The sequence below is a fragment of the Anabrus simplex genome, chromosome 10 (assembly GCF_040414725.1).
Source record: "Anabrus simplex isolate iqAnaSimp1 chromosome 10, ASM4041472v1, whole genome shotgun sequence".
Lineage (NCBI taxonomy): Eukaryota > Metazoa > Arthropoda > Insecta > Orthoptera > Tettigoniidae > Anabrus > Anabrus simplex.
The window spans coordinates 38290147-38750566 of NC_090274.1; the positions used below are offsets into that span (position 1 = coordinate 38290147).

A 460420-nucleotide genomic window follows, 5' to 3' on the forward strand; every position below is an offset into this window, starting at 1 on the left:
CGGTGATGGACCTTGGCATACGAAGCGACAGCTTCTCAGCCCGAAGGCGTGCAAATTACGAGTGACACGTGGTCAGAGTGACCAATCTTCTAGGTTTTCAATACCAAGGCCGCTATATCACCATTAATAACTGCTCAATTGTTCTCACGTAGGCGGAGAACGAACCCTTCCCTATTGACCTCCAGATATCGACGATGATAATGATGATTATGATGTTGGTGATAATGATGCTTGTTTTCTAAAGGGTCCAAAATCCAAGTCACCGGCCCTTCATAATGGTATTTATCACTAGAAAAATAAGAACCTTGATACTTGTCATGTAGCGGTACTAATCAAAAGACTCACGGTGTTCCACACATTATGGTAATACTTACAGGTAACGCAGACCTTTGGTGTTTCTTACATTACGACGCCACTCAACGCAAACCCATGGTATTCCTCACTTAGGTCTACTAATCACAGGAACTCGTACTATCCCATGGTGTTCCTCATGTAGCGGGTACTGATCACAGGCAACGCAGACCCACAGTGTCGCTCATATAGTGGTACTAATCACAGGCAACGCAAACCTACAGTGTCGCTCATAAAGTGTTACTAATCACAGGCAACGCAGACCTACAGTATCGCTCATAAAGTGTTACTAATCACAGGCAACGCAAACCTACAGTGTCGCTCATAAAGTGGTACTAATCACAGGCAACGTAGACCTACAGTGTCGCTCATATAGTAGTACTAATCACAGGCAACGCAGACCCACAGTGTCGCTCATAAAGTGTTACTAATCACAGGCAACGCAGACCTACAGTGTCGCTCATATAGTAGTACTAATCACAGGCAACGCAGACCTACAGTGTCGCTCATATAGTAGTACTAATCACAGGCAACGTAGACCCACAGTGTCGCTCATATAGTAGTACTAATCACAGGCAACGTAGACCCACAGTGTCGCTCATATAGTAGTACTAATCACAGGCAACGTAGACCCACAGTGTCGCTCATAAAGTGTTACTAATCACAGGCAACGTAGACCCACAGTGTCGCTCATATAGTAGTACTAATCACAGGCAACGTAGACCCACAGTGTCGCTCATATAGTAGTACTAATCACAGGCAACGTAGACCCACAGTGTCGCTCATAAAGTGTTACTAATCACAGGCAACGCAGACCAACAGTGTCCCTCATATTGTGGTACTAATCACAGGCAACGCAGACCAACAGTGTCGCTCATATTGTGGTACTAATCACAGGCAACGCAGACCAACAGTGTCGCTCATATTGTGGTACTAATCACAGGCAACGCAGACCAACAGTGTCGCTCATATAGTAGTACTAATCACAGGCAACGCAGACCCACAGTGTCGCTCATACTGTAGTACTAATCACAGGCAACGCAGACTCACAGTGTCGCTCATATAGTAGTACTAATCACAGGCAACGCAGACTCACAGTGTCGCTCATATTGTGGTACTAATCACAGGCAACGCAGACCAACAGTGTCGCTCATATTGTGGTACTAATCACAGGCAACGCAGACCAACAGTGTCGCTCATATAGTGGTACTAATCACAGGCAACGCAGACCAACAGTGTCGCTCATATAGTGGTACTAATCACAGGCAACGCAGACTCACAGTGTCGCTCATATTGTGGTACTAATCACAGGCAACGCAGACCAACAGTGTCGCTCATATTGTGGTACTAATCACAGGCAACGCAGACCAACAGTGTCGCTCATATAGTAGTACTAATCACAGGCAACGCAGACCAACAGTGTCGCTCATATAGTAGTACTAATCACAGGCAACGCAGACTCACAGTGTCGCTCATATTGTGGTACTAATCACAGGCAACGCAGACCAACAGTGTCGCTCATATTGTGGTACTAATCACAGGCAACGCAGACCAACAGTGTCGCTCATATAGTAGTACTAATCACAGGCAACGCAGACTCACAGTGTCGCTCATATTGTGGTACTAATCACAGGCAACGCAGACCAACAGTGTCGCTCATATTGTGGTACTAATCACAGGCAACGCAGACCCACAGTGTCGCTCATACTGTAGTACTAATCACAGGCAACGCAGACCTACACTGTCGCTCATATAGTAGTACTAATCACAGGCAACGCAGACCCACAGTGTCGCTCATATAGTAGTACTAATCACAGGCAACGCAGACCTACACTGTCGCTCATATAGTAGTAGTAATCACAGGCAACGCAGACCCACAGTGTCGTTCATATAGTAGTACTAATCACAGGCAACGCAGACCCACAGTGTCGCTCATATAGTAGTACTAATCACAGGCAACGCAGACCCAGAGTGTCGCTCATACTGTAGTACTAATCACAGGCAACGCAGACCCACAGTGTCGCTCATATAGTAGTACTAATCACAGGCAACGCAGACCCAGAGTGTCGCTCATACAGTAGTACAAATCACAGGCAACGCAGACCCACACTGTCGCTCATATAGTGGTACTAATCACAGGCAACGCAGACCCACAGTGTCGCTCATACTGTAGTACTAATCACAGGCAACGCAGACCCACAGTGTCGCTCATATAGTAGTACTAATCACAGGCAACGCAGACCCAGAGTGTCGCTCATACAGTAGTACAAATCACAGGCAACGCAGACTCACAGTGTCGCTCATATAGTGGTACTAATCACAGGCAACGCAGACCCACACTGTCGCTCATATAGTAGTACTAATCACAGGCAACGCAGACCCACACTGTCGCTCATACTGTAGTACTAATCACAGGCAACGCAGACCCACAGTGTCGCTCATATAGTAGTACTAATCACAGGCAACGCAGACCCAGAGTGTCGCTCATACAGTAGTACAAATCACAGGCAACGCAGACTCACAGTGTCGCTCATATAGTGGTACTAATCACAGGCAACGCAGACCAACGGTGTTGCTCATATAGTGGTACTAATCACAGGCAACGCAGACCTACACTCTCGTTCATATAGTAGTACAAATCACAGGCAACGCAGACCCAGAGTGTCGCTCATACAGTAGTACAAATCACAGGCAACGCCGACTAACGGTGTTGCTCATATAGTGGTAGTAATCACAGGCAACGCAGACCTACACTCTCGTTCATATAGTAGTACAAATCACAGGCAACGCAGACCCAGAGTGTCGCTCATATAGTGGTACTAATCACAAGCAACATAGGCCCCTTGGTGTTCCCCATATAGTGGTACTAATCAAACGTACTGTAAACCCACAGTGGACCACTCTCTGCTGCTACTAATAATCACAAACCTATTATGTACCTAACCAAGTGGTACTAATCGCAAGAAAAGCCGACCCATGGCGTTCCCCGCGTGATGGTACTAATCACAAGTAGTTTCACGGTTCTAATTCAATCATCCCTTCGTCGCCCCTTTTTGTCACCTCTTACGACAGGCAGAGGATACCGTGGGTGTATTCTTAATGTGCGTCCCCCACACATAGGGGGTCCCAGATATCGAGGTAAGCTTTAGTGGACAGCAAGAATAGTTTTTAGATTTTTTACAAGTAATTTAATGACGCACTGACACATCGAAGGTTTTGGCTACGCTGGAATGGAAAGGGCTAAGATTGGGAAGGTGATTGCCCTGGCCTTACTTAAGATACAGCCCCAGCATTTTCCTGGTGTGGAAATCTCCCGAAGTTTAGTTTATTTACGTGGTGTGTGTCTAAACTATTGTAGCTGGTGTCATATCTCACAGGTGAATGCAAATATAGCCATCAACTAGAATCAATACTGTCTAATAATATTTCTCTTCCTTTCTTTGCTTTTTTTCCTACTTTGGACCATGGGAAACAATTCATTTGATGGCTGGTTCCTATTTTCTTCTCTAGGAACTTTATCATTTCCCTGTTGTTCCTCTTCTTCTCCTCTGACCAACTGTTCTTGACCCTTTGATTCTGCTTTTCCTTGAACCCCTTGAATCTATCAATCGTAGCTCGGAAAATGTCTTTATTCCTGATCGCTTTAGGACTGATGGCAACTTTCTCCATAACCCTTCTCGTTATTTGATTTACGTCCCACTAACTACTTTAAAGGTTTTCGGAGACGCCGAGGTGCCGGAATATTGTCCCGCAGGAGTTGTTTTACGTGCCAGTAAATCTACCGACGCGAGGCTGACGTATTTTATCACCTTCAACCGTCTGAGCCACTCAGCCCGCCTCTCGTCTCTTCAACCCATTTTGCAGTTACTTTTATTTTGGTAATAATAATAATAATAATAATAATAATAATAATAATAATAATAATAATAATAATAATAATAATGGTGCGTGGCCTCCGAAGAGGCCTGATGCAGGTCTTTCGAGTTGACGCCGTATGTGCGACCTGCGCGTCTGTGAGGATGGAGCCCTACCTATGATGAATTCTAATGCTGAAGACGTCACATACACCCAGCCCCCGAGCCATCGGAATTAACCAACGAAGGTTAAAATCCCCGACCCGGCCGGGAATCGAACCCGGGACCCTCTGGAACAAAGGCCAGCACGCTAACCATTTAGCCACGGAGCCGGACATGTTGGTGATCTTCTTCTTCTTGTACCGCTCTTCCCACACATGTGTGGATTTGGCCCTGTTTTACGATCGGATGCCCTTCCTGACCCCAACCTTATATGGAAAGATGTAATCACTATTGCGTGTTTCTGTGGTGGTTGGTAGTGTAGTGTAGTGTGTTGTCTGAATATGAAGAGGAAAGTGTTGGAACAAACACAAACACCCAGTCCCCGAGCCAGAAGAATTAATCAAACACGGTTAAAATCCCCGACCCGGCCGGGACCCAAACCCGGGTCTCTCTGAACCGAAGGCCTCAACGCTGACCATTCAACCAATGAGTCAGACCTGGACATCTTGGTGATGTGGTTAAAGATTTTTCTTCCTCAGTCGACTCTCGTTCAGTCTCGTGGGATATCCATAAATCTTCTACTCTTATGCATAGTATCTGACTGACTGATGTTAAAAATGAAAATCCACGGCCTGTTTCCAGTCATTCGACCGGGTCAGGGATGGAATGAATGAAGCCCCCATCTAGCGGCGAGGATAGAAATTGTGCCGGCTGCCGAAGCCTCTCGCACTCCTCTGGTGCAATGATTAATGACTGACAGATTAAATAAAATGATTGAAGGTTGTTGCTGGAATGAAAGGTGACAGAAAAACCTGTCCCGCCTCCGCTTTGTCCAGCACAAATCTCTCATGGAGTGACAGGGATTTGAACCACGGAATCCAGCGGCGAGAAGCGGCGCGCTGCCGTCTGAGCCGCAGAGGCTGCTTACTGACTGATATGTAAATCTTCATTTCTCCTCCCTTTCCACGTACCAACATTTCTTTCTTTTTCTTTCGGATCCTAACATTTTTCACAAGATTTGACTTGCTTTCTTCTCTACCACTTCCATTTCTCTTTCCTTGGTCAGCATCAGATATTCTGAACTGTAGAGTCCCTTTAGTTTGACAACCGTGGTATAGCGTCTAATCTATGCCCTGTAAGATATCGTTCTTTTGTTGTATCTATTCTATAGGCTAGTTCCATCCTTATGACGTTTATTTCTTCATCAAGCCTATTCGTCAGGATTCATTCACCAATATACTTCAATTTATCCGACCGCTTGATTTTCCCCATACTTTGCTTCCAGTCTAATATTATATTTATAATGTTGATAGAAAATTATTCGGTTGAACTATTCGTAAAGAGTATCTAATTATCGCTCTACTTATTAACATATACACTGTCCAAACAACCCTCCGGGCCGGCGAGCTTCCAGGAAGTAAATGATTACAGAGAGAACGGGAGAGGAATAGCAAATGTTTGGGTTTCTGGGGACGATTTGGGAATACAATTAAGGTAGAATGAACTTATTAACTGATGTTTCATGAAGTGACTAATTCAATTTTGGAATGGTGACGTCCAGGGATGACAACTTATCAAAGTAATCTTCTTCCTTCTGCATCCCTTCATGGTGCGGGATGATATTACTGGTAAATTATACACCACATCAATGGCCACAGACAGTGTTAACTCATCTCTCTCTTCGCCATTATAAGTTTATGCGTGTAACAGTTCAACAAAAAATACCTGTAAAACGGCTGCGGAGTGAAGTTGGTTTGGTAATCGACTCCCATAATCCAAGGTTGTGATTTTAAATACAGACTGATTTATATAAAAAGGATGATTTCTGGACTACCCTATTTTCGTCTTATAGCAGGTAGGAAAATTGCTTTCTAAATATGAAAAAACACTGGAAGATTTATTTACCAACATTTGACAACAATACGCAAGTTCTTCTTTTTTAGGCGTTAATTCTTTCCTCTACTTTGCTTGTTATTGGCTTGCATTGTTGTTTCACCGTACATTTCTTGAAGATGCAGCACACATAGTGAAACATTACTGGATTGCGAAGTCCATCGTAGCCACGCAAATTGCATTCAGGGGAGAGTACGGTGTGCGCAATCCTCCTAAAGGATAATAATAATAATAATAATAATAATAATAATAATGTTATTGGCATTATGTCCCACCAGTTACTTCTACGGTTTTCGGACAAGTCAAAGTACCGGAATTTGGTCCAGCAGGACTTCCATTAAATGACAGTGAATCTACAGACAGGAAGCTTATGTATTTGCGGATCTTCAAATTCCAGATGGTGGTAAGGTAAGGTAAGGTAAGGTAAGGGTGTATTCTGCCCGAAGACAGGTCCGAACCTCCACATAGGTGTGTCTGAGCCGGAGTTTACGTACGGTAGGGTGGCCAGTTCCTTTCCGCTCCTCCATTCCCTTACCAACGGCGCGTGGCAACCCATCCACTTCTTGACCACGCCCAATGTTGCTTAACTTCGGAGATCATACGTGATCCGGTGTTTCAACACGGCTACGGCCGTTGCAGATGGTGGTGGTGGTGGTTGTTATTGTTTTTTTTTTGCTAGGGGCTTTACGTCGCACCGACACAGATAGGTCTTATGGCGACGATGGGATAGGAAAGGCCTAGGAGTTGGAAGGAAGCGGCCGTGGCCTTAATTAAGGTACAGCCCCAGCATTTGCCTGGTGTGAAAATGGAAAACCACGGAAAACCATCTTCAGGGCTGCCGATAGTGGGATTCGAACCTACTATCTCCCGGATGCAAGCTCACAGCCGCGCGCCTCTACGCGCACGGCTAACTCGCCCGGTGTGTTATTGTTTTAAGAGGAAGTATAACCTAGGCAACCATCCACTATTAACACTAATCAGAGGGGGGAAAGTAGAAGGGATCTGACACTTCGAAAAATTAAGGTATCGGCCAAAGAAAGACATGGGCCATGAAGAGCGTGAAAATGAAAGACTCCCTAGGCGTCGAGTATTCTAATGCCGTCGGGGTCGGAAAAGAACAAGAGTTGACCAATGGATGTCGGATAGTTTAGATGAAAGTGAGGAGCCTGGCACAAATAATTGGAAGCAACGCCAGGACTCACCGAAGAGTCCCGTGGTGGCCAACCCAAAGTTAAGAGCCCCAGGGCCACTTTTCGTCGCCTCTTACGACAGGCAGGGGTTACCGAGGGTGTTAATTCTACCGCCCCCACGCGAAGGGAGTCCTCAAATACCACCAAGAACACGCCTGCCAAGTTGTGGTCAGAAGACCAGCGCTCCAACCGTCTGAACTACTCATCCCGGCTCCTCCTAAAAGAGACACAATACTCATCATAGTGAGAAATTTTGATATAACTGGGACTTTGTTGAGTGAGTCTGGCTTGGAAGACGTGGCAGACAGTCTTCAGACGCATTTGCTTTGGTCTCGTGGGAAACAGTTACGGTTATTCGTAGCCGTCAAAATTACCCGGGCTTGGAGTTATCTCAAGGATAAACTGTATCGAAATCAACCACGAGCATTTGAAGATGTGAAGACCAACGGAATGGATTAGAAAATGTTGCAGCGAACTGTCAGAAGGAATACTTAACAGAGCTTAAATCTGACCTAAATGCCGTTGAGCTTACCGTACTTTTAGCTCTGAATGTATGAACCCCAGGCAAGCAAAGAGGAGTGTGCTCCGCAGTGCAGAACGTTTTGCAAAGAAGACAATGTGTAATGTTCTCATTGTCGATGTCAACAATGAACACATTTTTAACGCGACAAGCAAAACCATTCCAGATACAATATCATACTGTAGGCGTACGAAAGGGTAATAAATGCAAATCTAAAATAACCTCTGAATGGTATAATAACTCTGTTTTAATTCATGAATAGCCCTTTGTTAAAGCTCGAATGTTATTCCGTTTATTAAAATAGTTTTATGCCATTTATAGCAAGCAATGATAAAAAACATTTAAAGAAACATTTGCTTCGAATTTTTACCGCATTTTGATTCCATTTACTCACAACCAGCCAGGCAACTTTAAAATTATTAAAACACCTATACAAAGAAAATCATAATTTAGTCTGTACACTTCAGATATTTTGTCTCATAGTTTGTATTCTTCTTGGATTTGATATACAGAAGTCGAGAACAGGCTTAGTTCAACCTGTGTCTGACTCTTCATTTGTTTGTTTGTTTGTTTGTTTGTTTGTTTGTTTGTTTGTTTGTTTGTTTGTTTGTTTGTTTGTTTGTTTGTTTGTGTCGACATCACGGGAAAGCAGCTTAACACAATTTCACGGAACTAGGGGTTTAGGTTCATGGACAAGAAGGGTTGTCGCTTAGCCTTTATTCTAGTAGCCATCAAAAATGATTTACACTAGCTTACATGCTTTTTCTTCACACAGACGATTTATTGAATCAAATTAAATATAGATTTTGTTAGAGATATTCCCCACCAAAGTCTAAGCACTTTCGCCATCGTTCTGGCTGGTTGTTTCCATATTTGCGCAGCAAATCATTCTTTACGGTTCTCTTGATGCCACTTTTGAACAGATGTTACTGGACAACTGTTTTTTTTTTTATCCATGACAAACAATTTAAGACACTTATGACGTATTTTCTGGATTAATGAAGTCGTTGGTAACGCATCGGTAGGGACATTAATTAATTTTGGAATGAAGTACAAGAAATTGAATTTTATTTGTCTAAGTTTTTGTCACAATAATATAGAACGATGGCACGTCTTACTGTGAGTTTAAAATTAAGATAATAATAATCATAATAATAATAATAATGATAAAAATCATTAGAGTAGATCACGGACGCAATACGCAAACACAGGCACGCTTCCACGGTTACTGATAACAGATGGAAGACTCTCAATGGACAAAACGCATTTTTAACAATTTCGACTCAAAATCATGAACAACAATTCTCTGGTACGTCAAAGCCAACACAAACCTGGAAGAAATGGGACTACGATCAGATGACGCACACAAACGAGACCTTTCCAGAACAAGCATCGTGACTTTTGGGACTTTCCGGGATGAGAAGTGGACAACTTGTGCAAAGTGGTCGGAGGAAAACGTACTGGATCAGCCGAAAATTGAATAAATTGAATAAATGTCAGAATGTGTAGTCAAACTTCCCGTGGTGCCGATTTGGCCTCTCAGAGAATAATTAAATAAATAAATAAATAAATAAATAAATAAATAAATAAATAAATAAATAAATAATAAATAAATAAATGGTATTACGAAAGAGGAGGGAATTAAGTACACATAATACACCTATCGATTTCATTGGCCTTCCCATCCTGACATCAAAGTTTTCCTTTGAAGACGTAATTTCCAGAATAAGCTGTCGTCTTAAGGTACCAGTAATCTCGATAGTAATAAAAGAGAACTGGGTTGATGGCGTCTAGACACGGTAAGCTCCTGGCAATGAGAGGATACGGTATGAATAAAACACAAGCCACGGAAGACGACGCGCTTAAATAGTTGCCACAGGGAACTGCCTTGAACTGCGATGCGGGCAGACTTTTGGTCTATTCTTCTGTTATTATGAAGGATTGTTAGGAATCACAAAACCAAATTCACCTCAATACAAAATATTCATCGTTGCAGTTGTTGCTTTGTAGGAAAAGAACCGCAAAGTTACAGGATGCGAAGGTCTGCATAATTAGTCAATCACTGATTTTTATTTAGGGCTGTCACCCGAGTAGCATATTCTTTATCCTTAAACTATTTCAAAGAAGTTGTAGATTTCTCAAACATTTCCCATGATAAATTTTTCCAATCCTTAATTGGTCTTCCAATATATATATTTGCTAGTGGTTTACGTCACACTAATATATCAAAGCTTTTCGGCGATGAAGGATAGGATAGGGCTAGGATTGGGAACGTAGTAGCCGCGGCATTAATTGAGGTACAGCCCCAGCGTTTCTTAGAAAGAATCCTTGCCCCAATTTCTCCTCTTAAATTCCAATCTTTTATTTATTTATTTATTTATTTATTTATTTATTTATTTATTTATTTATTTATTTATTTATTTATTATATACAGCCTAAGGAGGGCCATTCTACACTAATAATAATAACCAATATAAGGGCACCCGAAGGGGTGAAATCGGAAATCTTATTTTTGCAGTTTTATATACCTGTGACTTTCTTCTTTTGGATACTTTTTGTTCCAGACCTCTGCGACGTTTGAAAGGGTGTTAATTTTTATATCATCTGGAGTGCTGCAGATGTCGGGCATGACATGTCCTTGAACTGATGTGACATAACATTACTTTCCATTTGCCAGCGGTGCCAAAGAGTCTGTTGAAGGTATTCATGTTTCAGAACGTGGTCATTTTCTGCGAGAGGATATCTCTGCTGCAGGAAGGTACAACTTTGAATTGTTGGCCAACCTGGATGGTAGAACGATTGAGAACATAACTGCGTGTGTTTATTGTTTGTTTTGGCGGCTTCTTTTACAACAGTATTCAGCTGCTTTGTTTCCGTTCGATTTTATACATTGAACAAGATGGCTAGACATAGTAATAGGAATAATTTCAAGGTACGCAAGAATGTGGGAAAGCGGAAAATCAGTGTTCTTATTCCGAACGTTACAGGTGAGTGTGCAAACGTGTATTCCCCAATTGACTACACAAAAAAAGATGCAGAATGAACAACCACAGCACGGTTTGTGTCCAAAAGGAGAGAACACGTGGTGCAAATACCATAAAAATGAAGGAAAATGTGACGATGGCCACAAGCACAGTCTCCCGTATGCAGTCGTGGAATCCATAAGACCAGTCTTCAGAGACTTATACTATGAAAAACTCCTCCGGAAATGCCTTCGCGGTAAAACCCAAAACCCTAACGAATGCTTAAATAATTTGATCTGGACTTGGATAGCCAAGAGAGTATTTGAATGTGTAAAAAACCTCCACTTTGGTGTTTATGATGCCGTGGCAACATACAATAAAGGCAATATCTCGAAGTGCGAAGTTCTACAAAGACTATGTATACCTCCAGGACACAACATTGAAACAAATGTCAATTATAGATAAGGAAAGAAAAAGGAAAGCAGATGCAGCAGAAAGGGAGCTGGTGAAGCTTCGAAGACAGAAGAAAAGGAGTGTAAATAGTACATTACAAGATGAGATGGAAGAGAACCCAGATGATCCTCTGTACGGAGGCTCGTTTCCTGAAAAGTAGTTTTTTGTGTATCTAAGAAACATTTATTCGGATGCCATTGAATGTACATTAACCAAACTTGTAGGTGGTATGTAACTAATCATTCTACGTATTTTAACACGAAATTTTTAAAATCAAAGGTACAATTTATGAATTATGGAACAAAACGTCTCATTTTAAAACCTAAAATTTGGATATTCACTTTAAAAATGTATATTTAAAAAAAATAAGATATTTAAAAATGATGTCAATTCTACGTGTGAGGGTCGAATAAATATTTATACAAAAAGTGACTTTCCTTGGTTCACAACTTTTTGAGAAAATTTTCCTTAAAAACGCCCATTTTAACATGGCAGACATAACCCCTACCGGGTGCCCTTAAATAAGTATAAAAGATAACAAAGGTATAATTAACAATATCAAATATCAACAATAACTTAACAATTATTAACAATATAACAACAATGGCAACGATAACTGGCAAGTGTCGGTTAGAGAAATTAGGAAGAAGAAGAAAGGTCGAGGGTTGGATGGACGGAAGAAAATGGAAACCTGTAGAGGACTTCAAAGGAATCGTTTAAGTTTTTATTTGAAGGATGAGAAAGGTGTGAATATGTCGATATCGGGTAGTGAGTTAGCAAGAGGCGGGGAGGGACGTGTATAGGGAAGTACGACAGAAAAGTATTACATTTGGTGTAGCCATTGATTATTATATGGAGGTAACATAGACTGGATAATTGTAAACGACTTCACAGGTCAAGTATATCCAGACAGATACTATGATATTTCCTATCGTTAACGGCTCCACTTGAAAACATATTAGACTACTACCCAACACTCCACTTTCAGTTCTGATCCATACCGCTTAGTCGAGGAGTTAGTTTTCTTACTCCCAAGTCTTCCCAGTTGAAATTTTTTTCAGCACTATTCTTTTATCGAAAATCACCCTGAAGGAATCATGCTACTTCCCTTAGGATCTTTTCCAGTTCTCGTATCAAATAATCCTTGTTAGATCCCCATACACTAGAACCATACTGTAATTGGGGTCCTACCAGAGATTTACAGTATATGCCCTCTCCTTTACATCCTTACTACAACCCCTAATACTGCCATAACATTAGAAAGGTATCTGTATCCTTTATTCACAACCTCCTTAATGTGATTACCCCAATGAAGGTCTCTTCTTATACTAACACCTGGGTACTTGGAGTGATCGCCGTCAGATACCATCAGCCCATCAACACAGTAATTAAAACTGAGAGAACTAACACTTGGTGAAACTTACAACCTTTCTTTACACCTCGTTTACCATCATACCATCGTAATCTTTCTCCTTGCAACTATTTTCTTCTCTCCTCTGCCACTCCGAGCTGTCAGCGGAGAGATGGCGTGGAATGACATTAGTAGACGAATAAGTTTGAGTGGCGTTTATAAAAGTAGGAAAGATCACAATATGAAGATAATGTTGGAATTCGAGAGGACAAACTAGGGCAAATATTCATTTATAGGAAGGGGAGTTAGGGATTGGAATAACTTACCAAGGGAGACGTTCAATAAATTTCCAATTTCTTTGAAATAATTTAGGAAAAGGCTAGGAAAGCAATAGATAGGGAATCTGCCACCTGGGCGACTGCTCTAAATGCAGATTAGTATTCATTCATTCATTCATTCTTGTATTTCAAGTTTTTCAAGTCATAGAAATATGATTTTCTGTTTTTTTTTCCTGTACCTCTCTTTCCCAAAAATTTTTCTTTTAAATTGTTTGTGAGGAACTTACCATGTCGCAGCAGGCGACCTACAAGTTTTATTTTCTTCCTTCCCATCTCGTTAATGAGAGTCTGTTTTTCATTCCCCTCTTCTAAAATTTGAAAGTTTTGATTTTCTATCACTACGGTTTGTTCTTGTGATTCCACTTCATATTGACATCACTGTCTCTAGCAAAGCTCTCTCCCTTTTCCCCAACTGTCCATACAATACTGTAGTCCAAACGAAAGATTTTCCAAAGGCCTTTCTTGCTTTCCTACCCACTGGTATCCGTTTGTTTATTTATTTCGGAAGCATTTCTATTGTTCTTACTGATAATTACAGCCTGGATTGTTAGGCAGTAATAGCCTGGAATGCAAACTTACTTACCGAAGCAAGTAACAAATATACGCTAGTCTGTACAACAGTTATGCTATTCGTTTTGCATAAACATTAGGGGTGCTGTTTACCAGAAATCCTAAAATATAATATGTTAATCTCGCTACATTATGGAAGAGTGGACTAGACGACAAATTTGTGTGCACTCTAACCTGCTACTGCCTGAAAATCCAGAGTCTAGCCCCGCCTATCTATCGTCCAATTTTACGCTTCTTTTTTTTATTTCACGAAATTAATACTCGTTCCGGATCACTGCTCGAAATAGCTCCACATCCAACAAATACTTTCCTGGTCTCTGCATCGAGTTTATGGAATACTGTACAATCCCGGTATATATTAAAAAATCTTGCTCGGCTAAGACGTTTGAAACAGTCTATTGTAAATTCCTCCAGAGTACATACAGCTGCCTTGAATGAATGCATGAGTGAATCATGTGTAACTGAAACTATAAATTTAATACTGTGAAAGTTTTATTTCTTAATATTCACAAGCAAAAATTCAATCTCTATAAAATATAAAGTCATATCTTAAAGGAGAAGAAATTTCGTCCTGCTCTTTTACCAGGTGGTAGTGTCCCTATGAATGGTCAGCGTATTGGCCTTCGGTTCATCGGGTCCCGGGTTCGATTCCCGGCTGGAACGCAGATTTTAATCGCTTCTGATTAATCCTTCTGGCTCGGAGAGTGGGTGTTTGTGTCCGTCCCAACACTCTCCTGTTCATATTCGCACAACACACTACACTACCAACCACCACAGATACACGTAATAGTGATTACATCCCTCCGTATAGGGTTGGCGTCAGGAAGGACATCTGGCAATAAAACAGGGCCAAATCCACATGTGCGACGAAGTTCGCCCCCGCGACCCCAGAGATGTGGGGTAAAAGTGGTAAGAAAAGAAGAAGAAGAAGAAGAAGACGAAGAAGAGTGTCCCAAGAATGCATTTGACGTTCGCATGCTGTAGAGCAATGCTGATTCGCTGAATTAGAAAAGTAGTTGCACGGGTGCTGCCGGAAATCCAAGCAATCCGTTAGCCAACTTCTTTAGTAAATTTGAGGCCATCTTTGCTCCAGGTACCACTGGAGTGAATGGCTACTGGCACGAAGAAATTTTTTGTCCTACAAATCTTTGTATTTTCTTCATTTAGCACTTTCCCTACTTGCGGCTGAACCTCGAGCACTAATTGACGAAAGGGCAAGATTGGACTGGGTGAATGTGTCGGCCAAGGTAAAATTCCACAGGAGATATATACCCTTTTTCCATGCACAAGTTTCATTCCTTCGGGCCATTGACCGCCTGAGCAGCAGCCAGTAGATAACATAAGATAAGATAAGCCACAAGATAACATAATTTATAATTGTGTGACGGATGTGTCTGCCTTTACTTTTCACAGAGGAAAGGCCATGGAGGCCACGTCGATCAACATAGGTACCACAAGCTGAGCGTCGGTGAGGCTCGCAGACAGCTGCTTCCAAACGTAAAGCCACAGCGATTCGGAAACTCTCATTTTTAAAATGAAGACAAGAGAAGTAGGGTTGGGCAGACCGGAACAGTCATCTGTTCCGGAACATTAGGAGCTTGAGCTGGAGTGCTTCGGTACAGTGTGCCGGCACACGGCACACGGGACTGTAACTGCGCAGTAGAGGCAAGATGACATGCTACGCATCAACAGGAATGTGCTGCTGTACCGGACGTGCTGTGTGTAGTTACGACCAGCGTCAAGCTGCACGGAACGTCCAGGAACAGTCAGAACACTGAAATTCGCGCCAAATAATAACGTTTAAATGCTGCTTTTAGGTGAAGATTTTTTTCGGTCAATATGAAATACACATAACACGGACACAATGGCAGTACAGGTGTTTCAAAGTAACTAATCCAAGGATATTTTCACCGGTTGAATATATCAACCTAGTGTAAGTAATTAGAGCCAGGATAAAACTTCACGGCACGTAGAAAATCAGTCGGAACTCTTACAATGGCACCCATAAAATCATGTCTGAATGTTGTTTTTAGGATAAGAATGTTTTCATTCATTCTGAAATACACCTGTCACAAGTACACTGGCAGTAGATGTGTTTATAAATGTCACAATGTTATTTTCACCAATTCAAAATATACTCGCACAGTTGAAGAAACATTCGTCAGTACTCTATTTTATATACGTAAACTATATACAATTGGAATAGGAGATTAAAAATAAAACTATACAAGCAGAACACGAAAATAAAAATTGGGGGGATGTTTCAGTTTCAAATGTCTTGTCATTATGCCTGTTGAAGATCCCTTTGCAGACAAAATAGAACATAAATTGCACTTCACTCTGTCCGGTTTTATTCTAGTAAACAAGTCGTAAACAGGACTCCAGTGCGGCATTATTCAAAGTTTACCGTCTTTCGTACCTTATACAGGGTGAAGCGTAATTCGCGCACTCGGGCGTCACAGCGCGACTCCTCATATGCCAGCAATAAAAAAATGTCTCTTACAAAATTTCGTCTTGCGAGTATATCCGGCAGAAAAACGACGTTGAAGAGTAGCAATCTGGCAACACTGTAACCATATGTAGGGTAACTACCTCTGTCAGCAGAAGTTAGTCGTACTGTACAGTTGGTGCAGTGGATAGAGTTTTGGGTTAGCATGCAGGAGGTCGAGTGGTCGATCCTGGGTTGAGGCGTATGTTTTTTATTTCGTAAATGTAGTCCAGGTGGTATGGTATCTGGCATTTTAATCGTCAACAGCGATTGCAGTGGGTTCTCTAAAAACCATTTGCTCTTACATACTACGACCCTAGAAATGGACGAACAATCGTTTTCATTGGTCAGCTTTGAAAGGCGCCCTTTCCACGTCGTAGGCGTGAATTTATTCGCACCAATCATTTACTAGATGTGAAACCTGTTTTCTTTGTACCCTTCTTTGTACCCTCCTCCAATGGTCCTATAGATTAGTACCAACTATTATTCTTGCCTCGTTCAGGTCCATTACATTTCGTTAGGGCCTTACGTTACGTTACGTTGTTTCAGCGTTACAAAATGTTGTAAATGTAGGATACATGTGACCTCAGAAACGGTGTCTTACTGTATTACAATTGGTAATGTCATATGGAAATTAGCAAATAAAAATGCGCCTCAACCCAGGATCGAACCATCGACCTCCTGCATGCCAACCAAAAACTCCACCCACTGCTCCAACTGTACAGTACGACTAACGTCTGCTGACAGAGGTAGTTACCCTACATGTGGTTACAGTGTTGCCAGATTGCTACTTTTCAACGTCGTTTTTCTGCCGGATATACTCGCAAGACGAAATTTTGTAAGAGACATTTTTTTATTGCTGGCATGTGAGGAGTCGCGCTGCGACGCCCGAGTGCGCGAATTACGCTTCACCCTGTATATTACTAGCAACGAGATAGAATAACATACAGAGAGGCGGAAGCGCTGCTTGGGTGAAGCTATTAGAACGAACGTCCGCCATATTTCATGTGGTCACACAAGCAAGGGGGCATGGCCCTTGCATGACGAAAAGTGTAGAAAATACGCATTTTGGAATCAGTGGGGCAGAATTAAAGACCGTTGCTGAAAGCTTAAAGCATTTAAAAGTCATAGACTGCGAGTACCGCCACTTCATCTTATTGCGGCACGAGGCCAACATTACGATCAGTTTATTGTAGGGTAGTTCGATACCATTGCACAGTGACATTCGAATAGGCGTCGAAATGGCCACAATAGCGTTACCCAGCTTGGCTGTTGTGGTTAAACGTAAATTGCAATCAAAACCGTGGACATAAATATTTATGACAAAAACCCTTAAAATGATAGGGACCTACAATAGTTTACAACCTCATTCTGATCATATTTTTAAAAGTATTGCATCCCCACAAGTACTGTCTTTCTTCCTTAATCTGTTTACCCTCCAGGGTTGGTTTTTCCCACGGACTCAGCGAGGGATCCCACCTCTTCCACCTCATGGGCAGTGTTCTGGGGTGTGAGACTTTGGGTCGGGGGTAGAACTGGGAAGAAAGGCCAGTACCTCGCCCAGGCGGTCGCACCTGTTATGCTGAACAGGGGCCTTGTGGGGGGATGGGAAGATTGGAAGGGATTGACGAGCAAGGCGGAAGGAATTGGCCGTGGCCGTATGTTAGGTACCAACCAGGCATTTGCCTGGAGGGGAAGTTGGAAACCACGGAAAACCACTTCGAGGATGGCTGAGGTGGGAGTTGAACCCACCACTACTCTGTTGACCTCCCAAGGTTGAGTGGACCCCGTTCCAGCCTTCGTTCCCCTTTTCAAATTTCGTAGCAATGCCGGGAAGCGAACCCGGACATCCGGGGGTGGCAGCTACTCACGCTAACCACTACACCACATAGGCGGCCGATGAGTACTGTACCACTAAAATTGTTTAATGTTTAATTATTTATTATAATATATGGGGCATATCATTTTTCCCATTACCATATCATACTAGAAAGGTAACCTTGAAAGTTGTCCATTACGAAGTGTAGCCTAGTTTTATATACCAATGCAACTGACATCTTATAATAAAGGCTGCATACATTTCGCAAATAGTAGTAAAATATTGTATTTACCTTACTAGGTGTACGTTTCACCGAAATAGGGGACTTTTCGTGGTTGTTTTGTTGGTGGTGGGCGCTCCACTTTATTTGTTTGTAAATGTGAATTAAATAGGGTTGGAACGGCATTTGCACGTAATAGCCGTTGGTCATTTTGTTTCATACATGTACTTATCTTCGAAATGTGCAGAGCATAAACGACTGTATTGAGTGGGATACCATTCGTCTCTTTTCGTCCTCACAACGCATTGTTCCTTTAAAGGAAATCTGAAACATAATCCGACAAATAATTACCGTGGCTACCCGTACTTTCGCTGTGTAAGCATTAAGATCGGTTTAATTACAAACATAAATTACAAAAGAAGAAACTCGGCCATCACTCAGTAATACTTACTTAAAATACGATATATCCTTGGTTTTATTACTCCGATTAGTACAATCGTACGCTGACCATACGGCTGGCATTTTTGAAAGCGACAGTCTCTCTTTTCACTTCTTAAAACTTAAGAAAACTTAGGAAATTAAATTGGTACGCACTATCTCCCTGTCACCACAACGTTATTTTCTCGCGCCAATTCGCTTTCTTTTGACAATCGTTAACATCAACATCAACTTGCTTCCGCAGGGAGCGCTGATATCAGGTACACAGCCCCTCTATGTTAATACTACTCTTGCTACATTATAGAAGAGCGGGTGGCCGACACTTCCTACTAACCTAATTAGTTTGCAATCTAACCTGATACTGCATAACAATCCGGGCTTTACTTATAACTATACCTCAGATTTTTAGGCGGTAATAGGTTGGAATGCAAAGTAATTTGGTTTGTGGTAAGTGTGATGCAACCCGTATTACCACAATGCAGGAAGAGTAGCATAAATTCAAGGAGTTCTATAGGCTGTACCCCTAATAGCTATGCAAATCTCAGAGCATAACCGTTGTACAGTATAGGGTAGACTTGTTACTGGCTTGAGTAAGTTTGCATTCTAACCTATCAGGACCTAATAATCCGGACTCTACTTATAACACTCTTTCCCATACAATATTCTCTTTGCTTCAACCATTCGGCCCTATCTGGGCATTAAGATTTTAAAATGATCTTGCTCGAGATAGCACAACATACAATTGGCCGAAGCTGAATACTGGATTGGGCAAGTAGACTACACACTTTTTTAAGAGTCTATCCCTGGCGCTTTACTAATGGTCATACAGAAGGTTAGTAGACACCTTGCCGTCTGAGGAAGGTCAGAGAATCAAATAATATCGAACAGAGAATAGTATTCTTCCATCATCAGAGGAAGTGTATACTCTCTGCCTCGACAGGTAGTAATAATTAATGAAAGTGTTAGTTGCTTAGCAACCTGCTAAGTACAGAATGTATTACGGGTTGGTGTAAGTCTTCGCCTGCAATTACTGGAGTGATCATTTAATGATTTGAATTTATGATTACTCAAAGTTGGCTGAACTTCGAGACCTATCAATGTCTCATGATTCACGGTCAGATAATTTCGGAGAAAATAAAACAAAAATGAAGCAAATCGGTCTAGCAGAACGGATGGACGGATTTACCAAAGCTGTTTATGTTCATGTATTTTCTGGTCGTATTAATCTAGCATTGGTTTCAACAGAGTAGAAACCTCGAAACTTCTTGTTGTGTGTGTCCTCCGCATCGCAAGCTCTGCGCCTACGAGCTCCGCAACCCGCCGTAGCACCGAAGTTTCTAGCAGGTACGAGGTGTCCTCACTGCACCTAGCACGCTCACCGATGACGTGAGCCAGCGATATATAAGGAGCTTCGTTCCGAGCCTCTCCAGGACTACCCCAATGTTCGACGACCAGACCACACCGCAAGTCAAACACGGAGGCATTCCTCTTAAAAACGTGTTTTGAGCAGGTGGACAAATTGCTGGCCGTGAGGTCTCACCTCTGAACATTGCCTCATTATCCTGATCCCCGTAGCCACGTCGAGTCCCGAGTATAGCATTCTGCTACTCCATTTAGTCCTCACCAGTGCTCCGACGCCCGCCTTAGCATTCTGCTATTTGAATAAATTAATGCAAGTTCCTTGCAAGTATAAACCTAGTACCAGCATTCTGTCTCTCTCTACAAGTTACGGTTGTAATTTCACAGAATATAGTTTTCGACTATCAGGACAATTTATTAGTGAAACAGACTATCTCCTCAAGATAGAACCAAGTGTATATAGAACTCTCGTATTGTATAATTGTACATATGCAACAGACATTCAATTTAAGATTTAATTTCAACATTAAATGCGTGCATTCAAACAAGTTTCAAGAAGAATTCAGTTTATTTCTTATATATATTGTATCAAATCATTGAAACAATAAACATTTTGTTGTGTCACTGTATACCAAGTTCCTTGTATACAACACTTCCATATCAGTGAATATGTTGCTATCAGTGTAATGGTTCTCCGTCTACTTGTATGATTCTAGTATTATCCACCAAAATATCGATCCCAGTGGATGGTTCGCTTTATAGGGCATATATCCACGAGCAAACACAGCTATCATGTCTGGGAACAAACCTAGCTCCCATTCCTAATTGCAGTAATATTCTTTGATCTCCTTGTAGACGCTATAAACGGCACTCTTTTTTCTCTGAGTGTGTACCAGGGTGAATGTATGCCCCTTTCTTTAATTTTTTGAATACATTACACCCACCATTACCACTCAACTCCACCCCGTCGCCCGTTCACGTCCGAGGACTTAGCGTCATTTATGTTCTAATTTTCCCTTTTAATCCTCCTTACAGCTCCTCTTCGTGATTTGCAAATATGAAGTACACTTCTTCCTTCTCCTTTTTTTAAAAAAAAAATACCAGAGCAAAGAACTGAGGAGGTGGAAGGGGGAGAAAAATCAAGGGGTTGCTTTTCCTTAATAAGTTGTACGTGACTATTTCTGGTTTCTACATAAGACTTCTTTTATATTGCTAGGATTTAAATAATTTAACAAAATAACGAGTTGAATAAAGAAAAAGACAGGAAAGAAAAAATAAAGAAGACGATCAAAGAAGAAAGCAACAAAAATTGAGGAGTGAAAAGTATCAGATCTATTCGATTGCTTGTTGGAATATGAAGTGGTGGGATTATTTGTTCCGAATGTACTTATATATTTTCTTCCGCTGTTGATTTCTGAAGGAATAAAGCGAAACACGACATCTAATCCTCGCCCTGTTTCTCCTTACACAAGTAAGACAGCGATACGATTTTTCTTCTTTTGTATTAGTATTTTGCTTTTAAAATATATTAAGTATAACTTAATTAAAAGAGATTGATGAAATATTTGAATGTAATTCCTTCATAAAGAGTTGAATGGTATTTTTATATAAAAACCTTTGATGTTGTTCTAACAGATTTTAATAATTCGAATGATTTGTTTTCTATAAGTAAATATTGTCTTTGTAACGCACTTTATAATTATTTCTACTTTAGAAACATATATCATACTGTTCTATATAGAACTTAGGTTACTTGAAATAAATTTCTAGGTACTGAGGTCGCATTAGGCACATCCAGTAGTAGCTGAAGAGATATTAACACAGAACAACAATGGACAAGTGAACACCGGTAGGAACCAAATCTGCCCAACTACCTTCTGAGACATTTGTTGCAGATACGTAAACAGTCTGTGGTGGAAACTGTTTAACCCATTCCGAACTGGGCATGAATATCCTTAACGAACGTTATAGACTGGGCATTTTTAAGGGATTTAAAAAATTATATCTCTGAACCTATAGAAAATATTTTCATGATTCTTTCTTTCTTTCTTTCTTTCTTTCTTTGTGCTCATTTGAGCATCTGGTAATGAAAAATGGTCTCTGTTTCAGATCAGTTAGCACTTGAGATTTTAAAATTGTTTATATATTAAACCATGTTTTGCGAATAAAAATGTCTGACGGTCTACTAAGTAAATACCGTACAGTATTCTGAAATACGATTATATTTACTCTAGATTGATCATGTAAAATGTGCATTGCAATTACTAAACAACAACAATAATTAAAATGATATAAAAATAATAATTTTTCAATAATAATAACAATAACGAAAATGGGAGCTCTTATGAAATTTCATTTGTATGTATATTTGTGGCTATAGTGCCACGGAAGGCAATGTTAACGAAGATACTCAAAGTGAAGATGGTACTCAAGGTATGTAATTATGATTTTATGCACAAATGGAAATATTATTGAGATCTAAATATGAATTCGAAACATCTTACATTTCATTATGATTGGAATTCGTTTGACAGCCGACCGCGTGCTCGTGAGCGTTTTTCGTATTTGCGTGAATTCGGAGGAATATCTACATATTAGTAAAGTTTTTCTAGATATGAGGGATTACGATTACATACAAGAACGAAAATATCACTTTCATTAAGCACTGCCGGGCTGAGTGGCCCAGACGGTTGAGGCGCTGGCCTTCTGACCCCAACTTGGCAGGTTCCATCCTGGTCAGTCCGGTGGTATTTGAAGGTACTCAAATACGTTAGCCTCGTGTCGGTAGATTTACTGGCACGTAAAAGAACTCCCGTGGGACAAAATTCCAGCACCTCGGTGTCTCCGAAAACCGTAAATGTATTTAGTGGGATGTAAAGCAAATAATAATAATATTATTATTATTATTATTATTATTATTATTATTATTATTATTATTAGGCACATGTTTGCCTCGAGAAGCCATGTTTCAGAGCACATTGAGTGACATCTACTAATGCACACTCGTCCATAATATCGTAGATTGTCTGACTTAGATAATACTGCCATCTGTTGAAATACTGTCGTGACTAATATATGAAGAAACACGACGTAGCCACCTGAATGCGTGCGTACCTCGTTCTCGACTTTTAGTGAAATGTCAAACCTTACTACGGGCTATGCTCACAGTTTAAACTGGAAAGAGTTAATATGATCCATTTCTTGATGGCAGCTACACAATTACCACAAAAACTACAACTTCCCTCACCAGTCAGTTCGTAACTATGACTACTGAATAACACTTCCACACCAGCGTTGCTCACCCTTGACGGACATAACATAAAAAAATCAAAATTCACGAATATTTGGATCATTAGAACTCTTTAATCTGTACACTGAATATGGCATAAAATTCTGTAAGTCACAAACGTCACCTCAGACAACGTGCTATCACACCGGAGTTCAGAGCTGCACTAGTAATTTATTAGCCGTGTGGCACCGTGATTTTACAACAGATTTTGTAGAATCCATTGGCATCATACCGAGATGATACTCTTGTTCCTAAATACAATAGTCCTTTCTCTTCACAATGCAATTTTGAGTACTCGGGAAAAGAGTACAAGTTGAAATTAAATAAGGTCAAAACAAAAGTAATGGAGTGCGGTCGAACGAAGTCAGGTGATGCAGGAATATTAGCTTAAGAAATGAAATCTTAAAGGAAGTAGATGAATATTGTTATTTGGGTAGTAAAATAACCAACGATGATAGAATGAAGGCGGACATAAAATGCAGACTAACACAAGCAGGGAAGGCCTTCCCTAAAAAACAAATTTGCTTACTTCGAACATTGATATAGGAATTTAAAATATGTTTTTGAAGACTTTTGTATGCACCGTGGCATTATATGGAAGTGAAACATGGACGATAACTAGCTCAGAAAGAAAGGGAAAAGAAGCTTTTGAAATGTGGTGTTACAGAGGAATGCTGAAGGTGAGGTGGATAGATTGAATCACGAATGATGAGGTAATGAATCGAAATGGTGAGAGGAGATCGATTTGGCTAAAATTGACGAGAAGAAGAGACAGAATGAGAGGACACATCTTAAGACACCCAGGAATTGTTCAGTTGGTTTCTCAAGGAAGTGTAACCGATAATAACGGTAGTGGTAGACCAAGATATGGATATGACAAGCAGATTACAACAGATGTAGGATGAAGTAGTTATGTAGAAATGAAAAGATTAGCACAGGATAGGGTGGCATGGAGTTGCATCAAACCATATATGGTCTGATGACCAAAACAGTGGCATTGGACACTGTGTTGCACGTTCTATCGAGATATTATTATTATTATTATTATTATTATTATTATTATTATTATTATTATTATTATTATTATTATCATCTTGCAACGCTCGCCAGCCAAATACGGTTCGTTCAATCAATCAATCAATCAATCAATCAATCAATCAATCAATCAATCAATCAATCAATCAATCATCTGCATTTAGGACTGTCGCCCAGATGGCAACTTCCTTATCGACTGTATACACTGACTGACAGTGACAATGCAACACCAAGGAGGAGTCGTTCGAAAGGGATGAAAGTTGGGGAAAAAACAGAGTCGGCACGGAAGAATAATTGATGTTTATTTCAAACCGATATGCAGGTTACACAATGCGCACGGCATCGACTCAGTAGGATGTAGGACCACCGCGAGCGGCGATGCACGCAGAAACACGTCGAGGTACAGAGTCAATAAGAGTGCGGATGGTGTCCTGAGGGATGGTTCTCCATTCTCTGTCAACCATTTGCCACAGTTGGTCGTCCGTACGAGGCTGGGGCAGAGTTTGCAAACGGCGTCCAATGAGATCCCACACGTGTTCGATTGGTGAGAGATCCCGAGAGTACGCTGGCCACGGAAGCATCTGTACACCTCGTAGAGCGTGTTGGGAGATGCGAGCAGTGTGTGGGCGGGCATTATCCTGCTGAAACAGAGCATTGGACAGCCCCTGAAGGTACGGGATTGCCACCGGCCGCAGCCCATGCTGCACGTAGCGGTGGGCATTTAACGTGCCTAGAATACGCACTAGAGGTGACGTGGAATCATACGCAATAGCGCCCCAAACCATGATGCCGCGTTGTCTAGCGGTAGGGCGCTCCACAGTTACTGCCGGATTTGACCTTTCTCCACGCCGACGCCACACTCGTCTGCGGTGACTATCACTGACAGAACAGAAGCGTGACTCATCGGAGAACACGACGTTCCGCCATTCCCTCATCCAAGTCGCTCTAGCCCGGCACCATGCCAGGCGTGCACGTCTATGCTGTGGAGTCAATGGTAGTCTTCTGAGCGGACGCCGGGAGTGCAGGCCTCCTTCAACCAATCGACGGGAAATTGTTCTGGTCGATATTGGAACAGCCAGGGTGTCTTGCACATGCTGAAGAATGGCGGTTGACGTGGCGTGCGGGGCTTCCACTGCTTGGCGGCGGATGCGCCGATCATCGCGTGCTGACGTCACTCGGGCTGCGCCTGAACCCCTCGCACGTGCCACATGTCCCTGCGCCAACCATCTTCGCCACAGGCGCTGCACCGTGGACACATCACTATCGGTATCGGCTGCGATTTGACGAAGCGACCAACCTGCCCTTCTCAGCCCGATCACCATACTCCTCGTAAAGTCGTCTGTCTGCTGGAAATGCCTCCGTTGACGGCGGCCTGGCATTCTTAGCTATACACGTGTTCTGTGGCACACGACAACACGTTCTACAATGACTGTCGGCTGAGAAATCACGGTACGAAGTGGGCCATTCGCCAACGCCGTGTCCCATTTATCGTTCGCTACGTGCGCAGCACAGCGGCGCATTTCACATCATGAGCATACCTCAGTGACGTCAGTCTACCCTGCAATTGGCATAAAGTTCTGACCACTCCTTCTTGGTGTTGGATTTGCTCTGTCAGTCAGTGTACATCGTATCTTCTTACATGTTACCAAAGAATTTGAAAATGTATGAAATATCCCCCTTTAGGATTATTGCAATAAGTAATTCCTATTCGTACAAACGAGTATTTGCCCCGATTTTTCCTCCTGAATTCCATTATATTAATAATTCTACTCAAGCCCATCCGTCTACTAACGTCATTCCACACCATTTCTCCACTGAAAGCTCGAAATATCCCGTTTAATAGAACTTTTTGTCTCCTTACTTGCAAGTATTCCCAACATAAACTTTGCAACATTTTTGTAACACTACTTCTTTGTCGGAAATCACAAAGCAGAAATCGTGCTGCTTTCCTGTCAATATTTTCCGGTTAACGAACCAAGTAATCCTGGTCAGGGACCCATACAGTGGAACCATACTATAATTGAGGTCTTATCAGCGACTTATACGCCTTACATAGTTACTATAACCCCTAAATACCTTCATAACTATACCTCGGATTTGTAGGTAGTAATAGGTTAGAATGCAAAGTAATTTGGTTTGTAGGAAGTGTCATGTAACCCATTGTACCATAATGTAGGAAGAATAGCATAAATTCAAGGAGTTCTATGGGCTGTACCCCAGATATCTATGCAAATCTCATAGCATAACCGTTGTACAGTGTAGGGTATACTTTTTACTGGTTTAAGTAAGTTTGCACTCCAACCTATCAGTTCATAATAATCCGGACTCTACGTCATAACCATATGAAGAGATCTGTAACCTTTATTTGCAATCCCATTGATGTGCTTACCCCAAAGAATACCTTTCCTTATATTAATGAGCAAAAGTACTTAGTGTGAACTCCATCACTTACAGTCACCCCATCAACATAGTAATTAAAATTAAGAAGACTTCTCCTCTTGGTGAAACTTATAAACTGACTGCTCTCCCCAGTTACCATTTGTCTGTCAACTACAATATGCTTTACGTCACACAGACATAAGGTGACGATGGGATATGAATGGTATAGAGTGGGGAAGAAGCGACCGTAGCCTTAATTAAGGTACAGCCGAAACGTTTTCCTGGTGTGAAAATGGGAAACCACGGGAAAACATTTTCAGGTCTGCCAACATTGGGGCTCTGCTGTCCATCTTGCAAAACTTTGTCATGATCTTATTGTAGTCTCTCACAATCATGCAACTTATTTATCACTCCATACAGTATAGTATCATTCGAAAAAAATTATTGTCTGTGAATCCAATGAATGAATCAATTCATTCATTCATTCATTTTGCTAGTGGTTTATCGTCAGACGAATACATTCAGGGTTTTCGGCGATGCAAGAATGGTAAAGGGCTAGGATTGGGAAGGAATTGGCCGTGGCCTTAATTAAGGTACAGTCCCAGAATTTGTCTGGTGTGAATGGAAAACCATCTTCAGGTCTGCCGACGTTGGCATTCGAACCCACTATCACCCGAATGAAAGCTCACATCTACGCGAACCTAACCGCATGGCCAACTCTCCCGGTACAATTCTTGACTCATAATTTTTGTACACAACAAAACACAGAGGTCCAATTACAGAGCCCTGCGGAACCCCCCAACCCCTTTAATCATTGGTTCACCCATTCTAATTCTCTGGGTTCTTTTTTCTAGAAATTTAGCCACACATTCAGTCACTCCTTAGTCTAGTGTTTTGTCAGTAACTAGTATGGGCATTACAGAGTTAAATGGGACTAAGAATGAGTATCACGAGTTCTAGTTGGTCGGCAACGATTGCTCTTGCCAGCTCACTATGCTTGTCTTGTATTATTGCCAGCTGCGTTTTTTTAAGTGTCGTGAAGGGGCGATTGTAAACGTCGAGTAGCTCTTTGGCATCGCCCCATCCCCTGTTCTGTCATGTAACTTGTCTTTCCCCCTCACTCTTCTCCCCCACCCTTCCTCAATACACTTTGCAAGCCTTAATCTCTTTTAATCACGTCTCCTAGAAAAGATTAAAAATATTTTTCCCCTTCTTCTTCGTTTACCATCGAAAAAGCTTTGGCCAGAGAAGAAAGGGGGAAGGGGTGAAGACGTCTCCAGTATGTAAGACAGGGGGAGCTATTTAACCCCTCAACCCCCTTCCATCCTCCAGCAAGTCTTAACAGAGTTAAGTAGCGATGGCAGCAGAAAAGGGGCTTAACTAGTTAAAAGGTGGTTCTGAAAAAATTACAATGGAGTTTTAAATTTTCTCCGATCACACACATACTCTTTGTCTTTCCTTTCCCTTGTTTAATCCTCGCGGAAGTGATGCTTGTATAATGCTGCCATGAAACTTCCAACAAGATCATTGTGGAAATTACGATTATAAAAAATTACGCAATTCTTTTACGTTAGTGGGAAGCATACTACCACTTTACGTGATCCGATAGAGGAACGTTTTTCAGGTAAAAGAGGCCTAAAATGGGAAAAAGGAAGAAATGAATTATCATCAGAATCCCAATTTTGTGGCAGTGAGAAGTTAAAATGCAAGTGCCTTCTTTCGTAATGCAGCGGGAGTTACATAAATTCTAGTGGGTTTCAATCCCTGACGTTTCTACAAAACTCATAGCATAACCGTTGTGCAGGCTAGAGTATACTTGCTACTCGCTTAAGTTCGCATTCTAACCTATTAATGCCTAAGCTTCTGGGAAAAATTAACATGCATCCATAATAATAATAATAATAATAATAATAATAATAATAATAATAATAATAATAATAATAATAATAATAATAATACTTCAAGAAAATGGTTTGAAAAAATCCGCCGTAGAAGAAAGAATTCACAAGATGGAAAGAGCGCACGGTATAACCAGGAATATCTACAACAAAAAGTGTTTATTTAAAAACCTCAAAATACAACACTACAACTCAGTAGTCAAATCTTCCTGCCTATACGCGGGTGAATGTCTAGTACTTAATTACAAGGTGAATAAATTAGTAAATAATAATGTTATTTTCTTTACGTACCACCAGCTAATTGAAGGTTTCCGAAGACGCCGAGGTGCCAATTTTGTACCGCACGTGTTCCTTTACCTGCCAGTAATCCTGCCGACAAGAGGCTGGCGTATTTGAGCACCTTCATATAACATTGGATTGAGCCAGGATCAAACCTGCCAAGTTGGGGTCAGAAGGCCAGCGCCTCAATCGACTGAGCCACTCAGTCCGGCAAAACTACTACACAAGAGCCCATAGTCAGAAGTACAAGGTGGGCAAAATAAAAGTCGCTCCGAAAATATTTATAAGACTGACGCTGAACTGACCTTGTTAATGAAAAGCAGAACTGCCCATCACAAGAAATGCGGGAAACTTTGTCAAAGGTAGATTTCCTCAGGTAGTAGTGATTATTGCACTGAAAGAGAGCACAACCAGGCATATGTAGTAGTATTAACCGCAATTAAAGTCGACCCATGGTATACATCGCGTAATGGCAGTAACCACAGATTGTTTCCAAAGGTAGTAGCTAAAGAGGGCAGAACTATGCTCTACGTGCTTATGGTAGTAGCCATGAAGATAGCAGGACGGTGTTCTGTTGATTACAGATGGCGGATGACAGCTGACGAAATTGCCTACCACTACGATAAAGATAGCAGCACGGTGCTCTGTGGATTAAAGATGGCAGCTTGTCAAATAGAATTTTTTAGAATTGCCGCCACCACATTTCAAAGATAAGTAGCTAAAGAGTGCAGCACGGTGCTCTGTTGATTAAAGATGGCTGCTGTCAAAAAGCATGTAGAAGTTTTTGAAATTGCCGCCACCACATTTCAAAGATATGTAGCTAAAGAGGGCAGCACGGTGCTTTCTTGATTAAAGATGACGGATGACAGCTGTCAAAAAAGCACGTGGCTTTGTTTACCCATTCAAATCTCGCGCTAGTGAGGTTAAGTTGGCACCACTGAGGTTTAGGCCCGTCAAGATAGCAGTACTGAGGTTAGCGATGCGTTGTTGTCGATGACAGCTGTCAAAAAAGCTCGTTTCTTTGTTCACCCATTCCAATCTCGCGCTAGTAAGGTTTAGTTGGCAGCACTGAGGTTTAGGCCCATCAAGATGGCAGCAGTGAGGTTAGCGATGCGTTGTTGTCGATGACAGCTGTCAAAAAAGCACGGGGCTCTGTTTACAAATTCAAATCTCGCGCCAAAATTCAAATCTCCCGCGGGAGGAGAAGAGGCCTCTGGGAAGGCCCCCCGGGAGGAGGAGGAGGAGGAGCGGGCCCCTGGGAGCCGGAGGGGGAGGCGGCCGCAGAACCCGTGATTTATACTACTAAGGTCATGTATCTTTAAAAAGTTCTCTGCCTGGGAAAATACTATCCTTCGAGACTAACCTATGAGCGCACAAGACAACCATTCCATATAGAAGAACTGCGATTAAAAATACCATTGCTTTCTACGAGACAATACCATGCTCTCCATCAAGAACTACAGCATAGATTTTTACCAAACAGACGGCTTGATGACGTTAGAATGGATGAAATCTGGCGACGAACTGTGGCATGCCATAACGCGTTTCCTATTAAATGTTCATAAAACATTGGAAAGGGCAGGCAGAACAATATGACTAAGACAGGGCATATCAAGACGAGTTATCAGACCTGTTTATAACGAATGCTGCGAAGCAGTGCGGGTCCTCTAGTTATTATTATTATGTAGAACTGGTAGCATACTTGCTAGGATCAAACTCGCAGGCTGTGTCTCAAGCACTGAGCTAGTCTACTGTATTTTCTGATCGGGTAACTTGGTCGTGTAAGCTCTTGGGCGAGGCTGGGAGGGCGGAGAAAAGTAAGGTCTTGTGATATTATAAAAAGACGCCTCTTCTTCACCATCCCCTCTCTCCTTCCTTTTTTTAAGTGACACCGATCCCTTGGTGCGATGTAATTTTTCATTACGTGCTAGGATCACAGTTTTCTCCGCCCGCTTAATTTCCACCCACTTCCCCTGCCCTGATCACTTTACTATAAATCTCTTCATTATTACTGTATAATCACTATTTTTACAGCGATGGCACGTTCTCTGGTTATAATGATAACATTTTTTAACCGATAGATACTTACTTTTTCGTTTTTCTTTTCTTTATTTCTACCTCCCATACTTTCAAAACTCTCGGCCACCTCTCTTCCCTCCCATCATACTAACCTCCTCTCTGCAGTTCTTGAAAATATATTTTAATTTTTTTCTTCCGCATTGACAATGTTAAGCTCTGCAGCTTTGCCACCACAATGAAGAACGGGGATTGGCCAGTTCATGCCCCGTCATTATAAGGTTGGCTTACGTGAGAAAAAACGTTTCACAATGTGTTCTAATAGCGAATTTAAGATTCCACACCAATGAATAGTAATCAGGTTGAAAGAGAGACTGTTTTCAAGAAATTTCTGCCAAGAAAATAATCCTCCAATGCATTTTCAAGTTGTAATGATTGAATCATGAATTCCCTGTCCATTGCGAAACCTAACACCGGTGCCATACTGGACTAGGGAAATGTACATGCGTCCAAAGTGCACTTTCTATTCTATTTTTTTACTATTTGCTATACGTAGTACCGACACAGATAGGTCTTATGGTAATAATAATTTCGTGCGGGTAATACTAGCAGAGTGCAGCCCTTGCAATGCATACCCTCCGATGAGGGTGGGAGGCATCTGCTATGTGTTGGTAACTGCGTGTTATTGTGGTAGAGGATAGCGTTATGTGTGGTGTGTGAGTTGCAGGGATGTTGGGGACAGCACAAACACCCGGCTCCAGAGCCACTGAAATTAACCAATGAAGGTTAAAATTCCCGATCCGGCTGGGAATCGAACCCGGGACCCTCTGGGCCAACATTTAGCCATGGAGCCGGACAAACTCGCGTCCTCATCCTGAGGTGGTGCAGCCCTTTTCAGACACACCCCCAATGGAGGTGAGCTGCATGTACCATTTCAACCGCACACCAGCCCTCCTGCCATTCTTAAATTTCTGGTAGTACTGGGAATCGAACCCGGACTCCCCAGGACGGCAGCTCATAACATTAACCGTTACGCTACGGAGGCGGCCGTTCTTATGGTGAAAATCGGAAACCACGGAAAACCAACTTCATGGCTGCTGACAATAGGGTTCGAATCCCACTACCTCCTGGTTGCAAGCTCACAGATGCGCTGCCCTAACCGTACGGCCAATTCACTCGGTACTTTCCATTCTACCTTACAACTTTTTGGACGAGGTACGATTAATTGATCGTACGCAATTAATGAAGAGTTGGGTCGATGACTCGCTTAGAAAGCGGAAATCCAAAAACAAACCAGTTTTTCCTTTGCGAAAATCAAATGATCATAAATATGTCTCGCTGTCATGGCCATCAATCAACGGCTGCTAATTTCAGATGATAACCAGCCATAAGATAAAGCCTGCACGGTTGCTAGGTAACATTGTCTGGCCACCCATCCATATTTTACATCACAGTCTGCACGGTTGCTAGGTAACACTGTCTGCCCATCCATCCATACTTTACATCACAGTCTGCACGGTTGCTAGGTAACACTGTCTGACCATCCATCCATACCTTACATCACAGTCTGCACGGTTGACAGGTAACACCGTCTGGCCACCCGTCCATATTTTACATCACAGCCTACACGGTTGCTAGGTAACACTGTCTGACCATCCATCCATACTTTACATCACAGTCTGCACAGTTACTAGCGTTGCGATGGTGGTGGTAATTATTGTTTTAAGAGGAACTACAACTAGGCAACCATCCACAATATGACACTTATCACAGAGAAAAATCCACAGTCCTAGCCATTCAAGCAAGCAACTCAATGTTGAAAATATCATAGGGATATGAGCTAAGAATTTTAGGTAAATATAATAAAATTTGAGAATATATCCTTTATTTATACCTAAAAATTATAATCCTATCCTTAATCATCGTTATCTGGTCGATTAGATCACCAGCTTGCCTTCTTCAACCACTACGAGCTTTAATGTGAGTCAATGCAGAGTTTTACTTAAGCCCTTATGACAACATTTGGTGTGGGCATTTAAAAAAAATTAAAAACACGCCTGAGTGTATTTAACCAAGGAACGCATTACAGAAAGAAATATTTAAATAAGTTAATTTGGCTAGGATTTGAATTTAAAAACGAGTAAAGAAACAAGTGATTTTAGGCTGTTTTTCCGAAACTTTATTCAGGCCGGAAGTGATTTTCGAAATTTTTTAACGTTTAATAGATCTATCCAAGACTCGCAATTTGAAACCTTTCCGGGTTCCTTTATCCTTGCAATTGAAGAAAGTGCTTAATTTTACGTTTTCCGTAGTGTGGAAAAACTGATAAGAGATTTGTGATTACTGTTGTTCCTCAGAAAGATATTTGTCCTCAAGGTAGGACATATCCTATAAAAGCTGTTCTTATTACTAGAAATATAATTACAACACCCGTGGATCAAGTGTGTGATACACATTTTCAACATTCAAAATGGAAGGGATCTGACAATGCGAAAAATTAAGGTATCGGCCAAAGAAACACAAGGGCCACGAAGGGCATAACAATGAAAGACTCCCTAGCCCTCGGGACCTAATAGCGTTAGGGTGGGAAAAGAACACGAGGTGAGCAAGGAAGGTTGGATGGGATTGATGGAGCATGACACAAGTAAGTGGAAGCAATGCAAAGACTCAGCTAAGGGCCCCGTGTTCACCAAACCTATCAAATTCAGAGCCCCTGTGGTCCCTTTTAGTCACCTCTTACGATAAGCAACGGATGGCATGGTGAATTCTACCACCCCCACCCACAGTGGGATTCTAGGGTAGCACTTTCGTCACACCAACTTTCAAAGTGCTTGTTAAAGTGGCAGTATGAAATTTTTCAAACATCCATGCTTTGATATGTGTAATATACGTTCTTAGCAGAAGCAAAACTCTCATCTATCACCCTACCATGCATAGCCCATGTGTCACTCAAAAGGTGCGCTAGAGAAATTACGAATGAGATAGTTTTACGTCGTCTTCCTAACAAAACCAATACGTTTCTGTTCCTTAAACGACTCTGCTAACACCATTGAAAGTCGCACGTCAACCGACTCTTTCACATCATATATAACACTAGGACAGGTCAAAGAAATTTCATTTTATATTATACAGAGCATTGCAAACATTATTATATCTCATCGTCATCACAGATGAATCTGGACACATACGATGATAAATCGTACTCACCGTTAATTGCTACAGTGATAATCTCGAAGATCGTTATGTGAATCTCCAACCTCTTAGGAATTCTCATCATCCTTCAGCGTTGCTACCTAAACAGGAGAAAGGTAATAATAATAATAATAATAATAATAATAATAATAATAATAATAATAATAATAATAATAATAATAAAGGAACTAAAGGTATAAACATTGGCAGACTTCTTAAAGACAAAATTCACCTTGATGCTTAGCTTCCGCAGATGACCTTGCGATCCTTTCGAACAACAGACAAGAAGCAATCCAATCCCTAGAAAAATTCAATGAAATAGCCGCAAAAACCGGACGTCAAATTTCATTTGAAAAAACGCAGTTTATGGAAGGAACTAAATCAAGATTCGACAATCAACCATCAACCACCAATTGTGCAATAATTTCCCAAGTAGACAAATTCAAGTATCTAGGTGAAATTATTCAGCCAGCAGGGTTAAATCAGGAAGCTAACAAAGAAAGAACTGCTAAACTGCAAAGGGCTTACAAAATCACATGGAACAGATACAACAAAAGATGTATTACGACACGACAATACAGTCATCAAACCAAAGGCACTTTATGCATCTGAAACACTGATCATTGGCGGCAAGTCACAAATGAAAAGCATTGAGAAACAAGAGAGGAAAATTCTCAGAAAAATCCTAGGACCAAAGTTCGAAAATGGAATTTGGATGAAAAAGAAACCACGCGAAATTTTTCAATTCACAGAAAAATCACAGATACCATCAGAAAGAGACGACTAAAATTCTACGGACACCTACACAGAATGGATAACAACAGGCTGACCAAGAAAATTCTAAATCCAGCTCTAACCCTGAAAATCCGCAACAATTGTTTAGCAGAAATTCATGAAGATCTACAAGAAATGGGTATTGAGGACGAAACCATTCAAGATAGAATGAAATTTAGAAGCTTAGTAAACAAACATAAATTTGCAGAGAAACCAACAAGAAAAAATACAGACTGGAGAGAAACACGCAGAAAGGAACACAGTGAAAAAATGAAGAGATATTGGGAAGAAAAGAAGAAGAAACATTGTGCAAAATAAGTTCAAACGCGCTCCACAGTTGGGCACAACGAATCAAAAAAGTTAATAATAATAATAATAATAATATCTCACAACACACTCGTCTCCAAAAAATAAAAAGAGCATTAGGGTTAGTCCAAAACATCTACCAAAAAATCTATGTCAAGACGTAGAAAAATTCGGCATTACAACACAGTCATAAAACCAACATTCTTTTACGCAAGTGAGACGAAGATCATTATGAAAATCATAGGATCAAGATACACCTAAGACGGTTACAGGTTACAATCAATTAAAACAAAAGTTCTCAAACATCAAAATTGACATTAGGAAAAGAATTATATTCTTCGGTTATCTCACTAGATTACTAGAAAATCGACTAACAAAAAGGATAACAGATTATGTAACCTCACTTAAGAACTCAACACCCTGGTTTCATGAACTTCGAAAGGACCTAAAAAAACGCACACATGAGTTCAACAGACATTCAAGAAAGATACATCTTTATACAAAATGTAAGCAATTGGGAAGCTACAGCAGAGCAAGCACAACGAAAATAGTACAGGCCAAAGTGGTCATAAGAACGCAAACAAGAACTGATTGAGTTATTTGCTTAACGTCTTCTAATATTGGGAGAATTTGCTATTAATAACAATGACGGCTTGATATAGCTGGCCGCAACCGTTGCCAGTAGAAAGTTAAAATAAAATGTCCTATTTTATGAAATACTGCACTTTGCATTAAAATAAGCCCTATTTTGAATTTAAATGCTGTTGCATATACAGAGAAGTAAAACATTCATCTCTTTTCCTCTAAAAATAGTTTCCATGGCCACCCTACCGCACGTAAACTCCGGCTCAGGCACACCTCTGCGGAGGTTCGGACCTGCCTTCGGGCAGAACACACCCTTACCTTTAACCGTATCTAAAAAAGGAAAAGTGTTATCCTAAATCACTCTGCTCCCTTCAGTAAGCTGGGTTTCACTGTGTGTTGAACTTTTCTCTTAAAATTAGGATTTTTGCGTGCAGAATACATCTCAGGAAAGGCGGTCTTAATTGGTCTTGAACTAATGAACAAAAAGTAATGATATATAAAAAATAACACTCTTCAAAAACACCGTGCTGGTCCAAGGAGGGGATGATATACATATATATATATATATATGTGTGTGTGTGTGTGTGTGTGAGCGTGCGTGCGTGCGTGTGTGTAGTGTGTGTGTGTGTGTGTGTGTGTGTGTGTGTGTGTGTGTGTGTGTGTGTGTGTGTGTGCCGTCCAGATAACATCATGAAGTGTGTCAGAACACTGACTTCCTATGCAGTTAATCCTGTAGGCAAGGAGCCGTGTCTAATCTGTTTGGGATAAACTGTTCATCTGGAAGAGGACCAAACTCTGGCTGGATCCAGCTTAGCTGACCGCAATGTTTGTTACAAGTCTCTACCATCCACTTTGGCCTTAACTAACTGGCATAAGCGCGTCAAGAGCGACAGAAGATTACACATTCTTCATTGTAAAATAATTACTTTGTTTAGCAGGAGAATATTTTAAAATAAAGCTACAGTTTTTTTCCTTTCAGTTCAACATAAACTGTTGCTTTTCTATGTTCCACGCACTTCATAATGAAATCCTCTGCCACAAGATGTCAGACATCCTTTATTTCCCAGTATTATCTTTCCTTCTTTCTTAATCTGTTTACCCTTCAGGGTCGGTTCTTCCCTCGGACTCAGCGAGGGAAACCCACCTCTACTGCCTCAAGGACAGTGAGACTCTGTGGTTCGGGGGATACAACTGGGGAGGAGGACCAGTACCGCGCTCAGGTGACCACACCTGCTACAGTATATTGAACAGATGCCTTGTAGGGGGATGGGAAATTTGGAATGGATAGACAAGGAAGGGGGAAAGAAGCGGCCATGGCCTTAAGTTAGGTACCATCCCGGCATTTGCCTGGAGAAGAAGGAGACCACGGAAAACTACTTCCAGGATGGCTGAGGTGGGAATCGAATCCCCTCCCCTACTCAGTTGACCTCCGTTCCGGCACTCGTACCACTTTTCAAATTTAGTGACCCCCAATACTATTTCGCTGGGGCCATCAAGGACGTTAAGTCTCGTTGCATTTCCCTCATTCTTTGTGAGTGGGCCTGCTTCCTCTGTCCAAGTGAAAGATCTCTTTAGATAACTTATTTCTGTCCAGTCTTTTCAGATGACCGTAAAGCTTTGCCCGTATTTTGTCGATAATTTTCTCTATTTTGCTGTAGACTTCCTCGTTGGATCTCTTTTGAGGGATTCCATTTCTGTATTTTGATCCCAAGATTCGTCTCACAATTTTGCGCTCTTTTTTCTCCAGTTCTTCAAGGAGTCCATTTCTGGCATTTAGAGATAGGGTCTCGGCTGCATATAGAACTACTGGCTTCAGAACTGTTTCATAAGGACGTATCTTGGTGTTTTGGGTAAGGCATTTTTTGTTGTAGATTGTGTGGAATGTTGGTAGGCTTCTTCCAGTTTATATATATTATAATAATATCACTTCGTCCACAACTTGGTGAAAATAATAAATTAAATTTGAGCACTAATATTCCGAATCCATGGCTGAATGGTCAGCGTATTGATCTTCGACAAAGAGGGCCATAGGTTCGAGGATAAGGATGATCAAAACCCCTAACATTTATGCAGCCCACGTGCATAACTATAGAGCGGGCCAGTTGGAACTCGTGACTTGCTTAAACACGTCTGCATTCTCTCCTATAAGTGGCCGAAAATATTTTCCTTAATAATAATCGTATGGCCTCTTTATTTTACGCCATCTGACTGCCTGCTCGTCAATTTCGACGTTCGTTTTACACTAGGCCTACTAGATGGCAGAGTGAACATAATCTCTCTTGGGCATTTTGTATAGTGACATGTCTGTAATTGATCCTAACCTATCACGTTTTCTATGACACTGTGACCACCCTTTTCTATCAAAAGAAAATGTCCTCTTGAACCAATCAGGTACGCTATTCTCTACTGACAGCTAAAGGAGTGGCTATGGTTAGTATAATACAGTCACATTTCGTAATAATGACTGGAGTATTGGACTCCACTCTACATAAAATGGTACATGATGATGATGATGATGATGATGATGATGATGCTTGTTGTTTAAAGGGGCCTAACATCCAGGTCATCGGCCCGTAATGGTACGAAATGAGACGAAATGTTGTTGTTGTTGTTGTTGTTGTTGTTGTTGGGTATTCAACCCGAAGGCTGGTTTGATCTTCTACAGCTCCACCAACAGCTGCCATAGATAGCCTAGGTATCACTGAACAGGCATACCAGGGAAGTGAGGAGTGAGGTGGTTTCCCGTTGCTTTCCTCAGACGAAATGTAATGACAAATTAAAAGTTCAAAATACTCCACTGACCAGAATTCAAAACGTGAGGACGAAGAATGAATGGATGGATATGAATTTAAAACAATCCGTGGATCCGACCCGTATTGCCCCACATACCCAGAAACCAGCGTTAAACAACACAGTATTACTGACCAAGGAACTGCATCTAAAGCACAATACTGAATTGATGTTGCTTGTCGTCCAAAGGGGTCCAAAATCCAGGTCATCGGCCCCTCATAATGGCACTTATCACTAGGAAAGTTGAACCATGGCATTTGTCATGTTGCGGTACTAATAAAAAGTAGCGTAGACTCGCGGTATTCCACACATTATGGTACTACTCACAGGTAATGAAATTCGCACATGTAATACAGAACTACGGTGTTTCGCACACTGCGGCGCCATTTACAGGCAACGCAATCCTATGGTGTTGTTCACATTGGTGTACTAATCACAGGGACTCGTACTATACCGTGGTGTTCGTCATATAATGGGTACTAATCATAGGAAAGTCAGAACCATGGTGTCGCTCATATAGTGGTACTAATCACAGGTACTGTAAAACCGACTATGGTTCACACACTGTCGCTACTAATCACAAATCTATTTGGTACCTTACATAGTGGTTCTACGCTCAAGTAAAAGCGACCCATGGTGTTCCCTGCGTGATGGTATTAATTACAAGTAGTCTCATGGTTTTAATTCGATCATCACGTGGTCGCCCCTTTTAGTCGCCTCTTACGACAGACAGGGTGTACCGTGGGTGTATTCTTCGTTTGTGTCCCCCACCCACAGGGGATTGTGTGTTTGGTCCGCGAGGGGTATTTTATTCCCCTCAAGTCCGCCAGCAAGCCGATTAGGACCCCCCTATCCACCACCTGGGACGCGCCATGTGGGAGTATCATCTCTTCCCCTAAAATGCAGGCGTAGTAGGTTCGTGGCCAGTAGGTTTGATGCTTGATGATCATGGCTTCAATACTAGTGGAGTTTGCTTCTTCTAGGATATTTCACTATCCTTCGAAGGCAGAAGTTGGAATATTTTTCCAGGCATCGTATGTGCCTTCTGTAGGTAGTCTATATTTCACACCCATATGTTGGTAAACATACCGCTTGATCAGAGCACTAATATTATGATTACCTAAGCCATGTTAGCACATTTGAGGCTGTGTTGGGTTTCGGCATCATTAATCCCATTTGCTGAGAGATGGCTAACAAAGTACGGGAAGTGTTCGACGTTCCGCAGAACTTCTCCTTGGACTATGTTTGTAGGACAAAAAATGATTGAGTCGGGTGCAGGTTGGTGAAGGATATTAACGCTTAGACCAATGATTGTGCATGTTTAATCAATCGCATTTAAGATTGCTTGTAAATCTGTTTTTGAGTTGGCAAAAGGAACATTGTCATCTGCGTATTGGAGTTCAATAATTGAGCCTGTGGTTTTGGTTTTGGCTCCCAGTCTATTGAGTCTTTGACTACTATGACTTAGGTGAGAAAGTAACATTCACATCTAGGGTCAACAAGGTATAAGTGGCATGCTAGCTACGAGGTAGAAATATCTACACAAAAAAAAATCAGTGTCCATCAACGCCAAGCTTAGGTATTGTTGTTCAGTCATTCGTCCAGAGGCCTTGTATGCAGTAGAGTGCCTTGCAATGATCAGGTAGGGTCTAATTGCAAAGTTAGAAGCCAAAGAAAGATCTTGAGAAAGATCCAAAGGAATAATCAGAGAAAATGATGAGTGCCGAAGACGGCGTAACAATGAACTGTACCTGCATGTGTAAGTGATAACGGGCACCATTCGGAAAGGGAGGATTATTTTTTATAGCCACATGACACGTATGAGCTCTCGCAGAGATTGAACAGGAGGATCTTTTCCAACAAGAAATTAAGGCACACTGGTTCACCGCAGTTGAGAACGATCTTCAAGAAACAGGGATCACACATGCAGATATTCAAATCAAATCAATCATCAATGATCTGCATTTAGGGCGGTCGCCAGGTGGCAGATTCCCTTTCAACTTTTTACCTAAAGTTTTCTTAAATACTTTCAACGAAGTTGGAGATTTATCGAGCATTTCCTTTGATAATTTATTCCAATCTCTTACTCCTCGTCCTATAAGTAAATATTTTCCCCAATGTGTCCTCTTGAATTCCAACTTTATCTTCATATTATGATCTTTCCTATTCTGAAATTTCCACTCAAGCTTATATTTCTAATTATGTCGTTCCACGCCAGCTCTCCACCGACAGCTCTAAACATACCGCATAGTCGAGCATCTCATCTCCTTACTCCCAAGCCTTCCCAGCACAAAGTTTGCAACATTTTACTAACACTACTTCTTTGTCGTCGGAAATCACGCTGAACTAATCGCCCTGCTTCCCTATGAATATTTTCTTGTTCTCGTATCAAATAGTCCTGGTCAGGGTCCCATACACTGGAGCCATACTCTAAATACGGTCTTACCAGAGACTTATACGCCCTCTCTTTTACTTCCTTATTACAACCCCTAAGCACTAGCATAACCATTTGAAGAGATCTGCCTCCTTAATATGACTACACCAATGAAGATCATTCCTTATATTAATACCTAGGTACTTACATATTCCCCCCATCAACACCATAATTAAAACTCAGAGGACTTTTCCTCTTTGTGAAACTTACAACTTGACTTTTCATCCCATTTACATTCATACCACTGAATGCTGTCCATCTCACTACATTGTTTAAATCCCCCTGCAGTCGCTCACAATCCTGTACAGTATAACATCATCTGCAAATATCCTTATGATTCCAGATATTTATTCATATCATTTATATATATGAGAAAAAAGAATGGTCCAATCACAGTGCCCTGCGGTACCCTGCGGTAGCGTCTTCTTCTCCAGAAGAAAATTCGAGCATACCAGCGATTCCAAGAAAAGCCGAACTTGAAAACAGTTACTAAATGAATTGATGAAAGAAAGGAGACACAGAGAAAGTTGTAACACACACTTACCACTGTCCATAGTTCATATGTATAGTATTAAGTTCATATTTTAATTTTCATTGTAAATTATTTATAAAATTAGAAATAAGAAGTGGAAATGGGTAGAAATGCCTGTTGAACAATAAATCAAATAAAAAAGGAAAGCGGATGCCGAAATACTGGGAGAGAATTTAAATTAAAGGATGCAAACGGTTGAAATAACTTGGTTCACAGCCGACGGAAACGAAGCAGAAGAAGTATAACGGATTTACGTCCAACTATGCAATGAGAACTGCATTAGATGACCGCGACAAAGGATTTTCCATTGGGGGATGCAATATCAACAACTTGAGATTTGCTGATGACACCATCTTGATAGCATTATCTGCAGAGGAGTTGACAGAGCTAATCAAGAGATTGGAGGAAGCAAGCCTTCAAATTGGATTACGCCTAAATCGACACAAAACCAAAGTCATGACTGTTGATTGTAAGAACAACAGTCCACATATCCAACAGTTTGGAGGTTGTGAAGTTGTACATCAGTATGTATATCTAGGTTCCTTAGTATCCAATTCTGGTGGTTTCAAAGATGAAATAAAGAGAAGAATTGAAATAGCAAAGGTGGCAATGATCCGTCTGCGGAAGACCTGGAAAGATAATAACATCACCATCAATACAAAAAAAAAGCTCGTTGAATCTCTAGTCTTCTCAGTCTTCTTGTATGGCGCAGAGACGTGGACCATCCCCAAACGTGATCGTGAACGGATATAAAGCTTTGAAATGTGGTGCTGGAGGAAAATGTTGAGGATTTCTAGGACAGCTCATCATACGAACACATCAATCCTGAATCAACTTCAGATAAAAGTTCGTCTATCGTGTAAGATCTCCCAGCGAATCGTACGCTAGTTTGGACATATAATGCGCCGAGATTGTAGTCTTCGAAAGTTGATTGTTGAGGGCAATGTTCAGGGAACCAGACAACGACGACGAGTACCAACACGATGGATTGACATGGTGAACGGCCCTCTACAGAGTTCTCTCAGAGCAACCAGATTAAAAGCTTTAGATAGGAAAGAATGGCGAAGTATGGTTCATCGGCTAGATGGCTGAATATTATGATCGTCACGACGCCTCAGTCATGAGGCAAATCGAAGAAGAAGAAAAATAAGGTGTATTTTTACGGTTTTCAGAGTAGGCGACGTACGGGATTTTCTCCCCTCCAAGCAGACCCCTTATGTGCCGATGAATATTCCAGCATGACGGTGTGGTCATATACCACCGGTTTCACCCGGTTCAAATCCACCAGCTTGTCTTGAAAAGGCCACTGCTCTACTAACTGAGCCATTCAACGCAACACCATTCCACACTTACGAATTCTACTTGTTTACACAGTTTATTCATTGGGTATAATGACAGGAAACACTTCTACTCCCTTATTAGAAAAAGAAGGAGATCTCCCATTAAAATGTTATTTTTCCGTTCCATGGATTTCACTCTGTCACATTAAATCCCTTGTCTGACTCAATCTCCTCCCCAACATGCGCGCGGGGAGAAGTCTGAAGTGAGGATTGAATTATACGTATCACTGCGTCCAGATTTAAGAAGGAAGAAAAGGGTTCATTAATAGGGAGGAACGTCAATATTACAACCGAAAAGAAAGTCTTGCTCTGCCGTATTAATTGAGATACTTCACCCGAAATTCTGGGATGATTAACTTACATACATACATACATACATACATACATACATACATACATACATACATACATACATACATACATACAGGCTGACCCAGAAGTCCGTTAACATATGACGAGGCAATACTTCACGGAATATGAGAGGCAGAAAGGTGATCACTGGCACACATGATTGGCATGACATAGGGTGTTATTGACACTAACATAAAGTACACTAAAGCTTCACTAACACTCTATTTTCTGGTAACGTCAACATGCGGCGATTGCTGGCATATTTGACCCCTTCTCTCACGACAGCTCCTTTTATACCACACACGGGTCGCATGAGGCATCCCTGACACGTTTCTGTCCACGCCATCTATTGACCTCTTTGTGCACTCATTGTTAGTGTCAATAAAACCCCATGTCATGACAAGCATGTGTGGCTATTTGTACCTGAAGTGTTGCTGTCCAGCGCCATCTGCTGATCATTTTGTGTACATTTTTGGTATCAAAACCCCATGTCATGCCAATAATGAGTGTCAATTATAACCTCTCTACCTCCAATATTCCTTGGAGTATTGCCTCGTCAAATGTTAACGGACCTCTGGGTCGCCCTGTACCTTCCAGGCAACTTTAACAAAAATAGCAGTCGAGTCCTGAAAGCTTTGAAGATTATTTGCTCGAGTTCTGATCCAGGCAAAGTATTTAATTGCAAAGAAAAAGTAAGTGAGAAAGAAACCACTTTTCCCTTTGCGAAAATCAAGTGATCTACGAATGTGTCACCCGGCCATGGCCATCCATCAACGGCTGCTAATTACAGATGGCAACCAGCCGTAAGACATAGCCAGCACGGTTACTAGGTAACACTGTCTGACCATCCATCCATACCTTACGTCACTGCCTGCACGGTTGCTATGGTTACACACTTCCGTCACATATGTCGTCGCGTCATGTTACAAAATATTCACTGTGTAATCGAGTATATTGGAGATTCAATAGGGAAACCAAAGGGGCACGCTTTCTCTGTATTCATTGACTACAAATGACGGCGTTTTATGGGCCTCCTCTTCCAGAAGCTCGAAGCAGCTTTAGGATCTGATGATCATTTCCTCCAGTTAATACTGAACATCATGGAAGTGATGGTCTTCTTCAGTCAAAAGACATCATACAAACGATTGGTGTACTACAAGGTGACCCCCTAAGCTCCATGATGTTTAATATGATCACACATGACCTGATACAAAAGGTAGTAAGTGGACATGTGAACATGTAGGCTACTTACATGCAGATGATACGGTTATATTCAGCAACAGCAAGAACTCATTACAAGACGCCCTTAATAGACTTGTGGAATGGTCTCAAAAGAATGACATGCTTATAAACCAGAGTAGGATGAAGGTCATGAAGTTCCGGAAAGGAGGGAAATCAGCATCAACGAATATATTTTTCTGCGGAAACCAAACAATTGAAATAGTCAAATTTTTTAAATATTTAGGGTGACTCTACAAATCACTGGATTCACTTTCACCAGCACAGTTAAGATAGAAGAGTGGCTGCGATAAAGGCCTCAATCAATATTCGCAGTCACAAATCCCTTTCACTAAGAACAGTTATGTCATTTGCACCAGTAGTATCGTATGCAATGGAGATAACATGGCCGTAACTTTCATATAGAAATCTGAAATCCTTGGACAGAACTGAAGCCAGATGCATAAAAAGAGCAGTCTGCATCTGAAAGTTTTCACCAAATTGAATTTTATACTAGCTAGCAAGAATAACTTCCTTCACAAAAGACCTGATGACAACTTATCTGATACCAACCCCAGCTACCAAAAGGTTGCTGGACGAACGGTCCGAGAAAACCGCAGAAATAGAACCAGAATTCTTTAATACTCCCACAATGAACAATGATGAGTGGAAAGCAGCCAATTTTGAGCTACTTCACCTCTATACGAGAGGAGCAATTCACGGCTTTCAAAGCCGTATTTGTAACAAGAAAGGTTTTCACCAGGTATCGAGCGACTCTGTGTAATCTGCGGCTCACATTGTTGACTATAGCACCTGTTCGACTGCACACAAAGGACACTTCCCCTCTCTCATTATGCAAAAGATGAAACCTTGTATTGACAGTGAATTTCTATATTTTTAAAATCCTATGCACACATTGTGTTTAATATTAAATATTCGGATGACCCCAGCCATGAGATATACTTATGACAAAACGGGTAGCAAGGGCTCGCACACTTTGTTTTAGAGGTGAATACGCAGTAGTAGGGCACTGATGCACATTACTATTCAACATAGTCACCATTATCGTTCAACCATTTGTTCCAACGGTACACCAAGGCACTCATGCCAACATGGAAGAAATCTACGTCCAGTCTCTGAAGCCGCATCATGACGGCGTGCTGAAAGGCCGAATCGTCGTTGATCCACTCACCGACCAGGTGATTCTTCATCGGTCCGAAGAGATGGGAATTACTGGGTGCCAGGTCGGGGCTTTGGAGAGAATGGTCCAGTTCCTCCCTACGGAAACGCCCTAACAATGTACGCGTATTGTCGGCCGCCTTGGTGTGCGTTGGCGTATAGTTTCACGACACCTGCTGAGAGCAGTCAAGGTTTTTCTGCTAATTGTTACTAGTAAACGCCCCATTGCTTCACCTTCTGTACTTGATCAACCTTGGTGCCGTGGATCATCAGTCGTATTTGCTGTGGGGATTGAGTTTTCGTTTTGATCTTCATATCATATTTTTTCACCGTTGATACAATCTTAGACATCATTGATTGTAATGACTATACCTCGGATTTGTAGGTGGTAATAGATTAGATTGCAAAGTAATTTGGTTTGTAGGAAGTGTCATGCAACCCGTTGTACCAAAATGTAGGAAAAGTAGCATAAATTCAAGGAGTTCTCTAGGCTGTACCCCTAATATCTATGCAAATCTCATAGCATAACCGCTGTACATTGTAGGGTATAATTGTTACTGGCTGAAGTAAGTTTGCATTCTAACCTATCAGCACCTAATAATCCGGACTCTAGTAATGACGAACGATTAACCGCTAGCACAGTTTCGTCATCATCACTTCTTTTATGGATTTTGTTTGTTTCCTGCTTACTTTCTTGCTTTCCAATAGTTATTCATTATTTCACTGTGTTTTCCTCCTCTCTCCTGTCCAGGTCTCATTCCGTTCCTTCTTTTCTTTCTCCTGGGAACCCTTGAAATTTTATGTCAACCTCCTAAACATTGTTCTGTCTGTATGATATCTGACGTTATTCCCATCTCTACCATATTCATCTTCATATTTTGCGTCCATTGATTGCAATTCTTATTCTTGTACGCGTGATTAAACCTTTCTTTTGGGTGTCTGGCATGATCTGTCCACTTCGTGATCGTATCAGACATTCTTTTAGTTTCTTTATTTTTGTAGAGGACTGAATTCTTTCTGTGTCTGATCTCCTAATTTTCAATATTCAATGGACTCCATATTTTGCTTAGAATTTTTCTTTTCTTATAGCTTTTATGTATCTGTTGTTTTCAAAAAGTTCTTTTTCTTCTGATTATTATTATTATTATTATTATTATTATTATTATTATTATTATTATTATCGATGCTGTTCATTGTAATAATATACAACCTTGCAATACGAAATAAACTTGTGTAACTTTCCTTATCAGATAATGAGGGGCCCATTTTTAATTATTGTGTATGGGCGGAGGGCGAGCTTCTTAGCGCCGCTACTGCCTTGGTTGATCCTTTTAGTCGCCTCTTACGACAGGCAGGGGATATCCACAGGGGATGGGGATGATTATCTCAGTGGATTAGCTGATGGATTCCCACCCATAAGGCCGGGGTTCGAATCCTGGTCGATCCTGTGTCAAGACTTTCATCTCAAGGACATCGTGGCATCAGTCGGGGCATTCAGTCTTAAACCCCCGGGAAAGAACCAAAATGAGTCTGTGATGTTCCAGCAACGCTGGAAATAACTGGGAGAAGCTGAAGAAATTTAGTGCTAGGTTTAAGAGTTTCTTTGTCAGCCTGTTATTATCCATTCTGTGCAGGTGTCCGTAGAATTTTAAACGCCTTTCTCTAATTGAATCAGTCGTTCAGAAAAGGTCACACGTCTAAATTATCGCTTTTTCATTTATTGCAGATTAACTTTTTTCGCTCTCGTGTACCTTTTCACAAAAGGAGCGACACTTACAGAACCAGTAATGTGCTGATATTTAAGGTTGATTTGTGTGTGTTTGGAGTCATTCAAGAAATGGCACATGTTCCTAAACAAGTGCCCTTTCTTGAAGGACTTCCTTGCTTATAGAAACGAACAGCTGCCTCCTCTCTGGGCAAACATCTGAGTACACCTTCACTTGTTTAGTAACTTCCATTGCAAAATATTATAACATAAGTTAATACAGTTTCTGTGTGTTCTGGTGGCCCTAGAAAGCGCAAGAAAGGTGTAAGAACTTTACTGCATGGTGGCCGAAATTTTATAAGAGGGGAGGACTATCGGATGAATCTCGAGGAAGAGGAGTGCCTACCAACTAAAACATTCGTTTCCAGATAGTATCACTCATGCACTTCGTTTTCGCTGCCAAAGATCCAGGAACCGTACGGACAAAACAGTTCATCAACGACCTTATTGAACACACCTTCCATTTGAAACTAGTCAGCAACGTCCAGCTTCCTAACGAACTAGCCTACGAAGAACTAATTCCTGTTGACGGGGAAGATGAAAACATCTACAAATATACATTCCGGTGGAGTACAACGACTTTTTCATCGAAATACTTGCATGGCCAACTGCTCGTGTGACAGACGATGATTTTGATTATCAGTCTAGAGCCCGGATTTTGAGCATTAATAGGTTAGAATGCAAACTTACTGAAGCGAGTAGCAAGTATAGTCTACTTCCACAACGATTATGCTATGGGGTTTGCATAAACATTAGGGGTACGGCCCATCAGCACCCCTATAATTTATGTTACTCCTGCTACATTATGGAAGAGCGGGTGGCCGACTCTTCCTTCTAACCAAATTACTTTGCAATCTAACCTGTTACTGCATAAAAATCCGGGCTTTAATTATCACTGTTACCGTGTTTTGGTGGTAGTTATGCATGAAAGAAGGTGCTGGGTGGTGAATAGGTCTCAAGCTACTAAAGTGAAATTAATTTTAAAATTTAACAAGGTTATATTTTCTTTGCAAAATTAGGTAACAACAAATAGAACAGGTACTTAGTAGCCGAAACACGATTGAAGAATACATTTACATAGGTACCCCATTTGGGGCTTCAAAAGTCAGAAACCAAATTCTTGGGCAATCAGCTCAGTTTTACCCCAAACACAATTTTAACAGAGGGGCAGAAAACCCCATTCATACCTAGGAGCCCTTGCTCCAAATTACACTGAAAAGCCTCCTCGAGGCATACAATATACAATTTTCAAAAGAGCCACTCGCTCTCAAATTTAAGCCTCTCCCAGGCCACACCAAACTCCACCTTTAAGCTGTCCTCAAAGGACATATACACAGGGGTAAAATACCCAACCTACTGAGGTCTATTAAATGACAAGAAGGTTAATACATGACCTCTAAAATACAATTTGAGGGGAGGCGAACTTGCACTCCTAATACACTTTGTTTAAGACCTACTTGGCCTTAGGCCGTTAGTGCAAGGGCTAATCCCATACTACAGAGGTGACTTAAGAAAATAACAATTTACATTACATTACGGAAGAATTGGTTGAGAAAATAAGTTCACCTCAAGACAATGTGAGTGGGAGCTCGAGAGGGTTAGCACTCTCTATCCCAGTATGTAGCTTTACAAGAGAATAGATGAAAAGAGAAGTTACATTTTAGGAAAAGGTTACATAGTGGAACGCTTAGAACCCGCCCCGAAAGTTAAACTGCTGAGCTAGCAAAGAAAGAATTTATTAATCGGCCATTACCTTGTTGTTGACCGCTGCCGAAGAAAGAGGCGCTTCCCGCCCCCTGCTATGTACTTAACACACTGAAAGATGGAACAGAAGTGGCCGAGAGACCCAAAAATCAGCAGTTTAAATACTCTCGCGGAAGTTTCTAGGCGTTAGGGGAATGAAAACACCCTCCCACAAACACTTTATTGGGTAGGACACAGCAACATATTCAAGTTGGGGGAAGATACATCTGATTGGATAGAAATTAATTTAAGAAATTCGGGATTGGTTAGGTTCAACACAAGGGGAAAGAAGGGGTGAATATTGCCAACTTAAACAATGACTGAAAGAAATTTAACAAAGAACAAACTCTTGAAATTAAATTTTCTCCAAAAAACAGTTCTTTCACTTCGCACTAGAGTGCACCGTTGTTGATCTTCAGTAGTGTCCTCTAGAAGAGAAAGTTCACACTTCTAACTACAAGTGAAACAAAAACACATCAAAAATGACACAGTTCAAAAACTCAAACTTTTCCACGTGGTGACATCTTCTGAGAAAGTAGAAAATTAATACCGTCAATAAAGTTCAGACTTCCTCCAGCAGAGGAGTTTCAATTGGCGCACATTTTAAATTAATTGCGTGGAGGTGTACCGCCTGGTACAGACCTCCCCCCACAAAAGTTCCACCAGGGGTGATATATGAAACCAGGTCCCAGGCTTGATGTAGATATGGAGATTGATTGCCAACAAAAAAATTTATAAGATTTTCTTAATTTGGTTTGTATCGGTTTCAAAATTTTCTTGTTGCAGGAGAAGTATAGTCTTTAAGTTGTAGAAGTTGAATTCTGAAGATAAACTTTTAATACTTAAAAGTGATGAAGAATTTTGCAATGTCCACCAAATATTGCTTGTTGGTTTCCCAAGTGTAGTCATTGCTTATAGTAACTGTTCATGTAGTTGAGGTTAATGAAGTTGGATGGCCAGACCGGCCGTTGCAGCTTGCGTCCAAATGAGGCCGCTCGGACCCCTCAAGTACCCTGAGATACCGCTCGCCCGCACTATGAGGGGAGCAAGGGTGTTGAAGCACGCCGCGCCCGCGGTGAACATATACAGGCGGCGGGCAAGTAGCAGGTTGTGCGCCGCACATCAGCCTTGGCCGGGAGGAGAGCTCCGGCTCGCCGTGCACATGTCGTCCTCGCTGGGGCCGAGGGGGGCCGTCCTCAAACCCAGCCGCGGCACAGCGCCGCGCGGCTGCGGGGGCACTGAAACATAAAACTAGGCGGCAGAATTGTGTTGGACCATCATCTTTTTTGAGGGCACAGGCATTATGGAGAGGTTGAGGGGCCAGCGGCGTGTAGATATCCATGGCATTTAATATTATGAAGCCACAGTGTGTGTTGGAGCAGGAGACGGGAGCGTGGTAATGGCCGTGGCAAGGACAGGATGGCAGTTTAACAATCGGGGAGGTTTACAAGAAATGCTTACATATAAAATAAAATATAATAGAAGGAGCAGAATGCCTTAAGAGTGGAATTCAAAAAAAAACAAAATATAACCATCATATTCCTATCAAATTATATGAAGCAAGTTGACACAAAATTTACACCGGTTTCACCTGGGACAGGTGAACCCTAAATATCCTCTCGGTGGCTGGATTGCTTACTAACAATGTAACCGGTGTGAGAAAATCGAGAATGATGCATGGCCCATGAAATCTGGGGGCAAGCTTGCCCGCGGGAACAACATTTTTGACCATAACCTGGTCACCTACCTTCAAAGGGGTGGGTCTCCGTCCACGATCATACCTTTCCCTAACCTTTTCATGAGACACTTTAAGATTGGCTTTAGCCTTCTTCCAAAGATCTTTAATGTTATCCGGATCTATTGTCTCGGGTAGAATGTCATTCAGAGACCAGAGGTTAGAGAGCGGCGAGTTGGGAACAAACTTGAACATCAAAGAAGCTGGAGTAAACTTGTGAGATTCATGAACCGCCGAATTCAAAGCAAAAGCTATCCAATGCAGGGACGTGTCCCACCTGGAATGATCTTCATGATGATAGGCAATAAGTGCGGACCTGAGATTACGGTTAACCTGTTCAGCCAGAGATGGTTGAGGGTAATAAGCAGAAGTAGTTACATGAGAGATTGATAAGTCAAAACAGAATTTACGAAATAAATTAGATGTAAAAGCCTTAGCATTATCAGATACAATATATTGACACGGACCAAAAGAAGCAAAAATAGAATTTAAGCAGGTAATGGTAGACTGAGCGGTAGCCAGCTTAGTCGGAAATAACCAAGAAAATCTGGTAAAACCATCTACGCACACAAAGATGAACTTGTTAGCATTACCCTTTGACTGGGGGAAGGGTCCTACATAATCGATATACAGGCGTTCGATGGGGCGCGACGCTTGATGCGAAGACAAAAGGCCTACCTTGGTGGACATGGTGGGTTTACTGAGCAAACAAGATTTACAAGCTTTTACAAGTTCACGGATTTCACCGTCCATACCTTTCCAGATGAACATTTCACGAATCTTTTCACGAGTTTTAAAGATACCCAGATGCCCTCCTAGTGGGGTCTCATGATAATACTTGAAGATCATAGGTACCAGAACAGCTGGAACGACAACTTTCATCATCTTGTCATGCCTCGAAGGGCAACATAAAACACCATTCCTCAGAACATAAGGGACAACATGTTCCCCAGAAGAAAGGGTTTCCATTATCGGAGCCAGCGTCGGATCTTCACGTTGGTATTTCTCGATATCCCTAAAAAGCATGGGAGCATCTGTTAGGATGGCATTAACCTCAGATAGCATGGACTCGGGAGGTGATGAATTGTCGACCTGTTCATGGTTCTCAACGTCGTCTGAAAACATACGGCTGAGTCCATCAGCGACAACATTTTCGGTACCTCGGATATGCCTGACATTGAAATGGAAGGCAGAAATACGGATGGCCCAACGGGCTATACGACCAGTACGACGCGGCCTACCTAAGACCCAGCTTAATGCTTGATTATCTGTCTCCAGGTCGAATTTGACGTGTTCCAGATAGAGACGGAACTTTTCTAAGGCGAATAAGACTGCCAAACCTTCGAGCTCATAGATGGAATACTTGGCTTCTTGAGCCGACAATGTCCTAGACGCATAGGCGATGGGTCGCCTCCCTAGTTCAGTCTCTTGAAGAAGGACTGCAGCTACTGCTGACGACGATGCGTCGGTTTGGACAATGAATTTCTTCGAGAAATCAGGCATAGCAAGGACAGGGGCATTACAAAGCGCTAATTTAAGATCTTCAAAAGCGGCTTGTTGAGAAGGTCCCCACTCGAATTTGATGCCTTTCCTACGAAGGAGGTTTAAGGGCGCCGCTCTATTAGCAAAGTTAGGAATGAACTTTCTGAAGAAATTCACCATACCAATAAACCTGGCGATGCCTTTAATGTCCTTGGGAGGTTTAAAATCACGGATGGCCTGTGTTCTAGAATGATCGACTGCTACCCCATCGGGTGACACAATATGCCCTAGGAATGACATAGAGGGCTTAGCAAAGGCAACCTTGGACAACTTAACAGTTAACCCAGCCTTACGAAGGCGATCGAGAACTTCTCGCAGATGATCTAGATGTTCTTCAAAAGTCTCTGAAAATACGACGACATCATCTAAGTAGTGATATAAGTACTCGAATTTGATGTCGGAGAAGACCCTATCTAGTAGCCTAGTGAGCACAGCTGCCCCCGTGGGGAGCCCGAAAGGCACGCGGTTGTATTCGTATAAATTCCAGTCCGTGGCAAACGCTGTAAGGTGTTTAGACTCTTCGGCAAGGGGAATTTGATTATAGGCCTGATTCAAGTCCAAGATAGTGAAGAACTTGGCCTTACGAAACCATGAAAAGCAAGAATGAAGGTCAGGAAGGGGCACAGATTGCAACACCACCTTCCGATTGAGAGCCCTGTAATCAATGACAGGCCTGAAGCCTCCTTGGGGTTTCGGGACTAGAAAAATAGGCGATGAATACGCCGACTTAGAGGGCCTAATAATACCATCCTTCAACATCTGATCGATAATTTCTTTCAGAGCCTTCATTTTAGGTGGAGATAGCCTATAAGGTGGAAAACGGACAGGAATCGAATCCGTGACCTCAATTTTGTATTCAATAAGGTCAGTAACACCAAGAGTATCAGGGAACACCTCTGGAAATGACTGACATAATTTACGAATACTATCAGCCTGCTCCTCAGGTAGATGTCTAAGGTCTAACAACATCTCATCCTGGGTAGGCGAAATAGATGAACATGACACAGAATTACACTTTAACAAGGGAATTTTACAATTGGACGCAAATTTGAATGTGCACGACTTACTCTGAAGATCGAGCACAAGACCAGTGTGAGAAATAAAGTCCGCTCCCAGTATGATGGGGGCAAGACAGGTGCTTAGCCACAAACAATTTAATTTTCCATGTAAATTTAAGAATACGAATTTTGACCAGTACGGAACCTAGAATTTCTAATGGAGATGAATTAGCCGAAACATATTGAATAGGAGATGAGACGTAGTCAGGTAGTTTACAAACAGCTTTCAATTTAGAATACCATTCAGCCGAAATAATCGAACAAACACTGCCTGAATCTAAGAGAGCTGTTATAGGCTCGTTATTTAACTCAATCTTAAGAAAAGGAACAGGTGCGGGGGTATCCGCCGCAATCCTGAGACACTCTTTGGGGCATTCAAATGATGTATTCGAAGACTTATCGTTCCCTGAATTCTCGACCTTTTTGCCAGGGGCTGAGCCTTGGGAAGCAGAATTAGTTGACTCAGCCGCAGCCACTAGTCACTTTTGATTGTTGTTGGAAGTTACACCAGAAGTTGAGCAGGAGGGGGTGCTATTCGAATTGGGACAATTCTTTGCGATATGTGAGAAAGCCCCACATTTAAAACAGCCTTGTGATGAACCCGCTCCATTATTTGCCCTACTAGACTTGATCAGAGGACACTTATTGCGCAGATGGTCAGGCGACCCGCAAGCATAACATTTACGAGGGGTGACTGATCGGCGAGGTGGAGGCCGAGTATTACTAATGGAAGGCGGGGGTTCTTTCGCGACACGCAAAGAATCGGCGTATCTAACTCCTTCCGCTGAGACGGCCAATGCTTCAAGTTCCGAGAAAGTTTGCGGGCACGCCGCGAAACACAAATATGACCTATAGGGAGGTGAAATTCCCTCTACAATAGCCTGTACAATCTGATCTTCAGGGAAATGAAGGGCAAACACCCTAGTATAAAACTTAATGTCCTGTATGAAATCAGCCAAGTTTTCATCCAAGCGCTGTACACGATAATAGTACTTCTGAATAAGGGAGGACCTGGCCCTAGCAGGGATGAAGTTAGCTAGCAAATGGGCATGGAAATCCTCAATAGATGATTGCTCGGCAATGGCTCTTACGATTTTATCAGAGAGAATACCAATAGCATACGGATAGATAATTTGCAAGATTTGACATGGAGAAAGAGAAAAAACAAGGGCATGATCCTGAAATTCCACTAGAAATCTTAAAAATGAAATTACATCACTGGTGGTATTAACGGAAAACTTAGAGATACCTCTGAGCAACATTGCCAATGGATGAGGCAAGCTGCTAAACCCGGGTAACATAGTAGGTAAAGGTTTCAATGGTAAGGAAGTTAATTCAGAACGGATGTTACTCAATGATGCACGACGTTCGGATTCGTTGTCCAATGGGGCAGGGATAGTTTGAGCAGCAACGGTTATTCTATTAACTTCTCCCTTGGGAGGCGCTTCCTCACTACCTGCATTTACTATGGTGGGTTGATCAGATTTGGGAGGAACTTCCCCAGTTAACAATTGAGTGACCTTACTAGATAATTCGGAAATATTTTCCAGGAGCGTACTAGCTTCCTTCCTCTGAACATCATTCAGTTTTAGAGACAACAGATCGTTAACCCTATTCGAAAAATGATATAGCCTGCCTTGCACACGCTTAATTTGATTAGGAGACGGATCATTTTCATCAAAAAAACTAACTACAGAAGCTAGCCCAGTAATATTCTCCGTGATCGTGGAAAGAGAGTCGTCAATTTCTTTCTCTCCCAAATTGGGGATGGAAATGGGCAAATCAAGGGACTCTCTAAGCTTGTTAGTGTCTATTGCAACCGTGCCTCCAGATTGCACATTTCTGATAGTTAATTCATAGATCAACTCCTCCTTGCGCAAATAGTTAAGAAGGAGAACATCGCGAGGGCCGGGCATGATGACAGACCAATTTTGAAAAGGTCAAAAAATTCCAGCAACTGAGAAAATGGTTAGAGTTCGGATCAAAACAATGTGTAGCCGTCAAAAGGGGCTAAATTGAGACCCATTCAACCACGCTCTGCTACCACTTGTTACCGTGTTTTGGTGGTAGTTATGCATGAAAGAAGGTGCTGGGTGGTGAATAGGTCTCAAGCTACTAAAGTGAAATTAATTTTAAAATTTAACAAGGTTATATTTTCTTTGCAAAATTAGGTAACAACAAATAGAACAGGTACTTAGTAGCCGAAACACGATTGAAGAATACATTTACATAGGTACCCTATTTGGGGCTTCAAAAGTCAGAAACCAAATTCTTGGGCAATCAGCTCAGTTTTACCCCAAACACAATTTTAACAGAGGGGCAGAAAACCCCATTCATACCTAGGAGCCCTTGCTCCAAATTACACTGAAAAGCCTCCTCGAGGCATACAATATACAATTTTCAAAAGAGCCACTCGCTCTCAAATTTAAGCCTCTCCCAGGCCACACCAAACTCCACCTTTAAGCTGTCCTCAAAGGACATATACACAGGGGTAAAATACCCAACCTACTGAGGTCTATTAAATGACAAGAAGGTTAATACATGACCTCTAAAATACAATTTGAGGGGAGGCGAACTTGCACTCCTAATACACTTTGTTTAAGACCTACTTGGCCTTAGGCCGTTAGTGCAAGGGCTAATCCCATACTACAGAGGTGACTTAAGAAAATAACAATTTACATTACATTACGGAAGAATTGGTTGAGAAAATAAGTTCACCTCAAGACAATGTGAGTGGGAGCTCGAGAGGGTTAGCACTCTCTATCCCAGTATGTAGCTTTACAAGAGAATAGATGAAAAGAGAAGTTACATTTTAGGAAAAGGTTACATAGTGGAACGCTTAGAACCCGCCCCGAAAGTTAAACTGCTGAGCTAGCAAAGAAAGAATTTATTAATCGGCCATTACCTTGTTGTTGACCGCTGCCGAAGAAAGAGGCGCTTCCCGCCCCCTGCTATGTACTTAACACACTGAAAGATGGAACAGAAGTGGCCGAGAGACCCAAAAATCAGCAGTTTAAATACTCTCGCGGAAGTTTCTAGGCGTTAGGGGAATGAAAACACCCTCCCACAAACACTTTATTGGGTAGGACACAGCATCATATTCAAGTTGGGGGAAGATACATCTGATTGGATAGAAATTAATTTAAGAAATTCGGGATTGGTTAGGTTCAACACAAGGGGAAAGAAGGGGTGAATATTGCCAACTTAAACAATGACTGAAAGAAATTTAACAAAGAACAAACTCTTGAAATTAAATTTTCTCCAAAAAACAGTTCTTTCACTTCGCACTAGAGTGCACCGTTGTTGATCTTCAGTAGTGTCCTCTAGAAGAGAAAGTTCACACTTCTAACTACAAGTGAAACAAAAACACATCAAAAATGACACAGTTCAAAAACTCAAACTTTTCCACGTGGTGACATCTTCTGAGAAAGTAGAAAATTAATACCGTCAATAAAGTTCAGACTTCCTCCAGCAGAGGAGTTTCAATTGGCGCACATTTTAAATTAATTGCGTGGAGGTGTACCGCCTAGTACAATCACCATTCAAATTATTATTAATGTAGAAAAACGACACAGTGTTTCCAAATTATCTGAGTAAACAACTTGTTTTTGTTGCAAAACTGAATTTAATTGACATCATTATAAAAAGGGCACACATCCACTTTTTTATCTGCGAATTTTCATATCGTTCTTCATCCTTACTCTATATTTTATCCAGTAACCTAGCCACAACCATCAACACTAACGGTCAAAAAACACATACATTTAACGTAAATAACAAGATTAGCTTTTAAATGTTTTTTTCCTTCTAGAAAGTTACATTTCTGGACACTTCCCCTTTTTTAAATGACTGTTTCAATTGTATCTCTGATTTTTTCTGTGACTTTAACAAATTTCCTGTATTTTTTCACCAGACCGAGTGAGTTGGCCCTGCAGTTAGGGTCGCGCAGCTGTGAGTGATGGAAGCACTTTCGTGTATGTGGGGCTATGCCCTTTCTCCATTCACCATCCATAAACTGTACCTACAATTAGAAAATTAATAATAATAATAATAATAATAATAATAATAATTCCGGAGATAGTGGGTTCAAATCCCACCTTCGGTAGCCTTGAAAATGGTTTTTCTTACTTTCCCATTTTCATACCAGCCCAATACTGGAGCTGTACCTCAACTAAGGCCACGGTCGCTACCTTCCCAATCCCAGCCCTTTCCCAAACTTCCATCGCCAAAACGTTCGATAAGCTAGCGCAACTTTAAACGAGTAGCATTTAAAAAAAAGGAATCCATTTTCGTATTTTGGTCCTAGGATTTTTCTGAGAAAATTCCTCTCTTGTTTTTCGATGCTTTTAATTAGTGACCTGCCGCCAATTTTCGGGTTTGATGATTGTGTTGTAATGTCGTAATTTTGCATTCTTCAATTCATATTTATTGTATGTGTTCCAGGTGATTTTGTAAGCTCCATTATTATTGATATTATTACTGCTACAACGAAATTTGGGGAAGTTTGAAGATCACAATGTAATCACCAATGAAATAGTAAGGGAGGGGGGCCAAATTCCGTCCCCGCACCTAATTTCGTCCCTCTAGGACAGGGCCTCTCAAACACCCAACATCTCACGCGTGCAAACTGCGGCGCAGAGTTCCTGTGCACAGTGCATCGGTCCCACTCCGCTCGGCTTGGACCAACGCTTCGTCTCTGGGCTACTCGGCTAAGCTCGGCTCAACTCGGTTCGGATTTGGAGCGCTACGGAGGAAGTGAGGAAGAGGGAGACCGGGGGAGCGAGCGAGACAGGCGTGGGGAAAGAGAGAGACAGCGCTATTGCTCCAAATCGAGGAGTGGGGGTCTGCACTCTGGTCGACCAAGTGAAGTCGTCTTTTGCACCGTGCACAGTGCATGCACCAGGTGCATGCACCCTTAGAGGCCCTGCCCTAGGAATTTCCAGTTTGCACAGTTCGTACGTACTTTTAACCGCACGCACACCCGGAGCTTCATCCCGTTGTCTTGTTGTGAGAGTTTGTTGTGTGCACCACGTTTAGTTTCCATTCACAAGGAAGATTCATTTTTCACGCTGAGCTGAGTTTGTGCAGCATTTAAATTAAGAGCCTGTTATTCTTACAGTGAGCACCGATATGCTTATGAAATACTAGACTGCATTTCAGTCGTGTAGTGTAGTTCCTGGCGTGTAATCACTACAGTGAAGTGGTTGGCGTAAATTACTGTATCGGCCATTAAAATAAATCAGGGAATGTTCGTAATTTCTCATTTTATTTGTTATTTATGTGTATTATGATGTCCAGATGGGAAAACGCAAGCAGTGGGATACGGAGGCTATGGGAAAGGCTATTAAGGCAATGAGGGACAAGATAATGGATTACAAACGTGCGAGTAAAGCGTTAACATCCCACGAGCAACGCTGAAAGACTTTATTAGAAAGCATATCAAGAAAACATTTTTCATAAATGGCCTTCACGCAATTCATTATAGGGAATCTGTTTGGTAAGATTAAAAAGGAAAAAATTATTTAAATTAACTGTACTTTTCATAAATTTGGTGGGGTCGAAATTACGAACATATTTTTGGTAGTTTAGTTTTGTAGTGTTTATGCCAAATATTGACACCTTACGTTACAATAGTGTCAATGTAAATTGCGCGTAAGCGGAGAATATATTCAGTCATATATATACCTATTTCTAGCCTAGTCCATAACATTCCTGAATTTTTACAAGTAAAAATCGGCTAAGGAGACGAAATATCGGCCTCCTACCTCTCTTCAAAAATACTCTCAATGACTGGCATTTCCTGGTATCTTCATGCCCAGGATGGAAAACTGAAATGTTAAAATTCTCTGTCTGAGAACAAGATCCAGGTCAACAACGGGACGTATCCAGACAATATTCTTGGAAAAGGTAAGCTCTTTGACTGGAGATTCAATTCCTAACACTCCTTCATGTCTTAAAGTCTGAGCAGTACCATTAATATTATTGTTTTTCTCTCGTCTTTTCACAGAAATTCGCTTCTACCAAGTTAGGATTATTAAAATGGAGCACGGAATAGTTATATACTTCAACCTTTAAAGCTGCTGAATTCGTAGGAGTATCTCTCCAACCGCGTAACTGATAACTAGAACCCGGAGTTTTACGCAGGTATAGGTCAGAACGCAAACATACTGAAGCGAATAACAAATTAATCGGTTATTTGAGAAACCACACACACACGTCCATTTTCGTACAAAATTTGTTTAATGCATATATGTATTTATTTCGACTTTTCCCAATTAAAGATTACTCCCGAGGACAAAGTATACAGAAAGACAATATGAATATTAAAAGTAATGATGAGTTGGTTAGCACATTTGACATTCTGTATGTTGTTTGGGAGATATGGGTCTTCAGGATCTGGACGAAATATTTCAAGGCAGTCACTGCAATTTCTTTTACTAATGCCTGATTGAGGTTAAATGATTTGCAGGACTGGGCAAAAAACAGAGGAATGATTCCTCTAGCGCAAACCATTAATGCTATTACTTCCATATCATCTAACTGGTATTGCTGTTGGGATGGTCGGTTCATATGTTGTTTTCTTTTCCTCATGTACCTCATTTGGTTGTGTTTCGGATTTCTCGAATCTGGTCGTCGGATCTATTATCCCTCACGGTGGTCTTGTCAATTCGACGGGTGCTGCCTGTGATAGAAAGACCGTGAACGTCCTCGAAGACTATAAAGTCGGAGTCCCTTAACACTTGAGCAATGGAAGGCCGTATTTATGGTGCCTCGTAATTCATAGAGCTCCTCCATGCGAGCCCTAACGTTAGGGCGTGAGCAAGAGTTTCAATCGTTCCCGGCATCAAGGTTCTCTAACTTAATAACATTTGCTTGTTTTCAATGTGGCTACACCAAAGACTTTCGTAGTGTATTTCAAACACCCTGGGAGTAGCGCTTCGAAGGAAGATAACTGGAAGTGAGTTTTCGTGAGAAACGTGGCCAACGTGGTTTCATATAGTAATAATAACAACTTCAAAATCAAGTGATAACCTCGATATGCTTAGGAAGAAGATTGGGAGGAATCAAAGTCAACTGCTTGGCTTTCCCTGATGATTTTGCGATACTTTCAGTAAACCTAGAGGAAGCGGCCATACAGATCAACCTCCTAGAAAAGATCGCTAGCAAGACGGGACTTAGGATCTCCAAAGAACAGATCAAGCCGGTGATGAATGACAAAACATGGACCACAATTCCCTGAAACAGAGATTGGAGGGATTCAGAGTGTTAAAAATGTCTAATACCTCGGTGAAATAATACAAGGGAACAGACCAGAGAAAGCTGATGTAGACGATCGTATCTCAAAAACGGAGATAGCTTATAGACTAACTAAATGCCAAAATAAGGAATTATAACACTGTAGTAAAAACAGAATGCCTCTCGATGAATTACAAGTTGGAGTAGCTGGAGATCCTAGAAAGAAGAATACTACTAAAAATCTTGGGCCCAATCCACAATGAAACTGGCTGGAAACTTTGCAACAACAATGAAGTCTACAAAAATATCGAGAAAATTTCAGAGGATGTTATTATTTCTCGGACATTTGTACACAATGGACAAAACCAGACTAACCACAAAGTTATTCGACTGCCTGTGGAACAAGAAGATAACGACGGCATGGATTGAGGAAATCGTAAAGATCTAGAGAATTCCAACATCCAGAAAGTCCAGATGTTAGATAGAAAAACATTATTTTAAATTTGGAAGGGTTTCAAGTCGAAAGAACTGCAAAGACGGGAAAAGCCTAGACGGATGAGTAGAAGAACCAGCATAACGTCAGTATGAAGGAGCACTGGAGGAAGAGGAAACTTCAGACAAGGAAAAAATGAAATGTTAATGTGATCCTAAGTTGTCAATTCACAAATTAACAAAAAATAATATAAATGACAACAACTAGAGGACTCGTGCTTCTCCACAGTATTCTATAGAAATAGGTCTGATAACATGTCTTTTGCCGGCTGCCATTTCTTGATGGATACAGTACTTTTGTATCCATCTCTTGGCACAGGCCAGAGTAAAGTGCAGCTTCCACCGAAGTCCCAGTCTCATCCATGGCTGTGACAATATGGAAGCTGCTGGGGTATGGGTGGTGCTGAGTAATGACATTCAGAGCAAGACTAGTCCATCTGAGTGTTATGAAAGGTGTTGCTCATAGGGTCAGTCGTGCTGCAATAGCACTTTCTGACCCAGTGAGGAAAGCAATGGCAAACTACCTCACTCCTCGTCTTGCCTACTACGCCTCATTTTGGTGCTGCCATTGGTTTTTGCGGTTTCCTTATAACTGCATAACCTTTGGTGGTGCTATTTGAGGATCCAACCAGCCTCTGGGCTGATGACCTAACAGACAACGTGTCTTAATATGCAACTGATCCATGCGCTGCCCACGTACTTTTTGAATGTCTGAACTTAGGATTTGTATTAGCTCTCATTATGTGTCAAGTGAATTTTTGTAGAATACTTTGTTATAAATTCTGATGACATTGTAACCTGATTATATTACAGACCCGAATGGCCACCCTCAGCAAAAAACGTGAACAATATTGTACAATTAGTTTAATATCACATGATTCTAAAATTCTAACTAATATATTCTAAGAAAAATTGAGTCCATGAGAGATCCTTTACTTACTGACGATCAATGTGGTTTTAGGAAAGGAAGAGGTACGAGAGAAGCAATTCTAATTAGAAAAAAGTCCAAGAAAGAATAAAGAAACCTATGTTGCTTTTGTTGATCTGGAGAAGGCATTTGATACAGTGGAATGGTATCAGTTATTTCAAATGCCAAAAGAAACTGGAGTCAAATATAAAGATAGGAGAGTTATCTGGAGACTCTACAAAAAAAGAAGTGGCGGTGATGAAAACAACTAGAAGCAAACATAAGACAGGGTGTAAGACAAGGATGTGGCCTCTCACCAGTACTATTCAATGGATACATCCTGAAAGCTCTAGATGAAACAAGGGGAAGTTAGGACAAATAGGTGGTGTTAATGTTCAAGGGGAGAGAATAGATAGAATTCGTCTTGTTGAAGACATAGCAATAATAGCGAAGAGTGAAAAACAGTTAACGACAATGCTGTAAGTAATGGACAGTACTTTCACATATAACATGAAAATGAATTCATAGAAAAAAAAAGAAAAATGAAAATAACTCTGCGAGGGAACACGCTCAGTAACTTTGAAGAGTTTTCTTACTTAGGAAGCAAAATAACAGCTGATAACCGAAGTAAGAGAGATATGGTTGGCGGAATTAACCAAGCAAAGATAGCCTTCGATAAAAAGAGAAAGCCCTTCACATCTAAAAATACGAGTTTAAAACAGAGGAAATAGCTAAAACATATGTATGGAGTATACTTCTGTACGGAAGTGAGACCTGGACACTAGGGGTGGCAGAGAGGAAGAGAGTAGAAGCCTTTGAATAATGGTGCTATAGACGAATACTGTTCCGTAGAGGAAGTAATGGAAAGAGTTATAGCAACCCCGTGCTTGTCAATGAATACGAAGGAAGGAAGAAATACATGGATTGGACCTATAATCTGACATGACAGTTTACTAGTCTTCATCCTAGAGGGCTCTGTGGAAGGAAGAAGTTGTAGGGGAAGGCCTAGACTCGAATATATTGGTCAACTGTTAGAGGAGCTAAGATGCCAATTTTATGTAGAACTGAAGAGAATGACACAAAACCGGATCCTTGCAGAGCTGCTGCCAACTAACCATAGAGTTGTAAAGTTTAGTAGTAGTAATAGTAAATCTGTATCTGCAGCAAAAGATATACAGTAATTAAAAAAATGTTTTCCGTTGAGTTATAATGCTGAACATTTCACACAAACATTATTAGGTCAAAAACATGATTTTCAAAGTTTTGAATCATTGACCCATTATCATTTTAAAGTTGCTGATGGTGTGGTTCCATTAATTCAGCTACAAATATTAAGGATTTTAAAAAATACTTCCCATTGAGTGACAAGAAATAAATTTTCACATAATGTAAATGTTGTATGTCCGTCGCTCCCTTCTCGATCCGCCAGCCAGCTACACGCGTGCCAGTGTGTTATTCTTCGAGCCTCGACGCGCAGCTCTCAGTGCGCGTGCCTGGAACGTCGTGTGTGCTATAAAAAGGAGCTCCTAGTCTGTCCAGACGCCCACTGACCCCGGTGTCCAGCTCCAGAATACACCCTACGTCGAGCACGGAGGCTACTCCTCTTGAAAATGTGCTTCGGCCAGGTGGACTGAATTTCTGGCAGTAAGAGGTCTCACCTCGGGTCACCACTCCTCTTGCCTATTCCGCTGTCCATGCCCAGTCTTACCATTATATGCCACTATCATTCCCTAGCTAATGCGAGCTCCCATTATCAACTTAGTTTTGCTAAGTAGGAACTCTTCAGTCATTGAACTTACGTTAATGAACTCAGACACTTCAACAAGGAAGGACTCTCTGAGATATTTACGTCAGTGCTTCTGATAGTTTTCGACTATCAAGAACTGTTCAGGTTACAAGGACTATCTTTCCGAGATAGTAGTGAATGTGAATACTCCAACGTGTATATAGTGTACAAAAGACAGACTCTTTCTCCAAATTCATAGTTCATTTTGCTTCGAGATAACTTTCAGTTTTGTTAGTGTAAATATTGTAATTTTACATGTGAAGCAAATAAAGAAGTTGTGTTTTTGTAAACCCAACCTTGTTTACAACAGAATTGGCAATGATATCGACAACATTTAAAATATTCGAGTGTTTACCCCTGATTGGTTACGTTCCCCCTTGAGATCAAAGTACATGTATACAATAAACGTCTCGCGACAGTGCGTCCCTTGGGCTTGATGAAATCTACCGCAAGTGACCTCTCTCCGTCTTCTACTCCATCAATGTTTCCCACTTAGAAGGAGCTATTGTTCGTTGCTCTAGGAGAGTAAGCAAGCATCGATGGTGCTAAGAGCAAGACAATCGTCTTAGGGCGCTGTGACAATGAACCGGTGTGTGCGGTGACGAGGAGAAGGGGAAACCCACAAGCTGTACAGATCCTCCTGCGGTAACCGGGGGCTGAATATTGCATGAGGTACACCGCCCTATCCTACCTGCCATAACACTCCTAAGATTCTACTCTTATCAGTAGGGAACAGATTTTTAGGCACTAATAGGTTACAATACAAACGTATTTAAGGAAGTCGCAATCATCATCTAACCCGCACAACAGTTGTGCAGTGAGATTTGCATAAATATTAGGGATATGAACTATTAGAACTCCCTAAAATGTAACTTATGCAATTCATCGACATAATTGTAGACCGGGTTATATGATACTTGTCACTTGCTTAACACGTTGAGCGTCTATTGTTGCAGAAATTTTGCTGTGTGGGACTAAACTTTCGGTTTACCCTCTGCAAAGCGGAGACCCGTATCCACCATGTTCTAGCAAGAAGTCCAAAAATAGTCACCGATGTCCACTGTTGCACTCAACGCATTAAATACGTTTGCATTACTGATTAAAATTCCTTTCCGTACTTATCAGGTTTAAGAACTCTGCTCAAAATTGGTCCCGACTTTTAAAGAAAACACATCCTCATCCCATTTCGATTGTCCAGAAGTGTCCACCATATTAACATGTTATTCTGATACTGGACTTAAGGTCATACCTTTCTTGTGGTCCGGTACACAAGCCGACTATCTCCAATTCGAGTCTCAGAAATGTTTTAACCTAAAGGTCGAATTCTACTATGACCAAAGAAGGAACTTAGAAGATGAGAACATTGTGTTTTTTCGCCATTTGTAAGTAATTATTAAATGCAAATATTTGCCAAGCGTTACGACTGTTTTGCCATGGTAGTCACGGTTATGACGTCATAGTTCATCCCTTAAACTTGTTGAAGGTCATCCACGATGAAACTATGACGTTACAAGCCGACATCTGACACTTACATAAAAACACAAACTATGCACACCATGGGTTACAGCAGAAAATGATCACTTCACATCACATAATGCATACTGATTATGTAAAGTCACCATAGAAATCACAATGAACCACTAAATAACGGAAATTAAAAACAAAGGAAGAAAACATCTGAGATCACTTCGATACCGCTTGAGCGACCGATCATTATGGAGCAATTTACAGTACCCAATTTACGAACGCGAGTGCATGTTTGAGAATCAGAAAAGCATGTTGAAACGATATGAAAAGATACGCGAAGCAGCAGTGAGGAGAGATCCTTCCTTTATGCTTGCCTGTGACCTACTGACCCACCCAAAACTGTATTACTCAAACACAAAAGTTTGAAAATTCACACAGTAGCAAGAATAAGAAGTAGTGTGTTCAGGTGGTACTCACAGAAGGTTATTTTTGTATCCATCGCATCGTCTACGAAACCAGCCAGCATTATTTTGAAAGCATTCGACGTTAGTTTCATCGCACTTTTATACGCAATTAAACGCCTAAAAAGCGCAAATAAATCCACTTGGAATGTACGAATTATTTCTTAATTAGTTAACTACACAATACCGCACAATGTGCAACCATATACGAGCCATTAATTAAGGAAATATGAAAACTTTAATTGTCAGTAATGGCACAACTATGACGACCACGTGGTAATGGCTGTAGGGAACTGCCCCTCCATCTTCGATCTACAAATGCGCATGAAAAGTACCAACCTAACGAACGTACCCACTTGGCATTTCCCTTCAACTCCTAACGCCAATACTTACCTGTTTATTAACGAAGAAAGTAGATCATAAGATTACCTTTATCCGAATAGTTATACTTACAGATTTTGCAATGATTTATGGTTATGCATTTTTCAATAATCCATTACGAGCTACGCATGTTTGCATATTTAGATGAATCCAAGCTAATGAGGACCGCGGCTGGTACACTCCCTTCCTTTCGCGAGTAAGGGTTGGCGGCCCTGGCTTATGTCACATTCTCGCAGGTGTACCACATGTGCTGTCTATAAAGGAACAGGGGTGGTGTCCACAGTGAAATGTTCAATAATTAAATCTGTCGCACATGTGCAGTACCAAAAATTCTGACTTAGTTTTCGGATATTAATTTCCTGTCATCGGCCGTCAGTCAGTCACTAAGAAAACATGGTTGCCATGTACTCTTCTAGTCTAGTCTAGTCTTGAATGTCGTATATGTCAGGTAATAGCACAAAACGCTGTATTTTAGCTCTTATACTTCTTCCGTGTACCCTAACAGTATTTGACGGCGCCTACAAGTGAACTGGCGATGGTTGGCTTGTGTACCGTAAACCTTTCTTGTTCTTCCGTTCCATAGGTAATTGAATAAAACTGTTCATGGGGCTCAAACCGTAGGATGTCAGCTTGTGGATTTAAAGGACCATTTACACCGTGGCCATAGGTACGGGATATCAAAAACAAGCAAACCTGTAGGCTTGTGTGAAGACGGTTATCGTAGATAAAATAATAAAGCAGATTTTCTCCCTATTTAACACGGAAGATATGAAGAGGCGACCAGGCTTTTCCGAACCTGTCGATTTACAGCTCTTCTGGGACAAATAGGAGAGTAATACACTCACTGCACACCTTTCCTGGAGGTAAGTTAATAATAATAATAATAATAATAATAATAATAATAATAATAATAATAATAATAATAATAATAAAGTCATTGGGCAAGTTGAAATTCTCCAAGAAGGTGCCAAAAAGGTCGCATTTCATATCTCCTTCCGGAAAACTGAATTTTTCTGTTCAAAACTAGACATCCACAGTCTCAACACAAGATATGGACACATCAACAGAGTCCCTCACTTCAAATACCTGGGCAAAATCCTCGAACCAACCGGACAAGAAACAATAACCCACAACAACCGTGTCCAAAAACTCAGCAGAGCATATGGGAGAAAAAGAGAAATCTACAACAAAAAATGTATGTCTCTGCACGTTAAGATTAAACATTACAATACTGTAATCAAACCTGATGCCTCCTATGTAGGCAAAAAAAAAAGGGCGAGCTCGATATACTAAATGAACAAAAAATCACGAGGAAAATTTAGGGTTATGACACACGGAAGAAGGATACCGTCCCCAATCCCGGAAATCCACAGAAAAATCATCTAATATTGCGGCAGACGTCAGGCAAAGGATGCTAAAATTTTATAGACATGTTAAGAGGCTTCCAGAAATCAGACTAACCCACCAAATTCTTGAAAGAGTTGATAAACTGAAGAAATTCCCTCGGACACAACAAACAAAAGCGAACATGAGGAACGCACAAATTCAACCTGAAGAAATTTTGAATCGAAACATACATAGAAAGAAATTGGACAAGTTACTCCAGAGAATGAAGAACCAAAAACAGCCGGTAACAAGTGGACGGAAGAAAGGAAGAGGATCTTCAATGAACAGTTGAAAGCATCCTGTATTCTCCTCAAACGAAATCATAATTAAAACTTCGTGTGTTCCGAAAGGGACCATTCACGAATAATAATAATAATAATAATAATAATAATAATAATAATAATAATAATAATAATAATAATAATGTTTTTGGTTTTACGTCCCACTAACATATCTTACGGCTTGCGAAGACGCCGAGGTGCCGGAATTTAGTCCCGCAGGAGTTATCTTACGCTTCAGTAAAATACCGACACGTGGTCGAAGGATTTGAGTACCTTCAAAAAACACCGCACTGAGCCAGGATCGAACCTGCCAAGTTGTGGTCGGAAGGCCAACGCCTCAATCGTCTGACCCGCTCAGCCCGGCAGGCAGGGTATATGAGCTTTGGAGAATTGGTCATACTGATACATAATTTGAAAAAAATTGAAATCTCGCTCCGATGATATTTTATCAGCTGCTCAATTTAGCCAATCAGATCGCTTCGCGGGCAAATTCAAATGGGCTGTACGAGGCGGTGTTCCTAAATCTGCACGTGGCTTAAAACCAGTTCGGAGGCCCCAGTTCATATCTTTCCAATGGGAAACGATTTTTTTTCGACTGGTGATTTCAAGCCGGTCGTCAGCTACGTATAGATCTAGCAACATTGCCTTGTGAAACACATTTGAATTCACAAGCGAAGCGATCTAATTGGCTAAATTCAGCAGCTGATAAAATAACAACTATGCGAGATATCGAGGTACTTTCTTTTCAAACTATTTATCAGTAATACCAACATTCTAACAATAATATCCACCGGGCGAGTTGGCCGTGCGCGTAGAGGCGCGCGGCTGTGAGCTTGCATCCGGGAGATAGTAGGTTCGAATCCCACTATCGGCGGCCCTGAAAATGGTTTTCCGTGGTTTCCCATTTTCACACCAGGCAAATGCTGGGGCTGTACCTTAATTAAGGCCACGGCCGCTTCCTTCCAACTCCTAGGTCTTTCCTATCCCATCGTCGCCAAAAGACCTATCTGTGTCGGTGCGACGTAAAGCCCCTAGCAAAAAAAAAAAACAATAATATCCCCGGTTCTCTTTTTTTCCACCACCCTGTTTAGGTCCAAATGTTTCTGAGATGAGTTTACCTGTGAAGAACTTAAACAATATCATGCATTCATTCTTTTGCACATAAATATGTCTTATGGGTGGGAGCAGTGGCAGCAATAAGGATCCCGCAGGGGCTTGTGAGGGGCCCATGACTGTTTCTTACTTCAGGAGCTAAAGAGTGATTTTACATCTTGGTAAAGCTACAGCACACAACACAGTATTTTTGTGTTACAGAGGGTTATTCCAAACTTAGGCCGTCGTAGTGCAGACCTTATTTCATCAATAGGAGTAAGGTAGTTATTTCTGAAAGAATATGTGTTTCCCAACCTGTTCCAATAATAACCATCCCTTGCTGCCACTCACAACAATCAACAAGGCTTTTCAAGTAATGTAATGTAATGTGATAACAAAGACATCCTCCTTATCTAAACTTTTAACACTGAAGTTTCGAGCATGTTTATAACTCTCGGCTGTCGGTGTAGCTAAGTAGGCTTACGATGGACGGTTGAGTAGTAAATTATTTGGTCCTAGGGAAGAAATTATTTCTTAATATTGTGACGGTCAGCATGTTTTGGTTATTATAGGCTAATTGGAATGTGCATTTCTTGTGTGTGTGTGTATTCGTACCATATAAATGTGTTATATTAATTCTTTCTAATTTGAAAACTAAATTATGTAATAATAATAATAATTTATTATCGTTGCGTCGTTTTGTTCATTGTAATAATATACTACCGTGCACTATGAAATGAACTTGTAACTTTCCTCATCAGGAAATAAGGGGCCCCATTTTCAAGTAATGCAGGGGGGGGGCGGGGGGAATTCTTAGCGCCGCTACTGCCTGGAGGTCATCTGAAAATTTGCGCCACGAAATTAGCGGTACAAAAAGTGTGACGCTTCTACGGTCATATACGATGGATGATCGACTCTCGATGGACGAAACGTACTCAAAACGAAAAACGGCAATGCCATAGTACGGTAATATCAAGAACGACATTAAAGATCTGGGCATACAAACAGAAGATACACAAGACCGAAATCTTTTCAGCGCAGCCATCAATACTTCTAGGGCTTTCCGGGACGAAAAACGGGGATAAATACAGTCAGCTAATGAAGACGATGTGGATCAAGCGAAAAATTAACAGATACCAGAATGTAAATAAAGTGAGGCTTATCGTGGTCCCCAGTTGGCCGATTAGCGAAGTTGAATGAATGAATAACAATTTTTCGTCCCACTAACTATTTTTAAGATTTTCGGAGACACCGATGTGCCGGATTTTTCCCCGCAGAAGTTAATCTACCGACACGAGGCTCACTTATTGGATCAGCTTGACGTTGGGGTCAGAAGGCCAGCGCCTCTCCTGTCTCAGCCTCTCAGCCCGGCTTCAGTATATATTCTCAAATATTCATGATATTATTTGAATTTTGGAAATCGTTGAAAAAACTGTAAATTCACCCATGAAGAAACATAGATGAAAATATTCAATCAATCAATCAATCAATCAATCAATCAATCAATCAATCAATCAATCAATCAATCAATCAATCAATCAATACTGATCTGCATTTAGGGCAGTCGCCCAGGTGGCAGATTCCCTATTTGTTGTTTTCCTAGCCTTTTCCTAAATGATTTCAAAGAAATTGGAAATTTATTGAACATCTCTCTTGATAAGTTATTCCAATCCCTAACTCCCCTTCCTATAAATGAGTATTCTTTCATATAAGGTCATAAAGTAATTGAATGTGTTTAACAAGGCTTCAATCAATTTAATTTTTTAATATTTTAATATTTAATTTGGGGTGGACAAAAAATTGTCAAACGTGACAGGTGAACGAAACGGAAACTGGACTAATAAATTTTCGACCCAGCTCGATAGCGTAAGTGCGGCCAGTATCCAGTATTCGGGAGATAATAGGTTCGAACCCCACTGTCGGCAGCCCTGAAAATGGTTTTCCGTGGTTTCCGATTTTCACACCAGGCAAATGCTGGGGCTGTACCTTAATTGAGGCCACGGCCGATTCCTTCCCACTCCTAGCCCTTTCCAGTCCTATCGTCGCCATAGACCTATCTGTGTCAGTGCGACGTAAAGCAACTAGCAAAAAAAAATTCGAGGACAAAATGTCTGGGGTTCGACTTTGATAAAAGGCATCAAACAGTGCTTAGCAGTTTAACTTGCACAGGGTTGTTGCTTATGAAAATATCGGACCTCATTGATGGGGTGATTTTCATAAGAAACATACGGTTCCAATACTTTCGGTGGTACAGTTTAAATATCCCCAAATATGCTATGGAATAATTTCTAGTTCACACAACTCTATTCTTACATTTTTAATAGAATAGTAACATACAGAGGGCTTAAGTTGTCTGTAGACACATTTGAGACAGTACGAAATCAATCAAATATGACGACCACAGAAATCAATTGATACAGAGCTTAGTGTAGCTGAAAAAATTTACGAATGCGAGTTTAAAAATATATACTCTGATTTTCGGATTAAACCATGATGTGACTCCCTTCAGCTCGCTGAGAGTGAAATCAAGTTCTTGATGCTCTTTACGACGATATATTTCTCCCTTCACCATCAATTAATTAAATAAATTGGACTTTGACCACACTTTAGCAATATTTGACTGGATTTTACAGTTGCGGTAGTATGTTAAGACAAAACTTTATGTTGTTGTTATTATCTCTTGTTTTAGATCTGATTATCAAAACGTAACGATATAAGGCTGACCACGGTAAGTAGTGTAGTAGCTGAAACACAAACAAATAGGAAATGTTTTGGAAATCCAGGCTGAAGCCACAAAGGAATCTAAACCTGTTCATTAGCTTGCCACAGGCCGGAGCTGGATAATAAATGTTGTTAACTATCACCGTGGAGATTACTGGTCCGCAAGGAGAAGAACGGTAAGCGGATTCTGTCGGTGGTTCCTTAAGATTCGGGTGCTGGAGGGTGGTGCTGAAGTAAACTTCTCTAGAGTTCATACGTTGTAGCCACTCTACTGCTACTGCTGTTACTTGTGGTGCTCTGACACCAAGTCTGGTGGGTGAGACAGGGGAGATTGCATTTTTCCCTATCGTCAGTCACTACAGTATGTTTCAGAAGTTTTCCTTTTCAGTAGCACTTGTGATGATAATGATGATAATAATTAAAGTAATCCACCCCCCATAGCGCAACAGCCATGCAAGCGACCGAAGGCCTGGTCAGCTCGACGGATCCTCTCGGTCGTTATTCTTGGATTTCTAAACTGGGCCGCCATCTCACCGTCATACAGCTCCTCAATTGTAATCACGTAGGCTGAGTGGACCTCGAACCAGCCCTCAGATGCAGATAAAAATCCCTGACCTGGCCGGGGACATCGAGTAAGAGGAAGGCACGCTACACCTACACCACGGGGCCAGCTAATCAAAGTAATAAAGTAAAAGTAATGTAAAGTAGCTCGGACAGTAGAGCGTTTGCCTTCTGAGCCCACATTGGCAGGTTCGATCCTGGCCCAGTTCGGTTGTGTTTAACGGTACTTAGATATGTTAGCCTTGTTCCGGTAGATTTAATAGGGCGTAAAAGAAATCCTGCGGGACAAAATTCCGGCACCTTGGTGACTAGGCTAAAATTACATTTATGGATTAGGCTACAATTATTACATTTGACAGTATTCTTAGTAACTTGCAACAATTATTTCGATTTGTCTTTAATTGTGTATTAAAATAAGTTAGGCGTACATTTGAAATTTCATCATTATCATCATCATCATCTGTTTACCCTCCAGGGTCGGCTTTTCCCCCGGACACAGCGAGGGATCCCACCTCTACCGCCAAGGGCAGTGTCCTGGAGCTTCAAACTCTTGGTCGGGGATACAACTGGGGAGAATGACCAGTACCTCGCCCAGGCGGCCTCACCTGCTATGCTGAACAGGGGCCTTGTGGAGGGATGGGAAGATTGGAAGGGATAGGCAAGGAAGAGGGAAGGAAGCGGCCGTGGCCTTAAGTTAGGTACTATCCCGGCATTCGCCTGGAGGAGAAGTGGGAAACCATGGAAAACCACTTCCAGGATGGCTGAGGTGGGAATCGAATCCACCTCTACTCAGTTGACCTCCCGAGGCTGAGTGGACCGCGTTCCAGCCCTCATACCACTTTTCAAATTTCGTGGCAGAGCCGGGAATCGAACCCGGGCCTCCGGGGGTGGCAGCTAATCACGCTAACCACTACACCACAGAGGCGGACACATTTGAAATTTAACAAGCCAAAAGCAAAGCAATCTCCGCACAGGTCATGAGACCCTTCAGAAGTGGAGGGCACAGAGGTTAGATCTACCCCCGACCGCCTTTGCTCCCAGGAATTAACCTTTGATCATTTTTGGTGTAGGCTGAGTGAACCTCAGAGCCATGTCCCACACCTGAAGTGGAACCTCGTTTCTTAAATTGTTCGACCTGCCAATGGGGAATCGTACCCACGTCTCGACGGCTGAACCAGACACTCCTTTACAATCTCGGTTAGGCAGCCCTTACATTCGAATTTTAACAGATTTTCAATTCACATCTTTATTTATTCTACAACAGTCAACTTTATTATTTATATTGTTAATGACATAAAATAAAAAGGATGTGGGATGGGAGAAAATCGGTAACTTTGAAGTCCGCTGTTGGGAAAGAAATGGTCGAAATTTTTGTTTTGGACGAATTTGACATGAACTAAAAAACGTACTGGAAGCCCCGTCCCTGCTATGCAACACTTCTTACAGAAGCGTCGCGCAGGTCCTCGGAAGCAGGCGAGCGTTGTACGTTAAAGTCTAAACCTCTACATCTTAATCATCGTTACTCATGTCCGACTCGTTGGCTCAACGATCAGCGTACTGGCCTTCGGTTCAGAGGGTCCCGGGTTCGATTCCCGGTCGGGTCGGGGATTTTAACCTTAAGTGGTTAATTCCAATGGCACGGGAGCTGGGTATATGTGTAGTATTCATCATCATTTCATCCGCGTCACGACGCGCAGGTCGCCTACGGGAGTCAAATGGAAATACCTGCACCTGGCGAGCCGAACCCGTCCTGGGATATCCCGGCACTAAAAGCCATACGACATTTCATTTCATTTCATCGTTACTCATGATTACTCCGGAATGAATGTATTCACTGTTGCAGTCAACCAACAACGGTAGCAAAGCGTTCAACCTTGTTAAAATGAAATTTCGAAAAGTATCAAATGACAACTGTGGCGTCGCGGGTGCAAACTGTATCACACATGTGGACTTGGCACTGTTTTACCGTCGGATGCCCCTTTCTAACGCCAGCGCTATGTGGAGGCATGTAACTACTATTGCGTGTTCCTGTGGGTTTAGTAATGTTGTGTGTTGACTGAATTTGAAGTCGAGAGTGTTGGATAAAACACAAACACCCAGCCATCGAGGCAGATGAATTAAAGGTTAAAATCCCCGACCCGGCCTGGAATCGAACCCGAGAATCTATGAACCGAAGGCAGGGCGGTAATGTATCACAATGCAGTCATCGAGTTATTGGAATGAAACGAACCACCCCTACCTTACTGACATCGATCGCGCCACTCTATTTCCCATATCAACATTACCGTCAGCTGTCAGCCACATGGCGTAGCGGTAGAGATTTTGCCTCTAACGTGGAAGTCCTTAGTTCGTCACCGGCTTACCCAAGGATTTACATTCTAGGCTGAGTGTTTATATGTATCAGCCTCGTGAGGCCATACAAAACGCTATCGTATATGAGACAGAGCAAGTTCGATCAGGAAAGTCAAGTAATAAGGCTGAGAACTCGTCACAATGACTACAAAGCACTAAATATCTACAGATGGGTGACTAGAAAACAGTAACCTGGGCCAATAATAATAATAATAATAATAATAATAATAATAATAATAATGGATTTACGTCACACTAACTATTTTCTCGGTTTTCGGAGACGCCGAGGTGCCGGAATTTTGTCCCTCAGGAGTTCTTTTACGTGCCAGTAAATCTACCGACACGAGGCTGATGTATTTTAGCATCTTCAAATACCACCGGACATGAGCCAGGATCGAACCTGCCAAGTTGGGGTCAGAAGACCAGAGCCTCAACCGTCTGATACACTTAGCCTGGCACCAGGACCGACCAATCGTCGGTATTATTATCATTATCATTATTATTATTATTATTATTATTATTATTATTATTATTATTATTATTATTATTATTATTATTATTATTATTATTATTTGCGTATGGACCCCTGTTGGATCACGCAGTAATTTTATGATTCACGAACGACGTAGCTCACAACGACGCTAAGAATGTTATTTCGGAACTTAAATGTACACTAGGTAAGCTGACTCACACTAACATTTTTGTAGTGAACGTGCCCTACAGGCATGATTTGATTAGAGACTCGTGTGTGAACACTGAAGTGGACAAAGTTAATACAGATATGGTTAAAATTTGTAAACATTTTCGTAATACACAGGTAATTGATAGCAGCAGTTTCGAGAGACACTGTTACACAAAGCATGGCCTTCATCTAAACAATTCAGGTAAACGAAAAATAGCAAATATTGTTCTAGATTTTATTAATCATAAGATATGTACTGTAAAAAAGGCAACTCCCTTGAGTTATAATACTGACCAGGAAAACTACTGGAAAGAGCCAGCTGTACTTCAAGCTGGCTCAGCCAACTAGTAAATGAAACTCAGGAAAGTAAGGAATTTCAAGTTACCCAATTGCAACAGTCAATTTTTAGGAAGGAAGGGGGTCTGAGATTGCTCTTGGTAAACTGTCAGAGTGTAGTAAATAAACAATTAAAATTCGGTACATTGATGGAATCTTATGAGACTGATGTGGTGATAGGAGTGGAATCGTGGTTGAGAGAAGGGGTGGGTAATAGAGAAGTATTTCCAGAAGGGTACACAGTCTATCGTAGAGACCGAGGAGATAAAAAGGGAGGGGGGGCTGTTTATTCTGGTGAAGGAAACATATTGTTCACATGAATGGTTTACCGATGAAAGGGATGAAATATTAGGGATAAAATTAATTTGTGATAATATGAAGGAGGTGGGAATTATAGGAACATACAGGCCAGGAAGAGAGGAAAGAGACATGGAAATATTTGAGAAAATAATAGATTACACTCATAAAAACAATAATAATGATGTGGTAATAATTGGGAGAGATCTAAACTTGCCTGAGGTTGAATGGAATGGAGCTGCAAGTGAAGCCCATGAACAGAAACTGGCAAATAAGTTAATTTGGGAGGGAGGATTTACACAAGTAGTACAAGAACCAACTCGTCTCAATAACTTACTAGATGTATTCTTGGTTAAACCACGGGAAATTGTTGATAAAACTGAGGTAATTGAAGGAATAGGTGACCATAAGGCTGTAATAATGGATGTAGGACTGGTACCAAAAAGGCTTAATAAGAGGGTCACACAAGACAAGAAATTGTACAAAAAAACTAAAGTTGATGAATTTGGGACTTACCTTAAATCACAATTTAGTTGTTGGATAAGTGAAGGGAGTAATGTGGATACACTTTGGGCTAAATTCAAAGGAATCGTTTGGGAAGGAGAGAAGAGATTTGTACCTGTTAAGAAGGGTAAAATGACCTCAGACCCTGTTTACTATACAAGGGAAATAAGAAAATTAAAAAGAAAATGTAGAATAGTAAACAGGAAAATCAAAGAAGGTAGGGAGAGTAGAGAAAGTAGAAAACAGCTAATGAGGGAACTGAATAGAGTAAAAAAGGAAGCAAAAGAGATTTATATGAATGGCATTCTTCAAGAGCGTAATGACCACAAAGGGAAATGGAAAAAGCTGTATTCATATATCAGGAATCAAAAAGGAAATGGAATCCAAATACCTATAATGGTGGGAGAAGGGGGTGAACACTATTTAACAGATACTGAGAAAGCAAACCTCTTTAGTAGGGAATTTAGAGATTCAGTAGATGATTGTCAGGAGTTGGACACCGAAACAGAAGTTACAGAGGGACAGACACAGAGGGAAACAAGAAGCTTCTCGTTCACAAATGAAGATATTTTCAGAGAAATCCAACTGCTTCAGCAAGGAAAAGCAGCAGGAAGTGATCAAATTACTGGGGAGGTGATAAAGACAATGGGGTGGTACATAGTGCCTTATTTAAAATTTCTCTTTGACTATGTCATAAATAATAGTGTAATACCAAAGGAATGGAAGGAATCTATAATAATACCAATTTATAAAGGAAAGGGTGATAAAAGGAAACCAGAGAACTACAGACCAATCAGCCTGACCAGTATAGTTTGTAAAATACTGGAGAGAGTAATATCAAAAAGTACACCAGAGGGATATGTGATGATAAAAATTGGTTCATGAGGAGCCAGTATGGATTTAGAAAGAAATATTCTTGTGAGGCACAACTGGTGGGATTTCAGCAGGACATATCAGATCAATTGGATTCAGGAGGCCAGTTAGATTGCATAGCCATAGATCTTTCCAAAGCCTTTGATAGAGTGGAACATGGAATATTATTAAAGAAATTGGAGGGAATAGGATTGGACGTAAGGGTTACACGTTGGGTAAAAACATTTCTAAATTCAAGGGTTCAGAAAGTCAAAGTAGGAATTAACGTATTGCAGAAAGAGAAATTTTGGAAGGGAATTGCACAGGGTAGTATAATCGGTCTGTTACTTTTCTTAATATACGTAAATGATTTAGGGAACAATATAACATCAAAAATAAGATTGTATGCAGATGACATAATTGTTTACAGGGAAATAAATACCATTGAGGATTGTTCAGAATTACAAAGGGACCTTGACAGTATCCAACAATGGGTTAAAGAGAATAACATGAAAGTTAATGGAGGCAAATCAACTGTTACAACATTTACAAACAGGGGTTTTAAAACTGAATTTGAATATACTTTGGATGGGGTAGTTATCCCAAAAGATGGCAAGTGCAAATACTTAAGTGTAAGATTTGAAAGTAATTTGCATTGGAAGGGTCATGTGGATGACATTGTTGGGAAAGCATACAGATCGTTACATGTCATAATGAGGCTACTTAAAGGATGAAACAAAGAATTAAAAGAGAAAAGTTACTTAAGTATGGTTCGTCCATTATTGGAATATGCAAACAGTGTTTGGGATCCTCACCAAGAATACCTAATAAAAGAAATAGATAGTGTGCAGAGGAAAGCAGCAAGATTTGTAACAGGGGATTTCAGGAGAAAGAGTAGTGTATCAGAAATGTTAAAGAAACTAAGTAAGGGAAGGGAGAAAACTAGACTTATAGATTTATATCCGGTCTAGAAAGCCAAGAATAACGACCGAGAGGATTCGTCGTGCTGACCACACGACACCTCGTAATCTGCAGGCGTTCGGGCTGAGCAGCGGTCGCTTGGTAGGCCAAGGCCCTTCAGGGGCTGTAGTGCGATGGGGTTTGGTTTTATAGATTTATATAGAGCCTATACAGGAGAAGCAGCATGGGGAGATATCCGTGAGAGGCTTCAGTTGGAAAATAATTATATCGGCAGGACTGTCCACAAATATAAAATTAGAAGGAATTTTAGCAGAAGCGATTGGGGTAAATTTTCATTCATTGGGAAGGGTGTGAAGGAGTGGAACAGTTTACCAGGGGTAGTGTTTGATCCTTTTCCAAAATCTGTACAGATATTCAAAAAGAGAATAAACAGCAACAGAGAAAATAAATGAAGTGTTAGAGGGCATTCGACCAGTGCAGGTTATTGTAAATTAAAAATGTGTGTAAATAAATTAATTCCATCCCCTAGTCTAAGGAGTTTGCACAGCCAAAGTAGGGGACTGCCTGTAGGGGTGAAGTACAGTCGGGACTTCAAGGGCCCTGGGACCGGTACGGTAGCTGTGAAGGCCCTTCAGGAACTCTGAAAAGTGGTGGTAAAAGGGGCTCTGGTTAAGACGCAGCAGGTCGTTATGCTACTTACGTTCCAGAATGGGTAAAGAAAAGAAAAAGTAAATAAATGCAATGTAAATTTTAATCTTATACCAGTTGTACAGTATCATTTGAAGTAATTCCACATACTGTATATCAGATGACTATATTTGTATGTAGTACAGGAGATATTATAAGTAGAATTTTGTAAACAATGTAAATTTATTAAGGATGAGCTGTGTGTTTAATAGAAAAAATCGTTAGCGTAAATTATATAATATTGTATTATAGGAAAATTTTATTCTCTTGTTAATTTAATATTTAGTGCTTGACAATAATGTATTTTAGTGTACCATTTGCCACCGAGGTAAACACCTCATTTGCAAATAAAGATATTTTGATTTGATTTGATTTGGTCTTCCACATGGCTTTCACTTCCTTCTCCGTGGGCTCTCTACCTTTCTTCGGTCTACTTGGTTCCTGATCTCCTTGGAATTTCATTCCCTGGTTGTACTACCCATCTGTTTACATTTTTTATGGAACAGATTTCTGTCTAATATTTTTATATATCTATTTGGGCTTTCTGCAGGTCATTTTTTACTCCTTTGATCGATGGTAGACTTCAATTTTCTGCTCTATATCATAATCTTGTGTGTAAGCCTTATTGTTGGGAGTCTTTGAGTCTTTGAACGTGTCCATAAAATTTCAATCTTCTGTTTCTCCGTTGCTTTACGGAATTTCAGTCTTCAGTTTTTCTGGACCAAGAACTTTCCTCATGATCTTTCGTTCATCCTTCAGAAATTTCTCTAGATCTCTTTTCTATTGAGTACCAGCGTTTCTATCGCATATAGAATTTCAGATTTGATTACAGTATTACAGTGCCTTATCTTTTTGTATGTGTGGACATACATTTTTTGTTATAAATGTCGCATGTTCTCCAGTACGCTCTCTTGAATGTCTGTAGGCGAACTTTCAGAGCTTCCTTTCCTAACCCTGTTGGTTCTACAATTTTACCAAGGTATTTGAAGTGTTGAACCCGTTTAATCTGTCCGTATTTTGTGTTTAGTTTCTGAATGTTGGGGAAGAGATGGCCAAAATTTTCTGTTCTGGACGAACGTACTGGAAGCCCCATGTCTACTATGCAATCCTTCTAACAAAAGCGCCACGCAGGTTCTCGGAACAGGCGAGCATTGTACAGTGAAGTCTAAACCTCTATTTCTTAAATCAGGGTTACTCATGATTACTCCGGAATGAATATTAAGATTTATTCACTGTTTCAGGCAATCAACAACGATGGCAAAGCGTTCAACTTTATTAAAATAACATTTCGGAATGTATCAGTTTGACTGACTGTATTGTATTACAATAGTCCTTTCCCTCTTCTTCCTCCTCCTTTTCTTCTTCTTCTTCTTCTTCTTCTTCTTCTTCTTCTTCTTCTTCTTCTTCTTCTTCTTCTTCTTCTTCTTTCTCTTCTACAAATTTTCCCTCAACTGTAAAATTATTATTATTATTATTATTATTATTATTATTATTATTATTATTGCTAGTTGGTTTACGGCGCACCGACACAGATAGGTCTTATGGCAACGATGGGACAGGGAAGGGCTAGGAGTGGGAAGGAGGCGACCGTGGCCCTAATTAAGGTACAGCCCTAGCATTTGCCTGGTGTGAAAATGGGAAACCACGCAAAACCATTTTCAGGGCTGCCGACAGTGGGGTTCGAACCTACTATCTCCCGAATACTGGATACTGGCCGCAACTAAGCGACTGCAGCTATCGAGCTCGGTATATTATTATTATTATTATTATTATTATTATTATTATTATTATTGCGTTAGGACGTAGTAGGGACCATGTTCCAATTTCAATTCTTCATCCTTTGTTATTGTTCCTTCCTTTTCTTCCAAATTTCCTTCATTGTTTCACTATGTTTAGTTTTTCCTTTTTCAGACCACTTTGTGCCGGTTTTCTTTACCTCCCTCCCTTGGAATCCTTCCATCTTTAGAACTTTCTTCCTGAAAATTTCTCTTTCCATTATTTATTCTTCTCTGGAGTTGTTTCTTCCCAAGTCTTTTTTGATGTCTTGAATCCAGGTAGTTGTTCACTTTTTCTTCCAAAGATACGTGAAGTTTTTGGTTAGTCTATTGTCGTCCATTCTGTAAATATGTCCAAAAAAAATAGCAGTCTCCTCTTCTGTACTGTTTTAGATATGTTTTCTATATTCTGATAAATTCCGTTATTACTCTTTAATTTCCAAAATAATTTCAAATTTTATAATTGAGTACTAAGCATTCACTGGCATGTAACCATTCTGGTTTCACAACTGTGGTGTAGTGCTTTATTTTAAGATTTTAGATAAACATTTCTTGTTGTATTTATTTTTGTTATACCATACGCTTTTTCCATTTTGGGGTATCCTTGGCTCTATAGCAGATTTTTCCATACCATTTTCTTGCATTGTTTTCCCCAAATATTTGAATTCCTTTACCCTTTCGACTGAACCAACATCTGTTCCTAGCAATTTTGGAACATTTTTTATATTCGTCATGAATTTTGTTTTCTCTGCCGAAATTCTTAAGCCTGACATGGTGGCTGTCTCTTCCAGAAGATTTACTTGTATTGCTGCATTAGTCAGTCTTTCAGAGAATATGGAAAGATCATCGACAAATGCTATTATTATTATTATTATTATTATTATTATTATTATTATTATTATTATTATTATTATTATTATTATTATTATGAATTAAGCAATTCCCTGTTCAAATACCAGATGGTATTCCTGTCAGCTGTCAACGCATTTCAGCTTTTGGGATCTTGTGTTAGCAGTGTGAAACGAATTACCTGTCAACTAACCCCAGATGTCTAGCGACTGAGCTGGAAGCCACAACCCCCTGTATCCATGCAGGCGTACGACTGTTCGCTAATCTTCTTGTGGGCCAAACCTACCCCTCCAGCTCTCACACTCATACAACATTCAGCCAACCACTTCTCTGCGCATGCGCAGTTCCACCTTCACCTGCTCTCAAACACCGTGTTATTTCAGGATGCATTATCGTTGTCGCTTAGCAACCTACTTGACAAGGCTGAATTACTGGAGATTTCTCTCAGATTACACCAACTTCATGAAATAATAATAATAATAATAATAATAATAATAATAATAATAATAATAATAATAATAATAATAATAATAATAATAATAATAATAATAATGTTATTTGTTTTACGTCCCACTAACTACTTTTTACGGTTTTCGGAGACGCCGAGGTGCCGGATTTTAGTCCCGCAGGAGTTCTTTTACGTACCAGTAAATCTACCGACACGAGGCTGACATATTTGAGCACCTTCAAATACCACCGGACTGAGCCAGAATCGAACCTGCCAAGTTGGGGTCAGAAAGCCAGCTCCTCAACCGTCTGAGCCACTCAGCCCGGCAACTTCATGAAGGACAAAAAAATCTATTATTCTTGACACATGTAATTTTAAAAGAAAACATTTTACTACAGTTATGAAGGTCTGCTTTTGTGAAAAGTTCTTTTCGTGAAATTATTCCTCTACTGACGAATAGAGAGTCCTGGCTTGCCGGAAATTATTACATCAAATACTCCCTCTTAGTAGTTCAAATGAGCCAAATGCATGCTTAGGACAACAGGTTTACAATTAACATCCTCCAGTTTCCTCACGAGACAAGTGCAAGTCGGTTTCACCATTACAAGAAAGAGATTAACGTGTAGATCTTATATATAGTCCCTGGCACGTAAGCCTATACACTAAGGGTACAACCTTACTCTTTCTCCCCTTTTAATATTGGAGGTAGTGATTTTTAGTAGGGTTCGATTCACTGTCGTTAACCATACAGTATAAGGACCCTACTTACCGATACGACGTCTTACAGCTACTGTTAATCTTTAAGGTTGACACTATGTAGTTATGATTAAAATTCCCGACCCGGCCGGGAATCGAACCCGGGACCCTCTGAACCGGAGGCCAGTACAATGACCATTCAGCCAACGAGTCGGATAAAGTAAACACCGATGAATAGGTTTATAGTAATGTGTATACCACAACAAAGGCAGAAATACGTAATATTAAATTCAGTGTTTATTTCCTCAATTCCTCACTGAGCTTGAAAACCGGCTTAATTATGTATATCCTGGTCATTTGCTGGGGTGAGGGAACCTCCATTACTGATACTGACACTGACGTTTGTTTGTTGATGGTAATGTAACTAGTCAAGTTGGCAGCATTGATGAGCCATAAAAAAACAAAATAGGGCGGATATATTTGCGTTTTAATGTATAGCCTTAAGTGCAGGGTAATATACATAAAACACATGTAAAACCTGATGTATCACTATATTTTTTCAAGTTGCTTTACGTCCCATCGACACAGATAGATCTTATGGCGGCAACGAGACAGGAATGGGCTAGGAGTGGGAAGGAATCGGCCGTGGCCTCAGTCAAGGTAAAGCCTCAGCACTTGCCTGGTGTGAAAATGTGAAACCACGGAAAACCATCTTCAGAACTGCCGACAGTGGGTCACTCATAAATAAGTAGAATACGGATTTGTAGTCAGTAATAAGTTAGAATGTTATCTTACTGAAGTGAGTAGTGAGTAGCAAGTGGGCTATATACTAGCCAGTACAACGGTTATGCAGTGAGAGCTGCATGAACATTAGGGGTACAGCCCATAGAAACACCTAGAATTTATGTTACTCTAGCTACATTACGGAAGAGCTCTCTAGACGACAATTACATAAATATCTGCAGTCTACTTGTAAGTGACCAAGCCGAAGATCTATGTTCAGTTCTTTACTTTATTCAGAATATACAGGATGTTCCTAAACATGTGGGAATTTATTGATGGGGTGTGTGTGGATATTACACCCTAAAGCAACACAACAAGTCCCTATGAACATATGCTCTACGGTCGATGGAAAATTGTGCTGTAGATCTTCGACTTGAGGCACAGTGGGATCTTTCTGTCGACGAAGGCGCCTCTGAATCAGTACAGCCAACAATTAATGAATAAAGTTATTACAAACTGACTGTCAAAAGGACCATAAATGGCTAAATACGTGGAATAGCTTGCAACAGGACAGGTTTACGCATACAGATGATTCTTTTTAAGTGTAACGGCTGAAGGAGAAGAAACATTAATGAACGTCAATTTTTTTCATGGTACCGAACTCACCTAATAAAACTATACATCATCATCACTTCCAGAAGCATTTGGTGGTCTTGGCTGATTTTTTTGATGACCTGTAAGCCCTCCGTGGGGTTTCTTCTCAATATTTTAAAATACTTTCTTGACATTTTTATTGTTATTTTTTTACTTTTATTATTACACTAGTATTAACCAAAAGGAATTAGTCACAAGCGCTCCCTAACGGGCTTAAATCACAAATAATAATCCTCTAACCACTAGATATACAAATATCTCCCAAGCAGATAAATTCAAATACCTAGGCGAAATTATACAATCAAACGGGATAAATCAGCAAGCAAACAAGGATAGAATCACAAAATTACAAAAAGCATACAAAATTGTCTGGAGCAGATACAATAACAAAATCTGTATCCCAAAACGCAAAATTACGACACAACAACACCGTTTTCAATCCAGAAGCCCTTTATGCATCAGAAACTCTGATAATTGGTGGCAGATCACAAATTAAAATATCGAAAAACAAGAGAGGAAAATTCTCAGGGAAATTGTAGGACCTACATGCGAAAATGTTACTTGGATGAAAAGGAAATCACAGGAAATATCAAGTAACAGAAGAAATCAGGACACCATTACTAAAAGAAGATTAAAATTATATGGTGGACCTGATCAGGATGGATAACAATAGGTTAACAAAGAAAATACTAAACCTTGCAGTATCTCTAAAAAAGAACAACTAGCTTACAGAAATAAACAAAGATCTTCAGATAATTGGTATATATGAAGAAAACTTGCAAGGCAGAAACAAATTCATTAATCTCATAAACAAACACAAACTTGCTGATCAACCTAAAAGACAAGCTACAGGATGGACGGAAGAACGCAAAAAGAAGTACAGCGAAAGGATGAGGAGATTTTGGGAAGACAAGAAGGAATGTTAAGCTAAATAAGTTCACACGAGGTCCTTAGTTGGGCATAACGAATCAAACAATAAGAAAAAAAGAAAGGTTATAATAAGTGCTTATTTGTTGGTTACTGAACTATAAACTCATTGAATATTTCGAAGGAATTCATTTCAAACAGAGAAAATCCCAGCCCTGTCAGTAGGGGAGGCGATTTTCCACAACAACGATATTTCGCGAAATATATGTGAAAGCACGTACTTTCGTATTTGCATTTTTCACTACCTGAAGTCTAAACTACTTTTAACCCTTTAATGCAAACATGGGGCATACAGCACCCTAGAGGAATTTTTTACTTTCGCTATCATTTTATGCTGATATCATCTGTAAACGCCATATGAAGTGATTTTTCTTCAGCATTCGAGTATAATGATTTATTAATGCGCAGAGCTTTGTTTCGTGCTCTGTGGTAGCTTTGGGTCATGTTTCAGTTTACGTTAGCCACGAGTATTTTATTGTTTGTTGTACTGTCAACTGATTATCCGGCAAGGGACATAATGGACATATTTTTCTACGACTCCTTCAATATTTCGAGGTTAATAATACGACTGGAAGACACTTTCATTGCTGGGAAAGATGATAAGTGGATTAGAGACGAACTAAGCAAGACCAACAGGATAGTATACGTGGAACATTAGTCTACACCTCGGTTTTGTAGGTGGTATTAGGTTGGAATGCAAAGTAATTTGGTTTGTAGGAAGTGTTATGCAACCCGTCGTAACAAAATGTAGGAAGAGTAGCATAAATTCAAGGAGTTCTATAGGCTGTACACCTAATACCTATGCAAATCTCATAGCATTACCGTTGTACAGTGTAGGGTATACTTGTTACTGGCATTCTAACCTATCAGCACCTAATAATCCGGACTCTAAACATTACACACTTCAAATGACGAAGAGGAGGACACTGTGAGCACTAAAGGGCTGCATATCTTCCAGGGGCATGCCAAATGACAGAAATGAACGGAAATTGATGGCATCCAAAAGTCATATGAAAACTGGAAGAACACCAAGGCGTGACACTGTGTTAATTAGACACGGTCCTAAATGCGGTGCTAAGCCCGTGAAAACAGCATGCTATGCTTTGGAATTGTTTAACGATCTTGGACAATATAGTTAATTTCGCTAAAAACTAAATCATCCCACAGTGGGTTAAATACGAATTTTGCCAACGATATAATGAAAATACATACGAAGATATTGTTTTATTATTGTTGAAAATATGACTTTTGAAAATAACATTGTGTGTACGTTCGTTAAATAGTACGAGGGAAAGTCAATAAGTATCTGTAATTTTGCTCCATTTGTTTTTAGGTTAGCTCTGTGGCGTTGTGTGCTCACCAGCCGCTAGATGGCGCCGTTGTCTGCGTCTATGGTAGGTTTCAGCGTTATCAGATCAGTACAGCTTGCGCTGTTCCAACGTAAAGATGGCTGTGCCACTCTCTGTTTGCACCAGGAACGGAAATTCATAGAACAGTCAGTCGTCTGTTATCCAGGACCATATCACGCACTTGTTTGATATTGGGATTGCAGATGAACGCCCGGATCTTTCCTCATCCTTCACGCTCGTGCGACCCCTTCTGAACGGTTCAATCCACTGGTAAACACTTCGCTGTGCCAAGACAATGTCCCCGTATTGTGCTGAAAGTCTCCTATGAAAGGAACGATAAATGCTTCTAGAAAGGGAGAGGGTGAAACCCGGTGCCGGCACATAGCCTCCTGCTGTCGAAGAGCACCAAGGGGTCTGCTCAAGGCTTAACGTCTCCATCCGACGGACGAATCCCTATCATCATAGTCATATTCCCTTACTCCTCACGAACACTCCGGAGAGGTTTCGAATTGAACACAGGCTCTTGGCACGTAATCTGGTGATTAGAAACTGTATACCACCACCTCTGCCACCCCGTGGGCCAAGATTCTGATGGTGAGAAATTTTTCGACCGACGAGACTCGAACCGGGTAACCACGGTGTCAGATCGTACAGACTTAGCTTCTTAATGATCACAGCCACTAGACAGGCTTCAACTACCTGAACTATTTTGATGAAATTTATCTTCAACGAAGAACTAAACATCCCAATCATATCAGGGATACGAGATGAGTGATTAGTTCAAATGACCTGGGCAAATGAACTATGAACTAACTGAATTATTTAAAAAGAATTCATTTCCAACGAAGAACTAAGGATCCCAATCCTATCAGGGATTGGAGGTGAGTGATTAGTTCAAATGACCTGGACAACTGAACTGTGAACTAACTGAACTATTTAAAAAGAATTCATTTCCAACGAGGAACTAAGGGTCCCGATCCTACCAGGCAGCGGCATCCACTGAACCTCCCAACTTAGTATTAACATTTTCTAATTATTCCTTAGAACGCTTTTTATAAAGTTTAAAAAATGCGAACATCTAAGCCAAGCCAAGTACAGCTGTCTCGACAATCCACTCGCACTACCGCAGTTCAACTTCACCAGCGAGCTGGGTTTCCTTACCGGCGCGAAAGTGAGCTACCTCAGCGAAAATTAAGGTCGCTTGGGTGACCCATGCACTTGAAGCTTGCTTGTCCTGGGAACGGGGCGGAGCTGTAGGCCCTCCCCTGACAGCAATTTACGGCGACGGTCCAGGTAGCTCAGGTAAGGTAATGTTAGTTTTAATAGTTGACACTTGAAGTCTTCACTTACTAGAGACTGCAAGAAAATATTAACATCTTAACAGTATATCAACTTGCGCATTGTCTTGGTAATAAAAATGGTGCCAGTATATGAAATATAGAAGAATATACAAGAACATATTTTAGTCTTGGGTTTCGGCATGTATACAGCTTCAACTTCGTTGACGGCCCGTGTAGAGTATGTTTTCCGATAGCCACAAAAATATTTAGGTTGCCCAGTATGAACACAGAGTTAAGCGAGAAGTAAAAGAGTTTTGTATTTGGTTGTCTGTGATGATGGTATATGGTGAATTTTTCTAGTGTTCCTATTGGATTATGGATTAAGGTTTCGCGAGTTATGTGACATTCTTCATGAATATAACGTGTGTTATACGTCGTGACGAATATTATCCCTCGTTTGTCGTTGATGCACGTACACTCAGTATGCGAGTGAAGATTATGATGATGCTTGTTGTTTAAAAGGGCCTAACGTCGAGGTCATCGGCCCCTAAGAAAGTAGAACCATCGTATTTGTCATGTTGCGGTATTAATCAAAAGTAGCAGAGACTCGCGGTATTCCACACATTATGGTACTACTCACAGGTTATGAAATTTGACATATAATACAGACCTATGGTTTTTCTCACATTGCGGCGCCATTTACAGCCAACGCAATCCTATGGTGTTCATCACATAAGAGTACTAACCACAGGGACATGCACTATCCCGTAGTGTTCCTCATATAATGGGTACTAATCATAGGCAAGGCAGGACCATGGTAGCTATCATCCCATGGTCCCGCTCGTATGTTGGTACTAATCACAGGTACTGCTAAAGCCGACCGCACGGTGCTCCTGTGTGCTACTAATCACAAACCTATTTGGTACCTAATATAGTGGTACTACGCGCAAGTGAAAGCGACCCATGATGTTCTCCGCGTGGTGGTACTAATCACAAGTAGTTTCATGGTCCCAAGACAATCATCCCTTGGTCACCCCTTTTAGTCGCCTCTTACGACAGGCAGGGGATACCGTGGAAGTATTCTTCATCTGCGTCCCTTACCCACAGGGGGTTGTGTGTTTGGTCCGCGAGAGGTATTTTATTTCCCTCTAGTCGGCCGGCAAGCCGGTTAGGACCTCCTTATCCGCCACCTGTGACGCGCCATGTGGGAGTATCACCTCACCCCCTGCTACGCCAGCGTAGTAGGTTCGTGGGTATGCGAGTGAAACTATAGAACTTCAGGGACGGTAAAATACCAGTCAACTTTCGCTGATTAGTTTAGATTAAGCTCGTTAAGTAAAAAAGAGAGAGTCTCAGTGTATTTTTGTGAAAACCATGACTCACCGGATGAAACTGCAAGTGCATTGTTTAAACTCTACTACAGATTATGAAAATATTCTTGAAAGATTTTTCTCAGATAGACCTTTCCGCGAAAAATAAAATGGTAATGTTGACTTTAGAGAATGTAGTGGGGCTACGATTGTTCATATTTAAAAAAACGTTTTTGCAGCTGGGGTAATGAAAATGTTCACCGCACGCCACTTGCGTAGTTCGAGTAATTTAGACAACTACACTATGATCTAACTGAACTGAACTATTTCAAAAGAGTTAACGTCCAAAGGAGAACTAAACATCCCAATCCTATAACGGATACCCGAGGAGTGATTAGTTCAAATGAGCTAGACAACTGAACTATGAACTAAATGAATTATTTCGAAGAAATTAATTTGCAACGAAGAACACACGGTAACGCCTCAACCCACTTAGGGGCATGAGAGAAGTAACTAGTTCATATGAACTAATTCAACTGCTTAAAGAACTCAGGGGCAACTAGTTTTCTTACAGTGACAGAAATTCCCACCACTGGTCCACACAACTATTGTTCTCTATTCTCCAACTCGTTAACCACACAACCCCAGTCCTGGCACATTGCAGAGACATCACATGATGTCGTAATTCTTTGATTCCATTGTGGAACTGCTAAAGACCTCCTATCTTCTTACTTAAATATCGTAGCAATTATTCTTAGTAGGTTTTAAAACCTTTAAGTAGGGTATTCTTTCCACCACAGTCTTACGAAGACAAAACACAAAAGATTGGCCTCACATAAAGGAAAAAGAAGACTTACTGCTACATTTCTACTGCCTCCTCTTCTCCCACTCCTCTTCCTTCTGCTTCTTAGCCTTCTGCCCCTTCCCCATCGAGCCTCACCCCCTCCCCTCTGGTCCCCAAGAAACGACATTTTAATCTGTGCAATTCCTAAGCTATCTAAAAGCTTTGCTCTCAAAATAAATGAATCTCCGTATAAAATATGCTTCTCTTCTTATTCTTCTTCCTTGAGTATTTTCTGAATAAATTAAAGTTGCCGCATCATGAGGCTTAAGAGATTTCAAAGATCGTATACGAAAGAAAAAAGATAAGTTTAGAGAGAAAAAAAGGAGGAAGAAATCGTGACCTCTAAGGAATGAAGGCTTGGGGAAGAGGCAAGTAACAAAGATTCCTTAAGAAAAGTAAATCTTTTGTTTTCATTTCGAAGATATTTCTCTCCACAATAAGACAGCTTCCCTACTGTTCTCTTCATTTTAATGAAAACAGTTGAATAATCGTGAATTGTCAAAGAATAAGCGCTAGTATTAGTTCTTCAATGCTGATATTCTATGGAAATGGGTTTCCAATACTCTTGGTTGTAAATATCCTCCAGATTAACTGTTGAGAGTGATGTTGGCTGACTTATAAATACAGAAGAGCGGGCTTTATTCTCCCTCCCAGATACGTTCAAGTCTGAGTGAATTTGACTTTCTTTCAGAGTTTATGAACAAACTTGGTTAGGGTTTGACAGACAAAAAAAGAAATTCGTTACTTTTTCCTCATTTTAATAAAACTACCTACTCAACCTGATTAATTTCAAACTTTTAACAAACTTAAACTAATACGATGTTCACAAAATTGTTGAAAATCTTCGGAAAAGCATGAAAAAGTCAACATTACGATGCGCTGACACCTGTTAACTAAAATTATGTTAAATCATCATCATCATCATCATCATCATCATCATCGAAATCTACTATTGGTGTGTTTTCTTGTCTTCCCACGTGCCATTTTTCACTCGCACAGGTTATGGACACATTAGTTTTAACAATATTTTTCCTCTCCCAAGACATACATTTTCTATCAACAAATTACTTTTATTTTGAAATGCATTCTTAGCCATGCACTATGCCCTTTGTCATGGGCTAGAACAAATAACTTTCATTGTCCTGTTTCATTCCCACCCTTGGCTTTGACAACATGAAAGTGAGTGAGGTAGGAGTGATGCTAGTAATGTCATTCCTTATGCAGACAGTCCCTGCTATGAATGGTGTGAAAATATTGCTCATAGGATAAGTTGATGCGATCATTTTAGTGAACAGGAACTTCTGGCTCGGCGAGGAAAGTAACGGGAAACTACCCCACTCCTCATTTCCCAAGTATGCCTCTTCAGTGACACCTAGGCCACCTATGATAGTTGAAGGTGGAGCTGTTGAGGATCAAACGAACCTCCAGGATGAGCACTCAACAAAAAACAAACAAACAAACAAACATACATTTCTAATCTTCCCATTCTTAACAACCAAATTTGAAACTACAAGAAAATTAATGCACCTGGAGCATTTTGAAAAATGTAACTTTTTTCTAAAATGGTGCAACAATTCTGGAACTAATTGCTCAATTTAAACCAAATGTTGATTTTCCATAATTTTTACTAATTGAAGTGTCTCGCCAGATTTTATGTAAATTAATTTAATTTCGTGTGGCTATTTATAGCCGAGTGCGGCCCTGGCGTAGACTCGCGGTATTCCACACATTATGGTACTAATCACAGGTGATGTAATACGCACATGTATTGCAGATCTATGGTGTTTATCATATTGCGGCGCCACTTGCAGGCAACACAAATCTATCAATCTATCAACAATGAATGGATGATGCTCCTCATTTAGGTGTACTAATCGCAGAGACTCGTACTATCCCGTGGTGTTCCTCACATAGTGGTATTCCTTTAATGTTCTACATAGGCAAGGAAATGTTGATGTAATTTACTTGGATTTTTCGAAAGCCTTTGACAAAATTGATCACGACACTTATTGAAAAAGCTCTCTGAATTTGGAATGACTTCGCCAATGCTAACACTGATTTCATCCTACCTTAGAGACAGAAAACAGTATGTAGCATATCGCAATTGTAATTCAGACATTTTTTCTGTATATTCTGGTGTTCCACAGGGTTCAAACCTGGATCCATTGCTGTATAGCCTTTATATCAACCATCTCCCTTATAAGGTTAAGTTTCCAAACTGCCTTTTATATGCGGATGATTTAAAGCTTTACAAAGAAGTAAAATGTAATGAAGACATCGAGAAACTACAGAGCGACTTAAATCAACTATACGAATGGAGTATAGAAAAGAATTTATATTTCAATATAAAGAAATGTTGCTTCTTAAAAATTACACAGGGAAAATTCCCTAAAGGACGCGTGTACTCTATCAACAATAAATTACTGACGCAGGTTAATTCAATTAATGATCTAGGAGTACGCATCACAAACAATTTGTCGTTTAACCCACACATTTATGACACAATTAATGATGCCTACAAAAAGCTGGGCTTCTTAATCTGACACACCAGAGACCTGAAGAATATCCAAGTCCTCACACTTTTGTTCAAAACACTTGTGAGGTCCAAACTTGAGTACGCGTCGGTAATTTGGTCTTCCCTTTATAAAAAAAAAGCAAAGCAAAGTCACCTCCGTACAGGGCATGAAGGCCCTTGGAGGAGTAGACGGTAAAGGCATCCACCATTGTTAACCTCGGCACATGATGGGGTAGAGTGGTTGGCTCTACGCCCGGCCGCCTTTGTCCCCAGGAATTAACCTGGTACTCATTTTTGGTGTAGGCTGAGTGAACCTCAGGGCCATATGAACCTCCGGAAGTGGAAATCTCGTTTCTTACATATTACGACTTCCTGACGGGGATTCGAACCCACGTCCTTACGGGAGAACCGAGCACGCCTTTACCGCCTCGGCCAGGCAGCCCCTCTTCCCTTTACACATCTTATCAAAACCATGTGGAGAAAGTTCAAAAACATTTCTTACGTTATCTTTACTTTTAAAAAATATAACAGGTTTGTCCCTAGCGGCATAATTCACAATAAAGATCTCCTGAAAGAATTTAACTTCACTTCATAATTAAATAGACGTATAATAAATGATCTAAAATACCTCCATAGAGTTATCAATAATGTGGTAGATAACAGTTACTTTCTACAACAATTCTCGTTCAATATCCGGAAAGGCAGTTTAAGACACAGAAATCTCTTGTTTCTTCCGATTTCTAAAACAGGTTTTTTTTTTTTTTTTTTTTTTGCTAGTTGCTTTACGTCGCACCGACACAGGTAGGTCTTATGGCGACGATGGGACAGGAAAGGTCTAGGAGTGGGAAGGAAGCGGCCGTGGCTTTAATTAAGGTACAGCCCCAGCATTTGCCTGGTGTGAAAATGGGAAACCACGGAAAACCATCTTCATGACTGCCGACAGTGGGGTTCGAACCTACTATCTCCCGAATACTGGATACTGGCCGCACTTAAGCGACTGCAGCTATCGAGCTCGGTAAACAGTATTTTATAGAAGCTCACCGCTGTTCAGAATGTGCACTACATATACTGTCAAAGTTCATAAATTTCCTGATCTTGATTTATAGTTTGCTGTTAGATACAATATTATTATGTAAAATTATTGAAGAAGGTACACAGTTAAAGTAATGATCGCACTATGCTGGGCACTTTGAGTTCCGTTAAAGCACTATTTCTGAAGGGATACCCTATAGGTGTAGGCCTATATATGTTGTTAGGTCATCAGCTCAGAGGCTGGTTGGATCCTCAAATAGCACTACCAACGGTTATGCGGTTTTAAAGAAATTGTAAAAACCAATGGTACCACCAAAATGAGGCGTACTAGGCAAGATGAGGAGTGAGGTAGTTTGCCATTGCTTTCCTCTATACTATATTTATACTTATTTCTTGGTTAGTTTGTGTTTCATTTTATTGTTTTATTTTATTTGAATTTATATAATTTAAATATAGATATACAAAATGTAGGAAAAACTGCAAACAAATTGTCATTCCTAGCGTCTATTTGTACTTAAGATTTAATGTGCTGTTCATACTAATTTATATGTCAGTTGCTTTAACTAGTGTCAGTTTAAGATTAGAGTTATTTCCTTTGTAGATCATCATCATCATCATCATCATCATCTGTTTACCCTCCAGGTTCGGTTTTTCCCTCGGACTTCGCGAGGGATCCCACCTCTACCGCCTCAAGGTCAGTGTCCTGGAGCTTCAGACCCTTGGTCGGGGGATACAAATGGGGAGTATGACCAGTACCTCGCCCAGGCGGCCTCACCTGCTATGCTGAACAGGGGCCTTGTGGAGGGATGGGAAGATTGGAAGGGATAGGCAAGGAAGAGGGAAGGAAGCGGCCGTGGCCTTAAGTTAGGTACCATCCCGGCATTCACCTGGAGGAGAAGTGGGAAACCACGGAAAACCACTTCCAGGATGGCTGAGATGGGAATCGAACCCACCTCTACTCAGTTGACCCCCCGAGGCTGAGTGGACCCCGTTCCAGCCCTCGTACCACTTTTCAAATTTCGTGGCAGAGCCGGGAATCGAACCCGGACCTCCGGGGGTGGCAGCTAATCACGCTAACCACTACACCACAGAGGCGGCATGCCTTTGTAGATACTAATTTTATTTTATTCATTTTTAGATATTAAGTATTTTAGGTCATAAGTCCACTTCGAACTTGAAAAAGTATTTATGTGCTTTAAATTCCGTTTGCTACTTTACTTATTATTCATGTTGTATATTTTTGTTTTTAGATATTAATTTCTTTCTGACATTTGTTATTTTTAATAATTAATGTATATTGACTAAGCCACTGTAACTGAAGAAACATCTCTGTTGGTGGTATGAAATAAATAAATAAATAAATAAATAAATAAATAAATAAATAAATAAATAAATAAATAAATACATAAATACATAAATAAATAAATAAATAAATAAGTATGAAATAAATAATCATAGTCAACGCAGACCCACGGTGTCGCTCATATAGTAGTGCTAATCACAGGCAACGCTCAGACCCACGTTATTTCTCACATAATGGTACTAATTACAGGCAACGTAATCCCGTGGTGTTCCGCATGTAGCGCTAGTAATCACGGCTACTGTAAAACCCATCCTGATTCGCACTCTGTTGCTATTAATCACAAACCTATTGTGTACCTAACATAGTGATGATGATGATGATGATGATGATGATGATGATGATGATGATGATGCTTGTTGTTTTAAGGGGCCTAACATCGAAGGTCATCGGCCCCCTAACATAGTAGTATTACTCGCAAGTAAAGGCGACCCATGGTGTTCCCCGCGTAATGGCACTAATTACAAGGGTGAGTACTCACATGGTTCTAATTCGATTATCCGTTGGTAGCCCCTCGTCTGCATCCTTCACCAGGGGGTTGTGTGGTCCGCGAGAGCTATTTTATTTCGCTTAAGTCCGCCGGGAAGCCGGTTAAAACCCACCTATCCACCACCTGGGACACGCCAAGTGGGAGTATTATCGCCTATCCGCTTAGTACTGTAGGTTCGTGGTCATAATGGATTCCTGGAAGTTTTTTAGTCTTTCGTATCATCAACGTACCCGCATAATTAAATCCTGTGACAACCAAAACATCACGTGGAAAACAGTCCCAGCAGTGTTGTACGATGATTTTACACCACTTGGCATCGATGTCACGGTATGTAATCGCCTGGTCCGGCTCCGTGGCTAGATAGATAGCGTGTGGCCTTCGGTTACCGGGGTCCAGGGTTCGACTCCCGGCAAGGGCGGAAATTTTAATCACCATTAGTTAATACCTCTGTCACGGGAGCTGGGTGTATGCCATCTCCATCATCATTTCATCCTGATCACGATGCACAGCTCACCTACGGGTGTCAAATGAAAAGGCCTGCATCTGGCGAAATGAACTTGTCCTCGGACACTCCCGGCACTAAAAGTCATATGCCATTTCATTTCATTTTCATCGCCTGAATGTGACCCCTACCAGCGGGATGGACATATACCTCATTTGCTGCGACCCCTGCCACCAGGTGAGTTTCACTATGCATGCTACGAAAAACGAGCATGGAAAGGAGACATAATATACCCTTCCCAATAACACTGCTCACGACGCAGACCCGCAGTTCCAACGGCCACTCAGCAGCTGGCAGCGGCGTAATGTAGTGGGTTGGATATAAACCAAACAACCTCGTATATATTATTGCCCCCACACACCCCCACTCACAAGGGGTAGGATTCGATCACAAACTTCCATGGAGAAAAACAGTCGCTAATTAAACATGCTACTCAGTCCACGGTAAAACCGATACTTGGCGCCAGACAAGAGCGACCCAATTTTAATCTTTCGAAAGCTCAAACAAAAGCCTAATAAAAATGATTTGCAAGCTCTGGTCGTAGAATTCACCAAGTTTTTATCAAGAGAGATAAAACATCTTCCGGACCAAGTTATTTGGTCAATACTTCTTGTATAAACAGAGATTTGTGTGCATCAGATTTATGGATATGTGAATGTATTCCACACTCATTTCGTGATCTATATATAGACTTTATCTCATAGCGAGGCCCAGACGTGTTCTCCATATTCATTGATGTATCATCTCAGCCCTTCTTTCTAAGGCTAGCAAGTATCTTGAGTAGTTCCCAAATACTGGCACCGAATCGAGTTCTACAGGGTGCCCTGTAAATATCTGCTCAATAAGGAAACTATATTGTAGGGAAATCACAAAACAGACTTAACTCGTATGAAAAATCGCGGGGGTGAAAATAATATAGCGTGAAATTCATCCTTGCTAGCTGTAATCCCAGTAGAATGAAGGAGAGGTCAATAATAATAATAATAATAATAATAATAATAATAATAATAATAATCATCTCTTGTAGAAGAAAGGATACACAAGATGGAAATGGCATACAGTATAACTAGGAATACACGCAACAAAAACTGTTTATCTAAAAACCTTAAAATGCAAAACTACAACACCGTGGTCAAACCGGAATGCCTATACGGGAGTGAATGTCTAGTACTGAATTACAAGCTGAATAAATTTGAAGTGTCGTATTGGAAAGAAGAATTATACAGTAAATACTCGTTCCTCTAAGAACTACAGAGCTCTGGTAATCAAGAAGTAATGATTAAATATATCGGAGCATATAAAACATAATAGAAACAATACGGAAGAGGCGACTGATATACTGTATAATGTAAATTTATACAGAAGGGATGACGACAGGTTAACCAAACAGATTTTCAAATATCTTTGGAACAGGAAGTCAATAACAACCAGGATTCAGGAAGTCAAGAAAGATTTGGAAAGAAACAATATAGGAGAAGAAGATTAGAAAGAATTAAATACAGAAGGATTACAAGGTCGGAAGGGAAAAAAGACAGGAACAAAATGGTCCAAGTGTAATGGAGTTGTATTACTCCATTACCTTAGAACTACATATATTGGATTCCATTTATATAGTTTAATATTATGTTGTGCGTGTCCACGAATTAAGAGTTCGAAATACCATGGTCCCTTCTCGGATTTGCGCATGGGGAGCCATCTTGCGGTGGACTTGGTTATAGAAACACGAGGTGGCTAGTGTGTGCTGCGATCTGTCTGCGAAACGTGAAGTTTACCTGGCGAGGCACCGTGCTCGACAATGATGTCTGAGCGTTTTTGGTTTTTTTTAATTCTTGGGACTGAATTGAAGAGACGCTCTGAAGCTAAGCTCTTGGTTGTGGTTTAACGACAAGTTAATTATTCAAGAAAAGAAGATGTTGGTGAATTTCGATCCGGGTTAAAGGATTTCCACCTGAGCCTTAGGCTCGTAGTTTGGTTTGTCATTTGAAAAGATTATTCACTTCTAACTAGCCGACCTCGTAAGTAGATTCATATGTACTTCTGAACTGGGTTGATATCGCCGAAGAAACTACTAATCATGACGTTTGAAGACATGGAGAAAATTTATGGCTATGATATCTGAGAAATGGAATATTTAATGTTTCGGACATTTGTTTTGAGTATTTAAAGTGAAGGACTTTTCCTACTGGTCTGGTTATGAGCTTGTAAAATTCAATCTAGATTTGGGGTTTCAAGGTTCGATGGTAACTATGATATTAATTTTAACTTTTGGTTCTGTTACTTAAGATTTCATGCGCATGAAGCAAGTTTTTATATTTGGGGAGCTCCTCGCTAAACTAAATATGTATGTAGTATCGATGCAACCTAATTCATTTTTCTTATTTCCCTTTTAATAATAATAATATAATTTTCTGATTACTAAATTTTTCAAACCTATTCGAGGGTGTTAGGTAATTTTTGAATATTGTTAAGATGAAAACTTTTCTTTGGGCTACTCGGTACTGGCGTAGCCATTTTGAATTACGGTGACTCTGTTTTGTTTCTGTACGATGTAATAGAATGCACACGTGGGTGGGCGTTGTCCTGTTGCCTGTGACAGGCGAGGATCTGTGTTGATTATTGACGGCTAGAACCGTGTGATGTAATGGTCTTGATTTTGTCGCCTTGTGGTGGCCCGGTTGCTGTTTGGTGATATTCAAGTGATTTAAGTTTCGGTTTCTGATGTAATGTTCTCTTAGTTAATCCTTCTTGTGGATTATGTACCTTCATTTGGATTATTTCTTGAAGATTACTGAAGTAATATGGGTTGGTAGAGTATGACCGAGATTGTCATTGGAGAAGTTTTCATCTTCAAGACTGTAACTGAGATTTTATAGCTTTTAATTGTCATTTGATTCTCTTTAATTAATGCATCGACCTTGATGGTTTAATTTTCAGTTAATTTTCCCTTTTAATTGATCCAGTTGCAACATTTAAATTTTAAAAAATCAATTTTAGTTTGAGAGGTCGGTTATTTTTCTTTTGAAGATTTGTTAATTAAAGTTTTCTTTTCTTTCAAATTTATTCCGTAGTTATTATTCCAGCCTTTAGCTAGTTTAATTTGTTTAATTGATTCGCCTGACCTCTTGGCCTTGTTGCTTCTACACATTGCGACGACCTTTGAATTGGGATTGCACGGTAAGTGATGTGGTACCTATTATTCTTGTTTTGTTGATACAATCCCTGGCCGTGCTATACGCTCTACCTTAGTATTTCTTGTTGTGAGAGTGTATTTGGTATCAAGATATTGCTCTGCATCAAAACGATGATCCCCAGTTAAAGGAAATTCTGGAAAAGATTAATTCTGGTAAAATTATCAAACCCTATTCCTTGGCAAAAGGGGTACTCTGTTGTCAATCCCGTTATGATAAAAAGATAAAGATTGTTGTCCCCAAGATTTTAATTCCTGTAATATTTCAGTATTACCATGATAGTCCGGTTGGTGGACATTTGGGAAACTTCAAAACTAGGTCAAAAATAAGGGAGTTTTCTATTTGGAAAAACATGGATCAGGATATCACATCCATGGTTAAGTCTTGTAAAAGTTGCGCCATTAGTAAACCTAACCTAAACAAACGTGTGGGGTTGTTGTCATCGACTCAAGCTTCCAGAGCTATGGAGCGATTGTTTATCGATCATGTTGGACCCTTTCCACGTTCCAGTCGAGGAAATACTCATGCATTGGTGTGCATTGATGGTTTTACCAGATTTTGCTGGATCTTCCCGACTAGATCGACCAATTCGCAGACCACTATTTCCTGTTTAAATTCTATTTTTGCCTCCTTTGGAACTCCTAAGTTTCTTGTATCTGACAATGCTGCTGGGTTTACTAGCCATTTATTCAGGAAGTACTTGTTTGATTTGTGCATCTCCCATGTGACCACTACTCCATATTATCCCAATCCCTCATATTCCGAGAGGATGAATAGAAATTTGAAGTCTGCTCTCATAGCTTACCACCACTCGAATCATACCAAGTGGGACACCTGTCTTCATTGGTTGTCGTATGCATTTAATACTGCAACCCATGAGTCTCATGGCAAAACTCCTATGGAGTTAATGTTTAGTTTTGTTCCATTTTCTCCGCTATCAAATCTCCTTCGAATTGAGGAACTGCTTCCTGAAGTCTCTACTCCTCGTGATGTGCGAAAGGTGTGGGATGAGGCCAAAACGAGGTTGGCTGTGTCGTATGAAAAGGTACGAAAGAACTATGACAAAGGCCGAAAGCCCACCAAGCTAAGTGTTGGAGACCAAGTCTTCGTAAAATGTTATCCTGTCAGCAAGGCTATAAATAAATTTACTTCAAAATTAGCTCCTAGATTTCAGGGACCTTGTACGATATTGCAGTTTTTGAGCCCTGTATCTATGCTTGTCAGTGATCCTGTGGCGAAAAGGATTCGGAGAGTTCATTTATCCCAAGTGAAAGCGACTTGATATATTGGGTGTTTTGGGTTGAGTTCAAAATCTTGTGGGAAGTCGATGGTATTTAATCAGGTAATTGTTTTAGTTAAAACTGTGATGTAAGCGTAGGACTTGTCCGGTCCGTATCAATTTTGGAAAACTTAAGTATTGGTGTAACTATATCTTGATGCCTTGCATATCTGGTGGAGTTCGAATCTTATTGAAAAGGGGAAGTGTAAGGGAAGTTGTGTTAAGTGATTTCATCCTGTGCAAGTATTGAATATTCGTGTGGACTTCACGTTGTAAGATGCTCTGGTACCTCTGCTTATTCATTGCTGTTATCATCATTTTCTAAGGTGTCTGGAGGGAAATTACTACTTATTTTCCAGTATATTGTTTGTGAGAGTTGTAGATTCATGTAATGTATTTAGAGTTTTACTTCTTCCATCCGTTATAGTGAAGTGATGTTGAGATAGTTAAAGGATTCATGACCTAAGGAGTGTACCTCCTTTTGACCTGTAGGGTACGGTTTCTGATCCTTATTATGGATGTGAGTTTTGGTATTATGGGTTTGATTTTGGGGAATTGTGTTGGGGTGGCATTATGGTTTCGTTGAGAGGTGACTGTGTTCCTCTGAAGTCATGATGGTGTTATTGCGGTTGTTGTGATGATATTGGGGTGGGCACTCTGTGATTTGTGAGATGCTGTCGAGGATTTGTATGTCCTTTACCTTCGAGGCTGACACATCGGCACTGGTGGTCATTTGAGTGGTGATGTATTGTTGTTATTTGAGTTACTTATTATGTGGGTTCTTGTAGTATGGACACCTTGAGGAGGTTGTACATTGCCTTTTATTTTTCTCTTGGTGTTAACGGTGGATTTGGTGAAAGCTCATTTTATGTATCTACAACTCATTTTGGGAAAAATTCTTAACTATGTGTTTATTTCGGGTCTGTCACCTGACTTGTGGTTCAACTTCTTATATTCTCTGCCATATCTTGTTCACCTGTGGACATCTTCCTTATGCTTGTGGATTTAAACGTTCATTTTAAGTAACCTGCCTATCTAAGGCCTTCTATAATGGGAGTCTCATCTGAATGATGTCGTTGGTATGGTAAGTTATCGTTCTGTTATGAAGAAGAATAAGTATGGGATTATTCTGCTCATGCACTCGGTACTGCAGTCATCGATCCTCTACCTGCATATGGGGGCTTGTAGAAGGAGTATGTGATTTCAGAATAGTGTTGTCTCCCGTCCTTCTCCTGGTCATTTTCTGTCCCGGTGTAGGTGTTCATATTGTATGTTAATTGTCTGGTAATCGCTGCTAGTTCGGTTGTTGATGACCCACCTTACGCGTACCCTACATCTGAATTGTGCATATGTCTCCAACTGTAATTAACCTTTTACCATGGCTCTGAACATTGATATCTTCTACTCTAGTTTATTTTTCTATACTAAGCATGTTTGTTCCGTGTCCTTCTATTGATTCTTGTTCTAGTCATTCACCTTCTCTTTGGAATGAGATTATGTGTACTGGGGTATGGAAGTTGATCCTGAGTAAGTGTTGAGTAATTGTTGATTTCTGAACTAGAAATGATTTCAAAAGAAATTTTGGTGGGGGACTATGTAATTCTACTTGTTTGCTGGCCCTTGATTTCACGGGGATGTATATGTGTGTTAAATTTAACTGTATTGTAATGTTATTTCCTCCTTATTCTTGCTGTTGGCATGATTATTGATTGTGTGTTGTCTAGTTATTTATGTAATATTCCTTGATCTGGAGTTCATGCCTCTATGGTAAAGGAAACTGATGATAAGGAGATTAGTGTGGAAACGTTACTTAAGGATTATGTAGAATTCGGTGCACTGACTTATCTCTTGAAGATGTTTGTGTTTCCTAGTTATCTTATTTAATCTTTTCCTTTCTTCTCCTTGTATTTTATCTTATTAATTAATGTGTTAATACCTTACCATTCAGAAAGTCATGCCTTTTCCCTACGTAAGAGAAAACCCAAAAACAAGTTCCAGAGAATTTTTTATGCTACTCTTAAAATTATTGTAAGACCTGTCTTCTCAGCGTAGTGTGTTCCTGAGGTTTAATTGTGTTACAACGAACTTGAGTACTCATGTACTACTCGTATTAGGTCAATCGCTTCGGAATTAAGTGAACATTTCAAGGAAGATTGTAATGTAAAAAAAAGAACTTAAAGGAATCTTAACGAACTGTGGGGAAGCTGCAGCACTTGGTTTGGCATGTGTGTTCATGTGCCTCTACTCGCTTCGTGACATGTCAGTGTTGGTTGTTGGAGGAAACCAAATTTTCTTATATATAATTGTAATTTTCATCGGGCCTGCTCGTCATGCCCCACCCCTTGTAGATCTTTTCGAGGGGGAGGCTGAAATGGAGTTGTATTACTCCATTACCTTAGAACTACATATATTGGATTCCATTTATATAGTTTAATATTATGTTGTGCGTGTCCACGAATTAAGAGTTCGAGATACCATGGTCCCTTCTCAAATACACTCTCACAACAAGAAATACTAAGGTAGAGCGTATAGCACGGCCAGGGATTGTATCAACAAAACAAGAATAATAGGTACCACATCACTTACCGTGCAATCCCAATTCAAAGGTCGTCGCAATGTGTAGAAGCAACAAGGCCAAGAGGTCAGGCGAATCAATTAAACAAATTAAACTAGCTAAAGGCTGGAATAATAACTACGGAATAAATTTGAAAGAAAAGAAAACTTTAATTAACAAATCTTCAAAAGAAAAATAACCGACCTCTCAAACTAAAATTGATTTTTTAAAATTTAAATGTTGCAACTGGATCAATTAAAAGGGAAAATTAACTGAAAATTAAACCATCAAGGTCGATGCATTAATTAAAGAGAATCAAATGACAATTAAAAGCTATAAAATCTCAGTTACAGTCTTGAAGATGAAAACTTCTCCAATGACAATCTCGGTCATACTCTACCAACCCATATTACTTCAGTAATCTTCAAGAAATAATCCAAATGAAGGTACATAATCCACAAGAAGGATTAACTAAGAGAACATTACATCAGAAACCGAAACTTGAATCACTTGAATATCACCAAACAGCAACCGGGCCACCACAAGGCGACAAAATCAAGACCATTACATCACACGGTTCTAGCCGTCAATAATCAACACAGATCCTCGCCTGTCACAGGCAACAGGACAACGCCCACCCACGTGTGCATTCTATTACATCGTACAGAAACAAAACAGAGTCACCGTAATTCAAAATGGCTACGCCAGTACCGAGTAGCCCAAAGAAAAGTTTTCATCTTAACAATATTCAAACATTACCTAACACCCTCGAATAGGTTTGAAAAATTTAGTAATCAGAAAATTATATTATTATTATTAAAAGGGAAATAAGAAAAATGAATTAGGTTGCATCGATACTACATACATATTTAGTTTAGCGAGGAGCTCCCCAAATATAAAAACTTGCTTCATGCGCATGAAATCTTAAGTAACAGAACCAAAAGTTAAAATTAATATCATAGTTACCATCGAACCTTGAAACCCCAAATCTAGATTGAATTTTACAAGCTCATAACCAGACCAGTAGGAAAAGTCCTTCACTTTAAATACTCAAAACAAATGTCCGAAACATTAAATATTCCATTTCTCAGATATCATAGCCATAAATTTTCTCCATGTCTTCAAACGTCATGATTAGTAGTTTCTTCGGCGATATCAACCCAGTTCAGAAGTACATATGAATCTACTTACGAGGTCGGCTAGTTAGAAGTGAATAATCTTTTCAAATGACAAACCAAACTACGAGCCTAAGGCTCAGGTGGAAATCCTTTAACCCGGATCGAAATTCACCAACATCTTCTTTTCTTGAATAATTAACTTGTCGTTAAACCACAACCAAGAGCTTAGCTTCAGAGCGTCTCTTCAATTCAGTCCCAAGAATTAAAAAAAAAACCAAAAACGCTCAGACATCATTGTCGAGCACGGTGCCTCGCCAGGTAAACTTCACGTTTCGCAGACAGATCGCAGCACACACTAGCCACCTCGTGTTTCTATAACCAAGTCCACCGCAAGATGGCTCCCCATGCGCAAATCCGAGAAGGGACCATGGTATCTCGAACTCTTAATTCGTGGACACGCACAACATAATATTAAACCATATAAATGGAATCCAATATATGTAGTTCTAAGGTAATGGAGTAATACAACTCCATTACAGCCTCCCCCTCGAAAAGATCTACAAGGGGTGGGGCATGACGAGCAGGCCCGATGAAAATTACAATTATATATAAGAAAATTTGATTTCCTCCAACAACCAACACTGACATGTCACGAAGCGAGTAGAGGCACATGAACACACATGCCAAACCAAGTGCTACACAAGGAAGATTAAGGAGACAGTGAAAAGATGAAGGAGTAGCCTACTGCAGACGTCACCACGTAGTTGCTCTAGGGAGCCGCTGTTACTTGCTCCGCTCGGGACGGGGTTTGTTATGTGACAAGGGGGCAGCAGTCAGGCGGGTTGCATACCGTGGCCGTACTGTACTTACGCCACTGGCCTTCAGTACATACTACGTTATGCACTTCCCCTACTTGCTCGCTAAGCTGCTCTCGTTTCTCGAGAGCGGGGAGCAAACTGGCTCCGAAGGTATTTAGCTCTCGATTGACGATGCCTGGCTTACTGGAGTTAGAAGTAACAAGAAAGGATGAATCATTAAAATTGGCACGTGGTCCCTAAAAGACTACAGAGAAATAAACAAATACATAATAATGACTGGCATACCAACTGACCAAGAAAACCTACAATAAAATGTGTCTCTCCCGAAACACTAAAATGCTGCTCTACCAGACAGTCATCCGCCCTAAAGCCTTATATGCTGCAGAATGTCTAATATTCAACAGGAAGGGACTCACAGACAAGCTCGAAATCCAGGAGAGAAACATATTGAGGAAGATATTAGGACCAGTCAAGGAAGGGAATGCATACAACAGGCGACCCAAACAAGAGCTCTACAAATACTGTGAAAGAATCACGGACGTGGTCAGGAAGAGACGCCTAGAATTTTATGGATACGTCTACAGGATGCATCATGGCAGACTCAGCAACCAGCTCCTTGTTTACTGGTAAAAGAGGAAAACTAAGTCACAATGGTTGATGGAAGCAATCAAAGATCTGCAGGACGTCTTTCAGGATGATACTTAAACAAAGAATGTTCCAGGAGAAATCACCAAAAAGGAAGACATGTGCCTTCTGGATAAAGGAGAGGAAAGAACAACACACCTAGAGGATGCGCCATTACTGGGCAAACATCAGAACCCACCCCAAACGCAATAGTTGAATATCGTGGTGGTTAGTCGACCTATGCGAAATAATAATAATAATAATAATAATAATAATAATAATAATAATAATAATAATAATAATAATAATAATAATAATAATAATAATAATAATAATAATAATAATAATAATAATGTTGTATGTTGGGTATTCTGCCAGAAGGCTGGTTGGATTCCCATCAGATCCACCATTAGCTGTCATAGATGGCCAAGAGGACTGAGGTAGTTTCCCGTTGCTTTCCTCACCGAGCCAGAAGTTGCTATTGCATGTCAGTCTGCCAAGCGCACTAAAATGCGTGCACCAACTGACCCTATGAGCGACAGTTTCACATCTTTTATAGCAGGGACTGGCTGCAGAAGGAATGGAATTACTAGCATCACTCATATCTCAGTCACTTTCACATTGTCAAAGCCAAGGATAAGACAGAGACAGGTCAATGAAAGTAACAAATTTATTCTAGCCCACACCAGAAGACATAGTGCACCGTAAACACTACATCTTGCCAGCAAAGGCAAAATAATAATAATAATAATAATAATAATAATAATAATAATAATAATAATAATAATAATAATAATAATAATAATAATAAGTTTTACATCCCACTAACTAATTTTAAGGTTTACGGAGACGCCGATCTGCCGGAAATTTGTCCCACCGGAATTCACTTACGTGCCGCTAAATCTATCGAGAGGCTGACTTATTCGAGCACCTTCAAGCACCATAGCACTGAGCAAGGATCGCACCTGTCAACTTTGGCTCAGGAAGTCAGCGCCTTAACCGTCTGAGCCACTCAACCTCGCAATAATATGAAAATCAACAGATCGTTTCCAGCCATTCGACCAGGTCAGGAATGGAATGAATGAAGTCCTTATCGAGTGGCAAGGATATGAATTATGCCGGCTGCCGAAGCCTGTCGCACTCGTCTCGGGCAGCGATTAATGACTAGCAGATGTAATGGATGTACAGGAGAGTGTTGCTGGAATGAAAGATGACAGGGAAAACCGGAGTACCGGGAGGAAAACCTGTCCCACCTCCCCTTTGTCCAGCACAAATCTCACATGGAGTGACCGGCATTTGAACCACAGAACCCAGAGAAGAGAGGCCAGTGCGCTGCCGCCTGAGCCACCGGAGGCTCCCCACAATAATAAAGTAAAAAGAGAGATATGGCAGAAATGAGAATAATAGCAGATATAATACAGGCCAGAACAACGTTTAGGAGATTGATACAAAATTTCAAGGATTTCCACGAGAAGGAAAAGGAACGAAATGACATCTGGACAGAACAGAGGAGGATAAAACACAGTGAAATAATAAATAACTATCGGAAAGCCAAAACGCAAGCAGGAAGGAAACCGAAATTAATGCATTGGGTTATTTTACTTGGTACTAAGAAGGCCAAAATTGATAAAATAATAATAATAATTAGTTTTACATCCCACTAACTAATGAACACTCTCTGTCGATCTACGGAGTCGTATGCCTTTTTGAAGTCAATAAATGTGACTACTTTTTGTCTGGTTTTTCGAATTTGAAGAAATGTTTGTAAGGTTGAAAATTTGCTCTACACACGATCTCCCTTTTCGAAATCCTGCCTGATATTCACCAATTAAGTGATTAGTTTTTTTCTTCCAACTTATTAAGCAGGGCTTTAGAGAGGATTTTATAGATGATCGACGTAGAGAAATTTCTCTGTAGTTGTCCAGTAGTTAAAAGAAAAGCACTTTATGCATCCGAAAATATTATAATTGGTAGCAGGTCCCGAATAAAGATGAACGATAAAACAAGAAAGAAAAATCCTCAATAATATCTTAGGACCAAAGTGCGAAATCTATCAAGTTACAGAAAAAATCACAGATAAAATCAGGAAAGGACTATTAACATTTTACGGTCACTTATATAGAATATAACAACATTCTAGTAGAATGTAGCGAACTGTAACAAATCGATTACTTGAGAGACAGTTCCGAACCCGACCGCTAACTCCGAATCACTGCCATCTGAAATCTCGGTAATGTCAAGCTAAAGCTCATTGGAGGGCGGAGTGGAGATCTGTTGTGTACTCATATGAAAACCCTTTCTGTATTTGTGCTAGTCACGGTTCGTACTATGGTAAGGAGAAGGTGAGGTGAGCGCTTGTGGTGTAGGGGTAGCGTGCCTGCCTCTCACCCGGAGGCCCCGGGTTCGATTCCCGGCCAGGTCAGGGATTTGTACCTGGACCTGAGGGCTGGTTCGAGGTCCACTCAGCCTACGTGATTAGAATTGAGGAGCTATCTGACGGTGAGATAGCGGCCCCGTCTAGAACGCCAAGAATAACGACCGAGAGGATTCGTCGTGCTGACCACACGACACCTCGTAATCTGCAGGCCTCCGGGCTGAGCAGCGGTCGCTTGGTAGGCCAAGGCCCTTCAAGGGCTGTAGTGCCATGGGGTTTGGGATGTGGGGTCGACACACTGCACCTACATCAGGAGTTATGGTCTGAATAGAGACTTCCTTTGAGAGCAGGAGCACTCTCGTCATTATCCCAAGAACCTTGACAGCGGATTTGTACGTCAGACAGGCTTACAACGAAAATTTTAAACTTAGCCTTATCAATTAAAAATCACAATAATTGGTTAAAAGAAATCAATGAAGACCTAAATGAAATTGACATTAATGAAGAAACTATTCAAGATAAAAAATAAAATTCAGAACCTTAATTCACAAAGACAAATTTTCTATAAAGCCCACCCGACCAAATACAGAATGTACTGAACAACGTAGAAAGGAACACAGCGAAAGGATGAAGAGATCTTGGGAAGAGAAGAAGAAGAAGAAGAAGAAGAAGAAGAAGAAGAAGAAGAAGAAGAAGAACCAAAGAAGTAATAAAAATTTCCAACGCGCTCCTTAGTTGATCATAACGAATCAAGAAAAGAGAATAATAATCACGTGCTCTTAGCTAGTGTGAAAAATACATTTTAATGTGATGCCACTTGAACTGCCTGTCTGCCAATTTCGAGGTTCCGTTTTAAACTACCACACAGCAGAGATCTCGAAACAGCGTTGGCTGATTTAAGGCGGAATTTAAAGTACTTTTGTTCGGCAAACACGAAATGTGTCACCAGTGATCTTTTACATGCCAACACCGTACGAGAACCATCACCAAACACAAACTCACCGTTGGATTCAGCCAGTGTCACCGTGGCGTACAGTACCGGTCAAAAGTTTAGGACCGCATAAAGAAATCATGAAATGCCATCTAGAACCTACAGAGTGCCATAGACCTCTGTAATTTTCCTTATGAGCTCTTACATCTAATAGGATATCATTATTTCGCCTGATTTAATTGAGTTAGTCGAAGTATTGTAGAAATTATAAATTTTTAACAGGTGGAAGGTGTGACGAAAAACAAAAATCTAAAAATTTTGTATTTTAATGCACTGCATACTCTAATTGCTTGCAAGCATTACCACTAAGACATTTTTACACTCAATAATAATATGACAATCGCAAAAAAAATATGCGACACTGCATTTTTGCGTGTTTATATTTTTTCAAACCAGCGCGAAAATATTTGATTTCTCCTTGTTCTTGCCATGTATGGCCCAAGGTATCAGAGTGAAATATCAGAGTTTCATTTACACTCTGCAGATGGCATTCAAGAACACATTTGTGACTCTGACAGCGCACACCGAAACTTATGACAAGAACAAGAAAACATCGACCATCTTAGCGCTGGTTTGAAAAAAAAAACACACAAAGAAACGGTGTTGCATTTTTTCTGAATTTTTGTATTTACACTAAAAATGACCCCCACCTATTGCTGAGTCTACAACTGAATCTTGTGGATAATACTTACAACTAATAAGGTCTCATGGCGACGAGGGGACAGGAAAGGCCTAGGGACGGGAAGGAAGCGGCCGTGGCTTTAATTAAGGTAAAGCCCCAGCATTTGTCTGGTGTGAAAATGGGAAATCGCCGAAAACCATCTTAAGGGCTTCCGACAGTGGGGTTCGAACCCACTATCTCCCGGATGCGAGCTCAGAGCTGCGCGCCACTAACCGCACGGCCAACTCGCCCGGTATAGAGGTCTAGTAGCACAAGGTTGTTCTAGATGACATTTCATGATTTCTTTATGTGGTCCTACACTTCTGACCGGTACTGTACTTACTATGGCGCGATCCTGTCGGCTCGGAGCTGAGCTCTGTATTCAAACCCTTTCCCTGGCTAAGTTTCATTCTTCGACTGTCCGACTCGTTGGCTGAATGGTCAACGTAGTAGCCTTCGGTTCAGAGGGTCCTGGGTTCGATTCCCGGCCGGGTCGATGATTTTAACCTGCATTGGTTAATTCCAATGGCCTGGGGTCTGGGTGTTTGTGCTGTCCCCAACATCCCTGCAACTCACACACCACACATAACACTATCCTCCACCACAGTAACACGCAGTTACCTACACATGACAGATGCCGCCACCCTCATCGGAGGGTCTTCCTTACAAGGGCTGCACTCGGCTAGAAATAGCCACACGAAATTATTATTACTCTTCGACTGGTGCTCTCATGCTGTTTAAGCCACGGACAGATTTAGCAACACAGCCTCATAAAGCCTACTTGAATTCGTCCGCGTAGTGATCTGATTGGTTTACTCAAGCAGCTGATAAAATGAAAACCGTGCAAGATTATATCTTTCAAATATTTATCAGTATGTCCAACCCTCTAACGCTCATATACCCAGTTCGCCTTGTTTCCTACCACCCTGTACACTGGCGGAAAATGAAATCCCAACACTAAGAAGGAGTTGTGCTACATAAACGAAATTCAGGAGACATGTTTGCACATCTGAATGATGACGCTTATTCACATTTGAACGCTAGTCGACGCTACTAGTAGCACCACTGTGACAGTGCAGAGTACATTTTTCTTTAAATACGCGCTGTCCTCTACGTGGGCGTTAGTCATCGTCCGGTGTTGACGTTGTGAGGCAGCTGTGAGTCGCACATGCCCTTAAGGAGACGGTGGCTGTATCAGCAGCTTACTGAGTTTGAAAGGGACCGTATAATAAGGCTATGAGAAGGTGAATGGTCTTTCCGTAACAGCACAGAAATATCCGTGCGCACACGGGCATCTACGGAGGGAAGACCACTGTATTTTCTGTATGGATGTAATGAATGGCACTGCATCTGCAGCAGCCGATAGGAGCTTCAGTTCGCACAAGTGTAACACAGCAAACCGTAACAAATCGATTAATTGAGGGACAGTTCCGAGCCAGACATCCTGTAGAGTTCATGCCACTAACTCCGAATCACTGCCATCTGAGACCTCGGTGATGTTAAGCTAAAGCTCGTTAAAGGACGAAGTGGAGATCTGTTTTATTCTCATATGAGAGCCCTTTCTGTATTTGTGTTACTCATGGTCGAAGTTTGGTAAGGAGGTGGTCAGGTGAGCGCTTGGAAGCAAGACGTCTGCGGGGTCGACTAACTGCACCTACATCAGGAGTTATGGTCTGGGGAGCGATTTTCTTTGACAGCAGGATCACTCTCGCCATTATCCCAAAAAACATTGACAGCGGTTGTGCTGCCTTTCATTCGAAGTATTCAAGGGGGTGTTTCCCAACAGCATAACGTCCGTTTTCATACCGCTGCTGTCACCCAACGTGCTCTAAAGTGTGTCGACCAGTGATCTTGACCTTCAAGATCACCAGACCTTTCACCCATTGAGAACATAAGGGACATTATGGGACGACAAATCCACAGAGCCATCTAATACCAACGTTAAGAGTTACTGATTTGACTCAACAGGTGTGGAACTCTATCCCATAACATGACACACGGAACCTGTAGGACACAATGCATGCATGCCTGCATTCAAAATTGTGGAGATTATAGTGGTTATTAATGTACCACCATGTCGAATGGCTCCTCGCGCATACTTGACCTTGTGACCTGGAAGCTTTAATCAAGTAAATATGTTGCCTACACAATTCCTTAGCCTAAATTGTATTCCTCCAAATTGTTGTCTTCTTGGTGTTGGGGATTTAATTTTCTGAATCTATAATGACCGATTTGAAGAAGGCTACTTAAACGCAGCTCCCTCCCCCCTCATGTTATCAGTTGGCAGCGAAACTGAGCGTTATGGAAGCCGAGCCGATTGATGTACAATGAGGAAATATTCAGTCAATATGGTCTGAGTTGTGCTTAGAGGAGGATCGCAGTATTCCGAGAATTAAAAGCAAGAAAAGGCCTTAAAATTATATAAATGTTCTTCGAAACTGGAAAAGTGTTAACGAAAACAGGAAAGCTCGAAAATGAATCCACACCTCCTTTCGTGTTAGGAAAGCCTACAGCCATTTGCATATTTTCTGTTTTCAGTTTTTTTAAATATTGCTTGCTATTATATAAATGAGCCCCTTAGTGATCATTAGAGCCATGGTTTTTAGACAGCAATAGGTCAGAATGGAAACTAATTTGCCGAGCAGGAGATGTAGTCTTGCATACTCGCCTATAATGTAACGGGAAATAACGTAACTTTCAGAGGTTCTAAGATGCCTGCCCCTAATGTTTATGCAAATCTCATAGCAGAACTGTTGTATGGGATAGTATCGTACGTTCTACTTGCTTCAGTAATGTTGCGTTCTAACCTTTAATGCCTAAACATTTGTGTTCCAGTGATTATATTCCATATAAAATCAGCTGATCATAAGGAACTCTCGTCATAATGAGCATTTTTGCTATAGTCTTTTTTTCTGCTAGTGTTTTAACGTCGCTAAAGGTTTTCGGTGATACAAAGAAGAGAGAGAGTTAGGATTCGGAAGAAATTGGCCGTGGACTTAATTCTTTGCTATAGTTCGCAACAAGTGTCATATACCACAATTCAGCAGCACTTAACAGGTGTAAAGGAAGCACCATTGGGAAATACACACATTTCAAAAAGAAACTATCGCAGTATGATCAGACAACTGTCCGGTTGTGTCTGAAGACAATGCCTGCCTCTCTTTCCTCTCCGGGCTGGGTAGAGGGAGGAAACAGGGGGTTGAGGACTCAATAATGCTTTCTACCATTTAATCCCTGGCCTAAGAATCTGGGCTGGTCCGGGATGGGAAGGGAAGGGGAAGGGGGTCTTCTCTCTTTATTTGCCGGCTTACTCAACCCTTACAGAAAGTATTTCTATCCTCCTTCATTATACGTCTTTGTTTTATAGTCTCTTTTTCCTCGCTACTGCCTCCCCATATTGCTCTGCCCTATTCTCCATTATCCCCTTATTCTGATAATACCCTGTCTACATTGTAAGAGGACAGCAAGAAATGAGGGCAGGGATCTGGACTCGAACAGAAGACACTTCTTAATTCCACTAAGATCTATTGTTATAATTCACGCTTGGAGCAAAAATGGCTTATGTTCACTGCAGGAACTTTGCGTCTTAACCTTTTTCATTCAAAAAGGAATGTTGCTTATCAAATGTTCGTGTCTTGAAGCTCACGCAGTTATAATAACATTAATAAGAATAAGAATAAGAATAAGAATAAGAGCCTAGGATATCTTGGAGTGCAGCCGATTTAAGAATAAACTTAGAGAACATAACACTTCCCAAGAAAAGCAGAAGCTAAAAACAGAAAGGGCCTGGACCGAAGAAAGAAAGAAAGAAAGAAAGAAAGAAAGAAAGAAAGAAAGAAAGAAAGAAAGAAAGAAACAACATTGGCAACGAATATGACAGTATTGGGCAAATGCTAAAGCCCGGGAAATATGAGACATCGTCTTCAGTGGGCCGAAACGATATGAATGAAGTGGCTATTATCCTTCACCTTTGTTCATAGTTTACGTGGACGATGTACTGAAGCGTATGAATTGGCAGGGAGGATTCAGTTAGGTGAAATTGTAGTACGCAGTTTGGCCTATGCTGAAGACTCGGTCTTAATGACAAGCTGTGCTGAAAGCCTGCAGTCGAATGTCTTGGAACGTGAACATAGGTGCAAGGAGTACGATATGAAAATTAGCCTTTCGAAGACTGAAGTGCTATCAGTAGAGTCCGGACTATTAGGTGCTGATAGGTTAGAATGCAAACTTACTTAAGCCATTAACAAGTATACACTACACTGTACAACGGTAATGCTATGAGATTTGCATAGATATTAGGGGTACAGCCTATAGAACTCCTTGAATTTATGCTACTCTTCCCACATTTTGGTACAACGGGTTGCATAACACTTCCTACAAACCAAATTACTTTGCATTCTAACCTATTACCACCTACAAATCCGAGGTATAGCTATCAGTATGTGAGAAAACGAAGAGGTTGGGAATACAAAACTGGAACAGGTAGAATATTCCAAGTATTTAGGATGTTTAAAAAATCACAAAGGCTTGCACAATGAACGTTAAAGGCATAACAATCTGTATCAAGATAGATTAATGTATAATAATAAGAAGAAGAAGAAGAATAAAGTAACATAAATCATAATTTAAACTCTATACCTGTTTCTGTCCTGATTTGGACCATCTTCAGTAGAAAGTATTATTAAAATGTGGTGATAATTAAAATCAATTAAAATTATGTTGAGGAATGATATGTGCGTACCGAAGATCGCCCGAATTAGGGCTGAAACATATACAGATTTTAAATCTTAAATGCCAAAACACTTTACTGTATTTATAAGAGGAAAATTTTGTAATGAACTGTTATAAAACTAAGTTAACTGTCAATACGGAAACCAATAAATATATTTGTGATAGAGTGACAGTTTATTCCCTTGATAAATGTATTTATTTATTTATTTATTTATTTATTTATTTATTTATTTATTTATTTATTTATTTATTTATTTATTTATTTATTTATTAGGTATATTTAATTTAATAATTAGATACAGCCGATGGAGGGCCATTTTACACTAATAAAATAACTAATAACAATATTAAGTACCAACAATAAATTAACAACAACAACAGCGAAACAACAATGGCAACGATGACAGGCAAGTGTCGGTTGTAGAGGTCATGGGTTGGAGGGGCGGAAGAAAGTTGAAATCTGGAGAGGACTTCAAAGGGATCTCTTAATTTCTTGTTTGAACGATGCAAAGGCTGTGAATATACCGATATCGTATAGTAAGTTACCAGGAGAAGGGACAAGGTGGAAGATAGTGTTGTTGTAAGGTTAGGCGCGGACGGGACACATGATCAATGGTGCGGGAACGTGTATAGCGAAGTACGTTGGAAAAGTATTGCATTTGGTCTTCAAGATATTAGATTGATAGGTAACATCGCGTCTCATATATTATTTTCTTTTGCTAATTTCGTGACCCAAATATTCAAATGAACCCCAGACATACTTGTGTCAAAAAATAATTAACGTACGCCGATTCTCAAGCAATTCTGATTCAGAGAAGGCGTTGAAGAGTGGTTCCACCACCATACACGGACGTAGCTAGCTCGGGGTATTCGTCATCAATAGAGTCTGGATTATTAGATGCTGATAGGTTAGAATGCAAACGTACTTCAACCAGTAACAATTATACCCTACACTGTACAACGGTTATGCTATGAGATTTGCATTGATATTAGGGGTACAGCCTAGAGAACTCCTTGAATTTATGCTACTTTTCCTACATCTTGGTACAACGGGTTGCATGACACTTCCTACAAACCAAATTACTTTGCAATCTAACCTATTACCACCTACAAATCCGAGGTATAGTCATCAAATAGACCGCTGGGACACTTGCTTGAATAAATAACGCGATTACATTTAAGCAGATACGCCATCCATACATCATTATTTCCTGTGTGTTCCCGTACTAAAAGCAAACCATTATAAACACCAATAAATGTCTCCGTTTCATTTGAGCAACCTTTGCACTAGCCTTAGAACCACATTATATGAATTCAATCTATCCTATTACTGCATAGGAATCCACTCCCAACCCCTAACTTGTTCACTGAAGGAAAAAGGAACAACTTTTCCCTTTAGTATGTGTTATCTTTTGTTCTTATCCTGCTTCTCTAGACATGAACCACCTTCCTCGTCGTAGAAATGATTCAATAGAAGACGGTGATGAAATGGACGGAAATAGCACTTACCTAATTACTGGACTCAAAGCGCTCAGCTTGTCAAAGAGGACAACTCCGACCCTCGTAATGAAGGTAATATTGTACTGAGTGAGTATTGAATTTGGCCGATGTAATGCAATGATGTGAGAGTTACTGGAACTGTTGGAGCATCTCAATGTAGTAAGAAGTTTGACTCTTCCTATTCTGCTATTTAATACAACACTTCCTGCAGACATGGTAAGAAATATAATACCAGTATTATTTTAAGTACGTAGAACTGATCTGACTTCCTATATCTTCTATATATAAAATTGTCTTTCTGCCAGTACTTTTTGAATATCAACCAGTGACATATATAGTGTTACATGAGTATTATACAATTTTTATTTAAATATTTTATGTATTTATTTATCTGATTTATTGTTCAACAGGTATTTCTGCCAACTTACAGAACATTTCCATTTCTTACTTCTAATTTTATAAATAATTTACAATAAAAATTAAAATATGAAACCTAATACTATACTTATGAACTATGGACAGTGGTAAGTGTGTGTTACAACTTATTATTTTAATTTCTTCTAAAATATACATGGTTAATCTAAATTAATCCAAGGGTTAAATTATTTATGGTACACAAGTATGCTACTCTATTTAATTTATGTCTTCTGTCTGTGTGAGTTCTCCTCTGAATGACTCTAACAATATACTCTCCTCGTGAAATATATCCACGTTTGGCATTTTATTAATTGACTGACATATTCTGTTTAATGGTGAATTCATATGGTGATTTGTGTTTCATCTTTTAACAAAGGAAGTTAAATTATTTCTATTACTCCCAAACGGTGCAAAGAGGTTTATTTGGTGGAGTAACTCTCCGTTATCTGCTTTACCTTTAAGAATTCTATGTACGTACTTTATACACGTTAATATTCTCCTAGTATGCAACACATCTATCAGAAAATTTGTTAATAAGTCACTATATGCCACATATTTTGCACCACTTTTAGAGATACAAATATCTTAGAAATTTATCTTGAACATTTTCTATTTCTTTTATACGTTAAATACATGATGGATTCCAGACTATAGAGGCATATTCTATTACTGTTCTAACTAGTGAATTGTATACCTGTATTATGGCTTTGATATTTTTGAATTTGTGTTTCTCATTAGAAATCTTAGGTTCCTATAGGCCTTACTTACGACGTTATTTATGTGTATATTGAACTGAAGTTTACTATCAAATATTACTACAAAATCCTTCTTTTCTTCAACTCCTTTTAGGCTGATATCGTTTATTTCATAACAATGTTTTTTTTTGGTTGTCTTTTTCTAGTAAAGATCATTGATTCACATTTCTTAACATTGAATTGAAAAGAGATGTGTTTTCCCCATTCAACCAGCGCTGTGAGGTCTTTTTGTAATTTTTCGTTATCTTTGTTTGAACAAGGTGTCCTTCAAAAGTTTCCAATATTTACGGAGGAGGCAGCACGCAACAAAAGAAGGATGATGATGGTGATGATAATGAGGAGGAGAAGGAGAATCATGTTTGTTGCTTAAAGGGGCCTAACAGCTAGGTCACTGGACCTTATGGAACGAGGTGTAACGAAATGACACGATGTACAGTAATTAATACAAAATATAAAACGAATGATGATGAAAAAAATGACCATGAATCCCAAACAGTGGATTCAGTTCGCAATTCCTTATTTTCTGAGATGATTCTCGTTGTCCAAAGGGCTCCAAAATCCAGGACATCGCCCCCTCATAATAGTACTAATCACTGCTAAAGCAGAACAATGGTGTTCCTCCTATAGTGGTACTAATCACAAGTACCACAGACCCATAGTGTTCCCCCCATAAGGGTACTACTTACAAGCGACGCAGACCCATGGTGTTGCTCACATAGTGGTACCATTCATAGGCAATGTAGTGGTGGTGGTGATTATTGTTTTAAGAGGAAGTACAACTACATAGGCAACCACCCACTCCATATAATACTAATTGGAGAGAAAAATGGAAGGGAACCGACACTTCGAAAAAGAAAGAAAGACAAGGGCCACGAAGGGCGTGAAAATGAACGACACTCTAGGCCACGGAAACCTGACGCCTTCGGGGTCGGAAAGGAACAATAGTTGGCCAAGCGAGGTCGGATAGGATAGTTGAAAGTGAGGAGTCTGGCACCACTAAGTGCAAGCAAAGCCAGGGCTCAGCTACGACCCCGTGGTCGCCAACCCACGCTACCAAGTTGAGAGCCCATGGGGCCCCTTTTAGTCACCTCCTACGACAGGCAGGGGATACCGTTGGTGTTATTCTACCACCCCCACCCACAGAGGGTAGGCAACGTAGACCCACGGTGTATTACACGTTACGGTAACACCCAGAGGCAACACAAACCCATGGTTTTCCTCACACAGTGATATGAATCACGGGTGCCAGCCAAACCCGTGGTGTTTCTTACATAGTGGTACTAATCACAAGCAACGCAGACGCATAGTATTTATCATAAAGTGGTAGACGCAGACCCATTCTGAACACAGTGGAACCGACCGGTGAAATACACACGATGACACTTATCACAAGCAACGCCCAGACCCGAAGTGATCCTCGCATAATGGTACTGTTCCGATGCAATGTTGGCCCAGGGTTTTCCTCGCAAGGTGGTGCTAGTTGCAAGTAACGTCGACCTATGCTGTTCCGCACGTAATGGTAGTAATCGCAAGTAGTCTTATGGTTCTAATTTCATCATACCTTGGTCGCCCCTTTTAGTCGCCTCTTACAACAGGTAGGGTATACCATGGGTGTATTCTTCGTCTGCGACCCCGACCTCAAAGGGTGACACGGGAAGGAAAAAAATCCGCTATCGATTGAAATGCAACCTTCCACCCTATGTCGCATGGAATCACGTATTCGTTGGAACCCTCTTGGCTGTTGCCTAATTGCATCACAGGCATTGAACACGCGTTCGCATAATTTATCAGAATCATTTATGGAGACCGCATACACAACGGGTTTTACAGGTCCATAAAGCCAAAAATCTAAAGGGTTAAGGTCAGGCAAACGCGCAGGCCAAGGCATTAGCCCTCCTGAACAAGTCCATCGCTCATGGGAGACCCGTGTTAGATGTCACCTCACCGTGCGATGAAAATTGGCCGGTGCCCCATCATAAGGCCATAACACAACACGCTAGGAGGTTTACGACCAATGTTTAGCTAGGAAGGTATTCCCGTCTTTTCTTGCATACGACCCTCCGTAAATTATTGCAACATTGCGATCATTGATTGTAGATGTTGCGGACCATAACTCCGAAAATACTGGGTTTGTGACCTATGATTATAGGACCATTTTCCCTTCGTTTATTGCGTGCTGCCTTCAATAACTATCAATATTTGAACACTTTAAAGGACACCCACTATATTAATTTTAAGAAACTGATAATGCTCAGCCTCTTTCCAGTCATTCGACCGGGTCAGGAATAGAATTAATGGATCCCCCACCCAGAGACGAGGATAGGAATTGCGCCTGCTGCCGAAGCCTGTCGGGCAATGATTATGACTGACATATGAAATGATATGGTATCGGAGAGTGTTGCTGGAATGGAAGATGACGGAGAAAACTGGAGCACCCGGAGATAAACCTGTCCCGCCTCTGCTTTGTCCAGCAGAAATCTCACATGGAATGACCGGGATTTGAACCGCGGAACCCAGCGATGAGAGGCAGACGCGCCGCCGCCTGAACACGGAGGTTCTATATTATTTTTATACATACAACACCATTGTAGACCGTTAAGCTTTTCAGCGTTCAGTCTGCAAGCCTCTGTGAATTTATCAAACGTGGCCACAATCCTCTATTTACAACTAGTGCTGTGGCATCATTTAGTTCTATACCTCTTGTCTTTAAAACATTAGAAACTGAGTCTAACCATCGTCGTCTTGCTTTCCCTCTACTTCTCTTACTCTCCATAACAGAGTCCATTATTCTCCTACGTAACCTATCTTCCTCCATTCGCCTCACATGACCCCACCACCGAAGCCGGTTTATGTGTACAGCTTAATCCAGCGAGTTCATTTCTAACTTAGCCTTTATCTCCTAATTCTGAGTGCCCTCCTGCCATTGTTCCCACCTATTTGTACCAGCAATATTTCTCGCTACTTTCGTGTCTGTTACTTTTAACTTATTCATAAGATATCCTGAATCCACTCAGCTTTCGCTCCCGTAAAGCAAAGTTGGTCTGAATACAGGCCGATGTAAAGATAGTTTCGTCTGAGATTTGACTTCCTTCTTACAGAACACTATTGATCGCAACTCCGAGCTCATTCCATTAGCTTTACCACACCATGATTCAATCTCATGTTCTATATTACCATCCTGGGAGAAGACACAACCTAAATACTTGAAATTATCTACCTACTCCAGCTTTGTATCACCAATCTGACATTCAATTCTCTTGGATTTTCTGCCTACTAACATCAATTTAGTCTTCAAAAGTCTAATTTCCATACCCTACTCATTGCACCTATTTTCAAATTCCAAGATATTAGACTGCAGGCTTTCGGCAAAATCTGCCATTAAGACCAAGTCGTCAGCATTGGCCAGACTCATTACCATATTTCCAACTTCCATTTTTATATTCTGTATAATTCAAAATTCACTATTGTAATTAGATTACGATTTAATTTATTTATTTATTTATTTATTTATTTAATTTATTTATTTATTTTACGCAATTAGGCCCATCGGACCACTCGCCGCTACAAGTCTCCTCCTCCATCCTGTTCTGTCCTTCGTTCCAAATCGCCATCCGTCTATATCACTGAGTGTTGCAGGTCCTCATGGATTCCTATCACTCCACCTCCACCTCCTCCTTGGCCTTTCCAAGGATCTCATTCCTATGGAGATGAAATCCAGGAGATTCCATGGCCATCTGTGGTCTTGCATCCTAGCCACGCGTAACCCACTGTAGTCGCTTGGTTTAAATTACATTAGACATGATAATAATCTTCTGGGCTTTGGCCATATCAGAAAACAAGGCGAAATTATGTTTGGCAGACAACTTCGCTCCACGTCTTCAGAGGAAAATCTCGTCTGTTTACGAGCAAGACCTCTCTAATAATGAAGTTTTGAATTTATCGTTGGTCTATAGCAGGCCGTTGAGGCTAGCCCATTGCGGCCGGGCTGGCGTGACGTAAATGCGGGCAGCTTACGTAACAAGAATATGTCACAGTGAAGCGAGAGAGCAAAAACACTTTGCCGGGAAGAGTGGGAGCATTAATGTTCACTTGTGATTACGAAGCTCATCTCCACCACTCACTGAAATGCTGACTGGGGTGCAAATTTAAAACAAAGCGCTATAATCGAAAAAAACCCTGACCTTCTCAATATATTCCGGATTGATTTATAGTGCGGCCCATAAACAGTCGCTTTTAGTTTCTTCCACTTATTCATTCAAAGAAAACTGACATGTTAAATTTTTTTGTTACAATCTCCAAAGGTACAGGGTTTAAGCGTACAAGCTACGATTTACAATTCCTTGGATGAACATGGCAGTATTTGCATTTTTAAACGTAAAAGTCCTGTTATTCATTAAGCAAAAAGTAATACAATTACATCATTCAACAAGTTCACCGCTTGATTTTGCACAGTGTTGTAGTGCTGTGTGGCTTTCTCTGTTCACTGAATTCCTGAAAATAGTATTTAACAGGAGGAGCCTCCGTGGTTCAGGTGACAACGCATCGGTCTTTCACCGCTGAGTTCCGTGGTTCAAATCCCGGTCACTCCATGTGAGATTTTTTCTGGAAAATGCGGAGGCAAGACAGATTTTTCTCCCGGTACTCCGGTTTTCCCTGTTATCTTCCATTCCAGCAACACTCTCCTCTATCATTTCATTTCATCTGTCATTGATTAATCATTGCCCCCAGAGGAGTGCGATAGGCTTCGGCAGCCGGCACAATTCCCGTCCTCGCCGCTAGATGGGGCTTCATTCATTCCATTCCTGACCCGGTCGCTTGACTGGAAACAGGCTGTGGATTTCCATTTCAAATATTTCACAGTAGTCCAATGATAATAGCTAGCCTCTAAATGGCGAGAGGGAGTTTGATCATCATCATCATCATCATCATCATCATCATCATCATCAGGAGTGAGGGCATCGAAGATTTAAGTACAACAACAATGCAAATACATCTACCAGAGAGATAAACAGTATGCCTTCATATAAATAACCTAACTGATGTTATTCGCGGTAAGCATGGTTGGATTGTTGGTGAGTTTATCAGATAATTTAAAGCGAAACAACCAAGAGCCTTAACTCCGCATTACATTAGAAAAAATGAAATGGCGTATGACTTTTAGTGCCGGGAGTGTCCGGAGACATGTTCGGTTCGCCAGGTGCAAGCCTTTTGATTTGACTCCCGTAGGCGACCTACGCGTCGCGATGAGGATGAAATGATGATGAAGGCAGCACACATACCCAGCCCCCGTGTCAGCGAAATTAACCACCGATTGTTAAAATTCCTGACCCTGCCGGGAATCGAACCTTGGACCCCTGTGACCAAAGTCCAGCACGCTAACCATTTAGCCATGGAGCCGGACATTATATTAGAAATGTTTCTAAAGCACCTCTTAAAATTTAATAGTGATAATTTATAATTAACTACGTGCTTTATACAAAATTTTAAGGATGTTGGCCTAATCCTTTATTGTATCCGGTCAAAATACGTAAATTGCTATGAACATAAATAATATATTTCTTACAACGTAAATTGAAAATGACGTCGACCTGTGCCCTCTTTCTTTCATTATTTTCTGCCTCCGTTTCAAAATTGGTTATCGCCACAGTGATCGAGAGTGTGTGGGAGAACTTCGCCCAACCCTCATGGCTTGTGACGTAACCACAACGTCACTGTGGCTGAATAGCATACGCTGCGCTAATCGCCTCCCAGTCCGCCCACTCACAGTGCTGGGCGCCCGCGGTTAGCAATACCAAGCGTGAGCACCTCTGGTCTATACACGGCCGACTGGATCCCTTGCTGCAAGGAGCTAGCTAGAGCGACGCATCAAGTCGGCCGTGGTCTATAGTAAGTAATATTCTCGCCTAGATGGCTCACTCTGCGCTAGCCTTCCGAGCTCCAATTTAGATATTTCCTGTTTCATCGTATGTGCGTGCGGATTAAACACCAAGATCATCAGACGAATCAGGGTCGAATGCAACAGAAAAATAAAAATTAAAGTTTTAAAATTATTTTTCTGTCTCTGTGCTGTAGTGATTTGTTGCCTCCCGCGGAGGGGTTTTGATTCCCACCTCAGCCATTCTCGAAGGGGTTTTCCATGATTTCCCACTTCTCCAGACACATACCGCGATGGTACCTAACTTAAGGCCTTTGCCGCTTCCTGCGCCTTCCTTGTCTATCCCTTGCAATCTTCCGACACCCCCCCCCAATAAGGCTCCTGTTCAGCACAGCAGGCAAGGCCGCCTGGGCGAGGTACTGATTCTCCTCTCCAGTAGTATCCCTGACCAAATGTCCCACGCTCCAGGACACTGCCCTTGAGGCGGTAGAGGTTGGATCCCTCACTGAGTCCGAAGGAAAAGCAAACTCTGGACGGTAAAGGGATGTTATTGGGACATACTTCTGTAATACAGATCACTTCTTGTATTCAGTATTTAAACCAGGAAGTAAGACAGGAAGTGCTTTAAGAAATCGAATCCACAAATACTGGAAAAAAGTACATTTTTGTGAGAAGGATTGTAACTCTTCGTGTTACATATTGGCAGTTCAATTTGAAGTTGTAACCGCTACTGGTCAGTACAAAGCAGGACATAGTTTGAATTAAAAGACAGTATATAGCGTGATCGGAAACAACGTGAGCAGGGTATATGAGCATTAGAGGATTGGTCATACTGAAAAATCATTCGAAAAAATTCCCTATCTCAAGTCGTCGTTATTTATAAGCTTGTTACGTTCCAGCCCCGTGGTAGTCCATTTTGGTACTTCCAGGAAGGGGCTGGTGACTCACACGAGCTGGGATCTCCCAGCTAGCTAGTAGGGTGAGGCCGGCCTTTACGCGTATTCTTCTCGTCGGTCGGCTTATCTGTGAGTTTCTCGGAGATTCAACGGAAATGTTCTGCCTCTAGTGAGCTCGCGAAAATTCTGGATGAAATCATCCGAGCTATAAAAATGGAGGCTAGCCGCGGACAGTCAGTGATTGTTTGACTCGGAGTCAGTGTTGGACTCCGTTTGAGACTCAGTGTGTTGGGGTTCGGTGGCTGGGCTGAGGGCAACAGAGGTGTTGGCTGTCGCTAGTGTCCCACCGAGGTCTGAACCAAGAGCTGTTGTTGTGTTATCGGAGGGACCAGTGAGTAAATGCGCCTGTGTTAATGTTCGCTGTTGTGAGTATCGTCCTGCTCTTGAATACTGCGTAACTGTTTAGTTGATCGCTGCATGTGACTCTGTGAATTACTGGACTATGAGTGGAGTCGAACCAACGAACAGTCGTCGTGTGTTGTGTAGCCAGTGGCACTGTGTTCAAATCCCGCTACTGTATGTGTTGACTGGACTTGGGGAAGTGAAAGTAAGGCTTAAGAGTCCGCAGGTAGACAAACGGGCTGGACCTCCTACTGTGCGTAAGGAACAGGGACTTGTGAATAGACTTGTAATTATTAAGTGTGGCCATTTATAAGCTCGTACTAAAATAAATGAGAGTAATGAAACAGACGGAATTTTATTCGTAACAAGCTGTGGAAGATAACCAATCAAATCGCTTCGCGGGCGAAACCAAATGGACTTTGTGAGGCGGTGTTGTTAAATCTCCACGTAGCTTAAGACCAGCTTGAGAGCACCAATCGAAGAAAACACTTAAGCAGGAGAGAGATTTGAACACAGATCTCTGACCTGACAGGATCGCGCGCTGGAGCCCACGGTGTGTTTGTGTTTGATGTTGATCTCTCAGCGTGGGTAGCTGCTAGGCGATCGCTCATTAACGGAAATGTTCGTTTAGCAGCCGTTTGGCAACCGTACAGTGGACTTGCTTGGGCTCATATTGTAACGCAGGACACGTGATTAATAAATTGTACAGTTTTCCCGCCCCTTTAAGTTATATCCGCTACACCATTCATTATTGTCTGTAACTCATTCTCTACTGATCTGCATTTAGGGCAGTCGCCCAGATGACAGATTCCCCATATGTTGTTTTCCTAGCCTTTTAAAATGATTTCAAAGAAATTTATTGAACATCTCCCTTGGTAAGTTATTCCAATCCCTAACTCCCCTCTTATAAACGAATAATTGCCTCAATTTTTCCTCTTGAATTGTGATCTTTCCTACTTTCAAAGACACCACTCAGACTTATCCACGCCGTCTCTCCACTGACAGCTGGGAACATACCGCTTAGTCGACCATCTCGTCTCCTTTCTCCCAAATCTCCCCAGCAACATTTTTGTAACGCTACTCTTTTGTCGGAAATCGCCCACAACAAATCGAGCTCATTTTCTTTGCATTTGTTCCAATTCTAGAATCAGGTACTCCTGGTGAGGGTCCCATACACTGGAACCATACTCTATTCGGATCTTACCAGAGACTTATATGTCCTCTCCTGTACATCCTTACTACAACCCCTAAACACCCTCATAACCATGTGCAGAGATCTGTACCCTTTATTTACAATCCCATTTATGTGATTACCCCAATGAAGATTCGGTTCAATTCGGACCAGCGTTTTGTCTCGGGGCGACTCGGCTAAGGTCGGCTCAATTCGGACCAGCGTTTTGTCTCGGGGCGACTCGGCTAAGGTCGGCTCAATTCGGACCAGCGTTTTGTCTCGGGGCGACTCGGCTAAGGTCGGCTCAATTCGGACCAGCGTTTTGTCTCGGGGTGACTCGGCTAAGGTCGGCTCAATTCGGACCAGCGTTTTGTCTCGGGGCGACTCGGCTAAGGTCGGCTCAATTCGGACCAGCGTTTTGTCTCGGGGCGACTCGGCTAAGGTCGGCTCAATTCGGACCAGCGTTTTGTCTCGGGGCGACTCGGCTAAGGTCGGCTCAATTCGGACCAGCGTTTTGTCTCGGGGCGACTCGGCTAAGGTCGGCTCAATTCGGACCAGCGTTTTGTCTCGGGGCGACTCGGCTAAGGTCGGCTCAATTCGGACCAGCGTTTTGTCTCGGGGCGACTCGGCTAAGGTCGGCTCAATTCGGACCAGCGTTTTGTCTCGGGGCGACTCGGCTAAGGTCGGCTCAATTCGGACCAGCGTTTTGTCTCGGGGCGACTCGGCTAAGGTCGGCTCAATTCGGACCAGCGTTTTGTCTCGGGGCGACTCGGCTAAGGTCGGCTCAATTCGGACCAGCGTTTTGTCTCGGGGCGACTCGGCTAAGGTCGGCTCAATTCGGACCAGCGTTTTGTCTCGGGGTGACTCGGCTAAGGTCGGCTCAATTCTGCACGGGTGGTGGAGCGTTGTAGAGCAAGTGAGGAAGGGGGAGACAGGCGGAGCGAGCGAGACAAGAATAGGGAAATAGAGAGACAGCGCTATTGCTCAAAATCGAGTAGAGGGGGGTCTGCACTCTGGTCAACCTTGCCAAGTAGTCTTTTGCACATTGCGCCGCGCCGCGCAATGCACCAGTGCCTGCACTCTGAGAGGCCCTGCATCAGGGCCTGCGATGTAGGCGGGCGCGGGCCTTCAAAGGTCGCAGACTACCTCGCAAGTAAATAAAAATTATATATATATCCTAATGTCACTCCACGGAAATGGTCAGAAGATCAAATCACGACGAATTTCTTTTTACATTTTGTACGTATAGTAGAGCCCTTGCCATCTCTTGCAACACCGACACACTCTTCACAAAAGACCCGCACCAAATTATCCAAAAATAATTACAGCAATGAAAATTGATACCAAAATAACATATTCCAGTTAGAAAGTGATACATTCTTGACGAGTAGTGTACCTGAGATTGTATTATGCACACATTTTGCTTATTTTAATTTTTTCACATTTATTTTACAACATGTATAATTCAAACAATAAATAGTAACAGTAAGTCAACTCAGTTTCGAACGAGTTTTCTATGCGCCAGGTTTATAACATGGTGTACTTACACCAGGCTTATCAGTTGTGCGGTTTGATATTTTTCAAACTTTATTTCAATAGTTTTTATTTATTTTGTTCGTATATTTTTTCTGGGTTGTAATCGAACAAATTACAGTACCGGTGAAAAGTTTAGGACCCCATAAAGAAATCACGAAATGTCATCTAGAATCTAAAATTGTGCCATGAGACCTCTGTAATTTTCTTTCTGAGCTCTCACACTGTGTGGTAACGGATATAATTGTATTCCTTATTGTTAGCCGCGATATGCGGAGAAGGACTCACTTCTACCGAGGTAAGTGTGCATCATGCACACCATCACGGCTCCGAACTGACTTTCAATTCTGAAGCATTTAAATTTATTATACCATCTAAGGAATGCTTATTAAGTTTCAACAAATCTTTCACCAAGAGATACAAATCAAGTGTGCTATTTACAACAAAGGATATTTTAAGATTTTATAAGCAAAACTGGTATTTTCTAAGAATATCAACGAGAGAAATATGGACAATTTGACTGTTTTATCTGTCTTATGACTTACAATTTTAACAAAATTTGGAAGATCTTATTTTAAATGTGAAAAATTTTAATGTGTCTTTCCAATTTTAATAATATTTATTTCTGACATATTAATGTTAATTTATTATTAGCTGATGATGTCCCTTAGGGGACGAAACATGTACTAGATATAATAAATTATATATTGTATTGAATAAGCGGACCGCTTAGTTATAATATTTAAGTTTATCTTGAATATTTATTGATTGATTAACCAGAGTTAGATGCAAAGAGGTGCTATAATCCAGTTAGACAACCTCTTTCTTATCTGTTGCTTGAGTAAACATTGACATATGCGGGATGACCCGGCGTCGACCACTATAATCCTCAGGAATAAGGTGTCCCAGTAAAACAGAATCCTAAATTTTCCATTACTAAATGCTATTTCTTGTTTGTTCGTCTATGTTGGAAATAAAAACTTGAATCACACTACTGTGAAGCTGCGTTACTGAGATAGCAGCTTACAAACCTTGTCTTTTTTGCATTGAATCCTGTTTTGTTTTCCTGGAATTCCCTATCACGAACTTTCACCGTTCACACGTCTGAGTCCAAAATAATTGAGAAAAGGAGAGAGTACGAAGGCAGCACGCTTACACTCTGCAAATTGTAATTTAGTGTTGGACTGTGCTGTGAAGTGTTGGTGTCTTGCCACCTGTTAAAAGTCTACGAAGAGACCTCGTGTCTAAATGGGTTGAGGAAAGGAATGTCTAAGTTAATTTTTGAAAAGACATAACTTCAGATATACTTCCGACTAAATGTCTTCATTTAAGTATTAACCTGTCACTTCTTGTGACGTAGAAAGGTTATTTGCTGTGTTCAGATAAACGAATGAACATAAATGAAGGAAATGTGGAGAAATCAATTGTACAATGTTTCAAAAGGAAGTGAAAAAATATAACAATGTTAAATTGAATTTTGATTGTGCATATTTTCCAGTTACTTCTCCTCCAGGCAAATGCCGGGATGGTACCTAACTTACGGCCACGACCGCTTCCTTCCCTGTTCCTTGTCTATCCCTTCCAATCTTCCCATCCCCCCCCCCCGCAAGGTCCCTGTTCAACACAGCAGGTGAGGCCGCCTGGGCGAGGTACTGGTCATCCTACCCAGTTGTATCACCCAATCCAAAATCTGAACCTCCTTGACATTGCCCTTGAGGCGGTAGATCACATAGATGGGATTGTAAATAAAGGGTACAGATCTCTGCACATGGTTATGAGGGTCTTTAGGGGTTGTAGTAAGGATGTAAAGGAGAGGGCATATAAGTCTCTGGTAAGACCCCAACTAGAGTATGGTTGTAGTGTATGGGACGCTCACCAGGATTACCTGATTCAAGAACTGGAAAAAATACAAAGAAAAGCAGCTCGATTTGTTCTGGGTGATTTCCGACAAAAGAGTAGCGTTACAAAAATGTTGCAAAGTTTGGGTTGGGAAGAATTGAGAGAAAGAAGAAGAGCTGCTCGACTAAGTGGTATGTTCCGAGCTGTCAGCGGAGAGATGGCGTGGAATGACATTAGTAGACGAATAATTTTGAGTGGCGTTTATAAAAGTAGGAAAGATCGCAATATGAAGATAAAGTTGGAATTCAAGAGGACAAACTGGGGCAAATATTCATTTATAATAAGGGGAGTTAGGGATTGGAATAACTTACCAAGGGAGACGTTCAATAAATTTCCAATTTCTTTGAAATCATTTAGGAAAAGGCTAGGAAAGCAACAGATAGGGAATCTGCCACCTGGGCGACTGCCCTAAATGCAGATCAGTATTCTTTCATTCAACTGAGTAGAGGTGGGTTTGATTCCCACCTCAGCCATCCTGGAAGTGGTTTTCCGTGGTTTCCCACTTCTCCTCCAGGCAAATTCCGGGATGGTACGTAACTTAAGGTCACAGCCGCTTCCTTCCCTCTTCCTTGTCTATCCCTTCCAATCTTCCCATCCCCCCGGCAAGGCCCCTGTTCAGCATAGCAGGTGAGGCTGCCTGGGCGAGGTACTGTTCATCATCCCCAGTTGTATCCCCCGACCCAGAGTCTGAAGCTCCAGGACACTGCCCTTGAGGCGGTAGAGGTGAGATCCCTCGCCGAGTCCGAGGGAAAAACCGACCCTGGAGGGTAAGCAGATTAAGAAAGAAAGAAAGAAAGAAAGAAAGAAAGAAAGAAAGAAAGAAAGAAAGAAAGAAAGAAATAATATTTTCCAGTTTATTGTGCATGTTCCGTCATTTGATAGTGCACGAATGCATGCATATTTTGAGATTTGATACTGCATGGAAATCCGGGCTCTAGTGTTAGGTTCAGTTTAAAGGGTAATTATTATAATAATATAGAATTTTTCTTCAGAAAATGTAAATTACCTTTGTTTCTGATTCTAGAGTGTGTCTTCCAGGCTCATTCCGCCCGCTGGTGTTGAAATGGAATTCCAATTTGACATCAAATGGCACGAATTGTCCTGGCGTAAATGTTTGGGGATTACGGGAAACCCGTTGGCAGGTGGATAACGTCCTAGCTGGTACGAAATTTCCTCAAAAATCAAGTGGCACGAAATGTACGGACACCACTTTATGTAAATGAGAAGTTATCTTGTCGTAGGTGTTAAATTTTCGACAGCAGCCTTTCTAGAGAGTGTGACGCTGTCCTTAGCCGATTACCACGCTATCATTCCGTCTTGATGAGTTAATGAGCGATGGAGAGTGTAGAGTGACCAAGATGTTGCTGAAGGCTGGTCGTGAGCTGAATGCGTGAAAAGGCATTTTGGCGAATTGCTTCAATCGTGTGACCAATCCAATTGTGTGTTTGTTAAAGTGTAGCACAATGGCATTACCATCCTCTCAGTCTCTTTGAATGTGAGTGTACCACTAGACATGGATCGCGACTACTTGACCACCTAGCAGGGAAGGTCAGGAGTTTCTGTTTTCATATTCCCGTGTTCCCTCGAGTTTTATATCATCTGTGTGTGTAGAGAAAGTCGTACCATGTTTTAATTAAGGTGAGTACAGTGAACTAATGCAGTAACTATCATAGATTACAGACATGCTCATGAGCCCTATAGAGAAACCGAAGTAATAGATGGTATTAGTTATCATGAAGCTACTCTTTTCGTAGTTAACAATAAATGTAATAGAAAGGAAAGTCATAAAAGTAGAGCTATTAGGCAGCCATGAAGGAGTTTTTTTAAGTAAATACGGTCGGTGGAAAACGGTAAATAAAAATGTAAACAGACTCTGGGATGGGTTTAAAACAAGTGTCGAGTAATGTGAAAACAGGTTTGTACCCTTAAAGGTGGTAAGGAATGGCAAAATTCCACCTTATAATAGATAAGTAAAGAGATTAGGAAGAAGGTGCAGATTGGAAAGGAATAGAGTTAGAAATAGCTGTTGAAGTAAGGAGAAATTGAAAGAACTTACTAGGAAATTGAATCTAGCAAAGAAGCTGAACAAGGGGAGTGTGTATACGAGTATCTCCAAAAGGCAAGGGTATTCAGTCAGCAGTATGTAAAGATTGTTGGTTACAAGGATAATGTCGAGATCGAGGAGGTGACTAATGTGACAGAAGTATTAAAATTTACATATGATAACAATGATATTTACAATAAGATACAAAAGTTGAAAACTAGAAAAGCGGCTGGAATTGATAAGATTTCTGGGGATATACTAAAGACAATGGGTTGGGATATAGTACCATATCTGAAGTACTTATCTGATTATTGTTTGGTTGAAGGAGCTATACCAAATGAATGGAGAATTGTTATAGAATACCCTGTGTATAAAGGAAAGGGTGATGGACACAAAGCTGAAAATTACCGGCCGGTAAGTTTGACATACGTTGCATGTAACCTCTGCGAAGGCATTCTTTCTAATTACATCTTCATTGGGGTAATCACATAAATGGGATTGTAAATAAAGGGCACAGATATCTGCACTTGGTTATGAGGGTGTTTTAGGGGATGTAGAAAGGATGTAAAGGAGAGGGCATATAAGTATCTGGTAAGACCCCAACTAGAGTACGGTTCCAGTGTATGAGACCCTCACGGGGATTACTTGATTCAGGAACTGGAAAAAAAATCCACAAAAAAAAGTAGCTCGATATTTTTCTGGGTGATTTGCAACAAAAAAGTAGCGTTGCAAAAATGTTGCAAAGTTTGGGCTGGAAAGATTTGGGAGAAAGAAGACGAGCTGCTCGACTAAGTGGTATGTTCCAAGCTGTGAGCGGAAAGATGGCGTGGAATGACATTAGTAGACAAATAAGTTTGAGTGGTGTCTTTACAAGTAGGGAAGATCACAATATGAAGATAAAGTTGGAATTCCAGAGGACAAATTGGGGCAAATATTCGTTTATAGGAAGGGGAGTTAGTGATTGGAATAACTTACCAAGGGAGATGTTCAATAAATTTCCAATTTCTTTGAAATCATTTAAGGAAAGGCTAGAAAAACAACAGATAGGGAATCTGGCACCAGGGTGACTGCCCTAAGTGCAGATCAGTATTGATTAATTCAAAATTTTCTTTTCCGTTTTTCTCCTACTCTCGAAAGATTTCGCCATTGTTCTTCATTCCTATTTAAATTACCCTTCCCATCGTTCTTCACGTTCAGATTTTCAACTGCCTCTAAGGTTTTCTTTTCGCCGTTCTTCTATTGTTTAGCGCACAAAATCACATCCCACAGAAAGGTTCTTGTAAAGGCCTTCCGAGTTTGGAAATCTACTGTATATGCTTGTTGGCCAGCAGGTGTTTTTTTAAAATCTTTTATGGTTCTCTTTATGACTGAAATCCTTTGCCTGACTTCTGTTAGACTGTGGTTCAAATATCCTTCATTCACAATTCGCCCAGGTGGTATATTCCCTGTCACTTGCTTACCCAGTATTTTCTTAAATGATTTCGAAGAACTTGGGAATATATTGAACATCTCTGTTGGTAAACTATTCCAATCCTATAAACGAATAGTTTCCCCAATTTGTCCTCTTGTATTCCATCTTTATCTTCATATTACTTTCAAAAGCACCAGTTAGTCTTATTTGTCTACTAATGTCACTCTCTGCAATCTCTCCAGTGACAGCTCGGAACATCACACTTAGTCGAGCTTCTCGCCTTCTTACTCCCAAGTCTCCCCAGTCCAAATTTCCAAAATTTTTGTAACACTACTCTTCTGTCGGAAATCTCACAGAACAAATAGCGCTGGACTTATACGGATTTTCTCCAGTTTTCGAATCAATCATGCTGGTGGGTCTTACCAGTGACTTATATGGTCTCTCGTTTACATCCTTAGCACACCTCCTAAATACCCTCATCGCCATATGAAGAGATGTGTAACCCTTATTCACTGTCCCGTTTATGTGATTATGGTTGTCACTCATGATTGGGGATCCAAGGAAGCAAAACTGTTTCACTTGTTCCATTTTATCAGCGCGAATATTGATGTCCGTCATAGGCGTTAGGCTAAAATATTAAACTAAATACCCGTGATTTGCGCGCAAAGGACTTACTAGTATCAATAAAAGGTTGATGATGTTTGTTGTTTAAAGGGGCCTAACAGCTAGGTCACCGGCCCCTCACAATGGTACTAATCACAGGAAATGTAGACCCATGTATGTCACACACAATTGCTCCACTCACAGGCATCACAAACCCATGGTGTTCCGCACGTAATGGTACGAATCATAAGTAATCGCATGGTTCTAATGCCATCATCCCTAGGTCGCCCTTTTTAGTCGTCCCTTACGACAGGCAGGGGATACCGTGGGTGTATTCTTCGTCTGTGTCCCCCACCCATAGGGGACTCAATAAAAAGTATCTCATTTGTTTTATTTTATTTTTATCTCAATTAGATGGAAATATAGTAGGCCTACGACTTGGTCTTAATGGTAGACTGTGCTGAAGTCTGCATCTAGTATATTGAAGCATGACAGTAGGTGCAATGTGTTATGTCAGTACTGCAGAAGCCTAAGAGAACTGAATAATAAAATAATAATTTCCTGTGGCTCTTTCTACCCTTATAAGGCACACCCTCCGATGAGGGTGGGCGGCATCTGCCAATTATAGGTAACTGCGTGTTATTGTGGTGGAGGAAAGTGTTGTGAGTGGTGTGTGAGTTGCAGGGATGTTGGGGACAGCACAAGCACCCAGCCCCCGACCCATTGGAATTAACCAATGAAGGATAAAATCCCTGACGCGGCCGGGAATCGAACCCGGGACCCTCTGAACCGATGGCCTCAACGCTGACCATTCAGCCGAAGTATTACTGGATGAGTTCTATTTTCTAGAAATGTAGACACCTCTTCAGTCCCTCTTTTGTCTAGTCCAATAGCCCTCAATTTCGTAAATAATCTTCCATGATATATCCTTGGATAGGTCAATAGCGATACAGGCTAAACTGTCACAGTCATAAATGGGACTGGTACTTCGGTGATGGCAACAATCTGCTCTGGTCTGTGCTAAAACACAGATAATCCATTCATCAAAAAATGGCAAGAAGTTGGAGAATAGAATCAATGAATACAAATTCTGAACTCTTCATGGAAACTGAAATAACACTTTTTGCAATTTCAGAACTTTTCGAGGAAACCCCTTTTCTTGGCAAATTTTCCTGTGTTAATTTTCGATCGGCAAATAATCCTAAGTCTTTGAAGGTTATGGATTACCTGCACTCGAACTTGTAGCTTCTTAGGCCTTATAACTGCCGTATATTCTTCAGCCATGAAATATGTCTTATATCAACATGTTTTCTTTCAAAAATGGACAGAAAAAATTGTATTATAATCGTATTTCTCGTCCACATTACACATTTTTCTTTCCCATTTCAGTTCAGGGGAGTGACCTCATGTTAAGTCTCTACGGCTATAGAGACAAGCTCTGCATTGGGGAGGCGAGTGGGTTCGAATTCCACCGTCCGCTGTCTTGAGAATATTTTTCTGTGATTCCTCATTTTAATTTCCTGGAAAATGCCAGGACACCACATATTCCTAGACAATAGCCGGTTCCTTCTACCTACCTACCCAATTTCATTCACCAGCATTCACTTACATCAGCTCTTCTACTGAGGTTGGCATTAGTAAGGGCATCCGGCAGTAAATCCATGCCATATCTCACCTCATCTACGACTCCGTATCAAGATACCAAACCCCATGGCCAAACAGCCCTTGAAGGGCCAGGCCTACCAAGCGACCACTGCACAGCCCAAATGCCTGCAGATTACGAGGTGACGTATGGTAGGCACGACGAACCCTCTCGGCCGTTAATCCTGGCTCTCGAGACCGGGGCCGCTATCTGACCGTCAGACAGCTCCTCAACTGTAATCACGCTGGCTGAGCGAACCTCGAACCAGCCCTCAGATTCAGGTAAAAATCCCTTGCCTGGCCTGGAATCGAACCCGGGGCCTCCGGGTAAGAGGCATGCACGCTTCCCCTACACCACGGGGCCACCCACGGGACTAAGGGGTTGCTAAACATTTTCGTTCAATAAAAATCCAACTCACATTTCAATGACGAAATACTAAAAAGTAAATATTCTAAAATTCCACCAGTTTCACATGGGAAAGACTTTTCCTCCAAGATATCCTTAAAATGTCTTCTCAGCCGGGCTGAGTGTCTCAGACGGTTGAGGCGCTAGCTTTCTGACCCCAACTTGGCAGGTTCGATCTTGGCTCAGTTCGGTGGTATTTGATGGTGCTCACATACGACAGCCTCGTGTCGGTCGATTTACCGGCACGTAAACGAACCCCTGCGGGAATAAATTCTGGCACCTCGGACTCTCCGAAAACCGTAAGAGTAGTTACTGGGATATTAAGCCATTATTATTATTATTATTATTAGTAAAATGTCTTCTTGAAACTCCCGGCAGTTTCTTCCTTATGAAAACCGCGTCTCCAAACAGCTAAGCCCATCACTCCTATAGTTATATTTTTCTCCGATAGAGAGTATCGCTCTCATCGTCGTTGGTTGCTAGCGCCAATGTGGCACATATCAGAACTACGTCCCACAGAATCCAAAGTCTATCGACCTTCCTCACTTGTGAAATGACAGCGACCAAAAAGCGGACAGCAAGCGGGGAATCATGGCGTCACGTGTTCAGTTCTCGGTTGTGTCAGAAATGTAGAGCACATGAAAGACCGAGTGACAGCACATGAAACACCGAATGACAAGTGTTTCTGACCGAACCAATGCTTTACGAACATAAATAAATGAATGAATTCGCTGCGTAACGCGAGTGGTCTAGACGTTCATTTGCAGTGTCTGCGGTTCAATACCAAAGGAGGAGTTCTATAAAGTAGTATGCCAAAATGTTTCTCACTAATTTTTCGATATTCCGGTTGTTACTCCGGCTGATTTAAATCACTCCGGATACGATTGAAGCAATTGAAGATGTTTCAGATTGGATGAAGAATTGAAATTCAAACCTGGAGTTTTAGGTTCGTACATATCTCTCATTTCACTAGAACTGTCTGTGTATGTTGTAGTTTTTGTGGTTATGTATGTATTATTTGTATTGCATTACATAATCCTATAAAGTATACACAACAGTCTTCAAGCCAATATCGTTTCTGTTTTTTTATTTTTTTTTTAAGAATACGATTACCGTGTGGGAATGGTACCTAACATTGCACCCCTTTCAAAGGAGCATTCTTCTTGTTATTCGATGAATATATAGAATTTTTAAATATCCACATATTCTAGTTGACTGCATATGGTCAGATTATTCTTTCCCTAAAGCTGTGTTTACAAGAACAAACCAAAACCTCGCATACATGATATTGTGACAGATAGTGTTCTTAATATCGCGCTTTTTATTTGCTATTACCATTCCTTGAAACTAGGCCCAAATACCCACAGTAATAATGAATATTTTTATTATATTCGAACAATATATTCTTGTATATTTAAACATTAATATTTTCAATAGATAATATTTCCTCTGTCATTTAGAAAATCTTACACGTTCAATAAATAAATCACTACTGATCTGCATTTAGGACAGTCGCCCAGGAGGCCGATTCCCTATTTGTTGTTTTCCTTGTTTTTCCTTAAATAATTACAAATAATTTAAAATTTATTGAACATCTCCCTTGGTAAATTATTCCAATACCTAACTCCCCTTACTATACATTAATATTTGCCCCAAGATTTCCTCTTGAATTCTAACTTTATCTTCATATTGTGATCTTCCCTACTTTAAAAATCATCACTCAAATTTATTCGTCCACTAATGCCATTCCACGCCATCTCTCTACTGACTGATCGGAACATATCACTTAATCGAGCATCTCGTCTCCTTTCTCCCAGTTCTTCCCAGCCCAAACTTGAAACAACATTTTCGTAATGCTAGTCTTTTGCCGGAAATACCCAGAACAAATCGAGCTGCGTTTCTTTGGCCTGCCTCTTGTTATCGATTCAAGTAATCCTGGTGCGGGTCCCATACACTAGAACCATACTCTAGTTGGGGGTCTTACCAGAGACTTATATGTCCTCTCCTTTACATCCTTACGACAACGCCTAATTAACCTAATAACCGTGTACCCGTTTCTTTACAGTCCCGTTTATGTCATTTCCCCCAATGAAGATCTTTCCTTATATTAACACAAACGTTCTTAAAGTGATCCCAATAAAGAATTTTAACCCCATCTACGCAGTAATTAAAACTAAGAGGACTTTTCCTACTTGTGAAACTCACAACCTCACTTTTAACCCCGTTTATCATCATCATTGCCTGCTGTCCATCTCACAACATTATCGAGGTCATTTTGGAGTTGCTAACAATCTTGTAACTGATTTAATACAGAATAACATCATCCGCAAAAAGCCTTACCTTTGATTCCACTTTTTAACTCATATCATTTATATATATATATATATATATAAGAAAATACAAAGGCCAATATTATTACCTTGAAGAATTCGCCTCTTAATGATTACAGGATCAGATAAAGTTTCATCTACTCTAATTCTCTGAGTTCTATTTTCTAAAAATATAGCAACCCATTCAGCCACTCTTTTGTCTAGTCCAATTGCACTCATTTTTGCCAATAGTCTCCCATGATCTATCCTATCAACTGCCTTAGATAAGTTAGTTTAGCAAAAAATACTAACACATTTTTCTAGCAAGGTATTGGTATAGAATATTTACAATCTCCAAAATAAAAATCACAGGTAGAAATTTTAAAGATTTCCTCCACAGAACACTCATGGTTACATCAAATTCTACATTCAGTGTATCTTCCACGTTTCCGTAAGTATAAAGTTTCCCGTATGAACACATTCTACATCCGTATCATCATCATCGGTTGACATGTGTAAAGGCTCTGAAAAAGCGTGTTCTGAATCTGAAGAACAACTTTCTCTTTTATTCCTTTTCAAGTCATTTTTTCATAGTAATATTATTTTATTAAAAATGTTGGCCCAGTATCGCACTGTACGGTAGTAAGAAAGAAATACCTAGAGTAATAAGTGTGCGATTTCAGGAAAGAACCTACATTAAAGTCAGCAAGCTGCTGTACCTTTAGAAAACAAAAATTACATTCGTAAAAGTAGTAAAATTTAAAGTACTGCTTTTCACTTACGATTTTACATCTACCTCAACATCACATATACTGAAAATATTTTGTCAACTACATACAACATGTTACTTAATAATAATTAAAATTTTCATTCTCCAACTCACAGAGGGGCACTTAGAGGGTGACGTTTTCTCTTTGGCCAGAAAGTGTGTGGTGGTTGAGGTGAGATGAGGTGATGGATGATGAATCCCGCCGCTGCACCTTCAAAACCACTATGTGCAATATTTTAGCTTAGATCTTTGGCCGGTGAAGTTCTGTCATCTAAGATTCAATACTGTGCGACTATGGTCAAGGAATTTTCGCTCTTAATACAGGTGCTGCGGGTCAGTATTTCAACCAAAATGTTATCACATAGCGCTTTTCGCAGGCGCAACAACGATATGTTAGCAATCAATAATAATAATAATAATAATAATAATAATAATAATAATAATAATAATAATAATAATAATAATAATAATAGCTTTACGTCCCAGTAACTACTCTTTTACGGTTTTCGGAGACGCCAAGGTGCCGAAATTTAGTCCCGCAGGAGTTCTTTCACGTGCCAGTAAATCTATCGACACGAGGCTGACGTATTTGAGCACCTTCAAATACCACCGGACTGAGCCAGGATCGAACCTGCAAGTTGGGGTCAGAAGGCCAGCGCCTCAACTGTCTGAGCCACTCAGTCCGGTTTTAGCATATTGTAGCTTGTTTTGTTGTTGATATAATAAGTTCCTCATCATCTTGAAAGTGATTACGTTATTGCAGCGATAGTTGTTAATAAACGGTATTCAGTAAACCTTGGAGGGATGAACTAGAATGATATGGAAACACACACCGCATTGTACTAAATAAAATAAAAAGTAGCCCAGATGAGTGATTCAGACGGCGGAGGCGCTGGCCTTCTGACCCCGACTTGGCAGGTTCGATCCTGGCTCAGTCCGGTGGTATTTGAAGGTGCTCAAATACGTCAGCTCCGTGTTGACAGATTTACTGGCACGTGAAAGAACTTCTGCGGGACAAAATTCCGGCACCCAGACGTCTCCGAAAATCCTAAAAGTAGTTATTGGAACGTAAAATCAATAACATTATCACCATTAAAACAAGTTACAGCGAAACGTATATTTCTATATTCATCCAATTAAATTAAGGGAACCCGGAAGTGTGGAAGATTTTAAAAAGTACATTTTGTGTCTCTATCAAAATACATTCTCTTTTGCTGAACAAAATGATATAAATATGTAGTATGTTATGTACGTATTTGGTCCTTAAATAGTATATATAGAAGGACTACGCGTTGTTAATTTGTAATACTAAGATTGATCTTTATATCTTCATATTTTCTATAATTTCGTGACCTTACGGACATATTTTTCAGTAACTTTAAGATATAAAAAGCTAACATGTTGACCATATATTTTAGAGGTAGTAGTAAGTGCTGTCAAATAAAATGATATACTTAGCTCCAATGGATTCCAAGATATTAATTTATATTTTGTTAAAGAATCTTCCGTAGCATTCGAATCCTGTCTATCAAATATTCGTTTTGATATGATGATACTGTAGCAGTTATTAACCTGTGTGAAATTTAATTATTAAAAGCAAATATTCCACGTACATAACATCTTTCATAATGTATATCTTAGAACTATACTGGATATTTATTCAATTATTTTATGAGAATGATGTCCCCCCGATATGTCTGTAAATCTCTTTAAATTCCTGTAACATATTTGGGAAAATATTATGCAGTTTAAGAGCATTTTCTTTACAAATTAATTTTCTGGCACAATTCAATGTATGTCCATATACTTTGTTCTGTCTCACTCCCGTTCAGTGTTTACTGACTTATGAGAAATTCGTCATCTGCTGTAAAATAAGTTTGAACTAACATATTTTCACCCCAGATTTTTGACATTGCTTAACGAAAATAGTTCGAAATGAATAATAATATGTATATCGTTCTTTCAACCTTTATCGGCCTTAATATTCGGTGGAATACCAGAATTATTCTCTGTAAGGGATTTTCTGAAATTTATACTTAGCTTTCACGGGTATCTTGCAGTAAAGCATGCTCAAACTCCAACGAAAGATTTAATCTCTCGGTTTTCTTCGGAGGATGTGAATTGAAGAATTGAACGTGCTACGCATCTGGTAATGTGGGGGAAGAAATTTAATGATGGTGACGAAGTATTAAAATGTGACAGGTGGCTTCCTGTATTTACACCACACAACAGGCGTGTCACGGTCAATCCCGACTGCGACTGCATGCCACAAGTGGTTTTCACTGTTTCTCATGGTTCGTTGGGAACTATTGACGCAGTAAATACACTCACCGAGAAAAGTTACCAACATTTTGGACGGAAGGGTGCGATCTGTGATTGTGAATAAGTTGGATGAAAATCAGTGTGGTTTCTGACCACAAAGGGGCTGTCAGTATCATATTTTCAGTATGCACCAAGTAACTGAAAAATGCCACGATAGGAATAGATAGTTATATTTATGCTTCGTAGATCTAGAGAAGGCATATGGCAGAGACCGAGGGAAAAAATTTAGCCGTACCGGGAAACCATGGATTTAAGTTTAGATTATTAAAATCAATCAAAGGTTTATGTTGACAACTGGGCTTTGGTGAGAATTGATGTTAGACTGAGTTCTTTGTTCAAAGTACTTACAGGGATCAGAAAAGATTGTGATCTTTCACGTTGGTTGTTTAGAATTGAACCTACATGGATCATCTGCTGAAAGGTATTAAGTGGCAGGGAGGGATTCAGTTAGGTGGAAATGTAGTAAGCAATCTGGCCTATGCTGACGACTTAGTTTCAATGACAGATTGTGCCGAAAGCCTGCAGTCTAATATCTTGGAACTTGATAATAGGTGTAATGAGTATGATATGGACACTGGTGTTTCCAAGACTAAATTTATGTCAATAGGTTAAAAAATCCAAGGGAATTGAATGTCAGGTTGGTGATACAAAGCTGGAACAGGTAGATAATTTCAAGTACTTAGGATGTCTTTTCCCAGGATGGTAGTATAGAAAGTGATATTGAATCAAGATGCAGTAAAGCTATAATGCAGTGAGCTTTCAGTTGCGATCAAGAGTATTCTGTAAGAAGGAAGTCAGCTCCCGGATGAAACTATATTCATACAGGTCTCTTTTCAGACCGACTTTGCTTTACGGGAGTGAAAACTGGTTGACTCAGGATATCTTATTCATAAGTTAGAAGTAACAGATATGAAAGTAGCGAGAATGATTGCAGGTACAAACAAGTGGGAACAATTGCAGGAGGGTACTAGGAATGAGGAAATAAAGGCAGAGTTAGGAATTAACTCTACTGTAGTAGCTGTACGCATAAACCGGCTCGATTGTGGGGACATGTGAGGCAAATGGAAGAAGTTAGATTACTCAGGTGACTAAAGGTCTCTTGTCATGGAGGGTAAGAGAAGTAGAGGGAGACCAAGACGACGATGATTAGACTGTTTCTAAAAAGTATGGATTAAAAGAGGCCACAGAGCTGGTTACAAATAGAGGATTGTGGAGACGTTTAGTAAAATCAGAGACTTGCTGACTGAACACTAAAGCATAACACTCTGTAATGAAAATGTAAGTATGTATAAAACAGATTCTGTTGTGTTTCAGTAGAACCGATTGACACTCAGAACACGTCGTCAAAACGTACATTTCACTTAATCCCACATCGCGGTGAGTTTTCTCAGATTTATACATAGGCTACTTAAACTGTCGTACCAGTAACGTATTTTAGCGTTTCTTATTATCTACGTTGTTTTATTTCTCACTGTCGGCAGCCCTGAAGATGGTTTTCCGTGGTTTCCCATTCTCACACCAGGAAAAAGCTGGGAAGATGCTAAGGCCACAGTCGCTTCCTGCCCATTCCTAGGCCTTTCCTCTCCCATCTTCGCCAAAGGACCGATCTGTGTCGGTGCGTCGTAAAGCAACTTGTGAAAATAAAAATAAAAGTTTTATTTGGAAGTCCTCAAACTTTCCCGTGTGGAATGTTTCACATAACTTTTTTTTTTTTTTTTTGTACAGTTTGCTTTACGTCGCACCGACACAGATAGGTCTTATGGTGACGATGGGATAGGAAAGGCCTAGGAATTGGGAGGAAGCGGCCATGGCCTTAATTAAGGTACAACCCCGGCATTTAACTGGTGTGAAAATGGGAAACCACGGAAAACCATCTTCAGGGCTGCCGACAGTGGGGCTCGAACCACATAACAATCATAGACTGAATATCTCTCTCTCTCTCTCTCTCTCTCTCTCTCTCTCTCTCTCTCTCTCCGCCCCCTTTGGATTAAAATTTCTTGATTGAATCAAGATTTAGACCGTCACATTACTCGAGCAATATGTATATGGGGCATTCTTGTCAACTTAAGAGACGTTCGTTACAACGAGACATTTCGTCAACGTCGTTTATATAGTGAATTGTGTGCGGGGGTGAATTCAGAGCGAAAAAATCCGTATCCTGTTGCCAGTCATCCAACCGGATCAGGAATGGAATAAATGAAGCCCTATCTAGCGGCGAGGATAGAAATTGTACCGGCTGCCGAAGCCCGTCGCACTCCTCTGGAGCAATGATTAATGACTGACAGATGAAAGTTCAGGAGTGTCCGAGGACAAGTTCTCCCGTAGGCGACCTGCGCGTCGTGATGAGGATGAATTGATCATGAAGACGACACATACACCCAGTCCCCGAGCCAGCGGAATTAACCAATTATGGTTAAAATTCCCGACCCTGCCTGTGACTAAATGCCAGCACGCTAACCATTTAGCCATGGAGCCGGATGTGAAATGAAATGATATTGGAGAGTGTTGCTGGTATGAAAAATGACGGAAAACCGGAGTACTCGGAGAAAATCCAGTCCTGCCTACGCCTTGTCCAGCAAAAATCTCACATGGAATTACCAAGATTTGAACCACAGAACCCAGCGGTGAGAGGCCGGCGCGCTGCCGCCTGAGCACCAGAGGCTCTCAAATGAGGGCTTCTTCGATAGAATTTTCAAGTTGCCGTGTGTGATTGTGTGTGATTATCTTAGGCTTGTATCACGCACACTTATATTTTTTGCTAGTTGCTTTACGTCGCACCGACACCGATAGGTCTTATGGCGACAATGGGACAGGAAAGGCCTAGAAATGGACAGGAAGCGGCCGTGGGCTTAAGTAAGGTACAGCCCCAGCATTTGCCTGGTGTGAAAATGGGAAACCACGGAAAACCATCTTCAGGGCTGCCGACAGTGGGGTTCGAGCCCACTATCTCCCACATGCGAGCTCACAGCTGCGATGTTTTCATTCCTCCCCTGAAGGGGGAGGCGGGCCTCCTAGACGGTGTCGCCGTCTCTCAGGCCAGGAAATTTGTATCGGAGAAGGTGAGGGGGTTGGCGGCCGCGGCCTAAACTAGGAACTGTCCCGGCATTTGCCTTAGTGCAGGGGAATGGAAAACCACGTAAAACCATTCTCAGGACAGCCGACGGTTGGGCCAACCGTGAGGTCAAGCCCTGTCCCGTCTCCCGAATGCAGAGGCGTAGAATCACCATAGAGCCGTGGCCGCCCCTCCTCTGAACGGTTTGCCGGTCGAAGTGCAGAGCTGTTAGACCACGGACAACCGTGACAACTTGTGGACCAAGACCCACTCTGCATCCACCGAAGAATTCACCAGTCCGGCTGTCTCACCCGGTCAATGCGTCTGTGTAGTTCTATCTAGTAGTCAAATATTGAATGATTTTTAATTGTATAATCACGTCTAACTTATTGCCGCAGTTCGGTTGGTAAACTTGTCATCTTTTAATTCTGTCGAAATTCTCTTACCATTTCACCATTTTAAAGTATTTTTTTTCAATTTTGTTGTCTAACCTAAACCCCTATAAACCACCCCATATCCCCGGTACTTTTCGTTATCTATACATTTTCATGCTCCATCCCCCAACCCCCCACTTCTAGTTCCCAATCGCCGCTACTGTACGGACTGATATGTCACGTGCACTAAAAACACAGTGCATGGGCGCGGACAGAAGATGGACTCTACTTGACTTACAAGCTGAAACAGTATCATCCTTCTCCATGACAACGCCAGACCGGATGTAGCAGAGGCTGTACGGAGGCAACTGCAGCGCTGGGGGTGAGAAGTATTGGAACAGCCGCCATACTCACCGGACTTGCCTCCGTGCAAATTTTATCTCAACCCCAAAGTGGAAGAACCCTTAAGTGAGACAGCTTGAGACGCGAGAAGACATTTACAACGGTTGTAAACATGATATTGCAAAATTTACACATAGCCATGTGTTGTGAACAATGTAAGGGACTACTCTGAGGGTTAGTGGGTCGTAAAAAGTATAACACTATTAGAACAAGAAGATGTAGGCCTACTGTTTAGAATAGCAGATATTTCTTTCTAGCATTGACACAACTACCATCAGCATTAGTGATATCCCGATGAGTTATGTGCCTCGTATAAACATCTTTAGTTCAGTCATTTCTTACCTTTACGTCAAGTCACGTCACCTTGCGTTAACTGCGCCCTAATCCTGACATTATGATCCATCCTACTGCACGCCTTCATCCTGTAACAAAAGAGAACAACATTCAGCAAACCAGCAAGTTACGATTGATTCCTGAATTAATATTAAAATTATGAACTAAGGCACTTAACACTGTACGCGGAATCGAACCCCGCACACGTAATATGGATCTAGGATTTGAAAACTGAAAATATTGGAAAGAGCTAGGATCGGAAAGGTAGCTCCTATGGACTTAAATGAGGTGCAGCCCCCAGAATTATTTTTCCTGATGTGGAAATGGAAAACCATGGAAAACCATCTCCAGGGCTACTCATGGAGGGATCGAACCAACCATATCCCGAATGCAAATCCCTGTGGGTGGGGGCGATAGAATAACGCCCATGGTACCCCTGCCTGTCGTAAGAGGCGACTAAATGTGGTCCCAGAGGGTCTTAATTTGGGAGCGTGGGTTGGCGAGCACGGGGCTCTTAGCTGAGTCCTGGCATTGCTTCCACTTGTGCCAGGCTCCTCATTTTCTTCTATCCTGGTTAGTCAACTCTTGTTCTTTTCCGACCCCGACGATATTAAGTGTTTGATGCCTAATGAGTCTATTTTCACAGCATTCGTAGCCCTTGTCTTTCTTTGGCCGATAACTTCAGCTTTCAAAGTGTTGGAGCCCTTCATTTTTTCTCTGATTAGTGTTAATAGGCCAACGGCCATGCCCTGTTGAATATACCGGTTCTCGTCCGATCACTGCAGTTAAGTAACATTGGGCGTGGTCAATACTTGGATGGGTAACCGCTTGAGAACACCACGTGCCGTTGGCTCAATTCCCTTTTGAAAGAGGAAATAAAAGCAAGGATTGCTGCAGGTAATAGGGCTTACTTGGCTTTAATGAGAGTGTTCAGATCACGCAGCCTTAGTAGAAGACTGAAGCTGACAGTTTATCGAACAGTAATGGTAACTTATGGATCTGAAACTCGGACAATGAACAGAGAAGATGAAGAACTGTTGAGCAAATGTGAGATAAAAACACTGAGAAGGATATTTGGTCCAGTGAATGAAGGGAAACAGTCGAGGATATGGAAAAACAGAGAACTGGAAGGGCTCAGGGGATATCCAAATATTGTTACTGAAATAAAATGTAAGAGATTAAGGTGGCTGGGACATGTAGAGAGAATGCCAGATGATAGGTCTGTCATAAAATTTACAAAGAAAATCTAGGTGGTAGAAGATGAAAAGGAAGATCCCGAAAAAGATGGCTAGATGATGTGGAGGATGATTTAAGAAAGATGGGAATAAAATGGAGGAAGCGAGCTGAAGGTCGTGAAGATTGGGCTACAAATGTCAGAGGGGTCAAGGCCCTGCATTGGTTTTAGCGGCGAGAAGTAAGTAAGTAAATAGAGGATGGTTGCCCAGTTGTACTTCCTCAAAACAATGATCACCACCACCCGAATGTAAGCTCACAACTACGCTAAGCGATTGTAACCGCACAACCAACTCCCTCGGTCTACGTACTTTATGAGTGGTTACTTCGTTAATACTTGTAGTTAGTTATTTATTATTCTAATTATTTTACTGCTCAAGAGTGTAAGAGGGATAATAAATAAATAAATTAGCCGTGTGAATCCCCTAAGGGCTATAGCCTCCTGCAAAGCAGGGACAGTGCTCAGTTTAACTAGTTTGTTTCATGATAACGTATTACCGCATATTGTACACTTGTGTAGTCTCACCCCCGAGTGAATGCAATTGTGTTTTTCGAGATCAACAATTCGCGAAAACGCACTGTTACATTATAGACACGTGTACACCTTTTTCCCAGGGAAGGTTTAGCTTCCTTCTTGGTAAAAGCGTAAAGTTGCACTCTTCGTTCTTCCATGTCCTTAAATTGGCCAGGATAAATAAATTATGACCACTTAAAATGGGTAACCAATATATAGAAGCTGTCGATGAGTACATCTATCTTGGACACAAGATAAAACTTGGAAAAGACAACCAATGTGCAGAAATTCCTCGCAGAATAAGTATGAGTTGGACAGCATTCCGAAAACTAAGATTCATCCTCACCAACAACGATATTCCAATTAACCTGAAGACCAAGGTTTATAATACGTGCGTGCTGCCAGTTACTACTTACGGTCTGGAAACGATGACTCTGACGAAGGAAAGTGCTCGCAAGCTTCAGCGAACACAACGAGCTATGGAGCGACAGATGCTAGGGATCAGCCTTAGGGATAAGATCCGTTCAGAGGACATCAGGAGAAAGACAAATGTAACAGACATCCTAGAGAGAGTAGCAAGACTAAAATGGCAATGGGTAGGACACGTAGCTCGACAAGACTACAACAGGTGGACCTATAGGACTGTTCACTGGAGACCATGGGAACACAAGAGAGGCATTAGAAGACCCCTGAAGAGATGGCTCGACGACATAAAACTGTTGGCTGGAACACGCTGGTTCCAAGTGGCTCAAGACCGAAGACAATGGAAGCATATGGAAGAGGTCCATATCCAGCAGTGGAGTGAAATAGGCTAGAAAATAATAAGAAATAAATAAATTATCACCTATCTATGTTCATAGGACAAAATTCTTAGGAAACTTGACTTAAGGGCACTTATCCTCTAAAATCACGTCATCCCTATTGCAGGATGTGCGTTTAGTATTGATTTACACGATAATATCATATAGCAAAACTGTAATAGAAACGTTAATTTCTTATGTACACTTCTTGGATAAAGTAAACTTTAAAACAGCGGACTGTGTGTCCTGGTGAAGATTACTGGCGAAGGTCAGATTATGAATAGTGTCATTAGTCTTGTTAGATTGACCCATTAACGTTTGCAATATTTCCTGGTGATATAGTGAGGTCTAGGGTTTCAATCATCTCTGCAGCTAGGCACGTCCCGCACAGGACTGCTAGACCATCCTTTACAACGATCACCATGAAATCAAAGCATGAGTTTTCAATATCAGCCAATTAAGTGAATAATTAGACTCAGTAGGAAGATAAATGTTTTTTTAACAAATGGTTTTACATTGCACCGACACAGACAGGTCTTATGGCGACGATGGGATAGGAAAGTCCTAGGAGTGGGAATGAAGCGGCCGTGGCCTTAAGGTACAGCCCCATCATTTTCCTGGTGTGAAAAACACGGAAAACCATCTTCAGGGCTGCCGTCAGTGGGGTTCGAACCCACTACCTCCAGGATGCAAGCTCACAGCTGCGCGTCCCTAACAGCACAGCTAACTTGCCCGGTATGACTCCTAAGTTAGGAGGAAAAACGAAGAAGAAAGTTTTTATTATTCGTCCGGTTTTTGACACTCTATTATCAATGTTCAAAGTACTGAGTTGTTTGCAACGCATATTATGTGGCTTCACCAAGCCGTTGCCTCAGAATTCCTAGTACTGCTCTTGAAGAGCTTCGTCGCCAAGCTGACAATTGCGAGATATACGACGCTGATGGTCCGTTAGAGAGTTAACATCTTGTACCAATGGACGTGGGATTAAAGCAGGCCAAGGTCAGTAGGTCTTCTAATTTTCTGATGTCGCTCTAGGGATACAGGACACCGAGTTTAACTCCCCCATTTACTTATTGGTAGCCACATCTCTGGATCAGTGGTAGAGTGTCCGCCTTAGTATCACAAGACCGTGGGTTCAAACTCGGTAATAGTAGTGAGATATTTTTACGGCGGAAAAATTAAATTCTATGTCGACACGTTACGGTAAATATATTTGATGTTTACCGGGAAAAAATAAATAAAACTAGGCTCCTATCACAGATCAATTTCCTTTCCGTCTAGTAATAATAATAATAATAATAATAATAATAATAATAATAATAATAATAATAATACATTGGCAGAAAAATATCCAAACATCAAGAAAGTGTTGTGCTAGATTAACGAACGTTGGTAGGCATGTTTATACATCTCAAAGGCGACGTTGATTCAAAAATCCCGCAAATTGCATTAGCGTGGCACTTGTAACGTCCCCATGACTTTGCACATAAGGTTTGCTTTAAATACTGGCTGTACTGTGCGAGAGCGTTAGTTACCTGTGAGATTGGATGGAGTGACTGAGTGAGTGAAGAACGCCTTTACGACGACGAAGAGGCCAGTATCAACAGCTCATTGCGGATGAACGAGGCCGTATAACAGGGCTACGTGAAGGTGGATATTCCTTCCGCGCTATTGCAGAAAGGCTTGACAAGAATGGCTTCACTGTGCATCAGTGCTGGCAGCAGTGGACACGAGAAGGTACGCTCGCAAGAAGACCGGGCTCCGGACGTCCCCGTGGCAACGTATTCGGCGTATGGCTGTGGCGCAGCGGACTGCGTCTGCAGCAGCCATTCGAGTGGAAGTTAGCACCATGGTGACGCAAAAAAACTGTTCGAAATCGGTTACCTGAAGGACAGCTCCGAGCAAGACGCCCTGCGGCGTGCATTCCACTTAGCCCAAACCACCGCAGACTGCGACTTCAGTGGTGTCAACCAAGAGTTCATTGAAGGATGGACTGGAGGTCCGTTGTGTTTTCCGATTCAAGCCGCTTCTGCCTTGGTGTCAATGATGGTCGTGTGTTAGTTAGAAGGAGGCCAGGTGAGCGCCTGCATTCCACCTGTCTGTGGCGTTGACGCACTGGACCTACACCGGGAGTTCTGGTCTGGGGAGCAATTTCCTATGACAACAGGAGCACTCTCGTGGTTATCGGACCTGTTCTGCTGTCATTCATGAACAGCAACCCCGGATGTATTTTCTAACAGGATAATGCACGCCCCCACGTCGCTGTTGTAACCCAACGTGCTCTACAGAGTCTCGACATGTTGTCTTGGCCTGCTCGATCCCCCGATCTGTCCCCAATAGAGAACGTATGGGACATCACTGGATGACAACAGCGTCATCCACAACCGGCATTAACCGTCCCTGTATTGACCCACAAGCTGACATCAGGCATCTGCACGTTAGCATACCTGCATTCAACAAACAGTCAGGCGATTACACCGATTACTAATGGACCAGAATAGCACACTTGCGATGGTTTTTGTTGAGCGGATATTAACCTGTAGTCTTGTACCTTTAACCAATTAAATATGTTACCTCAACAAATATATTGCCAAAATGTCCCTATCCTACATTCCGTATTTCACGGTGTTTGGATATGTCTTTCCGCCAGTGTAGTATGGAAGGGCTCGGCTTATCAACATCACTGGAAAACGGTGGCACATACATTTGTAAAACTCGGCATTCTATTTCAAGATAAATGTAGGAAGAATCGAAGCTGATAATTTTTTTTACAAGCTCAAGGAGACTGCGGGTTTAGAGAGGATCGTTTTGGTTTTCACAGTTTAACGAGAAAATGGAAGCACAAAAATGTGTGATACACTGTATTTCAATTCAAGATAAAAGGGGGAAGAAACTAATCTGCAAGTTATTTTTTATGAAATCTATGGTACACGGGATTTACAGGTGGCTTATTTAGGTTTTTACAACAGGGGTCCTTACAGAAAAGCTTGTTACTTTAGCAGTTTCTTGTAATCACCCAGCTGAGACTTTTGTCTGGATTCTTTCGAGAAAGAAAATTAGGTATCAAGCACAGTTTGATTTTGTTTGTTCCTAACTATCTTTCCTTGCTTATTTTTATTAACAGCCTCAGCCACAACGCAAAGAAATCATTGTATTAATATTAAAGCTTTCTCGAAGTTTAAAAGACCTAGAGAATGGACTGGGCAGATTAGAAAAGGAGGGTCGGGCGATTTTACCTTGCGGTGCAGCTGTGAGCTTGGATCCGGGAGAGAGTGGGTTCGAACCCCACTGTCGTCAGCCCTGAAGATGGTTTTCCGTAGATTTCCATTTTACACCCGGCAAATTCTGGGACTGAACCTTAACTAAGGCCACTGGCACTTCCTTCCCACTCCTAACCCTCCCCTACCCCATCGTTGCCATAAGACCTGTGTGTGTCGGTGCGACATAAAACAGGTTAAAAAAAAGGAAAACTGAAGAGATCCGATACTTTGAAAAATGAAGGTCTCGGAAATGAAAGACAAATACGATTAGTCTTCTTCTTCTTCTTCTTCTTCTTCTTCTCTTGAGGAAAGCAATGGCAAACTACCTCACTCCTCATCTCGCCTAGTACGCCTCATTTTGGTGCTGTCATTGGTTTTTGGGGTGTCCTTATAACCTTTAGTGGTACTATTTGAGGATCCAACCAGCCTCCGGGCTGATGACCTAACAGACTTATTCTCCTTCTTCACGCGGCCACTCGCTCGGTCAATTTACTTGTAATCGTTTACAGAACTGTACAGTTTCTGATTTTGTCAGGGAGTAATTTATTCAGACCAATGGCTGTTTACAAACGAAAAGCATTTTTTGCGGTTTCTTCTCCCACCTCTACAAGATGGAGCATTGAATTCTGATACATTCTGTATAAACCAAGTGAACAGCTGACTAAGTGATTATACACCTGGTTGCAATGATGTCAGCAACTTCTGTGCCTCGACTGTACAACGGGGATGCAGCATCATCAGGAGGATATTCGTGATTGGGGGAATTTAAGCAATTTCCGCAACCAATACTTCGAAATGGGACGTAGTGGCGGTAGTGGTGGATGGTATCTTTTTCGTTTCAAGGCGACATACAACGAGGTCATCTGCCAAAGTAAACCATTGATGCTTTCACGGCCCGTACTTGTAGACATTGCAATAAGCTTTTGGGCTTTTGGCGAGTCCCGAAATATGGTTAATTGTTTTTACGTTTCGCAGAGAACTTCACTTCGCGTCTTCAGAAGGAAATCTCGACTGTTCACGAGGAAGGCTTCTCTAATTAAAGAATTTCACCTTGTTTTCTGACACGACAGGAAAGCCCAAAATCTTATTACCATGTCTACAACGTAAACCTTGTTCTTGTATTCTACTGCGCCCACCCTCAAGAGTGTTTAAACCTTTTCCATCCCATGCCACAGTTAACTCGGATGTCAACATTTCTCCCGCTGTCCCAAACACGTGTTAATTCGGATTTAAAGCAATGCGCTCTTGTTCACTTCCGAGTTCAGTCCAACGCTGTTGACATGCTTTGTTCAGACGACGGACGATCCATAAATCACCTTACCGTTTTCTTGACTATAATTATGTGCCTTGTGTTTTTCTTTCACAGCTGTCTTCTGAGATGGGTGCACGGGAGTGTAAAGAAAGCATAACGAAAGATTATATTTTAAAAAAATTTAGGCAATGATGATGAGTCTGGTGAATATGGTGGACATAAGTTTCAGTGAAACAAGTTGTCGACATTTATCACGCCAAGTTCTTTCAAGTTTTGGGAAAAGTGTTAGGAGAAAGCTATTGCTAATATTGTCGTTCCATGACTTTTCAGTAGCTGTGTAAATACAAAGTATTTATGGCCTATTACAACCACTGTCGAAACGTCCAGAAAAATCTGGTATGGGGCATGCATAAGGCTGAAAGAAACTTGGGAGTGAAAAGGTTAACACTTGCAGTACCTTTCTTCTCTATTGATTCATTAAAAAGTCGCAACAAGACGAACTAACAGAAATGCAGACCAAAATAAAACGAGATGAAGTTTCATATTAGCGCGAGATACATTTGAATGCTGAAATGTCGCGGTCTGTTTTCGGCAGCACACAGTTTCACAACAAGCACGTACCTTAATCTTAACCGCAGCAGCCAAGGACCTCGTTAATCAGGCCAGCCCACGACTCGTCATCTTCTTCGTGAAGGAACTCGACAAATGATTTCATTAGGTCAAGCAGCCAAGCAGTTTCCGGCCACACATAAGCTGAACCCTGTCTTATCCAGGCTTAGCCAAGAAAACTTTTATTACGAGTGGAGAAGTAAGCGAATATAACATTATATAATAGACTATATTGTAAGTTAACCTGCTCACGCTACACACGGCAATAGTTTTGAATTTTTGATTGTAGATCTTTTAATATTTCTTTGCAGACAACATTATTTGTTTTCATGATGTTATAAGTATGTAAATCATTGCGGTGTCTTAACAAGGGCCTTCCGGTCGCCTGTCACTAAGCTCGCTCGTTGCTCCTCATGCGATATTTTAACAGTTCCTGTGATTTCACTCGAACACCACGATCCGTAGGATTAAGGAAACAAGAAGAAGCAGAAGCTACAGCTACTCGAGATGGAATGTGCCAGGTAAGGCTTATTACCCGTACTTCTCGTACAAAGTTGGAGAATCTGTAACTCGTAAACGATCGACCGTAGAACATACAGTATGTTCAAAGGGTCCTGGGTTCGATTCCCGGCCGGGTCGGGGATTTTCACCTTCATTGGTTAATTCCTATGGCTCAGGGGTTGTGATGGATTCATTAGAATCCATCACGTAGGGCTCCATCCTCATAGACGCGCAGGTCGCCCATACGGCGTCAACTCGAAAGACTTTCACTAGGCTATTTGCTTTACGTCGCACCGACACAGATATGTCTTATGGCGACGATGGGATAGGAAAGGCCTAGGCAGTGGAAGAAAGCAGCCGTGGCCTTAATTAAGGTACAGCCCCGGCATTAGCCTGGTGTGAAAATGGGAAACTACGGAAAGCCGTATTCAGGGCTGTCGACAGTAGGGCTCGAACCCACTACCTCCCGATTACTGGATACTGACGGCACATGAGCGACTTCAGCTATCGAGCTCGGTCCAGCACCAAGCTCTTCGGAGGCCACATGTCGTCATTATTATTATTCCTAGCAACCGTGCAGGGTGTGATGTGAAGTACTTTTGGATGCCCCTTACTAAGAGAGATATATTATCAAAAAAGGGCGTTAGTGTTGATATGGTCGATGTGATCATGGAGGCTGTGATGTGAAGTATTGGTGGATAGCCATGACAGAGTGATGGTGGTGGTTGTTATTGTGTTAAGAGGAAGTACAACTAGGCAACAATGCCCTAATTTGAGTGGAAAAACTGAAGGGATTCGTCACTTCGAAAAATAAAGGTATCGGTCAAAGAATGACAAGGGCCACAAAGGGCTGAAAATTAAAGACTCCCTAGGCATCGAATCATCTAATACCATCGGGGTTGGAAACGTACAAGTGTTGACCAAGGAAGATCGGATAGGAAAGATGAAAGTGATGATCCTGGCACAAGTGGAAGCAATACCAGGACTCGGCTAAGGACCCCGCGGTCACTAGCGTACGCAATATATACATTATCAAAGAGGGGCATTAGAGTACAGATTGTCGAGGTGATCTTGCAGGTTGTGCCATGACGTACTGTTTGATGGTTCTAGAGTTCGGATTATTACGTACTGATAGGTTAGAATGCAAACTTACTTAAGCCAGTAACAAGTATACCCTACACTGTACAACGGTTATGCTATGAGATTTGCATAGATATTAGGGGTACAGCCTATATAACTTCTTGAATTTATGCTACGGTACTCTTCCTGCATTGTGGTACAACGGGTTGCATCACACTTCCTACAAACCAAATTACTTTGCATTCTAACCTATTATCACCTAAAAATCCGAGGTATAGACTTATGACAGAGACGTGTAGAAGGTTCTTTTATCGAAGAGGCCTCATCTCATCATACTCTAGGTCTCAACATTTAATAACCTAGGAACGCATCTCTACGACCGGCACGCCCCAGTGCGTACGGGAAAAGGTTCCAGAGCACCTAAACCGTGGATAGATGACGAAATTTACCACTTAATGGCTAAACGAGACGCTGATCATAGACGATACAAGCACTACCCAACGGAAGTGAATCACCAGACTTAAAAAACACTGCGTAATAAAACGACCTCTAAAATTCGTAGCGCTAGACTACGTTACGCCCATAACTTGATTAGACCTGACGTACGCCCTGCGACGATGTGGAAATCTATGAAATATTTTGGCATCAATAACCAGAAATCTAACGATGAACTAAATGTTAACGTAGATGAATTAAACGACCATTTCATCTCGCCAACGGGAATTAATTCGGTCGTAAAGGAGAAAACTATTAATACATATGATAATACGCCATCTCCACAAAGAGATCAATTTTACTTCAGTCACGTCACACCGCAAGAAGTGATTGACTCAATAAAACGCATGAAGACCAGGGCTAGGGGCGTAGATAATATAGGCCATGAAATGCTCATGAAAATCCTCCACCACATCATTTATCCACTGGTGAATATTTTTAATTACTCACTGCAACAGGGGACTTATCAGGAAATATGGAAAATGGCCATAGTTCGCCCGCTTCCGAAAATAAGACTGGCGAAGGACGTCGGTGACTATCGGCCGATTAGCATCTTATGCATATTGTCAAAAGCTTTAGAATTCATAGTTCACAAGCAAATTACCGACTATCTTATTCAACACAATCTTCTTGATATCCACCAGTCCGGCTTTATACCGAGACACAGCACTTGCTGTGCATTAACACATGTGACTGATGACATAAGGCAAGCTATGAACAACATACAACTGACAGTTCTAGCGTTATTGGACTTTAGTAAAGCTTTTGACACTGTTGACAGGGACATACTTATATCCAAATTAAATAGTTTAAATTTCTCCGCGAGTGCACTCCAGTGGATCAGATCCTATCTCACCGGTCGCCGGCAGTGTGTACTTAATAACAACAATGAATATTCAAATTGGCGTACGGTCGACGTAGGAATACAACAAGGATCTGTACTGGGCCCCTATTTTTCTCTTTGTATATAAATGGCATATCTTCCGGATTAAAACACTGTAAATACCACTTATACGCTGATGACCTACAGATATATATACACAGCAAACCCGAAAACCTACACTCAGAAACACGTCACCTGAAGTGAAGACTTGATGATCATAGATATATGGGCCAGAAATCACGGATTAAAATTAAACCCATCAAAATCCCAGGCAATAATTATTGGTTACCCTAAATTACTTTGCAAGCTCAATCGAACAGCGTTACCACAGTTGTCCATAAGTGGTACTCCCATACAGTATAGCCAAAATGTAAGAAATCTTGGTATCATATTTGACGAACATCTGTCCTGGTCTGCCCAAACTATATCTGTGTGTAGGAAAATATACGGAACGCTACGCTGTCTCAGTAACTTCAAATTCACTTTCCCTTTTAAACTAAAGAAAATTCTTGTTGAATCACTCGCATTACCTCATTTTGATTATTGCGACATAGGTTACAACAACCTAGGAGTATACTGGGGAAGGAAATTACAGTGTGCTCAGAATGCCTGTGTAAGATTTATCTATGGACTTCGTTACGCTGACCATGTCACGCCGTCTTACACGCGGCGCGGGTGGCTTCGCCTACAAGAACGATGCACACTTCATACTCTTTGCTTCTTGCATACTATTCTTAAAAGTACTCAACAAGCCTATCTCCGTGATCGAATGAAGCTCCTCTCCACAGACCATAACAAAAATACCCGATCCTGCAGCACCATGTGTTTATCCCTTCCTGTACACAGAACAGCAAATCATTCACCGTTACCGCAGCCCGACAATGGAATCTCTTACCAGTGGACGTCAGAAGCATGTCCAGTAGCTTAGCTTTTAAACATGCCTGTGTCGAAATACTAGGTAAACATGCATGAATCATCAAATTATGACCTAAAAACATCTACTCCTACCGCCTCTTCATCATCATTTCCCTCTTCCTTTCAGAGATATTCTTCTTCTTCCTCTTCTTCTACTTCTTACTAATCCTTCTCTTCACCTCTCAATTGAAGGCGATATTTCGGTGTACTGTAGAAATGTGTATGTTTTCTAAACTCTTTCTTAAGTAGTTGTTATAGTACTCATTATTCATAATTATATTCTGCACACTACGTACGATTTATATTATATGGATGATATGATATTTTTTTTAAGTGTGGTTACTTTTGTTAATGCTATTACTGTTACTATTGTCCATATTATCATATTATTGTCATCAGTAGTTATTATTAAGTGTTCTAGGTTAAGACTGGTTAAGTGTAAGAAAGGGAGTACATCCCTAACTTTGCCAGGATAAATAAAACATATTACTATTTAATTCATGGTAGTTTTATAGGCTCTGAGTCAGTTCCCCCTTTTCTATAAACTGAATCCTACACTTGTTGACTCAAAATTCCATACAGATATCCCTCGAAAACTATTTGTCAGACGAAAATAAATTAATTGATATCAATTTGAGTTTCATTTATTGAAACACATATGTATGATTATTTGATTTCCAAAAGCAAAATTTATTTATTTATTTATTTATTTATTTATTTATTTATTTATTTATTTATTTATTTATTTATTTATTTATTTATTTATTTATTTATTTATTTATTTATTTATTTATTTGACTTTAGCAGTGGCGAAGTTAGAGCTCGTGACCCTCTCTTACACTCAACCACGTAAATTAAAAGATAATACATATATAAAAGAGATGTACTCTTCTATTATAAAATAAAATATAACTAAGCTATAAATAGTGAACTCGTGTCCTCATCCTGAGGTGGTGCAGCTCTTTTCAGGCACACCCCCAATGGAGGTGAGCTGCATGTACCATTTTAACCCACATACCAGCCCTCCTGTCATTCTTAAATTTCTGGCAGTACCAGGAATCGAACCCGGACCCCCGAGGACGGCAGCTAATAGCACTAACCGTTACGCTACGGAGGTGGACAACTAAGCTATATAACACATATAGAGAACACATAAAGAAGAATGAAAACAAAGTTCAACAAATAAAAATAAGATAAAAATAAATCCGGTCATAATGAAAAAGATGCATACAAACTTAAAAATATAACCAATGCATAAACAAAACATAATACATAATAAAGTAACGGAAATACAGGTATGGTCGTAAAGAGTGATCTATGTACATGCATTTAAAGCTAAATATTATATGTAAGACACCATTTTAAAAATGTTCTATATTCCTAAACAATGCACAACTTACAATCAGAGAAATGAAAGTCGTTTGTACACAAGACTGGAGAAGATATTTCTATGTGTGGTGATCGCACTGGATGGGCAGCATTTGTAAACAGCATTCAGTGTCCAGTCTCAAATTTCAAACGAGTATCACTTAATCGGTCCGCCTCTGTGGTGTAGTGGTTAGCGTGATTAGATGCCACCCCCGGAGGCCCGGGTTCGATTCCCGGCTCTGCCACGAAATTTGAAAAGTGGTACGAGGGCTGGAACGGGGTCCACTCAGCCTCGGGAGGTCAACTGAGTAGAGGTGGGTTCGATTCCCACCTCAGCCATCCTGGAAGTGGTTTTCCGTGGTTTCCCACTTCTCCTCCAGGCGAATGCCGGGATGGTACCTAACTTAAGGCCACGGCCGCTTCCTTCCCTCTTCCTTGCCTATCCCTTTCAATCTTCCCATCCCTCCACAAGGCCCCTGTTCAGCATAGCAGGTGAGGCCGCCTGGACGAGGTACTGGTCATACTCCCCAGTTGTATCCCCCGACCAAGAGTTTGAAGCTCCAGGACACTGCCCTTGAGGCGGTAGAGGTGGGATCCCTCGCTAAGTCCGAGGGAAAAACCGAACCTGGAGGGTAAACAGATGATGATGATGATGATGATGATCACTTAATCGATTCTGCACTGTTTAGGAACATAGAGGATTTTCGGAAAATAAATTAATCGTCCCTTATGTGATTCCTGACATTCTAAGGCTTGTTCTAAACTATACGTTCCTGTTCCAAAGTTATTGTATTTGTTGTATTTCTATCCGTCTATCGGTTTTTTCAGTTTTTGCACAACCTTTCGAATCTGTATATGATTTCTCCTCATTTTCCTGTATCATTCCAACACCATATTCCAGTTCAGGTGCCGTTGCTACTTTTAACCGCAGATGTCATGCTGTCAAGGTCACGCGGTCTGTCAACAGAGAATAGCTTTTGGTTTTAACAGAGTGTGATAAAAACTGATAAGTGAATTTGCTCCATTTTTCTGTCTGAGATTTCAGGAGGACATGATACGACAGGAAGTGAAATATAAAAGTGATTCTACCTAAAAACAAATATTAAGTTCCTGAGGGTTCAGGAGGCCATGTTACAATAGGAATTTAAATATATTATGTTCTACCTTGAAACCGAAAAATTCACAGTTCTTTCCCTTCATGCAACCAACTCAACGTTGAAAACACCCTAGCGATAAGAGCTCAGATATTAGGTAAATAAAATAGAATACACTATGAGAATATATATATTCCTAAAAATTACAATCCTTTCCTTAATCCTCCTTATCCGGTTGATTAGATCATGGCCTACTTGATGCGTCGCTCTAGCTAGCTCCGAGCGCAGCGAGGGTTCAAGTCGGCCGTGATTAGATTAGCAGTTTGCCTTTTTCTACCACTACGAGCGCTAATATGAGTCACTCCATTGTTTCACTTAAACACTACTATGAGAGCTAATGTGAGTCAATGCATTGTTTCACTTAAGCACCACTACGAGCGCTAATGTGAGTCAATAAAGAGTTTCACTTAAGCCCTTATAACTACCTGCGGTGTGGACATTTTTCAATAAATCAAAACACGCCTGAGGGTATTGAACTAAGGAACACATTACAGAAAGAATTATGTAAATAAATTACTTTTGCTAGGATTTTAATAAAGAAGAAATCGAGTAAAGAAACAAGCGATTTTCGGCTGTTTTTCCGGAACTGCTTTTAGGCCGGCGAGGCGGTAAAAGCGTGCTCAGTTCGCCCGGAAGGACCTGGGTTTGAATCCCCGTCAGAAAGTCGTAAAATTTAAGAAACGAGATTTCCACTTCCGGAGGTGCATATGGCCCTGAGGTTCACTCAGCCTACACCAAAAATGAGTACCAGGTTAATTCCTGGGGGCAAAGGCGGCCGGGCGTAAAATTAACCACTCTACCCCATCATGTGCCGAGGTTACGAATAGTGGAAGCCTCTACCTTCCACCCCTCAAGGGCCTTCATGGCCTGTACGAAGATGACTTTGCTTTGCTTTTAGGCTGGAAGTGATTTTCTTTCACTTTGATACAGCTATCCAAGACTCACAATTTGAAACCTTTCCGGGACCTTTACCCCTTCAACTTTCGAAATCACCCGTGCCAGAAAGCAGCTCCCCTTCGAACATTATTTACTAGGGTGAATAACGTTGCAGACGCTGATAACCGCTCAAGTGCATTAAGAGAACTGACAACATCCATGAAGAAAAACGGCTATGCGTCAGAAGACATAGCACGAGCTGTGATGATCAAGGAGCTTTACAGGGATAGTAACAACCAGGACTACAATAAAAATAAGAAAGTATTCCTTCCTTACGTGGCAGGTATGACTGACAGAATAGGGCGCATTCTTAGGAAGCACACTATAAGTCCAGTTTTCACCGAAGACCAGAAGCTTAAATCCTTGTTTCGACCATTCAAAGAAAAACCACATCTTAAAACACCGGGCGTGTATGAAGTTCCATGTGGTTGTGGTTGCTCATATGTTGGCATGACGAAAAGTATTGTCAGCACCAGCGTGAAATAACACATTAGGTCGGTAAACAATGTCGCTCTTTCATTCTCCACGGAGAATGCCATAAGCCAGTCTGTCATAGCAGAACATTTCTACAGTACAGGCCATGAAATCCTCCTTGACCAGGCGAAGGTCACCGCGCCTGTAAAAGACTTCTATACTCGACTAGTAAGAGAAGCCATAGAGATAGAGCTGCGCCCAAACAACATCAACAGGGAAGACGGCTTCAAGTTATCAAATACATGGAGACCTGTACTGCAGAGAAACATGCGTAACACCACCATGAAACAGCGGGACGCACTCACGAAACCGTCGACAGAGGGCGGTGAATCACAGCACGACGATCCCCGAGTCCAATTAGTGGGGTAGGCCGTGGAAAGTACGGTAATGACTTCCACGTTCCTTTGAATTTCTTTGCTCACTGTCAGAAGCAGAAGTTAACATGCCCTGATGAAGGCCAATGCAATTTGGCTGAAAGCTCGGCTTCATTAAATAAATATAGTGGCTTTAATCCAGTATTTATTTATTTATTTATTTATTTATTCATTTATTCATTTATTCATTTATTTATTTATTTATTTATTTATTTATTTATTTATTTATTTATTTATTTATTTATTTATTTATTTATTTATTTATTTATTTATTTATTTATTTATTTATTTACGTTAATTGAGGAAAGTGTTTAATTTTACGTTTTTCGTGTGATTGGGACGGACCCCTACTTTCTCTGCTAAGAAATGTTTTCAAGATTAAAAAAAAAAAAAATGAAGTTACTGAGAGTTCAGGAGGCCATGATACGGTAAGAAGCGAAATGTATAACGGTTCCGCCTTGAAACCTAAGCACGATTATGAACCGTACGACATATCAAACAAATCGGAAACGTCAGCTCTTTTTGGCCACAAGAATGCAGAGCCGGCTTACTTTGGAAGGGCCCTTAGTCGCCATTGCGAACGGCACAACTAAAGGAATTTCTAAATGGAGCACAAATTTGAATTTGCCGACTGCAAGGCTTTCAGTTAACCGATGTTTCGAATGATCGGTAATCGGATAAATAATCGATGCTCTACTGTACTAAGGGCCGGTATTATAATAAAGGTTTAAACTGTTCGTTCAGTTTTAACTTGGGTTTATCTGTTAGTCGTGTATTGTGTATGTTGGGTAGTCAGCCCGAAGGCTGGTTTGATCCTCTGTAGCTCCGCCAACAGCTGTCATAAACAGCCTAGGCGTCACTGAAGAGGCGTACTAGGGAAATGAGGAGCGAGGTAGTTTCCCGTTGCTTTCCTCACCGAGCCAGCCGTTGCTATTACACATCAGTCTGCCAAGCCCACTGAAATGCATGCACCAACCGACCCTATGAGCGATATTTTCACACCATACATAACAGGGACTGGCTGCATAAGGAATGGTATTACTAGCATCACTCGTACCTCAGTCACTTTCATATTGTCAAAGCCAAGGATGAGACTGAGACAGGTCAATGAAAGTAACAAATTTGATATAGCCCATACCAGAAGACATAGTGCACTATAAACACTACATCTCCCCAGCAAAGGCATATAAAACTTAAGTTTAACTAGAGATTAATTTTACTACCACTCATCTACCGTTTAAACTGAAGTTTAAGAATACATAACCTTACAACATGGCAGAACAAATGGATCTCGAAGTTATTTTTAAGGTGTTTGTAGAAATACTAAGCGGTGACGAAGAAGTGGTTCAAATTATTGAACGACCACGGGGTGTGTGAGTTTTCCGAGCAAGGGGACGTCACTTTCATATATGGAATGAAAAGTAGTTTTTAAATAGATTTAGGCTTACGAAACAGACTGTCATAACCCTATTTCAGCAAATCGGTGCTAGAATAAAGCATGCAACGAAAAGGTAAAAATGTAAAAATGATTTTTGAACTATTTGAATGTCAAAAGTGTAAATTTTAGAAAATAAAGTAACTTCCTTCTATTTCAGAAATCGTGCTGTAGAATTCCTGTCAGCTATTAATAGCATTGCAGTTTTATGCCTCTCGTAGTATGTTTATTAAAATGGGAGATTTCGGAGGAATTCATAAGGCCACTGTTTCACGGACTATATAAATATTTCTGTACTAATTGCACAAGCAATTCTATTTCCTTGCAAGTAAAATTAGGACAACGTTTATTGCTTTTATCCGCCATTTTACCTACAAGAAGTAAACAAAACATTATCGATAGTCATCTTTTCTTGCAAATCACTGCCAAACATTATCGACAGTCATCTTTTCTCGCAAGTCACTGCTACCAAGATCGTATATTTCCTTCTTCATCTCATTTTAACTTAGGCCGGCCATTATAAGACTCAACATCGGTTTAAACTCAAGTTACAGTTTAACTAAATCTTCAGTACCGGCCCTTAACTAAATCTTCAGTACCGGCCCTTAGAATCGCTACTGCTAACAATTTAAAATTTAGAATATTCAGTTATTATTGAGAATATATTGCTGACACTGTTCGCTGACACTAAGATCAGTAGCTTCTCTAGGTAGCTTATTTCACAGTCGTGCAAAACAGACAAATCAGTTTCTGTATCGTGTTGAATGATGTGTTGTTATAGTGTCTGTTTTTGACCGCGTTCCAAAACTGTGATCGGACAACAACCAGTTAAACTGAAAGCTGGAAAGGATATAGAGAATTCGGTGAAAAAGGCGTAGGACATGGCTTTTCTAGTCAACCAGCCAAATTCGTCATAGGCCGAGGTGACATGGTCGTAGGACCGAAAGTCGCTTATGTTGAGCATGCTGTAATTTATCAGCAAGAGTGGCAGTCAGATCATTGAAAAACTACTGTACATGACAAAAGTCAAAATGAGGTAACACTAACGTGAATGTAATCTATGTCCCACCAAAGGAAAACAGTATCACGTCTACCGTTCCTAATATATTGTGGATTTCGGCTTTTCAGCTGGGCTAAGTTTGTTGTTCAACTCAGGTTCATCCAGCACGAACTGCTTTAAATATTGTTCCACATGCTTCCGGCAATGCTGTTATTGCGTTGTACTCAAGACACGAGCAGAATCAGGTAACAAGTAAATGTGTTCCAATTTGCTGCACAGTAACCCTATTCCTAGGAAGGGGATTGATATAGTGAAAAGACTCATTGTTCTGTCATAGTGAGATACTGTACAATTACGTAAATAAATAAAGCTCCGTCATAAATATGCTACTTTTCTGCGTGTTAACATGATAAGGACAAGGCTATATGTATAGAGCGCCTACTGTATATTGGAGATAGCCAGGCGTGTTAAGGCACCAGGAGTGCAGTGGCTCTGGCCTCCACTGGTGCATTCTGAGTAAGCTAAATCAGCGGAGCCAAGAGGGCTATCCTAAAGCTTGGTCCGGGGCATGGACGCGAAGAGAGGGCGTCGTAGGAAGCCCAACATCACTGAATAAAATGTGGGGGCGTGATAGCCGAGTGGTAGTGTGATTCATATCTCACCAAGTTGGAATCCTGGCCAATGTACGTTGGATTTTTAAAACGAATCTCACGTTCTTGTAGTTCGGATTACACGTGAAACTGGAGATGGTGCTTTTTTTGTTATTTGCTTTACGTCGCACCGACACAGATAGGTCTTACGACGGCGATGTGGTAGGAAAAACCTAGGAATGGGAAGGAAGCAGCCGTGGTCTTAATTAAGATACAGGCCCAGCATTTGCCTCGTGTGAAAATGGGAAACTACGGAAAACCATCTTCAGGGCTGCCGAAAGTGGGGTTCGAACCCACTATCTCCCCTGTTGCAAGCTCACAGTTACGCGACCCTAACCGAACGGCCAACTCGCCCGGTGATTTTTGTTTTTAGAGGAGGTACAACTACGTAAATATCCTCTCTGAACAAATTAAGTGCAGACAAAGTAAAATAATTGATTGAATAAGGAAATCAAATTCGGGTGTCATATTTCTTTATGGAAAATCAAATAATCACAAGTCTCTCCGGCATAGCCATCCATCCATACCTTACAGCACTGCCTGCACGGTTGCTAGGTAACACTATCTGGCCATCCATCCATACTTTACATCACAGCTTGCACGGTTGTTAGGTAACACTGATCTGGCCGTCCATCCATACTTTACATCACAGCCTGCACGGTTGCTAGGTAACACTGTCTGGCCATCCATCCATACATTACATCACAGCCTGCACGGTTGTTAGGTAACACTGTCTGGCCGTCCATCCATACTTTACATCACAGCCTGCACGGTTGTTAGGTAACACTGATCTGGCCGTCCATCCATACTTTACATCACAGCCTGCACGGTTGCTAGGTAACACTGTCTGGCCATCCATCCATACATTACATCACAGCCTGCACGGTTGTTAGGTAACACTGTCTGGCCATCCATCCATACCTTACATCACAGCCTGCACGGTTGCTATGTAACACTGTCTGGCCGTCCATCCATACTTTACATCACAGCCTGCACGGCTGCTATGTAACACTGTCTGGCCATCCATCCATACTTTATATCACAGCCTGCACGATTGCTAGGTAACACTGTCTGGCCATCCATCCATACATTACATCACAGCCTGCAAGATTGCTAGGTAACACTGTCTGGCCATCCATTCATACTTTATATCACAGCCTGCACGGTTACTATGTAACATTGTGTGGCCATTCATTTATACTTTACATCACAGCCTTCACGTTTGCAGGGTAACACTGTCTCGCCATCCATCCATACTTTATATCACAGCCTGCACGGTTGCTAGGTAACATTGTCTGGCCATTCATTCATACTTGACATCACAGCCTGCACGGTTGCTAGGTAACATTGCCTGGCCATTCATTCATACTTTACATCACAGCCTGCACGGTTGCTAGGTAATGGTCTGGTCATTCATTCATACTTTACATCACACCCTGCACGGTTGCTACGTAACACTGTCTCGCCATCCATCCATACTTCACATCACAACCTGCACGGTTGCTAGTTAACACTGTCTGGCCATCCATCCACACTTTACATCACAGCCTGCACGGTTGCTAGGTAACACTGTCTGGCCATCCATCCACACTTTACATCACAGCCTGCACGGTTGCTAGTTAACACTGTCTGGCCATCCATCCACACTTTACATCACAGCCTGCACGGTTGCTAGGTAACATTGTCTGCCCATTCATCCATACTTGACATCACAGCCTGCACGGTTGCTAGGTTACATTGTCTGGCCATCCATCCGTATTTTAATCACATCCTGCACTGTTGCTAGGTAACATTGTCTGGCCATCCATACTTGACATCACAGCCTGCACGGTTGCTAGGTTATATTGTCTGGCCATCCATCCGTACTTTACATCACAGCCTGCACGGTTGCTAGGCAACATTGTCTGGCCATCCATCCATACTCTACATCACATCCTGCACGGTTGCTAGGTAACAGTGTCTGGCCATTCGTCCATACCTTACAGCACAGCCTGCAAGGTTGCTAGGTAACACTGATCTGGCCGTCCATCCATACTTTACATCACAGCCTGCACGGTTGCTAAGTAACACTGTCTGACCATCCATACATTACATCACAGCCTGCATGGTTGCTAGGTTACATTGTCTGGCCATCCATCCGTACTTTACATCACATCCTGCACGGTTGCTAGGTAACATTGTCTGATCATCCATACTTGACATCACAGCCTGCACGGTTGTTAGGTAACACTGTCTGACCATCCATACCTTACATCACAGCCTGCACGGTTGCTAGGTAACATTGTCTGGCCATCCATACTTGACATCACAGCCTGCACGGTTGCTAGGTTACATTGTCTGGCCTTCCATCCGTACTTTACATCACATCCTGCACGGTTGCTAGGTTACATTGTCTGGCCATCCATCCGTACTTTACATCACATCCTGCACGGTTGCTAGGTTACATTGTCTGGCCATCCATACTTCACATCACAGCCTGCACGGTTGCTAGGTTACATTGTCTGGCCTTCCATCCGTACTTTACATCACATCCTGCACGGTTGCTAGGTTACATTGTCTGGCCATCCATCCATACCTTACATCACAGCCTGCACGGTTGCTAGGTAACATTGTCTGGCCATCCATACTTGACATCACAGCCTGCACGGTTGCTAGGTTACATTGTCTGGCCATCCATCCGTACTTTACATCACAGCCTGCACGGTTGCTAGGTAACACTGTCTGGCCATCCATACTTTACATCACAGCCTGCACGGTTGCTAGGTTACAGTTCCGTCACACATTTTGTTATACACTATTTCCGTTACTCATTCGAGATGTGGTGCTGGAGAAGAATGCTTCGCATTCCTTGGACAGCATTTCGAATCAACGAATCCATCCTCAAGGAGCTGAACAATCAGTACCAGACTATCGGCAAAATGTCAACAGAGGATTCTCCGATTCTTTGGTCATATTACGGGCCGTGGTGAAGGAAACGTTCAAAAGCACATAATTTCGGGAAACTTGCCTGGAAAGAGGGAGCGTGGGCGAGCACCTATAGGCTGGACAGATGACGTAAAACATGCAACAAAGACATCATTCATACAATGTACCCGTATAGCAGAAGGCCATGGAGGATGGAAACGAGTACGAAGAAATATCTTCAGAGATCACGATCCTCAGGATTGAGGCACCGATACAGACAGACAGACAGACAGACAGACAGACAGACAGACAGACAGACAGACAGACAGACAGACAGACAGACAGACAGACAGACAGACAGACAGACATATCCGTTACACAAATTTAAACGATTATTTTACTAAGCCGAAAATGACACAAAAACATCATAAGGCAACGTAAGTTCCCTGAGTAACGGAACACTTGAAATGTGTGTATATCCATTCTCACACATAAAGTGAATCACCAGATCAGAAGTATTCTCGTCATCGGGTAGAATTAGTTCGAGTGTCTCCCGCAGGCCGAGGTTCTGTCTTAGGTCTGAGAGATCGGCGCAGTTCTGTGAGGATGTGGCCCATGGTGAATTGGCCACCTCAAGAACAAACTTCTCTCTTTTAGAGGTACGAATGCGTAGATCTTTCATGACCTATCCTCAGCCTACACAAAACTACGGACTTTCTACACAAGGTCCCTCTGTCGGGGGGTGGGGGGGCGGTAGAATAACACCCACGGTATCAACTGCCTGTCGTAAGAGGCGACTAAAAGGGGTCCCAGGGACTCTCAACTTGGGAGCGTGGGTTGGCTAACACGGGGTCCTTAGCTGACTCTTGGCATTGCTTCAATTTACTTGTGCCAGGCTCCTCACTTCCATCTATTCTATTCAATCTCACTTGGTCAACTCTTTTTTCTTTTCCGACCCCGACGGTATTAGGCTAGCGAATCCTAGAGAGTCTCATTTTCACGCCCTTCATGGCCCTTGTCTTTCTTTGGCTGATGCCTTCATTTTGCGAAGTGTCGGATTGCTTCCATGTTTTTTCTCTGATTAATGTTGTATAGAGGATGGTTGCCTTGTTGTAGTTCCTCTTAAAACAATAATCACCACCACCACCATATCTCCATAAGGCCGGAAAGAGGACCGCCACACGGCAGTTGTCTTCTTAAATGCTGTCAGCTTGTTAGGAGTTCGGATAGCTAGCCATTCCGATTCCCAGGACGCCAAGGTGGTTCGACGTAGCTGAGAACAAATATCCGTAGCAGATACTTTCATACGTCCTGCTGGTAAACGTACCGCTTCTTTTGCAGCTTGATCCGCAAGTTCGTTGAGCGCAATCCCCGCGTCGCGTTGGGGGCCACGCGAAGGTAATTGTGGTGCCAGAATCGCACGACCTGGCTAGAAGATCGTGACTATACTGAACCAGTAGGTGTAGCGGGAAACAGGCATCAATCGACTGCAGAGAACTTGAGTAGATACACATGAGAAAGTGGTCTCGTTCGTGATTCAGCGCAAACTGCAGAGCTTCTAAGATGGCTAAGAACGCCGCAGTATTCAAGTTACAGCCCCTGGCCCCCCTTACGTCAGGCAGGGAATACAGTGGATATATTCTGCAGCCCCTCACGCACAGGAGGGATAATTGTAACGGAACAAAAGCATTTATTGACACAGCAAGATACAAATAGTCATATCTGAATGACGACTCGTGATAATTAAGAGGGGTCCAGAAAAATGCGGCTTCACTCCGCATATCGCCATCTAGTCTTTACAGCACCAACTATTAGAAGGCAGCTGCTCTTCCCACGCTCGTGCCTTTATATTGCACCCTATGCCCTAATCAGAGTTCGAACAAGTCATGGACGATGCGGCTTTTTACCATGTAAACTGGGAGTGTGATCTTCTCATACGTGCGATTGTGGTGTCGCGAATCCGATGAGGTCATTTTCAGGATCTAGAGTGGACTTCAGTGAAAGCTTCTTAATAGGCTATACAATGGCAATGTCAATTTCAATCTTATATTATGACTAGGGAAAGTCTCAAGTATTATCCAGCCCACTCTACAGTTATGTACGTTGAGTTGCATAAATGGTAGGGGTTCCGAGAGTCCATATCCCCAATATTTATGCAAATCTCACTGCACAACAATTGTGTGGGTTAGGCGATATTTGCGGCTGGCCTAAATGTTTGCATTCTAACCTATGAATACCTATACATCTATTGCCTAATTATGACTCCCCAGTGCTTTGCTGACTGTCAATTTATGGCATATCTGTTTAGTGGTGGTGGTTATTGTTTTAAGATGAAGTATTACTAGACAACCATTCTCTATTGACAGTAATCAGAGGGAAAAAATGGAAGGGTCTGACACTTTGAAAAATGCAAAGGGCCACGAAGGGCATGAAAATGAATGACTCCCTAGGATTCGCAAACCTAACACCGTCGGGGTCGGAAAGAAACAGCAATTGGCCACGGGAGGTCGGATAGGTTAGATGAAAGTGAGGAGCCTGACAGAAGTAAGTGGAAAAAATGCCAGAACTCAGCTAAGTGCCCCGTGGTCGCCAACCCACGCTCCCAAATTGAGTGTCACTGGGGTCCCTTTTAGTCGCTTCTTATGACAGGTAAGGGATACTGTGGATGTTATTCTACCACCCGCATCCACAGGAGAACATATCTGTTTATGTAGACATAGACTATGTAAATATTCATCTGTATATGTGTGGTGCCATAAGCTAAAACAAATAAATACGGGATACATTGACAAAGATCACAATGCAAGCTTCAGAAACTACAAACATGGCAACAGAAAGAAAACAGAATGTAATAAGCCCCCAACACACTTAATCAGAGTACTACAACGATTACTGTTGCTGCACTGTTACGAGCGAGTTACGAGCTTGAGAAAAGTTCCAATCTCTTGCTGAGTCCTCAGAAATTAGCGCTATTATAATAGAGAAACTCTGGTGTAAAAATGTGGGAACTGAAAAATTACCGCCTTTGTTATTTCTGTCGTTGATACAATTATCTTGTATACACACATGTACCTATATTGAAGAAAACTGTTGCTGCCGAAGATAAGCCGCTAAACACATATTTGCTCGCTGTAACTAACTCTCAGCCTCCCCATCTGCTATAGTTCAGCTCAGTTCCTTGCAATTGCTTCTTATATCATGTGTGATAGAATTTTTTGTTATATCGATCGGAACGTGTTAGTGTTGTTTTACCTTATAAACGTTGTGCAATTATTCAGCGTTTGCGTTTGGTATGTATCATGTTGACCTTCCGGCACTTCAAACAACTTTATAAACAGAGCCTCTAGTAGCCCCTTGGGCTTCGGCAGGCGGCACAATTCCTATCGTCGCCATCAGATGGGGGCTTCATTCATTCCATTCCCGACCGGTTGAAATTGGGAACAGACTGTGGATTTTTATCGTAGATAGGGGACCATCCCCATATATGCGCAGATCGCCCCTGGACCCTGCACCATGACTCTCTGGATGCCATACGCCATTATTATTATTATTATTATTATTATTATTATTATTTCCAGTATTCGGGAGATAGTAGGTTCGAACCCCACTGTCGGCAGCCCTGAAAATGGTTTCCCGTGGTTTCCCATTTTCACACCAGGCAAATGCTGGGGCTGTACCTTAATTAAGGCCACGGCCGCTTCCTTCCCACTCCTAGCCCTTCCCTGTCCCATCGTCGCCATAAGACCTATCTGTGTCGGTGCGACGTAAAACAACTAGCAAAAAAAATAAATAATTATTATTATTACCTATATAATAAAAGAGTTTACCGAGCTTGATAGCTGCAGTCGCTTAAGTGCGGCCAGTATCCAGTATTCGGGAGATCGTGGGTTCGAACCCCACTGTCGGCAGCCCTGAAGATTGTTTTCCGTGGTTTCCCATTTTCACACCAGGCAAATGCTGGGGCTGTACCTTAATTAAGGCCACGGCAGCTTCCTTCCCACTCCTAGCCCCTTCCTGCTCCGTCGTCGCATAAGACCTAGCTTTGTCGGTGCGACGTAAAGCAAAAAAAAAAAGAGTTTACTAAAAACATCTTTGAAAAATCCGTCCGTCCGTTCTACAGGACCGATATGCTTCTTTTTTTCGTTTTATTCTCTCCGAAATTACCTGCCGGTGAATAATGAGACATTGATAAGTCTCTAAATTAACTCTGAGTAGGCCCAATCATAAAATCAAATCATTAAAAGACCACTCACATAACTGCAGGCGAAGGCTTCCACTATCCCGCGATACAAAATGTACTCAATAGGTTGCTATGCGACTAACACTTCCATTAATATTCGGATATTTATGTGATTTTCATTCCTTAGTAACGTCATTACATGCATCCACGTTTGACAACTACTGTCATACCAGAGAGTATACAATTCCTCTGACCTCCTCCTTCTTCTTCTTCTTCTTCTTCTTCTTCTTCTTTATCTGTTTACCTTCCAGGATCAGATTTTCCCTCGGACTCAGAGAGGGATCTCACCTCTACCGCCTCAAGGGCAGTGTCCTGGAGCGTGAGACATTGGGTCAGGGGATACAACTGGGGAAGACGACCAATACCTCGCCCAGGCGCCTCACCTGCTATGCTCAACAGGGGCCTTGCGGGGTGGATGGGAAGATTGGAAGGGATAGACAAGGAAGAGGGAAGGAAGTGGCCGTGGCCTTAAGTTAGGTACCATCCCGGCATTTGCCTGGAGCAGAAGTGGGAAACCACGGAAAACCACTTCCAGGATGGCTGAGGTGGGAATCGAACCCATCTCTACTCAATTGACCTTCCAAGGCTGAGTGGACCCCGTTCCAGCCCTCGTACCACTTTTCAAATTTCGTGGCAGAGCCGGGAATCGAACCTGGGCCTCCGGGGGTGGCAGTTAATCACACTAACCACTACACCACAGAGGCGGACCAGCTCCTCTGAACATGGAAGAATATTATTCTGTCCTATATACTCTTTGATTCTCTGAACTTCTCCAGCTTCTAAATATACTCAACAGATGGCAGAACTTTCCTAATAACGTGCATGCTCCTAATAGAAAACATCGACGTACGTACAGACTGGAAGGTATCAAGTTGACTAGGCTTAGTCTTCTGTATGACGTTTATCAGTAATAAAGCACAGGGGCAAACTTTTGAAAAAGTGGGTGTCTACTTACTCGAACCAGTATTCTGTAACGGCCAAATTGTGTGTTGCTCTATTTCGGGCAAGATCGTTTGAAAATGTTAAGATCCAGATACGCCCGAATGGTCCAAGCACAGTGTATACTGTATGGAAAGAAGTGTTATGGACTACATTACGAATGAATCACTTACGAGTATTATGTACCGATATTAAATGTTCATAAAGCTATTGAAAAGGGCAGGCAGAACAATAGAACGGCTAAACCTGTAGATCTGCAGAGTGTCTTTAAAAGCTTAAACATTTCTTGCCGTATATTTCAAATTATTAATGATGATGACGGTGATGCTTTTTGTTCAAAGGGGCCCAACATATAGGACATCGGCCCCTAATGGTAACAAATGAGAAGAAATATAATGACAATTTAAAAGTCCAAAATCATCCACTGACCAGAATTCAAAGCGGGAGGACGAAGAATGAATGGATGGATATGAATTTAAAAGAATCAGTGGTTCCGACTTGCAATGACCCACATTCCTAGAAACTAGCGTCAAACAATAGTATTATTACTGACCAAGGGACTTCTTCTAAAGCACAGTGCTGAATCGATTATCCTTGTAGTCTAAAGGGGTCCAAAATCCAGGTCATCGGCCCCTCATAATGGTACTTATGGCAAGGAAAGCAGAATCATAGTATTTGTCATGTTGCGGTACTAATCAAAAGTAGCGTAGAAAAGTATTCCACATATTATGGTCCTACTCACAGGTAACGTAATGCGCAGATGTAACACAGACCTATGGTGTTCCTCACATAGTGAGTACTAATCATAGACAAGGCAGACCAATGGTATCGCTGACCCATGGTGTCGCTCACGTAGGGGTACTAATCACAGGTACCGTAAAACCCACCCTGATTCACACTCTGTTGCTACTAATCACAAACCTATTTTGTACCTATCATAGTGGTACTACGCGCAAGTAAAAGCGACCCATGGTGTTCCCTGCGTGATGGTACTGATTGCAAGTAGCCTCATGGTTCTAATTCGATCATCCCTTGGTCGCCCCTTTTAGTCGCCTCTTACGACAGGCAGGGGATACCGTGGGTGTATACTTTGTCTGCGTGCTCCCCCCCCCCACAGGAGATGGTGTGTTTGGTCCGCGAGAGCTATTTTATTTCGCTCAAGTCCGCCGGCTAGGCGGTTAGGACCCTCCTATCCGCCACCTGCGACGCGCCGCGTGGGAGTATCGCCCCTTCCCCTGCTAGGCCAGCGTACTAGGTTCGTGGAATTATTAAAGAATAATGTAGCACTATCACTGGTCAGTCCGACTCGTTGGCTGAATGGTCAGCGTACTGGCCTTCGGTTCAGAGGGTCCCGGGTTCGATTCCCGGCCGGGTCGGGGATTTTAATCGCTTCCGATTAATTCTTCTGGCTCGGGTACTGGGTGTATATGTCCGTCCCAACACTCTCCTCATCATATTCAGACAACATACTACACTACCAACCACCACAGAAACACGCAATAGTGCTTACATCCCTCCATAGAGGGTTGGCGTCAGGAAGGGTATCCGGACGTAAAACAGGGCCAAATCCACATGTGCTACACAGTTCGCACCCGCGACCCCACAGGTGTGGGAAAAGCGGCAGGAAAAGAAGAAGAAGAAGAAGTGCGCTTGCCATTTTCTTGCATAATTCTTGAATTTCTTTGAATTAATGGTTTGCCTCCACATATTCTAAAAATTAGAGCCATAGTCATGCTCCATAGAAATCTGAACGTTTTCCAACGGCTCCTAAACGGAGCCAGATTAGGGCCTAATTCTAAAAGTACATACGATTGTTTTAATATTTGGAAATAATAAGTGGAAACAAAGCTGGAGAGAGAGCTGTAATCCCGCGAATTGACTTCCATTTTCTTTCAAGAGGCATCAATCTCAAAGTCGCTTGGCATTTCGTATCACGATTAATAAACCTCAAGGGACGTGCAGGCCTCCATTTACCTCGGCTAGTTTTCAGCCATGGCCAGTTAAAATTGCAAAATTGCAATAGTGCCACAAGGTAATTGAACAAGAAATGCACTGAGCAAGTGACTGCGTGGTTTGGGTCACGTGAGTTCGAACCCCACTGTCGGCACCTCAGAAGATGGTTTTCCGTGGCTTCCCATTTTCACACCAGGCAAATGTTGGGGCTGTACCTTAATTAAGGCCAAAGTCGCTTCCTTTCCACTTCTAGCCATTTCTTATCCCATCGTCGCCGTAAGACATCTGTGTCGGTGCAACGTAAGGAAAACTGTAAAGAAATAAAGTACAAAGAATGTTGTATACAAGGACATCCCCCCATTGACGGTCATTTCTTAACGGGTTTCATTTAGTTATTCTTCTTCTATTATTGTTATTATTATTATTATTATTATTATTATTATTATTATTATTATTATTATTATTATTATTATTCTTTCGAATGGGCCACCAGAGGACCACGTGCCAATTTCAATTTCATCTTCTTTGTTCTTTCCTTCTCTTCCAGTACTCTTTCATCTGTTCACTATGTTTCTTCTTTCTGTCTTCAGACCACTTTGAACCAGTCTTTTTTACTTTCCTACCTTGGAATCCTTCTATTTTCAATACTTTTTTTCTCGAAAGCCTTCTCTATTATTTATTTCTTCTGTTGTTATATTGTTTTTTTCTAAATCCTTTCTTACTTCATTGACCCAGCTTGTCGTTGATTTCTTACCCCACAAATATCTGAAAATCTTACTGGTTAATCTACTATCTTGCATTCGATATAAATGTCCAAAAACATAAGTCTCCTTTTCCTCATTACATCTGATATATTTTCTATTTTTTGATATATTTCAGCATTACTTCGTAATTTCCAACCTTCTGCTGTGTTTTGTGGGCCTAATATTTTCCTCATGATTCGCCTTTCTAGTATTTCTAGTTTATCTAAATTATAGTTTAATGCCAGACATTCGCTTGCATATAGGCATTCTGGCTTCACTACTGTGTTGTAATGCCTTATTTTTGCATTTTTGGATAGGCATCTTTTATTGTAGTTATCTTTGGTAACACCATAAGCTCTCTCCATTTTATGTACCCTCTCCTCTACTGCAGATTTTTCTAAACCATTTTCTTGGATTATTTCCCCTAGATATTTGATTTTTTTTACCCTCTCTATTTGGCCAATATCTGTTTTCAGAAATTTTGGTGCATCCCAAATATTTGTTAAAAATTTTGTTTTTTATGCAGAAATTCTTAAGCCAGTTCTGCTGGCGATTCTTTCCAAGACATTTACTTGGGTTATAGCAGATGTCACATTTTCAGAAAGTATTGCAAAGTCATCTGCAAATGCAAGACAATTTATTTCGATCCTTTTGTTTCCTCTTCCTAACCTTATCGGTGAAATGTTGAGTTCAATAAGTTTTTCGTTCCAAATTCTCACCATTTTCTTTAGGACACAATTAAAAAGAATTGGGGATAGTCCGTCGCTTTGTCGTACACCAGTTTTTATTTTGAAAGGCTGTGATATCTTTCCCAGAAATTCCACTTTAGAGACTGTGCCTGTAAGTGTTTCACGGATTAGATTTGCCAGTTTAGACTTTATGCCAAATTCTCGAATTATTTTATATATAGTTTCTCTGTCAACAGAATCAAAAGCCTTTTTGAAATCTACAAACATGACTACAATGTCCTTTGAATTAAGTAACCTGTGGCGAATTATTGACTTAAGATTAAATAATATTCTGATTATTATTATTATTATTATTATTATTATTATTATTATTATTATTATTATTATTCGCAAGTCAGTGTCAGGTGATACGACTGTGGTGATACCACCTCGTGCTGAGCAACGGAACGGCAACGTCAGACTAAACAGGAGACTTAGAGAATGTACCGACATTTGAAATTCGAATTAACTTGTGGCAGGGACTATGGAAAATAATATGTTGAGTTCCGAGTTGACTCGAGCGTGGGAGAGAAAAGGTTAAGCCTGTTAACCAAACACTGAAGGGACGGAAGTGAACAACTGTTGATCAAGGGAAGTCAAACAGCATGATAAGAATGAGGACTGAGTCTGAAGTAAATAGAAGCAAATAAAATACACAGGCTGTTCACAGTCACTCGACCGGGTCAGGAATTGAATGAATGAAGTCGCCATCTAGCGGCGAAGATACGAATTGTGTCGGCTGCCGAAGCCTGTCGCACAATGATCAATGACTGACAGATGAAATGATATTGGGAAGTTTTGTTGGTATTAATTATATGAGGGAAACCGGAGTATCCGGAGAAAAAACCTGTCCCACCTCCGCTTTGTCCAACACAAATTCACATGGAGTGACCGGGATTTGAACTACGGGACCTAGCGGTGAGAGGCCGGCGCGTTGCCACCTGAGCCACGGAGGCTCTGCAAATAGAAGCAATGAAGAGCTCAATTAGATCAACTTGGCCATTTGGTCACCGTGACTCTCCTCGAAATTGTAATCCCGCAGGAGAATTTAAGGTTACACAAGTGATTTGTGTACTATTGCCAGTGAATCCTTGACGACATTTAAAGATATCGACTGTATTGTTAAGATATGATGCAAGACATGTTTAAGATGTTCCCAGCCAACTCGTTCAGCTCCAAAAGGGAAAGAGAAATAATCCAGTGACTTCATGGTTTGATATATGATGCTTTTGTATTATGTAATCAAAGAATGACTCGCGAAGCTTGAAGGCCTTGGCTTGATCTGCATTCAACTCAACCGTTACAGTTGGATCAGGTATACTGGAGGATCATATCTTAAATGTGGAACTTTTTAAGAACATGCTGCTCCTAGAATTATTCTTCATAGATTTAAAGCTATACACCTTAGTACAAATCCTAAAAGCTTACAAGATTGACAAGCTAAAAGTTCGGAACTCTAGGCAGCGACTTCTTCGTCATGAACCGTTAGAATATGACATTTACGAAAACCTAACACAACAATCTTCACTTTGTTAGCAAACTAGAAGGTCGCACGCCTCCGCCCCCGTTCGAGTTAGACTTAACCTCCTTAACCCGTAAAAATAGGAAGCACTTTTTAGAAACATATCGAGCGTGGTAGCCGTGCGGTTAGGGTCACGCAGCAGTGAACTTGCATTCGGGAGATGGTGGGTTCGAATCCCACCGTCAAAATCCCTGAATATGGTTTTCCATGGTTTCCCATTTTCACATCTGGCAAATGCTAAGGCCACGGCTGCTACCTTCCCAATCCTACCCCTTTCCCCTTCGTGTGCCGCCGAAAATATTCGATGTGTTAGTGCGACATTGAGAACTAGAAAAAAAGAACCTATCAGAACACAGTCCAATTCCTGTATATACTGAAAGAAAGACAAGGAATTTACAATGACTTAACTAAAGTAAGTATCAGGGGAAAGTGAGCAGCAAAAATTTTTTGTACACCGAGCTCGATAGCTGCATTCGCTTAAGTGCATCCAGTATCCATTATTCGGGAGATAGTGAGTTCGAACCCCATTTTCGGCAGCTCTGAAGATAGTTTTCCGTGGTTTCCTATTTTCACACCAGGCAAATGCTGGGGCTGTACCTTAATTAAGGCCATGGTCGCTTCCTTCCCACTCCTAGATTGTAAATAATGGGTACAGATCTCTGCACATGGTTATGTGGGTGTTTAGGGGTTGTAGTAAGGATGTAAAGGAGAGGGCATATAAGTCTCTGGTAAGACCCCAACTAGAGTATGGTTCCAGTGTATGGGACCCTCACCAGGATTACCTGATTCAAGAACTGGAAAAAATCCAAAGAAAAGCAGCTCGATTTGTTCTGGGTGATTTCCGACAAAAGAGTAGCGTTACAAAAATGTTGCAATGTTCGGGTTGGGAAGAATTGAGAGAAAGAAGAAGAGCTGCTCGACTAAGTGGTATGTTCCGAGCTGTCAGCGGAGAGATGGCGTGGAATGACATTAGTAGACGAATAAGTTTGAATGGCGTTTATAAAAGTAGGAAAGATCACAATATGAAGATAAAGTTGGAATTCAAGAGGACAAACTGGGGCAAATATTCATTTATAGGAAGGGGAGTTAGGGATTGGAATAACTTACCAAGGGAGATGTTCAATAAATTTCCAATTTCTTTGAAATCATGTAGGAAAAGGCTAGGAAAGCAACAGATAGGGAATCTGCCACCTGGGCGACTGCCCTAAATGCAGATCAGTATTGATTGATTGATTGATTGATTGATTGATTGATTGATTGATTGATTGATTGATTGATTGATTGATTGATTGATTCCTGTCACATCGTCGCCGTAAGACCTATCTGGGTCGGTGCAACGTAAAGGCAATAGCACAAAAAAATGTACAAAATTAAGCTGTATCCCATTTGCGTTTAGCATAAAATATGATGGAACATTTGTAAAGGGATTTTAGTGAAAATCATATATATTATTTCAGTAGTATAGATCCCTTTTGCTGCGCTCACAAATAACCGATCGTGACAAATGATCATTCAAAAGAAAGGAAATAGACATTAGCAGTGACGAATTGCGTTCTAGTTTCATAAATATTGATCATTTCTTTTTAAAATGAGTTTATAAAAATTGTACGAAGTGTGCGATTTGCAAATACTGTTGCTGTAGGAAAATACGGCGCCATCATTGCCGTCCACTTCACATTTTGGCCGCTAGGACGCCAGTTTTATATCATTCTAATATGCTGTAATTATCAGTTAAAAAAAATTGTAGTAAAAAAATAATTCCGAAATATTCGTCAGTATAATAATGCACTTGCATTTGCCTCCGTTCAAGTGGATACCATAAATGTTAAAAAATCAAAGATTACATTAAGTAGTAAGTAAGACTGTCTAATATTCAACTGATTTGTGTATTCCTTAGTTCACCAGGGGGCTACTTCACCACATACTTTATGAACATGCGAGATTTCAAGCTTGGGTCCCCTAGTCTTATTATAAACGGGTAACATTAAGCATAAAATGAAATGGCGTATGGCTTTTGTTGCTGGGAATGTCCGAGGACAAGTTCGGCTCGCCAGGTGCAGGTCTTTTGATTTGACTCCCGTAGGCGACCTGCGCGTCATGATGATGTTCAAATGATTATGAAGACAACACACACACACCCAGCCCCCGTGCCAGCGAAATTAACCAAGGGTGGTTAAAAATCCCGACCCTGCTGGGAATCGAACACGAGACCCCTGTGACCAAATGCCGGGATGCTAACCATTCAGCCATGGAGCCAGACAACATTAAGCACTAAATACATAGACGCTGACAAACTTTGAAGACGATAAATTATAAATACTTCAGTCAATTCATTCATTAAATTACCGGATGTGCTTAGTGAGAAATTTTAATAGCTATGCTAGGCGACAATATTCAAACGTATTTGGGGGAAAAAGAATTATATGAAGGTTATTAAACCCGGGAGGAGACATTCTTAGTTCAAAAACACCCATTTACTTGTATTTTTTATTACTTGAAAAAAAAACAATAGTTTTATCTTAGAAGTGAAACTTCCACGGTGTGTAGAGTTATTTATTCTTGTTCCGGGTTGAACCGTGTTCCTTTTTTATACATTCCGTAGAGTTCGCCGACGTTTCGAATACATTGCAGTATTCTTTGTCAAAGTGACAGAAGATGGATTTGTTTGTATGTAACGGGACCGATTTTGACATTTCTTTCACCATTTGAAGGATAATATCATTCCGGGTAACAAACTATGCATGTGACACCCCGTAATAGCAAAGGGTTCCCGCGAGAACCGTCATTTAGGGAAAAAATTGCTACAATAATAATAAATCTGAAAGTTTGTGTGTTTGTATATTTGTTGTTTTTTCACGTAAAATCTACTTGACTGATGGAGCTCACATTTGGCAAGCTTTTCGTTAACACACAGGTTTCTTACTCTTAATGGCCCTGTTTTACGGCCCGGTGCCCTTCGTGACGCCAACGCTGTGTGGAGGGATGTAATCACTATTGCGTGTTTCTGTGGTGGTTGGTAGTGTAGTGTGTTGTCTGAATATGAAGAGGAGAGTGTTGGGGCAAACGCAAACAACCAACCAGTGCCCGAGCCAGAATAATTAATCACACGCAATTAAAATCCCCAACCCGCCCGGGAATTGAACGCGGGATTCTCTGAACAGAAGGCCTCAACGCTGACCACTCAGCCAAGGAGTCGGGCGCTGATAATAAGAAGTCGGACACACCACGCGATATTTTAAGTGGGCTATGTAGCGATGGAAAATGTGAAGCCTGGATGGTGGTGGTGGTGGTGGTGGTGGTGGTGGTGGTGGTGGTGGTGGTGGTGGCGGCGGCGGCGGCGGCGGCGGCAGCGGCGGTTGTTCTTGTTCTTGTTTTGAGAAAAAGTACAACTAGGCAACCATCCTCTCTATACAACTAATCAGAAAGAAAAATGAAAGGAATCCGACACTTCGAAAAATGAAGGTATCGACCAAAGAAAACAAGGGCCACGGATGACGTGAACTTGAAAGACTCCCTAGGAAAAGAACAAGGGTTGACCAAGACAGGTCGGACAGGAAAAATGAACGTGAGGAGCCTGGCACAAATAAGTGCAAGCAATGCTAGGACTCAGCTAAGGACCCCGTGGTTGCCAACCCACTCTCCCAAGTTGAGAGCCCCTGGGGCTGAATACTCTGCCTAAGCAGTTCATTCGATTGAACAATAGAACGTGTACTTGAAATTATATTTCTCAGAAGAAAGTGTACAGTACATGAATTTTCTTCGTGTGTTGAACTGTTTTCGAGAAAAAATGTGTTGCTGTCCTTTGGCACATGCTTAATGCTTGGTCTCTTTGTTGCTCTCACATAAGAACTCCTTGACTTGCCGTGATCCAAGTATACAACAGGAAGCTTTGGTTAACATATAGGCTATAGGAGGCCCGCCTCACCCTTCAGGGGGGTAATGGAACCATTTAGTAGTAGTAGTAGTAGTAGTAGTAGTAGTAGGAGTAGTAGGAGTAGTACAATATGACGTCTAAGTGTTCCGATGTACTTGTGTCAGTGGATTAACGTAAAGGATGAGAATCCGTGATAGAATCCCGAGAAATACCACGTCTTATAAATAAAATCATCATGATTGTTCAGCGCGTTATCAGATGTTTCTGAGCCGACAGACTTCTCCACAATCAAGGAGAAATCAGAAGAACAATTCTTTATTTATTTATTTATTTATTTATTTATTTATTTATTTATTTATTTATTTATTTATTTATTTATTTATTTATTTATTTATTTATTTATTTATTTATTTCTTAATCTGTTTATCCTCCAGGGTCGGTTTTTCCCTCGGACTCGGCGAGGGATCTCACCTCTACCGCCTCAAGGGCAGTGTCCTGGAGCTTCAGACTCTGGGTCGCGGGATACAACTGGGGATGATGAACAGTACCTCGCCCAGGCGGCCTCACCTGCTATGCTGCACAGGGGCCTTGTGGTGGGGGGGATGGGAAGATTGGAAGGGATAGACAAAGAAGAGGGAAGGAAGCGGCCGTGACCTTAGGTTACGTATCATCCCGGAATTTGCCTGGAGGAGAAGTGGGAAACCACGGAAAACCACTTCCAGGATGGCTGAGGTGGGAATCGAACCCACCTCTACTCAGTTGAATGAATGAATACTGATCTGCATTTAGGACAGTCGCCCAGGTGGCAGATTCCCTATCTGTTGCTTTCCTAGCCTTTTCCTAAATGATTTCAAAGAAATTGGAAATTTATTGAACGTCTCCCTTGGTAGGTTATTCCAATCCCTAACTCCCCTTCCTAAAACGAATATTTGCCCCAGTTTGTCCTCTTGAATTCCAACTTTATCTTCATATTGTGATCTTTCCTACTTTTATAAACGCCACTCAAAATTATTCGTCTACTAATGTCATTCCACGCCATCTCTCCGCCGACAGCTCGGAACATACCACTTAGTCGAGCAGCTCTTCTTCTTTCTCTCAATTCTTTCCAACCCAAACTTTGCAACATTTTTGTAACGCTACTCTTTTGTCGGAAATCACCCAGAACAAATCGAGGTGCTTTTCTTTGGATTTTTTCCAGTTCTTGAATTAGGTAATCCTGGTGAGGGTCCCATACACTGGAACCATACTCTAGTTGGGGTCTTACCAGGGACTTATATGCCCCCTCCTTTACATTCTTACTACAACCCGTAAACACCCTCATAACCATCTGCAGAGATCTGTACCCTTTATTTACAATCCCATTTATGTGATTACCCCAATGAAGATCTTTCCGTATATTAACACCCAGATACCTACAATGATCCCCAAAAGGACCTTTCACCCCATCAACGCAGTAATTAAAACTGAGAGGACTTTTCCTATTTGTGAAACTCACAACCTGACTTTTAACCCCGTTTATCAACATACCATTGCCTGCTGTCCATCTCACAACATTTTCGAGGTCACGTTGCAGTTGCTCACAATCTTGTAACGTATTTATCACTCTATAGAGAATAACATCATCCGCAAAAAGCCTTACCTCCGATTCCACTCCTTTACATATATCATTTATATATATAAGAAAAAATAAAGGTCCGATAATACTGCCTTGAGGAATTCCCCTCTTAATTATTACAGGGGCAGATAAAGCTTCACCTACTCTAATTCTCTGAGATCTATTTTCTAGAAATATAGCAACCCATTCGGTCACTCTTTTGTCTAGTCCAATTGCACTCATTTTTGCCAGCAGTCTCCCATGATCCACCCTATCAAATGCTTTATACAGGTCAATCGCGATACAGTCCATTTGACCTCCAGAATCCAAGATATCTGCTATATCTTGCTGGAATCCTACAAGTTGAGCTTCAGTGGAATAACCTTTTTTAAAACCGAACTGCCTGCTATCGAACCAGTTATTAATTTCACAAACATGTCTAATATAATCAGAAAGAATGCCTTCCCAAAGCTTACATACAATGCATGTCAAACTTACTGGCCTGTAATTTTCAGCTTTATGTCTATCACCATTTCCTTTATACACAGGGGCTACAATAGCAACTCTCCATTCATCTGGTATAGCTCCTCCGACCAAACAATAATCAAATAAGTACCCATTGTCTTTAGTATATCCCCAGAAATCTGATCAATTCCAGCCGCTTTTCTAGTTTTCAACTTTTGTATCTTACTGTATATGCCATTGTTATCATATGTAAATTTTACTACTTCTTTGGCCTTAGTCTCCTCCTCTATCTCAACATTATCCTTGTAACCAACTATCTTTACATACTGCTGACTGAATACTTCTGCCTTTTGAAGATCCTCACATACACACTCCCCCTGTTCATTAATTATTCCTGGAATGTCCTTCTTGGAACCTGTTTCTGCCTTAAAATACCTATACATACCCTTCCATTTTTCACTAACATTTGTATGGCTGCCAATTATGCTTGCCATCATGTTATCCTTAGCTGCCTTCTTTGCTAGATTCAATTTTCTAGTAAGTTCCTTCAATTTCTCCTTACTTCCACAGCCATTTCTAACTCTATTTCTTTCCAGTCTGCACCTCCTTCTTAGTCTCTTTATTTCTCTAATATAATAAGGTGGGTCTTTACCATTCCTTACCACAAGTTCTTTAAACGCATCCCAGAGTCTGTTTACATTTTTATTTACCGTTTTCCACCGATCATAGTTACTTTTTAGAAACTGCCTCATGCCTGCTTTATCAGCCATATGGTACTGCCTAATAGTCCTACTTTTAAGACCTTCCTTTCTATCGCATTTATTTTTAACTACCACAAAAACAGCTTCATGAACACTAATACCATCTATTACTTCAGTTTCCCTATAGAGCTCATCTATAGACGCCCAAGAGAGATCCGGTTTACTCGAGGTCCGCTAGATGGCAGACAGAGTAAACCGGAACGTCGAAATTGACGAGCAGACAGCCAGATGGCGTCAAATCGAAATGTCTGCAAACGGTAGCTGAGGCCATGCGATTATTATTATTATTATTATTATTATTATTATTATTATTATTATTATTATTATTATTATTATAGAGCTCATCTGATTTTATCAGCACCACATCCAGGATATTTTTCCCTCTGGTTGGTTCCATCACTTTCTGAATCAGCTGTCCTTCCCATATTAATTTATTTGCCATTTTTTGGTCATGCTTCCTGTCGTTCGCATTTCCTTCCCAATTTACATCTGGCAAATTCAGATCTCCCGCTACAATCACATTTCTTTCCATGTCGTTTCCCACATAGCTGACTATCCTATCAAATAATTCTGAATCCGCGTCAGTGCTAACCTTTCCGATCTGTACACTCCAAATATATCAAGTTGCCTATTGAAATGAGCCTTACACCTAGAATTTCATGTGTCTCATCTTTAACTTTTTCGTAGCTTACAAATTCTTCTTTCACCAGAATGAACACTCCCCCTCCCACCATTCCTATCCTATCTCTACGATACACACTCCAGTGCGGTGAGAAAATTTCTGCATCCATTATATCATTTCTCAGCCATGATTCAACTCCTATTACAATATCTGGTAAATATATATCTATTAAATTACTTAATTATATTCCTTTCTTTACAATACTTCTACAGTTCAACACTAACAATTTTATGTCATCCCTACTTGATTTCCAGTTCCCTGTAACCTTATCACCGCTGCCTAGGCCATCCCGTTTCCCTGAATGTAACTCCCTATTACCCTTCCAGTTGACCTCCCGAGGTTGAGTGGACCCCGTTCCAGCCCTCGTACCACTTTTCAAATTTCGTGGCAGAGCCCGGAATCGAACCCGGGCCTTTGGGGGTGGCAGCTAATCACACTAACCACTACACCACAAAGGCGGACAGAACAATTCTTATTCTTGTTTTTTATTATTATTAGTATTATACTCGTAATACAATATTTTAAATGAATATTGTACGAGTGAGGTAAATGACTAATTGTATACAGTAATGATCACTTCGAAGAACTGACCTTCGCATAATAAAATTAGCCTAAAAATACACTCTTGCTACCTTGAACATTTATTAATCTGGAATATCACAGTCGAAATAAGCTCATCGGACGAAATATTAGTCAGCCTAGTGCGCACGCACAGATGGATCGTTAAGCTTGTACAGATGACGCAGTGAACGAGTCCCGTGCTCAACTGCACGCGCACCACATCAGAGGTGCTCAGCTCCTGTGTTTCTTGCACTACACGGGTATTGTGCTGATTGAAGGACTCCAGTCGTGTTGAGGTGAGCCGAGAATGAAGCATGATTGAATCTCATCCGGTTGATGGTGGTTACTTGGTCTCTGGCCCATCTGACGTCTTGATACAACAGTTTGTGTGGGATAGCTGGCTGAATAGAGGCATAGTAATGACTAGGGCCCGGATTTTTATGCAGTAACCGCTTAGATTGCAAACTAATTTGGTTAGTAGGAAGTGTCGGCCACCCGCTCTTCCATAATGTAGCAAGAGTAACATAAATTATAGGGGTTTTGATGGGCCGTACCCCTATTGCTTATGCAAACCCCGTAGCATAGTTGTTGTGAAGGTAGACTATACTTGTTACTCGCTTCACGAAGTTTGCATTCTAACCTATTACTGCATAAACATCCGGGCCCTAGCTAATGACCTTTGTGTTGATTAGTCCTGTTCCACAGAACTCTCCATTCAAAGCTAGTTTTCCTTCTTCTATTTAAGTAAACATCAGTGTAGAGGACGTGTGATGAAAGAAATAAGCCAGTGCGAGCGCCTTAGTTGGCCAGACTGTCGACCTGAGCATTACAGTATATGGAATTCCTTAGTGTCCTTTCACCCATAAAAATGACACACTTTCTAAGCGATTTCATGATTAACGATAATTCTAATATTTCATAGATATAGGAGTGTGTTCGTATGTTTCTTCCCCAATCTTCGCTTCCTTAAACTTCACCCGTGCTGCATTTACCAGATCCCAAACATCCCCAAGTATGTTGGTAATTATACCTGCTTGTCTTACGTTGTAAGTACCAATGTGAAACACTACAACCTTCTCCTTTCTCTCCTCCTTCTCTTCTACTTTCCTCAACCTAATTCCTGGATAACACTATAACTTGGTTCCCTTTCCTCCACACACTATCCCCACATGCCTAGCAATGGAATCCCCCATGACAAGAGCCTCAACCCTACCCACCTCATTTGATCCCCACAGGCAACACAGACCAATGGTGTATCACATGTGGCAACACCCGCAGGCAATACAGACCCATGGTGTTCCTCACATAATGGTATCACTACTCTCAGGCAACACAGACCCATGGTGTTCCTCACATAATGGTACTACTACTCTCAGGAAACGTAGACCCATGGTGTATCACATATGACAACACCCGCAGGCAACACAGACCCATGGTGTTCCTCACATAATGGTATTACTACTCTCAGGCAATGGAGCCCCATGGTGTTCCTCACATAAAGGTATTACTACTCTCAGGCAATGGAGCCCCATGGTGTTCCTCATATAATGGTACTAATCACGGGCGCCAGCCAAACCCGTGGTGTTTCTCACATAGTAGCACTAATTATAGGTAACGTAGACCCATGGCGTTTTTCATGAAGTGGTAGTACTCAGAGGTAACGCAGATCCATTCTGAACATAGTGGATGCGACCGGTGGAATACACACGATGACCATTATCACAAACAACGCCCAGACCCGCAGTGCTTCTCGCATAATGATACTGCTCCTATGTAACGTAGACTCAATGGTTTCCCTCGCAAGCTGGTACTAGTCGCAGGTAAGAACGTGTTCCGCACGTAATGGTACTAAACACAAGTATTCTTATGGTTCTAATTTTATCATACCTTGGTCGCCCCTTTTAGTCGACTCTTACGACAAGCAGGAGATACCGTGGGTGGATTCTTCGTCTGCGTCCCCCTGACTGACTGACTGACTGACTGAACTGAATTCATTCATAAATGAACCACCAACTAGGGAGAGACCTCTTATGAATGAATGAATTAATTAATTAATTAATCAATTAATTAATCAATGAATGCTCTCAGCCTACTGTTACAGAACTTCAGTAGCTGAGGAACGAGTGTTATGTACATACTTGGTTACAAAACATACAGATATGATATTGAAGAGATTAATAATTTTCCGTATTTTTTCCTACTCAGATATGACCAATTTTAAACTATTTCATGCACGGGTAAAATCTGAAATGTTTAGTGTCTTATAAAAAATTATTGACTGTGAGTAATACGGTACCACCCAGATGGCAAGTAGTTCAGATGTGTAGACGGATGCTGCAATGGGAGAAGAAAAATTGCCTGTGTTTGCACGCTGAAGTATGCGAAACCAACCGAATCTGCAAATACAAATTATGTACCGTCAGTATAAATGTGGGCGTATTCTGACCAGGTAAATTCAATAAAGGCCATTGCATGTTTATTATTATTATTATTATTATTATTATTATTATTATTATTATTATTATTATTATTATTATTATTATTATTATTATTTCCAATGAGGTCTGCTAAGGACCACGTGGTCAATTTCAATTCAATTCTTCATACTTTGTTGTTTTCTCTTCCGTTCTGTCCAATATTCTTTCATCCTTTCACTATGCTGCTTCCTTCTGTCCTCGTACCACTGCGCACCAGGTTTCTTGTTCAATATTCCTTGGAATCCTTCCATACTTACTAACTTCTTTCTAAAAATCTCTCTCTACATAGTTTCTTCTCCTCTTATATTATTTATTTCTAAATCTTTCTTTACTTCTTGAATCCAGCTAGTTGTTGCCTTTTTGTCCCAAAGGTACTGGAAAATCCTTTTTTGTTAACCTGGAATCATCCATTCTGTAAATATGTCCAAAAAATTGCAATCTCCGTTTTCGTACGGTTTCTGTTACGTTTTATATGTTCCTGTATATTTCATCGTTGGATCTTAATTTCCATACTTCTGTTATTTTCATAGGGCTTTAGATTTTTCTCATGATTCTCATTTGGTACCTCAAGTTTATCTAATCTATAGTTCAGTACCAGGCATTCACTTGCATATAAGCATTCCGGTTTCACCACTGTAGTGTAATGCCTTATTTTAAGATTTTTAGATGGACACTTTTTGTTATGAAAATTCTTTGTGATACCATATGCTCTTTCCATTTTGTGTACTCTTTCTTCTACTGCAGATTTGTCTAAACCATTTTCTTGAATTATTTATCCCAAATATTTGAATTTCGTTGCTCTCTCCATTGGACCAATATCTGTTGCCAAACATTTTGGACCGTTCTTAATGTTTTTAATACATTCATATTATTATTATTATTATTATTATTATTATTATTATTATTATTATTATTATTATTATTAACGAAAATGCGTACAATGTGCAAAATACAAAAAATATATTACATTACTTTATTCCCAGTTTTTAATTGATATTTTATCTTTTACTGCAGAGATTTGCTTGATATCTTTCAGTGTTCATTTGCACAATTCACACACACTATTTTCATTCGGGTGATGGCTTTTTTCCTTTTTTTGCCAGAACTTGTTCATGAAAACCATGTGTGGCATAGCGCGTTATTACGTATCAAAGATCGTAATTTGCTTGTTTCCGATCACCCGCCATTATGGCGTCTGTTGAATAAAAGTCGTTCCAGATATAGCTGTGTATTTCTATGAGAATTTGGTGCATCTGCATTCTGATGTCTTCTATTTTAGTAAGACATAAGTCTTTCTTCATGGTGTTATCTTCTTGATACCCAGGATTCGTTTCATAGAACGAGATTTAACTTAATTTTACATTTATCCCAGATTATACGAATCCCGTAAGTTTCTATTGGTGCTATAGCTGTTTTATATAGTATCATTACTGCTTTTTTTGAAAGTTTTTGTGGTTGTTGAATGGTATTGATTGCTTTTATTGCTGATGTTTATCTGGGGCAGGTTTTTCTAGCAATTATCTCGGAACATATGCGGAGGCTATACTGTATATTATAAGAAGAGTTGCGTACAGCTATGCAGTACAAGAGCTCTTGTTTAAATCATTTACAGGATTGAATGGTGTGAAATCGTGCATTTTAAATACTCCTTTTTTAAATTTGAAATATGATGTGTCATTAAGATAAAGGAACTTTGTTGTATATATCTGTGACCTTCCTTCCAGGTTACATCAATGTATGCTGTGTACAGAGATGTGTGTGTGTATGTGTGGCTATGAGTAAACAATAGAGGGCAAAGTGTGAAACCATATATAACCAAGACGGACATGTCTAACACCAGTGCTGGGTCTTGACTACTGCAGCATTCGTCTCCTCGCATCATTGCCGTACACACAGACGGCAGCCACCATCATCACCGGATAAAACTGAATCTGAGTAATTCTCTCTCTCTTCATTAACTATTTCAATATTCATTTAATATATAAGAAAGAAGTTTCGAGAGCATCTTCTTTTTAAAAACTGAAAAATGAAATTTTCTATATTATTTTGCTGACAATCTATTTAATTGAAATTGTTTGCGTTATAAAAATTATCACTCTACTAAAGAAATTTAAATTTAAATTTGTGTAAAATATTTATGTAGCCTTCCTAAAAGAAATGTGCATGATATTTAAATTAATGGTTTTTTTCCTAACTGCGCTATAGCAAATCAATGATTCATTCTTAATTTTGTGTGAAATTAACAAAATTAATTACTTTTTTAGATTTTCCTCCAAACAAAGTAATTTAAAACTAAAATTGTGAGTGTTCTAAACAGTGTGGTACAGGAATAAATATAACTATTTATCATTCGATTTCTTAAAATTTCTAGGAATTAGTTACCGCATGTGGATTTTTCATTTAGGCATAATCAATTTTAAAGTGAAAATTGCGTATTATAAACAGTGTGGTGATAAATGAAGGCGTACAGATAACTATTCATCAATAACAATTTTGTATATTTTCTCTTTCTGGGGTTTTTAAATTTTTTTAAAATTAATCATCTTTTGCAGATTTTCTAAATGTTAAAAATTACAATTATGAGTTTTTAAAAACAGCGTCGAGTTTAGTATAAGTGTAAATATAGGTATCTATCGTTAGAAACCATTTTGTACAATTTTCCTTTGAGTTCTTCAAATTTCAAAAAAGTAGTTACCTTTTGTGGATTTTCTTTTAAGCGCAATAAATTTTAGAATTAAAATTGTGTCTTCAAACCAGCGTGGTGACTAATATAGACATAAGTGTAACTATTGATGATATTAGTAATTTGTCCTTAGTGCTCTTAAAATTTCTAAAAATTAGGGTGGAATTTCTTCCAGACAAAATAATTTTCAGAATTAATAGTGTGCGTGCAAAAATAGCAGGCTTAAACATAACCATTAACCACATTAATAATAATTTTGTATACATCAATGGAGTGTTTAAAATTTGACTAGTATCTTTTTCTTTAAATTGAAATTAGTTTTGTAAGAATAATTGCTTAAAATTACTTTAAAAGAACTCTGTGACCATGACGACAACGACGACAAACAACGTGTCTTCCAAACCCATACCACGTGTACCAACCACCCCGGAAGAGGAAAAGGAACTACTTGAGGAGCTGTACAGAGACCACCCTCTGACAGAAGAAACAACATGCGGGATAGGACCTTTCAGAGCTCAGTGGATGCAGAGGTTCGCCAACAAAAAGGCATTCGTCTTCCTATATGGTCTCTTAGGATGTATTTTCTCGGCCAGCCACGCCTACTTCAACGGTACCATCACGACATTAGAAAAACGCTTCAAGATACCTAGCAGAACTACAGGTAAGTTTAAGAACATTCCTTATAATTAAAGCCCGGATTTTCATGCGGTAATAGGTTAGATTGCAAACTAATCTTGTTAGTAGGAAATGTCGGCCACCCGCTCTTCCATAAAGTAGAAAGAGTAACACAAATTATAGGGGTTCTGATGGGCCGGACCCCTAATGATTATGCAAACCTCACAGCATAATGGTTGTGAAGGTAGACTATACTTGCTTCTCGCTTCAGTAAGTTTGCATTCTAACCTATTAATGCATAAAATTCCGGGCTGTACTTATAATCTTATTGTTTTTAAGTTGTAGTTTGCACTAAATACACTACAATTTTGAGGGGAGAAAAATGCCTACGTACATCAGTATAGACCGTTATGCCTTTCAGCGTTCAGTCTGCAAGCCTCTGTGAATTTACTAAATGTCGCCACAAACCTCTATTTGTTAGTGGATATGTAGTAAACAGTCTGACCCATGCGGACGACTTGGTCTTAATGGCAGATTGTACCGAAAGCCTGCAGTCTAGTATCTCGGAACTTGAAATTAGGTGCAATGAGTATGGTATGAAAATTAGCCTTTTGAAGACTAAATTGATGTCAGTAGGTAAGAAATTCAAGAGATTGGTGATACAAAACTGGAACAGGTAGATAATTTCAAGTATTTAGGGTGTGTGTTCTCCCAGGATGGTAATATAGTGAGATTGAATCAAGGTGCAGTAAATGTAAGGCAGTGAGCTCACAGTTGCGATCAACAGTATTCTGTAGAAAGGAAGTCAGCTCCCAGACGAAACTAGCTTACATCGGTCTGTTTTCAGTCCAACTTTGCTTTACGGGAGCGAAAGTTGGGTGGACTCACGATATCTTATGAATAAGTTAAAAGTGACAGGCATGAAAGTAGCGAGAATGAATGCTGGTACAAACAGGTGGAAACAATGGCAGGAGGGTACTCGGAATGAGGAGATAAAGGCTAATTTAGGAATGAACTCTATGGATGAAGCTGTACGCATAAACCGGCTCGGTGGTGGGGAAAAGGAAATGAATATGATTTTTCACACATTATATTATAGCTTCCACACAAGCATATCATTTTTTGCCGGGCTGAGTGGCTCAGACGGTTCAGGCGCTGGCCTTCTGACCCCAACTTGGCAGGTTCGATCCTGGCTCAGTCCAGTGGTATCTGAAAGTGCTCAAATACCTCAGCCTCGTGTCGGTAGATTTACTGACACGTAAAAGAACTCCTAAGGGATAAAATTTCGGCACCTTCGCGTCTCTGAAAACCGTCAAAAACTAGTTAGTGGGACGTAAAAAACAGTTGCTATCTACTTCTTCTTCTTCTTCTTTTCTTCGTCTTATTCTTATTCAATACTTTTTCCACATCTGTGGAGTCGCGGGTGCGAACATGGGGATTTGGCCCTGTTTTAAGGCCAGATGCCCATCCTGATGCCAACCCTACTTGGAGGAATGTAATCACTATTGCAAGTTTCTGTGGTGGTTGGTAGTGTGGTGTGTTTTCTGAATATGAACAGGAGAGTGTTGGGGAAGACACAAACATACAACTCCGAGCCAGAAGAATTAATCAGAAGCGATTAAAATCTCCGACCCGGCCGGAATTCAAACCTGAGAACCTCTGAACCGAAGGGAAGTAAGCTAACCATTCACCCAGGAGTCGCACCTTACAAACATGCATACATATATTTATTGGACAGAAACAGCTTCAAGGAATGAACATGGTTTTTTTTTTTCGATAATTGGAGAAGCATCATAGATTATTTTGAAATATATTTTCCTTACTATGATAGGTGATCACAGAAAAAGCTTTAAAATGGTAGTAAGCTATAATATAATTTCTCGTAACTTCCATTGCTTAACCTTAAAAAGATGGTATTGGTGGTGGTGATTATTGTTTTAAGAGGAAATACAACTAGGCAAGCAACTTTTACTAACCCTAATCACAAGGGGGGGGGGGAATAGAGGGGGTCAGACATTTCGAAAAATGAATATATCGAATGGAAAATTCTAAATTCCCATGGAGGGAATTAGATATTTTTCACCAATAGAGCATGTCAAAAAAATGTCAAAAACATATCAGATGTAATGCTCTTCAGGCGTTTGCTCTATTAACCAGCGTTTCGTCTTAGGTCTGACACTAGACTCATCAGAGTGGTATGTGTCAGACCCTACCCACTGACGCTGGGGTGTATGCAGGTGAACTTATCAGAAGCCCTTATAAGAGACACAGTCTGATAACTGCATACGGGAGATAAATCTCCACAATGGAATTATTGCCCGCCTAGCAATTCCGAATGGAAAATTCTAAATTTCCATGGAGGGAATTAGATATTTTTCACCAATAGAGCATGAAAAAAAATGTCAAAAACATATCAGATGTAAGGCTTTTCAGGCGTTTGCTCTATTAACCAGCGTTTTGTCTTAGGTCTGACACTAGACTCATCAGAGGAAGACTCACCGAAGGAAGACAAGGGCCACGAAACATGTGAAAATGAAAGACTCCCCAGTCCTCGCAAACCTAATGCCGGAAAGTGGGGAACTGACAAGGAGGAGGAAGAAAATCCAGCACTCAGCTAAGGGCCCCATGGCTGCCAACCCAAGCTCTCAAGTTAAGAGTCCCTGAGGCCACAGGGAGGAGGTACAGTGATACAGTGGATGCCATTCTACCGTCCTTACTCCCAGGAGGATATCCTCAGGAAACCGAATGAGTCTTTGTTTTTATGTGCATAAAATAGTTTTCTTTCGAGAGATAGTAGATTCGAATCCCATTGTCGGCAGCTCTGAAGATGGTTTTCCATGGTTTTCCATTTTCACACCAGGCAAATGCTTGGGCTGTACCTTTATTAATCCCCCTCTGGGTGGGGGCGGTAGAATAACGCCCACGGTATCCAGTGCCTGTCATAAGAGGCGACTAAAAGAGGCCCCAAGGGCTCTGAACTTTAGAGCGTGGGTTGGCGACCACGTGACCCTTAGCGGAGTCCTGGCATTGCTTCCGCTTACTTCTGCCAGGCTCCTCACTTTCATCTATGCTATCCGACCTTCCTTGGTCAACACTTGTTCTTTTCCGACACCGATGCTATTAGGTTTGCGTCTTTCATTGTCACGACCTTCGTGGCCCTTACCTTTCTTTGACCGACACCTTCATTTTTCGAAATGTCTGATCCCTTCCATTTTTTCTCTCTGATTAGTAATATATAGAGGATAGTCGCCCAGTTGTACTTCCTGTTAAAACAGCACCTTAATTGAGGCCACAGCTGCTTCCTTCCCATTCCTAAGCCTTTCCTATCCCGTCGTCAGTGCGACGTAAAGCAAATAGCAAAAAAAAAAATTGGCAGACATGAAACTAGAGATAATTATCGCTTGTACAAACAGGTGAGAACAATGGCAGCTGGGTACTTTGAATGAGGAGATAAAAGCTAAATTAGGAATGAACTCGATAAATGAAGCTGTAGGCCTATCCAAAAAACCGGTTTCGGTGTTGGGTTCATGTGAGGCGAATGGAGAACAAGGTGGTGGTGGTGGTGGTGGTGGTGGTGGTGGTGGTGGTGGTGGTGGTGGTGGTGGTGGTGGTGGTGGTGGTGGTGGTGGTGGTGGTGGTGGTGGTGGTGGTGGTGGTGGTGGTGGTGGTGGTTGTTGTTGTTTTAAGAGGAAGTTCAAATGGGCAACCATCCTCTATCAACGCAAATCAGAGAGAAAAAAAGTAGAACGGGCCAGACGCTTCGAAAATTGAAGATATTGGCCAATGAAAGACAAGGGCTACGAGGGCGTGAAAATTGAAACACTCCCCAGCCATCGCAAACGTATTGCCTTGGGGGACGGACAAGAACAATAGTTTACAAAGCGAGGTCGGCTACGATAGATGAAAGTGAGGAGCCTGGCACAAGTAAGTGGAAACAGTGCCAGGACTCGGCTAAGGGTTGCATGGCCGGCAACCCACGCACCCAAATTAGAGCACCTGCGCCCCATTTCAGTCGCCCCTTATGACAGGCAAGGGATACCGTGGATGCTATTCTACGACCTTCTTCTTCTACTTCATGTGTCATGTCCTCGCCGAACGTTGGCGATCAGTGGCATAATCTGTTGTTTGTTCATAGCTGTTCTGAACAGAGCAAGCTTTCTCACCCTAAACCACTGGCTCAAGTTGCCTACTTCTCCCCGGACCACTTTTTCCATTAATTTTCCCTTGGAGTATTACTTGCAGAAGGTGGTATTTACTGTTCCGCACCATATGACCAAAATATTCTAGCTTCCTTCTCTTGATTAAATTGAAATAACAAATAACGTAGTTCAACCTATTCAATACAAGTAAGTAAGAAATGTAGTGTTACATTCCTATTTAATTATAAGCGGAAGCAGTACCGGTTTCGACCCCAATCTGGGTCATCATCAGCCGAATAAAATGCAAGAACAATGCATAGGTAAATAAGAAATTAAAGAATGAGTATTTTGCAAAAACAGCTGAAGAAGCAGTATGAGATAATGTGGACTGGCACTACGCGATTTAAAATCGTAAAATCTAGAAGAAGAAGTAGAAATTCAGTCACTTACATGAAGTAAGGCGCAATCTTCTGAATAGTAGCGCAACACATGCAGAGTTCGGCACTGTGCCTCAAAATGTTTATGAGAAGAGCTGAACACTTAAGTGAGCCAGGTTGCATGTACTATCAGGCGCGAAGTCACAACACAATTTAATAAATAGGAAGTTCCAAAATTGTATATAAGTCGAAGACGAGTCGCTTGATTGACGCAAATTGCTAGCTCCTGAAGATCAGCGCAACATATTCAATGTCCGGCACTGTAATTGTTTCAGTTAGTTGTCAATTTAGAATTTTTGAGAAAAAGAATTAGGAAGTCAAATAGGATATTGGGTTTTTCATAAATACCGTTTAAATTGCAATTAGGGTTGAAGTATTGGTCAAGGTGAATAAAACAATTTTCAGTAGTGTTTAAAAGGGGGCCTTTGTTAATGATTTTAAGTATTTTTTGTCTTTTTCAATATTGGTGAAATTATGCTTGGAGTCTTGTATGTGTTGTCCTATAGCAGATAATCTGTTGTATTTAATGGCGTTGATATGTTCAGAGTATCCGATGTTATAGTTGCGGCCAGTTTTTCCGACGTACGAGGTAATGAGAATTTCTTGTTCTTTGCTCATACGGTGCAAAACGTCTATATTGGTCCGTTTAGTTGTCCAAGGTATCTTCAGCTTCCTTCGGTACGTCCACATTTCAAATGCTTGCACCAACTTGCAATGCCACCAACCCCCCAGAGGGAGTGAATGGGGAAAGGAAGGTTACCCAGGATAATAATGCACTCTGTCATGGAAGGTAAGAGAAGTAGAGGGAGGCCAAGATGACGATGGTTAGACTCAGTTTCTAATGATGGAAAGATGAGAGGTATGGAAAACTAAACGAGACCTCAGACCTAGTTACAAAGAGAGGTTAGTACAGGTGTTTAGTAAATTCACAGGGACTTGCATACTGAACTCTGGAAGGTATACCAGTAAATGAGGACATAATATGCAAAATCCGCCAAGTCCAATTTCTGACATTTTGAAGCTGTATACGACATTGTAAGTGCAATGGAGAATTCTTTGGTTATATTTTATTACTTATAAGCAAAACCTGCCATTTTATGTTATGAATGGATGTAGAAATTTTCGGTTTCAAGCAATAATCGCCAAGTCCACAGGAGCCAATGAAGCTGCTTATCTATCTCACGTGACATAGTTCTTAGGTTTCATTTTACAGAGGTTTTTCAGGTCGTAAGACCACATATATTTGTTTAAATTACGAAGAAAAATATTAATAACATGGAAGATTGTTCTGTTAAAATTAATTCCATGTCAAATCAAGAGAAAAACAAACAGTGGAGTTATAGATCAGGATGAAGCACATTACTGCACTTATCTGAAAGTATTCTCAAGAAGGGATAGAGATTTAGAAGCAATATTCTTCCAAATGGAGTCCAAGTGAAAAAAGAAAAGTTCAGACACAGACAACCTACTGAAAAAGCAATAGAATGGAATAGCAAGAAATGGAGAGTCTCAAATTCTACAAGGACCTCATCGATGCTACCAAAGAAAATCTACCTGAATTAGTGGAAGATGAGCCTGCCTGTGAAGAAAACGGGAGTGAATGTGTGCCTGATCTGAGAGTTTAAAACAATCTGAATGTGTTTCGATTGTAAGATCTATTTGATGAACCATAACTAATTCAATTAAAACATTATTCTTGAATTTACATTTGTAAAAAAAAAGTTTTTTATTATTAAAATATTTCATTGTTAACGCAAAATACTTGATTGCAGAGACTTAGCGTCTCATTCATTTACATGACAGAAAGAATTTTGAATTGATAATTACTATCATGTTGCAACCAAAACCCTCCAAGTCAAAAATAAAATTCACTTTTACAGCAAAAATAATAGGTATATGTTTAGGCTATTTTTCTTTTATCATATTATTTTCAAACCCCTTACATATCTCTTGTCCAATACATACACGATAAGAACAAATTGTAAAGCAGAGGCACGTTTTTCTCAATTTCTGAAAGTTTTGTCAATGTGTTCTCAAATAATGAAGATGTATGTATGTGAGTATTTTAATTCATTATTTATTTAATTTTCCTTGTGGAATAATACACGTGTCGTATTGCAGGTATAATTACGGTGGGAAATGACATGAGTCAGCTGTTAATCTCGGTATTCATCTCGTACTACGCTGGACGCAGACATCGACCTCGCTGGATCGCGCTTGGTATCTATACCGTGGTCCTGTTCTGTATCCTGACCGCTCTTCCTCACATTCTATACGGCCCAGGAGAGGATGCTCTCGCCCTGACACTGGAATATGGAGCCGTCGTGGATCGCAACACCAGTACAGAACTCATGAGTAAGTCATTAAACCTTAAAACACTATATTCTTTTGTCGGCACAATATGCATTCATTATGCAGATGAGGCCAAATAAATAATAATAATAATAATAATAATAATAATAATAATAATAATAATAATAATAATAATAATAATGTCCGCTTCTGTGGTGTAGTGGTTAGCATAATTAGCTGCCACACCTGGAGACCCGGGTTCGATTCCCAGCACTGCCACGAAATTTGAAAAGTGTTGCGAGGGCTGGAACGGAATCCACTCAGACTCGGGAGGTCAACTGAGTAGATGAGTGTTCAATTCTCGCCTCAGCCATCCTCGAAGTGGTTTTCCGTGGTTTCCCACTTCTCCTCCAGACAAATGCCGGGATGGTACCTCACTTAAGGCCACGGCCGCCTCCTTCCCTCTTCCTTATCTATCCCTTCCAATTTTCCCATTCCGCTACAACGCCCCCCTGTTCGGTATAAGAGGTGAGACCGCCTGGGCGAGACACTGGTCGTCCTCCCCAGTTGTATCCCCCGACCCAAAGTCTCACGCTCCAGGACACTGCCCCTGAGGCGGTAGAGATTGGATCCCTCGCGGAAAAACCAACCCTGGACAGCAAACAGATTAAGAAAAAAAGAAATAAAGAAAGAAAGAAAGAAAGAAAGAAAGAAAGAAAGAAAGAAAAGAAAGAATAATAATATGAACATTGATGTTCTCACGGCTCGTACTTGTAGGCATGATATGGGCTTTTTGGGCTTATGCCGTGTCAAGAAAATAAGGTGAAAGTCTTTACATTTCTCTGGAAACTTTTCTCAGCGTCTTCAAATAATAATAATAATAATAATAATAATAATAATAATAATAATAATAATAATAATAATAATAATAATAATAAAGCCTCCGTGGCTCAGACGGCAGCGCGTCGGCCTCTCACCGCTGGATACCGTGGTTCAAATCCCGGTCCCTCCATGTGAGATTTGTGCTGGACAAAGCGGAGGCGGGACAGGTTTTTCTCCGGGTACTCCGGTTTTCCCTGTCATCTTTCATTCCAGCAACACTCTCCATTCTCATTTCATAGCATCTATCACTCATTACTAAAAATCACTTTGGGAGTGGCGACCCCATCGTACTAATAGCCTATATCTGATTCATTCATTCCATCCCTGACCCGGTCAATGACTGGAAAACAGGTTGTACGTTTTCATTTTTTTTCAATAATAATAATAATAATAATAATAATAATAATAATAATAATAATAATAGGCTTTATTGCACTGTTAGAAGACCAGAGGCTTTATCACGCAGCAGAATTCCTTAATATGAACAAGAAAGGCCTGATAGAAAAACTGGAAATTAAAGAAAGAAAGAAAGAAAGAAAGAAAGAACGATAGATAGATAGATAGATAGATAGATAGATAGATAGATAGATAGATAGATAGATAGATAGATAGATAGAACTTAAGGAAAATTCTGGCCAGAAGACCCTTGATGTCATGCGGAGAAGGAGAATTGCTTTTATGCCCACTTGCTAAGAATAAAACCAACACGATTAAAGATAAGAAGAGCCAGAAAACTTGGTCAAGGAAGTGAAAAGGGATCTACAGGAGGTGGGGATCACTTAAGAAGAATGGAACCCACTCAGAAAGAAACTAAAAGACCTCCATGGTTTTCAAGAAAGGCCAAAGTTGAAGACGAGAAAGATGTGGACGGCGGAAAGAAAAGAGCAACACCGGAAATGAACGAATGAACGAATAATAATAATAATAATAATAATAATAATAATAATAATAATAATAATAATAATAATAATAATAAAAACGTCTACCTCTTATCGAGTGAATTGGTCGTGAACTGTGAGCTTGCATTCGGAAGATAGGGGGGTCGAATCTCACCGTCGGTAGCTCTGAATCTGTGAGTCATTAATCATTACCCCAGATGAGTGCGACAAGCTTCGGCAGCCGACACAGTTCCTATCATCGTCTCTAGATGGGGGCTTCATTCATTCCATTCCTGACTCCGTTAATTGACTGGAAACAGGCAGTGGACTTCCATTTTCAGAAGTTTAAATGGCGCAGAATGCTGAGGGAGTGTTTAATGGCATCGATTACGATCTCTGTCAACATGTTGTGCTGGTTCTCCCCATGCATATTCTTAATAGTAATAATGTTATTTGCTTTACGTCCCACTAACTACTTTCACGGTTTTCGGAGACGCCGAGGTGCCGGACTTTAGTCCCGCAGGAGTTCTTTTACGTGCCAGCAAATCTACCGACACGAGGCTGTCGTATTTGAGCACCTTCAAATACCACCGGACTGAGCCAGGATCGAACCTGCCAAGTTGGGGTTAGAAGGCCAGCGCCTTAACCGTCTGAGCCACTCAGCCCGGCTTGGATATTCTTTTACACAGCCTCTGCTTCCTAATGGCAGTCCCCTCACTGACCAGCACTCATGAGGGATGTTGTATTTCCCAATAGAACAAGTGACGCGTGGCTCGTAGGTGCTCCTTTTTTTTCTCGTCAAGCTCTGTGGCCTGGGCTATATTTGTCTCAAATCGCACGGTTCGATCGATAACCACAGCTTTACGTCTCCGACGGTGAATGTCAGCTGTCCTTATAGAAGCACTGGGACGCGAGGGGAGACACTCCTTCGTACACGCGTGCACAGAAAGGTGCCCCGACATGAACAATCAAAGCTGCCCCACTCCAGTATTAAAAAGGAGGGGAGATAGTGAACGGGTAGTGCTGAAGGCACAGTGTATGTATTGTTATACATCCGCCACTGTGCCCATTTCAATCACAACAGTCTTGTAGCGGGCTGTCTACCCGCAGCAATGTGTTAAGCGAGGAGATGAGGGGGGATGCCATGCTTTGTTTATATCGGGGCACCATTTCTGTGCGTGCGTGTACACTCCCCACCTGAGTTCTCTTAAAGCGCACGCAAAGGATGACCTTATTCTGTGATGGCACAAGTTTTGGAGTAATTTGCCCTTGCAAGCAAAGCCCAGCATATAGTCCAGGGTTTGATGATGATGACGGTGGTGGTGGTTATTTTAAGACGAAGTACAACTGGGCAACCATCCTTTATTAACACTAATAAGAGGGAAAACTGGAGAGGATACAAAACTTCGAAAAATGAATGTATCGGCCAAAGAATGACTCGGGCAATGGCGGGCGTGAAAATGAGACTCCCTAGGCCTAGAATGCTGTAATACCCCCCAGGGTCTGAAAAGAAGAAGAATTTGCTAAGAGAGGTAGGAGAGGATAGATGAAAGTGACAATCATGGCACAAGTAAGTGGAGGAAATGCCATGACTCAGCTAAGATCCCCGTGGCTGCCAACCCTCGCTTCCAATTCAAGAGTCTCTGGGGCTAATCAAGGGTCTTGATCTCTCTACAGTGTTGATGATGGCTTTCCCCATAATTGGAGATTGCCTAGACTGGCAAAGCTTGCAAAAGTATTAAATTTATATAATATTTAAAAAAGAAAATTATATGCCTAGCTTAACTGATTTACTTTCAAGAGGTTTAACATCACCCTGACACATCGAAAGTTTTCGGCGACACAAGGATTGATAACGACTAATGTGACGTCACTTCCGCCACGCATCTTATCGCGTCACGTCACACAAATTTTCGGATAACCCCAACCCCAACCACCACCACCACCACCACCACCACCACCACCACCACCACAGCCAAAATATATATTCAAGACAAAAGAATAAAACTGTGAACGACTGCTAGGGTTACACTTCCGTTACACACATTTTGTGACGCTAACTGCTGTAACGCAAATCTTCAGATGACCTCCAGACAGGACATTTCTTTCGAAAACTGAAAATAAGAACTGTTGCAAAGAGGTCTGAAGAACGAAGAACAGCGTTCTCCACTACGATGAAGAAGTACTGACAAGTGACATGTGCAGGAATAAAAAATAATAATAATAACGGCAATGCCATGGTACGTTAATGTCAAGAAAGATCTTAAAGAACTGGGCATACAAACAGAAGATGCACAAGACCGATATCTTTTCAGAACAGCCAGCAAGACTTTTGGAACTTGCCCGGATGAAAAACGGGTAACTGGTGCTAAATGGACAGAAGAACGTCGTGGTAAACACAGTGAGCTAATGAAGACGATGTGGATCAAGCGAAAAATGAACAATGGTCAGAATGTAAAGTGAGGCTTATCGTGGTTCCCAGTTGCCGATTAGTGAAGTTGAATGAATGAATGAATGAATGAATGAATGAATGAATGAATGAATAAATAATAACAATTGGTTAACATCCTTTCTTCTTCTTCTTCTTCTTCTTTATCCGTTTACCATCCAGGCTCGGTTTTTACCTCGGACTCAGCGAGGGATCTCACCTCTACCGCCTCAAGGGCAGTGTCCTGGAGCTTCAGACTCTGGGTCGGGGGATACAACTGAAGAGGTTGAACAGTACCTCGCCCACCTGCTATGCTGAACAGGGGCCTTGCGGGGGGATGGGAAGATTGGAATGGATAGACAAGGAAGAGGGAAGAAAGCGGCCGTGGCATTAACTTAGGTACAATCCCGGCATTTGCCTGGAGAAGAAATGGGAAATCACGGAAAGCCACTTCCAGGATGGCTGAGGTGGGAATCGAACCCAGCTCTACTCAGTTGACCTCCCGAGGCTGAGTGGACCCCGTTCCAGCCCTCATACCACTCTTCAAATTTCGTGGTAGAGCCGGGATTCGAGCCCGGGCCTGCGGGGGTGGCAGCTAATCACACTAACCACTACACTACAGAGGCGGACTACCATCCTTTCACTCGCTAAAAATAATAAGGGATTGTATGGTGTTGAAAATTTTGCGGCTCAGGAGATCTTTACAGTTCTGAAAGTCAACAGCACGGAGATAACGCAATTAAACACTATCTGTCAAAAAATCTTTTCGAATACATAGAGTAATAATTATCATCTTGTTATGTGTATATCTACGTAAAGCGTATCCTGTAACGAGGGAAGCCCACTTAGATTTTATCAGAGTCTAAAGTTCAAAGCGTTCAAAGACCTCAGAATAAGTGTAGTATGGAGATCGTACACTCAAGGAATGTTTGATTTATGTTGTGGCCGAAAGACAACTCACATGGACTCTCACTGTTGCTTTACTATATCACGGTCAATGATCCCATATACTCAACACTAGTGATGCTGGTGCTTATTACTGTTTTAAGAGGAAGTACAGTACAACTGGGGAACCATCCCCTCTCTAACACTAAATCGAAGGAAAATTGTTGAGGTCCGACACTTCGAAGAATGAAGGTATCGGCAAAACAAAACGAGGGGCCACGAAGGGCGTGAAAAAATATATTTTTTTTTTGACAGTTGCTTTACGTCGGACCGGCACAGAAAGGTTTTATGGCGACGATGAGACAGGAAAAGGCTAGGAGTGGAAGGAAGCGGCCGTGGCCTTAATTAAGGTACAGCCCCAGCATTTGAATGGAGTGAAAATGGGAAACCACGGAAAACGATTTTCAGGGTTGCCGACAGTGGGGTTCGAACCTACTATCTCCCGAATACTGGATACTGGCCGCACTTAAGCGACTGCAGCTATCGAGCCCAGTGGCGTGAAAATAAAAGAAAAGAACTAGAGTTGATCAAGGGAGGTCAGATAGGAAAGATGCAAGTGTGGGTACTAGCACAAATAAATAGAATCAATGTTAGACTCAGCTAGGGGTAACCGTGGTCACCAACCCACGTTCCGAAGTTGGACTCCCCTTGTCTCCATTTTAGTCACCTCTTACGACAGCAGGGAATACCGTGGAGGTATTCTACCGCCCCCACTCACAGGGAGTTTGGTCAGAAGTTTCTAGAATCAGGGACTAATAATTTTACTATAGATCACGATACGATCTTCTCATCACTTTCCACATTGTCTACCTTCGTTTTACAAAACAAGACAAAGGATAACGACGGAAAGAAAGTCAATTGAAATTTAATTTGAGAAGAAAACCCTGGGAATTTGAAATATAGATATGAGCAGTTTGGCACCTACTCTGAAATAGATAATTTAGAAAGAGATCGCCCTAAGAATATACTTCAATTTCTTAAGACTTACACGGCACTTTCTCCATATATCAACATAAATACAAAAACTTTTTACGTTCTTTGTAAAGGGGACATTTCTGTGGAATTGTCTGACTCCATGGCTAAATGGTTAGCAAGCTGACCTTTAGTCACAGGGGTCCCGGGTTCGATTCCCGGCAGGGTCGGGAATTTTACCCATCATTGGTTAATTTCGCTGGCACGGGGGCTGGGTGTATTTGTCGTCTTCATCAGCATTTCATCCTCATCACGACGCTCAGGTCTACTACGGGCGTCAAATTAAAAGACCTGCACCTAGCGAGCCGAACATGTCCTCGGACACTCCCGGCATTCAAAGCCATACACCATTTCATTTCTGTGGAATTTTAAGCTTGGTATCGTCAGCTAGCAGGAACTAACTCTATTTTTCTCATAAATAAAGAGTGCAGTAGATATGTACAGTATAAACACTGTAGTTTTTAACAATAACGTGAAACAAACCATGAAAATAACACAATATACTGTATATTATTACCAGAGTCCGGATTATTAGGTACTGATAGGTTAGAATGCAAACTTACTTAAGCCAGTAACAAGTATACCCTACACTGTACAACGGGTATGCTATGAGATTTGCATAGATATTAGGGATGTAACCTATAGAACTCCTTGAATTTATTCTACTCTTCCTACATTGTGGTACAACGGGTGGCATCACACTTCCTACAAACCAAATTACTTTGCATTCTAACCTATTATCACCTAAAAATCCGAGGCATAATTATTACATTGTATACTGTAAGTATTTTAAAAGTTGCATTGAAACATTAAGATCGTAATATCTGAAAACTGTGATTTTGGACGTCACGTCATTCAGGTAGTGTAAGATGGTTTAATCTCTTCGACTAAGCAACGCTCTATACGAAACATGTATAAAAATTAATTTCGTATTTCCTTGAAGAAAAAGTTGGCTCGGACATTTGAAGTTGTGGTTTCCGTGACCAACTTACTACTAACAATTCAGAGCTTATTCGCGCTCAGCCATTCTCTTTGTGGTCTCTTCCGTTTATCCAAGTGACTTGTCTCCACAAGGGATTTGAATGTGCAATTAGTACAATACGGGATTACGGCTGAGGTTGGAGGGACAGACGTGCTTCACGCTGTAGCTTAGCTTTGATGTCATTGGCCATCATCCTTCACCTGTTAGTCAGGCATAAGATAATATAGCTACGGACATCCCCCTTTTATAAGTGCACATCTCTGACAGGTTACTACAGGACGTATATTGTTAGCTTCCTCCACGGATCAGTGCTAAAGTGTTTGCGTGCTGACCGAGCAGAGATATGCATGTTTCTGAAGGACGGGAAAAGATTTATTCGTACGGAATATGTATGTAAAAGATCTCAGATGCCACATTCGGTATTTACTAGACGAAAGTAATTAAAACTGAATAGTAGGCAGGTGGCAGGTAACAATAAGCACTATGCCACTTCAAAAACAATGATGAAGAACAGCGATGGAGAATCTGGCAGCTTAGTTGTGAATGTAGGAGTTCCTCAAGGTTCGGTGCACAGCCCATTGTTATTTAGATTGATCATTCAATATTTGACCGCATATCTGATGAAAAATCTTCCATAGAGCATTTGTATGCAGACGATTTGGCACTCATTGATAAAAGGAGAGATCAGTGGAAGAGGTTGCAGGAAGATGGAGACTGGCACTTGAAATCAATAGACGGAGAGTGAGCAGGACGAAAACGAATACATGCCCGATGACTTCGTAAATTCTTCTTAAATCGGCTCACAACGTAAAATTATTTTTCCTGGTGAACCCCTGAAAATTGATGAATTTAAATACCTGTACTCTGTGACGTACATCCTTTGACATCAGACGTTGGCTGGATGAAATGGGAGTCAGTGTCCGAAGTACTTTGTAACAAAAGACTACTGATTAATGTGAAAGAAAAGATATATAAGTTAGTAGAGAGACCACCAAATACGTACAGTGTCAAGATATGGGCAAGGCTAGCCAGGCAATCACTAAAAACATGTTGCTGAAATGCTGATGCTGCATTGGACAATGGTTGTGACCCTCACAGACCGCATCAAAACCTTCTGATCCACCGAAACTTGAGAATTAAACAACTACGAGCTGATAAAGGAAGACCAAAAGCTACGTGGAAACTATCTTGCTAAGAGCTGCTCAAGAAACAAATTTTCCAGAAGAGCTGGTTCACCAACGAAGAGACTACTCTCTCCATTTCAGCCTGCCCCAAATTGAAGGGAGCAGCTGAAGGTCAACTGCATTTACGACAAGAAGAAGTAGTAGTCCCTACAGAGACCTGGTTTCTCGACCATTTCGAGAGCATGGTTTTAACACGTACCTTCGTCTAGATATTCTAGACTGGCGAGTATAAGTGCCAAATTGAGAGAGAAAAGATTAAATAAGCGCCAGTGCAATGCAGGCGCATTACTTTTGCGCCAAATAAGGTATGCAAAGAGCGCCAATACCAGTAAATAAAATAACTGAACTTTCAAGTTTATTTGCTTGTTCATTTTAGTTGGTGAAAATCTGAATGTTTTTAAATTGTAATAAAGGCTGTTTCAAATCTTTAGGAATAACAGGGAGTGAGTTCCTCTTCCTTTCTATACATAGCTGTCGAATTCAATAAAGTATGTCTACCGCACATAACGTTGCTGGTTTTCTCGCTTAACTATTCATCTGCTTTACACTTTTTTATTTGCGAAATCTTCCTCTACTTGGAGGCTGTCTAAGACAAAGAATACACTAAAAGAATTTCATTCAAATATAAAAGGGAGAGAGAAGGATGGCACCTATAGGATCGGACAAAAACGAACTCTACGAACATTACGAAGACACAGTCATTTGTATGAGGAAAAGGAGACTGACTTTCTACGGGCACATGAGCCGCCTGAAACCCTGTAGCTCATCAACAGAATCCTCACAGTGACAAGCAAGGGAAAGGCTTCCAAGACCAAGTGGATCACGCCGGTAAAATCAGACCTACAGGAACTACAGATCTTACTAGAGACCATAGAGAACCGATCTCAGTACCGACAGGCCATCCTACAGGGAGTCTTCACACTTTCCCTCACAAGTAAAAAGAGTACAGGGACCACCAGACCTAAGAGGACGGATGGAAGGAATCAGGCACAGAAAATGAAAGCGTACTGGGCCAAGAGAAATTAAAAGAGTTAAGACGAGCCCAGCGGTCCCTAGTAGGCCAAAACGAACACAAGAAAAAGTAAATTACACTGTAAGTCTCAGTCGGGCTAATACAAGGTGTTTGAGTATCAAAAGAGAATCTCAGAGTGCTTTCAGACCCCAGTCGATGAACTCCGTGGAACTGATGCTGAAGATCTTCATCAGCTCTATCGTCTTCTTAGGCACTGTCTCTCTTGCACCTCTCACTTCTACGTCGTCCAGTTCGACTTTTTTAAATATAATACGACACTGTAGGCAGATTGATAGACTTCTTTCCTCTGTCTACTTCGTCTGGTTGATCGGAGTGCGTTTCAAATCTTACTGTGGGGTATAATATGCATCCTTTTTTCCCTTCAGTGGCGATCTTGTCCATCAGTCTCGTGCTGCCATTTACTCCGATGCCATAGGCTTCCTCATGCACTTGAAATCCTTTCTCACGTATGTGCTATGGACGAACTAATGCTGTGTTGTCTAGTGTTTCCTAGAGCTTCATCGAAGGTACAGGAATCCAAGACGTGAGGTAAAGATTCAGTCTCACTGCATCTTCTACAGCGTTTACCTTCAAGGGACCTTCCAGGTACGGCTCTTATAGGTGCAACGTTACATGAAATTTTCAGTGCATCTCTCCACTCCGTGCTACAAACGCCATCATAGTTCCTAACCCAGCGGTTTTCAGGAGGAAACACCTTGTACAGACACACTCCCTGACGCTTTTTAGCTGGCACCATTTCTCAAATTCAGATTCTATTAATTTATTTCTGAGCTTCTTGGTGTCATACTCACCGCGCCTGTTTTTCATATCCTCAGTTTTATCATTTACGTTTAGTTCAGTTAGGCATCTGTTAATTTCTTCATCTATATTTCTAGTGGCTTCAATATATTGGTTTCCCTCCTGTTTCATAACGTTGCAGCTGTTTATATGCTGAAGCAAGGTTTCCCAGCTTGCCCGAGAAACACCTAACCCTTTGTACCGTTTATCTGACTAAATAATAGAATCCAGAGTGTCAGTAGGAAGGGTTAAGATCTCCTTTACTGTAGTCTTAACAAGTCATACTCCGGTCAGCTGAAGGAGTTTGTGTGTGCTTCTGACGGGGCTGTACAATGGTTGAACAGTTTAGATTTGAGTTTGTGAACTGTTTTTGAGATTGGTTGATTTGATTGTTATAGTGTTTGTTATTTTTTAATGTTTGTATGTAGAGATGCGTACTAGCCATACGCTAAATAATAAATAAAACAAGTTTAACAGCATCTTCCAAGAATCTTCGTAGTATTTTTCCTGCAGGAACACACAGGAACTGGTATCACAACGTAGGACAAACTGAACAATTTAGAATCAAAAATTTCTGATTCGGATGATCTATCCGTCCTTGTTCTAGACCAGGGCCTCTCAGGGTGCATGCGCCCGGTGCATGCACTGTGTACGCTGCAAAAGACGACTTCGCTTGGTTGCCCAGAGTGCAGATCTCCACTCCTCGATTTAGAGCAATAGCGATGTTTTTCTCTTTCCCCACGCCTGCCTCGCTCGCTCCTCCTGTCTCCCTCTTCCTTACTTGCTCCGTAGAGCTCCAAATCCGAGTCGAGTTGAGCCGAGTAGCCCAGAGACGAGGCGTTGGTCCGAGCCGAGCCGAGTGGAACCGATGCACTGTGCACAGGAACTCTGCGTTGCTGTCTGCACGCGTGAGATTTTGGGCGTTTGAGAGGCCCTGTTCTAGACTGTAAACTCGCAAACTCTTAAAATTAATAGAGGTTTTTTTTCGAATATCTCTGACAGTGGACTGTATCTGTTGACAGCTCGCGAGAAGCAGAAGACCCTGTGTCGCCCCGGAGAAGGAGTCAGCTGTGAAGAAGAGGAGGGAAGCTTCGCCCCTCAGGTGCTACTCTTCATAGCCAACTTCGTGGCCGGCATCGGGGGATCACTCTACTACACTCTGGGAGTCACCTACATGGACGACAACATCAAAAGGTCCAAGACTCCAGCACTCATCAGTAAGTGTTTCTTCTTATTCTACTAGTTTCTCCTGGACTGTTATTTTAGAACTATCTCGAGGTTAACACTTCAATTATCCTACTTACATACTGAAGCATAGGCTATGTACAAATGCATAAGTATCCTGCAGTGATATAATAGTAAATTTTAGATCACCGACAAGTGGTATTTTCTTAGATTATTATTATTATTATTATTATTATTATTATTATTATTATTATTATTATTATTATTACTATTTTCGTTTCAGACATCTATGGGCTGCGATTACGCAACTTCCATTGCTTTCTCAAGTTCTTTCTCCTTCCTCTTTCGCCAGTATTCCTTCATCCGCTGGCTTGCTCGTGCTCGTTCTTCTACCGAGAATACTCCATTCTTCCTCGTTTTCTTATCAGTTAGGTCCTTCACCTCCGCAACTCTCTCTGAAGATTTTTCTGTTTGTTATATCTTCTGCCGTGATCCCACATTTTTTCAAATCTCGGTGGACTTCTTTTACCCATGAGACTTGTGTCTTCCTGTTCTCCTGGAAGGTGAGGATCCTGTTGGCAAGTCTCTCCGATCCCATCCTTTTAATATGTCCGTAGAACGTCAATCTCCTCTTTTTCATTGTGATGGTGATCTTTTCAAATTGTTGGTATAGTTCTTGGTTTGGTCTCGTGCGAAACGTAAACTTGTCTGGTGATTTTATGGGTCCAAAAATCTTTCTAAGGAACCTCCTCTCTTCCTTTTCCAAATCTGAGAGTCCCTTCGTGGCTATTGTCTTAGCTGCGTATAAACATTCAGATATGACAATCGTGCTGTAGTGCTTGAATTTGGCCTGGCAGGAGAGTAACTTAGATTTGTACGTGTTCTGACATAATCTAAACGCAGTTTCCATCTTTCTTGCACGTTCTTGAATTGCTGCTTTCTCATTCATCTTTGGAATCAAAATCTCTCCTAGGTACTTGAATTTTGTAGCTCTTTTGATGTCACCCTACTCCGTCCTCATTGTCCAGGTTGGGTCAGTGGTATTTATGTTCACGTACTTCGTCTTCTCAAAAAATATTTGCAATCCTGTTTTGTCTGCCGTTTCTTTGAGGACTTCAATCTGCTTAAATGCAATTTGCAAATTCTCTGCAAAAAAGACCATATCATCTAAAAAAAGAATTCAAACACTGTTGCATATAAAGCTGCTGGAAGAATTACAGTTTTGTAGTCTCATTTTAGTATTCCTGGATACTGAGGTATTGTTGTATACATTTATCATTCCATGATAAGCTTTTTTCCATTTTGTGAATCCCTGTCTTCATACTCTCCTTCTCAACTGCTGTTAGTGTTATTACTTCACCTACTATCTGCGTCTCACGAGAAGTCGCGGCAGCTTGTAGGTACGGCATGAGTAACAAGTTCTAGACTAATTACTAAAGCCCGGATTTTCATGCGGTAATAGGTTGGATTGCAAACTAATATGGTTGGTAGGAAATGTCGGCCACCCGCTCTTCCATAAAGTAGAAAGAGTAACATAAATTATAGGGGTTCTGATGGGCCGTACCCCTAATGTTTATGCAAACCCCACAGCATAATGGTTGTGAAAGTAGACTATACTTGCTTCTCGCTTCAGTAAGTTTGCATTCTAACCTATTAATGCATAAAATTCCGGGCTCTACTCATTACAAATATTAGTCGTGACAAAAGAAACAGATGCATGTTCAATACTGAACTGTTCATTACGCATTACTAATAATTATAGTTAATGTACAACAAAGCACAACTGCACTACCACTCTAAAACATCACAACACCACCTCAATACATAACAGTCACCACGGACGGAACAGACGTTTATTGTCAAGCCTTGAGAATTGAGACAGGCGCATGCGCGAGAGCTATGCCTACCCCTCACACCCCTTACCCAACGTCCACACGACCTCTTGTCAGACGACCACAGTAAGTATTTGTGTACATGTGCAATGCCCAGCCAAACCTACGGCACGCAGAGATCTGACATTTTTAACGTAGACGTATTAGTACAAGCAATTTATGTGAAAACGATGTGTCTTCTTTTCCTTCTTTTCGGTTTGGTCATCTGAGGACCACGTTAATTCGTATCAGCTTCGTTTCTTCTGATCTTTCTCCTTCTCCTTGTCCAGTATTCTTTCATTTCCATACTTTGCAACCTTCTTCGCTCTTTTTTTCCATGATGATTTTCTTATGGACCTAGTTCTGTCCTGAAAGCGTGTGCAAGCCTGAATTTTGTATTTAAAAAACATTTTATATCTCTGGTTCTTGTATTCCAGTTTCTTCTAGAACCCTTTGTACCTCTTGGATCCAGCGTACTTTGGTTCTTTTGTTCACAAGAAACTGTATTACTTGCAGTGTTAACCTCCCCTTGTCCATTGTCAGTATGTGTCCGAAAAACACGCTCCTTTTTCCGTATGATGTCCGACTTGGTTCGCTCGTCTTCTAAATTTATCGTCCTCTGTTCTTCGCGGTCCCAATATCTTCCTAAGAATCTTTCGTTCCACCATTTCTAATCTCTTAAGTACTGGGTTAAGAGTTTCTGTTTCGTATAATGCTTCCGGGTGGATCACTGTCTGATAATGTCTCAAATTTTCATTAATCTAAATATTCTTCTTATTGTAAAAGTTCATAGTTCGTATACTAAATTCATTTTGTTTATTCGAGCTCCCATTGCTTGTTTTTCTGTCAGCCCAGTTTCTAACCATTCTCCTAAGTATAAGGGGAGTCCGGCTCCATGGTTAAATGGTTAGTGCATTAGCCTTTGGTCACAGGAGTCCCGGATTCGATTCCCGGCAGGGTCGAGAATTTAAACATCATTGGTTAATTTCGCTGGCACGGGGACTGGGAGTATGTGTCGTCTTCATCATCATTTCATCTCCATCACGACGCGTAGATCGCCTACGAGCGTCAAATCAAAACACCTGCACCTGACGAGCCGAACTTGTCCTCGGACACTCCCGGCACTAAAAGGCATACGCCATTTCATTTCAGTATAAGGGGCGGTCAAAAAGTTTCCGTCTGAAGGCCGTATAGTCCTGAATCGGGATGCCAGTCAGGAAAAATCACCGTGAGCATTGAGCCACTCATTCCAGCCACGCATCAGGTTGAAGATACCCGAGAGGTAAAGCACCGCGTCCAGCTGTGTGAAGAAGTTCGTAACCGCCTGCTGCACATCCTCGTCCGACAGGAAGCGTTGACCCTTCAAGGCCTTTCTCCGGGTACCGAAGGTGTGATAATCGCTTGGGGAGAGATCAGGATACACCGCCTGCTTGTTGTTGTCCAGCTGGCCTCCAAGATCGACCGGCGTCTTGTGTCGAAACGCGACCCGCACGGAAACTTGGTGCACCATTCCACAACGGTGGTTTTCGACAGACATGCTGTCCCCATATACAGCCTTCACTCTCCGATGGATATCCCCCGGTGTTTGTCCTTCGGCAGCCAAGAACAGAATAACAGCACTTTGGTCCTGTTTGGACGCATCTGGTAATAACGTCGCCATAGTTCACGTGGCCGCATTTAACGCACTCACCTCGGCAGAACACGACTACCACAGTAATCCCTTTGCATACATGTCCGTACTTATATACCCGCATCGGGGTCGAGTTAAGTTGCAAACCCACTGCAGCAGCGCCCTCAAATGGAAACTTTTTGATCACAACTTATACTTAAATCCCTCCACCTTCTGAATTTTACTTCTTTCTATTGTTATCCATCTAGGAGCTGTCTTGATGTTTGTCATATACTGTGTCTTTTCGATAGAGATTTGTAAAGCTGCTTGTCGCTGTAGTTGCGTGGTTTGGTTAATCGCCTCTTCTGGTCATTCTGACAATACCTGCGAATGTTTTTTAATAAATATCATGTTTTTCATTTTGCTTTTAAATAAATGGGTTAAAATATCTAACAGTTGAATTAATAAGCGCGGGAGAAGCCGCGTGTACCTGCTAATTATAAAATATAATCCACCTCTCATGTAGATACAAACCCTGTAAATATCCACAACAAGCAAATCTATAGGTCCAATTGTTTCTAAGAAAAGTCTACCTGCAAGGAAAAATACCATGTACTCATTTTTTGAGTGGCTGTACACTTATTTTGTATGGTATGTGATGTAGTATACCAGATATTTTATCGTTATTAGATTGTACAGTGGCTTAAGAGTTAGTTCCAGATTTTAAATTACGTATGTTTAGTATAATATTGTCAACTCTCGATTAACCGGGACAATGTAGAATTAAGGCTTCCCGGATAAACCGCAAAAAGTTAAAAACAGAACAGGTGTACTGAAAGTACAGTTAAAATGATAAAAAATTAATTACTGTGTTGTTTTTAGTAACTTACCCAATAAGATGCAGTACAAGTAGCTATTAGCACAATTAATACATGCAAAAATAAACGGCACTTTTCGATGAAACTAATAAAACAAAGAAAAATATTCAGACTACCTAACTTTACTGTTTTTGAAAATAATCAGTCATGGTTTTCTTCTTTTGTACCGAGAAACAATTTTTCTTTATTTTGCTTCTCAAGTCTCTCAAAACAAGTTTTTTTGGTGATGAGAGCATCAACCTGGCAATATTATCCCGACCTTCTGTAATTCTGTATTACTGTAACTCCTAACACTCGTGCACTTTTAGCGTTTTAGATATCGCGGTTAAGCCGCACCGCGGTTGATCCGATTACGGTAAATCGATAGTTGAATGTATAGGGTCAACTGTTACTAGTTTTGCCAAGTAAAATAAATCATCTGCTACCTATCTATACATTCCTAACCCACAACTTGTATAATTGTTTTTAGGTTATTCTTGCTTAGAGTAATAATGCCCATTCTTTCTAATTTCAGGTTTTTCCTACTTCATCCGTATGCTGGGTCCTGCCATAGGTTATGCGCTAGCATCAGTCTGTCTCAAACTGTACATATCGCCCACGCTTACACCGAGCATCACCACAGATGACCCGCGGTGGTTGGGGGCCTGGTGGCTTGGTAGGTAATCATCTTTCAAAACATTCGTTATTATACACTCTAAAATCAAACACTTTAATAACTGCCCATAGGTCCTCCGTAATTTTATCTTTTCATCTCCCATGCTGTCTTCTATGCGAGCAGAGGTTAGTATGGTTTCTCTTTCAGACCTCCTTCAACCGCTCAGCCATTCCCTTACACTCCAGGTTCCCTACACTTTGTAATGTTTTGCTGTGGATCATCTGCGTGAACATCCCATGGACACACAACATCGATCCTTTACTGTGACTGAGAAAACCTTGAAGACTGTTCTAGCTATGCTGGTTGACTATTTCAAAAAATGGAGATTCTGCCCTAATATGACAAAATACTGATCAATACTGATCAATACTGATCTGCATTTAGGGCAGTCGCCCAGGTGGCAGATTCCCTATCTGTTGCTTTCCTAGCCTTTTCCGAAATGATTTCAAAGAAATTGGAAATTTATTGAACATCTCCCTTGGTAAGTTATTCCAATCCCTAACTCCCCTTCCTATAAATGAATATTTGCCCCAGTTTGTCCTCTTGAATTCCAACTTTATCTTCATATTGTGATCTTTCCTACTTTTATAGACGCCATTCAAACCTATTCGTCTACTAATGTCATTCCACGCCATCTCTCCGCTGACAGCTCGGAACATACCACTTAGTCGAGCAGATCTTCTTCTTTCTCTCAATTCTTCCCAACCCAAACATTGCAACATTTTTGTAACGCTACTCTTTTGTCGGAAATCACCCAGAACAAATCGAGCTGCTTTTCTTTGGATTTTTTCCAGTTCTTGAATCAGGTAATCCTGGTGAGGGTCCCATACACTGGAACCATACTCTAGTTGGGGTCTTACCAGAGACTTATATGCACTCTCCTTTACATCCTTACTACAACCCCTAAACACCCTCATAACCATGTGCAGAGATCGGTACCCTAGTTTCTTCCATCTGAGTAGCAAGTTCGCAAACAGGGAACTATCTGTTGTCTTTTAATGGCGTAATGCTTCACCATAATAAACACTCTAAATATTTGGGTATGACACTGGACAGATCCTTGGCCTACCGTCAACACCTTTTTCAGCTAAACTAGGAACAAGAAACAACATCTTGTGTAACTGACGGCCACTTCATGGGGGTGCTCAAGCAAATGCACTCCGGACGACTACACTTGGTCTAGTTTACTCCGCGGCTGAGTATTGTGCGTCAACTTGGCTCATCAGTTGCCATGTTAAGAAGATTGACGTCCAGTTAGTTGCTAGTTGCTTTACGTCGCACCGACACAGATAGGTCTTATGGCGATGATGGGACAGGGAAGGGCTAGGAGTGGGAAGGAAGCGGGCGTGGCCTTAATTAAGGTACAGCCCTAGCATTTGCCTGGTGTGAAAATGGGAAACCATGGAAAACCTTTTTCAGGGCTGCCGACAGTGGGGTTCGAACCTACTATCTCCCGAATACTGGATACTGTCCGCACTTAAGCGACTGCAGCTATCGAGCTCGGTAGACGTCCAGTTAAACCGGACTATGAGACATATGTGGGACGATTAACTCCACCCAGTTTACTGGTTACCAACACTCTGTGATATTGCTCCTCCACATCTTAAGAGGCACCCGTTTAATCCTAGAATATATAGAAAACCTTGTGCCCAACCCACAGCTACCAAACAATGCTATTTCAGATCATATTATTCATCACCGAATAGCTTCAAGAAACCCACCAATAGGGTGGTGATTACTGTTTTAAGAGGAAGTACAACTGGGCAACCATCCACTATTAATACTAATCAGAGAAAATGTCTGATGAGATACGAAACTTCGAAAAATGAAGGTATCGGTCAAAGAATGTCAAGATGTGTTAGATAAATCTGCTTGATGGTGTTCTTTCTGGTATTATCTAAACAATGATGTACTTTTTGTAATAAACGTATGTTTCCTGCTGTTCCCAAACCAACTTTTTTGTCTCTCCTGTAAAATTTCATTGCTATGAAAACCTTTCCCATGTCAGTGGCTCAATTATTTTCTTGGCTTTTTTTTTCGTTTGATACACACGAGATTTAAAAAATGTTTGAATTTGATTCTGTTTTTGTTTCAGGCTGGATTATCTTGGCGATTGTACTGTTCCTGTTCTCCTCTGTTCTGGCGCTCTTCCCCAAATCACTACCTCGCGCTGCTGTTCGCAGGATGGTAGAACAAGAGAAGAAGAAACTAAACAAATCCGCGGAAGCAGAACCAGAACCGGAACTCTCAGCTTCATTGATGGGTGAGAATGAACCAACACTCAGAATATCTGATTGTTTGAATAAGTCTCGCGTTCTTCGAATGGGACACTACATTCACTATTATATGGTCCTCCTTTAATCCCTAAGGTAGCCAGCTCGAGTACTGATGTACCATCATGGTCTTAATGCCGGATTTATAAACGGGCCCAGGCATAGCCATCTTGATACCGAAGCCTGTTACCAAGAGTTATGACGTCACACCCTTAGTGCCAAATATTCGTCAGAGCGTGTAATTCCTACACTGCTGATACGAGACTTTTTTTTATCACAATATGGCAGAATAAATGCAATAATAAGCCCATAAACAAACGAACACCTCCAATATGTTGAAACAACAACAACGCGCTACCAAACCACCATGAATAAAGGATGGCCCAGGCCATCAAATTTGGGGGAGTGGGGGAGGGGAGGTGCTGCGTATGTTCACCTAAGGTAAGGTAAGGGTTATTCTGCCCGAAGGCAGGTCCGATGAACCTCCGCAGAGGTGCTCCTGAACCGGAGTTTACGTGCGGTAGGGTGGCCAGTTCCTATCCGCTCCTCCATTCCCTTACCCCCCCCCCCCCCACCAACAGCGCGTGGCAACCCATGACCACGCCCAATGTTGCTTAACCTCGGAGATCTCACGGGATCCGGTGTTTTAACACGGCTACGGCCGTTGGCTGTTCACCTAAAGGAAGTAATTTATTACTTGTGTTCCATGAAGGAGCAATATTTTAATGACTTTACTAGAAATTAAATAGTTACTACTTTTTATAAATTACCGAGCGAATTAGCCGTGCGGTTAGCGGCGCACAGCTGTGAGCTTGCATCTGGGAGATAATGGGTTCGAACCCCACTGTCGGCAGTCGGTAGACTTGCAGATGGTTTTCCGTGGTTTCTCATTTTCACACTAGGTAAATGTACGGGCTGTACCCTAATTAAGGCCACGGCAACTTCCTTCCCTTTCCTAGGCCTTTCCCATCCTATCGTCGCCATAAGACCTATCTGTGTCGGTGCGATGTAAAGCAAAAAGCAAAGAAAATGATTATAAATTAGCAATAAAACAATAATCACTACCACATTATTAAAAAATAAAATTTTTCACCCTGTCTAAGCACGAAATATAACTCTTAGAACACTACAAAATACCTGTAAAAGAACTCATCAATAACAGAACGACATGTTTCGTTCTACAAGTACATCCTCAGGTTCTAGTTGTGGTGAATATTGTTTTAAGAGAAAGTACAACTAGGCAAGCATCTTCTATTAGCCTAACACTGACAGAGAGAAAATTTTGATGATTTCCGACACTTCGAAAAATGAAAGACAAGGGCCACGGAGGGCGTGAAAATGAAAGATCGCCGGTGTCGGAAAAGAACAAGAGTTGACCAAAAGAGGTCGGATCGGATAGATAAAAGTAAGAGGCTTGGCACAAGTAAGAGAAAACAATGGCAGGACTCGGCTAAGGGCCCCATGATCGCCAACTAACGCTCCCAAATTAAGAGCCCCTGGACCCTGGTTCGTCTTTTAGCTGCCTTTTACGACAGGCAGGGGATACCGTGGACGTTATTTTACAACCCCCATCTACAGGGAGTCGAGTGGAGGAGAATAGGGTAGCAAGGAGAATAATGACGTAAACCAAGACAAAACGATTGTAAAAGACCCAGTTCTTCATGATTTAGAAGTAAGAATTAGACGAGAGAATTGAGTTAGTAGCAAGTAGAAGGTTGTGGAGGAGCATCAATTAGCTTAAGTGCGGCCAGTATCCAGTATTCGGGAGATAGTAGGTTCGAACCCCACTGTCGGCAGCCCTGAAGATGGTTTTCCGTGGTTTCCCATTTTCACATCAGGCAAATGCTTGAGGCTGTACCTTAATTAAGGCCACGGCCGCTTCCTTCCCACTCCTAGCCCTTTCCTGTTCCATCGTCGCCATAAGACCTAGACTGAACACAGGAAGAAATATATTGTACAGAAACTGTATTTATTTATTAATTAATTCATGCATTCAGTTTCTTCTTCTTTTTATTTTTCTTTTTCTTCCGAAAGGGCCTTTTAATTGGTTATCTTGGTCCGGTATTATTGCATCTTCTTCCGGTGTAACTTCTTTCTTTTCTGAGACCAGTGGGTTTTCTTCAGAATCTGTCTCACAGTCAATCTGATCTTAAAGTCTGTCAGACCCATTTCTCTTATGTCCTTCTCAGTGCATGCCAGCCATGTAGTACGGACTTTTTGTTTTGTCAGGAGGTGAACAGGTGATTAGTCAGTCGGCAAGAAGACAATCTTGCCACATGACCATAGAAACCTATCCTCCTTTTCCTAGTACAGTCCGAGAGCCCCGCTCCCTGCAGCAGAACTCTGAGTGTGAATTCTCCCATATTCCCCATCTTCTAGTACCGATCGTACGATCTTTCAGGGAATTCTCCTCTCTCTCCGACTTCCAGTCTTTCAATCAAGCCTTTTGTGTTTAGTGACAGACGCGCCGTGGCAAATAGGGCTTCCGGGCAAATGACTGCTGTGTAATCTTCCTGCTTGAGATTGCGCCACTGACATCGCTTATTGTAAGTAAGTGCTTTGAGTTTGTCGGTAGCTCAGTTCCAGCCTATTAACTCTGACGGAGAGTGCTACTTTCTCTGATAATATTCATTTATGTTTATTTTCGTTTGAACCTATTTAAGACCACGGGGCTCGTTTAGACTCTTTACATGGGTCTGCTGTTTCTTCTTGGCCTAGAAAGCTGTCATTTTCTGGATGTGTCTCCGCTTACTCTTCTCTGTCCCTGTGTTGTTCTTGCTGGCGAGGGACAATGGGAAGACACCCTGCATAGTAATCTGCCGGAATTGGGATCACTCCTGTATGGTGTTTAGTGGAATTTCTAATTGTTAAGGTCCGATTTCACTGCGGTAATCCATTTGTTCTTAGAGGCTTTCCCTCTGCCTGTTGTGCTGAAGATCTTCTTGGTGAGCGTGCAAGGGTCCATGCGGGGCAAGTGGCCGTAGAAGGCTAGTCGCTTTTTCCCAACGGATGTGATTATGCCTTAGAGCTCATTGTTGTCACAAATCCTACAAGTGTCATCCTCTTCTCTTATGGGTCCTAATATCCTTCTTAAGATTTTCCGTTCCTTGAGCTCTATTTTCTTGAGTGGGTCGTCAAAAGTCATTCAGTGGCGAAGAGCACAGTGGGTCTTAGTACTGAGTTGTAATATTTATTTCTTCTTTACGATGAGGCCTGCGAGAGACCACATGCCAATTTCAATTCATCCTTTACCGAGCTCGGTAGCTGTAGTCGCTTAAGTGCGGCCAGTATCCAGTATTCGGGAGATCGTGGGTTCGAGCCCCACTGTCGGCAGCCCTGAAGATGGTTTTCCGTGGTTTCCCATTTCCACACCAGACAAATACTGGGGCTATATCTTAAAGCTACGGCCGATTTCTTCCCACTCCTAGCCCTTTCCTGTCCCATCGTCGCCATCTGTGTCGGTGCGACGTAAAGCAACTTATAAAATAAACTTTTGTTCTGTTTTCATTCTATTTATTTATTTATTTATTTATTTATTTATTTATTTATTTATTTATTTATGTATTTATGTATTTATTTATTTATTTATTTATTTATTTATTTATTTATTTATTTTATTGTGTAGGCCTACATCCAATTTTTCAAAAACTCTTGAATAATAATTCAGTTTGCCATTAGACTATACATTAATGTATATTTACTTGAGGTAGGTTTCTCCCTTCCACCATGTACAAGTATATTCTTGACTGCAATTGTGCGACTAATTTTCGCTATTTATTGCAGATATGTTACGGACATTCCGACGGTTGGTTACTAACCCCACACTGATGTGTAACAACCTTGCAGCAGTATTCTACTTCTGTGGCTACATGCCTTACTGGATCTTCATGCCAAAGTACATCGAAACTATGTACCGACAATCGGCATCAGCGTCTAGTTTGGTCACAGGTAAGTTGCTGTTGTTATTATTATTATTATTATTATTATTATTATTATTATTATTATTATTATTATTATTATTATTATTAGGCTATCACTCGTTAACGTATGATTGTCTTCCAAAGTTAAAGTTCAAATTACATTAGCCCTTTGACGGCTGTATAATCCAGTTCTGGAACCACAGACTCTTCTACAATGTTGGCACACGGCGTCTTGGGTAGCCACTGGTTCTTGAGGGTTGATACTTCTGCTGTTCATAAGCTCTTTCCCATGCCTTTGCTGGCGAGATGTGGTGTTTACAGTGCACTATGTCTTCTGGTATGGGCAATATCAAATTTGTTACTTTCATTAACTTGTCTCAGTCTCATCCCTGGCTTTGACAATATGGAAGTGACTGAAGTATGAGTGATGTTAGTAATACCATTCCTTATGCAGCCAGTCCCTGTTATGAATGGTGTGAAAATATCTCTCATAGGGTCGGTTGGTGCATGCATTTCAGTGGGCTTGGCAGACTGATCTATAATAGCAACTTCTGGCTCGGTGAGGAAAGCAACGGGAAACTACCTCACCCGTAATTTCCCTAGTACGCCTCTTCAGTGACGCCTAGGCTATTTATGACAGCTGTGGCGGAGCTGTGGAGGATCAAACCAGCCTTCGGGCTGAATACTTAACATACATACAAGCTCTTTCCTAACACTGCGTTTGTCGGCCAGAAGTTTCCTCCCCTGTATTTCAAAATATAGATGCCCTTGGTGGACGAGGCGACGCTATTCTGCACGAGTGGATGCCACAACCTCCCAATTTTCAGGGTCAGTTTGACATTTCTTTAGATTTGCCTTCAGGACGTCTTTATAGCGTTTTTGTTGCCGACCTTGTTTTCTTGTTCGACCTTCAACTGACAGTACATGCTTTGTTTCGGGAGACGTAACTCAGGCATGCGAATGACATGACCTGTCCATCGAAGCTGGTGTTGTATTATGAGATCCTCAACGCTCTTTCCTCGCACTGCGTTTGTCGGTCAGCAGTTTCCTCCAAAACACTTACGTTAGTGCGTCTGTCTTGCCATTTTATTCCTAGGGTTCTCCTAATGCAGCGCTGATGATATTTTTCCAGGTATAATAAGTACCTTCTGCAGGTAACCCCAAGTTTCACAACCATAGAGTTGGAACAACAACGGCTTGGTATACTGTACATACACCTTAGTTTGAGTACTGGTGTTATGGTCAGATAAATAGCTCAATAGTGAAACACACTTGAACATTTTAACTTCCCTTTCTAGAAAAAGATCTTGTCAATTAGTAGCAGAAGATATACCAAAGTGTATGATTGTCCATTTTAACTGAGAAGGAACCCATTTCACTTCGAGGTATAGATACCACAATGTTGTTGATACCGTTGTAAACGCCACTTCGTAAGCGCATACTTATTACCTTCTAGTTTGAAAACGTTATCCGTAGAAGAACGACAGAAGTTTTCACCTCCGGCTGGGGCAAAAGCTATCTGTCCCTAAATAGAAAGATGATCTCCAGGAGAGTAGTGGTGGTTTTTGTTGTAAAGCCTGTTCTATACGATCAAATTGTTGTCAAAATCAAAGCTTTTTAATACTTCACAAGTTTAATAGTCAATTTTTTTGCAATACTTGGCGAGTGTTGAGAAGTCTTCAAAAGTCTTGAAAGTGAATTAGAACATGTAATAATCGTTCAAAGATTTGCCAAGTCTTTGACAGAATTGACCAATGGAATTCGAGTATTAAAGGTGCGCGCTATGCCACTAAGCATGCTGGGATTGCCGGGGCGGGAATCAAAGATTCAAAAGAAAGTAGGCCTAGCACGGTTTGTTCTGGGTGATGTATGACGAAAGAGGAGTGTTACGAAATGTTGCAAACTTTAGCCTGGGAAGATCTGGGAGATAAGAGATGAGTTGCCCGACTAAGAATTAGATTAGGGGAAACATATCGCTGAGGACGAGAGTATTTTTGGTTCCAATATTAGTTTCAGTGTCAGTGAAGCGTTACCGCGGAATGGCATTGGTAGACGAACAAGCATGAATTCATTTTTAACAAATAGGAAGGGTGAAATATGAATATAACATTCAAATTCAAGAGGTTAAATATTCGTTTAAAGGGAGAGAAATTGGGGATTGAAATAATTTGTCATGAGAGATGTTCGACAGATTTCCGACTTAATTAAAATCATTTAAGACTATGTTATCCTGGGCGACAGCCCTAAATACAGATCAGTGGTAATTGATTGATTGAGAATTCTTCATAAATCTGCCCTTTTATTACATAACCAAGGCAATTTTCTCATTCCTACAAGAATATTAAAATTAACCGTACTGTCACCGAACTGAGTATGGCAATTGAATATTCTGTTTTCAGGTACGGTTGGGCTTGTGTTCTCCGCCGTTGGTATCCTCCTGTCCGGCATGATCATATCCAAGTACCGTCCTCGAGCACGCTATCTGGCGGGATGGAACGTGGTCGTTGGAGCAGTTTCTGTTCTAGGTATGGTCTCGTATGTCTTCCTCGGCTGTTCTGGCAACGACTCGCAAATACATCTGCTGCCTACTGGAGAGTAAGTACACTTACCATGTCTAAATAATGTCTAAATTACATTCACTCTTCAGGTTAGAGAAAAACCATATATAGAAGTCCTTCTTCAATGAAGAAACAGGAGCTGAAAGGTCTTCGTTTTTTAGAAATTTTGTAAGTTCAACATTCTTAGAGGGAATATTTTTTATGCATTTGTACAGAGTAACCGAATATGAATAAGTACCCCTTTTTAAGGGAAGTTGTCACCGAAATGTTGCGAATTTTTTTAACAAAAATCGAATTTTTAATGTTATTCTTGAAAAGCCCGTTATCAGTTTTGCCCAATCGACATTTTAAAAACTCTAAATGCCGATTTTAAAGGGTAACGCGGCACGGCGTGTATTAATATTAATAATAATAATAATAATAATAATAATAATAAGTGTCACTACTCTATAATAATAATGAAAAATGGACTGGACAAAGAAGCACTTCAGGAGCGAGTACGCAAACTGAAAATAGCCTACCAAACATCCCGCACAATCTACAACAAAAAATGCCTTTCCCAAAACACCAAGATACGTCACTATGAAACAGTTCTGAAGCCAGTAGTTCTATATGCAGCCGAAACCCTGTCTCTAAATGCCAACAAAGGACTCCTTGAAGAACTGGAGAAAAAAGAACGCAAAATTGTGAGAGGAATCTTGGGATCAAAGTACAGAAATGGAATCCATCAAAAGAGATCCAACAAGGAAGTCTACAGCAAAATAGAGAAAATTACCGACACAATCAGAAAAAGACGGGCACGATTTTACGGTCATCTGAAAAGAATGGAAGGAAGAAAGTTAACTAAATAAACATTTCACTTTTTTTATTCAAACCCCAAAACCACAATTCCCTGGTTTAGAAATACCAAAGAAGACCTGCAAATGCTACATATCTCAGCTGAAGACGCCCTTAACAGAGATCGCTTCCGCAAGAAAATATTGACGAACGGGCTAAACCGAGACGAGCAACCGAAGAGAAGACACGGTGCCCCTTGGACAGAGGAGCGTAAGCAGGCCCACTCACAAAGAATGAGGGAAATTGGGCTCTAAAGAAGGTCAAGTTCAGTGTCAAATGCAAGACTTAACGTGGTCCTTGATGGCCCCAGCGAATTATATATATATATATAATAATAATAATAATAATAATAATAATAATAATAATAATAATAATAATAATAATAATAATAATAATAATAATAATAATAATTTCCTTTACATGCATACTCTAGGGGTGGTAGAATGAGAAAGGGGCAAGCCCCACATGCACGGAAGTGCCTCCATCCCCATGTGTATGTTTACATGAACCCTACTGAATAAGTATAAATGTACAGACAATTTTAAATTTACATCTCTACACTACAAACACTGTACTCTTGGAATTATAATTATCTTAATTTATGCTGCACATATTGGAGTAAGAAGACCCAGTTATTTGTAACCTCACTCATATATATACTCATATATATTTTTATTTTTTTTGCTAGTTGTTTTACGTCGCACCGACACAGATAGGTCTTACGGCGACGATGGGACAGGAAAGGGCTAGGAGTGGGAAGGAAGCGACCGTGGCCTTAATTAAGGTACAGCCCCAGCATTTGCCTGGTGTGAAAATGGGAAACCACGGAAAACCATTTTCAGGGCCACTCATATATAGAGCACGCATACGCTCCTTTCTCTCACGTTGTTAGATAATACAATCTAATCTCGATATCTTGAACCTCCATACTCGAATTTTCAGTATCTAGAAGTAACTTAAATTTTCCGGCCGTTTTTCCTATTGTTCAGGTGTATTTATTTCTCTATTACTCGAAATTAGGTCACACGAATTTCTTGGTTTCTTGAAGTAAAAAATACTCTGTAACTCGAATTTTATGCAACATTAACTGTGAGGAACAGCTAACAAGTAAAGAAAGGGTTACAGTGATGCTGGGAGCTAATACGACGGAAACCGAAAAGCTAACATTTCTAATGATCGGAAAATCGGCGAAGCCTTGCTGTTTCTCAGGTCTGAATTAATTACCGGTCACATACGAAAGCAAGCACGAAGTCGCGGATGACAAGCTCCATTTACGAATCTCGATTGCGTGGTCTTGACGAGAAGTTTCAACGTGAAGGGAGGAAAGGTTGACAGTTACAAACAGAACAGACTACGGGATCTTTCCAGAGGTGTTTTTTTTTTTGTTTTGCTAGGGGCTTTACGTCGCACCGACACAGATAGGTCTTACGGCGACCATGGGATAGGAAAGGCTTAGGAGTTGGAAGGAAGCGGCCGTGGCCTTAATTAAGGTACAGCCCCAGCATTTGCCTGGTGTGAAAATGGGAAACCACGGAAACCAGAGGTGTTTACCGGGGTATGTTTCTTGTTTCACTACTCTATGAACTGTATTTTGTGTTCTAAAACGTTACTGTAAATAAGGGTTAGAGCCTATAATTAAAGCCATGCCGTAAAATAGAGTTTGTTTGTATATTTTTAAATACTGTCAAAAATAATGTATTCATTATAAGCCCGTAGTCACGTATGATTCAATTATGTTATTTACTTCTTCTTCCGGGTTGAACCGCGTTGTTATTTTCTGCATATTCCGTACAGTTTACCAACGTTTCGAATACATTGGTGTATTCTTTTTCAAGGCGACTGAAATACCCCTACTCGATCCGAGGGAATCAGTCTCCCAGCCAGCAATATACATAAAACAACAACAACAACAACAACAACACGGTTAAATCCGGAAAAAATAACTAAATAATTCTACACACCGTGAAAGCTTCACTTCTAAGATTCAATTATGTCCTATACATGCTCGAAAACCGTATTCGAGTATTCGGGGGATAGTAGGTTCGAACCCCACTGTCGGCAGCCCTGAAAATGCTTTTCCGTGGTTTCCCATTTTCACACCAGGCAAATGCTGGGGCTGTACCTTAATTAAGGCCACGGCCGCTTCCTTCCCACTCCTAGCCCTTCCCTGTCCCATCGTCGCCATAAGACCTGTCTGTGACGGTGCGACGTAAAGCAACTAGCAAAAAAAAAAAAAAAAAAAAGTATTCTCTATATCTCGAAATTTCGATAACTCGAAATATAATTTAGCTCCCGGGGTGATTCGACATAACGAGGTTCCAGCGTATTTGCTTCTAAGTTCCTTCGGCGACGATAGAACAGGAAAGGGCTAGGAGTGCGAAGGAAGCGGCCGTGGCCTTAATTAAGGCACAGCCCCAGTATTTGCCTGGTATGAAAATAGGAAACCACAGAAAACCATCTTCAGGGGTGCCGACAGTGGGGTTCGAACCCAGTTCTCCCGAATACTGGATACTAGCCACCCTTAAGCGACTGCAGCTATCGAGCTCGGTCACACAAGAATTACAAAGAAACTGGAGAATTTGACTCTCAGAAAGTTCTGTTGTCTTGAAGGAGCCGTGTGGTTGCTCCGTTCATTGTCGTGCCAGTGGGACGTGTGGGTAGGCGGGGAAGCAAGTACCTTCCCCCTCCGCGTGTGTTTCGTTCATGCTAGATATCCTCGTACTTCCTGTTATCCACCTCCCCTCACTCTTCAGATGTGTGCATGTGTTAACGCGTCTAATGGATGTGACCAACGAGAAAGAGTGTGTAAGCAGGTACTGGGTGGTTCTGAGGGCTGTACTAATTTCTTGCCTGAAACGAATATTTCTGGTCACGAGATACTAAAGGTTTCGAGTGTACACGAACCGCCGTTGGTAGGTTGTATCACATTTGTTTCTCTTTCGTTTTCCAGACTAGAAACTTCACTCTCATGCAACGCTGACTGCCATTGTGATTACGTGAAATACTCGCCAGTGTGCGCCGATGGCACGACGACTTTCATATCTCCATGTCACGCAGGATGCCAGCAAGCGACGACGTTGAACGGAAGTAAAGTGAGTATACATTAGCATTACCAAGGTTTATAACATATGTGTACAGTCGCTCAAAGAAAGGAACGAAAACATTCATGTATAAGTTCTCACAAGCATACTTTTCTCATAAACAATAGAACCTGTAGATGAATATTTATTTTGTGTATCCTGTACATGAATATTTATTTTATGTATCCTCAGTGTATGTATCTATGTGGGGGAAATTTTAATTATTTTCAAAATATAACTAAAATCTGGTAAAATATTCAATGTTAGGAACACACAATACAATACCACGCACTCATTACTTTTGTGTGGGACTATACATTATATGCTATGTCGTTCGAAAAATGATTACTAATAATCGCTAATTAGAATAATGAGAAAAATCCACAAAAATAAAAAATCTACATCCTAAACATACAACGGCTTAAACACAAAAGAATCCCATGTGGAATATTGCAGGCCGTGAAATTAAAATGAAAATGTAAGGAAAACGTAGGTCTATTTACTTATTTGCATAAACTATGTAACTGATAAAATTCACTCCGCAAATGAAGTTCTAACGAGTGTCACGGTTCTCTTTAACGGATTTATAAACTGGTACACAAGCTTGTGGTCACAGTGAATGTAACATCGCTAAAAAAGGGACATTATTTGTCGAACGATGTGGTATAAAGAATGATTAGTAAATTATTGTCAACTCCATGAATCATTATACGATGGTTGTTCCTTTATTAGTGGCAACCATTAAATTACAACCTATTCATAAGAGATAATTCTATAAAACATCTACAATCCCTAAATGTAGTCCTCAGCATTGCGTAAAATCAGTTGCTAGTGATGTAGAAGCCGTATCCGTGTGGCAGCAACTGATGCCTGGAAGGCGCGAATAGACCGCTCTATTGCCTGTAGAACTTCAAGAACAGCTCTTTCTTTACCTTCGGTATTAAATCAAAATCGCAGAGACTTAAGTCCTGGAAGTGTGGTGGATGAGAGAGAGCATTTCCCAACACCATGAAACATGAAAGTCAGCCACCTGCAAAGAAACAAATGGGAAAGGTCTGCAGAAAGTGTCGTCGCTTCTTGTGCAACACTGGTCGCTGGTGATGTTTCAAAAATTAACATTAATACTGCGCATTCAAGGTCTATCTTTGGGACTAGGTATGCATTAAAGTAATGACATCACAGTCGCACAACCAGAATCATTATCACTGCTGCGGTTGTGACACACTTTTGATTTTCATCTCTGACAGATGACGCCATTCTTCCCAGAACAGCGCATGCGCAAAGCATTGGATGAGCGAGTCTATGTAGCCTAGTGTAAGGTAGGCTGGATACCAACCTAAAGGGAGTAGACCCGAGAAACACAGGTTCCGTTTCTGGTATACATCCAACAGTTGCCACTAATAAAGAAACAGCCCTCGTACGTCTATCTATATACATGTATATTGCCGCGAATGGTATATGAAATGCAGTTTCTTTATTACCTTCATGCTTACTGAGGAGTATTATGATACGCTACTTCTACCTGGATTCGGAGATCGTCTCCGTAACTACTCCACATTTTATGATGATCCAGAGGTATGCTGTGAGTAAATGTTTCTTGAAGCATGTATGTTGCAAAATATTTAATATTACTTATATAAGATTAGATCATTTCTATCCTATGTAGTTTATAGATCTTTCTGTGTTGAATTTATAAAAGCGTCTTAGAAATAATTAGATATTTGTGTTCGTTGCCAGCGATTGACAACTACAATAATTCCTTTGAAGAATATTAGTCTCCAATATAATTCTGTACGGTTACTCACTGATGATGGTGATTTATTATTATTATTATTATTATTATTATTATTATTATTATTATTATTCGTACGTCCTCACCTACTGCGTGCAGGTATTTTGATTCAAAACCATCTAGACTGTTACACGTCAACTTTTAACGTTGTGGTGGTGGTGATGGTTATTTATTTATTTATTTATTTATTTATTTATTTATTTATTTATTTATTTATTTATTTATTTATTTATTTATTTATTTATTTATTTATTTATTTAGCGTATGATGAATACAATATTATATACAACTACCATCTCAAGTTCATAACTAAAGTTCCATGCCGAAAGTTGAGAGCCAGAAAAGAGCTTCGCTTGAGATACAGTGTAAGTCCTCTAATGAGCCTCTATAAGCACGCAAAGGACACTCAAATGCAACGTGATCCACTGCCTGCTCCTCTCCTCCGCAGTCACATTGCGGTGATGTCTTCCATCCCCATTTGAAGAGAGTTGCTCCACCTCTACCTTGGCCGGTCCTAATTCGGTTTAGCGTCCTCCACTGCCGTCTGGGAAGGGAAAAACCATCTGGTCACTTGCATGGGGTCTCAATGATGTGATGATGTGGTAATGAGGATTGCTGTTGCCATTGTTCTTTCCAGGCGTCCGATACATTAAAGGGGGTGTCCTGTAGATTCATTGCAGTACGCCAAGAAGGGTGTCTGGATTTCAGTCGTTTAGCTGGAGAAGCTAATAGGGGAGAATAGGGAAGGGATAATTCTTTTCTATTTTCTTCTATAGTTAAGCAGTGACTGTAATCTTCTTAGGGATGGAGGTGGAGATGGAAGCCAGTGTGTGTTAGTTGGTCGGATGCATCCTGTAATGATACGCATTGCTTGGTTCAGTTGGGTGTCTACTAATCCAGTGTGAGCACTGTTAATCCAGGTAGAGCAGCAATATTCAGCGACGGAATAAGAAAGTGCAAGAGCAGTGGATCTCAGGATTTGAGCATTAGCACCTGCCAGCGTTTGAAGGATGTTATTCCTGGTCTTGATCTTGGCTGACACATTATAGAGGTGATTCTTGTAGGTCAAGGAACTGTCCAGGGTGACTCCCAGGTAATTTGGGTTACTACAATACTGTAAATTCGCTCCTCTGAATGGTATGTTTGGTTTGTACCCAGCAATCCTATTCCGCAAATGGAAGGTAGACACAGCAGTTTTCTGAAGGTTTGGTCTAATAGAATCTTTAAGTCTAATGTAAGCATCGACTCAGACATATCGAAGTATTGGTGTTGGGTGACCATTGCGATGTCACCTGCGTAGATGTGTTTTCTGGATTTGGTTACTGGGAGGTAATATGTGTACAGAGCCCTGAGGGAGTCCACCATTTATCTTATGTACTTTACTTCTGGAGTCTTCTGAAAAAATCTGAAAGTACCTATTACTCAGCATGTTACTGAGTAATGTAGAGAGTTTCAGGCAGGGGATGATGCTGATAAATTTGAGAAGGAGCTTATTTTGCCACACGGTGTCATATGCAGCTGTCAGATCAAAGAAGATACCCGTGCTTACCATTTTGTTCCCAAATCCATTTTCAATATGGGTGCTAAACCTTGTTCTTCACATCCTCGTCCAGGTCTAAATCCAGCTTGCTCAACTAGAATATGCTGCTTTATTGTCGCGGGGAGTGGTGGGGGTGTGGTGATTATTGTTTTAAGAAGTACAACTGGGCAGACGTCCTCCATTAGCCCTAATCAGACGAAAAAGATGGAAGCGGTCGAACACTGCAAAAAATGGAGCAATGGGCCAAATAGAGACAAGGGACACGAAGGGCGTTAAAATGAAAGATTCCCTGGGCCTCGACGCCTAATACCACCAAGGTCGAAAAAGAACAAGACTTTGCCAAGGAAGGTCGGATAGGATAGAAGAGGAGCCTGGCAAAAGTAAGAGGAAACAATGCCAGGATTCAGCTGAGGACCCCGTGGTCGCCAACCCACGCTCCCTAGAGCCGCTTTAACTCGCCTCTTCCAACAGGCAAGGGATACCGTGGATGTTATTCTACTGCCCCACTCACATTGAGGGGTGGGGCATATGGTAAGGGTTTCGAGAGGTGCTAATTGTGGCTTGGCCACAATCAGCTGTATGGAAATTCTGTCTGGATTCTCAATTCTCATGGAAAAAGCTGGCCCGTAGGCACATTGGGTAGCGGCAATGAAAGAATGCATTGACCTAAAAAAGCTCTTCTGCATTCTTTTGTCATTGATTAGTCGAAGAACTTGTATTGTGCTCAATTGCATGACTTCACTGTACCGTGCGAAATCATTACCAGTAGTTACAGGAAGATGAGAGTTCAGGTTCTTTTCAGGTTGTTGCTTTATCCGTTTTCTCAGTCGCCTCAGTTTTCTATGTTTCTTGTAATAGGTAGTTGGAAGGTATAAGCACAAGGGCGAGAAACCTAACTATGTCATAGATTTTCGGCTTACGGACAATAACCTTCCCTTCGTAAGAACGTCTTGTAAACACAGTGGTTCATCCTCATTTTCAGCTGCTAATATATCCCGTTCTTTGTTTCACTTAAAGTCTAGAACGTTCGTGAAACTGTGATATCTGTTTTATTTCACTCTCACATCAACTGTCTCAGTTCTTGAGGAATGTTCCCCCATTATTGCTTCCTAACTACTTACTTCCAAATTTGAATCTTCTAAGCTCTGGTGTTGTAGTCCTCCCACAATAGAAAATGGAGTTAGTCTCGATCTTCAAGCTGCACTTCGATAATTTAGAAGATTTCTAACGTCAGCAGGAGCCCCGATATTTCTACCAGGAATTTAAGAAGCACCTCAGGAATTCTTTGAATACAGTTTCGACATTTCTTCAAATATTCACTGAGTGAATTTTACGTCTTGCAGGAAGCATTAAACAGAGGGCGAACACAGATAGTGAGATTTCTAATTTGAATAACAGACGATGCGGAAAATAGTGGTATAATGTTTCCACTCCGGTCATGACTTTGCCCACAAATAACAGAAGATTCAACTGAGCTGCTGCTGTAAATGGTTGCAACTGTTAGACATCTTAATTTGTCTTTAATTTTCTTCTTTTGCGTAGGAGAACAACAACCTTTCTTCTCTTGCTTTTCTTTCACCTTCAACAGAACCTGTTGTTTATTTTGGACTTCAGATTTGAAATCTTCATTAGACATTCCAGCTGAGCCATACTTCAACCTTCTACACTCCCAGCTTGTTTGGAAACCTAATGTCTCTGCCATTGCTGTCAGCGTTTCTTCGGGCAGGCTGGCTTCTAGGAGAGAGAACAACCACGGAGTTGGATCTTCACAGGCCAAGTTCAAAGTACTCAGAAAGCGCAAAAGTAATTCTAATTTAATCGATAAAACATAAAGTGGAACTTTATCATGCTACGTAACATTCGAGATTACTAGTTTTAAAAGTTCTCTAACGTACACCAGCAACAGATTATCTCTCTGACGAACCGCTCTTTCAAGACTCCAGTGGCTTAGGAATAATATTGTCTGCTGTCTGTGCGTAACTATGAACAATCTCATGTGGTTCAGTATCCTCTTTCATGGATTGTATTAAGCACTGAAACTGATCACTGTCATGTAAGGTGTTATCCTCATGGATCCTGCGAGACCAAAAAAACCACTCTTCGAGGTCTCTTTTAAATTTTTTAAATTATAATTTAGGCAATTTTTGAGTTCTCTTATTATTAACCTGACACAATATCTTTCTTTCTAATAAATTATCTTCACAGAGTTGAGCTAATTGTACCACTCCTTGAAATAATTTCATTTGTTCTAACTTTTGATAACCTAAAAATTTTCACAGTCCTTCCCGGTGCTTAGTCTCTCTGCTACTATAATTTGGACACCTTGCCCCTGTCTAATAAATGCTCCATTAATTATACAATCAGCACGTAGCTTCTAGCCTACCAACCAACATTCGTCTTACGTTACGGTGCTCAGAGGTTATTTCTGCTGCAAGAAGCAATAAAATGTCATTTATTTCTTTGTAACACATTGTTGAACAGGCGTTCCACATCAAATTCAACTAGTTGATATAAATCTAAAACAGTTTCCTGAAAGAGCGTATAATTCAAAGGACGAATACAAAATTAATAACCCTATTTTCGAACTACTACCCTCAGAGCTCCCTCTGTGGATCAGTGGTAGAGTGTCTGCCTCGGGATCCCAAGATTGCGGGTTCGAAGCCCGGCAGAGGGGGCAAAATTTTTCGACATTCCATATTGTTTGATGTCGGAGTGTAAAACTTTTCTAGACACACATTTTGTGTTCACCCGAAATAAAATATTTAAAACTCAAACGTAGACGTCCAAGAGAGATAGGGTTTACTCTGCCATCTAGTAGCCCTACAGTAAACCGGAGCGTCGAAATTAACGACCAGGCAGCCAGATAGCGTTAAATCGAAATGTAGGCATACGGTAGCTGAGACCGATGATGATGATGATGATGATGATGATGATGATGATGGCCGTGCGCTTAGAGGCGCGCAGCTGTGATCTTGCTCTTCGGGAGATAGTAGGTTCTAACCCCGCTGTCGGCAGCCCTGAAAATGGTTTTCCGTGGTTCCCCATTTTCACCGCAGGCAAATGCTGCGGTTGTAGCTTAATTAAGGCCAAGGCTGCTTCCTTCCAACTCATAGCCTTTTCCTATCCCATCTTCTCCACAAAACCTATCTGTGTCAGTGCGACGTAAAGCCCGTTGTAAAAATTATTATTATTATCATTATTATATTGTCCTGACTTAGAGATAATACTGCATATTACATATTTTATGAAAGAGCTGTTTGAGACATTTATTAGCTATTCTAAACCTCTTTGTGGTTGGTTATGTGTTGTTTTATGGTGTTATTGAACACATAATGGATTGTACCTCCCCGAATTGAGAACCAAGGCATTGATTGACGATTGACCACCACTATTCACCATTCATGAATGCATCCAAGCTCTTGAAGAGTTTTATAAAAAATGGTAAAATGACATAATAGTTTTAACTTCCAAATACTGCATATTTAACTACTTATACGTAACTATGATTAAAAGTAAACCAAACAAGATTATCTATACACTTGTGAAATTAACAGCAATCGCTTACGTGATGTTTTCGGAAGTTTGATTATCGGAAATGCCATATATATTTATACACAAAGTGTTTTTTTTTTTTTTTTTTTTGCTACTTGTTTTACGTCGCGCCGACACAGATACGTCTTATGGCGACGATGGGATAGGAAAGGCCTAGGAAGTGGAAGGAAGCGGCCGTGGCCTTAATTAAGGTACAGCCCCGGCATTTGCCTGGTGTGAAAATGGGAAACCACGGAAAACCATCTTCAGGGCTGCCGACAGTGGGGCTCGAACCCACGATCTCCCGATTACTGGATACTGGCCGCACTTAAGCGACTGCAGCTATCGAGCTCGGTACACAAAGTTTAGGCCTATTGGCATTAGTTATTAATTCATCAAATAACTACATCAACCTCTGTGGTGTAGTGGTTAGTGTGATTAGCTGCCACCCCCGGAAGTCCGGATTCGATTCCCGGCTCTGCCAAGAAATTTGAAAAACTGGTACGAGGGCTGGAACGGGGTCCACTCAGCCTCGGGAGATCAACTGCGTAGAGGTGGGTTTGATTCCCACCTCAGCCATCCTGGAAGTGGTTTTCCGTGGTTTCCCACTTCTTCTCCATGCAAATGCCGGGATGGTACCTAACTTAAGGCAAGGGCCGCTTCCTTCCCTCTTCCTTGCCTATCCCTTCCAATCTTCCCATCCCCTACCAAGGCCCCTGTTCAGCATAGCAGGTGAGGCAGCCTGGGCGAAGCATTGGTCATCCTAAACAGTTGTATCCTCTTACCGGATGTCTGAAGCACCAGGGCACTGCCCTTAAGACGGTAGAGGTGGGATCCCTCGCTGAGTCCGAGGGAAAGGACAACCCTCGCGGGTAAACAGATTAAGAAAGAAAAGAAATAACCACAAAAGGTAATAAATAACCGGTGACTTCGAATGAAATATGGGCTATCCACATCAGTTGACTGTATGCCTCCTAATTTTGAAAATTGTGCAATATGCGGGAACCAGTTTTCAAAGAGAGGTCATAACTGTTCTCAGGATTCTACAGCACATTCTGGAAGCGATGAAATAAATAACGCTAGTAATCATATTTTTCATTTATGTGGACTGTTCCAGTTCCCTTCACACCGTTCAAGTTGGCCGTGCGGGTAGCGGCGCGTGGCTGTGAGTTTGCATCCGTGAGATAGTGGGTTCGAATCACACTGTCGGCAGCCCCATGCCTCTCCTATCCCATCGTCACCAAAAGACCTATCTGAGTCGGTGCGACATAAAGCAAAAGAGTAACAACAAAAAATCTTATATTCCTGGCATCCTCTGACAATCTATTCTATAATTACAAGGATAATTGAACGAGTTTTAGATCTGGAATGCGAACCAGCGTTGTTTTCTTTGCAATTTATAATTACAATTGTATTGAATAGGTTGACACAGTAATTTTATTCAAGAAAGAATTTTACTTAGTGTATCTTGAATACGGAACAAAATGAGATTAGTTACTTGTAATTTACCAGGTTGCCAGACAAATTCAAGATTGGCATCTGGCTGTCTTAAAAATGCGAAATCTTCTGGTAAAGACTTTGTTTCGGCATTTGTAGATTTCCTCGTACAATAGATAAAATAGATCATGCAGGAGCTTCGATAGTCCTTTCCCGAAATCTGAGAAGCTACTCAAAAATTCTTTGAATTCAGATTCGAACTTTCTCTAAACATTCATTGAGTGAGATACCATTTTCCGTCTTGCAGGAAGCATCAAACACAGGGCAAACAGTGGTAGTGAGATTTCCAATTTGAACAACAGATGATGATCCCACCTGTTTTTGTGGCAACTCTTCTATAAGTCACCCGCCCTCCCCCCTGCTCGTAAGTTAAGATCTCCGGAGAACCTTTTAGTCGCCTCTTAGGACACACAGGGAATTCCGCGGATGTTATCCTATCCCCCCCCTCCCCCCGGTCATTGTGGGGCTCTCCACCAAAAGACCAGCCCAGTTTAGTCTCAAGGGCTGTGAGCGCCAACATTAGTGGGATGATGTTTCCTGTGAGAATTTTGGCATGATAGTCCAGACCCATGCGTTATCTCACCACGTTGTCAGTACGAATTCTTGACAGATTTCTTCCTTCGACTTCACAGTTGAAGCTTCATCTCAGTTTCTGCAACCAAATTCTGAACCTCTTGTGACCCACTTCTGATGTGTGACCGGCACCAAACAAAACATGACTCAGCGTCTCGTCCGCAGAATGTTTTCGTTCTAGCTTCAGAAGTTACAGCCATTGAGATCCACAGTCTGAAATAGCCCTCTCCATTCCTTTTATACGTCCCCTTGCAGGATAATAATAGGCTTTTGCATATTACCTCATTGCTTCATGTTTGATTTGCCATTTCAGAATTTATCTGTAATTGGTTTGGTTCCTTATCCTTTCCCGCATTTTCCTCAGCCTTGTATATTTCTGGACACATGCATGGAACCTGCGTATTACCACAAGCTAAGCAATATACATTTGTAATCGAAAGCGACTTTCAACCTATTAGGTCGTGTTACGTACATTTAGTACGTGATGAAGAGATGTTAAGTACAGAACAAAAATGGCCAGCCGAACACCAGTGGGATCCGAACCCACAACCTCCCGATTTCGTGTAGATTTCTTTGCAATTTACCAGGTTATCATACAAATTCAAGATTTTCTTCTGACTGTCTTAAAAATGCTGGGAAATCTGTGTTTTGGCATTTGAAGACATTACTCGTGCATTTAATAAAATAGGTCATGCAGGAGCTTCGATATTCCTTTCCCGAAATCTAAGAAGCATCTCAGGAATTCTTTGAATTCAGATTCGACCTTTCTTCAAACATTCATTGCGTGAGATACGGTACCATTTTCCATCTTGCAGGAAGCGTCAAACACAGGGCGAACAGTGGTAGTGAGATTTCTAATTTGAATAACAGACGATGAGGAAGATAGTGACCTCTTCTTGTGGCAACTCTTCGATAAATCACCCCCACCCCACCCCCCGCTGCTCATAATTCAAGATTGCCGGGGTCCCTTTTAGTCGCCTCTTTGGACACACAGGGAATTCCGCGGATGCTATTCTACTCCCCGCACTCACAGCCGGGCTCTCCACCAAAAGTCCAGCCCAGTTTAGTCTCAATGGCTGTGAGGCCCCCATTAGTGGGATGACATTTCCTGTGAGAATTTTGATATGCTAGTCCAGCCCCTTACGTTATCACCACGTTCTCAGTACGAATTCTTGACAGATTTCTTCCTTCGACTTCACAGTTGAAGCTTCATCTTAGCTTCTACAACCAAATTCTGAACCTCTTGTGACCCACTTCCGATGTGTGACTTCCACCGAACAAAACATGACTAGGCGTCTTGTCAGCAGAATGTTTTCGTTCTAGCTTCAGAAAGTACCACCACTGAGATCCACAATCTGAAATAGCCCTCTCCATTCCTTTTATACGTCCCCTTGCATTGTAATCATAAGCTCTTGCATATTACCTCGTTGATTCATGTTTGATTTGCCATGTAATTGGTTTTGTTCCTCATCCTTTCCTGCATTTTTCTCAGCCTTGTATATTTCTGGACACATGATTGGGACCTGCGTATTAACACAAGCTAAGCAATGCATATTTGATTTACATTTCTTCGGCATGTGATTAGGTCTCAAATAAACAAAATAGCATTTCCTTTCTCGGCATTTGTCGGCTTTTCATCAAGGGTCATATTCTTAGTTTCAAAACATTTTTCGCTAACCATGAGATTTCTCACAAATGACAAGCATCAGCTGAGCTGCTATAAAGGTGGTACTTTGATACTGAAGAACAACCTTTCTTCTCTCGCTTTTCTTTCACCTCAACATGCGACATTCCCACCAAGTCGTATTTCCATCTTTCACATCCCCAGGTTGCTTGGAAATCTCACGTATCTACCTTGCTGTCACCGTTTGTCCGGCAGGCTGGATTCTAAGATAGGGAACAACCACGGGCTTGGATCTCCACAGGCCAGGTTTCAAGTACCAGAGAGCGTAAAAGAGATTGTAATGTAATCGGTAAAGCAAAGTGGAAGGTTATAAGCTGTATAATATTTGAGATTATGAATTTGAGAAGTTCTCTAACGTACACATGTAACAGAACATCTCTGACGAACTGCTCTTTCAAGGCTTCAGTGGCTTGGGAATAATACTGCAGGTAACTATGAACAATCTCACGTGGTTCACTATCCTCTTCCATGGATTGTATCAAGTACTGAAACTGATCTCTGTCATATAAGGCGCTATCCTCACGGATGTTGCTAGACCAAAAACCTAACGACTCTTTTATATCTCCTTTAAATTGAATTAATGCTAAGTAGACAATTTGTGAGTTATCTCATTATTCTATCATATCTTTCTTTGTAATAAATCAGAGCTAATTGTACTACTGCATGAAACGATTTAATTTGTTCTGACCTGACGATGATGATGATTCTTGTTGATTAAAGGGGCCTAGCATCTAGGTCATCGGCTGTGTTCTGAATGTTGATAACCTCAACATCTTCACAATACTTCTCGGTACTTGGTCTCTCTTCTATTATACAGTACGTTTACGTGGGGATTGAGATCGATTTGAGTACACTTACCGTATTGAATACGATCCCCGTTTGCATGTAGTAGGCTATTTGAGTATCGTATTGAATCCGCCAGGCAACATCGACGTATACGAACGATGCAGAATTGTTCTAAAATCGATATCACCTCTTAGAATTTTAAAAACGCCAAATGCAGTAGAAGCCCAGGAGATAACTTTCAGTTTTGAAAGTATGTTTGGTATTCCAAATGTAATTGGTGCAATAGAGGGAACGCACATTCCAGTTTTACCCCCAACAGAAGGTTATCGTGATTTTGTTAATCGCAAGGGCTGGCCGTCTTATTATATGATTCCAGTTGCTGATCATTTATACAGGTAAGTATATTTACTGGCTTATTATTATTTGTTATTTCGACAGAACTTTAATGATGTTGATTTTCTGAGAACAAACATGGAGTGTGTGCGCAGTCGTTTTCAATACGATCCGCGTTTACATGGAACTCAATTCGAACCGATACGATACGATCCCAGATTTTACCGTATCGACCTTTAGACTCAATCCGAACCGAGTCCCCGTTTACATGGCGTTTTCAATACGGGAAGTGTACTCAGATCGATCTGAATCCTGCATGTAAACGTACTAATAATTTGGTCATATGACTGATCCATTATTTTTACAATGAACAACTGTAGCTCTGCCAAAATGTTCTAGCCTGGCAAATTCAACTTAAGTTATGGTTCTCAGCAGTTATTTCTGCTAGAAGAAGCAACTAATTACTATTTATTTCCTTGTAACACAATGCCGACCAGGCGTCCCATATCAGATCAGATTAATCTAAAGAAGTTTCCTGAAAGACAATATAATTCAAAAAATAAATACCAAGCTAATAGCTTTGTTTTCGAACAACTACCATCACAGCTCCCTCTGTGGATCAGTGGTAGAGTGTCTGCCTTGGGATCCCAAGATTGCGGGTTCGAAGCCCGGCAGAGGGGGCAAAATTTTTCGTCATTCCAATATAGTTTGATGTCGGCGTGTAAAATTTTCCAGTGACAAGTTTAGTGTTCACCTAAATAAAATCTTTAAAATTCAAACGTAGACGTCCAAGAGAGACTGGGTATACTCTCCCATCTAGTAGCCCTACAGTAAAACGGAGCGTCGAAATCGACGAGCAGGCAGCCAGATGGCGTTAAATCGAATTGAAGGCACATGGTAGCTGAGACCATACGATGATGATGATGATGATGATTATTATTATTATTAATAATAATAATAATGATAATTATAATTTCGTGTGGCTATTTCTAGCCGAGTGCAGCCCTTGTAAGGCAGACCCTCCGATGAGGGTGGGCGGCATCTGCCATGTGTAGGTAACTGTATGTTATTGTGGTGGAGGATAGTTGCAGGAATGTTGGCGAAGGCACAAACACCCAGCCCCGGGCCATTGGAATTAACCAATGTACTGTAGGTTAAAATCCCCGAGCCGGACGGGATTCGAACTCGGGATCCTCTGAAACGAAGGCCAGTACGCTGACCATTCAGCCAACGAGTCGGACATTAATAATAATAATAATAATAATAATAATAATAATAATAATAATAATAATAATGGCCGTGCGCTTAGAGGCGCGCAGCTGTGAGCTTGCATTCGGAAAATACTAGGTTCTAACCCCGCTGTCGGCAGTCCTGAAAATGGTTTTCCGTGGTTTCCCATTTTCACACCAGCCAAATGCAGGGGTTGTACCCTAATTAAGGCCACGGCCGCTTCCTTCCAACTCCTAGGCCTTTCCTATCTCATCGTCGCCAAAACCTATCTGTGTCGGTGCGACGTAAAGCCAATAACAAAAAAAAATCCGTTCACTGATTAAGGGCCTACATAATTCTAAGAGGTATGATCAGATGTCAAATAAAAAGAAAATTGAATAAAGACGGAAGTAGGCCTGCAACGGAGAAGTCCCAATATGATACTAGCCGATGCAATTGTCAGACACAACTCGAAGATAAAGCCAGAACTGCAATCTAAAGTAGAAAACTGGCGAATACTTTTTCAGGAAATCAATGATCAGCTTCCTTCTTTCAATTCTGATAATGTGAATAGCAACATTTCTACTTTCCTTACGTTTCTGTATGAACGCAGCTCTAAATTACCAGGTCCCGAACACCCTACCACGTGTTACTATCAAGTGAGAAACCAATGCAGACAGTCCTCAGCTATAAACCACAAGAGCTCTTCTAACGCTCGAAGGAAAAGAAACTAACGAAGATACAAGTACGAAGTTGCTTAGTAACCGAAGAAGAGCAGTACTTCGTAAAATTTTGGATGCAGATAAACCATGAATTGCCCAAGTATACTGAGTGAAATAAGAGGCCTGTTTTCAGAATATAGCACCGGTAATGAAAATCCCAGAAGACTGCGCAGATAGAAACATAAAGGAAAAATATTTCTGAAATATCCGGAAACAAAGTTAAAAGAGAAATAAAAGCGTGTATTTGGATACTCGACGGACCAGATCGTGTACAGTTAAGAAGTGTCAGTGAGCTCCAAATCTACGTTCTTATCACTTTAAATTATTAACACTATGCTGTTCACACACCAGGTACCAGAGTAGTTTAGTTCTAATTTACAAGGGAAAAATCATGTTAATAACTTGTATTCCACAGGACAATTTGGCCGTGCGGTTATGAGCGCGTAGTTGAGATCTTGTATTCTGGAGATAGTGGGTTCGTGTCCCACTGTCGGCAGCCCTGAAGATGGTATTCCGTGGATTCACATTTTAACACCAGGCAAATGCTGGAGCTGTACCTTAATTAAGGCCACGGCCGCTTCCTTTCCATTCCTATGCCTTTCCTATCCCATCGTCGCCATAAGACCTATCTGAGTCGGTGCGACGTAAAGCAAAATAGCAACAAAGAAAACTTATATTCCTGACATCCTCTAATAATCTATCCTATAATTACAAGGATAATTGAACGAGTTTTAGATCTGGAATTGAAAGCTCAGTTCGAGCTGAATGCGAAGCAGCGTAGATTTCTTAGCAATCTACCAGGTTGCCATACAAATTCAAGATTGACTTCTGGCTGTCTTAAATCTACTGGTAAAGACGTTGTTTTGGCATTTGCAAACTTTACTCGTATATTTGATAAAATAGGTCATGCAGGAGCTTAGATATCCCTTTCCCGAAATCTAAAACGCTACTCAGGTATTCTCTGAATTCAGATTCGAACTTTCTCCAAACATTCATTGAGTGAGATAACATTTTCCGTCTTGCAGGAAGCATCAAGCACAGGCTGAACAGAGGTAGTGAGATTTCTAATTTGTATAACAGACGATGCGGAAGACAGTGATATGATGATCCCACCTCTTCTTGTGGCTATTTTTCGATAAACCCCCACCCCGCCTGCTCCCAAGTTGTGATCGCTTGGGATCCTTTTTAGTAGCCTCTCAGGACAGACAGGGAATTTCGCGGATGTTATTCTAGCCCCCGCGCTCACAGGAGGACTCTCCACCAAAAGTCCAGCCCAGTTTAGTCTCAATAGCTGTGAGAACCCCATTAGTGGGATGACATTTCCTGTGAGAATTTTGTCATGCTAGACCAGCCCCATACGTTTTCACCACGTTGTCAGTACAAATTCTTCACGGATTTTTTCCTTCGACTTCACAGTTGAAGCTTCATCTCAGTTTCTGCCACCAAATTCTGAACCTCTTGTGAGCCACTTCTGATGTGTGACTTCCACCAAACAAAACACGACTCAGCATCTCGTCAGCATAAGGGGCTTCTAGCTTCAGAACGTACTACCATTGAAATCCACAATTTGCAATACCTCCTAGCCATTCCTTTTATACGTCCCCTTGCAAGGCAATCATAAGCTTTTGCATATTTCCTGATTGATTCATGTTTGATTTGCCATGTCAGAACTCGCCTGTAATTTGTTTGGTTCCTCATCCTTTCCTGCATTTTTCTCAGCTTTGTATATTTCTGGACACATGGTTGGAACCTGCGTATTACCACAACCTAAGCAATGCACATTAGATTTACATTTCTTCGGCATGTGATTAGGTCTCAAATAAACAAAATAGCGTTTCTCTCGCGGGCTTTATCCTCGTTTCATCAAGGGTCATGTTCCTTGTTTCAAAACATGTCTGACAATAGTGAGTTTTCTAAAAAAAGAATGACAAGATTAAACTCAGTAGCTATAAAGGGCTGCAGCTGTTGGAGTTCTCAAGATGTCATCAATTTTCTTCTTTGATATGGAAGAACAACCTTTCTTTGTTTTGTTTTTATTTCACCTCCACATGCGAAATTCCCACCAAGTCGTATTTCCATCTTCCACACCCCCACGTTGTTTGGAAATCCGACGTTTCTACCTTGTTGTCACCGTTTGTCCGGCAGGCTGGTTTGTAAGACAGAGAACAACCACAGACTTGGATCTGCACAGGACAGGTTTCAAGTATCAGAGAGCGTAAACGAGATTGTAATGTAATCGGTGAAACAATGTGGAAGGTTATTTGAGATTACCAATTTGAGAAGTTCTCTAATGTAGTACATATGTAACAGAAGAACATCTCTGACGAACCGCTCTTTCAAGGCTTCAGTGGCTTGGGAATAATACTGTCTGCACTCTGTGGTTAACTATGAACAATCTCACGTGATTCACTATACTCTTCTATGGATTGTATCAAGTACTGAAACCGATCTCTGTCATTAAAGGCGTTATTCCTCAAGGATCTTGCGAAACCAAAAACTTAACCACTGTTCAATCAATCAGTCACTACTGATCTGCATTTAGGGCAGTCGCCCAGGTGGCAGATTCCCTATCTGTTGTTTTTCTAGTCTTTCTTTAAATGATTGCAAAGGAATTGGAAATTTATTGAACATCTCCCTTGGTAAGTTATTCCAATCCCTAACTCTCCTTCCTATCTGCTTTAAATTTAATTGATGCTATTTAGGCAATTTGTGAAAAATCTTATTATTAAGCTGACACAACATCTTTCTTTCTAATAAATCAACTTCATTGAGAGGTGAGCTAATTGTACCACTGCTTGAAATGATTTAATTTGTTCTGACTTGACGATGACGAATATTCTTGTTGTTTAAAGGAGCCTAACATTTAGGTCATCGGGCGTGTTCTGACTTTTGATAACCTCAACATCTTCACAGTACTTCTCGGTACTTCGTCTCTCTTCTGTTATAAACTGGTCATATGACTGATCCATTATTTTTACAATGAACATCTCTAGCTGTATCAAAATGTTCTAGCCTAGCAAATTCGACTTAAGTTACGGTTCTCAGCGGTTATTTCTTCTGGAAAAAGGAACTAAATTCCATTTATTTCCTTGTAACACATTGCCGAACAGGCGTCTCACATCAAATTCAACCAGATCAAATTAATCTAAAGAAGTTTCCTGAAAGACAATATAAATCAAAGGGCGAATACAAAACTAATAACTTTGTTTTCGAACAACTACCATCACAGCTCCCTCTGTGGATCAGTGGTAGAGTGTCTGCCTCGGGATCCCAAGATTGCGGGTTCGAAGCCCGGCAGAGGGAGCAAAATTTTTCGACATTCCATATCGTTTGATGTCGGCTTGTAAAAGTTTTCCAGTGACACATTTAGTGTTCACCCAAAGGAAAATCTTTAAAATTCAAACGTAGATGTCCAAGAGAGACTGGGTTTACTCTGCCATCTAGTAGACCTAGAGTAAAATGATCCGGTTAGCGTGCCTGTCTTTGGCCACCGGGGTAGCGGCAGGGTCGGAAATTTTAACCTTCATTTCTTAATTTTGCTGGCACCGGAGCTGGGTGTATGTGTCGTCTTCATCATCATTTCATCCTCATCACGACGCGCAGGTTGCCTACGGGAGTCAAATCAAAAGGCCTGCACCTGGCGAGCCAAACATGCCCTCGGACACTCGCGGCACTAAAAGCCATACCCCCCCACCGGCGACAAATTAAAATGTATGCAGACGGTAGCTAAGACTATACGATGAAATAAATGGTCTCCTGACTTTCGAGTTACTGCTCCATATCTAATATTCTTTGAAAGATTTACATCTATCTTGATCTGTTTAAGACATTTATTAGAGGTTCTAGGCCTCTTGTGTTTGGTTATGTGCTTTTTTATGGTGTTATTGAACGCATAATGGATTGTACATTTCCAAATTGAGGGCCGAAGCATTTATTGACGGTTGCCATGCCATTAGTTACCACTATTTACCTTTTATACAGCCATCCACCGCCTTGAAGTGTTATTGTACGTAAGTAGCGGTAAAAAGGTATAACAATTTTAACTTTCAAATGCTGCATATTTAATTCCTCTTACGTAACTGTGAAAGAAAGTAAAGCAAACACAAGTTTATCTGTACATTTTTTAGGTTAACGGCAAACGCTTGCAAGATATTTTCGGAAATTTCATAATCTATATCATGTCATGTACATACCGTACGCGCACCTTTTAGCGATACATGGACACCCTGGTGCTGAATAGGTCGACCTCATGTATCTTCGAGATTCGTATTGGCAACCTTTGAAACACAAACTATGAATCGCTTATGCATCGCTGTGTGACATCTTGCGTACACTTTACGTACTAGTCTGTTGTTTACAGAGCAAAGCCAAACTATAGAATTCATGCTGGGAACAAGATTTGCATCGAGAAAGGTTATATAATGTTATATAAAGTGCGTATCACACAGTTGTTGGCTTAAGATAATAAAGGTTTAGAAAATTCATATCGATCGATCATATTATCGATTCAATTCAGATTTCATTTTCATTCAGTTGGCAGTATTACCGGAACCGTGAGAGCTGCCTCCTTACTCCACCAACCCGTACAAAGAAATATTGCTAAAAGGTGCGCGGACTATACGCAATGTTTAAAACTATTGGTAATATGTATTTATTTATTTATTTATTTATTTATTTATTTATTTATTTATTTATTTATTTATTTATTTATTTATTTATTTATTTATTTATTTATTTATTTATTTATTTATTTATTTATTTAAAAAATAAGTACGTAAGGTAATAAATAACCAGTGGATTCGAATGATGAATATGGTCCATCCACATCAGTCGATATTATGCCTCATAATTTTATAATCTGTGAAATATGTGGGAATCAGTCTACTAAAAGTCATAACTGTTCCCAAGAACCAACAACAGATTCAGGAAGCGGTGAAATAAATAACGCTACTGATTTTAGTTGTCCTTTGTGTGCTTTAAATTTCAAATTCTGCCCATGAATTAAGTATACAGAAGTCTAAAAGGCATGCTCAACTGTAACATAAAAAGAAAAGTGAATCTATACTGTAAAGTAGGTTTGCATCAGAGAATTTCCATGATGATATTAGCCCATGTTATTGTCAGACTCAAAGATAAGGTCAGAACTGCAATCTAAAGTAGAAGGCTGGCAAAACCTGTTTCAGTAAATTAATGATCAGCTTCCTTCTTTCAATTCTGATAATTTTAACAGCAAATTTTCTAGTTTTCTTACGTTTTCGAATGCTGCCAACGCTAAATTTCCAGGTCCCAAATGCCCTGCCACACGTTACTATCGACTCAGATCTCATGTGAAACCGTAGGTACGTGTATGCGGCCTCTACTCCATCTTATCTTGCTTACATTATCAGTAGTCCTATCTCACTCGCATGTAAGTTTATATAGTTAGTTGTTTATTTTTCTGTTCTAGTAGTTATAAACGTATGTGTATATTCCTGTTTTAACCTTATGTGCTATAAAATACTCTAACTCGGAGCTACTCACACAGGTGTGTTATTCGATTCCGTTAGGACGATCAAAAACACTTTACATTAATACCGTATGTTGAATTAGCTATCCTCGGATTATTTACTCATTATGTGAAACATCTTTCAAATATGGTTTGGGGTGCGGGGGAGGGGTCACATGTGAAACATTTCAAAATATTATGCATCAAAAAGTATTACATATACTGGGATGGTGTGTGTATTTGGTTGAAGTAGAAGGTTTAATACACAGATGTGACCACGGTAGCTGACCTAAGGCGCATGATGTCATAACAAGATCGCCGTCAAATTAAGATATGTGTGTCAATCAATCAATCAATCAATCAATCAATCAAGCAAGCAAGCAAGCAAGCAAGCAAGCAATCAAGCTGATCTGCATTTAGGGCAGTCGCCCAGATGGCAAATTCCCCATCTGTTGATTGCCTAGTCTTTCTTTAAATAACTGCAACAAAAAAAATATTGAAATTGTATTGAACATCTCCCTTGGTAAATTATTCCAATCCTAAACTCCCCTTCCTATAAACGAATATTTGTCCCAATTCTTCCTCTTGAATTCCAAATTTATATTCATATTGTGATCTTTCCTACTTTTAAAAACACCACTCAGACAGCTTCGACTACTAATGTTATTTTTACGCCAACTCTCCACTGACAGCTCGGAACATACCACTTAGTCGAGAAGCTCGTTTCCTTTCTCCCAAGTTTTCCCAGCCCAAATTGTGCGACATTTCCGTAACACTACTCCTTTGTCGGAAATCACCCAGAAGAAATCGAGCTTCTTTTCTTTGGATCTTTTTCCAGTTCCCGAATCAAAGTAATCCTAGTGCGGCTCCCATACACTGGAACCATACATTAGTTGGGGCCTTCTAGAGACTTAGATGCCCTCTCCTTTATATCCTTGGTAGGCCAAGGCCCTTCGAGGGCTGTAGTGCCATGGGTTTTGTTTATAACCCCTAAATACCCTCATAAGCATGTGCAGAGATCTGTACCTTTATTTTACAATCCGACTTATGTGATTACCCCAATGAAGATCATTCTTTATAATAACACCTACTGTAGGTACTTACAGTGATCCCCATAAGGAACGTTCATACCAACAATGCAGTAATGAAAACTGAGAGAACTTTTCCTATTCATGAAACCAAAAAGCTGACTTTTAACCCCGTTTGTCATCGTACCATTGCCTGCTGTCCATCTCGCAACATTACCGAGGTCATCTTGCACTTGCCCACAATAATGTAACTTATTTATAAATCTATACAGTATATTATCATCCGCAAAAAGTCCTTATCTCTGACTTCAGTTCTTTATTCATATCATTTGCATACATAAAAAGAACCTAAAGATCCAATAATACGGCGTTGAGAAATTCCCCTCTTAATGATTACAGTAGCTTCACCTATTGTAATTCTCCGAGTTCTGCTTTCTAGAAATATAGCCACCCATTCACTCTTTTGTCTAGTCCAGTTGCACTAATTATTGCCAGTGATCTCCCATGATCTGCCCTATCAAATGTCTGAGATACGTCAATCGCGATAAAGTCTATTTGACCTCCTGAATCCAAGATATCTGATATATCTTGCTGGAATACTACAAGAATAAATAAAACAATACACGAAAGACGTTTCACGTACGTAACTCTAGAGGATGTATCTACCATATTTAGAATAACATAGCATTAAGAGAAATTATTCTCTAAACCATAATATCCAGTTGATTTAAAATTTTTACATAATATGATTTTTTTTATTCGTTGTGCCCAACTGTGGAGCGCGTTTGAACTTATTTTGCACAATGTTTCTTCTTCTTTTCTTCCCAATATCTCTTCATTTTTTTCACTGTGTTCCTTTCTGCGTGTTTCTGTCCAGACTGTATTTTTCTTGTTGGTTTCTCTGCAAATTTATGTTCGTTTACTAAGCTTCTAAATTTCATTCTATCTTGAATGGTTTCGTCCTCAATACCCATTTCGTGTAGATCTTCATGAATTTCTGCTAACCAATTGTTGCGGATTTTCAGGGTTAGAGCTAGATTTAGAATTTTCTTTGTCAGCCTGTTGTTATCCATTCTGGTAGGTGTCCTTAGAATTTTAGTCGTCTCTTTCTGATGGTATCTGTGATTTTTTCTGTGAATTGAAAAATTTCGTGTGGTTTCTTTTTCATCCAAATTCCATTTTCGAACTTTGGTCCTAGGATTTTTCTGAGAATTTTCCTCTCTTGTTTCTCAATGCTTTTCATTTGTGACCTGCCGCCAATGATCAGTGTTTCAGATGCATAAAGTGCCTCTGGTTTGATGACTGTATTGTAGTGTCGTAATTTTGCATTTTTTGATATACATCTTTTGTTGTATCTGTTCCATGTGATTTTGTAAGCCCTTTGGAGTTTAGCAGTTCTTTCTTTGTTAGCTTCCTGATTTAACCCTGCTGGCTGAATAATTTCACCTAGATACTTGAATTTGTCTACTTGGGAAATTATTCCACATTTGGTGATTAATGGTTGATTGTCGAATCTTGACTTAGTTCCTTCCATAAACTGCGTATTTTTAAATGAAATTTGAAGTCCGGTTTTTAAGCTATATCATGCAATTTTTCTATGGAGTGGATTGCTTCTTGTCTGTTGTTCGAAAGGATCCCAAGGTCATCAGCGAAAGCTAAGCAATCAAGGTGAATTTTGTCTTTAAGAAGTCTGCCAATGTTTATACCTTTAGTTTCTTTTCTCCATTCACGAATCACTTTTTCCAAAACTAAATTGAATAGTAGTGGGAATAGTCCATCTCCCTGTCGGACACCAGTTCTGATTTCGAACGGTTCAGAAATTTCTCCTAAGAACTGAACTTTTGACGTTGTGTTGGTCAGAGTTTGTTTAATCAATTCCCTCGTTTTCCTGTCAACTTGAAATTCCTCTAGTAAGTTGAACAGGGTCTGCCGATCTATGGAATCATACGCCTTTTTGAAGTCAACAAAGGTGATTACTGTTTGTTTGGTTTTGCGAATCTGTAGTATGGTTTTTAGGTTTAGGATTTGTTCTGCGCAGGATCTCCCGTTTCGGAATCCAGCCTGATAATCTCAGAGCTTTAGAGAAGATTTTATATACGATTGAGAGGACAGAAATTCCTCTGTAGTTATTAATATCTGATTTGTCTCCATTCTTGTGAAGTGGGTGAATCAATGCACATTTCCAATCCTCCGGAATTTCTTCAAAAAGCCAGATGTCCTGTAAGATTTTTTTAATACTCTGGGCCAGTTTGTCACCACCAATTTTCAACATTTCAGCGATTATTCCATCTTCTCCTGGTGCTTTGTTGTCTTTTAAATCTCTGATTATTTGTTTGACTTCTTGTAATGTGGGGGGTTCTGAATCTGGATTAGGTGTTGGTTTTTCATAGGTGAATTGTTCTTTCGGAGATTCAGAGTTTAAAAGGTCCATGAAATAGTTTTCTAGGAGTTCACAATTTCTCTTATTACTTGTTTCCAAAATCCCATCTGTACGTTTGAAACAGAGACAAGGTGCATGGTGATTGAATAATTCTTCTCTGAATGTTCTGTAGAAGTTCCATGTATTGTTTTTCTTGAAATCTTCTTCGATTTCTGCCAGTCTGTTTTGATCATATTTTCGTTTTTCAGATCTGATGATTTTTGAGGTTTGTTTCTGTGTTTTGAAGAATTCATCACGATTTTGATCAGTTTTATGAGAACTCCAGTTTAGCCAGGACCTAATTCTGGCTTCTATTGCCTTGACACAGGTGTCATTCCACCACCTGTGTTTGAGTTTCCTTGGGGGGTTGCTGATGTTTTGTGAAGCTTTCAAGAGTGTGTCCTTGAGTTCTAGCCAGTTTGAAGGAGCATCGCTGGAGATATTCGCAAGGAAATTGTCTGAGCTCTGTCTCAGAAATTCAGGGTCGATTCTTGGGTTTCTGACTGTTTTGGTTTTCTTCCTGTTGGGTTGAAACTTTACTTTAACAAGAGATAGGTGGTGGTCGGACTCAATAATTCCCTTCTTGACTTTAACGTTCATAATTTATTTTTGGTTTTTCTTGGAAATAGCCACATGGTCTAGTTGAAATTCCCCTAAATGCATGTTCGGGGATCTCCATGTCATTTTCTTTTGTGGAAGTGCCAGGAAATGGGTTGTCATCAATTTTAGATCGAAATTCTCGCAGGAGCCAATTAGACGTTCTCCATTGTTATTGGTTCTTTTCTGAGCAGGATAAAGTCCTACAGTGGTCCTAAATTTCTTCTCTTTGCCAATTTGTGCACTGAAGTCCCCCAGCAGAATTTTGACATGATGTTTTGGAATTTTGGCTGTAGTTTCTTCTAGTAAATCTCAGAAGTCATCTACCTACTGTGGGTCTTTTTGATTGTAATTGTTTGTAGGTGCATGTGCATTGATTAGTGTATAAGCTTTGTTTCCTGATTTGATTGTAATTAGCGAAATTCTTTCAGAAGGAGATATAAAGTATAATACCGAATTTGTGATATTTTTTCTCACTGCAAAACCAGTGCCAAATTGTAATATTTTGTTAGGGAGGAGCTGGTTTACCTTTATAAATTCTATAGTTTCCTGATTCAAAATGATTTTCGTCACTGTGCCTAGTTTCTTGGAGTGCCAGAATTTGGATGTTGAGTTGGTCTAATGTGTCTGTTAAGAGCCTCAACTTTCCAATTTTGCGAAGAGTGTTGATGTTTACACTGCCAATAAAATGTTTTTCCTTTGGGCGAAGAGATTTGGGAAGCTCCGATACATTCCCGCATGATGTTCTTGGTCCCCCAGAATCCGATGAGCGAGAAAACCTAGTATGAATACTAGGGCCTGGGGTAGTAGTATCATTAACTGACGTTGCCATCATGCTAGTGAGTTGAAGATAATGGGGAAATTGTTCTTTGACAATCTCATAGTTACTACTAAGGTATTGAGCCTCAGAGGTTGCCTCAAGATGTTTTCTGACTGTGCCTGTTTTTGGTCCGCGAGAGGTATTTTATTTCCCTCAAGCCCTCCGGACAAGTCCGGCGAGCCCCCCGATCCGCCACCTGGGACGCGCCCGATAGGGAAACAGGCAAAAAAAAAACCACGGGACATAATATGAAAATTATAATATATTTTATTACATTTAGATGGACACGAGTTGTGTTAAGTTGCCATATTTCATGATGTTCCAGATGTTCACAGAGTGTAGCTGCGTTCGGTCCATACCAGCTCCCCTCAATGGAACTCCACTCAACATGAGCGATCCTTCCTCGTACTCAGGAGGCTCTGTGAAGGCGGGTCCGTGTCCAATAGACTGTAGCACCAAGTTCATCGCCTTCCTGGCTGTCGTGTGCTTACTGAAGTTCAGCGGAGCTACTGGGAGGGCCTCCAACTTTCTTGTTTCAGTCAGGTTGGTGGGATCCTAAATTATTATTTTTAACAGTCCAAAAATGAGGAAGATTGAATGGAATGCATTTGAAAGAGCCAAGTCAGTCCATACTGATCTGTATTTAGGGCGGTCGCCCAGGTGGCAGATTTCAATCTGTTGTTTTCCTAGCCATTTCTTAAAAGATTTCAAAGAAATTGGAAATTTATTGAACATCTCCCATGGTAAGTTATTCCAGTCCCTAACTCCCCTTCCTATAAATGAATATTTGCCCCAATTTGTCCTCTTGACTTCCAACTTTATCTTCATATTGTGATCTTTCCTACTTTTAAAGACGTCACTCAAACTTATTCGTCTACTAATGTCATTCCACGCCATCTTTCCGCTGACAGCTCGGAACATACCACTTAGTCGAGCAGCTCGTCTTCTTACTCCCAATTCTTCTCAGCCCAAACTTTCGAACATTTTTGTAACACTACTCTTTTGTCGGAAATCACCCAGAACAAATAGAGCTGCTTTTCTTTGGATTTTTTCCAGTTCTTGAATCAGGTAATCCTGGTGAGGGTCCCATACACAACAACCATACTCTAGTTGGGGTCTTACCAGAGACTTATATGCCCTCTCCTTTACATCCTTACTACAACCCCTAAACACCCTCATAACCATGTGCAAATATCTGTACCCTTTATTTAAAGTTCCATTTATGTGATTTACCCAATGAAGATCTTTCCTTATAATAACACCTAAGTACTTACAATGATCCCCAAAGGAACCTTCACGCCATCAACGCAGTTACTAAAACTGAGAGGTCTTTTCCTATTTGCGAAACTTACAACCTGACTTTTAACCCCGTTTATTAACATACCATTGCCTACTGTCCATCTCACAATATTATCGAGGTCACGTTGCAGTTGCTCACAATCTTATAACTTATTTATTAGTCTACACAGAATAACATCATCCGCAAAAAATCCTTACCTCTAATTCCACTTCTTTACACATATCATTGATATATATAAGAAAACATAAAGGTCCAATAATACTGCCTTGAGGAATCCCCCTCTTAATTATTACAGGGTCAGATAAAGCTTCGCCTATTCTAATTCTCTGAGATCTATTTTCTAGAAATATAGCAACCCATTCAGTCACTCTTTTGTCTAGTCAAATTGCACTCATTTTTGCCAGTAGTCTCCCATAATCCACCCTATCAAATGCTTTAGACAGGTCAATCGGGATACAGTCCATTTGACCTCCTGAATCCAAGATATCTGCTATATCTTGCTGGAATCCTACAAGTTGAGCTTCAGTGGAATAACCTTTCCTAAAACCGAATTTCCTTCTATCAAACCAGCTATTAATTTCGCAAACATGTCTTATATAATCAGAAAGAATGCCTTCCCAAAGCTTACATACAACGCATGTCAAACTGACTGGCCTGTAATTTTCGGCTTTATGTCTAATCACCCTTTTTTTTATACACAGGGGCTACTATAGCAACTCTCCATTCATCTGGTATAGCTCCTCCGACCAAACAATAATCAAATAAGTACTTCAGATATGGTACTATATCCCAACCCATTGTCTTTAGTATATCCCCAGAAATCTTATCAATTCCAGCTGCTTTTCTAGTTTTCAACTGTTGTATCTTATTGTAAATGTCATTGTTATCATACGTACATTTTAATACTTCTTTAGCATTAGTCTCCTCCTCTATCTGGACATTATCCTTGTAACCGACAATCTTTACGTTCTGCTGACTGAATACTTCTGCCTTTTGAAGATCCTCACATACACACTCCCAAATGCCAAGAGTAAGAAATGACTCATTTATTTCAGCAAATATTCACATGAAACTCATGTTAACGTAGAATTACGTTCCTCGATAACAGGTAGACTACATGGAAAGAAAAAATTTAAGACGCTTTTAGTGTTTGGGTTGAACGCGTATATCCCCTAGAGTAGTTAACTTACGATTATGTTTAATGTCTCAGCTGACAGGTGAAGGAGGAGGCTACCTGTTGCAAGAAATATTGAAGATATAAAACGTAGTTTTCATGGAATAGCGCTTCAAAATAATGCAAAATTTGTGTTAAATATGTGACGTCACAAGCATACTCTTTTATAATATGGCGCTGTGTTGACTGGCGCGCATAGTTGGGGGTTAGCCCTTGCCAGAGAGGGGACGTTGCCCTTTAGGTGGCCCGCTCCTCCACCTCCGGGAGGGGAGTGAATATTTGTGTAGATAGATAGGAGGTTAGCTGCCATTGTGAATACATCGTGGTCAGTTGTATAGAATAACACAGTGCACGTTATAAATTTCATATTAGAGCCCGTATTGTCAAAGTATCAACTTATGAAAATTAAGATTTTATAATTCCACCTTTACAATACTGTAATTGTCTTTATTACAAAGACTACATTAAATTACACTCGTGAAACATGTTTCGTCCTCTTATAGGACATATTCAGTCACAAATACATAACATTAAAAATAAGGCGAGGACACATTAAAATAAGTAAATGCAAAGTCTTTGTATCCTGTGACGCGGCGTGATAGCGTCTTGTCAATCTTCAATGTTAAAATGGTGCGGTGTGAACATGATACGAAGCATGAAGTCCAATTAAAATCATATGTTAAACCTGTTGTTCAAAACAACGAATTGTCAATTATAAAACACCGTAAGTAGCTATGCGAATAAAATTATGTGCATATTGTACATAAAACAGTGTTGTGGTGATGCCACATTATAATAGATTTCTTGATTAGGATGTGGAGTTATATTGATGCAAGTTGAACCTGATTGTGTGTTGACAATAGGGGCCTCCTTGCCCGTCCTAAGTCGACCACTCCACCTCAAGTGCTAAGGCTAACTGAGTGACGTCCTCGAAGGTCGTTGAGGACTGACCCAGTGTCAGTCAATGTCAATGTGTCCTCGCCTTATTTTTAATGTTATGTATTTGTATTTGTGACTGAAGATGTCCTATAAGAGGACGAAACATGTTTCACGAGTGTAATTTAATGTAGTCTTTGTAATAAAGACAATTACAGTATTGTAAAGGTGGAATTATAAAATCTTAATTTTAATAAGTAGAATAACACAGTTCATAATGGAATAAGAAAGATTTGATTAGGATTCGGCAAAAACGTGCAGAAGTAAGAATTGAAAGGAGAAAAAAGAATGATGAAGGAATAAGATAAATGAAACGAAAAGAGCATAACAGGCGTTAATATGAGAACTCGAATCAGCGAAAACAGTTTAATAAATAAGTCTAGGATACCACTCGAAAACCCTGCGGCCGTTAGAATAGCGACAGCATATCGCCAAATTTTTTTTCGAGATATTTTAACAAGAATGTAGTGGGTAAGAATGTATTGTCCTTAATGCCTTTGCTGTACAATGTAGGATATATTCCAGCATTGCGATCTGCAGATGTCATTCGAGAAGTGATTGGTGGTAGTGGTGGTGATGATGATTATTTTAAGAGGAAGTACAACACTAATCAGAAGGACAATGGAGGAGGTCCGACACTTCGAAGAATGAAGTTATCGGCAAAAGTACACGAAGGATCTCGCAAACATAATAGCGGTGGGTTCGGAAGAGAAGTGGTGTTAATAAATGGAGGCGGATAGGAGCCTGCCACAATTAATATGAGAAGCAACCCACGTTCCCATCCATAAGAACAGCCACTGGAAGATACCTTGGCCGGCCCCGCGGTGCAGGGTAGCAAGTTCGATTCCCGGCCAGGTCAGGGATTTTTACCTGAATCTGGGGGCTGGTTCGGGATCCACTCAGCCTACGTGATTACAATTGAGGAGCTATCTGACGGTGAGATAACGGCTCCGGTCTAGAAAGTCAAGTACAAAGGCCGAAAGGATCCGTCATGCTGCCACAAGACAGTTCGTAATTGCAGGGATTCGGACTCAGCAGCGGTCGCTTGGTACCCTTGGTAGGCCCTCTGGGGGTGTTGCGTCATGGAGTTTGGTTTGGTCGTCTCTTACAACAGGCAAGGGATACCGTGCATGTATTCTAATGTCCCCAACCACAAAAGGTTTCAAAACTACACCAGTGGCGGTTCGTGCATGAAGGGCTTTTGGGGGCCGCCACTCTGTAATTGATGATATAAAGAGATGGACAAAATGTAGCGAAGTCGAACTTATGTGGTGTGATATTCAGTTCTACAATGTTATCTTTATTATTTCGGCTGTAAACATTTTGCTCTTCTATTTTCAATAAACGGCAAAGGCGCTCGGACTGTGGTAGCAGAGCCCTAAGACTTTGCAAGTGTGTGGAGTCCGAGAGGAGCCCGGAAGGACAATATTGGCTTGTCAGGGGAAGGATGAGTGCAGGCGGGTGTAAGCGCTGAACGGCGGAGCCCTCAGCAACATCGCCAATACTTTCCAATGGAACTAGACACCCACCCGTCCACCATACTCCCCCACGTCTTATATTAATTGTTGTTAGAGATTAATTCCAAAGCATTTTACAAAATAAGATTTAAAATGTAACAATAACGTGACGGCACTATTTCTAGGGTGGTCAGATTGTTAAATACGTTGTCATGGTTTGCAATTTGAGCAAGGAGAGAGAACATTCGGGAGTTAACTATTCATTTCTTTTCGTGAATGTTATTATCACTTGTGATTGCGATCAGTGTGACAGTGTAGCGTCATAGTAGTCGGGATTGTATTGGCTGTTAGCCTGTTAATGTGTGTGCATATATGCCATTGCAGTGCAGTTAATGTTATAGTGCAGGCAGGTCCTTATTCAGCCAGTGTCATCGTATTATTATTATCATTATTTATCTAAAAGTATCGTGGTGCTGGTCAGTAAAAAGTGGACCGATTGGGGAGGGGAAAGAGATGGCGGTACAGACCTGCCAGAGTAAAATGTCACGAACCGCCACAGCACTACGCCAGAGGCGATATACTGTACTACAGAAATAATTGATATGTACATTTGTAAATATTGTTAAAATGTTCATAATATTATTATTTTTATTTAATATGTAATGTAATAATAATAATGACTATTATTGTACAAATATTGCCAATCATTTCCTTTTCTTTACAGATGTGTGGAGGAGAAAGATAAACCAGTAGCCATGGCGTTTGGCTTAACCATCATGAGTTTGTTTGCTTTCATTCCTTCACCAATATTCTTCGGCTACATATTAGGTAAGAAATGCAATGAATGTGGACAACATATTATAGTGTTCTGAAAACTGTTTATACTTATGACAATAGTGTAATGAAATGATAACAAATTTTGGAGTAAGTAACGATTATCTCAGTTCGTAGCAAAGCCGTACCCACTAGAACTAAAGAATCCATGATAGTAAATACAATAACTTAACGTGGGCCGAGTATGACATAGAATCAAAGGGATTTTAATGTGTTTAATCAGTAGAACGCAAAGCAAGAATTTAGTTTCGAAGGCCGCAAATTGTGCATGAAAACCTGGATTGTTTTCCTTGTGTGGAAAAATAGAATCCTTTCTGTATTTGTTCGCCATCTTGTTGGACGTGTTCGCACGAAACGGACTGTTGGACAACCAGAAAAATAAAAAATTTTAACATCCACATGTCATTATTTTGAACAGTTCAATATTTGAGAAATAAAAAATATAAAGATGGTGAACGAAACATGTTAGTAAGTTTGTAACTGGGACAGTTGGTTTTTGAGGGAAGTGTAGGTGGTAAGAACGGTAGGGGTAGACCACGGTACGAATATGATAAGCAGATTAGAGCAGATGTAGGATGCAGCAGTTATGTAGAAATAAAAAGGTTAGCACAGGATAGGTTCCATGGATTGATGACTCAAACAACAACAACAATGACATAAACAGCAGAAATCTGGACAATGACCCAGAGAGATGAAAGTAGAGTACAGGCAGCTGAAATGAAATTCCTCGTGAGTGTGATAAAGATGACAAGCAGGGAGAGAGTGAGAAATGAAGACATACGAAAAGAGCTGAATGTGCAAAAATTAAATGATAAACTGGAACAGAACAGACTGGCATGGTTTGGACATGCCAAGCGGATAAAAGAAGAAAGACTGCCAGACAAGCACTGGAAATACAGATGTCGACGCAGAAGATCAAGATTACGATGGATGGACTCCGTGAAGAACAGCATACGACAACGGAACCTGGACTAGAACACAGTGTTCACAGCTGGAAAGGGATGATGATGATGATGATGATGATGATGATGATGATGATGGTGATGACGGTGATGATGATGTATTCGATTTTTTACTGAGGTATGTTGGGTTAAAATACGTAGAAATCAAGGAATATGTCTTTGAAATCATGCACAAAGATGGAACAAAGATGTAGACTACTAATGAAGGCTAAAGAGCTTAAATACTTTTAGATGAATATTGTTACTTGAGTAGTAGAATAAGTAACGTTGGCAGAAGTAAGGAGGACATAAAATGCAGGCTAGCACAAGCAAAGAAAGCCTTTTTTAAGAAAAAATTGCTCACTTCGAACGCTGATATAGGCATTAGAAAGATGTTTTTGAAGACTTTCGTCTGGAGCGTGGCAGTGTATGGAAAAGAAACATGTACGATAACTAGCTCAGAAAGAGAATAGAAGATTTTGAAATGTGGTGTTACAGAAACATGCTGAAGGTGAGATGGGTAGATAGAATCACGAATGAAGAGATACTGAATTGAAGTGGTGAGAGGAAATCAATTTGGCTAAATTTGACCAGAAGAAGAGGTAGAATGATAGGACATCTTAAGACACCCAGGACTGGTTTAGTTGGCTTTTTCAATCGTGAAATTATCAGCGTTGGAATACTCATATACTTCCTTTATTCCCTGCATCACCTGGATATGTCATTAGAAGTAAGTAATATCCCTTGTACATTACTTGTTTAGCCTTCATTAGCACACCTTTGTTCCATACTCATCTCACAACCTGGTGGTAAAAAGCACTCCCCTGTTGTATGTTTCTTTAATTTCTATATCCAGTCTTCCACTTTCTCTCAGTTCACTTCCCAAGTATTTTAAGTGTTCTACTATTTCCAGTTCCTTGTCTCCAGTTTTGATAGCTCCTTTTCCTTTTTCACTTCCTTTATCCTTCACCATTGTTTTGCTCTTCTCTACGTTTGATCTTCAATCCCCACTTTTCAGTCCAGTATATTCAGCTGTTGTTGTACCTCCTCATCTTATCCCCACATTACATCATCCGCAATCATGACATACATACACTTCCAAAAAGAAAAAAAGAAGCATACCGTCAGGGAGCCATAGCAGGGGCACGGAACTGGGTTCAGGCATAGGACATTTTGATACAAAGAAAACATCAAAAATCATGTATTGCAGAGTAACAAACACCTGCTGGACGAAGTTAGGTGGTGATACGGTCGGGCATGAAGGCAAACAGACGTGAATGTTCTTCTAAGGAAGATACTGCCACAGCTGGTGCGAATGACCCTCCAAATGTGCCGTAGTTATCGTTTAACCTCGTCCCAATTATTCTCGATGGGCGAGAGGTCTGGTGACCTAGCTGGCCAAGGAAACATGTTGACATCACGAAGGGCGGGAAAATAAAAGGCGCCCTCCTAGTTATCGCAAACCTAACACCATTGGGATCGGAAAAGAACAAGAGTTGGCCAAGAAAGGTCGGATAGGAAAGATGAAAGCGAGGATCCTGGCATAAATAAGTGGAAGCAATGCCCTTCTTATCTAAGAGAACCGTGGTCGCCATTCTACGCTCCCAGATTGAAAGTCTTTGCATGTTCTTTTTGTGAATATCGGATATAGTTGGTTGATAAATATTCCTTCCATAATGGTTGAGTAACAATGTGTATTTTAGTTCAAGTTCAGTATTGTGATTATGACAACCTGATTTCATTGTTTGAATTAATTCTTTTCCTTTCAGATAAAACTTGTCTAGTCTGGGGCAAGACATGTTCTGGTACGGGGAACTGCTGGTTGTACAATGGAGAGTCCTTAAGGTACCTGCTCAACCTCACAGCGGCAGGTGAGTAAATTTGACAAAAGACTAGATAAACAACAAATTTATAGGAAATCTGCCACCTGGGTGATAGCTCGAATACAGATCATGCTGAGTGACTGACTGACCGACTGACCGACCGACCGACCGACCGACCTACCTACCTTACTCAGGTGGTGCGGTAGTGATGATTGTTCAAAGAGAAAGTACAATTGGGAACCCATCATCTATAGAATGTCATAAAAAGTTACGGCCTAACTTTCAGGATACGTGCCTCTCACTAGATGTTTTCATTTCTCCCCTGAAGGTGGAGGCGGGCCTCCTAGACGCTGAAGCAGTGTCTCAGACCAGGAGATTTGTATCGGTGAAGGAGATGTGCGGAGAATGTTAGAGGGTTGGCAGCCGTGGCCTGTACTAGGAACTGTCCCGGCATTCGCCTTAGTGCATGAGAATGGAAACCACGGAAAACCATTCTCAGGACAGCCGACGGTGGGTGGGAACGAAGCCCCTCTCCGTCTCCCGAATACAGAGGCGTAGACCCACGGTAGAGTCGTGGCCACCCCTCCTCTGCTCCACTGGCCGGTCGGAGTGCAGAGCTGTCGGACCACGGACCAGCCGTGGTCACTTGTGAGCCGAGACCCACATTGCATACGCCGACGACACATAGAAGAAGAAATTATGTTATATGGAAATGGGTACGGAGACGCTTTATTTCCATGTTCGAACTCATTTCCTGCAACTTTACATAGTACACTAATTATGGGAAACACAAGATCAGAAAGTACCAGTATATCTCATGAAACACATTTTTTTTACATGAAATGAAATGTTTAAAATGCCATCCGTTAGCATTGATACAAACACTCCAGGAGTACGTCAGCGCATCCGGGATTCAATGTGATGACGGGTTGATGTACACTGACTGACAGAGCAAATGCAACACCAAGAAGGAGTGGTCAGAACTTTATGTCAATTGCAGGGTAGACTGACGTCACTGAGGTATGCTCATGATGTGAAATGCGCCGCTGTGCTGCGCACGTAGCGAACGATAAATGGGACACGGCGTTGGCGAATGGCCCACTTCGTACCGTGATTTCTCAGCCGACAGTCATTGTAGAACGTGTTGTCGTGTGCCACAGGACACGTGTATAGCTAAGAATGCCAGGCCGCCGTCAACGGAGGCATTTCCAGCAGACAGACGACTTTACGAGGGGTATGGTGATCGGGCTGAGAAGGGCAGGTTGGTCGCTTCGTCAAATCGCAGCCGATACCCATAGGGATGTGTCCACGGTGCAGCGCCTGTGGCGAAGATGGTTGGCGCAGGGACATGTGGCACGTGCGAGGGGTCCAGGCGCAGCCCGAGTGACGTCAGCACGCGAGGATCGGCGCATCCGCCGCCAAGCGGTGGCAGCCCCGCACGCCACGTCAACCGCCATTCTTCAGCATGTGCAAGACACCCTGGCTGTACCAATATCGACCAGAACAATTTCCCGTCGATTGAAGGAGGTTGAAGGAGGCCTGCACTCCCGGCGTCCGCTCAGAAGACTACCATTGACTCCACAGCATAGACGTGCACGCCTGGCATGGTGCCGGGCTAGAGCGACTTGGATGAGGGAATGGCGGAACGTCGTGTTCTCCGATGAGTCACGCTTCTGTTCTGTCAGTGATAGTCACCGCAGACGAGTGTGGCGTCGGCGTGGAGAAAGGTCAAATCCGGCAGTAACTGTGGAGCGCCCTACCGCTAGACAACGCCTGGCATGGTTTGGGGCGCTATTGCGTATGATTCCACGTCACCTCTGGTGCGTATTCAAGGCACGTTAAATGCCCACCGCTACGTGCAGCATGTGCTGCGGCCGGTGGCACTCCCGTACCTTCAGGGGCTGCCCAATGCTCTGTTTCAGCAGGATAATGCCCGCCCACACACTGCTCGCATCTCCCAACAGGCTCTACGAGGTGTACAGATGCTTCCGTGGCCAGCGTACTCTCCGGATCTCTCACCAATCGAACACGTGTGGGATCTCATTGGACGCCGTTTGCAAACTCTGCCCCAGCCTCGTACGGACGACCAACTGTGGCAAATGGTTGACAGAGAATGGAGAACCATCCCTCAGGACACCATCCGCACTCTTATTGACTCTGTACCTCGACATTTTTCTGCGTGCATCGCATGGTTTTCACCCCCTTTTCATCCCTCACCACAACAGGGGTGTCCAACCAACCGTTTTTGCGTATTGCAAAACTTTCCTAGTGCCCTTTGGACTATGTAGAGTTGTAAAAAATGAGTTCTGACATGGAAATGAAGCGTTTCCAGACCCCAAGCCCATGTAACATATTTTCTTTCTTCTGCGTGTGAGAAATGTGTTGAAGGTTTGCCCATATCTTATTGTTACACCCTCTATTAACACTAATCCGAGGAAAAAGAAGAAGAGGTCCTTGCGAAGAACGTGGAAATGAAAGACTCCCTAGGTCTCGCAAACCTAATAGCACTGGCATCGGAAGAGAACAAGAGTTGACCATGCAAAGTCGGACAGGAAAGATGGATATGAGGAGACTGGCGCCATCAATATTAAGTAATGTAAAACTCGCCTATGGGAACTGTGGTCACCGACCCACTCTCCCAAGCTAAGTGCCTCTGGGGCGCATTTTAATCGCCTCTTACGACAGGCAAGGGATACCATGGATATTATTCTATTACCCCCACTCACAGGAGGATTCGATTTTTTGAACAATCTAACATCTGTACTGGACAAATAGGCTATATGTACTCAAGGAAGTATTCTTTCTTCTTTCATCCGTTTGACATGTCCAACCCATCTCAATCTGTTATGTTCCAGTTTGTCATTTGTTTTTTGCACAGTTAGCTCCTTTCGTATGTCTTCATTTCACACTCTTCCTCCTTGTTTTCTGCACCAAACTTCTCAGAAATCCTATTTCAGCTGCCTGTACTCTACTCTCTATCATATAAAAATGTAACAGTCTATAAATTGACAAAACAAAATCCTAAAAATTTCAATTTGGTTTGAATCAATTACTTCAACACATGGACAAATTATGATAGTTGTTAAAATAAATCTACAATAAGAGAACTCGAGACTTATTTTTTGTCATTGTTGGTGGTTATCTTTCTTTTATATTTTTAAAAGCTTGTACGTTTTCTTTAGAACTTAAAGAGTTAAATATACCAATCACATAGTTTATGTTAACATTGATGCTTTCACAACCCGCACTTGTACACATGGTATAAGCTTTTGGGCTTATGCCGTGCCAAGAAAATAAGGTGAAATTCTTTACGTTTCGCAGAGAAATTTCCTCTGTGTCTTCGGAAGAAAATCTCGAATCTCGACTTTATCTAGTAACTGCTGTATATAATGCAATGTAGAATGTAATTAACTTGATATATAGGTAATTCATCATGTACTTAACTACTTCAGAGGAACCGCAAAACTTATTGTACCTCTCACAAGACAATGTCTATCAAAACTGCGTAAAAAATTGTAATCAATTTCAAGAAATAAAGCAGACGTCAAAAATCCCCTCCTCACTCTCCTCTCGACCAAGTCAAACCATACCACCCATCACCCTCCTCCTGCAACCCCCCAAACCCACCGAATCTCCTGCCCAGGGAGAAGGCATCACATGTTATGTGGCCCGCCCCTTCCCCTCGAGGAAGGGAATGAAAACCTCTCAATTAAAGGAAGGTTTTTCCAATGCGTGAACAGTCGAGATTTTCTTCTGAAGACACAGGCCAAAGTTCAGTGCGAAACGTTCAGAATTTCACGTTTTTATCTTAACATGGCGTAAGCCCAAACACCTATATCATGTCTACTGCTTTTGATGTTGTTTTATTACATGTTTCTTTTTTATGATCTTTTTCAGCTTTCGTGACGATTGGAACGTTCTTCGATGCCGGGGTGTGGTATTACGTCAAAGATTTAGCAATATTTGACGAAGAAGTTAAGACCAAGGAAGTTGAAGAAACACAGGAGAAAATAATCCTGGAAGAATGCACGAAGTAAACGGCGTAAAATCGATCATACAAAATGAATAATAATTCATACCGTATCATCTCATCGAAAAGAACAATACCCTCGTGCCAAACTGAATATTCTATTGCGGAGTAAGCGGAAGGTGCATTAGTTGGAGTGTCAATAATATTAAGATTGCTCAATGTGCCAGCATTCCATTTAGCAGCAACAGAACTTTACCATGGAAGAGTGTAATTTCCTTCGAGTTAAACTCATCCTGAACACGCAGTCTTGTCAGCCAGTCAATGAGGGCTACAACGTTTACATTGTGAGTCTGTTATACGCACTGAATGTGATGAAATCGATATGGGAAACTGCCAGAACTCGAAACATGCCTAACACTTAGCAGTCAGGTAGATTAACGACAGTGATTCACTGTAACCTTTACAATCCAACATATCAATAGTGTAAGTAGCCTATGCAATACCATCTGGAAAAGGCGGTGGAGGTAATGGTGGTGATTGCTATTTTAAGAGGAAGTACAACTGGGCAACACTAATCGGAGTGAAAACATGAAAGAGGTCTGATACTTCGGAAAATGAAGGTATCGGCAAAAGAAGGACAAGGGCCACGAAGGGCGTGAAAATGAAAGACTCCCTTGTCCACAATACCTAAAACGGTCGGGGTCTGAAAAGAACAAGAGTTGACCAAGGGAAGTCGGATAGGATATATGAAAGTGAGGAGCCTGGCACAAGTAAGTGGAAGCAATACCAGAACTTAGCTAAGGGCCCCGTGGTCACCAGCCCAAGCTCAGGACCCCTGGGGGCCCCTTTTAGTTGCCTCTTACAACAGGCACGGGATACCGTGGGTGTTATTCTACCGACCTCACCTACAGAGGGATAAGACTCAGAGAGGTCCCCGTGCTCGCCAACAAACTCTCTCAATTTGACAGCCCTGATTCTCCTTCAAGTCGCCTTTTACGTCAGGCTGGGGATGCAGTGGGAGTTTTCTTCCACACCCGCCCACAAAGGGAAGGTACTAGTGGTGGCTATTGCTTCATGAAGTACACCTCGACAACCATCCTCTCACAAAAAATTAAATGTAAAGCAAAAAGAAACATTATTGATTAATTTTGATAACAGAGGGAGCAATAACAACGTAAATTATCTCTAAACACGTGCGAGCCTCCGTGGCTCAGGCGGCAGCCCACTGGTTTCTCACCGTTGGGTTCCGTGGTTCACATCCCGGTCACTCCATGTGAGATTTGTGTTGGACAAAGCGGAAGCGTGACAGGTTTTTCTCCGGGTAGTCCGGTTTTCCCTGTTATCTTTCATTCCAGTATAATTTCACTTCATCTGTCAGAGGAATGCAACAGGCTTCGGCAGCCGACACAACTCCTATCCTCGCCGCAAGATGGGGGCGTCTTCATTTATTCCATTCCTGACCCGATCAAAGGACTGGAAACAGGCTGTGGATTTTCAGGTAGATGAACTACCGAGGGGCGTGATTAGATCAGAGGTTTAGCTATTGGTCTAGCTATTAGCTATTGGTCGATCCTGGGTCGAGATTTTTATCTCAAGAATCACGTCTGGAAGGGCATCCGGTCTTAAATCACCGGCCGAGACCAAAATGACCCTAGGTGACTCCAGCAACCTAGGAAATAACTGGGACAAGCTGAAGAAAGAAGGAAAGAAAGAAAGAAAGAAAGAAAGAAAGAAAGAAAGACAGGTAGATGAACTACCATACTGTTATTCACTATACCATTTGTAATTCACAGACACATCAGCAATTATTTATTTATTTATTTATCGATGCCTTTTCTGGCGAGATGTAGTGTTTACAGTGCACTGTGACTTCTGGTATGTGCTAGAATAAATTTCTTACTTTCATTGACCTGTCTCAGTCTCATCCTTGGCTTTGACAATATGAAAGTGACCGAGGTATGAGCGATGCTAGTAAATGCCATTCCATAATGCAGCCAGTCTTTCTTATGAATGGTGTGAAAATATCGCTCATAGTGTTGGTTGGTGCATTCATTTCAGTGGGCTTGGCAGACTGATGAATAATAGCAACTTTTGGCTCGGTGAGGAAAGCAACGGGAAACTAGCTCATTTCTCTACGCCAAGGCTATCTATGACAGCTGTTGGCGGAGCTGTGGAGGATCAAACCAGCCTTCGAGCCGAGTAACCCAACATACTGCCGGGAGTGTCCAAGGGCATGTTCGGCTCGCCTGGTGCAAGTTTTTCTATTTGACGCTCATAGGTGACCTGAGCGTCTGGATATCGGATGATGATAATGAGGTAGGGAGAGGGTGAAACCCTGTGCCGGCACGTAGCCTACTCCTGTCGAACAACACTAAGAGTTCTGCTCAAAGCTTTACATCTCCATCCGACGGAGAATCACCATCAACAGCGTCATGTGCCCTCACTTCACACGAACACTGCAGAGAGGTTTGTAATTTAATCCAGGCTTTTGGCACTCAATCTAGTGATCAGAAATTGTACGCCACCACCTCCCCTACCCTGCCGGCCAACATTCTGAACAGGCTAACCACGGTGTCATACAGTACAGACTTCAACGCTTTAACGGTCGTGGCCACTAGGCGGGCTTACATCAGCAGTGTAAGTACGCGATGCCTCTGAGAAAGTATTTGTGCCAGTGATTTCTGTCCTAATAGCCGTCTTGTAGTATGAGTATATTAAAACGTCTTATTCGGCTAATTTGATCTAGGCCATTACTAGTTTTGGGAGCTCTCTTTATTGTAGAATAATATCAATAAAAATTTTACCAAAATTATACAAATTCAATTCACAAGGCTTCGGAGTTTGTACTGTCTTTGATTTCTTCTTTTTTTTCTTTTTCTTGTTTTTTTTTTTCACTTCTGAGTACTACTAATTATCACATCCACAACCATCTGCAAATCAAGGTTACAGTGGAACCTTGGATTGCGAGCATAATTCGTTCCGGCAACATGCTCGTAATCCAAATCGCTCGTATATCAAAGCAAATTTTCCCATAAGAAACTATTGAAACTCGGATGATTCGTCCACAACACAAAAACATTTATTCGCATAACATTACTAAAACAAAATATAACGTAAAACAATTAAACTGTACTTTACCTTACAATAGAATCATTGTTGGTGTGAGGGAGACGAGAGATGACATGAGAAGAGTTACTGTGTAGCACGAATTTCACTAACGGAATCACTGCTATCGGTTGGTTCATTGGAAGTGTTTTCTTTTCGTGCAACTTTAACGAGGAACCTGTCCAATGACTGTTGCTTTTGCCTCTTTTTGAGAATTTCACGAAAATGTGACACTGCATTGTCACTGAACAGATTCATCCACTGTAATCATCTCCTTCTTCCGACCGAATTACTTTTTAGCCTTCTTTTCGTTCACAGGGCCCATTGTTGCAGAACAGTTATATCACAGATGACAGAAACAAAACATGTACACTCGTACGGTGTTGACTATGCGAGCGAGGAACGCCAACTGAAGTCCAGCGCGGGAAATGATTACACACACTTTCCCAGGAAAGAGAGTGACAGGGGGAGGGGAAAACAAAGGCATAGGGGAGGTGGAAACGTACGTACACGTGACGCTCGTATTGCGAAACCTCACTCGCTTATCAAGTCACAATTTCTTTAAAATATTTGCTCGTCTTGCAAAACACTCGTAGACCAAGTTACTCGCAATCCGAGGTTCCACTGTATATTGCTTACTCACATAAATGACATCTACCCACAACGAATTTCCAGCCCAGTCTACTTACAGTGACATACTTATAGTGTTTTTGTAACAATGAATAGAACACTAATATTTATTTGATGGTAGCGTGTTGAAACGGGAAAGACTTTCGTTTTGATTCATCCTCCATACACTTGCATTTTGTACGTTTTAAATGCAAGGAGGCAGGTTATTTATCTTTCTCATTCGATGTCATTCATTCAAATAATAAAACCTATATTCCTTACACATAAGATTTACATTAGATTCATCTCATAAATGAAAGCTTGTACATAAGATGGTTGCTTCCAGAAAAGTGTATTCATTTGCAAACACCGCGAATCAAATTACAAACCTTTAAGCAGCTCAAAGAATGCAGGGTCCAAGAAGCTATTTTCCATGTTCTTCTACAGCGCTTCTGCTGACACAAGACCAACTAAATCTAAATAGGGTCGATTGTTTTCTTTAAAAACCTGTCGAATTTCATTGCGCTCCGTACGTTAGAAACCGCATTTGTCATAATGATAAATTCAAAGTTCTCTTTTCTGACAGTTTGCCAAGAGTCTTAAACAAAATAATAAAACCAGCATGTTTCGTGCGTAGTAGCGGAAAAGTTGCCGATGCAAAAACAAATAAGCCTAATGAACCATAAACGGATGTACAAGGGGTTTCAACAAGTTCAGAGAAACATGAATCACTTGTTGAAAAGATTCCCTTTATACAGTTTCGGTTTGCAAAAGTAAGGATGTATTCCACACATTTTTATTTGTGCAGTACATGTTACTATTTTGAGACTGCTACCAGGAAGGAAATTTGACTGTTAAAATCGTTGTAGCTCTGATTTTAAAACATTGTGCTACCACATGAAGAATGCCACAACTGCAAATGTACAATTTCCCAGCGAAACAGTTCAAGAGAGTCCATAAAGCCGGTTTTAAGTCGTATGTATTTCCTGGGGATTCTATGATGAAGAGCGTATCCATCTGCTACTCTCAAAATTATACAATTTCCTTTGAAATACGTGTTTTGTGATAGGGAATTCACATGTGCTCATGATTTTTTGAGTGATGGCAGTCTTCCACTCAGATTACGAAGCGACGTTTAAGGATGTATGAAAATTATAGTAATATTCTATCCTCGGTACAACCAATGTTTGAACACAGTTCTCTCCATTTATATTCGTATGAATATTTGTTTTCGTTTGGGTCAGCAGTCTACAGACTGGTCTCATGCAGCTCTTCATGCCACCCTACCCTGTGCTAACATTTTCATTTCAACGTAACTCCTACATCATCTACTCTAACCTAAAAAAAAACATTTATTTATTATAATAATGAGCCATTATGCTTGAAATCAATATAGAAAAAATATTACAAAATTATTTTGAACTTTCTATTTTTCCCTTTGCTTTAAAATATATATCTAGTTTATTTCTTAATTGGTAGGTTTTATAGACTAGTTATCATTTTATACTTTCACAAAAATTGTTATGTAGCGTTCCTTGTTCTTAGTCTGCCTATTAATGTTTGCAGATTACTGAAGAATAAGAATTTGTTCAATATTATCCATCCACAATTTAACTTAAAAAACTGGGGATCATAACTCACTAAGATACGCGGTAACAACGAGACGTTATTTATGTTTATTATTATTTCCAGTCGCTTGTTCTATTCTCCACCCTGATATACACTTTCTTCGTCAGTTCTGATTTACAACGCTATTACCTTTCCTAATGATATGGTCTCTGAATTTTAGGACATTTAATCTTATGCACCATGACAATCTACTGGAACTTCATTCTAAAGGGCTGTACCTTCTGATTTGTTTTCTGGCTAAATAATACTACAGTACATAATAATCTACGTCTTTATTATACTTCAGGAGTACCTTTCAGTTTCTTAGGAGTAATTTTGAACGACAAATCTTTCTCAAAACCCACCATGTTAAATACAAAACATTATAGATAAATCAGTTTGGGAAATTCGGAAAAATCCCAAGAAGTCTTGATTCCCTCAAGATGCGTCCAATCACTCACACCTTCGGTTCTAAATTTCTTCAGATTGTTCTCTTAATTCCTTGATTCAATATCCCTTCATTTGTTCTTCAAGCTATCCACCTCACTAACAACACTCGTGTGTGACATCACGTTCCAAAGACGACTACTTTCTTTTGGAACCACTTCTTGCCGCCCCTTTCTGAGAGGTTTGCGACAGTTGACAGTCTTTCTGAACCAAAGTTGGTGAATTCGGTCCCTGCTCAATCCAATGGTAGCCTATTTGAAGGTAATTTAAATAAGTCAGCCTCGTTTTACTGGCACATAAAACAATTTCTGCGGGTGAAGATTACGGCACCTCATGTGTCTGAGGGATGTAAAACAAATATTATTAATATCACATTTTTAATTTTATACACCGCCACTCTCTACACAAGAAGCAGATTTATAATGGGCATTGTTGTGTGTTTGAAATGAACAAATTTATTTTCTTACAGAAGGCCGTAAGAATAAAAGTTAAAATTTTCTCAGATACACAGCGAAACATCGAATCATAGACACGTTTTTAGGCTTAGAAGATGGAATAATTGTCTCCTCGTTCCGCAGTGTTCAGAATTTTTTACTAATGTTTTACCGTTAAAATTATTCGGTATTGCTTTGTTTAAGCCTCTCTTTATATTTCAACATCTTCCAGAAACATGCCTTTCCCTCCACCAAAATGGCGTCCACTGAGCTCGATAGCTGCAGTCGCCTAAGTGCGGCCAGTATCCAGTATTCGGGAGATAGTAGGTTCGAACCCCACTGTCGGCAGCCCTGAAGATGGTTTTCCGTGGTTTCCCATTTTCACACCAGGCAAATGCTGGGGCTGTACCTTAAATAAGGCCACGGCCGCTCCCTTCCCCCTCCTAGCCATTCCCTGTCCCATCGTCGCCATAAGACATATCTGTGTCGGTGCGACGTAAAGCGACTAGGAAAAAAAATGGCATCCTTCTGCCATCCAAATGTCGTACAGTCCACGAAACTTTTAGTGATACTTCGTTTTACGCGGCTGAGCAGTAAGGAGGGAGCTACCCCCGTTCCGGAAATACTGCAAACTGAATGGAAATGAAGTCTGAATTGAATCGATACCGTAGTATGATCGATCGATATGAATTTTATACACCGTCGTTTCCGTGTAGGATTTCTAGGTTGTTCCTTTGTGAGATACCTTGATTTTCCTCGCTCATATTCAAGTTTAACCTATATTTCAGGGGTGGTCACTAACCTTAATTTTGGGAGCCGCAAATTTAGGAGCCAGTTTAGGAGACAAAATTGGGAGCATGTTTAGAAAATGGTTTATAAAATGAAGACACGTTTTTCATTTTATAAAAAATGAAAGAATCTTTATTTCCTACACTACACAGAATATTATTGTTAAGGTACACATCAAGGAATGAGATTTTACTTTTGAGAAGTCCTTTTTCGAGTGTTCATTTTTGCTGTTAGATTTTTGAAATCTGGCTGATAATTGGTAATAATAATAATAATAATAATAATAATAATAATAATAATAATAATAATAATAATAATAATAATAATAATAATAATAATAATAATAATAATAATAATCGTATGGCCTCAGCTACCGTGTGCAGACATTTCAATGTGACGCCATCTGGCTGTCTGCTCGTCAATTTCGACGTTCCGTTTTACTCTAGACCCTCACTAGATGGCAGACCGAGTAAACCGGATCTCTCTTGGGCGTCTATGGCTGAGATTTAATTAATTTTGTCGGCTAAACACCAAATGTGTCACCAGAGATCTTTTACATGCCGACATCGTACGACATGGAGTGTCGAATGGACTTTTTCCGCCCTTCAAAAATCCGACTATCTCTGCCGGGTTTGAACCCACTATCTTTGGATCCGGAGGCCGACACTCTACCGCTGGTAAGCGGATTTCACACAAGTTCACTGAAATGTTCATCAGTTAGTTCAGATCGATATTTAGATTTAATGAATTTAAGTGTTGAGTACAGTGATTCACACACTTATGTAGTCCCAAAGATTGAGATAAGTCTCTTAGCACACTCCTTTGTTAGTGGGCATTTTTCTTCTGGAGCATTCTTACAAAAATATCTGGTAGAAACGCCACTTCGTTTGAGTCCTTTTACTCCTTCGTCCTCTTGCAGTTCTAGTAGCTCCAACTCTACAGTTGCTGTATCCTTTGTTATTGGTGATGAAACAGGCCAGCCATCGATCGCAACATCAACAGCAGAAGGATTTTCCAGGAATGAAAATGAAGGTTTAAGTGATCTCAAATCATTAAATAACGTAAAGGCGCACATTGCTGCTACTGACTGTCGCCGGCCGCGAGATGCTGTTAGTTTCCATTAATTGTATAAATTCATTTTACTCTACGCTTGGTGTAAAGAGCCGCACGAGACTGACTCAAGAGCCGCATGCGGCTCGCGAGCCTCGTTGTGGCCAGCCCTGCTATATTTTGACTTCGCTGTGTAAATAAGAACAGTATTTAAATTGTTGCAATTATACCCCCAGATGTCTCACGGCGATGCATAATGGTTTCATATTTTTTTATGTCAGAAGTTACCAATATGAATCTCGAAGATAACCAAGGTCTACCCATTCAGCACTAGGGAGCCGAAGTATTACTAAAAGTTTCGCGTACTGTAGACTGGTGCCTGGTTATGGTGTCGGTTTTTGTCGACGCTAAATCTCTTACAATTCCAGATAGAGCCCATCTCCCCCCCCCCCCCCTTTTCAGCTAAAGATATAACCTTGCAAAAACAAAATATTGTCAATTAAACAGAGTTTCATTAATATAATACGCCCCTTCGGCTCATTCTCTGTGAATTTTATTCGAATTTTTTTTATCCAAATGACTAAGTAAACTTACCCTGTATATTTCCCCTGGGATAAATGAAAATTAAAGAAAACTGTCTTCAAATATTACCAAACATTTTCCATTGCAATGTCGAGCAAGTCACCTTAAACGTCTCGCTACGTCAAGTACAACCATACACTAATAACAGTGATACACAGATACGAGGAAGTTAATGCCCAGCAGGAGTTATATTCCACAAACAGTGAAATAATACAGCCTTACGATACTGTACATCACAATCAGTGAATCAGCTGTTTACCAAAGAAGACTGCAAGTAATCAAAATATATCCAACACGAACTGTGCCATATATTTGTAATATATAATTTCTTATTTTAAGTTAGAGATGTATTTTATGATATTACAGCTGGATTGTAATCTTTAAGAATGTATAAAAATGTTGTAAATTTTTTTGAAAAATAAAAAGTATCTAATATGTTTTCCTCCGCTAATTTATTTATGAATGTGCATCGGGATTTCATAGTGTAGTTTCACATGGTATCCTTTATTTATTTATTTATTTATTTATTTATTTATTTATTTATTTATTTATTTATTTTCGTGATCGCACTAACATATCGAAGATTTTCGGGGACGTAAGGAAGGGAAAGGACTAGGATTGAGAAGAAAACGGCCGTGATCTTAATTAAGGCAGAATCTGGTGTGAACATGGAAAACCAGGACAATAATATTTAGGGCTACCGACGGTGGGATTCGAACCCACTACCTCCCGAATGCAAGCTCACAGCTACGAGACCTTAACAGCACGGCCACATTTAACATTTCCTATTATCAGCGTTACAATTTCCATTTCAATTTCTTGAGTGAACATATGATTTATATTTCCAAAAGGTTATCATGCCTTTTACCTATCCTAAGAATACCAACATTTTCACTCAGATTGGTGGTGGTGTTCTCTTCTTCTTCGTCGTCTTCGACTTCTTCTTCAATGTGCCATCGACGTACTTCACTGACGATGTCCTCATTGTGAAGCTGCTGCTACAGATCCTTCTGGATTAACGGAACGCAGTTGTAATTTGTTGTCAGCTTCAGTATAGTCCGCGAAACTTTTAGTGATACTTCGTTTTAAGGGGGTGAGCAGTGAGGAGGGAATACTGCCAATTGAATGGAAATGAAGTCTGAACTGAATCGATAGTATGATCCATCGATATGAATTTTCTAAACAGTCGTTTCCCTGTAGGAGTTCTAGGTCATTCCTGTGATGTGCCTTGATTTTCCTCACTCATGTTCAAGCTTAACCTATATTTTGCTGTGTAAATAACCGCAGTATTTAAAGTGTTGCACTTATACCGCCAGATGTATCACGGCGACGCATAATGGTTTCATATTTTTTGTGTCAGAGATTGCCAATACGAATGTCGAAGATAAGCGAGGTCTACCGATTCAGCACTAGGGAGCCGAAGTATCACTAAAAGTTTCGCGTACTACAGTGACGCTGAAGAGTTGTTGTCGTCTCATCAGCTCTTCTTAGACCTTCTTCCGCGTTTAGCTTTCAGCCCTGCAAGGGTCTTCATGGCCTGTACGGAGATAACTTCGCTTTGCTTCATGCTAGATTTCCTCCCGAATAGTTTTCGGAATCGGGGTCTGGGATTAGGTGAGATGAAACGATATGGCATCATTTTACGGGCGAATGCCCTTCCTGATGCAAACTTCATTTGAGAGGCTAATGAAGATGAAATGAATGACGTGAATGAAACTGGGTGAGGAGGTGAAAGGAATCGACTGTGACCTATGAATAGGAACTGTCCCGGTATTTGCCTGGAAGTAAAAATGTAACCACAGAAAACGATACTCAGGACAGCCGACAGTGGGGTTCCAACTTGCTCGTCTTCCGAATGCAGAGTTTGGTTAACACGCGCGGCCATTCCGCTCGGTATAGTTTGATCGCGAGTGATTTATTCTAACATCACAACACACCCACAAGTTTCATGAAAATTCTATTTTACTCTAATAGTACTGAATGAAAGATATTTCAGCTGTAAGTAACTTCGTAAAATACAAAATATTATAAAACATGTGTGCATACAACTCTCCGCGAAAATTACCAAGCTGTAATGACCTATTGAGTGACACAAAATGCCTACAAAAAAGATATGCCAGTCACAATCTGAAGCTGAAACATAATAGTCATCCGCCCGGAAGCCCTGTATGCTATGGAGTATCCGTCATTAAACAGAAAAAGGCTTGACTGAGAAATTGGAAATCAGAGAGATAGAGGAATCCTTACAAACACCTTAGTCTCAGTACTGGAAAATGGGGAATACGGTGACATCAAAATTCCGAGCTCTAATCGCCGATAGAGAGACCCTTTAACTATTCCAAGAAAACGAGGGTAGTTTTCTATGATACGTGACAAAATCTTCTCCCATCAGACTGACCGACGTCTGTTCACCTTCTGGTAAAACAAGAATACCCGCAGTAGCGGCGATTGGGAATTAGAAGCGCGGGGGGGGGATGATGTTCAGACAACAGAAAGTACCTGGGTTTGAGTAATATTGCAGGCGTTAGGGGGGTGTTACGGGGTTATGTACATCAACATTGAAAAACAAAAAAGCTACAAAGTGGTAAGGTTTCTGATGCTCTCTGAGCGAATTTCGATAAATTTTGACAATTTACCAACGGAAGTGCGGTAATATTTTTTTAGATTTGATTCAAAACTAGACAAAGGAACAATATTACACATGTATTACAATTAAATAGAAGCACGGCGTGATTATATAACTAAAAATCATTTAGTATTTGACTACGCACAAAAAAACAAACAGACCCTAAAGAGAGTGCCAAACTGAGAAATGCGTGCGGCAAGCGGATGAATCATACCTCAAGTGTCCATGACCTTGGCAAAAAATATACCCCTGCTGCCCTTTCTCACAGCGCATGCAAGTGTCCACTACTTGCTGTGGGTCAACCACAACGAACGACATTTTGTGCGTATTTCCGCTAATAAGTTGTGTAAATAATTAAAGAAAATGAAGGAAAGAATTTACGTATAAGACATCAGGGCTCGTAAAAATTGCTTTTTTTAAATAATTCCTTTCTTATTTTTAGCCGCTTAAAATGGAATAAGAATGTAAAGTTATCTCCACAAAGTGCGGGGGAGGGAGACTGCCCCCCTTCCCTCGCTTCCCCCTTCGCCCTAATCGCTCCTACTGAACGTTCGTACCACAGGGCTGAGGCAGACTGAGAAGGACGCAAAAGAATTGGAGCCAACAGACTTACAAAACAGACAGGTTGTGGGACAGATTCTGAGGAAAGTCCGTAGTTTTCAGGAAAAACTATGAAAAAAGATGAGTACACCGCGTTTCAGAGGAAATAAAGTGGTTACACCGGAAGATATCCGGCTCCATGGCTAAATGGTTAGCGTGCTGGCCTTTGGTCACAGGGGTCCCGGGTTCGATTCACGGCAGTATCGGGTATTTTAATCATCATTGGTTAATTTTTTTGGCACGGGGGCTGGGTGTATGTGTTGTCTTCGTCATCATTTCATCCTCATCACGAAGCGCAGGTCGCTTATAGGAGGCAAATCGAAAGACCTGCACCTGGCGAGCCAACATGTCCTCGGCACCCCTGGCACTAAAAGCCATACGCCATTTCATTACCGGAAGATGATCCGACAATACTGGACAAAGCTCAGTTATTGAATAAGTGTGGCTCCAAGTATGGCCCAATTCGAAAGAAGAAACATAGGAGCTTTTATGCAATGTTTAAAAAATGCCATGGTTCATGGTGTGGGTTACTGTAGTCACGCCCTAGTTCGTGAATCATTGGCAACGGCTGAGTGGCCTAGTAAGTGGTCCTGAGAGTCGGGATACCAGTTGCTATAGAAGCGGAGTGCGCATCTCGGACGTATTCTGAGTCATAGCCCTTCTTGTGCTCAGGCGGCTAGGACTATACAATCCACTGGTGGTCCATAACCCATTAGAAGAGATATCCTCACTTGGACTATGTGTAAGTAGGGTAGCATCCTGCTTCATGAATTTACCGAGCTCAGAACATTTTAAGCAAGCCTCGGACCTGTGGGAGTAACGGAGTCCCACTCCCATTTGACAGGCGAGGGACTCCTAGGAAACAACTTGGCGACCGAAATGGAATTCGATGGGAAGCTATCAATATTAATGAGGCTTATGGAAGAAAGAAAGTAGAACTGGCTGAGTCAGCAAAGAGGATGCACCTGGATGTGCTAGTAGAAAGTGATATTCGGGTAAGGGGATATAACGAAGAAGACATAGGAAATTATAAAGTGTACTTGACGTGTGTTAGAAAGGGAAGGGCACAGTATGGGGTAGGGCTGTTTATCAGGAATACCATTGCACGCAACATAGTTGTGGGTAGATTTGTCAGTTGGAGGAATTAGGACAGGAATTCTCTCAGTGTATTCACCATGTGAGGGTGCAGATGAGGATGAAGTTGACAAGTTTAATGAAGCATTGAGTGACATCGTGGTCAGGGTCAACAGCAAGGATAGAATAGTGCTAATGGGCGATTTCAATGCGAGAGTTAAAAATAGATCTGAAGGATACGAAAAGGTGATTGGTAAATGTGGGGAAGATATGGAAGCTAATGGGAATGGGAAGCGTTTACTGGACTTTTGTGCTAGTATGGGTTTAGCATTTACGAATACATTCTTCAAACATAAGGCTATTCACCGTTACACATGGGAGGCTAGGGGTACCAGATCCATAATAAACTATATCTTAACAGACTTCGAATTCACGAAATCTGTTAGGAATATGCAGGTTTTTCAGTTGTTTCTTTTTCTCGATGAAACAGACCACTATCTGATCTGTAGTGAACTAAGTATCTCTAGGCCTAGGATAGAGAAAGTGAAATCTGTCTGTAAACGAATAAGGACAGAAAATCTAGAGGACGAAGAAATTAGGCAGAAGTACATGGATATAATTAGTAGGAAGTTCCGAACATTGGACAGTAAGCAGGTTGAGGATACACAGTAGAAAGAGAATGGATGGCATACAGGGATGCTGAGGTAGCAACAGCAAGGGAATGCCTAGGAACAACTGTGTGTAATGATGGAAAAAGGCGAACATCTTGGTGGAATGATGAAGTGAGAGCAGCTTGTAAACGTAAAAAGAAGGCCTATCAGAAATGGCTCCAAACAAGGGCCGATGCAGATAGGGAATTGTACATATATTAAAGAAAGAGAACGAAACAAACAGTTGCTGAATCCAAAAGAAGTGGTGGTAAGATTTTGGTAATGACCTGCAAAGGCTAGGTCAAGCAGCAGGGAAACCTTTGTGGACAGCAAAGAAGAATCTTAGGAAGGGAGGGAAAAAGGAAATGAACAGTTTGTTGGGTCAACCCGGTGAACTCATAATAGATCCCAGGGAATCACTGGACAGGTGGAGGGAATATTTTGAAAATCTTCTCAACGTAAAAGGATATCTTCAGGGTGGTGTCGCGAACAACGGACCTCATGGGGAGGAGAAAAATGATGTTGGTGAAATTACGTTTGAGGAAGTGGAAAGAATTGTAGATAAACTACATTGTCATAAAGCAGCAGGAATAGATTAAATTAGACCTGAAATGGTGAAGTATAGTGGGAAGGCAGGGATGAAATGGCTTCATAGAATAAGATTAGCATGGAGTGTTGGTATGGTTCCTTTAGATTGGACAAAATCAGTAATTGCAGCTATCTACAAGCAAGGGAACAGGAAGGATTGCAGCAATGATTGAGGTATCTCGTTGATTAGTGTACCAGGCAGAGTATTCACTGGCATCTTGGAAGGGAGGGTGCAATCAGTCGTTGATAGGAAGTTGGATGAAAACCAGTGTGGTTTCAGACCACAGAGAGGCTGTCAGAATCAGATATTCAGTATGCGCCAGATAACTAAAAAATGCTACGAGAGTAAGAGACTGTTGTGTTTATGTTTCGTAGATCTAAAGAAAGCATATGACAGGGTACCGAGGGAAAAGATGTTCACCATGCTGGAGGACTATGGGATTAAGGGCAGATTATTAAAATCAATCAAAGGTATTTATGTTGACAATTGGGCTGCAGCGAGAATTTATGGTAGAACGAGTTCTTGGTTCAGGGTATACGTACTTACAGGGGTTAGACAAGGCTGTAATCGTTCACCTTTATTGTTCGTAGTTTACATGATCATCTGTTGAAAGGTATAAAGTGGCAGGGAGGAATTCATTTAGGTGGAAATGTAGTAAGCAGTCTGGCCTATGCTGACGACTTGGTCTTAATGGCAGATTGTGCCGAAAGCCTGCAGTCTAACATCTTGCAACTTGAAAATAGGTGCAATGACTATGGTATGAAAATAAGCCTTTCGAAGACTAAACTGATGTCTGGAGGTAAGAAATCCGAGAGAATTGAATGTCAGATTAGTGATACAAAGCTAGAATAGGTAGATGATTTCAAGTATTTAGGTTGTGTCTTCTCCTAGGATGGTAATATAGTACGTGAGATTGAACAAAGGTGTAGTAAAGCTAATGGAATGAGCTCGCAGTTGCGATCAACAGTGTTCTGTAAGAAGGAAGTCAGCTCCCAGACGAAACTATCTTTACATCGGTCTGTATTCAGACCAACTTTGCTTTACAGGAGCGAAAGCTGGGTGGACTCAGGATATATTATTCATAAGTTAGAAGTAACAGACATGAAAGTAGCGAGAATGATTGCTGGTACAAACAGGTGGGAACAATGGCAGGAGGATGCTCGGAATGAGGAGATAAACGCTAAATTAGAAATGAACTCGATGCATGAAGCTGTACGCATAACCGGCTTCGGTGGTGGGGTCATGTGAGGCAAATGGAGGAGGATAGAATTCCTAGGAGAATAATGGACTATTTTATGGAGGGTAAGAGAAGTAGAGGGAGGCCAAGACGACGATGGTTAGACTCAGTTTCTAACGATTTAAAGATAAGAGGTATAGAACTAAATGAGGCCACAGCACTAGTTGCAATTCGAGGATTGTGGCGACGTTTAGTAAATTCACAGAGGCTTGCAGACTGAACGCTGAAAGGCATAACAGTCTATAATGATGATTCGCATGTCCTCACCTACTGCGTTCAGGTATTTTGATTCAAAGCCATCTAGACTGCCGGCACGTCAACTTTTAACGTTGTGGTCGTGGTGGTGGTGGTGGTTATTGTTTTAAGATGTACAACTGGGCAGACGTCCTCCATTAGCCCTAATCAGAGGAAAAAGATGGAAGCGGTCCAACACTTCAAGAAACGAAGGTATCGGCCAAATAGGAAAAGGTATACGAAGGGCGTGAAAATGAAATATTCCATGGGCCTCGACGCCTAATAACCTTCAAGGTAGGAATAGAATAAGAATTGACCAAGGCAGGTCAGATAGGATAGAAAATGAACCTGACATAAGTAAGAGGAAACAATGCAATGACTCAGCTAAGGACCCCGTGGTCGCCAACCCACGCTCCCTGGAAACCTTTTAACTCGCCTCTTTCAACAGGTAAACCGTACCGTGGATGTTATTCTACCTCCCCATCTACATTGAGGGGTGGGACATATGGTAAGGGTTTTGAGAGGTGCTAATTGGGCCTAAGCCTCAATCAGCTGTATGGAAACTCCGTCTGGATTCTCAATTCTCATGGAAAAAAACTGGTCCGTAGGCACATTGGGTAGCGTCAATGAAAGAATGCATTCACCAAAAAACTCTTCTGCATTCTTCTATCATTGATTAGTCGAAGAACTATTGTATCAAATTGCATGATTTCACTGTAACGTGCGAAATTACCAGTAGTTACAGGAAGAGGAGCGCCCCGGTTCTTATCATTGCTTTATCCGTTTTTTCAGTCGCCACAATTTTCTAGGTTTTTTGTAAGAGATATTTGGAAGGTATTAGTGCAAGGGAGAGAAACCCAACTATATAATAGACTTTCCGGATTACGGACAATAACCTTCTCTTCGTAATAACGTCTTGTAAACACAGTGATTCACCCTCGATTTCAGCTGCTAATATATCCCGTTCTTTGTTTCATTTCAGATCTAGAACTTCCGTGAAACTGTGACAATCAGTTTCACACTCACATGAACTGTCTCACTCCATGAGGCATGTTCCCCGATTATTTTTCCTAACTACTTACAGTTAGTTCCGAATTTGAATCTTCTAAGCTCTGGTGTTGTATTCATCCCACCATAGAAAATGGAGTTAGTCCCGGTTCTCAAGCTGCACTTCGATCATTTTGAAGATTTATAGCGTCAGCAGGAGCCCCGAAGTCTATAAATATTGCATGAATTTTCCCTCTTGGAAGTTCCAACGCTGTTTCTATGTCTTTCTGCAAGCAACTTACTGCTTGGATTGTGGATTTCTGTTTGGTGAAACCAAATGTTGTTCAGGGATTGCGCGAGATGTCATTTTGCTAACTCTTTTGGCCAGGAGGCCTGTCAGAATTTTCAATGGAGAGCATTCCAGAGCTGTCCCTCTGTATGAGTTCGGGTCCTTTGAATCCCCTTTAAATACAATACAATACCGCGCACTACGTGTCTGTTTAGGAGCACTTAAAACTACACCAACCAATGCCTTATTAATAGAAGCCGGTGAACAGCCTTTAAAGATTCGGCGACAGACTATAGCCGCTAAGTATGTCCTCAAACATTTTACTGTTACCCGGTCTCAGCTTATCCCCAAGCTACGACTTTTACATTCTTATTATTCTTCCAAATCTCCCCGTGGAAACCGTGTCCCTGCTTTATATACCGCATTTCGTTCTCTTATACCAAGCGAAGTTGAGCTCCTCCGTTTACCCACATTGCCTTTATACTCTATCCCTTATGACAGTCAGTCCTTTTGTCCTCAAGTAATTATATCTTCTTCTTCTGAATCATTTTCTTGTCTAACACATTCTACTCCTCTTTCCCCTCTTGCAACTAAACGTATTCGACTTTCCCTCTACATAAGGGAAGTAAGCATTTTTACTGACGGATCAAAATCAGCACACGGCGTTGGAGCAGCCTTTTATATCCCCCAACCGTATACTCTCTCTGAGTTTTCCCTCCCTTCTGCCTTTTCTGTTTTTACCGCCGAATTGTTTGCTATTAGACAAGCCCTCATTACCATCAAGTCACATGCTTATGATAAGGTTACGATTTTCACGGATGCACAAAATGTTCTGCATGCCTTATGCTCGCCTCTCTCTTCCCCTAATTGGTACTTATATAGCGTTAAGTATCTCTTATATATCCTTACTCGTTCTGGTGTTTATATAACTCTAGTTTGGGTTCCCAGTCACTCTGGTATCATGGGGAATGAGACTGCTGATCAGGCAGCTAAACGAGCATCACAACAATCCCCCTCTCTTTTTCTTGCGATCCCCCCTTCTGATCTCATTCATGAAGTGCGGGATATAGCATATCAACATTGGCAGTCCGATTGGAATGAAACGTCACGAGAAAAGGGATGTTTTTATCATCAATTACAACCTGTTATTCCTCTTAAACCGTGGTTTTATTATGGTACGTACTCTCGGCGCCATATCACATCTATTATACGTCTACGTTTTAATCATGCCCTTACTCACCAATATAAAAATCGTTTTCATCTTCCTCCCCCAACTTCCTGTGCTTGTGGCTTGTCTGATACTGACAGTAATCATCTTCTGTTACAATGTCCTGCTTTTGATGTTCCCCGCCAGCGCTTCCTATCCTCTTTGCTTAACATGGGCATCCCCTTCCCCACAAGTATTTCGTGTTTATTATCCTCTCTAACTCCTACTCTTGTGAACAGCATAAATCAGTTTCTTGATGATGCACATATTATATTATAATCCTCTGACAGTCTCTTTATGCTCTCTCTTCCATTGCAAAATGTTTATCATAATTTTGGTAGGATATAAATCTCTTTACCCTCTGTCTATATGTTATCATCGTTTCTTGTGTGACTCCTATGGAATGTTTTTTTTTCTTTTTTTTTTTTTTCTATCAATTACTTTTTAAAGTACAATACGAGTGATACATGTGTCAGTGTTAAGTAATTAATGTTTTCGTGACTGGACGATATCACATGAGTCCAACCACACCTTTCAAGAAGAAGAAGAAAGAAGAATCCCCTTTTTCTTTGTATAATACCTTCGATGTAGATATCCTCCATTTATTCGGGATTTTTCCCTGTCACAGACATTCTTTGAAGAGTTCTGTCAATGTTTTCGTGACTTCAGGCGATGTTTCTTTTAGATGCTCGTAAAAAATATCAACTGGTCCGCATGCTTTAGCCTACCATTCTTTGAGTCGGTGATTTGTTTCCGTACTTAGTCTTTTGAAAATGGAAGCACTGACTCTACTTCTTCTTCCTAGTCTTCATTTGCTGGACACGTTTCTTTGTCCTGAAAACTTTCCAAGTTTCGTGTGGGAGGTCCGTAGGGAAATAGGGTTGCTTCGGCATTGAGGCCTTGCACCATTTTTGTTCGGCTTCTTGTATAAGTTTCTTTTCTTCTTCTACCTGGTAGTTGTTTTTATGCTTGTTTAGTGTTTGTTTGTAGCCTTATTACATTCCTCTAAGTCCTCTTGTGTTTGTAAGGTTCTTGCTTTATGAAGTGCTTTTAACACGACTTTTCTGGCCTTGTAGCACTCTTGGTTGAACCAAGGTTTTGTCTACCAACATTCGACTTAAGTTACGGTTTTCAGAGGTTATTTCTGCTGCAAGAATCAACAAAATGGCATCTAATTCTTCATAACACATTACGGAACAGACGTCCCACATCAAATTCAACTAGTTCATATTAATCTAAAGATATCTTCTGAAAGAAGATATAATTCAAAGGACGAATGCAAAACTAATAAATATGTTTTCGAACTACTACTCTCAGAGCTCCCTCTGTGGATCAGTGGTAGAGTGTCTGCCTCGGGATCCCAAGATTGCGGGTTCGAAGCCCGGCAGAGGGGGCAAAATTTTTCGACATTCCATATCGTTTGATGTCGGCGTGTAAAAGTTTTCTAGTGACACATTTAGTGTTCACTCGAAATAAAATCTTTAAAAAACAAACGTAGACGTCCCAGAGAGGCTGGGTGTGCTCTGCCGTCTAGTAGCCCCACAGTAAAACGGAGCGTCAAAATTGCCGAGCAGGCAGCCAGATGGCGTTAAATCTAAATGTATGCACACGGTAGCTGAAATCATACGATATTATTATTATTATTATTATTATTATTATTATTATATTGGCCGTGCGCTAAGAGACGCGCAGCTGTGAGCTTGCATTCGGGAGATAGTTCAAATACCGCTGTCGGCAGCCCTGAAGATGTTGTGTTTTGTTTTGCTAGTTGCTTTACGTCGCACCGACACAGATAAGTCTTACGACGACGATGGGACAGGAAAGGGCTAGGAGTGGGAAGGAAAAGGCCGTGGCCTTAATTAAGGTACAGCCCCAGCATTTGCCTGGTGTGAAAATGGGAAACCACGGAAAACCAACTTCAGGGCTGCCGACAGTGGGGTTCGAACCTACTATCTCCCGAATGCTGGATTCTGGCCGCACTTAAGCGACTGCAGCTATCGAGCTCGGTGAAGATGGTTTTCCGTGGTTTCCCATTTTCGCACCAGACAAATTATTAGCCATTCTAGACCTCTTGTGGTTGGTTATGTGTTTCATGGTGTCATTGAACGCTTAATGGATTGTGCCTTCCCAAATTGAGAACCGAAACATTTATTGACGATTGCCACGTCATTAGTTACCACCACTATTCACCATTCATGAATCCATCCAAGTTTTTGAAGAGTTGTTCTAAGTAAGTGACAGTAAAATGATATAACAGTTTTAACACTCAAATACTGCATATTTAAGTAGCCATACGTAACTATGATTAAAAGTAAATCAGACAGTTCATAGATTTGTGAGGTAAAGGGCAATCGCTTGCGAGATGTTTTCGGAAGGTTGGTATTCGGTCATGTCATATAAATATAAACAAAAAGTTTAGACCTATTGGCATTATTTATTCATTCTTCAAATAAGTACATAAGGGAATAAATAACCGGTGACTTCGAATGTCATATGGGCTATCCACATCAGTTGACTGTTATGCCTCTTAATTTTGAAAATTTTGCAATATGCGGGAACCAGTTTTCAAAGAGAGGTCATAACTGTTCCCAGGAATCTACAACACATTCTGGAAGCGATGAAATAAATAACGCTATTAATCATAGTTTTTCTTTATGTGGACTGTTTCTATTCCGTTCACGGATTAAGTACCTACACAAATCTAAGAGGAATGCTCAACTGTCAAATAGAAAGATAATTGAATAAAGACTGAAATAGACCTGCAACAGAGAATTCCCAATATGGTACTAGCCCATGCAATTGTCAGACACAACTCTAAGATATCTTCCTTGTTCTTGCTAGTTGCTTTACGTCTTACGGCGACGATGGGAGAGAAAGGGCCTAGGAATGGGAAGGAAGTGGCCGTGACCTTTGCCTGGTGTGAAAATGGAAAAAACCACGGAAAACCATCTTCAAGGCTGCCGACAGTGGGGTTGGATCCCACTATCTCCCGGTTGCGAGCTCACAGCCAACTCGAAGATAAAGCCAGAGCTGCAATATAAAGTAGAAGCCTGGCGAATATTGTTTCAGGAAATCAATGATCAGCTTCCTTCTTTCAATTCTGATAATGTTCATAGCAACATCTCTAGTTTTCTTACGTTTCAGTATGAACGATTCTAAATTACCAGGTCCCGAACACCCTCTCATGTGTTATTATCGAGTGAGGAAGCGACGCAAACAGACCTCAGCTAGGAACCACAAAAGCTCGTCTAACGCTCGAAGGAAACGAAAGTAACGTAGATACAAGTACGAAGTTGCTTAGTAACGGAAGAAGAGCAGTAGTTGGTAAAATTATGGCTGCAGATAACCCATGAATTGCCCAATTTTACTGAGTGAAATAAGAGGCCGTCCGTCTCGGCGATGTAGTGGTTAGCGTGATTAGCTGCCACCGCCGGAGGCCCGGGTTCGATTCCCGGCTCTGCCACAAAATTTGAAAAGTGGTACGAGGGCTGGAACGGGGTCCACTCAGCCTCGAGAGGTCAACCGAGTAGAGGTGGGTTCGATTCCGACCTCAGCCATCCTCAAAGTGGTTTTCCGTGGTTTCCCACTTCTCCTCCAGGCGAATGCCGGTATGGTACCTAACTTACGGCCACGGCCGCTTCATTCCCTCATCCTTGCCTATCCCTTCCAATCTTCCCATCCCTGGAGAATACTGTTTCAGGAAATCAATGATCAGCTTCCTTCTTGCAATTCTGATAATGTTAATAGCAACATCCCTCCACATGTATCCTCCGACCAAGAGTCTGAAGCTCCAGGACACTGCGCTTGAGGTGGTAGAGGTGGGATCCCTCGCTGAGTCCGAGGGAAAAGCCGAACCTGGAGGGTAAACATATGATGATGATGATGATGATGATGATGATGATGATGATGATGATGATGAAATAAGAGGCCTGTTTCCAGAATAAATTTAGCACCGCTAATGAAAAAATGAAATGGCGTATGGCTTTTAGTGCCGGGAGTGTCCGAGGACATGTTCGGCTCGCGAGGTGCAGGTCGTTTTATTTGACTCCCGTAGGCGACCTACGCGTCGTGATGGTGAGGATGAAATTATGATGAAGACGACAGATACACCTAGCTCCCGTGCCAGCGAAATTAACCAATGACGATTAAAATTCCCGACCCTGCGGGAATCGAACCCGGGACCCCTCTGACCAAAGGCCAGCACGCTAACCATTTAGCCATGGAGCCGGACACCGCTAATTAAAATGCCAGAAGACACCGCAGATAGCAACATTTAAAAAAAATATTTCTGAAATATCCGCAAACAAAGTTTAAAAAAAAAGTAAAAGTATGTCTTTGGAAGCTTAGCGGACCAGATCGTGTACGGTTAAGAAGGGTCAGAGAGTTCCATAATACGCTATTATCACTTTAAATTATTAACACTATGCTGTTTACTCACCATGTACCAGAGAAGTATAGAGAAAGTCGAATAGTTCTAATTTACAAGGGAAAAAGTCATTTTAATAACTTATATTCCACCGGGCGAGTTGGCCGTGCGGTTAGGAGCGCGCAGCTGTGAGCTTGCATTCTGGAGATAGTGGGTTCGAGTTCCAATGTCGGCAACCCTGGTGATGGTTTTCCGTGGTTTCCCATCTTCACACCAGGCAGAAGCTGGGGCTGTTCCTTAATTAAGGTCACGGCCACTTCCTTTCCATTCCTATGCCTTTCCTATCCCATCGTCGCCATAAGACCTATCTGAGTCGGTGCGACGTAAAGCAAAATAACAACAAACAAAAAACTTTTATTTCTGGATTTCTCTAACAATCTATTCTATAATTACACGGATAATTGAACGAGTTTTAGATCTGGAATTGAAAGCTCAGTTCGAGCTGAATGCGAACCAGCGTAGATTTATTTGCAATTTACCAGGTTGCCATACAAATTCAAGATTGGCTTCTGGCTGTCTTAAAAATGCGAAATCTATTGGTAAAGACTGTGGCATTTGTAGACTTTACTCATACATTTGATAACATAGGTCATGCAGGAGTTTCGATATTCCTTTCCCGAAATATAAGAAGCTACTCAGGAATTCTTTGAATTCAGATTCGACCTTTCTCCAAACATTCATTGAGTGAGATACCATTTTCCGTCGCAGGAAGCATCAAACACAGGGCAAACAGAGGTAATGAGATTTCTAATTTGAATAACAGACGATGTGGAAGATAGTGACATGATGATCCCACCTCTTCTTGTGGCAACTCTTCGATAAATCCCCCCCAGCCCCACCTGCTCCCAAGTTAAGATCGCCTGGGGTCCCTTTTATTCGCCTCATAGGACACAGAGAGAATTCCGCGGATGTTATTCTCCCCCCCCTCCTCGGCACTCATAGCGGGGCTCTTCACCAAAAGTCCACCTCAGTTTAGTCCATCCCCATTAGTGAGATGACATATCCTGTGAGAATTTTGGCATGCTAGTTCAGCCCCATTCGTTATCACCACGTTGTCAGAACAGTTGCTTTACAGATTTCTTCCTTCGACTTCACAGTTGAAGCTTCATCTAAGTTTCGGCAACCAAATTCTGAACCTCGTGTGACTCACTTCTGATGTGTGACTTCCACCAAACAAAACATGACTCAGCGTCTCGTCACCAGAAAGTTTTAGTTCTAGCTTCAGAAGGTACAACCATTGAGACCCACAACCTGAAATAGCCCTCGCCATTCCTTTTATACGACCCCTTGCAGAGTAATCATAAGCTTTTGAATATTACCTCATTGATTCATTTTTGATTTGCCATGTCAGAACTCTCCTGTAATTGGTTTGATTCCTTATCCTTTCCTGCAATTTTCTCAGCCTTGTACATTTCTGGACATATGATTGGAACCTGCGTATTACCACAAGCTAAGCAATGCACATTTGATTTACATTTCTTTGGCATGTGATTAGGTCTCAAACAAACAAAATAGCGTTTCTTTTTCTCGGCCTTCGTCCTCCTTTCATCAAGAGTCATGTTCTTATTTTCAAAATATTCGCTAATCGTGAGTTTTCACACAAGATTCAACTGAACTGCTACAAAGGACTGCTGTTGTTGGACTTCTCACTTTGCCATTAATTTTCTTCTTTGTTATAAAAGAACAATAATAATAATGTTATTTGTTTTACGTCCCACTAACTACTTTTTAAGGTCTTCGGAGACGCCGAGGTGCCGGGATTTAGTCCCGCAGGAGTTCTTTTACGTGCCAGTAAATCTACCGACACGGGGCTGTCGTATTTGAGCACCTTCAAATACCACCGGACTGAGCCAGGATCGAACCTGCCAAGTTGGGGTTAGAAGGCCAGCGCCTTAACCGTCTGAGCCACTCAGCCCGGCTATAAAAGAACAACCCTTCTCTTGCTCTTCATTCACCTCCCCAGGTGACATTCCCACCGCGTCATATTTCCGTCTTCCACACTCCCAGGGTGTTTGAAAATCTGACGTGCCTACGTTGCTGTCACCATTTGTCCGGCAGGCTGGATTCTAAGGTAGGCAACAACCACGGGCTTGGATCTGCAGAGGGCAGGTTCCAAGTACCAGAGGGCGTAAAAGAGATTGTAGTGTAATCGGTAAAACAAAGTGGAAGGTTATCATGGTGTTTAATACTTGAGATTACCAACTTGAAAAATTCTCTAACGTACACCTGCAACAGAAGATCATCTCTGACGAACCGCTCTTTCGAGTCTTCAGTGGCCTGGGAATAAAATACTGTCTGCTATCTGCGGGTAACTATGAACAATCTCACGTGGTTCATTATCCTCTTCCATGGATTGTATCAAGTACTGAAAATGATCTGTCATTACAGGCGTTATCCTCACGGATATTGCGAGACCAAAATCCTAAACACTCTTTGATATCTCCTTTCAATTTTTTATGCTAATTTAGGCAATTTTTGAGTTATCGTATTATTAAGCTGACACAAAGTATTTCTTTCTAATAAATCAACTTCATTGAGAGGTGAGCTAATTGTACCACTGCTTGAAATAATTTAATTTGTTCTGGCATGATAATGACGAGTATTCTTGTTGTTTAAAGGGGCCTAACATCTAGGTCATCGGCCGTGTTCTGAATTTTGATAACCTCAACATCTTCACAGTACATACATACATTTATTGAACATAACAGGCGACTTCGCCCCTATACATGTTCACATGCAATAATAATAATAATAATAATAATAATAATAATAATAATAATAATAATAATAATAATAATAATAATAATAATAATAATAGTAATAATAATAATAATAACGATAAAGTGAATAATAAATAATAATAATAATAAAATGGATAATAATAATAATAATAATAATAATAATAATAATAATAATAATAATAATAAGGATAATAATAATAATAAGAATAATTAGCAGTCATTAGCTGAAGCAGTTCACTCACTCAGTGTTCATCCAGTGTCCTTATTATGCTCTGTACTTGCGTCACATTCTTGTTACTGACCTACACCTGATCAATAATCAAACAACAACACTCAGCATTTCAGCACTTGCATTCCAGCTAACTTTAAAACAAACAGACCATGCAATCCTGTCCTCTTACCCAACTCCACCTAGCTAAGTACTCAGTCCCTATATTCCCTAATCCATTAGAATTTTAACATACTATCCCCTTCCCTTATACAGATAACTATTCCACCCCCCTATTTCCCTGCCCACCCTCTAACTCACTCTCCTTCATTTTACTCTCGCAGGCCTTTTTTGTCGCACAAAAATACCTGTTCAATTCACCCCCTTTTTCCCATTGTTTAATAATCCATCTCAGTATTGCGTTCTCATCCCCTCTCCCCAATATTTCCCGATGCTCGGCACTCAATAATCCATGTCTTAACCCCCTTGTTACCTCACAGTCTCTTAGCAAGTGAAACTCATCATTCACATCTCCACAAAGTACACACCTTGTCTTATCCCTCCCCTGTAACCAGCCTGTATTCCTTGGCAAACCTAAAAGCCACCACATCATCCCATATCGTTTTGACCTATCGACGTATCTAATATTCAACCCTGCTATCTCCTCTATTTTCGTCAAAACAGTCAGCGAATTTCTTAGTCTGCTTTCCCCCAATAATTTCTGCCTATGGATATCTCTAATTCTCCTTTCCAGTATATTCATCCCTCTCACTTCTGTCTTTGACCAAACCTCCCCCCACAGGTGTCCTAATCCTATCCTCTCCAAATATCCCTTTATTTTTTCTAACCATCCACCCTTATACATGCTCTTAAATTGCTGTACATATGCTGCCTGTAATACTCTCCCACCTTCCTGTCTTTTTAAATTCATCCAGTATCTAACTATTCTTTTCACACCCTCTGATTCCAAATCCTCCCCACACATTAATTCCGCCCCTACATTTGCTGTACACCTCGGTAAGCCCATCACTAACTTAGCAAAACTACTAACAATCCTTCTTAGTTCCTCTCTTTTCTCACCCAGCCCCCAAACTTCTGCTCCGTATAATACCCTCCCAACGATTACCGACCTGAACACGAGTCTCAGTGTTTTATAACTGATCCCCGGGTACTTGAGTATCAAATTTCTGACTGAGGCTAAGGCTGCCAATCCTCTATATTTCACTCTTTTGATCTGGTCACTCCAAGTTCCTTTATCATTAAAAATAACTCCTAGATATTCCAACTTCCTTACCTGTTCCAATCTTTCTCCCTGAATTACCCAATTCCCTTCTATCTTTCTTCTTTTGTCCACCTGTACTACCAATATTTTAGACTTATTTCCATTAATTTTCAATCCCCATTTCCTCGCAAATAGCATCACTGACTCTAAGGCCCTATTCATCGCCCCTCAAGTTAGCGTCATCAATAACACATCATCCGCAAATATCAGTCCTGGTACTTCCAAACCATTAATTACTGGTACAGCCCAATTTTCTGCCCCAAACCCCTCTAAAATATCGTTGATAAATAAAATAAACAGTATTGGCGATAACTTGCATCCTTGTTTTAAACCCACCTTGGACTCTAATGGTCCACTCATTCTCCCTTCTCCCAATTTTACACAAAACCTGACGTCCCTATATATTCCTTCCACTGCCCTCAACATCTTCTCCGAAATCCCTAACCTACCTAATTTCTCTAGTAGGGCCTCTCTATTCACCTTGTCAAAAGCTTTCTCAAAATCTATTGCTGCTACATAAACCGTACTTCTAGCCATATTCTTATACTTTTCTAAAATAGTCTTTACTATCATTATATTATCCACTGTTCTTTTCTTTTTCCTAAATCCCCCTTGGTAATCTGTCAAAATTTCATTTTCTTCCGCCCACCCGCTTATTCTGTTCGCTAGCACCCCAGTATATATTTTACTCAAAGAATCCAACAGAGATATACCTCTATAACTGTTCACATTGTTCCTACTACCCTTCCCCTTGTATATAGGGCATATAATTCCTGTTTCCCATTCCTTAGGGTAATTTCCTCCCTCAAATATCCTATTGAATAGTTTAACCATGCCCTCTATCATTATCTCATTTTTACTAATTTCCTTCCAAAACTTGTTATTTATACCATTACACCCCCCGGCCGACTTCGCTCTGGCTCTGCTTATCACTCTCCGGATTTCCTCTCTTGTGATTTCTTTATCCAGGTCATAAATTGCCACTCCCCTATTCCTCCAAATTACTTCTTCTCCCGAACCTCTCCATCTATCACCCCCCTTTTTTCCTAGTAATTCATCAAAGTGCCTGACCCATTGCACTTCCTCAATACTCGTTCTCTCTATATTCCTTCCACCCTTAATAATTCTATTAATCTTGTCCCAAACTCTCTCAAAATTGTTTGTCTTGCAGTCATTATTTATGGCTTCCATTTGTTCCTCTAACCACGTCTTTTTTGTCTCAGAGATTTTCTTTTTATACTCCTTCCTCAATCTACAGAAAAACTCCCTTTCTTGGCTCCCACCTTTCCTTCTATATTCTCCTAACGCGTCCATCACCTTCCTCCGCAATCCTTCACACTCCCTATTAAACCATTCTTCTCCCTCTTTCTTATTTCCTTTTCTAGCTTTCACCTTCTGCGCTATCATCTTTATTGGATGTAGCAACAATTCCAAGGCTTTATCAGTATTATTCTCTTCTAACGCCCCTTCCCACCCATATTTCAGAAGATGTAGCTCCTCCTTTACTACCCTATTCCAATCCCGGCCCACCTTCTCTGTCCATTTATACTTATTATAACCACTCCCTCGTTTATCCTTTGTCTCATCTTCCTTCATTGTACACTTCTCTACCTCCCTTTTCAGCATAACCCTCACCGGGAAATGGTGTGATTCAATCCAATCTCCTATTTCCATACTTACAACTTCCTCAATCATCCCTTCCGAACTTAAAACCATATCTATCACACTACCCCCCTTCTCCGTAACATATGTCAATTTCCCCGTCCTGTCACCCTCTATCCACCCATTCAGAATATACAAATTTCCCACAGCACACATCTCTAGGAGCTTCTCTCCATAACTATTTGTAATTTTGTCCTCACTCCTTCTACTTTCCAACAAACACATTCCATCCTCCCTACTATAAACTGGGCTCTGTTCTCCTATTCTCGCGTTCCAATCCCCAAATAACAACATATCCTCCTCACCTGGATACATTCCCCTTATCCTACCAATATCCACCAATAACTCTTCAAAAAAATATTTATTTGCATATGCTGAATTACTAGGGTGGCAGTAAACAAAAGCTAGATTTATTTTCTTCCTCCTTCCCTCACTCCCTCCCAAATTCAATCTCAGCCATATGGTTTCCATCATATCGGTCTCTATATCCTCTACTCTTTCACTAATTTCTTCCCTAATTAGAACTATCATCCCTCCTGGTGCTCGTCCCTTATTCCTCTCTTTTCTTCTATATTTATATTTTATCTCAAACCCCTTCCATGAAATCTCCCTCCCTGTTTCCAACCACGTCTCCAAGAGTGCCACAACATCAAAACTTTCAATTACTTCCCGAACTTTCTTGTTTCCTAATTTGTTCCTTAGTCCCTCAATATTCACACATCCTATCTTCCAATATAGTTATAACTTTCCCTCCCTCCCTTCTAGGTCTCCCCCTCTATTCTTACTTCTAGTATTTATCGACCTCTCTCCCTCTGTATCCTCCATCCCTTTACGTACTTTTCCCCATATGTCTTTTAAGCTCTTACTTCTGACTTTACTTGTTGTAACCAAGGTTGAAGTTTACAGAACACAACTTTATTTTGCTTCACTTTATGATATTTACACAAATAACTGAAATTTATTTTGAAGCAAAAAAGAATATTGAATCTTGAGAAAAGTCTGTCTTTATACAATATGTACAGGTTTGCAGTCTTTATATACACTTCTATCTCGAAAAGATAGTCTTTGTGGATTGACACGTCGATAGTCGAGAACTATCTGGCACACTAACATAAATGTTCATGAGAGTCCTTGTTTGTTGAAGTGCCTGAATTCCTAAAAAGCAAGTTCAATTGATTGAAGAAATTCCACCTAGCGAAACTAAGGGAGCTTGCATAACTTAGGGAATGAAAATGGCTTGTAAAAGAATTACGGAACATAGGCAGCGGAAAACAGGTAAGGGAGCGGTGACCAGAGGTGAAACCTCGTACTGCCAGAAATTCAGTCCACCTGGTCGAAGCACATTTTCAAGAGGAGTAGCCTCCGTGCTCGACGTAGGGTGTATTCTGGAGCTGGACACCGGGGCAAGTCGGCAAGTGAGCAGGCAGGGAGCTCCTATTTATAGTACACTCGATGGTCAGGCACGCGCACTGAGGGCTGCGCGTCGAAGCTAGCAGAATGATACACAGGCGCGCGTGCAGCTGGCTGGCGGAGCGAGAAGGGAGCGCCGGACATACAACATTACTCATAATTTTTTTACCTTCTTGTCGATCTGTCTCCTCTTGACCTTTCTTGTTCACTACACCACTGCACCCTGTTCTCACCCCTTCTTGCTGCTCACCCCCACTCACCCCCTCACTATTTTGGACTTCTGAATCCACCTTCCTTTGTCCTTTCTTGCTCACTGCACCTCTACACTCTACTCTCCCAGTTTCTTGCTGCTCACTCTCACCGTCCACTTCACTATCTTGATCTTCTGACTCCCGGCTGCACTGCCCATTCTCTTCCGAGATGCTCTGCTCTCCTGCCACGTCCCTCCTCCTCTTCTTTTCTTCTTTCTTCTTCCCATCTTGCCTTGTCCTCTCACCACCCTCAACCCTCTCGTTTTCGTCCATTTCCTTTAGCTTCGTCACTGAATGTACTCTAACCCATCGCCCGTTTGTCACCTCCAACCTCAGACCTCTTATTCGGGCCTTTAGCCCCTGGTTCCTCGCTCTCCATAGGTGCCTATTCAAGATCTTCATATTTTCACTTCCTTCTCTTCCCATGTCTCCTTTCACCCCTATTTTCAGCCCTTGTAAATTCTTGCTGTTACCTAACACAGTTTCTGCCATTAAGGTTTGGAACAATTTAACCCTAATTGGCCTCCGACCTTTGATTTTACCAACTCTCTCTACATCATCTATGTCTATCTCACTAAAGTTTATCTTCATTGCATCACGTATAACTTCCACCACCTTATATATCAGCTCAATCTTGCTCTCTCTCGCCCCTTCCTCAACTCCATATATAAATATGGCTTTTTTCAATCTCTCCTGCCTGTACCCCTCCGCTTCTTTCTTCATCTTCATCACCTCCTCTTTCAGATGTTTCACTTCCCCTCTCAATAACTCGATTTCTTTCTCGTTATTGACCACTCTCCTGCTCGATTCCTCTGTCTTCGTTTCAAGCCATTTCTTCATGTTCCCTATCTCCTTTCTCTGCTCCTCCATCATGTCCTTTATTTCCTGCACCTTATCCCATTGACACTTTTCCTGCATAACTTCACTTACAACCACCCTGAGTGCGGCCAAATCCTCCGTACTATATTTTCCACTGGTATTTGGGCCTGGGTTTACTTCCACCCCCCCAATAACCAGTAGCACTGCTATCACTGTCACCACCAGCACCGCCTCACTCATTTTCAATCCGTCCGTACTTATCACCAATCCACTCCTGGTCTCCTTCTTCTGCCTTGCCTGCCATTTCCCAATAGCGGCCCGGTACTGTTCAATGCCGACCATGTTTACAGCACGCACTTCACTACGCAACCTCTCTCCTCGACCGCTCGAGCTAGGACATCTTCACAGTACTTCTCGGTATTTGATCTCTCTTCTATTATAATTTGGTCGTATGACTGATCCATTATTTTTACAAATAACATCTGTAGCTCTGCCAAAATGTTCTAGCGTAGCAAATTCGACTTAATTCATGGTTCTCAGCGGTTATTTCTGCTAGAAGAAGCAACTAAATTCTACTTATTTCTTTGTAGCACATTGCCGACCAGGCGTGTCACGTCAAATTCAGCCAGATCAAATTAATCTAAAGAAGTTCCCTGAAAGACAATATAATTTAAAAGACGAATACTAAACTAATAACTTCCTTTTCGAACTACCACCATCACAGCTCTCTCTGTGGATCAGTGGTAGAGTGTCTGGCTCGGGATCCCAAGATTGCGGGTTCGAAGCCCGGCAGAGGGGGCAAAATTTTTCGACATTCCATATCGTTTGATGTCGGCGTGTAAAAGTTTTCTAGTGACACATTTAGTGTTCACCCGAAATAAAATCTTTAAAAAACAAACTTAGACGTCCCAGAGAGGCAGGGTCTGCTCTGCCGTCTAGTAGCCCCACAGTAAAACGGAGCGTCGAAATTGCCGACCAGGCAGCCAGATGGCGTTAAATCTAAATGTATGCACACGGTATCTGAGACCATACGATGATATTATTATTATTATTATTATTATTATTATTATTATTATTATTATTATTATTATTATTATTATTATTATTATTATTATTATTATTCTGTTCCTGAGAAATGATGTCCTGGCTTCAAGGTACTACTACATATTTAATATTTCATTGAAGATTTACAGACTCTTCTGATCTGTTTAACACATTCTTTAGTTATTCTAAACCTCTTGTGTTTGGTTATGTGTTGTGTTATGGTGTTATTGAACGCATAATGGATTGTACCATTCCAAATGTCCGGCTCCATGGCTAAATGGTTAGCGTGCTGGCCTTTGGTCACAGGGGTCCCGGATTCGATCCCAGACAGGGTTGGGAATATTAACCATCCATTGGTTAATTTTGCTGGCACGGAGTTTAGGTGTATGTGTCGTCTTCATCATCATTTCATCCACATCACGACGCGCAAGTTGCCTAGGGGAGTCAAATCAAAAGACCTGCACTTGGCAAGCCGAACATTTCATCTGACACTCCCGGCACTAAAAGGCATACGCCATTTCATTTACCTTTACAAATTGGGGATCGAAGCATTAATTGACGGTTGCCACTTCTTTAGTTACCACTATTAACCATTTATGAACTCTTCACGCTCTTCAAGAATTATTCTAAGTAATGGCAAAGCGATATAACAGTGTTAACTTTCATATACTGCATATTTATTTCCTCATACGTAACTATTATTAAAAGTAAATCAAACACAAGTTAATCTAAACATCTGTGAGGTTAACAGCAATCACTTGCAAGATGTTTTCGGAAGTTTGATAATCGTTCATGCCATACACACACACACACACACACACACACACACACAATGTTCAGACCTATTGGTATTATTCATTCATTGAACAAATAAGTACATAAGGTAAAAAATAACCGTTGACTTCGAATGACATATGGGCATCCACATCAGTTGACTCTATGCCTCCTAATTTTGAAAATTGTGCAATACTGTGATAGTACATATATCACACCCCCGAATTATATGTAGAAGTTAGAGATATTATTGTCAGTATTCGATTTATTATTATTATTATTATTATTATTATTATTATTATTATTATTATTATTAGTATTAGTATTAGTATTTCATTTATATTGGTAAGCTGGAAGATATCCACATATGTAGGTATGAGTAATTTGTTTTGCACGAGTGGGAAAACATTGCTTTAATAACTCTGGTAATTTGAATGAGTCATATGGCTACCCCAGTGTCTGTTGTGATGTACTTGTGTCGGGAAATTCATGAGTCATGTATATATCCCAGCCTGATGAGATGAGCTTGTTGTTGTATTAGGAAAGTTTGGTGATTCATGTAAAACTCCCGAGTGTTTGTTTATCTCTTGGGAGAAAGGAGAAGTTCAGGGCATGTCTTGACAAGAGGTTCACTCATGATTAGCTGGCAAGCACCAATCCAGACGTCTCATCTGAGAGGAGGGGGATGTTGATGTCTATAAAGGTTGATGATACGGCGGCAATCTGGAGATTAGAACATTGTAAGGAACATTGTAAGGGTGATTGTAAAGGTGATTGTAAAGGAACGAGAAGGAAGATAACTACAACCAGTGACACTGTATGAAGGAACTACAACTGACGCACTGTACGGGAAGGAAGTGGTGCTGATACACGGTACTGGAGTGACACGGCTGCAATGGACTGGACTTCAAACGTTCGTGGAGCGCAGTCTTGTTATGTTTGTGGAAAGTGGCTGATTGTGGAGAGTGCTTGCGCATTAAGTATTGTAGCACTTGTGGCGGCCTAGCATTATATGTTGGTGAAAGCTATCTCAGACTTTCCATAAATTTATATGTTGAGGATCGACAGACGTGTGTATATATCTTTACAACAAGTGTTAAAATATGTGAACACAGTAGTACAAGGTACAGTATCTGTGTGATGTGATAACTGCCGATTATGAGAATCGGTAAGTCGAATTGATATAGAGACAGTGAAGGGTATTTATCTTCATACATGTACATTGTTCATCGGACTATTTACAAATGGTAACTTAGTTCTCGCTTTCGTTTTCCCACGATTTTCATTATTATTGTTGTTGTTGTTGTTGTAAATATGGAGTCTTCCAGCAATATTTTATGTGTGTATTATATGTATAATGTTGTATGTTGATGAGGTGCTCATGCACAGAATTTGTTAAGAATATAGGTAGCTATTTTAGAATCAGTGTTATTGATGAACCTAGGTGCAGTTCCTACCTAATTAGTCGTTTTCAGGAGGTTAGGTAAGGCCTGCAGCAGATGTACCAGTACGCAGCATTATGTACACGCCCTGGGATATACAGTTTATCATGCTCTTATCTAAATTCGAGGGATCCATTCTGGTGAACTCTGGCGCCCATACTACGGACATTTCGGATAATTATGCTTATTAATTTTATTAAGTTTTTGAGTAATTTTATTTATATATTTTTATTCATGATTTTATTTATAGTATTCATCCAAAAGGTTACAATACCGGGAACCAGTTTTCTAAGAGAGGTCATGACTGCCCAGGAATCTGCAGCACATTCTGAAGTGATGAAATAAATAACACTAGTAATCATGGTTTCCTTTTGTGTGGTTTATGATTCAATTCTCTTCACGGATTAAGTGCCTACATAAATCTAAAGTGCATGCATGCTCAACTGTCAAATAAAAATAAAACTGAATATAGACTGTGAAGTAGGGCCTGCTAACAGAAAAGTCCTAATATTATACTAGCCCATACAATTGTCAGGCACAACTCGAAGATACAGCCAGAACTGCAATCTAAAGTAGAATACTGGAGATTACTGGTTCAAGAAATCAATGATCAGCTTCCTTCTGTCCGGCTCAATGTCTAAATGGTTAGCGTGCTAGCCTTTGGTCACAGGGATCCCGGATTCGATTCCCGACAGGGTCGGGAATTCTAACCATAATTGGTTAATTTTGCTGGCACGGTGATTGGGTGTATGTATAGTCTTCATCATCATGTCATCCTACTCACGACGCGCAGGTCACCTACGGGAGTCAATTCGAAAGACCTGCACCTGGCGAGCCGAACTTGTCCTCGGACACTCCCGGCACTAAAAGTCATACGCCATTTCATTTATTTCAGCTTCCTTCTTTCAATTCTGATAATGTTAATAGCAACATTTCTACTTTTCTTGCGTTTCTGTATCAACCCAACTCCATATTACCAGGTCCCGAACACCCTGCCACTCGTTACTATCGAGTGAGGAAACAGTCCTCAGCTATATACCACAAGAGCTCGTCTAACGTTCGAAGGAAAAGAAGCTAACGTAGATGCGAGCACGAAGGTGTTCAGTAACGGAAGAAGAGCAGTAGTTCGTAAAATTATGAATGCAGGTAACCAATGAATTGCCCAATTTTACTGAGTGAAATAACATAACTGTTTTCAGAATACAATTAGCACCGCTAATGAAAATGTCAGAACACTGTGTCGCTAGTAGCATAAAAGAAAATATTTCTGAAATTTCCGCGCAAACAAAGTTAAAAAAACTTATAAAAGCATGTCTTTGGATACGTGCCGGAACAGATCGTGTACAGTTAAGAACGGTCAGAGCGCTCCCAATCTACACTATTACAGCTCTCAATATTAACACTATGCTGGTCACTCACCATTTGCCAGAGAAGTTTAGACAAGGTCGAATAGTTCTAATTTGCAAGGGGAAAGATAATGGAACGAGTTTTAGATCTGGAATTGAAAGCTCAGTTCGAGCGAGCTGAATGTGAACCAGCGTTGATTTCTTTGCAATTTACCAGGTTGCCATAAATTCAAGATTGACTTCTGGCCGCATTAAAATTGTGAAATCTACTGGTAAAGATTGTATTTTGGCATTTTTAGACATTACTTGTACATTATTTGATATAATTGGTCATACAGGCGCTGTGACATTCCTTTCCCTATATGTAAGAAGCACCACTGCTCTTTGAATACAGATTCGAATTTTCTCCAAACATTCATTGAGTGAGATACCATTTATCGTCTAGCAGGAAGCATCAAACACAGGGCAAACAGGGGTAGTGAGAATTCTAATTTGAATAACAGACGATGCGGAAAATAGTGGTATAATGTTTCCACCCCAGTCATGAGTTTGCCCGCAAATAACACAAGATTCAACTGAGCTGCTCTAAATGGTTGCAACTGTTGGACATCTCAATTTGTCTTTAATTTTCTTTTTTGGCGTAGGAGAACAACAACCTTTCTTCTCTTGCTTTTCTTTCACCTTCAACAGAACCTGTTGTTTATTTTGGACTTCAGATTTGAAAAACTTCATTAGATATTCCAACCGAGCCATACTTCAACCTCTTCCACTCCCAGGTTGTTTGGAAACCTAACGTCTCTGCCATTGTTGTCAGCGTTTCTTCGGGCAAGCTGGATTCTAGGAGAGGGAACAACCACAGGCTTGGATCTTCACAGGCCAAGTTCAAAGTACTCAGAGAGCGCAAATGTAAATCTAATTTAATCGATAAAACGTAAGGTGGAAGTTCATCATGCTATATAGCATGAGATTACCCATTTTAACAGTTCTCCTAAGCACAACAACAACAGAAGATCATCTCTGACGAACCGCTCTTTCAAGGCTCCAGTGGCTTAGGAATAATATTATCTGCTGTCTGTGGGAAACTATGAACAATCTCATGTGGTTCAGTATCCTCTACCATGGAATGCATTAAGCAATGAAACTTATCACTGTCATGTAAGCTGTTATCCTCATGGATCTTTCGAGACCAAAAAACTATCACTCTTCGAGGTCTCATTTAAATTTCTTTAATTCTAATTTAGGCAATTTTTGAGTTATCTTATTATTAACCTGACACAACACCTTTCTTTCTAATAAATCAGCATCACAGAGGTGAGTTAAATGTACCACTGCTTGAAATATTTTTTTGTTCTGACTTTTGACAACCTCAAAGTTTTCACAGTACTTCCCGGTGCTTAGTCTCTCTGCTACCATAATTTGGACACCTTGCCCCTGTCTTATAACTTACTGATTCTTTTTACAATCAACACGTAGCTTCTAGCCTACCAACCAACATTCGACTTGAGTTACGGTGTTCAGAGGTTATTTCTGCTGCAAGAAGCAACAAAATGATATTAATTTCTTCATAACACAATGCCGACCAGGCGTATCACATCAAATTCAACCATATCAAATTAATCTAAAGAAGTTCCCTGAAAGACAATATAATTCAAAAGATGAATATAAAACTAATAATACCGTTTTCGAACTACCTCTCTCAGAGCTCCCTCTGTGGATTAGTGGTAGAGTGTCTGCCTGGGGGTCCCAAGATTGCGGGTTCGAAGCCCGGCAGAGGGGGCAAAATTTTTTGACATTCCATATTGTTTGATGTCGGCGTATAAAAGTTTTCCAGTGACACATTTAGTGTTCACCCGAAAGAAAAACTTCAAAATTCAAACGTAGACGTCCATGGGAGACTAGGTTTACTGCGCCATCTAGTAGCCCTACAGTAAAACAGAGCATCGAAATTGATGAGCAGGCAGCCAGATGGCGATAAATTCAAATGCATGCACACCGTAGCTGAGACCATACGACGATTAATAATAATAATAATAATAATAATAATAATAATAATAATAATAATAATAATAATAATAATAATAATAATAATAATAATAATTGTTCCGGGGTATCTCTGGAACGCAGAGGTGATGAAAGAAGGTGCGGGCTTGAATGGGTGTAATTACAATATCAAAATTAATTTAAAACTTAAACTGAAGGTTATATTTTCAGAATGTTTTTTCATGACAATATTACAGGTACAAGTAGCAATCATTAAACAAGATTGGGAAAAATCCAAGATTCAGAACCTTAATACTTTGGGCCTTAAGTCACCATTTTTACAATTCCGGAGATACTGGATTCAGTTTACACAATTTGAGTTAAAAATTGGGAACCATTAAGTCAAGGGCAGAAATTCCCCAAATCAAGAGCACTTGCTCCCAAAATTACAATATCTAGCCTTCCAGGGGCACTCTTTAATCTTACAAAATTTTGAAAAAGAGCAAACAGGCTCTCAGTATCTTCTGGCCTATTCAAGGCAATATCAGAAAATTACAATCACTCGCCCATCAAGGCACAACTTACAAATTGAAAGATAATGTTATACAGGGGTATCTAGTACCCAACCTACAGTGCCTTGACGAAAAAGAACAGGTTATATAAACGGCCTGAACACAAACTGAGTGGAGGCGTACACTGCACTCCCAGATAATAAAACATTAAAACCTATAGGGCTCTCGGCCGATGAAGCAGGGGCTATTCCCAAACTACTTGAGGTGGCACGGATGGAAATAACTTTAATACATACAGAAACGAAAGGTTGTGAAAACGTAGCCACCTCAAACCAAGATGAAAGGGAACTCGAGAGGGTACACCACTCTCTATCCCTGGTCTAAAGTTAAAGATTTAATGAAGTAAAAGGAGAAGTTACATTTTAGAAAAGTAGGTTACATAGTAAATGATTCCAACCTTTCCCTCGGATTAAACTGCGGAGGTACCAAGAAAGATGGAATTATGTGGCCGTTACCTTGTAGATGTTCTAGCAGCTGACGAAAGAGGCCACCCGCCTCCCGCTTTGACACACACACACTCAGTAAGATGACGATCAATTGGCCAAGAAACGTGAAAAGCCGCAGTTTATAAACCCTCAGGGAAGGTTCGAGATCATTCAAGACTAAACCAGCCACACCCTCTCAATTTTATTGGTTAAATTCAAAAGTAACACTCAAATTCGAACAAGAAGCCTGTGATAGGTGGAAAATTAATTACAGAAATTAGGGATCGGCTAGATTCAAAAACTGGCGGAAAGAAAAAGGAAATATTGCCAACCCAAAAATAAATGAACATCAATCAGTTACAAAAACCCAGAAATACAAAGCTTCTTTAAATTATAACTTCTGACACTTTGCACTAGGGTGCGTAATCATAGTTTTTGGTAACGTCATCTGCGGTGAAATGTCCAAACTTCTTGATTGAGAGCAAACAAAACAAGGAGAAATTCACTCACTTTAGGCAACCGCACAATAACAAAATTACGGTACATTATATTTCTGTGGTGACATCTTCTGAGTAAAGTTCTAAGTTGGTGTAGTTTCAGTTTCACTGTTTTACCAATAGAGGAGTTCATTTAGACGCTGAATTTGAATGCGCGGCTTTGGGGTGTACCTCCCGATACAACAACAACAACAACAACAACAACAACAATAATAATAATAATAATAATAATAATAATAATAATAATGGCCGTGTGCATAGAGGCGCGCAGCTGTGAGCTTGCATTCGGGAGATAGTAGGTTCAAACCCTAAAGATGGTTGTCCGTGGTTTCCCATTTTCACAAGAGGAAAATTCTGGGGTTGTACCTTAATTAAGGCCAATGCCGCTTCCTTCCAACTTTCCAACTCCTAGCCTTTTCCTATCCCATTTTCGCCATAAGACCTATCTGTGTCGGTGCGACGTAAATCCCATTGTAAAAATTATTATTATTATTATTATTATTATTATTATTATTATTATTATTATTATTATTATTATTATTATTAATATCATTATTATTATTATTCTGTCCTGACTTCGAGTTAATACTACATATTTTATATTTTACAAAAGAGCTGTTTAAAACTTTTATTAGGGATTCTAGACCTCTTGTGGTGGGTTATGTGTTGTTTTAGGGTGTTATTGAACGCATAATGGAATTTACCTTCCCAAACTGAGAACCCAAAAATTTATCGACGAATGCTACGTCATTAGTTACCACCACTATTCACAATTCAATAATCCATCCAAGCTCTTGAAGAGTTATTCTAAGTAAGTAACGGTAAAAATTATAACAATTCTAACTTTCAAATACTGCATATTTAAATACTCATACGCAATAACAGTATGATTAAAAGTAAATCAAACAAATTTATCTGTACATTTGTGAGGTTAACGGGAATGGCTTGCGAGATGTTTTCGGAAGATTGATAACCGGTCATACCATACATATGCATACATACAAAGTTTAGACCTATTAGTATTATTTATTAATTCATCAAATAAGTACATAAGTTAATAAATAACCGGTTACTTCGAATGACATAGGGGCTGTCCACATCAGTTGACTGTATGAAAATTGTGCAAAGTGCGGGAACCAATTTTCTAAGAAAGGTCATAACTGTTCCCAGGAATCTACAGCACATTCCGGAAACGATGAAATAAATATCGCTACTAATCACAGTTTTCCTTTATGTGAACTGTTTCAATTCCGATCACGGATTATGTTCGTTCGTTCGTAATCTGTTTACCCTCCAGGGTCGGTTTTTCCCTCGGACTCAGCGAGGGATCCCACCACTACCGCCTCAAGGGCAGTGTCCTGGAGATTCAGACATTGGGTCGGGGATACAACTGGGTAGAATGACCAGTACCTCTCCCAGGCGGCCTCACCTGCTATGATGAACATGGGCCTTGTGGAGGGATGGGAAGATTGGATGGGACAGGCAAGAAAGAGGGAAGGAAGCGGCCGTGGCCTTAAGTTAGGTACCATCCCGGCATTTGCCTGGAGGAGAAGTGGGAAACCACGGAAAACCACTTCCAGGATGGCTGAAGTGGGAATCGAACCCACCTCTACTCAGTTGACCTCCCGAGGCTGAGTGGACCCCGTTCCAGCCCTCGTACCTCGCGGCAGAGCCGGGAATCGAACCCGGACCTCCGGGGGTGGCAGCTAATTACGCTAACCACTACACCACAGAGGCGGACTCACGGATTATGTACCTACATAAATCTAAGAGGCATGCTTAACTGTCAAATAAAAATAAAATTGAATAAAGACTGAAGTAGTCCTGCAACAGAGAAGTCGCAATATGGTACTAGCCCATGTAATTGTCAGACACAACTCGAAGATAAAGCCAGAACTGCAATTTAAAGTAGAAGACTGGCGAATACTGTTTTTTCCTTCTTTCAATTCTTATAATGTTAATAGCAACATTTCTACTTTTCTTACGTTTCTGCATGAACCCAACTCTAAATTACCAGGTTTCGAACACCCTGCCACGTGTTACTATCGAGTGAGGAAGCAACGCAAACAGACCTCAGCTATAAACCACAAAAGCTCGTCTAACGCTCGAAGGAAAAGAAAGTAACGTAGGTACTAGTAGGAAGTTGCTTAGTAACAGAAGAAGAGCAGTAGTTCGTAAAATTATGGATGCAGATAACCCATGAATTACCCAATTTTACTGAGTGAAATAAGAGGCCTGTTTTCAGAATATATTTAGCACCGCTAATGAAAATGCGAGATGACTACGCAGATAGCAACATAAAGGAAAATATTTCTGAAATTTCCGCAAACAAAGTTAAAAGAGCAATTAAAAGCATATCTATGGACACTTCACATACTCTAAAGAACGGTCAGAGAGTGGTGGTGGTGATTATTTTTTAAGAGAAAGTAAACCAACGGTCAAGAGAGCTCCAAATCTAAACTATTGTAGCTTTAATCATTAACATTATGCTGTTCGTTCACCATGTACCGGAGAAGTTTAGACAATGTCGAACAGTGCTAATTTACAAGGGAAAACTTCATGTTAATAACTTATAATCCTGGCATCCTATAACGATCTGTTCCATAATTATTGTAGAAGGATAACTAAACGAGTTTTAGATCTTGAATTGAAAGCCCAATTAGACCTGAATGCATACCAGCGTGAATTTCTTTCCAATTTACTAGGTTGCCATACAAATTCAAGATTCACGTCTGGTTGCCTTAAAAATACGAAATCTACTGCTAAAGACCGTGTTGTGGCATTTGTAGACATTAATCCTACATTTGATAAAAAAATGTCATGCACATTTTAAAAATTGTCTTAATGCACAAGGAGTATCTTGCAATCTTAAAAATTTGGTTAATATCTCTTCTTGCGGAAAACACTATTCAGACAGAAATAGGAAACCAGCGATCCAAAAGAATAGCTCTTCGATGTGCGGAGTATCGCAAGGTAGACCAATGTTACCTTCATTATTCAATATGGCTATTGAATTCATTAAAATGAAATCTGTGACGCAAGCTTCTCTGCTCAACATGACTACATTTTGAATGATGACTAAGCCTGTCTGCCTGAGGATTTGTAGATGATCAGGCTGTGATTCCCTGCACCATCCCTTCAACGAATCGAGTAATCTTGTTGCGTAAGAAGTAGTTGTTAAACCATGTTTTTCGGATGATTTCACCTTTTTCAGCAAGTTTTTCTCCCCTTTTACGTATTTATAAAACTCCATGCAAGTCACCTTGTAGTTAAACTGACACTGTAAGAATGACTCCATACATCCTGCCAATAGTCGATTTCTTTCATCAATCCACTGGGCCGACATCAATGAAACTACCGGTAGCCTACTCCTTCCACAGTGGCGTTGTGTGCGGGAATAGAAAACAAATACTCGCTTTATTTTAGCAGTTGGCGTTTGCGTTCAGGATTTTCGGTTTCCTTAAAAAAGTAAATCCACCTTTCTTCCACCGAGTGTTTGGACTTCGATTCTTCAGAATCACGCTTAGTTTCTAAAAAGCTCTTCTTATACATACATTGCTGAAAATATTTGTCGCCTTAAATCTTCACACCATTTTCAGTCAAGTATATAATAGTGTTTTCAATCATCACACAATCTGAGGTTTCACTTAGTGTCATCCATCAAATACTTGATATTTATTGGAAGAAATAGCCCATTTCTCTAAGTAATCAAATGCTATGGTATAGAAAGCCATTGTCTCTTCCTCAAATTTCGAAATCAAATTAATTGTTTCTTGGTTAGAGTTCTCATTCTTTAATTTTTTCCCATTCAACTTGGTTTGCATGCCAATAAAATTGGGAGTCTTCCTTTCATTCAGACATTTTTGAGTGTCGATTAATATATTTCTTATTTCAATTATCGAGACTTTATTCATTTCCATGCTTTTTATATATTTTTTTTCAAAAAGAGCCAGGATTGAGTGCGGAAACATGAAGAAAATTTCACTGATCGGACTACAGAAAATATCTGCAATTGTTTTAATGGAATCCAAAGCTTAAGAATTCTCCAAACTGCGGGCATTAACGACAGTCATCTTGTTTTTAAGTGAGATAGAAGAGTCTGCTGACTGACATCAACGTACGAGCAGAACTCTTTCAGCCTCTCTGTCCTTAACGTGTATACTGAAAAATAATGAAATATTTTTCATGACGATAATTTCAGTGTCGACAGTTAAGACTCCAGCAGCGCTTGATAGAGTATTGTGGAGAATATGGGCAGAGCATCCAATTTCTTCTACACTTTTTCCTAGTTCTTCTTTAATTTGGCGAAACACATTCCACTTGCCGCGTCAATGAAGCCCTCCAAACTCGGTATTGGTATAGTCTCCACAAAAAGCGATTAATATACACTGACTGACAGAGCAAATGCAACACCAAGAAGGAGTGGTCAGAACTTTATGCCAATTGCAGGGTAGACTGACGTCACTGAGGTATGCTCATGATGTGAAATGCGCCGCTGTGCTGCGCACGTAGCGAACGATAAATGGGACACGGCGTTGGCGAATGGCCCACTTCGTACCGTGATTTCTCAGCCGACAGTCATTGTAGAACGTGTTGTCGTGTGCCACAGGACACGTGTATAGCTAAGAATGCCATGCCGCCGTCAACGGAGGCATTTCCAGCAGACAGACGACTTTACGAGGGGTATGGTGATCGGGCTGAGAAGGGCAGGTTGGTCGCTTCGTCAAATCGCAGCCGATACCCATAGGGATGTGTCCACGGTGCAGCGCCTGTGGCGAAGATGGTTGGCGCAGGGACATGTGGCACGTGCGAGGGGTCCAGGCGCAGCCCGAGTGACGTCAGCACGCGAGGATCGGCGCATCCGCCGCCAAGCGGTGGCAACCCCGCACGCCACGTCAACCGCCATTCTTCAGCATGTGCAAGACACCCTGGCTGTTCCAATATCGACCAGAACAATTTCCCGTCGATTGGTTGAAGGAGGCCTGCACTCCCGGCGTCCGCTCAGAAGACTACCATTGACTCCACAGCATAGATGTGCACGCCTGGCATGGTGCCGGGCTAGAGCGACTTGGATGAGGGAATGGCGGAACGTCGTGTTCTCCGATGAGTCACGCTTCTGTTCTGTCAGTGATAGTCACCGCAGACGAGTGTGGCGTCGGCGTGGAGAAAGGTCAAATCCGGCAGTAACTGTGGAGCGCCCTACCGCTAGACAACGCGGCATCATGGTTTGGGGCGCTATTGCGTATGATTCCACGTCACCTATAGTGCGTATTCAAGGCACGTTAAATGCCCACCGCTACGTGCAGCATGTGCTGCGGCCGGTGGCACTCCCGTACCTTCAGGGGCTGCCCAATGCTCTGTTTCAGCAGGATAATGCCCGCCCACACACTGCTCGCATCTCCCAACAGGCTCTACGAGGTGTACAGATGCTTCCGTGGCCAGCGTACTCTCCGGATCTCTCACCAATCGAACACGTGTGGGATCTCATTGGACGCCGTTTGCAAACTCTGCCCCAGCCTCGTACGGACGATCAACTGTGGCAAATGGTTGACAGAGAATGGAGAACCATCCCTCAGGACACCATCCGCACTCTTATTGACTCTGTACCTCGACGTGTTTCTGCGTGCATCGCCGCTCGCGGTGGTCCTACATCCTACTGACCGTGAGGCCACCGATGAGTGAACAGGTGTTGGTGCGGCTTGGACAGGGGCGAGAACGAGTTTTTTTGTGCAGAGAGCGGCCGGCTGGAATAAAAATAAAAAAATGAAGGTTGGCGAGTGAAAGAAGGAGGCCAGCGCGTGTCACCTGTAATTGCGAGGAATGAAATGAATGAAATATTTATAATATCTTTGGTGGCGACGTGCATAATTACGGAAGGCTCAAGGACTAAATTAAAATAAACTGGATAAAAAAATAGCACATTTAGGGGATATAAATTAAAAAACTGAAATTTTGGAATAATTTACACGACCTTGTGGCTAAAATGGTGATGAAGTGTAGATTCGTACAGTAGAAGAATTTAGTGTCTCAATTGACTTTACTTCCGTGCATGTGCACCAGACATGATATTTAAGTCATGTGATACGAATACTCATTCTCACACACCCTCTGGCGTGTCTTGGACTATCACCTTCAGTCGCTCAGCGTGGAACGTCGTGAATACTGGCTTCACTCCTGTGCTCTACACCTCCGATAATTGGATATAATTTAGGATAGTGCTGTGATCAGACGTCGAATGTGCAGATAGTAATCCCTTAAGTACGTGTCATTTCTAAAATACAGTTACGTGTGTGTTTGGAGCCTACTCTAAAGCATTTTGTGTAAGTTTCAGCTTTCTTACGAGCGGACGCGGAAGACGTGGACGTGAATATTTCCAGAAGAGGACGGAATCTCACATCATGGATTACCAGTGCTTCACCATGAGGTTCTAAACCTTTGACCATCGTCAGCGGCGTCGGGATGCAGATTCTTTCATCCTGGCATGGCTGATTGAGAACCCAGACTTCCAGACATGAAGATTTCTCTATAAGTCGATTACGTCTCATTTATATCTGTTCTATGTAGTTTTGTTCTATTCTTTCTTTCTTCTTAGTAAGCTATTTTGACACTTTTTATGGTTGTTTATTTGCTCGAATACGTCGTAAAACTGACACATGTGATTATTTAACGACCATGTGGCCATGAATTTGACAGTGAAGGGTTCTGATAGTTATCCATGTGTTATCGACACCATCTTTGCTTATTGGGTAAATTTCGTCAGGAATATGAATTAATTTATGTCTGATGGATTTAATGGTAGGATATTTCGTCCACATTTTCTATATTTTCCTTGTATTGGAGCTTCTACTTGTACCTCGTGTCTGAGACAACGTGTCATCGGGATATTGAGTCCGAATTCTATGTACGAATTTAATGTGAACATGTGCATCGGGAGCATGTGATAATTAGTTGGAGTAATTAATCATCGAGACACTTTTAAGTGGATATTATGTATTTGTAGGACGTTGGTAGGTCCTGATATTTCATGGCTACACATATTTGAGATTAAGATGCGACAAGTTAGGGTCGTCATTGTGGTACACTGTACGTGTAGAGTATATGGAATAATTGGCATGAATCTTCGTGAAACTGAGCTTTTCACATGTTAATGGATTATTCGCGATAAATGCAGTGTAGCCTAATATTAGTGTCTTCAGATGAAGAAAATGAAAGTCCATGTTACTTGATGTACTTTTTAATTCGTGGGAATATCCCAACTTTTCTCAAGTAATCCAGTAATTTCAAGCTCAAGGTACAGATGAATGTTCGAGAAGGCCTTAGGTCTAAAGAACAGGTCTTCGACGAAATATCTAAATAATGTCTGATTCGTGACTATACCAGCTTATTCGTTGATGCAGTTTTTACTCTCATGTGATAACTCAATCTTGCTGTAACTCAATAAATTCGTTAACAGGAGAGTAAAACGGTTGATCGACACTCGTCGACATGTACATAGTGTAGATATTTTCTTCTTAGTACTCACAGTCTTCTTACCAATTTCCGTAGTTAGCTGTAGAAGTAGTGATTTATTGGTATTTAGAGGATTATTTTTTTATGTGTTCTATTCTGAAACATGTGACACTGATATTATCGATTGATAGTGGACAGGATCTCCACATGGATGGTATTATCCCCATTTACTTACGTTTGCAAGCCCAGGAGGCGTTTTATTTTGTTTAATTATTGGTCAAATATTTAACGTTCAGTATAAATTCTCACGAAAGGAGATGTGAGACGACGTGAACAGGTATATCCGACGTCTCGGATTAACTTAGAGAAAACCAAGGCAAATTCAACTTTTCATTTTGTCGTTAAGATAACGACTGTAAATTTTATTATTTTGTCATAAGTGTTAACTTTTTGAATCTTGGATATTTCTTTATTATAATCGTTCTTACAATTACTGCATTTTTTCCAGATTGTCGATGAAGGCTTGGCCCAGACCTCATTTTTCTGAATGAAAATTTTTAATTCAACTTTAAACAAATAACTTAATAACTTTGAAGACGATAAAAAAATTTTTTACAATGTAAATACTCTGTTAGAATGTCAGGGAAACAACTGTCGTGTACCATCCCATTTGTTTGTGCCTAGGTTTGTTACATCAAGAGTCATATTAAATTCCATAACGTAACGATCATAATCATAATCATAGATTTCAGGATGGCCAATAATGCATTTAATTGAATAAAAGTGTCACATTTGTTCTATACTTGGAACGCACTTATTTGATGAACCCTATGATAATCCTGCCACATTCATTTATTTTATAAGCCTACAGCCACCGGACTGAGCACCCCTGGGGTGTCTCGTGTTCGCGACTGACTATGACGGGCACAGTACCTCGACGTGTTTCTGCGTGCATCGCCGCTCGCGGTGGTCCTACATCCTACTGAGTCGATGCCGTGCGCATTGTGTAACCTGCATATCGGTTTGAAATAAACATCAATTATTCATCCGTGCCGTCTCTGTTTTTTCCTTAACTTTCATCCCTTTCGAACCACTCCTCCTTGGTGTTGCATTGTCACTGTCAGTCAGTGTATATAATGGAATTTGCAGTTGTCCTGAAGTGTCTAGACAAAACTTTGTAATTGTCTCCGATGTTTCGTTATTCAGCAAATCAAACTTCAACATCTTCCGTTGGATTTCCTCAGCTTCAGTGATGTTTTGAACAAGTAAAGGAAACATATTTTCAGCCTTGTGGTTCGAGGCGTCGGTGCCTATGCCGTAAAATGAAACTTTTTTGCAATTGATTAATGCATTCGGACACGGAGTGCGGTGCGAGAATAATGTTAACAATCGCTGTAGCCTTGGTCCTGGCTGTATATTGCTTTGCGGCGACTTTGGAGTCAGGATACATTGCGGCATTTAGTTTTACGGTACAGTCAAGGGAACTGAAGGATTGATGATGCTTGACAACTTTATAAGCTTTTGTTAGTTCTGCAGCAGCAACGAGAAATTCTTCCTGGGTATCCTCTTTAATCGTGAATGTAGAAATATGCTTTGATGTCGATCCTACCGCGAATCTATTTGTGTGATTCTTAGTAGAAATGTGATGCCTCACATCTGCCTTACCTCCGTGAGTTACTGAGATGAAAAAACTACAAATCTCACACTACTCTTTCTGATCCGTACGCCATTTCTTGACAAAAGTCCACTCTTTTTTTTAATCATCTGAAAAGTGACACTTTCTCTTTTTATCCTCAAGCATTTTCGTAAGCTAAGATAATAACTAAGATTACTAACTTGCACTCGTTGTTCGTATTACATTTAGAAATAATCGTCTCATCAGATCGCTGTTCAAATGGGAACTGCCTGATTCTTTCGCGTGGCGCTGCTTAAATAGTTCCAACCACGTACTACTGGAGAAGTCTGGTAATTTTTCGAATGATGGTGCTAGATCTAGAAGGTGATTACATCTTAGAGCATAAAATGATCGAAGGCTTACATCGCCGATACGGGGTACGCATGCAACGCCATCTGTGAGATAACCTTGTCAACATAAAATTGTTCACAAATAAAATTAACTGAGGCTGCACTTACATGATGCGATAACAGATAGCGTAACTTCAGTACCTGAACCAAGCTCCTACAGTATTCTTCAAAATCGGGGAAAAATTGTGTCTTGTCGGTATGTTGGGGACAAGAAAGTCCATAACGGTGACGGTCCCGATATATAGGGACGGATGGCAACCCTACCTTAACTGCACGGCCAATTCACTCGGTCTGGATATCATCATGATACGGCGACCTGTCAAGAAAATTATGGGACTTCCAGACAGAAGAATTGTATTATGTTCTATGCATCATGTAAGATGCGCAGTCTTGAAAATTACTCTTCTGCATTCTTCTATCACTCACTAGTCGAATAACATCTATTGTGCTCGAATTCGTGATTTCAATCTAACGTTGTGTGAATTCATTTCCACTGTTTCAGGAAGAGGCGAGTCCAGTTCTTTTGAGGTTGGTTCTTTTATCTGATTTTTCAGATGCCTCGATTTTTAATGTTTCTTGTAACAGGTACTTGAAAGGTATTAACGTGAGGGCGAGAAATCTAACTACGCCATAGACTTTCTAAATTACGGACATAACCTTCACTTCGTAAGAACGTCTTTGAAACATAGTGGTTCAGTCTAAATGTCAGCTGTTACTGTATCCCGTACTCCGTTTCATATCAAGACGAAAACTTTTGTGAAAATATAACAATCAGTTTTACTATCACAATTTCTCAGTTCTTGAGGCATGTTCCTCAATTATTGTTTCACAACTACTTAGTCCCAACTGTGAATCTTCTAATCCTTGGTGCTGTAGTCTTCCCACCACAGGAAACTGAGATAGTCTTGATCCTCAGCCTGCACTTCGAACATTTGGAAACTTTATAACGTCAGCAGGGGCTCTGTAATTGCTTTCCAATATAAGAAGCACCTCAGGAATTCTTTGAATTCAGATTCGACCTTTCTCCAAACAATCATAGTGTGAGATACCATTTTCCGTCTTGCAGGAAGCATCAAACACAGGGCGAACAGGTATAATGAGAGAATTATAATTTGAATAACTGGTGATGTGGAAAATAATGGTATCATGTATCAACCTGTTCTTTTGGCAACTCCTCGATAAATTCACCCTGCTCTATCTCAGCTGTTTCTTTATTGGAGGAGAGTTCTGGATATCTAAGGAAGACCAACTTCTTATCGACCATCTTCTTCCCGCAGTACACCTTCAAAAGTTTCTGCCCTGCTTCTCGCTTCTGGCCGACAGCTGATTTGACCTGACCAGAATCATGAACCCCATTGTTTCTAGACCCCGTAGATCTGAAATTGATTCATCATTGTGATATACAGTATAAAGGTTGTGTTGATGAATTTCACTTCACATCTCTCTCCAACAAGAGAGGTGGTGATGGTGATTATTGCTTTAAGAGGAAGTACAACTGTGCAACCAATCTCTATTAATACTAATCAGAAGGAAAATGGAAGAGGTCCGACACTTCGAAAAATTAAAGTATCAGTAAAAGAAAGGCAAGAGTCACGAAGGGCATGAAAGTGCATGGCTCACTAGGCCTCGGAAAATAATACTGCCGGTGTCAGAGAAGCACAAGAGTTGACTAAGGGAGGCTGGATAGCTATATAGCTAATTAGATAGATAGACAGGGAGCAATGCCAGAGTCCATCCAATAGTCCATCCCAGTTTATTCTCAATGTCTGTGAGACCACCGTCAGTGGGATGACATTACCTGTGAGAATTTTGGCATAGTAGTCCAGCCCCGTATATTTTCACTAGTTGTCAGTACAAAATCTTGGCTGATCTCATATTTCGACTTCACAGCCAAAACTTCTTCTAATTTTCTGCAATTTAATTCTGAACCTCTTACGGCCCACTTCTGATGTGTGACACCTACCAAACAAAACATGGATCACCGTCGCTTTAGCACAAGGATTCAGTCCTAGCTCATCAGCTGTTTTCTTCATGAGGAACCGGGCGAGTTGGCCGTGCGCGTAGAGGCGCGCGGCTGTGAGCTTGTATCCGGGAGATAGTAGGTTCGAATCCCACTATCGGCAGCCCTGAAGATGGTTTTCCGTGCTTTCCCATTTTCACACCAGGCAAATGCTGGGGCTGTACCTTAATTAAAGCCACGGCCGCTTCCTTCCAACTCCTAGGCCTTTCCTATCCCATTGTCGCCATAACACCTATCTGAGTCGGTGCGACGTAAAGTCCCTAGCAAAGAAAAGAAATTCTTCATGAGGTACGACCTTTGAGATCTACAATCCGAAATAGCTCTCACCATCCTTTTCTACAGGTCCCTTGCAGGGTGATCACAAGCTTTTGCAATATTACCCTACTAATTCGTGTGTGATTTGTCATGTCAAAACTCACCTGCAAGTGGTTTATTTCCTGTTCCTTTCTTGAATTTTTCTTCACCTTGTATATTTTTCGACACATGATTGTAACATGCGTATTACCTCAAACTAAGCAATGAATATTAGATTTACATTTCTTCGGCATGTGATTAGGTCTCATACAAACAAAATAGAGTTTCTTTTTCTCTTCTCTCGTCCTCCTTTCATCAAGGGTCTTGTTCTTAGATTCAAAACATATTTCGCTAATCGTGAGTTTTCCCACAAATGACAAAATGCAGCTGAGCTGCTATAAAGGGCTGCGACTGTTCTCATTTTGTAATTAATTTTCTTTTTTGGCGTAGAAGAGCAATCTTCCTTCGCTGGCTTGTGTTTCCCCTCCATTCTGGAGGTTCATTTTCGACTTTAGATTTGAACAAATTCATAAGAAAATGCAACAGAGTCATATTTCCACCCTCCACACTCCCACGTTGTTTGGACTCTGACTTCTCCACATTGCTATCAGCGTTTCTTCGGACATGCTGGACGAGAGGGAACAACCACATACCAGATTTAAAGCGTTCAGCGAGCACAATTAAGATTCTAACTTAATCGATAAAACATTAAGTGGAAGTTTATCATGCTGCATAACATTTGAGACAACTAATTTTAAAAGCTCTCTAGCGTAAACCTGTAACAGAAGATCATCTCTGACGAACCGCTCTTTCATGACTTCAGTGGCTTGGGAATAATTGTCTTCTGTCTGCAGATAACTATCTCAGTATGTGATTCGGTACCCCTTCCTATGGAATGTATTAAGTACCGTAACTGAACATGTCATATGAGATGTCCTCACGGATCTTCTGAAAATGAGATCAAAATCTTAGCCACTCTTTGATATCTCCATTAAATTTATTTCATTCTAATTTAGGCAATTTGTAAGTTCTCTTATTAAACAGCTGACACATCTTTCCTTCTAATACCATCAACTTCGCTGAGAGGTGAGCTAATTGTACCACTACAGTTCTTGAAATAATTTCATTTGTTCTGACTTTTGATAAGTTAACCTCAAAATATTCATAGTAGCCTACTTCTCGGGAACTTTGTCTCTCTGCTATTATAATTTGGTCATCGAAGCCACTGTCTGACAACTGATCCTTTATTTTTTTACAATCAACACGTGTAGCTCTGCCATAAAAGCCTCTAGCCTAACAACATTCGACATAAGTTCGGTTCTCAGAGGTTATTTATGCTGCAAGAAGCAACTAAATATCATTTATTTATTTGTAACACAATACAAAACAGGCGTTCTACGTCAAATTCAACCACTTCAAATTAATCAAAAGTTTGCTGAAAGAGAATATAAAGAATGTATTGATCACAAAACTAATAGCTCCGTTTTCGAACTACTTTCATCACAGCTCCCTCTGTGGATCAGTGGTAGAGTGTCTACCTTGGGATCCCAAGATTGCGGGTTCGAAGCCCGGCAGAGGGGGCGAAATTTTTGAAGGACTGGAAAAAGCATTTTACACGCCATATCGCTTGATGTCGGCGTTTACAAGATCTCTGGTAACACATTTGTTGTTCACCCAACAAAATTATTTAAAACTCAACCGTAGACGCCCAAGTGAGATTCGGTTTACTCTGAAGATTGAAGATCAGGCAGCAAGACAGCGTTAAATCGAAATGTATGCACACGGTTGCTGAGACCATACGATTATTATTACTATTACTATTAATAATAATAATAATAATACTAATAATAATAATAATAATAATAGTAATATAACCGAGCGAATTGGCCGTGGGTTGTGAGCTCGTATTCGGAAGATAGTGGGTTCGAACCCAATTTTCGGTAGCCCTGAATATGGTTTTCCGTGGTTTCCACTTTTTCAAACCAGTCAAATGCTGGGGCAGTACCTTAATTAAGGCCACGGCCGTTTCCTCCCAAATTCCAGCAATCTCCTTTTCCATCGTCGCCATAAGACCTACCTATAAGAAGATTATTATAATAATAATAATTATTATTATTATTATTATTATTATTATTATTATTATTATTATTATTATTATTATTATTGTACCGGGCGGTACACCTCCGCGCCGCTAATTTAAAATTGCGCCAATTGAAACTCCTCTGCTGGAGGAAGTCGGAACTTTATTGACCGTATTAATTTTCAAGTTTCTCAGAAGATGTCACTACGTGGAAAATTTGGAGTTTTTGAACTGTGTCATTTTCGACGTATTTTTGTTTTGCTTGTAGTAAGAAGTGTGAACTTTCTCTTCTAGAGGACACTACTGAAGATCAACAATAGTGCACCCTAGTGCGGAGTGAGAGAACTGTTTTTTTTTGTTTTTTTTTTGAGAAATTTTTATTTCAAAAGTTTGTTTTTGTTAAATTTCTTTCTGTTATTGTTTAAGTTGGCTGTATCCCCCTCTCTTTCCCCTTGTTTTGTATGTATCCAATCCCGAATTTCTTCTATTTATTTCTGACCAATCTGAGGTATCTTCCCCCAACTTGAATATGTTGCTGTATCCTACCCAATAAAGTGATTGTGGGCGGGTGTTCTCATTCCCCTAACGCCTAGAACCTTCCGCGAGAGTATATAAACTGCTGATTTTTGGGTCTCTGCGCCACTTCTGTTCCATCTTTCTGTGTGTAAAGTACATAGCAGGGGGCGGGAAGCGCCTCTTTCTCCGGCAGCGGTCAACAACCAGGTAATGGCCGATTAACTACTTCTTTTCTTGCTTGCTCAGCAGTTTAACTCTCGGGGCGGGTCCGAAGTTTTCCATTATATAACCTTCTTTAAAATGTAAAGAAACTTGTATCTATTCTATCTTTCAAACTACATATTGGGATAGAGAGTGCTTAACCCTCTCGAGCTCCCACTCACATTGTTTTGAGGTGAACTTATTTTCTCAACCTATTCTTCCATAACATTATGTAAATTTGTTTCTTTTCGAAAGTCACCTCCGTAGTATGGGATTAGCCCTTGCATCAGTGGCCTAGAGCCAAATTAGGTTTTGAAACAAATACATTAGGAGTGCTGATCGCCTCCTCTCAAATTGTTATTTTAGAGGTCATGTAATTACCCCCTTTTTTATCTAATAGCCCTCAGTAGGTTGGGTAGTTTACCCCTGTGTCTATGTCCAGAGAGGACAACTTGAAGGTGGAGTTTGGTGTGGCCTTTGATAGGCTTAAAGTTGAGAGCGAGTGGCTCTTTTTCTAAAACTGGGTGTTGTATGCCTCGAGGAGGCTTTACTGTGTAATTTGGAGCAAGTGCTCCAGGGTTTGATTGGGGTCTTCTGCCCCGTTGTTAAAATTGGTATATCGTAAAGTTGAGCTAGTTGCTCCAGAATTGTGTTTTCAGGGCTCGAAGCCCAAACCCTGCAAATACTGTAATTGTACTTTGTTGCCTTGTTACACCGTACCTGCTATTCTTGTTATTTATTTATTTTAAAAAGAAAATATAACCTTGTTAAATTTTACATTAACTTTGATTCCGTAGTTTGAGACCCGTTCACGCCCGCACCTTCTTTCACCTCTACCTACCACTAAAACACGGTAACAAGTGGTAGCAGAGCGTGGTTGAATGGGTCTCATTTTAGCCCCTTTTGACGGCTAAACATTGTTTTGATCCGAACTCTAACCATTTTCTCAGTTGCTGGACTTTTCTGAGTTTTTCTAAATTGTTCTGTCATCATGCCCGGCCCTGGCGATGTTCTCCATCTTAACTACTTGCGCAAAGAGGAGTTGATCTATGAGTTGACTATCAGAAATGTGCAATCTGGAGGCACGGTTGCAGTAGACACCAATAAGCTTAGAGAGTCCCTTGATTTGCCCATTTCCATCCCCACCTTGGAAGAGAAAGAAATTGACGACTCTCTTTCCACGATCGTCGAGAATATTACTGGGCTAGCCTCTGTAGTTAGTTTTTTTTTGATGAAAATGATCCTTCTCCTAATCAAATTAAGCGTGTGCAAGCCAGGCTGTTTCATTTTTCAAATAGAGTTAACGATCTGTTGTCTCTAAAGTTGAATGACGTTCAGAAGAAGGAAGCTAGTACGCTGCTTGAAAATATTTCTGAGTTATCTAGCAAGGTCACTCAATTGTTAACTGGCGAAATTCCTCCCAAAAGCGATCAACCCACCACAGTGAATGTAGGTAGTGAGGAAGAGCCTCCTAAGGGAGAAATCAATAGAATAACCGTTGCTGCTCAAACTATCTCTGCCCCATTGGACAACGAGTCTGAACGCCGCACATCGTTGAATAATGTACGTGCTGAATTAACTTCTTTGCCATTGAAACCTTTACCTACTATGTCACCCGGGTTCAGCAGCTTGCCTCATCCATTGGCAATGTTGCTCAGAGGTATATCGAAGTTTTCCTTTAATACCCCCAGTGACGTAATTTCATTTTTAAGATTTCTAGGTGAATTTCAGGATCATGCCCTTGTGTTTTCTCTTTCCCCATGTCAAATTTTGCAAATCATCTATCCTTATGCAATTGGTATTCTCTCCGACAAAATAGTAAGAGCCATAGCTGAACAGTCATCTATTGAAGATTTTCACGCACACTTGCTTGCAAATTTTATTCCTGCTCGCGCGAGGTCATCTCTGATTCAGAAGTACTATTATCGTGTACAGCGCTTGGATGAAAACTTGGCTGATTTCATACAGGACATTAAGTTTTATACTAGGGTGTTTGCTCTTCACTTCCCTGAGGATCAGATTGTACAAGCCATTGTAGAAGGCATTTCACCACCCTATAGGTCATATTTGTGTTTCGCGGCGTGCCCGCAAACCTTCTCCGAACTTGAAGCGTTGGCCGTCTCAGCGGAAGGAGTGAGATACGCCGATTCCTTGCGTGTCGCGAAAGAACCCCCGCCTTCTTTTAGTAATACTCGGCCTCCACCTCGCCGATCAGTCACACCCCGTAAATGTTATGCTTGCGGGTCGCCTGACCATCTTCGCAATAAGTGTCCACTGATCAAGTCGAGTGGGACAAGGAATGGGGCTGGTTCATCACAAGGCTGTTTTAAATGTGGGGCTTTCTCACATATCGCCAAAAATTGCCCAAATTCAAATAGCACCCCCTCCTGCTCAACTTCTGGTGCAACTTCCAACAAGAATCAAAAGTGACTAGTGGTTCCGGCTGAGTCGACTAATTCTGCTTCCCAAGGCTCAGCCCCTGGCAAAAAGGTCGTGAATTCAGGGAACGTTCAATTTGCAAATCCTTCTTTTGAATGCCCCAAAGAATGTCTTAGGATTGCGGCGGATACCCCTGCACCTGTCCCTTTTCTTAAGATTGAGTTAAATAACGAGCCTGTAACCGCTCTATTAGATTCAGGCAGTGTTGGTTCAATTATTTCGGACCAATGGTATTCTAAATTGAAACCGGTCTGTAAACTACCGGACTATGACTCCTCTCCTGTTCAATATGTTTCGGCTAATTCATCCCCATTAGAAATTCTAGGTTCTTTGCAGGTCAAAATTCGTATTTTTAAATTTACATGGAAAACCAAACTATTTGTGGCTAAGCACTTGTCTTGCCCCATCATACTGGGTGCGGACTTCATTTCTCACACTGGTCTTGTGCTCGATCTTCAGAGTAAGTCGTGCACATTCAAGTTTGCGTCCAATTGTAAAATTCCCTTATTGAAATGTAATTCAGTATCATGTTCATCTATTGCGCCTACCCAGGATGAGGTGTTGTTAGACCTTAGGCATCTACCTGAGGAGCAGGCTGATAGTATTCGGAAATTGTGTCAGTCGTTTCCTGAGGTGTTCTCTGATACTCTTGGTGTTACTGACCTTATCGAATACAAAATTGAGGTCACGGATTCGATTCCTGTTCGTTTTCCACCATATAGGCTATCTCCACCTAAAATGAAGGCTCTGAAAGAAATCATCGATCAAATGTTGAAGGATGGTATTATTAGGCCCTCTAAATCGGCGTATTCTTCGCCTATTTTTCTAGTCCCTAAACCCCAAGGAGGCTTCAGGCCTGTCATTGATTATAGGGCTCTCAATCGGAAGGTGGTGTTGCAATCTATGCCCCTTCCCGACCTTCATTCTTGTTTTTCATGGTTTCGTAAGGCCAAGTTCTTTACTATCTTGGACTTGAATCAGGCCTATAATCAAATTCCCCTTGCCGAAGAGTCTAAACATCTTACAGCGTTTGCCACGGATTGGAATTTGTATGAATACAACCGCGTGCCTTTCGGGCTCCCCACGGGAGCAGCTGTACTCACTAGGCTACTAGATAGGGTCTTCTCCGACATCAAATTTGAGTACTTATATCACTACTTGGATGATGTCGTCGTATTTTCAGAGACTTTTGAAGAACATCTAGATCATCTGCGAGAAGTTCTCGATCGCCTTCGTAAGGCTGGGTTAACTGTCAAGTTGTCCAAGGTTGCCTTTGCTAAGCCCTCTATGTCATTCCTAGGGCATATTGTGTCACCTGATGGTGTAGCAGTCGATCATTCTAGAACACAGCCCATCCGTGATTTTAAACCTCCCAAGGACATCAAAGGTATCGCCAGGTTCATTGGTATGGTGAATTTCTTCAGGAAGTTTATTCCTAACTTCGCTAATAGAGCGGCGCCCTTAAACCTTCTTCGTAGGAAAGGCATCAAATTCGAGTGGGGACCTTCTCAACAAGCCGCTTTTGAAGATCTTAAATTAGCTCTCTGTAATGCCCCTGTCCTTGCTATGCCTGATTTCTCGAAGAAATTCATTGTCCAAACCGACGCGTCGTCGTCAGCAGTAGCTGCAGTCCTTCTTCAAGAGACTGAACTAGGGAGGCGACCCATCGCCTATGCATCTAGGACCTTGTCGGCTCAAGAAGCCAAGTATTCCATCTATGAGCTCGAAGGTTTGGCAGTTTTATTCGCCTTAGAGAAGTTCCGTCTCTATTTGGAACAAGTCAAATTCGACCTGGAGACAGATAATCAAGCCTTAAGCTGGGTCTTAGGTAGGCCGTGTCGTACTGGTCGTATAGCCCGTTGGGCCATCCGTATTTCTGCCTTCCAATTCGATGTCAGGCATATCAGAGGTACTGAAAATGTTGTTGCTGATGGACTCAGCCGTATGTTTTCCAACGACGTCGAGACCCACGAACCGGCCAACAGTTCATCACCTCCCGAGTCCATACTAGCTGGTGTTAATGCCATCTTAACAGATGCTCCCATGCTCTTTAGGGATATCGAGAAATACCAACGTGAAGATCCGACGCTGGCTCCGATAATGGAAACCCTTTCTTCTGGGGAACATGTTGTCCCTTATGTTCTGAGGAATGGTGTTCTATGTTGCCCTTCGAGGCATGATAAGATGATGAAAGTTGTCGTTCCAGCTGTTCTTGTGCCTATGATCTTCAAATACTATCATGAGACCCCATTAGGGGGGCATCTTGGAATCTTTAAAACTCGTGAGAAGATTCGTGAAATGTTCATTTGGAAGAGTATGGACGGTGAAATCCGTGAACTTGTAAAAGCTTGTAAACCTTGTTTGCTCAGTAAACCCACCATGTCCACCAAGGTAGGCCTTCTGTCTTCGCATCAAGCGTCGCGCCCCATGGAACGCCTGTATATTGATTATGTAGGACCCTTCCCCCAGTCAAAGGGAAATGCCAACAAGTTCATCTTTGTGTGCGTAGATGGCTTTACTAGATTTTCCTGGTTATTTCCGACTAAGCTGGCTACCGCTCAGTCTACCATTACTTGCTTAAATTCTATTTTTGCCTCTTTTGGTCCGTGCCAATATATTGTGTCCGATAATGCTAAGGCGTTTACATCAAATCTTTTTCGTAAATTCTGTTTTGACTTGTCCATCTCTCATGTAACTACTTCTGCTTATTACCCTCAACCATCTCTGGCTGAACGGGTTAACCGTAATCTCAGGTCCGCGCTTATTGCCTATCATCATGAAGATCATTCCCTGCATTGGTTAGCTTTTGCTTTGAATTCGGCGGTTCATGAATCACATAAATTTACTCCAGCCTCTTTGATGTTCAAGTTTGTTCCCAACACGCCGCTCTCTAACCTCTGGTCTCTGAGTGACATTCTACCCGAGACAATAGATCCGGACAACATCAGAGATCTTTGGAAGAAGGCTAAAGCCAATCTTAAAGTCTCTCATGAAAAGGTTAGGGAAAGGTATGATCGTGGACGGAGACCCACCCCTTTGAAGGTAGGTGACCAAGTTATGGTCAAGAATTTTGTTCCCGCGGGCAAGCTTGCCCCCAGATTTCATGGGCCTTGTGTCATTCTCGATTTTCTTACGCCGGTTACGTTGTTATTAAGTAATCCAGCCACCGAGAGGATGTTTAGGATTCACCTGTCACAGGTGAAACCGGTGTAATTTCTGGGTTAACTTGCTTCATATAAACGTGAAAGGAATATGAAGGTTATATTTTTTTGAGTTTTCAATTTGTAGGCATTCTGCCCCTTCTATAATATTTTTTTTAATATGTAAGTATTTTGTAAACCCTCCCCGCACCGTTAAGCTGCCATTCTGTCCTTACCTCGGCCATTACCACGCTCCCGTCTCCTGCTATACACACTGTGGCTTGCTTAGATTAAATACCATATTAAATGCCATGGATATCTGCACGCCGCTGGCCCCTCAACCTCTCCACAAAGTCTGTGCCCTCAAAAAGATGATGGTCCAACAATATTCTGCAGCCTAGCTTTAATGTTTCAGTGCCCCCGCAGCCGCGCGGCGCCGTGCCGCGACTGGGTTTGAGGATGGGCCCCCTCGGCCCCAGCGAGGACGACATGTGCACGGCGAGCCGGAGCTCTCCTCCCGGCCTAGGCTGATGTGCGGCGCACGACCTGCTACTTGCCCGCAGCCTGTATATCTTCACCGCGGGCGCGGCGTGTTTCAACACCTCTGCTCCCCTCATAGTGCGGGCGAGCGGTATCTCAGGGTACTTGAGGGGTCCGAGCGGCCTCCTCTGGACGCAAGCTGCAACGGCCGGTCTGGCCATCAAACTTAATCAACATTAACTACATGAACTATTTCTATCAGCAATTACTGCACTTGGGAATTCAACAGCAATATTTGGTGGACCTTGCAAAATTTTTCTTCACTTTCAAGTATTAAAAGTTTATCTTCTGAATTCAACTTCTACAACCATAAAGACTTTACACCACCTGCAACAACAAAATTTTGAAACTGAATCAAACCACATTAAGAAAATCTTATTAATTTTTCGGCAATTAATCTCCATATCTACATCAAAACTTGGACCTGGTTTTCAAACAAATTTCATGTGTCACCCCTGGAGGAACTTTTGAGGGGGGAGGTCTGTACCGGGCGGTACACCTCCACGCCGCTAATTTAAAATGTGCGCCAATTGAAACTCCTCTGCTGGAGGAAGTCGGAACTTTATTGACCGTATTAATTTTCAAGTTTCTCAGAAGATGTCACTACGTGGAAAATTTGGAGTTTTTGAACTGTGTCATTTTCGACGTATTTTTGTTTTGCTTGTAGTAAGAAGTGTGAACTTTCTCTTCTAGAGGACACTACTGAAGATCAACAATAGTGCACCCTAGTGCGGAGTGAGAGAACTGTTTTTTTTTTTTTGAGAAATTTTTATTTCAAAAGTTTGTTTTTGTTAAATTTCTTTCTGTTATTGTTTAAGTTGGCTGTATACCCCTCTCTTTCCCCTTGTTTTGTATGTATCCAATCCCGAATTTCTTCTATTTATTTCTGACCAATCTGAGGTATCTTCCCCCAACTTGAATATGTTGCTGTATCCTACCCAATAAAGTGATTGTGGGCGGGTGTTCTCATTCCCCTAACGCCTAGAACCTTCCGCGAGAGTATATAAACTGCTGATTTTTTGGGTCTCTGCGCCACTTCTGTTCCATCTTTCTGTGTGTAAAGTACATAGCAGGGGGCGGGAAGCGCCTCTTTCTCCGGCAGCGGTCAACAACCAGGTAATGGCCGATTAACTACTTCTTTTCTTGCTTGCTCAGCAGTTTAACTCTCGGGGCGGGTCCGAAGTTTTCCATTATGTAACCTTCTTTAAAATGTAAAGAAACTTGTATCTATTCTATCTTTCAAACTACATATTGGGATAGAGAGTGCTTAACCCTCTCGAGCTCCCACTCACATTGTTTTGAGGTGAACTTATTTTCTCAACCTATTCTTCCATAACGTTATGTAAATTTGTTTCTTTTCGAAAGTCACCTCCGTAGTATGGGATTAGCCCTTGCATCAGTGGCCTAGAGCCAAATTAGGTTTTGAAACAAATACATTAGGAGTGCTGATCGCCTCCTCTCAAATTGTTATTTTAGAGGTCATGTAATTACCCCCTTTTTTATCTAATAGCCCTCAGTAGGTTGGGTAGTTTACCCCTGTGTCTATGTCCAGAGAGGACAACTTGAAGGTGGAGTTTGGTGTGGCCTTTGATAGGCTTAAAGTTGAGAGCGAGTGGCTCTTTTTCTAAAACTGAGTGTTGTATGCCTCGAGGAGGCTTTACTGTGTAATTTGCAGCAAGTGCTCCAGGGTTTGATTGGGGTCTTCTGCCCCGTTGTTAAAATTGGTATATCGTAAAGTTGAGCTAGTTGCTCCAGAATTGTGTTTTCAGGGCTCGAAGCCCAAACCCTGCAAATACTGTAATTGTACTTTGTTGCCTTGTTACACCGTACCTGCTATTCTTGTTATTTCTTTATTTTAAAAAGAAAATATAACCTTGTTAAATTTTACATTAACTTTGATTCCGTAGTTTGAGACCCGTTCACGCCCGCACCTTCTTTCACCTCTACCTACCACTAAAACACGGTAACAATTATTATTATTATTATTCAGCTCTTTCTAAGAAATAGAGCCCTGACTTCGAGTTACGACTGTACAATAATATTTTGTAAAAGATTTACACATTCTTCTGGCCTGTTTAAAACTTTTATGAGAGATTCTAGACCTCTTGCGTTTAACTGTGTGTTGTTTTATGGTGTTACTGAGCGCATAATCGATTGTATCTTCCCAAATTGAGGACCTCAGAATTAATTGCCGGTTGCCAAGTCAATAGTTACCACAATTTACCATTTACGATTCCACACACGCTCTTGAAGTGTTATTGTACGTTAAGCAACGGCAAATCGATACAACAGTTTTAACTTTCAAATACTGTATATTTAAGTCCCCTTACATGACTATGAATTAAGGTCAATCGAACTCAAGTTTATGTACACTTCTGTGAGGTTAACGGAAGTCGCTTGCAAGATGTTTTCGAAGATTTGATAATAGTTCATGTCCTATCATGTGCCAGAGAAGTTTAGACAAGGTCGAACAGTGCTAATTTACAAGGGAAAGCGTCATGTTAATAACTTATATTCCTGGCATCCAATAACTATCTGTTCCATAATTACTGTTTAAGGATAATTGAACGAGTTTTAGATCTCGAATTGAAAGCTCAATTAGTCCTAACGGCGAACCAGTGTGGATTTCTTCCCAACTTACCAGGTCACCATGCAAATTCAAATTGACTTCTGGCTGTCTCAAAAATGCGAAATCTACTGCTAGAGGCTGTGTTGTGACATTGTAGGCGTTAGTCGTGCATTTGATAAAACAGGTCATGCACATCTTGAAAACTGTCTTAATTCACAAGCCGTATCACGGAATCCTAAGAATTTCTCCTTACAGAAAACAGTATTCAGACGGAAATAGGAAACCAGCGATCCAAATGTTCGATGTGCGGAGTGTCGCAAGGTGGACCATTGTCACCCTCATTATTCAATCTGGCTATTGACATCATTTACAAAGAAATCTGTGACCCAAGTATCGCTGGTCAACGTGGCTACATTTTGAATGACGACACTGAACCTGTCTGCCTCAGGATTTGTAGATGATCAGGCTGCGATTGCCTGCACCATCCCTTCAACTATTCGAGTAATCGACGCAACACAAAATCTCTTTTCACCCATAGGCCTAGAAATTAATGCCAGCACAAGTTCAGTAATATCAATATATCACGGAAGGCCAGCTGCAATCCGTAACTTATTTCGGGAGGCATGATGTCTTCAATTTCTCACAGTGAAACAATTAAATATCTGATTCTGAAAAAACTTGGAAAACGTTATCTAAATCACAGCTGTTAAATCCGAATTTAAAAAAGCGTAATATTATTAAACAATGTATTTTTCCTTCCTTAGTTCATCCGCTACAGACAACCCACTGACCAAAACTACACTGTATAACCTTGAGGGCCGGGATATCATTTTCTTTTTACTACTTTTTTTGCTAGTGGCTTTATGTCGCGCCGACACAGATATTTCTTATGGCGAGAATGGGATAGGAAAGGCCTAGGATTGGGAAGGAAGTGGCCGTGGCCTTAATTAGGGTACAGCCGCAGCATTTGCCTGGTGTGAAAATGGGAAAACATGGGAAACCATCTTCAGGTTTGCCGACAGTGGGATTCGAACCCACTATCTCCCGGACGCAAGCTCAAACTTGCGCGATCCTAACCGCACGACCAACTCGCTTGGTACCTTTTTTAACGTCGTACTAATACTACAAATTTTCTCTTGGCGGAATGATGCGAAAGGTGGAACGTAACGACCGTGGCCTTAATTAAGATACAACCCTGGCATTTGCCTCGTGTGAAAATGGGAAAACATAGGAAACCATATTCAGGGCTGCCGACAGTTTGGTTCGAATCCACTATCTCCCGGATGCAAGCTCACAGCTGCGCTACCCTAACCCCCACGGCCAACTCGCCCGGTTCTTAGAAAAGAAAGACTCTTTTACATTCTTCTATTGTTGACTAGTTGAAGAAATTCTATTGTGCTCAAATGCATGATTTCAACAAAACGTTGTGTGAATTCATTACCAACTGTTACAAGAAGAAGAGAGTCTCAGTTCTTTTATCTGAAGTCTCAGTCACCTCAATCGCCCAAGTTTCTTGTCACAGGTACTTTAAAGGTATCAGCGCAAGGACGAGAAATCTAACTATGTCACAGATTTTCTACATTACGGACATAACATTCTCTTCGCAGGAACGTCTTTAAAACATATTGGTTCAGCCTCAATTTCAAGCTGCTAATGCATCCCGTACTCCGTTTCACATCAAACTGAGAACTTTTGTGAAACTGTGATAATCAGTTTCACTATCACAATCTCACAGTTCTTGAGACATGTTCCTCGATTATTGTTCCTTAACTACTTTGTTCCAACTTAAAATGTTCTAAAATTTGGTGCTGTAGACCTTCCAACCATAGGAAATGGAGTTAGTCTCGATCCTTTGGCTGCACTTCGATCATTTGGAAGATTTCTAACGTCAGCAGGAGCCCCGATATTCCTACCCAAAATCTAAGAAGCACCTCACGAATTCTTTGAATACAGTGTCGACATTTCTCCAAACATTCACTGAGTGAGACACCATTTTCCGTCTTACAGGAAGCAAACACAAGAGCGGAGAGGGGTAGTGAGATGCCTAATTTGGATAACAGATGATGCGGAAGACAGTGGCACGATGTCTCCACCCCAATCATGAGTTTTCCCACAAATAACACAAGATTCAGTTGAGCTGCTCTAAATGGTTGCAACTGTTGGAGATCTCAATGTGTCTTTAATATTCGTCTTTGGCATAGAAGAACAACCTTTCTTCTCTTGCTTGTCTTTCACCTTCAACAGAACCTGCTGTTTATTTTGGACTTCAGATTAGAAAAAACTTCATTAGACATTCCAACCGAGCCATACGTCCACCTTCTACACTCCCAGCTTGTTTGGAAACCTAATGTCTCTGCCATGCTGTCAGCGTTTATTCGGGCAGGCCGTATTCTAAGAGAGGGAACAACCACGGGCTTGGATCTGCACATGCAAGATTCAGGGTACGTAAATTAATCTAACTGAATCGGTAAAACGTTAAGTGGAACTTTATCATACTACACAACTTTCGAGATTACTAGTTATAAAAGTTCTCTAACGTACACCAGCAACAGAAGTTCATCTCTGACGAACCGCTCTTCCAAGGGTTCAGTGGCTTAGGAATAATATTGTCTGCTGCCTGCGGGTAACTATGAACAATCTCATGTGGTTCAGCAGCCTCTTTCATGCATTGCATTAAGCACTGAAACTGATCACAGTCATGTAAGGTGTTATCCTCGTGGATCTTGCGAGACAATATATATATATATATAACCACTCTTCGAGGACTCATTTTAATTTCTTTAATTCTAATTTAGGAAATTTTTGAGTTCCCTTATTATCAACCTGACACAACATCCTTCTTTCTAATAAACCAGCCTCACAGAGGTGAGCTAACTGTACAACTGCTTGAAATAATTTCCTTTGTTCCGACTTTTGATAACCTCAACATTCGCACAGTACCTCCCCAAATATAATTCAGATTATTTATTTTGAATAAATCAATCTTTTTGATTGGAAGTCAAATGTACTTATATACTAAATAAATAAATTATCTTACCCATCAGTAGATAGAAATATATAAGAATAATCATACTACGTCTACAAAGTGTCAATATCATGCGGCAGCTTCGAATCCAAAGTGGTGATTAATTGAAAAATGACACATTAAATGTCGTAATAGACAAGTTAGGAGGAATGTAATTCCAATAATTACATGTAATACATGGAATCCTGTTGCTATAAAGAAAGTTGATCCATATACAGCATCGCTAATGGTAAAAGGGGCTTCAGTATATTCATAGGCTTGTATAATAGTAAAGTAAATACCTAATAGGATTGTAAAAAAATAATCTTTGGGTAGCTTGACTATATTTCCTTCTATAATTTCGACAACTTGCCCCTGTCTAATAACTGATCCATTATTTTTACAATCAACACGTAGTTTCTAACCTACCAACATTCGACTTAAGTTACGGTTCTCAGAGGTTATTTCTGCTGCAAGAAGCAACAAAATGACATTTATTTCTTCATAATACATTGCCGAACAGGAGTCCCATATAAAATTAGTTCATATTAATCTAAAGATGTTTCCTGAAAGGGGATATCATTCAAAGGATGAATAGAAAACTAATAACTCTGTTTTCGAACAACTACCATCACAGCTCCCTCTGTGGATCAGTGGTAGAGTGTCTGCCTCGGGATCCCAAGATTGCGGGTTCGAAGCCCGGCAGAGGGAGCAAAATTTTTCGACTCCCCATATTGTATGACGTCGGCGTGTAAAATTTTTCTAGTGACACAATTTAGTGTTTGCCCGAAATGAAATCTTTAAAACTTAAACGTAGACGCCCAAGAGAGTCTCTGCCAACTAGTATCCCTACAGTAAAACAGAGCGTCGAAATTGACGAGCAGGCAGCCAGATGGCGTTAAATCGAAATGTATGCACACGGTAGCTGAGACCATACGATGGTTATTAATAATAATAATATTGGCCGTGCACTGCGGGCTTCAGGTATGAGTTTGAATTCGGGGGATAGTGAGTTCGAAACCCACTGGCGGCAGCCCTGATTATGATTTCGCGTGGTTTCCCATTTTCGCACCAGGCAAATACTGGGGCTGTACCTTAATTAAGACCACGGCCGTTTCCTTCCAATTCCTAGCCCTTTCCTAATCCCATCGTCGCCATAAGACCTATCTGTGTCCTTGCGACGTAAAGTCCAGCGGAAAAATTATTATTATTATTATTATTATTATTATTATTATTATTATTATCATTATTATTATTATTATTATTATTATTATTATTCAGCTGTTTCTGAGAAATGGTGTCCTGACTTCGAGGTACTACTACATATTTAATATTTTATGAAAGATGTACAGACTCTTCTGATCATTTTAAATATTTTATTAGATAATCTAGGTCTCTTGTGTTTGGTTATGTGTTGTTATATATCATTATTGAAGGCGTAATAGATTGTTTTTTCCCAAACTGAGGATCGAAGCATTTATTCATTGTTGCCACTTCATTTAGTTACCACCGCTATTTACCATTTATGAATCCATCCACGCTCTTGAAGAGTTATTCTAAATAAGTAACGTTAACACGATATAACAGATTAAAGTTTCAAATACTGCATATTTAAGTCGTCATACGTAACGATGATTAAGAGTAAATCAAACACAAAATTATCTGTACATTTGTGAGGTTAACGGTAATCGCTTGTAAAATGTTTTCGGAAGTTTGATAATAGTTCATGCCATATATATATGCACGCAATGCTTACACCTATTGGTATTTTTTATTCATTCATCAAATAATGCATAAGGTATTAAAAACCGGTGGCTTCGAATGACAGATATGGGCTATCCGCATCCGTTGACTGTATGCCTCCTAATTTTGAAAATTGTGCAATATGCGAGAACCAGTTTCCTAAGAGGGGTCATAACTGTTCCCAGGAATCTACGGCACATTTTGGAAGCTATGAAATAAAGAACGCTAGTAATGTAGTTTTGCTTTATGTGGACTGTTTCAGTTCTGTTCACGGATGATGATGATGATGATGATGATGATGATGATGATGATGATGATGATGATGATGATGATGATGATGCTTGTTGTTTAAAGGGGCCTAACATCGAAGGTCATCGGCCCATAATGAAACGAGATGGACGACATGACATGATAATTACAATGTTTAATGTATCCACTGATTGAAGTTAAAAATAATGGTGGTGAAAAAAATTGTTATGTGATTAAAACAATCAGTGGATCTAATTCGTAATGCCTTATTTCTAATAAAATAATAGAAAATACAGGTGACAAAGGAATAAGGCATTGCCTGGAATACAGATATATATATAATTCAAGTTAGAAGTTAAAATAACACGTACGCAACACGAACTAAAATAAAGTCAATGGGATAAAAGCGCAGTGAACACATATAAACTAGAACAAGGGATCTCATTACACACGATGAAAAAGGTCACTATCCCTCATAAAACGGATGACAATGTCTGCGGACTGCTTGTCATCGCGCAGGATGAGGGAGATGGTACGCGGGATTTTTAGACTACGGCGCAGACCGACCAGGTCCACACACTCCGTAAGGATGTGTACCACGGTATGATGATCGCCGCAAGTACACATCGGAGGGGGTTCTCCTTTCAAACAATGGGGGTGCGTTAGTATGTCGTGGCCGATCCGAAGACGACATAATAGCACTGCTGCCCTCCGAGAAACCCGAATGGAAGTCCTCCACACCTTCGTTGTACCTTTTATCGCTCTCAGCTTATTTGGAAAAGGAGTGGCCTGCCACTCCACCTCCCAATGGGACATAACCAGATGTCTCAGCTGCGAGCGAATATCACTTGCTGGAACCTTGCAAGGCAACGGGAGCAGTGTTACTGCCTCCTTGGCAGCCTTATCTGCTAACTCGTTTCCCTCTACACCCATGCGGCTTGGTAGCCACAGAAACGTGATTCTGGTGCCGGCATCCGAACACCCGGCCAGCAGGTCCTGGATCCGCCGCACAGGAGGGTGCCGAGGGAAACAGGTATCAATAGACTGTAGCGAGCTCAAGGAGTCAGTACACACAAGAAAGTGTCGGCGCTCAACGGACAGTGCGTACCACAGAGCTTCATGGATAGCATAGAACTCTGCTGTGTACTTACTACAGGTTTCCGGGAGAGCAAAAAGAAACCTATCAGTGTCGAAAACGAACGCACAGCCCAGTTTAGTGTCTGTTCTCGAGCTATCCATGTAAACGACGACTGAACCTGGATACCGGCCAACAACGGACAGAAAGAGCCTCCGATAAATCGAAGGGTCAGTGCTTTCTTTCGGGTCAGTGTGCAGATCCAGGATTATTTCAGGACGTCGTACTACCCACGGAGGTACCCCACTTGGTTGTCTGACAAGACAAGGAACCGAAAGTACGTGGAACAATCTGTGACTGTATCCAAGCGTATTCCAACCGGCCGCGGTGCTCGAGGACAAGCAGCGTACAGCCGACGGTGTCCTTTGTTGAATACGCAAGGATAGCTTGGGTGAAGTGACATCTGTCGCAAATTTGCAGCATACGACAGAAGGAGCTGCTGGCGCCTCAGGTGAAAAGGTGGCACACCAGATTCAGCGAGCAGGCTAGCTATGGGGCTTGTTCGAAAAGCTCCCGTCGCCAACCTAACCCCGCTGTGATGGATACTGTTCAATCTCGCAAGAACGCTTGGTCTTGCTGAGCCATATGCTGCACTACCGTAGTCCAACCTGGATAAAATATGTGCCCTATAGAAAAGTAGGAGCACCGTGCTGTCAGCTTCCCAATTAGTGCTGCTAAGAAACTTCAAGAGATTAAGTCTGGGGTGCATTGCACTTTTAGCTGCCGCGCGTGTGGCTCCCACGATAATGTATTATCGAAAAGGAGCCCAAGAAATCGGTGTCAACTACAGGAATGGCGACATTTCCTAAATAAAGCTCAGGATGTGGGTGAAGAGTACGTTGCTGACAAAAGTGGACAACAGAGGTTTTTGTGGTGGAAAACCGAAAGCCATGTTCGAAGGTCCACTGCTCCACTCTCCTAATAGTTTGCTGTAATTGTCGCTCGGCGACTGCCATATTATTCGAGCTATAGTGCAGAACAAAATCGTCCACATATAGTGACGGTATTACTGCTGAACCAGCAGCAGCAACAATACCGTTTATGGCAATCGCAACCAGAGTGACACTTACAACCGATCCCTGTGGGACTCTATTTCCCTGAACGTAGTATTGCGAATATGTCCTCCCTACTTGGACACGGAATAGACGGAGGGACAAAAAATTCGCAATAAATACCGGCAAGTTACCTCGGAATCTCCACTGATGCAGGATTGAAAGGATACCATATCGCCATATGGTGTCATAGGCCATTTCTGAGTCAAAGAAAACAGCTACCAAATGCTGCTTGCGGAGAAACGCATCCTGGATAGAGCTCTCCAGGCGTACCAAATTGTCAGTGGTCGAGCGAGCGGCTCAAAAACCACACTGGTACTCAAGCAATAGTCCTTGTTTCTCCAGACACCACACAAGTCGGCGATTTACTATCCTCTCAAATAGCTTACATAGGTGTTCACGGATTAAGAGCCTACTTAAACCTAAGAGGCATGCTCAACTATCAAACAAAACGAAAATGTAAGTAGGTCAGCAATAGAGAAGGCCCAATATGATAATAGCCCATGCAATTGTCAGACACTAACTCGAAGATAAAGCCAGAATTGCAATCTAAAGTAGAAGACCAGCGAAGACTCTTTCAGAAAATCAATGATCAGCTTCCTTCTTTCAATACTGATAATGTTAATTGCAACATTTCCCGTTTTGTTACGTTTCTGTTATTCGTCCTGGTTTCTGTATGAAGCCAACTCTAAATTACCAGGTCCCGAACACACTGCCACATGTTACTATCTAGTGAGGAAACGACATATACAGTCCTCAGCTATAAACCACAAAAGCTCGTCTAAAACTCGAAGGAGAAAGTAACTTCTGGCTGTGTTAAAAATGCAAAATGTACTGGTAAAGACTGTGTTTTGACATTTGTAGACATTACTCGTACATTTGATACAAATAGGTCATGTAGGAGGTTCAATATTCCTCTCCCGAAATCTACGAAGCACCTCAGGAATTATTTGAACACAGATTTGACCTTCCTCCAAACAATCATTTAGTCTTGCAGGAAGCATCAAACAGAGGGTGAACAGGAGTAGTGAAATTTCGAATTTAAATAACAGACGATGCGGAAGATAGTGACATGATGATTCCACCTCTTCTTGTGCCAACTCTTCGATAAATCGTCCCTGCTCCCAAGTTAAGATCACCTGGGGCCCCTGTTAGTCGCATCTTAGGAATACCGTGGACGTTATTCTACCACCTACACTCAAAATGCGGAATCTCCACCAAGAGTCCAGCCCACTTTAGCCTCAATGGCCGTAAGACCACCATGAGTAGAACGACGTTTCGTGCGAGAATTTTGGCATGCTAGTCCAGCCCCGTAGGTTGACGCAGTTGTCAGTATAAATTCTTTACAAGTCTCTTAGTTCGACTTCACAGCTGAAACTTCATCTCAGTTTCTGTAACTTAATTCTGAACCTCTTGTGACCCACTTCCGATGTCTGACTGCCACCAAACAAAACGTGACTCACAGTCTCTTCAGCAGAAAGTTTTAGTCCTAGCTGCAGGAGGTACGATCATTGAGATCTGCAATGTGAAATAGCCCTCGCCATTCCTTTTTATAGGTCCTCTGCAGGGTATTCATAAGCTTTTGCATATTATCTGACTGATTCATGTGTAATTTTCCACGTCAGAACTCGCTTCATATTGCCTTGATGCCTATCCTTGGTTGCATTTTTCTCAGCCTTGTATACTTCTGGACACGGGGCGTAACATACGTATTACCACAAGCTAAAGAATGAACATTTGATTTACATTTTTCGGCATGTGATTAGGTCTCAAACAAACAAAATAGCGTCTTTCTTAATCATTGTCCTCCTTTGTCCAATTTTTGCTATTCAAGAGTTTTTTCACAAATAACACCAGATTCAGCTGAGCTGCTATAAAGAGCTGCACTGCTAGGAGTTCTCATTTTGTCATTAAAGATCTTCTTTTGCGTAGAACAGCCCTCCTTTTCTTGCTTGCCTTTCACCTCCATTTTGAGGTTCATTTTGGGTTCAGATTTGAACAAATTCATAAGAATTTCAAACCGAGTCATATTTCCTCCTTCTACACTCCCAGGTTGCTTGGAAATGTGATGTCTCAGCCTTGCTAACAGCGTTACCTTGGACAGGCTGGACAAGAGAGAACAACCACGTGTCACATTTAAAGTACTCAGAAAGCATAATCAAGATTCCAACTTAATCGATAAAACATTAAGTGCAAGTTTATCATGCTGCATAACATTTGAGACAACTAATTTTAAAAGTTATCTGGCGTAAACCTGTAACAGAAGATCATCTGTGACGAACCGGTCTTTCGTGACTTCAGTGGCTTGGGAATACTTGTCTTCTGTCTGCAGGTTACTATGAACAATCTCAGTATGTGATTCGGTACACTTTCCAATGGTATGTATTAAGTAGGCACTGAATCTGAACACTGTCATATAAGATGTTGTCCACAGGGATATTTCTAAAATGAGATCAAAATCTCAACCACGCTTTGATATCTCCATTAAATTTCTTTAACTCCAATTTAGGCACTTTGTAATTTATCTCATTCTAAACCTGACACATCATTCCTTATATTACCATCAACTTCGCTGAGAAATGAGCTAATTGTACCACTACGGCACTTGAAATAATTTCATTTGTTCTAACTTTTTATAACCGCAAAATCTTCGAAGTATTCCTCAGAACTTTGTACCTCTGCTATTTTTTTTTAAGCTAGTGGCTTTACATCGCACTGACACAGACAGTTCTTATGGTGACGATGGAATAGGAAATGGCTAGGAGTTGGAAAAAAGCGGCCGTAGCCTTGATTAAGTTACAGCTCCAGCATTTGCCTGCTGTGAAAACGGGAAACCACGGAAAAACATTTTCAGGGCTGCCGACAGTGGGATTCGAACCCACTATCTTCTGCTATTATAATTTGGTCACCTAAGCCACTGTTTGACAACTGATCCTTTACTTTTTACAATCAACATGTGTAGCTCTGCCATAAAAGCCTGTAGCCTAACAACATTTGACATAAGTTCGGTTCGAGGTTATTTCTGCTGCAAGAAGCAACTAAAACTCATTTATTTCTTTGTAACACAATACAAAACAGGCGTCCCACGTCAAATTCAACCAATATATTAATCAAAAGAAATTTGCTGAAAGAGAATATAACGAATATATTGAACACGAAACTAATAACTCTGTTTTCGAACAACTATCATCACAGCTCCCTCTGTGGATCAGTGGTAGAGTGTCTGCCTCGGGATCCCAAGATTGCGGGTTCGAAGCCCGGCAGAGGGTGCAAAATTTTTTGAAGGACTGGGAAAAGCATTTTACACGCCATATCGCTTGATGTCGGCGTTTAAAAGATCTCTGGTGACACATCTGATTTTCAGCCGACAATATTCTTTAAAACTCAACCGTAGACGCCGAAGTGAGATTCGTTTTACTCTGCGGCGAAATTATCGAGCAGGCAGCTAGATAGCGTTAGATCGAAATGCACGCACACGGTTGCTGAGATATTATTATTATTATTATTATTATTATTATTATAAACGAGTGAATTGGCCGGGGGTTTAGGAGTGGGCAGATGTGAGCTCGCATTGTGGAGATAGTGGGTTCGAACCCCACCATCGGGAGCACTGAAGACGGTTTTCCGTGGTTTGCCATTTTCAAACCAGGCAAATGCTGGGTATGTACCTTATTTAAGGCCACGGCCATCTCCTTCCAACTCACAGCCTTTTCCTATTCCATCGTCGCCAAAAGAGCTACCTGTGACAGTGCAATGCAAAAAGGATTATTATTATCATCATTATTATTATTAATCAGCTCGTTCTGAGAACTGGAGTCCTGACTTCGAGTAAGGACTACACAATAATAGTTTGTGAAAGATTTACAGATTCTTCTGATCTGTTTATAACTTTTATGAGAGATTCTACAACTCTTGAGTTTGGTTCTGTGTTGTTTTATAACATAGTGGTTCAGCCAGGATTTCAGCTGTTAATGTATCCCGTACTCCGTTTCTCTTCAAGCCAAGAATGTTCGTGAAACTGTGACAATCAGTTTCACTCTCACAATCAACTGTCTCAGTTCTTGAGGCATGTTCCTCGATTATTGTTTCCTAACACTAAGTTCCAACGTTGAATCTTCTAATCTTTGGTGTTGTGGTGCTCCCACCATAGGAAACGGAAATAGTCTTGATACTCAGCCTGCACTTCGATCATTTGGAAGCTTCCTAATGTCAGCAGAAGCTCCGATAATCCTTTCCAATCCAAGAAACACCTTAGGAATTATTTGAATACAGATTCGACCTTTCTCCAAACAATCAAACAGTGAGATACCATTTTCTGTCTTGCAGGAAGCATCGAACACAGGGCGAAGGGGTATTGAGTGATTTTTAATTTGAATAACAGGCGATGTGGAAGATAGTGGCTGCGACTGTTGGAGTTCTCATTTTGTAATTAAATTTCTTCTTTGGCGTAGAAGAGCAACTTTCCTTCTCTTCCTTGCGTTTCACCTCCATTCTGGAGGTTCATTTTCGACTTTAAATTTGAACAAATTCATAAGAAATTGCAATAGAGTCATACTTCCACCTTCTACACTCTCACGTTGTTTGGAAATCTGACATCGGTCCCTTGTTAATATATCTGCATTTCTTCAGACAGGCTGGACGAGAAGGAACAACCATCTGCCAGATTTAAAATACTCAGAGAGCATAATTGAGATTCTAAGTTAATCGATAAAACAGTGCAAGTTTATCATGCTACACAACATTTGAGACGACTGATTTAAACCTGTAACAAAAGATCATCTCTGACGAACCGCTCTTTCGTGACTTCAGTGGCTTGGGAATAATTGTCTTCTGTCTGCAGGTTACTATGAGGAATCTCAGCATGTGATTCGGTACCGTTTCCTATGGAATGTACTAAGTCCTAAAACTGAACATTGTCATATAAGATGTTGTCCTCATGGATCTTCTGAAAGTGAGTTCATAATCTTAACCACTCTTTGATATCTTCATTAAATTTCTTTAATTCTAATTTAGGCAATTTGTAAGTTACGGTATCTTATTCTAAAGCTGGCACATCCTTCCTTCTCATACCATCAGCTTCGATGAGCGTGAGGTGAGCTAATTGTACCACTACGGTACCGGTACTTGAAATAATATCATTTGTTCTGACTTTTGATAACCTCAAAATCTCCGTAGTACTTCTCAGAACTTTGCCTCTCTGCTATTATAATTTGGTCATCTAAGCCACTGTCTGATAACTGATACTTTTTTTTTTTTAAATCAACACGTGTAGCTCTGCCATAAATCCTCTAACCTACCAACATTCGACTTATGTTCGGTTCTCAGGGGTTAGTTCTGCTGCAAGAAGCAACTAAATGTCATTTATTTCTTTGTAATACAACACCAAACAGGCAGCCCACGTCAAATTCAACCAGTTCTAATTAATCAAAAGTAGTTTGCTGAAAGATAAAATAACGAATATATTGAATATGAAACGTATAGCTGTGTTTTCGAAGTGTTTTCATCATAGCTCCATCTGTGGATCAGTGGTAGAGTGTCTGCCTTGGGATCCCAAGATTGCGGGTTCGAAGCCCCGCAGAGGGGGCAAAATTTTTGAAGGACTGGGAAAAGTTTCATTTGACACGTCGTATCGTTTGATGTCGGCGTTTAAAAGATGATGATGATGATGATGTTTGTTGTTTAAAGGGGCCTAACATCTAGGTCATCGGCCCCTAATGGTACGAAATGAAATAAAAAACGTCAATTACATCCACTGACCAAAATAAAATAAAAATTGTCATGAAAAATGATTTGATGGACATGAAACCAACAAAAAGCAACCAAACAAACAAACAAAAAACAGTGGATTAGACTAATAAAGATCGAAAATGATAGTATTCCTGACCAAGGGACCACTTATTAAGCACAAGGATGCTTGATGTCTAAAGGGGTGCAAAATCCACGTCTAAGGCCCCACAGAATGGTACATGTCGCGAGTAAAGTAGAACAATGGTATTTGTCATGTCGGGGTACTAATCAAAAGTAGCGAAGACTCACGGTGTTCCACACAAGAAGGTACTACTCACAAGGTTTGCACTTCGTACAGGGAACGCAGACCTATGGTGTTTCTCACACAATGGCGCCACTCATAGCCAACGCAGACCGATAAGGTTCCTCACCTAGGTGTACTAACCGCACATCCCGTGGTGTTCCTCACAGAGTGGGTACCAATCACAGGCAACGCAGACCCACGGTGTCGCTCATATAGTGGTACAACTCACAGGCAACGCCCAGACCCGCGGTGTTGCTCACATGGGTACGACGCACGGGTACTGGAAACCCACAGGAGAACCCCCTCCAGCTGCTACTAATCACAAACTTATTTCTTACCTAATATAGTGGTACTACTCGCAAGTACAGGCAACCCATGGTGTTCCCCGCGTGATGGTACGATTCAAAATTAGTTTCATGGTTCTAATTCAGTCAGCCCTTGGTCGCCCCGTTTAGTCGCCTCTTACGACAGGCAGGGGATACCGCGGGTGTATTCTACATGTGCGTCCCCCACCCGCAGGGGTTAGTGTGTTTGGTCCGCGAGAGGTATTTTATTTCCCTCAAGTCCGCCGGCAAGCCGGTTAGGACCCCCCTATCCGCCACCTGGGACGCGCCACGTGGGAGTATCACCTCTCCCCCTGCTACGCCTGCGTAGCAGGTTCGTGGGGCGTTTAAAAGATCTCTAGTGACACATTTGGTGTTCAGCGGACAAAATTCTTTAAAACTCAACCGTAGCAGGCAGCTAGATAGCGTTAAATCGCAATGCATGCATACGGATGCTGAATATTATTATTATTATTATTATTATTATTATTATTATTATTATTATTATTACAACCGAATGAATTGGCAGTGAGCCTAGGAGCGGGCAGCTGTGAGCTCGATAGCTGCAGTCGTTTAAGTACGGCCAGTATCCAGTATTCGGGAGATAATGGGTTCAAACCCCACTTTCGGTAGCCCTGAAGATGGTTTTCCGTGGTTTTCCATTTTCACACCAGGCAAATGGTGGGGTTGTGTGCCCCAGGACCGCTACGGTAGCTGTGAAGGCCTTACAGGAACCCTGAAAAGTAACGGCTAACGGGGCTCTGGTGAAGTCCTTAACGGCAACTGAGGCGGAGAAGGAGACCTTTGGTACGGCAAAGTTGGCGGAGGAGGTAACCCTTCCTCTTGGGGTAAAATAAAGAGGAAAACCACTGCCTTGTGGTGAAGAGGGATCTTCAAAGGCTAAGGGAGACTACCCCAACAGAAAACAGCAGGCTTGGAGGCGTAGGTGGCAGCCCCACCACCAAGCTCGGGTGCTGTGGGCCAATAACTCGCACAACCTTAAATTACCTTATTACAGAAACATCAACAATGAGAAACCGGACGGATCCGAAGATGACGACCTTTGGCTTGAAAAGGCTAACGAAAATTGGGCTATGGAATGTGAGGACTCTGCGGGAAAGTGGAAGGCTACGACAGGCAGTGGCATGTATGAGGAGTTATGGCCTGAACATCCTAGGTTTGAGTGAGGTAAGATGGAGTGAGTTTGGGGAACTGGCAACCCATGATGGAGCTACATTTATATACTCTGGAAGACCCGAGGGCGACGGAGCGAGTTATGGAGGTGTGGGTATATTAATGGATAAGGAGGCCAAGAGGAGCCTTATGGAGTGGTACCCAGTGACGGAAAGGATAATAGTGGCACGTTTTAAGACCAATATTAGAAACATTGTGTTGATAATATGCTATGCACCTACGGAGTCAGCGGAGGAGGAAGACAAACAGACGTTCTATGGACATCTTAATAGAACGGTTAAGAAACAGAAAAGGAAGGATATCATCCTAGTTGGAGGAGATTTGAATGCAAAAGTGGGACAGGACAACGAAGGACTTGAACATATTATGGGAAGGCATGGTTTAGGGGAACGAAATGAGAATGGACAGCTATTTGTGGACTTCTGTGCAAGCCACGATTTGGTTATTGGTGGTACTATATTTCCACATAAAGACTGCCATAAGGTGACATGGGTATCACCGGATCATAGGACAGAAAACCAGATAGATCATGTGGCTATTGAACGAAGGTGGAGGAGTTCATTGTTGGATGTGAGGAATAAGAGAGGTGCAGACATTGGTAGTGATCACCATCTTGTTGTGGCTACCTTTAGAATGAAAATACAGGCACAAAAGAGAAGGATAGAGCAAATAAGGAAGCGATATGATGTTGGAAAGCTAAGGGATGACAGAAATGTGAAAGAAGCCTTCAGGATAGAACTAAAGAATCGATTCCAAGCACTCACTGAGGTGGAGGATGAAACTATTGAGGAAAAATGGGTAAAGACTAGATCTGTATTTACTGAAGTAAGTGAAAATATCCTGGGTTTTAAGGACAGGAGGAAAAAAGACTGGATGACTGACCAGACATGGGAAATTATCAGACAAAGGAAAGAGATAAAGGAAGTAATGAATGCATGTAAGACACGAGCAAGGAAGGCAGAACTGCAATCCAAATATGCTGCGAAGGATAAGGAAGTAAAGAGAAGTGTGAGGAGAGATCAAAGGAAATGGATAGATGACCTATCTCAACAAGCAGAGGAGGCAGCCAGAAAGGGAAATCTTAGAGAACTCTATACCATCACCAGAGTTCTGGCAAGGAAGCAGATGCAGAAAAACCGTCCAGTCAGAAACAAAGATGGTGTCCTCCTAACAAACTCCGAGGATCAACTGAAGCGATGGCAGGAACATTTCTCTGCAGTGTTAAACCACTCCTTGGAGGAGCAAGTAGATGCAGGAGAAGGCGAAGAAGAGGAAGAAACCCAGCCTGACCCAAGGATTAAAGTCTGCATTCCAACAGTGGAGGAAATCAAGCGGGCATTGAGAGAGTTACATATTGGTAAGGCAGCAGGTGTTGACAATATTCCAGCAGAAGTCATGAAGGTTGATATGGATACCACTGCCAATATGTTGCAGCCGCTATTTGAGAAGATATGGCTTAATGGAGAAATGCCGACAGATTGGAAATGTGGGTTGCTGGTGAAGTTGCCAAAGAAGGGCGATACGTCAAATTGTAACAACTGGAGGGGCATTACGCTTCTTTCAATCCCTGGCAAAGTCTTCACCAGGGTTTTGTTAAACAGAATTAAGGAGTATATCAACTTGAGGCTCCGACGGGAACAGGCAGGCTTTCGATCAAACCGCTCGTGTGTAGACCAAATAAACACCTTGAGGATAATTCTGGAGCAGTGTGCTGAATGGTCATCTCGCCTCTATGCAGTGTTCATCGATTTCGAAAAAGCTTTTGATTCGATCAACAGAGAAGCTATGTGGAAGGAAGTGAAGCGGTATGGTGTGCCATCACAAATTACCAACCTCATTCAGGAAACATACCGTGATTATACATGCAGAGTCATACATGAGGGCCGTGTATCTGAACCTATATCTGTACGTTCAGGAGTACGTCAAGGTTGTATCCTCTCGCCAACCTTGTTCCTGGTGGTGATTGATGCGGTAATGCGAAATGTAACGCGAAATGTGAAACGTGGTATCCAGTGGGGATTGGCAAATAGGTTAGAAGACCTAGACTTCGCTGACGATGTGTGTCTCCTGTCTGAGGCACATGGTGAAATGCAATCAAAGATTGAAGACTTGGTAAAAGAAGGAAAAAAGGTGGGACTAACGATTAACTCAAAGAAGACCAAGGCCCTAAGGATGAACACCAACAAACTAGACCCATTTGTCTTCAGCGATGAACCGATAGAGGATGTGGATAGTTTCACCTACTTGGGCAGTGTAGTTTCCAAAGATGGAGGAGCAGTACAGGATGTTTCTCAACGTATACAAAAAGCGAACGGTGCCTTTGTTCGGCTCTATCCGGTATGGAAGAACAACAAAATATCTATCAGGACCAAACTTCGCATTTTCCGAAGTAATGTCAAGGCTGTTCTACTGTATGGGTCCGAGACCTGGAAGGTGACTAAAGTGATTACCTCCAAGTTGCAGACCTTTGTCAACCGCGGTTTAAGGAAGATTTTAAACATCTACTGGCCGGAAGTAATCTCCAATCACGAACTATGGAGAAGGACGGGTGAAACCGAGATGGCCATACAGATAAAGCGGCGGAAATGGAAATGGATAGGGCATACGTTGAGGAAAGGAAATGAAGCCATCGAGAGAGAGGCACTGGATTGGAACCCGCAGGGTAAAAGGAGGAGAGGAAGGCCCAAACAAACGTGGCGAAGATCTGTACACATGGAGGCAATGGAAGAAGGCAAGACCTGGAGAGAGGTGAAGAGGTTGGCTGACAACAGGATCAGATGGAGATGCTTTGTTGATGCCCTATGTTCCACAAGGAACAACAGGAATTAAGTCAAGTCAAGTAAGTCAAATGGTGGGGACCTTAATTAAGGCCACGCAAGTTTCCTTCCAGCTCCAAGCCTTTTACTATTCCATCATCACCATAAGAGCTACCTGTGATGGTGCAATGCAAAAAAAGATTATTATTATTATTATTATTATTATTATTATTATTATTATTATTATTATTATTATTATTCAGCCCTTTCTGAGAAATGGAGCCCTGACTTCGAGTTAGGACTACACAATAATAGTTTGTGAAAGATCTACAGATTCTTCTGATCTGTTTAAAACTTTTATGAGAGATTCTAGACCTCCTGAGTTTGGTTATGTGTTGTTTTATGCTGTTACTGAACGCATACTCGATTGTACCTTTCCAGATTCAGGAGCGGAGCATTTATTGACGGTTGCCACGTTATTGGTTACCACTATTTACCATTTATGAATACATCCACGCTCTTGAAGTGTTACTGTACCGTACGTAACGGTAAAACGATATAACAGTTTTAACTTTCAAATACTGCCCATTTAAGTCCTCACATGTAACTATGAATAACAGTCAATTAAACGCAAATTTATGTATACATCTGTGAGGTTAACGGCAGTCGCTTGCAAGAAGTTTTCGGAAATTTGATAATAGTTTATGTCCTAAAACTTACACACACGATGTTTAGACCTATTCATCAAATAAGTACAAAAGGTAATAAATAACCGGTGACTTCGAATGGCATATGTGCTATCCGCATCAGTCGACAGTGTGCCTCCTAATTCTGAAAATTGTGCATTACGCGGGAAGCAGTTTTCTAAAAGAGGAATTTATATCCAGATCGTCAGAAGTCTTAACTGTTACCAGGAATCTACAGCACATTCTGGATGCGGTGAAATAGCGCTACTGATCATAGTTGTCCTTCGTGTGGTTTATATTCATTTCTGTCCAGGGTTAAGTATACATAAATCTAAAAGGCAGGCTCGAATGTCAAATAAGAAAACTGAATATATAATGTAAAGTAAGCCTGCAGCGAGAAGTCCCAACATTATACTAGCCCATGCATTCAGACACTAACACGAAGATGGACCAGAACTGCCATTTAAAGCAGAAGACTGGCTGAAGCCATTTCAAGAAGTCCATTATCATCTTCCTTCTTTTGATTATGATAACTTTAAAAACAACATTGTTTCTAGTTCTCTTACGTTTCTATATGAAGCCAACTCTAAATCACCAAGTTCCGAACATCCTGCTACTCGTTAGTATCGACTGATCAAACAACACAAACAGTCCTCAACTATAAACCACAAGGCCTCGTTTAATCCTCAAAGATCATCCAACGCTCCAAGAAAAGAAATCAACGTAGATAGGAGCACGAAGTTAGTCAGTATAATTCTTATAACCGAAAGAGAACATAGCGTAAAATTTAGGATGCAGATAACTGTTTTCATAACATATTTCTCACCGCTAATGGATATGTCAGAGAAGACTGTGCAGATAGTAGCAAAAGGAGAATATTTCTGAAATTTCCGCAAACAAAGTTAAATAGCGATTAATAGCATGTCTTTGGACATTTCACGGACTGTAAAGTAAAGAGTGGTCACAGAGTGGTGGTGGTGAATATTGTTTTAAGAGAGAGAGTACAACAACGGTCAAGAGATCTCTTAATCTACACTAATAGATCTTTAACTATTAACATTATGTTCTTCACTCAGCATATACCAGAGAAGTTTAGACAAGGTCGAACAGTGCTAATTTACAAAGAAAACCGGGCTAGTGAGTTTCACATTTAATGATTAACTCTTGTTTAGTGAAGATGCACTCACACAATTCCTCAAAAACTTGGAAAAAGTTATATAAATCACAGCTGTTAAAAACGAATAAGAAAAGCTTAATACTATCAACCAATGTATTTTTCCTTCCCTTGTTCATCCGCGACAGACAGTTCCACTGACCAACTGTATATCCTTGAGGGCAGGGATATCATTGTCTTTTCTCTACTTGTTTAACGCCGTACTAACACTATAGAGTTTCTCGGCGACGGAAGAGTGCGTAAGGGAGAAAGTAGCGACCGTGGGCTTAATTAAGGTAGAATTCTAGCATTTTCCTCGTGTGAAGATGGGAAACCACGAAAAACCATCTTCCGAGCTGCCAACGGTTGGAATTGAACTCATTATCTGAGGAATGCAAGCTCACAACTGCGAGACCCTAACCCGCACGGCCAATTCGCTCTTTCTGGATATCATCATACGGCGACCTCTCAAGGAATTTATGCGCAGTCGTGACCAAAGACTCTTCTGTATTCTTCTATCGTTGCCTAGTCGAAGAACTTCTATTGTGCTCGAATGCGTGTTTTCACCGTAACGTTGTGTGAATTCATTACCACTGTTACAGGAAGAGGCGATTCCCAGTTCTTTCATGTGATTTCTCAGTCACCTCAATCGCCCACGTTTCTTGTCACAGGTACTTGAAAGCTATTAGCGCGAGGGCGAGAAATCTAACTATACCATAGACTTTCTAAATTACGGACATAACCTTCTCTTCGTAGGAACGTCTTATAACATAGTGGTTCAGCCAGGATTTCAGCTGTTAATCTATCCCATACTCCGTTTCCCTTCAAGCCAAGAACTTTCGTGAAACTGTGACAATCAGTTTCACTCTCACAATCAATTTTCTCAGTTCTTGAGGCATTTTCCTCGAAAATTGTTTCCTAACACTGAGTTCCAACTTTGAATCTTCTAATCTTTGGTGCTGAAGTGCTCCCACCATAGGAAACGGATATAGTCTTGATACTCAGCCTGCACTTCGATCATTTGGAAGCTTCCTAACGACAGCAGAAGCTCTGATAATTCTTTTCAATGTAAGAAGCACCTCAGCAATCATTTGAATACAGATTCGAACCTTCTCCAAACAATCAAAGAGTGAGATACCATTTTCCGTCTGGCAGGAAGTATCAAACACAGGGCGAAGGAGTATTGAGAGATTTTTAATTTGAATAACAGGCGATGTGGATGATATTGGCATGATGTTTCCACCTTTTCTTGTGACAACTCATCGATAACTCCTCCCTGCACCATCTCAGCTGTTTCTTTATTGGAGAGAGTTCTGAATATCTAAGAAGACCAATTTAGTATCGCATCGTCCATCTTCTTCCCGCTGTATACCTTCAGAAGTATCTGCCCTGCTTCTCGCTTGTGGCCGACAGCTGATTTGGCCTGCGCAGGTTCTTAAATCTCAATTATTCCACAGATCTGAAATTGGTCCATCATTGTCATATAAAAGGGTTGTGTTGGAGAAGATCACTTCACATCTCTTTCAACCAAGAGTGGTGGTGATGGTGATTATTGCTTTAAGAGGAAGTACGACTGTGCAACCATCCTCTATTAATACCAATCAGAAGTAAAATGGAAGAGGTCCAACACTTCGAAGAGTGAAGGTATTGGTCAAAGAAAGACAAGGGTTACGAAGGGCATGAAAATGCAAGGCCCCTTAGGCCTCGGAAGATATTACCTCGGGGTCAGAGAAGCACAAGAGTTGACCAAGTGAATTCCGATAGCTATATAGCTAGCAGGATAGATAGATGGAAGTGATGAGTCTGGTGTATGTAAGTGGAAGCAATGCCAGAACTCAGGTAAGGGTCTCGCGGTAGCCAACCCACGCTCCCAAGTTAAAAGCCTCTGCGGCTCCTTCTAGTCACCTTTTACGACAGAGAGGGAATGCCGCGGATGTTAGTCTACCAACCGCACTCATAGTGGAAATCTCCGCAAAGAGTCCAGCCCTGTTTAGTCTCAATAACTGCGAGACCACCATCAGTGGCATGACATTACCTGTGAGAATTTTGGCATGCTAGCCCAGCCCCGTAAGTTGTCACCAGACAAATTCTTGACAGATCTCTTACTTCCACTTCACAGCTGAAAGTTCACTTCAGTTTTAACAATTTCATTCTGTACCTCTTGTGACCAACTTCTGATGTGAGACTCTTACCAAACATAACATGGCCCACCGTCTCTTCAGCAGGTTTCAGTCCTAGCTCATCGCCTGTTTTCTTCAGGAGGTACGACCATTGAGATCTACAATCCGAAATAGCTATCAACATCCCTTTAACTGGTCCCTTGCAGGGTAATCATAAGCTTTTGGAATATTACCTGACTGATACATGTGTGATTTGCCATGTGAGAAATCACTTGCAAATGGTTTATTTCCTTATTCTTTCTTGCATTTTTCTCAGTGATTGCAACATGCGAATTACCACAAACTAAGCAATGAATATTTGATTTAAAATTCTTCGGCATGTGATTAGGTCTTACCCTCCTTGTCCTCCTTTCACCAAGTGTCATGCTCTCAGTTTTAAAACATTTTCCACTAATCAAGAGTTTTACCACAAATAACACAAGAATCAGCTTAGCTGCTATGAAGACCTGCAGCTATTGGGAGTTCTCATTTTGTCGTTAGTTTTCTTCTTTGTGGTAGAACAACCACCTTTCCTGTCTTGCTTTTCTTACACCTCCAACAGGATCTACTGTTCATTTTCGAAATCAGATTTGAAAAATTCATAAGAAATTCCAACCGAGTCATATTTACACCTTCCTCACTCCCAGCTTGTTTGGTAAATCTGACGTCTCTACTATGTTCTCAGCGTTTCTTGTGGCAGGCTGGATTCTACTAGAGAGGACAACCACGGGCTTGGTTCTACACAAGCCAGGTTTCAAGTACCAGAGGGCGTAAATGACATAGTAATTTAATCGATAAAAAAGTAGAAGGCTATCAAGCCGTTTAATATTTGAGATTACCAATTTGAAAATTTCTCTAACGTACACCTGCAACAGAATATCATCTCTGACGAACCGCTCTTTTAAGGCTTCATTGGCTTGAGATTAATACTGTCTGCGAGTAACTATGAACAATCTACTGTGGTTGAGTATCTTCTTTCATGGATTTTATTAAGTACTGAAACTGATCGCTGTCATGTAAGGTGTTATCCTCATGGATCCTGCGAAACCGGAAACCTAACCACTCCTTGAGATCTTTAAATTTATTTAATGCTAATTTAGGAAATTTGTGAGTTCTTATTATTAAGCTGACACAACATCTTGCTTTCTGATAAATAAAGTTCACTGAGATGTGAGCTGATTGTAACACTGCTTGAAATGATTTCATTTGTTCTGACTTTTGATAAACTCAAAATCTTCATAGTACTTCTCGGTACTTGGTCTCTCTTGTATCACAGTTTGATCATCTTCGCCACTGTCTAATAACTGATCCATTGTTTTTAAAATCAACACGTGTAGCTCTGCCATTAAATAATACATTTATTGCAACCAAATGGTCGTAATATATACACTTAAATACACTCATATGTACATCAATAATATACAATTAATGCGTGCAAAACATCATCAGTTATTGACACAATTGTGTCAATCTTCCTTTTCTACGGACACATTCGATGGCATGGTATATATGACATCGTTGGTCGCAGAAGACGCATACGCAGCCTGGTCCCGGCTTGTGAAATCCTGGTCACTGTATGCCTGAGATCATATCCACCGCGTGTCCAATCCTTGTTTATCATCGCATCATTTGAGTAAAACTCATCCCATATCATAGCCCTCTTTGATTGCGGTTCTTGGAGCAACTCCCTAGAACTCCTTGTCGCTGAAAGTAGCAGTCTGAATCTTATGTCTTCAATGAAGTGCGTCTCCTTTGCAAGAACGTATACTAGTCTTGATGATGTATATTTAGAAACACACAGAACTCTCTTCAAGAATCTAGCCTTCAGACTTTCCAGCTCTTGTAGTTGTCTTTTCGAGAGATGTTCCCATATTAGCTCTAGACCATATATGGCTGTTGGAACAACATTAAAGATTCTATACTATAAAAACTCGACTTAAGTTACGTTTCTCAAAGGTTATTTCTGCTGCTGCATGAAGCAACTAAATGGCATTTATATCTTTGTAACACCTAGCCGAACAGGTGTCTCATGTCAAACTCAACCAGTTCAAATTAATCTAAAAAAAACTTCCTGAAATATTATAATAATTCAAAGAATGAACACGAACCTAATAGCTCTGTTTTCGAAGTACTACCATCAGAGCTCCCTCTGTGGATCAGTGGTAGAGTGCCTGCCTTGGGATCCCAAGATTGCGGGTTCGAAGCCTGGCAGAGGGAGCAAAATTTTTGAAGAACTGGAAAAAATATTCGACACACCATGCCATTTGATGTTGGCGTGTAGAATGTTTCTGGTGACACATTTGGTATTCACCCGACAAAATTCTTTAAAACTCATCCGTAGTCGTCCAAGTTAAATCCTGTTTGCTCTGCCATCTAGTAGGCCTAGAGTAAAACAGAGCAGTGAAATGGAAGAGCAGGCAACTAGATGGCGTCAAATTAAAATGCATGCAAGCGGTAGCTGAGACTATACGATGAAATGGTCTCCTCAGTTCCGAGTTACTGCTCCATATTCAACATTTTGTGAAAAATTAACAAATCTCTTGATCTGTTTAAGACTTCTGTTAGAGATTCCACGTCTCCTGTGTTTGGTTATGTATTGTTTTATAGTGTTATTGAACGCATAATGAATTGTACCTTTCCAAATTTAGGACCGAAGCATTTATTGACGGTTGCCATGTCATTAGTTACCACTATTTACCATTTATACATCCATCCGCCCTCTTGAAGTATTATTCTACGTAAGTAGCGGTAAAAAGATATAAAACTTTTAACTTTAAAATACTGAATATTTAATTCCTCATATGTAACTATGACAAAAAGTAAAGCAAACACAAATTGATCTGTACATTTGTGAGGTTAGCGGCAAACGCTTGCAAGATGTTTTCGGAAATTTCATAAACTACTGGTATATCATGTCATGTATATACACAATGTTTAAAACTATTGTATTATATTTATTTATTCATTCATTCATAAAAACGTACGTAAAGTACGGTACTAAATAACCGGTGACTTTCGAATGATGGATATGGTCCATCCACATCAGTCGACAGTATGCCTCATAATTCTATAAACTATGCAATATGCGGGAACCACTTTGCTAAAAGAAATCATAATTGCTCCCAGGAATCTTCTGCAGATTCTGGAAGCGATGAAATAAATAACGCTACTGATTATAGTTATGTTTGTGTGCTTTATATTTCAAATTCTGCCCACGGATTAAGTACTGTATGCATACATCTAAGAGCCATGCTCAACTGTAAAATAAAAAGAAAATGTAATCTATACTGTAAATTAGGTTTGCAGCAGAGAATTCCCAAGATGATATTAGCCCATGCAATTGTCAGACTCTTAAAGATAAGGCCAGAACTGCAATCTAAAGTAGAAGTCTGGCAAAGCCTGTTTCAGTAAATCAATGATCAGCTTCCTCCTTTCAATTCTGATAATTCAACAGCAAATTTTCTAGTTTTCTTACGTTTCCGAATGAAGCCAACCCTAAATTATCAGGTCCAGAATACCCTGCCACTCCTTACACTCTACTCAGATCTCAGGTGAAACTGTACGTGTATGTGACCTCTAGGTACTCTATCTTACTTTGCTTGCATTATCAGTAGTCCTAACCTCACTCGCATGTAAGTTTATATAGTTAGCTGTTTATTTCCATGTTCTAGTAGTTATAAACGTATGTTTATATTCCTGTTTTAACCTTATACGCTATAAAATACTCTAACTCGAAGCTACTCACACAGGTGCATTAAACGATTCCGTTGAGACGGTCGACAACACTCTTTATGTTGAATTAGCTATCTTTGGATTATTTATGTTTTATGTGAAACATCTTTCAAATTTGCTTTGGGGTACCTGAGGTGGGGGGGAGGGTCTCAAGTGAAACCCTTTTCATCAAACACTTCAAAATATTACAGCTCAAAAAGTATTACATATACTGGGATGGTGTATATATTTTGTTGAAGTAGAAGCTTTAATGCACAGATGTGGCCACGGTAGCTGACCTAAGGCGCACGACGTCATTACAAGATCGCCGTCAAATTAAGATATTATGTTTATCAATCAATCAATCAATCAATCAATCAATCAATCAATCAATCAATCAATCAATCAATCAATCAATCAATCAACCTAATTTGCAATTAGGGCAGTCACCCAGATGGCAAATTCCCTATCTGTTCTTCATCTAGTCTTTCTTAAAATAATTGCAAAACATTTGGAAATGAACTGAATATCTCCATTGGTAAGTCATTATACCAATCCCTAACTTCCCTTCCTATAAACGAACATTTGCCCCAATTTGTCCTCTTGAATTCCAACTTCATCTTCATATTGTGATCTTTCCAACTTTTAAAGACACCACTCAAACTTACTCGTCTACTAATGTCATTCCACGCCATCTCTCCACTGACAACTCGGAACATACCACTTAGTCGAGCAGCTCGTCTCCTTTCTCCCAAGTCTTCCCAGCCCAAATTTTGCGATATTTCCGTAACACTACTCCTTTGTCGGAAATCACCCAGAAGAAATCAAGCTGTTTTTCTTTGGATTTTTTTTTTCAGTTCCCGAATCAAGATAACCCTAGTGCGGATCCCATACACTGGAACCATACTTTAGTCAGGGTTTTATTAGAGACTTATATGCCTTCTCTTTCACATTCTTACTACAACCCCTAAATATCCTCATAACCATGTGAAGATATCTGTACCCTTTATTTATAATCCCGCTTATGTGATTACCCTATTGAAGATCTTTTCCTATAGTAACACCCAGGTACTTACAGTGAACCCCATAAGGAATTTTTACACTAACAATGCAGTAATTAAAACTGAGAGGACTTTTCCTATTCGTGAAAGTCAAAACCTGACTTTTAACCCCGTTTGTCATCATACCATTGCCTGCTGTCCATCTCACAACTTTGTCGAGGTTTTATGCAGTTGCCCACAAGAATGTAACTTATTTATAAGACTAAACAGTATATTATCCTCCGACAAAAAGCCCTTATCTCTGACTTCAGCTCTTTATTCATATCATTTATATATGAGAAAACCTAAAGATCCAGTAATACTGCGCCGAGGAATTCCCCTCTTAATGGTTATACGATCAGATAAAATTTCACCTACTGTAACTCTACGAGTTCTGTTTTCTAGAACTATAGCCATCCATTCACTCACTCCTTTGTCTAGTCCAATTGCACTCATTTTTGCCAGTAGTCTCCCATGATCAACCTTTTCAAATGCCTTAGATACGCGATAGAGTCCATTTGACCTGCTGAATCTAAGATATCTGCTAAATCTTGCTGGAATCCTTCAGGAATAAGTAAAACAATACACGAAAGACGTTTCACATACTTAACTATAGGCTGTATCCACTATTTAAAAACATAGCATTAAGAGAAATTATTTTCCAAAGTATAATATAAAGCTGATTTGAAATTGTTACATAATATGAGGGTTTTCGTATGTTTTATTACATTTAGTTGGACATGAGATGTTGTGGTAATTTGCCGTTTTATATGATGTTCCAGATGTTCACAGACTGTAGCTGTGTTCGGTCCATACCAGCTCCCCTCAATGGAACTCCACTAAACATGAGTGATCCTTCCTCGTATTCAGGAGGCGCTGTGAAGGCGGGTCCCTGTACAAAAGACTGCAGCACCAAGTTCATCACCTTCCTAGCTGTCGTGTTCTTACTGAAGTACAGCGGAGCTACTGGGAGGGCCTCCAACTTCCTAGTTTCAGTCAGGTTGGTGGGATCTTTTTTTCAATAGTTCAGAAATGAGAAAGGTTAAAAAGAAAGCATTCTAAAATGCTAAGTGCCAAAAGTAAGAAATGTCTGGCTTGTGTCAGGAACCATTCGCATGAAGCTAATGTTTTTCGTGATATTTTAACAAAAATGTAGTGAGTGGGTAAGGTTGTATTGTATTTTATGCGTTTGCTGTAGAATGTCGGATATGTTCCGACATCACGATCTGCAGTTGTAACTTAAGGGAACTCGTTTTCGAAATGTGATGGTGGTGATGATCCTTGTTGTTTAAAACGGCCCCCTAATGGTATGAAATGAAATGTAATGACAATTTAAAAGTCCAAAATCATCCACTGGCCATAATTCAAAACGCGATGATGAATGAATGGGTGAATATGAATTTAAAACAATCAGTGAATCCGACCCGCAATGCCCCACCTTCCCAGAAACTATCTTTAAACAAGAGTGTTGCTGACCAAGGAACTGCTTTTAAAGCACAATCCTGAATCGATGGCTAGTAAACTAGAACGATGGTATTGGTCATGTTGCGGTAACAATCAAAAGTAGCGTAGACTCTCGGTGTTCCACACATTATGATACTACTCAGAAGTATTGTACGTCGCACAGGTAACGCAGACCTATGATGTTTCTCACATAATGGCGCCACTCATGGGCAACGCAAACCCGTGGTGTTCCTCACCTAGGTTTACTAATCACAGGCACCGGTATTCCCGTGGTGTTCCTCACCAAGGTGTACTAATCACAGACACCGATATTCCCGTGGTTTTCCACATACAGTGGTACTAATGACAGGTACCGTAAACCCACAGTGCAGCACTCTCTGCTACTACTAATCACAAACCTAGTGTGTACCTAACATAGTGGTACTACTCGCAAGTACGACCCATGGTGTTCCCCGCACGATGGTAATAATTACAAGTAGTTTTATGGTTCTAATACAATCATCCCTCGGTCGCCCCTTTTAGTGACCTCTTACGACAGGCGGGCGATACCGTGGGTGTATTCTTCGTCTGCATCCCCCAGCCATAAGAGGTTGATTGAAATCTTGCCATTTTTGACCAAAACTTTTTCTCAAATTTAACCTTAAAAGTCAGCTAAGGATAACATGATGGCAAGCATAATGGGCACTCATAGAAATGTTAGTGAAAAATGGAAAAGTATGTATAGGTACTTTAAGGCAGAAACAGGTTCCAGGAAGGAGATTCCAGGAATCATTAATGAACAAGGGGAGTGTGTATGCGAGGATCTTCAAAAGGTAGAAGTATTCAGTCAGCAGTGTGTAAAGATCGTTGGTTACAAGGATAATGTCCAGATAGGGGAGGTGAGTAATACTAAAGAAGTATTAAAATTTACCTATGATAACAATGACATTTACAGTAAGATACAAAAGTTGAAAACTAGAAAAGCAGTTGGAATTGATAAGATTTCTGGGGATATACTAAAGGCAATGGGTTGGAATATAGTACCATATCTGAAATACTCATTTGATTATTGTTTGCATGAAGGAGCTATACCAAATGAATGGAGAGTTGCTATAGTAGCCCCTTTGTATAAAGGAAAGGGTGATAGACATAAAGCGGAAAATTACAGGCCAGTCAGTTTGACATGCATTGCATGTAAACTTTGGGAAAGCATTCTTTTTGATTATATTAGACATGTTTGCGAAATTAATAACTGGTTTGACAGCAGGCAGTGTCCGACTCATTGGTTGAATGGTCAGCGTACTGGCATTCGGTTCAGAGGGTCCCGGGTTCGATTCCCGGCCGGGTCGGGGATTTTAACCTTCTTTGGTTAATTCCAATGGCTCGGGGGCTGGGTGTTTGTGCATTCCCCAACATCCCTGCAAGTCACACACCACACACAACACTATCCTCCACCACAATAACACGCAGTTACCTACATATGGCAGATGCCGCCCACCCTCATCGGAGGGTCTTCCTGACAAGGGCTGCACTCGGCTAGAAATAGCAACACGAAATTATTATTATTACAGAAGGCAGTTTGGGTTTAGGTAAGGTTATTCCACTGAAGCTCAGCTTGTAGGATTTCAGCAAGATATAGTAGGTATCCTGGATTCAGGAGGCCAAATGGACTGTATTGCGATTGACCTATCTAAGGCATTTGATAGGGTAGATCATGGAAGACTACTGGCAAAAATGAGTGCAATTGCACTACAAAAAAGAGTGACTGAATGGGTGGCTATATTTCTAGAAAATAGAACTCAGAGAATTAGAGTAGGCGAAGCTTTATCTGACCCTGTAATAATTAAGAGGGGAATTCCTCAAGGCAGTATTATTGGACCTTTATGTTTTCTTATATATATCCATGATATGTGTAAAAAAGTGGAATCTGAGACAAGTCTGTTTGCAGATGATGTTATTCGGTACAGAGTTACAAGATTGTGAGCGGCAGCAGGGTGACCTTGATAGTGTTGTGAGATGGACGGTAGGCAATGGTATGATGATAAACGGAGTTAAAAGTCAGGTTGTTTCACAAATAGGAAAAGTCCTTTCAGTTTTAATTACTGCGTTGATGGGGTGAAAGTTCCTAGTACCTAGGTGTTAATATAAGAAAAGACCTTCATTGGGATAATCACATAAATATGATTGTTAATAAAGAATCCTCTCCTGCGAACCATGTGACCTTCCCGCGTTGGGGAGGCTTCCGAGTCCCAATGAAGCAGATAGCCGAGCCGCAGGTGCAACCATATCGGATGGGTATCTGTTGAGAGACCAGGCTAAGGAATGGTTCATCGAAAGGGAGGTAGCAGCCTTTCGGAAGTTGCAAGGGCGGCAGTCTAGATGATTGACTGATACGGCCTTGTAATAATACTCAACATGGATTAGCTGTGTTGATACTGCTACACGGCTGAAAGCAACGGGAAACTACAGTACAGCCGTAACTAACTCCCGAGGACATACAGCTCTCTGTATGAATGATGTACTGATAATGGCTTCCTCGCGGGTAAAATATTCCGGAGGTAAACTAGTCCCCCATTCGGATCTTTGGGTGGGGACTACACGAGAGGGAGCGATCATCAGGAAGATGGATATTGACATTCTGCGAGTCGGAGCGTGAAATGTTAGAAGTTTGAATCATTGTGGTAGGTTACAGAATCTGAAAAGGGAGATGGATAGACTAAAGTTAGATGTAGTTTGTATAAGCGAAGTACGTTGGCAGGAAGAACAGGATTGTTGGTCAGGCGACTACCGAATTATCCACACAAAATCAAACAGGGAAAATGCAGGAGTTGGTTTAATAATGAATAAGAAAATAGGGCAGCGGATAAGCTACTACGACCAGCATAGTGAAAGAATTATTGTCGTCAAGATAGACACCAAACCAATGCCCACCACAATAGTACAGGTCTATATGCCTACTACTTCAGCGGATGATGAGGAAATCAAAAAAATATACGAAGAGATAGAAGATTTAATACAATATGTAAAAGGTGACGAGAATCTAATTGTGATGGGAGACTGGAATGCAGTGGTAGGCCAAGGAAGAGAAGGTAATAATACAGTAGGATAATTCGGAATGGGGCAAAGGAACGAAAGAGGAAGTCGGCTGGTTGAATTCTGCACTGATCATAATTTAGTCCTTGCCAATACCTGGTTCAAACACCACAAACGACGGCTGTATACGTGGATGAGACCTGGAGACACTGGAAGGTATCAAATAGACTTCATTATGATTAGACAGAGATTCAGAAATCAGGTGTTGGATTGCAAAACTTTCCCAGGAGCAGACGTGGACTCTGACCACAACCTGTTGGTCATGAAATGCCATCTGAAGTTGAAGAAATTGAAGAAAGGAAAGAATGCAAAAAGATGGGATCTAGACAAGTTGAAAGAAAAGAGTGTGAGGGATTGTTTCAAGGAACATGTTGCACAAGGGCTAAATGAAAAGGCTGAAGGAAACACAATAGAGAAAGAGTGGATAGTCATGAAAAATGAAGTCAGTAGGGCTGCTGAAGAAATGTTAGGAAAGAAGAAAAGATCAACTAAGAATAAGTGGATAACTCAGCAGATACTAGACCTGATCGATGAACGACGAAAATGCAAGAATGATAGAAATGAAGAGGGCAGAAAAGAATACAGGAAATTAAAGAATAAAGTGGATAGAAAGTGCAAGGTAGCTAAGGAAGAATGCCTGAAGGAGAAGTGCAAGGATGTCGAAGGTTGTATGGTCCTGGGAAAGGTAGATGCTGCATATAGGAAAATCAAGGAAACCTTTGGAGAAAGGAAATCTAAATATGAAGAGCTCAGATGGAAAGCCACTTCTAGGCAAAGAAGACAAAGCAGAAAGATGGCAGGAACATATCCAACAGCTGTATCAAGGTAAAGATGTACATAATTTAGTTCTAGAACAAGAAGAGGCTGTTGATGCTGATGAAATGGGAGAACCAATTTTGAGGCCAGAGTTTGACAGAGCTGTGAGTGACCTAAATAGGAATAAGGCACCTGGAATTGATGACATTCCCTCTGAATTACTGACTGCCTTAGGAGAAACCAGCATGGCAAGGTTATTCCATTTAGTGTGTAAGATGTATGTGACAGGAGAAGTCCCATCCGATTTTCGGCAGAATGTTGTTATACCTATTCCCAAGAAGGCCGGTGCTGACAGGTGTGAAAACTACCGCACCATAAGTTTAGTATCTCATGGCTGCACAATTTTAACACGTATTATTTACAGAAGGATGGAAAAACAAGTTGAAGCTGAGTTGGGAGAAGATCAATTTGGCTTCAGAAGAAATGTCGGAAAGCGTGAAGCAATCCTGACTTTACATCTTATCTTATCTTAGAGGATCGAATCAAGAAGGACAAGCCCACGTACATGGTATTCGCAGATCTAGAAAAGACATTCGATAATGTTGATTGGACCAAGCTGTTTAAGATTCTGAAGGTGATTGGGATCAGATACCAAGGTCGAAGAATTATCTACAATCTGTATAAAAATCAGTCGGCAGTGATAAGAATCGAGGGCTTTGAAAAAGAAGCAGCAATCCACAAAGGAGTGAGGCAAGGCTGCAGTTTGTCTCCCCTCCTTTTCACTGTTTACGAAAAATAGGCAGTAAAGGAAACCAAAGACGAATTTGGAAAGGGAATTACACTCCAACGAGAGGAAATAAAAACCTTGAGATTTGCCGATGATATTGTTATTTTATCTGAGACTGCAGAAGATCTCGAGAAGATGCTGAATGGTATGGATGAAGTCTTGGGTAAGGAGTGCAAGATGAAAATAAATAAGACCAAAACAAAAGTAATGGAGTGCAGTCGAACGAAGGCAGGTGATGCAGGAAACATTAGATTAGAAAATGAAGTCTTAAGGAAGTAGATGAATATTGTTACTTGGGTAGTAAAATAACTAACGATGGCAGAAGTAAGGAGGACATAAAATGCAGACTAGCACAAGCAAGGAAGAGCTTTTTTAAGAAAAGAACTTTGCTCACTTCAAACATTGATATAGGAATTAGAAAGATGTTTTTGAAGATTTTCGTGTGGAGCGTGGCATTGTATGGAAGTGAAATATGGACGATAACTAGCTCAGAAAGAAAGAGAATAGAAGCTTTTGAAATGTGGTGTTACAGAAGAATGCTGAAGGTAAGATGGATAGATCTAATCATGAATGAAGAGATACTGAATGGAATTGGTGAGAGGAGATCGATTTGGCTAAATTTGACAAGAAGAAGAGATAGAATGATAGGACACATCTTAAGACACCCAGGACTTGTTCAGTTGGTTTTTGAAGGAAGTGTAGGTGGTAAGAACGGTAGGGGTAGACCAAGGTATGAATATGACAAGCAGATTAGATCAGATGTAGAATGCAATAGTTACGTAGAAATGAAAAGGTTAGCACACGACAGGGTGGCATATAGAGCTGCATCTAACCAGTCTATGGACTGATGACTCAAACAACAACAAATAAAGGGTAAATATCTCTGCACATGGTTATGAGGGTATTTAGGGGTTGTAGTAAGGATGTAAAGGAGAGGGCACATAAGTCTCTGGTAAGACCCCAACTAGAGTATGGTTCCAGTGTATGGGACCCTCACCAGGATTACTTGATTCAAGAACTGGAAAAAATCCAAAGAAAAGCACCTCGATTTGTTCTGGGTGATTTCCGACAAAAGAGTAGCGTTACAAAAATGTTGCAAAGTTTGGGCTGGGAAGTCTTGGGAGAAAGGAGGCGAGCTGCTCGATTAAGTGGTATGTTCCGAGCTGTCAGTGAAGAGATGGCGTCGGAGGACATCAGTAGACGAATAAGTTTGAGCGGTGCATTTAAAAGTAGGAAAGATCACAATATGAAGATACAGTTGGAATTCAGGAGGAAAAATTGGGGCAAATATTCGTTTATAGGAAGGAGAGTTAGGGATTGGAGTAACTTACCAAGGGAAATGTTCAATAATTTTACATCATTTAAGAAAAGGCTAGGAAAACAACAGATGGGGAATCTGCCACCTGGGCGACTGCCCTAAATGTAGATCAGTAGTGACTGATTGATTGAAAATGAAGGGAAGAATTTAGTGATAAGACATCAGGGTTTGTACAAATTGCTTTTTTTTTTAATAAATCCTAAGATTCCTATTTTTAGCCGGCTAAAATGGAATAAAAAGGTAAATCGTATCTCCACAAAGTGCGGAGGAGGACGACTGCCACCCCCCCCCCCCCCCCTCGCTTCCCCTTCCACCCTAATCGCCGCTCCTGAACGTTCGTACCACAGGGCTGAGAGAGATTGAGAAGCATGCAAAAAAACTGGAGCTAACAGACTTACAAAACAGACAGGTTGTGGGACAGATCCTGAGGAAAGTCTGTGGTTTTCAGGAAAAACTATGAAAAAAGATGGGTATACCGCGTTTCAGAGGAAATAAAGTGGTTACACCGGAAGATGATTCGACAATACTGGACAAAGCTCAGTTATTGAACAAGTGTGGTGCCAAGTATCGCCCAATTTGAAAGAAGAATCAAAGGAGCTTTTATGCAGTGTTTAAAAACGTTATTACTCAATAAATGTAAGTTGTATATGAATGGAAATCACATAATAAATGCACAAGAAGAAACACTCAGATGGCATGTGTATGTGTTTATGTTCAGTGCTCAACCCAAAGGCTGGTTGGATCCTCAACAGATCCATAGCCGTAATAGATGGCCTAGCCAGCACTGAAAAGGCGTACTAGGGTAATGAGGAGTGAAATAATTTCCCGTTGCTTTCCTCACTGCGCCAGAAGTTGCTATTATATATCAGCCTGGCAAGCCCATTGAAATGCACACACCAAACGACCCTATGAGCAACATCTTCACACCATTCATAGCAGGGACTGGCATTACTAGCATCGTTCATACCTCAGTCACTTTCATATTGTCGAAGCCAAAGATAAGACCGAGACAGGTCAATGAAGGTAATAAAATTGCCCTAGCCGCCTAGCCCATACCAGAAAACATAGAACACTGTTAACACTACGTCTCATCAGCAAATATCTTTTAAAAATGTAAATAATCAATTTCTACAAATGTAGGTTATAGGAATATTTTCATGTTACCGGTTTGAACCAAATGACAGAAACGTTTGTCTCGCACTGCAGTACCGAACTCGCGTTTTAAAGGCTGTGCCACCCACCAGACTGCTATTAAGTGACCTTTCCTCTTAACCCATTTAGTTGTAAAAGGTACTGCTCTGAAACTGTTTCAGACTTTTCTTTCTGTAAAATCTATTCGAAAGTAAAAATAGTTGTTTCTAATCTTTCTTCTTTTTCTACCGCTTTTCCCACATCTTTGGGGTCACGGGTGCGAACTATGTCACACATGTGGATTTGGCCGTGTTTTACGGCCGGATGTCCTTCCTGACGCCAATCCTATATCGAAGGATGTAATCACTATTACGTATTTCTGTGTTGGTTGGTAGTGTAGTGTGTTGTCTGGATATGAAGAGGAAAGTGTCGGGACAAACACAAACACCCAGTCCCCGGGCCAGAAGAATTAATCAAAGGCGATTAAAATATGGGAACCGGCCGGGAATCGAACCTGGGACTCTCTGAACCGAAGGCCTCGACGCTGACCATTCAGCCAATGAATCGGACAAACCCCCCACCCTCATCCCCACCCAAAAATCCTAACCCTCTCCAAGAAAAAACATTGCTGAACCACGACCATACTGACACAGTTACTGAGCGTATATGGCGTGTTTAACTTAAATGAATTGCTCTATTAATGTTCAAGACGTTTTCTTTCATCATTATCAACTAAAAATTCTGCTCTTTATCGAACACCAAGTTGAAAACGTGTACAACCATAATTAGACCCGTGTCTAGTTTGTGAAAATACAGTAGTTTAATTGGAACAACACAAACAGGAAAGACGTACCGTATCACTGACATTAAAAATAAATAAAAAATAGTGCATGCTTATACCGGTTTAGAACTTACCAACGAGGCTGCAATTTATCATCTCCCAATTACGCTTTGGTTATCACTGTCACTATCACAACTTACAGTAACACGAGTTCTGCATAACGACCAATAATAGGTATATAGAACTTCGAATTCTCACTGTTCAACGGTCCACGCGCGAATACAAACACGACTGAATGAATAATTTTAACGTTAATAACACGAGTTTTGCGGCATGACTCACTGACACATCCCGACTTCTGTAACACCACTCGTTTGACCAGGTGTCAAAGCACATATGCTTCTAGCAGGCAAAGACAAAATACTCCCCTAGGCGTGATCCAAATACAACCCTACAAACTCAAGGTCAGTCATGGCTCTCTGTACTCTGTACAGTACGAAGTGGAACTCGATGCTAAGCGAAATAATCAATACTTTTAACGTCATCCAATTTGTCTATGCTAATATCAATGAGTATGGTATGAAAATTAGCCTTTCAAAGACTAAAATGATGTCAGTAGGTAAGAAATTCAACAGAATTGAATGTCATATTGGTGATACGAAGCTAGAACAGGTCGATAATTTCAAGTATTTAAGTTGTGTGTTCTCCCAGGATGGTAATATAGTAACTGAGATTGAATCAAGGTGTAGTAAAGCTCATGCAGCGAGTTCGCAGTTGCGATCAACAGTATTCAGTAAGAAGGAAGTCAGCTCCCAGGCGAAACTATCTTTACATCGGTCTGTTTTCAGGCCAATTTTGCTTTATGGGAGCGAAAGCTGGGTGGACTCAGGATATCTTATTCAATAAGTTAAAAGTAACAGACATGAAAGTAGCCAGAGTGATTGCTGGTACAAACAGGTGGGAACAATGGCAGGAGGGTACTCGGAATGAGGATATAAAGGTTAAGTTAGGAATGAACTCGATGAAGCTGTACGCGTAAACCGGTTTCGGTGGTGTGGTCATGTGAGGCGGATGGAGGAGGATAGGTTACCTAGGAGAATAATGGACTCTGTTGTGGAGGATAAGAGAAGTGGAGGGAGACCAAGACGACGATGGGTTAGACTCAGTTTCTAACGATTTAAAGATAAGAGGTATAGAACTAAATGAGGCTACAGCGCTAGTTGCAAATAGAGGATTGTGGCGACGTTTAGTAAATTCACAGAGGCTTGCAGACTGAACGCTGAAAGGCATGACAGTTTTTAATGATAATGTATGTATGTAATATATAAAGTGGTAAAGTTTGTTTGTATGTAATGGCTAATCTCGGGAACTACTGGCCCGATTTTAAAAATTATTTCACTAATAGAAAGATACATTATCTCTGAGTGCTATAGGCTATATTTAATTTTCAAAACAATTCTAGGGGAGGGGGGCGTGGGGAGAGATAAAAATACTAGGCTAATATAAGGCGAAATATCGAATTTGTCTACAAGGACGAGACAAAGCTCATTTTAAGCACCTTGGCGCAATTAACAAAACTCGGTAAACCCTGCGGGCCCGAAAACCATGTTTAAGGCCCTAAAACTAACCGTTATTGAGATATTGGCACCACACTACCCCTGCTCTAGGAATCGGATAAACAAGTGAACTGCCGTAACCATGGCAACATCAGATCCATTATTCTTACAGCAGCGAGATTATCTACAATATATCACAAAAACCTAACCTGTCACAGACATAAAATTTGGTATTTAAAATAAAAGAACACAAATTTTTGTTTTCAGAAAATCCACTTAAGGGGTGAGGGTTGAAAAGAAGTGAGGAAGGAGTTGAATTCTTTATATGGGGCCGATGACCTCCGATGTTAGGCCCCTTAAAACAACAAGCATCATCATCATCATCATTTTTTTATATGAGGATACACATCTCAGAAACGGAAGATGTTACAGACATTGAAATTGGAAGGCCGTGTTTGGAATCTCATTTAAAAATAAATGAACGCACTTTTTCTGGAAAATCCACTTAAGGGGGTGAACAATTTTTAAAAGCGGGTGATATTTTAAAATGAGTATCTTCTCTTCTACCGGCTTTCCCACACCTGTGGGGTGGCGGGTACGAACTGTGTCGCACATGTGGATTTGACCTTGTTTTACGACTGGATGCTCTTCCTGACGCCAACCCTATGTGCAGGGATGTAATTACTATTGCGTATTCCTGTTGTGGTTGGCAATGCGGTGTGCTGAGTGAATGTGAAGAGGAGAGTGTTGGGACAAACACAAACAACATGTTCTCGAGCCAGAAGAATTAACCACATGCGATTAAAATATCCGACCCAGCCCGGAATCGAAACCGGAACTCTGAGAACTGAAGGCCTCAACGATGAACTCTCAGCCAAGGAGTGGAGCAGTTTTTAAAATGAGTATATCTAGAGTATATCTCATAAACTTAACGTGTTACAGACGTGAAAAGTGGCATTTGTAATCTCCTTTAGAAATAAAGGAACCCCTTTTCTTGACTGTTTCATGTCGCATGTTCCAGATTTAGCTCTGCCAGTAGCTTGGTCATCTTTAGCACCAAAAGGCAATGGCAGAAACGTGGTTTACAAAGAGGTTCTGGCGAGTTTTTATACTTTAGGGATTTTCAGATAATGTTTTAGTGCAGTACCGAGGAACAATTAATTTTTATCAACTTACGAAATCCTCGCGAGAGAAGCCTCGTGGGGTAACAGCTAGTTATTAACGCTAGTTATTAATTGTTACAGTAACAGGAACCAACTCACCGATTTGATAAGTAAACTCGTGTCCTCATCCCGAGGCATGTACCATTTCAACCACATGCCAGCCCTCCTGCCATTCTTAAATTTCTGGCAGTACCGGGAATCGAACCCGGGCCTCCGAGGACGGCAGCTAATAACACTAACCGCTACGCTACGGAGACGGACACCTACTTCTTCATATCTATGAACTGATAAGGATTTACTCTTAAGGGGGTTAAACTCATAGAAATTATGTAATACTCTGAATAACAACAGGAATTCTGACATTTTTCGTCAGTAAACTAACGTCAAACCGAGCGAGTTGGCCGTGCAGTTAGAGTCGCATAGCTGTGAGCTTGCATTCCGGAGATGGTGCGTTCGAATCCCATCGTCGGCAGCCCTGAAGATGGTTTCCCATTTTCACGCCAGGCTGTGCGTTAATTAAGGCTATGACCGCTACCTTCCGATTCCTAGCCCTTTCCAATCCTTTCCCGTCGATGAAAACCTTCGATGTGTTAGTGTGACGTTAAAACACTAACAAAAAAAAACACTGTCATGATACTGCTCCATCATGTTCTAAACACTTAAAGGAGAATTGGAGTTCTTAAAATTGAAAATTTGAGGATGGTTGATTTTGAGGAAATGGATGTTACATTTATCAGCCGGACTCCTTGACTGAAGGGTCAGAGTTCAGGATCGGTTTAGAGGGTCCCGAGTTCGATTCCCGGTCGAGTCGAGGATTTTCATCGTGTCTGGTTAATTCTTCTATTTCACAGCAGGCAAATGTTGGGGCTGTACCTTAATTAGGGCCACGGCCGCTTCCTTTTCATTCCTAGGCCTTTCCTATCCCATCGTCGTCATAAGACCTATCTGCGTCGGTACGACGTAAAACAAATAATAATAATAATAATAATAATAATAATAATAATAATAATAATAATAATAATAATAAACAAACCCCATGGCACTACAGCCCTTGAAGGGCCTTGGCCTACCAAGCGACCGCTGCTCAGCCCGAAGGCCTGCAGATTACGAGGTGTCGTGTGGTCAGCAGGACGGATCCTCTCGGCCGTTATTCTTGGCTTCCTAGACCGGGGCCGCTATCTCACCGTCAGATAGCTCCTCAATTCTAATCACGTAGGCTGAGTGGACCTCGAACCAGCCCTCAGGTCCAGATAAAAATCCCTGACCTGGCCGGGAATCCAACCCGGGGCCTCCGGGTAAGAGGCAGGCACGCTACCCCTACACCACGGGGCTGGCAATAATAATAATAATAATAATAATAATAATAATAATAATAATAATAATAATAATAATAATAATAATAATTCTGGCTCGGGGACAGGCTGCTTGCGGTTGTCCCAACACTCTCCTCTTCACATTCAGACAATCCGCCATACTGCCAACCACCAAAGAAACACGCAATAGTGAAGACATCCCTCTGTATGGAGTTGGCGTCATGAAGGGCATCCGGCTGTAAAACAGGGCAAAATACGCATGTGAAACACACTTCGCACCCGCAACTCCACAGATGTGGGAAAAGCGGTAGTAGTAGAAGTAGCCTAGTAGTAGAAACCTCAGATGGAAGATATACCGGACAATAATACGGAACAGAGTTCTAGATGGTTACAGAAAGAGTCAAAGGTTTCAATGGAGATGTACATGTTATGCCTGTTGTACACCATCAAATTTTTCTTTCAGTTCAATACCGTACTTCACAAGAAAAACTGTAAAATCTTGTCAACGATTGTTCAACATTGCCGACGGTTTGAAAAGTTTTGAACAGATTTGACAAGGTTTGTTAGCATTTTGTTTCAACATGAAGGAAAGGCAAACAGCAGTTGTGGTTCTTGGACTGGCAGTGGGATATAATGTTAAAAAGAAGAGAAACGTGCAATAAACCATACTTTAGATGTTAAATATTCATCTGATTATTTTCGTCATAATTTTTGCAATGTATTTGTAGAGGTTATGTTATATAGCATTTAGTCGCATTAATTGAATATAGATGATAGCAATGCAACGGAAGTTCGTATCTTACACTGGTCTTCAAAAGCCTACAACACAATCCGGGTGTCACACCAATATACGGTATAAGAAAATGTTGTAAAAGGGAACTACTGACAGCAAAACGGTCGCGAGTAGGCCTAAGTCAATTACTACTGATTGGCTTATTTATTACTATACAGAGTAACATCATCTGTAAAAAGCTTTATCACTGATTCCACTTCTTTAGGCCTACTCATTGCAAGAAAACATGAATGTCCAATAATACTGCCTTGAGGATTTTAAAACTTCTTTAGTATTAGTCACCTCCTCTATCTGGACATGATCCTTGTAACCAACAATCTTTACATCACAGAACACCAATCTTTACGTAGTGTTGCCTGAATACTTCTGCCTTTTGAAGATCCTGACATACACACTCCCCTTGTTCATTAATGATTCCTGGAATGCCCATCTTGGAACCTATTTCCGCCTTAAAGTACCTATACATGCCCTTCCATTTTTCACTAAATGCCGACAATGGGGTTTGTCGATGCGATACACGGACCCTTCTCCGGCGCAAAAGCGCTAGGAATAATTACAGCTTCACAAGGCTATTACTAACCTAGTGCAGCTCTTCTAAAGGATGGGTGGTGTTCGCCGTGTACCGGTATAGGAAACTGCATTTTTATCTTGTAGAGGAAAGTGTTGTGCGTGGTGTATGAGTTGCGGGAACGTTGAGGACAGCGCAACACCTAGTTCCGAGCCAACAGAATTTGCAGGTTGAGATTAAAATCCCCTCGACCCGGCCGAATATCGAACCCGAGAAACCAAAGGGTAAGGCGCATACCACTCAGCCATTGAGGCAGACAAAATAAACTCGTGTCTTCTTATTCTTCAAGGTGGTACAGCTTCAGGCTTGATGATTGTTGTTTAAAGGGGCCTAACATCGAAGGTCATCGGCCCCCAGCTTCAGGCTTACCTTCCAATGCAGGTGAATTGCATGTACTTTTTAACCACATTTTTTCTCTCTTCCTTGCTTTATTTACTCCACAGGGTTGGTTTTCCCTTCGGACTCAGCGAGGGATCCCACCTCTACCGCCTCAAGGGCAGTGTCCTAGAGCGTGAGACTTTGGGTCGGAGGATACAACTGGGAAGGAGGACTAGTTCCTCACTCAGGCGGCCTTACCTGAACAGGGGCCTTGTGGAGGGATGGGAAGATCGGAAGGGATAAACAGGGAAGAGGGAAGAAAGCGACTGTGGCCTTAAGTTATGTACCATCCGAGTATATATCTGGAGGAGAATTGGTAAACCACGGAAAACCACTTTGAGGCTGGCTGTGGTGGGAATCGAACCCCCGCTACTCAATTGATCTCTCGAGGCTGAGTGGACCCCGTTCCAGCTCTTGTACCACTTTTCAAATTTCGAGGCAGAGCCAATGAACAACGGCAGGCTAACTAAAAAGATTTTTGATTACATCTCCAAATTAAAACACACCACTGGTTGGCTGGAAGCTTCTGGTGACAGATCACTTCAGTGGATTTTTTGCTATTGCAAATTCTACATCATACTCCGAGAGTGTTATCGGAGGAACAGAGGCAGGCAATCAGCCAGCGTAGAGGAAGTTCTGGGAAGAAAAGGAAAAGAAAAATACTCTACCATAGCCTGAAATGTTTTTAGTGAAGAAGTTCTTAGCTCTTTTTTATGGAAGTCCAACACTCAGCAGTAATACAGACCTGCTTAACTGTTTCTATTATTTTAAAAATATTTCTATCTTATTCAAACATTGTTCATGTAACACAGGTATCAAAGTTTTTGAAATTAGGTTTCATTTAGGAAATACATATCCTGGATTAAGTCCTATGAGAAATGCTTTAAAATGCTTGTTTTCCCCTGTTTGAAAAGACTGAAGGTGTAGGCCTATCAGTATCATTTGCATAAGTAGTTAATACAGTTTCTTATCCTTAGAAAAGGTTACTCTGCTTGGTATCTATGTAGAAATCGAACTTTGTTATAAGGAACACTGAAAGACTTCAAGCACTTCTGCCAAAACTGTGCAGGCTGATGGAGTAGCATTGTGTTCGTAGTGACTGCTGAACTCAATGACAGTGGCTGAATAAAAAATTTAAAAAATAATAATTCAGTAAACCAATTTAACCAATGTCATGCCATTATTGATAAGTAATTAGCCCCATTCAATTTTATGTAACATAATGAATAGAATGATAAGTCTCCAGGGCTCAGGCAGAAGCATGGCGGCCTCTCACCACTGGGTTCCGTGGTTCAAATCCCGGTCACTCCATGGGAGATTTGAGCTGGACGAAGTGGAGGCACGACAGGTTTACTCCGGGTACTCAGGTTTTCCCAGTCATCTTTCATTCCAGGAACACTCTCTACTATCATTTCATCTGTCAGTCATTTTGGCAGCTGGCACAATTCCTGTCCTATCTGCTAGATGAGGCTTAATTCATTCCATTCCTGAACTGGTCCAATGACTGGAAACAGGGTGAGGATTTTTGTTTTCAATAAATAGAATATAATTATCTCATCCTGTCTTTCAGTGCTAGGCCTGTTGGTTTCTGTTGTTCAATGTGGATGAGATATAGCTGGATGTTTTCTTTTTATGTGTTTTATTAAATTAGTAACAAGTGTTCAGTAAAACATTGCAGATATCAAACTCGGGGGATATTCATTATCAATAACTGTGAGAAACCTCCACACAGAACTACTATGTTGTCTTTTACTAGGTACTCATATTTATTTGATATCATTAAAAAGTACATCAAATTCAAGAATAAAGATCTTGCCAGTGTCAATCCTACAAGTTCTTAGGCGTGACTTTACAATCAAACGGAAAAAGCTTCACCAAACACATCAGAGACAAAGCAGCCTCAGCAGTCGCAGCAAAGAATGACATCAAGGTTCTTCTACAATTATTTACAGAGACAGCAATAGCCCTATTCCACATCAAGATCACCCCCATCATGACATATGCATTAGAGATTATCTGGGAGTACCTAACAAAGGACAACCTACTTTAGCTGTACTAGAACGAGTGTAGGCCACGTATCTTGTTGTATGTCCGTCGCGCCCTTCTCGATCCGCCAGTCAGCTACACGCGTGCCAGTGTGTTATTCTTTGAGCCTCGACGCGCAGCCCTCAGTGCGCGTGCCTGGTGTGTGCTATAAAAAGGAGCTCCTAGCCTGTCCAGGCCCACTGACCCCGGTGTCCAGCTCCAGAATACACCCTACGTCGAGCACGGAGGCTACTCCTCTTGAAAATGTGCTTCGGCCAGGTGGACTGAATTTCTGGCAGTAAGAGGTCTCACCTCGGGTCACCGCTCCTCTTGCTTGTTCCACTGTCCATGTCCAGTCTTACCATTATATGCCACTATCATTCCCTAGCTAATGCAAGCTCCCATTATCAACTTAGTTTCGCTAAGTAGGAACTCTTCAGTCATTGAACTTACGTTAATGAACTCAGACACTTCAACAAGGAAGGATTCTCTGAGATATTTACGTCAGTGCTTCTGATAGTTTTCGACTATCAAGAACTTTTCATGTCACAAGGACTATCTTTCCGAGATAGTAGTGAATGTGAATACTCCAATGTGTATATAGTGTACAAAAGACAGACTCTTTCTCCAATTTCATAGTTCATTTTGCTTCGAGATAACTTTCAGTTTTGTTAGTGTAAATATTGTAATTTTACATGTGAAGCAAATAAAGAAGTTGTGTTTTGTAAACCCAACCTTGTTTACAACACATCTCAAGAAAACTCTCTGCCTGGCAAAGAATGCTCCTTCGAGGTTAACCTATGAGCTGACAAGTCAATTCTTCTATATAGAAGATCTATGAGTAAGATTACCAATCCCTTCCACGACACAAGAGCTACAGGATTAAAAAGCCAATATTTGGATAGATTTCTACCAAACAGACGCCATGATGATGTCAGAATGGAAGAATTCTGGCTAAGACCTGCGACACACCATGACACGCTTCCGCGGTCCATGCATTTCACTACAAGATGTGCAATAGAAAGTACTTCCATGAACCAGATGGAAAGTGTGTTTGTGAACTGTGTGGAAAAATTTGCCAATGGTATCACACAAAGCTGTGCTCCGAAAGAACAGTATCTCTAGTTGAACTATGCAATTAAGACAATTTCTCTTTCCCATATGCACTTTCTGTGCTATCCTCCTATAATAATAAAAAAGTAATTATAATAATTCACCACACATGAGGCACTTATAAGGAAAATAACAAAGCTGATTAACTAAGAGATTTTAAGTAGAAATTTGCACAATGAGCATAAGTTGGTAATAATTTTACACTAGTCCTTGGTATAAAACTCAGTCTGGGACACTTATCTTTTCTCACTCATCATGATGTGATAGTGACCACAATGTTTCTTGCATAGTTCACGGATGCTCTGTCCATATGGGTCATGGCACTTCTTGTTGTTGCAGCACCTGAAGTGAAACCTGTGTACTGCAAACCTTGTCATCACATGTCGAAGATCGTAATCTGCTCGTCTCCATGCTGGTGTCAGCATTACATCCACAGAATAGAATTCACTCCACATTTCTTTCTTCTTTCTTTGTACAGAGATCTTGAATTGTTCCGTTGAAGGCTTCCATAGTTTCCAGAGGCAGTTATAGATCTTCCAGATAGAATAATTCTTTTGTAAGCTTATATACAATGTAGGAGCATGTATGCTTTGATAATCTTAAAGCCTTTCTAAGGTATGTTGACTTCACCATGTCTATGTTCAGGAGATTCCTCTTTGTCAGGTGCAGCGGCCTCAACATAGTAAAATGTCTGCTGAGGGGAAGTGTTAAGGCGAAAAAGGGGACCCCAATGCCTTAAGTAGATTTATGTACTGTTCTTTAGAAATAAAGTAGACCTCTGGATCTCTGGCAACTCTTGAATTGTGATGGAATACATAAATACAGAGTCCAATATGTTAGAAATCATGATACTTGGAATTCATCACGAGTGCTGGTGCGATGTAAAGCAAGTAACAAAAAAAAAAAAAATTTCAGTAACATCCGCTGGTAAAACTCCAATTATGTTCACATAAATTATCATCACCTTCAAAAGCAGAGGCCATCTTAACTTTGGTTTGTAAACAGATCATATGGCCAATAAGAAAGAATAAATGTCCTATAACACTTCATAATTTACATTAATTTATTGCACTGAATACTCTTCTAACGCAATCTATATATTTAAAAAGTTTGCTGAAAACAGATTTGTCCAATCCATGCAGCCGTTCTACTGGACCGATTTCCTTCATTCTTTTATTTTTATTCTCTCTGGAATTACCTGCCAGGTGAATTTTCAGATATTGAAGTTCACTCAACTTTGAGTAATCCTATAATGTAATCACTAAATGATCATTCCAATAACTGCAGGCAAAAGCTTACCCTAGCCCGCAATACATTCTGTACTTAGCAGGTTGCTAAGACGACTAACTTAACACTTTCATTAATATTCTGATATATGTGATTTTCATCCTTAGTAATGTGATTGCTTGCACTCATGTTTGATTACTACTTGTCAAGGCAGAGAGCATTCACTTCCTCTGATCATGGAAGAATACTATTCTCTGCTATATACTCTATGATCTCTGACCTTTCGCAGTTTCTAAATATACTCAACAGATGACAGAACGTTCCTAATAACTAGGGCTCGGATGTTTAAGACCTAATAATAGCCCAAATAAGCAAGCAAATATGACCTCAAAAGTGGAGAAATATGACTTAAAAATTAAAAAAAATATGTTCCGAAAATGATTAACCTAAATATGGACATTTTTAATCTATACCGGTACTAAAATTATAAAGAGGAAAAATTTGTTTGTAACGAATAGACTTAAAACTACTGAACCGATTTTAAAAATTTCTTCACCTATAGAAATCTACATTGCCAGTGAGTAACATGGGCTGTGTTTTATTTTCAAAACAATTCGAGGTGGGGGGGACAGGGGGGGGGGGGAGATATAAAAATAATAATAAAATAATGTCTATGTTCAGGAGATTCCTCTTCGTCAGGTGCAGTGGCCTCAACATAGTAAAATGTCTGCTGAGGGGAAGTGTTAAGGCGAAAAAGGGGACCCCAATGCCTTAAGTAGATTTATGTACTGTTCTTTAGAAATAAAGTAGACCTCTGGATCTCTGGCAACTCTTGAATTGTGATGGAATACATAAATACAGAGTCCAATATGTTAGAAATCATGATACTTGGAATTCATCACGAGTGTTGGTGCGATGTAAAGCAAGTAACAAAAAAAAATATATTTCAGTAACATCCGCTGGTAAAACTCCAATTATGTTCACATAAATTATCATCACCTTCAAAAGCAGAGGCCATCTTGACTTTGGTTTGTAAACAGATCATATGGCCAATAAGAAAGAATAAATGTCCTATAACACTTTATAATTTACATTAATTTATTGCACTGAATACTCTTCTAACGCAATCTATATATTTAAAAAGTTTGCTGAAAACAGATTTGTCCAATCCATGCAGCCGTTCTACTGGACCGATTTCCTTCATTCTTTTATTTTTATTCTCTCTGGAATTACCTGCCAGGTGAATTTTCAGATATTGAAGTTCACTCAACTTTGAGTAATCCTATAATGTAATCACTAAATGATCATTCCAATAACTGCAGGCAAAAGCTTACCCTAGCCCGCAATACATTCTGTACTTAGCAGGTTGCTAAGACGACTAACTTACCGGGCGAGCTGGCCGTGCGCGTAGAGGCGCGCGGCTGTGAGCTTGCATCCGGGAGATAGTAGGTTCGAATCCCACTATCGGCAGTCCTGAAGATGGTTTTCCGTGGTTTCCCATTTTCACACCAGGCAAATGCTGGGGCTGTACCTTAATTAAGGCCACGGCCGCTTCCTTCCAACTCCTAGGCCTTTCCTATCCCATCGTCGCCATAAGACCTATCTGTGTCGGTGCGACGTAAAACCCCTAGCAAAAAAAAAAAAAAAAAAAGACGACTAACTTAACACTTTCATTAATATTTTGATATATGTGATTTTCATCCTTAGTAATGTGATTGCTTGCACTCATGTTTGATTACTACTTGTCAAGGCAGAGAGCATTCACTTCCTCTGATCATGGAAGAATACTATTCTCTGCTATATACTCTATGATCTCTGACCTTTTGCAGTTTCTAAATATACTCAACAGATGACAGAACGTTCCTAATAACTAGGGCTCGGATGTTTAAGACCTAATAATAGCCCAAATAAGCAAGCAAATATGACCTCAAAAGTGGAGAAATATGACTTAAAAATTAAAAAATATGTTCCGAAAATGATTAACCTAAATATGGACATTTTTAATCTACACCGGTACTAAAATTATAAAGAGGAAAAGTTTGTTTGTAACGAATAGACTTAAAACTACTGAACCGATTTTAAAAATTTCTTCACCTATAGAAATCTACATTGCCAGTGAGTAACATGGGCTGTGTTTTATTTTCAAAACAATTCGAGGTGGGGGGGCAGGGGGGGGGAGATATAAAAATAATAGGCTAATATGGGCAAAATGTCGAATTTGTCGTATAAGGACGAGACAAAGCTCAATTTAATCCTCTTGATGCAAAGAACAAAACTCGGTAAGCCTTAGAGGCCCGAAAACCATGTTTTAAGAGCCTAAAACCAGCCGTTACGGAGATATTGGCACCACACTACCCCTGCTCTTGGAATCTGATAAAGTAATGAACTGCCGTAACCATGGCAACGTCAGCTCCAGGATTCTACAGCAGCTAGATTATGCCTGTACGTTTGGCATAGCTGCCAACCAAAATTGATACACATATGACTTACTATCTGGAAAAAATAAAGTGTTGTATAACTGTAGCACTCCTTTGGGCAGGGATGGAAAGGGAGTGAAGTATAAAAATAATAGCCCCAGAGATCTCCGTAGTACAGCGACCAGCGGTTGCCGACGGGCCTCCGTTTTTACGTACTGGCTTACAGCATTTTGCGGAGTCTGTTACCTATAGTTTAAAATATTTTTCTATCAAATCATGGAGTAGTAGGATCACTGATGTTATTAGTGCCGATATGTTGGTCCACTTTTACGATAATTGTAATCATGAAAACAACCTATATACTGTACACATACTCAGATTCATTATATGATGTGCGATATAAGTGACAAGCCCTGGGAATCATAATTCTCGATAATAATATTAGTTTCTTTTATGCATCGCGTATTTTCTTGATCATTTGTAACAGTTACGAAATGTCGGATCAAACAAATATATTCAATAATATTTATATTTGTGGTACTATCTAGGGGAAGTATACTTACACTAAACCTGCAGCTTTGTGAAGGGAGCAGGTATATCTAGGTGGGAATGAAGGAAAAACATGGTAGCAAAAGATCTTAGAGGTCGACGCTAGATAGGAACTAATATTTAGAGGTCCGCATGAAGAAAAGAAGAAGCAGATACACTATAATTCCAAACATGACAAATAATTTCTACGTACTTAAGTAAATACACCAGTGATATAAATATCTAATGAAGTCAGTCACACTGATAGTTTGAGTAACTAAAGCCAGTTTCTGATAACCCGTACAAAGAACGGGTACTTCTGCTAGTAAATTATAAATCGAAAGGACAATTCCTTCGGTTCACATTTGTTAACTGAATTCTTTATTCTTACTTTCATATTAATCTTCTGAATATACATATTTAGCAGTTATTCACAGTCTGTTGTTCTTTATTCACTTATCAAACATTTGTGAATACATAGCTATAAAGTACCGGTACTAGGTTCGATAAGATTATCAGATCACACAACTTTTTGAAAGTCAAAACATGTTTGGACCCTGTAGTAGTGGTTTAAAATATGAGAAAACTAGAAATCAATCTTTTTTTCTTTTTTTTTCTTAATATTTTGGAACGTTCAAGTCCAGATTTCATTAATCTTATTAAATGCGTTAAAGTTTAAATTGAGCATCACGAAACGAATTAAGTAGATGACCTCCAATACATTGTGGTAGAGCGGCAGGGCCTACAGTGCAAACTGACATATCTTTTTCATTCTTCTCCGCGGGTGGAATTGAAGTGTCTGACAAGATTCGCCTTCAAATCATCAGGCGCGAAAGAACTCCGATTATCACTTAAAACATTCTTGTAAGAAGAGAAGCTTGTTTCTACGTCACAAGGTTATTGGTGCATGTTTAAATCATATAAAAGGTGCAGTGAAGTCTATGGCCTTCATTCTATACAAACGGTGAAATATCGTATGGCTTTTGGTGCTGGGATATCCCAGGACGGGTTCGGCTCGCCAGGTGCTGGTATTTGACACCTGTAGGCGACCTGCGCGTCGTGATGAGGATGAAATGATGATGAAGACAACACAAACACTCATCCCCCGTGCCATTGGAATTAACCAATTAAGGTTAAAATCCTCGACCCGGCCAGGAATTGAACCCGGGACCCTCTGAACCGAAGGCCAGTACGCTGACTGTTCAGCCAACGAGTCGGACTATACAAACGGTATTCTACTTGTATTAACTGCAGATATGATACCGAGAAGCAGTTTTGTGAACACTAGTTTGCATTGGATAAGTTGATCTTGCAAGCTACAGTTGTCATCAGACTGCCGAAATATGACAGAAATATGACGTTTCTACGAAAATTGCTCAAAATATGACCTTATGACAAAAAATAGGCAAAATATGCATTTATATGACAACTAAAAATCGCTTAATTGTGACAATAATCACCTGATTTGCACCAGAATACAATCAGGCAAGAAAATAGAGACAAAGAAAAAATATGACTTTTCCTAAACATCCGAGCCCTATTAACAACTCACATGAAGTTAAGAGAAAACAGTCGACGTATGAACAGACAGGAAGGTAACAAGACTTCTGTGTGATCATTAATAAAGCGCAGGGATAAACTCTTCAAAAAGTGGGTAGTCTACTTACCGGAACCAGTATTCAGTCATGGCCAATGGTATGTTCCACTATCTTGGGCAAAATCGTTTGAAAATGTTAAGATCCAGGTACACCCGAATGGTCGAACTACAGTGAATATTGTATGGAAAGAAGTGTTAAAAACTACATTGCAAAAGAATCAAGTATTATGTAAGCAAAGCAAGCAAAGTCACCTCCGTACAGGCCATGAAGGCCCTTGGAGGAGTGGAAGGTAAAGGCTTCCACCATTGTTAACCTTGGCACGTGATAGGGTAGAGTGGTTAGCTCTACGCCCGGCCGCCTTTGCCCCCAGGAATTAACCAGGTACTCATTTTTGGTGTAGGCTGAGTGAACCTCAGGGCCATATGCTCCTCCGGAAGTGGAAATCCCAGTTCTTAAATTTTACGACTTCCTGATGGGGATTCAAACCCACGTCCTTCCGGGCGAACCGAGCACGCCTTTACCGCCTCGGCCAGGCAACCCCTCAAGTATTATGTACAGGTATTAAATGTTCATAAAACTATTGAAAGGGCAAGCAAAACAAAATGACTACGACAGGCATATCAAGACGAATTTTCTGATCTATTTATAATGAATATTATGGAGCAGCACAGGTCTGCTAGTGCATTATTAAAATGAAAATAATATCTACATTTTTATTCCATTCTGAATTAACATCATACCCAAACACACATGTATCATGGCCTACCAAATTCCATCGTGTTTGCTATCCTGCCGATACTGTGGCGCCATCATATGCAAACTTTTAGTAACAATCAGTTAGTCCGATTTTGCAATTCTGTGAAGATGATTATATCCCAAAAACTAATTTCCTGATGGTAGCCCACTTCAGTAAATGTAGTTTATATCATTAACAGTAGGTGGCAACATCTAATCCAATTTTCACAAATTTGATGGTTTGCCCATTTTTAATAATGTTATTTGCTTTACGTCCCACTAACTACTTTTTCGGTTTTTGGAGATGCCGAGGTGCCGGAATTTAGTCCCACAGGAGTTCTTTTACATGCCAGTAAATCTACACACACGAGGCTGACGTATTTGAGCACCTTCAAATACCACCGGACTGAGCCAGGATCGAACCTGCCAAGTTGGGGTCAGAAGGCCAGCACCTCAACCGCCTGAGCCACTCAGCCTGGCTTGCCCATTTTTGTGTGTATCCATTCAAATTTTCTGAATTTTATAATAAAGTTGTATGTGTTGTGTCTCATTAACTACTTTTACGGCTTTTGGAGATGCTGAGGTGCCAGAATTTTCTCTCATAGGAGTTATTGTACATGGCGGTAAATCTACCTGCATGAGGCTGACGTCTTTGAGCAGCTTCAAATACCACTGGACTGAGCCTGGATTGAACCTGCCAACTTGAGCTCTGAAGGTGAATGGTCTACTGCCTGATCTACTAAGCCCAGCTTCTGAATCTTAATCTAAACAATGGTGAATTTGATTTTTCTAGGATATGAAGATTTTTTTACAGGGAAAATGAGTGAAAATAATTTACAAAGTTACAAAAATGTCTATTTTAATGTATTGCCAGAAAAGAGAAAATTAACAATAATAATAATTTATAATGTCTCTTGGCAAGTCTTGCCATTCTGAGCTGCACAAAAGCAGCTACTACTGCAAAAATGACAAAGCATATGAATAATAATTATCTAAACTTTCTCGGCGTGTCTTGCATCCTCAGCCTCATGAAACAATCACACCAAGAATAACAATGAATGTTTGAATAGATATGTGATGATGATGATGATAACAATAACAATAACCAACTAATTCTGCGAGACTCTATAAACAAGGGAAGGTTTATTAAACGAGAGTTGCATTTATACGCTTGACTCCTTCTTGTTCCTTAGAACTATCGCCTATGAGTTCTCCGTCCTCCTCAGCTTCATCAGGTTCATCCTTCTCTTCTTCTATAACTTCAATACCCTGAAGATCCCTACGACGCCTACGAAGAGCCGGAGTGGCCCGACGTTTGCTAATCTTCATGCGCTGGATGTCATCCAACGCTATGTCTTCAGTGTCGTCATCGATGTCCTCATCGCTGTACAACTTGAGATCGCGGGAGAAATACCACACAAATAAGTCGAAGAATGAAGACATCAGGAGGAGACCTGTGAAAATGTAAAGCAGTTTTGATCAGAAATTTACATCCATGACTAGTATTCCACAGTAGTTGATGGTACAGTTGAACCTGCCCTAACGGACACCCTTATCAGCGGACACCTCCCTATACGGACAATTTTCCTCAGAACCGATTTTATTTTACACAAGACAAGTGTTAAATTGGCCTCATTTAAGCGGACACCTCGAACTCCGGACAGCGGACATCGCCATTTGTTCCGTCCACTTGACGTAAGCGGACACTTTACACGTTGCAGGACAATTTATTACGCTGGACCACATTTCATCCTCTCTTTTTAAAAACCATTCTTCAGACATAAGGAAATCCCTTTTGAGTGTTTGTACTATTTCGAGTGCAAGGGGAGAGAAGGTACATTGGAATGCAGTTCTACCTAGTGGTGTATAGGCCTATTTCAAGAATTCTAATTGCTCAGAAATGCTGCCAGAGACTGTTGACTCACAAGTTACCTGGGGATTTTCTTCCCTTCTTGCATCATTCTACTCATAACTCGGATTGTCGCTGATAAGGTCGAGCTCAGGTGGTCAACTTGAGAAGGAAAAGACAGTACAGGCGATAATTAGTGAGACAGAAATACTGTAGCATTTCAGTTTTCTGTTAAACATGAGTAACAAAGGATTACTTCATGAACCTGTAATGTTTGTAAATGATGTAAAATCACTTATAATAACTCTCTGTAAAATACTAACACAGAAATGATTAGAATAATAAAAATGAAGATATGTATGCTTATATTTAAGGTGGATGTTCTTTGCCGTTAAAATGTTTGATTATTTTTACAAACTTGTTTTAGCGGACGCCTCTCGTAACGGACATTTTTCCTCGGAACCGACGGTGTCCGCAGAAGGGAGGTTCGACTGTAATTGAAATTGTAAACAAGACTGTAAGGGTTGTTTATACTGGAAAAAAAAAACATTCTAGGAAATGTGTCTCAAACAAACAAATCCCATGACATTACAGCCCTGATGGGTGTTGGCCTACCAAGAGACTGCTACTCATCCCAAAGGCCTGCAGATTATGAGGTGAACCATGGTCAGTGCGATCAATCTCTCGGTCATTATTCTTGTTTTTCTATAGCAGGGAAATGTGCCTCAGGACCAGAAAAAAATTGCCACAGTATTTAATCTAATTCTTAGCTTCCCTAATAAGTGGTGTATGACACATGTCTTGTACATTCATTATAATGTTAAATGAAATAAATCGGTAATGAAAACAAACAAGTGATGCGTCAAGCCACATGATAAACTCCGAATTATTCATGTGTGGGTTATCCAATTTGTGGGTTGTTTGAGCATACTAAAAGTTATTAAAAATTAAAAAAACATATAAATATACTGTAGTAAACATTACTTTTTCTGCTTTTCAACTAGGCTATCTCTAAATTGAGTTGCAAAGAAATTTAACTTCTGTGATAGTAAAAAATTCTGTGCCTCACCCAGGTGGCAGATTCAATTTTTAAGCCATCTGGTAAGAATGAGTAACAACAGACTTACTTATTGAATACACAGATTTTCACAAATCAAATGCACAAGATCAAAATAGTATAAGCAAGAAGAGTAGTGAATTAGGATCACCAAATCTGCACTATAGAAACGTAATCAGGAAAATTGTTCACACAACGGGATTTGAGGAAGATGAGAAGAAACCAACTCGACATACTTGGTCGGAGGAACATAAATTACAACAATCAATGAAAGTGAAGAACTATTGGGCAAAAAAGAAAGCTCAACAAATGTTGATTCTGCATGGTCCTAAGTAACCCATTTGCACAGAAGAAGAAAAATGCCTTACTTCTATTTAATTGTTATGTAACTGTTGTTTTGATGAAAGTTTTATTGTATAATATTGAATCAAAATCTCAAAAAACTATTATTACTGACGTTAAGTTGGTTAACTGCCAACCTTTACTTCTCTGTCAAAATTTGCTCAGAGAGCACCTAATTTTATTTTCAATTTTGTTGTCTTCCCGGTATTTTTTATCATCTATACATTTTTCTGCACCTCCTCCCCCCCACTTCTAATTCCCAGTCGCTGCTACTGGTTAAGAAAACCCTACCCGAGTCCTGCTCAGGCATCGCATATTGTGGTAAACGTGGTAACAGACACTTACATGCGGTGAGTATGTTGAGGTTCGCAATCAGCCGGTCAGACTCGAACAGACGGCAGTTATAATTATTTTCTCCCCAGTGCTTGCAGGTTGAGTCTGAAAAGAAGTCATATGAAGAATGTTATTACCAGCTGATCTGTTCTGAAAACATGAAAAGAACACAACAACAGGATAAACAAAATGACAGGTCTGCATGGAAAGAGGAAAAAAAAAAGAAAGGAGACACAAGGACAAATATGAAAACACAGAAGAACTCTCTTATTTTCTGATGATAATAATAATAATAATAATAATAATAATAATAATAATAATAATAATAATAATAATAATAATAATAATAATAATAATAATAATAATAACAATAATAATAATAATAATGCCGGGTGAGTTGGCCGTGGTGTCAGGGGTGCGCAACTGTGAGCTCACATCCAGTAGATAGTGGGTTCAAACCTGACTGTCGGTAGCCCTGAAGATGGTTTTCAGTGGTTTCCCATTTTTACAACAGGCAAATGCTAGGGCTGTACTTTGATACATTCATCCTGATGGTAGTACATGATTAAAACAAATTACCATTCAAAAATGGCTTTGTATTTATCATTGCATTCCTTAAAAGACAACACTGATTTTTTATACAAACAACATTGTTTTTCTCATGAAACCCCTTGATCGATTGTCAGTTTGCATATTATAATAATTTTAGAGATATTTTATGCACTTTATTTTGTGCACCAGCCGTGGCACACAATGGCATTTGGTAATCACGTGTACCTCATGCAAAGAAGTAAATCTGGAAATGATAGACACACGTTATGTGAACCGCTTAGTCTGATGGTTAGGTCAGCTTTCGCTTTGAACGCTAGTGTTGTGCCACGTCCTGGGAGCCATCTGGTGGTGAATGAATGTACTATTTCCACTTCTATAATAACGTCTAAATTTTAAAGAGTCACTGTTTAGGAAGCCTTTCTCGTGTACAGCCGAGATTTCTTCTGAGGACGCAGTGCACAGTTCCCTGCGAAACGTAAAGAATTTTACCTTATTTTCTTGACACGGCATAAGCCCAAAAGCCTATACAGCATCATGTCTATAAGTACGGGCCGTGAAAGCATCAATGCCAACAATGATAGATTTACATCATTACTTCTTCAGTCATAGCGTCTCATAACAGATTTACATCATTTTAAAAATGCTATGGCTGAAATTAGATGAAACATGTACCAAAGAATGTGTAATATGTTTTATGTGTTCTCACTTGTACAGTGAAGTGTATTGATTGAGACTTATAGGTTTATATAGAGCCTATACAGGAGAAGCAGCATGGGGAGATATCCGTGAGAGGCTTCAGTTGGAAAATAATTATATCGGCAGGACTGACCACAAATATAAAATTAGAAGGAATTTTAGCAGAAGCGATTGGGGTAAATTTTGATTCATTGGGAAGGGCGTGAAGGAGTGGAACAGTTTACCAGGGGTAGTGTTTGATCCTTTTCCAAAATCTGTACAGATATTCAAAAAGAGAATAAACAGCAACAGAGAAAATAAATGAAATGTTAGAGGGCATTCGACCAGTGCAGGTTAATGTAAATAAAGAATGTGTGTGAATAAATTAATTCCATCCCCTGGTCTAAGGAGTTTGGACAGCCAAAGTAGGGGACTGCCTGTAGGGGTGAAGTACAGTGGGGACTTCGAGGGCCCTGGGACTGCTACGGTAGCTGTGAAGGCCCTTCAGGAACTCTGAAAAGTGGTAGTAAAAGGGGCTCTGGTTAAGACGCAGCGGGTCGTTATGCTACTTAGGTTCCAGAATGGGTAAAGAAAATAAAAACTAAATAAATGCAATGTAAATATTAATCTTATACCAGTTGTACAGTATCATTTGAAGTAATTCCACATACTGTATATCAGATGACTATTTGTAAGTAGTACAGGAGATATTATAAGTAGAATTTTGTAAACAATGTAAATTTATTAAGGATGAGCTGTGTGTTTAATAGAAAAAATTGTTAGCATAAGTTATATAATATTGTATTATAGGAAAATTTTATTCTCTTGTTAATTTAATATTTAGTGCTTGACAATCATGTATTTTAGTGTACCATTTGCCACCAAGGTAAACACCTCATTTGCAAATAAAGAGATTTTGATTTGATTTTGATTTTGATTTGATTGGGTGGACCATTAAACCTAACATCAGTTCTTAACATACCACTTAGTTGAGCTGCTCATCTCCTTTCTCCCAAGTCTTCCCAGTCCAAACTTTGCAACTTCTTTGTAATGCTACTCTTTTGGTGGAAATCACCCAGAACAAATCAAACTGCTTTTCTTTGGATTTTTTTTCAGTTCTTGAATTAAGTAATTCTGGTGAGGGTCTATTTGGGGACTTACCAGAGACTTATGTGCCATCTCCTTTACATCCTTACTACAACCCCTAAATACCCTCATAACCATGTGTGGAGATATGTCATTTTGCAGTTGCTCACAATCTTGTAACTTATTTATTACTCTGTACAGAATAACATCATCTGCAAAAGGCCTTATCTCTGATTCCACTTCTTTACATGTATCATTGATATTTATAAGTTCTGTTATGGTTGTCTTGTCTTCAAATGAGTGTACATTCTGAGGATACTAGTTGCCTGGGAATGCTACCAGTGACTACTTACTCACAAGTTACCAAAGGATTTTCCAGCATATCTTGCAGCATTTCATTTATAACTCAGATTTTCGCTGATAAGGTCAAGGTCAGGTAGTTCGGTTAAACTTGACAAGGAAGAGACAGAAGAGACAATGTGCTGATTGTTAAGGCAGAAATACCATAGCATTTCAATTGCCCAGCAATCACGAGTTAGAGGAACAAGTGTGTTTAGATCTTGAGACAAGAAAAATGTAGTGCTAAAGTACTTTCCCTGAAAAATTAAACTGAGGGAAAACACATTTATGAAGTAATATATAAGTAATAATAATAATAACGTAAGGTTTCCACCTTTTCAATACTACAATATATTCACAAAATAACTTGAGACCAGATTCTTAGATATTTCAAAGAATTTTCCCTGGTAAAAAAAAAAAAGATACAGTCAAAACCGGTTATAACAACATTTTAAGCGAGTGGGAGGAAAATAGGAATTGAGGAATGAAATGAAAGAGGGAGTCAGTTTGCGCAGAAGTAAACATTGTGGTATATGAGTGGTTCAAATGTATTTGAGCAAAGAAACTGACTGAGTGGACCAATGTTACAAGAAAAAGCGCAAGAAATCGCAAATAACTGAAAGTGAATGAATTGAACAAAGAATATGTGTGTCACGCTGGCTCGTTACTCCCTTTTCGAGAATATCGCATTAAAGAAAAATGTGCTAAATTTGTACACCCAGCTGAATGATTACTTTCTGAAGCTGTAATGAATGTAAAGGCTGTAAAATCACTTTTAGTATCTCCCAGGCAAAAAAATTAGTTATAAATTATTTTGAATAATCAAAATGAAGATATATGCTTATATTTACAGTAGATTTTCTTTGCCGTTAAAATGTTTGATTAATTTTTGCAACCTTGTTTTAGATGACACCTCTCATAAAGGACATTTTTCCACGGAACCAACGGTGTCTGCAGAAGAGAGGTTCGACTGTATTATTTCACGTATGTTTTTCCAAGTTTTAGCTTATTCTGTTAATTAACCATGTAAAGTGTGTGGCCTAAAACAGATATGACAGTTTTAGCAACAACAAAAAAATGGTTTGTGTGACTATCGCCTATAACGACTGCTAACTGGTGGTCCTTTCGGAATTGTTATAACCGGTTTCGACTGTATCTTTTTTTTTTTACCAGGGAAAATTCTTTGAAATATCTAAGAATCTGGTCTCAAGTTATGAAATTCACTCACGTCCACAAGTTAGGGATCTTCGAGATCCGTGGAAAAACATGGGGCACTAAGAGGTGCCCTGGCAACATTGTGACTTGTGACTCAGTGATACTGATACAGGGTATACAGGAAAACTGGACAAGGACATTCGGTGGCACTGACCATCTGTGGTGTCCCTCCTCTGGTGGCATACAGAATGTAAATATGGGGTATGATGACCTTGCATAGCAATACAAGATTCACAATGGCTCGCCATACTGTGGATCAGTCTGTCCAGCGTGGCTTGCAGTAATGCATCCCTTGATGGACAATCTTTTGGAGGTCAGCAATGGTCCGTGGCTGCGGTGCTAGGGCTGCAATCCTTTGGCATAGAGCATCCCGTGCATGTCCAATCAGATTTAAGTCCGGGGAGCAAGCTGTCATATTGCAGGTACTCGTCCGCCTGACCAACCCTGTGTGGGCAGGTATTATCGTCCATCAGACGTAACCCAGGTCCATATGAACCATGAAAATGTTGCACATACTGTTGCAGGATGTCATCCTTACAGACCACATCCATCACAGTACCCCTAGGAAACTCATGCAGTGACGTACGTGCTCCTAACATGATGCCGCTCCCAATGAGAGCTATATCGGTTCCTTTCCACAACATTGGCAGGGCTGTAACGTGTCCCACGGCTGTGCCAAGTGAACAGATGGCAAGAGTCACTCTCCAAGCTAAACAGTGACTCACTCATGAAGAGGAGCAAAACACCACATTCAACGAGCCATGCAGTGCCCTTCTGTGAGGGCGGGTACATCTGGTGGGTCACTGAGCATACAGAGCAACTTCTCAAAGCCAACAATACACAGTCTATCAGGAGATGTGTGACCCAAAGGTTGCGAGGTCTCTAGCCAGCGCAGGTGCTGTGCAAAATATAACTATCCTGATGCTGGGTTGTAGAACACAGTCGCCCTTGGCTGCAATGTTTCTTCCCTCCTGGAATCTTCTTCACAGCCATGAAATGACACTACAGGTGACATTCAACTCTTGGTCCGCCTTGTGCTGACTGTGGCAAGCCTCTAATCTGTTGACGATTCAGCCATCTAATATCATCAAAATTATTTCAATGTGCCACCTTGCCTCCCTGCGACTCTGTGTGACAAACATGCGAAACATGCAGTCAGAACTGTTGTACCCTCTCATGAATCTTGAAGATTCCTTAACTTGTGGAAATAAGCGTACTTCAACATCAGGTTTCAAATTCAACTTACCGATAAGCCACTTGTAGATGATTTTTCCTGGCACCTGCATTTTACCAACGAGCAGAAGTTCCAGTCCCAATAATGCAGGTTTATCTTCTGGTATGACACATCTGAGACAGATGAGCAGGTTACCCACTATTCCCGTACCCAGCAGACCGACCATGAGGACTTGCAAGGACTGGAACATCACCCACTTGCCAGTACAGTCCTTGCTGTTACATGGTCCAGTCTTCGCCATGTGCCCATACGAGATGCACGAGCAATTCTCATACAGCTGCAAGGAAAAAATATCCTTTACCACAATGAAACTTAAATTATAGTTTGATTATTTTGAAAGTAAACTAAAATATGTTACAATTCTTTTTGTTAATACCGAATCTATTTGATGCTAGTAGCTTTACGTCGTACCGACACAGATAGGTCTTATTTAAAGTTAAAAATTTCATTGTTCCGTATTGAAGAATATCACAATTAAAATTGAAATAATTGAAACCACAGTGCCTGATACTGAATGTGTCGCGCTGATCACCGGGAGCTGGCAAGCTGATTCAATGAATCTGCTCGTCTTCAACTCATACACGAATATGGACCTTCGTATGTGTTCGATTGTGATGTGACTTTATGCCTGACAGTGTTTAAATAACTGGCTTTGAACAGTTCTCCACTATTCGTAATCATTGTGGGACTTTGCCTAGGGCTGCGTGTGCCTTGCTGCCGCTAAGAGAATTGCGCACTGTTTTTCTTTTGAATGACTTGTATTTTACATCTTCTAAGTTTTACAGTATCTACCCCCATTCATTTCCTTTTCATATTGCCTCTTCTACTGATCCTATGCATTGTTTTCTATTTCTTAATCGGCTGATGATGACCTGGACTAGGGTCGAAACCGGTACCATTTCTAATTATTATTAAATGAGAATGTAATTCACTACATTTCTTATTCTTTGGTATTGAATAGGTGGAATCTCCTTATCAATTATTTCAATTTTAATTCAGATAGGTCTTATGGCGATGACGGGATAAGAAAGGACTCATTTGAAGATGAAAGAACTTAATTTACCCCTCAGCAATGCAGAACATTTGAGTGCTGCCTTACGTACTAGGCGGGGGTAATTCAGGTGCAAGCACTAAGAAAATGTAATGATCTTTTTAAAAGTTTGCTGTTAGAACAGTTTAGCTGATTATTTTCAACCATTAACAATAGAGACTCAAAAGAATGTAGTTTACATTCACTGACTTTATACTGTTGCGTGTCAGCCCCGTGGTAGTCCCTTTCAGTACTTTTTGGAAGGGCCTAGTGAGTCAGATGACTGAAGATCTCCCAGCCAGCCTGTGGGGTGGGGCCGGCCTTTCCGTGTACTGTTCACTTCAGCTGCTTTTACCTGTGAGTTCCTGGAAGGTGCAATGAGCATGTTCCATCTCTAGCCACGTTGCAAATATTCTGGTACACATCACCAGAGATATAAAAAGGGAGGCTAGTCGTGGACAGTCAGTCAGTGTGTTGGTGTTCGGTGGCTGGGATGAGGATGACAGAGGTGTTGGCTGTCACTTGTGTTCCATCAAGGTGGTGGTGGTTGTGGTGGTGTCTAGCGAGTAGCTGGACTGAAGACGGCATAGGGAATGGAAGACTTCCTTAGAGTACTGTGTGTGTGTGTGTACTTCTGTAGATTCAGGACCACTGTGGAATCAGTGACTGGAGCAGTTATTCTGAGTGTAATTGAAACAATGTTAATATAACATGTTATAAATCTCATTTTTGCCGGCCCCGTGGTGTAGGGGTAGCATCCCTGCCTCTTACCCGGAGGCCCCGGGTTTGACTACAGGCCAGGTCAGGGATTTTTACTTGGACTTGAGGGCTGGTTCGAGGTCCAATCAGCCTACGTGATTAGAATTGAGGAGCTATCTGACTGTGAGATACCAGTCCCGGTTTCGAAAGCCAAGAATAAGTGTCGAGATGATTCATCGTGCTGACCACACGACACCTCGTAATCTGCAGGCTTTCACGTTGAGCAGCAGTTGCTTGGTAGGTCTTCAAGGGCTGTAGTGCCACGGGGTTTGGTTTGGAATCTGCGGTCAAAATGTAGGGTTTTTTTTCTTTTTTTTTTTTTAAAGATGTACCTTTTCACCACAACAAAAATTCTTTGATTATTATTCTCAACTCTTTCTTCTGATTTGAAAAATGCACTTCTTCAAATACTAGGTTAAACACTTCAAATATTAACACTTGGAGAATCTTCTTGAATTCAGTTCAGTTGAAATAAGCGTGATAAATTTCTATACGAGTTACTCTTCGCTAAGCAACATACACTAATGTGGACAGAGGAAAGTATTTAGATCTCACATCAGGGATGGCACGACAGAAACTAATCAATTTGTTGTACGACGAACATGCCGAAGAGTTTCCATTCCCAAGTACCTACTTCGCTGAACAGTGTACATTGAAGATTGAGCAGTTTATGATGGTAGCAAGTGAAATTCGTAGATGAGACAGATGTGGAGCGAGGCCTGAGCATATCCTCTAGGCGGCGCTGAAAATTATGTGTACCCGTTTGACCGAAAGTTTGTTCACCATGTTCAGAACAACCAGTGATACAGTAAATCTTGTTCATGCTGATGTACAAGGCAAGAAGTTTATGGAGAGTTGTAACAAGTGGAATCTCTCATTCCTCAAATCAATTCCCTACTGGATGCAGCGGAAGGACGTGTTTGTGATGATCCATCAGCAAGGTAAACGCACTGTCTTCTTTACTTTGACAATAGTATCACTGATATTAACTCGCTCTCTTGTCTTCTACGACTAAAAACACATCCTGATTCCATGATTCTATGCTTATTGATGTGTTACGTTAAATCTCAATAAAGTGAGAACCATCAATAAGGAAAATGAAACTAATCACATGTGACAAGATCTTGGAATGTTGTGTCAGCCAAGTGATGTGGCCAAATGTTATATTCTGGGCAAAAAGCTGCAAACACACATGGTCTAAGAACCAAAACCTTGGTTCTTAATGCTGTGATTTTATGGTGTGTGTCCATCAAAGTCTTAACTGTGTTCCTCTGATGATTGGCGGTGTAGTGCATTGTGTGCACGGGATGAAGTGTGTATTAGACAAACATAAACATGGAGACTCCAAACTGGAGACTTAACCAGATATGATCAAAATCCCCAGCATGGCCAAGAGTCAAACCGTGGACCTTCTAAACTGAAAGCCACCATGCTAACCATTCAGCCAAGGAGCTGGCCATATCAATATAATTATAATAATTACCTTAATATCATCAACTGTATGAACAGTGGTACATCCTGCGTGGCACGGGGAATAATACGTGTTTATACCACTCCTGTCACAGATGGGCTGGAAGGGAGTATTGAGCGGACAGTTGCAGTTCAAATTGCAAGTCTCCTTCAACCTGAGGCTGGAACAGTGAACAACATTTCATTTCACTACATCCACTTATTTTCTGTATACAGAGTGTAACAACAACTTTCAGAACACATTCCTCACATGTAGAAGAAGAAAATGGGTGAAAAAGATGAGGCAACAGTGTGGAACGCGGTACTGTACTCAGCTGAGACAATGATTTTTTTTTTTTTGCTATTTTGTTTTACGTCGCACCGACACAGATATGTCTTATGGCGACGATGGGAAAAGAAAGGCCTAGGAAGTGGAAGGAAGCGGCCGTGGCCTTAATTAAGGTACAGCCCCGGCATTTGCCTGGTGTGAAAATGGGAAACCACGGAAAACCATCTTCAGGGCTGCCGACAGTGGGGCTCGAACCCACGATCTCCCGATTACTGGATACTGGCCGCATTTAAGCGACTGCAAGAGACAATGATAACAGAAAGGCATGTGGAGAAAGAAGGGATAAAAAACCTGAGGATGAAGCGGGGACTTCATTCTGGCAGTAGAAGAAATAATGCGAATGACCCAAAGAGAGGGAACAGTAGCATACGCATACGCCGACGATGTAGTGGTTGGATCAAAAGACATCATTAAACTCCGAAACACTATAGATGACATAGAGAAATGGTACTCCAAGCATGAGTTTGAGATGATGGTCTTTAGACAAGGAGAAAAGGCCCCAGCATTGACAGAAATTACCATCAAGAGGACAAAGATTTTAAATATCTAGGCATCACGCTGCAAACAAGTGCTAAATGTTTCACTAAGCATATAACTGAGAAAGCAACGCAAGCAACAAGGGCGATGCATGAGATAGGCTACATTAGAACCCTCAACTTAAAGCCAGCAATGATGCTATTTAGAGCTAAAATAATACCAATACTAATGTATGGGATAGAACTTATATGGTCACATCGCACCGAAAAAAACCTATCCATACTAGAAAGGGTAAAAGCATTATACATCAAAAGAGCACTAGGAGTGTCAAAGACTACACGCTCCAGACTAGTCTACCTCCTCGCAAGAGAAACATTCCTTATCGAGGATTTAAAGACACTTTTGACTCTACCCAACACTAAAGCCTCGGAAAATCTTCTATCAACTTTAAAAGCAAAAGGAGAAGAAACACCCCAAGAGTTCTATGGAGTGGGGGCCGTGATAGACTGGACATGGACCACATCAAATTTTGAAATGAGGCACGTGTTTACTAGACTGGCGGTACACGGTTTTCATCATCTCATCTGTAAGAACACATCATACCATGAGCCAGCTGAGACGTGTGAATGCAACTTATGCAGAAAAACATGTGAACGTTACCACATAGAACTGTGCAGGAAAAGAACCAAATCAATTAAAGACTATGCAAACCAAGGCGCCAGAGCGCAAACTTGAAATTACTTGCATAATTTATATTTGTATATAATTTTCTTCTTTTTGTCTTGCCATTTGACTGCAATAAAAGTATTATTATTAAAAACCTGAGAAAGATACTCAGACCAAAAAGAGAAGTTTAAAGATGGAAAGAAGATCAAGGAATGAACTGTACCGAAACATAAGAATGATCTCAGAAGAAATAAGACTTTAAAAAAAGCAATATTTGCTGGACATGTGATCAGGATGGACATGCACAGTATGAGAGAGAATGGGTAAGACGAGAGGAAAGATGGGAAACTAAGTGGGTTGTCTGGACTGAGTTGGAGATCGAGGTGGAATGGATAGAGAACTAAATATACACCAACCAATATGCCAGAGCTCAATGACAGAGAACGGTACAGGAATAGGATAGAGAAGCACCAGTGGGGGAGACAAGAGAAGAGGATACTGAAAATATCAGCTGAAGAGTCAGAGAGGAGGAGAGAGAGGATGAAGAGGTCTGGGAGGAAGAGAAGAAAACGCAAATCATGACAAAACTGCCCGTGGTCCTACAGAGATCATAAGCTGCAGTCTTTTGGAAGTACAAGGGCATGTTTCTGGTTGATTTCCTCACCAGGAGAGAGACAGTGAATATTGCTAGTGAACTGTTACGACGCTTCTGGTAGGAGTTACGGGACCATCCTTGCTACAGCGCCCAGTGATTTCCACCTCTTCGGACTGCTGAAGAAGCACATGTAAAATAACATACAAGTTGGAAGAAAACTGGCTGAACATTCAGCCAAGGAGCCACACAAAGTTAAGGTAATAACAATGGTAGCTGTTAATATATGCTGGACTTACGGGAGACCTGTTGGTTATAAGAAAATATCCCATGATATTTGACACAGAGAGAAATATTAACTGACTGAAATGTAAACCCACAGCCTGTTTCCACTTTCAACCGGGTCAGGAATGGAATGAATGAAGCCCCCATCTTGCGGTGAGGATAGGAATTCTGCTGGCTGCCAAAGCCTGTCACACTCCTCTGGGGCAATGATTAATAGCTGACAGAAATTAAATGATATTGGAGAGTGTTGATGGAATGAACGAGGACAGGGAAACCGGAGAACCTGGAGAAAAAACTGTCCTGTCTCCGCTTCGTCCAGCACAAATCTGACAGGGAGTGACCAGGATCTGAACTATGGAACCCAGTGGTGAGAGGCCGGCAAGCTGCCACCTGAGCCACAGAGGCACTTAACTGGAATTCCTTCCAGTGAGCCAGGTAAGAATGTTTTAGAATATTGTCGTTACGGTCTTGATATTCTTCTTCTCTCTCTCTGCAGCATCCCATGTTTCTCCTCTCTTCTTTGAGTCTTCTCTAATCTGGTCTAACCACTTTTCCACTTTTTTCTAGGGCATCCAATCAGTCTGCATCCTGGAGCGATCTTTTCAAAATACTGCCTTAGAATTCAAGTCAGCTGCATCCTCTTAACATGTCTTAGCCATTTTAACCTCTAGCCTTGGAACTGGCATCGGACAGTCTCTGTAACCCCATCCATGAGATGTCAGAGATGATCTGTGTCTATATGGATAAATCTTGTCTGTAGTCGAAGCTACGGTAGCGGCCAAGTTCTGGTGGGGACCCAGTCCCAAGGGATATCACATTGGCCCAATGCAAAGGGATACGTGTGAAGACCTTAGCAGCAGCAAAGACATAAAATGAAAGTTGCAGTATGGTTGAACTGGGAGGAGGCAACCCGTCCTCCTGGGGATAGTACAGAAAGAACCTTGTGGGAAGAGGAGGGATCCTTGAAGACTAAGAAAATCCTTCATTGTGTTAGGCCTAGCAGGTCAGCAGAAGAGTTTTATTTTTGTTGTTGCTTTCAATCTAAGAACAAGCCTCACATGAAAGAATAAACCAAATTTAGGCCAAACTTTGTGTTCCCTTGGAATGAATGATGACTCTCCTGAATTTGAAGTTAATCCTAGGAATACAAGAAGTAATATCAATGAAAGATAAAATACTCAGACTGGACTAAAGTACAAATACAATCTGACGGTAGGAACTCTAAATAACTCAGGCAGGCAAGAGTGAAGAGATTGTAGATACGATAGAAAGAAGGAAAATTTATATACTAGATTTAGTGAGACGATTGTCCGACTCGTTGGCTGAATGGTCAGCGTACTGGCCTTCGGTTCAGAGGATCCCGGGTTCGATTCTTGGCCGAGTCGGGGATTTTAACCTTCATTGGTTAATTCCAGTGGCCCGGGGGCTGGGTATTTGTGCTGTTCCCAACATCCCTGCAACTCACACACCACACACAACACTATTCTCCACCACAATAATACGCAGTTACCTACACACGGCAGATGCCGCCCACCCTCATCGGAAGGTCTGCCTTACAATGGCTGCACTCGGCTAGAAATAGCCACACGAAATTTATTTAGTGAGATGATTCAAAATTGTTGAGAGGAGGTTACAGATGATATAGGCTAGGTAATATAAAGGAAGGATGAGAAGGAGTAGGTTTGGTACTCCATGAAAATATCACACCTCTCACAGATGTTACCTTCGTAAATGACAGAATAATGAAAGCCAGAGTAAACTTAGGGAAGAATAGTTTTACACTACTCCAAGTTTATGCCCCTCAGCAAGGATGCAGTGATGATGAGAAAACAGAGTTCCTGGAAGATCTGGAAGATCAAATATGAGAAGATAATATTATGATAATTAGGGATCTGAATACCAAAAATAACAATGTTTAACTTTTCAGTAAATGATCAATGTTCTTTATTAGCAGTAAGAATTAATGTTTCTAGCCTTGTAACTAATTTAAACATATTCTCGCAAAATATCAGAATGTAACATTACCTCTTCTCTTCATACCCGTAGACTTGAAGCAGAGGGCAGTCCAGCGAGATGTATATCAAGAAGATGATGGCTGCCACGGCAGCTATGAGAACGTTCCACAGCGCAAGGACACGAGGTCGAGGTTGGCTTCTTGAGATGATCAGACCAGAGAGAAGGAGAGTCATACCGACTATGGGAGGCTTCAAAAACCCTGTAATGAACAGTTCAAATTTCATTCTTTGTTATACATTTCAGGGTGAAGACTTTGCACAAGTTTTTATGTACCAATAATGTATTCTATTCTAATCAATGAATCAATCAATCAATCAATCAATCAATCAATCAATCAATCAATCAATCAATCACTACTGATCTGCAGATGGCAAATTCCTTATCAGTTCTTTAATTAGTCTTTTCTTAAATGATTTCAAAGAAGTTGGAAATTTATTGAACATTCCCCTCGGTAAATTATCGCAATCTCTAATTCTTCTTCCTCTAAACAAATATTTGTTCTCTTGAATTCCAACTTTATCATCATATTATGTTTTCAACTCTTATCAAGCTCCATTCAAGCTTATTTGTCTAGTAATGTTATTCCACGTCATCTCTCTTTGCTGACAGTTCGAAACACACCACTTATAATACCAATATAAATGGTCCGTTATTGGACATGATAAATTTTCCAGCTAACTCATTCCTGGTTGCCGGCGTTTCACCCCAGTGTGCTAAGTTGGGCTCATCAGTTGGTAAATAGCACACTTACCAAGATGCATGGCTAGTGCATACCGCGGAGGCCACTGCGTAGGCTACTTGGAGCCACCGGCAGTGCCAATGCACTATGAAAGACTTTGTCTCATTACCAAAAATTGATGCCTGCCTGGCCATCACATGATAAAGATGTTGATCCCACTGCCGGTGGTCTCCAAGTAGCCTACGCAGTGGCCTCCACGGTATGCACTAGCCATGCGTCTTGGTAAGTGTGCTATTTACCAACTGATGAGCCCAACTTAGCACACTGGGCAAAACACTGGCATCCAGAAATGAGTTTGCTGGAAAATTTATAATGTCCAATAATGGACCATTTATATTGGTATTATAAATTTGCTCATTCAGGACAAATATTTCAGGTTCCCTATGGGAATCAACATCTACACACCACTTAGTCGAGCAGCTTGTCTCTTTATTCCCATGTCTTCCCAGCCCAAAGTTTGCATCAATTTCATAACACCACTCTTTTGTTGGAAATACCCAGAACAAATCGTGCTGCTCTCCTTTGTATCTTCTCCAGTTCTTGAATAAAGTATTCCTAGTGAGGGTCCCACACACTAGAACCATACTCTAATTGGGGTCTTACCAGTGACTTAAATGCCCTCTCCTTTCCATCCTTACTCATCATCATCATCATCATCATTTCCCTTTATCCAGCTGTAGCCGGGTAGGGGCAAATATGGTTCCTCTCCACTTTCTTCGGTCTTTCCACCACTCCTCCTCCAACACTGTGTCCCAGTCCAGGTTTCTTTCTACAATGCTGCGTTGGATGGTATCCTTCCATCTCAATCGTGGTCGTCCACGGCCCCTCCTTCCTTGGATTTGCATTTCCATCACCTTTTTTGGCATTCTTTCATCGCTCATTCGCTTTACGTGCCCAAACCATCTTAGTCGGCTCTTCTCTATTCTATCATTCATTTTTTCCACTCCAATTTCTTCCCGGATTTTCTCATTCCTTATTTTGTCTCTTCTACTCTTCTGTATCATACTCCTCAAGAATTTCATTTCGGCTGCCTGTATTCGACTCTCATCCTTCTTTGTCATTGTCCAAGTTTCTGCTCCGTAAGTTGTTATGGGTACGTAATACATCTTGTACATAGTATCCTTTGCTTCCATTGGCACATCTTTGTCCCATAACATATTTCTTACACTATGATAGAAACAACTTCCAGCTTGAATCCTTTTACTAATCTCAGCATCCAGTCGAGCATTCTCCATTAATTCACTCCCCAGGTATTTAAACATTCTGTTAATGTAGTAATGTAGTAAAATAATTTTCTAGCGACAAAAAACAATTATGTATTGAATAGGTGGAAAACAAAAATAAAATTTTATGCAAATTATACACACCACTTAGTCAAGCAGCTTGTCTATTTATCCCCATGTCTTCCCAACCCAAAGCTTGCAGCATTTTCATAACACCACTCTTTTGTTGGAAATATCCAGAACAAATCGCGCTACTCTCCTTTGTATCTTTTCCCGTTCTTGAATAAAGTATTCCTAGTGAGGGTCCCACACACTAGAATCATACTCTAATTAGGGTCTTACCAGTGACTTATAAGCCCTTTGCTTTAGATCCTTACTACAACCCCTAAACACCATGCAGATTGGGTCAAGTAGCTGTGAGCTTGCATTCGGGAGATAAATGAGAACAGCTGCAAGGAAATCACTCATAATCGCTATTCAGTTTGTCATAAGCATCCCAAGCTGTGGTATAGAAAGAACTGGCTATTTCTACATGAAAACGCCTCTGTAAATCAATCTGCATTCATCAAAGAGGAACAGGACATTGTTTTTTCACACCCGCCATTCTCACCTGAACACACACCATGCAATTTCTTTCTTTCTGCTTTTGTAAGCAAAGCGATATGTGCATGGATTTCATTGTCGTTTAATTTTTTTTTCATGGCACAAAGACAGGGTAATGCTCTCATTACTAGGTAAGACCAAACGTGATAGCCTGGAACTTTCAAAATTATCTTTTAACATATTTTTTTATTTTAGTTAATGTTTCTAGCATTCTTATAATTTGCTATTTATTAATAAAACATTGCTTCTTAAAATGTTCATGGCTAGGCTTGACCTTTTTTCATTTATTGAAGAGATGCCCTATGGGAGCACTTGAAGGTTTACTTGTGTTTAATTTTAACAATATCATTGGTAGAATTGTGAAGTCTTTGGAAGTATTGGAAAAGTAAGAGTATGGTGAGTATGGAGAGGGTCCCATACAATGGAACCATACTCTAGTTAGGGTCTTACCAGAGTCTTGTATTCCCTCTCCAGAACCGGAAAATATCCAAAGAAAAGCAGCTCCATTTGTTCTGGGTGATTTCCAAAAAAAAGAGTAGCGTTACACAAATGTTGCAAAGTTTGGGCTGGGAAGACTTGGGAGAAAGGAGATGAAGATAAAGTTGGAATTCAAGAGGACAAATAGGGGCAAATATTTTTCTATAGGAAGGGGAGGTAGCAATTGGAATAACTTATCAAGGAAGATGTTCAATAAATTTGTAATTTCTTTGCAATCATTTACGGAAAGGCTAGGAAAACAACAGATATGGAATCTGCCACCTGGGCAACTGCCCTAAATGCAGATCAGTGGTGATAGAAAGTATTTTATCCAGCACTGGTAAAGCTACTAGTTCTGCTGTAATGAAAATCCATAGCCTGTTTCCAGTTATTCGATCGGGTCAAGAATGGAAAGAATGAAGCCCCCATCTAGCAGCGAGGATAGAAATTGTTCCAGCTGCCGAAGCCTGTCGCACTTCTCTGGGGCAATGATTAATGACTGACAGATGAAATGATATTGGAGTGTTGCTGGAATGAAAGATGACAAGGAAAACCAGAGTACCCGGAGAAAAACCTGTTCCGCCTCTGCTTTGTCCAGCACAAATCTCTCATGGAGTGACCGGGATTTGAGCCACGGAACCCAGCGGTGAGAGGTCGGCGCACTGCCGCCTGAGCCACGGAGGCTATTCTGCTGTAGTAGGTCTGAAAAAGTTATGTTCATGATCATTTGTTTTTTTGCCTTTTCTATTTCCATGTGATGTATTTCAATTACTAGAATGTAATGATTACATTTATTTATTTCTTCTTCTTCTCCTTCTTTTGAATAACCCTTTTGAATACGATGAATCAACTTTGGTTACTTTTCATTGTGTTCGATTTTCTTTGCTTCCAAACTTGCTTCATCCTTCAAGAGTGTAGTTCCTTCTCTTCTTGAGTCCACTTTCTTCTAGTTGTTGGTTTCTTCTGCTCCTGAAATGCTCCCTTTCATTTATTTATTTACTGTATGACTTTTACATGTAGAACTAAAATACTGATTGAAAGACGACAAAAGAATGGTTTTGTTTTTACAATTGGCTTAACGTCACTTCTACACAAATGGGATAGGAAAGGCCTAGGAGTGGAAAAGAAGTGGCTGTGGCCTTAATTAAGGTACAGCCCCAGTATATGCCTGGTGTGAAAATGGGAAACTACAGAAAACCATCTTCAGGGCTGCCGACAGTGGGGTTCCAACCCATTATCTCTCGAATGCAAGCTCACAGCTGCGCGCCCCTAACTGCACAACCAACTCGCCTAGAGGTGACAAAAACCATGATATACAATTATACATAAATACACATGACAAGAAACAACAACATATCTATATTCTGGAGGCCACTGTTTCACAGAAGGTGTGGCCTGAAGAAAGTCCAATGGATCACCTTCGTACGCCCACAGTCTGCATTCAAGTGTGATACATTGTATAGACTGGAAAGGAGCAATACAGTCACACTGTGAGATAGAATTTTGCACTATCTGTGCAAATTCCAGTATTTTTGAGAATCCTATTTATAGCGGACAACGTCCTCCTTGAGAGATGAAGTACTGGAACAGGGCTGTCTTTGCTGAGCAGAGGCCAAAGCAGATGGTCGGTATTGGTAGTCCACTCCCTTTTCCGTTCACTGAACGGATTAAAGTGGTTCTCAGTTAGTTCCTGGGCATACACAATAGGTGGATGTATGCACTTCAGCCTGCCTCCCTGAAGGTCTAGGATTCGTTGAGAATGGGAAGGTCCAGATGAATCCTGATCCTGTCATATTGTCTGACAAGAGCAACTGTTCTCCACAGGTGAGGTGGCATATTGTGGCTGAAGACAAGAAGCCAGTAAGTGGAAGGGTGTCTGATTACACCACTGTTGCTCACATCCACAGGAATTGCCCTGCACGTGTCCCCTGGGTGATGCAAAGCGAGCAACAACATACTGACTGCCAGACTATCTACTGCTGATCTGGCAATACGAGACATGCACAGTTCTTCTAAATTGAAAGGCTCTTTTTAGGGTCCTGTTGTAACCAAGGTTGAGATTTACAAAACACAACTTTATTATTCGCTTCAAATGCAAAATACACTATTTACACAAATAAAAATGAAATTTAACTTGAAGCAAATGAATTAGGAATCTTGAGAAAGAGTCTATCTTTTGTACACTATATACAAGTTTACAGTATTTACATCCACCTCTATCTCGAAAAGATAGTCCTTTATATGAAAAGTCGATAGTCGAAAACTATCAGAAGTACTGACATAAATGTTTTGGAAAGTCCTTCCTTGTTGAGTTCATAAAGGCAAGTTCAATGTTGGAAGAATTCTTACTTGGCGAAACCAAGGGAGCTTGCATTAATTAGGGAAATATAACGGTATGTAATAGTATGACTGGATATGGGCAGCGGAAGAGGAGCGGTGACCAGAGGTGAGACCTCCTACTGCCAGAAATTCAGTCCACCTGGTCGAAGCACATTTTCAAGAGGAGTAGCCTCCGTGCTCGACGTAGGGTGTATTCTGGAGCTGGACACCGGGGCAAGTGGGCATCTGGACAGGCTGGGAGTTCCTCTTTATAGTACACACACGACTGTTCAGGCACGCGCACTGAGGGCTGCGCGTCGAGGCTAGAAGAATGACACTTGGCGCGCGTGTAGCTGGCTGGCGGAGCGAGAAGGGAGCGCCGGACATACAACAGGTCTCATGACAAGAATGATAGGGAACAACATCTAAATCCTACGATTAAACATTGACGGCATTAGTCAATCAAAGATTACAATAATATTTCAAGAAGTAAATTACTAAAAATGTAATTGTTACAAGTAATTCTATTAATTTTGCTCAGTTATCTTCTATACTGGATCCTCCCTGGCTCAGACGGCAGCGCGTCACCCTCTCACCGCTGGATACTGTGGTTCGAATCCCAGTCACTCCATGTGAGATTTGTGCTGGACAAAGCGGAGGCGGGACAGGCTTTTCTCCAGGTACTCCGGTTTTCCCTGTCATCTTTCATTCCAGCAACACTCTCCATTCTCATTTCATAGCATCTATCACTTTGGGAGTGGTGACCCCATTGTACTAATAGCCTATATGATTCATTCATTACATCCCTGACCCGGTCAATGACTAGAAAACAGGTTGTAGGTTTTCGTTTCATTCATTCATTCACCTTCTAAACTCTGCCTATATGTTGTCTTGCACCACAGTGACAACAATATGGTCAGTCCACAGACTTAATGAGTGTACTACTTACATCACGATATATTACCAATTGGACAAATACCACTGTCATGCTTGATGATATTTGTTGTTTAAAGGGGCCTAACAGCTAGGTTATCGACCCCTAATGGTACAAGGTGCAATGAAATTAATATTAAAACTTCAAAATGTATTCACCGACTAGACTCTAAAACGAATGATGATGAAAAAATTATTGTGAAACTAAAAAGTCAGTGGATCAAATTCACAATGCCGTAATTACTGGGATGATACTCATTATTTAAAGGGGTCCAAAATCCAGGTCACACGCCCCTCACAATGGTACTAATCACAGGTAATGTAGGCCCATGGTATGTCACACACAGTGGCATGACTCACAGGTAACACAAAGCGATGATGTCTCACACATAAGGGTACTACTCACAAGGAATGCAGACCCATGGTGTTCCTCACATAGTAGGACTAATCACAGGCGCAGGTATTCCCGTGGTGTTCCTCATGAGTGAAACTAATCACAGGCCACATGGTATACTTATGGTGTTGCTAACATAGTAGTACTAATCATAGGCAATGTAGACCCACAGTGTATCACATTATGGCAAGGCCCACAGGCAACACAAACTCATGGTGTTCCTCACATAATAGTACTACTACTCTCAGGCAACGCAGACCCATGGTGTTCCTCACATAATGGTACTACTATTCTCAGGCAACACAGACCCATGGTGTTCCTCACATAATGGTACTACTACTCTCAGGCAACGCAGACCCATGGTGTTCCTCACATAATGGTGGTACTACTACTCTCAGGCAATGGAGACCCATGGTGTTCCTCACATAATGGTACTACTACTCTCAGGCAATGGAGACCCATGGTGTTCCTCACATAGTGGTACTACTACTCTCAGGCAATGCAGGCCCATGGTGTTTCTCACATAATGGTACTACTACTCTCAGGCAATGCAGACACATGGTGTTCCTCACATAATGGTACTACTACCTCAGGCAACGCAGACCCATGGTGTTCCTCACATAATGGTACTACTACTCTCAGGCAACGCAGACCCATGGTGTTCCTCACATAATGGTACTACTACCTCAGGCAACGCAGACCCATGGTGTTCCTCACATAATGGTACTATTACTCTCAGGCAACGCAGACCCATGGTGTTCCTCACATAATGGTACTACTACCTCAGGCAACACAGACCCATGGTGTTCCTCACATAATGGTACTATTACTCTCAGGCAACGCAGACCCATGGTGTTCCTCACATAATGGTACTACTACTCTCAGGCAACACAGACCCTTGGTGTTCCTCACATAATGGTACTACTACTCTCAGGCAACGCAGACCCATGGTGTTCCTCACATAATGGTACTACTACTCTCAGGCAACACAGACCCATGGTGTTCCTCACATAATGGTACTACTACTCTCAGGCAATGCAGACCCATGGTGTTCCTCATAAACTGGTACTACGCATAATTAACACAGACCCATTCTGAACACAGTGGAACTTACTGGTGGAATACACAAGATGACCATTATCACAAACAACGCCCAGACCCGTAGTGTATCTCACATAATGGTACTGCTCCTATCCAATGTAGACCCGTGGCTTTCCTCGCAAGGTGGTACTAGTCTCAAGAAATGTTGACCCATGGTGTTTTGCACATAATGGTACTAATCACAAGTGTTCTCATGGTTCTAATGTCATCATCCCTTGGTCACCCCTTTTAGTTGCCTCTTATGACAGGCAGGGTATACAGCGGGTGCATTCCACATCTGTGTCCCCCTCCCACGGGGAATTCTGTCATGCTTCACGATGGTAATTTTAGTTTACGAAAGTAAGATATTTACCTGTTGTAATTCTGGATATCCACTGATCTTTGAACACACCTCCAGCATATTCTGGCTTTGGGATATAGTAAACTGATTCCAGGTAACTATCCTCATAACTGCTAAAATTTAGCATGGCGGTGTGCATGCAAATCATGGCCATGATGTTGGACATTATCATTCGGTTGGATATGAGCCTCTTCACAGTGTCACAGAAACCTGAATGAACCAAAAAAAATTATTAAAGCAAATAAACGAGACACAAAAGAAAAAAACAGCTATAGAAACTGGAGTGCACAAAATGGAATGAATGTTTCACATAACAAAAAATGTATATAACAAAAAATCCTTATTCTGGAACACAAAATTGAGACACTACCAAACAGTAGTTAGACCTGAAAATTTATATGCAGCAGAAACACTTTAACTAACAAGAACTGGAGATGGTACAGATGTTGATTTCCATAGGGAACCTGAAATATTTGTTCCGAATGAGTAAATTTATACTGGTATTAGAACTGGAGATCTTGAAAAACTAGAGAAGTTTAAAAGAAGAATTTTGAGAAAAATACTGGGAGCTAAACGATATATTAAATGCAGAATACAGGTTAACACCAAACAAAGAGCTATATTTGATAATTGAAAAACTAACTGACGTAATGAGGAAAAGAAGACTACAATTTTTTGGACATGTTCACAGAATGGATGACAACAGACTAACCAAGCGCATCTTCAACCTTCTGAATAGTTACAAATCAAAACCCACATGGTTCATTGAAACTGAGAAAGATGTGAAAAATGCTGGAATTAAAAGAGATACAATCAAAAACTCACGGCTATGCTGGAAGGAAAAGTTCTGCGTAACAAGGAAAGAGGAAGGCCGAGGAAGAAGTATCTGGATTCTGCGATTGACAGGCTGAATTTGAAAAAATATGTTGACCTGAAACGCTCAGCAGAGGAGACAAATGTGGTTGCAGCGACAAGGCCTTGCCTTTAGGAGATGAATGAAAGAACAATCAAAAGCAGAACACTTTTTAGAGAAGCAGTTCAAAAGGCAGCATTTCAGGAGCGGAAGAAACCAACAACTAGAAGAAAGTGGACTCGAGAAGAGAAGGAATGGCACTCTCGAAGGATAAAGGAAATTTGGAAGCAAAGGAAATGGAACACAATGAAAAGTAACCAAAGTTGATTCATCGTACCCTCCAAATCGGTTATTCGAAAGAAGAAGAAGAAAAGAGTTTACAAAATAAGAAAATAGATATCTCTACTTCACTCTCTCGAATCCAAAGCTTAGAATGGATAATCATAGGTATTAAATTTCATATTATTCTGTACTGAAAGGCAATAAAAATGAAAACCTACAATCTGTTTTCCAGTCATTGACCGGGTCAGGGATGTAATGAATGAATCATGTATAAGCTATCAGTACAATGGGGTCGCCACTCACAAAGTGATTTAATAATGCCTGATAGTTGCTATGAAATGAGAATGGAGAGTGTTGATGGAATGAAAGATGACAGGGAAAACCAGAGTACCCAGAGAAAAACCTGTCCGGCCTGCGCTTTGTCCAGCACAAATCTCACGTGGAGTGACCGGGATTTGAACCACGGTATCCAGCGGTGATAGGCCGATGCGCTGTCGTCCGAGCCACGGAGGCTCTACCGAAAGCAATATAATGGATACATTAAAAAATAATATACAGGATGGCGAAACAACATGAACCTGGAATAAGAGCGTTAGAGGGTTGATCGTTCTGATAAGTAATTTGAAAGAAATAATTCAGTATCTCACACCATTGTATTTCATCAGCTGTTCAAGTGGATCAATCAGATCACTTTGCTGGCGAATTCAAATGGACTTTGCACGGTGGTGTTGCTAAATCTGTACACCCACCAAGATGCTGGCTAGTGCATACCGTGGAGGCCACTGCATAGTTTACTTGGAGCCACCGGCAGTGCCAATGCACTATGAGAGAATTTGTCTCATTACCACTAGCCATGCATCTTGGTGGGTGTGCTAGGTACCAACTGATAAGCCCAACTTAGCACACGGGGGCAAAACGCTGGCAACCAGGAATGAGTTAGCTGGAAATTTATAATGTCCAATAACGGACCAACTATATTGGTATTATAAATGTACTCATTCGGGACAAATATTTCAGGTTCCCTATGGGAATCAACATCTATATCATCTTTGTATTACCTCCATTTGATGTGAACATGGGTAGGACATCCCATTAGAACTTGAAGACGTGATAGGCCAGTTCACTCCAAATATGACCATGATGTTCTTGTACATCAGTGCAAATTGTTGATTAAAAAAATTTAATTTTTGGGAATAGTTTTAGCATAGCATCCACTCAGAGCTCTGACTTGAGTTTAGAATTTATGGCTGATGATGCCTGCAATGTACCATATGCTTAAACTTTAATATAATGATTGTATCATAGTCTTAAAGACTTAAGAAGTATTGATTAGGTGGTTTTCAATAAATTAAATGATAAACACTTTTAATATATCAATTTAGTCTTCGAAAGGCTAATTTTCACACGATACTCATTGCACCTATTTTCAAGTTCCAGGATAGTAGACTGCAGGCTTTTGGCACAACCTGCCATTAAGACCAAGTCGTCAGCATAGGCCAGACTGCTTGCTACATTTCTATCTAACTGAATCTCTCCCTGCCACTTTATACCTTTCAGCAAATGATCCATGTAAACTATGAACAGCAAACAGCTTTGTCTAACCCCTGTAAGTACCCTGAACCAAGAACTCATTCTACCATCAATTCTCACGCCAGGCCAATTTCAACATAAATGCCTTTCATTGATTTTAATATCTATCCTTAATTCCATAGTCTACCAGTATGGCGAATATCTTTCTCCTAGGTACCCTGTCATATGCTTTCTCTAGATCTACGAAACATAAACACAACAGTCTATTCCTCTCGTAACATTTTTCAATTACCTGGCGCAAACTGAAAATTTGATCCTGACAGCCCCTTTGTGGTCTGAAACCACACTGGTTTTCATCCAACTTCCTCTCAACCACTTATCGCACCCTCCCTTCCAAGATGCCAGCAAATACTTTGCCTGGTATACTAATCAATGAGATACCTCAATAGTTGTTGCAATCCTTCCTGTTCTCTTGCTTATAGATAGGTGCAATTACTGCTTTTGTCCAATCTGAAGGTACCTTACCAACACTCCATGCTAATCTTACTACTCTATGAAGCCATTTCATCCCTGTCTTCCCTCTATACTTCACCATTTCTGGTCTAATTTCATCTATTCCTGCTGCTTTATGACAATGGAGTTTATTTACCATCCTTTCCACTTCCCCAAGTGTAATTTCACCAACTTCATTTTCCTCCTCCCCATGAGCTTGGCTGTTTGCAACACCTCCAGGATGATTTCCTTTTACATTGAGAAGATTTTCCAAATATTCCCTCCACCTGTCCAGTGATTCCCTGGGATCTATTATGAGTTTACCTGAATTACCCTCAACACTGTTCATTTCCTTTTTCCCTCCCTTCCTAATATTCTTTATTACTGTCCAGAAATGTTTCCCTGCTGCTTGACCTAGTCTTTCCACAGCTTCTTTTTGGATTCAACAACTATTTATTTCGCTCTGTTTCTTTCATCTACGAACAATTCCCTATCTGCATCAGCTCTTGTTTGCAGCCATTTCTGATGAGCCTTCTTTTTACATTTACAAGCTGCTCTCACTTCATCTTTCCACCAAGATGTTTGCTTTGAAGAAGAAGAAACAAGAGTATTAATAATTAATGCAAAGGGTCAAATCAAAATGCATAATAGAGAAGAAATATGAAAAAGAACACATAATAGAATAAACACAGTGACAGGTCGATGTGGAAAGAGGGAGGAACAAGAGGAGAAAAGGATGAACAAGAAAACACTGAGGAATAAGGACTATCCCACATCTTCGTACACTGCTGCCTTTAGTACGTTACCTCTTCACGAACCCTAGTTTTTCTATGTTAATCTCTTCTCAGCCCCCGACAAGCTTCTTTCTGCTTCCCAGTTTCTTCACAAGCACAGAATTCAACACTCACTGTGCGCTCATATTGACAAATGTTCAGTAGGATAAGCAAATAAGAAGAAAGCCAGATAAACAAAGGGACAATCTATAAATGAATTGATTTTTGACACTTGTTTGTTCCTTTGCATTAATTATATTGACCTATTCAGATCCTTCTCTCCTTTTGGATCTGTCCTGTTTTCCTAAGGTCTACTAAAGACAATCACTACGCTCTCTCCACAGCAGGTGTCTACAAGATACCATGCAGCTGCGGCCAGGTATATATAGGCACTAAAAAAACGCAGATTCGCCACAAGACTGAAGGAGCACAACAAGCACAGCCAGCTGGGATAAGCAGAAAGGTCAGTGTTCTCCCCAGAAATGTTTGTTGACCGGGTGGCAGGAATGAGTAGCCGGGCGGGGTAAACTACGTAAAAAATAAAATTTCAATAATATCAGGTAGTAAACTTCAACTGTATAACTGAACGATTTTAGTGTTATTATCACGAAGAAGGCATAACAGAGTATTTCAAACTTCTAGTGTTCCACATCTCGTTCATAATCATGTAACACTGGGGCTTACCACTCGGTTGTTATGGGGTGCCATACGGGTTTGAAGCGGCATGCGGAATCGAGTGCTCACACGTGATTCCAAGCTACTCCAGACACCGCTCGCACACAACACTACGTGATAGTCAAGCTAAACACTTAAACTCCAATCTAACTGATGCAATAATACTGATAATAATGAAGATTTATCATTTAAATAAATTTGATTACCGTAGTTTTACTTTGGAGTACCCAAAGACTCAAATATATATATTAATACTATGTAACTAGCACACATCTAGGTTATGTTAGTTGGGCTGCCTGTAAAAACAGCACTGCGGTGCCCCCATTAAAAAGGTCCTAGGGCGAACACTGAAGATCATCAGTCTCTGAACACTCGCTGCTAGCAGGCCATGACATACAGTACAGCGACACCAAAGTACTGTCAAAGCTACAAAGGGAAGCCACTGAAATCCTCGAGCACTCCAACAGCTTCAACTGTAAGAAGGAATCTGAACGGGTAAACAAAGCCTGGTTTCCAGTCCGGAAAGCCTTAAATCCTGGAGGACACGATGGCCGCAGCAGATCAGAAAAAGCAACGAGTGATCAGTAGCCTGTCTCCGCTAAAGCAGATTGGGTACATCGGGCTCCTTAATGCTTCAAACATCGGCCGGAGAACAGCCAGTCAGCAACTGCCCCTCCAACATGGCAGGCCAATAGGCGTGCAGCGCACCATAGCCTGCACTATATAATGAGGCGGAATTACAATACCACTTCAATCCACTATGAGCTTCGCTGCTATCAAAGTCAATCGGAACCCTTGATAATGATATAGATAATATAGATACTGATTCCCATAGGGAACATGAAATATCTGTCCCGAATGAGTAAATTTATAATACCAATATAAATGGTCCATTATTGGACATTATAAATTTTCTAGCTAACTCATTCCTGGTTGCCAGCATTGATAATGCCGAATGAAGTCTTTGGTGAAACATCGGGACGATCACATCCTCCTCGACCATAGCTTACAAACCCGGAAAACACTGACATGATTTGTAACGCCGGCTGTGAAAGCCTGAACTGCTATATGTTTTCTCTAGTCTTTCCTCATCTGTATTCTTTATGCCTCTTCCATTTTCCTTTTCTTTCAAATTCATCAGGTAAATTATTACAGAGCCTTAAACAAAAGCCTCTCACCTAGGCTAGGCGGGTCCATTATATACTCTCTCTGTTCTGAAATGTGAACGTGGCTTTGTTCAGGTATCGAGGTGTGAGTTCGAGCCAGATCCAGGATAGAAGCAGCTGCCTCCTTAACAGCCATGGAGGGCAAACGCTGCGGGAACATTGCAGTGAAGAATGCTGTGATCATCATGAGGGAAGACAAGACCGGCCAGCCTGAAACATACAAGAAGGAAGCAGAGAGCATTTGAATTAGTCACTGCTAAAATTTACTAAATCATATTTTCCTGTATTGAGATAATTTTTAAATAAATCCTTTTCTTGCTTAATTGTAAAGATTTGTTACTGTCCTGTATAAACATTACTCACTATAATAATACTGTTCCAAAAGGATTTATTTATTTCGTATGGCAAAAATAAGGATACGCAGGAAACATACAACAACCTCATATAAAATATTTACATGTCAAACTGAAAGTAATATTTGGTTTGTTAAAATACAATGTCCAGTGTACGCAGCCAGGTCACTACTTCTTCAGTGGCACTATGTATTTCCTGGATAGATCGATGGAACCTTCTTTTTGGACACTCCATAGCGACGTGCTGGATGGTCTGAGGCACGTTATCACAGTCACACAGTGGACTCATAGTTTTTCCCCATTTGAAGAGCCAGAATTTACATCTTCAATGATTTGTCTTGATCTCTTTAAAAGTCTCCATTCCTTTCTCGGTAAGTTGAAACCAGGCGGAGTTCTGCATGGATTATTGACTTTACAATGGCGAAAAATGAGAGTATCCTCCTATTCAATACATCATATATTCTGTCATTAGACGGAGCAAACAAATTCAAACATGTTTCGGCTCACTTGAGTCATCTTCAGTGAAAAAATTAGGGGGGTTGGAATAATTTACATAATATAAGTTGAAAAAATGCTAAAAAACATAATGAAAGAGCAAATGAAAAAACAAATGCATATTGATGTAAATATTGTATATTTGTGCTAATTTTGTTTCCGTCTAGGCTCTCTTTTGTTTGTTTTTTCATTTGCTCTTTCATTATGTTTTTTAGCATTTTTTCAACTTATATTATGTAAATTATTCCAACCCCCCTAATTTTTTCACTGAAGATGGCTCAAGCAAGCCGAAACATGTTTGAATTTGTTTGCTCCGTCTAATGACGGAATATATGATGTATTGAATAGGAGGATACTCTCATTTTTCGCCATTGTAAAGTGAAAACCGTCAATACGGAATGATTCTAATATCTTGTAATGGATTATTGATTAAACCCAGGTGGTGGGGTTTGATGAGTTCCATTCTTCATGCCAGGCTTGATCAGCATCGAAATGTGAGTTGATGAGCTTCTCACCAAGCATTCATGATGGGTTCCTGGATTTCAACCTCTGTCGTACCTGAAGTTTGCAGTCCTGATGTAAGGACAATTGAGGATCACTGTGACATTTTTGCCATTCATTTAGCAGAGCTGCTTCTCTTCGTATGTGAGGGGGATGGATGTTGGATAACACTGGCAGGCATTTCAGAGGTGTTGATTGAGTCATTCAGCTGGACATCAACTTTTGCAGTATGTGCACTGTTAAGCCATACAGGGCAGCAGTATTCTACAACTGGGTAGACCAAGGCAAGGGCTGATGCTCGCAGAACTGTTGCGTCTGCTCCCCAGCCAGTTCCACTGAGCTTGTGCAAGATGTTATTCCTTGTTTTTATCTCTGCAGTGGTATTTAAAAGGTGTTGTTTATACGACAGTGTCCGGTCTGTTGTGATGCCCAGATATTTTGGGCAAGGATTATATTTTAGTTGCTGGCCTTTGAATTCCACTTGGGGTACATAGTTGGCTCTTCAACTATCTACATGAAAGCAGCTCACTTCAGTTTTGTTCAGGTTAGGTTTAAGTCTCCAGGTGCTGAAATATTTGTTCAAGTTGTGAAGATTCTTGGTGAGTGCAGTTTCTGCTGTTTTAAAATCATTGGACTGGGTGGTCAGAGCTATGTCATCTGCATATATGAACTTCCGAGAAACAGCTGCTGGAAGATCTGTCGTGTAGATGCTAAAGAGTAGTGGAGCGAGAACTGATCCTTGTGGTAGATCGTTTAGTACGTAAGGCTTGCTTACATTGCCATTTAGATGTACTTCAAATACTCTATTGCATAACATGTTGTTGAGAAGTGTCGCGAGGGTTTTACAAGGAATAATCTTTAAGAATTTCAGGATGTATTTAGTTAGTTGTCTTTCTTGAATTTGGAGAGAAAGAAGCAACATTTTCCCAACTTGGTTCCTTTTTTAACAACTACAAATTTAGCAAGTAGAAATTTATTTTTTATTTCAAATGAAGAAATTTATACTTGCCGTTTATGCACATCACTGTATTTTCAACACAAGGCTGTTAATGGACATATAAAAACACAGAAGGCAGCAAGTCTGTGACTTAATTCTCTTTAACATTGAACTTTTTTTCTATATCAAAATGATGCTTACCTAAAAAACATAACTCATGTACGAAGCCTACCCTATTTTCTTCAATACAAAAGATCCTATGGTCGGAAACCTTACACTTACCCAGCCACCAGGCACCGTTCAGTTCTTTCCCAGACACCAAGTTCCCAGATGAAGCACCGCTGAGCGCTGAACACCAGTACGCCAGAACCTGCCCTACTTTTGGGCCAAGCTGAGTTGCACACAGCACTGCTCCTGAAGCACAGTTACAATAATAACAAATTTATATAGCACAATAATACTATTGTACAGTTAATGGAGGCTATCAGTGCCAGTAGCGGTGATTGGGAATTAAAAGTGCCAGGGGGGAATATACAGACGACAAACCTGGGTTTGTGGGATATAGTGGACGGAAGTGGGGGAGGGAAGTTATAAACATCAAAACTAAAGGAGGCCACAAAATGGCTTTTTTTTTTTATGTTCTCTCAGCGAATTTCAACAGAGAGGTAAAGGACTGACAGTTTGTCAACTTAACTGCGATAATAATAGTTTTTTGAGATTTTGATTCAATACTACTTTCACCAAAGGAACAATATTACATATGTATTACTATTAAATAGAAATACAATTAAAATCATTTACAGTAGTATTTGACTATAGGCCTACACTAAAAAAAAAATACGGGCACTAACGAGTCTGCCAGACTGATGAATGCACGCATGATGAATCATACCTCAGTGTCTTTGACCTTAGCAAAAAAATATAGCCTTAGTATCCTTCCTCATAGCATAGGCAAAGTCTCCACTATTTGCTGTGGTGCTATACAAATCGGTTAGCCGGGACGAAGGACACTGTGTGCATTTCCGCTAATAATTTTGGTAATGATTAAAGAAAAGAATGATCTGATAAGACAACAGGGCTTGTCCAAATGGCTTTTGTTTATAATTCCTACTTTCAGCCAGCTAAAATAGAATAAAAATGGAGTATTTTCTCCCAAATTTGATCATGACAATGATGATGATGATGATGATGAGGATGATGATGGTTTAAAGGGGCCTAACATCTAATGTCTACGGCCCTCTCCAAAAAGAGTGTGTGTGGGGGGGGAGGGGGGGGGCAAATGCTCCCCCTCGCCCCCACTAATCGCCACTACTGATCAGTGCAATAGAAGAAGTGAGATAGCAGCTTAAAATAGCCCTTTATGGCACTGGAATTTGGTGCACAAACATGTTGTCATACTACCACATTGTGAATGGCTTTGGCCACTGTAGACAGTGATTTGAGGTCACAAAGGGATATTATTTTTTTTTGCTAAGGGCTTTACGTCGCACCGACACAGATAGGTCTTATGGCGACGATGGGATGGGAAAGGCCTAGGAGTTGGAAGGAAGCGGCCGTGGCCTTAATTAAGGAACAGCCCCAGCATTTGCCTGGTGTGAAAATGGGAAACCACGGAAAACCATCTTCAGGGCTGCCGATAGTGGGATTCGAACCTACTATCTCCCGGATGCAAGCTCACAGCCGCGCGCCTCTACGCGCACGGCCAACTCGCCCGGTAGGGATATTATTAGCCAATATTGTACTTCATCTAAAAATGCTGGTTAGGCCATCATTGCTCTGATAGCCTTGTATAGAGAATAGAATAAATCAACTTTTTGTTATTAATTTATTGTATGAACCATCTCTAGATACAAAATTGTCTATCTGTCTGTAATTAACCTGATACTTGGTTTTTATACCAGACAGGACGAACACAGGGCCTGGTAAAAATAACTCCCAAAAATGTTAAACGTAGAAGACAAAGCAATGCTAGAAGATATTCAAAAATGTATTTTACAGTTTAAAAGAGCAGTGTTTGCCATTACCTCACATACTTTGTGGTTTTCATTAGTAGACCTGAGCAGCAGACATAACTTTCACATTTGCCCCCGCTGTTTCTCAGACATTAGCGGTGACGCATGCGGCAGGATTATGGCCTTGCATAGCACGTGCCCTACTATATCAGTTGCTATTATGGCATGGAATGGAGAGCATCGTGGGTTTGTGATTGAGACTTTCTTCAAAATGCTGACTCTTTTATCACAACACATGTGTATTTTGCAGACATTTCAAGATAAGTCGACATGCTAAAGTTCCTGACGGGGAACCCAATTTATTATAGGTTACCAATTTAAAAAGAATGGGTTCGACTTTAAAAATGAAGCCACCTGCTAGGCCCCATAATGTTCGAACACAACAGAGAATCCAAGCAGTGAGATAAGCTGTTACAAAATCTTCTCAAACTCTCGTTCATAGGCATGCAGTTGCTATGGGACTAACGGATTGCACAATAAGGAGAATTTTCCACACAGTGATGTAGTTCCATCCTTAAACAACAGTGTGGATGCAGAGACTTGGTGAACTTGATTATACCAACTGCAGAGCAATGTGTGAAACTATCTTGGAAACTGTTCCAGCTGATGCCAGTCAACTGTCAAGTGACGAAGTTCACTTTCATCTGCCGTGGTATGCAAATAAAGGATGTTTTTTGCACCAGGCCAAAACCAATCTTTGGCAGCTCCATCAGTAACGTCTCCGTAACAAACATGTTACTGTCTAGTACGCTCTTCAAAGACATAAGCTTCATTATTGTTTCCATATTGAACTGAGATCACAGAGATAAGTTATTTATAAAGTTCAACCTTTCAATACAAATTACGTGTTGTGTAGATGTTATTTACAACATTTATTTAATCAATAATGTCTAAGCGGACTGATAGACTGTTGTGCAGAGATTTGAATGCAACTGTTAATATGGCTTGTCGTGCATTGGCACATGGACGGATTTCAATCAATCAATCAATCAATCAATCAATCCTGATCTGCATTTAGGGCAGTCGCCCAGGTGGCAGATTCCCTATCTGTTGTTTTCCTAGCCTTTTCTTAAATGATTGCAAAGAAATTGGAAATTTATTGAACATCTTCCTTAGTAAGTTATTCCATTCCCTAACTCCTCTTCCTATAAACGAATATTTGCCCCAATTTGTCCTCTTGAATTCCAACTTCATCTTCATTGTGATCTTTCCTACTTTTAAAGACACCATCCAAACTTATTCGTCTACTGATGTCCTCTCACGCCATCTCTCCACTGACAGCTCGGAACATACCACTTAGTCGAGCAGCTCGTCTCCTTTCTCCCAAGTCTTCCCAGCCCAAACTTTGCAACATTTTTGTAACGCTACTCTTTTGTCAAGTTCTTGAGGTTTTATTTGACACATGGTGTAAATAGGTGGTTTTTAAGACTTTTGTACTTTGATAATATGTCAGGAGATTCTATTAATCTTTGATTGGTAAGAAAACCATGTACATATCTCTATTATTGTCAATCCTTTAAAAAAAATAGAGATATGTACATGGTTTTCTTACGAATCAAAGATTAATAGAATGTTCTGACATATTATCAAAGTACAAAAGTCTTAAAAAACACCTATTTACACCATGTGTCAAATAAAACCTCAAGAACTTGACAAAAGAGTAGCGTTACAAAAATGTTGCAAAGTTTGGGCTGGGAAGACTTGGGAGAAAGGAGACGAGCTGCTCGACTAAGTGGTATGTTCCGAGCTGTCAGTGGAGAGATGGCGTGAGAGGACATCAGTAGATGAATAAGTTTGGATTGTGTCTTTAAAAGTAGGAAAGATCACAATATGAAAATAAAGTTGGAATTCAAGAGGACAAATTGGGGCAAATATTATTGACAATAACTTCTGAGCATTACATAGGCTAAGAGTGCTACAAAACCTTCCTGCAGCCGAAACTCAACAAAGGTGCCGTGTGAGTCAGGGGTGGTAGATTAACACCCACGGTACCCCCTTTTTGTCATAAGAGGTGGATAAAATGGGCCCCAGGGGATTTTAAATTGGGAGTGTGGGTTGGCGACCATGAGGCCATTAGCTGGGTCCTTGCAGTGCTTCCACTTACTTGCGCTGGGCTCCTCACTTTCATCTATCCTACCCGACCTCGCTTGGTCAACTCTTGTTCTTTCCTAACCTTGATAGTATTAGGTTGGTGAGGTCTAGGGAGTCTTTCAGTTTCACGCCCTTCGTGGCCCTTGTCTTTCTTTGGCCGATACCTCCATTTTTTGAAATGTCGAATCCCTTCCATTTTTCCCTGATTTATATAGAAAATGGTTGCCTAGTTGTACTTCCTCTTAACCCAATAATCATCACCACTACCACCTTAAATAAGTTAAGCCAGAGAAGATTAAAAATAATTTGTCTGGGAACCTCATTCCAAAATCCTGTGTAGACATCCTCTCCACAGTCCCCTCTTTAAAAAAATCATTCCAAAATAAAACAGTTTTTACTTACCTATCAAGGAAGGGCTGTCCACTTTTTCAGTGTTATCGTCCAAATATGTGATGCCATGAGAGAGGAAAGAAACAAGACCAACACCAGCACCCACTTGAGCCACCACGAGCACGACCATGGTGAACATATACGTATCAGCCTCCTCAGAGCCAGGACTGCTGCCTTTAGATCCCGTACATAACCACTCTGCCACCGAAAAGCACAATAGGAAAGAGAGGCAAATTACTGACCACATTCTGCAAGCATTTTTACAGTAAATTATTTTCTGTTTTTTTTAAGCAGATATGTTTTAGGGATGGAAGTCTATCTTCAATTAGCATAAACAATTTAGCATCACAAGATATAAACTTTATATTATCTGTATTGACAGAGCCCGCCTGGTGGCCATGATCGTTAAGGCGCTGAAGTCTAAAAACGGTCTAACACCGAGGTTAGCCGGTTCGAGTCCCGTTGGTCGAAAAAATTTTCACCATCAGAATGTTGGCCGGCAGGGTAGGGGAGGTGGTGGTATACAATTTCTAATCACTAGATTGCGTGCCAAAAGCCTGGATTAAATTCCAAACCTCTCCGCGGTGCTCATATGGAGTGAGGGCATATGACGCTGTTGATGGTGATTCGTCCGTCGGATGGGACGTTAAGCCTTGAGCAGACCCCTTGGTGCTATTCGACAGGAGTAGGCTATGTGCCGGCACCGGGTTTCACCCTCTCCCTACTATCATATATCACGTCATTCATTTCATCTCTCATTAACTCCTCTGATGAGGTTGACGTCAGGAAGGGCATCCGGTCATTAAAAAAATCCGCCACGACAAATTCATCTCACCTCATACCCGACCCCGTAGGGAAACGGGACAAGGGTTGGACAAACATTATCTGTAGTGACAGAACTCTTATATAAAATGTATTAATTTTCAAAACTATTGTCTTGTTCAATAAGATAAAATATTTTTGCACTTAAAATCTATACATATTCCGGCCCTATACTTTGGGCCATCTTCAGTAAAAACAATAGATACAAATACTATGGCATGATCATTAAAATTGCAAAATTCATCCACTGACCAGAATTCAAAATGTGATGATAAATGGATGAATATGAATTCAACACAATCAGCGGATCCAACTCACAATACTGAAAGTTAAAATAATTCCAAAATCCATCCACTGACTAGAATTCAAAAAGACGACGATGAACAATGATTATGAACTTAAAACAATCAGTGGATCCGACCCGTAATGGCCCCAACTTCCCATAAAATAACTTCAAACAATGGTATAAACAGGACAAAGGACTGCTTCCAAAGCAAAATCCTAAATCAATGATGCTTGCTGTCTAAAGGAGTCCAAAATCCAGGTCACTGGCCCCTCATAATGGTACTAATTGCTGGTAAAGTAAAACCATGGTGTTTCTCATGTAGCGGTACTAATCACATGAACGTAGACTCACGTTTTTCCTCACATAGCGGTACTAACCACAGGAGCCACCCCGAACCGTGGTGTTCCTTACATAGTGGTTCTAATCGCAAGTAAAGTCAATCCATGGTCTTCCTCATGTGATAGTACTAATCATAGGTAATATCATGGTTCAAGATCTATCATCCCTTGGTCGCCCGTTTTATGCACCTCTTATGACAGGCAGTGGATACTATGAGTGAATTCTTCATCTGCGTCCCCCACCCACAGAGGGTTGCAAGTAAACTGTGAAGTGAGTTGATGCTCAAGTTAACAATACTTAGTTTGCACTGATTCAGTATAAGGAGCTCATCATTCGACTGGAAAATGGGGAACACTTTAATTATTTACAATACATACTCATTGGCCGACTTATATTCATACTGACAGCTAACCATATCCTTTTTACAAGGGTTGCATTCTACAGCAGAACACGTTCCCAGTAAAGACACATAAATTAAAGTTTCCTAACGGACTCCAAGAAATCTTTTTTAACTAGTGTAGAGGTAAACATCGCCCCAACCTGATCTATATAAGCACAGAGTTGGAGGAAAGAGGAAATCCTGGCTATAGTTGTATTCACCATGAAGAACTTTTATGGATTTAAAACTTCCCTCCGTTTCCAGAAGCATGACAGACAGAACAACATTTAACAGTATTCACAAGTTTAAAGTATTCCTCCAGCCAACCAATAGTTGTGTTAAATACAGTTGGACTCACACCTGTTACAACTAAATTTGTCCAAGTTTGTAGCTATTAACATTTAAAATATAGATTTTCATTGCATTTGTTGATTGTATTTTATCCCAAATTTTTGTATCACTGTTTTTGTATACGTCTTTCATCTTTAGCTGATGATGACTTCTACGCTAGGTCGAAACATGACCTATGTAGCTTTTTAGACAGACCATTTATCAAATTAAAAACATGTATTGAACAGGTGGACTTTATACAATGACATTATTTTAGAATTCTATCTTAGATAACTAGAGCTGTGAATTTAATCGATTAATCAAAACGATAAACCGATTAATCTAAACGTCCAATTAACCGATCGATGTGCTTTAACCAATTAAAATTACAGTGTGGTGAAGAAAAAATAACTGTTTTGCGTAGCACAAAACCTGTGTCGAGTATTATTGTTTGTCATTTGGTGTGCAAGCCTCAGCTATTATATGATTGACAGGTCATTAAAGTAAGCTGATGCTCACGTCTTTTTTTTTTTTTTTTTTTTTTTTTGCTAGTTGCTTTACGTCGCACCGACACAGATAGGTCTTATGGCGACGATGGGACGGGAAAGGGCTAGGAGTTGGAAGGAAGCGGCCGTGGCCTTAATTAAGGTACAGCCCCAGCATTTGCCTGGTGTGAAAATGGGAAACCACGGAAAACCATTTTCAGGGCTGCCGGCAGTGGGGTTCGAACCTACTACCTCCCGAATACTGGATACTGGCCGCACTTAAGCGACTGCAGCTATCGAGCTCGGTACTCATGTCTTTCTTTCAGAAAGGTAAAAGCAATAATACCTCATTAATTACTTTCTTCTAAAAAACGAGGGTTATGACGATTGCTTTTACAAACTATTGGAGAGGAAATACCAGACTGGCTACTGTAGTATATTTGCAGACCTTTACAAAACACAGCCAGGCAGCTGTGCAATGGCAAAAAATACATTCAGTCTACGGTAACTACCACATTTTGCACGCATAGCAAAAATATTGCTTTGCATTCCAGCTATTTATTTCAGTTCCTAGTGACAGTGTGTTCAGTGATGCTGGAAATATTATTAGTAAGAGAAGGGGGCTCTTAGTTCTGAACATGTCAAACATACTGACATGTCTGAAGTCCTGGAGCAAAGAGGTATGACTGTAAGAAATTGTCAACTTCACAATTTCAAATTTTTGTACCATTAAATTACAATATTGAAAAAAATTAAAATATTAACTTAACTGCTTTTTTTTATTACTTGCATGCCACCAATACAATTAAAATTTAAAGTACAGCGAGACCTCGGAATGTGAGTAACTTGGTCTACGAGTGTTTTGCAAGACGAGCAAACATTTTAAATAAATTGTAACTTGATAAGCGAGTGAGGTTCCGCAATACGAGCGTCACGTGGGCCTACGTTTTCCCCTCCCCTGTTTGTTTGTTGAATGGATGAACGAGGTCTTTGGTCCTGCAGTGAAGAAATATCTTTCAGAAAATAATCTGCTGCTCGAAGTCTTGCTGGTCATGGACAATGATCCTGTTCATCCTCCAGGCCTTGAGGCCTTGAGGCCTTGAGGACGACTTATTGGAGGAATTCAAGTTCGTTAAGGTTAAGTTCCTTCCTCCCAATACTACTCCACTACTCCAGCCTATGAATCAGCAAGTCATTTCGAACTTCAAGAAGCTAGACACCAAAGCACTATTTCAGTGATGCTTCGAAGTGACCGAAAGAACAAACCTTTCCCTCCAAGAGTTTTAGAGAAATCATTTCCACATCGTGAACTGCCTGAAGATCATCGATAAAGCCTGGGATGGGGTCACCAAGAGAACACTCGCTTCCGCTTGGGGAAAGCTGTGGCCTGACTGTGTTCTTGGATGTGACTTTGAGGGGATTGTTGGTGACAATGAGCCACTGATTGTCGATGAAATTGTGTCCTTGGGGAAGAGCACGGGGCTGGAATGACCTGGACATTCAAGAGCTGGTGGAAGAACATTGCGATGAACTCAGCACCAACGAACTGACGGACCTACATCGCGAACAACAGGAGGAGGTTATGGAGATCTCGTCCGAGGAAGAGGAGGAGAAAAAGTTAATGGAATCTCTCACTTCAACTGAGATTCGGGAGAAGTGCAAAATTTTGTAGAGAAACACCACCCAAATAAGGCTGTAGCAGTGCGAGATATGAATTAGTTCATTAACAATGCAATGTCACATTTTCGTAAAATCCTCAAAAAGAGGCAAAAGCAACAGTCACTGGACAGGTTCCTCGTTAAAGTTACACGAAAATAAAACAATTTCACTGAGCCAACAGACACTAATGATTCCGCTACTGAAATTCGTGCTACACAGTAACTCTTCTCATGTCCTCTTTCATCTCCCTCACACCAACAATGATTCTATTGAAAGGAAAAGTGCACGTAAATTTGTTTTGCGTTGTATTTTGTTTTAGAAATGGCATGCGAATAAATATTTTTGGGTTTTGCACGAATCATCCGTGTTTCAATTGTTTCTTATGGGAAAACTTGCTTTGATATACGAGCGCTTTGGATTACAACCATGTTGCTGGAACGAATTATGCTTGCAATCCAAGGTTCCACTGTATGTCTTCTTTATAGCATATCGAATTACAAAAATGTTTTATGCCAGGTGTTTTTCTTAAAGCTATAATGTGTGAAACTGATTAAAATTCGATTAATCAAAAAAAATTGAAACTGACGGTACTGTCATTTGAGCAACGCAAGGCCGTATTGAAGGGGTACGGGAAGTAGGAAAACAGAATGGAGATATACCGGCAACGGCGTAATGTGTACAGAACTCAACCACCAACATGTACAACAAATTTATCGCACTCAAAATAAATTTGAAACTGACGGTACTGTTCAGGTTGTGCATAAGGAAAGGTCTGGCCGAAAATTTATAATGTCCAATAACGGACCATTTATATTGGTATTATAATCAAAATCATTCGGTTAACCGATCAAAATTTTTAATTTTTAGGCTTCCGGCTTCAAGAAGCCTATGCACTGGCCTCCACGGTATGCACTAGCCATGCGTCTTGGTAGGTGTGCTGGGTACCAACTGACGAGCCCAACCTAGCACACGAGGGTGAAATGCTGGCAACCTGGAATGAGTTAGCTGGAAAATTTATAATGTCCAATAACGGACCATTTATATTGGTATATAAATTTACTCATTCGGGACAAATATTTCAGATTCCCTATGGGAATCAACATCTATATCACCAAAATTTTTAATCGATCGACAGACCTATTTTTAACCCATCATTACTAGCAGAGAAAAAGGAGGACAAGATAAGTTCCAGATTTCAAGTTCCTAACTATTTAAACAGAAATTAACAGAAATATTCATTACTAAATAGTTGAGTGTGATTTGATACAGTCTGATGATATTCTTTCAAGAACAACCAGGTCATTCTGTATTAATTAAGTTGTTGTTTTTACAGGTGTTTTCTCTTTCAATAGTTCATAAATATACAGAGCGGTCCATAAAATTGTAGACACTCTTTGATAGTTAATATCTTTGGAAGAAAATGACATCGTTGCAATTTTTGCATGGTAGCGTAGTCCATTGTTTTCTCAACAGACGATGAAGGTCACGTGAATAGTGCAACAATCTTGGCACGCGTTTTCCAGCAGATGACAGTGCTGCAATGAATGAAATAAGACAAGTTGTCCATTTCATGACCGTATCGATGTTTAATCAAGAAGTAAGTATAAATAACCACCTAATCGATTCTTTATTAATGCCTCAGGCAAAATTGAATAAAATTAAAACTTACAGGACATGTTTCGACCACTTAGTGGTCCTCTTCAGCTGTATAAATAAAGAACTGAAAAGAAAAACATTGACAATAAGCACGAATAAAAGTTCTTTGGAGACTCCTTTGATAAAAATGGAGGTCATCAGAATAGGTCATCTTGCCTCTCGTTCTTGTTTGGAAAAGATGTTTATTCTGCGCTGTCTAGTGGGTCTGTCTTTGAGCGCGACCTGGTGAAGTAACGATGTGATACAGTTTGACAGTTCATGGAAAGCTCTGGAGAGAAGGGAAGTAGAGTTTTATCGTCATCTAAAATAACATGTGAGGGAGGAGGGAGATTGGGCTGTGCTTCTGCGATGTCGTGTTTGAACACGTCAATGCTGAAAGATACAAAAGATTCTCTGCCATGGGATCCCATATGAAAGAGTCCAACCACAAATTCACCAATATAAAACAGGACCTTCAAATTATCTGTATGATTAATAAAGGTAATCTTATGAACAACCTGGAAAACATCCACATCGTTCTTGATAAATTGGAAAACGGTGAAGAGAATCTCAACGAAAACAACGAGCATAAAAACATCTTATATGAGAATATTAGCAAATACTTAGAATGGGTAGACATGAAACAGACTAGACGAACAAGAGATATAATCAAACACGACATCGCAGAAGCACAGCCCAATCTCCCTCCTCCCTCACATGTTATTTTAGATGACGATAAAACTCTACTTCCCTTCTCTCCAGAGCTTTCCATGAACTGTCAAACTGTATCACATCGTTACTTCACCAGGTCACGCTCAAAGACGGACCCTCTAGACAGCGCAGAATAAACATCTTTTCCAAACAAGAACGAGAGGCAAGATGACCTATTCTGATGACCTCCATTTTTATCAAAGGAGTCTCCAAAGAACTTTTATTTGTGCTTATTGTCAATGTTTTTCTTTTCAGTTCTTTATTTATACAGCTGAAGAGGACCACTAAGTGGTCGAAACATGTCCTGTAAGTTTTAATTTTATTCAATTTTGCCTGAGGCATTAATAAAGTATCGATTAGGTGGTTATTTATACTTACTTCTTGAAATAAGATTGTCGTTTGAGCAACGCAAGGCCATATTGAAGGGGTACGGGAAGTAGGAAAACAGGATGGAGATATAACGACAGTGGCGTAATGTGTACAGAACTCAGCCACCAACATGTACAACAAATTTTTTCGCACTCAAGATAAATTTGAAACCGACGGTACTGTTCAGGTTGTGCATAAGGAAAGGTCTGGCCGACCAAAAACATCAAGTCCAGCTTCCAAAGCTGCTGTGTTGCAACATTTTACTAGGTCACCTCAAAAATCTGTGAATCAGGGTATACGTGAAAGCGGGGTAAGCCGATCAACCGCACAATGAATTCTGAAGGATGAAAAGTGGAAAGTGTACATTCCAAGATCACTGCACGCTATGAACAAGGACGATCCGGATCGAAGGATGGAGTACTGCGAATGGTTTGAAGGCATGCTTCGTGAGGATGATCGATTTGCAGGGATGGTTATCTGGTCTGACGAGGCACAATTCAAACTGAACGATAGTGTAAACCACCACAACTGCGTGAACTGGGCTCCTGAAAATCCTCACGTTCACGTGAACAAACATGTTAATCTACCCGGTGTTAATGTGTGATGTAGTCTGTCATTGCGCTGTTTGATTGGCCGATTCTTCTTTGAAGGTACCATAACTGGTGAGGTGTATCTTCATGTGCTGCAAACATTGATTTTGCCTGCCATCCGAGAGGTGTTTGGAAATGAAAGATTTTACCTACAACAACAAGATGACGCTCTGCCTCACTACCACAGAGATGTCAGAGTCTACTCGGATGAAAATCTCCCTGGACGATGGATAGGTCGAAGAGGATCTGTTGAGTACCCACCACAGTCTCCAGATCTTACACCTCTTGACTTCTACCTTAGGGGACCTTGAAAAATGAAGTTTATCGACAGAAGCCAGCTACACTGAACGAGCTATGAGAAACCATCGAGGCGTCCTGTGCGGCTATCACACCAGCAAAACTGACAGCCGTAGTTCGGTCAGCAATTCACCGGCATCAACGTTGTTAGGGTGCTAATGGGGGTCACTTTGAACACACAAAATAACCTTCTCCCCCATGCAGGATTGTAATGGTATGTCCTTTTGTTCCATTAATATTGACTATCAAAGAATGTCTACATTTTCCTGGACCCTTCTGTATTTACTCAAAGTTAGTTTCTGCAGACTGAAAACAAACAAACAAAAAACTTTAACACATTCAAGCCAGCATTTGTTGGGCCGACCACATGGCCGATTTCCACATTTGGTGATGCAAACTGCTGTCTGTACAATGAACCTTCTCTACGCATTACGTGGCCATACTACTGAAGTCGGATCTCATGCATCTTGTCTACAATCGGGGCAAGCCCTATGATTTTCAGCATTTCTATGTTGGTGACATGATCTAGGCAGCTCAAGCCAAGTGACCAGCAAAGCATGCGCATCTCCATGACATGAAGTGTTTGTTCGTGCTTGACTCTTGCTGGCCAGCGTTCAGAGCCCCATACAGAGCAACTAGGCAAACAACAGTCCTGTAAACATTGGACTTCAAATGGATTGGTATCCGACGATTGCAGACAGCACCAGTATTTTGCCACCACTTCATCCAGGCCTCGCACACTCGACGTTGACCAAAGAACTTATTCTTCTTCTTCTTCTTCTTCTTCTTCTTCTTCTTCTTCTTCTTCTTCTTCTTCTTCTTCTTCTTCTACCATATCCTCATTGGATGTCGGCTGTTAGGGCGATCTGGTTCTTGTTCTCAGCAACTCGGAAAAAGAGTAGGGGTACTGATCCCATACAATTCACATAGATTCCGTAGCCAAGATATTCTCCTCCTTCCCCTATTTCTCCTCCTTCAATTTTACCTTGCAAGATAAGCTGAAGGACAATAATTGAAATTATTAGGGGTCCTCCTATTCAATACAAAGACATTTATTAATATGAATTGATCACATGTCGTTCACATGAGGTACTAGTTTTGGCACTCAACTCGTGCCATCATCAGCCAACGAGTCAAATCAGGCAAACACAAACAACTTTAAAACACACTTTAACACCTGCATAGATGAATATTAAATAAAATATGGTACATCATGATATTGCCCTTTAGTACGAAATCCTTTTTACAATGATGACTGCGTCGTTTTATACACATAGTGGTTTGTCCAGCTTGTATATGTCTTTAGTTCGTAAATCTTGTTGAAAATATGCTGCAGAGTTTTAATCTCCTGTGAAGTGAACACTTTGTTTGATCTGTGGTTTGGTTCTGAACAAATAAACGTGCATGTGATGGACTTTGTTAGACCCAAAGAATTAATTCTCACTTCAATATGGGGTTTTGGAACCTGGAGAAGAAATTAAAAGCCAAATTAGGCAAAAGATAGGAAGGAAAGAATAAAAAAAAATGATGAGAAATGACGAGAAACAACTAGAAACGAACTCACCTTTGAGCAGCCTGTTTGATCAGCTGGACTGATGGATGTGATCATAAGGTTAAGGGCCGAGGCGGAAGGGAGGAGAGGGGAGGGGAAGGGTAGAGGCGGAGAAACTGTCAGGGAGCTAGGGTGGAGTGGAAGGATGTAGTAGTGGGGGTAAAAGATGTTTTTAGGCAGTCTATTATTTTTAAACATTTAATAAAGAGATCAAAAAGAATATCAGATCTTTCGGAAATTTCATTTAAATTATAGTTAGGATTGAAATATTGATCGCAATGAATAAAACAATTTTTGACAATTTTCATGATTGGCCCTTTGTTTGCTATTTGAAGTATCTCAATATCATGTTAAATGTCAGTGAACTTATGATTAGAGTCGTGAATGTGTTGGCCTATAGCAGAAAACTTATTATATCTTATTGGGTTGACGTGCTCTGAATATCTGGTTGTGAAGCTGCGTCCTGTTTGTCCCACGTAAGAGCCGCTGCAGTCATTACACTTGAATCTATACATTCCGGATTTAGAGAATCTGTTAGAGGTATTGACAGATGCTGAATTGTGTATAATTTCTGAAGTCCTGTTATTAATTCTGAAGTAAATGTTTACGTTATGTTTTCGAAAGAGATTGGTGATTTGATGGACATTGTTACTGAATGTAAAAGTAGATGAAATTGTAGGGTTTTTTTTTTGCTAGGGGCTTTACGTTGCACCAACACAGATAGGTCTTATGGCGACGATGGGATGGGAAAGGCCTAGGAGTTGGAAGGAAGCGGCCGTGGCCTTAATTAAGGTAAAGCCCCAGCATTTGCCTGGTGTGAAAATGGGAAACCACGGAAAACCATCTTCAGGGCTGCCGATAGTGGGATTCGAACCTACTATCTCCCGGATGCAAGCTCACAGCCGCGCGCCTCTACGCGCACGGCCAACTCGCCCGGTAATGGTAGTTTTAGGTGTTTCTTTTGCGAGAGTAGTCTTAAGCTGGTGTCTGAATTTATAGATTATCTGTTCTATAAATTATCTGTTGTAACCGTTGATTTTGGCGATTACCCTTTTAGTGTTGAGTTCATTATTGAGGTCTTTCTTAGACATAGGTATCGTGAATGCACAATGAACCTTGCTATTATACACTGCACATTTGTGTGCTTGGAGGTGTATGGAATCTTGACGAATAATATTGGCAGTTTGTGTCTGTTTCTGAAGAATCTATATGATAGAGCAAAAGGGTTTCTGAGAATGGTTAAATCTAGAAAATGAATTACTTTATTATTTTTGGACTCAAGCGAAAATTTGATGTGGGGGTCGATGTTGTTTAGTTCCTGCAGGGTAGAGGTCGCATTCTTTATTTCTTCATTCATTATAACAAATATGTCGTCAATGTACCTGGCCCAAATAAAGATGTTTGGAAAAGAGTTGTTATTTATTTTTGTATATTCCAGAAAGTCTAAGTAAATGTCTGCTAGAATTCCCGATGAGGGTGATTATAAAAATGAGAAAAATTCATAAAGGAACGATCGCTTGGAGCCATGAAAGAAGGACCTTTCCATTAGATGCCCTAATACCGGGCGAGTTGGCCGAGCGGTTTGAGGCGCACGGCTGTGAGCTTGCATCCGGGAGATAGTGGGTTCGAATCTCACCAGGCAAATGTTGGGGCGTGCTTTAATTAAGGCCACGGCCCCTTCCTTCTAACTCCTAGGCCTTTCCTATCCCATCGTCGCCGTAAGACCTATCTGTGTCGGTGCGACGTAAAGCCAATAGCAAATAGATGCCCTAATATCACAGAATCGGAAGGAAACTTAAATGTAAAGGACTACAATATCGAAAGCTCATAAAACTGATCAACAATAACATTACATTGACCATTGTTGTGATGCGATTTGTCTCTTATGCTGTCACTCATCTCCGAAAGATGGGATTACTGCTGCCTCCCGAGTAAAACAGTCTGCCTGGATATTGGCGGAAGGTAGTTTTGCACATGCTATATGACTGTCTCATCAACGACGGGTATTTACAGCTAATATCTTATAATCCTAAGGAGGAGTAAGAAAGTCTGTACACACCTTGTTTCTGTGAGGCAGTAGTATTAGCAGCTGTGGCACCGTAAGCGATGAAAGGAACAGCCATGAACAATTGACACAAAGCCTGGAAGACGAGACAGCCAGCCAGCCAAGATGGTCGACAAGAACGGCCACCGAAGAAAGCTAACGTTAAAGCAAGGATGCCTTGGGTCACCTCATGGCCAATCATAATCCAGTCTGCAAAGAAACAAACAAATAATACTACAACCTGTGACAATAAAGTTCGGTGAATAGTCCTGTACTATCAACAACAATGTACGACAGTGACCTTACTGTCCTTCGAAATAGTCCCCTCCCATAATTATGCACAGCTGAGATCGGCGATACATGTTCTGGAAACTTTGCAAGAAAGCTTCCTTTGGGATGGTATTCAAAAGCCTCGTCACGTCTCGTTGGATGTCAGGAATATCGTCAAATCTCTTTCCTTTCAAAGCGAGTTTGATGCGTGACTTTTCGGCTCTCACCTTTTTCCGACGAGGGGATCCCGGAGAACGCCATTCCATGCTTTGCCGTTTCGTTTCAGTGTCGTACCTGAGACAGCAGGTTTCATCCTCAGTGACAATACAGTTCAAGAAATTTGGTGTCGCATCCACCGTTTCGACAAAATCCTGTGAAGCCTCTAAACCTGCTGCTTCTGATCGTCAGTCAAGTGATGTGGCACAAGACGAGAACACGTTTTCCCCTTCCCTAACTTCTGGGTAACGATTTGTCGCACGAATTCACGGTTAATCTGCAGTTCATCCGCTATCATGCGCACAGTTAATCGGCGATCGTTCGTGATTAATGTCCTCACTTTCTCATTGTTTTCGTCACTGACGGCGGTCGCCGGTCTTCCGCTACGGGGATTGTCAGAAACACTTTTCCGACCTCCTCGAAAACGGGCGAACCACTCGTACTGTACCGGTTACGACCTGTACATGCATATTTTTTGAGAGTTTATTGTATTTAATCATCACGCGTATTGCTCCGTGCAAGCCTGGTTTGTTTACATTCAGCGGGACGAGCGAGCAAGCTGAGGACAGCTGTATGTGTGACGTAGCTGCAGGGGCTAGCTAGATCACCCGCCTGTCATGCCACGTGCAGCTGGCCTGAACTCGCATGTTCTAGATTCAAGCGTCACACCTTCCCGAACATTCGACGGAGAAAAAATTTAAAACTCCTATAATAATTATGGTAGCCACTTGAGCAACATGTCATTTTAAAGGGAATCACATAAACGTCGCAATGCTTGAATTTCAAGAAAATCCATCGAGGGATTCAGGAGATAACCAGCTTCACGGCATATGTGACGTAGATGTCCCCAAACCGAATATAAGGAGGGCTCAATATAGCCTGATATCTCAGTCAGTCAGTCAGTCACAGTCGAGTAGTCAGCGTGGCTCTACTCGCTGCCATAATCGTCGGAGGCTATCTTCGTGTGGTTATAGTCTCACTGAGGAACTCTGAATTTCCTCGAAGTCTTTATTTACGAGTGTTGAGGAACGAATTCTTCTAAGTCTTTATAAATGGGACTTGTAATATTTACGAGTGTTGAGGAACGAATTCTTCTAAGTCTTTATAAATGGGACTTGTAATATTTACCAGTAATGGACTTTAAATTTTCGCCAGTGATTATTCAAAGACTTGTAATATTCACGAGTGATGAACTCTAAATTTATTCGAAGTTTTCATGAGCTTAGACTTGTGATTTTTGCATTGGTGAACTATAACATTATTGAAAGTCTTCATGAACATGGACTTATCATTTCCATGAGTGTTAAAGAGTGAATTCTTGAACATTGACTAGTGATTTTACTAGTGATGAGAAAACTAATTATTCGAAGTTTTCATGAACTTTGACTTATAAATTCTACGTGTGACGAAGAACACATTTTCGGAGTTTTGTGGACATTGATTCTATCAACCTCATTGTACTTGGGTAATGTGATTACCTGCAACATCGTCAGGAACCATCGGAGGTCATCCCGAGCATCGGGAATTTGAGGCGTATTCCATGCAACCAACCTGGTTGCATCTTGACGGAGTACTTGGACATCTTCTGGAACGTGTTCCAGCCGGAGCGGCCTGGTGAACTGGAGACCCGGGCCATTTAAAGGACAATGTGTAAGACAACTCCTATCTATCATGAGGTGATGTGCAATTTAATATGCAATACATGAATAAACTCTTATCAAATCAGATTCAAACTTTTCTTGTAGATAGGACAATGCCTCCTGTACCAAGCCCTGGCTAATATTCATCCAGTTTAGCCCTGAGAACTATTCCATGCTTACGTTGAAAATAAATCTTAAAGTCGGGCTCTTTTACTGGTACAGTACACACACTTCAAGGACAGTGCTTGATCTTCATAAACACGTACCAGCATCGCATGCGTTTCTTTCCGTGTCTTGCCAAGCTTAAAACAAAACTGTACATTGATCTTTTGGTCGTTCATGTTCCTGTTCGCAGTTCATAACCAACGCACTAAACACGCACTGTGTCAAACATGTCTTACACGGCACACACGATGCTCAACTGTACAACGTTGGGAGCAGATGGTCAATACCTGCTGCTACGCAGGTGCAGCTTTGTGTGTCGCCAATGTTGCTGGATCGACCGTTCTGACTTCATTAACCAAACTTTATTGTCACAGGTTGTATAATCCAGTAATACGTAAATTTGTAGCTTAAGTTATACCTAGAATACATTTTTCAGAGTAATAATATTTGTATAAATAAGTGAATCGGTACCTTACCTTCACATGTAAGCCCAAGTAGTGTTACTAAAATGTTGCAAACCTTGGGCTGGGAAGATTTGGGAGTAAGAAGACGAGATGTTCGACTACGTGGTATGCTTCAAGCTGTCAGTGCGAGCTGTCGTGGAATGACAGAAGTAGAAGAATACGCTTGCGTGGAGCTTTTAAAAGTAGGAAAAAATCATAATATGAAATTAAATGGCGCAGGCTTTTAGTGCCGGGAGTGTCCGAGGACCTGCTTGGCCCGCCAGGTGCAGATCTTTCGGTTTGACTCCCGTAGGCGACCTGCGCGTTACAATCAGGATGAAATTATGATGGAGACGACACGTATCCCCAGCCCCCTGGTAGAGAAATTAACGAACGATGGTTAAAATTCCCGACCCAGCCGGGAATCGAACACGGGACCCCTGTGACCAAAAGCCAGCACGCTAACCATTTAGCCATGGAGCCGGACCAAAATATGAAGATAAAGTTAGAATTCAAGAGGGCGGATTGGGGCAGATATTCATTTATATAATGGGGATTAAGGAACTAGAATTAATTATCAAGGGGAATGTTCGATAAATATCCAATTTCCTTGAAAATATTTAAGAAAAACTAGGTAAACAATTATAAATAAATGTAATATGAGGTAAACCTTTGATAGGGAATCCGCCACCTAGGCAACCGCCCTATATGCAGATCACTGATATTTGATTTGATTGATTTTGAGCCCTAAACTGGCGAACAGTTAGATAGACGTGATATTGAAAGATGTGTTCTGACAGTTCTTAGAGAGAAGTCCGTTTATTGTCTGCCTGGGTGGGGAGACGGAAATAGGAGGTATTTGCCATGGAGTGGGCTGGTCCACTGAGGCTGCCATGGAGATGAGCCTGCTGGCCAGCTCGTGTTGCATGGAGTTACCAAACCTCTCACTTCTGAGTTACGTACAACTGAACACAGAGGTCTGAACGACCGAACAAGTGAGCGAGAAGCGAAGGGAAGGAGAAAGGAATGTGGCAACACCGTGCAATGCTCCTCCCTCCAGCCCTACCTGTCAAAACGCTTCTTTTAATATTACGCGTATAGTTCTCTCAATTTCCTCATTAAGCAGCACCAACTCCTGACAGTAATCAGTTTTATGACTGTCTACAGTCACCTCAGCAGATGGCTCGTTACCAATAGCATGCTTTACGTCGCACGTAGTCACACCGACAACGATAACTCTTATGGCGACGATGGGACAGGAAAGGGCGGCTAGGGGCGGAAAGGAAGTGGCCGTCGCCTCAATGAAAGTCCAACCCGAGCCTGGTGTGAAAATGGAAAACCGCGGAAATCCATCTTTAAGGCTGTCGGCAGTGGGGTTCGAACCCACTCGAATACAAGCTGATAGCTACATCACACAAACCACGCAGCCACTTACTCAGTTTTCCCCGATGAAAAGCTACGCCCCTCTACCTCACTATGAAATAATGTAGACGGTTTTACATCAATCTCGGCCGTTTTTTTTTTTTTGGCTAAGGGATTTTCTATTTAAATTGCAATGTGGCAATTCGTCATAGTTGCTCGTTTTTCACCCACAAAAACAATATTTCGTTTCCCAAAGTATATAACTTGGCCTTGTATAATTTGTTACGGAATTTCCCTGGTTCAGAGACAGGTGAAAGAAGGTGCTGACTGGAATGGGTCTATCTACGATATCAAAGATTTAAACTGCAAATTATGTTACAGATTATCGGAAAGCCGGCTCCACTAATGACAGGCTATTTTTCTTTATGGATTTAAAGATTCATAGCAACTGGTGACATTTCACTTATATACCTATTTGTCTAGAGTATCAAAACAAGCTATTTCAGTTGTTGTTTCTGAGGCGTTAGAAGCTTTCTACAACAAAATCAAGGAATTGGTAAAGGTACGAAATAAAGAAAATCTTCATTTAACCTACCTAGTTAGGATAGTATTAATGTTGATGATATACAAGCAATTATGGGAGGTTAGGTGATTCGGCGAGGATGGAAGCTGGAAATGAAACTACATTAGAACACCGCTAAAAGAATATCATACAGAATTAAAAGTATTGTATACTTGCACTTTCGCTTGCGATCTAATAGTCAACTTTTACAGGAAATAAGAAATCATCGTATTCCGCGCTACGAATCTGCGTGCTCTAATTGCGTCCTTGCGCATGTGCGAACCGAAATGTTAACGAAAACAAGAAATGTTAATGAAAAGTTTCATTCACAAATGTTCAAGACATTTTGTTGATTAACATGCTCGAAAAGTTCATGAACACGCTATTTTGTTTATTAGCATACAAAAATTTTCACGAACAGTGTTTATTAACAAAGTTAAAGTGCAGATCTCCCACTCCTCCATTTTGAGCAATAGCTCCGTCTCTCTCGCTCCGCCTGTTTCCCCCTTCCTCGCTCGCTCTGCAGCGCTCCAGCATTTGAGCCGAGCTTAGCCGAGTCGTCCCGAGATAAAACGCTGGTCCAAACCGAGCCGAGTCGGACCGATGCACGGTACACAGAACCTCTATCCAACGCCCAAAATCTCACGCGTGCAAAACGAAGCATGTTCTATACCTGAACGTGATAAAAACAATGCCCATTAGTCTTTTTTGTATGGTTTTTTTTTTCGCTATTTGCTTTACGTCGCACCGACACAGATATGTCTTACGGAGACGAACCATTAGTTATAAACAGGAGCTGTATATTTAAGAATAAATTAGATAAGATGGGTGTTGTGATTAAAATGTTGTAAATTTAAAATTGTGATCGTATGTTTTCTGTCGCGTGGGTGTCACAATTCCAAGTCTAGGCTGCTGCTTAATTGTTGAATTGTGTTCTTGACGTCGTGAACAGTCGTGTGTGAATATTCTTACTTGTAGATGTGATCAGTAGGCTTTGAGAGGGATACTGCCACTCTTCATAACGTCATTTAAAAATTTAGTTTTTTTTTCATTTTTCATTTTCACGAGTTCAGACAATATCAAATCTCAATACTTTTAGTGTGTAATGTGGCATTTTTATATTATAATTGTAACAAGTTAACTTAAGATGTTTTAAGGGTAATGTATTTTTCAGTGTAATCCTTGTATGAATAGATAATGTTTCAGACATTTGACCTTAAGGTTACCTACAGACTGATGATGCCCTTAACAAGGGACGAAACATGTCCCTGAGAAGTGTATGTAGATTTAACCCACGTAGCACGTGGCTTGTATTGAACAGGTGGTGAAAATAGAATAAATAATTTTTTGTGATAATTTGCTTACTACAGAATAATTCATAAAATATCAATCAATGCCACGGTAAAGAAATCTATAAAAATTTACTTCATACATAATGAATACGTAATCATCATCATACACTATAGCAAGGCATGCACCGGCGCAAGGTACATAAGACGACTTCGCTAGGTTGACCACAGTGCAGATCTACCACTCCTCAATTTCGAGCAATTGCTCGGTCTCTCTCGCTTCGCCTGTTCTCCCCCTTCCTCACTCGCTTTGCAGCGCTCCAGCATCTGAGCCGAGCTTAGCCGAGTCGTCCTGAGACAAAACGCTGGTCCGAACCGAGCCGAGTCGGACCGATTCATGGTGCACAGAATCTCTGCGCCTCGTTTCGCATGCGTGAGATTTTGGGCGTTTTAGAGGTCCTGCTCTCAATCCTGTTGTAGTCTTTACATCCCATCAAGTGTCGCCTTCCTCTTCCTTTCTTTCCTAGTATTTTTCCTTCAAAGACATTCACTAGGAATTCATTAAGTCTCAGGATATGACCTACAAGTTTTAACGTCCTTCTTTCTTTATCTTTGAGAAGGTACTAGCATTAAGGCCTAGGACAAAGAACATATCCACAGGGCAAGCGAGCTGGATCGAAGGTTAGGGAGTTTATCATCTGCAAATTCATCAGCCATTTATTCTAACTCATCAACAAAACGTTACAAGGCAGCAATAAACGAAACTGATGAATCACCTTACAGCAATTACACCTCGAATGAGTCATGATTTACAATATTCCGTGATGTTCTCCCAACAGAACGTATTTCAACAACTGCAATTACCAAATGATTTCAGTCAAAAATACAGAAATACTAAAAAGGAAAGGCCCACATGTGGCCCTAGGCAAACAAATAAGAAAGCCATACAGGCAAGGAGCATACTGAGTTACGAGCACATATGACAGGACAGCAAACACAGAAAGCACAATAATTACCCAATCACACGCCCATTCGCTGCCACAGTCATTAACTTTTCACTCAGTATACACTGCGATGCTCGCAGCCCAGCAGCCTGGGGTTCGAAAAGAACCTCTAAGTTAATGCTCTGATTCAAGCGAAATATATAAGAATGAGAATCAACCGCTGGACACAACCAGCCACCAAGACTACACTTGAGAAGGGAAGGGGAATGAATAGGAGGATGAACAACCGATGTCGAAACAGAAAATAACAGACCAATAAGATAACACTGTGCGCACTCAAAGCATAGCGCAGGCGCACTTGAAGTGTCTCCAAGCGTCTTTAAATATCAGTGAACAATTCGGAGATAATTTCTTGTTATACAATTTTTTGAAAATAGCAGTAATGAAAAACACATCTGTGACATCCGTTATCAGTCTCCGTTGCTCACTGATTTCCTTTAGAACATCTCGATTCGTATTCCTTTGAGTCCAGCATTCCCTCGTCATTTTCCTTCAAATCCACATTTCAGTTGCTTCCAATGGATCTCTTTCGTATTTTCCAATAGTCCATATCTCACAACTAGGATCGGGCAGACCGGAATAGTCAGTTGTTCCGGAATATTAGGTGAAGTGCTTCGGTACAGTGTGCCGGCACACGGGACTGTAACTGCGTTGTAGAGAGAACTTGGTGAGGGAACATGACATGCTCCGCGTCAGCCAGGAAGTGCCGCTGTACCGGACGTGCTGTGGGTAGTTACGGCCAGTATAAAGCTGCACGGAACGTGAAGGAACAGTCGGAACACTGAAATTCGTGCCCAATAATCACGTTGAAAGGCTGCTTTTAAGTTAAGATTTGTTTCGGTCAATATGAAATACATGTAATACGGTTACAATGGCAGTACAGCTGTTTAAAAGTAACTAATCCAAGATATTTTCACCAGTTGAATGTATCGGTCTGTATTGTGGGTAATTAGGGCCAGGATAAAACTTCTTTTGCTATTTGTTTTACGTCGCACCGACACAGATAGGAACAGGAAAGGCCCAGGAATGGGAAGGAAGCGGCCGTGGCCTCATTTAAGGAACAGCCCCAGCATTTGCCTGGTATGAAAATGGGAAACCACGAAAAACCATCTTCAGGGCTGCCGACAGTAGGGTTCGAACCCACTATCTCCCGGATACAAGCTAACAGCTGTGCGCTCCTAACCGCACGGCCGGATAAAACTTCACGGCACGTGAAAAAGCAGTCGGAACTCTGAAATACACACCCAAAAAATCATCCCTAAATGTTGTTTTTTAAGATAAGAATGTTGTCATTCATTCTGAAATACATCTGTCACAATTACACTGGCAGTAGATGTGTTTACAAATGTCACAATATTATTTTCACCATTAAAATATACTCGCACAGTTGAAGAAACATTCGTCCGTACTCTATTTACGTACACAATTTACAAACGGAACACGAAAATAAAAATTTTGGGATGTTTAAGTTCGAAATGTATTGTCATTGTGCCGGTTGAAGATCCCTTTGCAGACAAAATAGAAGAACATAAATTGCATTTCACTCTCTCCGGTTTAGTTCTAGTAAAAAAGTTCTAACCAGGACTCCGATGCGACATTATGCTAAGTTTACCGTCTTTCGTACGGTTATATTACTAGGCTTCAATGAAATCACTCTTATAAAACAGTTGAAAACAAAACAGAACACATTACGTTATTCGCATGTACCGAAGGCCAGTTGCCGGTGCAACGGAACTCTCAGAACAAAGAGGATGTGACAGAACACGGGATACTCCAGCACGTGGCGGCACACTGGCGGTATCGACAGTCAGCTAGCAGGAGAAGGGCAGCGCATAGTAGCAAGTCACTATCTCGGTCTCGCTTGAGAAGGTTTCGGAACAATTGACACTCGGTGTTCCGGAACAGCGGAACATAACTGTACGCTGGCACAGTGTGCCGAAACAGGGACATAGTGCCCAATCCTACTCACAGCCATAAAGTAGTACACTCCAGACAAAGGATTTTACAAAAGCCTTTCTTGTTTCGAAACTTATATGAGTATTTGTTAACACATTTCTTTTATTTTGAAAGGCCTGTTTAGCAAGAGCTATTCTTCTTTTAATTTCCTTGGTGCACCTATTGTGTTCAGTAATAATGCTTCCTAAGAAATAGAAATATGTTGCATTTGTTCTACTTTGGAATATTCTATTCTTATGTATGTATTAGCTCCCCTGCCATGTTTGCTCACAACTAAAATGTTGGTTTATAATGTTTGAATGTATCACACATAACAGTCAACATTCTATTTAATTCCTTCTCAGAGTCTGCTACTATGGAAATGTCATCAGCAAATCTAATTCTGTGGATTCTTTCCCATAATATATATATTATTTCAGTACCTACTACAGATCCCTTACGGCGCTCACAAGTAACCGATCGTGAAAAATGAGCATTCAAAAGAAAGAGAATAGACATTAGCAGTGACGAATTGTACTCCCATTTTATAAATATCGATAATTTCTTTTAAAATGAGTTTAAAGAAATTGTACGAAGTGTGCGATTTGCAAATACTGTTGCTGTAGGAAAATACGCGCCTTCATTGCCGTCCACTTCACATTTTGGCCGCTGGGACGCCTGTTTTATGTCATTATAATATGCTGTAATTATCAGTTAAGAAAAAAGTGATCGTAAAACCAAAAATCACTTCCGGAACGTTCGTCAGTATAATAATGCACCTGCATTTGCTTCCGGTCAAATGGATACCATAAATGTTTAAAAACCAAAGATTACAGTAAGTGGTAAGAAAGACTGTCTAATATTGTACTGATTTGTGTATTCCTTAGTTCACCAGGGGACTACTCCACCACATAGTTTATGAACATGCGAGATTTCTCGCACAGGTCTCTAGTTTATCTTTATTCCCTTAGTCTTTTCCTATAAAACACATATAGCTTCTTCAATAAAAACAAGTTGAAAAGGTATGCTGAGAGTGGAAAGCCCTGCCTAATCCCTTTCTTAATTCTTTCCATTCATGTACATCCATTCACCGCTATATCTGTACACTGGTTGTTGTACATTTTCCAGATGAGCCCCCTGTATTTCCAGTCCATTCCTACTTTCTTCGTACATTTAAACAATAGTTCCCTGTTTATTATGTCAAAAGCTTTTTCCAAGTCTATGAAAACTATAAACACCTTCCTGTAATAAAAATCTTAAATTTAAACATTAAAAAAAAGTAGTCGGGCAACGCATGGAGGAATTTCATATCAAAACACGTTATTTGACCTATCTATAACGAACACTACGGATCAGCTCGAGTCCTCTGGTTTTAATTATCTTCCTTTATTTTATGAAGTTAAGAATAAGATACAACTCACCCACAAAGCTATCGGGGATGCCGAACCGCACTGCTATGACAGGGACTGTAGCTGTGAGGTAGCCATGGGAAGATCCCTGAAGAAGAGTGAGGATTATGAGTAAGATCATGAAGCATTTAGCAGTGGCGAACCGCTGGACACAACGTGAGGAAAATCGGCCTATACCACACCGCACTTGGTCATGGTCCATGTCACCCGACGGAGCGACAAACCCGTCCAGGGAATCCCCATGGAGCAGCTCTCCAGGGGCAATCATAGCCTCCGGCATCGCCTGAAAACAGAAGCAAAACAGTGAGTTTAAAAATCAAGGTCAACATCATATAACTATAGAGCCATGACCCATGGGAATACATGGAAACAGAAACGAGGACTTAACGTAAGAATCATGGCCCACAGCATCACGCGGAAGCTAAACTACGACGTAACGTAAGAATCATATCCCGTTAGAAACTAATAACACGACATGTAGGCCTACTTGGGTACAAAATATGACGACCTCCCGTCGCACCACTACTCTGCAGTGGCAGCCCGCTATCTATTAGCGGCTTATGGGATTTATTACGTCTACTGTAGCCGCAGATACTAAACCGTCTACCTCATGAGCACCAAAAGAGCCAGAGCAAAAAACATTTGTATGGGTTTCATTATTAGTCATTTTGATGTAAAGAGAATTACGGTAGAAATATGTTATAACGACAACACTCGTTATAGCCGATAGCCACACAAACCGTTTTTTGTTTTGTTGGTAAAAATGTAACATCTGCAACCTTTAGCCTGCACACTTACATGGTTAATTAACAGAATTAAGTTAAATATTCAAAAAACGTAACTGAAAGATGGTTCTGCGCTGTTTCAAGATGATAACGCGCCGCCACATCGCTCCCACGTTGCCCGGGAATGGTTCCAGGAACATGTAACGGAGGTCCAACGACTGCCATGGCCACCCAGGAGCCCCGTTATGAACCCTATCGAGCATATCTGGGACGTCCTGGAACGCAGGCTCCGCGCCATGGATCCTGCACCCACGAACAGACCAGCATTGGCGGCCGCTCTGCAAACGATTTGGTGTCAGCTGCGTCCAGAGGACTACCAGGGACTTGTCGACTCACTTCCACGGCGTCTCACTGCAGTTCGCAGGGCCAGAGGAGGCCCCACACGCTATTAGGTGACTATCCCATGACATTTGCTAAGTCAGTGTATAATTCCATGGAAATAATAAAATATATCGGTTGCCAAGAATTCTCTTCAGCCATTTTCTCGTGATGTACGATCGCAGGGGGACTTGAACAATGTTGTGCGATGGACTGGTAAATGGGTTGAAAAGTAAGGTCATAAGTTTTGCCAAGAGGAAAAGTCCTCTGTTTTAATTATTGTGTTGATGGGGTGATAATAGCTTATGGGGAGCACTGTAAGTACCTAGGTGTTCATATAAGGAAAATATAGTCATTGGGGTAATCATATTAACGAGGTTATTAAGGATACAGATCTCTCTACAGTGAGTATTTAGGGGTTGTTGTAAGGAAGTAAAGGATAGGGTTTGTCAGTCTCTGGTAATGTTTTATCTTGGGTATTCAAACGAAGGCTGGTTTGAACCTCCACAGCTCCGCTAACAGCTGTCATGAATAGCCTAGGCATCACTGAAGAGGCGTACTAGGGAAATGAGGAGTGAGGTAGCTTCCCCAATTATAGTATGGTTCCAGTGTATGGGACCCTCACTAGGACTGCTTGATATGAAAACTGGGAAAGATCCAAAGGAAAACAGCACGATTTATTCAGGGTGATTTCAGACAAAGGAGTAGTGTTACGAAAATGTTACAAATTTTGGGCTGGGAGGACTTGCGAGTAAGGAGACGAGATGCTCGACTATGTGGTATGTCTCGAGCTATCAGTGTAGAGATGGCGTGGAATGACATAAGTAGACAAATAAGCTTGAGCGGAGCTTTTAAAAGTAGGAAAGAATATAATATGAAGATAATTGGAATTCAAGAGGACAAATTGGGACAAGTACGTAGGTCGAGTCATAAGTCATGGCAACTATTTTTTTCTCACGAACAGGAGACAACATGGAAAATCAAAGATATGCATTTGGAAACGTACGATATGTACTTGCGTATGATGCCACTAGTTGGTGTATGTAAACAACAGTGTGGGTCTAAGCCTAGCGTCACAAAATGGAAGTCAACAAGCAGGAGCAACGACCGTAGGTTCTTCCACACCCGCCTTATTCGCCTGATCTGAGCCCATGTGACTATGATCTAATCCCCAAAGTCAAGAAGCCATTACGTGGACAACGGTTTGCTAACAAAGAGGACATCGAAACAGCATTTCGGGGAGAGGTGTCACACGTTAGCGATACACATGCGGCGAATGGTATTCAGCGCCTGCCCCACCGCTGGCAACGCACAGAGGAAACCTTGGGTGATTATTTCGAAGGTCTGTAACCAGTCCAGACCTGTCCTTTGTACGTAGCCTTGTGTATTTGCAGTCTATACCATAATAAAACAATGTTTATCAATGGCCTGTGTTCTGTCACTTTCCTACGAGAATCTCCTGAAGTCAGAATTTGTCTTCAGGCACTATGCATAAGTATATGCCCTATATTTCCAAATGAATATATTAGATTTTCCGTGTTGTTCGCGAGAAAAATAGTTGCCATGACTTATGACTCGACCCTCGTATACATTCATAGGACGAGAAGCGAGGTATTGGCATAAATTATCAACAGGAATGTTCGATAAATTTCTAACTTCTTTGAAATTGTAAACAATTAATAGGAAACCTGTCACCTGGGCGACAGTCCTAAATGCAGATCATTGATTGATTGATTGATTGATTGATTGATTGATTGATTGATTGATTGATTGATTGATTGATTGATCATAAACGCAATAACTCGCCCTTTCTAAAAACTGTCTGTGAAGAGAAGATGCTCTGACATGCTGATGCTCAAGAAAGCAAAAAAAAAAGTCGCTGCCATCTACTTCTTTATCTTAAGAGGTCAACAGAGGTATATAATTCTAAAAATTCTAACGAAGAGAAACAAATATAACGTTACCTGTTTAGCCGATTGAAATCATTCCAAATATCGCACAAAATCCACACACACACAAACCACCAGCAACATAGAACACAGATTGCTTTGTCCTTTCAATGATTTTCTTTCACTTCACCGTTAATCAACTGCAGATATTTCCACCATTTTGACCTCACTGTTATCAGAACATTTACGATGGTGTTATCGATATACCGTACGAGATAAGCCGTACTTCCAGAAACAGAGATAAAGGAATAAACGTCAATTGATACGAGATATCCTCTTCCGTTCGGCGACTTTTAGCAGCAGGTGTCATCACCATCACAAAGCTAAGGATATTTCCTAAAATGCCTTATTGTTCCTGCAACTGTTAAACATGCATTCATCATCATAATCATCATCATCATCAGTCGTTTTGCTCACTGCTGAGTGTCCTGACTTCATAACTCTACCATTTCTGCGTTGCAGCCTTGGAAAAATGTCTCCATCCAGAGCGGTTTTCAGCTTTCCTTAACATGATCTGAAGAGGTAGGCCAGTGATCTTCCTCGCCTGATCTAACCATCTACAGTACTTGTTTTTCTTCCTCGTGGTCTACTGCCTTCAACTTCGCCTTGCAAAATGTCTTTACCAAGTTCTCTCCTTCTCTTCGGAAAATGTGGCCAAGGAACTGGAGGTAACACTCACTCACACGGGAAGATAGACGTTTCTTGATGCTCAATTTAATGGAAACATTAGTTCCGTACAGGACACACGCAGCATTCTCCGCCAACACCACATCTCAAAGGCATCAATCCGATTTTGTCCCTAGCATTCACGGTCCAGGTCTCAGAGCCGTACAAAAAGACTGAGAACACTAGTGATTCCACCAAGCGCATCAACGTAGCTTGTGCTATTGCCCGGTTCTGCCATATTTTAGTGAGTTTAAACATTGCAGCTCGACCTATGACAATACGTATTTTGAATTATTTTCACAGCTTCCCGTCTCAATGGTGACTGACCCCAGGTATATAAATTCCTTTACTATCTCCAGATCCTTTAGATGTCCTGTAAGTTGGATTTGACCTTGCCGCTCAACTAGCATTAGTGTGGTCGTTTCCTTGTTTATCTCTAGACCAGAGTGTACGCTAATAATCTTCTCTATTGTAAATAGGTCAGTAACTTCCTGTTCACTTCCAGCGATAAGGGAAGTGTCATCTGTAAAGTGCAGGTTGCTAATTCTTCTGCCGCCAATCGATATTCCACCATTCCGGTCATCGAGAACTCTCTTGAACGCACACTCTGTATCGATGTTGTAGAGTTGAGGCATGACGAATATAAGAAGAAGTGTCAAGACTCCTCGAATTCAAGCGCGCCCCGCCAGGCAGCGCTAGAGTGGGCAAGTTCCACAGGAATGATGCCAGAGGAAACGTATTACTCCGTAACTGATAAGTACATACACAGTCTTTTAAAAAACAATAGGAGATTACAATTAAAATACCACGGCAGGGTACAATGGAAATAATCATATATGGAAATACGAGATAAGGCCTCAGCCTCTTCTAACTACAAAATCCCCTGTATTGGAATTTTTACGATAATATTGTCTTTTCGGCATCAGAAAGTACACTAGAATGACCCAAATTTTGATCAGCATTAGACTGATCTTTACATGCCCCATTCGCTGTTGCACTCCCGTCTTTAGTCTTCTTTCTTGTTTTCCTGATGGTGTCAGGGTTCTTTTTCCTGTTGCAAGTTTCACGGGACTTACTCTCTCTTGAAAGGTATTTCGTCACATTAGGGAAAATGTGAGGCATTGCTCCTGGACGTAATTTCCATCTCACGCGAGAAATATCCACTTTCCACCATTCGCTATAAAATTATCTGATTTTACTATCAAATCATCAGAGAAATGAACACGACAAATTCTACTATTACGTTTAACTCAGTGTCTTTCCGTGGAATATCTCTGGCCCATTTATCAAATTGATTTCTATCCTTCGGTGGTGAAAAAAATTGCATATCATCAACTACTCTACCACAGCCTGACTTACAGCCAGGCACAAAACAGTAAGCCACATAAGATACATGCTTGTCGTACACAACACACAAGGAACTGAGTTTAGGAACTGAAAGGAAGGAAAATTCAACTTATTCTCTTATTCCCGCACTTTTCTATACCCGGCTTGCCAGAACTACTGGAGCACTCGTTGGATATTATCTTCTGCAGTACTTGCAGAGGGAGGACCAGAAACTACCATGCTATAATGGCTGAGTCCTCACACTTGGTCTTATATTCGTCCTTGCTTTACTCCATTTGCCACATTGAAAATGTCTGAAAGATCACCATCCACCTTTAGAATAGAATAATCCCACCCCTCAGTTTCGGAAAGGAGTAATAATTTATTGTAATCCAAAATGATACATGCACATTACAACATTGAACATTTACAGTTAAACTTATTAACTATTCCAATCTAATTTCTAAATTGTAGTTTGTTGTTTCTTTAAAGTTTGTGTATTTATGTTATCCTAGACGTTATCAGAGTTATATAGTCTCATGTATCTTACCCTCCCTAAGTTGTTTCAGTACTTACTTTAGTAATGTTTTATTTTACCTGGCAAGATTAAGGCCTTCAGGCCTTCTCTTCCATCTAACCAGGCACTGAAATATACATATATTACATTGTATTACTTTACACTAATTAGATTTAATACAAATTAAATTAATAATAATACACTGACTGACAGAGCAAATGCAACACCAAGAAGGAGTGGTCAGAACTTTATGCCAATTGCAGGGTAGACTGACGTCACTGAGGTATGCTCATGATGTGAAATGCGCCGCTGTGCTGCGCACGTAGCGAACGATAAATGGGACACGGCGTTGGCGAATGGCCCACTTCGTACCGTGATTTCTCAGCCGACAGTCATTGTAGAACGTGTTGTCGTGTGCCACAGGACACGTGTATAGCTAAGAATGCCAGGCCGCCGTCAACGGAGGCATTTCCAGCAGACAGACGACTTTACGAGGGGTATGGTGATCGGGCTGAGAAGGGCAGGTTGGTCGCTTCGTCAAATCGCAGCCGATACCCATAGGGATGTGTCCACGGTGCACCGCCTGTGGCGAAGATGGTTGGCGCAGGGACATGTGGCACGTGCGAGGGGTCCAGGCGCAGCCCGAGTGACGTCAGCACGCGAGGATCGGCGCATCCGCCGCCAAGCGGTGGCAGCCCCGCACGCCACGTCAACCGCCATTCTTCAGCATGTGCAAGACACCCTGGCTGTTCCAATATCGACCAGAACAATTTCCCGTCGATTGGTTGAAGGAGGCCTGCACTCCCGGCGTCCGCTCAGAAGACTACCATTGACTCCACAGCATAGACGTGCACGCCTGGCATGGTGCCGGGCTAGAGCGACTTGGATGAGGGAATGGCGGAACGTCGTGTTCTCCGATGAGTCACGCTTCTGTTCTGTCAGTGATAGTCACCGCAGACGAGTGTGGCGTCGGCGTGGAGAAAGGTCAAATCCGGCAGTAACTGTGGAGCGCCCTACCGCTAGACAACGCGGCATCATGGTTTGGGGCGCTATTGCGTATGATTCCACGTCACCTCTAGTGCGTATTCAAGGCACGTTAAATGCCCACCGCTACGTGCAGCATGTGCTGCGGCCGGTGGCACTCCCGTACCTTCAGGGGCTGCCCAATGCTCTGTTTCAGCTGGATAATGCCCACCCACACACTGCTCGCATCTCCCAACAGGCTCTACGAGGTGTACAGATGCTTCCGTGGCCAGCGTACTCTCCGGATCTCTCACCAATCGAACACGTGTGGGATCTCATTGGACGCCGTTTGCAAACTCTGCCCCAGCCTCGTACGGACGACCAACTGTGGCAAATGGTTGACAGAGAATGGAGAACCATCCCTCAGGACACCATCCGCACTCTTATTGACTCTGTACCTCGACGTGTTTCTGCGTGCATCGCCGCTCGCGGTGGTCCTACATCCTACTGAGTCGATGCCGTGCGCATTGTGTAACCTGCATATCGGTTTGAAATAAACATCAATTATTCGTCCGTGCCGTCTCTGTTTTTTCCCCAACTTTCATTCCTTTCGAACCACTCCTTCTTGGTGTTGCATTTGCTCTGTCAGTCAGTGTACAAGAATGATGAGTGATAAGATTAAATTAAGATGAAATAAATTAGATATAATAAAAGGATAAATTATTTAAAACTAATATCCTACATGTTGAAAAGAGGTAGTAAATAAAAATTAATAAAATCTGAAAAACAAATCGGGTAAGAATTTTAGACTAATAACTACCGTACTGTACTAGGACATCCATGACAATAGAATGGTTGTGAGTAGCAGCATCAAGTTTACAGATGATCCTTACTGGTGCATAAAATGTCTCGAAAGTGCTCCTTTGAAAGTGAGAATAGCACTTAACCCCCTGATACTTTCGGGAAGGAAGTTCCACTCACGGCAGGCAATTACTGCGAATGATTTATCGTAGATGGCAGTTCTATGGGTGGTTAAGCAAGGATGAAATTATTAGTAGATCTGGTGTTAAGACTGTGATAAGAAGATAGGTATTTGAAATATGAAGTAAGTTAAATGGCTGAGAAGAATGAAGGATTTTATGGAGATGGCATAGGGTATACTGTGCGACGGTTTTCTAGTTGGGGCCAAATGAAATGAAATGCCGTATGCCTTTTAGTGCCGGGAGTGTCCGAGGACAAGTTCGACTTGCCAGATGCAGGTCTTTTGGTTTGACACCCGTAGGCGACCTGCGCGTCGTATTGAGGATGAAATGATCATGAAGACGACACATGCACCCAGCCCCCGTGCCAGCGAAATTAACCAATTATGGTTAAAATTCCCAACCTTGCCGGGAATCGAACCCGGGACTCCTGTGAGCAAAAGCCAGAACGCTAACCATTTAGCCATGGAGCCGGACTCTATTCAGGAGAATATGCACTTTGAAGTAAACATGAATGATGAGCTATTTTAGCTCTTAAGGATTATTGAAGAACAAAGATTAAGTTTTCTTTCGACTCTGTGATATTAGTGCGCCTTATAAATTACTTATAGCGTAGACTGTATTATAGTTCCTTATTCTCCGACTTTACATACCGATTTCCATTACATTCTGTTTACCCATTTTCTCATGACTCGGCGCTGATATGGACTTAGTAACAAACATCCAAATTCATGAATATCTGTGTGATCATAGCCGGTACGGTAAAAATGTATAACATATAAATGATCGGAAATGTAATACAATATAACTTTAGTTATTTAGTATTTATCGATACGACCACTAATAACATAAATATTTGAGAATTAAATTTTAGGCTTTCCCTAAACTACCATTTTTCTCAGCTTGAATACAATTATTTATTGCCTAGATTGTAGCGACTTATTCCCGGAATTCGCCTATCGATTTTCGTTAAGATATTTTTGTATCTGTCTCTTGGCACAGACCAGAGCAAAGTGTAGCTTACACCGAAGTTCCAGTCTCATTCATGGCTGTGACAATATGGAAGTTGCTGGGGTGTGGATGGTGCTGAGTAATGACATTAGAGTATGACCAGTGCGTCTGAGTGTTATGAAAGGTGTTAGGGTTAATTGTGTTGCAGTGGCACATTCTGGCCCAGTGAGGAAAGCAATGGCAAACTACCTCAGTCCTCGTCTTGCCTAGCACACCTCATTTGGGCTCTGCCATTGGTTTTTGCGGTTTCCATAACTGTATAGCCTTTGGTGGTGCTATTCGATGATCCAACCAACCTCTGAGCTGATGACCTAACAGACGGACGACCACTAATGACAAATATTTGAGAATTAAATTTTAGGCCTTCCCCTAAACTACCATTTCACACCGCGTGAATAAAATTATTTATGCCCTAGATTGTAGCGACTTATTTCCCGACTTTACATACCGATTTTCATTAAATTCTCTTCGGCCGTTTTCTCGTGACGCGTGTACATACATACATACATACATACATACAGAAATTACGGAAAATTAAAAAGTGCATTTCCTTGTTAATGTGGACACGACTGATACAGAAATAACATCCTTTTTTTAATTCTGAGCAATGTACAGGCAAAACATATTATATTATATTATATTATATTATATTATATTATATTATATTATATTATATTATATTATATTATATTATATTATATTATATTATTACTTTCTTCGATTTAGTTCTACTTTGAACCATGATAAACAATTGACTTGCTGGTTATTCCTATTTTTCTTCTCCCAGAACTTCTTCATAATTCCGCTGTGGTTCCTCTTGCTCTCCTGTGACCTCATGTTCTTGGACTTTTCATTTCGCTTTTCGTGGAACCCCTTGAATTTATCAATTTTAGCTCTAAACATATCTCTATTAAAGATTTATTTTGGACTGATGACAACTTCATTCATACCTTTTCTTGTTTCTTCTACCCATTTAGTAGATGCTTTTAATTTGATTATCATTGTTAATAGCCTTGTGGTGTAGAGATACAGTAGCGGCGATTAGGTGGGGGGCGAGGGAGGGCGTGGGGGGCAGTCGCCCCCGTTACTTTGTAGAGAAACCATTTTTATTCAATTTTAACCACCTGACCTTTTTTCTTCGAGAGACTGAAGAACCTAAGAGTTATTAAACATCGACTGAAACTAGAAATTATGAAAAATGTAATTTGTATAATCCCTATTGTTTTTCAGCTAATTGAGTGAGACTGCGAGACTGACGTATGCGCGCGGCAAGAGGGTGAATTATACCTCAGTGTCCATGACCTTGGCAAAAAATATACCCCTGCTACCCTTCCTCACAGCGCATACTACCCGCTGCTGCGCTGTTTGAATCAGTTAGCCGCAACGAACGACATTTTGTGCGTATTTCCATTAAATATTGTTCTTAATAATTAAAGAAATTAAAGGAAGGAATTGGCAAGTGTGCGGGGTGCGGGAGGAGCCTGGAAGAATGATGTGGGCCTGTCAGGGGAAGGAAGGGTGCAGGCGGGTGTATAGTCAGTCTGCCAGAGCCCTCAGTAATGGTTAGTCCACACCAAAGTTAATAAACAAAGTTAACGAAACAAAGTTAATAAACAATGTTAACGAAACAAAGTTAATGAACAATGTTAACGAAAACATTTCTCAAGATGTTAATAAACTTTTGTTAACAAACTTCTTTAACATTGTGTCCACACCAAATAAACTTTTCTTAACAAACTTCTTTAACATTGTGTCCACACCAAATAAACTTTTGTTAACAAACCTCTTTAACATTGTGTCCACACCAAATAAACTTTTGTTAACAAACTTCTTTAACATTGTGTTCACACCAAATAAACTTTTGTTAACAAACTTCTTTAACATTGTGTCCACACCAAATAAACTTTTGTTAACAAACTTCTTTAACATTGTGTCCACACCAAATAAACTTTTGTTAACAAACTTCTTTAACATTGTGTCCACACCAAAATATCTGTTTGTGAGGTTACAATGGATAAGGTCAGGAAGAAGAAAATACAGCTGCAGCTTTCATTATTTTAATGAGTGCAATTAAAGAAAAACGCAGACGCAAAGTGTGGCAAAGAAAAATATTGGAAAAGCGTTTAGAATTAAGTTTGAAGAGGACACTTAGGCCTATGTCAGAACTTTCAATTCATGATGCAACAGGCTTTCAAAACTTTCTGAGAATGTCCCCACAAGACTTTCAGTTCTTGTTGACAGTAATTGAGTCTGAAATTATAAAAAATTATACAAATTTATCGGAATGTCATCTGCATTAATGTTAGACTAAGTATAACTTGAAGATTCCTAGCGACTGGTGACTCCTACCAAGGATCATGTAAGAGTGTAAGGGAAACACTCCTACACTTCACTTATGTATTTGTATGGTGTATACGAGTTGATTGCGATTCGACAGTCGATTGCGAAAAATTAAAAAAAGTATTGTATTCCGCGCTATGAATTTGCGTGTTCTAATTGCGTCTTTGCGCATGTGCGAACCGAAATGTTAACGAAAACACGAAATGTTAATGAAAAGTTTCATTCACAAAAGTTAAAGAAATTTTGTTTATCAACATGCTCGAAAAGTTAATGAACACGCTATTTTGTTTATTAACAGACAGAAATGTTTATGTTTATTAACAAAGTTAACGAAATCATCTTGGTGTGGTCGCACCTTAAGTCCCCAAAGTTAGCAAGTGTGCGGTGTGCGGGAGGAGCCTCGAAAGGACGATGTGGGCCTGTCAGGGAAAGGAAGAGTACAGGTAGATGTAAGCGCTGAACGGTGGCGACATCAGTAACATCGCCAACCACTGCGCAATATACCTATCAATCAATCAATACTGATCTGCATTTAGGGCAGTCGCCCAGGTGGAAGATTCCCTATCTGTTGCTTTCCCATACACTGGAACCATACTCTAGTTGGTATCTTACCAGAGACTTATATGCACTCTCCTTTACATCCTTACTACAACCCCTAAACACCCTCATAACCATGTGCAGAGATCGGTACCCTTTATTTACAATCCCATTTATGTGATTACCCCAGTGAAGATCTTTCCTTATATTAACACCTAGATACTTACAATGATCCCCAAAAGGAACTTTCACCCCATCAACGCAGTAATTAAAACTGAGAGGACTTTTCCTATTTGTGAAACTCACAACCTGACTTTTAGCCCCGTTTATCAACATACCATTGCCTGCTGTCCATCTCACAATATTTTCGAGGTCACGTTGCAGTTGCTCACAATCTTGTAACTTATTTATCACTCTATAGAGAATAACATCATCCGCAAAAAGCCTTACCTCCGATTCCACTCCTTTACTCATATCATTTATATATATAAGAAAACACAAAGGTCCGATAACACTGCCCTGAGGAACTCCCCTCTCAACTATTACAGGGTCAGACAAAGCTTCACCTACTCTAACTCTCTGAGATCTATTTTCTAGAAATATAGCAACCCATTCAGTCACTCTTTTGTCTAGTCCAATTGCACTCATTTTTGCCAGTAGTCTCCCATGATCCACCCTATCAAATGCTTTAGACATGTCAATCGCCATACAGTCCATTTGACCTCCAGAATCCAAGATATCTGCTATATCTTGCTGGAATCCTACAAGTTGAGCTTCAGTGAAATAACCTTTCCTAAAACCGAATTGCCTTCTATCAAACCAGTTATTAATTTCACAAACATGTCTAATATAATCAGAAAGAATGCCTTCCCAAAGCTTACATACAATGCATGTCAAACTTACTGGCCTGTAATTTTCAGCTTTATGTCTATCACCCTTTCCTTTATACACAGGGGCTACTATAGCAACTCTCCATTCATCTGGTATAGCTCCTTCGGCCAAACAATAATCAAATAAGTACTTCAGATATGGTACTATATCCCAACCCATTGTCTTTAGTATATCCCCAGAAATCTGATCAATTCCAGCCGCTTTTCTAGTTTTCAACTTTTGTATCTTATTGTAAATGTCATTGTTATCGTATGTAAATTTTATTACGTCTTTGGCCTTAGTCTCTTCCTCTATCTCGACATTATCCTTGTAACCAACAATCTTTACATACTGCTGACTGAATACTTCTGCCTTTTGAAGATCCTCACATACACACTCCCCTTGTTCATTAATTATTCCTGGAATGTCCTTCTTGGAACCTGTTTCTGCCTTAAAATACCTATACATACCCTTCCATTTTTCACTAAAATTTGTATGACTGCCAATTATACTTGCCATCATGTTATCCTTAGCTGCCTTCTTTGCTAGATTCAATTTTCTAGTAAGTTCCTTCAATTTCTCCTTACTTCCACAGCCATTTCTAACTCTATTTCTTTCCAGTCTGCACCTTCTTCTTAGTCTCTTTATTTCTCTATTATAATAAGGTGGGTCTTTACCATTCCTTACCACCCTTAAAGGTACAAACCTGTTTTCGCATTCCTCAACAATTTCTTTAAACCCATCCCAGAGTCTGTTTACATTTTTATTTACCGTTTTCCACCGATAATAGTTACTTTTTAGAAACTGCCTCATACCTGCTTTATCAGCCATATGGTACTGCCTAACAGTCCTACTTTTAAGACCTTCCTTTCTATCACATTTATTTTTAACTACCACAAAAACAGCTTCATGATCACTAATACCATCTATTACTTCAGTTTCCCTATAGAGCTCATCTGGTTTTATCAGCACCACATCCAAAATATTTTTCCCTCTGGTTGGTTCTAGACTCTTTTCCCCCCACGTCTTACATTAATTCATTTCAAAACATTTTACAACACAATGAATTCCATTATACTAACTATTAAAACAATTAAGTTCTATAAGGAAGCTAAAATAAAGATTCTAAATGTAGCCATAACGTGACGCCACTATTTGTAGGGTGGTCAAACTGTTAAATACGTTTTCATGCTTTGAAATTTGAGCAAGGAGAGAGAAATTCAGGAGTGCAATGTTTATTTGTTTCCACGAATGTCGTTATTATTACTTGTGATTGTGATCAGTGAAACAGTGCAGTGCCTTAGTAGTCGGAATTGCTTTAGCTGTTAGCCTGTTAGTGCGTGTGGATAAATACCATTGTAGTGTAGTTAATTAATTAATTAACTAATTAATGTTGTAGTGCAAGCAGATTTCAATTCAGCCAGTGTCATCGGATTATTATTATTATTATTATTATTATTATTATTATTATTATTATTATTATTATTATTATTATTATTATTATTATTATTATTATATAATTCGCTGGGGCCATCAAGGACCACGTTAAGTCTTGTTACATTTGACACTGAATTTGGCCTTCTTTAGAGCCCAAATTTCCCTTATTCTTTGTGAGTGGGCCTGCTTACGCTCCTCTGTCCAAGGGGCACCGTGTCTTCTCTTCAGTTGCTCGTCTCGGTTTAGCCCGTTCGTCAATATTTTCTTGCGGAAGAGATCTTTGTTAAGAGCGTCTTCAGCTGAGATATGTAGCATTTGCAGGTCTTCTTTGGTATTTCTAAACCAGGGAACTGTGGTTTTGGGGTTTGAATCAAAAAAGTGAAAGATTTCTTTAGTTAACTTTCTTCCGTCCATTCTTTTCAGATGACCGTAAAATCGTGACCGTCTTTTTCTGATTGTGTCGGTAATTCCTTGTTGGATCTCTTTTGATGGATTCCATTTCTGTACTTTGATCCCAAGATTCCTCTCACAATTTTGCGTTATCTTTTCTCCAGTTCTTCAAGGAGTCCTTTGTTGGCATTTAGAGACAGGGTTTCTGCTGCATATAGAACTACTGGCTTCAGAACTGTTTCATAGTGACGTATCTTGGTGTTTTTGGAAAGGCATTTTTGTTGTAGATATTATTATTATTATTTTTATTATTATTATTATTATTATTATTATTATTATTATTATTATTATTATTATTATTATTATTATTATTATTATTATTATTATTATTATTATTATTGCTGCTGCTTCCGAATTTGGCCAACTGTGGACGGCGTGAAACTTAATGCTTTCTGGCCAGTCTTCTTCTTTTCTCTTCCCAGAACTTCTTCATTCGTTCACTCCTTATTTTTCTCTGCTCCTCAGATATTACAAATTTGGGCCTGTTCTTCCGCTGCTCTTCATGGAATTTGTGGTCATCTACTCGAGTTCTGAACCTCTTTCCGTGGAGGATCAATTCTGATGTTATTTTAAGCTCTTCTGCGTCCTTCTTAATCTCCTTCACCCATTTTATTGTCCTCCTCAGTCCAATTATATATTTAAATATCCTTTTAGTGAGGCGGTTGTCATTCATTCTGACGAGATGTCCGTAAAATTTCAGTCTTATTTCAGTATTATTATCATTATTATTATTATTATTTATCATATAAAGAGTATCGTGGTGCTGGCCCGTGAAACCTGGACCGATTGCCGGCACAGCCCTGCCAGAGTAAAATGTCACGAACCGCCAATGATTCTAACTTTAACAAACCATGTCTTCCGTGTAAGAAGACAATCTACAGTAGGTATGGCTTGGTCTTCACTCCACAGGGACCGCGATATGCTTGTTTCGTTATCTATGACAATGCATCAATGGAATGCGATGGGTATTCGTCATACACAACAGAAGAAAGAAGATACCTGTCGTGCAATATCACACCGTGTATTTCGAGTACAGAGAGGTGACTTGATCGAGAGAGTTATAGGAAGTACCACAGTTCTCAAAAAGAGATGTAATCTTAACAGGAATACGATAAACATCGAACTTCATACTGCATACCTGCCAACTTAACAAAAATCAGGAGATTTTGATATGAAAATCAGCAGATACAATTGGTCAAAACTGCTTATTCTGCACGCCTTGTGCGGTACAGGAGTACTATGGTATATACAGTATTTTAACATTGTCTCAAAACCCGACTAAAAATTGCACATCTCTATTCTCTCACAGGAAGTATGCGAGTGAGATGATCGGTCTCTGACAAGCCTTCCAAAAATAGTATGAGCGCATGCTTCACGCTTATGCAAATGCATAGATTAATGTATTACATCACGCGCCCGCGCGATTATGCGAAGCACAATGCTATTTTTATCAAGTAATACTGTACGTTAAAATTCGCCAGAATTTTCCCCAAATGGCTGCTAAAATGAAATTCTGTCACTAAATTACTAAAAAATACTCCAAATCTAGCGACTAGTCTCTAGAATCGACTAGACTGATGTGAACGAACACGAACATTGTATGCGAGAACAAGAGATTGACAATCGATATAAAGGTTTCAATAAACATCGCATATTAGGGCGTATTACTCATATTGATGATGATGATGATGCTTGTTGTTTTAAGGGGCCTAACATCGAAGGTCATCGGCCCTTATTACTCATATTAAGAAACGTCCATATTTCATATGAACGCGGCCAATTAGCGAAGGACTTCGGTCACTGGCGTACACAGCTGAAATGGCTTGATTTGAAAACAAATGTTTGAAGTTCACTAAAAATTAAGCTAAAATAGGGAGAAATGATAGAATAATCGGGAGGCGGGTAAAACTGTTGGCAGGTATGATACTGGTATCTACTGTTGAGAAATAAGAGGATATACGAGCCAGCCATTCCTTTTTCCCTGCAGACATACAATCTGAAGGACATTATTGTGACAGGGGAACCATTCCCAGGACGTTTTTTAACACGGACAATAAATTACATTATAAAGTATTCTGTAGCTCTACCTAGACACAGTACGTGAATCTGTCTAGCCTTACGTTCCAACCAGAAACTACCGACTTTAAACCTCTTTGTACTTTTATCAGTCTGTAGTGGTAAGAATAGAGGACTTTCAAAAATAAGCAGCAATCCAAAAAGGAGTGAGGCAAGGCTACAGCGTGTCTCCTCTCCTTTTCAATGTTTATATAGAATTGGCGGTAAAATAAATCAAACAGGAATTTGGATGATGATGCTTGTTGTTTTAAGGGGCCTAACATCTAGGTCATCGGCCCCTGATGGTACGAAATGAGACGAAATGCAATGACAAAATAAAAACCCAAAATCCCCCACTGACCAGAATTCAAAGCGTGAGGACGAAACATGAACGGATGGATATGAAGTTAAAACAATCAGTGGAGACGACCCGCAATGCCTCAGTCTCAAAACTGACGGAAAACAATGGTAATACTGACCAAGGGACTGCTTCTATAGCTCAATACTGAATCGATGATGCTTGCAAGCTATAGGGGCCAAAATATAGGTCATCGGCCTCTCATAATGGTACTTATCGTTTGGAAAGTAGAACCATGGTATTTGACATGGTGCGGTACTAATCAAAAGTATCGTAGACTCGCGGTATTCCACACATTATGGTAATACACACAAGTAATGAAATTCGCACATGTAATACAGACCTAAGGTGTTTCACACATGGCGGCGCCATTTACAGGCAACGCAAACCTATGGTTTTCATCACAGAAGTGTACTAACCACAGGGACTCGTACTATCCCGTGGTGTTCCTTATATAGTGGGTACTAATCATAGGCAAGCCAGAACCCTGGTGTCGCTCATATAGGGCTACTAATCACAAGTACCGTAAAAGCCTGACCGCACGGTGCTCTGATTGCTACTAATCAAAAACTTATTTGATACCTAACGTAGTGGTACTACGCGCAAGTAATAGCGACCCATGGTGTTCCCCGCGTGGTGGTACTAATCACAAGTAGTTTCATGGTTCTAATCCAATCATCCCTTGGTCGCCCATTTTAGTAGCCTCTTACGACAGGCAGGGGATACCGCGGGTGTATTCTTCGTCTGCGTCCCCCACCCACAAGGGGTTGTGTGTTTGGTCCACGAGAGGTATTTTATTTCCCTCAAGTCCGCCAGCGTAGTAAGTTCGTGGAGAGGAATTTGGAAAGGGAATCACAATCGAAGGAGAGGAAATAAAAACACTGAGATTGGCAGGTAATGATGTTATTTTATTTCAGTCTGCAGAATATCTGGAGAAATTGCTGGATGGCATGGATAGAGTCTTTGAGAAGGAGTATAAGATAAAAATAAATAAGTCCAAAACAAAAGTAATGGAGTGCATTTGAATCAGATGATGCAAGGAATATTAGATTAGGAAATGTAGTCTTAAGGACACCACGTACTCTTGCATGATGAAAAAATCGATTTTTTTATTTTGGCACCATAAAATTCTTCATTCTTTTCTGAATCCAAATATATATAGTTTGTTGGGGTTTAGACGTCTAAAGTACCTTAAATTCGTGTTTTATTATAAGCGTCCCAAGCGTCACGCCTACTTTAAATGTCTTTGCCAGCTGTTTCCCGTTAATACTCATTTTTCATGTTTAGGTACCAATAACTAGGAAACCATTTAAGATAGAGGGCTAATTTTTTGTACATTAACTTTCCTAATGGAGTACTTGAATGTTAACCTATTTTCATTTCCAAAAAATAGTAGGCCTGAATTGGGAAGAGAAAAATTGATACATGTTTTTGAATAAATTTGAAAAGAAAGGGTTCGGAATTTTTTTCTTGCATTCTGTCCCAATAATAAAGAAACAAAGTGGTTACTCATCTGCCAACGTCTATTCCCAGTATGTGAACAAAATTTGAGAGTATTTGAATCAAAAACAACTGAGAAATGTGTACCTGAAGTCACTTATACAAGTAGATGAATATTGTTGCTTGAGAGGTAAAATAACTAACGATGGCTGAAGTAAGGAGGACATAAAATGCAGACTAGCACAAGCAAGGAAGGACTTTCTTATGAAAAGAAATTTGCTCACTTCGAACATTGATATAGGAATTAGAAAGATGTTTTTGAAGACTTTCGTCTGGAGTGTGGCATTATATGGAAGTGAAACATGGACGATAACTTACTACCTTAGAAAGAAAGAGAATGGAAGCGTTTGGAATGAGGCGTTACAGAAGAATACTGAAAATGAGGTGAGTAGATCGAATCACCAATGAAGAGATGCTGAACCGATTTGGCGAAATTTTAACAGAAGAGATAGAATATAGGACACATCTTAAGACACCCAGGACTTGTTCAGTTGATCTTTGAGGGAAGTGTAAGAACAGCGGGAGGAGACCAAGGTATGAATACGATAAGCTGATCTGAGCAGTTGTAAGATATTATAGTAGTTAGATAGAAATGGAAACGAACATACTCGAAAGCTAAACGACACTCAATGGTCCTGAGCTTCCCCGAAACCGACAAAATATTTCAAAAAAAAAATGAATGTACAGAGAGCGTATCTCTACATTCTTAGTTATACAGAGTGTTTTAATACTCCCGGTACCAACACTGTCGCGATGTCTCCAAATATGATTGTGTCGTATTTATCTACACTTTTGTTTCAATAATAAACAAAAAGGAGGAAATATAATATAGCATGACACTGAACCCTGAGGTACACCATGTTTAACAATCGCTCTTCTTGATAGGGTATCAGAGATTAATAGGGTTATCTTTGTGCCTAAATGTGATTATGTTTCTGATCATTAAGACAACGTTTGATAAATTTCGAATAAGATACCATTCTAGTTTGGAAAGTGGAATCATATGATCGGTAATAACAAAAGATTTTGATAAATGCTATCTCCGCTGCATGCCCCACTTCAACCTGTTGATCAGAACAGAGACTTTCTTCTCGGTTGACTTATAGATTGAATTTTCGCCTTAGAAAACTATGATGGATGACAGAAACCTACGAATACTTTGCAACTTGTATTGTAATCAAACAACATCGATTACGATCGAGGCCCGAACACAGCAGCCATTGAGATAAAATTAATAGTGAGACAGGGTCCTATTCTCTTCAGGCTTTACTTTGAAAAAATAATTCTCCGAAGCTCTGGAAGGAAAACTGTGGATGGTATCGTATCGTAGTAAACAATCTGCAACGTGCAGATGACACTATTCTACTTGCAACGAGTGATGAAGATCTACAAGCCTGCTTAAGTTCTGCGAAATAATAATGGGGCTACCAAAATGCCCAGCTAATAGTGGAGTTAGGACTCTGTGTGAAGACATAAGTATACAAGCTGGTATAGTCAAAAATCTAAATATTGGTAAAAAAAAATCAAATTAAATGGCGTATGGCTTTTAGTGCCGGGAGTGTCCGAGGACATGTTCGGCTCGCAAGGTGCAGGTCGTTTGATTTGACTCCCGTAGGCGACCTGCGGGTCGTGATGAGAATGGAATGATGATGAAGACGACACATTACACCCAGCCCCCCTGCCAGCGAAATTAACCAATGATGGTTAACAGTCCCGACCCTGCCGGAAATCAAAGCCGCCACCCCTGTGACCAAAGGCCAGCACGCTAACCATTTAGCCATGGAGCCGGACTAAATACTGGTTAAGATTAAAGAAGGAAAACGGGAGGGAAATATTAAATTTAGCATACCAATAATAAACAAAAAGGTGGAAATATAATATAGCATGACACTGAACCTTGAGGTACACCATCTACACGATGATTATTCGGTAACCCAGGTGAAAAGGATTCTAGGTAGAATAGGAAAGGGAGGGAAATAGATTCAAAACGAAAAAAAAATCCAGTAAGAAAGTAACTATTAGAATGATGATGATCATGTCAGAATTTAGGACCGAAAGAACATTACGATATTTCTGTAAAATTAACAAAAAGTTGGCAAGAAAGAAATACTTATGAATGGAGAAGTAAGAGATATAGCGATATCTACGTGATATCTATACGAGTAACGATCTAAGAGATATAAATGAAGGGAAATGTAGTTTGTTATGTGGACAATTAATGGAAGAGGTGTATCTGTTGAGAGTATGTAGGGAAACAGACTCACCCAGAATAAAAGACATCTAGGTAGTGACCACAAAAAAAATAGAAAGGGGGAAATAATTTTATTCAATGATGTAATTATTGAAGAAAGAATGGGTCGCACCGGGTAGGTCAGTAAATTTGTTTGGTATAGTAAAAATGTGTGGATAAAGAGAAGAAAATAAAAGCAAGAAATCACCATTTCAGCTTTTAAAAGTACGAAAGATCATAATATGAAGATTAAGTTTGAATTCAAGAGGACAAATTTGGGCAAACATTCATTTATAGGACGAGGAGTAAGGGGATTGGAATAGTTTAGCAAGGGAAATGTTTGATACATTTTTGAATTGAATTGAAATGAACGAAACGAAACGAAACGAAACGAAACGGAACGGAACTGAACTGAACTGAACTGAACTGGACCGGATCGATTGATTGATTGATTGATTGATTGATTGATTGATTGATTGATTGATTGATTGATTGATTGATTGATTGATTGATTGATTGATTGATTGATTGATTGATTGATTGATTGATTGATTGATTGATTGATTGATTGATTGATTGATTGATTGATTCCACTTGACTGGACTAGGAAGCAATGTACCAGTTATGATTTACGTGCTGTGGCGGAGATGAACATCCACAAGGTGAGTGTGGTCGCTGTTAAACCATACCGCGAAGCAATACTCAACTGAAGAATACGTAAGCGCTAGAACAGTTGTTACTGGGCGAGTTGGTCGTGCAGTTAGAGGCGCGCGGCTATGAGCTTGCATCCGGGAGATAGTGGGTTCGAATCCCACTGTCGGCAGCCCTGAAGATGGTTTTCCGTGGTTTCCCATTTTCACACCAGGCAAATGCTGGGGCTGTACCTTAATTAAGGCCACAGCCACTTCCTTCCAACTCCTAGGCCTTTCCTATCCCATCGTTGCCATAAGACCTATCTGTGTCGGTGCGACGTAAAGCCACTAGCAAAAAAAAAAAAACAGTTGTTCTCACTGTGTTAGCGGCAGCACCCCATGATTTTGCGGCTCTTCAGTTTTGATTTTTGTTTTGACATGTGTAACTTTATTGATAGTAATTCTGTCACAATTTTCCTTTGCACCGTTTAAGGAGCGTTTCCGTATAAATAAATCACGCTCTATTTGACACATATAAACTGCGTCCAGCAAACGTCCACTCATGCCGGTTCACAAAGGATGATTGCCTTCATGTTTGAGTCAATTATCTTGGGAATATTTGAACCTTCGCCCTAAACGTTTGCCAATACAATGAGAGGCAGTGCTGTCGCGCAGGTGAACTGTGGCGGGGATAGAGTGCGCATGCAGGTATGGTTAGCAGTAAGCGTACGGAATACATGTTCAGTTTACGAGTGGGGTTTTTGTTCAGCCTAGATTATTATCCTCATGTAAGCAAAGCAAAGCAAAGTCACCTCCGTACAGGCCATGAAGACCTTTGGAGGAGTGGAAGGTAAAGGCTTCCATCATTGTTAACCTCGGCACGTGATGGGGTAGAGTGGTTAGCTCTACGCCCGGCCACCTTTGCCCTCAGGAATTGACCTGGTACTCATTTTTGGTGTAGGCTGAGTGAACCTCAGGGCCATATGCACCTCCGGAAGTGGAAATCTCGTTTCTTAAATTTTTCGACTTCCTGACGGGGATTCGAACCCACGTCCTTCCGGGCGAAACAAGCACGCCTTTACCGCCTCGGCCAGGCAACCCCTGACAATCCTCACGTAGTGCATGCAATTCCTCTTCACAATTAGAAAGTCTTTGTTTGGTATCGAATTAATGCAGGCAGAATAACTGACCCTATTCTTTTTTATGACACTGTTAACTCGTAACGTCATTTTTTTTAAACGTTGGCTAAGGAAGAAAGGCAGTATGCCTAATTTCAGCAGGATAGCATCACTGCCCAATACAGCCCATCAGGCAAAACAAGCATCAGAACAGGTGTTCGATAAGCGAATAACCAGTCGTACACTTTGGCCTCCTCGTTCTCCTGCTCTTTATCTGCGATGTTTATTTGTAGTGAGCTCTAAAAGCACAAAGTATACAAGAACAATTCACGTACTCTAAGTTCTGGAAAGTAAAAGTGAAATTTCAGAGGCGGACACAGGAGTTTGAACGTTTGAATCGAGAACATCTGTTGTGATGATAATTCATCAGTAATTAACACTTAACCAACAATTTAGGCGTGTTATTATTTGGGTCATCTGTCCATAGACTGGTTTGATTCTGTGCTAACTAATTCGTTTCTACGGAAATACTACGTCCTATATTTACTCTAATCCGTTCTTATATTTCCCTCAAAAACCAACTGAACATGTCCTCCGTGTCCTATCATTCGGTCTCTTCTTCTCGTCTAATCTCGCGAAATTGATCTCCTCTCACCAACTCGATTCAGTAGCTCTCCATTCGAAATTCGATCAACTAATCTTATCTTCAGAATTCTTCTGTAACACCACATTTCAAAACTTCTGTTCTCTTTCTTTCTGAGCTAGTTATCGTCCATGTTTCACTTCCATACAATGCCACGCTCCAGACAACTAATTCCTATATCAATGTTCGAAGTGAGATTATTTCTTTTCTTAAGAAAACCTTCCTTGCTTGTGCTAGTCCGCAATGTGTGTCCTCCTTACTTCCACCACCGTTAGTTATTCAATTACCCGCGTACAATATCCATCTACTTCCTTAAAGACTTGATTTTTCAATCTAATATTTCCTGCATCACCTGACTTCGTTCGCCTGCACACCATTACTTTTGTTTAGGACTTATTTATTTCAATCTTGTACTCCTTTCCCCAAGTCTCTCTCCATTCCGTTCAGCAATTTCTCCAGATCTTCTGTCCGGCTCCATGGCTAAATGGTTACCGTGCTGGTCTTTGGTCACAAGGATCCCGGGTTCGATTCCCATCAGGGTCGGGAGTTTTAACCATCCTTGGTTAATTTCGCTGGCACTGGGGCTGGGTGTATGCGTCGTCTTCATCATCATCTCATCCCCATCACGACGCGCAGGTCACCTACGGGAGTCAAATCGAAAGACCTGCACCTGGCGAGCCGAACATGTCCTCGGACACTCCCGGCACTAACAGCCATACGCCACTTCATTTTTCTAGATCTTCTGCAGACTTACATTTAAAAAACAATAACAATACCATCGTTAAATATAAGAGTTATATTTCCTCTGCTTGGATTGTGATTCCCTTTCCCAATTGCCCCCTTGATTTCCTTTACCACCTGTTCTTTTGCTAGTTGCTTTATGTCGCACTGACACAGATAGGTCTTATGGCGACGATGGGATAGGAAAGGCCTAGGAGTTGGAAGGAAGCGACCGTGGCCTTAATTAAGGTACAGCCCCAGCATTTGCCTGGTGTGAAAATGGGAAACCACGGAAAACCATTTTCAGGGCTGCCGATAGTGGGATTCGAACCTACTATCTCCCGGATGCAAGTTCACAGCCGCATGCCCCTGACAGCACGGCCAACTCGCCCGGTACCACCTGTTCTATACAAACATTGAAACGGCTGGGGGGCAAACAGCAGCCTTTCCTCACTCCTTTCTCGATTGTCGTTTCTTTTCCAAGCCCTCGATTATCATCATTGCAGATTGATGATTATGATACAAGATACAATTGAAGAAAAAAAGACCGCGGACTGATATAGTACGACCAATTCCGCATTGTTCTCAGTTGCAGAAATCATTTTTCTCTCTTTTTCTACTGATTTTCCTACAGTTGTAGGGTCACGGATGCGATCTGTGTCGCACATGTGGATTTGGCCCTGTTTTATGACCGATGCCCTTCCTGACGCCAGCCTAAATAAAAGGGATGTTCTGAGTTGCAGAAATAAAACGCCAATGTGTCCTCATAACAGCCGATATTCGATAATGGTAAAGAAGAAGTAGTAGAAGAAGAAGATGAAGCGTTAGGAATTCCGGTCACAACCCCACAACGATCCACAAGCTTCTGAGGTCTCAGGAATAACTGGGGTAAGCCAAAGCTTTTCGCCCGGACTCCCCGGGCTCGATTCCCGGCCAGTTCAGGGATTTTTCTTTCGACCTGAGGGCTGGTTCGAGGTCCACTCAGCCTACGTGATTAGAATTTAGGAGCTATCTGGCGGTGAGATAGCGGCCCCGGTCTCGAAAGCCCAGAATAACAACCGAGAGGATGCGTCGTGCTGACCTCACGGCCCCTCGTAATCTGCAGGCCTTCAAGCTGAGCAGCGGTCGCTGGGCAGGCCAAAGCCCTTACAAGGGCGTTAAGTGCCGTGGGGTTCGGATTTTTTTCCTAATTTAAATTTCGAGCATGTTTCATTAAATACTGAATGTGCCGATGACTTGTAGTCGCCTTTCCATTTTATTCCAGTGACTTCAATGGTAAACAATGAACAAATAGAGAGCGATTTCTGGAGTGAATACCCATAGTCACAACTACTGATTTCCGGGAATAGAAATACTTGGAAATAAATTTTCAAGAATAAACAAGATGATTATGATATCGTGCTTAGCTGACGTTCAGGTAACGAATTAAAAATAGTGTGTGCATCATACGAAGTATAAAACAAGATACATGGGAACAAAGAAAGGGTTTAGTAGTTTGCATGGCTTCTCTTTTTCATCCGGTAAACTTTTAAGATTTAAAACAGTTCATAAAGACGTGTCTTAAAGTATACCCTGGATTCTTAGCCAGTAACAGGTTTGAATGCAAAATTACTGGCATGAGTAATAAGTAGAGCCCGGAATTTTAGGCATTAATAGGTTAGAATGCAAACTTACTGAAACGAGAAGCAAGTATAGTCTACCTTCACAACGATTATGTTATGGGGTTTGCATAAGCATTAGGGGTACGGCCCATCAGAACCCCTTAACTTATATTACTCTTTCACACTATGGAAGAGCGGGTGGCCGACATTTACTACTAACCAAATTAGTTTGTAATCTAACCTATTGCCGCATGAAAATCCGGGGTTTAGTAATAAGTAAATTCTAGCCTGCTATGAATTTTGCATAAACATCAGGGGTTCGACCATCAGAACCCCTAGAATTTATGTTACTCTCGCTACATTACGGAAGAGCGGGCTAGACGGAACTTCCTAATAACCAAATTAGTTTGCATTCTAACCTGTTACTGTATAAAAATCCGGGATCTATTTATAAGTATTTCGAAACTAGGACTACTTCAATTTTAAACTTCCAGATATAGTTATTGACAGCGTAAATTAAGGGTCAGCGCACCAAAAACAAGAGCTAATCTACGAATGAAAACCGTGAGTGTTGTATACTGGTGTTGATCAAGCTAGTTGGGTTTCCTCTGCCTGTTTTGATATAGGAATTAGAAACATGTTTTTGAAGACTTTCATCTGGAGCGTGCCACTGTACGGAAATGATACATGGACGATAACTAGCTCAGAAAGAAAGGGAACAGAAGCTTTTTGAAATGTGATGTTACAGAAGAATGCTGAAGGTGAGATGGGTAGATCTAAGAAATACTGAATCGAACTGGTAAGAGGATATCGATTTGGATAAATTTGGCCAGACGAAGAGATAGAATGATAGGACACATCTTAAGACACCCACCCAGGACTTGTTCAGCTGGTTTTTGAGAGAAGTATAGGCGGTAGGAAGAACGGTAGGGGTAGACCAAGGTATGAATATGACAAGCAGATTAGAGCAAATATAGGATATAGTAGTTACATAAAATTAAAATGTTCCATTCTTGACATAACATACACAAATATGTAACATTACTAGGAATATGTCAAATGAAACACAGGTATAACCATACAAGAACCACAATTCGCCAAGATTTCTCAATTTTAGTTGTCTAACAAGTAAAGGAATGGAATATGCAATTGTTAAAAGGCGGATTTATATGCGCTAAAAACGACAAAATTGGTCTACAATGGTCAGGTCGGGCTATGAGAAGACCATAAGAACAAAGAAAATGGTGGCATTATTTAGTTTCAGGCTGTGTCGATTTTATTTCTTCACAATAAATAAAAATATATCTTGTGATGATGATGATGTTGTTTGTTGTTTAAAGGGGCCTGCGGGCTACGCCATCGGCCCATAATGGTACGAGGTGTAACGAAATTAAAATTTAAAAATCAAGATATATCTACTGACTACAATCTAAAAGGAATGGTGATGTAAAA

At 40.9% G+C, this 460420-nt stretch overlaps 2 protein-coding genes and 1 pseudogene across 4 annotated transcripts; 2 read left to right on the plus strand and 1 right to left on the minus strand.

Moving 5' to 3' along the window:
- Positions 1–144751: 144751 nt before the first annotated feature.
- Positions 144752–144870, plus strand: LOC136882481 (5S ribosomal RNA; annotated as a pseudogene).
- A 43350-nt stretch (positions 144871–188220) lies between these two features.
- On the plus strand, positions 188221–382340 carry Oatp58Dc (Organic anion transporting polypeptide 58Dc). 3 transcript variants are annotated; one of them, XR_011018771.1, is made up of 14 exons: positions 188221–188328; positions 189431–189737; positions 196389–196622; positions 207663–207857; positions 212698–212838; positions 214934–215101; positions 218895–219059; positions 221431–221626; positions 225377–225518; positions 249848–250065; positions 255114–255217; positions 257934–258035; positions 261885–262301; positions 382325–382340. XR_011018771.1 is itself a non-coding variant. In XM_067154966.2 (13 exons), the coding sequence occupies exons 2-13, from the start codon at positions 189443–189445 to the stop codon at positions 262022–262024; spliced, it is 2100 nt and encodes a 699-aa protein (XP_067011067.2). In that variant the 5' UTR covers positions 188221–188328; positions 189431–189442; the 3' UTR covers positions 262025–271020. The 3 variants fall into 3 exon arrangements, 1 of the variants encoding a protein (XP_067011067.2); XR_011018770.1 differs by lacking the exon at positions 382325–382340 and adding an exon at positions 308911–309086; XM_067154966.2 differs by lacking the exon at positions 382325–382340 and having other exon boundaries at positions 261885–271020.
- LOC136882403 (solute carrier organic anion transporter family member 74D) lies at positions 376028–437178 on the minus strand. The gene is made up of 12 exons (XM_067155031.2): positions 437030–437178; positions 433975–434245; positions 423683–423877; positions 412182–412367; positions 407959–408090; positions 405403–405600; positions 399632–399829; positions 391500–391689; positions 387140–387287; positions 383880–384144; positions 378779–378871; positions 376028–376639 (listed from the first exon to the last, which is right to left on the minus strand). Exons 2-12 carry the CDS (start codon positions 434240–434242, stop codon positions 376332–376334), a joined length of 2181 nt encoding a protein of 726 aa, XP_067011132.2. The 5' UTR covers positions 434243–434245; positions 437030–437178; the 3' UTR covers positions 376028–376331.
- Between the last annotated feature and the right edge of the window lie 23242 nt (positions 437179–460420).

Coding starts and splice junctions, on each gene's coding strand:
- Oatp58Dc (XM_067154966.2), top strand. CDS start 189,443: ATGACGACAACGACGACAAACAACGTGTCTTCCAAACCCATACCACGT. Junction 219,060..221,430: donor AGCGTCTAGTTTGGTCACAG/GTAAGTTGCTGT, acceptor TTCTGTTTTCAG/GTACGGTTGGGCTTGTGTTC. Junction 250,066..255,113: donor AACTTTCTTGTTTCAGTCAG/GTTGGTGGGATC, acceptor TTTTCTTTACAG/ATGTGTGGAGGAGAAAGATA.
- LOC136882403 (XM_067155031.2), bottom strand. CDS start 434,242: ATGCCGGAGGCTATGATTGCCCCTGGAGAGCTGCTCCATGGGGATTCC. Junction 399,830..405,402: donor AATGGACCCGCCTAGCCTAG/GTGAGAGGCTTT, acceptor TGGTTCATTCAG/GTTTCTGTGACACTGTGAAG. Junction 391,690..399,631: donor GATATCCAGAATTACAACAG/GTAAATATCTTA, acceptor TGTTCATTACAG/GGTTTTTGAAGCCTCCCATA.